General features: G+C 37.8%; 1 protein-coding gene, 3 long non-coding RNA genes and 1 other non-coding gene across 8 annotated transcripts; 3 read left to right on the forward strand and 2 right to left on the reverse strand.

Annotated features, from left to right (window-relative positions):
* Nucleotides 1-3,436: 3,436 nt before the first annotated feature.
* LOC144576757 (uncharacterized) lies at nt 3,437-4,366 on the reverse strand. Its single transcript, XR_013519222.1, has 2 exons — nt 4,284-4,366; nt 3,437-3,808 (listed from the first exon to the last, which is right to left on the reverse strand). It is a non-coding gene; the product is annotated as an uncharacterized LOC144576757 (long non-coding RNA).
* Nucleotides 4,367-133,344: 128,978 nt separating this feature from the next.
* On the reverse strand, nt 133,345-384,501 carry LOC144576804 (uncharacterized). Its single transcript, XR_013519346.1, has 4 exons — nt 383,941-384,501; nt 225,143-225,176; nt 172,516-172,524; nt 133,345-133,675 (listed from the first exon to the last, which is right to left on the reverse strand). It is a non-coding gene; the product is annotated as an uncharacterized LOC144576804 (long non-coding RNA).
* LOC118154591 (uncharacterized) lies at nt 224,591-257,081 on the forward strand. 2 transcript variants are annotated; one of them, XR_004744676.3, is made up of 4 exons: nt 224,591-224,777; nt 229,381-229,460; nt 232,112-232,222; nt 236,988-257,081. It is a non-coding gene; the product is annotated as an uncharacterized LOC118154591 (long non-coding RNA). The 2 variants fall into 2 exon arrangements; XR_004744677.3 differs by lacking the exon at nt 229,381-229,460.
* Nucleotides 357,951-358,057, forward strand: LOC118154930 (U6 spliceosomal RNA). The gene has a single exon (XR_004745184.1). It is a non-coding gene; the product is annotated as a U6 spliceosomal RNA (small nuclear RNA).
* MMADHC (metabolism of cobalamin associated D) lies at nt 384,092-402,530 on the forward strand. 3 transcript variants are annotated; one of them, XM_035304961.3, is made up of 9 exons: nt 384,092-384,207; nt 384,657-384,717; nt 385,088-385,136; nt 389,585-389,729; nt 392,230-392,447; nt 395,594-395,699; nt 396,289-396,419; nt 401,017-401,103; nt 402,003-402,530. In XM_035304961.3, exons 1-9 carry the CDS (start codon nt 384,150-384,152, stop codon nt 402,195-402,197), a joined length of 1,050 nt encoding a protein of 349 aa, XP_035160852.1. In that variant the 5' UTR covers nt 384,092-384,149; the 3' UTR covers nt 402,198-402,530. The 3 variants fall into 3 exon arrangements, with proteins under 3 accessions (XP_035160852.1, XP_035160854.1, XP_035160853.1); XM_035304963.3 differs by lacking the exon at nt 385,088-385,136; XM_035304962.3 differs by lacking the exon at nt 385,088-385,136 and having other exon boundaries at nt 384,092-384,143.
* The last annotated feature ends 133,236 nt before the right edge of the window (nt 402,531-535,766 follow it).

Here is a 535,766-nt window from a genome sequence, read left to right on the forward strand (position 1 = left end):
GAAGATTAGATAGTTGTCTTATTTCTGGGCTTTCTATTCCATTCCAGTGGTTTGTGTGTCTGTTTTTGTAACAATGCCATCCTGTTCTGATTACTGCAGCCTTGTAGTATAGTTTGAAGTCAGGTAGTGTGAAGTCTCCAGCTTTGTTCTTTTTGCTTAGTTTCATCTTGGCCATATAGGCTGTTTTTGGTTTTATATGAATTTTAAAATAGTTTTCCTAGTTCTGTGAAGAATGTCATTGATATTTTGACAGAAATAGTATTAAATCTGTAAATTGCTTTGGGCAGTATGGCAATTTTTATGATATTGATTCTTCTTCTCCATGAGCATGAAATATTTTTCTGTTTATTTGGAAACACTGATTTTTTTCTACCTCCATTATTCCTTTCATATTTATTATTTGTTGTTCTCCCAAAGGGAATAACTTTCTCTCCCTCCTTTCATGTACTTGTGTATAGGTATATGTGTTAACTCTGTGGGTCCATACATTCTTATTTTATTCGGGTTATAATCCCTTACTGCCATTATGAGGAAAGATTTTTACATACTATATTTTGTGTAAATATAATTGTTTCTTGAAATATAGCAACAAAGTTAGTTGTGGAGACATTGCTATGTTTTAAATTAATTGTATAAGAAAGACAGTTTAGGGTGTGTTTAAGGGGTAATAATGATGAACAAGACTATGTAAGATGATAGAAGTATCTGCCTGCCTGGATGCCTTTCCCAGGGGGAAGGAGGCTCTGCACATTGTGCTCACACATGCTGGCTACAAACACAGTTCTAAGCAGCATTTTAATGTGAGTTACACCATACTTAATAGCTCCAGATATGATTAAGAGGAGTCCAAGCACAGAAATGCAGAGATAGCACTTCATGTACCCTGTTAGATGAGGAGATGACACACTCCTTAAGCCAAGAGTTTTCAGCTGCTGGTTGGACCACCTCTGACACCTCATGGTTCCATTTGCACAGCAGATATATAGAACTCTCTTGATTACCAGAGATATGACTGCAAATAGAAAGGTAAGAATCGGAAGAAAAGAAAAATGCAAGTAAAGCAAAAGTCAAGAGGCAACTCCCGACAGTTAAGGATATGAAAGAAAGAGGAGCAATCAAAGAAGATAAATTACTGTAAAATATTTGGAAACAGAGTAAAGAATGAAACATAAACTAAACAATCCTGGAATTGATGCTAATAGAAGTCAAGAAGTGAATTCAAAATAATCCACTGGGACAGTCAGAGAGAGACAACTAGCCACTTCCTCCTGTTTGGAGTTTTAAGGAAAGGTAGGCATGGCAAGAGTCAGGTCAGTGGCTGAGATGCCAGTGTGATAGGAGATCTGCAGAGGAAGTGCCATGGCCTGCCAGGGAATGCTGAGTGATTTCAGAACAAACAGTGTCCAGACAGACTGGAAGATTTTAAAAAACTGTATTCAAATATAATATACATATGGGAAAGTGCTCAGTTGATTTGCGCAATTGAAACCAGCACCCAAATCAAGAAACAGAAACTTACCAGCAACCCAGAAGCCCTTCTTGGTCCTCTTTTCTATCACCAGGCCCTTGCTTGCTAAGAGGAACTTCCTAGGGAAATACTGCCTTTATTTCTATTTTATGTAAGTGGAATTCTATACTATACCCTCTTTTGGGTCTGCCTTCTTCTGTCCAACATTGTGTTTCTGAACTTCATCCATGCTGCTAGTGGATATGTTGTTTATTCTCAGTGCTGTGTAGGTTTCTATTGTGTGCATATGCCACAATTTATTTATCCATTCTACTGTTGATAGGCATTCAAGTAATTTTCAGTTTAAAGTATCATAAATAAAGTTGCCACAAACATGTTTTTTGGTGAATATATGTGTGCATTTCTGCTTAGCATATAACTAAAAATGGAATTATTATGCCATAGCTATGCTTTACTAGATACTGACAAATAGGTTTTCAAAACAGCTGTGCAAAATCATATTCCTGTCAGGCGTAGGCATTTTTGGAAGAGAGGGGCTAACAACAGTAGCTATCAATGAATTAAGTTGGTTTTTCTGGAAGTGAAAAAATGGCAATTGGGGCAGCATTACGGTGCATGGATTATAATGAAAACATAAGAAAACACAAGAATATGCTGTAAGAAGGTAAAGCTAAAAAATTCTTACCTCACAAGAAGAATTTCCTTGAATTCACTAATTTTTCAAATTGTTATGTTTGTACCTCCATAAAGCCTAGTGTAGAAAATTGATTCAAAAAAATGTTTCTTTGCTGTTTGTAAAATGCTGTTTTAAAAATGCTATAATTTAAATTTCTAATAAATACTCAAATTTAAAAAGAGAGAGAAAGGGAGAGAGAGAAAAGCTGTGGCTTAGAACAGTTAAGACACTTGCTTATGATTAAGAGAAGTGAAAACTGGGCTGTTGAATCTATTAGGACCCATCATCAAAACCTGCAATTCAGTAATGTCATACTTGGCATATTGTTTGCTGGAGGAATTTATTACTAGATTAGGATGAAAGGAATTTGATCCAGTTGAACCATGTAATATTAAAGTAGTAATTAATTCTGAGGAATCAACAAATTTTACAAAAGGAAGATCTAGATTTTGTTTTTCCTTTCTAGCCTAGTAGTGGGAAATATGGAGACTTTCCTTTTTTTTTAAATTATACTTTAAGTTCTGGGGTACACTTGCAGAACATGCAGCTTTGTTACATAGGTATATATGTGCCATGGTGGTTTGCTGCACCCATCAGTCCATCAACTACATTAGGTATTTCTCCTAATGCTATCCCGCCCCTAGCCCCCTATCTGCTGAATAGGCCCCAGTGTGTGATGTTCCCCTCCCAGTGTCCATGTGTTCTCATTGTTCAATTCCCACTTATAAGTGAGATCATGTGATGTTTGGTTTTCTGCTCTTGTGTTAGTTTGCTGAGAATGATGGTTTCTAGCTTCATCCATGTTCCTTCAAAGGACAAGAACTCATTCTTTTTTATGGCTGCATAGTATTATGCCACATATTCTTTACTGACCACCTACTCTGTGCCCAAATTTGTACTGAGTGTTCTGATTAACAGAATGATATAAAGTACCTTGCAAACCCTGAAGAGTAACACATAAACCAGCTGTTTTACAACTTAACTATGAACATAAGCCATAATCAAAAAAAAGGCCACTTGAAAGTGCAAGAGTGAAAAATAAACAAGTAATCAAGCAAAATGGGAATGTAGAGAACTCCACATTGAGACAGTCAGGGTAAGGAGGTTCTAGGAAGTGGGATCCCAGTGGGTGGCATGTTTAGGAAAGAACTTATAGAAGAAGTAGACCTGGAATTAGGGCTTGAGGGGACCATGGAATGTGGGTACACAGAAACTGAGGACAACGTTTTAGTTCAAGTGATAATGGGACCAAAAGCCAAAAGGGAGGTAGAGATGCATGTGACTACTTAAAGGATGGTGGGTAGTAGTTCTTTGATGGACAGGATGGCCAGCCACAGGCTGCAATTGCATAATCAAAGGTAGAGAATTATGACCAGTCTGTAATGTGGCATTTTCGTTACTGTCAGGGTTTATGGCTCAGACAAGTCCAGGTTTCTATGAACATGAGAAATGTGGTAGTGCTGCGGGCACACCCAAGGTTTCCACCTTTAAAAACTGATCTTCAAAATGTGAAAGTTAATCTCAGCTGCTGGAAGGCTGCCATGGGAGTTGAAACACTTGGATGAGTCACATGACAGATATGCAGTCAGCCACCTCCAGCTCACACACAGCTCCAGAAGTTGACGTAATATTGAGGGCAGGATGTGCACTCTAGTAAGCATGAGCTGTAGGTGGAAATATGGAAAGAGAGATTCAGCTGGGAACATTCTTCATTTAAGAGGCAAGGACAAGGATAGCCATAATAACCTCTCAGTGTCCCAGGGGTGTCATGAATATCTGGAAGAAGACTCACTCCAAATAGGTAGGTGACTGAGTGAGTGGGCAAAAACAATGGGGTATTCAAAAGTCTAGTGGGTGTAGAGATTCACCACCTGGGTAAAGCATGATTATTCACTTTGAAAAGAAATTTCTTGAGTATTTAACAGAAGATCCATTTCAAAATGTAACCTTACCAAAAGACTCTACCACTTGCAATTAAAATAAAAACTCAGCCAGGCGCAGTGGCTCATGCCTGTAATCCCAGCACTTTGGGAAGCTGACGTAGACGAATCAAGAGGTCAAGAGATCAAGACCATCTTTGCCAACATGGTGAAACCCTCACTAAAACAACAAAAATTAGCTGGGTGTGGTGGCACATACCTGTAGTCCCAAGCTACTTGGGAAGCTGAGGCAGGAGAATCACTTGAACCTGGGAGGCGGAGGTTGCAGTGAGCCAAGATAACACCACTGCACTCCAGCCTAGCAACAGAGCAAGACTCCATCTCAAAAACAAAACAAAACGAAAACAAACTCACAATATCCTTAATTTGCATATACTACTTAAAGTGATATTGTTCAGAATTGCTGGAGATGAGGAATTTAATGTTCTTGCATTGGTTGGGTGAAGCAATGTTTCTCTATATTTTAATTACTGTCCTGTGCTATAAACACCATAGACAGACCATATTGCTTTTAGTACAAAGCTATTGGTGTTTGTTGGTGGGGAGCATGTCTTAGCATGTAAATGAAACAAGAAACATTATCTGCAGGATATTTGTTCTACTAAACAAACACATGAAAGCAGACAAAATACACCTTCCGCAGACTGTTTTCATTAAGATATTTAGTTTTAGTTTAAATTTAGTGGCTTTTTATCTTTTATCTTTTTTTTCAGTGGTTGCTTAACAACCACTACATGAATCATGACTTGCAGAAAGTTAAAATTTATCTTTTATTTTGGTAAAGTATTTTAAAATTTATTTGTGGAGTTTAAATCTTAATATTGCCAAGTATAACCAAAACTTTCCCAGAATTTTGCAGTCTATGGCTAAAAATAGGAACCCATTGATAAGAACGTTCCAGTGCTGCTGGTACCGCATCCTCAAGTGTATAATGCAGATCTCTCACAAGTCCACAGGGACTCTAGGTGCTGGCTTCCTGATGGGTTCAGGACACATTATTCCAAAATATGGCAACTCAGCTTTTGAGAAAATAGCAGAAGCAGGAAGGCCACTTTCACCTTTCTGTTACCCTTCTTCCCTAAAGCAGGTCATAAGACCCTCACTGGAGGGTGCCTTCCCGTACCCACAGGAATGGTGCATCCTTCTGTTGAAGACAGAGGAGAATCTAAACAAACAGGCCTTACTATGATGCCCTTAGTTTATTTCCATACCCTTCTGTCTAATCATATTTCTCCATGACTGTCCACTCTTCATCGAACCTTATGTTTCTCTGTTTCTTTGTGTCTTCATCTCTCAAGTCTCCCATGTCACATAGAACTTCTATTAAGTAAATCTATATGCTTCTTACTTGTCAATCTGTCTTTTCTTATGGGAGTTTCAGCTATGACCTTAAGATTGAAAGCAAAGACAATTTTTTTTCTCCCCTACATTCTTCAAGCCTAGTTGAGTAGACACTTCACAGCTGCCAATAACTATGAAAAACAGATTTTCTGCCTGCCCGTTATCACCTTGGGCTACCAAGGCTTGTAAAACCCTCAAGGATCCAAATGCACTGAGATCTGTTGAACTTTCACAATGCTGAAGGTAAAATGAACGAAAGCCATTTTCCCTAATTCTGGATCTCAAGTTAGCACAGTTAGCCCAAGTTTTATAAAGGCTTTTATGAAAAAATCCTCTTGGTTGCTACCTGCAGAAAGCTCCTGCATTAGTTTAGGTGATTTAAGAAGGAGACAAACACAAAACAGTACTTACTGTTTCTCCTCCAGGGAACTACCCTCTAAGGTTATTCTTCCCAAGTTCTCAATAGCACCATCTCTTCACAATGTATATCGACCCATGCAGAAGATGTATAAGTCATTAGTTTTGCAGACACTGCCAGATTTACTTTCTCAGTTTAGTATTGGCCAAAATGCCCCTGAGAATGCATATAACTTAGTAATTAAACCTTAACCATTTTCAAAGTATCCGCACAATTTACAGCAATGTAGAAACAAATGTGCTTGCATTCTATAACATTTCCTACCTTGGCATGTTGTACATGTGATTCCTTCTAAGAAAGGAAGCCCGGTCAAGAACTGACAATGAACCTTCACAAGGTCTAGAATGTTACCTCTGAGAATCTGTCCTCTGAACAGCCTTCAGCAAGACGCAGGAAATCTGGCTCTTATGGCTATTCACTGATGATCATCTGGTATCTTGGACAAAATTCCTAGTTGATCCTTTCAATGTAGTCAGATTAGATATTTTTAGATTCCTTCCAGTGCTAAAATCCTATCATTCTATTAATCTAGAAGCTTTCTATAAAGCTTTTCCTCCTTTAAAAATTTTTGTTGTTGATACTGCAGGGGAGCCAAAATGCTTGCATCGGAAAGGGTTAACAAAAACAGTTACACAAAGGTATAGCATCAATAAACAGAAAGCTTGCCAGCATAAAGCTAGAGAAACGGCCTTGGTATCTAAGGGACAATCTCACTCCTTTAAACATAAGCTCCAAGGTCTTGCCAGAAATTCAGTATCCGCATTTTTGTGGTCTCCTTTCTCACAGATTATTATCTTTGGATGCTCTTCTGGTGGGTGGTCCCTTGTGCATAATGGAGACTGTTGATTCTGCAATAGGGTTTGACTTAAAATAACTATGAGTTTGGAATTTTCTAGTACTTATGGCAGATTTCCTTTTCTAAGAACCTCCCTGTTTTACTTAACCTCCAAAAGGAAGTTTGGAGTTCTGCTGGTAAATCAACTCCCATTTTACTGGGAAATTCCTAGCTTTGCTTTTAAAATTGGCCATTTGTTTTAAAGCAAATTATCCAAGCAGTGAGACACTTACCTGTATCTTGTTTTCTGAGTGTTGAACGACAGACAAGTTCTGGATCTTCTCTGAAGATGCCGGATCACCTTGGTTATGTTTAGCATGAGATGGATTTTACGTACTGACCTAAGGGAACTACGCTCCAGTCTTTTAAAAGTTAAGGTTGACCAGGTTTGGCCGCCAAACAAAGTCACAATAACCTTCTTTTTAATCTTACATGTACTCTTAAGGTTTAGATAACTGAAATATGACTGAGAGGTGGTTGCCTCACTCTAAAGCAGGTTTGCAAACTATAACCTACGGCTCAAATGGAGTCTGTGGCCTATTTTTGGTAATAAAGTTTTGTTGGAACACAGTTGCACTCCTTTCTTTGCATTTTATCTGTGCCTAATTTCACACAACAGCGGCACAGTTGAGTAGTTAGTTGCAAAGGACAGACAGAGACTACGTGCCTTGTAAAGCCGAACATATTTACTAGGTGCCCCTTTACAGAAAAACTTTGAAGACCCCCTACTCAAAATAATCCTATATGGGACTGACAAAAAACAAAGGCTGAAGTTTTGAAAACTGTGACTTCTAAACAACATTTGATTCTGTTTGTTGTATTTAAAACAGTGTTGTCCAAGCTGAGTTTCTTAGAATGCTTGCTAGTTCTACAGAATGTCACTAGATTTAACAAAAGCAAAGGGGAATTACAGTCAAATAAATTTGTTAAGTTCTGGAATAAGTCAAGTGAAACAGACTTAGTCTTTGTAGCCCTTTTCAGGTCACTAATTTATATGACAACTCTACAAAAGAGGATTAGATACAGATTTCTTAATTCACATAGCCTTAGAAAACTTTCCTTTTTATGAAGCACCTCATAGGGTTAATGTTCAAGGCACATACTGTAGGAAAAATGATTTGTTTAGAGTGAGAAAATCTGATCATACATTAGATTACCAAATGTGCGTGTCTTCAAGAATGCTTAACTTCAACAATAAGCTGGTTAACAGGAGAAAGGTGATTATCACAGATTTATTTTTATATAAAATTTGAAACTTTCAGTAGCAGCTCGCTCCTGACTGAGAGTACATTAGGGATAATATTACACCGACATTGTTGTGAAAATAGAGCAGAATCAAACTCCATTCACGAGACTTTCACTCAGTGAAGAGAAATTCTCAGGGCCTTTCTTCACCTCCCGAATTTTAGAAAATCAGACAGTTAGTGTTCAAATCACAGCCCCCAGTGAATGTCGCTTACTTCTGACCTGAACACTTAGTATATAAAGGTTATGTGGGCGTCAAAATGTCTAGGAAAGCCTTATGTGTCCTCTGGGGAAAGTTGCAAGGAACAATAGAAAAGTTCCTGAATATCGGGAAATGTTTTCCCAAGATCAAGAGATTTATTGGTATGTGGGAAAGATTCCAAAGCAGCTCTGTTGCCTGAAACATTTCAAATTTGACTGCTAGCTGCCAGTGCCAGTTTTGTTGAAGGGCAATTGCAGTGCAGTGGCACACAATGTCCTAGGCTGCCTGAGTAACTTAGAAGCAGCGATGATGTTTCTAAAGGCAGAGTTTATTTTGCCAACATACATATTTTTGAAATTGCTTTTGACATTGTCACCTGTTTGCCTAACTAAGAAGGTTATTGATAATAAGCCAGGCATATGTTTGCTCAAGCCAAACAGGACTTAGAAACCAAACAATTATTCCCCAGTTCAAAAAATCAAAGATTTGTCAGCTCTAGTGAATGACTTCCACCTTAAAAAATACTAGGAACCTGACTGCTTGCCTATAGAATGACTGCTCTTTCACTGGCTGATGTTTTTGCAGCCATATAGAATAGTAACTTTTGCTTAGTATGGGGTTAGGAGCTGCAAGGGATCAGAGTATGCCACCCTAAACTATGTCAGTGTGACATATGGATTATTTTTGTGATACTTGTTGATTAGTAAGTTTATTTAGTAAATATTTACTGAGGGCAGATGTCAGACCAACCATATGACAGACAATGTGCTTGGTGCTAAGGATATAGCACTGAAAATAACAAACAAACATCCCTGTCCTTAAAGAGGCTTCAGTCATGTTGGGAGGAAGAGCTGTTTTAAAATAAACATATTGTATATAATGAGCCAGGAACGAGTGACTGGGAATGCCAGAGGGATACAATGTCAAATAAGACTCTGGGAGAAGCTACCTTTTGAGCAAAGATCTACAGGAGGCAAAAAAGGAACACTGAGATTTTCTAGGGGAAGAGTGATCCAGGAAGTGGGATCAGCAAGGGCAAAGGCCCTGATCCCGCTGAGGTGAGAGCATGCTTGATCAACATATTTGATCCAGAATGAGGAGGCTGGCATTAGTGGAGATGAGCAAGTAGACAAGTGTGGGTAAAGAAGTGAGTGAGGCAATCAGTTTCGTTCAATGCTGCTGTCCATCTGTCCTCACGGCTCCATTTTCTTTGGCCACATCTTTTGTCAGTACAAGTGAGCAACCTTCCACTCTTCTAAGTTACCTTGCCTATATGCTGGCAGTAGAGTTTATGTTTCACCTTCTCAGGTGTATCTACGCTTTTTTTTTCTAACCATGTTGAATTTTTAAAATAAATTGAATGATCATAGTAAAAAGACAAAACTATATATAGTAAACACTGAAGAGAGGACGCATTGGAGCAAATAGACTTAGGTGAAGTTTCTGGATTCACAACTTCCTAGATGGGTCATTCTGGTCCAATTATCCAACTATTTTGAGCTCATTTCCTCATCCAATATCTAAATCAGGCAATATACACAGTTCTTATCATAGGCCTTGGCACATAGTAAGTGCTCAGTACATTTAGATTTCCTGAAAGAGTCAGGCAGGTTAAAGTTCCAGAATCATTTTCCAACCTACACTACAACCCCAACTTCAGGGTCCCTCCAGTTGCTGATAACGCATATTGGTTCTACTTTGTGGTACTCTGCATAGGATGTGTGTTTATAAAGAGACAATTTGCATTGCTCATGGTAGCACAGAGTGCCTTGGCTAAGGGAAAGCCTTCGTTTTTTCCAAAAGTAACTTATAGCCCTATTTCTCTGATTTTATCATTCTTCCCTACTCTGAACTCAATCAAAATATGTGAATTTATGATTGTAATTATTTACAAGTATTTATTATTTTAAAAATTTGAGATTGGCTTTTCTGACAAATGTTCAAATGTTTGAGTACTGTGCACATATAGAGCTTTCTGTACTGGAAGCTCTGTGCAGGTTCTATGCAGAATAAATTGTAAGCATTTGCACCAGGGCTGGTGGACACAGTCTCCATATAAAATGGACTTAGAAATACATTGGACAAGTCATGTTTGATGCAGACATTCTCCGGCAGTTGACTGAATCCTGCTATGTGATCCTACTTCATGGGTTATCCCATGCATGACTTCTATTTTAGTCTCCTACCCTAGTGTCATTTCTCAGTAATTTGTTCACTCCTACTTTAGTTTTATAGATGATTAACGTTCTTGTATTGGTGGGAGGGGAAGGTATTCAGAAGGGATTGATATATTTAAAATCTGCCAGGATTATGATGATTGAGGTCATTTCATACAATGAAAATTTTGATCTGGTAGCTTTGAACTTGAGGATATCAGATACCGAAACTATAAGCTGCTTAGGAACAGGCTAGATGAGAAAACATACTACTTATTCTCAGATGCTTTCTGTGAATATCAAATCTCAGACCTTGACATCGAATTATAATTAGAAAATATCACAATAAGGGGCCTTTGCTGAGTTATTTATACATTTGTGTCCTTTGGAATTATTGGCTCTGGCATTCTCTGTGGAGGTAGTTGGGCTTAGCCTTTTCTCTGTGCAGCTGCTCTGTGCATGTGACACATACCCAGGACACTTGGGTCTGTAAGCTGAGGTATCCTTGCCCTCATGCCCTCATGTTCTACTCCTCACAATGGATTGCTTCCCACTTCCTTCAAGAGAGTGCTGGGTATTAAGTCAGGCTTGTTTTCTTATCACTTGTACTGCCTTAAAAATCCAATTCTAAAATGCATTTTATTCTTAGGCATTTACACGGAAGTGCATCTCACCCTCTGACTCGTAATTAGAATTCTTCCTAAAGACCCTGAGATTCCTGAGACTATATTAGTTTGCTCCACTGCTGCAGCAAAATGCCATGGATGGGTGGCTTAAACAAAAGAAGTTTATTTTCTCACACTTTTGGAGCCCAGAAGTCCAAGCCCATTCTCAGGCCTCCCTTCTTGGCTTGCAGATGGCCACCTTCTTGCTGTGTCCTCACACTGTGCTTTTTGGTGCATGTGTTTCTGGTGTCTATTTTTATTTTCCTAGTCTGCTTTTCTTTTCTTTTTTTTCTTTTTAAGACATAGTTTCGCTCTTGTTACCGAGGCTGGAGTGCAAATGGCACGATCTCGGGTCACCGCAACCTCCGCTTCCTGGGTTCAGGCAATTCTCCTGCCTCAGCCTCCTGAGTAGCTGGGATTACAGGCACGCGCCACCAGGCCCAGCTAATGTTTTGTATTTTTAGTAGAGATGGGGTTTCACCATGTTGACCAGGATGGTCTCGATCACTTGACCTCGTGATCCACCCGCCTCGGCCTCCCAAAGTCCTGGGATTACAGGCATGAGCCACCGCGCCCAGCCCTCCTAGTCTGCTTTTCTTATAATGACACAAGTCAGATTGCATTAGGGCCCACGTTAAGCACCTCTTTTTAACTTACTTATCTCTTAAAATGTCCTCTTTCCAAATACAGTCACATTGTAAGGTACTTCACAGTGAGGACTGAGGGGATACAATTCACTCCATAACAGTGACATTTTCAGGTCATCAGCTTTATTAGTTGCTTCCTGCAACATACAAAGGTACATTTTTTGAAAATCAGTGGCACAAAAAGGAGAAAAGGAAGAAAAATTGACAGTTGTGACACATTTGTGATTGTAATTATTTACGAGTATTTATTACTTAAAAATTCTGAGATTGATTTTCCTGACAAATGCTTATATATTTTTTTTTTTTTGAAGAGGGAGTCTCACTCTGTCGCCCAGGCTGGAGTGCAGTAGCGTGATCTCAGCTCACTGCAGCCTTCGCCTCCTGGGTTCAAGCGATCCTTCTTCCTCAGCCTCTGTGCTTACTGTTTCGTCTAGGCCAATTACAAAGAGAAACCAGCCAAAGATGAAAGGTTAAGCCTGGAAGTTAAGGTGCTTTTAAAAACAAACAAATCAAACAAAAAACATCATTTCAGTTAATAGTAAACACCAAATCAGAGCAGGTAACTCAAAATCCTACCAGTTGCAACTAGAATTTCTTCCTGAGTTCTAGAAATGGTTGAGATTGGTAATGGAATTCAAATGATTCTGTGTAGAACATGCAGCTTCCAGTATGGCAAGCTCTGAATGAAATGTGAACATTTTACGTAGCTGGGACTAATCATGTGCCACCACACTCTGCTAATGTTTTGTATTTTTAGTGGAGACAGGGCTTCACTGTGTTATCCAGGATAGTCTCGATCTCCTGACCTTGTGATTTGCTCGTTTCAGCCTCTCAAAGTGCCGGGATTACAGGTGTGAGCCACCATGCCCAGTCAAATGTTCACATTTTATGAGTACTGCTGCACATTTGGAGCTTGCTGTACTGGAAGCTGCATGTTGCATGCAGAATCATTTGAATTCCCCTGCCAATCCCAACCACTTCTAGAACTCAGGAAGAAATATTGGTTGCAACTGGCAGGATTTGCAGATAATCTGCTCTGATTTGGTGTTTACTCTTAACCAAAATGATGTTTTTTGTTTGGTTTGTTTGTTCTTAAAAGCACATTAACTTCTAGATCTAACCTTTCATCTTTGGTTGGTTTCTCTTTATAATTGGCCTGGACAAGAGAGTAAGCACAGAAATCAAGAATTAAATTTGTTAGACTCAGAAAATCAGTGAACCCTTGTACACTTAAGCATCATCAAAAATATATGAAGAAACCAGTCTGCCAAATAGACGGCTGATTGATATTGCCTTGTTTGCTTCATTGATTACTTGTTTGTTTCTGGGAAGAGGTTTCCCAAGTCTATTTTTCTCTATAGTTCTTTACACTGAATTTTTTTGCACAGGTATTTCATCAGGCTTGCCTAACCTCATCTACATATGAAGAAAGTCATCTACAAATCTTCAAATTATTATTTCTGAACTCTAATGGATTTCATTTCAAGTATTGCCACAGATACTGGAGGGAGCTTCCAAAAAAGATGGAGGAATCCCAGAAGTTAGGGATATACTATAAGTTGTAAGAATATTGTACACATATCATTTTAATGTTTATTCTTAGCTTTAACATACATTTTATTAGAATCTGAATTTGAATTTTGAGTGAAATTCAACTAATTTTTTAAATGTAAGAAGTGAATAACTTTGAAATAATCTCAGTCCATATTTTTCAGATTCTATGGAGATACTGCTTTTTAGAAGTTATAATCAATGTAAGGCATTTGAATTTTTATTAAACATATAATGTATTGTTGTTAAATTGAAGCACTACAGGAAGGTAAAAAGTTATAAGTAATTATTCTCCTGTTCTTGCCTCTTTTCTTTTTTTTAAATTTTTTATTGGATTTTAGGTTTTGGGATACATGAGCAGAGCACGTAAGACAGTTGCGTAGGAACACACATGGCAGTGTGCTTTTCTTTCCTTCTCCCCTTCACCCACATTTGGCATTTCTCCCCAGGCTATCCCTCCCCACCTCCCCCTCCCACTGGCCCTCCCCTTTTCCCCCCAATAGACCCCAGTGTTTAGTACTCCCCTTTCTGTGTCCATGTGTTCTCATTTTTCATCACCCACCTATGAGTGAGAATATGCGGTGTTTCATTTTCTGTTCTTGTGTCAGTTTGCTGAGGATGACGTTCTCCAGATTCTTCCTATCTATGAGCATAGAATATTTTTCCATTTATTTGTGTCCTCACTTATTTCCTGTGAAGTGGTTTGTAGTTCTCCTCGAAGAGGTCCTTCACATTCCTTTAAGTTATAGTCCTAGGTACTTTATTCTCTTTGTTGCAATTGTGACTGGGAGTTCACTCATGATTGGCTCTCTGTTTATTATTAGTGTATAGAAATGCTTGCACATTTATTTTGTATTCTGAGACTTTGCTTAAGTTGCTTATCAGCTTAAAGAGATTTTAGGCTGAGTCAGTGGGGTTTTCTAAATATACAATCCTGTCATTTGTAAGAGACAATATGACTTCCTCTCTTCCTGTTTGAAGACGCTTTATTTATTTCTCTTGTCTGATGGCCCTGGCCAGAACTTCCACTATTATGTTGAATAGGAGTGGTAAGAGAGGGCATCCTTGTCTTGTGCCAGTTTTCAAAGGCAATGCTTCCAGCTTTTGCCCATCAAGTATGATATGGGTTTGTCATAAATAGCTCTTATTATTTTTAGACATGTTCCACCAATACCTAGTTTATTGAGAGTTTTTAGTATAAAAGGAGTGTTGAATGATTTTATCAAAGGCCATTTCTGCATCTATTGATTTAGTCATGTGGTTTTTGTCATTGGTTTTGTGCATGTGATGGATTACATTTATAGATTTGCATATGTTGAACCAGCCTTGCATCCCCAGGATGAAGACTACTTGATCGTGATGGATACGCTTTTTGATGTGCTGTTGGATCCAGTTTGCAATGTTTTATAGAGGATTTTCACATCAATGTTCATCAGGGTTATTGGCCTGGAATTTTCTTATTTTTGTTGTGTCTCTGCCCTGTTTTGGTATCAGGATGATGCTGGCCTCCTAAAATAGGTTAGGGAGGAATCCCTTTTTGTCTATTGTTTGGAATAGTTTCAGAAGGAATAATACCAGCTCCTGTTTATACCTCTGGTAGAATTTGGCTGTGACTCCATCTGGTCCTGGGCTTCTTTTGTTTTGTAGGCTAAAATTACTGCCTCAATTTCAGAACTTGCTATTGGTCTATTCAGGAATTTGACTTCTTCCTGTTTTAGTCATGGGAGGGTGTATGTGTCCAGAAATATATCCATTTTTTTTTCTAGGTTTTCTGGTTTATTTGCATAAAGTATATATAGCATTCTCTGATGGTAGTTTTTATTTCTGTGGGAATAGTGGTGATATCCCCTTTATCATTTTTAATTGTGCCTATTTGATTCTTCTCTCTTTTCTGTTAGTCTGTCTAGTGGTCTATTTTGTTAATCTTGTCAGAAAACCAGCTCTTGGATTCACTGATTTTTTGAAGGGTTTTTTTTTTTTGTGTTTGTGTGTCTCCTTCAGTTCTGCTCTGATCTTCATTATTTCTTGTCTTTTGCTAGCGTTTGAATTTGCTTGCTCTTGCTTCTCTAGTTCTTTTAGTTTTATTGATAGGGTGTTGATTTTAGACTTTTCTGCTTTCTTCTGTGGGCATTTAGTGCTATAAATTTCCCTGTAAACACAGCTTTAGCTGTGTCCCAGAGATTCTGTATGTTTTGTCTTTGTTCTCACTGGTTTCAAAGAACTTACTTATTTTTGCCTTAATTTTGTTACTTACCCAGTAGTCATTCAGGAGCAGGTTGTTCAGTTTCCATGTAGTTGTGTGATTTTGAGTGAGTTTCTTAATCCTGAGTTCTAATTTGATTGCACTGTGTTCTGAGAGACTGTTTGTCATTATTTCCTTTCTTTTGTATTTGCTGAGGAGTGTTTTACTTCCAATTGCATAGTCAATTTTAGAATAAGTGTGATGTGGTGCTGAAAAGAATGTATGTTCTGTTGATTTTGGTGTGGAGAATTCTGTAGATGTCTGTTAGGTCTACTTGGTCCAGAGCTGAGTTCAAGTCCTGAACAACATTCTCATTGATCTGTCTAATATTGGCAAAGGGGTGTTAAAGCTTCTGACTATTATCATGTGAGAGTCTAAGTCTCTTTGTAGGTCTCTAAGAACTTACTTTATGAATCTGGGTGCTCCTGTATTGAATGCATATATATTTAGGGTAGTTAGCTCCTCTAGTTGCACTGATCTCTTTACCATTATGTAATGGCCTTCTTTGTCTTTTTTGATCCTTGATGGTGTAAAGTCTGTTGTATCAGAGACTAGGACTGCAACATCCCCCCTTTTTTTCATTTTCCATTTGCTTGGTAAATATTCCTCCATCCTTTTAATTTGAGCCCATTTGTGTTTTTGCATAGGAGATGCATCACCGGAACACAGCACACCAATGGGTCTTGACTCTTTATCCAATTTTCCAGTCTGTCACTTTTAATTGGGGCATTTAGGCCATTCCATTTAAAGTTAATATTGTTATGCGTGAATTTGATCACATCATTATGATGCTAGCTGATAATTTTGCCCATTAGTTGATGTAGTTTCTTCATAGTGTTGACTGTCTTTACAATTTGGTATGGTTTTGCAGTGTTTTTTCCTTTCCATATTTAGTGCTTCCTTCAGGAGTTCTTATAAGGCAAGCCTGATGTTGACAAAACTCTCAGTATTTTCTTGTCTGTAAAGGATTTTCTTTCTCCTTCACTTGTGAAGCTTAGTTTGGCTGGATATGAAATTCTGTGTTGAAATTCTTCTTTTTTTTTTTAAGAGTGTTGAATATTGGCCCCACTCTCTTCTGGTTTGTAGGGTTTCTGAAGAGAAATACACTGTTAGTCTGATGGACTTCCCTTTGTGGGTAACCTGACCTTTCTCTCTAGCTACCCTTAACATTTCTTCAGTCATTTCAGTCTTGGTGAATCTCATGATTATGTGTCTTGAGGTTGCTCTTCTCAAGGAGTCTGCTTGTGGTGTTCTCTGAATTTGAATGATGGTCTGTCTTTCTAGGTTAGGAAAGTATCCTGGATAATATCCTGAAGAGTGTTTTCCAACTTGTTTCCATTCTTTCCACCAGTTTCAGGTATACCAATCAAACACAGGCTTGTTCTTTTCAAATACTCCCATATTCCTTGGAGGTTTTGTTTGATCTTTTTCATTTTGCTTCCTCTAATCTTGTCTTCATCCTTTATTTCATTGAGTTGATCTTCAATCTCTGATATCCTTTCTTCCACTTGTTGACTCAGCTATTGATACTTTTGTATGCTTCACGAAGTTCTCGTGCAGTGTTTTTCAGCTCCACTAGGTCATTCATGTTCTTCTCTAAGCTGGTTATTCTAATTAGCAATTCTTCTAATCTATTTTCAGTCTTCTTAGCTTCCTTGCATTGAATTAGAGCATGCTCCTTTAGCTCAGAGCAGTTTGTGATTTCCCATCTTCTGAAGCCTGCTTCTGTCAATTTATCAAACTCATTTTCTGTCCAGTTTTCTTCCCTTTCTGGCAAGGAGTTGTGATCCTTTGGAGGAGAATACGTGTTCTGGTTTTTGGAATTTTCAACCTTTTTGTGCTGGTTTTTCCTCATCTTTGTGGATGTGTATACCTTTGGTCTTTGATGATCACCTTCTGATGGGGTTTTTGTGTGGACATCTTTTTGTTGATGTTGATGTTATTCCTTCTTGTTTGTTAGTTTTCTTTCTAATAGTCAGGCCCTTCTGCTGCAAGTCTGCTGGAGTTTGCTGGAGGTCTACTCCAGACCCTGTTTGCCTGGGTATCACCAGTGGAGGCTGCAGAACAGCAAAGATTGCTGTTTGCTCCTTTTTCTGGAAGCTTTGTCCCAGAGGGACACCTGCCAGATGCCAGCTGGAGCTCTCCTGTTTGAGGCATCTGCTGACCCTTGCTGGGAGGTGTCTCCCAGTCAGGAGGCACAGGGATCAGGACCCCACTTGAGGAGGCAGTCTCTCCTTTAGCAGAGCTCAAGTTCTGTGCTGCTCTCTTCAGAGGTGGCAGGCAGGAACATTTAAGTCTTCTGAAGCTGCACCCCCACAACCATCCCTTTCTCAAGAGTCTCTGTCCCAGGGAGATAGGAATTTATCTATAAGCCCCTGACTGGGGTTGCTGCCTTTCTTTTAGAGATGCCCTGCACAGAGAGGAGGAGTCTAGAGTGGCAGTCTGAAGTTGTTATTTCTTATGATAGTAATGCCTTCTTCTGGAATATCTTCAGAAGGACCTGCCTAAGGCTATTTTATAGTTAACATTATTTTATAAGTAGTATGTGTACACTTTAAAATCATGATAAAATGTGTAGTATATTAAATACATAAACCATTACCATAGTTGTTTATTACTATTATCAAGTATTGTGTACTGTTCATAATTGTATATGATATCGTTTTATACTACTAGCAGCAGAGCAGGTTTGCTTACACCAACATTACCACAAATAGATGAGTACTCTGCTGTACTTGGGTATTACAATGGCTCAATATCACTATAGGACAGGAATTTTTCAGCTCCATCATAATCTCATGGGACTATCATCTTATATGTGATCAATCATTGACCAAAACATTGTTATATAGCTTATAACTATTTATAGATATAGATATCAATAATAAACCTACCTATCAATTTATCTTTCTATCTATCTGTCAGCTTATCTACTAGATACATTGCTGGCTGTGTAATTGCTTGGCAAATGGTATTCACATTTTGAATTTTTGAAACAAGTTTCAAATTGTCCTTCACGTACTTCTATATGCCTACAATAATGGCTATTTAAAAAAAAAATCAACTGGCAATACTAATTGCTGATGAAGATGCATAGCAACAGAAACTCTAATGTATTGCTGGTGGGAATGCAACATGGTATAGTCACTTTTGAAGACAAATTGGCATTTTCTCACAAAGCTAAACATGATCTCACCATTTGCTACAATTGCTCTTTTAGGCACTTATACAGCTAATTTGAAACCTTACAAACTTATGTCCACAAAAACACCCATATGTGAAGGTTTATAGCATCTTTATTTATAAAGAGGTATTTTAATAGGTGAATATATACATAAACTCTGTCACAAAATGTAAAAAGAAATGAGCTATCAATAAACTGTGTCACAAAAGATAAAAAGAAATGAGCTATCAGGCCACAAAAAGGCATAGTTGAATCTTAAGTGCATATTGCTAAGTAGAAAATATTACATACTGTATAATTCCAGTTACATGGAATCCTGAAAAAGGCAAACTTCAAAAGAATAGAAAATACAAAGAATGTAAAATAATTTTAAATAATTCATAATATGTAGAGACTTTCCTATCAAGGAAGTGGAGTTAACTCCCAAGTCATTAAGAGTGGGCTGTATATAGCAACTTTTTTCCGAAGGATACAGTATAAAACTAGGGAGAAAGAGTGACTTTACAATCTGACAGGTCAGAAACCTGACAGATCAACATCAACAGTAATGTTATGTTGATAGTGTGTATCCTCGAAATTATGTGTTGGAAATGGCCCTTTACCTCTGTCATCCTCCTCCTAACACCAGTGTAATCATGGGAGAAACATTAGACAAATCCACTTTGAGAAACATTCTGTAATATATACCAGACCAGTACAGCTCAAAAGACTTACAGCCATCAAAAACAAGGAAAGTCTGTGAAACTGTAACATCCAAGAGGAGCCTAAAGAGACATAATAACTAAATGTCATGTATCCTAGGTGGGATTCTGGAACAGAAAAAGTACATTAGGTACAGCTACATTGTTGGCAAGTTGGAACATTTTGTCAATTCATGAATTCACTATTTTGAATATTGAACTCTCAGTAAAGACATTTTCAGGAAATTGATTTTCAGCAAAACAGCCACTGGGTGTATTGATCAGCTATAATTCTGGAAGTTCTGTTTTTCCCTGAGGTTTATCATTAATATTATAGTGAAAAGCTATTTTTTATTCATCAATAGTCAAAGCCTTAATAGCATTTGATACTTGAGAATGTTAGAAATAAATGCAGCAACTAAAAAGCTCATGGCATATTGTGACTTAGATTTGAAGATACATCCAATTTTCAAAAAACATTGTTTTCAATAGTATAGCATTTGACTGTATAATCCATATTCTCTTAACATTTATATGTTTAAAATTTGTTAAACTCTAAATCTGAATTGCATATGAACCTAATATATTCAAGAGCTCTTTTGAACCTGACAACAATTCTATCATGGAGCAATGGCTGTGAATTCTCCTTAGGTTAAATATAACAAAATGGACTTTAGTGATTTAAATAATTCACCCAAAGCTCTTATTGTCAGTGGCAGCAGTGGAATTTCAACCTAGGTCCTAAGTCTAGCTCTCTGGAGAATTTCTTATGATTCATATGCCCTTGTATTATTTATTATTCTAAATAACATAATTACAGTAAAGCATGTTTTGTAATTTATTTTAAACAAAACTGTGAAATGTTTGCTTATTGTGAAAGTATCATACATACAGAAAATTTATGCAGAATAATTAATAATAAAAAATCTCATATGATCCCACAACAGAACTTTTTAGAAAAATGAGATTGCATTTTGCCTAACTAAAAACTTGTTCAATTTAATTATTTCATATTTCTCTTTGTATTTTTACCACTTGTTAGTATTATTATGTTCCAAGTTTGTTTGAATGGATTCATATTCTGTGTATTCTTCTATGACTTATAGTTTAGGAAATAGAAGCTTTTGAGATGTATCCATGTTAATGTGTATAATGTAGGTCATTACTTTTCACAGATGTGTAGTTTTCTTTGACATGAATGTACCCTAATTTTAATTTTTCTCTTTTTATTGTAAATGTATTTTGCAGTTGTTGTTGGTTTGGGATTTAAAATATTTCTGTGGTTACTTGTCTGTTTATCTATCACGAACTGTGAAGATTCTTGTACATACAATGGAGTATACATGTGCAAGATATTTTTAGAAGTTCTGGAGTGACATTTGAAGAATATGCTCAGAGCTTTCACTACAGGCCACAGAAATCAATAATAGCATTTATAAATGTAACTAAACAAGTTCTTATACGAGGTCCATATGAGTAAGTACTAGAAGAGAGAACTGTAACAATTCTGTAACAGAAGATGCACTATTGTTTAAGCAAGTCCCTTGCTTGATTTTTCTATACTCATCAATGACACAGGGTGTAGAGCTAAGAAAGAATTTTATTTTCCTGGAAAGATTGTGTGTGTGCAAACCCTTCTTTAGTAGCATTTCAGCTTCTTATTCTCTTCTTGAAGAGGACTCTACTGTGTTCTCCTTTAATTTTTTATGTCATTATTTTGAATTATTTAGAATAAAACCTACATTTTAAATTTTGCTTGCAATAGCAAGAATATGAGCAATAATCATCTTTCCCACTGACAATAATGTATTTTTGGTAAATTTTAAAAATTGAACCATAGGGAGCTATTTTGTCAAGGTCATTAAACATGGAAGCTTGTGGCTATTTCTGCCATGGAAGAGAAATAACTACTAGAAACTTATCCCACTTGAGAAATGAGTAATTCTTTATTTCATTACATTCCCAACCAGAATCTCTGATCCATCAGTAATTACTCACATATTTTTTGGTTCATACAATTTCTATAACTGAAAAAAAGATCTAAATATATATTTCATTTGCAGAATTATTCTCTACCAAGATAGGTTTTGGTGTAGCAATATTCTAGCACTAATAGTACTTTCAACAGGTTGGTCTCTGAAATATCAATACACATAAAATGGCCTCAAACGAAGTAATGTGGCCAAGCCATGACAGCTGGCCCTCTGGGTATTATCAAAATACCAGACTTTTGCTATGAGATATTCAAGGACAGTGTAAATTGCATATACTAGAAAAAATGATGCATTACTATAAACATACATAATCTGCAATACTTCTTCAGAAGAATATATGTGAATATTTATGCATTCTGATGAATTTTCAGGGGTACACACATGGCCAGAACAATATCTGAATACTTTGGTGGAACAACATTTTATCTGCCTTTTTGTCCAGAGAAAAGTAGTTTATAACATGGAAATAATGCATGCTAGTCTATGGGAATTTTGTAGTGATTCTTATATTTAGGAAACTAAGATTCTGTACTTCAAAGGTCTTAAAATGAAGTGGGAAGATGAGTCATGAAAAACACATATTAAAATATGAAAAATAATGAAACTAATAAATCGAATGCATCTTTCTGATTTGATTTTTTGAATAACTTGAAATATAGAAAATATACTCTGACTTGATACATTCAGAATCCTCATCATTGCAGATTTCTTGCTCTCATAATACATTTATATTTCTGAATCACCAAGTGGAAAGATCGACTAATTTATCAGAATAAACTTATAATTCCATTCTCCAGAGAACTCTTCAACCAGGGTGCAGACTACTTGTTACCACTGATAATTCTTCCTTCCCTTCATCAGGAATAACCCCTGGACATAGGATAGGACTTACAAGACTTATAGAAGGATCTTTAGGGAGATGGAAGATTAGGGCTTCACACAAAGAAGTAGGAATGTCATCAGAATCCACTGGAATAAATGTTCACCTATGATTGAACTATACTACTCATTTTTGAAGGAAGATAAGTAATAAGCATTCTTTCCTTCAAACATTTGCAATCTAAAGGAATCAGGGTAGTGTGATGGAATAAGAACTGTATTACAAGTCAAAAGGCAAACTTTGTAGACCTTGAATCTTACTCACTACTGGTTCTCTTAGTTGCCTTATCAATTAACTTAAAATTAAAATGTATACCCAAGCAGGTAGTTTTGAATGTTAAGGAAAGGTGGATGTAAATACCTTATATGCTACCTGAAATAAAATGTACATTTAATAACTATGATACATTCAATTAATATACTCTTTTTACAGTTTTAAAAATAGTGTTAACAAAGTATTTATTATAAAATGGAGATATGCTACAATATAGCATATTAAGAAAGAATATTATCAAAATTTCTCTATATATCTTAAATAAACCATAAATACATGAACTGTATTGAAAGAGCATGCATTGAAACAAAAATAAAAACACATATCCAAAACATTAGTTAAAAAATGCTTTTGTGTTATGAGGCTATGGATGATCTTTTTTCTTTCACATTTCTGTATTTTACAAATGCTCTATACCAAACAAAAGTTTCAATTTTTTCAATACAAAAAGAAATATTGTAAGTTTAGTTATATACTTTATTTCTCCAACAAACTTGTTTCCTGAGGAAAAGAGTTGTGTAATTTAGTCCTTTGAATCATAACATATCAATATGTCTAAATTAAGGGTCTAATACAAATTTTTCAACTGGCAGATGATTGATAGGTTTTTCCCTCTCAGTACTTTCTAGAACATCGATAAGGGAAAAATATGACTCAATCTGTCTTGTTTCTAATTCACATCCAAAAGCTCCCATACATCTACCAAGTTATAAGGCTAAAATCTAGGCTGTCATAAACTGTTTTGAAAGGAATTTTTTTTTTTTTAAGGAAGAGTCAGTTTGTTAAAGCTATGTGAATAATGTAGCATGTGCAAAATTTGGCATCAGCTCATACTCTGATAGCGCCAGACACCAAGAGAAAAGCCTTTCTTGTCTCTTCCTCACTCCAAGGAAGAAATATCATCTTCTTTTACTGAAGAATTAAAAGATGAGGTGAAAAAGAATTGGTTGAGTATTTCTACTGAAATATCTGTTCCGACACCACAGTTGATAGTAGTACATAGTCTGAGAGCCTTCCATACTCAGTCCCATCTGTTAAAATGGCACAGTGCCTAAATGCCAGATGGTGTACTGGCTTCACAGGGACAGAGGTGCCAGAAAGAGGGCTTTAGAAGACATTTTTAATACCACCCCCTTGGGCTTCCTGCCTTGGTAGCAACTCACCCATGTTGGCGACCCTGTCACATGCCACATTGCTTCCATAATATCTAGAAATAAGAGTTTCCAAACACTTACTAAGTCACTTCCTTCAGTTGCCTACTGGTTTCTGATCTTTTAAAAGTTGAAAAAGAATACCAAAGTGGAAAAAAGAAAGGCCAAGGGTGGCCAACATTTAAAGTTTCCAATACCCATGCCCTATATCTGAGGGTGAGTAGGATTATATGATGTGTTGAACCGTATTATGTAAGGGTGAAATAAGTAGACACTGGTTGAGCAATTTACCCATTTTCAGTGAGAAGAGAGCAGTTCTGTTACATGGAAGAACCAGTTTACATGGTCCACTCAACCAAAAGACAAGAAGTGCTCTAGCTATCAAAAAATAAAATACTTTCTCATTTAGTTAATGAAAAATGATAATTTCAAAATACATTTATAATAGCTCAACTATTTCTCAAAACAATCAGGCTAGATAATTAACAATGAGCATAGACTTTCTGAAAGCTAATTTTCAAAAAAATCAAACACAAAATTACACAAATATAGAATGAAGATGTATCACCGATTTGTTAATTCAATTATGTAACCGATAGAATGGCAAAGTTGGTTCAAAGACTATTTCAGGAACCAGTTATATGGGCATTTAAAATATGAACATGTTGTCGAGGTGAAAATGAAAGCTTATTCCGGTCCATCAGTCCAATAACACCAAAATCTTTGGGGTAGTTTTTTATAGGAAAAAATTCTCCAGGTTAATATGTAGCTTCAGAAATTCTATATTCTAATCAAGCAGTAAATAACAAAGTCAAACAGGTAATTTCTCCAAGAGAATTAATAATCCCAGATGAGCGTATTAACAAAATGCTCCAGAGTGTCAGTGAACAACAGTGTACTCTCTTTTGTCTTATCTCCAAGTCTTGACTACTTTTTCTTCACTACATCAGAATAAAATCTCTCCCTCCCTCCCTCCCTCCCTCTCTTTCTCTCTCTCTCTCTCTCTCTCTCTCTCTCTCTCTCTCTCTCTCTCTCTCTCTCTCTCTCTCTCTCTCTCTTTGTGTGAGTGTTTGTGTGTGTATGTAAAGGGGTTGATTTGAAGAATCCCAGGAATTTTATTTAACTGTAATAGCGATAAGATGGGTTTCCACTCCCCTGGTTTTAAATTTTCTTTCTAGCAAGTAATTTCTCTTTCTATTCCCATGCCATCCACACTCACCAAGAAGGTCAGTGTTATTTTCTAATTTAAAAAAAATTAATCCTTTTGCCCTAGGATCTTAATGACATTTTTGCCTCAAGTGTTTAGCTATTTTCATCACATGTTATTCCAAGTTAATTTAAACATTTTCTTATGTAATTGGTAAATACAACACTTAAACATAAAATAAAATAGAAATTTGCTGATTGCTTTCAGTGCACATATTTGTCTTTCTTTGTCGACTACTCTACTCTCTATCTCACTCTAAGATCGAGTGGGGTTTGGAAGGTATCTTAAGCCCTGTGTCTGTTATATGAGTCTCAGGCCTAAATAAATCTGCTCTCTGTATTCTTAAATATCTATATATGTTCATGTGTGTGTGTGCACACACTATATAAACAAATATGTATATATACTTATGTAAACACACATATATACACATACGTATAAACATATATACACATGTAAATATGTATGCATAGATATGTATATGGCCAGGCATGGTGGCTCACACCTGTAATCCCAGAATTTTGGAAGGCCAAGGTGGGCGGATCACTTGAGGTCAGGAGTTTGAGACCAGCCTGGCCAACATGGCGAAAACCCATTTCTACTAAAAATACAAAAAAATTAGTGGGGGTGGCAGAACACACCTATAATCCCAGCTACTTGGGATGCTGAGATAGAGAGAATCATTTGAAACCAGGAGGCAGAGGCTGCAGTGAGCCAAGGTCATGCCACTGCACTCCAGCCTCGGCCACAAAGCAAGACTGTCCAAAAAAAAGTTATGTATAGGTATATAAGCTGTAGTTACTTAGCATAGTAGTATTACATGATTTGGGGTTTTCATGGTGATGTGAATTTAATCGTTCATTTATTTCTCAGCAGTATTTCCTCAGCCAAGTAACATTCTTTCTATGCTAGACATTGGGCTAGGTGCTAGGGATATAACTCTCAAAATAAAGGTAGAGACACAAAGCCTCCCCTCATGGAATGTAATGTCTCATGAGAAAGACATTTAAAAAATATCATATAGCTATATATTATATATCTCATCAATTTATCCATATCTATTATACATCTCATTTGTCTATCTGTAATATGAAAAAGAAATACAGGCTTTTGAGAATGCAAACGATAGAAAACAAACTACTCAGAACATAAAAAGTTTTTTTCTGAGGCAGTGACAAGAAGTCTAAAAAATGAAGAAAAAGGAAGGTTTCTTCAGGATCTGATGGACCATGTATGAAACAATATTGGAAATAATTGGGTATGGTTGTTATATCAGAAAGCACAAAACTCTGTCTTCCATTGTGTTCAAGATGACAATGACACATGTGTATCTTCACTTTCTGTTGTGAGTGATGAAAAACCCCTCAAACTTGTTTAAGAAAAATGGAATATATTGATTTATATAATGGAGGAGTGGTTTCAGATATTGCTTATTCCAGGGTTCAAATAATTTATCTTTCTCTTAATTATCAGGCATTGCCTCATTGACACTGAATCCATTATCCAACCCCACATGGTAGAAAGACAGTAGCATATAGCTCCAGTGATGATATTCTTCCAGGTTTAAATCCAGCAAAAATGTCCCACACATTATGAATTCTTAGATTCAAATGTGACCAGCTAAGGTCACTTACCAATCCCTGAGAAAATATTACAAAATACTAGAAAATAAAAAACATGAGGACAAGATGGCTGACTAGAAACTGACCATCGGAGGCTGCCATGGAAAAGATTCAAAAAAGTATGCGAATCCAGAACCAGAAACCAAGGTATCCAGGTTCTGTCATCAGGACTGATTAGGCAGCTGGCGTGACCCACAGAGAGGAAGGAAGAGCACTGTGGTACAGTGGCTTACCTGAGAGACACATGGGGTAAGGGAGCCCCCATCCTCATCCAAGGGAGGCAGTCACTGAGCATGGTACCCAACCTGGGAAACCCAGATTTTTCTATGAAACTGTGCAACCCATGGATTGGATGATCCCACTAGGGGGCCCACATGACCAGGGCCTTTAGCTCTAACCACAGAGCCATGCTGATTCTTAACATCCACTCCACTAGAATTGGCCTAAGCCTGCAGAATTCCCAGGGAGAGAGGCAGCACTAAACACTACTGTGGCTGCCTGTGGTCTAAGCCATCTGAGCTCATTGGGGCAGGAACAGCGGCCAACACTGTGGCTACAAGGCCTCCCTGCATGAACTCCAATTCCAGCCAGGGGCTCAGGGACAGAACTCTGATCTCCCTGGACTTGAGCCCTTAGAGGGCGGGGTAGCTATAGTTTCCATGGACCAGCAGACTTAGTCTTTCCTTCTGCTAGCTCTGAGGAATCCAGGCAGCCCAGATGAGTGGGTTTCCCTCCGAGCAGCAGACCCTCTTCACCAAGGGATAGCTAAAGTGCCTTGTTAAATGGGTTCTGCTTCCTGTGCCACCAACTGGGTGATATTCCCCCAACAGGGGTTGTCAGACATTCTATTCGGGAGTATTCCTACTGGTACAAGCATCAGGTTGGTGCTCCTCGAGGTCAGAGATCCCAGAGAAAGGAGAAGGCACCCATCTTTGCTGTTCTCCAGCCTCCTTGAATGACACTTTCAGGCACAAGAGCAAACCAGATGAATAGGGCCTGAAGTGAACCCCCAGGAAACTGCAGCATCCCTACACAAGAGGGATCTGACTTGAAAAAAACAAACAGAAGGCAACAAAAACAGCATAAACAAAGAAAGTCCAAAGCCCCCACAAAAACCTCATTCAAAGACCAGCAGCCTCAAAGGTCAAAACTAGACAAACTCATTAAGATGAGAAAGAATCGATGAAAAAAACACTGAAAACCCAAAAGGCCAGAGTGCTTCTCTTCCAAATGATTTCAGCACCTCTCCAGCAAGGGTGCAGAACAGGACAGAGGATGAGATGAATGAATTGACAGAAGTAGGCTTCAGAAGGCAAGTAATATCAAACTTTGCTAAGGTAAAAGAGCATGTTCTAACCCAATGCAAAGAAGCTAAGAACCTTGATAAAAGGTTAGAGGAGTTGCTAACTAAAATCACAAATTTAGAAAGGAGCATAAATGAACTGATGGGGCTTAAAAATGTTGCATGAGAACTTCATGAAGCATACAAGTATCAATAACCAAATCAATCAAGCAGAAGAAAGAATATCAGAGATGGAAGACTCTATCTTGCTGAAATAAGGCAGGCAGACAAGATTAGAGAAGAAGGAATGAAAAGGAATGAACAAAACCTCTGAGAAATATGGGACTATTCAAAAAGACCAAACCTACAACCAATTGGTGTACCTGAAAGAGATGGGAAGAATGGAACTAAGCTGGAAAACATGCATCAGGATATTTTTCAGGAGAACTTCCCCAACCCAGCAAGACAGGCCAACATTCAAATTCAGGAAATACAGAGAATATCACTGGATTAGTCTGTTTTCACACTGCTGGTAGAGACATATCTGAGACTGGGAAGAAAAAGAGGTTTAATTGGACTAACAGTTCTCCATGGCTGGGGAAGCTTCGGAATCATGGTGGGAGGCAAAAGGCACTACTTACATGGCAGCGGCAAGAGAAAAATGAGGGAGAAGCAAAAAGTGGAAACCACTTTTGGAAACCATCAGATCTCATGAGACTTATTCACTATCACAGGAATAGCACTGGAAAGACTGGTCCCTATGATTCAATTACCTGCTTCCTCCCTCTCACAACACATTGAATTCTGGGAGATACAATTCAAGTTGAGATTTGATGGAAACACAGCAAAACCATATCATGCAGTAAGATGCTCCACAAGAAGATCAACCCCAAGATACATAATCTTCAGATTCTCCAAGGTTGAAATGAAGGAAAAAATGTTAAGGGCAGTGAGAGAAAAAGGCCAGGTCACCTACAAATGGAAGCCCATCAGACTAATGGCAGATTTCTCAGCAGAAACCCTATAAGCCAGAAGAGAGTGGGGGCAGACATTCAACATTCTTGAAGAACAAATTTTCAACCCAGAACATCATATCCAGGCAGACTAAGCTTCATAAATGAAGGAGAAATAAAATCATTTTCAGACAAGTAAATGCTAAGGGAATTCATAACCCCATTACCACCAGGCCTGCCTTGCAAGAGTACCTGAAGGATACACTAAATATGGAAAGAGAAAACTGTTACCAGCCACTGCAAAACACAAAAAAATATAAAGACCAATGATACTGTGAAGAAACAGCATTAAGTAGTATGCAAAATAACCAGCTAGCATCATAATGATAGGATCAAATTCAACCATAAAAATATTAACCTTAAATGTAAATGTGCTAAATGACCCTGAATAAAAGACACAGACTGGCAAATTGGAGTCAAGACCTGTTGTGGTGTATTTAAGAGACCCATATCATGTGCAAAGACACACAGAGGCTCAAAATAAAAGGATGGAGGAAAATTTACCAAGCAAATGGAAAGGAGAAAAAAGCAGCACTTGCAATCCTAGTCTCTAATAAAACAGATTTTAAACCAACAAAGATCAAAAAAGACAAAGTAGGAATTACACAATGGTAAAGGGGTCAATTCAACAAGAAGAGTTAACTATATACAGCTAACTATGTAACTATGTAGATTATATAGTTACATAGTTAGCTGTATATAGTTATATTTTGGTTATATATAATTGAAATATATACACAGTCAATATAGGAGCAACCCAGATTCATAAAACAAGTTCTTAGAGACCCAAAAAGAAACTTAGACTTCCACAAAATACTAGTGGGATATTTTAACTCCCCACTCTCACTATTAGATAGTTCAGCAAGACAGAAAATTTAACAAGGATATTCAGGAAATGAACTCAGCTCTGGGGCAAGTGAACCTAACAGATATCTACAGAACTCTTCACTCCAAAATGACAGAATATACATTTTCCTCAGTGCCACATGGCACTTACTCTAAAATTGACCATATAATTGGAAGTAAAATGCTCCTCAGCAAATGCAACAGAACAGAAATCATAAAGAACAGCCTCTCAACCATAGTGCAATCAAATTAGAACTCAGAATTAAGAAACTCACTCAAAACCACACAACTACATGGAAATTGAACAACCAGCTCCTGAATGACTCCTGGGTAAAAATAAAATTAAGGCAGAAATCAAGAAGTTCTTTGAAACCAATGAGAACAGAGAGACAACTTACCCGAATCTCTGGGAAACAGATAAAACAGTGTTAAGAGGGATATTTATAGTGTCAAATGCCCATTTCAGAAAGTTACAAAGATCTAAAATTGACACATTAACATCACAATGAAAAGAACTAGAAAAGCAAGAGCAAAGAAATCCAAAAGCTAGCAGAAGACAAGAAATAACTAAGATCAGAGTGGACCTGAAGAAAATAGAGACATGAAAAACCCTTAAAAATACCAGTGAATCTAGGAGGTATTTTTTTGAAAAAAAAAAATTGAAATAGGTAGAGAGCTAGCTAGACTAATACAGAAGAAAAGAGAGAAGAATAAAATAGACACAATAAACAAATAAAGGAGAGATCACCCTGATCCCACAGAAGTGTAAACTATCATCAGAGAATATTATAAACACCTCTACACAAATAAACTAGAAAATCTAAAAGAAATGGATAAATTCCTGTACACATATACTCTCCGAAGACTAACCCAGGAAAAAGTAAAATCCCTGAATAGATCAGTAACGAGTTCTGAAACTGAGGCAGTAATTAATAGCCTACCAATCAAAAAAAGCCCAGGACCAGATGGATTCACAGCCAAATTCTACCAGAGGTACAAAGAGAAGCTGATACCATTCCTTTTGAAATTATTCCAAACAATTGAAAAGGAGAGACTCATTCCTGATGCATTTTATGAGGCCAGCATCATCCTGATACCAAAACCTGGCAAAGACACAACAAAAAAATGGAAACTTCAGGCTGATATCCCTGGTTAATATTGATGTGAAAATCATCAATAAACTACTGACAAACCAAATTCAGTAGCACATCAAAAAGCATATCCACCATGATCAACTCAGCTGCATCCCTGGGATGCAAGGCTGGTTCCACATATGCAAATCTATAAACATAATCCATCACATAAACAGAACCAATGACAAAGACCATATGATTATCTCAATAGATGCAGAAAAGGCCTTTGATAATATTCACCATCCCTTCATGTTAAAAACTCTCAATAAAGTCGGTATTGATGAAACCTATCTCAAAATAATAAGAGCTAGTTATGAGAAATCCACAGATAATATCCTACTGAATGCGCAAAGCTGGAAGCATTTCCTTTGAAAACAAGCACAAGACAAGGATGTCCTCTCTCCCCACTCCTATTCAACATAGTATTGGAAGTTCTGGCCAGGGCAATCAGGCAAGAGGAAGAAATAAACCGTATTCAGATAGGAAGAGAGGAAGTCAAATTGTCTTTGTTTGCAGATGACATGATTCTATATTTAGAAAACCCCATGTCTCAGCCCAAAAACTCATTAGCTGATAAGCAACTTCAGCAAAGTCTCAGGATACAAAATCAACGTGCAAAAATCACAAGCCTTGCTATACACCAAAAATAGACAACCAGAGAACCAATTCATTCAAAATTGCTACAAAGAGAATAAAATACCCAGGAATATGACTTACAAGGGTTGCAAAGGACCTCTTCAAGGAGAACTACAAACCACTGCTCAAGGAAATAATAGAGGACAACAACAAATGGAAAAACAGTCCATCCTCATGAATCAGAAGACTCAATATTGTGAAAATGGCCATACTGCCAAAGTAATTTATAGATTCAATGCTATTTCCATCAAACTACCATTGACTTTCTTCACAGAATTAGAAAAAACTACTTAAAAATTTATATGGAACCAAAAAGGAGCCTACGTAGCCAAAACAATCCTAAACAAAAAGAACAAAGCTGGAGGCATCACACTACCTGACTTTAAACTATACTATATGAGACTACAGTAACCAAAACAGCATGGTACTTGTACAAAAGCAGACATATAGACCAATAAACAGAATAGAGACCTAGGAAGTAAGACTACAAATCTACAAACATCCGATCTTCAACAAACCTGACAAAAACAAGCAATGGGTAAAGTATTCCCTATTTAATAAATGATGCTGGAAAAACTGGCTAGCCATATGCAGAAAACAGAAACCAGACCTCTTCCTTATACCTTATTCAAAAATTAACTCAAGATAGATTAAAGGTAAAATGAAAAAAAACATAAACACCCTGGAAGAAAACCTAGGCAATTACATTCAGGACATAGGCATGGGCAAATATTTTATGATGAAACCGCCAAAAGCAATTACAACTAAAGCTAAAATTGAATAATGGAATCTAATTAAACTAAAAAGCTTCTGCACAGCAAAAGAAACTATCATCAGAGTGAACAGGAAAGCTACAGAATGGGAGAAGACTTTAGCAACTATATTAGTCATGGTTCTCTAGAGAATCAGAACTAATGGAATAGTTTTATATATATACATATATATGAGCTTATTAGTATTAACTCACATGATTACAGGGTCCCACAATAGGTTATCATTTGCAGGCTGAGGAGCAAGGAGAGCCAGTCCTAGTTCCAAAACTGAAGAACCTGGAGTCCAATGTTCGAAATCACGAAGCATCCAGCATGGGAGAAAGAGGCTGGGAGGCTAGGTCTTACCACATTTTTTTGGCTTGCTTATATTCTAGCCACACTGGCAGCTGATTAGATTGTGCCCACCCAGATTAGGGGTGGGTCTGCCTTTCCCAGCCCACTGACTCAAATGTTAATTTCCTTTGGCAACACCCTCACAGACACACCCGGGATAAATACTTGTATCTTTCAATCCAATCAGTTGATACTCAGTATTAACCATCACAGCAATCTATCCAAGTTCTATTAACCAGAACTTAAACAAATTTACAAGAAAAAAAATATTTTAAAAAATCAAGAAGTGGGCAAAGGATATGAACAGACACTTTTCAATAGAAGAAATTTATGTGGTCAACAAACATATGAGAAAAAGCTCAATTTCACTAATGATTAGAGAAATGCAAAACAAAACCACAGTGAGGTACCATCTCATGCTAGTGAGAATGCCAATTATTAAAAAGTCAAGAAACAACAGATGTTAGTGAAGCTGTGGAGAATTAGGAATGCTTTTACATTATTGGTGGGAATGTAAATTAGTTCAACCATTGTGGAAAACAGTGTGGCTATTCCTCAAGGATCTAGAATCCCAAACACCATTTGACCAAGCAATCCCATTACTGGGTATATACCCAAAGGAATATAAATCATCCTGTTATAAATATACATGCACATATATGTTTATTGCAGCAGTATTCACAATAGTAAAGACATGGAACCAACCCAAATGCCCACCAATGATAGACTGGATAAAGAAAATTTGGTAAATATACACCATTGAATACTATACAAAAAGAAATGAGATCATGTCCTTTTCAGGGACATGGATAAAGCTGGAAGCGATCAGCCTCAGCAAACTAAAACAAGAACAGAAAACCAAACACTGCATGTTCTCACTCAGTAGTGGGGGCTGAAAAATGAGAACACATGAACACAAGAAGGGGAACAACACACACTGGGACCTATCAGTGAGGGGGTGGGAATGTGGGGAAAGAAAGCATCTCGAAAGATAGCTAAAGCCTGCGGGGCTTAAAACCTAGGTGACAGGTGAATAGGAGTAGCAACCACCATGGCACACGTATCCTTAAACTTAAAATTAAAAAATAAAAAAAGGAATGGAATATGCTATTCAATTCAATAAAAGTGTCTGTTGTACCTAAAAAAGAATATAAAAACATATTTATGCTCAACTACACATCGATCATACTGTTACTCTTTTTTGACTGCATATTCTTTGACACTTCTTCATATGACAGTTTTGTAATATTTTCTATAAAGAAAATAGAAAAATAAATGTTTTCTCTGCATAATTGATACTTTTTATTATTGGTAGATTAGAAATATATCTTTCAGTTAGTTATATAATTTATTCATAATGTTATGGTTTCTTAAGGATTGTTATCAAATACATGAAAACCTCTATCAAATTTCTTTTATATGTAAGTTTAAAAATTTGAAAGAACTTTCATCAAAATTTGTGTTTTGATATTTTTCAAATGTGCATCTCCTCTGCCATCCACATAGTGCCAGTACCACAAGACATTTTCACATGCTAGTTCAACTTCTGATAAGCTGCCATTTTTGTGGCAACAGATCACGGGGCAAGAATGTACATGGAAATACTTTTTATGCCAGAATGTTTTACAGTAACATAACTATTCATGGGTGGAACAGTGAATCACCTAAGTGTATTCCACTAAAAGCAAAGTAAATTGTCTTAGCTTGCCTCAGCAATTTGGAGTAGCAGGAGTAGATATTAAAAAGACAGAGTTCTCTTGTGTGGGTATGTCTCAGGTGAGGTCTTCGCAGTACTGATAAACATGATTCTGACAGCAAGAATGAGGGTCCTTCTCATTTGGGCTCATAGGATTCTGGAGAATCTGGGATTTCAAGACTCTCCAGTTTGTACATCTCAGGACCAAGGGTCTCTGTCTCTGGACCAAGAGTCTTGTTTTTTCTTTGCAAGAGGTTACATAGGTGAATTTTGAGATCATGCACTTATCCTCCTTTGCAGCTTCCCCATCCTTTTAATTAAATCACAGACATGCATACTTTTTGGCAGAATCTGCCTCATAGTAGCAGGAGACAAGGGTTTTCCTTACCATTAAAGGCCTCTGGTTTAAAGGTATATCTTGAGTTAAAAATGGTTATTTTCATTTTTCAAGACTTCCAAGCTAAATAATAAAAATAACCAACTCCATAATTTTATAATTACTTTTGGCTCCATTTCATCCAACTGCCAGAGCTCGAATGTAAGCCCATCCTTCTAACAGGATCTCAGTGCAGCCCAACTCAGATAAGATTCTTGGTCATTGTGATGCTATTGTGAACTAGGAGTTAGGTCTATCTCAGTCATCATCAACAATTTGTCCTTACTACTATTTTCAAAATCCCATCCTGATAGCTTTCTGAGGTTGCTCTTGGTATCTCTATTTTAATCTGGGTTTCCCTGGAAGCAGAACCTGATACAAAGGATTATTTGCAGATATTTTAATTGAAAAGTAATCACAGAGGCAAGAGTATCAAAAAGGAAGAGTTTAAAAGAACAGAACGGTAAGCCAATTGCACTGGATACCTCCGCAAGTGACTAATGCTAATGCCATTATGGGAAGCATAATGAAATGAGTCTCTGAACTGTCCTCTTTAGAGGACAAAAGGTAACACACTCTTTGGATTCCATCTTCCACTGGTCAAGGATGACTCTTGGGTATTAACCCTTCATTGCATATGACTGAGTATTAGATAAATTCCCACAGGTATCCCACACCACTCTGTTGAAGAAGCCCTGGGGCAGAAAGCAATAAGCAGGTACCATATGTAGGCCCAAGAGAAGTTTTGTCAGGTTACACCTGTGCAGGATTCATCCAAGCAGGTGCAGACAGAACTGGTTAGGGAAGCAATGGCTAGAGCAAAACGGGGGATTGAGAGGATTTTAAAAATATACAAATCTTATTGTGAGATAAAATACTTATTCTAGAGTTAAAATAATTACCAATTTTCAAATATTAAAAGGCATGTAATATGCAGGTATGTTTATATTTAAGCATATGTTATATTCTAAAAATACCTTTTATCTGTAAAGAGCAGTATTACAGAAATAAGATGCTCTTCTCCATCTCTCTGATATACTTCTGAATTATTGCTTCTAGTCACAGGTGAGAAAAGTAAGGCCTTGACTGAGTGGGTGTATCTGACTTCATGTCATCTAAAATATGTAAATAAGAAACACAAAACATGTTTCAAGGAAAATAGCAGAATGTAGCTGGCTATTCTCATGTCTACATACATTTTTATGGGTCTTCTCACAGCAGTATTCTCTTATAAATTTCCAGTTCTCTAAACCATACTAGAGTGAAATATTTATACAATAACTCTAAGCATTTCTCTTTGTGTGTTGTTTCTAAATCTTCTAAATTTAAAATAAAAGAAAATATAATAATCCCCACTGAGTTAGATTTTTCTGGGACCTAAACGGACAATAAATTCCTAGTTGGAAACGTGATTTCCTGCCCTTGACTTCCTTTTCATCTGTTATGATCATTTGTAATACAGATTAAGAAACACCTTTGACATTCTCCTGTGGCTTTGAAATTGCTATGTAGCTATTCACCCTCTGCATAGAAATTGAATGAATGAATTTATAGCATTTGAGAACAGAAGAAATCCCCATATGGGAAAAAAAAACTTGGAAAATAGTTGAAAAGGACTGCAGACTGTAATCTAGTTAGTAAATAATAATGCAAACCACAGTGCAATGTAACTGAAAAAGAGAACAAAGGCTGGCCTGATGAGATTTGATAAAATTTTTGGCATTGAAGAGCTGGGAACATTTTCTTGCCTATTCACAGCTAAAATACTTCTTATTAAGAAAGGGTAGAGAGAATGGAAACTTTCTGCAAAGAGTTCTAATGGGTTTATTTGTTATGCAATTTTTTGCTTTGACCTTTGTAAAAGCTCAATTTTCAGTCACAAGGGAACCAGGTACATTACTCAATTAACTTTAGTACATTTTATGTGCAAAGTACAAAACTGAGCAGTTCTTAAAAACCATATGAATTTCCCTCAACCTATGTAGGAATTAATATAAGTTGATACATTGGTTCTTTTTTTTTAAAAAAAAATCTTAATTGCATAAGTAATACATGTTAATTTGAGAAATTAAGAAAAACAGATGAAGAAAAAATTCAGTTTGCCTATAACCTTAACACCTAGAGAGAACAATTCAACATTTTGATAATCTTCAAATGTACACACACACACACACACACACACACACACACAGGCACTCACACATACACACACATAAAATCCCCAAAATAGATCATACTGTAGCTGCTGTTCTATATATTACTTGCTTCCAACGTCCTTTAGTATCAGTAACTGCTATACATTATATATATATATATATATTTGTATATGTATATACAGTATATATTGTCATATATATATGTGTATGTACACATGTGTATAAACTCTGTGTTTAAATTTACAAGTAACAAAACAGGGATCTACACTAACATTTCAGAGAAAATAATGACCTTATTGGTTTTATTTTATTTTTTTGGCTCTTTTTTTTTTTTGAAGACAGTCTTGCTCTGTTGGCCAGGCTGGAGTACAGTGTGTTAGTGGCATAACCAAAGCTCACATTAGCCTCAACCTCCTTAGCTCAGGTGATTTTCCCACCTCAGCCTCCTGAGGAGCTAGATGTATAGCTGTATGACACCACACTTGGCTAATTTTAATTTTTCTGTAGCGACTGGGTCTTGCTATGTTGCTCAGGGTGGTCTCAAACTCCTGGGCTCAAGTGATACCCTCACCTTGGCCTCCCAAATTGCTGGGATTGTAGGTATAAGCCACCACGCCTTGCCTTGTGACCTTACTTTGGGAGTAAAAAGGTTTCAGTCCCATTTTCAAGCTTCACTACAGGGCACTATTGACTCTTTCTAAGCAAGAACTCTGAGCAAAGTAGCCTGTGTCAGTCCTGATAAAAAGCAATGGAAAGACTTCTTCAGTCTCTTCTCACGCCACAATAACTGAGGAGGCTGCATGTAGCTATAAGCTGATGCAGCTTCTGTCACCCCAGGTCCCTTATCTATGGGCAACACCCATGTTTACCTGCAGAGACATATTCTGTGGGGGAAAAATAGACTTTGTTTTGCTAAACTCCTGACATTCAAATATTGCTTAATACTGCAGCACAAACTAAGATATCTGGATAATACAACAACCATCTTTTCTATATTTTAATTTTAATATACTCTTGATAGACTAGATATGATCATCTTTTTTTTTCAGACAGTCTCATGGTTATTTTGTTCCCTGCACTCAGCCATCTTGGGAATGTCTTTCTGTGGCCTTTATAAATTTAATTGAGTACAAAGTTACTTGGTCATGCTTTCTCTTATAATTTTTAGACACTGCTATCTTCTGTTGGAAAGTGTAGCTGTGGAGAAGTCTGAGGGCAGCCTCAAAAGACTAGACTGCCACTAACAGAGTGATTCTGGTCAGGAGAAGGGGAGAGGTATAGGGAAAGTCTGAAACTGGCCAAGTGACAGCTTGATAAACAGATTAGTATAGACAGAAGATTGCCATTCATAAAGACAAGAAGAGAACAATCCCAAAGGCATTTCAGATACGTTTGATGCTGCCTTCCCATCACAGGGCCAGAATGCTAAAACTCTGAGGGCAGAAAGGTTTCCAGAGGAGGGCTAAGAGTGTCTGGGGTACCTCAGCATTCTCTGCCTTGTGATGCCCCAAGCGTCTGTTCCTTGTGTTCTGAAACAGCAACCTTGTCCTCCCCAGCTGTGGCTCAAGCAAATCCAAGTGCAGCTCTGGCCTCTGTTCCAGGAGGTACAAGCCAGAAACCTTGGCAGTGTCCTTGTGGCACTAAATCCGCAGGCAAGAGTATGTGAAAGCTATGGTGGCATGGTTACCTCCATCTAGATTTAAAAGATACTACAGAGACCTGCCAGTGGGATGCAGCTGCTGCAGAGTATCCACTGGGGCCTAATAGGGCTGTGGGAGTGGGGCCACTACTGAGATCCTAGAACTACAGCAGCATCAGCATACAGTGCCAGTCTGGGAGAGTTGCAGGCAAGAGAGACTCCAACCTGTGAGAGTTACTTCATGGGCTAAGCCCAGAAAAGCTACAGGGGAGGAGCTACCTGAGGACTTAGGGGTCCAACCCTTGCCCCTGTGTGCCCACGCAGGACATATAGTCCCAGGAGATTATTCTCAAGCACTGGAATTTAGTGTCGTTCAACCTATTGTGGTTAGGACTTATTTGGAACCAGTTATCCCTTTCTTCTCTCCTGTGTCTCCTTTATGCAATCGATATATCTATCCTATGCTTATCTCATTATTGTATTTTGGAAGAAGATAACTTATTTTGATTTCACAGACTCATACATAGAGGGGAATTTGCCTTAGGATGAATCATGCCTTAAGTTTCATTCACATATAATTTAGATGAGACTCCAGATTTGAGACATTTGAGTTGATACTATCATGAGTTAAGACTTTTAGAGCTATTGAGATGGAATGAATGTGTTTTGTGTGTGGAAAGGAGATGAGTTTTGGGAGGCTAGGGAGGAATGTTATGATCTGTATGTTTGTCCTCTCCAAAACTCATGTTGAAATTTAATTACTAATGTAACAGTATAGGGAAGTGGGACTGTAAAGAGGTGATTAGTCTATAAAGTCTGACCACTGGGTCTGATTAATGCCACTATAAAGGGGTGAGTTTGGGCCCCCTTTGCTCTCTTTGGCTTCTTCCCCCGATATGTAATGATGCAGGAAGATGCTCTTCTCAAATACTGGTTCCTTGATCTTGGACTTCCCAGCATTGAGAACTCTGAGAAAATAAATTTCTGTTCATTAGAAATTATCCAGGCTCAGGCATTCTGTTATGGCAGCACATTAGTCTGTTTTGTGCTGTTTTCTTTATGTGCTTGGATCCTTAAGCAGCATCAAAACTAAAAAAGAAAATTTAAGCTCGGTAATTTCAATGTTCTGAGTTGTTTTTAAATGGAAGGCTTGGCCCTTAAAATTTCAAAATTCTTCTCTGCCTTTATTTCAAGAAGGTATTTTTTTATACCACAACTTGGATGTTTTTTTCTCTGTTTTGTTTTTACCATCAGCATCTCATTTAATGTTTATTTTGTCCCTTGTAAATATCTACCATCTTAGCAGTATCATTTTTGTTTAATTTATCTTTAACCTATTCACCATGTCCACAGCATTTCCAATTAGGTTCATTCTATTTTTATTATTTCAAATATGTCTTTAAAATCTGTACTATTTTTATTTTTTATTTTGCATGCTTTCATTGTATTCTTGTATTTCTTCTCTAAGTTATCCCAGTTCATTTTTCTATTTTTTTTCTTTTGTATAATCACTTCCCAGACATTGTCATATGCTCTTGAAGCTCTCTTTTAAAAAGTATACATGTTGTATATAATTTGTTTGAGAATATTGAAAACTATTTCACCGAATGCTCATATGCTCTTGAAGCTCTCTTTTAAAAAGTATACATGTTGTATATAATTTGTTTGAGAATATTGAAAACTATTTCACCGAATGCTTCCTTTTCTTTGGCAAACTTTTATATTCTTGTAATGTGTGTTTGTGTTGCTTTTTATTTTAAGTTCTTTCTTCTTTTTTAAAAAAAAATTGATTCATTTTCTATGCTTTCTTTAAACAAAGGAGGTATAGTTAGCAATAAAAATGGTTTATAAATATGACTTGTTCCACAGCTACTACTGATCTCTTGCAGAATGAACTGGGTTTCTACTGGGCTATTATCTTGTTCTTCAATGGCTCATTCTTGGTTGAAAATTTTGTCAACCTATTCCAGCTTTGTTTACTGTAACTTCTTTCATAACAGGATTTAGACTTCAAAAACATATATTGCTTCTTAGTGTTCTTGCCAATTTTTATTTCTATATGATCAGTGATGCACAAATATTGTATGATTTATGATTTAAGGTTAGGACATTTTCTTGTTCAATTGAAGATCAAATTCTTATTTTTATTTACTTCTTGTTTCTTTTCTATTTTTTTTTAGGTTAGGAAGAAGAGTTGTGGAAGAGACTGCTAGTTATTGACCTATCCATTTGTTCTTTTTCCTGGTATAGCAGTTAAATAATATTTTGCATATTCATTTGAATTTAGGTGTAACTGAGTTGTCTTCATCTATTTGGGTTGCTGTAAGAAAAATACCTTGAACTGGGTAGCTATGAGTGGCAGAAATTTATTTATCACAGTTCTGGAGAACTCCTTGGAGGCTAAGAAGTCCAAGATCAAGGAACTAGCAGATCTGGTATCTGATGATGGTCTATGTCCTCATACATGGCACCTTCTTGCTATGTCCTCACACGGTGAAAGGGGTGACAGATCTGTCTAGGGGATCTTTTGTAAGAGCATTATTCTCAGCCAGGAGGGCTTTGCCCTCGTGATCAGTTCACCTCCTTAAGGATCTACCTTGTAACTCCATTATGTTGGGAGTTGGGATTGTGTCAATTTGGAGGAGGGATGTAAGTATTCAGTTCATAGCATGAGTTATAGACAGTAAGATAAAACAGAAAGTGAGGATTGCCACTGCCAGACCTGGCCTAGAGAATTCTCCCACATTGTCATCTTCCATGTTCTTTTCTATTCTGTAGCAGTGCAGGAAGCTGTGTTTTGAAGATAATAAAGTCAAGAGACAGAAGGATACTGGGTCCCTCTATCAAAACTTGTAGGGAAGCTGTTGACCAATCAAGAATATCCATTTTGTTTCTGTGACTTTTCAGTACAATTTTGTCCTCTATTGCAACAATTCTTATTTGTATTTTTTCATGCATACCATTAGGGTTGATTGAGAAAGAGAACGAGTCAGTTTTACTTCATTATCATAAACCTGTGACTATAACATTTTTTTAATTTAATTTTATCCCCACGTTATTGAAAATGTAAATTAAAAAATTATTTTTATTTCTTGAACCTAATTTCAGCATAAGAAAAGAGGTCAGATTTTGCTTTGCCAAATGAGTTTCCCAAAGATATGTGTAATAAGCTAAACAGTGGCTGCAAAGATATACAGTCCTAATCTCTGGAACCTATCATTGTTACCTGGTTGGAAAAAAGTATCTTTGCAGATGTAATTATAGTTAAGGACCTTGAGATTGGGAGATTGTTTTGAATTATTTGGTTGGGCTCTAAATGCTATCACATGTGTCCTTACAAGAGAGATACAGGGGAAGATTAGACATACAGAAGAGGAGTAGGCAATGTGACCATGAAGACAGAGATTAGAATGATGTAGCTACAAACGGAAGATCACCGGCAACCACCAGAAGCTGGGAGAGGCTGCTGACACCTTGATTTTAGCCTAGTGAAATGGAATTGAGAATTCTGACGTCCAGAACTGTGAGAGAATAAATCATTGTTGTTTTAAGCTACCAAGTTTGGTGGTAATATATTACAGAAGCCACAAGAAACTAATACAAAATGAGAAAACCATAAACTTTTGTAATTAACAATAAATTTGCTTGCACAGAAATATTCAATGAAATTTTGTTGAAGTATTACATTAAACTAAAACAGAAAGTTATGGTCTATTTTTCCACTGGGAATCTGAGGCAAGACTCTTCTTTGGAAGACATGAACAAATTAATTTGTTTCAAGGGTTTAAATAGCCTCATCATCATCTGTGATCTGGCTTCAATGCAGAACAGCCATCTACTTCACTGTGCTCCTAATTCATAAATGGCTCAAGACACGGAAATTAATTGTTTACAATGTTAATTATTATGTCCATTATGTATTCCATTTTCAACTTTTTAACACAAACATGTCAATAAATTTACCTATGTTAATTTAAAACTGAAGTTCCTGATTCCTGCCAAATGTACCAACTTGAATATGAGTTTTCTAACAGGTCTGAGATGAACTTCAACAATTTCAGAAATATTCTTTGTATGTAAGCTTATTAATTTTGCTAGGACAACATTAAACTTTTCAAAATTTTTATGACACTAAAAAATGCATTTTCTAGAAATTTGCCTATCATAACCTAATGTCTAAAACATATTATTCATACTAAAATTTTTAATCAAGATTATAGATTTAGCTAACTCCAATTTTTTAATCTGTGTTTTCAACAGTTGCAATAGAAAAAAACCAAATATTCATGTTTTCTTCTTTAGTTTTCCTTGTAATATCTAAACCTAAAAATTCTAATCAGTAAAATTTTAATTATATTTATAAATGTAAATGCTTGTTCTTGTTGGAAAACATATCTTTCTGTATTCATCACATTTAAAAAAATAAACATACTATTGTGAGAAGCTTTTAATTTGGGGGTAATTTTATCACCCAAAACATTTTAGAAATAAACCCTCCAGCATATTAAAATGTGAATATCATTTTTTAGCTAAATGTTGTTTAGCTTATTAACTTTTCATTTGCTTTTTTCCTGTATTTTCTACATAGTATCTTTATGATTTGTTTCATAAAGATGACTGAATGCATATTCTCTAGGCACAGTTTTGCTTGCATAGGATGCATGAAGAACCACTTTTCACATCCCCAGAAAAATATACCCATTATAATATATTTCTTAAGTAAGTAGCTACTCACTCTGTCTTTCATCCGCCTCTCCTATCCTTTGATGGAAATTTGTGTTCAAAATTAGATAAAAATATTTTATTTTCTATTTAGCACTAGCTTAAGAAAAAACTCACAAGTATAATAATAAAATACAACTGAAACATAGTGTCACAGAGTGGGGAGTGGGTGACACACTGGAGAGAAAATGTTCTAGCTAAAGAGGGAAGCCTCAGGCAATGGTTACAGGTGGGATCTGAGATACAGTGTTGTCAGAGCTCTTACTTCCAAAGAAGCCAGAGGCCGGGCGCGGTGGCTCAAGCCTGTAATCCCAGCACTTCGGGAGGCCGAGGCGGGTGGATCACGAGGTCAGCAGATCGGGACCATCCTGGTCAACATGGTGAAACCCCGTCTCTACTAAAAATACAAAAAATTAGCTGGGCACGGTGGTGCGTGCCTATAATCCCAGCTACTCGGGAGGCTGAGGCAGGAGAATTGCCTGAACCCAGGAGGCGGAGGTTGCGGTGAGCCGAGATTGCGCCATTGCACTCCAGCCTGGGTAACAAGAGCGAAACTCCGTCTAAAAAAAAAAAGAAGCCAGAATATGAGATTTCTAAGAAACCTGGTTTTCACATGTTGGCAATTGAATGAAAACACCCACCATCAGGGGTGGGGGAGGAAAGGGATGAGAGAAGCAGGAAGAAATATATAAAATAGAATGAGATAAAAATAAACAGGCTAAGAAAAAATTGTAAAAAAAAAAATAATGTGACTTCAAAGTTTAAGTAATTATTTGGATAAAGTAAAGTACATTATTGTTATAACAGAAAATCTGAACACTGACTGGAAATTGTTCTGAAAATTTTTCCAGGAATGTATAATACAAAGACAGGTGAATGATGTGATCATAGAAAAGATGACGGATTTGGAGAATAAAGATAATAGGTGTCTGACTTTGGTTTCTGTGTCTTGATCATGGTCTCTAATTTTGAAACAAGTGTGACAAAAAAGATAATTGAAAAGTAATAATAATCAAAGGCCCACTGATACAGGTATTACCAGAATGGATCAACCATATTCAAGGCACAGTTGATAGATATATATTTACATCTAGATGAAAGCATAGACTACATAAAAGAAAAAGTTCTAGAGGCAACTAGATGGGAGAGGAAGAAAGAGGAAGGGGAAGAGGAGAAAAAAACATGCTATAATGGTGATAAAATAAGGTCACCCATATTTCTCCTCTAAAAAACTAAGCACGGAAATAAATTCAAGATAAAAATGTGCAAATTTTAAAAATATGCTACAAGTCTATTATACTTAATCAAATATGTTCATTCAGATGACAGAAAAAAATGTTTGTACAAGGATATAGAAATTCTACTCTGTATTTTACTTGGGAAAAAAACTTACTGAAGATGTATTTTTGATGTGATGAATTACAAATAATGTCATTAATGGTTTTTAAATAGTAACTATTTTACTTATTTAAAATGTCTTCTCATGCCCTCCAAAAAAGTAAGAAAATAAAATTATTAGTTTTATTACATGATTGCTTTGTGCCAAATCTGTATTTGCACTTCACCTACAGAATCTCTAATGCTTACAACCCTGAAAATCAAGATTAATATCTCGATTTAATATGAACATCAAGAACGGAAAAGTCATCAATTAGCAAACAGTATTTATACCAGCTAAAAACTGAGATGATACAATTATTGTTGTAATTTAAATTCTAAAAGATTATTAATGCTAAAAATTGTTGCTCAAAGGAGAGGATGGGAAATGTAACCAGGAATAGTGGTTTAAAATAAAGTCCACATTATATTAAATATGAACTTGACATCGAAAGCCCTGGATTATTCTCCATCTATTTGGTACTGGACAAGAAAGCAACAGCAGCAGATGAGGGTAAGAGGGAACACAAGGAAGTGCCATATGTGAGCTTAAATTGGGAGCCTTATGCAAGGAGTCCTGATTGGCTAGCTGGCCTCTGAACAGCCCAACCCATTGGCTGTTACAAGCAGCTGCCCCATAAGAGAGGACTGAAGCCCTGGGAAGAGTTCTGGTGACTAGACTGGTTGGTGGGTGTTGGGTAACTGAGAGTGGAGGTAGATGGATGGACAGGGAATGGCAGAACTCAGATTGCAAAATTATAGGTCTTGAGGTGCACACCTCCTATGCACATCTAGAACATTTTTAGGAGCATGAAGCAAAACCTAAACTTTTGCTCTGTTTCCTTTTCTTCTCCAAAGCAATATTACCACTCAATTACCACTTATGAAGCCAGAGCACAATAGTGGGTAAAAAACCACACTACAAATTAGCAACTTACACTGGAAGACCAACTAACAAAATGCACAGAACAGATTTTCAAAATAGCGTATTATTCTCAGAGAGATAGGAGGAGATATCAGAAACGTAATGAAATAGCAAGCAGTTATAAAGAGAATCCAGTTGGAGTTATTAGATGAAATGGAGAATGCAATGGATAGGTAGAATAGAAGAATGTAAACCACTGAAACATGATTTAAACTATAGGCTCAAGTTGAAGAACCCTCAGAATGCATCAACAAAGGATAAAAATAATGAAAAGCAGGAAACAAATGTTAAAGACATACACATATATTGTGTATATTGTTTATATATGTGTGTATATTTTATATACCTATATAAGACACATATGCCTGTGTTTAAAGTGTATATATATATATTTAAAAGCAAACATACATATAACAGAGTAAGAGACAGAAAGAGTGAGAAATTAGAAGTAGTAGCATCAGCATTATTTAATATAAGTGTTACAAAAAAAAAAAAAAGAAGGAAAGAGTTTAAAAAAATAACCAGAATTTTCTGGAATTAAAAAAAGATATATCAGACTTCTGGCTGAAGAAATGCATACAGTGCCAAACAGGTTAATAAGGAAAGAAATATATAAAATTAAAAATATTAAAACTTCAGCTAAGCACATTGTACTGTAGTTTGAAAACACAAAACCTCTGCCTCAGGGCTCAAGTGATCCTCCTATCTCAGCCTCCCAAGTAGCTGGGATTACAGGTGCACACCACCACGCCCAGCTAATTTTTGTATTTTTTTGTAGAGACAGGGTCTTGCTATGATGCCCAGGCTGGTCTTGAACTCCTGAGCTCAAGCAATCTTCCTGCCTCAGCCTCCTAAAGTGCTTGAATTACAGGCATGATCCACCATGCCCAGCCAAAATAAATGATTTAAATCACTTTTTAATTTTATTGTATTTCTTCAATACTCTAGCCATATCATTACCCTTCTCTTGGGGACTATTCCAATAACCTCCTGACTTTTTTTACATATATTATATCATGAGCCATTAACATAGTTCCCACATAGTAGCTTAAATGTCATTCTCAACCCCCAAATCTGAGCTTGTTACCTTTCAGTGAAAACTCTTAGGAAAATAACTAGAATCCTCACATGGCTGAGGGCCCTGCCTGGCCTAGTCAAGCATCTCTGAATTCTGGATGGACTTGGAAATCTCTGGGGCACTTTATAGTAGTGCCCAAGTCCTGTCCTGTAGGTCCTCTTTGAATGGGTCTGGGTGGCCAGGTGACTTCCAAAACCACCCTGTTGCAGAAGTCCTAGTCTTGTCTCTGTGGCCTCTTCAGCTCACATCTTCCCCATTTTCCTTCACGCTCAGTGCTTCTTCACAGATCTCCTGTGCCTCCAACCTGTCAGGCTTCTTCTCTTTCCAGGACTTTGCATAGGATTTTCTTCCCTCCTGCAACACTCCCCAAACACTTTCACTAGGGTTATCCAGCTCTGCATTCAGAGTTAACTCACTCCTTACTTTCTCAAGGAACCCCTGACCCACCTTCCTATGTCTCTTCCACATGTCAACCTAGGGCAGCAGATGTATCTTTTTAAGAGCACTTATGATATTTCTGACAGTTTAATTATTGGTATGATTCTTCCATAAAACTCTTTCTCCTCTATATTGTGAACTCCATAGGATTAACAAAATTTTGCTTTTCTTACTCAGTATTGCACAGTTTTCAACAAATGCAGTGTTGCCTAATTTGCTGAATGAATGAATAATTGACACCTACAGACCTAAAACCAGCAAACATCTTAAAGTCACATAGGCCTTAGTTGCAAGTCATATATATATACATTTATTATACTATTTTACATATATATGTTTGTAAAGATGTGGTAAAGCTGGTGGATGGATGAACTAATGAATGATATGAGGCTATATTCTGAGTGGCACAAATATCATTTCAATGTTATTGAGAAATTGTAAAATTATTTTTCCATGTTTGCTTTAAAAATATATATATATATATATAAACCCTCCTTTCTTTTTTCCAGAGAGCAGTCATGATTGCAAACCTAGTGATCTGTGAACTCAAAATCTAGAAACATATCTATTACAAAAAATGTTTTCATTTTATTGAGACCCTTCTTTTGTTTTATCCTACTGTGATTTTCCTAGAATTGCTTTGATATAAAATGTCACTTCAAGATTATTTATAAGAGAGTAAAAATGCTAATTTCTTTGTAAAAGATGAATTAAATGTACAGCCTATTCATGAAGTGTTTTCAAGGATGATAAATAAGAAATAACACAAGTTAACAAAATGAATCATTAACTTCTCCAAATCCAGGGGATTAAAATTGAACAAAAAATTCACAATTCAATCATCTCACTTTGAAAATTAAAGATAACTGACAGCCTATTTAAATTGCATCTGTCTTAGATTCCAAGTGTTGTTCACAACAGGGAAAGCAGAAGGGTAATTAGTAGAGGATCGACTTGAGCAATCAACAGAAAATAATATGTAATTAAACACATCTTATCAAATAAGACTGAGAAGCACGGAGCCATAGTGTTATGTGAAACCTAAATCCTGAAATATCTCTGAATCTTCTAGGTATGAAACAAGTTCTCCAGAAATTTTCATCATATATGAAACTAGAAATTTGTTTGCAAAGGCAGACAAATTTACTTGTGCTTTCAAGAGCTAAAAGTAGGGCCAGGCGCACGAGCTCACACCTGTAATCCCAGCACTTTGGAAAGCTGAGGCAGGTGGATCACAAGGTCAGGAGTTTGAGACCAGCCTGACTAACACGGTGAAACCCCACCTCTACTAAAAATACAAAAGTTAGTCGGGTGCAGTGGTTCAACATTGTAACAAACTCAAGAATATCATCCACAACTCTGAATGAAAATCTGAGCTCTTAAACATAATTTCTTTTATCCCAGTCTCTAGTTTCCTCTGTTCTACTTTTTAACTCTATGAAATTAACATTTTTTTACTTCCATATATGAGTGAGAACTTGCAGTGCTTAATTTTCTGTTCCTGGTTTAATTCACTTAATGTAATGTCCTATCTTCACCCCCATGTTTACTATAGCACTATTCACAATAGCCAAGATATGGAAGCAAGCTATGTTCAACAACAAATAAATGAACAAAGAAAATGTTATATATGGTATATGAGTATGCATATATATATACACACACACACACACACACACACATATAACATGTTATATATGGTATGTGAGTATATGTTATATATGGTATGTGAGTATATATATATATATATATATACACACACACACATAACATTTTCATTATGTTATACACACACACACACACACACACACACACACACACACACAGTGGAATACTATTCAGCCATAAAGAAGAATGATATCCTGTCATTCATGGCAACATGATGGAACTGAAGGGAATTAAGATTTTAAAACAAATTTTATTCTGTTTATAAGATTCATAGACTTAAAAATTTTAAAAACATGTAAATAACATAGTTCAACTTTACTTGTGAAGAGAGGAATAAAATTCTTAGAACAAAGAGATAATCTTCATGACATAATATACTTTGTGTTATAACAGCTAAGATACAATGGGCCTGTGGGATATATTACAATATGTTTTGATTGAATACCTTTGCTCAGCTGTCCACATTTGATTAGATGATGTCTTTGCTTTGCTATATTCTCAATCACTGAATCGTAAACTGTTGGGAGCATTTTCCTCCAGTCCTAGTCATAATTCCTGATTTAATGGGATGAGATCTAACAGCCACAAATTGGTGGAGTAGCTTAGTTTTCTTTAATACAGATTTCATGATGTATCCTTTGTATATGTCTTAGCAATTTTTAAAATATATAAAATGTTCCTTTAAAAATAAAGGTACTGGCAGATAAAAATAAGCAAACAGAATCAATGAAAGCAAATCTTCCTCCTTTCTATCTGTATTAAGGAGACGCTGACCTACCCAAAAGGTCCAACAGATACAAGGGCCAATCTGAAAGGACATTTAAAGGCCAAAACTGGAACAACTTTTTGTAAAAAAAAAAAAAATATTATTATTTCTTAGTGTGTTTCTTTTTTTAAAATATATATTTTATTGCATTTTAGGTTTGGGTGTCCATGTGAAGAACATGCAAGATTGTTGCATAGGTACATACATGGCAATGTGGTTTGCTGCCTTCACCCCAACACCTTTTTCTGGCATTTATAAACCAAGGAATAATATAAAATGAATCTATACTGATATAAATGATTTAAAAAATCAACACATAAATAAATGAGGGATAAGAGAGAGTCCTTCCTTACCAAACATTTCTAATTAATAAATATATGAAAAGGAAGAAAAGAAGAAGAAAATCATCCTTAGCATGCCACAGTAATAATTTCTGAAAAGGAATCCATCAATAAATGCTAAAATTGGTGAGTAAATATTTTAGAAGAGCAAGATATTTGCATATTCTCAAAATATTGCCTCCAAAATACCTATTAATTTCAGAGGGAAATACAGTAACTTTGCAATGGAGAAAACTGTCAGACAAGCCCTTACTTAAATAGTCAAAGTTCGCATCACCAAGAAGAAGATATATTGGCAGCACTCACCCCCTAATATGATAAAGTGGGAAGGCCACATGACTTTTGAGTATTTTTCTTTGAAGTGCATAACTCAAACTAAATGAGAAAATATCATGAAACCAACATTAATAGAGATTCTACTAAAATATGTGGTAAGTACTCTTCAAAAGGTCGAGGTCATGAAAGACAAGAAAAGATTAGAATTGGCACAGATTGGAGGAGGATAAGGAGACATGACACATAAATGCTATGTGGGATCCTGGGACAGAAATAAAACAGCCATTGGGGAAAATACAAATTAAGTCTTATAAAATACAAATAAGTCTATATTTTAGTTCATAGTATTGTGCTAGAGTTAATTTCTTAGCTTTGATAATTCTACAATGGTTATGTAAGATGTTGACATTCAAGGACACCGGATAAAAGGTATATAGAACATCTCTATTAGTTTTGTCACTCTATTATAGATCTAATACCATTACAAATTTAAAAGCTAGCAAGACATTTGAATACTTTATATTAAAAGGTTTCTGTATAGTCTGTAAGGGATTTTACTATTCACATCTTTTAAAAGATCTCATTCAAATTTGATCCAATATGTGCTCTGAGTATCAAGCAAAACTACCGAAATGTCAATGCACTAGAGGAAAAGCTCTATGGAAGCAGGACTTTTTTTTCAATTTTGTTGATTGTTAATGTCCCAAGTGCCTAGAAGTGTACTTTGGACTTAATAAATATACATCTAATAAATGAATTTAAAAATGAGTGAAATCCAAGACACTGGCATGGAATGGAAGGTTCTTTGTCCACTGAGCCTTCCAGTGACTAAGCAGCTGAGCCAGGTTGATTGTCTAACGAGCAAGCGTCCAAATCACCACAGGGGTGAGGAACTGAAAGGGCAGAGTTACATGACGCCAGCACCAAGAAAATGATCTCATTCTGAAAAGAGGTGATGTGAGGTACCCTAATCCGGCAACTGGAAGTAATGATGGCTACACACAGATTGTTGGCTAGGTAGTAGATAGAGAAATTTGTTTGGCAAAGTAGTTTTTAGACAAATTATTCTGTAATTGATGCGTTTTTTTCTGGGCTTTTATGGTATAGCAGAAGTGATCACAGGTTCTATAAATAAAAATTTTAAAGTCTACCAGAGTTTATGGATTTATTCCAGTGAGTTTATCAAAATTCCCAACCACAGTACCCATGACCAATGTCAACTGCCAGTAATGAGAAATGGCCAATCTATTTTTTAAATAACACATCTCAACAGAAGAATTGTGCCAGTCATGGCAAATCGTATCACACTCAGAGACATACATATATATTGCAGAGGAAATATTGCACTCAGTAACTCAAGGTCTAGGTTATCTAATAAATAAAAATACCAATAACATTTTCTTTTATGGGCAAGAATGTAAGATCCTCCCCCAAGGAGAGAGGTGTTAGACGGGAGCACCCCTTGAAACTTGACATTCCCTAGATCTTGCCTTTTGCAACATTACTATTTCTCTCCTGATCAAAAAGTATACTCAGATCAGTTTAATTAGTTATAACACAAATAGTTATATGATCCCCTTTCTTTGAAACAAAAGCAACTATTTTTTAAACCTGAAAAGCTTTCTTCCTGTATCAGACAAGAGTAATGTAAAGAAGCCATTTTTAAAAAGACTGAAAAGCTGTTGATGCCATGACTTGCTTTTGTACATTATAAAGGAAACAAATATTTATTTTCTGTGCTTCTACATGGAGTTCTCTAATAAAATGGTACAATGACTATGAAATAAATATTCCAATAAATTAAACAAAACTGGTGTCTCACATGCAGGCTTTGAAGGTGAATGCTATGTCTAATGGGGGAAAAAATCCAAACTATACTGAGGACATAAACTCTTAAGTGTATTTAGAAAGTAAACATTCATGAATTAAAACTAAGTAATCTTTTCTTTTACTTAGGTCAAAAATCTGCATTTAACAAAATAGTATAAAAAAAAGCATGTGCTATTTATTATCTCTCATTCCTCTTGAAAGATTGGGGCAGTCTCAAACCTGATTTCAAATTTAGGTGTGTGTTTTTTGATTGTTGTTGTTGTTGTTGTTGTTTTTCCAAAAGCCACTAGATGAAGGAAATAGTGACAATAATATTTACTCTATTTGGCTTTTTCTGTTTACAATAAGCAGAAATCACTTGAATATTTCTAATTAAGTGAAGAAAACAATCACAAAACAATAATGTAAATGTATTTACAGTTCATTTTTTACTTTGTGAATTACATGGGGATTACTAACCTGCTTAAACAAAAAGGGAAAGTTCCACATTTTTGGGAGTTCTTAAATATTCACATAAACATTTGTGCAATCATAAACTTTTGCACATTTTGAGCCTCTTTACCCATAACATTTACAGAAGATACCACGGTATTCTAATAGATCAAGAAAAAAATGAACATTTATGGAACCTATCTTAATTGCAAATTAGTTTGATTCTGCAGGCTAGCCATGTTTTTATTCATTAAACATATATCAAGTGCCTACTTTGCTCACATATGTTCAAAGCAACTATAATGAGGTAAATGCCTGTACAAACCATTACTCATTAACCAAGTTGTAAAAATTAAAGTCTGAAGCAACTAAGTGCTGTGAGAACGTGATTAGGAACTTACATACACTGCTGGAAGAAAGGTTTATGGGCAAACAGTTTCATGAATTCAGTACTTACGAATTCACCTTCTCACTAAAATTTATTTGTGGCCCCAAATCAATACTTGCAAGTGTTTTTGCAGTCATTTGGGAACTTGCATAGGGCAATAAAACTTTTGAGTTGCCTGACACACACATTCCCCTCTGAGGCCAAACAAGGTAACACTCTGATTTCTTTTGGTCTTTATAATATAAATATATCCTTTTTATGGTCTATTTAGTGCCACTTTTTTTCACATTTTTGCCCTTTTTTTTTTGGTGATTTTGTTGTTGAGATGTTGCCTGTGACGATTAATGCTGACTGTCAACTTGATTGAACTGAAGGATGCAAAGTATCAATCCTGAGTGTATCTGTGAGGGCAATGCCAAAGGAGATTAACATTTGAATCAATACGCTGGGGAAGGCAGAACCGCCCTTATTCTGGATGGGCACCATCTAATTAGCTGCCAGTGAATACAAAGCAGGCAGAAAAACTTGAAGAGGTGAGACTGTCCTAGCCTCCTAGCCTATATCTTTCTCCTATGATAGATGCTTTTTGCCTTTAAACATTGGACTCTAAGTTCTTCAGTTTTGGAACTCAGACTGTCTCTCCTTGCTCCTCAGCCTCCAGGCAGCCTATTATGAGACCCTGTGATAGGGAAAGTTAATACTTAATAAACTCCTCTGTCTGTCTCTCTCTCTCTCTCTCTCTCTCTCTCTCTCTCTCTCTCTCTGTGTGTGTGTGTGTGTGTGTGTACACACACACTCTTTCTATATCTATAGAGTACACACACACACACACACACACACACACACACACACACACACACATATACCATTTGTTCTGTCCTTCTAGAAAACCCTGACTAATACAGATTTTTGTGCCAGGAGTGGTTCTAAAGAAACAGAATATTAAGGATGGAGTTCTTTCATTGGTTTTGGGGTTTCTGGAGTTGGCTGCTTAATATGAATAAACCCCGAAGTGCTAAGGACTCTATTTCTAATAGTATGGAGAACACTAATAGTATTTGATGTAAACCGTTTAGAGAGGTATGCAAAATAAATGCACTTGACACTCCTGATTCATTGCTGGTGAGAGATAAGGAGATTAGTGACTCTATACATAATAACTTTGACCATAGGCGAAGAACCAAGGAGCATAATGAAGCTGGTTGGTTGCTCCTAAGTTCAGTGGACAGAGTGTTGAAAGAAAATTATGAACTCAGGGATTCTGTCTCCCAGCTTCAGAAGCAGATACTGAACCTCAACTCTGCTAAGATTGCCCCGAGTGAAAGTCTTCTCTCCTGCAGAGAAAGAGCTGAAATTGTGAAAATACAGACTTAAACTCTTGGGGAGTAAGTTGCTAACCTGCATAGCCTTGCCAGGCGTCTACTGTTAAAGTGAGGGCATTGATTAGAAAAGAATGGGCCGCTGCAACTTGGAAGGAGAACATATAGGAAGACCCTGATGGAGCTGGGGACCCTGAGTTTGTTAATTCTGATGAAATTTTTTTTTTTTTTGCCAGAGGAAAGAGTTTCTCCATCCCCAGCAGTGGCAACATCCCCTCCCCAACCCACACTGCCATCAGCCTTTCCACCTTTGTCTGAGGAGATAAACCCTGGAGGCAATAATGCTGCCTGAGGCAATAGTGATGGCATCCCCTGAGGCAATTGCCAGGCAAGAGGATAATTCTGTTTAGGAGCCACTGCCAACACCTGTTTGCTTCTAGATCTATAACTAGACTAAAGTCCTGGCGTCCCCTAGAGGTGAGATTGAGAGTGTGACCCATGAGGAGGTACACTGCACTCAAAAAGAACTTTTCGAGTTCTCTAATTTATATAAATAGAAATCTGGAGAACAGGCATGGGAATGGATATTAAGGGTGCGGGATAATAGTGGAAGGAACATAGAGTAGGATCAGGCTGGATTTCTTGATTTGGACCCACTAAGGAGGAACTCTGCTTTAATGTTGCAGCTGAAGGAGTTAAAAAAAGGTTCTAATAGTCTATTTGCTGGGTTAGCTAAAATATGGATTAAAAGATGGCCCACTGTGAGTGAGCTGGAAATGCCTGATCTCCCTTGTTTTAATGTAGAGGAAGGGATCCAAAGGTTTAGGGAGGTTGGAATGGTGGAGTTGATTAGTCACTTTGGACCTATTCATCCAAGCTGGGAGGGTCCTGAAGATACACCCTAACTAATGCCCTGCAAAATAGATTTGTGAGGGCAGCGCCTGCATCTTTGAAGAGCTTTGTAATTGCTCTTCTCTGTATGTCAGATCTAACAGTAGAAACCACAGTTGCTCAACTACAACATTTAAATATGATGGGAATAATTGGATCCTGAGGTGGCAGGGGCCAAGTGGCAGCACACAACCATCAAAGGCAAGGTGGGTGTATCTGTCATAATGGACAGCAGATGCAAAGTGGCAATCAGAATAGTCTGACTCCTGTAGAGCTCTGGCATTGGCTAATTAATCACAGTGTTTCTAGAAGTGAAATTGATAGGAAGACTACTGAGTTTCTAGAAGTGAAATTGATAGGAAGACTACTGCATTCCTACTTAATTTATATAAGCAGAAAACTTTTAGGTTGAATGGACAAAAGATTATTTTGAATTAAAAAACAGAGAATCAGGACCCCTCAGTCAATTTCCAGATTTGAGCCAGTTTACAAACCCAGAACCCCTTGAATGAAGGGGAGGCCAGGTCCCCTTGAGGAAGGACCCCATTACATTACCAACAATTTCTGTAGTGAATCTTTCTCCCATCCTTCCCCAAGGAGACCTCTGGCCTTTTACTGGGGTAATTGTGCATTGGGGATAGGAAAATAATCAGATGTTTCGGGGACTACTGGACACTGGCTCTGAGCTGATGTCGATTCCAGGGGACCCAAAACATCATTGTGGTCCTGCGGTTAAAGTAGGGGCTTTATGGAGGGCAGGTAATTAATGGAGTTTTAGCTCAGGGCCATCTTGCAGTGAGTCTTGTGGGTCCCAGGACTCATTCTGTGTTCCTTTCCCCAGTGCCAGAATACATAATTGGCATAGACACACTTAGCTTCCACCACCCCCTCCCCCACACACACATTGACTCCCTGACTGGTAGAGTGAGGGCTATTAGGGTGGAAAAGGCCAAATGGAGGCCACTAGAGCTGTTTATTTCTGGAAAAATAGTAAATAAAAAACAATATCACATTCCTAGAAGGATTATGGAGATTAGTGCCACCATCAGGACTTGAAAGATGCAGGAGTGGTGATTCCCACCACATCCCCATTCAACTCTCCCATTTGGTCTGTGCAGAAGACAGATGGATCTTGGAGATGACAGTGGATTATTGTAAACTTGACCAAGTGGTGACTTCAATTGTAGCTGCCGTACCAGATGTGGTTTCATTGCTTGAGCAAATCAAAACATGTCCTAGTATGTGGTCTACAGCTATTGACTTGGCAAATGCCTTCTCCATTCCTGTATATAAGGCCCACCAGAAGCAATTTGCCTTCAGCTGGCTATACCAATAATATATCTTTCCTGTCCTACCTCAGAGGTTTATCAGCTCTCCATCTTCATGTCATAATTTTATTCAGAGGGACCTTGATTGCTTTTTGCTTCTGCAAGATATCACACTGGTCCATTACATTGATGACATTCTGCTGATGGGATCCAGTATGCAAGAAGTAGCAAACACACTGGAATTATTGGTGAGACATTTGTGTGCCAGAGGATGGAAAATAAATTCAACTAAAATTCAGGAATCTTCTACCTCAGTAAAATTTCAAGATGTCCAGTGGTGTGGAGCCTGTTGAGATATTTCTTCTAAGGTGAAGAATAAGTTACTGCATTTGCCCGCTCCTACAACCAAGAATGAGGCACAACACCTAGTGGGTCTGTTTGGATTTGGGAGGCAACACATTTCTTATTTGGGTGTGTTACTCTGGCCCAATTATCACATGACCCCAAAGACAGCCAGTTTTGAGTGAGGTCCAGAACAGGAGAAGACTCCACAACAGGTCCGGGCTGCTGTGCAAGTTGCACTGCCACTTGGGCCAGATGACCCAGCAGATCCAATGCTGCTTCAGGTGTCAGTGGCAGATAGGGATGCGTTTTAGAGCCTTTGGCAGCCCCCATGGGTTAATCATAGTGGAGGCCCCTAGGAATTTGGAGCAAGGCCCTGCCATCTTCTGCAGATAACTACTCTCATTTTGAGAGACAGCTCTTGACCTGTTACTGGGCTTTGGTGGAAACTGAACGTTTGACTATGGGTCATCAAGTCACCATGCAATCTGAACTGCCTGCCATGAACTGGGTGCTTTCTGACCCATCTAGTCATAAGGTGAGTCATGCACAGCAGCATTCCATCATCAAATGAAAGTGTTATATATGTGATTGGGCTCAAGCAGGTCCTGTAGGCACAAGTAAGTTACATGAAGAGGCTCAAATGCTCATGATCTCAATTCTGCCATCCTGCCCTCTCTCGTCGAGCCTGCACTGATGGCCTAATGGGGAGTTCCCTATGATCAGTTGATAGATGAAGAAAAGACCAGGGCCTGGTTCTCAGACAGTTCTGCATGATATGCAGGCATCACCTGAAAGTGGACAGCTGCAGCACTATAGCCCCTTTCTAGGACATCCCTGAAAAACAGCAGTGAAGTGAAATCTTCCCAGTGGGCAGAACTTCAAGCAGTACAACTGGTTGTGCATTTTGCATGGAAAGAGAAATGGCCAGATGTGTGATTACCAATTGATTCGTGGGCTGTAGCCAATGGTTTGGCTAGATGGTCAGGTACTTAGAAGAAGCATGATTAGAAAATTGGTGACAGAAATTTGGGGAAGAGGTAAGTGGATGGCTCTGCGTAGTCAAAAACTGTGAAGATATTTGTATCCCATGTGAGTGTTCACCAACGGGTGACTTCAGCAGAGGAGGAGTTTAATAATCAAGTTGATAGGATGATCCATTCTGTGGACACCACTCAGCCTCTTTCCCCAGCCACCCCTGTCATGGCACAATGGGTCCATGAACAAAGTGGCCCTGGTGGTGGGAATGGAGGATATTCTGGGTTTAGCAATGTGGGCTTTCACTCACCACAGCTGAGCTGGCTATGGCCACTGCTGAGGGCCCAATTTACCAGCAGCAGAAACCAATACTGAGCTCTTGATATGGCACCATTCCTCAGGGTGATCAGCCAGCTACCTGGTGGCAGGTCAATTACATTGGACCTCTTCCATCATGGGAAGGGCAGAGGTTTGTTCTCACTGGAATAGACACTTACTCTAGATATGGGTTAGCATATCCTGCATGAAATGCTTCTGCCAAGACTACCAACCCTGGACTCACAGAATGCCTTATCCACTATCATGGTATTCCATACAGCATTGTCTCTTTACAGCTAAAGAAGTGTGGCAGTGGGTTCATGCTCATGGAATTCACTACAGTTACCATGTTCCCCATCATCCTGATGCAGCTGGATTGATATAACGGTGGAATGGCCTGGCCTTTTGAAAGTACAATTAAAATGCCAACTAGGTGACAATAATTTGCAAGGCTGAGGCAAAGTTCTCCAGAAGGCAGTGTATGCTCTGAATCAGTGTCTGATATATGGTACTGTTTTGTCCCATAGCTAGGATCCAGGGATCCACAAACCAAGGGATGGAAGTGGAAGTGGCACCACTCATCACCTCTAGCAATCCTCTAGCAAAATTCCTGCTTCCTTTTCCTGTGACATTATGTTCTGCTGGCCTAGAGGTTTTAGTTCCAGAGGGAGTAATGCTGCCACTACGAGACACCACAATTGTTCCATTAAACTATGAGTTAAGAGTGCCACCTGGACACTTTGGGTTCCTCCTACCTTTAAGCCAACAGGCTTTAAGAAAGGAGTTACTGTGTTGGCTGGGGTGATTGACCCAGACTATAAAGATGAAATCAGTCTACTACTCCACAAAGGAGGTAAGGAAGAGTATGCATGGAATACAGGAGATCCATTAGGGCATCTCTTAGTATTACCATGCCTTGTGATTAAGGTCAATGGGAAACCACAATAGCCCAATCCAGGCAGTACCACAAATGGCCCAAACCTTCATTCCTGAATGAAGATTTGGGTCACTCCACCAGAAAAAAAACACAACCTGCTGAGGTGCTTGCTGAAGTCAAAGGGAATACAGAGTGGGTAGTAGAAGAAGGTATTCATCAATACCAACTAAAACCACATGACCAGCTGCAGAAATGAGGACTGTGACTGTCATGAGTATTTCTTCCTCCTTTTTTAAGACATGGTTATGCTTATATAACACTTATACTAAGAACATATCTTCATTTTATTTCCTTTCTCCTTTATCATTTGACATAAGATTTATTTGACTTCATATCAGCATTTTAGTATTGTTAGCTTTACGTAATAGTATTTGGGTTGGAGATTGGTAAGTTTCCCGTTGTATGAAGGATAGTTGTATTATGTTAGGCAAAATTATGGCCTTATTGTTGTCTTTATTTAAAGATTATGCATGATCTCAGGAGATGTGTATGGGTTCAGGTTGGCGGGGTGGACTTGTGATAATTAATACTGAGTGTCAAGTGGATTGGATTGAAGGATGCAAAGTATTGATCCTGAGTGTTTCTATGAGGGTGTTTCCAAGGGAGATTAACATTTGAGTCAGTGAGTTGGGGAAGGCAGGCCCATCCTTAATCTGGGTGGGCACCACCTAATCAGCTGCCAGCTAATATAAAGCAGGCAGAAAAATGTGAAGAGGTGAGACTGGCTTAGCCTACCAGCCTAATTTTTCTCCCATGCTGGATGCCTTCTGCCTTTGAACATCGGACTCCAAGTTCTTCAGTTTTGGACTGGCTCTCTTTGCTCCTCAGGCTGCAGAAAACCTATTGTGGGACCTTGTGATAATGTGCATTGATACTTAATAAACTCATTTATATATATATCCCATTAGTTCTGTCTCTCTAGAGAACCCTTATTTATTCCCCAAAGATAGTGCTGAATTGCTGCCTTGTTATATGTGCAAGGCAGTGCTGTGCCTTACAAAGAAAAATACGAGTGTCAGATGAGCTTTGTTCAGGCATGAGTTACAGTGTTATTGGCTGTGAGTTGGGTGTTTATGAATCAACAATATATATTGAATAAGGTGTCTTCAAATAGAAACACATATAAAATAAGGTTAAGCATTTATTGGTTGAAAAAATTAGTGACCAGAGATCAATAGGAACCTAATCCTGTATTTCCCCTAGGAGTGATGGCTCAGTATTTTCTGATTCAGTATCCCCAGCAACTTTATAGAAGAAAACTAACACAAATAACAGGAATCTACTGTATTTCCTTATTCCTAGGCACAATATTACTCTTTGACATGCCTATTTATACTAGAGATGCAAAGTTTCTCATGATGGTATGATGCCTCATATATAACAAAAATAGATTTCTCCAAAGAGGGTGTGCGCTTCTTGCATTTACTGTCCCCAAAAACGGCACCATCTACTCTAAAATTCACAGACATTCTAACACTTAGCCTTTGCTTTTTGTGGGAAGAGAGGCATCATTGACTTGAGCATAGGTAAGTAAGGAGAACCAGAGGAACACAAACTAGCAAGACAGTTCCCACTCCCAGAACAGCCTTGGGCCCCATGGCCTAACTCTGACAATGGAGAAATACTCCTATGCCTATGCCTTGGCTCTTTTCTGTGTCATACAGGAGCTCAAACTCCCAAGTACCCAAAGCACCATTTTTCTGTGAGATCATTCCATGACTCCTACTTTCCGTGCTCAGAGTGGAGAAGCGTGATTTGGATGGGGAGGCAGAATTTTTATTATTGAAATTTTCAAATCACTGATAATAAAAAACCCATCACCAAATTGAAAATAATTATAACATACTGAGTATTTCATATGTGCCCAATACTGTACTAAACATTTAACATGGACTATTTTATTTAATCTTCATATGAATACAAAGAGTCAGACACTAAGGGTATCTACATTTTAGAGGTAAGGAAATTGAGGTTAAGTAAATGTTCCAGGTCAAACAACTAGGATGTAGTAGGGCTTGGATTTGAACTGGTCAGTCTAATTTCAGAATGCTTCCTCAAACCATTGCAGTTTGTTTCCTCTCATGGGATTACACACTTCCTAGTGAAACCTAAGACTTAAAACTCCCTGAACAGAAAAACTCATCGGAGGCCCAGGGCAGCTGAGCTGAGCAAAGCAAAACGAGCTGAAGTCAGTACTTGCCTGCTTCCTCACGCCGTAAGAGTGTGGGCTTTTCTTCTTCTATGGGATGGTATCTAATATAATGAACTATTTTTTATGTAAATAGAGACTGGAATTATTATTCTCATTTTTAGAAATCCATAAAGTGGGTGAAATTGAACTACCTGTTTCCCACTGTGGACAGCCATTTGGAGACACTGCGACATCCAGGCAATGTGGGACAGGAGGAGGGAGAGCTAGTGTGCTTCTAAGATTGCATTCATTGATCATAAACATGAGACCAGAGAAAATATTAAGCTTCTCAAAGAAGTGCAAGTTCTGTTCTCCACCTATTTTTCTTGGTTTTGACTCTGGAGCATCTCAGTGGTTACCTGGTTACATTTCAGCAGCCAAGATTTATTTGAGCCTTTCTCCAAAAAAGGACAAAGCTTTTGAGGTAGTTTCATATATATGCCTAGCAGAAACTGCCTCGCTCTCTGAGGAGGAAGATCATACAGATGACCATAGTCTGCTCATTTGGGAAGGCTGGCACGTAGAGGGCAGAAACCTTGTCAAAATGGGGTGTTAAGTGTGCCTGAGAGTGAGTGAGTTTCCCACTGGTTCCATACAAAAGGATAAGCAATGAAGATTTCAGTAACTTGAAATACATTATCACGTTAAGCATAACACAATTACTGTGTTGTTTTTAATTATTTAGGGCGTTGTTCTGTAACGTAGTCCTGTATGCAAGCTCATGTTCTTTTATAATATATAGTGCTACACATGTATACACATACACTTACCATATAGGCTCGTAGCAATATGTTTACTAAAGCCTTTGTAGAAACAAGTAATTAATTACTGGCATTTTTATCAACTAAATATTGTATAGATACATGGAAACATGTATAGATTGGCCATCATATATATTAGATATTTCCCTCCTCTATATATTATTAAGATATTTATCCTTTTTAAAAAGAACATGATAAATAGAATCAGTTCTAGTATGTTTTGTGTTATGAAACACAATGGGAAGCTATAATATAACTTGTCCAGAAGGAAACAGTCTATAAATAGTGCTTTTTATCTGAGTTGGCTTTTTTGGGGTGCTAGAACCCTGACTCTACTAAACAGGGTGACTTCACCCTGGTTACACAGGAAGGGATCTAAACAAGACCTCTAAGAAATTTTTAACATGAAAATCTTCATGAAGACCATCAAGTGTTTTTTGAGAGTGACTCAACTCAAGTTTTGCACAGAGAGCAGTTTCTATTTTACATGGGCTACACAGAGACACATAGGTATCTCAGACAGACTAATACCTGGTACAACTTAAGTAGATACTTTAAAAATATTTGTTCAATATTTTATTTAGCATGAAGGAAGAGTAGAAAAAGAAAACCACTGGCAATACCTTCTCTGTGATCCCTGCAATTTATCTCTAGCCCTAAATTTGCAAGCCTCATATGCAAAACTAGAAAAGAGCATTTTTTATACCATTTATTATTACCCAGTTATGGTCATGGGGTGACTTATCTATACACAAAAACTCCATAGGGCTTATTTAAGAATTTCTGCCATTAGGTGGGACACAATGGCTCACATCTGTAATCTCAGTACTCTGAGAGGCCACTTATGAATGAGAACATGTGGTGTTTGCTTTTCTGTTCTTGTGTCAGTTTGCTGAGAATTTTCTTAATTTCTTGTTTGGATAGTTTTTGGTTGTATATAAAAATGTTACTGATTTTTGCATGTTAACTTTTTATCCTACAACTTTACTGAATTCATTTGTTAGTTATAACAGTTTTTTGGTGAAGACTGTATCATATGCAAACCAAGATGATTTAGCTCTCTATCATATGACGTGAATGTTTTTTATTTATTTATTTACTTATTTTGCCTAATAGGCATTTGAGTCTTGTCTTAAACAAACGCTTTAACACTTTAAGGAAAACACTTCAAGCGTTTTACCATTTGGTATGATGATGTTAGCTGTGAGCTTTTCATTATGACTTTTACTGTGTTGAGATACATTTCTTCTGTAACTAATTTGCTGAAAGAATATTGAATTTTGTCAAATGCTTTCTCCGCATTTATTGAGATAATCATATAATTTTAAGCTTTATTCTGTGAATGTGGTATACACATTTATTGATATATATATATATATTGAACCATCCTGGAATCCCAGGTACAGATATGTCTTGATCATAGTATATGATATAATCTGGCATTGAATTGTTGCCAATTTTTTTGTTGAGGATTTTTGCATCTATTATCATGAGGGTATTGACATGTATTTTTCTTTCTTCCTTCCTTCCTTCCTTCCTTTCTTTTTCTTTTTCTTTCTCTCTCTTCTCTCTTTCTTTCTTTCTTTCTTTCTTTCTTTTCTTTTCTTTCTTTATTTCTTTTCTTTTTTAGTGTTCTTATCTGACTTTGATATTAGAGCAATGCTGGTCTCATTAAATGGATTTGGAAGTTTGCCCTCCCCCTCAATTTTTTGGAAGAATGCAACAGTAAAGCCATCAGGGCTTGGCTTTGCTTTGTTGGGAGATTTTTGATTTTTGATTCAATCGTCTTATTTACACTTGATCTGTTTTCTGTTTTTGCATAATTTAGTCTTGCTAAGTTATATGTTTCTTGGAATTACCCATTTATTTTAGTGTATCCAGTTTGTTGGCATAAAATATTCATAGTAGTCTCTCATCCTTTGTATTTCTGTGGTGGCAGTTGTAATGTCTCTTGTTTCATGTCTAGTGTTATTTATTTGAGTCTTCCATTTTTTTAAGTCTATCTGAAGATTTGTTGATTTTGTTTACCTTTTCAAAATACCTGGTCTTGGTTTTTAATTTTTTTTCTATTGTTTTACTAGTGTCTCTTTCATGTATCTCTGCTCTGATCTTTGTTACTCTATTTTCCATACTAACATGGGGCTTAGTTTGTTGACTTTCTCGAGATGTAAAATTAGGATGTTTGTTTAAGATCCTTTTTTTCTTCATGTAAGCATTAATTACTAAAAACTTTCCACTTAGAACTGCTTTTTAGTATGTTTCCACCCTAGTTCGTCTCAAGATTTGTAAACATTTTCCATTTGATTTCTTCTTAGGCCCTTTGGTTGTTCAGAAGCGTATTATCTAATTTCACATATTTGTGAATTTTCTAGTTTTCCATAAGGTATTGCTTTCTAGTTTTAAATCATTGTGGTCAAAAACAACATTTCATATTTCACATGATTTCAGTCTTCTTAAATTTAATACTTGTTTGATGGCTTAACATGTAATCTATTCTGGAAAATGTTACATGTGCTCTTGAAGATAATATGTATTCTGTCGTGTTGGAGGGAATCTTCTAAATATGTTTGTTAGATCTATTTTATTGAAAGTGTAGTACCAATCCAATATTGCCTTATTAGTTTTCTGTCTAGACAGTCTATCTATTGCTGAAAGTGGAGAATCGAAGCCCACTGTTTTGTATTGCCATTTATTTATCCCCTCAGTTCTTTTAATATTTGTCTTATATATTTAGTTATTCCAATGTTAGATACATATATACTTATAATTGTTCTATCCTCTTGATAAATTGACCCCTTTATAATTATATAACTTTATTTGTCTCTTGTGACAGTTTTGGACTTAAAATCTTTTTTGTCTGATACTTATATTAGATACTTATATAGCTACCCCAATTTCTTTTTGTTTCCATTTTTGTAGACTATTTTTTCTATCCTTTCACTGTCATTCCTTATATTGTCTTAAAGCTCAAGTGAGTCTCTTATTGGAAACATATTGTTGAATTGGTCTTACTTTTTTCTGTACAGCCACTCCATGTCTTTAGATAAGAGAAGTTAATCAATATGCATTTAACATAATGATTGAAAGATAAAGACTTACTATTGTCACTTCGTTTAGTGTTTTCTGGCTGTATTGTAAATCTTCTGTTCCTTTTTTCTTCCTTTGCTGTCTAACTTTGTGTTTTGATAATTTTCTGTAGCAGTATGCATTGATTCCTTTCTCTTTATCTTTTGTGCCTCTGTATGTTTTGCTTTGTGGTTACAGTGAGGCTTACAGGAACCATTATATAATTATAACCGTCTATGTTAATCTAGTAACTTTTTCATCTCATCCCAAAACTACACTTTTGTCCCTCCTCTTCCCCATATTTTATGTTTTTGATGTCACAATTTACATCTTTTTCTATTGTGTATTCAACAAATTATTGCAGCTAATGGTTACTTTGCATACTTTTCTGCTTTTAATCTTTATACTAGAATTAGAAGTAATTATTAAAAATTTTTAAAGTTTTTTTTATTGTGGTGTAATACACATAATATAACATTCTAATTTTAACAATTTTAACGATTCAATTGAGTGGTATCAAATGCATTAACAATGTTGGAAAACCATCACCACTATTCACTTTCAAAACATTTTCATCATCCCAAACAAAATTTACATACCACCACTACAGTATTAGAGTAGTCTTATTTTGACTAGTTACTTATTTTTACTAGTGAGTTTTATATTTTCATGTTACTATTTACCCTGTAGCATTTCTTGTAAGGTAGGTCCAGCAGTGGTGAAACCCTTGGCATTTGTTACTTGTCTGGGAATATCTTTATCTCTCCTTTATTTCTGCAGACAGCTTTGTCAGATAAAGTATTTTTACTTGACAATTTGTTAACTTCTAGCACTTTGAATATATTGCCTCACTATCTCCTATACTGCAAAATTTCTGCTAAAAAGATATGTTGCTAGCCTAATGAAGCTTTCGTTGTGTGTTATGAGCCATCTTCCTTTGTTGTTTTCAAAATTCTCTTTGTCTTTGATTTTGGACACTTTGATTTTAATATATCTTGGTCAAAGCTTCTTAAAAGTTGACTCTATTTAGGGACTTCTAAGCTTCATATACCTGGATGTCAATATCTATCCCCAGATTTGGGAAGTTTTAAGCCATTATTTCTTTAAGTTTTCTGCCCCTTTATATCTTCCTTGTCATTCTAGAATACTCATAACACAAAAGTTAGCTTTGTTGATGGTGTATCATAAATCCCATAAGCTTTCTTGATTCTTTTTCATTCTCTTTTCCACTTTCTCCTCTGATGGAATACAAGTGACCTATCTTTAAGTTCACAGATTTTTTTTTCTATTTGATCAAGTCAGCTTTTGATGTTCTATCGCATTTTTCATATTAATTCATTGTATTTTCAGCTGGAGAATTTCTGATCTTTTTATGATTTATATCTTTTTATTAAACTTTTCACTTTTTACACATCTTTTTCTATTTTGTTGAGGTGTCTATTGGTGTTCTCATCTAGCTCACTGAGTTTCCCTGAAACAATTATATTGATTTTTTGGCCAGGCAATTTGTTGGTCTCCATATCTGTGGGGTTAATTACTTAAATATTATTTTGGCTCTTATATGGTATCATGTTTCCTTGATTTTTCATGTTCCTTAAAGTGTTGCATTGCTATCTTCATGTTTGAAGAAGAGTCACCTCCTTCAGTTCTTACTGACTGGCTTCAGGAGAGAAACACCTTCACCAATTAGCCCAGCTAGGAATTCTGAGACTAGCTCAGATCTTTTCTATGAGTGTTCTTGGTTCATACATCTTGTTCTTCTTGGGGATGAATTTAGATTCTCTGTCTTCTTTAGGTCACACAAAGCCAAGCTAGGTATTGACAGCCTCTTGTTTGCTTTCTCCGGTGGTGCCTTGAAATTCTTAAGTTTGTGTGGCTTTTTCCAATCCTACAGAGCTGAGTTGGCTGTCTTTATGAGATACTTGCACTCACCATTCATGAGAACACACTCAGGGAAAAATTTTTCCTTATTCATTTTCCTAGCTTTACAAGATATAAATGTAATCTCAGGGAAGTTACACTAGAGGAACAAGCCTGGGGGCAAGGGAGGTGAGACGTGAAATATTTGGAGTGCCAATGGGCTAGTTGGAGGGTCCATAGATGAGGTGCCCTAAGTGCTTGTGAATGAGCTTCCTGAGGAAGTTGGTGGAGCAATTGGGGTTTGTGATCTGTCTGTCCTGTTCCCAGCCTCTCCTAATTGATTCTGTTTTCTAGATAAGATGGGGGGGCTTGGAAAAAAAGGGCCTCTTGAGCAGTATTGCGGACATCTGGGATGGCTGGGTGCTCACTCACTATGCTCTCACTTTCTCCTGCCAGAGAAATTGTAGGTCAAAGAGTTAGTTCTCTCTTGGCACTCAACAGAGCCACCTTGGGGGACATGTAATGCAAGTAAAGGGAAAAGGTTCTTTTGACCCTCTTTGATGTATCTATTCTTGGATATTTTGCTCCAACAGTGTGTTGGAATTTCTCTACAGGACTCCTGGACTCCCACGATGGTACCCTATGCGTGAGTAGTTGTCAAGATTGACGCCTCTGCAAGGCATGACAGTAAAAAGTTCCCATCACACCATCTTGTGAAGTCACGTCCCAGACATCTTCCTTGCTGAAAATATCCCTTATAGAACTGATTCAGTATGCTTTTAACCACTGCATAAATATTCTCCAGCAAAACTATTATCCCAAACTTTGCTATACCAAATTAATACATTTCTATATTATTTATGTGCTAATTTCAATTTCAATTTCACTGTCAATCCTATGTTATTGCTTCAATCCTAAATTAATGAAGCAAGTTAGAGCTGGAAAATGTCAGATCATCTGAGGGCATCATTCTTTTCTAAGGTCATATAAAATGAAAGAGTACTCTTGTCATAATTCAACAATCCATCTCATTTTATAGAGTTATAACATGTTAGAGCTGGAAGGTTTGTAAAATATCATCAAATCCCGATTTATAGGTAAAAAAAAGCTAAACAAACAAAAAACTGAGGTTGACAGAGGTAAAGCGATTCATCTAAGCTTTGTAGTCCATTGTTTCTTGTTCATTTTTTCTAGTTTTACATAATCTAAACATAACATTAATTCATTTGACTGCTACATTATCCCATTCTCCACAGGTGAGTTTAGGAATTTCCTACATTTCAAATGCCCTTTCTTAAGTAAAGAAATACTCAAGTTGCTTCACTCTTCTTAACACTTGTGGACATCATTTACTCAGAACTTGCTATTTGCCCATCACTGTGTTATTAGTTTCATATGCATTCTTGCATTTAATCACTATACAGATTTAAAATAACTGAGGCTTTGAAAGGTTAATTACTTTCCAACATAGCATAGTCATTAGAGTGGAAATGTAGAGTTCAGAGTCTTGGAAATCATGCTGTTAGCCACTGGGCTATACGGCCTCACTCTCTGGGTTTGAATGACTCTGCTGTACTGACCTGGACTAGAAGTTTTTGAATTGATCTTTAGGCTCATAGCTGCACCCTCCTCCAGTATACTTGTTTTATTAATGAAGTTCCTGCTAAAAACCTCTGAGCCAAATTCTCTCTAGAGGTCCACATCGTAGGACTCATTGCCTTTTTTGACACCATTCTGAATTCCTGGCGAAACAATCTGTCTTATTTCCTACCAAGGATTCTGACTCAGCAGTTTTGTCTTTTCTGCCTTCCCAAGCTCTATAGCCTCGAGGCTGGCACACCAATACTCTGAGCCGGGCCCAGGCAGAGCAGCTGATTGGGCATGTTGACTTACTGATAATTCAGGAAGTGAAGGCAGAGTTGTTGAAAATGGGCCTCAAGATGCACAGGAGTTAGGTTATCAGCATTATTCCTGCCATACTGAGGAATTTGGATGGGATCCTCATGGTGATGGAGAACAACTGTGGATTTGTAGGAGAGTGACATGCCTGAGTTTGTGGGATTATCCAAAGAGCTCTCTTTAGAAGTGTGGAGAATATTTGGAGAAAGATGAGACAGAATGTTCTCTCTCTTTCACTTTTTCTCTCCAAGTCTTTCTTATTCCTTCAAATACAACTCAAGTTTATTTTCTGGACTGAAATCCTCTGTAGCACAGGAGTTGTGGTAATCTCTTTGCTCTGAACTCTTCAAGCATTAAGGGCATATGCGACTAATTTTTAAATTAACCATATGCTGCAATATGACAACTCTTGCATTTTTTTACATTCTGAAACATGAGGTGATATTTATATGTAATAAATGTTTGAATAATATTCATTCCTGTAGTATAAAGCATATTTTTGACATTAGTATTTGTATAATATAAAGGATTTTTGACAAATACTTGTAAAATTCATCACTTTTATAAATAAATAATTTTATATTAATCTCTCCTTACCCCTGACTCCAGGCAACAATTTTACTTCTGACTCTAAAATTTTGTCTTTTCCACAATGTCATATAAATGGAATCATATATCATGAAGTCTTTTGGTTCTGGCTTCTTTGATTCATCCTAATGCTTCTGAGATTCATTTGTATTATTTTGTCAACTGAAATTTCTTAGCATTAATGAATAATATTTTATTGTGTAAATAAACCATATTTTTTTCCCATTTACCAAGTGAACATTTGGGTTCCTTCTAGTTCTTTCTATTACAAATACAGTAACTATGAACACTTGCATACAGGTCTTTGTATGGATATGTTTTCATTTCTCTTGGGTAAATAAATAGAAGTAACATTTCTGGGTTGGATAGCATAGATATTTTTACTTTATCTGAAATGGCCAGACTGTTTTCCATGTGGTTATACTACTTACAACCCCACCAGCAAAGCATAAAAGTTTCAGTTTCTCTGGATCCTTCTTAGCACTTGGTAATGTGAATCTTTAATTTTAACCATTCAGGTGGATGTAAAGTGGTAATTCCATTTAGCTTTAATTTGCATTTTATTCATGCTAATAACATTAACAACTTTTCATGTGGTTATTCACATTCTTATATCTTCTTATGTGAAGCTAAACCTTTTGCACTAATTTTGTTTTGTTTTTAAGTTCTGAGATACATGTGCAGAACATGCAGGTTTGCTACATAGGTATAAATGTGCTGTGGTTGCTGTACCTATCAACCCATCATCTAGGTTTTAAGTCCCACATGCATTATGTATTTGTCCTAATGCTCTCCCTCCCCTTGCCTCCCAACTCCTGACAGGCCCCAGTATGTGATTTTTCCCTTCCCTGTGTCCATGCGTTCTCACTATTCAACTCCTACTTATGAGTGAGAGCATGTGGTGTTTGGTTTTCTGTTCCTGTGTTAGTTTGCTGAGAATAATAACTTCCAGCTTCATCCATGTCCCTGCAAAGAGCATTAACTCATTATTTTAATGGCTATATAATATTCCATGGTGTATATGTGCCACATTTTCTTGATCCAGTCTATCATTGGTGGGCATTTGGTTTGGTTCCATGTCTTTGCTATTATAAATAATACTGCAATAAGCATACATGTGCATGTGTCTTTATAGATTAATTTATAATCCTTTGGATATGTGCCACGTAATGGGATTGCTGAGTCAAATGGTATTTCTATTTCTACAATTATCACACTGTCTTCCACAATGGTTGAACTAATTTATACTCCCACCAACAGTGTAAAAGCATTCCTATTTCTCCAATTCCTCACCAGCATCTGTTTTTCCTGACTTTTTAATAATTGGTATTCTCATTGGCATGAGATGATGTCTCATTGTGGTTTGATTTGCATTTCTCTAATGACCAATGATGATGAGCTTCTTTTCATATGTTTATTGGCCACATAAATGTTTTCTTTTGAGAAGTGTCTGTTCATATTCTTTGTCCACTTTTTCAGGGGGTTCTTTTTTTTTTTAATTGCATTTTAGGTTTCGGGGTACATGTGCAGAACATGCAAGATAGTTGCATAGGTACACACATGGCAGTGTGTTTTGCTGCCTTCCACCCCTTCACCCACATTTGGCATTTCTCCCCATGCTATCCCTCCCCAGCTCCACTCCCACCACTGTCCCTCCTCTATACCCCCCAATAGACCCCAGTGTGTAGTACTCCCTTCCCTGTGTCCATGTGTTCTCATTGTTCATCACCCATCTATGAGTGAGAATATGCGGTATTTCATTTTCTGTTCTTGTGTCAGTTTGCTGAGAATGATGTTCTCCAGATTCATCCACGTCCCTACAAAGGACACGAACTCATCATTTCTGATTGCTGCATAATATTCCATGGTGTATATGTGCCACATTTTCCCAGTCCAGTCTATCATCAATGGGCATTTGGGTTGGTTCCAGTCTTTGCTATTGTAAACAGTGCTGCAATGAACATTCTTGTGCATGTGTCCTTATAGAACAATTTATAGTCCTTTGGATATATATCCAGTAATGGGATTGCTGGGTCAAATGGAATTTCTATTTCTAAGTCCTTGAGGAATCACCACACTGTCTTCCACAATGGTTGAACTAATTTGCACTCCCACCAGCAGTGTATAAGTGTTCCTATTTCTCCACATCCTCTCCAGCATCTGTTGTCTCCAAATTTTTTAATGATCACCATTCTAACTGGCCTGAGATGGTATCTCAATGTGGTTTTGATTTGCATTTCTCTAATGACCAGTGATGATGAGCATTTTTTCATATGTTTGTTAGCCTCATGTATGTCTTCTTTTGTAAAGTGTCTGTTCATATCCTTTGCCCATTTTTGGATGGGCTTGTTTGTTTTTTCCTTGTAAATCTGTTTGAATTCTTTGTAAATTCTGGATATCAGCCCTTCGTCAGATGGGTAGACTGCAAAATTTTTTCCCATTCTGTTGGTTGCCGATCCACTCTAGTGACTGTTCCTTTTGCCGTGCAGAAGCTGTGGACTTTGATTAGGTCCCATTTGTTTATTTTGGCTTTTGTTGACAATGCTTTTGGTGTTTTGGTCATGAAGTCCTTGCCTACTCCTATGTCCTGGCTTGGCTATGCAGGCTGTCATTTGGTTTCATATTAAGTTCAAGGTGGTTTTTCATGGCCTCAGTTCCGAAAACCCACAAAATAGAACTGTGGTCCTATTCCATTATTCCTAACTGTGGTATCCAGGTGGCTTGGGCCTGCTTTGAACACTCTAATTTTTTCAAAGTAAACACTTCGGGCTGGGGTTGTTTCTTACTTGTAAATTTGTTTAAGCTTCTTGTAGATTCTGGCTATTAGACCTTTGTTAGATGGATAGATTGCAAAAAATTTCTCCTATTCTGTAGGCTGCCTGTTCACTTTGATGATATTTTCTTTTGCTGTGCAGAAGCTCTTTAATTTGATTAGATCCCATTTGTCAATTTTGGTTTTTGTTGCCATTACTTTTGGTGTTTTACTTATGAAGTCTCTGCCCATGCCTATGTCCTGAATGGTATTGTCTAAGTTTTCTTCTAGGGCTTTTATGGTTTTAGGTCTTACATTTATGTCTTTAATCCATCTTAATTTTTGTAAAAGCTTCAAGGAAGGGGTCCCATTTCAATTTTCTGCATACGGCTAGCCAGTTTTCCCAACACCATTTATTATATAGAGAATCCTTTCCCCATTGCTTGTTTTTGTCAGGTTTGTCAAAGATCAGATGGTTGTAGATGTGTGGTGTTATTTCTGAGGCATCTGTTCTGTTCCATTGGTCTATATATCTGTTTTGGTATCAGAATCATACTGTTTTGGGTTCTGTAGACTTGTAGTATAGTTTGAAGATAGACAGCATGATGTCTCCACCTTTGTTCTTTTTGCTTTGGATTGTCTTGGCTATATAAGCTCATTTTTGGTTCCATACAAAATTTAAAGTAGTTTTTTTTTTTTTCTAATTCTGCAAAGAAAGTCGCTGGTAGTTTGATGGGAATAGCACTGAATCTATAAATTACTTTGGGCCGTATTGCCACTTTCACAATATTCTTCCTATGCATAAACATGAAATATTCTTCCATTTGTTTGTGTCCTTCCTTATTTCCTTGAGCAGTGGTTTGTAGTTCTTCTTAAAGCTGTCCTTCACGTTCCTTGTAAGTTGTATTTCTAGGCATTTTATTCTCTTTGTAGCAATTGTGAATGGAAGTTTCCTTATGATTTGACTCTCTGCTTGTCTATTGTTGGTATATAGGAATGCTTGTGATTTTTGCACACTGATTTTGTATCCTGAAACTTTGCTGAAGTTGCTTATCAGCTTAAGAAGTTTTTGGGCTGAGATGATGGTGTTTTCTACATATAAAATCATGTCATCTGCAAACAGAGACAATTTGACTTCTTCTCTTCTTATTTGAATACAAACAAAGACAATTTGACTTTCTCTCTTCCTTTCTTTCTTTCTCTTGCCTGATGGCCCTGGCCAGAACAGCCAACATTATGTTGAATAGGAGTGGTGAGAGAGGGCATCCTTGTCTTGTGCTGGTTTTCAAAGGAAATGCTTCCAGCTTTTGCCCATCAAGTATGATATTGGCTATGCAGTTGATATAAATAGCTATTATTTTGAGATACATTCTATCAGTAGTTAGTTTATTGAGATTTTGTTGCTTGAAGGGATGTTGAATATTATCTAAGGCCTTTTCTGCATCTATTGAGGTAATCATGTGGTTTTTGTCATTGGTTCTGGTTATTTGATGGATTATGTTTAGAGATTTGAGTATGTTGAACCAGCCTTGCATCCCAGGGATGAAGCCAACTTATCGTGGTGGAAAGCTTTTTAATGTGCTGCTGGATTCAGTTTGCCAGTATTTTTTTGAGGATTTTCGCATGGATGTTCATTAGGGATATTGGCCTGAAATTTTTTGTTGTTGTGTCTCTGCCATGTTTTGGTATCAGGATGATTCTGGCTTCATAAAATGAGTTAGGGAGGAGTCCCTCTTTTCCTATTGTTTTGAATAGTTTCAGAAAGAATTGTACTAGCTTCTCCTTGTACCTTGGTAGATTTCAGCTGTGAAATCCATCTGGTCTTGGGCTTTTTTTTTTTTTGGTTGGCAGGCTATTAAGTACTGCCTCAATTTCAGAACTTATTATTGGTCTATTCAGGGATTTAACTACTTCCTGGTTTAGTCTTGGAAGGGTGTATATGTCCAGGAATTTATCAATTTATTCTAGATTTTCTAGTTTATTTGTGAATAAGTGTGTATAGTATATTCTGGTGGTAGTTTGTATTTCTGTAGGATCAGTGATAGTATCTGCTTTATCATTTTTTATTGCATCTATTTGATTCTTCTCTCCTCTCTTCTTTTGCACATTTTTAAATTGCATTATCATTCTCATTTGTAAATGTCTAAGGAAAGTTTTCCTGCACAATATACATATTACTGTGTGTTTGCTAATATTTGCTGAAATTCTAGTAGTCTGCCTTTTCAACTTTCCTTACAATGTCTTTCAAGAGCAGAAGTTTTGATTTTGATGAAGTCCAAGTTGTCATTTTTCTTTGGTAGTTCCTTCATTTCTTAGCATTTCTTGCTAAGGAATTTTTGCTTAAACAAGGTCACAAAATTTTGGGGGAATTTCATTGTTTTAATTCTTATATGGAGGTCTCATTCATTTTGAGTTTATTTTTATATATAGTACTAGGTAAGAAGGGAGGTCTTAATTTTGCATACAAATGTGCAATTATTCCAGCAGCATTTATTGAAAGACTATTCTTTTCCCTATCACCCTGAAACTACTGGGTCTATTTTTAGACTCATTATTCTGCTACATTGATCTACATACTTCTCCTACTGCCAATAGTTCCTCATGTATTTATCTTTTACTTAATTACTATACTGTTGTTAGGTTTTTGAAATTTTTTTAGTTTTTTGGCTTCTATTTAATTCGTGTGTGTGTGTGTGTGTGTGTGCGTGTGTGTGTGTGTGTGTGAAAGAGACAGGGTCTCACTTCATCACCCAGGATGGAGTGCAGTGGTGTGATAACAGCTCACTGCAATTTCAAACTCACAGGCTCCAGTGATCCTCCCACCTCAGTTCCCAAGTAGCTGTGACTACAGTCATGTGCCACCATGCCTGGCTAATTTTTGGTATATTTTATAGAGACAGGGTTTTGCCATGTTGCCCAAGCTGGTCTCAAACTCCTGTATTCAAGTGATTTGCCCACCTCAGCCTCAAAAAATTAAAACAATATGGTTTTGTGCAGAAAACAGATAATATAGCAGGCCTGAAATGGCTACCCTTAGAAAAACCTGCTTGCAATCTTGGCCCTTGACTGGCAACTGGAAACTTGGATTTCAGAAACACCGCCGCCATTCCTAGTTGAGAAGAGTGGCTGACTACACCCAAACTGTGCGAACAGTGTAGTTAATACTGAACACCTGCTTCTCTCTGGAAATTGGGAATTCTGGAATGTGCTGGGCAGGGGGTGCCTACTTGACTTACCTCCAATGAAAACCCTGGGCACTGTGTCCTGAATGATTTTCCCTGGTAGGCATTTCAGGCACATTGTCACAATTTATCACTGGAGAAATTAAGCACATCCTTGGTGACTGTACTGACGATGACTCATGGAAGCCTGTGTCTGCCTCTTGACTTTGCCCCAACCACCTTTTGCTTTTGTAAATTTTACTTTGTATCCTTTCACTGTAATCAATCATAGCAGTGAATATGCCTGTATACTGCACACTGTGATTTCTCTTAGCAGATCACCAAAACTGGAAGTGGTTTGGGGATCCCCCCATTACAGTGTCTACCTTATCTCCCTGTCCAAATTGTGAACATTTTCTAGGATAGCAACCGTGGTGTAACTGCCCTTAAATCTGCTCATACTGCCTTGTACATGGCAGATATGTAATTGACGTTTGTAGTTTGAGACAAAAGACCAAGAGAGATACAAACAAGAGAGTTTCATCAGGCCCTATGTAGACAGAAAACTTAATTCTTGTGAAGCATATCTGTGACCCACAGAGGAAACTATTAAACCATTACTGCTTTACAATGATCTGAAAAAAATGTTGTCTTTTCTTTGTATGCAAACTACATTTTCCCAGTGGTTGAAGATTAAAGCAGCAGTACTAAGTCAAGCTTCTGTCTCACCCCATCATGGTCTCTCAAAAGCAGCTACCAGTCACCGGCACAAATTCGTAAAAGTCCGTGTCCAAGGATTCCTGCCTGAAGGTTTGGAAATGTGCCCATCATGCAGGTAGCTCATACATTTTGGAAATGAATGGGGATTGCTCTCTCCCTAAGCTCATTCCAAGTTTCTTCCACTTCAATTGATTAACACATGGACTCACCCACAGTAACTCCACCCTAAGAGATAGTGCTTCTAACAATTGGTGCAAGGACCAGGATAGGCATTTTGCCCAGTTTGTAAACCATAACAGTCCTGACTAACACAGTCTTAAAATGGTAATGTTTTGGTAAGACAAAGCCAGTTCACTTAGAGAAGATATTTCATTGTTATCTTATCTTTAGGCTAGTTTAACAGAATTTCTGATAATGATGCACACATGAGGGAAAGAAAAAAGAAAAACATCCTGTTTATTGCAAAGCTAATGGAAACATGTAACAATTAGGGGATAAACAATTCATTCTATATTTGGAACTTATCAGATAGTATTAATCATTTGTTAAGAATTATATAAGTATCAGGAATATATAAAATATTCTCTCCTCCCTTTTCTCTTTCCTTTTTCTATCTTTATTGGCTTTTATAGAAAATTCAGTTCATCTATACCTATTAAAATAGCCCTCTCGCATGATCTAGAAACCTGTGTTTCTCATAAATCATCATAAACTCTGTGTTCCAAACAAAGAAGCTGCATTTGCTACAAATAAATAAATCCCAGAAGATTAGAAGTTAGTGCAGAATTCAGAAAAGCTGAACAGATTTACATTACATTTTAAGCAAAGGAAGAGAAATTCTTTCAAACTTATACATTTCACAGACCTAGAAAATTTAAAAAAATTTTGTTTGACTTAAAGCTTTGCAGTTATCATTATGTCTGTGATGTAAAAAAAAAAAAGTATTTAAAAATTTATAGAATTTACAAAATAAAAATGTTTCTAATGACATCTCAATCAATGAGTATGAAAAAGCTTCTTTTTTTTTTTTTTTTTTTTGAGATGGAATTTCGCTGTTTTTACCCAAGCTGGAGTGCAATGGAGCGATCTCGGCTCACCGCAATCTCCGCCCCCTGAGTTCAGGCAATTCTCCTGCCTCAGTCTCCTGAGTAGCTGGGATTACAGGCACACGCCGCCGTGCCCAGCTAATTTTTTGTATTTTTAGTAGAGACGGAGTTTCACCATGTTGAACAGAATGGTCTTGATCTCTTGACGCCGTGATTCACCCGCCTCGGCCTCCCAAAGTGCTGGGATTACAAGCCTGAGCCACCGCGCCCGGCCTGAAAAAGCTTCTTATTTGAATATGTATTAATTTTTTAAATGGCAATTTTAAAATTGAGTCAAAAACAAATTTTTAAATTTAATACAAGCAAACTTTTCATTGCAAATCTGCTGCACCAACTGGCATACAGTTTAGTTAAAAAATAGTTTTGTGTTTGAATAGTAGCAGTACTCTGGGTTTTCCTGGAAGTGCTGTTTATTATCTTCCTTATACTCCAAATAACTACAGATTTTATTCACATGTAAATTGGTAAATGTTTGCTATCCTGTAGGATTTCGTAAATTATCTGATTAAAAAAAAAATCTGGTCTGGGTGAGGTGGCTCACACCTGTAATCCCAGCACTTTGGGAGGCCGAGGAGGGTGGATTACAAGGTCAGGAGTTCGAAAGCATCCTGACCAACATGGTGAAACCCTGTATGTACTAAAAATACAAAACTTAGCTGGGCATGGTGGCACACACCTGTAATCCCAGCCACTTAGGAGGCTGAGACAGGAGAATCACTTGAACCTGGAAGGGAGTGCACTCTAGCCTGGGAAACAGTGCAAGACTCCATTAAAAAAAAAAAAAATCTGCACATTTGAAAAAGCATGGCTGCATTAAGAATAATTAAAATTAAGCTAATTCTTTAATTATTTGTATCTAAAAATTAATGTAAGTTCTCACAGATACAGAGAATTGACTCTAAGGTACAGACATTTTTAAATAAATGTTGGCCAAGATTGGTTGCACACAAAATTTATTTTTTCATGATGCATGAGAAATTTCCTTTAGTACATACATAGTAGTCAGTGTCCTAGAAATATGAGTACAATTGAAACTACATCTTAAAAAGTCATGTTACTTTCAGCCTTACCTTTATTAAATTCTTTCATCACATAGTTAAGGCATCACTTTGAAAAAGTCAGTAACAATACCATGTGCACCAAGTAGTTTTCCTGAAAACTACTGAATTTACTCCATTGTCAGCTTTCTCATCTCTGCAAACTATTCAGCTGTAGGTCCAGTATACAGAGGATTTCTGAGTTACAAAATGCTAAGAGTCTTTCTTATTTTGTTAAAATAAGATGATAATCACCTTTTCTAGGCACTTAAAATTTTCAATATGCAGTTTCTGAACCCATGTTTAAAGTGCTCTACTTTCACATTTGTGGATGGTATAAATGAGAAACAGAAGGTCTCCGCAGAATTTCTCAGCATCCAGGTCCCTGAGCTCAGGACTTGCGCCAAATTAGGTCAAACGCCACTAGACTCTAGCAAGGCTATGTACTAATGACCCTGCAGAGAGGATTAAAATTCCAGCAGGAAATAAGTTGTGTTTATTTTGGTTTTAAAGATTTTCCCTCCTCTCTTTCACGTCAATTCACATTTCATGTGAATAACCCACATTACAAAGGAGCCCATTGCAGACAATGAAATTATTATCTTGTGGTGGATTGTTCTCAAACTTAAGATGTGCAAAGAAAAAATTTGACTGAAGAGAAGGATAATGGTGCTGTTAATAAAGATGAACCAAACGATGTTTCTGCATAATTGAGCGGCAGTTTCTTCACTGGGAAATTCAGAATTGATCTCAAAGTAAAAGTGTTTTTATTCCTAGACTGGAACATGCGTCTAGGGTATAAGATATTTAAAAGAGATTCTCTTGGTGCCACTGTGGTTTGTAACCAAGTTAGTAACGTAAATTTGATTAACTAGCATTGGATTATAACTTAATGCATTTTTTGATTTCTCAAAATAGAAGTAGTTTATTTTTTCTGACTATTAAAGCAGCCTATGCATCCTATAAAAAATTTTAACAAAAACAAAAAAAATCTATAATCCCATTACAAAAAAATAGGCATTATAACAGAAGCATCATATTTTTTTCATTTTTCTGTGCAAAGGCACACATTTCAGAAAAAGTAGGACAATATTAGACATATGACTTTGTAATATAATACTTTTTTATATATTACAGTGAGGCCTTCTTTTTTTTTTCCCTGCCCCCTACAGTAAGGCCTTCTCTCTCTCTCTCTCCATATATGTATGTATGTATGTATGTATGTATATACATACATATATACACCTATCATGGTTGTTAAATTTGTATATGTACATGTACATATACATATATGTATGTATATACCTATCATAATAGTTAAATTTGTATGAATATACCATAATTTATCCAATATCCCAGTAAAGTACGTTTAGGGTATATCCAATTTTTATTTAATAATTAAACAATGCTATAATGAACACCCTTGTATAATTAGCTTTATGTTAGTCCTAGTGTTTCTTCTTCTTCTTCTTCTTCTTTTTTTTTTTTGAGATAGAGTCTCACTCTGTCTTTTTTTGAGATAGAGTCTCACTCAGGCTGGAGTGCAGTGGTGCAATCTCAGCTCACTGCAACCTCCAGCTCCCAGGTTCAAGTGATTCTCCTGCCTCAGCCTCCCTAATAGCTGGGATTACAGGCACGTGCCACTATGTCAGGCTAATGCATGGTTTCTTTTTTGTTTGCTTGCTTGTTTTTAAATAGAGACCAGAGTTCACCATGTTGGTCAGACTGGTCTCAAGCTCCTGACATCAGGTCATCTACCTGCCTCCACCTCCCAAAGTGTTGGGATTACAGGCATGAGTCCCCATGCCCCACCCCTACTGTTTCTTTAGAAGAATTCCTAGAAGTGAAATTTTCAGGTAAAATTGTATGTAGATTTTCAAGACTTTTGATAGATATTATTATCTTTCAGAAAAGTTACAACAATTTTTATTTTTGCTGGCAATTTGTGAGTGCTTATTAAATAGCAGAAGAGTAGTTTGAAACCCGGTCTTTCTGCAATATCCACACTTTTACACTCTATTCTCTCCAAATTTTGATTGTCTTGAAGTTGGTCTACAGAATAGGGAAACAGTATTTGAAAATGTGGCCCTTTTACTCTTTAAGGACTATATGTTATTCTCCACCGTACTTTTGTAGAGTTCTGGATTATAGTAAATAATGTAATTTCTCTGCACATTCCATAAAATCAAAACCAAACGGGCTGAAGCTGAGCTACTTGCATCATCATGCCATGGCAGTCTACTTTCTATGCATAGCAGCCCTGAGTCCTGTGATAATAGCTGTGAGAAGATGCAACTCTCAACTTCAGGGATCTCCTTATTCATTTAACATATTTACGGTTCTACTAACCTGCCCAGTCTTAGTTTTCACAGAGACAGAAAGTAATCCTTGGAACTCAGCAATTGCTCCTGTTTTCATCTATTCCACAAATATTTCCATAAACTTCTGTGTGATTACAGTAAGTATCAATTACTATACATCTGATGTTCTTCTATGTACTTTGTATTTATTATTCATCTAATCCTCACAGGAAGCAGTAGGTGTTCCTATGATCCTCTTTTATGGATGAGGCACAGAAGTTAACTTGTTCACGCTTGCAGTTTATAAGTAGATGAGTTGAAAAGGACACAGGCTGCCTGGTTCCAGAGCCAATGCTGTTTACCACTTGCCTGGGCTGCCTCCCAGCATGCTGGACCTGCCCGACAGGAAGTGCTGGATGTCCAGTTGAACACATAGATATACCGGGCCTCACTATATGGTGGGGGGTGGGACATACAAATGCCAAGCAAATGCCCATACTGACCTCAGAGAAATAATCCATGAGCCTGGATTTTGGAAGCCACAGCTTTCAGTAAATATCTCTGAGAGAAGAGATACCAAGGGAAATAACTACAGAAATGTGGGCTTTATAATCAGTTTTTTAATGCTGAAAATACAATACCCAAAAATAACGCTTAAAAATGTGACCTGTCTTTCCAAGTCTTCAGCCTCCTGGGGTTATGATTTGCTTGAATGTCCAAAAGAAACTGGTCCAAGCCCGTGCTATGGGAAGGCCAGTGTGTCAACATATTTTCAGAATTTCTGAGGAGCTTGTATCCTCCTGATTCATTCCAAATTTCTCTTCCTGGCTTAACTTCTATAATTGCTGACCTTGTTCCACTATTTCCTTTGACTTTCCCTTGACTTCTCTTAAAGAACCCCTACACAAATCTAGTGTACATAATAATTTTTACAGATGGTTTAGTATAATTGAGGAGAAAGAAAGGACACTTACACTTTAGATATTACCACAGCCTGAAATTTCTCAATGGCCATCTATCTGTCTCCTTAGGTTCCAACTTCTGTCATAGTGCAGGCTTTCTTGTCTTTTCCTAGGCCCTTTTCCTGACTCCCAGCCATAAAATGTGCTCATAAGCAATCCCTTCTTGCTATCAAAGTCCCACTTTCTCAGTGTAGGCAGCCTCAGCCACGTGTCAAGAAAAACTATCTCAATAGGTTCACAGTAAAGAACAACTTTTAATATTGTCATTAGTCCAATAAGTGTTTTCCTTTAAAAAGATAAATACTTTCAAACACATTTCAGTATGATCAAATTTTAAATGGGAGCACAAATTTTAAAATTTTCAAAGTGCTAAAGGAGATATTTTTTACAACGGGGAAAAGAAAAGAATAGAGAAAAGAAGTGAAGCTTGTATGGCTGGGATTTGTTTTTGGAATGAAGTTAGGAAATGTATCCTAAAGCATCCAGTTTCACATTTATTTTTGCTTGTTTGTTTTATATTGGTTCTCTTAGAAAAATTCTTTAGTTAGTAGAGATGGATGTTTCAGAATGTGTTTCTTGCTTCAAGTTTTAGAAGCATGTCTGTTGCCTCAATTAAAGTATACCTAGCAATGGCAAAAGCTAGAATATTTTTAGGGAATTATTTCAGTTTTCCCTCTATTTTCCTATATTTACAGTACACAACATGCCAGAGTACAGTATAAGCATGATGAGATATAATTTTTTTAAAAGGGGTCCTGGACTGTTCATCAGGAATCTTACTTTTGTTCTACATGTACACCTAATTCAGAGGCTATGAAGTAGGGGAGATAGCACTACATGGTGGCTAAAATTCCTTTTCACCCTGAAAATCACTGAAGACTTGATCAGTCTCTTAGGAGCCCAAACCATGGCCAAGGTGAACTGACTGATCCCCAGCTTTAAAAGGGAGTTACTCATTTCCCTCCTGGGAATGGTGCGGGCTGAGCTCCACCCCTGAGATGGGCCTTGGCCAAAGGAAAATGCGTCCTAATTCTAATGACTAGCCAGTGCAGGGGTGGAAAGCCTGGCTCCATGGCTCACTTCAGGACTACCCTAAACCCCAACCCAGATCCTGGGGAGTAGCTGAGACCTTTGTTGCAGCCATATTTTAGTTTCACTTCTATCAAATTCTGCTTCCTTCACTTCCTCATGAGCATGATGGCTGAGACTGTGTCGTAAACCTACTGAAAGAATGAGTGTGGTTCTCCTTTTCGGAGTCTGTTTCCCGGAGAACCATTAGGAAGCCTGGTGCTGGGAGTGGTTCAAGGAAGCAAACCCTAAAATTAGATTTTTAAGGTGAGTCCAGTGCTGACTGGGCAAGGAAGACCCCACCACTGTGACATTTGGAGTACTGATAGTCCATGGCATACTGTAGCAGTACAATCACGACAGTTTTCACTGGTCTTGGGATGGGACACCTTTGAAAGAGAATGTGCTAGTGGATGCACTATCATGATGTGAAGAGGCTTAGGGAAAGAAGTAATTATGAGGACACATTTGTCCTTTAATTACTCAACAATCTGAACGCTTTTGTGGAATGCCATCTATACGTCAGAAAGACACAAATAAAAGCCTTTCATGATTAATCATATTTCTCTTATTGTGCTTTAAGTTCTGAGGTACATGTGCAGATCTTGCAGATTTGTTGCATAAGTACACATATGCCATGGTGGTTTGCTGCCTCCATACCCCCATCACCTACATCAGGCATTTCTCCTAGTGTTATCTCTCCCTAACCTCCCGACACACTGTTGTCCCTCCCCTAGCCCTCTACCCCACAACAGACCCCAGTGTGTGATGATCCCCTCCCTGGGCCCATGTGTTCTCACTGTTCAACCCCTGCCTATGAGAAACAACATGCAGTGTTTGGTTTTCTGTTCTTGTGTCAGTTTGCTGAGAATGATGGTTTCCAGATTCATCCATGTCCCTACAAAGGACATGAACTCATTCATTTTAATGGCTGCATAGTATTCTATGGTACATATGTGCCACACTTTCTTTGTCCAGTCTACCATTAATGAGCATTTGGGTTGGTTCCAGGTCTTTGCCATTGTAAACAGTACCACAATGAATATACGTGTGCATGTGTCTTTATAACAGAATGATTTGTAATCCTTTAGGTATATATCCAGTAATGGGATTGCTGGGTCAAATGGAATTTCTATTTCTAGATCCTTGAGGAGTTGCCAGACTGTCTTCTACAATGGTTGAACTAATTTACACTCCCATCAACAGTGTAAAAGTGTTCCTATTTCTCCACATCCTCTCCAGCATGTTTTCACCAGGTTTTTTAATGATTGCCATTCACTCTGATACCCAAACTTGGCAGAGACACAACCAAAAAAGGAAACTTCAGGCCAATATCCATGATGAACATCAATGCGGAAATGTTCAATAAAATACTGGCAAACCGATTGCAACAGCACATCAAAAAGCTTATCCATCATGATCAAGTAGGCTTCATCCAGGGATGCAAGGCTGGTTCAACATATGCAAATCTATAAATGTAATCCACCACATAAACAAAACCAAAGACAAAAAACACATGATCATCTCAATGGATGTGAAGAAGACCTTCAACAAAATTCAACAGCCCTTTATACTAAAAACTCCCAATAAACTAGGAATTCATGGAATGTATCTCAAAATAATAAAACTATTTATGACAAACCCACAGCCAATATCATACTGAATGGGCAAAAACTGGAACCAATTCCCTTTGAAAACTGGCACTAGACAAGGATGCCCTCTCTCACCATTCCTATTTAATATAGTATTGGAAGTTCTGGCCAGGGCAATCAGGCAGGAGAAAAAAATAAAGGGTATTCAATTAGGAAAAGAGGAACTCAAACTGTCTCTATTTGCAGATGACATGATTGTATATATAGAAGACCCCATCATCTCAGCCCAAAATCTCCTGAAACTGCTAAGCAACTTCAGCAAAGTCTCAGAATACAAAATCAATGTGCAGAAATCACGAACATTCCAATGCACCAATAACAGACAGAGAGCCAAATCATGAGTACACTCCCATTCACAATTGCTACAAAGAGAATAAATACCTAAGAATACAACTAACAAAGGATGTGAAGGATCTCTTCAAGGAGAACTACAAACCACTGCTCAATAAAATATGAGAGGACACAAACAGATGAAAAAACAATCCATGCTCATGGATGGGAAGAATCAATATAGTGAAAATGGCCATACTGCCCAAAGTAATTTATAGATTCAATGCTATCCCTATCAAGCTACCACTGACCTTCTTCACAGAACTGGAAAAAAACACTTTGAACTTCATATGGAACCAAAAGAGAGCCCACATAGCCAAGACAATCCTTAGCAAAAAGCACAAGGCTGGAGGCATCACACTACCTGACTTCAAACTATACTACAAGGCTACAGTAATCAAAACAGCATGGTACTGGTACTAAAACCAATATTTAGACCAATGGAGCAGAACAGCGACCTCAGAAGTAATGTCACACATCTACAACCATCTGATCTTTGAAAAACCTGGCAAAAACAAGCAATGGGGAAAGGATTCCCTATTTGATAAATGATGTTGGGAAAACTGGCTAGCCATGTGCAGAAAGCTGAAAATGGGGAAGGGGACTCAAGATGGCACTGTGAGAACAACCCAGGATTGGAGCTCTCGTTGAATCCGCAAAGAGGTGAGTCAGAGCTGCATTTCCAGACTGATCTTTGTTGCCCACAGAATGGGGAAACTCCCAAGTATAAAAAAGACACGGGACGCCAGGCAGTACGTCTGCCTGGTGAAGCTGGCAGCTGGGGCGGCGGCGGCCGGCCCTACCCAGCAATCCCCACAGGGCGCGCTTGTCCGGGTGCCCTGTTGAACTGGCAACCTGAGACTTGAGAGGGCTGGACTTGAGACTGAACGAGACTTGGACAGTAGGCCAGCCCAGGGGATTGTAGGGACAGAGCGTTTGGGGTACCCAGTGGGACGAACAAAACCGCGATTTCAAACTATCCCGAGCAGACGGTCCGAGACGCTCTGTGGGGGAGGGGCATCCACCACTACCGAGGCAACCCATCCCTACTGAGATACACGCCCACTGCTGACGCAGCCTGCCGTTGCCGAGGCAACACGCTACAACGAAGAGACTCCGCCGCAGGGCGTGGCGGAGACCACAGCAGAGCCTGCAGGAACAGGGCGAATCACAAACAGCAGGGCGGAGCCTCGGCAGGCAAACAGTGCCTAGTCTGCCTCCTAGCTGGGCAGGACACCTTAACAGACATCGAAAAATAAAGCCCGAACCCCCAACACAGAGCATTTGAGAAAAAAAGGGTCTTTTTAATGAGCTCTGTTGCAGCAGAATCAAACATAGCAGCCTAACCGCCCTGAATGAACAACAGAGCTCACAGCTCAGCAATTGAGCTCCCAAAAAGTACAGACTGTCTCCTCAAGCAGCTCCCTGACCCCTCTATATCCAAAAGACTGACATTTGGCAGGCATCATCCTGGGACAAAGAGAGCAGAAAAAGAAACTGGTAGCATCCCTCACTGTGCCACAGCTGCTAGAGGTGCACCCCAGACAAGCAGGGCCTGGAGTGGACCTCAGTAGTCGTACAGCAAAGGGGCTAGGCTGGTAGAAGGAAAACCAAGTAACAGAAATACTTCATCATCAACAATCTGGGTGTCCACCCAGAGACCCAATCGAAAAGTCAGCAACTACACAGACGACAAGTGGATAAACCCACAAAGATAGGAAGAAACCAGCGAAAAAAGGAGGAAAACACCCGAAACCAGAACACCTCACCTCCTAGAAAGGACCAAAACTCCTCACCAGCAAGGGAACAAAGCTGGACGGAGAATGACTGTGATGAAATGACGGAATTAGACTTCAGAAGGTGGATAATGAGAAACTTTTGTGAGCTAAAAGAACATGTATTAAATCAATGCAAAGAAACTAAGGAACTTAAAAAAAGATATGTGGAAATGATAAGAAGAATGGATAACTTAGAGAGGAATATGAATGAATTAAAGGAGCTGAAAAACACAATACGAGAACTTCGTGAAGCATGCACAAGTTTCAATAGCCGAATTGACCAAGCAGAAGAAAGAATATCTGAAGTCGAAGACCAACTCAATGAAATTAAACGAGAAACCAAGATTAGAGAAAAAAGCGCAAAAAGGAATGAACAAAGTCTCCAAGAAATGTGGGACTATGTGAAAAGACCTAACCTACGTTTGATAGGTGTACCAGAAGGGGACGAAGAGAATGAATTCAAGCTGGAAAATACTCTTCAGGACATCATCCAGGAAAACTTCCCCCACCTAGCAAGACAGGCCAACACTCAAATGCAGGAAATACAGAAAACACCACGAAGATATTCTGCAAGAAGAGCAACCACAAGGCACATAATCATCAGATTCAACAAGGTTGAAATAAAGGAGAAAATACTAAGGGCAGCCAGAGAGAAAGGTCGAGTTACCCACAAAGGGAAGCCCATCAGACTCACAGCAGATCTCTCAGCAGAAACACTACAAGCCAGAAGAGAGTGGGGGCCAATATTCAACATTCTTAAAGAAAAGAACTTTCAACCCAGAATTTCATATCCAGCCAAACTGAGCTTCAGATGTGAAGGAAAAATAAAATCCTTTGCGAACAAGCAAGTACTCAGAGATTTTGTCACCACCAGGCCTGCTTTACAGGAGCTCCTAAAAGAGGCACTACACATAGAAAGGAACAACCAGTACCAGCCATTCCAAAATCACACTAAAAGCTAAAGAGCATCAACATAATGAAAAATTTACAACAACTAACAGGCAAAACAGCCACTTAGCATCAAAATGGCAGTATCAAATTCACACATAACAATATTAACCCTAAATGTAAATGGACTAAATGCACCAATCAAAAGACACAGACTGGCAAATTGGATAAAAATCCAAAACCCATCAGTGTGCTGTATCCAGGAAACCCATCTCACATGCAAGGATACACAAAGGCTCAAAATAAAGGGATGGAGGAAGATTTACCAAGCAAATGGAGAGCAAAAAAAAGCAGGAGTTGCAATACTCGTCTCTGATAAAATAGACTTTAAAGCAACAAAGATCAAAAGAGACAAAGAAGGCCATTACATAATGGTAAAAGGATCGATAAAACAAGAAGAGCTAATGATCCTAAACATATATGGACCCAATGCAGGAGCACCCAGATACATAAGGCAAGTTCTTAATGACTTACAAAGAGACTTAGACTCCCACACAATAATAGTGGGAGACTTTAACACCCCACTGTCAATATTAGACAGATCAACTAGACAGAAAATCAACAAGGATATCCAGGGCTTGAACTCAGACCTGGAGCAAGCAAACCTGATAGACATTTACGAACTCTCCACCCCAAATCCACAAAATATACATTCTTCTCAGCACCACATCACACCTGCTCTAAAATTGACCACATAATTGGAAGTAAAGCACTGCTCAACAAATGCAAAACAACTGAAATCATAACAAACAGCCTCTCAGACCATAGTGCAATCAAGTTAGAACTCAGAATACAGAAACCAACCCAGAACCGCACAGCTTCATGGAAACTGAACAACTGGCTCTTGAATGTTGACTGGGTAAACAATGAAATGAAGTCAGAAATAAAGAAGTTCTTCGAAACCAATGAGAACGAAGACACAACATGCCAGAACCTCTGGGACACATTTAAAGTAGTCTCTAGAGGAAAGTATATAGCAATAAGTGCCCATATGAGGAGAATGGAGAGATCCAAAATTGACACCCTATCGTCAAAATTGAAAGAGCTAGAGGAGCAAGATCAAAAAAACTCAAAACCCAGCCGAAGACAAGAAATAACTAAGATCAGAGCTGAACTGAAGGAGATTGAGACACGAAAAACCCTTCAAAAAATCAATAAATCCAAGAGCTGGTTTTTTGAAAAGATCAACAAAATAGACAGACCACTAGCCAGATTCATTAAAAATAAAAGAGAACAACCAAATAGATGCAATAAAAAATGATAAAGGGGAAATCACCACAGATTCCACAGAAATTCAAACCATCATCAGAGAATATTATAAACAACTCTATGTGCATAAACTAGTAAACCTGGAAGAAATGGATAAATTCCTGGACTCCTGTGTCCTCCCAAGCCTAAACCAGGAGGAAGCTGAAACTATGAATAGACAAATAACAAGGTCAGAAGTTGAGGCAGCAATTAAGAGCCTACCACACAAAAAAAGCCCCGGTCCAGACGGGTTCACAGCCGAATTCTACCAGACACTCAAAGAGGAGCTGGTACCATTCCTTCTAAAACTATTTCAAACAATCCAAAAAGAGGGAATACTTCCCAAATCATTTTACGAGACCAACATCATTCTGATACCAAAACCAGGCAGAGACCCAACAAGAAAAGAAAACTTCAGGCCAATATCCATGATGAACATAGATGCAAAAATCTTCAATAAAATATTGGCAAGCCGAATGCAACAGCAAATCAAAAAACTTATTCACCATGATCAAGTAGGATTCATCCCAGGGATACAAGGCTGGTTCAACATACACAAGTCTATCAACGTAATTCACCACATAAACAGAACCAAAAACAAAAACCACATGATTATCTTAATTGATGCAGAGAAGGCATTTGACAAAATTCAACAGCCCTTTATGCTAAAAACCCTCAATAAACTCGGTATCGATGGAACGTATCTCAAAGTAATAAAACTATTTATGACAAACCAACAGCCAATATTATACTGAATGGGCAAAAACTGGAAGCATTCCCTTTGAAATCTGGCACTAGACAAGGATGCCCTCTTTCACCACTCCTATTCAATATAGTTCTGGAAGTTCTAGCCAGAGCAATCAGTCAAGGAAAAAAAAATAAAGGGTATTCAAATAGGAAAGGTGGAAGCCAAATTGTCTCTATTTGCAGACGACATGATAGTATACCTAGAAGACCCCATCACCTCAGCCCAGAAACTCCTGAAACTGATAAGCAACTTCAGCAAAGTCTCAGGATATAAAATCAATGTGCAAAATCACAAGCATTCATCTACACCAATAACAGACTTAAAGAAAGCCAAGTCAAGAACGAACTGCCATTCACAATTGCTACAAAAAGAATAAAATACATTGGAATACAACTCACAAGGAACGTAAGGGACCTCTTCAAGGAGAACTACAAACCACTGCTCAACGAAATCAGAGAGGACACAAACAGATGGAGAAACATTCCATGTTCATGGTTAGGAAGAATTAATATCGTGAAAATGGCTATACTGCCCAAAGTAATTTACAGAATCAATGCTATCCCCATCAAGCTACCATTGACTTTCTTCACAGAACTGGAAAAAACCACCATGAACTTCATATGGAACCAAAAGAGAGCCCGCATAGCCAAGTCAATTCTAAGCAAAAAGAACACAGTGGGGGGCATCACACTACCTGATTTCAAACTATACTACAAGGCTACAGTAATCAAAACAGCATGGTACTGGTACCAAAACAGAGATATAGACCAATGGAACAAAACAGAGGCACCGGAGGCAACACAACATATCTACAACTATACAATCTTTGATAAACCTGACAAAAACAAGCAAGGGGGAAAGAAATCCCTGTTTAACAAATGGTGTTGGGAAAACTGGCTAGCCATGTGCAGAAAGCAGAAACTGGACCCCTTCCTGACACCTTACACTAAAATTAACTCCAGATGGATTAAAGACTTAAACATAAGACCTGGAACCATAAAAACCCTAGAAGGAAATCTAGGCAAAACTATCCAGGACATAGGAGTAGGCAAGGACTTCATGAACAAAACACCAAAAGCATTGGCAACAAAAGCCAAAATAGACAAATGGGACCTAATGAAACTCCACAGCTTCTGCATGGCAAAAGAAACAGTCACTAGAGTGGATCGGCAACCAACAGAATGGGAAAAAATTTTTGCAGTTTACCCATCTGACAAAGGGCTGATATCCAGAATTTACAAAGAACTCAAACGGATTTACAGGAAAAAAACAAACAAGCCCATTCAAAAGTGGGCAAAGGATATGAACAGACACTTTACGAAAGAAGACATATATGAGGCCAACAATCATATGAAAAAATGCTCATCGTCACTGGTCATCAGAGAGATGCAAATCAAAACCACATTGAGATACCATCTCACGCCAGTTAGAATGGCGATCATTAAAAAATCTGGAGACAACAGATGCTGGAGAGGATGTGGAGAAAAAGGAACACTTTTACACTGTTGGTGGGAGTGTAAATTAGTTCAACCATTGTGGAAGACAGTGTGGCGATTCCTTAAGGCCTTAGAAATAGAAATTCCATTTGACCCAGCAATTCCATTACTGGGTATATATCCAAAAGACTATAAATCGTAAGGACACATGTACACGAATGTTCATTGCAGCACTGTTTACAATAGCAAAGACCTGGAATCAACCCAAATGCCCATTGATAATAGACTGGATTGGAAAAATGTGGCACATATACACCATGGAATATTATGCAGCAATCAGAAATGATGAGTTTGTGTCGTTTGTAGGGACATGGATGAATCTGGAGAACGTCATCCTCAGCAAACTGACACAAGAACAGAAAATGAAACACCGCATATTCTCACTCATAGGCGGGTGATGAAAAATGAGAACACATGGACACAGAAAGGGGAGTACTAAACACTGGGGTCTATTGGGGGGAAAAGGGGAGGGCCAGTGGGAGGGGGAGGTGGGATGGGATAGCCTGAGGAGAAATGCCAAATGTGGGTGAAGGGGAGAAGGAAAGAAAAGCACACTGCCATGTGTGTTCCTACGCAACTGTCTTGCATGCTCTGCTCATGTACCCCAAAACCTAAAATCCAATAAAAAATTTTAAAAAAAAGAAAATGGGCCCCTTCCTTACACCTTACACTTAAATAAATCCCAGATGAAAGAAAGATTTAAACATAAGATCTAACACCATAAAAACCCAAGAGAAAACATAGGACATAGGCGCAGGCAAGGACTTCTGACTAAAATACCAAAAGCATTGTCAACAAAAGCCAAAATAGACAAAAGGGATCTAATTAAACTTAAAAGCTTCTGTACAGCAAAAGAAACAATCATTAGAGTGAACCTGCAACCAACAGAATGGGAAAAAATGTTTGCAATCTACCCATCTGACAAAGGGCTAATACCCAGAAACTACAAAGAACGAAAACAGATTTACAAGAAAAAAACAAACAAACCCGTTCAAAAGTGAGTGAAGGATATGAACAGATACTTTTCAAAAGAAGACACTTATGATACCAACAAAAAATGGAAAAATGCTCATCATCACTTGTCATTAGAGAAATGTAAATCAAAACCACATTGAGATACCATCTCACTTCAGTTAGAATGGAGATTAATCAGCAATTTAAAGCAACGCCTGAAAATCAGAGGGTCTTTTGACAACATAAAGACTGTGATATCCAGAAGGATATAACAAGCTGAGCCTTAGGCTCAGGACTCAATTAAGTGTAGTGGAGCACTGGAAAGGTTGGATTCTCATTTCCAGCCAGTCTGCTGGCCAAAGTAGGGGTGATGGTTAGGAAGAGATAGGCCCCTGAGGCTGATCCATGCACTCGAGAGCCTTGAAATCCCAGAGTCTCCTCATTCTTTTGGACTTATAGGAGTGGTTTGACATTTCCCTTTGATAGGTGAGCACTTCCCCTGTGACTGAAAACAATGCAGAGTCCTCTGCCTTGCAAGACAACACAGCCCTCTTTCCCCTCTGCCACGGGGAACTACCCACCTTTTTCTCCCTGCTGCCAGACCAATAACTTGGATCATGTCACAATATAACCAAGCTATGGACATGTTGGACACACTAATGTAGAAAAGGGACGATATGTTGAAGGAGTTGCAGGACCTAGACAATGTGTACTAGGAGGAGCTTAAAGTTCTATGGAACTGGATCCTGAAGGTGTTGGGTCAATATGGGGAAAGGTGCAGAACACCAAGTTGAATGAAGGACATTTTATCTCCTAGAAAACTAGGAGAACAGTTTTCTCTACTACAGGTTTTAACACCCTAGCAAGGACCTCAGAAAATCAGAATAACATGCTGCTGGAATATAGCTCCTAGACATTTGGAGGAAGAGATGGCTTATACTAAGTAGAAATTTCAGAATAGCTATTGTAGATGGTAGAAAAAAACAATCAAATTACTCAGACAAATGGTCATGATAAGTGGATATTCAATGGAAGGCATGAAAAACCAATCAGCTGAATACAATCCATCAGAGGACCTGGAGGACATACCATTTACCAAAGGGATGAGCAATGTTTTTGTAAGCAGAATGCCAGCATCATGTAGAGGCCTACCGGTGGGTGGTAGCAGGATATTCTGTTACAGACTGGGCTGCAAAATAGCAGTATGAATTACAGCAGGAGTTTACCAACTTTTCTGTGCCTGGGCATCAGTAAAAATGATTGATGCCTGGTTTCCACCCTAAATATTGTGGTTTAATTGGAATAGGTTGCAAACCGGGCATCAGGAATTTTTAAAAACTTACCAAGTGATTCTAATATTGGCAGAGTTTTCGGACCAGTGGATTATAGTACATTAACTAACAGAGGCTAAGTGTCCGTGCTTAGCCATCAGACAAAATGAGTGCAATTATAATAAAGATATTAAAGTAGCATTCGGGGGGCCTGAACTAAAGAGAGCTATGGATATATTTAGCACAAGGCATTCCTAGGGGCAAGATGCATGAACAATCAACAAAGGTACAACTGGAAAACTCAAAATAAATCAAGTGTATTAAAGAAGAAATTGAGAGCAGACAGCCCAATTAAAGACATAATTCTTACTCCAGTCTCTAAACACAAACCAGTGTTCAGACTCAGAACACACTGACTGAAAGAACAGCAGAGTCCTTAAGTAGAAGGATCTTGAATCACCATGGCATCCCCAGTTTTTCCTCAAGAGACCTATGGCTATTTATGTGGATAAACAATCACTGGGGCCTATGGCTTTTCATTATTTGGATAAGCATTCACTGGGGGATAGCAATACTTAGACATTTCAAGGACTGTTAGGCTCAGGTTTGAGATCATGTTAATTGCACTGGATGGGCAAGAAGTGGCAAGTACAGTAAAGACTTTTATATGACATGTACGATGCAGAGAGTAGAAAATAGACTCTCCAAAGACTCAGAGTCTCAATTATCAGTTAAGATTTTGAAGGTCAAACAGTCTGGGTCATGCCAGGAAATCCACTCCAAATTAAGGATAAAGTACTTCATCCTATGCCTCCCACCAAGAAGAAGAAAACAGTATCTAGCAGGCTTCTTTGACCTTTGAAGACAACATATTCTAGGCTTGAGAATCCTCTAGCCATCTACTAAGCTGCATGAAAGACTTTATGTGGAATACAGAGTAGGAAGGGGAGCTGGAGCAGATCTCTACATGACAATAGGCTTTAATCCTCCAGATCAAAAGAAACAATGTGGGGACAATGTCAAATGCCAAGTATGTTCAATCCAATGATATACTTAGTGGTTTATCTGGGATTCGCATAGGCGTGTCCAGAGGAGGCAAGTAAGCCAGTAGGCTGTAGGGGCAGGTACGCAGACTCCCAGGACATCTGCCTCCAAGTCATTTACTTGAGCTCATACCTGTGACTGAATGGAGGATCCCTTAGGACCAACTAATAGAAGACAAAAATGCTAAGCTTGGTTAATAAATATGTTGGCTCAATACATGGGGTGAAAAGTGAGAAAACTGTTCAGGAGTGGCCCTGACTAGGCACAGTTCAATGACCTAGCTCTGAGTGAGGTACGTGGTTACTTAGCTTGGAAAGGCAAGTAATCTGTGAATGGATCAGGGCATACATGGGTAGTATTCTGAATAGCCCAGGTGGTTGGCAGAGCTTCTCTTAGTCTGCTTGGGTTGCCATAACAAAATACCACAAACTAAGTGGTTTAAAGAAACAATGCATTTTCTCACAGTTTTGAAAGGTACAAGATTAAGGTGCCAGCAGGGATGATTACTCCTGAGACCTCTTTCCTGGGCTTGCAGATGACCCCCCTCCTGCTGCTCATCACATGGTTCTGCATTGGTGCATGCACATTCCTGGTATGTAAGGACTTTAGTCAGATGAAGTAGGTCCACCCTAATAGCTTTGTTTTACCTCAATCAACTCTTAAAGGCCCTATCTTCAAATACAGTCCCATTTGTAGGTACCAGGTGCTGGGACTTCGACATATAAATGTGGGGGAATGCAAGTCAGCCTGTAACACCTTCTAAGATCCTATAAGGAAAGAGACTGAAAGATTAAAGACAAGAAAGTCTGGGGTTTGGGAAAGTCATGTGGATGAACCTTTGCAAATGAGCACTAATTGTAAAGAGTTCTGTTTTGCATTCATACACTCAGGAAAGACCTTTTGAAGGGTTATTAAACAATCATCTAGAAACAGTGTTTCAGCCAGTTGATTTCTGCTAACCTCTGTTATTGCTGATCTAGGGTTGGCACATGGATGAATGATTACAATAACCATGGTAAGGGATGGAAGCTACATATAGCGACATAGCATAGGCTGTCTACCGAAAAAGCTGGCTAGCTACTGCTGCCTCTGAACGTTCAGCCTGCTAACAACAGAGATCTATGCAGAGTCCCTGATTTTCAAGGAGAGCAACCAGCCACTTGGTGACAAGTTGATCATATTGAGACCCTTTTACTCTTGAAAGATTAGCCACGTACCTGGATTCAACACATATTCTAGGTATCAATTTGCATTTCTCATCATTCAATGCCACTATTTGAGGATTTACAGCGTGTTTACTTCACTAATATGAAATCTTGCATAACAACACATGTAACCAAGGAATCTACTACACAGCAAAGTGGTAGGCATATGCCCACAGGATCTAAAATTTATATCACATACAGCACCACCGAGAAGTCACAGACCTGACCGAGCAAAAGAATGGCTTTTCGAAGACACAACCTTGGAGAAGAAACTGTGACAAATGGCCTTTCTATGGGACCCTAAGCCAATGGCTATTGTATGGTGCATGTTATCAATAAGTAGAAAACATGAGCCTTGAAATCAGTGGTGAAAGTGAGCGTGGCCTTCCTTGTGACCACTTGGGATATGTGTGCTCTCTGTGCTCGCTGATCTGGGCTCTGTGGGTTTTCAGGGGAAAGCTTCTGCAGAGCACACAGAGAGTCTCATTAAACTTCCAGCCATAGCTGTCTCCTAATCACTGAGGGCTCCTACTACCAAAAGACCAGCAGGCAAGAAAGAGAGTTATCTGCAGTGATAACAAACCTTGATCACCAGAAGGAGGTAGGGCTGTTGTTCATAAGGAAAAAGATCTACTTTTGCTATCACAGTTTCCTCTAGTAGATACTATGGTCTTTTCTTACTACTTCTCTGCCCTACTTTGTGATTAAATGGACAAATGCAATAGCTATAGCTTGAGAGGGGCCTGGGGATGAAGGGCGCAGGCCCTTCATGGATGACACTCTGGGATATTCCACCAGATAGGCCACCTGGGCAGAAGAGGTGCTGCCTAAGAAGCAGCAAAGAAATCTAAAATGAGCAGCAATGCTGAGTATCATTTGTGTCCTTAAAACCATTGACTGTTAGACACACTGTACTTTGCCCCATAAACTTCTTTTTCTTCTATGGCATCAGACGGAGTAAGATTATCAGACAAAGCAAGTGGATCCCAGCAGCACAGGAAGGACTGGGGTGGATATCAAGGGGCACTCCCCAGATTTCCTCTCTAAAGTCTGGGGAGCTCATTTTCTTGAAGGTGGGGGTGCTGCCCGCTAAGGGCTCATAACTTGAATCTCTCCCCAGAACTGAAAGAAAGCTTCCTTGCTCAAATTCATGCCCCTCACTTCACCACTCTGAAGGGCTGCCACATTCCAATGCTCCTTGAGGGGTCAGCTTGAAGCCTTTATGCAACTGCATCGTAGTTCAATTGCCCAGTGCTACTGCCCCTGTCTCCTCCCAGGTGCTGCTGCTGAGCATACCCTCCCGTCAACTTTCTGCATGTCTGATGCTGTCACAGAGCCTGCTTTCTGAAGAACCTAAGAAAGGCACTCACTCACTTGGAGAAGAGAGGTTAACATAACCACCTGGAAAACCAAGAATATATCCATGGATCAAATTAAGTTTAACAACAAGAGGCCTCCAAACCTTATTTCAGTCATGGCTTCTATATAAAATATCATCCAAATTAGGACATTTCTTTCCTATCATCACATTTTTTTAAGGCTTTCTTGGGTCTTCAGGCTTGAGTTCCACCAGGAGTTCAATTTAGACCCAGCCTTCTATGGGTTTGACTATGCTAATGTCCTTTCTTACTCTGAGAGACAGAGGGGAAATACACGTGTGTCTATGGATATACATGTATACATGTACGTGTGTGTGTGTGTGTGTGTATGCATTCTATTCTTTTGAGTTTTAAGTTCAGGGTTACATGTGCAGGTTTGTTATGTAGGTAAACTTGTGTTGCGGGGGTTTGTTGTACAGATTATTTTGTCATTCAGGTGTTAAGTCTAGTACCCATTAGTTATTTTTCCTGATCTTCTCCCTCCTCCCACCCTCCCCCCTCCCATAGACCCCAGTGCATGTTGTTCTTCTCTGTATGTCCATGTGTTCTTATCATTTAGCTCCCACTTATAAGTGAGAACATGTGGCATTTGGTTTTCCATTCCTGTGTTAGTTTGCTAAGGATAATGGCCTCCAGCTCCACCCATGTTCCTGCGAAGGACATGATCTTGTTTATTAAATATCGTCTTTAAATTTAATCTCACCTATGATAATAAGCCCACACAGTTGTACTTGGTAACAAATCACCATTATATTTATTGAAGTTGAGTATCGGTTGAATTCTGTATATAAGGGATTATTTAATGAAAAAAATTCAAAGACGAAGTTAAACCACACTGTGTATTCCAGTAGATTTCTCTACCATGTCTCATTAATATCTCTATATTAGCTGTGCCTATGGAGAGTCTCTAAACTTCCATTTGCCCAAGAGTAATTCTGAAAGGCTGAGTGTGAAGTAAATACTCCTTTTTGAGGTAGTGAGAGGCACAGTTCAAAGAGGAAAAAGACTGAAAAAGGATTGCTAGAGTTTAGGGATGCTAAGGTAAGGGAATAAAAGGGAATGGCTTGAAAAGCTTTTCTAGGGAGCATGACTTCATGCAACCAAGAGAAAAAGGAGGTTAAATGGTTAAGGTGCAGTGCACAGGTTCCATCACACCACACTGTGAAGCCAGGTATTTCTAACATATAATTACTCTTGAATTCTCTTTTCCGAGAGCCACAGCTTGAGGAGGCATGGGAGTAGAAAAACCATCAATAGTCTGTAACCAGATCACTTGGGGCTTAAATAATTACAAGCTGTTTAGATAACTGCTCCTCAGCCCTGCCAATCCAAGTGTTCTTGGGCACCCTGGATTCAGCTGCATGTCTTGCCCTATGAAATGACCTTTTTTCCAGACTAAAAATCAAGGGTCAAGCAGCTCTCAGGGTGTTACCATCCACTCCACCTGCTCCATGTTTCTTCCCCCACTGCCCTCACTGTAAATGCATAAGGATGAAGGGGACTGGATCCCTATTCCCTCTAGAGCCCCCATGCTGCCCCTTGGTACTGAATGGGAAATGGGGAAGTGAGCTGTTACACCAAGCCTGCACCACTGGTAAGTTTCACAGACAAAGCGTTTCCTAGTTAGGGTAACCTCAGCAACCACAGAACACAATTGATGAACCATAACCAAGCAGTTTTTCACAGACAGCTGCAAGCTCTCTACAAGATCCATTTCATCAATCACTTTCTGAGCATGAGCTGCTTCAACCACTGAGTCAGATGCTAGATATGTAAAGAAAAGAGAAAGTACAGCACTTGCATTCAAGGGGTTCTGACTGGTGGAGAAAGAAGAAGTGCTGGGAAAGGAACAGGAGGGACAGAAGTACATAGTGTTTAGGGACTAAGACTCTGGTGAGGCAAAGTTGGCTTGAAATTCCTGCTTCACCACTGACTGGCTGTAGAAACTTGGTCAAGGTCCTTAACTGTTTGGTTCCTCAATTTCTTAATCTGTAAAATGGAGGTGATAATCCTAGAGTCTCTTTTAAAGAATTTAAAAGGGCGAGAAAAAAAGAGCTTAGCACCATGCTTGGCATATAGAAAACACCCAATAAATGTCAGTTACTCTCAAAATAATTATTCAGGATGACAGTAAACAAGTACTGACTGAGACACTGGTAAGACATTCTAGTCCAATGTGCTGGAATGCACAATGCCAAGGTCATCTAAGTTAAAACCATGGAATGTTGTCCCTACTCAAACTCATTCTCTGTATTCTGATGTCTCATATTTATATGTTATCACTGCCATCACTGGTCGCGATACCAGCAAGTGCAAAGAAGCAGAAGATAAGTTCTTCCCGCCCCCTGCCCTACACCCACTGTGGACAGCAACACAGTGCAGGTGCTTGCAGGTGGGTGAGGGGGCTCAGAAACCCATGGGAGAGTGTCAAGGTGAAGATCCAACACAGGAGGGGACAACAGGGGCATCACCTTGACCTATTTTATTTATTCTAGTCTATAAACTGGATTTGTATCATAAGGGCAATAAACAAATATGTTACCTTCTAAAATGAGAATGTATTTTTATTTTAATAGTGACCTTCCTTGTATATGCTGGTTTAAGTAAAAACAACTTGTTAATAGTTTGGGTTAATATGTGTAGGAGAACTTCTTCCAACACTCTTAAAATCACACTAAATAGCCATTGTCTCTTTTACCCACACCTTGTACTTGTCCACAACCCCAGATACTTCCAAATTACCACATAGGAAGAGATTATCAAGTACGTTACTTTGAAAAATGTGAAGACTTCCAGAGATAATATTAAAAGATAACTATAGGAAATGCAGTTCGGATATCTCAGTGGTTAGCCAGTCAGTGAATATATTTTAGTAGTTCATAGGGTACGTGATGCTTATCTTGGATATTATCCTTTGAAAAAAATGTATTGTAACACAAGAAACAGTTCAATCTAGATGATATACTCCATCTAGAATCAAATACTCTACAGGATAATTTTCCCCTGAAAAATTCAGGTGTTTAGGAGTGTTTTATTTAAATTCAACTCTGGCTTTATAATTAAAATTATAATTGTCTTAACAAAACCAGGCTTTTTTAAGGCTTCAGAGCATTTGTTGGCAAATGATTATGTGGTTTAGCAATTGCTTCAGACAGTTCAAGATGTATGCCTTGAAAAACAGTCCCGTGTCCAGACCATAACCTTTAAGAGATGAGAGGAATAATCTGAACCTGTAACAGCACCGACTGCTGTGCTCCCAAGTATAAATATTCCTGTCTTCAGCTGGCATTTAGCATTATAAAAGAAGAATGATGTCCTCTATTACAGCCAGGAAAGAATCATCAATTCAGTTTATAGGAAGATTTTCTAGGTCTTTGTGTCAATCATTTCATAAAATTATTGATTAAAAGAAATAGAAAAGGAGTGAAATGGCATAAATAACAGAAAAACATTGAAAACCTGCACATACTCAGTTTTTTTGAGCTTATGATGCAGATCTCAGTTCAAATTTAACTTTCAAACACAAATGTCAGGGGATGTACCATCGCTTGACTGAACATCCCAGAATAATCAATTTCATTCCATCTACTTAGTATACAATTAGACACCCGTTATACAAAAATACCAAAATCTAGGATTCAGATACTGCTTTATCTTTTAACTTGAATATTAAATTATCTGAATATTAAAAAGAGTACACCTTGTAAATGTGCACCTTGAACTTATTACATAGTGGACATACAAAGTAGATTACATCAGAAACAGAATGTTATCAGCCTCCAGAAGCCTATTCTATGTCTCTTCTAAGTAATTCCTTCTCTTTTCAGAGGTTATAGTGTCTTGTTTCTAATGCCATAGACTATTTTTGTCTCTCTGGGAACTTTATATAAATAAAATTATACAGTGTATAATATTGTGTGCTTGGCTTCTATTGTTCACCAGTATAGCTATGAAAATCATCCATTTTTGTACATACATAGTTCATTTATTTTCATTGCTGAAAGGATTCTATTGTATAAACACACAAAAATCTTTAGTCATTCCTTCATTGGTGGACATTTGGGTTGTTTTCAGCTTGGGGATACTACACAAATAATCTTGCTCTGGGTATTCTTGTACATGTCTTCAGCACACACCTGCAAGTGTTTCTGCAGAAGACAAGTTAAATGGAAAAGTACGGGTTTGTGGATGAGAATGTTCAGTCTGAATAGACAATGACAAATGATCTTCTCAAGTAAGTGCACAAATTACACTCTCTCCAGCAGTTCATGGGCGTTCCCATGCTCCATCTCTTCACCGATGCCTGGCAAAGGTGAGTTTGTTTCACTTTTTTCATTCTGGTGGTCACATAGTTATAACTCATGGAGATTTAAATTTGTGTTTCCCTGATAACTAAAGAAGTTGGGGATTTGTAAATATATTTATTGATCTTCTGAATATCCTTCTAAGAATAGTCAAGTCTCTTGCCCATTTTTCTATTGTTATCTATCTTCTTATTGATTTGAAGGAATTCTAAAGAAAAGTCCTTTTTTAGATTATGTATGTTACAAATATTCTCTCCCTCTCTTTGATTTACTTTTTCACTAAAACAATAAAGATAAAGAGAGGTTCTTAATTTTAATATATTGGCAAATTGTCAGTCCTTCCCTTGATCGTTATTATATTTGTATTCTTCTTTTTATCACAATAACACAAAGTTATTATGCTAAGTAACTTTTTAAAGTCTGAATTGTTTTTACCTTTCTCAGTTAGACCTAGAGTTTAAATAGAACTGATGTTTGTGTTATGAAACAATGGTTAAATTTTATTTTTTCATTTGAAGTATATTTGCTTAATTATTGTATATTTATCTGCTTATCTATTTTTAAATCTTGATTTTTGATTCTCTTCTTCAATACTGCCTTTGCTGTTCTCAGTTCATTGTTTTCCATATAAATTTTAGAATTGATTTACTAATTTTTATAAAATAATTCTGTTTAGATTTGTAGGGGATTCATTAATTTTATAGATAGATTTTGGAGAGAATTCTCAAAATTTGACATAACTCTTCATTGACTCAGGTCATCTTTAATTACCCATAATAATGTTTAAAATATTTATATAAAGTACATGAAACTGTTAGATTTAATGTAATTATACCTAAACTATTTTATATGGATGTAACCCTAGTTGTTTAGATCATTTATTTTAGATGTAATTCTAACAAATTCCACAATTATTAGAGTATTGTTAGTTTTATTTTCATTTTTGGTGTATAAAAATACAATTTTTTATAGATTGACTTAAATCTGGCACTACATGAACATTATATATTCATTATAACAATTTATCTATATATTTCTTTGGACTTTCTGCATGGACAACCATGCAGAAAATAATACATAAATTATCCATAATATAATATCTACTACCTCATTTAAAGGAAACTCTAGTTGCTTATGCTCAAAACCTTGGAGACATTCTTGACTCCTTTCTTTTACTTACATCCCACATTCATTATATTTTAAAAACCCTACTGGTTCTACCTTGAAAATAGGTCCAGAATTATCCCACTTTTCATCACCTTCACTGAGGCACCATCATCTTTCACTGGAATCGTTACAATAGTCCTCTAACCGGTCTTTCCACTTCCATGTATGATTTCCCTTCAACTAACAAGGAACAGAGCCTCCACAGTGATCTGAAAAGCAAAAATCTCACTTGCAAAAAGTGAGATTCTGTTACTCTTCTGCTCAAAATTTGCCATTCTTTCCATCTTACTCTGTAAAAGCCAAAGTTGTTAGAGCAGTCCAGGAGACCTGACTTGATCTGGGTCCTTATTACTTCTCCTACCTCATCTTTTCTCCCCTCTGCTCATTGCCCAGCCTTACTGACTTTCTTGCTATTTGTTAGACAAGCAAGAAACCCTCCTGCAACAGGATGCTTGCATTTGTCATTTTCCCTGCCAGGAATATTTTCTCGTTTTCTCCAAATATTTTTTTAAGAGAGGCTTTCCCTGATCTGTTTAAGGTATAAACTGTCCTTGCACCATCAGCTATTTCTATTCTCCTATTTTTGCTTAATATTTTTCACAATAATAATATAACTCACGAGCATATTTTATAGTTTATTGATTATCTCTATCCACTAGAATTAAGTATCTCTAGTCTGTGATTTTAGTGTTTTTTCCTCTGCTATGTCTTCAGTGTCTTGTGCAGTGCTGTGAACATGTCTGGTACTCTCTAAATGTTTATGTAAAGAATTAATAAGGCATGTACCTTTAAAAATGCAAAGGAATTCAAGTATTAGTTCCAGTTGGATTTATCATGGAAGGCTTCTGAAAGTAAGTGGGATTTGAACTTGGTAATTAATTGAAAATATTTATTAAGCATTAAATAAATACCAGACACTATGATAGTCAATGACAATAATGGGAAAAATTAATAAAGTCTAGTTTCTAATTTCCAGCAAACAAGCTTGCCTTCCTCTCCAACATATTTGTCACTAAGCCTCTTTCTTTACATTAAAGAGATTTCAAAGAACAATTCTGGAAAGTCATGTGGCTCTCTTCATCTACCATTAGAAGCATAATGCCATTAACATTGAACTTAGTTTGTATTTTTCCTGTATCTTTCTTCATTCTTCAAATTATACTGTTAAAGAATACATTTTTAAAATATTACTCGAGTTTGTAAAACAACTCTAAATCTTATGTGTTAAGTCAACTGCAAAACATCGCTTCTTGGCCTTTTGGCTAAGATCAAGTGAAGTTAACTACAAACAAATAATTTACAGAACAGGAATAAACATCAGATTTCAATGGATTTGTTTGGGACTAGGACTGGTCTTATAAGTATGGAAAGAAAAGTAAATAATTCTACCTAACATTTGCTTTTCTGAACACAAACTTACTCATGGGGCAAAGAGGTTAGGAGTTATAACAATATAATTTTTTTTCCTTATTCTTTCAATTTCAATAGAAAAGACATATAGGATAATAGAGTTTGCAATTTAAAAATTATAATAATGGCAGGGCACAGTGGCTTACACATGTAACCCCAGGATTTTGGGAGGTGGAGGCAGGCAGATCATGAGGTCAGGAGATCTAGACCATCCTATTCTAGTGAAATGCCATCTCTACTAAAATTACAAAAAATTAGCCAGGCATGATGGTACATGCCTGTAGCTACTCAGGAGGCTGAGGAAGAAGAATTGCTTGAACCCAGGAGGTGGAAGTTGCAGTGAGCTGAGTTCACACCACTGCACTCCAGCCTGGGTGACAGAGTGAGACTCCATCTCAACAACAACAAAATCACAATATTCAGTGGTTGTTCAAACAATATGAATATTAAGAATTGATCGGATTAGAGATTCATCTCATGAAGTTGGTGAAAGATTTTATAGACCTTAGCAAAACTTGAGTTATCTACTCTTTTTATTATCAGCTAAATATTCTTAGATCAATATTTTGACTTTTCTAATCTTGATAATATCTTTAAAAATATGTTAGTATTTTCTCTTCTTTTGAGATGGTAACTTGTTGAATTCATTGTACTTTATAATTAACAAGCAATTTTTTGTGCATTAGCTCCTCTAATCTATAAATCACTCTCTGAGGATAGCATGAATGTCCTCATTCTACAGAAGAGGCAAAAAGAGCCTCACAGGAGTTAACTGAACTTCTGGAGGAAAACAGCAAGAAATGTAAAAGCTGTGAGTTGAAATAAGGCCTGGCAGAAAGACTACATGGTTCTTTTTATTCTGCCCCATGGTACAGTCAAATCCATTGACGGTTTTAAATTAAATACTGTTATGCAAGAAATTATCTTAGGTCCTTGAGACTAAAGTTTTTGCATTGATAAAAATAACATTTTGGTGCTTAAAAACAGTTGTTAAATATATGAACAAAGGAAGCATTACTATTCTTCACCATACCTTGATATCTCACTTTTCCTCTTGTAATTTTGGTAGCTTTGAGGATTGATGTAATTATGTTTCTTGAAGTAATGTCAGTTTTTGAGTTTTACAAATCTATTATCTTATGATCAAATTAAATTAAGGGTCATAAAACTTTATAAAGTAGCCTAAGTATGTTTAAGATATTTTCTTTATTTATTTATTATCATCTTGTTTTTCTAATTGAATAGACTGCTAATTATCATAACAATAAATAAATAATATCAATTGCTATACAGGGAGTTCTTCCTGGTGAGAATTAACCATTTGTCATTTTTTTGAGGCAGAGCGTTGCTCTTGTCACCCAGGCTGGAGTGCAAAGTTGTGATCTCGGCTCACTGCAACTTCTGCCTTCTGGGTTCATGCAAGTTTCCTGCCTCAGCCTCTCGACTAGCTGGGAATACAGACATCTGCCACCATGTATGGTTAATTTTGTATTTTTAGTAGAGATGGGGTTTCACTGTGTTCGCTAGGCTGGCCTTGAACTCCTCACCTCAGGTGATCCATCAGCCTTGGCCTCCCAAAGTTGCTGGGATTACAGGCATGAAGCACTGTGCCTGGCTCATTTATCTTTTGCTTAATTAAGTCTAGGAAATTATGTTGGCTGAAATCACTATGCTTTCACAAAAGCCTACAGAGAACTTAAGGAACTGCTGAATGGTAACTTGAGTCACATATTTAGGGATGAAGAAACTTGGGTAACATACTCGTTTCTATGATGAGAGAATTAAGCCACATATAGGGCAAATCATAACCAACATCTATCTATCTATCTATCTATACACACATACATACACACACACACACACACACACACACACACACATTTGACTTAATTTTCTCTATATGTTATGTGAAAGGAGGTTTTTTTAAATTCAATTTATCAGGGAATTTTCCAAATTTGCCAAATTTTGAAAATTATTGCCATTGGCAACCCTATTGCTTTAAGGACTCTTTAATTGGCATTTCAAAAGACCAGGTGTATGTATCCTGTGATTAAAATCACTGAATTTCTTCTTTATGTTTCTAGATCACTGCCAAAAACAACAATGACTAAATTTATTAAGTGACATATCAGATCCGCAGTAATTGTTAGAACAAGTTGAGACACCAGAAAAAATGACTTGTCATAGAACAGATTATAGCATGTTGTTATAGCATATTGTACTGCCTTTTATAAATTTAAGAAATAAAAATTATACAGAGAAGATCAATAGTATTTTTTACATCATGTTTCTACATATTCCTTTACCCAATATAGATGTGATGAGAATTACTATACCTGTATTACTCTATCTATATACTTTAGAGACGAGATTAAATTGATGAGTCACAGAAAAAAAATCATAACTTCCTTAACGGGCCTTAGAATGCACTTATCTCACTTAACAATATGATAGTAGACATATCTCTCTCACAACCTTTTATTTTTTATTTTTTTGAGACAGGGTCTTACTCTGTTACCCAGGCTGGAGTGCTGTGGTGCAAACAAAGCTCACTGTAGCCTTGACCTCCCTAGGCTCAAGTGATCCTCTCACCTCAGCCTCCCAAGTAGCTGGGACTACAGGTGTGTGTGACCATGTCCAGGTAATTTTTGTATTTTTTGCAGAGACAGGGTCTCATCTTGTTGCCTAGGCTGGTCTTAAGCTCTTGAGCTCAAGCCATCCACCCACATTGGCCTTCCAAAGTGCTGGGATTACAGGCATGAGCCACTGAACCTGGTTCCCACAAACCTTCTAATGATTCAGTCAATGTCTGAACACCTCCACTGATGGAGAATCCACAAATCTGTAAATAGAGGCACCTAACTATCAGGTCCACCGAGGATGGATGGGAAGAGAGTTCCAGAACAAATGACAAGCATGTGTAAATGAGTGAGAGGCAGCATGGGAGGCCAAGGCGGGTGGATCATGAGATCAAGAGATTGAGACCATCCTGGTCAACATGGTGAAACCTCATCTCTACTAAAAATACAAAAAAAAATTAGCTGGGCACGGTGGCACGTGCCTGTAGTCCCAGCTACTCGGGAGGCTGAGGCAGGAGAATAGCCTGAACCCAGGAGGCCGAGGTTGCGGTTAGCCGAGATCGCGCCATTGCACTCCAGCCTGGGTAACAAGAGCGAAACTCTGTCTCAAAAAAAAAAAAAAAAAAGAATCTAAAAGAAAACCTCAGCAAAACCATTCAGGGCATAGGCATAGGCAAGGACTTCATGAGTAAAACACCAAAAGCATTGGCAACAAAAGCCAAAATAGATAAATTGGATCTAATTAAACTCCAGAGCTTCCATACAGCAAAAGAAACAATCATGAGAGTGAACCTGCAACCAACAGAATGGGAAAAAATTTTTGTAGTTTACCCATCTGACAAAGGACTAATTTCCAGAATCTATGAAGAACTAAAACAGATTTACAAGAAAAAATAAACCAAACAAACACATCCAAAAGTGGGCAAAGGATATGAACAGACACTTTTCAAAAGAAGATATATATGAGGCCAACAAACATATGAAAAAATGCTCATCATCACTGGTCATTAGAGAAATGCAAATCAAAACTACATTGAGATATCATCTCACGCCAGTTAGAATGGCGATCATTAAAAAATCTGGTGACAGCAGATGCTAGAGAGAATGTGGAGAAATAGGAACACTTTTACACTGTTGGTGGGAGTGCAAATTAGTTCAACCATTGTGGAAGACAGTGTGGCACTTCCTCAAGGACCTAGAAATAGAAATTCCATTTGACACAGCAATCCCATTACTGGGTATCTACCCGAAGGATTATAAATGGTTCTATTATAAAGACACATGCATACATGTGTTCATTGTGGCATTGTGTACAATAGCAAAGACCTGGAACCAACTTAAATGCTCATTGATGATAGACTGGACAGGGAAAATGTGGCACATATACACCATGGAATTCTATGCAGCCATAAAAAATGACATGTATGAATCAGGAAACCATCATTCTCAGCAAACTGACACAAGAGCATAAAATCAAACATTGCATGTTCTCACTCATAGGCGGGTGTTGAACAATGAGAACACAGGGACACAGGGAGGGGAGCATCACACACTGGGGTCTGTTGAGGGGAGCCAAGGGAGGGACAGCAAACCACATTGCTATGTGTGTACCTATGCAACAGTCCTACATGATCTGCGCATGTATGCCAGAACCTAAAATACAATTTAAAAAAAAGAAGGAAACTAGCTAGACTTTCATGTCACACACACACAAATAATCTAAATAACGCAAGTGTGAGTGGAATACAGCATGGCAGAGAGTGGCTTCAGCTGAGCTTTCTGAGGTGTGTGAGACCTGGGTTTGCATAGACTTGACAGAATGTCATGACAAAATAATATTGGCTTTCTCTTAAGAGTAATGTGAAGCCTTAAAGGAATTGAAGTCATGCTGTGCCATGATCAGATTTGCATTCTTTTAAAACTGACCTTTTAAGTCATTCTGGAGGACAGATTGGAGTGAGGTGAGATTAAAGGAATCCCATCAGGAACAAATGTGAAAGTCCAAGAGAAGGTAACTTGCACTATAGGAATGGTGTGGAGATGGGGAGAAAATGATGGGCTCAAGAGGAAAAAAGGATATATCGCCCTCCTCCCAGACCACATTCCAGGCCTGTGCATGATGGTCCTCCTGAATATAGCCACTGGTTAGTGCGTAATGCTCATGCAAGTCCAGCATCATTTTTCACAGTTATTAGCTATACATAGGATTTGTTGGTTCAGGTTCACAACCCATGTTCTATGCTGTGCTCAGCTGATTTCATAAGAGGTCAGGGAAGAACAGCTTGTGGTGTGTCACATGTGCACATTGCCACCTCCTGGAACTGACACATGATGGGCAATGGGAGGAATGCTGACTGCCAGCAGGCTACAGGTGCAGAGAGAAAGACTCACCCATTCCCTGTGGGCCCTGGGTTTAAAAGCTTTAAACACCTGCCAAATCCATAGACTTAACCAAGCCAGCCTAGCGCAGCAGCCCTTCCTCCCACCTGCCGGAAGAACTATTACAGTCAATAAATAAACAGACTCAATCAATCAAAACTTCCCATAAACAGTCCCATGAAATGCTCCATGTCCTTAGAAAGAATGCATTAACCTTTTTAAATTCAGTACCAATAGCTCAACAAAAAGCCCATTGTGATTGTCCTCTGAATAAATGATAATAAGGAGGGATGGCGAGCATTGTCTCATGGTAGAGGAACTCCAGAGTCTTTAGTCAAGAGAAGCAAGAATATAACACATTTTTGTACGTTACGTTTAGTACTTGGTGTAATTTACTTGTTGGTCTAAATTGGGCCAGCAAACTGCAACCTGCAAGCTAAATGCAGTCTATCACTTGTTTTTGTTAAGTTTTACTGGAATACAGGCATGCCCATTTGTTTATATGTTGCCCATGGCTGCTTTCCTTTCATGCTACAACAGCAGGGTAAAGTGAATGCAACAGAGACTGTATGACCCACAAAGCTTCAAATATTTACTGTCTTTTGAAAGAAAAAGTGGCTGGGTGCAATGCCTCATGCATTTTGGAATGCTGAGATAGGAGGATCACTAGAGCCCAGGAGATTGAGGCTGCAGTGAGCCATGATCATGTCACTGCACTCCAGCCTGGGCAACAGAGCAAGACCCTGCCTCAAAAAAAATAAAAAAGGAAAATATGTGCCAATTCTAGTCTATCACTGAAAAGAACTTGGTTTAAGAGAGCAGTAGACTTCTTTTAGCCACTTTCACACCAAGTTCTTGATGTTCACACATATAGTTACTATTCATATAGAAACCTTTGAATCCAAATTCCAATTGACTCTAATAAGAGATGAAAATAAAATTGTTGAGAAGAGATGGAAATAAAATTGTCGTTGCTTTTTGAACTAAAAAAATGAGGCCAAATGTTGCTTTTAGAGCGACTATTTTTGTGTGTTTGAACAGCATAAGCTTTCATTTTTTTAAAAAAAGAGTTATTAAATTAAGCCTTTGAAATAATAATGATCTGAGGAGAAAATTGCTTTTGGAGAACTCCAAAAAAGCTTTTTTAAAACCAACATTTGATAAATTAAAGCTCTCAAATGTTCCAGCTCCATCCAACTGCCCTGAGTTCCCCCAAATTCACAACTCTCTAATAGAAAATATGTTAAATAGTAAGAGGCTCATAGAAGAATGTGTTATGTCAAGTGGTTTTATCTTATAAGATCTGTCTACCTTAACATGAGAAACTCAGCTGCAATCAGCCTACTGCCTTAGGCGCACTGTAAATCCATTCCTACACACTGTCCTGCAAAAACAGCCATACTGCTTGGGTTCCTTACTCAGAAACTGACACCTCAACTGCTTGGTTCTTTGACCAGTGACCACCTTGAACTAAGTTAAATCAAATAAATGTCTTCGGTGTCCAAGCACAGTAAATTGTGAATTTGATTTGTTTTCTAACATGGTCCATCTGAATAATATGAGAGAAGAGCTTGAGACAGTAGAACCTAGGGCTAACGGGCACCTTAGAGTGCTGTGGTTTAACAATGGCAACACAGCTAGTATTTAACAGAGCTCATGAGATAATCCAGGATTCCTATTTTTGACTAAAACATTGGCAGACATTAAAAGGTCTGACAAGACAAAAATGGGGGCACAGCAGGGCACAACTCCCACCCACTGTTGGTAGAAGTGTGAACTGGCACATCACAATCTGGAATTTTCCTGTAGGTTGAATATGTGCATAGACTATGACACAGAAAGTTTACTCCTATATATATTCTAAAGACACTTGCACAGGAATGCTTGAAGTCATAATCTACATTGTAACAGGAAAAAAAGAAATGGCACAAATATTTATCAATAGGAACAAGTAGATACATTGTGATACATTCATGGAATAGAATATTCTTTGGCAGAGACACTGAAAGAACTGTAGTCTGTAAGTATCCCAAAAACAAAATGTCAAATTAAAAAAAGCAAATCCCACAGGAAAACACATATGTGTCACATATGTGTGTTGGTTAATTTTACGTGCCAACTTAGCTAAGTTATGGTAGCCAGTTTTTGGTCAAACATCGGACTAGATATTGCTATGAAGGTATGTTTTAGATGTGATTAGTATTTAAATCCATACATTTTGAGCAACGTAGATTACCCTCTATAATATAAGTGGACCTCATCCAATCAACTGAGGGTGTTAAGGGAAAAGACAGATAACCTGAGAAAGGAGGAATTCTGCTTCCAGACTGACTTTGGACTCAACATTAACTCTCCCTTGGGTTTTCAGACAGTGACCTGCTCTATAGTTTTCAGATTTCCCAGGCCTCACACTATATGCCAATTTCTTAAAATAAATCATATCTACACCTACCTATGTACCTACCCACCTACATGGTTTTATCCGATGGTCAAATGCAATATTGACCACAGTGAGGATTCCCATCTGATAGGCCTTGTAATTAAAACATAAAAGAAAAAGTATGGTTTTTGGATTAAGACAAAGTGGGATCGAAATTCCATTCCAGTTACCTCCAAAATCTGTATGTTTTGAAATTAATGACTCTGTGGCTCTTTGATTTTTCCTTTAAAAATAGAGATTATAACAGTTTTATTTGAGGACTAGATCGTATAATGAATGAATGTGGCCAAATGCTAAAAAATATAATTTTACTTTGTCTGTTAGGTGCTCTGAGATCTTATTTAGCAGATGATAAACAAAATAATAGGCTAAATGTCCCAAAGGTCTGCTTTAACTTAAAGCCAGTATTCCTATGGAACACACTTCTCACTATATCCTTCAAGAATGAGGCACTATTTTTCATCCATCAAATTAACAAAACTGGAAAGACTGGAAACATCCAGTGCAGGCAATGGTAAAAGGAAGAAGGCACTCTCATACTTTACTAGTGTGGAAGTGTGGATTCCTACAGACTTCTGGGAAAATAATAGGACTCTAACCACAAGCAAAACCAAAAGCAGTATTATGTAAGGATGTACACAAAAGGATGTAGGATGTGTATTATAGTAATATTTGCAGTAGCAAACAACTGAAAATAATCTGAATATCTATTCATAGAATGTTTTAAGTAGACGAGAGTACATACACATAGTATGCAATACTCTGCATCTACTAATGAGTATAATACTACTATACCTCTTTGTTGGACTGGAGGGTTATGCCATATTTTTTAGTGCTAAAAGCAAATTGCAGAGTAACCTGTTTAGCTGGATGTTATTTATCTATTTTTTTTTTGCACATACACAGAGAAATAACACACATTTGCTTATAATTGAATAAATCTGAAATAAATGGAAATAAAGACACAAATTGTACCATTAGTTAGCAGAAGGTAGAACAAGGGGACTTGAGAATATTAACTTTTCATTTATATATTTTTCTCATTTAAATTTAAAAATGAATCATTTTTCCTATACACCAATAACAGACTTAAAGAGAGCCAAATCAAGAACAAACTGCCATTCACAATTGCTACAAAAAGAATAAAATACCTAGGAATACAACTCACAAGGAACGTAAGGGACCTCTTCAAGGAGAACTACAAACCACTGCTCAACGAAATAAGAGAGGACACAAACCGATGAAGAAACATTCCATGTTCATGGTTAGGAAGAATCAATATCGTGAAAATGGCTATACTGCCCAAAGTAATTTACAGAATCAATGCTATCCCCATCAAGCTATCATCGACTTTCTTCACAGAACTGGAAAAAACCACCATGAACTTCATATGGAACAAAAAGAGAGCCTGCATTGCCAAGTCAATTCTAAACAAAAAGAAAACAGCGGGAGGCATCACATTACCAGATTTCGAACTATACTACAAAGCTACAGTAATCAAAACAGCATATTACTGGTACCAGAAATATAGACCAATGGAACAGAACAGAGATATAGACCAATGGAAAAGAACAGAGGTATCAGAGGCAACACAACATGTCGACAACCATACAATCTTTGATAAATCTGACAAAAACAAGCAATGGGGAAAGGATTCCATGTTTAATAAATGGTGTTGGGAAAACTGGCTAGCCATGTGCAGAAAGCAGAAACTGGACCCCTTCCTGACACCTTACACTAAAATTAACTCTAGATGGATTAAAGACTTAAACATAAGACCTGGCACCATAAAAGCCCTAGAAGAAATTCTAGGCAAAACCATTCAGGACATAGGCGTAGGCAAGGACTTCATGACAAAAATACCAAAAGCATTGGCAACAAAAGCCAAAATAGACAAATGGGACCTAATCAAACTCCACAGCTTCTGCACGACAAACAAACAGTCACTAGAGTGAATCAGCAACCAACAGAATGGGAAAAAAATTTTTGCAGTCTACCCATCTGACAAAGGGCTGATACCCAGAATTTACAAAGAACTCAAACAGATTTACAGGAAAAAAACAAACAAGCCCATTCAAAAATGGGCAAAGGATATGAACAGACACTTTACAAAAGAAGACATACATGAGGCCAACAAACATATGAAAAAATGCTCATCATCACTGGTCATCAGAGAGATGCAAATCAAAACCACATTGAGATACCATCTCATGCCAGTTAGAATGGTGATCATTAAAAAATCTGGAGACAACAGATGCTGGAGAGGATGTGGAGAAATAGAAACACTTTTACACTGTTGGTGGGAGTGTAAATTAGTTCAACCATTGTGGAAGACAGTGTGGCGATTCCTCAAGGCCTTAGAAATAGAAATTCCATTTGACCCAGCAATTCCATTACTGGGTATATATATCCAAAGGACTATAAGTCATTCTACTATAAAGACACATGCACACAAATGTTCATTGCAGCACTGTTTACAATAGCAAAGACCTGGAACCAACCCAAATGCCCATCGATGATAGACTGGACTGGGAAAATGTGGCACATATACACCACGGAATATTATGCAGCAATAAAAAATGATGAGTTCGTGTCCTTTGTAGGGACATGGATGAATCTGGAGAACATCATTCTCAGCAAACTGACACAAGAACAGAAAATGAAATACCGCATATTCTCACTCATAGGCGGGTGAGGAAAAATGAGAACACATGGACACAGGGAAGGGAGTACTACACACTGGGGTCTATTGGGGGGAATAGGGGAGGGATGGTGGTGGCAGGAGTTGGGGAGGGATAGCCTGGGGAGAAATGCCAAATGTGGGTGAAGGGGAGGAAGGCAGAAAAACATGCTGCCATATGTGTACCTATGCAACCATCTTGCATGTTCTGCACATGTACCCCAAAACCTAAAATGCAATAAAAAAATGAATCATTTGTTATTGGGGTGAAGTAAAAACAAATCCAGTTAACAAGATTTCACTAGGTATCTAAGACATTTGACTGTACAGTCACTAATTATGTACACAGACTTTATTTCAATTATTAGCCTTAAATATCTAGTTGGTATCAAGGCTCTTAAGTGAGTCTACCAAACTTTGTTCCTTACCTGAGCCTGAAGGTAATTTTTTATTTTAAATTTTTCCAAAACTTCTTTTTATCTCTCTATCAACAGCACAATAAGGAGCTAACAAGAAAAAGAAAAATCTGCTTATATTTGTGCCTACTGTTCTTTTGAGTACCTATTTTTAACTTTGTTTCTTTTGATATTCACCAAGAAAATATACACATGCTTTTAAAAAATTAAGCAAAATGCAGAATAATAACTAGGTTTTAATTCCAAGATGTTTACAATTTTTGCTTGTTTCAATCCATTTTTAAGGGAGTATATTAAACTTTCACCTCTCTTATTTATACCTATCTTGAGTTGTGTGTCACTTTATTTTGACAATTCACTGTAATTATCCGTAAAGAAACTATTCTTGTAATGTACAAGATTACCCTAAATGCTATTAAATAACAATATTTAATGATTACACACATGTAACTGCTACTGCTGAGCAATCCTCTCTAAGACAGATACTTTAATTTCAAAAAGTAGAAATGAATTAATATCAATTCATTCACACTTTCTTACTAGTTTGCATTTTAGATTTGAAATCAGCATTCAGCAAAATGAGATGCACAGTTGTGGCTACTTATTTAAAGCAACAGCGATTTCATGTGTCATTTATGTTTTCCTTCAAATCTGGAATTCAGCCATAGTGAGTTGTCAAAGGTCAAACTACAAACTGCTATGGTCTGAATTCAGAACAGAAGTTCCTCTCATAAGGATGAGTTCAACTCACCATACTCTTCTGGGCCCCACAACATAGACAAGCAATGCTTCAGGCAACTCCAGCTCAATATGACCTTCCACTTTCTTAAATTAATATTTCAAATTTATCTATGTTTATCAAATTGAAAATCTGCTAATTTTCCTTCTTTCTCCCAAGAAGGAACTTTGTTTCCAATCTAGAGACAATAGAAGCCATCTGTATTAGTTTGCTGGGCTATCATTACAAAGCATCACAAACTGCCTGGCTTAGACAACAGGAATTTATTTCCTCACAGTTATGAAGGCTGGAAGTTTGAGATCAAGATGTTAGTTTAGTTTCTTCTGAGACCCTTTCCTTTTCTTACAGATGGCTGCTTTCTCCCCATGTTCCTTTTGGTGTTCCTCTGTGTGACTGTGTCCTAATCTTCTCTTCTTATCAGTTAGCATTAGGGCCCAACCATATGACTTCATTTTACCTTAATTACTTTTTAAAAGACCCTATTTCCAAATCCAGTGACATTTTGTGGTACTGAGAGTAAAGACTTCAACATACAAATTTTGGGGTAGGGGAGGTTCTATAGTAATCTATTTTCACACTGCTATAAAGATATACCAGAGACTGGGTAATTCATAAAGAAAACAGGTTTAATTGACTTACAGTTCCACATAGCTGGGGAGGACCCAGGAAACTTACAATCATGGCTGAAGGGGAAGCAGGCTCGTCTTACATGGGGACAGGCAAGAGAGGGTGTCAGCATGGGAAGGAGGAACTGTCAAACCTTATAAAACCTGTGCAACAATCCTGCAGGATGCAGGATGTGCACATGTACCACAGAGCCCAAAGTACAATTAAAAGAAAAGAAAAGAAAAGAAACCTTATAAAACCATCAAATCTCCTGAGAACTCACTCACTTTCAGGAGAACAGCATGGGAAACTGCTCACATGATCCTATCACCTCCCACTGGGTCCCTCCCTCAACATGTGGGAATTATAGGGACTACAATTAAAGATGAGATTTGGGTGGTGACATAGCCAAATCGTATCAGGGTCACAATTCAGTCCATAACTCACTTTCCACTTGCAAACCTACATGTGCACCAAATTCTTTCCTCTTGCCTTCAATTAGTTTATAACCAATTCCAACTGGGTCCTAAGTCCCCCCTCCTTATCAGAAGTTTTGCACTAGTAATTACTGCTTCTCTTCCTATGAAGTTGGTCCTATAAAAAGTAATATTTGCCAAATATCTTTCATTTAAAAAAATAAATAAAGCAACACATTTATCATGCCCCTGTTTCCCACCCATTCCCAAGCCAGACTTATGTCATATATCATCAGAAAAGTGATCTGACATAAATATAAGTTTGATAACTCACACAGGTACCCACTAGCTAGGTGAGGAACCAGAGCACCTTGTCTCTATAACCAAGATAATAATTAACTAATTAATTAATTGCTCTGGCCAGTATTACTGAAAACCTCTCCTGTGGTATGATCTATTTAAAAAAAATGAATTTGATCATTTTTATTATGTCATTGGCCTCCTTTCATTGTCCTTAGGATTATTTAAAAAATCTTCCAGCTGGTTTGTAGTGCCCAGACTGTTTTGTCTCCTGCTCCCAACAGAGGCCATCACAAGTGCCCTTCGTTACATGCCACCATTTAGTGATCATGGCCTTTTCCCAGGTTCCATTGGGTGACGTATCTCCTCTCAACTCAGAACCTTGACCTTGAACCTCCTCAACTTTTCCCCCAACCATTTTGTCAAAATTCTGCTCATTAGTGAAGTGCTAGTCAGGGTCCTAAGGCTCATTTTTAATAAATCTCTTATTGGAGATTAAGACATAAACCAGAAATTATGTTTTTAATTTATAGATTTCAGGCTAGTCTCACCTGGTATCAGATATTCCCATGGCTCCTGGGAGGTAAAACATGCGTTCACAGCTTCTTAGGACAGTAATCTTTTCTGCACAGTGGCTCCAGAGTTGGAAGCTGGGGTGGTGTTAAGCCACCAGTGGTATCCATCTAGGGCATCGAACACATGCAGCAAGCATTTGTCATTTTTTTTATTATGCAACATTCATTTCCCTTTCTTGTGGTACTAGAGTTAGAGTTTCCTTTGGAGAAATGACCTCTCTCTCATTGCACACATTCTTGTGGAAGTGCAGCTCACGCATCCTTCTGTCACCACTCAAGGAATGGAAACACGCTCTAAGCCCATTAGGCTTCCTGATCTGAATCTTTCAGTGTCCACCAGAGAGTCACAGCTGTGTGAGGAGGGCTGCAGAGTGCAGCTGATTCACCACGTAATTACCCTTGGAAATGACTTAGAGTGATCAGTTCCTGCCACCTACTTCATTTCCTACTAATATTGTTTTTTTTTTTTTTTGGCTTGCAGCTAAATAAATCAAACAACAAACACAGTATGTATTAGCATTCATTCACAAAATAAGAATATTCATCAATTTACAGTTTTCCTTTAAACTATCAGATAGAACCAGTTTTATTATGACATAACTTTAAAACTCCCTCTATACTTGTTAATCTCCCTTTCTAACAACAATAAAAAATAGGGCTTCAAACTTTGGGTAAACAAATCGTTCACTGCTAGAATTCAATTAAATTGATTGTATTATATTTCCTTTTATACTTATTTATATTTACGACTAGTGCTGTTGGTTTTCCATTTATGGTGCATCAAATAAAAATGTTTAAAAAGAAATATAACTTGAATAAACATATTTTAAAAACTGAACAGCTGTAGGCTGATATGGGAACAATCAAGAACATGTGAGAATGACTGAAGCTTGGAAAACACAGCTTAAGCACAGGGATCTGGGTAGTGGCCAATTTAGTGGTTAGTCTAACTCACTCTTCATCATATTCCCACGACCAAATCTTCCTTCTTTTCCAACATCCCTTAAAAAAACAATCCCAGACTCTTTTATTAAACCTTGTCCCTACTATCTTAAATTTATTTTCTGATTATCTTCCTTGGAATTCTCAGGTTGACGTTGTCTAAGTCCTAAGTATATCAAAGTCCAATTTTGGGGCTGGTCGCGGTGGCTCATGCCTGTAATCCCAGCACATTGGGAGGCGGAGGCGGGTGGATCACAAAGTCAAAAGATCAAGACCATCCTGGCCAACATAGTAAAACCTCGTCTTTACTAAAATACACAAATTAGCTGGGCGTGGTGGCATGTGCCTATAGTCCCAGCTACTCGGGAGGCTGAGGCAGGAGAATTGCATGAACCCAGGAGGCAGAGGTTGCAGTGAGCTAAGATCAGCCATCGGACTCCATCCTGGCACCTGGTGACAGAGCAAGACTGTCTCCAAAAAAAAGTCTGATTTTGTGTAACAGAGCAGATTCTGCTGTGGTGTGGTTAAAACAGCAGGCAATCCAAAAGTCATCAAAAAAACACAAGGCCTTCTAAGGCAGTTTATTTTTAATGCATAAATTAGTCAGAGTAAAAACGACATAAAATGCTGTTGTGTGCATAAGACCACGTTGCCGTGCTAGATAAATCCAGTCAGCCAGAAATTGCTCAGTTTACAACTAGGTTATTTTGAAGCCCTCAAACTTGCTTCAAGGCAGGCACTGGGCTTTGAATCCAAAGGAGCCTTTGAAATGCAAGTGGCTGAAGGCTGCATCTTTCCTAGTTCCAAAAAGCTCTTCCTTTGGTGGTGTTGGCTGTTCTTTAAGGCCCTTGTATAAAATTTCCCGACATGCCTTCTATGCTCTCCCTACTTTTTCATATATTTTTGTTGGCACTTGCCTCCCTGCAGTCTTTCTGTTTTTCATTTGCAGTGATGAAATCAATAATTAGACTATAATATGGATCCAAATGAAAATGCCTTTTTAAAATTAAAACAATAAAACCAACACTTTGTTTTCATTTATATTCTTCAGCAGTCTTTAGTTGTCATTTATCAGTAAAATTTTATCAGAATATTCAATACTGATAATGCTGCCAATCTTATTTTCAAAGTTGAGGCTTTTTATGTGGGCTGTGGTTGGCACTGCACTTAGACTTATTTGGATTCTATTTAATCTCTGGCTTCAACTGACGTTGGGAGGCAAAGAAAACCAGCAATCAGCCTGCCATAAATTTGCCATGGGACTACATAATGTTGAAGAAACAACCATATAAATTTGCTGAGGAAAGACAAATTCACACCAGGCAGATTGTAGCAGGCTGGCCCCCATGTGCTAGTGGGACTCCAGGGCAAGGCACACCTGAGGCAGGAGCACCGAATGAGGAAGGTGCCAAGGAGAGGGTACGTACACTTTTCCTGATATATCCCTTTCACCAGTGCAAGAGCCACTGCATTGCCATCAATAAAGAAAGGAAGGCAACATGACAGGGTAAAAGTAGCACTTTGGAGAAATGATAAAGACTGGGTGTGAGACCAATCTTTGCACTAAAATAGCTGTGTGCTTTTGGGTAAGCCTCTCAGACTTCCTGAGCCTCAGTTTCCTTTTCTGCAAGTGGGAATAATAATTATTGATATGAAAAATTCAGAGAACAATTGTGAAGGTCAAACACAAGAATGTGTATGAGTAATATCTTATGAGATATAAATGAATATAAAATGGTCTGATTAATCATTATCTTAAATTTCATAATAATAAGAGTAAACACTTTGCCTTTGAGTTGGGCCAGCAGCTACTAGCATTCAAACAGTGTAAACATAAAAATAAATTTAAATGGTATCTAAATCTCAGAAGAACTTTTTGTGCTTTCATTTTCAAATAAGCTTTCCTCATGATGGATCATTACTGGAGAGTTTCTTAGCTAGGGAATAAGTTATCCATGGGAGAGACTGAAATGGAATAAGCTGATTTTAATATGCAAAATGGCTATTTCTATTTCTACATGTGGTTATAAAGACTCTGTGTTCCCTTATCTACCTACCCACTGTATATTCTTCTTCCCAGAGAGATTCATTTACTTTCTGTGTTTTAATGATACTGCCTGTTTTCTGAGGAGCTTTACGATGCTGAGAGAGTGATGTACAAAATCAACTGAGATATTTATGACATTTAGACATGGCTACTAATAAAATGAGAGGATAAATAGGCAACTTTAGAACAATAGGATATATACTATTCCCAAAAGGAAAGGACTGCACACAGTCCACAGGGTACATGGGAACAGAATCAGAAAAGAAAGATAAGATAAGAAAAGAAAAGAACACCAAGTGTATAGAATAACTTGGTGAGGGTAACTGAAATAGTCATGAGATGAACCACGAAAATGTACTACCATTTTTCTTAGTTACTTAAAAATTAACTTAATGTTAAATTTTTGCAACACGTTGTGTGTAGGGTGTATGTGTATGTGTGTGAATGCAATTGCTCTGTTCCACCATTAATGAAGTATGAATTTTTATTTTCTCTTTATCTCAGTTGTAGTGATATTCTGGTTTGACAGATTCTACAACACTAAGCAAATACTCAAAAAACAGACCTCCCAAACCATGTGAGAGTTCATAAACAGTATTTGCTTCAATCTTCTTTGATATTAATATTTTTATAACACCTTTCATTGGTTACCAATTATATCATTTTTAATTCAAACTTCCTATACCCTAATGCTTTAAAAACATCTCTTCTAAACAGAATTTGGCTTTTAAAAACAAAAATCTAATCTGGCAATCTTTGTCTTATAATTGGACCATTCAATCCTTTTCCATTTAATGTAATTACTAATACAGTTGTGGAGAATTGTACTTTATATTTTAAAATAACAATAGATTCACAGAAAAATACAAAGATAGTACAGGAAGAGTTCCTGTATGCCTCATTCAGTTTATATCTTATATTATTTTAGTCTAATACCAAAATCAAAGATTTGACATTGGCACAATGTGTGTGCATAGTATGTAACTTCCTCACATGTGTAGATTTGTGCAACCAAGGCTACAATCCAAACAGGAAACTATTCCATCATCACAAAGATTTCCCCAGTGCTTCCCCTTCATAGTCTCACGCATTCCCTCACCTCACCAGCTCTAATCCATGACAACCACTAACATGTTTTCTATCTTTATACTTTTGTCATTCTGAGACTAAAGTAAAATTATACAGTATACAATATTCTGAGATTGGTTTTCTTCTATCAGCATTTTTGTTGTTTTCAGTTTGGGGTATTAGACACAAGATTGCTGTGAACAATCATGTGTAGTAGTTTGTGGATATATATTGTCATTTATCTGGGATAAATGCCCAACAGTGCAATTGCTGGTTTGAATAGTAAATGTATGCTTAATTTTTTACAAACTGCCAAACTATTTTTCAGAGTGGCTTTACCAGATTACATTTCCATGTATGAGAAATTTTATTTTTCTATATACTAGGCAATGTTTGATATTGTCACTATTTTTAAAGTTTTTATTTCACTGTGGTAAGAATATTTAATGTAAGGTGTACCCTCTTAACACATTTTTAAGTGAACAAATAGTGCTGTTTTCTATAATGTACAATAGATCTCCAGAAATTATTTAGTTTCATAATTAAAACTTTATGCCCATTTATTAGAAATTTCACACTTTCCTCTTCCCTAGGCCTTAGTAATCATCATTCTACACACTGATCCTATGAGTTTCATTATATTAGATATCTCATATAAGTAGAATGATGCAGTATTTGTCCTTCTGTTACTGACTTATGTTTAGCAAAGTGTTGTCAAGGTTCTTTTATATTGTCACATTGAAGGATTTCCCTCTATTTTAAGGCTGAATATTATTCCATTGCATGTATATATAATTTTTCTTTATCCATTCATCCATTAATGGATATTTAGGTGGTTTCTAATCTTGACTATTTTGAATAGTGCTGAATCTCTTTGAGATTCTGATTTCATTCTTTTAGACAAATACCCAGAATTAGGATATCTGGATCATATGGTAGCCCTATATTTAATACTTTGAGGAACTTCCATCATGTTTTGCATAGTGCCTCACTGTTTTGCATTTCCAGCAAGAGTGTACAAGTGTTTCAATTTTCCACATTCTTACCATGCTTTTTTTTTTTTTAATTTGGTAACGGCCATCCTAATAGGTATGAAATGCCATCTACTTTTAATTTTGATTTGCATTTCCCTAATGATTAGTGATGTTGAGTAACTTTTCATATATTTGATGGCCATTAGTATGTCTTTTTTTTGGATAAATTTCTATTTCAGCTTTTAGCCCATTTAAAAAATGTTATTAAGATTTTACTACTATTTTTTAACAATTCTAATAGGTGTGCAGTAATGTACCATTTACTGTTAATGTTTATTTCCCTGTTAATGTTCATGTTCAAATAAGTACATGAACATCTATTCATGTCCTTATTTGCCACTTTTATATCCTGTATAGTGAAATACCCCTTTATATATTTTGCTCATTTTCTAATTAGATTGTTTATTGTCATACTGTTGAGTCTAAAGAATCCTACAGACATGTGGTTTGCATATATTTTCTCATAGACTGTCCTTGCCCTTTCATCTTCTTCATCATAGTCTTTTGCACAGCAGAAGTTTTAAATTTTGATGAAGAACAATGTATGAATACTTCTCTTTCTTTCTTTCTTTCTTTCTTTCTTTCTTTCTTTCTTTCTTTCTTTCTTTCTTTCTTTCTTTCTCCTTCCTTCCTTCCTTCCTTCCTTCCTTCCTTCTTTCTTTCTTTTATTTCTTTCTTTTTTGAGATGGAGTTTTGCTCTTGTTACCCAGGCTGGAGTGCAATGGCGCGATCTTGGCTCACCACAACCTCCGCCACCTGGGTTCAAGCAATTCCTCTGCCTCGGCCTCCTGAGTAGATGGGACTACAGGCACGCGCCACCATGCCCAGCTAATTTTTTGTATTTTTAGTAGAGACGGGGTTTCACCATGTTGACCAGAATGGTCTCGCTCTCTTGACCTCATGATCCACCTGCCTCGGGCTCCCAAAGTGCTGGGATTACAGGCATGAGCCACCGCGCCCAGTCCCGAATACTTTTCTTTTATAGATCTTGCTTTTGGTGTCATGTCTAAGAATTTGTCACCAAGCCATAGGCCCTGAAGAGCTTATCCTATGATATCTTCTATAAGCTTTATAGTTTTACACTTAAAATTTGATTCATTTTGAATTAACTTTTTATGAGGTTTAGATTCCTTTTGTGGAGGTGGGGTTGTGAAGGTTAGCAGGGAGGGGAGACAGCTATCCAATTTTTCCAGTAGCATTTATTGACAAGATTATCCTTCATTCATTAAATTGCTTTTGCACCTTTATAAAAAATCAGTTGGCTGTACTTTGTGGAGCTGTCTCTGGGTTCTCTATTCTGTTCTATTGACCTATATCTATCCTTTTACAAATGTTGCACAGTTTGTTACCTACACTAACAATTCTTCAAATTGAGTAGAATGATACCTCCCACATTTCTCTTTCTCAGAAGTGTTTTAGCTATTCAGCCTTACCTTTGCATGTAAAATTTAAATCCATTATATTATTTATTTCTTACTATTTATCCTACATGTTCTGTTTTTGGTTTGTTTTGATTTGGGTTTCTCTCATTTTTTCTTGTCTTGTTTTATATTATTTTCTACTACTTTTTTACTTCCTTCAGTAGGTTGGAAGTTAGGTCCTACTCTTCTTTCAGTTCTTACCTAGAGCTTAAGAAAGTCTAAATTTGTTGGAACATTTACTTATGTCCTAGTCAATGTAAAAATCTGAATATACATTATTTTTATTTGATTCTCCTAATGTATATCACGTATATCTGTTCTTACCCTACTATAATGATTCTACCCACGACTGGGTAATTTATAAAGAAGTTTAATTGACTCACAGTTCCACATGGCTGGGGAGGCTGCAGGAAACTTACAATCATGACAGAAGGCAAAGGAAAAAGCAGGCATCTCTTTACAAGACAGCTGGAGAGACAAAGAAAAAAACCCAGGGGAGCTGCCATTTATAAAACCATCAGATCTCATGATAACTCTATCACAAGAATGCATTGGGGAAACCGCTCGCATGATTTAATCACCTCCCAGGTCTCTCCCTCAATACCTGGGGATTACAAATAAAAAAGAGATATGGGTGGGGACACAAAGCCTAACCATATCATATGACATGGTTTCCTTTATTTTCAAATCTGTCATGCATAAATACTAAATGACATACTTTATTATTGTTTTGTATAGAGAGTATTAATTTCTTGGATGATGTATTTATCATTTTGTAGCTCTTGGAAGCACCTCTGAGCTTCCAGATGGAGTCATTTTTCTTCTGCTTAAAGTATACTCTTTAATATTTATTTCATTTTGGACCTGCTGATGAAGAAGCACCTCAATATTTTCACTTCACCTTTTTTTATAAGCATTATTCCCATTAAATATCAGTTTATGAGTTGGCAGTTATCTTCTTTCAACACTTTAAAGGTATAATTCCTCTTAGCTGCATAGTTTATGTTAAATAGATCACCTCTCATACTTATTATTTTTCCTTTACATTTACATTGTCTTTTTACTACCAACAATAACAACAATCCTGTCCCTAGACAATTTACATTTTTTTTTCTTGTTTTTTTTACTTAATAATTTTACAGTTACTTATCTAGATATGCCTTGTTTTTATGTATGCTGCATTGGGTTTCCAGGGTTTATGGATGAGGCTTGGTGTCATTCATCAGTTCTTTAAAAGTTCTTAGCCATTCTCTTTACAATATTTATTTTCCCCCATTTTCTCTCTCCTTTTCTTCTGATATGTCAGTTACAAATATTTTACCTTCTCATTGTGTACTCTGTTATCCTCTTTTCTCTATGTGCCATCCTTTCAGTCTCTCTATTCATTCTGAATATTTTCTCCTGGCCTATATTTCATTTTACCAATTCTTTCTTTAGGTGGAACTAATCTGCAACTAAACCCATCCATTGAGTACCTTATTTGGTTTACTATATTTTTAAAATTTTAAATTTCAATATTTTTTGTAGTTTTTATTTTTTCCTTTTGACATAATTATCCATATTCTCTCTCTCTTTTATTTTATTTTATTTTTTTTGAGCAATACCAAGTATGGTTAATTAAGGTCTGTATCTGATAACACCAATGTTTGGAAACCTGAGGATCTATTTCTAGTGTTCAGAGTTTCAATTCATGTTATCTTGTCTCTTTGTTTATATGAATATTTCATTATCTACCAGAAATTGTATTTGTAATATTGTTTGTGAAAGTAAATGCAGGACTAATATGGTATTATCATCCATTAGGAAATATTTTTGTTTATTTCTGTCACATGCCTTTGAGCACATGCAATTTGGAATCATCTCAATTTAAGTATAAAAATTAAGAGAATTATTTTTATAAGCTACAGTTTCTTTGAGAATCTGTTTACTTCTAGCTTATCCTTTCTCCTAGGGTGCAGCCCTTTAGAGGTTTTAAGTGTGAAAAAAAGCGAGGGCCATCTGGATTTGTCCCTCAACAGAACATGGACTCCAACCTTTAAATTCTTAGCCCCCTAAAACTATCTATTAATTCAGCCTCCTACTTGCCCATCTGAACCAGCAAAGGTGGCTCTATTGCTCGTGTTTAATCACCACCCTCTCTTGTCCTCTTGGTTTTTTTTGTTTGTTTTTTGTTTTGATACGGAGTTTTGCACTCTTGTTCCCCAGGCGGGAGGTGATTCTCCTGCCTTAGCCTTCCAAGTAGCTGGGATTACAGGCATGCACCATCATGCCTGGCTAATTTTGTATTTTTAGTAGAGACAGGATTTCTTCATATTGGTTAGGCTGATCTCCAACTCCCAATCCCAGGTGATCCACCTGCCTTGGCCTCCCAAACTGCTGAGATTACAGGTATGAGCCACTGCATCCAGCTGTCCTCCTCCATTTTTAGCCTCCTTACCTATTAGGCTCACTCCTAGAACTTCCAAGATGCTGATATTTTTTTCTTTTACCAAATATAATTTACTTCTATATTTATGCTGCTATTGAATGTTTAAAGGGTCTCAACCTCCCTTGCCTCATAGTTCCATGATGGACTTTCTATGCTTTCCTCTGGCCTCTATTCCCAATCTTTTCCATACTTTTTATATGGACGAATGAGTTGATGTGATCTTGAGTTTTAAGAAGGCATTGTGGGCTTTGATCTATTGTAGAGATGGCTATGTATACAGAGAGGGCACTGTGTACTGCTCTCAACCATGTGGATTGCTCCCATTCTTACAAGAGGAATGCCTATAGTTCTGAGTGCTAGACTGAATCCATTTTGAAGAGTACATAAATGTTAGATGTCCACTTGGCTACATATTAAATTGTATTCTCTGATGCAGTCTTTATCAGTAATGAAAGTAATTTTTTATTCTTCTTTTGTTTGGTTTCTGTCTTATTTCTCCAAATTCAGGGAACAAACAAAAAAGGATGTTATTTATCGATTTCCTAAAAGCTCCAAGTACCCATTCACAAAAACTTTACTTTTATTACAGCACATTTTATGGAGGAAGCTTCTCATCCTCCTCTTCATGGGTGTCATCATCCTAAGGTCGTGCCTACAGCTTGGAGAAATAATAGTGATGCATCATGTTAAATACTTTTTTCCTCCTCATTCCACATTCCATTTATGGGCTTGGATTAACGACATGTTTAGAATCAGAGTAAACTAAAAACAAGAGATCTGAAGAAATTTTTCCAGCAATACAGTGACATAACATCGATTAGAGCAAAACAACTGAACAACCTGTATATTCTAACCACAGCTATGATATCAAAGTTTACCTTCTGTATAAAACCTAACAGATATGGTTTGTATTTCCATCTGCTCCCAAATCTCATGTCCATTAATAATTCCTAGTGTTGGAGGGGCAGCCTGGCGGGAGGTAATCATGGGGGACAGACTTCGCTCTTGCTCTTCTCCTGACAGCAAGTGAGTTCTCCTGAGATCTGGTTGTTGCGAAGTGTGTAGCACTTCCCCTTTCTCACTCTTTCTCCTGCTCCAGCCATGAAGGACATGATGGCTTTCACTTTGCCTTCTGCCATGATTGTAAGTTTCCTGAGGCCTCCCCAGCCAGGCTTCCTGTACAGCCTGTGGAACTGTTAGCCAATTAAATCTCTTTTCTTTGTAAATTACCTAATATCAGGTAGTTCTTTATAGCAACGTGAGAATGGACTAACAAGGTGATTAAATTATTAGCTGCAACTTACCTTTGTATAGTTTGTGCATTTTTAAAATAATATACTACAGAGCCACCAGTTAAGACCTGATGTCATCTAAGCCAAGAGAAAAAGTTTTCCTAATCCGGCTAAAACAAAAGAGCCTGAACAGTATGAGCAAAAGTATGGCCTTGGTCTCCAAACCCACAAACTGTGCTTGTATATACATAACCACAGATAAGGCTCCTTTTATCTTAAAATATTTCCAGGAGCTTTCATTTTCCTTTTTTCTTTTTTTCTGAGAACTTCTGATTATTTGCAACTATTTCTAGGCCACAGCAGCACTCCAGTAGAGTGTTTTGGCAACAACCCCTGTTGTGGTCAGCATCTCCTCTGCAGCTGGGATTTTTTAAAAGAAGTGAGTAGCATTTTCCTTGTTGTGCCCCAGCAACAAAACAAGGAAAACTTCCATGGGAATCAGATAATCACAGAGCCTTCCCTCTGTCTCCGCTTCCCTTCCCTCATGTGACCAAATAGTTCAGAGCCACTGGTGCACAATTCAGGAAGCATGCCACTCATAGAGGCTAACAGAGGAACACAGTCCTAACCACCAGACCCTGCAACATATTGTGGAGAACTCCATCAACTAAAGTGCTTGTGAGACTCATAACCTTGATGTCACAAGTGCAAAGAAAGACTTGTTATGGGCCAGGATTGTATCTTCCTAAAGTAGAGACATGGTTCGGGGTGGATATATACATGTTTGCTCATTTGATGTGGAGTGAGTCAGCCAAAGAATTTATCTCAATACAACAAGGTTATACACTGAATAAATATAAACCTCTAGGTTTGCCTTAACTACAGCCAACAAAACAAAGTAAAACCAAACAACAACAAAATTACAAACACACAATGTTTCATGGCTAAGCAAAAATTCATGGGCAGAAGCCAGAGACAAAGAGACTTACAAGGTAAAAGTCACAGCCAACATCTTAAAATGTACAAGTCCTTTTTGGCTTATCCAACTTGAACAAAGCCACGGTATGAAATTAATCTAAATAACTAGAACATGTTTTGATACTTATAAAAATGGAATTATGAAAATATACTACTGACTAAAATTGAACCCAGCACACCAAGATGTTGCCATTTTCTAATAACCTTCAAACAATAAAACAACCAAAGAAATGTCATTGAGTCGCCATAACTTTAAATAAGTATCATTTTAGAATCATTGGGATAGAAACAACTGTGAAAAATATCCTTTCAAGTCTTAGAAAAAGCCCTCATGAAAGTCTGAAAGATCAGCTGTGGGATTTTTGTTTCTTTAAAAAAAAGTAATATTTTATTAATAATATTTTTATGTGATTCTAAAAACCTCTCTCAATGTTGACTCCTCTCTGCAAACATCTGCCTTCACTTTGTGGAACTGGTCACATTCCCATTACTAGTGCTCACCCATGAGGAACAAACACTTCACTTTTGATGAGCGACAGTTTCAACACCCACATTAGGCAAAAGGACATTTCTCACAAGAAAAACAGGCTGCAAGCTTTGACAAAGGGCTATTTGTGAGGTCGCCTTTTGTTTGAATGGTCCCATAGCAAGGCAGATGTTGGAGAGGGAAGTTCGAGAATCCTTCTAAACCAGATGCACTTTGGGTTACTTCCTCTGCTTGATTCCAACACAGCTGAACAGAATAAAACAAAAGAGGAAATGGGGACACCCAAAATGAACATTATGACTACCTCAGCAATAACCTTTAGAAAACCTTTCAGGATCCTGTGACATCACAGAGATGTGTCATCTTCTTATAGAATTTTGCTCCAAAAACAGGATTTATACAATTTCTTAATACAATTAATGCTGAAACACATCTAGCATACATAGCAATAACTTAGGCAAAAAGGCAACATTCAAGCAAAATCCTTCCTGGAACTAAAATCCTGTTATTAAGTCAATCAACTTTCCTTTTAACTAACTAAATAAACAACAGCAAGACATGGTAATTTTTAGCTCAGAGAGAGAGATTCTCCAATGACTCTCATAAGCTTCCTGTTTCAAGTCCAGCTCTGTAAGACCTTGGGCCATCTTTCTAAATGTACTTAGTTCTTCTTAATCTTAGTATTCTCATGCATTTAAAGAAGAGCATTGGACTTGATGACACTTATTAATAAGTTTCTGGACATCTGTGTCCAGTGTCATATGAACAAATGAAATTCATGCATTCAGATTTAACTTGCTACTTTTACCCCTTTCTTACCAATAGTGCTTCTTTCTTCAGTAGTCCTTACCTCAGTTTAGAATGCCACCAATTGTCCTGTTTCTAGAGCCATAAATCTGCTAGTCATTTTCTTCTTTTCTATTTTTGGTAATGCAGTGCTTCCTTAAGTGGCTCTATATAGTTTCACTACATATTTTTATTTTGCAGAAACCTACATCTATAAGTCTAGTACCTGAAGCTCTTGTTTATTCATGCATTTCCATCAGTCTTCTCAGTCAGATGTTTAGCTCAGCTCTGTCCTCTTATTCAAGCTTTTCTAAGAGCCTCATAGCTACTTTTCTGTCATCATGTTACACCCTACAATCCAGCTCATCGAAGTCACCTGACTTATTTATAAAAGGTGAATACTATATATACATCTCTCTCTCACTCGACTTTCTTCAGTTATTCCCTAGTGGACACAGAATAAAGTCTTAACTCCTTAGCGTGTTACTCGGTGTCCTTCAGTGCCAGTCCACACAAATTCCTCACCCATCCTGCAGAAGCTCCCAGTTTTCAATGTTCTCCTAAATGCTGAGGAATCTCTGTCTATGCAGGATTCTAAAGATGAGGAAAATCAGTCTCTTAAGACTCAGCTTAAGCATTACCCCTTGAGTCTTTACTGTTACTTTGCCCCTCTGTTCTTAAGGGTTTATTCCTGGTATTGCTCCTAAGGGAAGGAAGTTTGGTGGGCCAAGAGTCCTAAATGTTAGAGCTTTCTCTCTGAACACTAACAACATTAAACTCCATTCAAGAAGGAGAAAAAGAAGCCATCACCTTGAAACAATATTGACAACCACAGTTCCTTAACCTGTGCTTGTTAAAGTCTTTACCTCTGTGAGTATACTGAAAGACATATTTAGTTTATCTCCTATTATCAAGAAAGAAATATTAAAACTTCATTGTTAAGGATCACTCTCAATGTGACAGCACTCAAGACAATCAGTTCTTGAGATCTAGAAATTAGTATATGTACTAAGTGCTAAGGGAAAAATTATACTCTTGAAACTACATCCCTGGGAGTGTTACTGATGATATAATTCATCTCAGGAAAGCCATGGGGAACATTGCTGAGGATCTGGGAACTGTAGAATGAATACGTATAAAAGACAAGTAAAGTATGGTGCATAGGTTGCTTTGAGGGAGAGAGAAAGCTGATTACTTTTCCTGGGTCTCAACTTTCTGAAAATGTAGAAACACAATTAGATGATGAGTTATGAGCTGAAGGAGAGGATGACTCAGCAGCAATGTGCCAACTCCATAGTGGCTTCTTCACCAAGCTGGAGAAGGATTTGCAGCAATGGTCCCAGAACTAACTGTGCACATCCATAGGATGAAGGTAAGTAGGGTGGCTATACTTCTTGTTATCTAGTTTGCTTAGGACAGTTCTAGGTTATGTCTGTTTAATATATGTTTAAAAAACACACACTTATTTTTTTAAATGTCCAAATTTAGATGATAAGTTATGTAACTGTAGTATGAATTTTTATTTTTTCCTGAAAATTAGTAGAGATTATGTATGTTTTTGGCTTTTGGTAAATGGTAGATGTGTTGATTATGGAGAAGGGTGGGAGTTTAGAGTTGGACTAGATAACTTTTCCTCCTTTTAAATCTCCCTTAAAACCATGTTTCTTAATTATGATTCTCAATCTTTTAGCATAATTTAAAATTTTATATAGCCCTTTAAAAATAATTTTCAGATGACATTGGCCAGATGTCGTAGCTCACGCCTGTAATCCCAGCACTTTGGGAGGCCAAGGCGGGTGGATCATGATATCAGGAGTTTGATACTAGCATAATCAACATGGTGATCCCATTTCTACTAAAAATACGTGGTGGCCTGCACCTGTAATCCCAGCTACTCAGAAGGCTAATACGAAAATCTCTTGAACCTGGGAGGCAAAGGTTGCAGTGAGCCGAGATCATGCCACTGCACTCCAGCCTGGGTGACAGAGCAAGCGTCTGTCTAAAAACAAAACAAAAAAACACACAAGAAACAAAAATTTCAGGTGATATTATTTGGACTTACATGTTCAGATTCCAATGGGATCTTATTGACTTAAATTTATAGGTTCTAGTGGGGGAACGGACGAAAGGCTACCAGTGATTTTTGCCTATCTCTCAGGGTACTTAGGAAGGACAGAGAAGAGACAAAAATCAATGTAACGTTTAAACCACAGTGCAATTGAGCCATGATAGCCATCACAATGTGATATCATAAGTAGCCACTGTTTTTTACCTCAAAGAATATCATTCTTATTAAACTCCCCCAATGAAAGAGTCCTTGCTAAGGGAATTCAGCAGAATACATACAAAATTTTACCATCTGCAGAGGTGATAGCACTTAATTAGGAGAGTCAAGAGTATTAGAGAATGTTTTCAAAGTAGCACCTCAGGTAAGAGACCCCCTCCCCACCTCTGCTGCTACTAATGGTTCTGCAAGTCATTTTATTCTCACCGCATCACAGAATTTTCCCTAGACAATTTGGAATTCAAATCGGGCGAACAGATACTCACAAATTCAAGTACTCTATGTATATACCTGCAGCAATCACGGAAGGGTAGGTGGAGAAGAGACAGGATAAAAGAAGAAACAGACAAGACATTTGGAAACCATTGAATTCTTGCTTTGCTTTTCTCTGATCACTTATCTCTACAAATTCCTCTCATTCTTTCTGCCATCTTGTTACCCATCACCACATTATTTTTCCCGCAGTCTCTCAGCTTCCATATACAGAGAGTTGTTCTCTCTGAGCAGTCACAATTGAGTAGTGGAAGACATGTTTTTAGATGCCAAAAGTCAATCTCTGTCTTTCTCCCTCTCTTTGTAATCATAGAATTCGGTTTTAGTAGTTCAGTTGGGAAACACAGCTTACAAATAACTGAATTTGCTTTTTTAGGCTGTGATTCAGCAGGAACAGAAATTAGCTTTATCTCAGACAAGAGGGTATACACGCTGGTCTCTAGTTCCTTCCCTTTTTGCAGTTTTTTTCTCTCTGCAGATCAGTCTTTGACCCAGGCTTGTTAGCTGAGTATCATTCAGGCTCACCTTCACCCAATCCTAAAGCCCAATCATTTCTTCCCAATCTTGACACCAATCAAAATGTGCTCCCTCTACACCTGCATCCTACCAAGCATCTAATTTTCCCCTAGGAAATAGTCCAAGCCATTTGTGCTAATGTGTCTGACAAGGACATACATTTAGAGCTCATTATTTCATGTTTTTGAAAAGATTCCCTTCATAGAAATTAATCCTTCCTAAGTGAAAATATTGCCAAGATCTCATTGAGCATTGCCTTTGAGGATTTTTCTTTGTCTGTGTATTAGAATAGATGTCAGTGACTCATGAAAAACAGCCATAGCTCACCAATAAACATTTTAATGAATATGCTTATTTCCTCCCATCCTCCTACCCCAGTTGATTTTTTTTAAATGCATATGATTTTTACTAAACAACAATGATTTGTCATTTTTACTGTGGGGCTTATAGAGGAATTATGAAACCAAATATTTCCCTATCCTCCATCATTTTTCACATTACATTATTTTACTCATTAAACAATGTTTAAAGTCTCCCAGATTTATTTTTTCTACTCAGGTTACAACAAATCACTGTTCATCTCAAGAGGGCCATGCCTCATCTGCCTTATCTATTTTTGAGAACCTCGATGGTAGATTTGCCTGTGTGACCACATGAAGTAAAATTAATCAAGCTCATCTTGTCAGACTTGTCATATCCCTGGGATTTTACACAACAGAATTTCCTCTCGTGCATTCTTAGCAATGCCACACAACAGGGGGATTTTTAGAATTCAATTTGCAAACTTATATTCTCTGCAGTGAGTGGTGTTTCAACAAAATTCCCAGCATTTTGAAATTATGTAACATAAAAAGTAACAGAAGAAGAAAATAATGGCTCACTTCACCTATCTCCATATGGAAAATTTACAGAAAAAGAAAGACCTTTTTTTTAAAACCATGGTAGGGGCTTGAGCGCAGAGGGAGGCATGGTCTCAGCATAAAATTCACATTTGCTTCAGCCATAAAGAAAGCATCTTTGTTTACCATTGCTGGCTACTTACGACATCACATTGAGATGGCTATCACAGCATAATTTCACCGTTGTTTAAATGTTACATTGATTCTTGTCTCTTCTTTGTCCTTCCTAAGTCCCCCAAGGGATAGGTAAAAAGGATCACTGGTAGCCAAAGATTGTAAAAAAGAAACTAGATAGTAGCCGGTATTCAGCCACATCTGGGTTATTATCTTATTTTTAGACCAATCATGGCAAATTGTGCTTTGGGGTTCATAGAGGCAGTATTAACATATCTATGCCCTAACCTCCTCACCTGCCATCTCTTTCCCAAAACTCTCAAACAGGAATAGTAGATTTTTGCTTTATCAGTAGACAAAAGGGAAGCATCCTGAACCTCTCCTGGAGTATCGCAGGACTTTAGGGCATAGCCTTGCACTCAGCTGTGTTAACATGAACTTGTTTCTTCCCATTTCGAACTGGCTCTGACTCCCTGTGACTACAGAAAGCCACTAATAGTAGAATGTGATCCTCCCCATATATATAACTGTCCCCTGCCAGCTTCCCTACAATGTTTCCTGAGAAAATCTTTCTGTCCACCACCCTGAACATGTAGGAAGGATTTCAGTCAGCTGTTGGAAAGAAGTACGCAGGTGTGGTATCGTCCATGATCTGTGCATGGGTATAAGGGTCAGGAGAAGCAGCAAGGAAATGCTGCTGGGCTGAGGTGCAAACTTCTGCAAAGGAAGGTCTCGACATCTGCATGCTTCCTGCGCATAGCCTTTAATGTTTTGAGATTGTTTTGGAATTTCCAGCACATTTCGAGGAAAAAAACTGCCTGTGTCTCTACTTGACTCTCTGAGAAAAAAAAAAAAAAAGAGTTTATATACTAGAGGGACTATACATTGTAGGCTTGGAAACAGGCTGGCACACTGAATAATTGGAGTCTACCCTAGGTGCTCAGAAAGGGAAGCAGAGCTGTACTGTCTGCTCCCTGAATGTGTAATGAACTTCATAGCTCGCTGTCATGGCAGGGGGATTGTGCAGAGTGTTCAGCTTCACACTGAGCCTGGGAACATGGTCTAGGGAAGAAGTATCTGCAAAAATAGAAGGAAAATGGGTTACATAGTTTCAGATAGAGAGGAAATTGCATAGCAGGGTGACTACAGTCAGGAAGAATGTCTTACATACAGTATTTCAAAATCATGAAGAGTATAAATTTTAAATGTCTCACCATAAAAAAGGACAAGTAAATAAGTTGCCAGATATGTTAATTAGCTTGATTTAATCATTCTAAATCGTATGCAGACATTGAAATATCACATTATATCTCATACATTTATGCAATTATGATTTGTCAGGCAAAAATATTAATAATCCAAAAAGACCAGATAGTCCCAATGTTCTGTAAATTGTCTCAGAGTATTAAAAGCCAAGAAAAACTGTTCAATTTTTTTATAAGGCAGGTATAACTTTGATATTTATGCCTAATAAAGTGGACAGGAAAAAGTTTTTTTTAAAGATGTGATAGGAAGTTTAAGGAGACAGAGTTGACAAGACAGGAATTTTAAAGAAAATATTACTTCTGTGAGGCACATGATATTTTAGTAAAGAATCATGAAAAGTGCCAGTGCTTCAAGAGTGGTGGCTTCTGACTGCATGATTCCTGAAAGCACAAAGTGTGCAGAATGTGGGGCTTCACTGTTCCACAACCCCTTCTTTAGGGCAGACCCTCACAAATTCCACATCTACCTTTCTTCACTGGGTTCCTCCTTGCCAGCCTGGACATATGGAATTGTCCTCTTGCTGTTCACACACTTCACACTGTTATCACATCCACCCATCATGCCATTTCTGGATACCCTCCCCCATTTCTAATCTTTACTGCATCTCATTCCATATTTAACTCCTCAAGGTCTCAAACCCATGGAATTAAACTCTATCTGTTGCAAGGTGATTGGGAGAGCAATCTAACTATAGGCCATATTTGGGGTAGCTGAGATCATTTTCAGCACTTAATTCACAGCTTTCTATTTGCAAAACCTCCTCAATAGTTAACCCTGCAATGAGCGCAGAGCATTCAGGCCCTCAGGACAGTACAAGGGAGAACTGTATTTGAAACTATTGACTTAAAGCAAAATCTAGGACCATCATTCCTTTCTCCTCCTAGGGAGGAATTGATTTTTTCAAGTAGTCCACATGTCTGGGCATAAAACTGATTAGCTCATATAAATATTTTGTTTAATATATATGTTGTGCGTTTTTAAGACCAAACACAATTATCTGAACTAGAAAATGAGAATACATAGCCAGATGCAGTGGCTCACCCCTGTAATCCCAGCACTTTGAGAGGCTGAGGCAGGCGAATCATGAGGTCAAGAGATCGAGACCATCCTAGTCAACCTGGTGAAACCCCGACTCTACTAAAAATACAAAAATTAGCCAGGCATGGTGGCACACACCTGTAGTCCCAGCTACTCGGGAGGCTGAGGCAGGAGAATAGCTTGAACCTGGGAGGCATATGTTGCAGTGAGCTGAGAACATGCCACTGCACTCCAGCCTGGTGACAGAGAGAGACTTTGTCTAAAAGAAAGGAAGGAAGGAAGGAAAGAAGGAAGGAAGGAAGGAAGGAAGGAAGGAAGGAAGGAAGGAAGGAAGGAAGGAAGGAAGGAAGGAAATGAGAATACATATATTCTTATTATATCAAATTCATGTATTTTGAAAAGGCATATAAAATAAACTTACATAATTTTTTAAAAGTCATTAAGATTTTGAAAAAAGCTGGAAGTAAGCCCCTCTTTTTGTTTTTGCTTTCTACACAAAAACTGTTTATATCTTAAAAGAAAGATGCTTTTATAAGAATTATATTTTCAATGAAAATAGAAATATGTGAATAATCATATAACGTTAAGATTAAAAAATGATGCCACAAAGAAATATTATTAAATACTAATTGATGCCTTTAAAAGAAAATCCAAAAATTGTTACTAAGTTTAATTATATTCACATGTACAGTTACATACATGTACATTCACATATATAATTACATATACATTTTAATATGTTATACTGTACTTATCAACTCTGATTTTCAGGTGAGCAGTTACCTATCTTTAATTTTGCTCGAAAACAATTGATTTTCTAAATTCAAATGCAGGACTTTATATTTTTTTAAATTCAACTATATCTTATCAAAATTTCTCATTACTTATGTTAACCTAATATCACAGATGCCGAGTACATGATGACTTTCAGATTTTTATTTTTTGAAAGCCAGAAGATTAATTAACATTTTCAGAAAGAAAACTAAATAAAATGGAGAAAGCTTGCTAATTCTCTGGATAAGTACTAATAGCGTGATTGATGAAAGACAGTAAGAATCTACTTTGTAACTCTAAGAATCCTTTTGAATAAAATGTTTTGTATATTTTATGTTGATGTACAAGGAAATCCCATACACTCATTACTCAGATTCAACAAGTATTTACATTTGCCTCATTTCTTTTTTCTGTTTGTGTATGTATACATACCTGTTTTTTTTTTTTCTGAACCATTTGACAGTAAGTTGGGGTCAATATGTTTCTTTACCCCTAAAAATTTGAGGGTGATTTGCTTAAGGCAAGGACATTCTCTTACAGAACATCTGCATAGTTATCATAATCAAGAACTTAACTTTGAGACCTGAAGATTAGGTACTGAATGCTTGTGTCCTCCACACAGATTCCTATGTTGAAGTCATAACTCTCAATGTGATGGTGTTTGGAGATGGGCCTTTGGGAGGTAATTAGGCTTAGATGTGGTTATAAGCATGAGGCCCTGGTCCAATGAAATTGGTTGACAAGGGTGTGTGCGCGCTCACGCTCTCTCTCTCTCTCTCACGTGTGTGTGTGTGTGTGTGTGTGTGTATACACATGTGCGTATAAAGAAGAGGTCATGTGAGGACACAGAAATGTGGTAGCTGTCCATAACCTAAAGGAAGAGCCCTCATCCGAAAACAGCCATGCTGACACCCTAATCTTAGACTTCTAGTCTCCAGAATTGTGAAAAAATGAATTTCTGTTGTTTAAATGACCCAGCATATGGTATTTTGTTATGGCAGTTCACAGACATGAAGATACCAATCCACAATTCGTATACAACCTTTTTCGATCCTTCCAATAATGTTCTTTACAGCCATTTTTTACTTAAGTTCAGGATCCAACTGAGAAGCATATATTTTATTTAGTTGTCCAATCTCTTTAATTTCCTTTCATCTGGAAGCTTTCCTCTGATTTTTAATCCTTCATGACTTTAACAATTTTGAAGGGTACGAATGCTTCTTGCTTTGGGTTTGGCTGATGTTTTCTCATAATTACATTCAGGTTATTGGCTTCCACAAGACTTCTGTGGAAGTGATGGCTTGTCCTTCTCTTCATCATATCTGGAAATATTTGATGTTACTGGGCCCCATAGTTATGAAGCTTACTTTGGTATACAGCAGTTTTTCCACTGAAAGGTTTTTTGTCTTTGTAATTAATAAAGGATTTGCTTGGAATACTTTAAGCCTATGCAAACATACTGGTTCTTGTCAAAATTGTATCCACCAGTTTTAGCATCCACCATTTCTTCCACATTAATTGCTTGGCACTCTACTGTCAAGAAAAGCAGCTTTCACTTATCTGTCTGTGTGTTTTGAAAATTAATATAAGAATGGACTCATAAATTCTTATTTTATATAATGGATTGTAATTCTTAAAATTATTATTGTTGTTGTTATGTTTTGATGCTGAAATCGTTCTCAAATCTGCCCAGTGGAAGTCCCTTTGAGCTGGCTCTTATGTTCTTTTGACATGTCCCTGTCATCTCATGGACATCTTCTTACTTTTGGTCACAAAATGTTCCAGGCTCATCTTGTTCTTTCTGGGACAAATTCTAGAATCAGCCATCTCTCTAAGAAGCCCTGGCTCTGATTCCTTTTAGTAGGGATTATGATAAGATATCAAGCTCATCTGGGTTCTAGGTGTGTTCTTTGCTATATACAGCATTGCTTCAAGGTCTCTAGGTAGATAGAGGTGAGCTACTAGCGCATGTGTGCATACACACACACACACACACACACACACACCTATCTGCATACATACACACAAACAATCTACATTGTTCAGAAGTTGAGAGTTAATCTATTTTCTTTCTTTCTTTTTCATTTTCTTTCCTTTTCTGGCTACCATTTTCTCCTTATCTTTTTCCATTCTTTCTTCTGTTACTTTTTATTTTTTAACCCCATGTCTATTCATAATCTCCTTACTTTTAATCAAGAGAAAGGGGTTTCTGAATATTCTGGATATAAAAATCATGGACATCTATCTGGCACTGAAGGAAAAATGGGAAAGATAGGTGAGGAGCTGCAGACTGAAAGTGTCCCAGGGAGAGATACACACCTATCAGCCCTCAGCAGCATGCTATGACCCAACAATCCCCTTGTTCTCTAGCCATCAATAAATGCCAGCTTAAAATATACCTTTGGGTGTTGTTTCTGGCAACTGTCCTTTGTTGTATATCTCAGTCTGGTCAATTCACTACAGATAAATGAGAGGAATCAGGGCTTAATATTTAAAACATCCCAGGCCTAAGCCTCTAAACACTTAAATATCACCTTAAAAATAAATACATAAAAATAAAAAATTTCACAATTAAAACATTATACTAGCACTTTAACTTTTAAAAATATACTTGAATAAAAGATTTGTAGAGTAGAGCAGTACTGCAAAGAAAATATTTGAAGATTCATAATTTGACATAAACCATTTTTCTAGCTTAACTTCTGAGATAGCTAATTAAAGAGGGTGTTTTTCTTTTCTTTTTTATTAAATAGTATGTCTTGACAAACCACATGAATATAAAAATATATGTGTTTGATATAAGTGTAGGGCTCACAACTTAACATTTCTGGTACAAATGCAGGGCTTGTTAAATGAAAGCTTCCCAATCCAGTACTCTTTTCAAGAATATTCCAGTAATAAATTCATCTAGATTGAATTATCTGTCATATTTTTAGCCTTATGGCTTTTAACAAATCATGGACTCAGAATCTGATAGTCTGAAGAAACTTTCCAAATTATGCATTCCTATCTTCTTCTGATTTCTCTTGTAAAGGAATTATTTATTTGAATAATTTTAAAGGGCAGAAACTATTGAGAATTTTATATCACTTTTAATCAAATTCTCTCAGTGCCTATCATATGGTTATAAGTAAATTAGCTTCCAAATATTCCAATCAAACATTCCTTTAGTTTATGTATTAAATTATTACCACATACCACGAACTGTGTGGGTGCTGTGCATGAAGCACTCTGGCTAGTGTGTAAGAAATCAATGGTAGAGAATTGTGGATAGAAGAAGGAAGACAAGTTAGGAGGTGCCTGCAATCGTAGCCTAAGAAAGAGATAATTGTGATACAGACTAGCAGGATAGGCAAACTGATGGGTTAGTTGGATTTAGACATGTTATAGAACTCACAGAATAGGCTAATGGAGAGGACATGGAATATGTGAAAAAAAGGGTTAAAGATGGAGATTCCAGGATTATATTTGTTTTTTAGCATGAAAACATGGACATATAAATCTGGCATTTATATCAGGATGGGAAACACTAAGGGAGAATAGGTTTGGGGTGGAAAAGAAATCAAATGTGTTTTGTGGACTTGATACTTTTGAGATGTGTATTTGATTTGCAAGTGAAGATGTGTTAAGTATTCCAAGTGGATAACTCATGTGGGGTTCACTGGAAAGATCAGGACTGGAGAAGTCATCAGCTTGTAAATAGGATTTTATAACCTCAGACTGGGACCCAAAGGCATATATTTAACTGGCATTTATCTACAACTTACTGTGTACCAACAATTGCTCTGAGTGCCTACATGCATTGATTCATTTAGCCCTCCCAGCAATCAAATCCAGTCAGGTAGATACCTTTATTATCGTTGCTATTTTGCAGATGAATAAACTAAGAGCAAAGAGAGGCTACTTAATGTGCTCCAGACTGCACTGCTAGTAAATGCCAAGGCAGAATTTGGACCCCAGCAATCTGACTTTACAGCTTTGCTCTGAAACATTATGTTGCTCCTATTTATGTAATACGACCCTGCCTAGAAGCAATTTGTGATGTAGTTGAACAAATAAAATAAAATAAAAGTAACAGACATGAAAAAGACAAAGATAAGTTAGGTACTAAAATGTCATGGTGTTGACTGTGAGTCAAAGAAGTTTGGAATAGGTGTGAACTTCCTTGATAATAGGGCATAGCAATAATTAGCTGCTTCATTGTGACTCAGTTATACACTAAAGATCTGAAATAATTTAGCAGGTTCCATAAATATCCAATTTATTGCCGAAAATTAACTTAGTCATGTGTATTATCATGCTCATAATAGCTAATCATTTAGATATTGTGCACATCTTGACCTACTGCCAGGAATTTTGTAAAACCTCACTGTCATTTAAGTCTTTCTTAATCAACCTTCATCAAGTGGCAGTAAAGAATGCTACTAAAAGATTCATTTCATTAACCCTTTGTCTTCTAGACAGACAATTATAGTCTATATTCACTTTATTCTATATAAGCAAGAACTTAGGAACTTCATGGGAATTCCAATTAATTCAACAGAAACTTGAGCACCAAATTGAGAGTGGTAATGCACTAAGCCCTGTGAGATTGTTAAAGCCTTGGCTCCAAGATTTTGCCAGCTCTCTGCCAAATTATGCTCAATAATCTTTCTCTTTTGAATGTAAAGCTGGGGACACTACAAGGAAATACTTCCACTTTTCTTATGACGAGATGAGCAACTAACTTCTAGACCCCTGCTTTAAAGTATTGCTTTTGCAGACACCAGTGCTGAAAACGTGTGTTGTGAGAAAAAATTCCCTAGAAATGCGTTTTCAGCTCCAAGAATCATTTGAACGGAGCAGTGTCTCCAGCAGCAATGAAGTTTTGGTGCTTTAGTTTAGTATTGAACATGGCCCATGGGCCAAATCCAGCCCATCATCTGTTTTTTTACAGCTATAGTTAAGAATGTTTTTTCCATTTTTAAGTGGTTGAAAAAAATATAATAGTATTTCATTACCTGTGAATATTTTATGAAATTCACATTTTAGTGTTCATAAATAAAGCTTTTTTGGAACATCCCCATTCACTGACATATTTGGCATGGCTCTTTTGACACTCCACAATGGTAGAGATGAGAATTCTTGACAAAGACCATATTTCTATTCTTTATTGAAAAATCTCTCTGATTTATGCTCTATATTTTGGGAAAAAAGTCTCCAGTCATAACAAATTTTGGAATATGAAATATCTGTTTATTTTTTAAATTCTTCTTAAAAATTATAGTTCTATATAGCAGAACTAATCAAAAGTAAGAGGACCATATTTATCAATGAGTGAGAAAATAGAACTACATTGAAGCAAACCAATGAGTGATTATTAAAAAATAAATTTGATTACAGTCTCTGTAGAGAGACAAATCAGATTTACTATATGGTTGCTTTTTAATGACCGTCCATTCTTCCTTTAAGGGAGTTTATTCCTAAATGATTTCACATGGGGAATTCCAGGACTCTACACATCTATCAGTGTTGAGCATTTTCTGTTGAAGAAAGTAGAGGAAAACTTTTTGATCTGAAGAAAAGCCCTTAGACTTGACAAAAGCAAGATAATTATTTCAAAGTTACATATGGCTTTGATTAGTCATAATCATTGTTGAGTTCCTAAAACCCAACAATATTTTTTCAGTCCTACAACAACATTGATAAGTTGGCAAACTAGGTATATTTATCATTGGTTTGAAGTAAGGAAACTGAGGCCTAAAGTATCATTACACTATATTAAAAAAAAAACTAAGCGTAGGGCTTAGAGTCAAAACCCCAGACCCCCATCCCACTCAACTTCCCAAGAACTGTGTGTTTCTTATCCAAAAATGGAAGTGAGAACTCCTGACTAACCAACTTTACTAAGACATTGTAAAGATAAAATGAGATGAATATGAACATGCTCTGAAAACTCCATAAAACACTTTATAAAAATGAAAAAGTAGCCTCTCTAGTTTCCTATCCTCTGGGCAGGACCTCTCTGAAAGAAAGGCAGCAGCCCTAGTCAAGGGCTTATAGATAAAACTCCCTGGGACAGAGTACCTGGAAGAAGGCTGTGGCACAGTTTCAGCAGACTTAAACATTCCTGCTTGCTGACTCTGAAGAGCAGCAAATATCCCAGCACAGTGCTTCAGCTCTGCTAAGGGACGAACTGCCTCCTCAAGTGGATCCCTGACTCCCATGTATTCTGACTGGGAGGTGCCTCACAGCAAGGGTCGACAGATACTTCATACAGGATATCTCTGGCTGTAATCTGGTGGGTGCCCCTCTGGGACAAAGCATCCAGAGGAAGGAACAGGCAGCAATCTTTGCTGTTCTGCAGCCTATGATGGTGGTACCCAGGAAAACAGGGTCTCGAGTGAACCTCCAGCAAACTCCAGCAGAACTGCAGTAGAGGGGCCTATTAGAAGAAAAACTAACCAACAGAAAGGAATAGCATTAACATCAACAAAAGGGACATCAACAGAAAAATCCCATCCGAAGGTCACCAACATCAAAGACCAAAGGTAGATAAATCCATGAAGATGAGGAAAAACCAGCACAAAAATGCTGAATATTCCAAAAACCGGAAGGTCTTTTCTCCTCCAACAGATCACAACAGGGAACAAAACTGGACAGAGAATGAGTTTGATGAATTGACAAAAGTAGGCTTCAGAAGGTGGGAAATAACAAACTTTTCTGAGCTGAAGGGGCATGCTCTAATTCAATGTAAGGAAGCTAAGAACAGTGAAAAAAGGTTAGAGAAATTGCTAACTAGAATAACCAGTTTAGACAAGAACATAAATAACCTGATGGAGCTGAAAAACACAGCAAGAGAACTTTATGAATCACAAACAACTATCAATAGCCAAATTGAAGAAGCAGAAAAGAGGATATTTGAGATTGAAAATCAACTTAATAAAATAAAGCATGAAGACAAGATTAAAGAAAAAATGAAAAGGAAGAAACAATGCATCCAAGAAATATAAGACTACGTGAAAAGACCAAACCTATGTTGGACTGGTGTAGCTGAAAGTGATGGGGAGAATAGAACCCAGTGGCAAAATACTCTTTAGGATATTATCCAGGAGAACTTCCCTAACCTAGCAAGACAGGGCAACATTCAAATTCAGAAAATACAGATAACACCACAAAGATACACCTTGAGAAGAACAAACCCCAGTCACATAACCATCAGTTTCATCAAAGTTGAAATGAAGGAAAAAATGTTAAAGGCAGCCAGAGAGAAAGCTCGGGTTACCCACAAAGGGAATTCCATCAGACTAACAGCAAATCTCTCTACAGAAACCCTACAAGCCAGAAGAGAGTAGTGGACAATATTCAAAATTCTTAAAGAATTTTCAACTCAGAATTTCATATCCAGCCAAACTAAGCTTCATAAGTGAAGGAGAAATAAAATTCTTTACTGACAAGCAAATGTTGAGAGATTTTGTCACCACCAAGCCTGCCTTAAAAGAGCTCCTGAAGGAAGCACTAAATATATAAAAGGAAAAATTGGCACCAGCCACTGCAAAATGATAGGAAAGTATAAAGACCACTGAAACTATAAAGAAACTGCATCAACTAATGGGCAAAATAAACAGCTAGCATCATACTGATGGGACGAAATTCATACATAACAATATTCATCTTAAATGTTAATGGACTAAACCCAATTAAAAGACACAGACTGGCAAATTGGATAAAGAGTTAAGACTCATCAGTGTGCTGTAGTTAGGAGACCCATCTAATGTGCAAAGACACACATAGGCTCAAAGTAAAGGGATGGAGGAATATTTACTAAGCAAAGGGAAAGCAAATAAAGCAGGAGTTGCAATCCTAGTCTCTGAAAAAACAGACTTGAAACCAACAAAGAACAAAAAAGACAAAGAAGGGTATTACATAATGATAACGGGATCACTGCAACAAGAAGAGGTAACTATACTAAATATATATTCACCCAATACAGGAACACCCAGATTCATAGAGACCTACAAAAAGACTTAGACTCACACACAATAATAGTGGGAGACTTTAACACCCCACTGTCAATATTAGACAGATCAACATGGCTGAAAACGAAACTAGTAGACATATACAGAACTCTCCACCCCAAATCAACAGAATATACATTCTTCTCAGCACCACATCATACTTATTCTAAAATTGACCACATAATTGGAAGTAAAACACACCTCAGTAAATGCAAAAGAATGGAAATCATAAGAACAGTCTCTCAGACCACAGTGGAATCAAATTAGACCTCAGGATTAAGAAACTCACTAAAAACCACACAACTACATGGAAGCTGAAAAACTGGCTCTTGAATATTGACTGGATAAACAATGAAATAAAGGCAGAAATAAAGACATTCTTTGAAATCAATGAGAACGAAGACACAATGTACCAGAATCTATGGGACACATTTAAAGCAGTGTCTAGAAGGAAATTTATAGCAATAAATGCCCACATGAGAAGCAAGGAAAGATCTAAAGTCAACACCCTATCATCAAAATTGAAAGAGCTAGAGGAGCAAGATCAAAAAACTCAAAAGCTAGCAGAAGACAAGAAATACCTAAGATCAGAGCAGAACTGAAGAAGATAGAGACACAAGAAACCCTTCAAAAAAATCAATATATTCAGGAGTTGGTTTTTTGAAAAGATCAACAAAATAGACAGACTACTCACCACACTAATGAAAAGGAAAAAAGAGAAGAATCTCTTTTATTTATGAATACATGCAATAAAGAAATAATAAAGAGGATATTACCACAGATTCCACAGAAATACAAACTACCATCAGAGATTACTACAAACAACTCTATGCACATAAACTAGTAAACATGAGAGAAATGGATAAATTCCTGGACACTTCCACCCTCCCAAGCCTAAACCAGGAAGAATTCAAAACCCTGAATACACCAATAACAAGGGCTGAAGTTGAGGCAGCAATTAATAGCCTAGCAATCAAAATGGAGCCTAGGTCCAGATGGGTTCACAGCTGAATTCTACCAGATATACAAATAGGAGCTGGTACCACTCCTTCTAAAACTATTCCAAAGAATCCAAAGAGAGGGAATCCTTCCCAAATCATTTATGAGACCAACATCATTCTGATACCAAAACCCGGCAGAGACTCAACAAGAAAAGAAAACTTCAGGCCAATATGATGAACATAGATGCAAAAACCTTCAATAAAACACTGACAAAGATTGCAACAGCACATCAAAAAGTTTATTCATCATGATCATGAGGCTTCATCCCAGGGATGCAAGGCTGGTTCAACATATGTAAGTCTATAAATGTAATTTACCACATAAACAGAACCAAAGACAAAAACTACATGATTACCTTAATAGATGCAGAGAAGGACTTCAACAAAGTTCAACAGCCCTTTATGCCAAAAACTCTCAATAAACTAGGTGTTGAATGAATATATCTCAAAATAATAAAAGCTATTTGCAACAAATCCACAGCCAATATCATACTGAATGGGCAAAAACTGGAAGCATTCCCTTTGAAATCCAGCACTAGACAAGGATGCCCTCTCTCACCACTCCTATTCATCATAGTATTTAAAGTTCTAGCCAGAGCAATTAGGTAAGAAATAAAAAATAAAGGGTATTCGATTAGGAAAGAAGAAAGTCAAATTTTCTCTCTTTGCAGATGACATGATTATATATTTAGAAGACACCATTGTCTCAACCCAAAATCTCCTAAAGCTGATAAGCAACTTCAGCAAAGTCTCAGGATACAAAATCAATGTGCAAAAATCACAAGTATTCCTGTACACCAATAACAGACTTAAAGAGAGCCAAATCAAGAATGAACTGCCATTCACAATTGCTAAAAAGAGAATAAAATACCTAGAAATACAACTAACAAAGAATGTAAAGGACCTCTTCAAGGAGAACTACAAACAACTTCTCAAGGAAATAAGAGAGGACACAAACAGATGGAGAAACATTCCATGTTTATAGTTAGGAAGAACCAATATTGCCAAAATGGCCATACTGCCCAAAGTAATTTATAGATTCAACACTATCCCCATCAAGCTACCATTGATCTTCTTCACAGAAATGGAAAAACAAACACCTTAAACTTCATATGAAACCAAAATAGAGCCCAAATAGCCATGTTAATTCTAAGCAAAAAGAGCAAAGCTGGAGGCATCACACTACCTGACTTCAAACTATACTACAAGGCTACAGTAATCAAAACAGCATGAAACTGGTACCAAAACAGAGATATAGACCAATGGAAGAGAATAGAGGCCTCAGAAGTAACACCACACATGTAAAACCATGTGATCTTTGAGAAACCTGACAAAAACAAGCAATGGGGAAAGGATTCCCTGTTTAATAAATGGTGTTGGGAAAACTGGCTAGCCATGTGCAGAAAGCAGAAACTGTACCCCTTCCTGATACCTTACACTAAAATTTACTCTAGATGGATTAAAGACTTAAACATAAGACCTAAAACCATAAAAACCCTAGAAGAAAACCTAGGCAAAACCATTCAGGACATAAGCATAGGCAAGGACTTCATGATTAAAACACCAAAAGGATTGGCAACAAAAGCCAAAATAGACAAATGGGATCTAATTAAACTCCAGAGCTTCTGTACAGCAAAAGAAACAATCATTAGAGTGAACCAGCAGCCAACAGAATAGAAAAAAAATTTGCAATCTACCTATCTGACAAAGGGCTAATATCCAGAATCTACAAAGAACTAAAAGAGATATACAAGAAAAAAACAAACCCATTCAGAAGTGGGTGAAGGACATGAACAGAGACTTTTCAAAACAAGACATATATGAGGCCAAAAAACATATGGAAAATGCTCATCATCACTGGTCATTAGAGAAATGCAAATCAAAACTACATTGAGATACCGTCTCACACCAGTTAGAAGGGCAATCATTAAAAAATCTGGAGACAACAGATGCTGGAGAGAATGTGGAGAAATAGAAACACTTTTATACTGTTGGTGGGAGTGTAAATTAGTTCAACCATTGTGGAAGACAGTGTGGTGACTCCTCAAGGATCTAGAAAAAGAAATTCCATTTGACATATCAATCCCATTACTGGGTATATACCCAAAGGATTATAAATCATTCTGTCACAAAGACACATGCACACATATGTTCATTGCAGCACTGTTTACAATAGCAAAGACCTGGAACCAACCCAAATGCCCATCGATGATAGACTGGACAAGGAAAATGTGGCATATATATACCATGCAATACAATGCAGCAATAAAAAACGATGACTTCGTGTCCTCTGTAGGGACATGGATGAATCTGGAAACCATCATTCTCAGCAAACTGACACAAGAGCAGAAAATCAGACACCGCATGTTCTCACTCATAGGTGGGTGTTGAACAATGAGAACACATGGACACAGGGAGGGGACCATCACACACTGGGGTCTATTGGGGGGAATAGGGGAAGGACAGCTGTGGGTAGGGAGTTGGGGAGGGATAAAATGGGGAGAAATGCCAGATATAGGTGATGGGGAGATGTAGGCAGCAAACCACCTTGCCATGTATGTACCTATGCAACAATCCTGCATGTTCTGCACATGTACACTAGAACCTAAAGTGCAATATATATATATATATATATATATATATATATATATATATATATATATATATATATAGAGAGAGAGAGAGAGAGAGAGAGAGAGAGAAAAGAACTATTTGCTATGGAAGCTCATGCCTTTGGCCATCAAATGTTTTAAGCTTAGTTAGGATGAATTTTATACCAGGGGGACCTGTGATTCACAATTGCAAAGCTCTCATCTATTTCCTCTAGTAAGTAGAGAGACAAAAACTTTATTTCACTTTAATAAAATGCTATTCATTTAAGATTTTCTTTTATAGCTTAGCTGCTAACATGAGTGTCAATACACCAGTGTTCCAGATGTCATCCAATTGATGTATTTTTAATAACTTGCAAATTTACTCTACTGAATATAATTGATGAAACCACCATATCTTTGGACTTCAATAAAGTGTTTTTGTGATAGTGTTGTTCTTCATTACATGCCTGAATGCACTCATTAGGCTCAGAGTGAACAATAAGCTTAAAGCAGCACAAAGATGGTTAGACCGAACCAGCAGGGAGCATGCATTTCAACCACTCTGGGATCTAGCAAGTCCATTCCTTGAGAAGGAAAATGTTCCAAGCACTGCATCTACATTTCATATTCAAGAGATGATTTAGGTTTTTGCGTTTTAGTGAGAAATGAAAGCTGCATATCCTTGATTATTAACATAAAACTGAGATGAGAAGATATTTAACTTGAGGATCATCCTGTTTTTCAAGTTATTGACACTTTTTGCCTGCATTACTTAAAAATCTAAGCTCATTTTCAATCTCATTTTTCCTCAGGCTGTATATTCGTTTTCCTTAAAATATCACCATATTCTTAGGGAACTTCTGAGGTATTTTTCTTCGCTCCTTGCTGTCTGATAGCAAAGGATGCATGCAGCCAGTGTAACAAAGGCTCTGCACAAGTTTTATCAGCTTTGTTCTGGTCAGAGAGACAGTTCCTCCACCTAATTTCACGCTTATGATGCATTCAAGCAAGAGCTTTTCATTCAGGGTTCTCAGGGTTTAAACAAACAAACATTCACTAATTCATTCACCAAATGTGTACAGAAACTGGAATAAGCTGGGTTCTGGGGATTAAAGTGGGGATATTATTTGAAGGATAAAGATAAAATTCCTGTTCCTATGGTACTCACATTGGTACAGATGAGAGTGGTGAGACAAGCAACAGAGTATCTAGCATAATAGTTTCTTTGCAGTGTCCTATGGTAAAATACGGTATTGTCAAATGCCAGGGAGATAATATTACATGTGGAAAAAATGAAGTGGTAGACCAAGTTGGCAGTACCTTGTATAGAGTCCTCTGCTCAACGTTAATAATGTTTCCCAGCATTTCTGATGCTCTTTTTTCACAAACATAGGAGGGTTACATTCCTCACATTCTAAAAATCGAATGTGACCATATGACTTACTTTGGCTAATGAAATATGAATAGAAATGATGTGTTCCTGTCAGGCTGAGGAATTTAGGAACCAGTGTCCAGTTCTCTAAGGTGTTTTCCCATACTGTGGCAGCACCTTCAGTTCCATAGTGGTATTGCCACTTCTGGTTTCTAGTCCAGAAGGTAAGGATATTGAAAGTCAATGCAAGATGGCCCTTTAGGAGCAACTCAGGATTGCAGCTCCCAGTGAAAGCACAGAGGGTGAGTGGAAGCCACATTTCCAGAGGGATCTTTATTGCCCACAGACCAGGAGATTTCCAGGCGGAGGAGCCCCATGGGTCACCAGCGCAGCTGTTTTGGCCAGCGCAGATGTTTTGGCTGGTGCAGCTGTTTTGCTGGCGCCCAGGCACGGTGGCTCTTTGTACAAAATACACTGATCTCGTTGCCCTTTTAAGCTGTCAATTGAAGATCTGGGAAGGCAGATTCACCCATTCATCTGGTTAAACGGGTCTGAAACAGGGAGCCAGGCTAGGAGATTCCCGGGCAGCACCATTGTTTCAGCCGGCACAGTGGGTCACTACATGGGAAATCACACAGGTCCCAGCACCCTTTCAGCAGGTGCCTGAAACACCTGGGAAAGAGTCAACCATTCAACTTAAAAACAAAAGGCTCTGAGGCAGGGAGCCAGGTGATCAGGCTCGGCAGGTCCCACTCCCACAAAAACAAACAAGCAAAAAAAAAAACAGCAATTGGAAATGTTCAGGGTTGAGAGTTTCACGGCAAGCACAACTGAACCCAGGACAGTGCAGCTCAGTCATGGAGGGGTGTCTGCCATTACTGAGGCACTCCACCCCTACAGAGGTAGTCTGCCATTGCTGCCATTGCCGAGGCAACCCGCCATAACAGAAAGAGTCTGCAATTACAGAGGTGGGCCACCATTACTGAGGCAGTTATAACCATACCCATATAAACAGAACTGCAGGGAAGTTCATATGGCAGCAGGGTGGAGCCAACAGCAGGGCAGAGCCCAAAGCAGCTCAGCAAACCCTCTGCAGGCAGACAATGACTAGGCTGCCTCTTTGCTGGGCAGAGCAGCCCTGAAAAAAAAAGGCAGCAGTACAACAGATACTCATAAATAAAGCGCTAACTCCCCAGGACAAAGCACCTGGGGAATAAAAGGGGTTTATGAGTTCTGCTGCATCAGACTTAAACGTACTTGCTTAGCAGCTCTGAATGAACAACAGAGCTCACAGCTCAGCACTTGAGCTCCTATAAAGGACAAACTGTCTCCTCAGGCAGCTTGCTGACCCCCATATATACAAAGAGTCACCTCACAAAGGACTGATCAGACTGACATTTGGTGGGCATCATTCTGGGACAAAGATAGCAGCAGAAGAAACTGGTAGCAACCCTTACTGTTCTGCAGCTGCTGCAGGTGATCTCCAGGCAAGCAGGGCCTGGAGTGGACCTCAGCAGTCCTACAGGAAGAAGACCAGACTGTTAGAAGGAAAACTAAGAAACAGAAATAACTTCATCAACAACATTCTGGACATCCACTCAGAGACCCAATCTGAAAATCAGCAACTACACAGATGACAGGAGGATAAATCCACAAAGATGGGAAGAAACCAGTGCAAAGAGGAGGAAAACACCCAAAACCAAAACACCTCTCCTCCTACAAGGGATCACAACTCCTCACCAGCAAGGGAACACAGCTGGATGGAGAATGAGTGTGATGAAATGACAGAATCAGAATTCAGAAGGTGGGTAATGAGAAACTTCTGTGAGCTAAAAGAACATGTTCTAACTCAATGCAAAGAAACTAAGAACCTTGAAAAAAGATTTGATGAAATGATAACAAGAATGGACAACTTAGAGAGGAATATGAGTGAATTGATGGAGCTGAAAAATACAACACGAGAACTTCGTGAAGCACGCACAAGTTTCAACAGCTGAATTGACCAAGCAGAAGAAAAGATATCAGAGGTCAAAGATCAACTCAATAAAATAAAAGGAGAAGGCAAGATTAGAGAAAAAAGTGCAAAAAGCAATGAACAAAGTCTCCAAGAAATGTGGGACTATGTGAAGAGACCTAATCTACATTTGATAGGTTTACCAGAATGTGATGAAGAGAATGAATCCAAGCTGGAAACCACTCTTCAGGATATTATCCAGGAAAACTTCCCCCACCTAGCAAGGCAGGACAATATTCAAGTCCAGGAAATACAGAGAACACCCCAAAGAAATTTCTCAAGAAGAGCAACTCCAAGGCACATAATTGTCACATTCACCAGGGTTGAAATGAAGGAGAAAATACTAAGGGCAGCCAGAGAGAAAGGTCAGGTTACCCACAAAGGGAAGCCCATCAGACTCACAGCAGATCTCTCGGCAGAAACTCTACAAGTCAGAAGAGAGTGGGGGCCAATATTCAACATCCTTAAAGAAAAGAACTTTCAACCCAGAATTTCATATCCAGCCAAAATAAGCTTCATAAGTGAAGGACAAATAAAATCCTTTGCAAACAAGCAAGTACTCAGAGATTTTGTCACCACCAGGCCTGCTTTACAAGAGCTCCTGAAAGAGGCACTACACATAGAAAGGAACAACCAGTACCAGCCATTCCAAAAACATACCAAATGGTAAACAGCATCAACAAAATGAAGAATCTGCATCAACTAACGGGCAAAACAGCCAGCTAGCATCAAAATGGCAGTATCAAATTCATACATAACAATATTAACCCTAAATGAAAATGGGCTAAATGCACCAATCAAAAGACACAGACTGGCAAATTGGATAAAACGCCAAAACCCATCAGTGTGCTGGATCCAGGAAACCCAACTCACATGCAAGGATACACAAAGGCTCAAAATAAAGGGATGGAGGAAGATTTACCAAGCAAATGGAGAGCAAAAAAAAAGCAGGAGTTGCAATTCTCGTCTGAAAAAATAGACGTTAAAGCAACAAAGATCAAAAGAGACAAAGAAGGACATTACATAATGGTAAAAGGATCGATACAACAAGAAGAGCTAATGATCCTAAATATATATGGACCCAATACAGGAGCACTCAGATACATAAGGCAACTTCTTAATGACTTACAAAGAGACTTAGACTCCCACACCATAATAGTGGGAGACTTTAACACTCCACTGTCAATGTTAGACAGATCAACCAGACAGAAAATTAACAAGGATACCCACGACTTGAACTCAACCTGGAACAAGCAAACCTCATAAGACATTTACAGAACTCTCCACCCCAAATCCACAGAATATACATTCTTCTCAGCTCCACATCACACTTACTTTAAAACTGACCACATAATTGGAAGTAAATCACTCCTTAGCAAATGCAAAAGAATGGAAATCATAACAAACAGTCTCTCAGACCGTAGTGCAATCAAGTTAGAACTCAGAATTCAGAAACTAACTCAGAACCACACAGCTTCATGGAAACTGAACAACTGGCTCTTGAATGTTGACTGGATAAACAACTAAATGAAGTCAGAAATAAAGAAGTTCTTTGAAACCAATGAGAATGAATATACAACATACCAGAATCTCTAGGAGACATTTAGAGCAGTCTCTAGAGGAAAATATATAGCAATAAGTGCCCACATGAGAAGAGTGAAGAGATCCAAAATTGACACCCTATCATGAAAATTGAAAGAGCTAGAGGAGCAAGATCAAAAAAAACTCAAAACCTAGCAGAAGACAAGAATAACTAAGATCAGAACAGAACTGAAGGAGATAGAGACACGAAAAACCCTTCAGAAAATCAATAAATCCAGAAGCTGGTTTTTCTAAAAGATCAACAAAATAGACAGACCATTAGCCAGATTAATAAAAAAGAAAAGAGAGAATAACCAAATAGATGCAATTAAAAAAGATAAAGGGGAAATCACCACAGATCCCACAGAAATTCAAACCATCATCAGAGAATATTATAAACAACTCTATGCACATAAACTAGTAAACTTGGAAGAAATGGATAAATTCCTGGACACTTATGTCCTCCCAAGCCTAAACCAGGAAGAAGTCAAAACCATGAATAGACCAATAATAAAATCTGAAGTTGAGGCAGCAATTGAGAGCCTACCACACAAAAAAACTCCCAGGTCCAGATGGGTTCACTGGTGAATTCTACCAGACACACAAAGAGGAACTGTTACCATTCCTTCTGAAACTATTCCAAATAATCCAAAAAGAGGGAATCCTTCCCAAATCATTTTATGAGACCCACATCATTCTGATACCAAAACCTAGCAGAGACTCAACAAGAAAAGAAAACTTCAGGCCAATATCCATGATGAACATAGACGCAAAAATCTTCAATAAAATACTGGCAAGCCGATTGCAACAGGACATCCAAAAGCTTATCCACCATGATCAAGTAGGATTCATCCCAGGGATGAAAGGCTGGTTCAACATACGCAAGTCCATAAACATAATTCACCACATAAACAGAATCAAAAACAAAAACCACATGATTATCTCAATTGATGCTGAGAAGGCCTTTGACAAAATTCAACAGCCTTTATGCTAAAAACTCTCAATAAACTCAGCATTGATGGAACGTATCTCAAAATAATAAAAGCTATTTACAACAAACCAACATGTAATATCATACTGAATGGGCAAAAACTGGAAGCATTTCCACTGAAATCTTGCACTAGACAAAGATGCCCTCTCTCACCCCTCCTATTCAATATAGTACTGGAAGTTCTAGCCAGAGCAATCAGGCAAGAAAAAGAAATATAGGGTATTCAAATAGGAAAGGAGTAAGCCAAATTGTCTCCATTTGCAGACAACATGATAGTATATCTAGAAGACCCCATCATCTCAGCCCAAAATCTCCTAAAACTGATAAGCAACTTCAGCAAAGTCTCAGGGCACAAAATCAATATGCAAAAATCACAAGCATTCCTATACACCAATAACAGACTGAAAGAGAGCCAAATCAAGAACAAACTGCCATTCACAATTGCTACAAAGATAATAAAATACCTAGGAATACAACTAACAAAGAATGTAAAGGACCTCTTCAAGGAGAACTACAAACCACTGCTCAACGAAATAAGAGAGGACACAAACAGATGGAGAACCATTCATGTTCATGGTTAGGAAGAATAAATATCATGAAAATGGCCATACTGCCCAAAGTAATTTACAAATTCAATGCTATCCCAATCAAGCTACCAATGACCTTCTTCACAGAACTGGAAAAAAACACCTTAAACTTCATATGGAACCAAAAGAGAGCCTGCATAGCCAAGTCAATTCTAAGTAAAAAGAACACAGCAGGAGGCATCACACTACCAGACTTTAAACTATACTACAAGACTACAGTAATCAAAACAGCATGGTACTGGTACCAAAACAGAGATATAAACCAATGAAACAGAACACAGGCATCGGAGGAAACACAACATATCTACAACCATACAATCTTTGATAAACCTGACAAGAGCAATGGAGAAAGGATTCCCTGTTTAATAAGTGGTGTTGGAAAAACTGGTTAGCTATGTGCAGAAAAGAAACTGGACCCTTCCTGACACCTTACACTAAAATTAACTCCAGATGGATTAAAGACTTAAATATAAGACCTAACACCATAAAAACCCTAGAAGAAAATCTAGGCAAAACCATTCAGGACATAGGAGTAGGCAAGGACTTCATGACCAAAATACAAAAAGCATTGGCAACAAAAGCCAAAATAGACAAATGGGACCTAATCAAACTCCACAGCTTCTGCACAGAAAAAGAAACAGTCATTAGAGTGAATCAGCAACCAACAGAATGGGAAAAAAGTTTTGCAGTTTACCCATCTGACAAAGGGCTGATATCCAGAATTTACAAAGAACTAAAACAGATTTACAAGAAAAAAACAAGCCCATTCAAAAATGAGCAAAGGATATAGACAGACACTTTACAAAAGAAGACATACATAAGGCCAACAAACATATGAAAAAATGCTCATCATCACTGGTCATTAGAGAGATGGAAATCAAAACTACATTGAGATATCATCTCACACCAGTTAGAATGGCAATCATTAAAAAATCTGGAGACAATAGATGCTGAAGAGGATGTGGAGAAACAGAAACACTTTTACACTGCTGGTGGGAGTGTAAATTAGTTCAATCATTGTGGAAGACAGTGTGGCGATTCCTTAAGGACCTAGAAATAGAAATTCCATTTGACCCAGCAATCCCATTACTGGGTATATATCCAAAGGACTATAAATCGTTCTACTATAAGGACACATGCACACAAATGTTCATTGCAGCACTGTTTACAATAGCAAAGACCTGGAGTCAACCCAAATGCCCAATGATGATAGACTGGACTGGGAAAATGTGGCACATATACACCATGGAATATTATGCTGCAATCAAAAACGATGAGTTTGTGTCCTTGTAGGGACATGGATGAACCTGGAGAACATCATTCTCAGCAATCTTACACAAGAACAGAAAATGAAATACCACATGTTCTCACTCACAGGCGGGTGTTGAACAATGAGAACACATGGATACAGGGAGGGGAGCGCTACACACTGGGTTCTGTTGGGGGGAATAGGGGAGGGACAATGGGGGGTGGGGAGTTGGGGAGAGATAGCATGGGGAGAAATGCCAGATATAGGTGAAGGAGAGGAAGGCAGCAAATCACACTGCCACGTGTGTACCTATGCAACTATCTTGCATGTTCTTCCCATGTACCCCTAAACCTAAAATGCAATTTTAAAAAAAGATATTGAAAGACATTCCTCTTGTCGACTCAGCAGGAAGAAAGCTGACCAAACTAAAAATTAACAATCATTTTTAGATAGTGCAGAGAACTGGGGTCACAGGGCAAACACCTGTCCCAAGAACTGAGGGAGAGAACTACAAGTTACAGAAGGTGAAGAATTTCCTTGGGAATCAGTACTGGGGTAGGGAAACCTAAATGGTAATTGATGAACTTGCTGGAGGCACGACATAAGCCAGTTTTAGAGTTAAGCACTCCACAAAGCTCAGTCTTAGGGGCACTCCACACTTCAGTGAATTTTACCTACAGGACTCACCAGGTTTTCACAGTGAATATCTATGAAAAAATCCTCTGGTGTTTCCTGCCGAGAAAGAAGAAAATAGTTATTCTGAAATATGCTCAGAGACTTTTGTTCTTATGAACAAGGCATACCATCAAGAAAAAATAGTTTACCAAGGCCTAATTGACTAAGGTTTCACCAGAATCTAATTAACCTGGAGAAATGGAAATACTCAACCCCAGACTCCTTTATCTTTCCCACATCAACTAAGAGGAAGGAAGACTAGGAAGCACTTGCACAGGCACAAGCTCACTAAAGGACTGAGACTAAAGCACAGAACTAGAGAATGCATCCTTTCTCTGCACACCTTTCCATAATATTACTAGGGCTCCCACATAACACAGGGGAATACAATGGAAAGAACTGCAGGCTTCTGACCCAATTTTAGAAGTTTCTAGGGAAACACTAAAGCAACAGGGGAGAGAAAACAAGGAGACCAAAAGAAATTTGAGCCTCTGACACCTGCAGCTACAGCCAACAATAAACACAATCTACCTCTTAACTAGATAAATCTTTCACTAAAAGTGAGTTAACCTCTGTGTCTTTTAGTAAGTATGTCATGTCTAGCTTACAACAAAAAATTACAAGGATTCCTAAACCAGTTTGAAGAGACAGAACAAGCATCAAAACAGACACATTCATGGCAGACATGTAGCAATATCAGACTAGGAATTTAAAACTTTGATTTATATGCTGAGAGCTATATACCGTTTTCTCTAAAAGTGTACAACCTACAAGAACATATGGGTAATAAAAGCAGAGAGATAGGAACTCTAAGAAAAAATGTAAAATAAGTGCTAGAGATAAAAAATGCTATATTAAATGAAAATTCCTTTTATGAGCTCATCAATGGACTGGGTATGTCCAAGGAAAGAATCATGATCAGAAAGAAAGTGTCAAAAGAAACTTCTAAAACTAAAATACCAAAAAAGAAGAATAGAAAAAGATGGAACAGAATATCCAAGAATTGTTAAACTATTACAAAATGTGCAATATATACATAATGGAAATATGACAAAGAGAATAGAAAAAACAGAACAGAAGAAAAAGTCTAGGCAATAATGACTAAGAATTTTCCCAAAGAAATGATACACACAAAATCAAAAATCTAGAAAACTCAGAGAACACCAACCAGGAGAATACACATGCACGTGCATGCACACACACACACACACACACACTCACACACACACATCTGTGTGTGTGTGAGTATGTGTGTATTCACATAGCTAGGCATGTCATAGTCAAACTGCAGAAAATCAAAGACAAAGAAAAAAAATCTTATCTATAGAGGGTCAAGGACGAGGATTATATTGGACTTGTTTTCAGAAACCACACAGGCATGTAAGCAGGAAGAGAGTGGATTGAAATAAAGTGCTGGAAAAAAACTCTAGAATTCTGTATCCTATCAAATGATCCTTTATAAGTGAAGGAGAAATTAATAGTTTCTAAGACAAACAAAAATTGAGGAAGTTTTTCATCAGTAGACCTACTTTTCAATGAGTATAGAACAATTTTTTCAGAAAGAAGCAAAAGACTATGTTAGAAACTCAGATCTACATTAAAAAAATGAAGCACATTAGAGAAGTAATAAAGGTACAATGAAAATTTTTTATTTTGAATTTAACAGAAAAGCTTGTTTAAACTAATAAAATCTATCATATATTCACTAATGATAGCTTATAGCTAAATGAATGGCAGTAATATAGAGTGGCAGGAAAAACTTGAGAATATTTTGCTATAAGGTACTTGTACTGCCTATGAAATGGCACAGTGTAATTTAAAAGCGGACTTGTATTAGTTGTAAGTATATACTGCAAACTCAAGGAAAATCACTAAAGAAAGTTAAAAAATAATTTAATTGATATACTGAGAAAATAATATATTAAAAGCAGAGAAGGCAGAAAAATGTAGAAGACAAGTATTAAAAAGAAACATAGAACAAAGTCAAAAATAGGCAATAGTTAAACAAGGTGGATATTGATTCAATGATACCAATAATTTGTCAGTGATGTAAATATACCAATTAAAAGACAGAAACTGTCAGAGTGGATTTAAAAAAGGAAAAAAAAAACCAACAACTATTTGTTGTCTATGCGAAATCCACATTCAATATAAAGACACAAATAGATTAAATGTAATGGGAACCAGGGGAATAAAGGGATAGAGAAATATATACTATGCTAACATTAATCAAAAAAATTCATTACAAGATGGGAAGCCTCAATCAGCCTGGGATCCTCATATCTGTGATGAGGAGAGCCATCTTGTTGATCTATACTAAACATATATATATAAACATTTATTGGCAAAGCAAAACCCCTGCCTATCCTGACTAGTTGAGGCAGGGTATTCTCACTAATCTGAATGATGTGTAATGGGTGGCCATGTGGATGCCCTGGAGCAGGGGGCTCAAGGAAGATGGAACAATAAGAACAGAGGCCCTTAGGCAAGAGCAAGCCACAGTGTTCTAAGAGCTGTGAGAATAGTGTGGCTACAGCACTGTGAATGATGGAGAGAATAAAGTTGATGACGGAGAGGGAGCCAGATCCCGGAATATAATCCAAAGCCAATTATATTTTCTTCTGTAAGAGATAGAAAATGTATTCTTTTTCTACATAACAAATTACTACAAACATAAAAGCTTAAACCAACACAAATCCTTATAATTCCTGTGGGTCAGGAATCTGACATGGCATCGCAAGTTTCTCTGCTCAGAGTCTGGCCAGGCTACAAGCCAGGTGTTGGCAGGGACTATGCTCTCATTTAAGGCTTGGGGTGCTCTTTCATGTTATTCAGGTCATTGGTAGAATTCATTTTCCTGTGGTTGTAGGCCTGCGGTCTCCATCTTTTTGTTGGATGTCAGCCGAGGATAACTCACAGCTCCTACAGGCTGCTGTCGGATCTTTGCCAGCTGTCTCCTCCCCTCCTTCCATCAACATGGCTGTTTTCTTCCAGGACAGCAGGAGACCATCTTGCTGATAACAAATCTCTCTGACCTCCAGGAAGACCTGGATCTCTCTGAAGGGCTCATTCGATTAGCTCAGGCCTGCTCAACATAATGTCCCTTTTAATTAGCTGAATGCAAGGTTTGAATTGGGACCTTAATTACATTTATAAAATCCATTTTGTGATATACTGTAACAATCTTGAATGACATCTTATCATATTTCCAAGTTCCATTAACGTTCAAGAGGGTATTCTTCCAAATGATTACACAAGATATTTTACATGAGGTTGTGGAAATCTGGGGCCATTTTGAAATTTGCATACCACAGGACATCATTTGATGATTCAGAGCAGCAAAGAACATGGTCTGAATTCATTTACGCTTTAAATGAGTCCCACTGGCTGCTGGCTGAAGAACAGTCTGTAATGTGACCTGAGTATAAATAGGGAGACCAACCTGAGGTGATTAAAATTTTCAGGAAAGAGATGATAGTAGCTTAAGCTAGGGCTTAGCAAATGAGAAGTTGTTATGGATTAAAGCCAAATATTTATATAGATTATAGTTTTCAGTATACACCCACGAAATAATCAATAGGTAAATAACATATGCTCTTGTTTTCAAAATAATGTCAAATAAGCAACTTTATTTTCACTTACACATATAATCCTCAAAAAATGTAAAAATTTAACCAAGAATTCTTAGCCCATTGGGCTATGACTATCTCTATCATCAAAGTACCTAAAAAATAAAGGCTGAGGTACTAAAACTTAGAGATTGGGAACCCCGATTTGCCTAGTTTCTTTTGACTAACATAAGGCTTAATATATGCTGTGAGTCATATGGGGTCAGGTTTTCTTTCTCCTTTACAGTGGGAATCATGAAGCCATTTTCAAACTTTGACATGGTGGGAAGGTATAATCTTATGATGGTTTTGAAATAAACTGGTAATATTACTAGTTTCTCAGATGAAAAAACTTTTTCTCCTATATCCTCTTTTCCCATGAAAATATCATGGGGATGGAAAGACCAGGAAGACTAATCCCAATGATGCTGGACAGCTCTCCAGGTGGCTGGGACCCAATCCAGTTCTCCTCCCTTTTTCTCATGTAGTTCTCAGGAATAACTGCAGTATGTGCTGAGAATGCAAAATCCTGAGATAAGGAGGAAATTGGCTGGAACAGTCTGGGCTCTGTTCCAGTTCCATATTACCCCCATCCCTGAAACAGGATGCCCTTCAGTGCTTTAGCCCAGCATGTCATATTACCCAGGATGGGCTGCTTTTTGGGGTCCACCAGCTGTGATGCAAGTGGGACACATGCAGTCAAAACTCCATCTGCCCCAGGCAGCTTTCCTGAGGTTATGAGACGGGCTGGCAAGGAATACTAGAATTCTGTAATCCCTTGCTGCCCACTTCATGCTTCATGCCACTTGCTGTGAATGTGGGTATTGGGTCTCACTAGACTCAGACAAGTTGGTAACCAGTGCACAGTAAACCTGCTTCATAAATGTGCCTACATATATCAGTAGAGCACACACATTGATAAATACTAAAGCAAAAAAAATCTGTTCATTGAGCCCATGATTGCCCAAATATTTGACATCATTTTTTTTTTTACTTTATATCTATTAAAATTCCATGTATTATGAGACATTTCTCCAATTTTTTTAGTTCTATTATGCTTTTGTTGGGCATTTTTCCTTCATGTGCCAGCTTTTTACTTATTTAGACAAGGTAGACAATTTGAGTAGCACTTAAAAATAGCTGGAAAGGTTTCTGAAGTTGAGAAAGTTATTGAATTCAGAACAGTTAGGAGAGAACTTAGCTACTGAACAAGAAAATGGAGCCCAACAAAAGTAGAAATGCAAAAATATGTCTCTCCGGAACAAAAGATTTGCCTTAGGAAAATGCACTCATAACTGGAAATTAGCCTTCTCTTTTTGATGGCTAACTATTGTACTTTAAAATCGTCTCTTTTGGCTGATTGGAATAATGGCTACTGCATCCTTCTGATGAGGAAACAGCTCATGAAAAATTAGAGGTGGAAAGTTAGCAAGCTACATGGTCCTGTCAAATTAAAGCCTGTCTTCTAATTAAATACATGTTCCAGCAGTAGGAGGATCTCTGGTGAGTTGCCTGATGCAAAAATGCTGTTATAAAGCATGAGTCACATAAATAAATGTTCTCAATAGCACCATCAATCCTATATTGATTCACAATATTTTTTTTTATAGAAACAAGAACCCTAAATTAAATGGAACACTTTTCCTCATGTACAGGATACCTCCTAAAAATATGTTACTCCCTTTTCTTGTAGAATATACTGGTGACCTTTGTCATAGCTGAACATCAAATTATAAATCTAGGCATTAATCAATCATTTTTCCATGATTCATTTTTTTTTTGCCATTACAAGAATGACTTTGTCCTCATTGCTCCATTCTAAGACAATAATATGCAGCTTGAATTTTTAAACTTTTAAATCCTGAAAATTACTGTGTTTCAGTTTTAGCTTGTCCTACTGCTGCAATCAAATAAAGTTAAAAATGCATATACTTATCAGTAGCTTTGACATAAGCTATCATTTGGCTATTAAACATTCATAGGACTGTGTTTTTCTACTCATTGCCCATTTATCCACATACAAGGTACAAAGATTCAAACTCTCTTGATAACAAACATTCTGAAATAATTTATTCTGCATCACTAGATTTGTTTCCATTACAACCTTCCCTTTCCCAAGGCGAATGTGGTCTGGTCCCAAGACAGGGCCAGCTATTGCTCCTCTCATCCTCCTGTAGAAACATTCTGCTAACGTCTCTTAATTATATGGTGTCCTAAGCCCAGCTTAGCTCATCCAAGTGCCGGTTAAATTTTTCTTACCACAAGTCACACTACCTACATAGTTGCACCAAAGATTTCATAAAAGAACCAAATCCCAAAGCTATTATTTCTCCTTTATGATTACAAGAGAAACTACAATGTTAGTTCTGCAGCATTTTCCATTTAAGAATGGGAAACTAGGCATTTAACCTATACTCTCCTAAGGGTCCATCTTTGTGCCTAGCCTGATTCCACTGGGCTATTGCCTAGAAAGAAAGAGGGCATATATATGTGCATTTGTGCAAGAAGGAGAGAGTTCTTAATGCTGTGGAGGACTATGGTTTCTGACTTACCATGAAAATGGACCCATTCTCATGTTCCTTTGTAATTACACATGTAAAATGCTCATGCTACTCTGGGTTTTCTTCTCCTCTAGCAATTATAGTCTCAGAAGAAACTTTTTGGTTATATAAAAATCACCACCTGCTTTCATTATTTCTGTAGTTGTGACTGGAAATCTCACCATCAATGCAAGGTAATGAGATTGAACTGTACTAGGTATTTTGCATAAGTCCACACCTCAGAGTATTAGTCCATTCTCACGCTGCTATAAGGACATCCTGAGATTGGGTAATTTATAAAGGAAAGAGGTTTAATTGGCTCACAGTTCTGCAGGGCTGGGCAGGCCTCAGGAAACTTACAATAATGGCAGAAGGGGAAGCAAACACATCCTTCTTTACAAATTGGCAAGAAGAATGAGTGCCCACCAAAGGGGGAAGACTCTTATAAAACCAACAGATCTCATGATAACTAACCCACTGTCATGAGAATGGGATAGGGAGACTGCTCCCATGATTTAGTTATCTCCACATAGTCCCTCCCACAACATATGGGGATTTTGGCAACTACAGTTCAAGATGAGATTTTGGTGGGGACACAGCCAAACCATATTACTTAGTCTGCATCTCTATGCTGCCTTTTGTTTTCTTTATTTTATAAGTTAACATTCCTCCTTCTAGAAAGATAAATCAAAGTTAGCACACCTGTAATACAATATATACCTACCACAGTGTGATTCTGAACAAAGGTTTTTTTCAGAATTTAACAGACTTAGAGTTTACTTCAGTTCCATTATCTATTGTTCAGCTACACAGGCGAGCGTCCTTGCTAACTACATATCCAAATTGTCTTGATTCTTCTAGATAAGAATATCAATCAGCTAAGTGATTTGCCTAAAATTCCACGAAGAATTAGGACAAAGCAAAGCAAATTTCCCTTATAATAGTTTAATATTCATGTATCTGATCAATCTCTCACCAGGAACCAATGAAGTACCTACCTTGAGAGCGAGTAAAGAATCAAATATAGAAAATGAACACATTCGTTTAGAAAAATGGTCATAGTAATTTATCTATCATTTTGGCTATCTACTGTTTGTCCATATATATAGTTAGTTATGCCATATTATATTGTGATTTTCTGACTCATTAAGAGATTAAGTCCCTTAGGATAAAAAGATGGCATGGCCTTTTTAGATCCCAGGAAACTTAGCAAAAACTCCCATTCTTCCCCAAGATGATTCTCTGGTATTAGTAAATTGAACTTTTATAATATACTACATGGGTTGCTTTACAACAGTTCACTAAGCAATAGCATAGGTAATAAAGATGGAACCAACATTCAAATCACAAGTGACGACAAGATGCTGTATCCTTTCAAAGCAAATGTGTGGGAATTTTAACATATTTTTCAGTCATTGTCCTTGGTTTAATTTCCTGGATTCAAACACATCATATTGACAATTTCTCAAACCTTATTCAAGTAGCTGATAATCTTACTGAACAGCAAATATTTTGCTTTCTGCATTTGATGTTCTAGTCTAATGAAGTGTGACATATTTTCCTGGTGATGTCAAGTCTATGGAATACAAGGTGATATTTTGCTATTCAATGGCAAATGAAATAGCATTAATGTGATTGTTGATTTGCAGCACTTTTCTCAGTAAAGATTCCTTACTTGCTTACTCAGGGTGATAAGGTTGTTTTAAAGACATCCTGATCAGAATTATAAGCAATAAGAATTGACCCTCAGGAAGGCACCAGAGTGAGTGCTGTGCTGAAAAAAGACATTAATAAGAGTTTCATGTGGAGAAATGTCATCAATTCTTCCCACCTCCTTGTATTTACAGCTTTTGTCATGTAATGTACATTACCCACCATCCATGAGTGAGTTTTTACCACATGACTTGCTTTGGCCAATGCAATACCAATAGAGGCTTGAAATAAGATTGCACATCTGGGCTTGTCCTCTTGCCCTCCATTATTGCCAAGACAAAATTTGCATTGATTAGCCTGCTGGTCTCAGGAGGAAGACCAAAGTCACATGGAACAGAGTCAGTTCACAGACACATGAGTGAGCTGTTGAACAGCAGACATTTAGGTGGGCCCAGCCAGCAGTCAGCTGACCCCATAAATATGTGAGAAAGCCCAGCTGGGATCAGCACAGGTGCCTAGCCTAGTGCTGCTAATTCCAGAAACATGAACAAGAGTGTGTTTATTTTTGTGTATCACTGAAGATTTGTGGTTATTCATGACATGGCATAGTTGTGTCAACAGTTGAATGATCTACCTGTGGCTCTCTTTGACCCTCCCTGATATGGTTTGGCTGTGTCACCACCCAAATTTCATCTTAAATTGTAGCTCCCATAATTCCTACATGTTGTGGGAGGGACTCATTTGGGAGATAATTGAATCATGGGTGCGGTTCTTCCCGCACTATTCTCGTGGTAGTGAATAAGTCTCACAAGATCTGATAGTTTTATAAGGGTTTCTTCTTTTGCTTGGCTCTAATTCTCTCTTGTCTTTCAGAAGGTGTAAGATGTGCCTTTCACTTTCTCCCATGATTATGAGGCCTCCTCAGCTATGTGAGGCCACTACCCCTCTCTTTCTTTATAAATTGCCCAGTCTCAGGTATGTGCTTATCAGCAGCATGAGAACTGACTAATATACTTCCCAACCCATTGGCAATGCATATCCTAGGGACTACTCCTAGAGATCTTAAAATGAAACAAAAAAGAGGAATGTTATTCTGTGGTGGCCATGTTTCCAGCACTGTAGGGAGATACCTAAGAAAAACAAATCATGGTCTATGTCTTCAAGAAGTTTATAATTGCGTTGATAAAAAAAATCCACATACCTGCAACAAAAGGTAATTTTGATGAGCGTATGTTGACTAGTGGCCTACACTGACTTTGCTGAAGAACCTTATCACAATGTGCTGGTTTTGGTGCCAGGCAGGACTCACAGAATCTAAAAACTCTAGGGGTTTGGCCTACAGATATATATTTTAGGAAAGCAACCCAGGGAATTCTAATGCCCTTGTCTGGTTAAGAATCAATGGTAAGGGCTAAATAAAGCAAACAGGATATTTGTGGACAAGTGCAAATGAGTGAAGGAGAAACATGAGGTCAGTAAAGTAGAATCAAATTAAATAATTTGATTCTATTAAAGAAGATCCCTCTTCCTAGGAAATGTATTCATAGTTTATTCCATTTACAAAGCCATGAGAGCACCGACTTCTCTTAGTAAGTGAAAAAAAATCGGGAATTCTGTCTGGATAGGAAACCCTTCTAAGCTAGGTAATTATCTAAGGAAAGAACTGTTCAATAGGTCTCCAAAACTCTACACTGAATTTGATGAAATCCAGCCAAGGCTGAATTTTAATCATTCAAATTCATCAAAACTCTGTATATCATAACTATTTTATAGGATACATCCTTTCTTATTAAATTAATAAGAGGTATATTTTTCCTAAAAGAAAGTAATGAAAGTCATTCCAACCTTATGTTTTTCATTCTGGAAATCTCTAGACCTGTTACATTATATTAAGAAGCTATGGGTATATACCCAAAGGATTATAAATCATCCTATTATAAAGACATATGCACACATATATTTATTGTAGCACTGTTCACAATAGCAAAGACTTGGAACCAACCCAAATGCCCATCAATGACAGACTGGATAAAGAAAATGTGGCACCTATACATGATGGAATACTATGCAGCCATAAAAAGGATGAGTTCATGTCCTTTGCAGGGACATGGATGAAGCTAGAAACCATCATTCTCAGCAAACTGACACAGAACAGAAAACCAGACACTGCATGTTCTCACTCATAAGTGGGTATTGAACAGTGAGAACACACGAACACAGAGAGGGGAACATCACACCCTGGGGCATGTTGGGGGTGGGGGACTAAGGGAGGGATAGCAGGGGGTGGGGGGATTGGGGAGGGATAGCATTAGGAGAAATACCTAATGTAGATGATGGAATGATGGGTGCAGCAAACAACCATGGCATGTTTATACCTATGTAACAAACTTGCATGTTCTGCACATGTACCTTAGAACTTAAAGCTTAATAAATAAATTTTTAAAAAGAAGCTAACAAATCCAGAAATACTTCATATATATTTCTTTATTTTTCAGAATAACTTCTAACTCCTTTAGATTTATCTAACTGATTCTTATCTAGAAGTAAATATCAAAGAATCATGGAATTACAAACTTATATTAGTAGATAGAACAAAAGTTTATAGTGCTAAAATGACCATCTGTGAAGATCAATTGGATTGAAGTAGAATTATATTTAAACTGTTTAAACAAATACCTCTCTAACTTTTCTTCAAACATCTTCAGAAGAAAAAAAATTAACAGTTTCTGCAGTAATACATTCTCTAGGTTTTATGTTCGGCTAAGAGATGCTGTATTAAAGAGTAGGTGAATAAGACCTATTGTTTACCTCGTGATAATTTGGTACTATAAGAGTGTTGTAATCTAATCAAAGGAATCAAGCTAATCATGGAAAAAAAGCGCTTGTTCTTTATTAGCAATTATCAGTTTATTTTCTCTGGAGGATACCGTGAATATGAATAAAAGATTATTTGTCTTGATTGCTTGACCCATATCTTCATCTTTGTCTTGTTTGTTTACAAAACCATTTCTTACTTTTCCTCTGTTCTGTTCTGTGTCATGGTCAACCCCAGCAAGACTCTGTAAGTGCTAGCTTCTTGCCAGGCTTGGTCAAAAGGAGGTACTGGAAATGGATTGAGAGTCAGAGAAGGGGATGATGGGAAGATGGGAGAAATCAGGATATTTTTCTCTCTCCATTCCCAAGTAGTAACTCTGGTGACCTGCATTGCTTCAGATTCTGCTAGACAGGTTTGTCAGATGGCTCTGGTGCCTGAGTTCTGGTAAGCCATCTCCTCTGAGCATTTTCAGCTATCAAACCTAAGCATGGTAGCTACTTGCTGCTGCTGCAAATTCTTGGGTTTCCTCTTTGCTTTGTTTGGCTTTCTAGTCCCTTTTTCACCTGTGTTACTAATTGCCTGGAAAAACCCTCTCTATTTGAAATACCCAGAGCACTGTGTGTTTTCCTGACTAGACTCTGACTGCTGCTACAAATGATAAATAACCTCTTCCCCAAAGGGATTTGCAGCAGCTTACAATGAAGGTGAGGACCATTCTACCAAAAGAAATTGAAATACATTTAAGTCAAGAGGTAAATATAGTGACTGAAAGATAGACATATAGACAGTTTGAAATGTATAAATTAAACGGGTTTTGTTTTTAATGAGAATATTTAACTCAGCCGTTCCCTGTCTGAATCTTAATATTTAGTGAAATTAATTTAAATGCATTTGTTAGAACAACATGAGATGCAAATATGTTGGTGGAAGTAGAGGCTGTAGGATAGTCAGAGAAGCAGATCATTCAGTACTAGGCCAAGATTTGGGCCAGGTCAAGGTCTGCCTGGACTTAAGGGCTATCATGAGTATCTACCATATTCGTAAGACAAATGTAAGTCACATATGCATTCCCAAGTTTATAAACAATTTCATTTCTGCCTCTTCCTCTCAAAAAATACATCATAAAGCCTAATGCATAATAATGTTATTATGTGGATAGCCTTGAATTCTTCTAATTTGTCTTAAAAATTAAATAATTCACAACTTTTCATATTTCATTTTAGTAATTAGACACCAAGGTAACAAGTCATCAAGGACTCATTTATGTAGTATAACATATGGAGAATATCTGGCTTGCACTAGTTGCAGGCACCATATAATTGTCAGAGTTGCTATCTCACTTGGAACTTATAGGTGTAAACTGTGTATTTTTTAAACAGCATCTTAAAAATAAACTAGAATTATAATATGTCATATACAAATGGCCATGGTCACATGTGCTTTCAAGAGTAATAACATCTGGAAATGAAATGACCAGTAATTTTAAAATGTTTTGTAAACTATCAAAACTTTGCCTTTCTGTGGAAACCTAAACAAATTAATTGTATCAACTATTTGACTAATAAGTTTCAGATTTATTAGTAAGAATATCCATAGTGAATAGATGCAAAATGCCTGATTGTATCTTCACAAAAGGGACAACATAATATTTAAAGAACAGGCTGATGTACCTTTGTATAATCAGGTGTATCCAGTAAATTCTAAATTTTACTGAGTCAGGAAGGGAATCCAATTAGTACTGCAAGTGAGTAGCATCCTTAAGTTAAATCTTTCATTAGTAAGTTAACATTATTGCATTCAAGACTAACATTAGGCAAAGTTGGCCACCTGTCTCAAAAAGGCTTTATGTTATCACAAGTTTGCAGAAATGAATAAGACACATGAAACAACAAGAGTTCCTCCCAACCGATACAAAAATACAATGATTGCAGGCCTGCTAAAGTTATCCAAATGCTTTCCTTTTGTAATATAAAGTATAGCATTGAAAAACACATTTTCATGTATTGTGTTACTTCACTAAGGTAAAAGTTCATGACAGTAGAAACATTTTTAATTGGTCACTTTTCTCACTGTTTTTGCCCCTTGCAAATTTCTCAATAAATATTTGTTGCATTAAATAAATACATGAATTAGTTAATACCATTCTTATTTTAATTTTAATGTTAAGTGACTATATAAATGGCTGATTTGTTAAGACTATTATTTAAATTAGAATATATCATAAAAATCAAGTCCAGCTTCATCAGAGACCATTATGAAGGCTCAGTCACCTCCACAAAGTCTCTCTCACTTCTAGAATGGTTTTACAATCTTCTAGTATATCCAATGGGGATAGTTAGACATTCCACTAATGAAAGCTGAATCTCAGAAGTTAAATCTGTTCAGACTTCTTCTCAAAATTTACTCCTCGTACCATGAAGAGCTTACAGATGCCAATATTAAAAAGGAATGTAACAATTTACACAGGTGGATGTCCCTTTTGGCAATTTACAATAGAGACCAAGAATCCATGTGGTTTGGCTAACCAAACTTTCCTGGAAACAGTCATTGGACATAAAAGAAAACTGACCTTGTGCCTGCCAGTTTCATTCCTTTCCAGGAATAAACTCAAAAGTAACCCTTAAGCAAAAGCTCCCCAGTGACATACCCTAACAATTAATCTAATTCTCTTTCCATAAAAAAAGTAGAAAATGTCAGCCCCCATAACCTTGAAGAGACTGAACATATTATCAGTCATTAAAACCTAACAGTTTTTGAAACAAAGCCAAATCCTAACCTTTTGCACTTTTTGTTCTCACTCTAATAATCACCTGACTCCTATTCAAATATTTGGTAGGGACTACAAACAAATCATGTTGTTTTTTCTTACTAATTGTTCTAATTAAGTACCCATGTAACAGTAGCAAAATATATTGAAAAACAACACATATAACAGAGACCAATGCATGGGATTTTTGGAGCATTGAAATGTGTCTAATCTAAGCATTTGCATGCTGTCCATCTTCTATGTGCTGCAAAAATGAATCCTTTGGTTGGAAGTGATTGTAATAGAACAAATATCATTGAGACTCTGCCAGAACTACAAACAACTACCAATTCTATAACGTGATCTTCTTCTTCCTTTATCTCCTTCCATAAAAGAAACTAAGGCAACAAGCAGGATACATCCAGCTGAGTTCCCTGGGAGAAGACCTCTCTTCTTCTATAATCTAACTCAACAGAAACAGGCCCTTGCTTCTGGGACATCAAACGTAAAGAGGCTCCTATTCTGCAGAAAATAAATAAGCAGATATCAAAGATTTGTAGAAATTTTGATTAAGACACTTTCTCAGTCTTTTCACATAGCAGACACTGCACTACTGCACTACTGACAGGTGCTGTAGCTAGAATTGGGCCTGTGGACTTTTATCTTTGCCTTTGAATTCACTTATATTCACATTGATTTGGATACTCAATAAAAAATTAACAAAATAGTGATCCTTGCATGAACTGAATCTTTGACTCAAAAACCTCATTCATATAATATTATATATTCTTTTCTGTCACACCTTCAAGAATGAGGTTCAAATTCCCTGCAGAAATTGAAGTATAAATAATTCCTAATCAAAAATTATCTTACTCTGGTGAAATATCAAGGCAATGTTTCCTTGCCCGAGGACATCATAGCATGTATTACCATAATGAAAAGAATGTCTGGGAAAAAAAGAAAAAAATACAATTGGCCTTATTCTTTCAACTGCAGATGCCAATATTAAAAAAGAAAGTGTAACAATTTCATTTAAGTCTGAAGAGTCAATCAATGAGTAACCAAACCTCAAAGCTATGCAGAAGAATTCAAATAATTAACAACATTAGACCTATCAGGGCAAACTTCTAGCCAAAGCCTCTTGGACACAAGTATAATAAAAGGTTAAAACTGTAAAGTAATTTCCTGGAAAATAAAAGCCGATTTAGAAAATGAAGAACTTGAGTAACATAATGTGATTCAACTTATTAATTTCTCTAACTTCTGCTGATTTTGCTTCCAGATTCATTTGTTTCTTTCTTATGGTTGTCATCTTCATTCCCAAGGCTCCGCGCCCATGTTACATATAACAGAGCAAACAGATCTTTGAGGAAGAAATTATACCACGTTTCTGAAAGCCCAAAGACGAATTTTAGGGTGCAACAAAAGTCCCCATTCTGAAAATTTCAGTCTTGATTATCTAAGTTTTCCTAAAATGTATGCTCATACTTCCACCCCACCCCCCAACACCCCACCAAATTCATCCATTTACCTGCCATGGTCACAATCTATTTGGTCTTCACCTCTAGTATCAACCAGAAGAGAGAGCAATTATGATAAGGAAGAGACGCAGGTGATTACTATTTTCTCATAGCATCTTAGTAGCCTTGCTGTTAACAAGTGTTAAACAAAAGCCACCATCTTAGTGTTTTACCATGACTCACACTATGAAAACTACAACCTCATTCAAGAGTGTCCTCATAATCATGTTTTAGGTGACACTGATTATACGGTCCTTGATTTGATTCATGTCAAATGCCATTGTACAGTGTTGAATCCCGTAACTGATCTGAAGATAACTAACACAATAGATTCAGCGACATACTTCATAGACATAGAAATGCTCATTTTGCTCTCAGCAGGCATGATGGCTATCCTAAGACCTAAAGCATGGCGATATTTCTCAGAAACTGAATTGGACATTGTCAAATAAAGCAACTTAAGCCAGCTGAATCCATTTGGTGTATGTAAAGATCTTCCTACATAGCATGTGAATGCTGATTTTCCTCTCGGAAAACTCCTTAGAAATTTCAAAAGATTAGTGGTTCAAGAGTCCTCCCTCTAGCCAATGCCTCATTTTATCTGGTCAGCCAACCTTTCACTGACACAAGAGTGGTCACCAATAAATCTCAGATTGTAATTATCCACCAGCACTTCATAAGCCCTGGCTACTCCTTTTATATCATCAGATCTCTTTGAGGTTTTGTGAGGGTCCATCTTTAATTTAGATAAAAGATTTCTCTCTGTAGGTTTCTGAAATATGCTCAGGAGAAGGATGAGTTCATTTACTCCTAGAGCCATTCTTCACTTACTTCTTTGTTTTTCATGTGGCATTTAAACAGTCTTTTGAGCTCTAAAGTCAAGGGCAAAAAGAGCAACTTCACTTGCCTCTGTGACTATAATTCAGAATCTGACACTTTTGGGTGCCTACAAGTATAGAATAGCAGGTCTCGGTATCAGTCAGCCAACAACACAAATCACTCACTCAAACTAAAACTACCCAAAATGTAAATCCAAAGCAAATTGACTGGGTTGTGAGCAAAGGAGAACTTCCCATAAAGAAGAAAATCAACCTTCAGCCAATATTAATAGCATGCCGACAGTTAATATCAATAATTATAGGAGGTGCTCAAGGACATTTGCAAGACTGATTGAGTGCTAAGGCAGAATTCTTGTTTCAATATGTGCCATTTTCTAATAAAAGACACTTTACTAGAGTTTGACACTGAATCAAGTTAGCTACTTTCCTAGTAGCTAACTCAGCCTTTGAGTCTACACTTAAACATCGCTTTCTTAAAGAAGCCTTTCCTTACCCTTCAACCTATATTAGAGCCTGTGTTACATGTTGCCATATAATCTTTATTTCTTCATCATGCTTTTTACAATTAAAGTTATTTATGTAATTATCTGCTTAATTCTTATCCCCTCTGCTGGATACTTCAACAGGCAGGAACAATGTCTCTCTCGTTTTCTGACACATGGAGAGTGGCCAGTGTTTATTTATTGAATAATCAGACCAGGCTGGTCTTGAACTCCTGACCTCAAATGATTTGCCTACCTCAGCCTCCCAAAGTGCTAGGGTGAGCCACTCAACCCAGCCAACATTTTATTTTTTTTAAGAGTTAAAAATTGCATTTCTCTCTTTTTTTTTTTTTTAATTTCATTTTGCTTTAAAGTAACACTAGGTTCATTCACAAACTTTCAAACAGAACATTAAAAATATACCTTAACTATGAGGGTCACACAAATCAGGTAAGCTTTCTTTTTTAAAATTAATTATTTAATAATTATATGTATATATTTATAGTGTACAATGTGATGTTTTGAAATATGTATATAGTGTGGAATGGCTAAATCAAGCTAGTTAACAGATAAACTTTCAATACCTACTAGAATATTCTCCCTTGCTCCAATTTGGACTTGCTAAAACACTGTTTTCGTCAGATTTTCTTTCACTATTATTTTGGAAATTCTCTTCCTCTTCCTTCTATTTAGCCCATGTATTTTGGATTCTATTTTTTACTCTTTCTTCTTGCCAGCACGTCTTTCAACAGTATCCTGGAAAAGGTTGCAGAGTAAGTGCATTTTTGAAACATTGAATGACTGAAACACTTTCATTTCTGCCATTTACTTTTTTTTTTAGTTTGAGATGGAATCTTGCTCTGTCGCCAGACTGTAGTGCAGTGGCATCATCTCAGTTCACTGCAACCTCCACCTCCCAGGTTCACGGGCTTCTTCTGCCTCAGCCTCCTGAGTAGCTGAGAACATAGGTGCGCACTGCCATACCCAGCTAATTTTTGTAGTTTTAGTAGAGATGGGGTTTCACAATGTTGGCCAGGATGGTCTCAATCTCTCAGCCTCGTGATCCGCCCACCTCAGCCTCCCAAAGTGTTGGGACACAGGCATGAGCCACCATTCCCGGCCTCTGCCATCATACTTTATTGATAGTTTATCTAACTATAGTATTCCAGGTTGAAAATTATTGCCCCTCAAAATTTCTACATATTGCTCTACTGTTTTCTAGGTTTCAATATTTCTACTGAAAAGCTAAAAGCTATTGATACTTGAATTACTTGATATGATTCTCTCCTCCACCTTCTTTTCCTTCTTCTATTTTTCTCTCTCCTCTCCTCCTTCCTTCGCTGTTTCTCACTTTCTCAGATCATTAAAGATTTATTTTCTTCTTACCTGATATTCTGATAATTCATAATCCATTTTTTTAGTATAGTTTTTTTCATGGATTTTTTTCTTTCTAAGCTCCTGGAAAACTCTTTCAGACTAAAGACGTGTGTTCATCAATTGCAGGAAATACATTACTTCTTTGAAAACTTTTCTCCTTTGATTTTTTGTTTTCTTTTATGGAATTCATATTATTTCAGTTGTATAACTTTATGAAAGATATTATTTTCCTAAGTTTTTCTCCAGTTTTTTTAATTTTTTGTCTTTTGGTTCTTCTGGGATGATTACCTCAAATACATATATTCTAAACTTCTAATTGATTTGAAGGTTTTTCTTAGCCTGCATGTAGTTTGCAAAAGATCTCTCTTGCTTAGGGATGCTCTCTTATTAAAAGATCCTGTTCTTGTTTCAAATGTAGGATCTTCTCTTACTGAGGACTTTAATTGTAGTTCATTTGTTTTTTTAGGTTTTATTCTTCTTTTATGAATGTTGCTTCCTCAGAGTCCTCTTTTTCTACTTTTAAATTTTAGAGTTTTTTTTCATATTAGAGACTTCAAATGTCTCGTTTTCCCTGGCCAGCAATCTATATTTAAGAATGCAGTCCTAAAAATCAAAAGATTGAAAACTCTGCTTGGGTAACAAAAGTTGTGAAGTGATAGGTCTCTCCATGAATGATAAGGTGAGGACCATGCTATTTCACCTGAGGAGTCCTAACGACAGTTTTTATAAGCCTTTTTATTTGAACCAAGCATAGGAACCCCTCTGCTGAATTATGTGGCCGTCAGCATTCTGAGAGTGAAATATGGGAAATGGGACTGCCCAGACAGAACACAGACTTTTATTCAGTCTTCTTTCAAATTCAGGGTCACACCATGCCCTTAGTTTTGTCTACTGTCCCTGCAATAGGAACCTCCCTGTACTGACTTTGAAAAAAAGAAAGAGGAACTTCTTTTTCTCTGCTAGGGTGGAACTTAGCTTTCTACCTAGCTGTGAAGGCTGGAAAATAATCTGAAAGTCTAGTTCCTCCTTAGGTAGAACTTTGCACCAGTCTTCCTGATTTTGGCTTCAGTGCTTAAGCTCAGTTTAGAAGTATCTAAAGTATCCTAAGACTTTGGGAGTTATGCAAGATGGATTGGTGGGCATGTTTTTAATATATCTCCAAATAAATTATTTTTTCTTATGTGTAATTCACAAAAGAATGCTTATTTATGATTTTCCAAATAAAAATATTTGAATATAAGTATATGCCATGCAAAATCAAGACATTCTTATCAAAAATAATAGTTGTTTACCTGAAATTCAAATCTAACTTGGTGTCCTAAATTGTTTTCAGTGACCCAAATATGAGGGAAAGCAGGGTAAGGAAATGTGAGGCTTGCTGACATACTCATCTTACAGTGTAGAGAATCAAGAGATAGTGTCTGGATTTGATAGAATAAGAAATTGATATTTTAAATATAATATTTAAAACAGGTAATAAAGTTATTAATCCATAACTTTTTTAGGAATAGAAGAAACAGGATGCAAAAAGTGCTTTGAATAATATTGTCGGCTATTACAGCAGAAAGTCACTAACTTTCTGTTAGCAACTAAAGTTTAGAAACAAGAAAAGCCCCCAGCATCATGGCAACCATCAGGAAAATTTAAAGGAGAAACAACTGAATAATAATTGTTTCTGGGCACCAAAAATTTGGTTGAAATGACACATGGAGAAGAAGACTGTGGATTTTTCATGCTAGCCTTGTTGTATATTTTACTTTTTAAAATATGCTATTAACGTAATTAAAATTTTTTAATTTGTTTTTTAACAATGTTGTAACTGAATAATTTTACTCCTAGTATGATGTTGTGAAACAAACATATCTTGGACTCTCAAAATCACTAAGGAAAACTAAAGCTGGAAACTGCTTAGAGCCAACCCGACTCTCATTCAATTCAAATTGTTATAAGTAAAATTTTGATGACACAAAAGAAATAGCACTAGAAGATGAATCCTCCCAGCAAGGCAGTTAACTTCCCGAAGGATATGGTGCACAGAGGTAGCAATGATGGAGCAATGATGGCTGCTGCATGTGGACAAATTGGGAAGGGGATACTTATGCCTGCCTGACGGGGTCGTCCCTACTGCTGTGTCATCCCCTATTGGCTAGGGTTAGACTGCACAAGCTAGACTAATTCCAATTGGCTATTTAAAAAAGAGCAGGGGTCCAAGCTGGAGTGGCAGGGTGGGTGTTTTGGTGAGATGGACGGTTACAGTTGTGTGATCAGGTCACTGAGATGAGTCAGGATGGAGGGTGGGGAGGGGGAATAGAAGTGAACTACTGATTAGAATTGGTGGAGATGGTTTTTTTACTGGAATTACAAGGAAATTAAACTTTAAAATAGAAAATTAAAGAATAAGAGAACTGAACGTACTGACATATTATTTGATAAAAAACTTGGGGTTCACTATAACAAAAGTCACCTCTCTGCTCACTGAGGCATATCTGATTTGCCTCCTTTGGAAAGTCTAATCAAAAACTCTAAAGAACGTAACTGCTTGTGTATCACCTATCTATGACCTGGAAGCTCCTTCCCCACTTCCAGTATTCCTGTCTTTGCTTCAAGTTGTCCTGCCTTTCCAGACCCAATGAATGTACCTCTTACATATATGGATTGTTGTCTCCTATCTCCCTAAAGTGGATAAAACCAAGCTGTGCAGTGACCACTTGGGCACATGTCATCAGGACTTCCTGAGGCTGTGTCACGAGCACGTCCTCAACCTTGGCAAAATAAACTTTCTGAATTGAGACCTGGCTCAGATTTTCTGGGTTCACAGTGTTTATTCTTAAAAAGTGTCAGAAGAATTGTGCCCATAATAAGTATGTAAATTTGGCTTATGAATATTTTCATATACATCTTAAATAATGAAATGTAAGAGTCTGAATAGCTTAAGTTTCAAGGAGAAATATCTATTGGAGAAATTGGATTTCTCTTTTCCTAGTAAGAAGAGACTTTTTCCTAGGAAAAATGTTGCATATGAGAGCAAAACTCCTGGCAAGTGATAATAATCTTGCTTTCATGAAAGAGCAGTCAAGAAAAACACATTCATTTGTCTACTTCCAAAGCTTGCTACACTTACTGTCAGATATCTGAGCAATATTCCTATTTTCAGTAATGATTAAATAAGTAATTGTTTCATTAGTCTTAATCTTAGGGTTTACTATAATCTAGGTTTCATGAATAAGCATACTAATTTGTCTGATTAATTTCCTTCCAGGACTAATTTCAGTTAATAAGAGTGATAAAGGCAATGCACAGAAAATGTAACATTCCTGTAATTACTAACTAAAGTTATGAATATAAAAATATGCAGTTTCCAAATTGGCAAAGGATGAAAAATAATGGAGTTGCATATATCTCATAAATTTGCATAATATTATTAAACAAACTTAATATGTAATATGTGGTCAATGAAGCTACTTCAAGTAACACTGGTTGACCTCACACACACAAAACTGCTGATGTAGGCTTCGTGTTCAATAATGTAACGTCGCTGATTGCATTTTCCTGGTAATAAGGCAAATAAAATTACTTTAAACCCACTACATATTATGATTTTATAAGTAATTGGTACTTCCTAGAAGCAAAAACATTTGCTTTGTGGACATCCAAATCTGTGATGGAAGTCACATATATCTATAAAATATTGAAACCAATTTCCACAAAGCACACATAAAATCCAACCACTTTACTTCTGAGCATTGAATACTTACTCTTCTCCATTGTATTCACAAAAGTACACCTCAATGAAAAGAAGGAAATGATAGCAATGCTATGGCTCCAACAAAAGTCAGAATTTGCATGAATTATTTATGCCTAAAGGTTGGTCCTACATATGATTCATAATATACTTCATCTTATTTTACAACAGAAAGAGAAATTATGGCTCAATTTATTAAAATAATTATAATCATAATCACATCTGCTCTTGAAGACTGTCAAACAGCTCCAGAGTGCACCGCATACATTCCCTCTACTAGATTCCCTTTTTATGAGTTAATTAAACAATTTCACAGCATTATTTGTACAACTATTCTGTGTGGCATATTGTTTGTGCAGAACATTCCCTTTAATATCTCTATTCTTCAAACAGATGTTCATTTAATTTTTTTCACATATTTTATTTGGAGAACAATTAGTGAATCTATCCTACTATACTGTCACCTTTCTTTTCACTTAAAGCAACTCTATTCCTGCATTAGAAAAATCCTATTGTGGCTTTTCAAATTTGAAAAAATAAATAAATAAACACTTTAGAAAATGTCTAAGGTTAGTGGGCAAGTTTACCAGAGCAAATTACCCCCAGATGATGGCTACTCAATGTTACTTTGGTACTACTGTACAAAGTCAACAAGAACTTTTCTTAAAAGCATAGAAAAAAATAAAAGTGCATGATGACACATTTTTCTATTCTACTCCTTTTGTTTTACTGAATTTTGTCTTATACCTCCAAGTATTGGACTCACTATAAACCAGAGTAAAATGACAGATTAAAGGGAATGACATGGATGCAAGTCCACTTTTTCATTATCAGAAGGCAACTGAATCAATCATAACCCAAGACATATTTTTCTGGGAAAGTGGCACTTAACATTGTTATGAATTAGCTTATCTTACCAAAACATTTTAAAGGAAGAAGATACCATCTACCATATATTTTGAGGTTGAAGTTTCTCTCCCTGCTTGACGCAAATCAAATTTTACAGGCTTTGAGTCCCTGACCAGGTTTGCTTTATGCAATTCACTCAACAAATTTATCTCCTCTTTATTATCTCTGTCTTAGATAGCTACAAGGAGTCAACAGCATTCACAAGTGTGGATGTTGCATCCACTTGGCTTTCCTTTTGTGAATAATTTCACTGCAGTGAGCACAGAATTGCCCTCTTTTACTCTCATTTACATATATAGTACTGCAGAAATAATTTTGCCCTTGCTTTTGAACTATAAAGTAATAAATTACGAACATCTATCTAATACTTTGAAAGTCTAGTCTGCATTCACTTAGATGGAAATACAGTGTTGAGAAAAATGAAGATCCCATATGTTTTCAAATATTTGATTTTGTTTCTTTTCTTAACCAGAATTTGGTGGTTCTATGAGAATAAGAAAACCTGAAAACTTCTAGGATTACTAAATATTTAAATTATGCTTATAAAATGAGCACCTTACGGTGTTTAGGTTAAAAATGTACAAAATATTAATTACTTTAAAGTTTTAGAACAACTGCACCATGGTTTCCTAGCTTCCTCAGCTAATACAGAAGAGATTGAGTAATAAATCTTTAATTTTTTTTTTTACCTAGACCTTCTAAAATTTCTGAACAGGAATGGTCTCTAGAAACATGACTTTAGAACAAGCTTTGAAATGCCATCTTGGGAAAAAGGACTTCTCAGATAGTTAAGATCCCTGTATGTATTGGGAGGGCATTTCTCACTGTTGTGTGAATAGTGTGCAACTTGCTGGGAGTGACAGTGGAATGGAACATATATGACACCCCGAAGCAGAACACCACAGTCATTTTAAAGGGAGTCCATGTAGGTACTGTTTAGAATGGCAGTAATTTGAAAACCACCTAATATGTCTTAGTGAAGGTGGTTTTTAAAATGGTTTATGTCTAATAATACAAATAATAAAATTCTCTTGGATATTAAAAATGATAATATAGTCATGTGCTGCATCACATTTTGGTTAACAATGGTGGTTTCATAAGATCGTATGTAACAGTCTGCTCTGACTGCACCTTTTCTATGTTTAGACAGGATTAAATACACAAATACTTGCCACTGTGTTAAAATTGCCTACAGTAATCAGTAATGTACTGTACAGGTTTGTAGGCTAGGAACAACAGACTTATCATCTAGCCTAAGGGTGTAGTAGGCTATACCATCTAGGTTTGTTAATATACTCTTTGATGTTCATGCAATGACAACATTGTTTAATGATGCATTTCTCACAGCATATTGCTATCATCAAGCAATGCATGACTATATGTATTTTTACTTATTAGCACTAAATAATGATTACTTTCTTCTAATGAGCACTAAAGATAATAATATATTCAATTTCCTCAACAGATCATTTAGACTATGATCACTTAGACTATATCACTTTTGGTGTGGTTTTTCATAAAATTTTTCTATTTCATTTACAGTTTATGACTACAGTTTTTCAATATTGTCTTTTTAAATGTTGTTAGTAGTCATATTAATAAACACTTTAATTTCTGAAATTGTTAATTTTTTTCTCTTTTCTCTGCAGCAGTTTTAAGGATTTATCAATTGTATCAGTCTTTTCAATAAATCTAATTTGGCTTGTTGGTTTTCTCTGTTTCATATTAGCTTTCTATTTCATTGGTTTCTTAAATTTTACTTGATTGTTATAAGAATGCTACTTCATTGATTTCTTATCTTATTTTTAGAGTGAAAAGAAAACCTACAGAATGGAAGAAAATATTTGTAACCTACACTTCTGACAAAGTGCATCCAGAATCTATAAGGAATGTAAACACTTGTACAAGCAAAAAACAAATAACCCCATTAAAAATGTGCAAAAGACAGTAACAGATGCTTCTCAAAAGAATACATAAAAGAAGCTAACAAACATGAAAAAATGCTCAACATCACTAATCATCAGTGAAATGCAAATCAAAACCACAACAAGATACCATCTTATACCAGTTAGAATGGCTATTATCATAAAATCAGAAAATTACAGATGCTGGTGAGTCTGTAGAGAAAAGGTAATCCTTATATGTGGTGTTTGGGAATGTCAATTAGTTTAGCCACTGTGAAAAGCACGTTGGAAGTTTACAGAACTATCACTCAACCCAGCAATTTGTTACTGGGTATGTATCCTGAAAAAAACCACTTTGTTTTACAAAAAAAGACGCATGCACTCATATGTTCATTATAGCACTATTCACAAAGACAGAGAATCAACCTAAGTGCCTATCAACAGTGGATTAGATGAAGAAAATGTAGTACATATACACTATGGAATAATACACAGCCATAAAAAGGTATGAAATAATATCCTTAGCAGCAACAGGGATGTAGCTGGAGGTCATTATCCTAACTCAATTAACGCAGGAACAGAAAACCAAATATTACATACCCTCACTACTAATAGGGAGCTAAACATTGTATACTAGTGGACATAAAGATGGCAACAATAGAAACTGGGGACTATTGGGGTGAAAGACATGGGGGAAAGAGTTGAAAAACTCACTTTTGGTTACTATGCTCAGTACCTCCATGATGGGATCATTTGTAACCCAAAACTTTATATCATGCAATAAACTCATAAAACAAATTTGTATGGCTAAAATATTTAACTGTGCTTGAAGATAGGCATTATTATCTACATTTTACAAAGGAAACAACTAACACTCGTTAGGACCAGGTAACAAAGTTTATAAGCAAGTGATAGGTAGAGTCTCCAAATATTATATTCTTTCCACTTCATCACTTCTTTCCGAAAACCATGTATTCTGATAAAGCACTCCTCCCTAAATCCTATTATTTTCAATGACTTAAAGATAGTTATAAACAGCTGGCAACAGCAGACATTTTCAATGAACACCATAGTAATCAAATTGGTCTTTTGGTAGTAGGACTAATATTCAAGGTTTGATTCATGGAATCAAAATGGTAGAATGGAATAACCAGAGGACATTCGGTTATTTTATTTACTTCTATTATATATAGATTGGTCATAAGCAGGATGGGAGGCAAATGTTTAAATGATTAGCGTAAAGGTATAAGAAAAAACAAAGCACATGCCTCAGAGAGCAACTATATCTTTACAGAAGATGTACATTATATAAATGAGCACTTTTCTCCACCTTAAAATTAAAAATATTGTTGTCAAACATCTTTTTCTCCTTTCCTCAATGGTTACTTTTTTCAAGTTTTTTTTTACACGTATCCCAGCCCTTCCCTACCAAAAGCTCCACAAATAAACAAAAGACACTGTAGAGACTCCGTCTCCAAACAAGCTCCTAGCAGGAATTTCAAACTGCTCTGTTGTTTGTTTCCCTTTGCTTTGCTGCAAGCAGACAGCAGACAGTCCGCCCAAATTTGCCTGCAGCAGAAGAGACTGAACAAAGAAATCCCAGGGCCCAAACTTTTCAAAAGACCTTCTGCAAACACTTCAGGGCCAATGAATTTTCAAAACCTGTGCCTTTTGCTTTAAAATTAAGAAGGATCAGGATGAACACCCAACTGGATGCTGGAGGGTTGAGAGAGAAATAGCAATGACTGAAGACAGAGGAGTATTCCTGCTGCCTCTTGAGAGGGTCTGAAATGCTGGGGCGGGAGGTGGGGGGCGGTACAGAGGTCAACCATGAGGAACATTCGTGAAAAGAAAGAAAAAATATGGTACTTCTTTGTTGTACACATAGTCCCCTCTTTTAGATTTATATTCCACAGGTAACTAACCTAATTCAACATTTATCACCTATGGCTGAAACCCAGCTTCCTCTCTAATCACTTTAGTCTACAGGGTGAATGCTGCTTAAAACCGTCAAGGTGACAGAAGAACTGTGCCTAATTAACAGTCTCCTAATACTCCAGCAAATAACAAGCCTGCTGTGGGAGAAAAAAACGCATTCACACTTTCTTATCAAATTAGGGCCAAGAAATGCTCCTAATTAGCTAAAATCAATTAATGTGACAGCAAAATGAATGTATTTATACTGTCAGCTAAAGGTATAGCCAGACAAGTGGGAAATATAGAAAGAAGCTGAGGGAATGTCTTAAAGCATTAAGAAGGGGCTGATGCTTTGAGAATTTTATCAATGATACCCAGAATCTGATGGAGTTTTACCTTGGAGGCAGCCTCTGTTCTGTACTTGCAGACACCCTAGGGTGTTGTAGCACTTGAATGATTCTACTTGTGATTATTCATTAAAACATGTAATTAGGGACAGGCACTGTGGCTCACACCTGTAATCCCAGCACTTTGGGAGGCTGAGGAGGGTGGATCACCTGAGGTCAGGAGTTTGAGACAAGCCTGACCAACATAGAGAAACCCCTGTATCTACTAAAAATACAAAATTAGCTTGGCATGGTGGTGCATGCCTGTAATCCCAGCTATTAGGGAGGCTGAAGCAGGAGAATCGCTTGAACCCAGGAGGCAGAGGTTGTAGTGGGCCGAGATTGTGCCATTGCACTCCAGCCTAGGCAACAAGAGCGAAACTCGGTCTCAAACAAACAAAAAAGTTAAAAAAAAAAAGCATATAGTTAGTTGGTCTATAGTCGTCACGTAGATCTAGATGCTTATTTGCAAACACACATATAAGTGCATTTATACACAAATAAAATAAGTGCCTTAGACTACTTAATAGTAGGCTCTTTATGAGTTAGATTAGTTATATTTCCTATATAACTGTCATGGCTAGTCACTATTTAGCAAACTTTTCCTCTAGGATTACACTCAGTTCAAAATGTGTTGAAGAAAATTGGTACCTGCTAAATAATTCAGGCTGAGGGTCTCGGCATCACCTCGTTTTTATTCTTCTCCACTTCTGGTCTTTCAATTCCAGTGCTGAACAAATTAGTTAGCTTGAGAGAACTAATATGCATAGTTCTCTATACATTATTAGAGAACTACAATCTAGTATTATGTTATTAACATAAATTGTTAACAAGAAATGCTCATATTATGATATTGGGCTAAATATAATCTAAAATAGGCTTTATAGAAAGCCTAACAAAAAATGCTCATGACATTGGGTTAAATGTCTAGAATAACATTTCTAAAATAACAATCATCTAAATAGCAATCATACTTACCATGACTTCCTTCCATTCTGGACCAAGTATTTTTTTTTAATGAATATTTGGGCAGGTTTTACCACAAACATTAGCACCTCCCTTAATTATAGCTGATTCTCACTGAAATCATCATTAAAAATTTCATTTGAGCTCTACAGTGTCAGTGGACACGATGGGTGTCAGCTCTCCGCTGTGTGGATGGTGTTAGCATCTTGGTATGTTTGTTTACTTAATGAAGTGTCTGGAGGCCTCTACTGGTGTTTAGGAAAATATCAGCTGAGACAGAACAAAAATCATAAAAAAGATTCTAAGCCAGCAAACCTCCTTTACGTGTGAACTTTATTCCAAAATTTCAATTTCACATTCCTTATCACTCTTTCATTACTGTAAACATTGGTAAGCTGATTATTATCATTTCCCAGTGTCACCTTTTCTAAGTATGCTGAACAACCACAGTACACCCTGTTTTCTCTGCTGTGGCAAATGCCATCTAGTCCTGCCCATCATAGCTGCACTAAATTATCAGCCTGAAGATTATTTTTTCACCCTCTGTCAGTTTATATCATGTCTGAACTTCCCATTCTCCAGGGATTAGGGCAGCTTTTCCATCAAACCAGCTGTTTGCTTTTCTTTCTTTTTTTTTCCCCCCAGTAATGGCAAAACAGCTTTCTTATGAATTAACAGCGTCCATATCAGATGAGAGAAACATAGGCTTCTGTTTCACATCTGTTGTATTTCCAGTCTGGTACAACCGACAATCATAAAACACAGTGAGATGCTGCCAAGAGGAAAGATGGGTGGGAGACAATAAAATCTAGAGCAAAAAGAATAAACGTGATTATAAAATTATTTCCAAAGCATACAAAAAGGGAAAAGGTGATTACCATTAATTGTGACCTTCCAATGCATCATACTTTTAGTAACTTTTCTCAAATACCAATAATGTAAATCATTTCTTTCTACAATCGACTGCTTATGAAATTTATTATAATGTTTACAATATATAACTCTAGTATTCCTCCACAGCTGGAAGAAGAGAGTAGAGAAAAGAGAAGTATAGAGTTAAGTAATACAACCAGCAAGCTAAATTAATAGGTACTTAACAACATATTCCAAAATTGAACACAGGCACATTCTTGAAACGCAAGCAAGGGAGATGATTTCTGTTGGTTGAATTATGACATGTCTTACATCTAGTTCCCTAGCAGCAGGTCCTGAGGCTACTAAGATTCTTAGGTAGGTTTTTTTTTTTTTGAAAACGGCCTGGGCTGGGGAATAGTGGGAGTAAAGGAGGTAAGATGTAAAAGAGAAGCTAAGCAGGGAATTGAATTCTGGTGCACCTAGCCTCAGCCTGTTTCTGTAGAATTATACCCAGGCTGCTATCTCCCTCCTGGAGGCCAGGCAATAGGTATTTAGTACCCCTACCAGTCAAGAAACAACTCTGGACCCCTTGGCCGCCTTTGAATTAGGTGGCTCCAGTTGTCCAAAGGATTTCAAATGTGAAGTATTAGCAGCAGCAATAACAGCAGCCTTTAAAGGACTCCCCAGGTTCTGAGAGAGACAACAGAGTACGCTAAACTATAAGATTCTTCCATGGCATTTATGAAGAACCAGTGTTCAATCTCATTTCAAACAAATTTTGTGACTGCCTGGTAAACTTAAACGCTAATGAGAACCTTTAGGCCATTTGAGACAGTGTAGACATAAAAGATTGCAATTTCTTTTACTATCTTGCCAATCCGATCTACAATCCCATTTTTCTATAAGATTCTGTGTAACAAAATCTATTGTCTAATGATTTTAAAATGACAGTACAGTTTTCTTTCAATAAAGAAGATAGGCTGGGCACAGTGGCTCACGTCTGTAATACCAGCACTTCAGGAAGCCAAGGCTGGTGAATCACTTGAGGCCAGGGTTCAAGTTTTAGCCCTGTCTCCACTAAAACTACAAAAAAAATTAGCCACATATGGCAATGCATGGCTATAAGTAATCTTAGCTACTTGGGAGGCTGGGACATGAGAATTGCTTGAGCCTGGGAGGTGGAGATTGCTGTGTGCAGAGATTGCACCACTGCACTCCAGACTGGTGACAGAGCAAGACTGTCTCAAAAATAAATAAATAAATAAATAAATAACAAAACTTTTTTTCTTTTTTTTGAGACAGAGTCTCGCTCTGTCACCAGGCTCAAGTGCAGTGGCGTGATCTCGGCTCACTGCAAACTTTACCTCCCGGGTTCAAGCGATTTTTGAATGGTGGTGCCCACTACAATGCCAGGCTAATTTTTTGTGTTTTTAGTATAGATGGGGTTTCACTATGTTGGCCAGGCTGGTCTCAAATGCCTGACCTTGTGATCCACCCACCTCGACCTCCCAAGTACTGGGATTACAGGTATGAGTCACTATACCCTAGCCCCCCCACTCCAAATTATCTATTAATGTGAGCCATGCAGCTATATTTTTTGCCAAGAAAGAGATTTTAAAGTTTTACTATTTTGCAAGGGTTTCAGATTATTCTAATTCCATTACAATTTTACTACCTATTCATGTAAGGAATATTATACTATTGGTTATTTATGAAATTTTAAAACTCATGGAATTTTAATTGGGTAGAAAGGGAAAGTTGAGATTTCACTTACATCTCTCAAGTTCTGCTAAGGAGATCTACTAACTCATGCAAGTAGCAGAATGGCACTCACTAACTTTATAGTGAATTATGCATCTGCCATAATTGAGCATTTGTTATTTTAAGTAATGTCACAAAGGATTTCTGAATATGTCTTTGCAATCTCTTAAATGTTAGAGCATGATCTCCACCTCAACTAAACATTCTTCTAAATGGGCACTAGACCATCCTGATTGTTGCTCAAGACAAGATCATGGGCTGTAGAATCAAGTACACCCAGGATTTCAGATATGCTCTGCTGTCTATGAGTTGTGTCATCTTGGATCTATCACTTTCATCTCTTTCAGTTTGGGTTTTATCCTCTGTTTTATAGAAAGCCCAGATAATATTATCTACCATCCAGAGTTACTGCGAAGACTAAAGAAGATAAATATTTTATAATAATAGTACATATAACAACTGATCTTCTCAAATACCATGAAAAGACAGACAATACATTTTCTAAAGTTCTAAAAATTATTTGAAAACAGAGTTTAATGGATAAGCCCAAACTTTTTAGTTACTCTTAAAAAGCAGAAAGCTTTCAGGGATCTGTTATCTCGAAAATTCAGTCTGAAGGAACAAGTTCTCTCACTCAGAGCCAATAAATGGAAGAAATTGGAAAGGCCTTAAGGAAACCTTCCTTTTCTCTGTGTTTCCACTGAAATACCTGAGAAGGTCTGTAAAGATGCAAAGTTTCAGTAACAGCTTATTTTGTGGTAATGCTCTCATTTAAGTTATCCTGTACTGTCACATAACCTTGCATAAGAGCATTTTAAATCTCATGATATATCTGACACATTTCAAAGCATAGAATTGAGATGAAACACACAGTTATTGGGGAATGGAAACATTTCAAATAAGATTGTTTCTGAAGAGAGTAGCCCGGAAATTATTAATGTCATTAAAACTACCACAATTTTTTTTAAGTGGCATTATTCTTCTCATGAGAAAAGAAAAACAATTTAAAATGTTGAAACACTTTAAAAGATTTATGTTCTACTTATCAGGTAGTGTTATACCTAATTTTTATTTTTAAATTAAAAATTGCAAGTCTAACAATTGTCTGATTTAAATATCAAATGGAGGGCATTGATGCATTTAAGGATAAAGGGAATTGGACCATTTGGAACTAGTGCAAGGAAAGTATGCATCAGAATCTCCTTGTGATGACAGAGACAGAGTCAAAGCACTATATTTGCATTCTTTTATTCTGCAAACCCCATATTTCTTCTAATTATAAGGACTCATTTTTTTCTTCCTCCATCTTCCTTAGAAATACCAAATATTTAATAACTATCCTTTGTAAAAAATAAATAAATACCCAACATTTAATAACTATCCTTTGTAAAAAACTATCCTTTGTAAAAAGCTGTCTAAAGATGCAAATTGATTACCACCATTTTACATAATTGATTCACGATACTTTGGTAAAGTGAAACCAGCAGAATATACAGAAACAATTTTAAATGTGTTCTATGTTTGCATTCTTTGTAGTCACTGTTTCAGAATGGAAAAAAACTTTAAAAAGTCATTTGATAATGGCAGTTAGAACTCCTACAAAAACTTTATTTTTTAATTTAGATGAACTAGTTAAATATACATCCTTGAATATTTCATCAGAGATTATGGCTGTAACAATTAATTACCTTCACTTTAGGGTCACCATAAATCAAAAGATTGTAATTCAAATGTATACTAATTTATTCCTGACCTTGGAGTTAATTACTACCCATTGGATTCTTTAATTATTGTTGGCAAGGGAGAAATATAACAGAAGAAGACCCGCTGAAACAAAAAATAGAAATAAAGTTTATGGGCATCAAGCAGATATAGAAAAGTTAGCAAATATTTTACCAAGTCACATGTCTATGAAAGCCCTGATACCAATACCAAACAGAATTACAAGAAAAAATAAACTCTAGATCAATATCCCTAATAAAAATGCAGCCGAAATTCTACATGAAATTTTAGCAAGTTGAATCCAACAAATACAAAAATTACAGTACATCATAACTAAGTGAGGTTTGCTCCAGAAATAAAAAGCTAGTTTAACATTCAAAAATTAATCAAAGTACTTCAGCACATCAAAAAACTAAGAAAAAATATACAATCATCTCCATAGATATAGAACAAAAGTTTGACAAACACACAGGTATTTTTAAAATGCCTGATTAAAGAAAAAAAAGGAACTCTCAACAAAGAATGACTAGAAGGAACTTCCTCAATCTGATGACTAATGAAGGGCGTTTATGAAAAATTAACAGGTAACATCTTATTTAGTGGTGAGATCATGATCCAGGAAGAAAAAACAAAAAATGAAAACTGGAATCTCATAAACTTAAAAACTTTGACTCTTCAAAAGTTACTGTTGGTGACTGAGTTCTTACAAAGATGAATTATCCCATTCTTCCTCCTTCTTACCATTGAATCACATAACAAATAATTATAGGCTGTGAAAGGTGGAAGAAGAAAGCAGACTGTCTGGGAACCCTGAGACTTAAGGAGCAACAGGGAGGTGAGTTCCCTTACTGCCTCCCACACATTCCAGATAAAACAATGCAGAAACCTCCTACCCAGAACTGCTACCAGGTACAAATCCGGACAAAAAGCTCCAGAAAGGGTGATACTCATAGTCAAAATATCAAGTAAAGAGTGGCCTAACAGAACAGAAAAACTTTTTGACAATATCCACTCTATTCAAACCAAATACTAATCAAAAAGCCAACTTTGAACACTCTCTCTCTCTCTCTCTCTCTCTCCTCTCCCCGCCCCCCCCCCCTCTCTCTCTCTCTCTCTCTCTCTCTCTCTCTCTCTCTCTCTCTCTCTCTCTCTCTCTCTCTCTCTCTCTCGTCTTCCATGCTGGGCTAAGAAGGAAGCTGATCTCTCCACTTGCTCCATTACTTCACTCCCTTAGCTCCTTGCACAGTGAAATAAGACACTGGTTCTCCAATATCCTGACCCAGTGATGTTGGCAGGGCCAAGCTGAGAGCTATTCTTCCATCTCCTACCTGTCTAGACCAGGCAAATCCCTGACTCTCCTGCCAGGCTAGCGGCAGTAAGGCCAAGTGGGGAGTTGATCTTTCCTCTCCTGCCCAGCAAAAACCGAAGGTGTTCTGATTGCCCATCCAGTGAGTATCAGTGGGATCTAGAATTGAGCTGAGCCTCCACTCCCACCTGGCAACCAAAAGACTTAATTAGGTGTTGGGTCTTAATGAGAGGTGAGTCTTATCACCCTTCTGCTATATACTTCCAACCCCTGTAACTGTGGGACCCAACAAAGAGTCCAGCTTCTCACCTCTGCCTGACATCAGTGGTGAAAAAGAGTGGTGGGGGAGGTGCAGATCTGTCCTTTCCTGCCCTTTCTTCCTTTCCTTGGTGTCAGCAAAGCTCAGCAGGAGCCAATTTTACTCTCTCTTAGTGGCAAAAACTTGGTCTGAGCCAATGTCCCACTTGCGTTGGCAAGTTATCAGAGGGAACAAGGGAGGAGCAAAAGCTGTACCCCACTCATCTCCCACAAAGCAGTGTGAATCAGTGCCTCACATTGGCACAGTGGGAAGCTGAGGATACACGCCAGCTCAGCCCTTGTGATGTATCTCTACAGAACAGAATCCAGAGTTTGAAAATGTAGCATCCAAAATGTCCAGGATACCCAAATGTCACTCATCATAGCAAGAATCAGGAAAATCACAACTAGACTGAGAAAGAGAGTCAACAGATGCTGACATTGGAAGCGATAAGATGTTGGGATTATCTGACAAGGATTTTAAAGGCATAAAAATACTTTGAAATGCATTTAGAAATTCTCCTGAAACAAATAGTAAACAAGAAAATCTCAACAACAATAAAAAAGGAGTTATAAAAAAATAACCAAGTGAAAATTCTGTCTCTATAAAATATAACAACCAAATTTAAAAAGAAAATCGCTAAATGGGATCAATAGTAGAATGGAGATAACAGAGAATAGAATCAGTGAACTTGAGGACATATCAATAGAATTAACCTAACCTGAACAGTCACAAAATAGACTGAAAACTGTTAACAAGTTCTCAGGTACTTTTGAGATAATAACAAGAGCCAATATTTACGTGATCAGAGTTCCATAAGGAAAAAAGAGAGTGGGAAAAACTGTAAAAAAAAATATTCAAAGAAAATAATGACTGAAACTTCCCAATTTTGAAAAGATTTAAATTTAAAGGTTTCAGAGGCTGAAAAAAAAACCCAAATAAGAAAAACACACACAAAAATGTATTCTGAGACATATAATTAAACTCTGAAAATTAAAGACAAAAAAAAACACCAATTTTTAAATGGCATATTTCTTATTGAGGAGCACCAATGTGAATGACAGCGATTTTCCCATCTAAAGCCAGAAGGCCAGAAGAAAGTAGCACCACATTATTCAAGCTGTGAAAGAACAGACAGTCAATCATGAATTTTTTATCTGCCAAAAAATATCCTTCAGGAGTGAAAGGGAATTAAAGACATTCTTAAATCAAAGAAAACTAAATAAATTTGTCACTAGTAAATCTGCTTTAAAGAATGACTAAGGAAATTTCTCTAAAAGAAATGAAATAATGAAAGAATAAAATGAAGAGAGCTTTGAACTTTAGAAAAGAAAGAATAACTTTGCAGTAGGTAAAATCAGGGGTACAAATAAAATAAAATTCTTAGGAATTTCTTGATGGCAGAAGAAAAAATTTTAACATCAGTTGATGGTATGCTCAATATACATAGAGAAAATTCTTAAGACAGTTATATTTTAAAAGTGGGGAAGTAAAGGAAATTAAATTAAAATAACAATTCTATACATGAAGTAGTAAAACATTGATAACAGCTAACTGTACAAGCAAAGCATGTATTGTAATAGCTAGAGAAACCACGAAAAAAACCATACAGAGCGATATACTTCAAAACACTATAAATGGAGACAGAATCCAAACACTATTCTTGTAACTCCCAGGAAGGCAGTTTCTCTTTTAGAGAAACCAAGGAAAAAAAAGACAGAAGAAACAAGTGGAACAAAAATAATACAGTGATGAATTTAACTATAAATTTAAATTATATATATTTTTAAATGAGTCCATTTTATTATGTGTAATTTTAAAAGATATTAATTAAAAAGTAGATGGGCAAGCCACAGACTTGAAGAATATATTTGCAATATCTTGATATGTGTGTATTTGTGTGTATGTGTGTGTGTGTGTGTGTATTTAACGAAGATTCACATTCATTATATTCAGACTACAAAGAAGTCCTACAATTCAATTTTTAAAACTAAGAAAAAAAAGAAAAGCAGCAAAAATGGATCAAAGACTTGCACAGATGCTTCATAAACAAGGATATACACATAGCTAAATAGCATGTAAAAAGGTGTTCAACCTCATTATTCATCAGGAAAAGAAAATTAAAATCTCAATAAGATTAAAAAGACTGATAGCACTTCAGGAGCAGCGAGCACCCTTACCACCTGAATCTTGGTTTTAATACCATTTCCCATTAAAAGAAACAAGGGCTTCTTAGAGAAGTGGCTGATTCTAGGACTGAGGCAGGAAATACACAAAATGAGTCTGAAGCATCTTATAATGCTGGGAAGTAAGAAACAACTGAAAAAACAAACAAATAAATATGGAGGCAGTTCAAAGGGACCGAAGTGCCAACTGAATGAGCTCCCAATGGTCCAAAGCTGGAAAAACTGGAGCAACAAAATAAAGTAGAATTGGATTATAACTCAAAGCATTAAGCAAAAGTCAATAATGATATAAATAAATGATTGAATAATTGGAAGAAATCATCTCCCATTCAGATGAATTCTCGATAAAAATTGTTTATGTCCATCTTCGACTCTCACATAGGTAAAGCATAACTATATATACCTAAATGTGGGTTCTGCAAAATGACTTTGTTCTGACAGCATGGAAAGGGGTGATTAGCAGTCTGTTGGAAAGGAGAACTTTACTGTGGAGAAACCTGACAAACACTACCTTGGCCAAGCAATCAAGTTAACATCAACTGAGATAGGTCAGGTTGATAATGCATACTCTTGATATGACATGAAGAAATTGGTATTTCATCTCTGTGATCTTCCACTCCAAAACCTATAACCTCAGCATAATTATGAGAAAAACAGAAGATAAACCTCAGTCGGAATACATTTAACAAAATATCTAAGTGGTATTCCTCAAAACTGATGAGGGCATCAAAAATAAAGGCCATGGATTGGTGACCATTGAGTGAAGACTTGAATAGGTGATGGATTTAGTCAAGTGGCTAATTATGGAAGAGAGCTCTAGGCAGAGTGAACTGGCAGAGCCAGAGCCCTGGGAGAGACAAGCATACCTGTGAGGTCTGGAAACATCCAGGAGGACAGACTAGCTAGAGCAGAAAGAGGAGAGTGGCCCTTGGTCAGGGAGCCATCCATAAACTACTCTGTGAAAAGCTTAGTCCTGACATTGGGGGTAAGCATTTAGAAACTTTTATAGCAGTATGACACAGTAGTTTTAGGTCTGTTGAATCAAATAACACAAAATTGGGGCATGCATGTTTTGATATTTATTTCCCGTGGTTTATTTTTTCCTTTTGACTTTGTTAATGATCTTTCACCACATATAGTCTTGTGGTACCTGGAGATTTTGTTAAGACTGAGATTCTTATTCAGGTCTCGAGCAGAGTCTTGTATTCTGCTTTTTTTTTTTTTGAGACAGAGTTTCGCTCTTGTTACCCAGACTGGAGTGCAATGGCGCGACCTCGGCTCACCACAACCTCCGCCTCCTGGGTTCAGGCAATTCTCCTGCGTCAGCCTCCTGAGTAGCTGGGATTACAGGCATGCGCCCCCGTGCCCAGCTAATTTTTTGTATTTTTAGTAGAGACGGGGTTTCACCATGTTTACCAGGATGGTCTCAATCTCTTGACCTCGTGATCCACCCGCCTTGGCTTCCCAGTATTCTGCCTTTCTAAGGCGCTCCCAGGCAAAGCTTGACTTCTAGTCCATTGAGTAGCAAGTCTAAGAATCACTGTAGGGCTGGGCTGAGAAAAGACAGGCGGGAAGCTCAGGGAGAAGAAAGGAGGTTAGTTAGAAAGTGGTGGTAGATCTGCAGGCAGTGCCTCAGATTTCTCTGCGACAGTGGTGGTGATAAGAAGTGGTCAAATTGTAGGTTGTTATGTGAAAGTAGAGCCAAACAATTTCTAGATGTATTGGATATGGGCTATGAGTAAAAGAGAGAAGTCAAAGATGATGCTAGGATTTTGGGGCATAAGTAAATGGAAGGATTGAGTCCCATAGCTAATGAGTAGAGAGGCTGACCCTGACAACAGACCCTGAGCAGGTAACCATTTCATCCCAGCCATTTTCTGTGAGTGGTACAAAACACTGGGAAATACCCAGAAGACACACTTACCTTTTATATATATATATATCTCTACATAGAAACACACACAATAACCCATGATATGTAGAACTCTAATCCCAATTTCCTTGAATCAACAATAACAGCAGTCTCGGCAACAAGAAAGCTTGAAAATCATTAAACTGAGAATATAAGGACCAAACACCACCGCTTGGATAAGGTACTATAACCTGTTAACTCCATCTGGGGAGTCATCAGAGCAAATGGATCAAATAATCCAGGCCTGAACTTCCTGGCGATCTTTCAGGAATTTTGATTCTTAGAATTCCTTAAGAATATTTTGTATGAGAGGGAGATGTTTAATAGCTTTAACAGTAAGATATATGAATGAATCAACGCTGTGTTGAAGACTGATTATAAATAGCGAGATCTAATTAAATGATATACGTTGTGTCTGGTGTTCGTATGTGGGTTGTGTGGGTGGTTTGTGAGTTGGTAGGAAAAATAATGGCTAGAATTTTATACTCCATATTGTTAACACAGATCACCTCTTGGAAAGGAAGAGAAGTTGACAGAGAAAGAGGGAGGGATGATATGATGGTATGACATACTTTCTGAGATATGCCTCTGATTTATTTGAATTATTTTATAACATTACATTTTAAATTTTGGAGCACTATAAAGACAGAGAAAATGTGCACATTTCTTTCTATAATTTTACCTCTACTTAAGAAAAATGGTATGTAGACTTCTCAGGTAATCTAACATTTTCCTAAAACATTTTGCTTATGAGTGTATAGAAGGAATTTCCTTGAGCTATGCATTGCTGTACAGATTAAGCAAGCAAAAGTCATGCAAATACTTACAAGTTTATCTCTAGCAAACATCAGTCCCCAAAATAAGGATATATAAAGGCAAATGGAACATGAGAAGGCTGAAATAGGATCAAAATTTTTTCATTCAGTAAAAATAGCACATGCTCAAGAAGGAACCTGAATGCATTCATAACCAGGAAGTCATCTGTTGTAATGTTTTTACTTATATTAAACCACCTTTTCATTGTAATAAAGCTTGTATTCTATCACCAATATTCTCCCTACATATCTAGTTTTTAAAAGTTTGCTAACATTACCTCTCTCTATATATTTACCTCCAAGAAATATGTATGTCTCACATTCTGCTCTATGGATTCAGTGAAAGTCTTTCCCTTGCTAAGATCAAAGCACTACAAACTAAGTAGTTTGATCTCTGTATGTATCTGATTGCAAACTGTGTGTATAATCCTGTACTTTATAAATATAATGATCTTATAATAGACCTGCTGAGCATAAGTGGCCAGCTTAATGCACAGCCTGTGAATCTTCATATTAATTACTTTGCTACCAAACTGTGTGTAGTGGAAAGAACTAGGTGGGGGTTGGAATCCTGGTTCTGTGACTTATGAGGAGGACTTTGACAGCCACTTAACCTCTTTGAGTGTCAGTTTTCTTATCTATATAAAGTGAAGATTAAAGTATTTACTTCACAAAGTTTTCTTAGTGGCTTAAGGAGACATAAGAGCTTGTAAAACTACTTACTCAGTGCTAAGCACATAATAAGACCATAGTAAGTGATTATTAATTTTAAAATATTATTCAGAAAGGAAATGTATGTGAGATATCCGAGCATACTTCAAAAACTTCCAATAAAACCAAGACTAGACGTCCATGTGGAAACAGTAGAGATGGCACCTACTTTAGTAAAGTGGAATGTGAGGAAGATTTTAGCCTGCATCTTGGCCTCCTTAGAAATATTCCCTTTAATTCATTTCAAGGTGTCACCCAGTAAAGGTAATTTTTAAAGTAGGTAACATACAAACAGAAGTTAGATTTTTCTGCATAATGAATCCATCTCAACATGCTGCAACCTAGCTGAACTAAGACCTATGGCAGACAATTAGCAGAGGAAAGCAATGCACATTGCAGGTGAAGGTGGGAAGCATGCTGAAGCCAGAGGGAAGAGAAACAAAGAAGTAAGTGTTGGCTCACTTTTCAGTCTCACGCAAGGGCCACCTGCGGCTGTGTTGTAATGCCTATAAGTATGCAGGTAGGAAATTCCATAAGCAAAAAGTCCTGTTTGGGATTTGAAGGCATCCAAGTCCTAGCTGTCAGCCCTACAAAGTTTGAGTGGACTTGGCAAAGTATGTATTCAGGTGAAGGTACAGGCAGGTGTGCTGTGCTTAGAGCTATGCTAGAAATTGGACTGGGTTTGCCAAACTTTAGTTTGCAAGTGGGAAGTGCGTGGTCTTGCATAACCTTGATTTCAGATGATGATGAATAGGCCTGTCTCTGTAGCAGAAAGGAAAAAACAATGTTAAGAGAGAATAAACTCTCTTAAAGGAAGGATTAACTCTTCTCAAACTAGCATTCTTGAAAAACAACAACAGGGAACAGTGTAAATAGAATCCAAATAGTTGTAGCATTAATGCACACTAATTTTTTCCTTATTATTTCTCACCTTAGATTGTCCTTGAGGTAATTTTGGTATCATGACACTCACTTTTCTGATGTAGACAATCAAAGCATGTAAAGGCATAACTATCACTTTGTTTTCTCTCAATTCAGTAGCAAGCATTATATTAACTGTCACATATGAAACATTTATCACCTATTTGGGGATTTGACATGAATATCAATGAAAATGAAATAGAGATAATGCCACCCATCTAATAAGATTGTCATGAAATGTCAATTGAAAATGTATGGGAGAGCTCCTGGTGCAGTCCCTAACAGATGTTACGTGTTGAGTAAATATTGGCTTTCTTTCTCAAATATTTTAAAGTTACACTTGTTTTATGGCTACAATCTGGACCTGTGTAATGTTTTAGATGGATCATCTCATTCACTAAGGAACAAATGAAGCTGAGGTTTCATGTATTTGCCTGAGAGTAATAGGTGAATGCTCTGGAGCAGTTGAGGAAGAGAAAGGAATGGGACTATCTGCTGTTAATATTAAAAAGTCTGTTTTATAGGTCAAGTGCATGAAGACTTTTCCATTCTTCCAAAGAACAATGACGTTGCTTAGAATACTTGCCACTAGTTAATAGGTAGATAGATGATTCCAAGTTAGTGCAACGCAGGAGACACACATTAGATTTATTTCACTTGTAGAAAACAGAAAAAGGTACAATAAAAAAGAAAAACATTTGGCATGTGCTTCCAGCCAAAATGGATAAAATGAACCAGATTTACGGACCAACACTAAACAACAAAAAGCAAGCAACGAAAGAAACAGCAAAACATATGAAACAATGTTTATCGCAGACGGCACAAAATAATTTTCTCAAGAGAAGGGAGACATAAGAAGTCAGTCCTATGATTACCTTTTTACAGCCTAAAAAGGGTTTCCAGGTTGCAGTGCAGGTAGGGGAGTCCCATATAGTCTCCCTGAGTTGAGACGACATGGGAGTCCAGAAAGACCACGACACTGTGGTCTACAAGGCAAGGTACTGAAGAATAAAAAGCTGGATGGGTGCAGTGGCTCATGCCTGTAATCCCAGCACTTTGGGAGGCCAAGGCGGGTCACCTGAGGTCAGGAGTTTGAGACCAGCCTGACCAATATGGTAAAACTACCAAAAAAAAAAATTAGCTGGGCGTGATGGTGGGCATCTGTAGTCCCAACTACTTGGGAGGCTGAGGCAGGTGAATTGCTTGAACCCAGGAACTAGAGGGTGCAGTGAGCCAGATTGCCTGGGCTACAGAATGAGACTCCACCAAGAAAAGAAAAAAAAAAGAAAGGGGAGAAAGAAAGATCTACATAGAGAAAGAAAGAGAGGAAGAAAGAGAAAGAGAGAAAGGAAGGAAGGGAGGGAGGGGAGAAATGAAAAGAAACAGAGAGAGAAAGAGAGAAAGAAAGAAAGAGAGAAAAAAGAAAGAGAGGGGAGGGGAGGGGAGGGGAGGGGAGGGGAGGGGAGGAGAGGAGAGGAGAGGAGAGGAGAGAGGAGAGGAGAGGAGAGGAGAGGAGAGGAGAGGAGAGGAGAGGAGAGGAGAGGAGAGGAGAGGGTTCATCAGTGTATTTATGTAAGGAAATTATCCATGCCCAGGGAAAGGACCACTCAAAAGAAGAAAAGGCAAAAAGTCTTTGAAGCTCACACAGAAATAGGAATTGTTTGTATTCCAGTTGTATTCCCACCAGTCAATGAGAATCAGAAAATCTCATAATTTAGGGATTTGCCTCAGTAGTAGCCTAAGCAAAGCTAGATTAAAGTACTTTGGTCCTGCTCAGCAAAGCTTAAAGGCAAGCTTCAAAAGGATCAAGTAACTAGCAACTCATCTGTGTCTCAGAACAAAGTTCAAGAACATTTATAGAAATACAGAAATTTCTAGTTCCTTGAAAGGAAAAATTTATAATGTATTACATCCCATTAAAAATTACCATGCATGCAAAGAAGCAGGCAAATACTACACATAATAAAGGGAAACATCAATCAATTGAAATTAACCAAGAGGTGACACTGATGATTGAATTAGTAGTTATAGGATGTTAAAACATGTGTTTATTATAATTGTATTATGTATATTCAAGAAGGCAAGGGCTTTTTCCCCCTAGACACCTAAGATGCTTGAAAGAGTTCTTTGTACTTGTCATCCTTGCTTTTTTCCCTCCTGCTTCTCTCAAACCCACTCCAATCAGTTTGTATGGACATTCCTCCACATACAGTTCTCATCAAGGCCATAATGATCTCTGTCTTGGCATGCCTTTGGTCTGTCCTCCATCTTCATCCTCTTTGACCCATGAGCAGCAGTTGATACATTGGTTTATTTCTCTATTTCTGGAAAGTTTTACTTGCCTTCTAGGACACCACTCGCTCAGGTTTTCTCCTATTTTCTTGGCTACTGATCTTCTGACCTCTTTGCTTATTTCTCTTCATCTTCCTGACCTTTAAATTTTGGAATATTCCATGGTTTAGTTCTGAGGTCTTTTTGCTTCCCTATCTATATCCATTCCTGAGGTGATCTTATCTGGTCTCAGGACTAAATACCATCCATACAACTCCCAAATGTACATCTCCATCTCTAGCCTAGATCTCTTCCTAAACTCCAGATTCTTAACCCAACTACTTACCTGAATTCTCTACTTAAATGTCTAATAGATATTCCAAACTTCACAAGTTGAAAGCACTTGATTTTTCTAACCTAACTTTGCCCAACTTTTCTCTCTATAAGCTTTCCCTGTCAATATATGTCATACTTCTTAGCCATAAGTCTCAGTTACCCTTGACTCTTTTCTGCATTTTACAGCTCACATCTGCTCCACCAGAAAATCTTGATGCTTCTACTTTCAAAGAGTATCTAGAATTCAACCACCCTTAACCACCTCCACTGTCCCCTCCCCCATATATCTCATCTGGATTACTGTCATTATTTTCAGAGTGGTCTTTCTGCTTACACTTTTGCTTATTTCCAGCCTGTTTTCATCCAGCAGCCAGATAAAGTCTTTAGAAATTCAAGTCATAGTTCATCACTGCTCCACTCAGATTCCTCCAGCACTGTTTATTTCATTGTCAGTAAAATCTCACTGGCTTTGCAATGCCTGACAAAGCCCTGCCCAATCTCAGGGCATGGGTTCCACCCAACCCCGCCCCCTGCCTGCCTTGGCTTCCACTACTTTATTCCTTCCTCTCTCTGCTCCAGTCTCACTGGCCTCCTCACTAGTCCTTAGACACACAAACGCACTCCCACCATTGCACCTTCTGCTCCCTCAGCTTGAAATCATCTTTTGCTGGTAATTCTATGCCCTGTTTGTCTATGTCCTTCCAGTCTTTGCTCCAATGTCTCTTTATCAGAAAAACCCTTCCTAATCACCCTGTAGGAGCAGCACATGCCATCTTCTTTTTCCCTAGATTATCCGTTAAATGAATGAATGAATATTCATATTCTAATGCAATTTTCTCTTTAGAGTAGACATATAGGAGTGGAATCACTGAATCCAAGGTTATAAATATTAAAGATGTATTTGACACATTTGACCAATTTATATTCCTATTGACAGAGTATACAACAATGCCATTGCCCCAACCTTCACCAAAAGCAGTCTTGCCAATTGCTTTTATTTTTAGTGGTCTGATACGCAAAATATTTTCCTTTTATTCAAATTTTGGAATTAGTTGCATGTTTTATGAATATTTTTATCAAGAATTTCTACACACATCATTTATGTGTATTCCTAGATTGCATTCTTTGTTCACATTTATAATTTTTTTGACTTGTTTAGTGTATTAAATCTGTTTAAATTGTAAAAAAAAGAAGGCCAAAAAATGCTTGCGATTGTAGGACATAGAAGGTATTTTTCAAAAACGGATACAAATTGAACTTCTAGAGATTAAAAAATATGTACATATGTTGCTTCTAAAATATTGTACATTTAGGCAACAGGGAATAGTGAATCAAAGACCAAATTGATATTGCTTTCTGGCCCAAATAAGTATACATTTGCATACTGCCTTTTCTGTAACCCACTCAGATCTCACCTTGTACTACAGAATATGGAGGAAATCACTTAACTTCTCTGAATTGCACTGTCTTCACTCACAAAATGGTGGTAACACTAACCTGAGGAATTGTTGAGAGAATTAGAAATAATCCATACAAGTCATGGGTCAGCAGTTCTAACAAAAATGCCTGTTTGGTGCTGCCTTGCTGTCCACCACTGCAGGTATGGAGGAAGCATCTCTCCCACCAGCTTATGCCCAACTGAGCCCCAGGACCCTCAGTGGGCTCGGGACAGAAATTTCCTAATTCTCAGTGACTTAATTTCAATGTCCAAGGCCTTATCTTCAGCTGATCCCAGGATGTCTAGTAGGCTTCTGAATTAGGTTATCTCACAACTCTGAGTAATGCTTTACTAAATCAAGTATTAAAATTACAAACAAAAAGAAATCAAACATGAAAACTACAAAACTTGTCCTTTAGTATATTTTGAAAGACACCTAAAACTATTTTCAATGTAGTATTTCACATTTTTTATTGTGGATTACTAAAAATTTATAGGAAATGCCACAAAATTAAATATATGATTCAATAAATTTTCATAAAATAAACGCGAATGTAGCCACCACCCTGACAAAGAAGCAGCCGGTGCTGAATGCTGAATGCAGGGTGCTGGTGCTGGTGCTGGTGCTGTAGGAGCCTCTTGGCACCACAGGAACTTCCCCACATAGCCCCTAACTCTAATCATTATTCTTTCTTCCTTCTCTACAAAGGTAACCACTATCCTGAATTCTAACATTATAATTTAGTCTTGCCTGTTTTTGAGTGTTACGTAAATAGAATCATACAGTAGATGTTTCTCTATAATTGACATTTTTCTCTAAATATTGTGTTCATGAAATACATGCATGCTCCAGTATGTAGCTATAGTTTTTAATTTGTATTGCTATATACTATTTCTTTGTGTCAATATCCCATAAAAAATTAAACGAATGGTTTATTGATCCAGGCTACTGCTGATTGATTTGAGTTATTTCTAGTTTAAGGGATTTTAAAGTAACATTATTATAAACCCTCGTGTATACAACTCTTGGTGTTTCTTTCTGTTGTATTATAGTCTGACAATAAAGTTTACGGTTCATGGTATTTATGTATTACCTATTCATAGTAGATAACATCAAACAGCAGTTTTCTAAGTGGGTGTACTAATTTATACTCCTATTTGCAACGAGTTCCAGTCACTCTACACTCTTGCCAACATTTAGTATTGTTGATATTTCGATTTTTTACCTACTCTGATACACATGAAGTGGATCATCATTTGTTATTAATTCACATTTTTCTTAAGACAAATGAGGTTTTCAAAGCATATTGGCCATTTCCGAGCCTTGCTGGCCATTAGTACATCTTTTGTGAAATATCTGTTCAAGTTTTCCTACTTTTTAAATTATCTATATTTTGCTTACCAATTTGTACTCATTCTATATATACTCAGGACATAAAAAAAACCCTTATCAGATAGACTTATGGGAAATATATTTTCTCCACTCAGAACTTACTTTTTCCTGTATTTTTTGATGAGTAAGCAATTTAAATATAGATAAATTAATAAATTTTTCTTTTGTGATTATCTAGTGAAGAGAATAAAACACTTTTCTCCTATTATCTTTTGGAAGCATAATTTGTTTTATACAATTAAGTTTACTATCTTTCTGAAATTAATGTTTATATATGTTGTATGGTATATGGTAAACATCAAATTTATATTTTCTTTTTTTTTTTTTTTTGAGACGGAGTTTCACTCTTGTTACCCAGGCCGGAGTGCAATGGCACGATCTCAGCTCACCGCAATCTCCGCCTCCAGGGTTCAAGCAATTCTCTCGCCTCAGCCTCCTGAGTAGCTGGGATTACAGGCACGCACCACCATGCCCAGCTAAGTTTTTGTATTTTTAGTAGAGACGGGGTTTCACCATGTTGACCAGGATGGTCTCGATCTCTTGACCTCGTGATCCACCCGCCTCAGCCTCCCAAAAATTTGTATTTTCTATGTTGATATTCAATTTTCTCAACACCATTTATAGAAAAGAAATTCTGTACTGCTCTGCACTAGTAAATTTCTCATGAATTAAGTGTCCATTTGTATTTCAGTCTGTTTCTGAGCTCTCTATTTTATTCTACTAGTCTATTTATCAATACTTAAATAAATTCTACATTAGCCTAATCTCTGAAACTGTATACTAATTCTTTATATCTTCACAAGAATGTCCTTCTTTCTTGTTTTTCACTACATAAGTGTGTCAGCTAATTTTAGTTCTGTATGTTTCCAATTATATTTTAGAATTAGCATGCTGAGTGACATACAACATACATACAAACACATAAAAATTCTTGAGGTATTTTAGGGGAGTACATAGAAACTATAGACCATTTTGAGAAGAAATGACATCTTTACAATATCAACTCTTTACAATGGTATATCAATTTATTTATTTAGGTCTTCTTTAATTTCTATAAATAATGTTTTATAGTTGTCTCTGAAGCTATCTTGCACATCAACTTAATTTATTTCTAGATAAACTGTATTTTAAATTTCATTGTGAAAAAACACAACCTAAATGACACTGTTCTGAACATAGGAACTGGCAAAGAATTCATGACAAAGATGCCAAAAGCAATAGCAACAAAGGTAAAAATTGACAAATCGGATCTAATTAAACTAAAGAGCTTCTGCACAGCAAAAGAAACTATCAACAGGGTAAACAATCAATCTACAGAATGGGAGAAAAATTTTGCAAACTATGCATCTGGCAAAGGTCTAATATCCAGCATCTAGAAGAAACTTAAACAAATCTAAAAAGAAAAAACAACCCCATTAAAAAGTGGGCAAACACCATAGAAACACTTTTCAATAGAAGACACACATGGGGCCAACAAGCATATTGAAGAAAGTTCAATATCTCTGATCATTAGAGAAATACAAATCAAAACTACAATGAGATATCATCTCACACTAGTCAGAAAGGCTATTATTAAAAAGTCAAAAAATAACATGCTGATAAGCTTATGGAGAAAACGAACGCTTATACACTATTGATGGGAGTAAAAATTAGTTCAACCATTGTGGAAGGCACTGTGGTGATTCCTCAAAGAGCTAAACAGAGAACTACCATTCAACCCAGCAATCCCATTAAAATCCCACACTAAAATCTGGCAATAATAAAAGAAAAAAAAATTACAGCACAATCTCACTTCTGAATGTAGATGAAAACATCCTAAACAAAACGTTAGTAAACAATATCTAGCAACTATGGAAACAGATAATCCAACAAGTTGAAAAGTAGCCAATAGAAACTAACACATTAACAGAGTAAAGAAAAAAAATAACATTACCATAAAATGTGCAAAAAGATTTCTGATAAAATAAATCATTCATTCATGATAAAGATTTGGCAAATTGAGATCAGTTCTTTAAATACTTCTTTAAAGTATTTAAAGAAGAACTCATCTTTAAATAGGGTCTGAATATAAATTATTCCACCATAAAGATAAATGTACATATATGTTGATTGCAGCACTATTCAAAATAGCAAAGACATGAAATCAATCTAAATGCTGGTCAATGGCAGATTGGATAAAGAAAATGGGGTACATAACACACCATAGAATACTTTGCAGCCATAAAAAAAAATGAGATCATGTCCTCTGTGGAAACATGGATGGAGCTGGAGGCCATTATCCTTAGCAAACTAATTCAGGAACAGAAAACCAAATACCATATATTCTCACTTATATATAAGTGGAGGCTACATGATGAGAACACATGGACACACAGAGGTGAGCAACATACACTGGGGTCTACTTGAGGGTTGGGGATGGGAGAAGGGAGAGGATCAGAAAAAATAACATTGGGTACTAGGCTTAGTACCTGGGTGATAAAATAACCTTAGTACCTGGGCGATGAAATAACCAACAAACCCCCATGACATGAATTTACCTATATAACGAACCTACACATGCTCCCTTGAACCTAAAATAAAAGTTAAAAATGTTAAATAAAAAGTAAAGAAAAAGTTTAAAAATATTTTAAAAACAAAATTTATTCATTTATTCCAAAAAAGAAATGTAACTACATTTTTATGTTTAACAAATATTCAGCAAGTGAACTCACTTATTAATTCTAGTAACTTGTCATTTTAAGAATATTTTTATATGAAAATCATGTCATCTGAGAATAATAGTAGTTTTAGTTCTGATTTTCCAATCCTTATGTATTTTCTTATTTTTGTTAATTTATTTATTGTGTAAGATCTTCCATATATGGTTGAATTGTAAGGGCGATAGTGGCCATCTTTGCCCAATTTCTGACAACAAAGGGAAAGCTTTTAACTACATCATTAAGTACTATATTTGCAACAGGTTTTGTTCAGACCCTATTTACCAGATTAAAGACGAGTTCTTCTGATCTCAATTTTCCAAATCTTAATCATGAATGAATGATTTATTTTATCAGAAATCTTTTTGCACATTTTATGGTCACATTATTTTTTTTCTACTCTGTTAATGTGGTAGTTTATATTGGCTACTCTTTAAAAGGTAACAAACTCAACTTGTTGGATAATCTGTTTTCATAGTTGCTAGACATTTTTTACTAATGTTTAGGATGCTTTTCATCTACATTCAGAAGTGAGATTGTGCTGTATTTTTTCTTCCTTTCATTCTTGTCAGATTTCAGTGTCAAAGTTAAGATACCTTCATAAAACAGGTTGTGAAATGTTTCTTTTTTATTATTCTTAGACATGTTCATTCAAGTCTTTTTACATCTTTATTTTAAATTTTTAATAAAGTAAGTGGTGAAACCTTCTTGGCCTAGCATTTTACATGTGTAAAAGGTTTTGGTTTTTAATTAGAGATTCAAGGTACTTAATAGTTATAGGATTTACACATATTTTCTCTTTCTGTCCTGTCAATTTTGGCAATTTATGATTTTCTTTGTACATCACCTCTATATTTTAATATGGATTCAAATCTAGTTGTTCTTGACAGTTTCTTATTGTATTTTTAGTATATACAGGATATATAGCAATGTTCAGTTTTCATTCCTGATTTGGTTATTTGTGTTTAATTTTTTTTCTATAATTTTTGTACCTTTCTTTTTTTCTCACCTTTTTCTAAACATGATTTTTATCACTGTTATCAATTTTATTAATCTTTTCAATAAGATTTATTTATTTATATAGTAATATTATAAAATTTATCTTTGTAAATTTTCTGTAATAAATATTTTCTTCTGAACTAATTTCTGCCCTTTATTGTCTTTTTTCTCATTTTCTTATTTTCTAACTTTCAGCAGTATATGCTTAACTTGTTGATTTTCAGTCTTTTATTTTTAAATACATTCATTTAATGCTCAAATTTCCTTTTAAATATTCCTTATCTGTAATCTCTTACTATTTATATGAGTTACTTCATTGTCACTTGATTCAAAATATTCATAATTTCCATTTGGAATCTTTCTTTGATCAATGGGTTACTTAAACAATCTAGTTTTTAAGTGCTTGATTTGTTAATTATTGAGAGCAGTGTCTGAAATACATCATTATGATTATGTGTTAGGTTATTTCTCCTTTTAGTCTGTCAACGTTTCTATATATCAGAGGCTATGTTTTTAAATGTATGATAGTTACATTTTCTTGGTGAGTTCCTTTGATCAGTGTGGATCATGACAATCTTTCTCTCTGGAAATGCTTTCGTCTATACAGTCTGATCATCATCAGACAATAATACTAGTTTTTGCTTGGCTAACGTTTTTTGGTATTTTTAAATAAATTTGCTTGTAATTTAAGTATTCTTATATTTTTGAGGCATTTCTTACAAACAGCATATATATATGTATATTTATATGTGTGTGTATATATATATATATTTATTTCACCTTTGTCCATAAAAAGATTTTGAATATGCATGAATGTCTAGGATGTCATGAATTTTCTTTCAGCAATGTAAAGGCACTCCATTATATTTTGGCTTCCGTAGGTTCTGGTGAGGAGTGTGTTCTGAGTGAAAGTCTTTTGACAGTAATCTGCCTCTTTTCTTTTTTCCTGGTTTCTGGAAGTTATACTATGATGTACTTAGATGTAGCTTTCTTTCCATTTTTACTCCTTATGTAGTGTTCCTGTTTGAATCCTCAAGCAGCAGACACTGTGGCACAGATGAATGTGGCATTACTTTATTTGAGAAGTGCAAACCAAGGGTAGTATAGGTATGAAAAATGGGAAATGAGACAATAAAATATGCAAGGAATGTCATAAAATGTGTTACCATACTATTACAGCAAGCTGCCAAGAAACATAGAAGCTGCTCAGTAGCTGAGTTTACTTTCTGGCATACATAACTTCTTTATAAGGGGTGCAAGAAGGAACCATACCTAGGAATATTTCATGGAAGAAAGAACAGAGATAACTCTCCATCACTAGTTAACTATATTACCTGGTCCCTTCATGACTATTCAGGAAACCAGACAGTGATTGGGAATATAATGTATATAGCATGAAACTAAGGATTCATGTCTGTAATTAATTTAGAACATTCTCAGGTATTATTTCTTCAAATGTTCCTTTTACCTTATTCTACCTCTTTTTCTAGGATTCCAGTTACATGCATATAAGATTGTTTTACTATCCGCTATATCTCAGTCCCTGTCTTCCATTTCCCCCCACCTTTTTTTATTTTTATTTTTATTTTTTGCTTCTTTGGATTTTATTCTAGATATTTAACACTAGTCTAACTGCTAGTTACTACATTAAAAAAATTCAGCTGTATCTAATCTGCTTTTAATCCCATACATTGAGTTCTAAATTTCAGATATTAGGTTTTCCAATTTTATAACTTCTCTTGGAATTTTTAGAGCTACTAGGCCTCTCCCAAAATCCCCAGTGTGTTCTTTAATCTTCTTAAATACTTTAAGCATAGCTATTTTAAGTGTTATGTCAGATTGCTATGTTAATGGGAGACCAAGTGGGTCTTTTTCTATTGTGTTATTTATTTCCTATCTTTTCTTTTGCTGTCTCATTACTTTATTTGACAAGTAGTTTTAATTGAGAATTGTGAATTGGATATATTACATTTTGCAAGAACAATTTGCCATTAGCAGACACCTGTGAGCACATTCAAACTGAAATCAACCATTTTTACGGAGGAGAAGGCTAGAAATAGTCCTCTAAAAATATAGTGGTAGAAGTAAACTTCGTTTTTTCTATATATAGATTCTTGCTGTGTTGCCCAGGCTGATCTCAAATTCCTGAGCTGAAGTGATTCTCCTGCTTCAGCCTCCAGAGCAGCTGGGATTACAGGTGTGAGTCACCATCTCCTATATACCATATTCTGCATACATTATTTCTTGTAATTACACAATATTCTTTTAAGTAAATTACTTTTATCCTCTTATTCAAGAGGAGAAAGCAGAAGATCAAAATGCCAAAAGTTTAACTGAAAATAAGCTTATAGTTTGCAGCAGAGAAGAAATTCAAATTCTGCTCTGTGATGCCAAATATTCTGGTCATGCCACCTCACTACAAGACCTCTGCTAATCCTCTCTACACATAATTTGACCAGATCCAGTTGTAGTGAAAAAAGTAGTTAGGACCATCTGAAATTTAGGTAGAAACTCTTCAAAATTACCTATGTACAATAGTAAGGAATCTGCAAGGAAAATCTATAAGGTAAATAAAACCTGAAGAGTAAATTTTTAAAAAGAAACCACCAATGGAAAAACTCTGACATAAGGAAGAAAAATTCAAAGGCTGACTGAACCAACCCTTACTCTGGGACTGATTTGTTTCTTGTGTCAGAGTAAAACCCCATCCAGTCAACTGTCCTCTGATGAGAATGCTTGGAAACTCAACTCCTTGTATGCTTTGGGCAGCTTTATGCCAGCTTGAACTCTTTAACTAGACATTCTCCTGCAGATCCAGGTCCTCACAGTTAAAATTACAGGGGAATTTACAGCACTACATTCCTCCTCTCATGTGGTGGGAGGAAAGGGGAAAGAGTGTCACCATCCCTTTTTAAAAAATGATTTAAACTCTTTCAAGACTTTGGGCTTTTTATTGAACCATTTATGGAAAATTTTGAGGAGGTTCAATGAATTCCATTAAAATGAAACTTAAATTGAAAGGAATTTCTTCCTCCTGGAGTTCCATAATATTTATTTGACTCTCACATCAAATAGGCTATGAGTCACTCTTTTTAAGAGGCAGTTTGGTTAGATATCTTATTTGGCCTTAATTTAATAGCCTAACATAAGCTGTTGAGCTCAGTAATTACTACCTTGCTGGGAGACACTTTTGCTTTGAATGCTTTCAATCTTTCACAAGCATAGCTGAAGGTCTGGATGCTGCCATATCTATCTGTCTCTATTCTCAGAGTTTGTATTATTGAAGGTTTGCATAGTTTCCAAGTACATCACTGTAATTGAGGTTTGGATATTGAGTATAAAGGCATTTCAGGTAATATTTGTGATAGAAGCGGAGAAAATAAAGAATTCAAGTGATTGTAAAAGCTCAAAGGAACTGAATAAAGGAAAAGTCCAAATTTGAGAAAAGGTTGAAATTTCACCATAATCCCAAGAGCTATAAAGAACCCACTGAACATGATTCTTACAATCAAACCATATCTCATGTGGACTATAGGCTGAGCACACTTATTTCACGGACTAAGGTAAAAGCAGGGAAGGCGGAAAATGTTTGTTTCTGTTATAGCTGCTTCTTTTTGGCTCTTCTCCCAGCAGCATCAGTACTGAGGCTAATTGCAAAAGAAACACTAGGGGATCATGAGTAACAGTTTGTTAAGGGAATAAAGTCTGAAGATGAAATGGAGGAAGAGGAAAAAGTCTTCCAGCAAAAAATATTAACATCTCATCTTCAAGGAAATAGTGAATCCGCATAGCACTCCCCTCCCATCTCAGGCATGGCATTACTCACTATCTCACAGAGGAAAAAGAAATGTAAATAAAAAGTGGAAACAAACATTAAAAATACTTAGCCACTCCCATGTGTCCTGGGAAACTGAGAACCCAGTAACTACCAAACGAATTACATGATGTCACATGCCAGATATCTAAAGGATAACATCACCACATCTTTAGAAACAGAAAAAATAAAACAAAATAGCAAAAGCAAGAGAGCCATTACTACATCATGTATATCTATCTCCTCTCATATTTCAATGAAGTATTTCATATAAATATAGAATGTATGTACATGTCAATGAGAAAAATATGCAATAGCAAAAAGATTTGTGTACAAATGTTCATGTCAGCTTTACTCATAATAGCCCCATACTGGAAACAACCTCCAAGTCCATCAATAAATAAATGGATAAACAAATTATAGGACATCCACACAATGGAATATATGCAGCAAATAAATACACAAATTAAATGGAGGGAGTAAGCAAACCACTGATATACGCAATGACATAGATGTATTTTAAAATTGGTATACTCAATGAAATAAGCCAGACAAAAAGATTACAAAAGAAATATCATTTACATAAAATTATAGGAAGAAAAGAATCTTTAAGAGAGAAAGCAGATCAATAGTTGGTTGGGAAGAGAGGGTAGCTATTAACTACAAAAGTACATGAGATAATTTTGGGGGAGCTGATAGAGATGTCATATATATGATTATGGTGGTTGTTATAAGAGTGTAAACATTTGTCAAAACTCAATTTCACATTTAAGAGAGGTGTATTTAATTGCATGAAAATTAAACATATTTCAACAAGGTGTATTTTTAATGGAATGCATGCAAGAGGGAAAAAACCAGCCTAAAAACTGAATATTCTCTTTGGAGCCTATGCCTATACCAATATGTATAGGTAAAACTATAAATATAGTCAGATATTGGTTGTATAAAGCCACTGTGACATTGCTTTATGTGGAGTATTTTTATCCAAAAGTAAGAGAAGACTCCCTTCTCTTTGCCAGGCTCTAGGTAGGCAAATAGCTTTTTGGTAAGACGGAATAAAAGATGCAGAACTCCCAGAGACAGTTTTCAGGCAAAGACTGTCCTTCATTTTCTACTCAAGATTATTAAGCAATAATTAGAAGTCACACACATTAGTTTCTCAGCCTTCTATTAGGACATGTCTTTGCTCAAACTGTTAAGAATAGTGGGAAGCACTGAAACCAGCCCCACCTCCCATCCAACACGGGGTAGACTGAAACATGTGCATTGACAGTCAGCCCTGTGTACACTGTAGCCACACTCCTCCCATGAAATTATTCATTTCTTTTGTTAGCAAAAACAAATAAAAACAAAATAGTTGACAATAATGATGTTTAATTATATAATTTTCCTTTTTCAATTTGGACATTAAAAGGCAAGTTTCTCCTGTTTGCCAATGAAAATACAACAAAGGAGCAAGCATGCCAAAATTATCTTCATGTGGTACAAAATGTAAAGACTGTACAAAATTTTGTTCTTTCATTCTTTTTCCCACCAAGACAAAACTTAAATAATCTGGTAAGTCTAGAACAGTATAGACTTTGCTGTAACATTAACTTCTATGCAGTCAGAGTTAAATAGTAAGTAATAATATTCTACCAACTATCAACTTAATATCTACTATTTTTTTCTAATATGCACAAACAACCAACGAGGTAGGTTCTGCTACTAGTACCGTTTACATATGTAGAAACTGGGATATTGAGAGTGAGGTGAGCTTATTTGCATTTGTACAGCTCGCAGTAGTTATACCTAAACACAAATTTAGGTAGTCTCTCCTTAGTTTATACATTTTTAAGTACCACACTATACTGCATTGTCATTTAACAAGTGAACAGGCTTTGACCGACCATCAACAGGTGTCTCTCTTCCCTGTCATATATCTTAATTTGCCTATATTTGCAGAATCATGGGCTACCTTGACTCAAAGTGCCAGGCATGACATGTCAGTCTCCAAGAAAGTGGGTTCAATGTCAATGAAAATCCTCAGAAACCAATCTGTAGGGGCCATTTTCTTTTACCTGATATTTAGGAAATCCCAAAGAAAGACACAGTCTAAGCCAGACAGTCATTTTTCTGCTATAATAAATAAAAAATTAAAAGTGTCACATACTATGCTAAATGTAACACTTTTCATGTTTTAATTTAACTACTGTAACATCAAATTAAATATGGTAAGCTCGTTTTAGATGAAAAAAACAAACAAACGGGTTTTGACAGACTAAATAAGTTGTTGAAGTTAAGCATCTAGTAAGTGGTAGAATTCAAAATCAAAACAAGTTTTAAGTGATTCCAAAGTCGTCATTACTAATCTGTAAAGATTTAACAACATAAGGTGATTCACTTTTCAGCCAACTATGACTGACCCTATATGGGAATAACTTTAGGAGAAACTTAGGATATGAGGGACGGCACTAAATAGCTGTGATTGATGTTTTTTTCCTACCTCAGAGAATAATCTCTAAAGTAATTATGAACTGTCTGTTGTTTGAATAAATCCTGTATGATATATATATATATATATATAATTATTATTATTATTATTTTTGAGGCGGAGTTTCGCTCGTTACCCAGGCTGGAGTGCAATGGCGTGATCTCGGCTCACCGCAATCTCCGCCTCTTGGATTCAGGCAATTCTCCTGCCTCAGCCTCCTGAGTAGCTGGGATTACAGGCACGCACCACCGTGCCCAGCTAATTTTTTGTATTTTTAGTAGAGACGGGGTTTCACCATGTTGACCAGGATAGTCTCGATCTCTTGACCTCGTGATCCACCCGCCTCAGCCTCCCAAAGGACTAATATTTTTTAAGTGCTAGATTAAATACCTATTGCAGAACCTTTACTATCTGAAAATCAAAAACAAACAAATACCTGAAAAGCATGTAATTCATATTTGAGAATATTTTGCTGACAAGGTTCTTATGAACATGGTGTGAGGTGATATGCCATATCTTTCTACCCTCCATATGTTCTCCATTATCACTCATAGGATGCTAGAGCTCTGTGTAAATACTAAAGGAAAAACAAATTTTTATTGGCTTTAAGTACTGAATCCAAAAAGGATTTTATTATAAGTTTGCCTTATTTCTTTCATTATTTCTGATGTATATCAATAAAGTTTCTATAACAGTTTATATAATATTATATGCCAAAATAATAGAATAGGGGTAAGAAAACAAAGACTTGAAAGAATCCTAATGACTCATGGATTTAAAATAAAAAGATTGTATTCATTTTGAACATAAAATATAAGGATTTGATCCTAGTAAAGTTTTGGCTTTCATATAGCTAAGAGAGTTCACAACATTTTGAAAACGTTTTCTTTAGTTTTCCATAACAACATCAGTATAAAGCTTTTTTATTTTCAATTTTTAGAAATCTATGTTCTAAATATTCAAGATCTAAAGTGATAACTAGTTTTGGGGGATAAATAAAATGAACAATCTGCAGAGCAACCTAGCACACCAACAGGCGTGAGCAACAGAGTCTCAAGAAAAGCTTGCTTCTATAGCCAAATGACCAGGACAGGAGCAACTGAACAATACAGAAAATTTTTAGACAGTAAACACTCTACTCAAATCAAACACCACAGGAAAACCTGAATCTCAGCCCATCCCCACAAATACAGACTAATTTGTAAGCCTATACTTTCACCTGCACACAACACTAGATGTGTTCCTCCAATCCCCACCAGAGTGGTGCCCAAGAAAGCCAAGTGGTGAGCAGAGACTTTTATTTCTATTCCTGGTTAAAAGCCCTTCTCCAGTTGCAGCATCAGCAGAGACCACAGTGGGGTGAAGGGTGATTCTGTAATTCCACTTCACTCATCCATAATGAAGTACCCTCGGAACTGGTATCAGAGAAGTCCTAATAGAGAATCAGAAACTTCATAATCCCCCAGGTATGATAAAAAATAACCTCCCCATACCCTCAATCCAGAGGTGGAAAGCAGTAAGAAGAAATAATAAGGCACTTCTGCCCTTCAAAGGCAGCATGGTATCAGTGAAGACTTAATGGAGAGCCAGAACTTCCGACTCTGACTAACAATAGTGAGGAATCCTTCCCCAGCTAAGGTGTCAAATGAGGTTGAGAAGGAAACCTGGACTCTACTACCATTTGTCAGTAATGGTATAACACCTTTCTTTAGAGGAGGCCAGCTAAAACAGAGTATTTAACTAAGATCCATGGTCATATAACAAAATATCCAAAATATATTGGTACAAAAAAAAAATCACTTTGATGTCATAACAAGAACCAGAAAAATTGCAACTTAAATAAGAAAAGATAGTCTATGATTCCAATGCCAAGATGGCACAGATGCTGTAATTCTCTGACAAGGATTTTACAGCAGCCATTGTAAAAATGTTTTATTAAGTAATTTAAAAGCATACTTGACAGAGATGAAAAAGTATTTCCTTTGCAAAAAATAAAAAAAGATAGAAGACATGAAGAACCAATGACCACATTAAAAAATAGTAATAATAACCTTGCTGGATAGGCTGAATAGCAGAATGGGGAGGACAGAGGAAAGAATCAATGAACTTAATATATAAAAAAAAAGAAATTGCTCAATCTGAAGGACAGAAAGAAATAGGCCTTAAAAAAACAAAATAATCATATACCCAGAAACCTATGGAACCATAAGAAATATCAAATACATGTATTATAAGAGTACCAAGAGTGGAGAAGAAAGAGGGTGTGACTAAAAGGTATTTGAAGAAACAATGGATATCCATTGGCAAAAACATGAATCTCAACATAAATGACAACCTTATACAAAAATATTCAAAATGGATTATAGATTTAAATGGAAATTGTAAAACTATAAAATTTTAAGAATATAACAGAGGAGAAAGTCTTTATGACCTTTAGCAGGGAGTTTTTACACATGATATCAATAGAAGAATTATTTATTTATTGCCATAAAAGTATTTTTATTAAATAATTGGAAAAATGGAATGAAACATTTGCAGTTTATACATCAAAGTTATGATATACCATAGAATATTTGTTAATAAATTCTTTTTTATTATACTTCAAATTCAGGGTACATGTGCAGAACCTACAGATTTTTTACGTAGGTATACAAATGCCATGATTGTTTGCTACATCCATCACCCTGTCATCATCTGCATTAGGTATTTCTCCCAATGCTATCCCTCCCCTAGCCCCCCACTCCCCAACAGGCCCCAGTGTGTGATGTTCCCCTCTCTGTGTTCATGTGTTTTCATTGTTCAACACCCACTTATGAGTGAGAACATGCAGTGTTTGGGCTTCTGTTCTTGTGTCAGTTTGCTGACAATGATGGTTTCCAGCTTTATCCATGTCCCTGTAAAAGACATGAACTCATCCTTTTTTATGGCTGCACAGCATGCCATGGTGGTATATTTCTGCCACATTTTATTTATCCAGTCTATCATTGATGGGTATTTGGGTTTGTTCCAAGTCTTTGCTAATGTACAGTGCTGCAAAAAACATACATGAGCATGTGTCTTTTTAGAATGATTTGTAATTATTTAGGTAAATATGCAGTAATGGGATTGCTGGGTCAAATGATATTTCTGGTTCTAGATCCTTTAGGAATCACCACACTGTCTTCCACAATGGTTGAGCTAATTTACACTCCCACCAACAGTATAAAATTTTCCTATTTCTCCATATTTTCTCCAGTATCTGTTGTCTCCTGATTTTTTAATAATTGCCATTCTAACTGGCCTGAAATGGTATCTCATTGTGGTTTTGATTTACATTTCTCTAATGATCAGTTATGATGAGCTTTTTTTCATATGTTTTTTGGCCACATAAATGTCTTCTTTTGGAAGTGTCTGTTCATATCCTTGGCCCACTTTTTGATGGGGTTGTTTGTTTTTTATTGTAAATTTGTTTAAGTTCCTTGTAGATTCTGGATATTACACCTTTGTCAGATGGATAGATTGCAAAACTTTTCTCCCATTCTGTAAGATACTTGTTCATTTTAATCATAGGTTCTTTTGCTGTGCGGAAGCTCTTTAGTTAAATTAGATCCCATTTGTCAATTTTGGCTTTTGTTGCCATTGCTTTTGGTGTTTTAGTCATGAAGTCTTTGCCCTTGCCTATGTTTTCTTCTATGGTATTTATGGTTTTAGGTCTTACATTTCAGCCTTTAATCCATCTTGAATTAATTTTGTATAAGCTGTAAGGAAGGAGTGCAGTTTCAGTTTTCTGCATATGGCTAGCCAGTTTTTCCACCACTTATTAAATAGGTAATCCTTTCTTCATTGCTTGTTTTTGTCAGGGTTGTCAAAGATTGGATGGTTGCAGATGTGTGATGTTATTTCTGAGGCCTCTGTTCCGTTCCATTGGCCTATAAATCTGTTTTGGTACCAGCACCATGCTCTTTTGGTTACTGTAGCCATGTAATATAGTTTAAAGTCAGGTAGTTTGATGCTTCCAGTCTTCTTCTTTTTGCTTAGGATTGTCCTGGCTATACAGGCTCTTTTTTGCTTTTCTATAAAATTTAAAGTAGTTTTTTTCTATTTCTGTGAAGAAAGTTGATGGTAGCTTGATGGGGATGGCATTGAATCTATAAATTACTTTGGGCAGTATGGCCATCTTTACAATATTGATTCTTCCTATCCACAAGTATGAAATGTTTTTCCATTTGTTTATGTCCTCTCTTACTTCTTTGGGTAGTGGTTTGTAGTTCTCCTTGAAGAAATCAATAATTCTTAATATATATGCACTAATAGCACAACATCAAAATGCATTAAGTAAAAATGGATGAAATTAACAGGAAAATTTGACATAGCCACCATATAATTCTAGACTTTAGTAACTGTTGATAAAATACTCAGTAACTGATTTAAAAAAGACTATAATAAATCAAAAAAGTATATTTAAAGGACATGATTAACAAATTCAATCTAATTTACATGTATATATAAAACAGTACACACATTTGAAAATATGCCGTTTATGTACATCAAACATTCACAAAACTGGAAATTTGTGCATAAAATCCATACTGCTAGTCTTAATAAACCATATAAAAATGTTCCCTTACCAAAGAGGAATTAAAGCTGAGTTCAGTGAAACTGGTAATTGGAAATAGCCAAATATTTGAAAAGTAAGTAACACATTTCTAAAGAACCCATGGGTCAAAGAAAAAACTAAAGTAGAAATTAGAAAATACTTCTGAAGTAAACATAACTAAAATATAGTATATCAAAATTTGCAGGGTATAGTAAAATCTTGTGCTTGAAAAAAAAATGTAGTGGTAAAGATTCAATTATATATCTCAAGAAGTTAGAAATAGCTGAGCAAATGTTATCCTGTTCTTTTGCAAGTATTTCAAATCCTTGAGTTTTGAAACAGCAGCTTTCTAAATTCAACTACACTTTGAATAGACATTGTTGTTGAGTTCAGAACGATGGGTTCTTCCTGTCGGAATTCACCATTAGTCAGTTTATTGGGTTTAATCAAAACCTCCAATTTGTATTTGAAAATTTTGCTGCAAATTGTAAAACTGTTGCAGCATCTGTGTCTTCAAGGAGCTTTAATGTGGATAATTTTTGTAGGTCGAAATGCTATCATAAATATTAATCAATGCTTGTAAAGCTCTGAGAAATCTGCTGATAAAATGGAAAGGTTTGGTTTTTCTAAACCTTTACAATATTCAGAATAAAAGAGAAAAAAGAAAAACTGAAATGTAAACTGAACAACAAATTGGAGTGTTTACTTCTATTTTTAAAACAACCTGGACTCAGAGGAATAAAAGATAAGGGTTGGTATAAAGTTGGTTTCTGAGTTCATGTATGAGAGTTCTAAAAATAAACTAACTGGCAGAAGAAAAACATAGAAAGTTCTTAAAACAAGCAACTAATATTCCTCATCGATCATTATGAGAAAGTAGATCTCAAATATGGCCAAACTCTGGTGAGAGCATTGCTTATTGTTCATTCACCAATTCATTCATTCCACCATTTATTAACCCAACAGATCTCCGTTCAGTGTCTATTTTTTGTCAGGCACTGTGCTATTGCTGGACATGAAACCATGAGCAACACAAGCACATTTTTTTTCCTCCTAGTGTGTATAGTCCAGTAGAAGACAGCATTTAAAACGTCATATAAATAGATATGTAAGAACAAACTGAGATTCCGTCTTAAAAGGCAGATGTGTAGGTGTTTTTTGAGCATAAAAGAAGGAATTTAATATAAGAAGTCAGTGAAAGCTTCCCCTAGCAAGTCTTATGTGAGCTGTGAGCTGCAGTTCATGATAAAGACTGACCAATTAGGCGAAGGAAAGAACTGGAAGGAAGAACCTTCTAGCACAAGTTAAGGCATTCCAGTAGGTGTGGGAGGGATCACCAGGGAACAGAATCAAAGCCAATGTGACTGAACAAAGAGCTGGAATGCAGCATGTGCAAAGAGTGAGAAGTTTAAAGGTCAGCAGAAACCAGATCACAAGCACCAAACACTTCATGGGCCATGTTAACAGTTTTGAACTTCTCCCAGCAGCCAAAGGAAGCTGGGAAAGGGTTGTAGCAGGGAAGTGGCATGGCTAATTCAGCAGTTTTAAGAGTATCGCTTTGCACGTCATGAGCCATGCAAACTGGATTCAGGAGACAAGTTACGATCTTGTTGCATCAGCATAAATGAGAAGATGGGAGCTTGGAAATGTTCAGAGGCTTATGCCACCTCCTGGAAGCCAAAACCCTATCTATTCTGAGTATAATTCTCTTTTCCAAATATATTTTCAATGATTACCAATCTGATAGGCAAATATTCTATCATCTACCCAAATTATTTCTAGTCTTCCTTCTACCTTTGTTCATGTTGCTTGTTTCTTCACAAATGTCATCTCCATTTACCTATACCATAACCATTTTATATATCCAAGCCCAAGTTCCATCTCCCCACTTCTTTAGATCATTCCCACCCACAGCCACATTGTTCTTTCTCTACATTGACCACATGCTGGTACTTTCTCTTCCTCTTCCTGATGAAATTATAAGCCACTTAGGGAAGAAAATGTGGCTCACATTTCTTTGAATTCCCCTATAAGACCAACAACAAGGCTGGGATTAAGTGCAAAATACCTTTTCACTGCAATGAAAAATGCCCAGTATATGGATGATAATTTGAAAAAATACTATGTTCCAGGTTGCCAAAAAAAGGCACTATATGAATATGAAGGGTATTATGGAAGAACATTTTATAATAGGTAAAATCCAAACCAAATACAGCTGGCTCCCTTAATTTCTAGATTACTCTATGAGCTGACCTTTTAGTAGTGAAACATGTCGTTTTTGCCTTTTATATATTCCTGCTCATGCCAACATGCAGCAGCAGAATCCATGAACTTGGTCCTCAGCGGACCTTTGAATGCCTTTCAAAGCAGGAGGAAAGCAGTCTTGTTCCACATATGCCAGAGTAGATTCCCACTGTGGCCTAATGCCACTCTTTCTCATCTGATGGTCTTATAAAACTCTGACAGCAGAGTAAGAAATGGTTTGAGAAGCAGTTCTTATGAGAATGTGCATTACCAGGAATGCATCTCCATATTCATTCCATATATTAGCCACACAAATCTTCAGTAAAGCAACCATATGTTTGGTATACTTAAATTTTTTTGTGGAAGCTGGTGAAGAGGCTAAATTTTGTGGGACCTTAAAAAAGGGTCAGCTTATGTGTGCCCAAGATACAGTCCCAGGCTTTCATGATACCAGCTAATGTACATTGAACATGCCAGACAAAAGTCAAAGTTATTTAAACCTGTTAGCTCTGCTAATCTTTACAACAACCCTGTGAAATATGAATTGCTACAAATAACATGCCTGAGGCCCAGAGAATAGAGGAAATTCAGTCAAATACAAAAAAATATAATAATAGGGTCAGGACTCTGACCAAGGTTTGTCTGATTACTGAATTGGAACCTTAATTTCAATTTTAGAGCTCTCCAACCAGTGACCATGCATTGGCTATTGAGGTACCAGGAGCATCTAAGCAGGGCCTTGGATGGCTGACCTCCTCTGACGTTTCCAGATCAGGCTCTGCTTACAGTGTAAACATTCTCATTTCTTGTTAGTATCACCAACCAACCTGAAGCATCTCCTCTGTTGTACCTCAGCTGTCTCAGGAACTTCCATGGTTACTCAGTGCTCTCTCAGGTAAGCAGAAACTTTCTAACCTGGCATTCAATAACCTCAACAACTTTAGGGAGGTGAAAGAACATTGGATTTCAAAAGCAGGTTTCTGCATCTCAGAGATTGGAGTTGGATTCTGGTTTCCCTACCTGACAGATATGTGATCCTGAGCAAGTTAGTTACCTTTCTTTTTCCTTTTTTTTCTGAGATGGAGTCTTGCTCTGTTGCCAGGCTGGAGGGTAGTCGCATGATCTTGGCTCACTGCAACCTCCACCTCCAGGGTTCAAGTGATTCTCCTGCCTCAGACTCCTGAATAGCTTGGACTACAGGTACATGCCATCACATCCAGCTAATTTTTTTTTATTTTTAGTAGGGACAGGGTTTCACCATGTTGGCCAGGATGGTCTCAATCTCTTGACCTTAGAATCTGCCCCTCTTGGTCTCCCAAAGTACTGGGATTACAGGCATGAGTCACTGCACCCAGTCCTTAGTTAACCTTTCTGTGCCACTGATTTACAGTTGCATCTAACTCATAGGGGTTTCCTGATTATTAAATGACATAGAATGTGTGCAAGTGCTTTACACAATTCCTGGCATAAAAGCATAGAATAAAATGCCAAAAACTTTGCTACCTCTGCTATTATTTTGTCCTATAGACCCACCTCTCTTTAAACAAGATGGGCAGTTTGCTGATTATTTAACATGGCTTGTGCTTCTTCATTGTCATAGATTGTATTTGAGGGCAAGTAGCTTATTTGAGAAGTGATCCCAGGAAGCATCCATCAGGAACACAGAGAAATGAGACAGAAAAGGGAAGATAACCAACATAAAGTTAATAAATATTAACCAGTCTTGGTAACTGAGGTGCAGTCCTCAGGACACTGGAATGAAGTATACCTTGGAGCTGTCTCACCTGAGGAACAAGGAAGCCACTGTTTGTCACTGATTGGGACTGCATGCAGGGGCATCAACTCCCTGATCCCTACAACCTCACCCCGCATGCCCATTGAGCATGCCTCCATAGCCAGAAAAGGCTCTCTAGTAGAGTTGCCAAGCTTGCAGCAAGAAGCAACAGGTAGGTGTCCATAGGATATGGTAGGCAAACCTTCAGCATCTCCTACATCCACTTTTCCATGCCTTTGCTGTTGCACTTATTTTTAGTTGCAATTCCCTCTTTTCCTTTCCATCTTTTAAAAAGCCTGCTGAGGCCAGGCGCAGTGGCTCAAGCCTATAATCCCAGCACTCTGGGAGGCCGAGGTAGGTGGATCACCTGAGGTCAGGAGTTCAAGACCAGCCTGGCCGATATGGGGAAACTCCATCTCCACTAAAACTATAACAATTAGCTGGGCATGGTGGTGGAACCTGGGATTACAGAGGCAGCGGCAGGAGAATTGCTTGAACCTAAGAGGTGGAAGTTGTAGTGAGCAAGATCTTGCCACTGCACTCTAGCCTGTATGACAGAATGAGATTCTGCTCCAAAAGATAAGATAAAATAAAATAAAAACCTACACAAACATACATTCTCTCCTCTCTATGAAGACTTTCCTTATTGCCTTATAATCTGGTCTTTTTTCCAGTTGAAAGTTCTGTGGCTCTTTTTTGCATTACATGTTACAGACTTTCTTGGATTACATTTACTTATATGTTGGTTTTGGTAACTGACTCTTGAGATCAGGGGTCCTCACTTTCCTTTCTTTTTTTCCAGAGCCAAACACAGTACTTTGTCCATAGTAAGTACTCAATAGATATTTGTTAAATTAAACTGTGTTTCCAACTGAAAATGATTAAACACAAACTGTACTTATCTTCCTCACTATGCAAGTTTTATAATTCTACCTCTCGAGAAATGTTTGCTGGAACATCCCTTCACCTTCTTTACTGAATTTTGATTTTACACTTAGATGCCTTGGAGTTCCAAAAGACAAATATATCCTCGTGTAATTTAATGGCAATCAGCAGGCTACCTTTTTTCTTATAAATATACAAGAAGATGGTGGTCACAGCAGGTAACTGATGAGACTAATCTGCAAATGTTCTAATGATTCTCTGCCTGATTGCACCCAGACCAAGATCCTGAATAATCACAGAAGGAGCAAATGATTTGATCAGGACTAGAATAGATCAGAACTAGAATAGATCATCTATTGTCCTCAAGTGAACTTGGTGTTTCTACAGGATGGGGTTAGCATGGTATCTCAAGGAAGCCCTTCAGCCAGAAATCAATGTTGAGAATTCAAAGTGTTATAGGAAAGAGCCACAGGAAGCTTCTATGAGATGCAATCCTAGGAGTACTTGGTGTAGCAGAAAGAGAATTGATTCAATGAGTTATCATACTGTTAATTGGGATGCTAGCCAAAAACATTCAAAAAGATTTGAGGACTTTGGTGGATGACTCAGCCATTGGATTGATTTGGCGTCCATGCTTCTCTATAGTTTTCTAAAGAGTTTGAACTATTTTCTAACTCAATATTAACAAGAATATTCTCCAGACAAAAAAGTAAAATCATGTTTCTATTGTGGTGTCAAGAAATAAACAGATGGCAAGACCTTAGCAGTGATTAAAAGGTATTCCATATTTTTGACAATGAAATAAAAATGCTACATAAATATTAAAACTTTACATTTATTTTGATAGTATTTTATATAAATAGCATTTACACAATTAGGTAGTTCCACTTTGTGGGTGGAATATCCCCAAAGTTTGGTATATGTGTCTCCCTTACTCCAGGCCTTGCCTTCACTCTTTGATTCTTTGGAGTCAATATTGCTCTTAGTTTTAAAGTTTTAGTAATCAAGATTCTCCTCTTTCCTACATATTTTGCTGACTGGCTTCTGATATTTAGGGATGGAACAGCAAAATGGAAGAAAGGCAAAGGGGCACAAGAATGTTTATGTTTGATTGATATTGTTGTGTTGATCTAGTGTCAGAGCTTTCAAAATGTGGTATGTGTTGAAAACCAACTCTCTCTTATGAATTTCACTTATGGTTTCTTTGCAGAACCCAATATCTGAGGTTCTTCTACCTGCTCTATCTTTGCCGAAGACAAATGATACATTTGAAAACTATTAGGCCTATGAATGTAAATTTCCCAATCCTGTTTGATAGCAAAAAATATTATATTAAGAAAAATGATTTCAGCCAAGTAATGTATATCCCATGCAGAATGTTCTTTTTGAGTCTTAGTTTTCTGCCTAGTTAGGCAAATACAGTCACCTAGGGCCGGGAACACCAGGGTAAGGAGTCTGCATTTTATTTCAAGAGGGAAAGAAGGATTTGGATGATTTCTAGCAAATATATTATGATTATATTTCTCATAATCCGATTTACATTTTTTTAAAGGCTCCCTGTTGGCCGCTAGGTGGAGGACAGGATAATAGAAGGACAAAATGGCTGATAGGAATATAGTCTTCATAAAAGATGATAGCTATTTGGACATGGTTGCCGCCACCAAGGGACTGGGAATGAATCTCGGTAGGTCCAAAGGTAAAGACATTGCCAGGCAGGTCATAAAGTGCATCTCACTAAAATTGGCAGGAGTGGGTCCTCACTCAGCATGTTTCCTGGTTTTCTCTCACCTTCCTTGTTTTGTGCCTTCACAGGGCACATTCTCACCCATCCCCACACACCAACCCCCACTCCCTCCCTAGCTGGATCAACCTGGTCTCTCTTCTCTCTTCAACAGTCCTAATCTTAGCTACTCAGAAGACAAAAACTTTGGGTATAAAGTCTGCAAACACTGTGCACATAAAATGCTTTAACCCATCCTTTAACCCAGTAGAAATAGCCTATAGCTTAGTGGTGGTTACTAATATTTGGTACCAGCCCCGGGGGTCCCATCATAGGTCCTCTAACTTATTAAGTGTGATGTTGAGCAAATTACTAATATTCCCTGTGCCTCATTTTCCTCCCATGTAAAACACAAATACTGATAGTACTTATGTCATGTGATTGTTACAAAGATTAAACGGGTTAACATTTACGAATTGCTTAGAACTATACTTAACACATAATAAATGTTACTTGAATGATTGCTGTGATTGTCATTAGCTACCATTTAGAGCTGTGTGAGGAATAGATAAATAACACCTGTAAAGCACATATCACTGGGGCTCCCACATATACAGTAAATGCCCAATTAATGCTAAGCTATTATTACTTTGCTTAAATATAACACAAATGTTAGCAATGACCCGCTGTTTATTTTTTTGCCTCTCTTGCTATTTCTAATTTCTTTTTCAGCCTCTATGAGGTCACTTATATCTGTGCCTGTGTCTGTGATGAGTATATTTAACCTCAGGGCCAAGACAGAAGATATTGGAAGATAAGTAGAAGCCACTGGCTCATTTCCCAGAGTTTCTGTTTCTATTGAAAAAATAATAGTATTTCCTGTAAGAAGTAGGTACATTTTTGAGACTCCAGCTGAGCTTGAATAGTTCATTAATTTTGGCACTCTTACATGAAATGAATGCAGTTTTGGAAAGTATTCCTTTATCTGGGTTAATTAGTAAACGAGAACATTGGGACTTTAACTCTTTTTTTTTTTTTTTTTTGCTTCAGCAATTCTTGTCATTTTTTTTGCTTAGCTTCATGCTGTATATAAACATATAAAGACAACTTTGTATATCCATCCTATTATAAAAGATAATTGGGATATTCATGGTGTTCAAGGGACATTTTGGGGAGGGGAAAGTATAAGGACTGTGTTACAGAGAAATTTGAAAGAAACAGAAGAGATGGAGGTTGGGGGGAAAGATGAACCTGTCTGAATAAGAAAGGATGTTTTAAAGAAAGAGCAACAGCGAAAGGAAGCTCCATTAACAGACTGCTCCATTTTGATGTCTGACTACACATATCCCAGCTTCGTTTTTATGATCTTAATGTTTATATCATGACTGACATTCCTGACTTCTGTAACTTCTGAATGCCTCTTAAGAAATCCCTCCAATTATTTGAGTGTTTTTGCAGATATTTAAAAGTATTTGGCAGCAAGGTTATGTTACGTGACAGCAAACAAATGCTTAGTCATGCCATGAGTAGGATACATGCCAGTGCTGCCTGCAGCATAGATCAGTTCCAAGTGGGTTTTTTCCCTCTTTGTTTCCACCAATTTGTTACAACAAAACTGTCACTTGACACCCAGATTGAAAGGTATATCATACCCTCTCTTTAAGTCTAGAAAAAGAGAATCCCTTTTCCTGCTGACATCCTCATAGGTTTAATGTTCCAGTTTAAACTTCAGGGTAATGTTAAGATGCAATCTTGTAAGTTGCCTAGTGCCAGTTGTGCAAAAGCATAAGCTGGACAAGAGGAAATTGCAAAGTACCTGAAAAAGACAGATGTTTATATAACTATATAAGGTAATTTAGTCAAAAGTATTTTTCTTACTTCAGGTAATTAATTATCTGGGCTGTCTGGCTAGATGGGGAATTAACATTTATTGAGCCATGAAATTTGGGTCAGATACTTCACATAATTATTATATCCATTCTTTCCTATAATATTGTAAAGTAATTGTCATTACCCTTTTACAGAAAGGAAAACTGAGGTAAGAGATATGAAATAAATAGCCTAAGGGTATGCTATATATTAGTGTATTTATAAAATTTATGAAATTAATATTTATGGCAGATTTGAGTCTAAAGCATCTGAGATTTTTTTTATGCCCTTCTTTCTATATGGATGTGATCACCAGAGCTATTCTGGGCCCCAAGCTGCAAGGAGATGAAACATATGTTTTTTAAGTAGCATTACTCAGGCCCTTAGACTACATCATAGAGAAAATGACATCACAAATACTCCAGTGTGTCACACACTCTGGTTATTTAAGGGTTTGTAATAGAATACTACTCCAACAGGATTTTGAATCCATGTGAAAAAACAAATCTCAGAAAGCCTTGTCAGTTCAGTTCAGGATGGAAGATTTCTCCCACAAGACCCTGGTGATGGGTACTCTGTCCTCTGAGGAATCCTTGAGGATCCTGAAATGAGCAACCCTTGAGCCAGTGAGTCACCATGTTTCCCTAACTCAACTCAAGAGGTAAAAGAGCTTTCTTCTCTCTGTTACACACACACACATATGCACGCATGCATGTGCACACGTGCGCGCGCGCGCACACACACACACACACACACACTCCTTTCCTTGAACTCCTTCTTAAGAGTTTTTTCCTTTCTAATAGATGCTCTCAAGAGACTACAGAAAAGTTGGAAATGCTCCATTTCCATAGAAATATGCAGAACACAGTGACTGGTGGGCATTTCTGGCCTCCCTGACCAGAGATGCCCAATGTCCTACAACACGTGGGACCATCTGCATAAATACAAAGTGCCCCTCCCCAACATCACTGAATCCATGAAGAGTCTTCCTCCATCTCTTTTTTCTTTTCACTTATTTCGTGATACTCCCTCTCAACAACAGCTTATTCCATCGGGTGCCCTGTAGGAGAAGAGAGGAAGTGGATTAACATATCTCCCCTAAAAGACAACCTACTGTTCTGGGTTGTGATCTCTTCTGACCCGTTCTCCCAGTTTCTTGGCTCGCTGGGGACTCTGATTTTCAGTCAGCCTGCTGAATACACTTTATTGGCAGCTACTCAGAAGGCCACTGCTTGAAAATTTCAGCCCTTGGGGTTGATTTTTGCTGCCAAAATCAGCAGTTGGTGGAGTCTGCTACATATTACTGGGTCATCCATAAGGGTTTTTTTTTTTTCCCAATATGGAAAACATTTGTTCTGCCAAAGTCATGCCTACCCCCAGCATGGGAGTTGACAGGATTCCATTTGCTTCTAGCAGGGGAAGAACTGACCTCTATAAATTACATTCTTTAATAATGGCTTTGCCCAGAGAAATCTGGCATTACCCCAGGTCTTTCTCCAGATTCACATAAGCTAGATGAGGTGAAGATTTTGACCTGAGCACCTGGGTAGATGTTATGCTCCTTATTAAGATGTGAAAAACTGCCTGGAAAAAAAACCGTCTAGGGAGAGTTGAGCATCAGGGGTTCAACTTTGGCTTCCTTAACTTTGAGATGCCTCTAGACATCTAAATGGATTTGTCCATTTGGCAGTTAAGATTCCAAGGAGCAGCCAGGGTTAACATTTGGAACAGATAATAGTTCTAAGTCCTCAGCCTTGTAAAGATAACTGCTGTGGTTTGAATACTTTCTCTCCAAAATTGGAGTTGAAACTTAATTCTCATTGTAGTGGGATTAAGAGGCGGCACCTTTGGGAAGTGATTAGGTTGTGAGGGCTCTGCCGTCATAATTGGATTAGTGCCTTTTAAAGGGGCTGGGAAGAACAAGCCCTTTTGCTGTTTAGGCCCTTTTGCTGTTTGTCCTTTCATCATGTGAGGGCACAACATTCATCACCTCCCGTGGATGCACCATCTTGGAAGCAGGGAATAGGGTCCTCACCAGACACCAAACCTGAAGCACCTTGATCTTGAACTTTACAACCTCCAAAAGTGTAGAAAATAAATTTGCATTATTTGTAAATAATCTAATCTCAGGCATTTTGTTATAGCAGCAGAAATGGATGAAGACAATAAAGAGAAAGAGAGTATGAATATAGGAAAAAGGTCATCTCGGATTGGATAGCTCTAACATTTAGAATTGCTGAATATAAAATCATCAGTAGGTTCTGAGTCTGGTGAATGGTACCAATAGGGAGACTGTCTAGTTATGATGCTGACACTAATGGTTGGAGTGTCAGTTTTACTAATCCTATTGTTTTTTTCCAACCATAAAATGAAGAGTGAGATATACATGGTTACCTTAAGGTGGTAAGATTATAGATGATTTTTAATTTTTCTTGTCCTTATTTTATATTGTTCAAATTTTCTACAATGGACATGTGACAATGTTATGAAACAAATACAATAAACATTTAAAATAGTAATAGCCTAGATACTGTTTACAATCCATCTCAACCAACCATCATCAGCACATGCACATCCCATAATTTTATGATGTGAACACGCATTGTAAAGGTGAAGACCTTTTTTGTAATATTCAAAGAATTATATCTATAGGCATTTAATTGGTTCTAAAACCCTAGAGTAATGATGTTTTGGTAAAAATGATAAGACCAAGATGTCCGTGTGGCATTTCGGACATAATAGAAGCATATTTATTAAATAAACAAAAGGTCACAGCTAAAAGTTACCCTATAAGAGTCCATTAGTTAGCTTGAGAAGTGGTTTAAAAGCATGTTCCTTATGTTTCTGTATACTTTCTAACTCTCCAAATGTGTAGGGATAGCAAAAATGCAATCAGGAAAATAATTCTTGGCCACAGCTCACATTCCAGAGGAAAGAATAACAACAACAAAATACCCAAGCAAAACTATCAAACCACATCCTGGTAAAAACCTTTAATGTGCTGCTAGGGCATCATCTGGTCCCCATCATTACCAGCTGTGACTTGCACACCCGGGAAAGGCCAGACTTCAGCAATAGGAACTAAAATCAAAGGCCCATGATATGGCTTTGAAGTTGAATATGTTTCGCAGCATTTTTAACTAAGGTGGTGACAAGAGAATAAGAGGATGGACAGGACCAGTACAAGACTAAGTTGTTAGGTACTATTTATAAAAATATGAGGAATCTTTGCAAATCCAGATTGGATAGTAACTTCTAGGTCTATCACAATTAACCTTCCATTTTTACATTCAGTCAACGTGAATTAAAAGTCTACTTTGAACAGAAGAATATTGGTGCTTGGATAGATGGGACAATAAGATTGAAGCACTTTACATAAAATGGAGGAGAGTGCTGGGCACAGTGGCTCATGCCTGTAATCCCAACATCTTTGGGAGGCCGAGGCAGAAGGATCACTTGAGCCTAGAAGTTCAAAACCAGCTTAGGCAACATAGTAAGACCTCAACTTAATATAAAAAAAATTAAATAGCTGAGCATGGTGGTACATGCCTGTAATTCTGGCTACTCAGGAGGCTGAGGTGGGAGGATTGCTTGAGCATGGGAAGTGGAGGTTGCAGTGAGCCGAGATTGCACTACTGCACTCCAGTCTGGGTGATAGAGCAAGACTAAATAAATAAATAAAATGGAGGATAAACTACTAAATAATCTGAAAACAACAAGCAAACTTAATATAAAGTTATCACAGCTAGAGTACATGATTCCTAGGACATGTATTAAAAGTTCTGCTGTAAGAAACTTAACTTATTTGATCACACATTTACATGCCTAGGGACCACTATTCTATGGAATGTGCTCTAGGCCAACAATAAAAGCAACATTTTCCTAAATTCTTTCTTCATGAAACCCTTTACCCAGAGCATTTCAAAAGAGTCGCATTTCAAAAAGATGCCCTTGCTAAAATCCTTCCAGTAGAGATTAGTCTCATCTAGGATTAATCGGGAAACAGCTTTGGAGAAGGTAGGGCAGAGTTTGAAAAGACAGAAGTAAATAATTTGGTGGAAAACTGAGTGGAAGTCATGTTACACTGAAGGATCATGCCATGGCTTGGAGGTTGAACTTGTTTGGCATGGATGAGAACAATCTACATTCACAGAAGAAACACGAATTCCAAAGTAGGCTTAGATCAGTGAGCTTTCTCTAAGAAGACTGCAGCAGTCCTAGCATATCAGGTAACTAGAAAAGTCAACCAACACTTTGAATGATAATTACTAAGAGGTCAATGAGAAGAGAACAGGTAAATCTTGAAGAATCCATCATCCTTATGGATAACATATCACAGTAGAGATTTCTTAAATTGGTTTTTTAAAATGTTCTGAATAATTCAAGAGTTGCCACAAATTTTTAATGACCTGAATATTTCAAAGCTAGCATATATTTAATTCATTTTTATTCATTTGTCTAAGTTTTACTTGTCCCTTGTAAAGCTGTATGCTTTACTATAAGACAAATTAACAGTGCTATTTAATGCATGTGTTCCTTCTAGAATCCAGAATTATCACCCATAAAGCAGAAATTCTACCAATTATAATCCTATCCTCACAAGACATCACAAAACGCTGATTCATACTGACTAAACAGGCGGCATATTAATTACTCATTTCAATGTCAGCATGTTCATTATATATTGCTCTTTTCAGGGGAAGGAAAGATAAGGAGATGCTGATGCTTCTAGGGCATTTCATTAAAATGCACAATGTAGCAAAAATAAGTTGCTTTGCCCTTTAACTGAATTAGAAGAACAAACTTACGAAAATTATAGTGGAACTGAAGGCTTTCTCATTTAAAGACAACAGCCCATTTTTGTCACTTTTCATACATGTTTTTAAGGGCTCAAATCTATTTGAGTTATCTGATGGTCTCCCCATACAATACCACTATAGTCTGCCTCTTGTTTCTCACTGTAAGCACTGTCTCACCAGAATGGCATGTGCTGCTAATGCCTGGGGTGATGACGAGAACCTGACATAGTAGAAACTCATCTTGGACTTGGACTGTGTTCACCTGCTGGTCCAATTACAAAGGCTGTTCTAAGAGTGGGGTGGGGAGCCTGAATACATTATGGAAACTTTCTCAGAGCTGCCCCTGCCCCAGCCTCCTGGATGCATGTATAAGCCCAAGAAAGGAAAATAAAGCTGTAATTGCTAATCAAAATAATTGTGTTCACTAAATTGTATAATCCATCTGTTGCAATTTTACCCTACCAGCACACGAGGCAAAGGGAAGAGAATCCAGCTCTCTTTCATTTCCTACCTCATCTCACTCCTCTGACACAGACCCCAGGCAGGTAGGTTATGATGCCAGCTCAGGTCTTCCTTAACGGCGAATCAATCCAGCTACCAACTGTGCTGAGCAGAGAAACAGGAAAGACTGAAATGGCCAATGGGGGAGCAAGGAGCAGGTGGATCCAAAACCAGGAGGGCAGATGCAGAGCAGTGTCAGCAGGGACAGAGTGCACAGAACAGCAGTAAGAGGACCAACCTGAGCAGGGCTGCTGGTGCCTCCAGAGTAAAACTGCTTGCGAGCACATCTGAGGTACTCTTGAGAGATCCCCAGAAATGCTAGTGGGTGGTCTGGCAGGGGACCTGAAAGTCCTTTACCAACAAGTAGAAAAGGCTGGCAAAACTAGTGGAATTTGAGCTGTTCATATTAATGTGACCTCATGTGGTCCTAGCTGATGAGTCTTAGGAGAAATGTGTGGCATATATGAATCTGGGGAGAGCTCCCCTTTCTCTAATATAAAACAGATGTCTATAAACTGACATTCTAGGACAATAAATTTGAGGACTCCAAATGGCTAATGAAATAAATATACAAGTTACTACTCTCTTTTTTTTTATTTTCAAGCGTAAGGACAAAGCATGGGGTATAAGACGATCATGGTAGGCAAGAAAGAAGATGAAGGAAAAGTAGAGAGAGAGAGAAGTAGTTGAGGGGTCGGTAAACACCTACTGTGTTGTTCTTGCCTCTTTGCCAGATTTTTTGTTCTTAGTCATTGTTTCAGCTGATTTTTAAAAGGAAAAAAACTGAGTCAAGCATTATTATTATCATTTTACAACGAATAGATGAGTTTCAGAAATAGGAAGCAACGTGTGAGGAAGACCATACAGTTTCTAAGCACTGGAGGTAAAATTTGAATCAAGGTCTATGTGATATTAAAGTCTATGCCAGTACCCCTAAGCATAAGCAAGACAACACTCTGAGGTATGGAAAGAAATGTTAAAATTCTTATTTGTATTTATTTTTGACCTGTGTTCATCAGTAAGATCATTTCAAACCAATCTACATAGTGACATGCCACATCTGGTTCACAAAATATCCTGAATTAAGAGGGGTTGACAGAAGGATGACAGCATCATCCTCATTCATTAGTCAGCTTTTAGTGTATTATGATATGCTGTAGTTTATGTGACCCAGTAAATTCTCTTATATTGGGTTTTTAACTGATATATCTCAGAGAACAAACTAATGCCTCCAAAATATCCCTCTAAAGAAGCAAGAGATTGATGTAACCACTAATGGTATACACACGTGTGAAGGGTGCAGTGATCTCTTTGTCAGCCACAACAACAGAGGAATGATGTTGACACATGGGCTCCGACTCAAAGTCAGGCAAAAAATTCTTTTAATTATCAAGCCTATTCGAGGTATGAGTTGATATTCATTACTGTAAACATTGCCTTTGCCCATGTTGCATATTTGCATGCACTGTGCTTTTGGAGGTGTTATTTTAGTAATGAATATTATTGAAACCAAATATATCCACTTAGAAGCCAATCTATGAATCACTGTTTTAAATTTTAAACAAATAACTTCAAAGACAATAAAACGTTTGGAATAAATTTAATTCTAATAAAGTTTAGTAAGTTTGGTATTTTATGCAGAACAAAATTATTGGTCATCAACAAATATAAAGCTTTAAAATATACATTTCATCTTTTTTCTATCTTGAAACTTTTCTCTTTTGAAATAAAATGGACATAATACATTGATTCAGTGATATATGTATAAAATTTATAAAATATAAATTTGTTTTAAGAATATACATTCAGAAAATCTAACAGAGCATGTTATCAAAAAAAATTGCTGACTGCTCCACCGTACATCAGAGTGTAGTGAATATGGTATGGTATGTTGAAAGTTATTAATAAGTATTTTTAAACAAATAAATAGAAGAAAGCATACTCCATGGGCCTGAGGTATATACCCGATAGATTAACAGATGTTTGGAAAACAAAGAGTAGGGGAGACAGCTTAAAGTTAATTTTAATAAGAAGGTTGAAGTCATTGGAGGGTGACCATACATGGCTATTAGCCTTGGCTTAAGCCTGCTCTTCCACATCTGCTCCAGATGATGTCCCTTTCCCTTTCAAAGTGATCTTGTTTAAATGATAAACTTTACAATCACTCTATACAGAAATCTTTTAAATTTTTAAATTCTTCATGTGACTCTCTTTTTCTTCTTTTTACCCTGACCCAAAAAGGAAAAATCTCTTTATTTTCATGGCTAGCCTGTCATCTGTACACAGTATCCTTTAAGCTATGACAAATTTATGTCATAATTTTTCTTCCTCGCAAAATGCATCTCTCTCTCCTTAGGTTCCTTCTTCCCCATCTATGAATGTATCTAAGTCTTGCAAAATCTAAAATTAAAATTCAAAAAGATTTATTCTGAGATGCACACCTCCCTTTGAACATTTTTTCCCCCTTTTTATTTTATTTGAAAAACTTTCTAAAGGAAAGTCCTTGCTTGCTACATTTTCTTTTTTCTGTACTCAACACTCTATTGCAATTGCTGTCTTAAAGTTTCCCACTGACAATGCCTCATCAAACACCCTATTCTTTAGCTTATTCTAAAGAAAGTTATTGAGAGCTTATTGAAGGACTAAGCAGGAATCCCAGCCCTTTGACAAAAGAATGGTCCTTCTCTACTTTTAGGACAGTCAGAGAGAGTGTGAAGAGAGGAAGCTACCACCTGTCCAATTAGCCAGATGGACTCCACTGGTTGGTCTTCAGATGGTCAAAACCACACCATCCTTCTCTGCAAAGGTATTTTCTTAACCTTCCTTTCCCTGCATCTTTACCTCTCTGAATACTTGAAATTATTGAGCAGCTTCGCCATCTTGAAAGTTTCTGTTATTTTGGTCTATTCTAGGACACTACAGAGTGTAGTATAAATAATATGTAATTTTATTCTAGTAATTTGGAGTCAGAAGGATCTGGACCTGAATTCTAGTTCTGCCCCTCATTATTGCTTGTCGAATTCATTCAAGTCATTAATCTCACTGAGCTTTAGTTTCATAGCCTATCAAATGAAATCATGATGCCTAAATCACAGGCTGTTTACCACTAATACTAAGACTATTTTCACATGAACATTGGCTAAATTTTTTGCTATTATAAAGTTTTCAACTGCCTTAAGTGGCACAACTAATTGGACTGACTGTGCTTTAATCCACATTAACTTGCAGTAGAATCAAAAGCATCTTAATGGTCACTTTTGATCCTGTGTTTACTCTTCATATACTTGAGTCCAGGCTTTAGGGAAATGACACTGCTTTTATGAGAATGAAACCAGCCTAACTGTCCCACAGAAATAATACTTACAGGATTTTAATAAACATAGAAATTGACCCTCCATATTACAACTTGACATTTGTCTTAACTGAGTTTCTTCCTCAGGAAACCAACTCTCAAGCAAGAGACTGAAACTCACTAGATCACCACATCCAAAGGGATTCCAAACCCCTCATTTATCATGATTGCTTCCCTACTCCTCCCTAATTCCTGCTTTCCCCAGTGTATAAACACTCAATTTCGGTCACTCAGTGAGACAGATTTGAGACTGCCCTCCCATACTCTTGGGCTGCAGAACCCAATTAAAGCCTCTTCCTTGACAATACTTGTTGACTTCATGGTTGGCAATCTGGGTGGTGAGCAGCAGGATATAGACCCTGGAGGTACAGTAACAAGAATTCAAGACAAACAAATTACTGAGATACTTTATTGTGCCCAAGAGCTGACTTATTTTTCTATCATTTATGTTGAACATATTTTTCTAATTCCATTTATATAATGTGTAAATAAAAGGAAGAAAAGTATGAAAGAATGTAGGGTTAAGAGTATAACAGAAACATTTTGGAGCCACCACCAAATGCCTGAAGAAATGGGGAGGGGATTCTTAAAGAGCCTTTAGAAAGGACCCATATGAATCAGAGTCTAGACATCTGCCAAGTCCAGAATACCCTGGAACCCTTCACAGAAATATGTACTAGTAAAAGGATTATTCTCTATTCTTTCTTACCTTCACCCAGTTTCAAACTCTGTGGGAATATGGGGCAGTGGGAAGGTTAGAACCACTAGTTTTTAAAAAGTAGCTAAACATACCACCCTTCCCCAACCACAGACTTTCCACATGAAACAGAACCAAACTGGAGAGGAAGACAAGATTCCTCAATTTATAAACAAGTTGGGAGTGTTAATTATATGCGACTGGACATTATACATACTTATCCCAGGCTGTGACTTCATAAGACATTTTACTACTAAGAGTAACCAGAACAGTCAAGGGACTGCCTATATATTCACCCAGGGGTAGGGGCTGCCCTGGGTGAATATATAGGTAAAAAGAAAGAAAGCAAAAAAAGGTGAAAGAAAAAAAAAGCAGGAAAATAGAGTTAGTGGGAGGCAGAAATAAAATTGTATAACTGATTTAGTTACTTTCTAATGTACTCCTCTGGTCTGCTGTTCCTGGCCCTGTCAAGTGTCTCTCCTCTCATTAAGACACTGGCTCTTGCTATGCCCCAAACTGCAGGTGCACCCTTCAAATTCAAAGCTAACAAGATATAGGTTTAAGCTTAAGAAGCCCATTGTGAGAGACATAGCAAGTTGGAAAGGTGGAAAAGTGTGTTGTGTGGGGACTCCACGAGCAGGATGCTAGGTTTTCATTTTAACAGTCAATGTCATGAACTAAGACATAAAAAAGGGAATTGTGGTCTGCTGCGTTGACTGGAATTTAAAGTAAACATGAGGAAGAATAATGGGAAGTAGAGTTAAGACAGGAATTCCAGGAGAAGGCACAAAGACAAGGGCTGTTAGTTTGACTTCATGAACTTCTACTACCAAGAATCTCCATGTCAACATCACTTTGCAACATTCCTTAGCACTTAGCCCAACGAGTCGTGCCACTGCCAAGCACGCATATGTTGACTAGCTGCATTTAAATTATTTAGATAAAAGTACCCTTTTTTAGGTTATATCCTGAGAAGTTAAAATTTTATCTCAACTTTGTTCATCGTAGAGCACAAGTAATTATCACTGAAAAGTTTCCATCTTCTGATAGAAAGGTCAGGCGAATATAGATAGAAGGGAAATTACACTCAGTCTGAGAAAGTGACTGTAAGAAGTGATTTATGGGCAGAATTCCTAGGGTGGGGGTAAGGGCAATAGCCTCAACACTGTAGACAAAGGAAGCAATGCTCTATAATCTACTAAAAAAATGATAAGTCAAATTACAGAAAACATAGAACTGCAGAGATAAAAGCACATTCCCCCGGGGCAGGAAATGTAGAACATTTAAAATGAGAGAATTTCCCCAGGCCCACTCCCTTTATTTATCTTTGTTTTTCTCATGTTTCCGTCTTCATTTCTTATTTCCTGTATTACTGACACTTTTAAATAGTCTATATGGAGTTATGTCAGAATTTTACATATATATGAACTAGTTTGAATATCAAAAAGTTGCATTTTTCTTTAAATAGTGATAGAGATTTAATATTTGCTATCTAGAAATAAACAAGAAACCATAATCCATATAGTTTTAATGAACTGAAATACAGAGAGCATGGTATGATAATACATTTAGTGTTGTGGCTGAGGATAAATCATTATTTTAATGGTTGTTTCCGAAAAACTTCCACTTCCCACACTTTTCTATTAAATTGGAAGCTCTATTTTCCTCCTCATTAAATCTACTGTGCTTAAGAGGTTTAAAATTCAATGTATATCGATCAGCAACTCCTTCCTTAAATCACCTTCCTTCACTGATTATGCAAGTTTTCATAATTACAGCACATGTAATAAAAAATAATTATGCAATGATTTATATTATTTAAAAGATTAGAATGCATTTCTAGTATAAGGCACCTTAGGCTACTCTATATAGCCATTCTTAAATGCACTTATTTTGATTACTTTTTCTGTATTTTGATTAAAGTATTCTTTGATTGAAAAGAATTCAGTCTAGTTTAATTACTTTCATAGTGATCATATTTGAAAAATTTTCCCACAAATGTTGGGCATTTCTATTTGACAGACACTATACTGACAGCTTTACATGAAATAACTCATGGAATTCTTACAGCCACCTTACAAGATTACTGTATTTTATATTTGCATATAGGGTAACCCTCAGAATAACCCCATAAGACTCACATCCACTATCCCACGCATTCCCATGAGAAAGACTAAAATGTGAAGTGGTGGGGAGTCCTGGGACAGAGCTCAGGAGGGCACAGCTGCCCCACAGAGATGGTCAGTAGTAGCTCCATATGAAACCGCCTTTGCAAAATTATGAAGTGCGAGAAATCTGACATAGTGGACTCCATCTTGCTTCCGACCTCTGAGCTGCCCTTGCTCATTCCTGAACGTAGGCCAAGCCAACCATGGGAGGAATTTAGCTTATACTTTAACTTTGAAGCAAGGATAATAGTAGTCCCTCTTTAAAACTAACTCTATTCCCCATTCCAACCCCTGCCAATGTTTGAGGGCTGAAACTGACTTTAAGACTGACTTGGTAAGGCTAATGAAAGGCCACAAGATTAGGATTCTGGGAAGAGCCTGAGTTCTGCTAAAATATAGGTAAAGTTTCTGTAATCCTTTACTGCCCAGGGGCCGTGTGGACAGAGGTCACAATATCTGTGACTTCCCCAATTCCTCCTATAGACAAAATCACTATTATAGAATCTAAGATTGACTTTTTATGAGATGTTTTTCAAACTGACCCTACCCAGATTCCTGACTTATGACTCAACTGGTCCAGTACCCTCACCCAGAGGCAGACTCAGTATATGAGAAACGTTTTCCATACCCCTATGACTTCATTCCCCACCCAATCAGCAGCAGCCACTCTCTGGTACCCTGCCCACCAAATTGTTCATAAAAACTCTAACTTCCAAGCCATCAGGGAGACTGATTTAAGTAAAAACTCTATCATGTGACCTACCTTCCATTAATTGAACTCTTTATTTGCCTTTGGTTTTATCATTGCAGCAGCCAGAAAGAACCCATTAGGTAATTTACACGTGCAGTCTAGTTCTGTGAGGTGGGCTGTGTGATCACAGCAGCTAGGACTGTATCTAGATTGCCCCCATGCTTGGGCATTGAGGTGCAGAAGACAGGCTAACTCTTAATAGAAGTATGACTCATCCCGCCTGCTCTTAAACCAAACATTTGTGTCTCTTCCCTGAGGACCATTGAAGAGTGGTATCTTTCCTTCACATCCTAGTATCCCAGAGTTCAAACTGACTCTTTGAGCATTGGTCATTCCTCAGCATTCACTTGGAAAGAAACATTCTTGAGTTTAAACGTTGTGCTTAATGCAATACACATGACCCCTTCTCAAAATGCAAAAACTTTGTCTTCTTAATTGTTATGGGTTGAATTGTACAACCCCCTCAAAGAAAAGTATTTTGAAGCTATAACCCCCAGTACCTTAGAATGTAACTTCGGAAATAGGGTCTTTTAGAGGTAGCCAGTTAGTATGAGGTGATTAGGATGGGTCCTAATCCAATGTAACTGGTGTCTTTGTAAACAGGGGAAGGTTAAACACAGAGGAAATAACAGGAAGACACACAGGGAGAGCACCATGTGAAAATGGAAGATTGAAGTGAGGTACCGACAAGCCAGGGAATGCCGAAGATTGCTGCTAAACCCCCAGAAGCCCGGAAGAGGCAAGGGAGAATTTCCCCTACAGATTTTAGAGGGAGTATGGCCCTGCTAGTATCTTGATTTGGGGCTTCTAGCTTCTAGAACTGGGAGACAGTAAATTTCTGTTGTTTTAAACACCCAGTTTGTGCTACTTCATTATGACAGCCTTAGAAAACTAATACATTAACCAAGTCTTCTTCAGGATTCCTTTTTTCCCCTTCATTATTATGTTGAGTTTGACTAGCTGAAGCTGAATGGCTGTTCTGAGGTTCTCTTTTGGAAAATTATCTTTCTTGACTTCAAAGAGGGAATTTAATCTTAGTTCCTTGCTGTTACAAATGAAGCTGTAAGAAAAAAGTTTCTCAGTTAAAGGAAGTTCCCATTTTGTGTTTCAAAACCTAAGAAAGGTTAGTGATAAGATCTGAAGAAGCTCTGGCTCATACAACGCCTTGGCATTACAGCTTTAGCTCAAAAGGCAATGCTTCCTCCCTCTCCCTCAAAATGAATGAGAGTTTAAATGACAAAAGACATTACTTGGATGACAGCTCAGCCTCTGCCAATACCATCTTGCATCTGCAAAACTGCTTATCACTGACTACATGCAGACGAGAGCAAAGGATATCTCTGTGCTTCGCAGATACTTCTAGCAGCAGTAAGATCCATCTCCACGTTGTAACCCATATGCCTGTAGGCACGGCAGTGTTCCAGCTACTCACCAATCTAAGTGAATTAAAAATGTGGAGCCCTGTTCCCATCTTTTCCAATAAGATAGGTGAAAATATAACTCCCTGGGATAGAGGGAAAAAAAATCACTTACAGCTTTAATTATAGTGAGACTTTTTAAAAATTTCTACTTATTTCATTATTTTTAGAGGGGCCAAAATATTTATTGATACCACTTTATCATAGAATGCTTTCCAACCATTCATCTGATAATCTATTTTTTTCAACAGTAGATATTAAAATAGAAAGCTACCCTTCACTGAGAGCTTGCTATGCTCTCTATGCATACTATTCTAGGTTCTTTACCTTATCACCTTAACTCCTACATATGGTGGATGCTACTATTACCCTATCTTACAGCTAGGAAGACTGAGTGATGGTCACTTGCTCAAGGTTCCACATCCAATTTTACAGAATCAATACTTGAAACCAAATCTCTAACTTCAGAACCCAAATTCATAACTACTAAGCTTTCCTGCCTCTGTTGAGCACTCTTAGGTGTCATATATTGTTCTAAGAAAAAGGGAGAACAAGATTTTTTTTTAAATGATTATGTTCCCTGTGGTCAAGAAATTACAGTTTAGGAAGGAGAAACAGCGAATATCCATCTCATTATCAAAGAGTCTGTTAATTCCAGAAACATAGCTATTATTACACTGCCATACTCATATTAAAATCTCTTAATACATGATGCCAAGGACTGTCCATTTACAGAATTTATTTAAAACAAGGATTTCAGAGAAAATAATCTAAATGGATGTCAGAAAATGAGATAATCAAAATATATACATATGCTGACTTGAAACTCAAATTGAAATAATCTAGAAGGCCAGCCAACCTGTCCTCTCTTGGTAACCTAATAAGCAGTCATCAACAGTCTGGCAAAGATGGACTTCTTTTTCTCTCCTGGCCAAAAGCTTCCTGGAGGAGAACTTGTCTCTCCTCTCTTTAGGCAGATTCCAAATATCTACCAGGAGTCCCCTTACTGTGATCATGTATGAAATCTTCTGCTATAGTCCAGAACAGCATGCATTCCCAACATTCAAGCTTCATTCAAATTCTTGCTTGTTTTTGGCCTAGTTTCTTGAAGCTCCCTAAGGCTGAGGGTTACTGCTAAGTGCTGCCTTATCCAATTATTAGTCCCGTACAGCCTTGTGACATTTTGTAGCTGAAATAAACCTTAGAGATCATTTCCTTGAACCTGCTCATTACTCTGTCACCCCTCAGCATTTATGCAATTACTTTGCTCTGTTTAATTTGTATTTATACAGTTGTTGCTTTGGTAGAGTACTTAGAAATGCTTCCTCTGTATATTTTCCCTCAGTTAGATTCCAGGATCCTCAAGGACAGGGAGTGTGTGAGCATACATGATCTTTGTTTTTGCTACTCTTTACATTGGTTTGGGGATAATGGATGCTCAGTGAAAGTTGTTAAATGGACAATCTACAAAATGAAAAGTAGAATAAATAGAAAGTATGTTTATGTACCTTTTTTCTTCGTTTAATTGAGCAAGACCACCTACTCCACAATTTTTCTAAACTAATTTAAAAAAAGGATTTAAAATCAGTTTTGGACTTGGGTTATCTTATACAGTCTTTATGATATCAATGCATTTTAAACATCTGTCCTTATGTTGCTTTGAACTTTTTGGTTATCGAGAACAGAAACGCATTCATGATTAAATAAGATAAAATTTAATAGAATTACTATGAGATCACAAAAGCAGGGCCTCTGATACCATCAGAAAATCCTGCCACCTATCCTGTGCCCCCTTTACACATAGAATTTATTTATCTCTTGCTCGATAGTTCCCTCTCCTTCAGACAACCATTGAGTAAAATATAAGGTGGATACCTAGTTTACACGTTGCAAGTAATACAGTGAATCTCCTGATCCCAATTCCAAATTTCCTAAGGAAGGGACTATAATAGATCTAGTTTGAGTCTTCTGACAACCCCTGAACTGTGCCCAGATAATCAGGCTCATGTAAAATATTAGTTATTTTCATTCTAACAAGGAGAGAAGTTGATGAAAATAATTTCTCAAGGGGAAAAAAATTAGACCTAGATGGAAAAAAAAATCAATGGGAATCTAGTAAAATATCTATGCCTATACATTCAGTTACTAGTTTTCTAAATTTTGATTCAGAGACTAACACCCCAACAATTTATTTCTTGCACAAAGAAGTGTTCAAATGTTAGTTGTTAGTATTCCTTATGAAAAGAAACTATTTAGTAAATGTATGCAGGTCATTACAGTCTTTTTTTTCTATTTTATTGCACTTTAGGTTCTGGGGTACATGTGAAGAACATGCAGGATTGTTGCATAGGTACATAGATGGCAATGTGGTTTTCTGCCTCCATCCTCATCACCTATATCTGGCATTTCTCCCCATGTTATCCCACCCCAACTTCCTAACCCCTGGAGTCCCTCTCTTAGTCCCCCCACAACAGACCACAGTGTGTGATGATCCCATCCTGTGTCCATGTGTTCTCATTGTTCAACACCCACCTATGAGTGAGAACATGCAGTATTTGAATTTCTGTTCTTGTGTCAGTTTGCTGAGAATGATGGTTTTTAGGTTCATCTATATCCTTACAAAGGACACGAACTCATTGTTTTTTATGGCTGCATGTAGTCCATGGCGTATATGTGCCACATTTTCCTTGTCCAGTCTATCATCAATGGGCATTTGGGTTGGTTCCAGGTCTTTGCTATTGTAAACAGTGCACACAATGAACATATGTGTGCATGTGTCTTTATAATAGAAGGATTTATAATCCTTTGGGTATATACCTAGTAATGGGATTGCTAGGTCAAATGGAATTTCTATTTCTATGTCTTTGAGGAATTGTCACACTGTCTTCCATAATGATTGAACTAGTTTACACTTCACCAAGAGTGTAAAAGGGTTCCTATTTCTCCACATCCTCTCCAGCATCTGTTGCCTCCAGATTTTTTCATGATCATCATTCTAACTAGTGTGAGATGGTATCTCAGTGTGATTTTGATTTGCATTTCTCTAATGACCAGTGATGATGAGCATTTTTTCATATGTTTACTGGCCTCATATATGTCTTCTTTTGAAGTGTCTGTTCATATCCTTTGTCCACTTTTGAATGGCTTCATTTATTTTTTTCTTGTAAATCTATTTTAGTTCTTTGTAGATGCTAGATATTAGCCCTTTGTCAGATGGGTAGATTGCAAAAACTTTTTCCCATTCTGTTGGTTGCTAGTTCACTCTGATGATTGTTTCTTTCACTGTGCAGAAGCTCTGGAGTTTAATAAGTTCCCATTTCTGTATTTTGGCTTTTGTTGCCAATGCCTTTGGTGTTCTAGTCATGAAGTCCTTGCCTATGCCTAAGTCCTGAATGGTTTTGCCTGGGTTTTCTTATAGGGTTTTTATAGTGTTAGGTCTTATGTTTAAGTTGTTAATCCATCTGGAATTAATTTTAGTGTAAGGTGTCAAGGAGGGTCCAGTTTCTGTTTTCTGCACATGTCTACCCAGTCTTCCCAACACTGTTTATGAAACAGGGAATCCTTTCCCCATTGCTTATTTTTGTGAGGTTGGTCAAAGATCAGATGGTTGTCGATGTGCAGCATTGCCTCCAAGGTCTCTGTTCTGTTCCATTGGTCTAAATGTCTGTTTTGGTACCAGTACCATGCTGTTTTGATTACTGTAGCCCTGTAGTATAGTTTGAAGTCAGGTAGTGTGATGCCTCCGGCTTTGTTCTTTTTGCTTAGAATTGACTTGGCTATGCAGGCTCTCTTTTCTTCCATATGAAGTTTAAGGTGTATTTTTCCAGTTCTGTGAAGAGAGTCATAGGTAGCTTGATGGGAATAGTGTTGAATCTATAAAATTATTTTTGACAGTATGGCCATTTCACAATATTGATCCTTTCTAACCATGAGCATGGAATGTTTTTCCATCTGTTTGTGTCCTCTCTTATTTCATTGAGCAGGGGTTTATAATTCTCCTTGAAGAGGTCCTTTACATCCTTTGTTAGTTGTATTTCTAGGTATTTTATTCACTTTTTAGCAATTGTGAATGGCAGATCATTCTTGATTTGGCTCTCTTTAAATCTGTTATTGGTGTATAGGAATGCTTGTGATTTCTGCACATTGATTTTTGTATCCTGAGACTTTGCTGAAGTTGCTTATCAGCTTAAGGAGATTTTGGGCCTAGACAATGAGGTCTTCTAAATATACAATCACGTCATCTGCAAATAGAGACAATTTGACTTCCTGCTTTCCTAATTGAATACCCTTTATTTCTTTTTCTTTCCTGATTGCTCTGGTTAGAACTTCCAATATTATATTGAAAAGGAGTGGTCAGAGAGGGCTTCCGTGACTAGTGCCACATTTCAAAGGGAATGCTTCCAGTCTTTGCCCACTCAGTATGATATTGTCTGTGGGTTTGTCATTAATAGCTTTTATTATTTTGAGATATATTCCGTCGATACCTAGTTTATTGAGAGTTTTTAGCATAAAGGGCTGCTGAATTTGGTCAAAGGCCTTCACTGCATCTATTGAGATAATTATGTGGTTTTTGTCTTTGGTTCTGTTTATGTGGTGAATTACATTTATAGACTTGCGTATGCTGAACCAGCCTTGCATCCCCGGATGAAGTCTACTTGATCATGATGGATAAGTTTTTTGATGTGCTGTTGCAATCGGTTTGCCAGTATTTTATTGAAGATTTTTGCATCTATGCTCATCATGGATATTGGTCTGAAGTTTTCTTTTCTTGTTGAGTCTCTGCCGGTTTTCGGTATCAGGATGATGTTGGTCTCATAAAATGATTTGAGAAGGATTCCCTCTTTTTGGATTGTTTGGAATAGTTTCAGAAGGAGTGGTACCAACTCCTCTTTGTATGCCTGGTAAAATTCAGCTGTGAACCCATCTGGAGCTGGACTTATTTTGGTTGGTAGGCTATATTGCTGCCTCAACTTCAGCCCTTGTTATTGGTCTATTCAGGGTTTCAGCTTCTTCCTGGTTTAGGCTTGGGAGGGTGCAAGTGTCCAGGAATTTCCATTTTACTGGTTAAATTTATCCAGGTTTACTGGTTTATGTGCATAGAGTTGTTTGTAGTAATCTCTGATGATAGTTTGTATTTCTGTGGAATCAGTGGTGACAACCCCTTTATAGTTTTTTATTGCATCTATTTGATTCCTCTCTCTTTTTTATTAATCTGGCAAGTAGTCTATTTTGTTGATCTTTTCAAAAAGCAACTCCTGGATTTGTTATTGTTGAAGGGTTTGTTCTATCTCTTTCAGTTCTGCTCTGATCTTAGTTATTTCTTGTCTTCTGTTAGCCTTTGAGTTTTTTTTGATCTTGCTCCTCTAGCTCTTTCAATTTTGATGATAGGGTATAGATTTTAGATCTTTCCATGCTTCTCATGTGGGCATTTATTGCTATAAATTTTCCTCTAGACACTGCTTTAAATGTGTCCCAGAGATTCTGGTACATTGTGTCTTTGTTCCTGTTGGTTTCAAAGAACATTTTCATTTCTGCCTTCATTCCACGATCAGTTTTGTTTTTTTAATTTTTATTCTTAGAGACCTTTACCCTCCAACATTTTATTTGTGGGGGAAATGTCTGCAAATCCTGCCCCTAATTCGATTTGCCTTTGTTTTTTCTTTTTACACTAGTTGATTGCCCAGTGAGTGATTTAATTATCTTCTAGAACCCTAAAGTCTAATTCTACAAGAATCACTAAATTCACTAGAGAATTAGATAATATCATCAGTGTAGATGCAGCCAGAGAGCAAGATTCACAGACTGCTATCAGAGGATAACAGAGAAACAGCCATTGTGATATTTTCAAAGCCACGTAAGCAAAGAGTTTTATAAAGGCCTCATGAAAATATCCTAATGACAAATGCCAGGTGAATTCTAAGAACTTTTCTTAGACCTCACCTCACATATATTAGCATAATACAATCCACAAGAAAACACAAATATAAGCACACAAGAGCCAAATGTTCTCTGAGTGTGAAAACTTCTAGAATGAAAAACAAACTATTTGTGATACCAGGAAAATACACACATGGGGGAAATAGCTAAATGAAACTGAATGAGTGTTCTGCAGCAAGATACTCACTGTGAACAACCTGACCTATACCTTGGGATACCAAATTTTGCTTCCCTGAAGAGACTTGTATCTGCCCATTCATTATCTGGAGCAGAGGCTCCCTGACAGTGAGACCCTCAAATCATGCATAATACAAAGAGAATTATTTCCCTCAGGCTTCCAGATTGTCAGGCAAGGCCACCCAGGGCATGATGGAATTAAAATCCAAATAGTCACTGAACAATATAATGCTTAATAATTCGATCCAGTCCAGGCTAGTCAAGGCTTCATTATACAGGCCCTCAGGGCTGAGAAGAGGCAGGAGAACAAAGATGGAAATGTGTGTTGTTGTGGTGTCCCTGCTGCATCCCCTGGTTTCACAGGAGTGGAACAGAGTCTCTTTGAACCAATTTGGCAGCAAACATCTTCTGGATAACGTTCACAGGACTCAGATTAAGAGTGGATGCTCCTGCATCTCACACTGGTCCTAACACTCTAACTCTCCAGGTTTCCCATGTCATCTTCTCCCAGTCCTGGTACAGAGTTGGCTTATTTATTGCAGCTGAGAGAGAAAAATAATTTTAATGTGAAATATGTGCCATTTTGATGTGTGGAATTTGTAAGAAATAGAAGGAAGCACAGGAGCCAGAGCCATCATCTGAATGTGAAATCAGAGCCCTCATTAGCAAATAAGCACAATTTCCAAATTCTAGGATAACTTTTGGCAATCTCTAAATTAACTGAGGCCTTGGTTTCTTCAACATATGCAAGATAGAATTGATTAAAAGACAAACCATTTTTACCCACCGGGAAAGAAAAACTAGTTATTTAGAATTGCAATATGCTACTGATTATTAAGTGCCTTCTGATTGTGGAGGTGTTAAAATATGAAAAAAGATACATCTTAGGCCGGGCGTGGTGGCTCATGCCTGGAATCCCAGCACTTTGGGAGGCTAAGGCGTGTGGATCACTGGAGGTCAGGAGTTCGAAACCTGTTCAACAGGGTGAAACCCCATCTCTACTAAAAATACAAAGTTAGCCAGGCATGGTGGTGCATGCCTGTAATCCCAGCTACTCGAGAGGCTGAGGTAGGAGAATCGTTTCAACCTGGGAGGTGGAGGTTGTAGTGAGCCAAGATCGTGCCACTGCACTCCAGCCTGAACAACAAGAGCAAAACTTCATCTCAAAAAAAAAGAGATCCATCTTAGAATCAATGATAAATGGTATAATTGAGAGGGGAGGCTTAGCAAAACAGATATTTCTGAAAGTAATACTGTCTGGTTTCTTGCCCTTTTTAAGAAATGACTGTTTTGCCAAGGCACAGTGACTAACAGCTGTAATCCCAGCACTTTGGGAGGCCGAGGTGGGTGGATCACGTGAGGTCAGGAGTTTGAGACCAGCCTGGCCAACATGGTGAAACTCTGTCTCCACTAAAAATACAAAAATAAGCTGGGCCTCATGGCAGGCGCTTGTAATCCCAGATATTCAGGAGGCTGAGGCAGGAGAATCACTTGAAGCTGGGAAGCGAAGGTTGCAGTGAGCCAAGATTGCACCACTGCACTCCAGCCTGGGTGACAAGAGCAAGACTCTGTCTCAAAAAAAAAAAAATAGACTATTTTTAATGTTTGCTTCTTTTTGCAGTTGTCCTTAAGCACTGAAAAAAACTTCAGAAAAGAGAGAAGCAGGGCTTTTAAGAAAAATGCACTTCTAGTAGCTGCAGACTCACTCTGAATCAATTAGGTATTTGAAAGTTAAATTATTTGCCTGTTCCAAAGAACCAAGAGTCAGGAATTTGTAGAAGGTCAGCTTTCACTCCCTGCTCACCAACTATCTCTCAAAGCATTTTTGTCTTCGTCGAACTAGAATCGCCTCTCTTGCAGCTGATTGATTAGTTCTCTTCCCTCTCTCTTTCTTCCATTCTCCCTTTTTCCTTTTATTCCCATCTACCAATATTTAGTAAGCACCTACTGTGTGCCAGGTCCTATGCTAAGTGCTGGGAAGGCAGCAGTGAATAAAACAGACACAGTATGAGCCACTCTCAAGAAACATACCATAAGAGACAGTCATAAGGAAAAGCAATTGCAATGCAACACAATAGAAACACATACACAGTCTAGCCTTAGAAACTCTGGATGGCTTCCCCAGGAGGTGACACCAAAACCAAGACCTGAAGCACAGCCAGGAGAGTGCCAAATTTTACAATAAATCCCCTCACATCAGAGAGCTGAGTGCATTGGTGAACACAATTTTCCGGTTAACTGAAATAACTCGAGTATCTGACCTACACATTTTCTATTTCCTCCCATAATCTGATTTATTTGCACTTCTCTCTAGATTACCTTTCGCGCTCTCCAATCAGTGAACACACTGCTACCCCACAGACTTATTCCCTTATACTCTGCCTCTTGGTTCAGCTCCTTCAGTTGCCTTTTCTCCACACCCTCCACCTTGTTAAATCTGACTTGCCCCGCACCTGTTATTCATCTCAGCAGAGTTTGCTCAGGAGAGAACTGAGATGCAGAGAGGTTTAGCAACTAGTCTGAGGTGACAAACAAAACTAAAACTTGGCCAATTTGTTCCCAAAGACCCTTCTTTTTCTGCGATACCACACTGGCTCCTTGTAGTCAGAGCCCTTCTTTATTTCAAAACACCAAGTTCAGGTCCTGCTGTCCTCATGAGACTTCCATCTGATTGTCCCAGCCCACAGATTTTACTTGCCCTAATTTTTTTTATTTATTCCCTGAACTTTGGCGTAGAATATGATGCTCACCAATTGTTTTAAAACCAGCATATGCATTTCTTCAACTCAATTGTAAACAATTTGTGGCCAGAAATTGTACCTTATACTGGAGTTGGGAGTTTGGGATTACCGACGCATGACAGGCCACAGGCTTTTCTTCCTTTCTATTTATTTATTTATTTTATGTGTGTGCACATTGGTTAGGATACTAGCTCTTTGGGTGAACTCCTTAGCTGAATTCCAGGTAAGAGACATTTCTGGTAATTATGGGCCATAAAAATCTCAGAGGCACCAACCAGACCAGTCTTGCTCTTGACTTGGCTGTCCTGGCAGGCAGTGTCATGAACTTAGTGAGCATTCACTGGTAATGGGAAATGAGGAAAAATTATTAAAGACTTAAAAGCTTTCCTGAGCTCTCTGCTCCCTCCCTGAGCAACCAGACCAGAATAGTATCTCTCTTTGAATGCAAATCAAATGCCATTGTGGCTGTGAAATTAGATTTTTTTCCATTGAGATTTCTCAAGACATTAATTCTCAAGTGGATCAGTGCCGACGTGTATTATTGAGTTTTATTCTTCTTAGTATCTAAGCCCCTCCCAGCATGTTCTCAAGGCACTTAGAGAAGTGCGTTCACCCACCAGGCTGCCAATTGATCATTTAGTGCATTATTACATAACTGATTACCAGAGAGTGGCAAAAGCACAGAGAAGAATTTGATTCCGTATGTCATGTATTTGCATGACATACATAGCACTCTTCCACTAAAGAGCTCTACGCTCTGTGCAGAGAACATTTAACAAGCCACATTAACTTCTAGGCGTCTAGACTTATAAAATCAAAAACAAGAAAAGCAGGTAGGATAAAGGAAGATCTGACAAAGAACCAAAAAAAGCAAATAAAGGCAAAATCAAGCCCCAAAATGAATGCGTGTGCTCTGGCTATTTGGGATGGATGGCACTAAACAGACTGCAAAACAAGCCACTTAAAAGATTCTACTTGACTCAAAGTCCTCTAGGCCAGAGGTCAGTTGAGTTAACTGGATAAGGAACTATTTGGTCTAGGACATAGAGTGCAAAGTGTTTCCACTTTGTGATGAATGTGTTAAATGTTGAAGGCAGAAGGAGCATAAGAAAATCTTCATATGGATCCTAAATAGAGTCTATTATCTAATAACATCTCTATAAACCATCCAGAGTAAGGAGCATAAACCTCTGAAATTTTTTTCTTATTCAGAGAATAAGGAGTACCCAGACCACCTATCCACATCCTCAGTCACCCAACAATTTTATTTTAGAGATATTAGCCTCTGTCAGTTTTCACCAAAATAGGCTTTTCTATAGAATGTTTCCTTATTCATTTTACTTGTAAGACACACACACACACACACACACACAAACTTTTCTTTGGATGTATAGACCAAGTTTAGATGTTGGACATTTTTTATTTGTCACATTTTAATATACATTCTGGATGTGTTTCAAAGACTATGTCAACTTCTAATATCCCCAAACCACTAATTGTTGCTATGTAAGGCTGCATTAGTTCATAAAGGTCCCTTTAATCACATGCGATTCTGATTAGAGAATGTACTCTTTCCCAGAAAATGCCAAGAGAAAAGAGACAGGTTGAAGAGATTTGGCAAGTCTTCTCTGGTCATTTGCAAGAGATAAATGTTTCTTTTACCTCATTAATTCACATCTTTTGGCATAATATGCATTATCCTTGCAGTTACCACCAGCCTCAAAAAAAGCTTGGAAAGTTTATGAAAAAGCTTAATAGCTCATGCTATAAATGGCAAAATTCTCCCAGCTGGCATCTGCAACTTGCTAGAGCCATTCGTGGAGTATTGCCTTCCAGATGAAATTAAGCTGGAAGATAAAATAGAAAAAGCATCACAAAGTGTCTTGTAATCTCTAGATATATTTGGGAGCAGCTTAATTTCCATTTGTCTAGGCTTTCAGATATTTACAATTAAACTTTTATTAGAGAATGGGAAACCAGTCTTGTGTGAAGAGTAGACATTTTTTTCTCAAAAGACAGTATGCACAGTGTCCACTTTTAACTATCCACATATCCTTTCAATGTAGAATATATGTAGAATATTTGCTGCGTGTTCTTCATGTTTTGGAAGATAAAGAATAAGTTCATATTGATGTCTCCAAGAAGTTCATGGTATCTTTTTTTATGAAAGAGACAACATATATGGAAGAAATGAGATTATGATCAAAGACAAGCAAGTTATAAAAGTTGTAATAACAGAGATGTACCTGCCCACTCAACTTATTTTAATCTATATTGATAGTTATAGAGTTATATATCATCTCTTAGTTCATGAATTCAACTAATAAGGGTAGATTTACTTATCTACTTGTTAAATTTACCATTTTTCATTTCAGTTTATTGAAATGGAGACAAAGGACAATTCATAGAACCAAAAGTTGTCAGTTTTGTCTATAGCATAAGGAATATGTAGAGTCTGTCCAGATTGCAGAGAAGGCTTAAAAGCAAGGCTCTGACTAGCTTTAATTCAGGAGGCAAAAGTTGCTACTGAGAGTGTCTCAACAGAACCAAAGTTTGAAGGAAAATTCATCATTAATAAATGTATCCACATATGTGAATTATGAGCAGGTGATCTGGGAATTAGAGCAACCAGTTAGGAAGGTGCTGCTGTGTTCCTGGTGAGTGAAGAAGGACTGAACTAAAGCAGTAATGGGGAGAAAAGAGTGAGTTTAGTTTTGATCATGCTGAGTTTGAAGTTGAGTCCACAGGTCATCTTTCAGGTGAAGCTCTGTTGCAAACATTCAGAAATGTAGACCTAAGAGAGATCATTACTATGACATAGAATCTGGAGGCATTTTCCAAAAAGTGTTGTGTTAATTCATGGGAATAGTTATGATCACTTAGAGAAAGACTCTAGTTAGGGAGAGAAACGAGGAGGACCAAAAAGAGAAGAAAGAAGTTCTCCATTTAGGAAGAAGAAAGAGGACCAAAGGGCAAATGTTAATAGTCACCAAGAGACCCAGAAGAGGACAAGAAATGTGCAGCATCACCAAATCCACCTGAAAATTTAAGGTGTAGGTGGTCAGTGTGTATCACACTGCAGAGATGGTAATGATGTCATCTGAGTCGCAGACCATGAGATATTGGTAACCAAGAAGGGAGTTTGAGCAGAATGTTAAGGTTGGGAGCCAGATTCTAAAGGAATACATGAGTGCTAAGGAGATGAAGACAGCAGGTGCAGACTAAGATGTTTGCCAGCAAAAGAAAAAGACAGAAGTGGTGTGAGGGTCAAGGAGTCCAGAGAGATATGTTTCTTTGATGTTTATTCACTTTTTTTTTTTGGTGTTTGTTTTAGTTAATGATACTGTGACCATATTTGTCACATGGAAAGAAGAGTCCTATAGTTCTGGAGTTACGCTTATTGACACAAAATGTAAAGGGAAAAACTAGCAGAGCAAGATTCCAGGAGAAGCAGAAAGGCATGAAATTAAGGATGCTAATAAGAAAGTAGAGTAATGCTCATTTTCCAGGGACTAGAGACAAGAGTAAAAAATTGGGTGGAGACAATGGGAAATACTAAAGAGAAGAAAGTCCCTCACTCACAATGGTAGAGAAGGTTCAGTTCACCTCTAGAATCAGAAGTTGATGCCCAGGCTCAAAGAGCTCACAGGCCATGAGATATTTTAGAATCAAGACTCAGCAGAATGTGTGAAGGATCCTAGAAGAGGGGAGCAAAGTACTGTGCAGCAGCACAGAAGGCCCCATGGCAGACCATGTATTTAACACACATTTGCATTTAAACTCTGGGATTTGCTTTTTGACTTACTCTATGGATTGTCAGCAGCCTGCAAACAAAATAGACTATGCAAAATGACAAGGCAGAGCTATTCGTTTCTGTGTGCTGCTATTTCCCAGTGTCCTTTTTAACTGCTGAGAATAGCAGATGGTCAACCAGTCAAGGAAATCAAAAGTGATAGCAAGAGTGTTGCTGAAATTCTTAGCTTTGACCTCCCTCTGGATAAGGAGGTGAGTGAGGTCCAGTGCATTGAACCTGATGGCCAAATACTGTTTCTGAATAACGGTAAGGGGAAAAGGTAAGTACACATAAGGTCAAGTCTCTGCAGTTCATCCTTTCTAGAAATATGGGGTTACAGACATGAGAGAAATGTTTCATTTTTTATGAGGTAGACCAGCCTTTAATATTCAAACTAATCTGGGGACGCATTCCTCCAGCCCACCTAAGATGGCTCAAGAGGACCGACGTGGCCTCCTGACGTGTCCAGGCAGAAGCGTCCTCATTAAACACTGATTTTTGCTACTCCAAGACAGCTCAGGCACAAACAATAACTGTGTTGTTACTTAAGAGACAAAGCTCCCTAGGACACTGGAAACCAGCATTCATATACACAGTGAGAAGGATTTTTGACCCTACGGGAACTTATTTTGTTCTCTTTGTATGTTTGATTTGCAGCATCTTCTACAATATCCTTTTAAGTATGAGGATTGTGATACATACTCCAATTAGATACATCTTCCACCAATTAAAAACAAATCTTGTTTCTTTAGCTTTGAGTTTGTTCAGTTGCCAATAATGTTTTGTTTTTCAGCTGAATAAAGAATAAATCTAGGAGGCTATTTAGATATGTGGTGTACTTGATAGAAGCTTTTTAGGACAAAGAAGTCAAAGTTGCTACTCCAACATTAAAAAGATAATGTAGCTGAGTTGAATTAACCCATTTAGGGATGCATTTCTTCCCAAGGGAAACCGCAAAGTTATTCCTTACAGAGAGACTTCACTGCACCCACACAATGGAACACTAGGGATCAGATAACATGTGACTGCACAGCCTTCAGATAAATCCAATTACCACTTAGATAACCAAAGAAATGTGCTTTTTAGGGCAAATAACCTAAATGCAATGACTTTTTTGTAGAAAAGTTATTGAATGTAAAAAACTCTGAATGACAAAATGAAATTAACCCAGTCTTCTCTCCATCCCCATCCACTCTTTCTCTACCATATGGAGCAGACTGTTGGTAGGACTATTTCCTGGGTAAGAGAGGATGGCTGCCTTCCAAAGGCAGCCCTCAGGGCATGGCATGAATCAGAGGCTGCAGCAGAAGTTGTGCAAACAACACAGGAGTCAGTGGGGTCCAGTCTCCTGCTCTGCATGAATGCTGACTGATCCTAATGCCAAATGAGGTAGCTATAGGCCAGAACCTGCTGATGGCAGTTTTCTGATTATAAGAATTTTGGAGAAAGAAAATTACTCAAAATTATTGCAAAAGAAAAACCAGCATTATATTACCATGCCTGAAGAGAGACTGACTACATGACAGAGTTCTAATGATAAGGACTTTCCAAGTCTTGCTGGCCCACCCTTGGTCCCCAGTAATCACTGTTTGGTCCAACTTCACACCTTGGTTTATGCTGCTCTGTTTTCAAGGAGGGCCCCCTTCCCTAACGTGGGTTGCCCTCCTTCCCACTTTCAATGCTCATTTCAGAGCTCAACATTTCCAAAGTGCTTCCCTGGACAACTCCTCTCCGTCCTCTCTTCCCCTCGGGAACCTTCATATCACTCATTGCCTGCCACTCATGTGTCCCATGTTTATTTCACAAAGCACTATAATATTCGTTTTTAAGTGTATATCTTGACTGCTTAATTACATGATGCTTGTATCACAGACTTTGGCCCCATCCATCCAGAGGCTTAATACTACTTTTAAAGTCACTGACTAGAGAATGGAAAATCTTCTAGGTTAAGAGCCACGCTTATATACATGCCCACAGTATAAGTGCCCTCTTGATATGTAGATGGATCAATCCAACCTCATACCCCTTGTGGTATAAAAAGATAGCAGAAGAGGCACAGAGAAGCTACATGAGCCACTGCTTTCTTGCAAAGATTTGCATGTAGTTGCCCTAAAATCAAAGTCAGTTCTGTATGTAGCAGGACTTGGAAGGGCAAATGTTTGCTGGAGGCCTCCAGGGGTCAGAAACAGAGGCCTGAGGATATGTGGAGCCATTCTTTGAATAAGATTCACACTAACCAAAGGTTTGCTTTGCCTCAGCCTCATGTAGAATTGGCTGGACCACAACTTTATATTCCTGCCTTTATTCCCAGAGGTATGGTGACAAGGCCTGTTGCTGGCCTGATGACGCTAAGAGAAATAGGATATAGAAGTGTGGCACAGAAGAGTTTTTTAACTAGAAAGGGTAAATTCCTGATGTGGCATAAATTGCAGCTAACTCCTTGCTCTGGGCTTTTCTTACATGTCAGATTCCTTTGTGTTGACTACTGAGTCCTGAGTATGTCTTCATGACCAAGGGGGTTGTCCACTCTCTCATATCTTCATTCACACATATCCCCTTTGCACTATCTGTAGGCTGGATCTAGCAAATAGAAGCGAAAATGACTTTAACTAAGGGTTGGGCATCATCCACAATCATCTTGGAAACGATTCGTGGTTCTCACCCAGCTCAAGGTGACATGCCCACTCTGGAGACCAAGAAAGTTCACTTGCTCTGACCCTCCATGGTCTTCAGCCATGATCTGGGAAATTTGGTGGTTGTGTTTCCAATCACCAGGTACTGCCCACTGACCCAGGTAAACTCCAACCCAGAGAGGATAGGACATCAGAATAGACAGTAACACATTTTATTCTAAGACCCAAAGTCCTTCACATGAGGCCCTCCTGAAAACTCTCTGACCATGTGTTTGGAGAGTCTCTAAAAATTCTTAACAGAGTGAAACCACCAGACCTCTTACAAAATAAAAATCTTTTCAAAACTGGGGGAAATATTTCTTTCATCTCAGTTTGTGGAAAGACATCAAATACAAGTAAGCAATATTCTCTTTAGGTATTCCTTCTTAGATTTTATTTTTAATGAAACATTTGGTTTCAAAACATGCTTTCAAAATCTAATGCCCCATAATGGCAATCACTATTTTAAAAAGCAAAGCTTTTACCCTCCAAAACCTAAAACTTTCAGACCTCACACCACATTAACCAGCTCTTCAAAGTTTACTGAAATAAAATCTTAAGAGCGTCTTATGCTTTATTTTGAATTGTATGGTGACTTGGAAGGAGCAGAGAATTTTTGCCCCTCTCTTGTCTCCTGAGGACTGGTTCTCAAGGGCAAAAAGTTCTCCACATGCAAGAACAAAAACAGGAACAACAGTACTCCATGCCCCGTAAGTTTTACAATTCAACCTATTTCTTTTCTGGTGGGAATTACTTTCTTCCATCTTCCTTGTGCAACCCCTAATATGCCTAGCTGTCAGACAATGCTACTTTTGGCCTGTGCTCTGGAAGGCTCCATTCTGGCCGTCCTCCAGCCTGACCCCTTCTTACAGAGCAAGAGAACATTATTGCCTCTTTGGGTAGGTGCCAACTCCACCCTTCTAGTCTACTCTCTAGGCACTCTGACTCCAGAATTTCCTGCCCAAATAGCTTGAGCCATTTTCTTTTTTTTGAGACAGAGTTTTGCTCTTGTTGCCTAGGCTCAAATACAAATGACATGATCTCTGCTCACTACAACCTCCACTTACTGGGTTCAAGTGATTCTCCTGTCTCAGCCTCCCAAGTAGCTGGGATTACAGGTGCACACCACCACGCCTGGCTAATTTTTGTATTTTTAGTAGAGACAGGTTTTCACCGTGTTGGCCAGGCTGGTCTTGAACTGCTGACCTCATGTGATTGACCTGCCTGGGCCTTCCAAAGGGCTGGGATTATAGGCATGAGCCACCGCGCCCGGTCCTCAAGCCATCTTCTGTGGCAGCAGGATGCAGTCCTCCTGTCTTGCAAGTCATCCAAATAGATGTGCTCAATTAGAAGAATCAGTCTTGAAGAACCTCAGCAATTTTTAAGAGATAAAACATCTCTGCTTATTGTCATAGAGTCAACAGCATTTTAATGCTTGGGAGGACCTTGGGGACCATGTACTTAATCTTTTCATTTTATGGCCTCTCTCTGCGTTGGTGAGAGCAGAAGCCTGGCCTCAGGTGAAATCTCAGCTATAACTGTTATACGTCCACAGCTCCATTTCTGAAACCTTTGTGGCAAAATATATTTTGAAGGTCAGAATTGGGGGCACATTAGAAAGCTATTATAATAGAGTACATATAATGTATTTAAAAACTACACCTTCTATAGTCCCTTCTATACTCAGGGGGCTGAGGCAGAAGAATCGCTTGAACCTGGGAGGTGAAGGTTGTAGCATGCCACTGCACTCGAGCCTGGGTGACAGAGTAAGACTTCAACTGGAAAAAAAAAAAAAACCACCTCCAGTGGGGTCTGGAGCAGCACCCCCATAATCAAACTCAGTAATATCTCTGCAAGAAATACATTAATATTCACATTTTTGTGGCTGAATTGTGTCCTCTCAAAATTCCTAGGTTGAAGTACTAACCCCTAGAACCTAGAATGTGATTGGTTTTATAAAGTATTTAAAGAGGTAATCAAGGCAAAATGAGAACATTAGTGTGGGCCCTAATCCAACATGACTACTGTCCTTATAAGAAAAAGAAATTAGGGCACATATAGCCAAGAGGGAAGACCAAGAAATGCAGAGGGAGAAGATGCCCACCTCCAAACCAGAAAGAGAGACCTCAAAGGAAACCAACCTTTCCAACACCTCGATCTCAGACTCTAGCCCCGAGAACTGTGAGAAAATGAAGTTCCATTGTTTCAGTCTCCCAGTCTGTGATGCTTTGTTATGGCAGTTCCAGCAAACTAATGCACTCACTAAGATGATAAAGAGCCTCGTGTCAATTCAGGTCAGGTTCTACCCCCAAATATGTTATGAAAAAACTTTGTTTTCAGAGATTTCTTGGCCTTCAGCAGAGAACACAGTCTGGGCCTGTACTGTCTGTGGATCATGGACAAATTACTTAGCCCTGCCAAGAACCTAGAGTCACAAACTTTTTCCAAGAGCACACAGCAACCTGTGAGTCCCTTTCATCCTGTGGAAGCTCTGTTATAGTTTGGCTGCCCAAGTTTCTATGTTGCTCTATAAACAGGCTTCAGATGAATACAAAGTCAGCCAATCAAATAATTCCTGTTATACAAGGTCCCTCTACAAGGAAATCCTGAATTAGCCTCCCACCAGGTCCTGTAAGTGGCTGAATGCTTCAGATTTTTTGAATTCTGTAGCCTTATGACTCCTTCCATTGTGGCACCATTCTGGTAACTGACATCCTCCTGCCACGCTGCCCTACTGACGTTTTTGTTTGATTTCTATAGTGAATCACAAAACGGTGGGGAGGGGAGGTTCTGTCAGGTAAAAGCCACATATGTGTCTATGTAAGAGAAAACTAAAGCATTTGTAAATAGTTTAACAACCAGCTGTCTTTACCACACTTTTCCAAATCTTTGATCAGGGCAGGCAGCCGATAGCAAAATTTGACAGTTTATTATTTAGTACTGAAAAAGCAGCTCCATTTCTAAGCTTTTTTAACAGTAAGTGACATTTTTCTTCTCCGAATCCTTTCTTTGGCACCTACTGGCTTTGGTTCTTAAGTTTCTTGAGTTTTCCTAAATGGAATGACAAGCCTCTGAACTTCTACACTGCATGTTCTTCACTAAAAGTGATAGAAACCCTTGCTTTCAGAGAGCAGCCTATTTCCTATAACACATTGATACGACAAAAAGCAATACAAATAGTGATAGTGATGGTGATGATAGAAGTGAGCACTTACGCTTCCTCAGACCTGACATTCATACACATGTCACTTAATAATCAGGAGTCTGTTGTTGTCATCAATCTCTTTGTATGAATGAAAATGCAGAGGTAAAGTATGTTGTCTAAGGTCATATGCCAACAAATGGAAGAACTGGAACTTGAACCCGAGCAGCCTGGCCATAGAGTTCAGTCCAGGCTCTTTGTCAACTACCCTGCACCCATTCAACTATTCACTATTCCCAGAGGCAAACATGGATAATCACAATCCCAATGAGGAATATTACTCTCAATGCAGGCAGACCTTTCAAATGTCCTAGTTTGTTATTATAATAAATCATGTTAATAATGTGATTATTGGAAAGAGCATTGGACCCCAAAATTAAAAACACCAAAGGTCTGGTTTCACTGTCTTGTGACCTTGGAAAATTACTTATATACATTAAAAAAAAAAGTTAAAGTATAAAGTCAGAAAAATCAGGGGCATGGTTGTGAGTGGAAAGGATCTGCCAAATGTAGACCCCTGAGTCAAAGATCTGTTACCACACATAAGTACCACACAAATCACCTAAGATAGATATACAGAGGGAAAAATCTACACCCCCCCCAAATATATGCCCACAATCCTCATCACTGGAACCTGTGAATGTGACCTTGTGTGGAAATAGGGTCTTTGCAGATGTGATAAAGAATCTCAAGATGAGGAGATTATTCTAGGTTATTTGGATAGGCTATAAATCTAAAAACAAGTGTTCTTATAACACACAAAGGAGAGACACATGGACAAGATGATGAAGTGATGTGACCATGGAGAGGACACTGGGTGATGGAGACACAAGCCAAGGGAGGCTGACAGCCACCAGAAGCTGGAAGCAGCAAAGAATGCAATGTCCCTTGGAGCCTCTGGAGGGAGCACAGCCTTGCCAACACTCTAATTTCAGACTTCTGGGCTCCCAAACGGTGAGAATAAATTCCTGTTATTTTAAGCCACTTGATTTGCAGTAAATTGTTACAGCAGCCACAGGAACTAATATAACAGGCATTGTAAAAATGACCTGACCATCAAAGGGTTGGCAGGTGCCACATGCAATTTACTTTAACATTAACATAAGTATGGACATATCTATTTTACAAGAAAGAAAACGAAGTCTTAGAGAATGTATCCCTCCAGTTTACTTCAAAAGGGGAATACGAAAATCACGTTAGACAATATAGATAAGACAGATCTTTGAAAATTGTGAAATTCTGTCATAAAAGATATGTTGATGATGATGATTACAATCATGACAATGATTTTTATGATACAGGATGGGGAAAAGCATGCTCTTATGGATCAAATATTGGAGACAATAGAAAAATCACTAAACAATTATTTCTAGTTTCTAAATAATACAAGTAATAATAAAATATAATTAAATCTTTTTGATGATTCTGAAGAGTAAGGCAGTTCTTCAGTTTGTACTATGAGTATTAATTACTATTGCCTCTACAAAGCAATTTAAAGAGCTTTTCTCTTTTCTAATTTTAATTTCTATTTTTATTCTTTAAGTTCCAGGGTACATGTGCAGGATGTGTATGTTTGTTATACAGGTAAATGTGTGTCATGGTGGTTTGCTGCACCAAACAACCTATCACCTAGATATTAAGCCCACTGTGCATTAGCTTTTTTCCCTAATGTTCTCCTCTTTTTCCCTCCCCCAATAGGCCCCAATGGATGTTTTTCCCCTCCCTGTGTCCATGGGTTCTCATTGTTGAACTCCCACTTATAAGTGAGAACACGCAGTGTTTAATTTTCTGTTCCTGCCTTAGTTTGCTGAGGATAATTGCTTCCAGCTCCATCCATGTTCCTGTAAAGGATGTGATCTCATTCCTTTTTACGGCCGCATAGTGTTCCATAGTATATATGTTTAACATTTTCTTTAGCCAGTCTATCATTGATGGGTTTGGGGGTTGATTCCATGTCTTTGCTATTGTGAATAATGCTGCAATGAACATACATGTGCATGTATCTTTATAATGGAATGATTTATATGCTTTTGGGTATATACCCAATAATAGGATTGCTGGGTCAAATGGTACTTCCAGTTCTAAATCTTTGAGAAATAGCCACACTGGTTGAACTAATTTACATTCCCATCAACAGTGTAAAAGTTCTCCTATTTCTCTGTAACCTTGCCAGAATTGGTTGTTTCTTGACTTTTTAATAATCACCATTCTGGCTGGCATGAGATGGTATCTCATTGTGATTTTGATTTGCATTTCTCTAATGATCAGTGATGTTGAGTTTTTTTTCATATTTTTTTGGTCGCATGTATGTCATTTTTTGAGAAGTATCTCTTCATATCCTTTGCCCACTTTAATGGGGTTGTTTCTTTTCTTGTAAACTTCAGTTTTTTGCAGATTTTGGATATTAGACCTTAGGTGGATAGATTGCAAAAATTTTCTCTTATTCTGTAGGTTGTCTATTTGCTCTGATTATAGTTTTATTTTCTCTGCAGAAGCCTAATGAGCTTTTCATTAGGACTTGAAACTATTTATGGAGTGCCTATAATGTGACAAGTATAGAACCAGTATATACGTAAGCATACCCTGATACAAATCAGCTTTCAATTCTTTGTCTTTTAATGCTCTCAATATGTGGCCAACAAAAGGACAGAACCCAAATGGGCAATGCCTTTTCTGACAGCATTGGTATTCTTCCCTAATCTAACCAAAGAGTCCTTTTCTCAAGTGCCATTAAATACAGAATTACAACAGTTTTTGGGAAGACTATTTCAGGCACTTTGTCCAGTATAGCACAGGCAACAAACGAGTGAAGTCCACTATTCTGAAATGTCCTTTATCATTTGGACATTGAATCTTTCCACAGAGATTTATACCTGCTTAAACATGCTCACTCTAGTCAGTATCAATCAGCCACGCCATACGTTTAGCCATGCCCCAGTCTTCACCACACTAGCTCCTGTCATTTTCAGTACCTATTGGCTCTCATATTTGAGTTTGTGACCTGTCAGTAGGACGCATCGTGAGCTTACAGGAAAAGGCAAAATGAAGACCACTGGTGAAACTAAAACGAAAGTCAATCCTTGGAAAGTACAATGAAACAGAAAGTAAAGGACCTTTTCTAATTCGCATGGTCCAACTAGAAGATAGGCAAAACAAAGTAGTAATGGGGACTTTGGTGCTCATTCGTAACTACAGGTTCTTGTCATTACATTTCTGGGCTTTTGTTCCAATCACCGTACTTGTCATATTGCTTGTATGACATCAATGGGTTGGTCTTCTCCATTAGACTGAGATTTCCTTGAAGGTAGTCTTATTTGTATTTTCATTTTTACCAGAAGGTATGATTTCTATAAATATTTATTTTTTGAATGAATGAATACGTGAATGAAATGAGTGCTACATAATCACTGAAAAAGGGTACCTAACAATAACTCAGCTAATAAGGGCAAAAGGCAAAGGAGACGTTGCCTGAACTAAAGCTCAAAGATTAATGATAATAGTAACTAATTGACAATTTATTTTGTAGGCATGACTCTAAGTATTTTATATATATTATCTTATTTAATCCTCATAACAACCTATGAGATAGGCACAATTATTATCTTCTTTCTACAGAAGAGGCAATGAAGACAAAGAGATGTTAAGTGAATTTTGCATTCCAAAACAGCTGGCCTGGCTTCAGCTTCTCCCTTTAGCCACTGGGTTACATTCCCTCAGGGCCAACAGTTTCTGAACATGTGTGATATGCCAGCTCCTATGAATGTGCTCCACATGTATTACCCCATTTAACTCTCACAACCATGGAAGTGGGGGATGATATCCCAGTTAAGGGATACCTTAAGCAAAGACATGGAAGTTGCAGAGGTGAGGGAAAGGTACCAAGTACTGAGAGTTACAAGCCATTCAGTGTTCTGAATGTGAAAGCCCAAGACAGGAAAACAGGTATTCGCGAAAAACACGAAAAGGTCAGGAAAAAGGTCATCCACAAGGCTAGATGATGTCCTGGAGAGACATGCAAAAGGAACGTGGATTGTGTCCTGTCCACAGTGGGGAATGACAGAGGGTAGGAGGGTGAAATGACCAGACTTGCAGTGTCAATGGATCACTATATGGTGAATAAGAGAATTAATGAGGAGACTGTTGTGGTACTCAGTTGAGAAACAACGAAGACTGCTACTACAGCAGTCACAGCAGCAGACAGATGGGAGGCAGCATGGCCAGTCTGGTAACTGACTGGATGGAAGAGAATAAAGAAATGGATGGATTGAGGATAAATCCCCAGCTTTTAGCCTGGGGAATGGGTGGGTGATGATGGAGTCACCAGCTACAATAAAGTTCCCAGAAGGCCAGAAGAACCAGAACAGTTCTCATATGAATGTGAGTGAATGAATTTTTATTTCTGTTTTTATAAAATTACTAAATCAGGAAATTCCATGGATATGGTTTCATTGGATCTTGAAAAACTTTCAAAGCCACTAAGTCAGACCATGTCTGAAGATTCTCACAGGGTTCTGGGGAATACTCATTAAGGAAGCATGTTCAGAAGATGATGACTAGGATGCTGAAACACGATGTAAAGATCATGTAACTGTGGGTCCTTAAGACAGAGTAGGCAAAACACAAGGAAGACAAAAGGGCCACCTTCAAAATAGAGGTGGGGCCCATTCTCAATTTCTCAGGCACATGTTGCTCTGATCCACCTCACTCATAGGCAAAACACCAGACTTACTAGTAATATAATACAACCCTGATTGAGCCATATTTGCTGGAAGGTAACAACACTGTAGTGTAAGGGTTACTGCTCATATAGGGCTTATCATTCCTCATGCCTCCATGCCATCAAAACTGAAAGTTCCCCATGAGCAGATGCAAGAAAACCAGCTCTGGCTTCTTTCTTTGTATTCTGTGATGGTTTTCCAGCAGCATCCTGCCTAAAGTGGTAAAACAAACTGTACCATCCTGCCTTCCAGCACTGCTGCCCCAGTTCTCCTTCCTTGCTGAAGCTCTGTCACTCTCTCCTCCTCTCTCTTTTGTTCACTAGTTGTAAGATTTGGATTTGGGGCTTGGGAGAGGGTGAGGTTTCCTTATGCCTTTGGGCTAAATTACTAGAACTTTTCAATAGTGTTTTGGCAAGAAGCAAAGCTAATGATAAAGCAGATCACTCTTCTATTTTCTTACGTTTATCTCTTGGAGACTTACAGAGAGGAGAGCTGACTGGTCCAGTTCAAGGCTAGACTGGGGTATTCCTGAAATCCCCAGGCCAAAGTCTGTCTAGTGGCACCTCAATCTTGGCATTACTTCCAACCCAAAAACCTCAATGGCACTTCTATAAAAAAGGAAGAAACAGAAAAAAATGAAGCTTTAGCAAACAGAGTGAGAATATTTGAGTGAATATAGGCAGGCAAAATTCACTCATTGTGAGACAAAACTTTACAAATCACAACTTTTATTGTAAAAATGATCATTCCAAATATGGCTTCTGGGCATCAGAAATCCTACAATGGATGTTTGAGAGCATGGATTGACAAAGCACTGGATTAGCAGAGTCATAACTATCAGATTAGCAGAGTCATAACTATCAGACTCTCCTTTGCCAATAATTAGCTTCATGCATTGCATTATATCCCTGATTTTTGGTCATGTTTGATGACCACAGAGAACCCTTTGGTTCTGCATTCTGCAGTGCATCTAAGATGTGCCTGACACACAATGCAATCAAGATCATTTAACTAAAAGAGGTGTTTTTTGTTTTGTTTTTCAAAAAATTATCCTCCTAAATAATCCTACCCCCAAACACTGTCCCCTGGCTCGCTTTTCCTTTTTAATTTTTTTTCTTTGCTTGTTTCTGGAAACTAAAAGCCTAGAGATGCCCTTGGCCCTCCTACATCCACATTCCAAACAAATATAAGAATAAACAGCCTTTAAGGAGTATTCCCTGCAGTTTCCTCTGACCATGGGTAATGCATCCAGTTTAAATTGCTTTAATTTTGTCTTGATCATTCATATATGTTTTAATCCAGGAATGAACATAAATTGGTGGACATTTTCTTTTTTCTACATGGCTACAGCTCAAGATACATGATTTTTATATGTTGTAATGTTATGCATAAGATATATTTACAGTGTTCTTTTCATTGAATTCGAAACTGTCGTTTCCAGAATTTTTAATGACCTGCTTTCTCAGAAGACAGGAATAAACAACTTTGTGATACGATGGTTCGATACAGTTGAAAGGGCTCGAGGCTATTTATACCAATTAGGCCATAAAGAAGGAAACAAACCATATGTACATTTATTATGTCAGTAAAATATAACATACAGAAATAAATTCTGACAGAGATGGTGGAAATATTTGAGTGTCACATGTCAGCATGCACAACTAGAGTTAATGAGTTGAATTTGTCACAATGCTTTCTTTTTGAACCTGGGAGAGTCAAATTGTCATAATAAATATCAGCATGACTAACAGTGGCTGACATCTTAGAGACAGAGATAAATTCGTCCTTGTCTCACCTTCCTTAGTCCCCCATTCCTTCATGATAATTCCCAGGGATGCAGAGCATCACATCTCACTCAACCTTTATTAAACAATCTGAAATACCAGAAGAAGCTTCTAAGAGTCTCCTAAGTCAACAGAAGCAAACACGACTCCTGGAGACTGGGTGTTCAGCTATTATGTCAGTAGCAAAAACACTACTTATTTGCAGATGCTGACTCACCTGGCAGAGTAGTACCCAAGCATTATGGCCCTCTACAGTGACAGAAGCTATGCTTCTCCTTCTCCACAGCCTCCTGTGCAGGGAGCACAATGGCAGACATTATGAAAAAAAGAAAGAGAGGGCTTCCAAAGAATTGGAAGTTGTGACCCATGGGAGGGTTAGCATGCAACTGAGAGACAGAACATGCACACGTAAAATAATTATAGGATAACCAAAACTGTGTTATTTATAATCTTTCACTGAGTTCTAAGGAGAGAGGATGCTGAGAACAGTTGAGTGCAATAAAATCTTTACTCTTATAATAATGGTCTTTGACAAATGTAGCATTAAGTAGTGGGTAGGAGCAGTGAAAGAACAGTGGTGCTTTGTTAGAAGGGGAGATGGGAAAGCAGCAGGACAGACGCAGGGAGAGAGGCTGGAGCCAGCAAGGCTGGGTGCATCAGAAAAAAGCACTTGAGGAGAAGGGACCTCTTGCCTCCAGTGTAAGAGAGACAGGAAGTAAGACAAATAGAGAGAATGGGCTGGTGAGATTGAAGGAATCTCTCTGAATGTGCAGTGTAAAACGCACCTCCTTCTCTGCTATGTGACCATTGACCATTTTTGAGGAGTTTTCATTTCTCATTTCTCAAAAATGCTTGGTAGATTTTCTCTGAAGGAGTTACAAAGACTTTATGCTAGTCATATAGATTTCCTCTCTAGTCTACAATGACTTATAAGAAAGCAGTAAGTTAACAAATGCTGAAATTCCACCCATGAAGGCCCCGTGCAAATTACAACCCAATCCGATAATATGCAGCTTACACTAGGTCCTCTTTCCTTCGAGTGACTATTGTTTAATTTATCCCTTTTTTAGTAGTTCTCAACTCTACTACCTGGGCACACAGGTGTATTTAATCTTTCATTCTAAGCTGTACATTTCTTGAAGACATGACGTGTCTGAGGCATCTTTGTAACTTCACCTTCACTAGTGTAGGGCTTGAATGTAGTAAATACTTGCTGAATGACCAAGTAAACTTACGAATATTGAAATAATATACTGCACATGACCTACATAAATACTGAAGGAAATTTGGGTATATATATGAACAGGCTGGAATATAATTGGTGAGTTAAAGTATTTAGGCAGAAGTAATTTTTGAGCTGGTTTATAAATAAAGTGGTGTCCTCAGCTGGGCGCAGTGGCTCATGCCTGTAATCCCAGCACTTTGGGAGGCCAAGGCGGGCAGATCACGAGGTCAAGAGATCGAGACCATCCTGGCCAACATGGTGAAACCCTGTCCCTACTAAAAATACAGAAATTAGCTGGGCATGGTGACGTGCCTGTAGTCCCAGCTACTTGGGAGGCTGAGGCAGGAGAATTGCTTGAACCCAGGAGGCAGAGGTTGCAGTGAGCTGAGATGATGCCACTGCACTCCAGTCTGGTGACGGAGCGAAACTCTGTCTCAGTCCTCAGATCAGTGTGGCATATGGCCGGTGTTCTAGAAAAGAAAAATGGTCTTGCTGGAAAAAGCACTGAGTACCATGATATAAGAATGTAGTTCTATATTTATTTTTAAAAATCTCCATTATTCTCTCATGGATAGAGAAAAATGCTTAGCTGTACTCTTGTTGAAACAGGATACTGTGTGATGAGGCTAGGGAATATAAATGTCACTACTTTGTACAAAAAACAATTACACACACACACACACACGCACACAAACACATACATATGCAGTATTTTTTAGGACAGAAATAAAACACATACTGAGAATATGGGTCACAAACATTATTAGGCAATTCCAAGAATATCATTTCAAAACCACACAGTAATTCATTTCTCTTGGATTTCTCTTTAGTCCATGAGTAGCCGGGGACATTTAAAGCAGCAAAACCAAGACCTACGCAGGGTAAACAAATGATTTCCTGGATCAGACCAGTTTATTAGAAAGCCACTCATCTGTACAGCTGACAAATACATATTGAATCTCCAATGCATATAAGGACCTGTGCTAAGCCATTTGGGAAATGCATACAAGCATAAGACAAGATCTCTGCCCTTACAGAAATTACAGTTTATTTGGAAGATCAGAATTGTGTGCAGATGTAACAAATAAAAAGTTTATGTAATGTCTGTTACATGTGACTTCAAGTAAACCACTTTGAAAGGATTCAGAAAAGGGTCTAATAATTACTTTGTTTAAGCACTTCATGGAAGAGGTAGCATTTGGTTTAGGATTTGAAGGAGGGAAATTTCAAAGGGGCATTCCAGATCAGTAGCAAGACATCAGTAAAAATATACAGCAGTGCAAAAGCTTTTTAGCTTGATGTAATCCTGTTTGTTTATTTTTGCTTTTGTTGCTTGGGCTTTTGAGGTCCTATCCAAAAAATCCTTGCCCAGACCAATGAAGTATTCTCCCTGTGTTTTCTTCTAGTATTTTTGTAGTTTATAATCTTACATTTAAGTCTTTAATCTATTTGAGTTAATTTTTGTATAAGGAGAGAGAGATAAGGGTCTAGTTCATTCTTCTGCATGTGGATATTCAGTTTTCCCAGAACCATGTATTTTCTCCAAAGTATGTCCTTGCTACCTTTGTCAAAAATTGATTGGCTATAAATGCATGGATTTATTTCTAGACTCTCTACTCTGTTCCATTGGTCTATCTGTCTGTTCTTTTGCCAGTACCAGTTTTGGTCACTATAGCTTTGTAGTATATTTTGAAGTCAGGTAGTATAATGCCTGATGCCTTCAGCTTTGCTCATTTTGCTCAAGATTTCTTTGGTTATTTGGAGTCTGTTGTATGCCATGCAAATATTAGAATTGTCTGTTCTGTTTCTGTGAAGAACGTCACTGGTGTTTTGGTAGGGATTAGGAAACAATCAACAAAGCAAAGAGAACCTACAGAATGGGAGAAAATATTTGTAAACTATGCATCTGACAAAGGGTTAATACCCAGTGTGTAAAAAATTAAATATCAAAAAAATAAATAATCCAATTAAAGATAGGCAAAATACTTGAATAGTCATTTATCAAAAGAAAACATACAGTCAGCAGGTATATGGTAATATGCTCAATATCACTAATCATTAGGGAAATTCAAATCAAAACCACAACGAAATGTTACCTCATCCCAGTTAAAATGGTTGGTATCAGCCAGGCATGGTGACTTATGCCTGTAATCCCAGCACTTTGGGAGGCTGAGGTGGGTGAATCATGAGGTCAAGAGATCAAGACCATGCCGGCTAACATGGTGAAACCCTATTTCTACTAAAAATACAAAAAATTAGCTGGGCATGGTGGCATGGGCCTGTAGTCTCAGCTACTTGGGAGGCTTAGGCAGGAGGATCACTTGAACCTGGGAGGCAACGGTTGCAGTGAGCCAAGATCCAGCCACTGCACTCCAGCCTGGTGACAGAGTGAGACCCCATCTCAAAAAATAAAACAAAACAAAAAATAATGGTTGTTATCAAACAGGCAAAAAACATACAAATGCTGGTGAAGATGTAAACAAAAGGGAGCTTTTATACACTGTTGGTGGGAATGTAAAATAGTACAGTTATTATGGAAAACAGTATGGAGATTACTCAAAAATTTAAAATAGAACTACCATATGACCTAGCAATTCTATTGCTGGGTGTATATCCAAAAGAATTGAAATCAGTTAAGTCAAAAAGATAACTGCACTCCAATTCATTATAGCATTATACATAACAGCCAAGATATGTTATCAATCTAAGTGTCTACCAACAGATGAATGAATAAAGAAAATATATAGATACACAATAAAATACTACTCTGCTATAAATAGAAAATCTTGTGATTTGCCGCAACATGGATGAACCTGGAACATATAATGTAAATGAAATACACCAGACACAGAAAGACAAATGTGCATGATTTCACTCATATGTGAAATCTAATAAAGTTGATTTCAAAGAAGTAGTGAATAGAGTAGTGGTTACCAGAGGCTGGGGAGGCGAGGAGGAGCGAAAGATGGAGGGAGATAGACTGATGAGTACGACGTTACTGTTAAATAGGAAGAATAAATTTGGGTATTCTATTGCACAGTAGGGTGACAATAGCTAATAATAGTAGTGTATTGTATATTTCAATATAGCTAGGAAAAAGGATCTTGAAAGCTATCACCACAAAGAAATGATAATGATTTAAGGTATTTGACGTGCCAACTACCCTGATTTGATCATTACAGGATGTGTACGTATATTGAAACCTCACACTGTATCCCATAAACATGTACAATTATGTATTAGTTATAACCAAAATAAAATAAAGTAAAATAATCTAAAAGATTAAAAACAAAAAATACACAGTGGCAGAGAGTTTTTGTTGTTGTTTATTTGTTTTCTGGTGCATCAACTATTTCGAATTCCAGATTCACTGAAATGGAAGGTAAAAATGGAGACCAGAAAACAAAACAAAAAAAGAACAGTGGTTTGGGTCTAGATTGCATAAGGGATTTCTCTGCTAGTCTCAAGACCTGTTTAATGCACAAAACTTTTCCAACAGCTCTGGCAGTAAGAGAGCTTTTCCCATGACTAGAATTTACCCTCATTATTGAAAACAGCTGTTTGGTTTCTCTTGGATAACTTCCCAATTTATTACCTTGCTTTATGGATTTTTTCAGTTAAAAAAAATCCAAAACCACACAATATTATGTATCATATGTTCCTTGAAGATTTTGATATTATCTTTTAGATATTTTAAATATTTAACTACATCAAGTTAATTTATTCTGTAAACAGCATAATCCTATAGCATTGCAGCAGCAAAAAGAGAACCTCTGAAGTTGATAAATGAAGGCTAGAGTATCAGCCATAATTTACATCTGCAGGTTATAACCACAGTAATGAAGCCCTTTAGGATTATTAAAATACATTTTGTATAGTGTATTTATTACTTGGCATTTCTTATTTATGGTCCACAGAAAGATGAAGCTAAGTGAAATAAAACACAAACTAAACTTTTGCTAGAATAATGAGGTTCTATTCCCTGTCTTACTCAAATACATTTTTATGAGGTTTTAAGTGGTTGTGTTGGTTTGATTCTTGGGAGCAATGCTTTTCACTTTACCTGTCTTGGAGACTTCTTAAGCAAACAATTTAGCATAAAGAAAACATTGTATGTAGACCTTGGAGTCAAACTACTTTACTTAAAACACCTGTTGGGTAAAGTTTTATTTGCTATGAAATCACAAACAGCAAATGATTTCAAGCTTTTCTGATAGAATTATTATTGACCAAACTAGGGCTAGCTGACTTATTGGTCTGGCATTATCTTAATAATTAAGAACTCCCCTCAGATAAGTCAGAATGATGCCTCAGAGAAAAGAAACATGATTTTTCCAGCCACATCACTAAATTGTTACCATTTTCCTCCTACAAAGGAGAGCAGAAACTCCATTATAATTTTTCTACTCTCAGAAAAATTTCCTCCCTCAAAGTGGAAAGATAGAAGGATGTGCCCTCTTTAAAGTGCTTCATCTAGTGATGGCATGGCCTTCTTGAGGAAAACAAAAGTACGATTCTCCATGCACAACCTCTGACTAAATCATTTCCTCTCTAACATGTTTCCTCAAGCCTCACCACCTTGGAACAGAAGAGGAACAAAAGGAAAGCTTTATTCAGCTCATTTAGTTATTTCTCTTACTGATAAGACCTCACAATGTGCACAACTTCCCCACCTCCATGTCAATTCCCGGCTCTTTCAGAAAATTCCTTGGTATGTCTTCTTGGAAAAGTCATGCCCCTCGTGGCATGGTTGCTCTGATGCTTTGTGGTCCGAGTGGCTTAACTGTGCCATCCTCACATCCACAGAAGTGGAGTGTGGTCTGGAGTCTGCCTGTCAAGATCCTCACCCCAGTACTGTGAACATGGGCACAGTTTTAAACTTTTCTGTGCCTCAGATTTCTCATCTGATAAGTGGGTACAAACATGAAAACTCCTTCCAATGCTTGTCAATGATAATTACATGAGATCATTCATACAGAGCTGTAATAAATGTGAATTATTAATCTCATTGTCTTATATGGTCCCTGCTTCCCATGCAGGCATTAGCTCCAAGCTAAGTCAGAGAGAAATCCATTTACTTGACACAATAACTCTACTCAAAATTTTCCTTTTTTAGTGGTCACCAGCTTTGGACTCAACTCGTGTTCCATGAATTCCTCATCTTTCTTTTTTCCAAGAGGAGGGCAAAGTCTTTCTGTTCACTAAGACAACCCCATTATACCATCCTACCAATATTTCAGGCCTGCTTACTTGGCTCAGGCTCCCACACTGCAACTCCCCACCATGCTGTACAGAAACCATCCCTACTTCAGGATAGACTTCTGAGCAATGAAATGTCCAGTCTGAGAATGAAACTCACATAGGTGGCAGAGCACTGCAAGTGGCTCAGAGCCTGCACTCCCCAGGCAGCTGATGGCTCGCTACTGCCACTTACCAGCAGGAATCTTCAGCAAGTCACTTAACTTCCCTGGGCCTCAGTTTCTCCATCTCCAAATATGGAAAATGATGAGTTACACCAATCTCATAGGGTTGTATGACTATAAGAGAGGTTAATAGGTATACATGCTTACAATAGTACTCAGCAAGTCTTTTTAGAGCGCGATATAAAATGTTAGCTCTGATTCACTGTTGTCTTTGTCATAAAACACAATCCTAAGTACATAAGCTTAGAAGTTAGGTTGAGTTTGAATCTCAGGAATCCCACTTCCCAACTCTGTCATCTTAAGTGATGAAGATGATAACTATCATTTATTGAATTACTTACCAGACATTTTAGGTATATTTCATATATACTTCTTGTATATTATCTCTTTTGTATTTCACCACCATCCTATAATTTAAGTATTGTTAATACACTCATTCTACAGATGAGGCAACTGAGATTAGAAGTGTTTGGCATTATCAAATGGTACAGAATTGGTAGATGGCAAAACCAGGATTCTTTCCCTGTGTCCTTAACTATTAGAACAAATTGCCTCTCCACATTATATAGTATTGAACTTGTGAGATCAGGAGAATCCAAGTAGTTAGAAAGGTAGCTATTATAATTAAAGTGAAAACCATGATGTACTCCTTACTGTTCATGAGAAGCCACTGTTGTGAGCGCATGAAGCATGGAATTAAAATGTTAAGGCATATCGCAGGAGTCAAGGAGGGAACATTCGTACCATGGCCAGTTCTTTGTAGACTGCACTAAGCTAGGCCCAAAGTGGCTTGGCCTCCATGTGCTGATCAAAAGACGTTAAGGACAGCTAAGCTCATACCTCTAAAAAACAAAGAGGGGAACCAAGAGCCCTGTAAACATGATCCAAAATGTCTTTTTCACACTCTGGATTGTTTGCTGACACCACTCTGAAGGAAATGGAATGAAGTATTTCTATGCGCTGGGAAATACTTCCCCTCCCTGGAATACACTCCTCTGGTAAATATTTCCTTTGCCCCATTTTCAACACTGCTAACAGGCTTTAGCTGCCCTAAGATGTGGGGAGGCAACATAAGGGGACTTCATGGTGGGCTGAGCAGCAATGAAGCAATATTCTGGACAAAACATGCCCTGCATGAGGAAGGAATGCTCTATCCTTCTGAAATTTCCTGCCAGAGGGGTAATAAAGAAATAACTCCAGTTCTCCTCTGTTATACAAGAATAGTTCCATGGTGCCAATGGGCATTTATGAGCAACAATTTAGTTTTGCTGCAAGGGTGTGGACCATAAATAAATGGGATTTTTAAGGCCTCATTAAAGTAGGAAAGTGGAAAGAGAATCAAACAGTAAATGGCAAATGAGAAATGGAAGAGAGAGGGTGGAGACAAGACTGGCGAGAGAGACAGCGTTTAAAGGGAAGCTTAAGCTCTGCCTGTGACTTGACAATCGCATCTCCTCATAAAATCTGCAGTAATATTTGCATACCTGCCATGATTTTTGGTGTGAGCTTTTTATTTTAAGAAGAATGGGCACAGGGAGTATTCTGTGACCAGCCTCAATTCAGCCTACTGGCTGCTGAAGGCTACAAGGAGGCTCAGCAGTTTTGAGTTGCTGAAAGTTCCCTGGCTGAATGTTTTCATAGAAAGAGAGAGAAAGTGACTTCCAAGGTATTCCCAGCATTGTGAATTGATTTGCACAGATGATAGATTCTTTCTGGTGGATATCTTCTTCCAGGTTACTGTATAGTGTAGAGAAAGCAAGTCTCAGACCAAATTCAGCAATCAACAGTTATTGCCAAGTGGCTACAGAAACCATTGTAAAACCTGTTTTGGAAGATTGATCTTGTCCCAACCCTGTGCCCATTAGACTCTTAAAAGAGCTTTGCATGAAAGAGCTACTCCAGACTAGTAAGGCAATACCACAGAAGCTGGATTCAAGTGACTTTCTATTTTCATCAGGTACATCAGGTTTGGATGAGGAATTCTCAACAGTAAGAAGGCACAGAGAAGAATTGGAGGACCCCAAGTGCCAATAAGTCTGCATTGACAGTAAATAAGCCAGAGGCCTCTCACATATCTCACAGCATACCTATCCACATAGTTAGTACAGTATCTGTTTCACCAATGGAATAGAATTTCTACATTACTCTACTAACTGAAAACACTCTAATGTGGGTTGAGATAGCCGTAATTGAAGGCTTATAGCTAAGTCCTTCAGAAAGTGAATTTCTAACTACAGTTTTTCAAATGCTAACTAAGCAACCCTCTGGCGTGTACTCTGAACTAGGCATGGATTAAAACCAATTTACACTCACTCACACGTGGTATCCATGGTATTGCCTATGCTGAAGTATTTTAAAGATAAATTACAGCCACTGTAATAATCCATTGCCTTTGGTTCTACAACTGGCAAGTAGTCCAAGCTGGGACAGGAGTTTGAGATTGACCTAAAGCATATGTTACAAGAAGTCTACAGTCCAGTGAGAGAAATGAACCTGTACACAGAGAAAATGAATAAGAGGAAGAAGTCTTAAATTTGCAAAGAGTAAAATTGATAATTGTGTTGTTTAAAATTGCACCCTACTTTTTCAGTGAATATGACAATTGACTCTTTATCTAGAGGAAAAAAAATTGATTCTTCACATGATTTCTTAAATTCTAGATGACTGGCAATATGAATGAAAATCTAAAATGTACAAATGCCTTAATACAGCATTTTCTCTTTTAGATATTTGCTTTAATAAGTGCATACATGAAATATATCTATCCCCAAAAGATGTACAAGGATGCTTCATCAGTATATTAGCAACAAACAGGAAAAAGCTGAAAGTCATCAATAGGGAATTGACTAAGCCAATTAGAGTAATTCACAGCTAAGCATCCATGAGACATATTGATGTACCTCATTGTTGTAATGGAAAAAAGACCACAATATGTGGAGTTTTTATTCAGGTCAGTGGAGAATAAAACAATATATTTCTGATCATCTGAATATAAAATTGTAAGCATGTGTGCATACTATGTGAAAGAAAGTTCACCCAAATGTTAAGAGTGATTTTCTCTGAATGATGGGATTCACAATGATTTTTATTTTTGAGACAGTCTTGCTGTGTTGCCCAGGTGAGAGTGCAATGCATGATCTCAGCTCACTGCAGTCTCCACCTCCTGGGTTCAAGAGATTCTCCTGCCTCAGCCTCCCAAGTAGCTGGAATTACAGGCACACACCACCACACCCAGTTAATTTTTATATTTTCAGCAGAGATGGGGTTTCTCCATGTTTGCTAGGTTGGTCTCAAATTCCTGGCTGCAAGTGATCCACCCGCCTCAGCCTCCCAAAATACTGAGATTACAGGTGTGTGCCATTGTGTCCGACCTGATATTCACATTGAATTTTGCCTTCCTTTGTGGATTTCTATAGATTGTTTGAATGTTTATGATGAACATCTGTATTTCCACAAGAGTCATTCAGCTACCAAATAATCTATGTTATAGCATGGCTGATGATATGGCTTATATTTAGGGCTTATACTCTTTTAAACATAAATCAGCTTGTGCCACTCACCAGCTCCAGATATTGTAATGGCCTCCAACTTAATTTGCAATAAAACCCAAATCTTTAATATCATCTAGACTATGACTGTCTTTGCAGACCCATCCTTTGCCATTCAGTCCCCAGGCCCTCCAATTCACTATGCTTCAGACACTCCTGCCTCTGTATCCCTTCTTTCTTCTAAACTTGCTTTCCATCCCAGAGTAATAGCACTTGATGTTTCCTCCACTGAGAAGACATTCTGCCTGCTCTTCATCTGCCCAAGGCTCCCTTATAAACCAATATGAATTGCAATGCCAATTCCTCAAACAGGCCTTCCCTGACTCACAATCCAAATGAAGTCTCTATTACACTCTCTTCTAAATCCGATCAGTTTTCCACCTCATCTTCTATCACCAGATGAGACTATGTATTGGCTAATATGTTTCTTTACAGTCAGTTTTCCCACTGTACCATTAGCTCTGGGTTGGGCTGGCCACCACAACACAATACCTGCCCGGGGTCTGTCAATGGGTAGAGATTAAATATGTCTCTGCTGAGTAAATGAATAGAAACCAAAGAACAGGGCCAATGGAAGAGGTGATATTACATTTTAAAACAAACAAAAACACCCTAGCATCTTTTTTTTTTTTTTTTTAATTGAGATGGAGTTTCGCTCTTATTACCCAGGCTGGACTGCAATGGCACAATCTCGGCTCACCGCAACCTCCGCCTCCTGGGTTCAGGCAATTCTCCTGCCTCAGCCTCCTGAGTAGCTGGGACTAGGCACGTGCCACCATACCAAGCTAATTTTTTGTTTTAGTAGAGGCGGGGTTTCACCATGTTGACCAGGATGGTCTCGATCTCTTGACCTCGTGATCCACCTGGCTCGGCCTTCCAAAGTGCTGGGATTACAGGCGTCAGCCATAATGCCTGGCCCTCCCTAGCATCTTTTGAGAACTTTATAATACTTTTATCACTTTTGTTTCACTCATTCCTAATAAAATTCTGTGCAGTAGGTTATCATTATCTATAGTTTATGAAAAGTTTTATTCAATTGAGAAGAAATACAAATAAGTACATTTTCTAAAATATACAAATAAAAATGTTGATGCCATTCTCAAAATCAGGCCTTCAGCTCTAAAGCCAGAATCCTCTGCATTGCTCCTTTCAAGAAACTGGTTGAAAATGAATGCCTTCCTGAGTCTGAGGAAACTCAGTGCCCAATGGAGGGGCAGGTTTCACATGTGGGGTCCCCTGCAGGGTTTATGACAGAGGTTCCTTGGTCCACTTCAGGAGCCTCCATGACCTTTCTAACTATATCTTCTGTTGATTAAATCAGCAAGCAGGAAACCTAAATACAGGACAATTTGAGAAAAAGTTCTATAGTTTATGGTAAATGCTTTTAACTTACATACAAAAGTTTATAATTCAAAAGACTTGGCCATCCACCTGGCAGTCAATGGATACCAATATAAATTAAATTTTCCACTTTGGGGCTTTAGCTACCAGAAATCACACACACTCACATACACACATACATACACTTGCACACATATATATACACAAACATACATTACACACACACATCATAGAACAGATTTTTGTTTACATAATATCTTCTACAGACCCACAAATAACACATCTAGTAGGAATAGTGATAGCAAACAATTTTTCAAAATCATCTAAGTAACATCTTTTAACAAAGCTTAAAATTATACAATGTGTGCTTCAAAGAAAAAGAGAGAGAGAACGCTCAAGAAACCAGAGAGAAATTAGTTATGCTAAAGAAAAAGTTAAGAAAACCAAATAAAAAACCCCAAATTTTCATTTGCCTTCTGCATTATTTTTCCTTTAATGTCCCAATTGGTGCTGATGATGATAATCAATAATCTGAGCAAAACTCACAACCTTAGGGCCCCATACTGGATAAATATCAATTTGAATTGTCTTATTTAAACAAGAACAGCAACCATATTTATACCAAGTAAAATTTCAGTCTCTTCACACTCAGAAAGATTTTATTCTGAATTTTACTTAATATTTTAGAAAGGCTATTCTTCACAAGAAGAAAATTAAAAATCCCTTGCAACAAAAAAAAATGCCAATGGAAAAGGTTTATCATTTAATTTTAGACAAAAGTAGTTGTAAGTTGCCAACCATTACATTATTCCAATATGAAACCATTTACCATGTGATTGATTTTTCCCAAAGTACCTAAGAAACATCTAAGAAATTTAAATTTTTTATTGGAAACATCTTTTAAACACCCCAGGTACTGAAATTCCCATTTCCCTCACTTGAATACAGTGTGTGTGTCTGTCTGAGTGTATTACCCATAAAAGTAATAAAAGTGAGCTGCAACTCTAGAAGCTACAGAAAGAAAAAAAGAAATTATTTCTCTGGAGATGAGATATAGCTCAAAATGTTTCAATTAATACCAGACATAGTCTTATCATCTTTAATATTCCACAAATTGTCTATCTCATTCCTTACAGATGGGCATCTTTCCATAAACGATAATTCCCATATGCCAAAGAGACAAAGCTCATAATGAAATGTTAACAGTTAAGCTACAGTTTCATTCTTTTCTGGCTGTTCTGAAAAAGGGGAGGACCCCACCATCTTAAGATTATTTTTGCAGAGGACTTCTTTTTTCTAAGGTTTGCTTATTTGGCTTGAATTCAGTGTCAGTCGAGAACATCAGCAAAGTTTGAGGTCACTGAATTCTTAAAATTTAAGATTTTTTTATTCCATGGTGATTGCAATTGCACACAGTGAAGGATCAAAGGCTCTTGGGATTATTTTTCTTTTCTTCTTAAAGGATTACTGTAAATTTAGTTTCTTGTTTGGTCCCAGAGAGAAGATTCTCTAGCATTCTCCATAGATTCCAATTTTGCCTCCAGGCTGCTGGGACCTCAAGAGAGAGTTGATTAATTTTGAACTCAACATTACAGCTGCCCCCACCCCCATCCCAAGCCCTTCCACCCTGGGAATCCTGGACACATTCAGGAAGAGTCTGTGAGAAAAGGCAATATTTTCCTTATTATGTAGGTACCTGGGGATGCATCTTCATATCTGGATACCTCCAAAATTAAAAGGCACCTGATACCTGAACTGCTGGCCCATTCCCCACCTGGGTATGTAACTGGACTAATACAATCTTCCCTGTTCTAATAGTGAAATCAGACAGTAGAGTTATGGGCTATGGAAAAATACCCTTGAATCCCTTCGTGCTAGGGCATTCCTTGAGAAAACCTCATCTAAAGCAGTTGTGGCGGGTTATATCTAGGGCAGATGCAGTCATATGCAGCATCTTAGCACCTGTGCTGGGGTGGGAGGCTGACTGGCCCATTCGCAGACAGGCTTAGTTCTGCCAGAATCACCACTAGGCTGTCCCAGCAGTTTGAGTTATTCACCTCTTGAGGTTTTGTGCAAGGAGAGGCCCAAGTTACAGAATAGAACATTTTTTATATTTTCACAGTAAGAGTTATGAAGGGAATAGAATAAAAGGATTTTCATTTTAAAATACTTATCAAAGGGTATAAAATGACACAATTGGCTCAAACCCAACTCTAAATAAAGACAATCCTCCATTTCCACTAATTTTCCCTGGGGAATGACAATCATCCACTACATACTCTGAAAGTGATTGAGTCTGGAGAAGTGAAAGAAATGGTAATAGAGAAATATATAATTAAATAACTGAGAAATTATGATGAGATGTAACAAAGATATTTAAAGGGAAATCAAGAGAATATTCTTCATGTTGCATTGTACTACCAAGAACTACTGCAAAAGTGCATCTGGATAGTTTGAAATTACACATTAATTAGCATATGTCTCTGCCATTAAACTGTTAGCTTGATGAATTCAGGAACTATAGCCATCTGCCTCATGCTGGAGCAGTGCCTAGCACAGTGGCACACAGGAGGCACTCAGTAAATATTTGATGAATAAATAAATGAATGAACCTATGGTACAAAGAGACTTCATATCCATAACAATAAGCACTGTAAAATCTAAATATCAAATATATCTAATATTGTCTTTAATATCAAGTTCCTTTCATTTCTTTATATTTATTTGAAAATTACTGCATATTGTGGCAGAAGATCGTTTCTTCTGGTCCCGCAGTCAGACTATATTACTACCTCCTTTGAAATTAGAGAAAATCATCAGCCTGAGCTCCAGGTCATGCAATGTAAGTAGAAGTGAAGTGCATCACCTCCAGGGCACAGCTGTTAAGAGTGAATATGCCTTTTCCACATTCCATCACTCTCCTCATATGTGCAGCTGAATGCAGAGGAAGATGAGCCCCTAGAAGATGGTGGAGCCACAAAAGGGAATGAGCCTGGATCCTTGAGTGACCACGTGGAGCAAAGCCTTACACTGAATGGTATAGGACCATGAAACAAAAGAAAAATAAACTTCTTTTATGTTAAGCCATTTAAACATTGGGGCTATTTGTTATAGCCATTAGCCTATATTAACTTAATGCTGTGGATTTGGAAGAAAAAGCTATTAGAATTAAGTTTCTGCATTCTCTCAAATATCCTAAGAAAACATATTTAATGTACTTAAATGTTAAATATAAAAGCAGAGAATATTAGTAATCTTAGAAATGATGAAGCCCAAGTATCTCCCCTCCTTGGCATTTTCTCCTACTCTAACCTCATTTCACTTTCACAGATCAAGTAAAGGAAATGAAATATCCTGGGAAAACGGAAGACTGAATTACACGGCAACCTCAAATTTTCTCATAGTGGATTTTTTACTATTGGGTTCTCTAATTATTGGGTTCTTTTAAGGCAAAATAGAATTCCTTTGTCTGAAAGTTTATTTCATACTACTTTACTCATACACCTTCCTTCACATCCATATTTAGCTATGGAAAGAATTATTTTTTCTTTCAGAGTTTATCCCATAGTAGCAGATATTTAATCAGCCCAAGTTGAATTTATGGCTCATGTGTCACTCTCAAATTCTAAGCACCAAGCAAAATGGTTAAATTGGTTCCTTGAAATTGTGCTTACTCCAAACCCTTCCTTAATTTCCTCAGAGCTGGCCATGAAATAACATGGCCTAAGTGAGCCAAGAAATAAAAATTCTACAGTTATATAATTTCAGAGATGAAACACGAATTACTCTATCATTGCACAAATGATTACCTATTTTCTGTTTTCCCATTATTATAGGTTGATGATGTAAGAAAGACAAGTAACAAAATCTGGGCTTGCAAACTTTAAAAAACACAAAAGATAAATCTTTTGGCTTAGGCACTGACACAACCAATGTTCCCTTAGCCCCTTGGCACTAGTCTCCTTAAAAGACAATCACCCTTCTCTCCTTCCTTACATAAAACCAGATCCATAGTTTAGAAGTTACAAACATCATAAAGCCTCATGTAATGAATTCTCTCCCATACACAATATTTTGAGGGAATTCAGAAAGAGAAATAGAGTTCTTCAGATTTTGGTCTATGCTTGATTGAATTAAGTATAATCATCTAAATGAATTTCATTCTAGTCCTTTGGCCAAGTGTACATGATCACAGGAATTTTATGTCATTGTTTGGTAGATATTCATACATCTTAAAGGATTGACTAGTCATGGACCCATACTGTTAATGAAGTGATTGTTATAGCTTGAAATTATACTTGAGATTTTTAAAAATCTGAATGATAAATTTAAAGCTGAAAAGTAAATAGATTTTACCTAAGTGTCAAAATAAACAGTCAATTAAGAAATATAACTCCGTGTCAGAATCTCTTAGCTATTCTCATATTTTGCTGATAATTCAGTAGGACCAAATTCTTACCATTTTTGGAAACATAAAATATTACTTGATAGACTAGCAAAATATGTTTTTTCCCTAAATAAACCTTCCTTTTTCAATCTCCATACACAGTGTACACTGCTTTGGATCAGTGACCTTAAAAAGCAGCAATATCTGCCTAGTTTTCCATGGCTGCTCCATTTCATGAATAAATCACTCCAAGAATGGCATGAATATGTAGAAAATCCCTGGCATGTGACTTACCATATGAACTTTTTAAGCTTTGGGAAGGCTGGACCTAGAAGGCATTTAAAATACCCTGAGAACAGTATTCGATTTGCTGTTGCCTAGAATTCTCATGTAAAATTGGATCTTTATTTAAACAATATGGAAACTATGGTTAGTGGAAACTGAATGTAGCCATTTCCTCTGAAAGTACAGACCATCCTCACCCGAATCCCTGCAAACCGATACTCATCTCAAAACTGTTCACAGGGCTAAAATCTGTAGCGACTTTTATCAAGTGTTCATTTCTGCAGAACAAGAATCCCTCAGCTAGAGAGAGGGTTTCATTCTTACCATGGGGGGCTGGTTTTATGTGAAGTACCAGAAAGTCAGAAAAATTCCTAGAGTATCCAATCTCCTCCACTCTTCAAATGTGATTGCTTATTTGTTTGAATTTGTTTTTCCTAAAAACTTAACAGGGACCTAGCTATTCAGCCAGTGCTTATGTTATTCACATCACAAAGACTGGGGGAGAACATGTTTTTCTTTTACAGTAAAGCTCTGTGCATGCTGGTACCTGAAGGGCATGCAGGAGTTACACAGTGAAGAGCTGCTCTGAGTCTCTGCCCACCATGCTAGCACCCATGTTGGTCACATTCCATACCTGGAACTACTACATGACTTCTACAGCATCCTGGACCCAGCCCATCCCAAGGAAGGGGACCTTGTGCAGCTCCAGCTCCACATTCCACTTTTCTGTTCACAGCATGGCAATTTCCTTGTCTAAAATACATGATCTAAAAAGATGCTCATGACATGTTAAAGTGAATAACATGTATCACAAGACAATTTGTACAATATGACCCTATGTTTGGAAAGCAGATATACTAGTCTGCTAAGGCTACCTTAACAAGATACCACAAATGGAGTGGTTTAACAACAGAAATGCATTGTCTTATAGTTCTGGATGCTATAAATCCAGAAGGATTTAGCAGGGTTAGCAAGACAAAGACGTTAGCAGGGTTTGTTCCTTCTAAGGACTATGAAAAAGGATCTGTCCCGTGCCTCTTGCCTGGCTTCTTGAGGTCTGCTGGCATGCATCGGTGTTCCTTGGTTTACGGAAGTATCATCCTAATCTCTGCCTTCATGTTCACAGAGCACTCTCCCTGATTGTACATCTCTGTGTCCTAATTTCCCCTTTATATAATGATGTAAGCACATTGGATTAGCACCCTGCCTAGTGACCTCATCTTAACTATTTACATGTACAACTCTATTTCCAAATAATGTCACATTCTGTGGTACTGAGAATTAAGAGTTCAACATATGAATTTTGGAAGAATATAATGCAATCTATTATCGCAAATAAAAAAGAAAAAACTGTCTGTATTTGTATACAGTTATATTTACATAGCAAAAGGGGTAGAAGTACACACAGGATGCATGCATGGGCACGTGATTAAGGTTGAGGAGAACTCACTACACATTTGATTTCACATTCGACATTGCATTAATTGTTACAATGAATAACTATTAAGTGGAATGAAAAATTTACAATTATGTTGAAAACTTAAATAATAAAATATATTGCTGGAAAGCGGAACATTTCCAAAATTATTGAATTTCTCTTCCTCTTCTACTTAATCTATTTATGTATAACTTATGGGGATGTGTATACCTATGTGACAATCCTGCATGATCTGCACGTGTACCCTAGAACTTAAAGTATAATAAAAATAAAATTTTAAAAAATACTATTTTCAAGAACCTAAAATGCAGAAGACATACACTAATGAAAATGGAAAAAATGAGGGTAACAAAACCAGTTGGAGAATAAGACATAAAAGCTAAATAATGTAATAGACATGAAAATGATATCTGCAATCACAGATTAGGTAAGTATGAAAATTACTGGTTTGAAGAGAGAGGAAAGAAAAAGTTGAAATAAAGAAAAGGCATTCACGCATGAAAAGAGAAGTCAGCTATAAAGACTTACATGGAAACAAAGATCTATCAAAATGTTGAATGCTCTGGGGATAAAAACATAAAATATAGAATGAGTACTCCAATATGAAATAGTAAAAGTCTCATCACAAGTGCTTTCCTTAATGTGAAAAGATAAGTGTGAAGGCAGAGAAAAGATAAGTGTGAATGCCCCTTCCCCAAAGATGCCCATGCCCTAATGGACATCTTCCAAGGCAAAGATATCCATTAGGCACAGACTAAGAATACAAACTTTGGAATGGAGAGCCTATCTTGGATTATTTGGATGGATTCAGTTCAATTTCATCAGTCCTCAAAAGCAGAGAACTTTCCTAGGCTGAGTTAGGAGACAAGACAGAAGAAAGAGAGATAGGAAGCAAAAGAAGAATTCAGCCCATGGAGCTGGCTTTGAAGATGAAGGAAGGGATACAAGAGCCAAGGAATGTGGGTGGCTCCTCAAAGCTGAGAAAGGCCCTCAGCTGACAGCACAAGGACAAGGGGATTTTCTTTCTACAAACACAAGAAAATGAATCCTGCCAACAACTCAAATAACCGGGAAACAGACGCTTCTCTAGAATTGCCATAAAGGAACACAGTCTCTGTCAACACCATGATCATAGCCTGTTGAGACCCATATTCTACTTATTTTTCATTTTTTATTTTTATCTGTTTATTGAGACTGAGTCTCACTCTGTCACCAGGCTGGAGTGCAGTGGCATGTTCTCGGCTCACAACAACCTCTGCCTTCCAGGTTCAAGTGATTCTCCTGCCTCAGTCTCCAGAGTAGCTGGGATTACAGACATGTACCACCATGCCCAGCTAATTTCTGTATTTTTAGTAGAGACAGGATTTCACTATGTTGGCCTGACTGGTCTCAAACTTGTGACCTCAAGCAATCCACCTGCCTTGGCCTCCTAAAGTGCTGGGATTACAGGCGTGAGCCACCTTGCCAGGCCTGAGACCCGTATTCTAATTTACAGAAATATAAGATGACAAATTTGTGTTGTTTAAGGCCATGAAGTTTGTGCCAACTTGTTTCATAGCAGCAATAGCAAGCTGAAATACTATTCTACAATAGTATTATAGAACATATCGTCATAAATATTTAGATGATGCCCTCTGAGTGGCCGCTATGTTCAAAGCACTGTACTAAGCACACCATGTGCTGCATTCCATTTGGTCCTTGCCATTGTGTCTCCTCTACAGATTGTATAGTCCAATGTCTCTATTTAAATATGACTGAATTAAGCCTAGAAAAGAAAAAACATCTGTTACATATCTGGTATCATGTAGCTCTTTGATATCACACGTTTGGATCTGGCACTATCTGTGAAGCAACCCAGGAGAAAACAAGTGATATTTTTCACTATGCCACTACTAAGTGGGGATGGATTGCTCTGTCATATTTCCGTCTCTGGTCAGTGACAAGGGCTGGTTTTCAGGGAGTGACTTCTTAGAATCAGTGGTGTGAACGGGGAACAAAGAAGACCTGGTCCTCATCAAGATTGAGTCTGTCCCTGAAAAGCTAGAGGGTAGGCTCTCAGAGAATACTAACTACCCCTGGAAAGGAAAACCAATGTGAAGGCAGGAATGGGAAAACCTAGGTCACATGGCACCTCCTTCTTGAGGTGGCTCCCCATCCTCTTTTCAGAGGCTCCTTCCTCTGAATTCATGCAACATTTTTTTCCTCTGGATTATATGGTGCATACTGCCTGCTATCTTATGTAATAGTTACTTGTGTACATACTTTAGCTCTGAGTAGGGCTGCCATACTGAAAAATTGTCATGTACCAGACACTCAGCTAAATGCTTTGCCTGTATTATCTCATGTAATCCCCATAAACACCTATGTGATAGGTACTATAATTATTCATAATTTTGCATAAAAAGAGCCTAAAGTCAAATGGATATCTTGACTTATCTGAGACCTCACAATTAATCAGTGGCAGGGCCAGTATTCAAAATCTGCTGTCTGTCTCCCAAACCTGTGCTCTTAATTTAAAATAAAGCTCTTAAAGGATAAAAAGAAGACTCCTATGTTTGCCTCTGGTTTATTCATTGCATTCCCAGTGCATAGCAAAATTTCAGTAAGTATAGGCAGACTGGGATAAGAGGCCATGAATGGGAAAGTTTCTGAAAAAAAGAAAAAAAAAGTCTGACTAGTGAAGAACACTACCTACTTAACATCTAGCTCATGGTCTCTCCCAAATACTAATTAGGAATAATTAGAGATAAATATTCTTGTACTTGACATACTGTTTCCTGGGAATTCATTTATATCTTTATATCAATACATTTTGATTTTTATTCTTTTACCAATTAACCAGCCCAAAGGGCAAATATGGCACATAAAGAGCTGTTTGCAAACTGGACAGAAGAAAGTATGAAACTGCATACCTAATGAACAGTCTCCTTGTATCACCCCATAGCTCCATCTGCAAAGCCCAGCAATCACCACAGTACAATTACAGAGAGGCCAGATTCTCCCTGACCTTTAGCTGTGGCTAAGTGCCTTGGCCGAGTGTGCATCCTGAAATGCCAGATGCTAATGCTACAGGTCAAGTCATCATTGAACCCACCAGGTATTTTGCTTGAACTACACTTGTTCAACATCTTTACTTTTTGCTAGATTATAAATTCCATGAAAGGAACAACAATATTGATTTGATTTATGACTCTATCCTTAGTTCTTGGCTCATAATAAAGGCTCGATAACTGTTTACCGAATGAATATATGAATGAGTGAATATCTCTAGACCAGTGTCAAATGAATTAATAAACTTTAAGAAAACAGACTAGTGATTATATCTGTAGGTTTCTGATTTGATTTTAACTATGGAATATATAATTTATCTCTAGAGATATTTGCATCAGTTTTGGCAAAAAAAAAAAAAAAAAAAAAAGTACAAGAAGAAAACCCAAGTAAATATCAGTTTAAAAAATCAGAAAATGTGTTGTCTGATGTAACAGGAAGCTGGGGGGCAGTGCAGCTGTGGGATGGGTTAGTTTGTTTCTGCAGTGACACCCTCAAGCTATCAGCCAGATTCATCTTGTCCACACAGCCATCTTCAACATGCTATCTTAGCCCTCTACTTCCTTCTCATAATTACAGGAGAGATTCAGAATGTCCAACATCTTCTCCTCACCCCAATTTAACTAAGGATGGCTAAGCAACTAAACTTTCTCCTGAGACTATTTTAAAGATCAAAAAATCTTTCTCCCAAGCCTCTTCAACAGACATGTACTATTGTCCAGGACAATATCACGTGGAGTATTTCTCAACTGAACAATGGCAAGGTGGATGGGCTTATATGACAGGGTTAGATTTATCAAGATTCCCTCCCTGAGGATGTGGAAGGTGCTCAACCTCTTCTGGTGACATGGCCATCTAATCACTGAGTCAAATTAACTTACTGTGAAAAGAGGTAGAAGAACTGGCTATTGAATAAACCACTATGAAGAGTTTTAGGTCTCTGTGGCCACTTTTCTGCATTGACATCCGCTAAGTGCCAGATGGATCCCCCAAACTATTCTGAAGTTCATTTGCCACATGTTTATGGCAGATACATTCCTTTTCTGGCATAAATGTTGTCATCAATATAACTAAGAAAAAATACTTTCCACTATTACACTCTTCTCCCCTTTTGAAATAAATCAGATTCCAGTTCTTCCTGAGCTCCATATTTCTGCATTTAAGATCATATCCTAGATTCTAACCCTGTATTACTTTGATGGGTAAAAAATAACCTTGAACTTACTAAAAAAAAAAAAATGCCTGGGTGGCCCAGTAACTTTGTATTTCTGAAAATTTACTAAAGTCTAAATTACCTTCTCATAGTGAAGATGGGGGAAGGATAAACACAGTAAATGACATACGACCTGCCTCTTGCTGCTGGTAGAAATAGCATCGTCCTTTACCCTGGCTATTCCTCTTGAAAAATACACTTGTCCTTTATTTATGAGATCTGATGGCCTCACCTTTGATTAGATTCTATGTCCTGGCTAACTCCACACTTTAAAGAACCTGAACCAAAGTTTGAAGCCTGTCCTTCTCATTTAGCAGCAGGTACAACAACAATAGCAGCTAGAAACATTGATTGTGAATAAACCCTCAAAGACATCCAATAGCACTCTCACCTCCTCAGCTCTAATTGAGTCTGCATTTCCTTGTGTATTCCCTGACTTGCTTTAACACAAGAGAAAAGAAAACAAGATGATTGCCATGACACCCTTTGGGTCACAAATCCAGAAAAAAAAGAGTAGATTGAGAAATCTGTAGCAAAAATAAAACAAAATAATAATCGTGTAAGTTTAAGAATCTCAACAGGGACAGAGCAAAAACTGTGTGTGCTCAGACTCTCATAGGATATATTAAATTTGGCTGCCTGTTGCAAAGAAGTCTGTGGATAGGCAAACATTCTGTCAGTCCTAATTACCTCACTGGGTCTGTTTTTCTTACTTCAGGCTCTCTGCCGTCTGGCATGGGCGCCCTACATCAGCCAAGATCCTAGCCAGCTGAAGAAGATTGAGAGGCAGGCCTTGTACCCATGCCTGTGAACTGTCACTCTGTGTCTCTTTAGACTTGTGATGAAGTGTGCCTTTCCAATAGGCTGTCAGTTTGATTCCTGACTTGCCAAAGCAGCTGTGTGCACAGAGGTCTTAAAAAAAAATCATAGAAGGAGGCCTGATCTAGTCCAGCAAACACTGACAAAAAATAGTCATTGCTTAAGAAAGAAAGAAGAAAAGTATAGCAACTATTAAGAGATAAAATTAATTAACCCATTTTGTGACCAGTAACTGTGAAGAAAAAACAGAAAAAAAAAGCAGTCATCGTCCAAACCCACAAATTAACGCTGTAAATGATCCGTGAGAAATGAACTTGAAATGAATTCTACTGGCTCAGTTAATGTGTTGAAAAAGTACATTGATTTGGTAGGGTCTTTTGGCTTCCACTACATTCGATTCTGATAAGGAAAAAAAGCTATAATTGGTACCAACACATCCTGTGAATTGCAAAGCCAAAAATGTCTTGTTGTCCGTGAAATTTTCCCCAGGGTTAATACCCTTCTCCCTTCATTTAGAGAGACATTTAAAAAAAAAATCAACCCAAGGATTGGCACCAAAGCATATTTTTCTTTACTGTTTTAATGTCAGGGATGGAGAGCAAAGAGTTTACTTCAAAACTACAATGCGTTTTAAAACTCAGAGGGAAAAGGAAAAATTCCCTTCTTTGGGCACAGCAAGGATGAAAGTGTGGTCACAATCTTAACATCAGTTGATATCACCATGGCTTTGGGACTTTTTTGAATTTATTCTTTGAATTTTTAATTTTTGTGGGTACATAGTAGGTATACATTTTTATGGGGTACATGAGGTGTTTTGATATAGGCATGTAATACATAATAATCACATTGATTGGGGTATCCCAATACAGAAAATGGGGTATCCATCCCCTCAAACATTTACAAACAATCTAATTATACTCTTTTAGTTGTTTTTAAATGTACAATTAAATTATTATTCCATTATATAATGTAATTATTATATAATTGATTCCATTATATAATAATTATTATAGTCACTCCGTTGTGCTATCTAATACTAGGTTTTATTCTTTATTTCTATTTTTTGTATCCATTAATTATCCCTACAACCATCTCTCATTACCCTTCCTAGCCTCTGGTAACCATCCTTCTACACTTTATCTCCATGAGTTCAATTTTATTTTTTTTTTCAATTTGTAGATCCTACAAATAAGTGAGAACATACAATGTTTGTTTTTGTGCTTGGCTTATTTCACTTAACATAATGACCTCCAATTAAATCCATGTTGTTGCAAATGACTGGAGCTCATTCTTTTTTATGGCTGAGTAGAACTTTATTGTATGTAAGTACCACGTTTCCTTTATGCATACCTCTGTTGATGGACACTTAGGTTGCTTTCAAATCTTGGCTACTGTGAATAGCACTGCAACAAACATTGGAGTACAGATATTTCTCTGATATACCGATTTCTTTTCTTTGCGGTATATACCAGTAGTGTAATTGCTGGATCATACGATAGATCTATTTTTAGATTTTGAGGGAGCTTCAAACTGTTCTTCATAATGGTTGTACAGTTTATAGTCTCACCAACAGTGCACAAATGTCCCCGTCTCTCCACATCCTCGCCAACATTTGTTATTGATTGTCTTTGGATATAAGTCATTTTAACTGGAGTGAGATCATATCTCATTATAGTTTTGATTTGCATTTCTCTGATAGTAATGTTGAATACTTTTCTATATTTGTGTTTACTATTTGTATGTCTTTTGAAAAAATGTCTATTCATACCTTTTGCCTATTTTTAAATCTGCTTTGTGTTTTTAGGCCACTTACCAAAGAAATTATTCTTTTAGTCTCCTCCCTCAAAATGGACATCAGTACTCCCAGCTCTTCAGTCCTAAATAATTCTCCATCTTGCAACATGAGGTAGTCTGAAAATGCATAGAGAGAAACATCCTCCTTCAAACAGAAATAGATGGCCAGGCACAATGACTCACACCTGTAATCCTAGCACTTTGGGAGGCCAAGATCGGTGGATCACCTGAGGTCAGGAGTACAAGACCAGCCTAGCCAACATAGTGAAAACCTGTCTCTGCTAAAAATATAAAAATTAGCCAGGCATGGTGGCACGCACTTGTAATCCCAGCTGCTCAGGAGACTGAGGCAGGAGGATCTCTTGAACCTGGGAGGCAGAGGTTGCAGTGAGCCAAGCTCATGCCACTATATAACAGCTGGGGCAACAGAGTGAGACTCCATCTCAAAAAAAAAAAAAAAAAAAAAAGAAAAGAAAGAAAAAGAAGAAAGAAAGAAATGGACAGGAATCAGTGCAGTATGTCTGAGATGCTAACTCCAAGTTATTACGAAGGGAAGAATAAGAATGAAGAACATTGCCAGGTGCGGTGGCTCATGCCTGTAATCCCAGCATTTTGGGAGGCCGAGGTGGGTGGATCACGACGTCAGGAGTTCAAGACCAGCCTGGCCAAGATAGTAAAATCTCGTCTTAAAAAAAAAAAAGAAGAAGAAAAATATCCAGTCTTGGGAGTCTCCAGAGGAAATTGTGTGCCTGTCGTCATTATGGCATAGGTCTAATCCAAAAGCAAGAATCTGGCTTGAGAGGTTTGTAGTCTTGTTTCAGCTTCTTGTAATGGCTATCATTATAACTATTTGCATCCTTGCTGGGTGGCTTTGGCTAATTATATTTACCCTCTCTCTGGGTCAGTTTTCTCATCTATAAAATGAGAATAAATAATAATACCTACATAAAAGGATTGTTCTGAAAACTAAATAAGTGAATATTTATAAACCGCTTATAACAGAGCCTTGTACCTAGCAAGCCCTAAAATATTAATCTAATGACATATACTGGCTTAATCTTTTATTTCTTTAATCAACATTTACTTCCTGTTGTAAATGATTTTAAAAACTCCTATTATTCTATTTCCTTGCAATTGCCTTCTTTTCTTTTTGATCTTGGTTGTTATTACATTCTTTAAACCTTGAAATGATGTACTTTTGTAGCATTATATAACATCCTTAAATTTATCACTTTATTTATCAGCTTTAAAGAACTTACATTGGCCTAGTTTAAAAAAATTGAGTATCTTCAGGATAATTTCAGATAATTTTCAGAACATGGCTCACTGTTAGGTGAATTTGAGTCAATATTACACTTATCACCTGGTATCCAAATGGCACCACAGTGGCATTTTGGGTCCTTTGGGAATAATGTTATCTTAGAGCTGGCATCCAACAATTTCTTAAAAATATGAGTGTCTCTGTTATCTTATTTATATTTATGTAATGCATATGTTATGCATAAGTCATAATATGCATTGTGTTAAAGACAGGAGTTTTCTTAGGGAGAAGGCTAAGGGTTGGGGAAGGGTTTATGGTGCCTACTTGGTCTAGGTATCTATGGCTATGTAACAACCCCAAGATTTAGAGGCTTAAAAGAACAAAAGAAATTATTCTCTCTCATATTTCTGTAGTTGGAATGAGCTCTGGTGAGTAAGCTCTTTCTTAGAGTCTCTCATGCATAACAGTCACATAGGGCTTGGACTGGACTCCACTGAAAGCTTAACTGGGCTGGATATCCAACATGGCTTTCTATTTACAGGCCTGGCACCTCCATGCTCCATGACCTTTCTCTCTTTCTTTGTGTTGCTTGGTTTTTCATAGCATGGTGGTCTCAGAGTAGTCACATTTCTTATACCATCATTGGCTTTTAAGAGGCAAGAAACAGGCCGATGAAGGACTACATGTAGAACTGAACCGGGGATACTTTCACTTTATTCTATTGGTCACAGAGTCTACCTAGATGAAAAAGGCCAAAACTAAACTCCCTTTACTAATGAGGAAGTGGGACCTTGATGGGGAAGTCAGATTGCAGAATAACACATGGGTTGGGAGCCATGTGGCAGCCATTTTGGGGAAATGCAGTCCGTGACACTATTAATGATGTTCACAGTATCCAGTCTCTCCTCCATTCTAGGGCTATGGGATTTTAACTTACACAACAACGTGAATGACTATGAAGAAGGCTATAACTTTTGGTGGGGGAGATGAAGTAGAGCCTTAACCTGCCATGTGTGAGGACTTTTTCATTATACAATTCGTTTTTAATGAGTTGCCATATCTAAGAACAATAAAATAGACAATCTTTTGGCAAGACTGATTAAAAAGAAAAGGGAAAAGACACACCAATGACAAGAATAAAATAGACAATCTTTTGGCAATACTGATTAAAAAGAAAAGGGAAAAGACACACCAATGACAAGAATAAAATAGACAATCTTTTGGCAATACTGATTAAAAAGAAAAGGGAAAAGACACACCAATGACAAGAATAAAAAATGGAGTAAAGTCACAGATATAGTAATGACTTTTAAAATTTACAAAAGAAGCACTATGAAAACTTTTCTGCCAATCAATTTGAAAATCAGACAAAATAGAAAAATAACTAGGAAACTATAACTTACTATTGATGACTTAATACACAGAAAAATTCAATAGCCTATAACCACTTAAGAAACAGACCAATAATTTAAAATTTCTACTACTAGGCCCCCCTAGATCTTGTCCCAGTAGTTTGACAGGCAAGTTCTACCAAAATCTCAGAAACTATTTCAAAAGAATAGAAAAAATAAAGTTTCTAACTTGTTCCATATCAATAATTTATAAGATAATTCAAGAAAGACAAATTATAGACAAATCTCACTTTTAAATGTGGATGTAAAAACATGAATAGAATATTAGAAAACAATGCCAGCACTGTCAAAAAATATCATGACTACATATGTGGTGAAACAGAAATACATGGACTGTTAAACTTTAGACATTGTACTATGTAGGTCCACACTAACAGGTTAAAAAAGAAAAACTATATAATTCTCTCAATGGTGAAGAAAAGCATTAAATAAGATTTAACAAATCTCTTAGCAAAAATAGTACTAGAGGAAACGTTCTCAATCTGATAAGGGGTGTTCACTGCATATGTAAAACAAATACAGACACTTAATGCACACTTAATAACAACTCGTGTTATTTTGCAATATGACCTTCCCCATCAAGGGCCCACTCCCTTATCAGTAAGAGTTTATTTTTGGCCAATTTCATCTGGGTGGGCTCTGTGACCAATAGAAAAAAGTGAAAGTGTTCCCAGGCCAATTCTATGTATAGTCCTTCATTGGCCTGTTTCTTGCCTATTGAAAGCCAACTACCATGTACACTTACACCATTCACACTTATAAAGCATTCTTTTTCATCATGAAATAGGCAAGTATTTTCTGTCACCATTTCTCCTCCATACTGAACTGGATGTCCTTGCCTACGCAGTGAGAAAAAAAATAAAATATGTAAAGAATGAAATGAAAAAAATGATCACTAAACTGTCACCAAAAATATAACTATCTGCAGATTTAAAAATACAGATAATCAGAATTTATGAGAAACTTTAGAAGAGCAATGATAGCTATAAAATGCATATTTTTTTCATATCATATAGAATATAAAATGTACATTATTTATAACTCAGTAATTCAACTTCTATGTAACCACTTTAAGGAAACTCCCACTAATACATAAATATCCTTTATGTATCTCCCAGGTGTGAGGAGATACATAAAGAATATTTAAAGTTCTGTCTGTCAACAGGAGAATAAACTATAACATTCCTATACTGGAATGCTACATAGCAGCTAAATTGAATGAATGAGAGTCATATCATCATGGATAAATAAAAGAGTAAATGGAAAAAAGAGAAAGTGTTACAACCCTATGCAAGTTAATTACTCTCTCTGTGACTCAGTTTTCTTGTCCGTAAAATGAGGATAATAATAGTACCCACTTTCTAATGGTAATATGTATAATATTGTTTAGAACAGTGCCTGAAAGGCAGTAGGTACTTAATATGTTCACCATTTTAATCACAATGTTGAGGAAGGTGATAATGATAATGTTTATATACTTTTCAAATATGAAACAGTACTATATATTGTTTATAGATGATACACAGTAAATTCACAGAAGAGAAATTTTACAACAGTTAATTCTGGAAAAAGAAGCAGTTTATATCTGTAATCTACTTATTTGTGAATAAGAGAAGTCAGAAGTCAATACAGCAAAAAGTTAACATATTTAAATCTAGGTGGTAGATGTATATGGTTTTCTTATATTGTTTTTTGTTTCTACTTATTTAAAATATCTCATGACAAAAAAATTCAAAGAGAAGGACCTGAACTAGATATCTTAAGATGTTAGTAGTAATACATCTGGGCTATTGGATGGTTAGTATCCTTTGTTGTCTTGAATAAGTTTTTCTAAATTTTCCAAGTTTTCTACAATGAGAATGTATTTCTTGTGTAATTAGATTACAAGTAATTTTCAAAGCAAAGATAAAATCCTTTTATTATTGAAGCCACTGGAGGTCTACTTTATCTAAATTAGTATTTGCATCCATGTCTTCTAATTCAAACCAAATCTCTCCATATTGAAAATCACATAATTTTAAGAGTACATTTTATTTTTCATACAAATTTATATTTACAAATTATGCCTCCCTTTTTGCCTATAGTTATGATTCACAAATAACTTATTGGTGTTTGTTGCTATCTTTATTATAATTTTATTATAATATCATTCCCTATAAATTTCATATTACTGGTGCAATGGTGGAGGGGTTACAGATGATCTCTGGATATATTTCAAAGAAAGCCCATGGAATGTTACCACCACAGATTTTCTCTAACCTATGTGGTGTTTCATATCTAAAAGTACATCTACTCTGAAAACAGAACTAATCTGCAGAGACCTTGTAATTTATTTCTTAGCATGATTACAGTTCCCAATCTAACCAGCAGCAGTTTAAATTGAACTCTGATCCAAATGATCAATAGCCATGTGCAACCCATTAGACATGCAAATATTAAATCATTTTTGGATAAGGGCCATCCAAATGAAAAGCATATAATTATCATCTATTAACATATATTGAAGCAAATAACACATAAATACAAAATGTGTCTCACAGAACCTATCAGAATTTCAATGAATATAATGTTAAGGTTAGACTTTACATTTTACATATGGATTAGTAGTATATTATGATTTATGTCTTTAAGTGTTTATTGTTAATCATGTTGCTCTTATGCCACAAAATGGATAAATTCATGAATAAAATACATTTAATTTTCTATTCCATCTTTTTTCCCATCTTTTGCATCCCTAATATTATAAATTTCCTTGCCTACTACCTACTTGTAAGTAGCAGCCATGATCAGTGAATGAAAGATTAAACTCACTTTAATAAGAAAATAGTTTCAAATAGCTAACTCACCTTTAATGCTTTCCCTATAAAGCCTACACAGTCATAAAAACATAAAATTGTATATAAAAAGAACTTAAAGATGAGTCCTATTTCCTATCTCTAGGAACTAAAATAGCAATGAAGTTTTCAAACATCCTCGAGTAACTCCTTCCGATATTGAATAGTGCAGAAAAAATGGTGAATTTTTTTCTTTAGGAAAACTTAAATCTCTAGTATTCTACGATAAACCTAGACAAGTCACCTTATATGGGATATTTTCCAGTCTCCCTAGCAGTTGGTTGAAGGCCATGTGACTATACCCAGACCAGCAGGATATAAGAAAGATGATGCAATCCACTAGCAGGTCTATCATTCAAGGCATCTCCTCATAGCTGTGATAAGGCCACATGTCCTGAATGCCAGAGGTATAAGGTGAAGTGTCACCCAACTGCACTGGAATTTGCATGAGCCAAAAACAAACATTTATCGTAGTAAGCCTCTGAGGTGTGCTTGTGACTACAATAGAGTCTATTCTATTTAGTTTCAGACACTTACTACAGGTCTTTTTCAGATATGAACATGGTGATGGTTAACTTTAGGTGTCCACTTGACTGGATGAAGGGATACCTAGAGAGCTGGTAAAATGTTATTTCTGAATGTGTCTATGAAGGTGTTTTCCAAGGTGATTTCCTTGGTAAAGGTGACTTACAAGGTGACTGGTGTTACGAGTTGTTGGACTGAGTGAGGAAGACTCATCCCCAAGGTGGGTAAGTACTATTCAGTTGGCTAGGGGCCCAGATAGAGCAAAAAGGCAGAGGAAAGGCATTCACTCTTTCTCCTGACACTGGGACATCCTCCTACTCCTGACCTTGGACATCAAAACTCCAGGCTGTCTGGCTTTTGGATTCTGGGACTTGCCCCAGCAGTCACCCTGTAACCCAGGTTCTCAGGCCTTCATCCTTGGACTGAGTTACACCATTGGCTTTTTTGGATCTGAGTCCTTTGGACTTCTACTGAGCCATGATATGGGCATCCCAGGGTCTCCGGCTTGCAGACAGTCTGTTGCAGGATTTCTCATATTCACCAGAGCCAATTCCCCTAATAAATCCCCTCTCGTGTGTGTGTGTGTGTGTGTATGTGTGTGTGTGTGTATGTGTGCGCACATGTGTGTATGTATATATCTATGTGCACACACATATATATTTTCGATTGGTTCTGTCTCTCCAGAGAACCATGACTAATACAAGCATAATGAGAAAAAAATGTTCAACATGCATTCCCACTTCCACCCCCTCCCAGGCCCCGCCCTGTGTCAGCCCAGTCCCTTCTCATTCAACAGCAGTGTATTTCAGGGTTAGCATTCTGTCCTTGTGGTCCCTAAATCATTTTTCTCCCTCCACACTTACACATATTTAGCCTTTGGTCCTTCCTCACCTATACTTGTATCTTTCTGTTTTCTCAGGCTTCTAAATTTCAGCTCCCAAACCTTGTTATCTCTTTCAGGTCAGAAATGCAGTTGGGCAAGCCATTCTTAGATATGGGTGCATCTTCATAAGTGATAGGAATAATCCTCTCATTCTCCAACACCCTTTGGATGCAGGAGCCATGTTGTGAGAGGCAGTTTGTGTCTGTTTTTCACCTGGGTGGGACTTGGTCAGAGAAGTTAGGTTTGCTACTTCAACAGATTCCACTCTTCTTGGGAAGAGAGATGTGAAGTTCTCTTTCTGTTCTCGGGGATCAGGGATGCCGCTGAGTATTACCTAAAGTCACTACTTTTGCCCTGGTACTTCTATGATTCTTTCACTAGTGAAGGTGTTTCCTACAAAGCCTACTAAAAATAAAGGGAAATCTAAATAACTTCCACATTTCAGGCCCCGTGTTAGTGCTTTACCTTTCTAAGAGATTGTTTAACAAGATTTCTCATTTTCTTTGCATGAAGACTCTTTTCACCAACCTTCTTCTGAGTGATGTTTGATAATATTTCCCCCATTTTCTTTGCATTAGGGCTCCATACTTTCTTTTTTTATCTTTTCACACAGGAACATACCTGCTATATAGAACTAGTCTTTCAAGCAAGATAAGGGTTACCCTGACCTTTCTTACATCAATTAATCAATATGATTATGCCAGAGACTTACTTTTTAACCTTGGTGTTTCCATAGTGCAATAGTAAAACATGATTTGTGAGGTTGCTCTGTTTTATATATGGTTAAGAATAACCCCCTGTCTGTGTGCTTTGATAAAGTGTCAGAGCACAAGGCAACACAGGACGGAAATGAGGCTTTTATTGTCTTCATCAGAAATGGCTTAGTAAATCTAAGATTGGAACGTTCATATGGGCAAAGCTGGGAGAATGAAATTAACTGCCCGACTCTGTTTGCAGATTCCTGCTGCTAGAAAAGCCACTGATGGAGAATTCTCAGAAGGGTGGAATCATTTGATTTGAATTTTATTTAGGAATATGTTTTCTGTTGCTGGTATCAATACCCTCTCCCTTGTCACTGAAGCTTATCTCTAAGAGAAACAAGACGGGTTTTCTCCACGCTATCCTGAACCCACAAATGCCACTTTGCTTTCTCTTTTACTTTGTCTCTCAGATGAGGAATTTACAGAACACAGAGATGTGGAAGTATCTCAGAATATGAGCAAGTCCTTTTGTACTTAATCCATTTCATATCAGACAACGCTACCACTGTGCCTCCTGTGAGGTTTTTCTTAACAGAAAGATCTGCCCACCAGACTACAGTGTACATGTTTGTCTTATAAAAGAATTGCAGAATGTCTCTTTGACTATGTCATCCATATCTTTTGTTTTACAGAAGAGGAAACTGAGCCCCAGAAAATGATGTTTTGAATCAGATTCAACAGATATTTAGCGGTAGATTTAGATCTTACATACGAGTTTTCTGAAAAGAGTGCAGTTTCTACCCCAATGCCAAACTGTCACATTAGTTTTTAAGGGTATATTTAATTTTGTGATATTTGCAAACATACCACTTCCTCAAAGGTCAATCATAAAACTCCCTAGCTGTATATTTCCTTGTGGGCATGCTTGGTAGTTCTGTTTTAAGCTGGGCATCTAGATGTACTATCTTAAAAGAAAATTCATATTAAAGCCCTGCCACTTCCCAGCTATGCAATATATAGTAAGTTATTTAATGTGTCTGTATCTTAACATTCTCTTCTGTAAAATAAAATAACTACCTCATGAGGCTGGTTGGAGGGTTGAATTAATGGAGAAAACACTTAAAACAGTGTCGGGCATGTAAGAATTACATGATTATATTTGCCATATAAATGTTAGTTCATATTCTTCCTTTCATTCCTTTCTCACTTTCTTCAAGGAATCTGAGGTATCACCCTATATTATGACATTTTGTTTCCTCATAAATCCTAAGTGTTTTGTAATCCTTTACCCTCTTATGGTGTACATATTGTATCATTCCCCCAGTTTATTTGAATATTTACATTGGACGTAATTGGAAGAACTGCCTCTTTTCATGCATGAAAAACAAAAACAAACCACCATCTCACTCACATTCTGATTCTTTTTGAGTGGATATCAAAGAGTTAATCTGTCTGATTTCCAGGACATGGTGACAAAGGTTGTTTAACAAATTTCACTTTGCTGTCGACTTTTAAATTATGTGAAACACCACTGAATGCCATGATCAAGTGCCTTGCAATCGGTGCATAAAGTGAGCTTTAATGTGGATTTTGTGATGTTCCCAGTGGCAACTCAATCATTAAAGTTTGCTTGTAATAACACAGCAGTACCTTTCTCTTGAACCAGGTTTGACCAATCACTAAAATGTATCTGTTTTAGCCAAGGAATGTTCTTAGATAATGTGAGAGCCCAGGCTATAATCACAGATTTGAGCATTTCCTTACATTTAGCTAAATGTAAGGAAATTTAGTTTCTCCATTTCCTTAAATTTAGTTAAATAAAACATGCTACTTCTAAGATGTCTCTTTAAATAGTGCATGCTTCTTAATAAATAAAATGCTGCTGATTCAGGTATAAATTAATTTTTAATATGAAATTTAAGAATTTATGTTGATTTAAATAATACAGAGGGACAGTTAAATTAAGTAGAAAATCATGTGTAGCCAAACATAGCTTGGCCTTGCTGAATTTACAAATTGAGGATAGTTGTTTAAGGAAGTGACAGATCCTAAAGGTTATTATCTTCTTAGTGCTGTTTGGATCCCATCAGTCCAGGCTAGAACACGAAAATCAGAAAATGCCAGGTTTAGGTTGCCATAACCTTCTCCTCTCCTCTGTTGTGAGACTGAGATTCTGCCTATAAAAGTGTTGCTCTCAGTCAAGACAAGGTTACCCCAGCAGATGAGTTCTGAGAACAGTGAGCTCGGGGTTTAAAAACAAAATTCAAGGATGTTCTTAATAAGGCTGTTAGTCCATGGTTTTCTGCCAACTAGTGTCTCAAATGTCTCTTTAGGGGTTTATTCTATTTTGGAAGGATGGCAGATATAAATATTTCATTATTTAGAGACTTTGTTTTGACCTAAGGAAGTTTACATTTTGTTTAGATAGTAGTCTGAGAAATGTGATTATTTTATAGAATGGATAGACATAGGAATGCGAAGAAAAGCAATAAAGTCACATTTTTTTTGTCTAATGGAAATCTCAAAGATTAAAAGCAATGATAATCATTAGTGTGGGAGTGTGAAAATGTGCATTCTTATACATTACTAGAGGGAGTACAACTTGGTTCATTCTTAAAAGGGAAGGAATTTGGCAATATATATTTAAAGCCAGAAAAGTGTGTAAACACCAATCCACAAGTTCCACTTCTACAGAATCATCCTAAGAAGATAATTGGTCAAGGGCATGAAGATGTATATGCAAGACTATATAGTTTACAAAAGCAAACAATTAAAAACAACCTCAGTATCCAATAATAAAAGTTATTTTAATCAAATACTTGTATATAATGGAATGTTATGTAGCCAATAGCAATAATTATGTAGACGCACATGTGTCAAGTTGGAAAGATAATTTTGAATGATTGTCCACTGATAAAGGTACATTATAAACCTAATTATAATATGATAGTGTTATAAGAGGAAAAGTTTATATGGATAGCTATGCATCGTAGTATATACACTAAAATATTGCCTTGTGATTGTCTGGATATTTGGTATTTAAGCAACTTATAATTTGTATTTCCTAATTTCTGCAATTAATATGTATTACTTGAGCATTCAATTTTAAGCATAAAATCAATGGAAACTAGTGACATTATGAGATATAATGATGTCATCATATTTGTATTAATGTACTGGAATAAAAATATTGTTTCATTCCATCTGATTCAGTATGCCATGGTTATTAACTCTTTAAAAACACCTCCAAAGATATTGAAGAAGGTAGAATTACAGAGAAGAGGAAAGGGGGAGGTAGATAAAAGAGAGGAGGGAGGGAAGGGAAGGGGGAGGTAGATAAAAGAGAGGATGGAGGGAAGGAATGATTAAACTTAATGCAGCTGCATGTCAGAGGCTTGACATTGCAAGGTCAAAGTTGAACTCCTGGCTTTTATTCTTGAGTTTGCTTAACCTTGTTGAAATCACTTTATTCCCTGGGGTTTCAAGATTTTTATCTGTAAATTAAGAATCATAATGATACTCACAGGATTACTGTGAGGATTACCTGAGAAACATGAATCAAAGTACCTGGCTCATAGATGGCTGGAACACTGGCATACAGTGAGAATGTACTATGTGCTAGACACTGAGTTACATACTTTCCATACATTATTACAAACCTGTCACAAAAGAATTTTATCTCCATTTTGCAGATGAGAATATCAAGCTGTAGAAAATCTTATCAACTTGCCCAAAGCCAGAGGGCTGGAAAAAGGCAAATGGGACTGACATGAAAGTGCCCAAAAAGGATACTCCTTATGAGACCTTGTCAAAACAACTCTTACAACCCTCCCACTTTCTTCACCCCACCCCTGTCCAGAAAGAAGGAAGCCACATCAATTGAACTCAATTTGTATCAAATTGAACTCAAATTGGGTTGTTTGAATTCTCCGTGAAACCCATTGCACTCTACAAGCTAGTTGTGCAAAATATGAAGGTCCAAAGGGAAAAATGGTGGAAAGATAATAGGTGCTATTTCCTGTGTATTCTTTTTTTTTTTTTTTTTTTGTTTATTGGATTATAGGTTTTGGGGTACATGAGCAGAGCATGCAAGACAGTTGCGTAGGTACACACATGGCAGTGTGCTTTCTTTTCTTCTCCCCTTCACCCACATTTGGCTTTTCTCCCCAGGCTATCCCTCCCCACCTCCCCCTCCCACTGGCCCTCCCCTTTTCCCCCCAATAGATCCCAGTGTTTAGTACTCCCCTTTCTGTGTCCATGTGTTCTCATTTTTCATCACCCACCTATGAGTGAGAATATGCGGTGTTTCATTTTCTGTTCTTGTGTCAGTTTGCTGAGGATGATGTTCTCCAGATTCATCCATGTCCCTACAAACGACACAAACTCATCATTTCTGATTGCTGCATAATATTCCATGGTGTATATGTGCCACATTTTTCCAATCCAGTCTATTATCAATGGGCATTTGGGTTGATTCCAGGTCTTTGCTATTGTAAACAGTGCTGCAATGAACATTCGTGTACATGTGTCCTTATAGTAGAACGATTTATAGTCTTTTGGATATATACCCAGTAATGGGATTGCTGGGTCAAATGGAATTTCTATTTCTAAGGCCTTGAAAAATCGCCACACTGTCTTCCACAATGGTTGAACTAATTTACACTCCCACCAACAGTGTAAAAGTGTTCCTTTTTCTCCACATCCTCTCCAGCATCTGTCATCTCCAGATTTTTTAATGATCGCCATTCTAACTGGCGTGAGATGGTATCTCAATGTGGTTTTGATTTGCAGCTCTCTGATGATCAGTGACGATGAGCATTTTTTCATATGATTGTTGGCCTCATATATGTCTTCTTTCGTAAAGTATCTGTTCATATCCTTTGCCCACTTTTGAATGGGCTTGTTTGTTTTTTTCCTGTAAATCTGTTTGAGTTCTTTGTAAATTCTGGATATCAGCCCTTTGTCAGATGGGTAAACTGCAAAAATTTTTTCCCATTCTGTTGGTTGCCGATCCACTCTAGTGACTGTTTCTTTTGCCGTGCAGAAGCTGTGGAGTTTCATTAGGTCCCATTTGTCTATTTCGGCTTTTGTTGCCAATGCTTTTGGTGTTTTGTTCATGAAGTCCTTGCCTACTCCTATGTCCTGGATAGTTTTGCCTAGATTTTCTTCTAGGGTTTTTATGGTGCCAGGTCTTATGTTTAAGTCTTTAATCCATCTGGAGTTAATTTTAGTGTAAGGTGTCAGGAAGGGGTCCAGTTTCTGCTTTCTGCACATGGCTAGCCAGTTTTCCCAACACCATTTGTTAAACATGGAATCCTTTCCCCATTGCTTGTTTTTGTCAGGTTTATCAAAGACTGTATAGTTGTATATATGTTGTGTTGCCTCCGGTGCCTCTGTTTTGTTCCATTGGTCTATATCTCTGTTTTGGTACCAGTACCATGCTGTTTTGATTACCGTAGCCTTGTAGTATAGTTTGAAATCCGGTAGTGTGATGCCCCCCGCTGTGTTCTTTTTGCTTAGAATTGACTTGGCTATGCGGGCTCTCTTTTGGTTCCATATGAAGTTCATGGTGGTTTTTTCCAGTTCTGTGAAGAAAGTCAGTGGTAGCTTGATGGGGATAGCGTTGATTCTGTAAATTACTTTGGGCAGTATAGCCATTTTCACGATATTAATTCTTCCTAACCATGAACATGGAATGTTTCTCCATCTGTTTGTGTCCTCTCTGATTTCGTTGAGCAGTGGTTTGTAGTTCTCCTTGAAGAGGTCTCTTACGTTCCTTGTGAGTTGTATTCCAAGGTATTTTATTCTTTTTGTAGCAATTGCGAATGGCAGTTCGCTCTTGATTTGGCTTTCTTTAAGTCTGTTATTGGTGTAGACGAATGCTTGTGATTTTTGCACATTGATTTTATATCCTGAGACTTTGCTGAAGTTGCTTATCAGTTTCAGGAGTTTTTGGGCTGAGGCGATGGGGTCTTCTAGGTATACTATCATGTCGTCTGCAAATAGAGACAATTTGGCTTCCACCTTTCCTATTTGAATACCCTTTATTTCTTTTTCTTGCCTGATTGCTCTGGCTAGAACTTCCAGTACTATATTGAATAGGAGTGGTGAAAGAGGGCATCCTTGTCTAGTGCCAGATTTCAAAGGGAATGCTTCCAGTTTTTGCCCATTCAGTATGATATTGGCTGTTGGTTTGTCATAAATAGCTTTTATTACTTTGAGATACGTTCCATCGATACCGAATTTATTGAGGGTTTTTAGCATAAAGGGCTGTTGAATTTTGTCAAATGCCTTCTCTGCGTCAATTGAGATAATCATGTGGTTTTTGTTTTTGGTTCTGTTTATGTGGTGAATTACATTGATAGACTTGCGTATGTTGAACCAGCCTTGCATCCCCGGGATGAATCCTACTTGATCATGATGAATAAGTTTTTTGATTTGCTGTTGCAATCGGCTTGCCAATATTTTATTGAAGATTTTTGCATCTATGTTCATCATGGATATTGGCCTGAAGTTTTCTTTTCTCATTGGGTCTCTGCCGGGTTTTGGTATCAGAATGATGTTGGTCTCATAAAATGATTTGGGAAGTATTCCCTCTTTTTGGATTGTTTGAAATAGTTTTAGAAGGAATGGTGCCAGCTCTTCCTTGTGTGTCTGGTAGAATTCGGCTGTGAACCCGTCTGGACCTGGGCTTTTTTTGTGTGGTAGGCTGTTAATTGCTGCCTCAACTTCAGACCTTGTTATTGGTCTATTCATAGTTTCAGCTTCCTCCTGGTTTAGGCTTGGGAGGACACAGGAATCCAGGAATTTATCCATTTCTTCCAGGTTTACTAGTTTATGCGCATAGAGTTGTTTGTAATATTCTCTGATGATGGTTTGAATTTCTGTGGAATCTGTGGTGATTTCCCCTTTATCATTTTTTATTGCATCTATTTGGTTGTTCTCTCTTTTATTTTTAATCAATCTGGCTAGTGGTCTGTCTATTTTGTTGATCTTTTCAAAAAACCAGCTCTTGGATTTATTGATTTTTTGAAGGGTTTTTCGTGTCTCAATCTCCTTCAGCTCAGCTCTGATCTTAGTTATTTCTTGTCTTCTGCTGGGTTTTGAATTTTTTTGATCTTGGTCCTCTAGCTCTTTCAATTTTGACGATAGGGTGTCAATTTTGGATCTCTCCATTCTCCTCATATGGGCACTTATTGCTATATACTTTCCTCTAGAGACTGCTTTAAATGTGTCCCAGAGGTTCTGGCACGTTGTGTCTTCGTTCTCATTGGTTTCGAAGAACTTCTTTATTTCTGCCTTCATTTCGTTGTTTACCCAGTCAACATTCAAGAGCCAGTTGTTCAGTTTCCATGAAGCTGTGCGGTTCTGGGTCTGTTTCTGAATTCTGAGTTCTAACTTGATTGCACTATGGTCTGAGAGGCTGTTTGTTATGATTTCAGTTGTTTTGCATTTGTTGAGCAGTGCTTTACTTCCAATTATGTGGTCAATTTTAGAGTAGGTGTGATGTGGTGCTGAGAAGAATGTGTATTCTGTGGATTTGGGGTGGAGAGTTCTGTAAATGTCTATCAGGTTTGCTTGCTCCAGGTCTGAGTTCAAGCCCTGGATATCCTTGTTGATTTTTTGTCTGGTAGATCTGTCTAGTATTGACAGTGGAGTGTTAAAGTCTCCCACTATTATTGTGTGGGAGTCTAAGTCCTTTTGTAAGTCCTTAAGAACTTGCCTTATGTATCTGGGTGCTCCTGCATTGGGTCCATATATGTTTAGGATCGTTAGCTCTTCTTGTTGTATTGATACTTTTACCATTATGTAATGGCCTTCTTTGTCTCTTTTGATCTTTGTTGCTTTAAAGTCTATTTTATTGGAGATGAGAATTGCAACTCCTGCTTTTTTTTGCTTTCCATTTGCTTGGTAAATCTTCCTCCATCCCTTTATTTTGAGCCTTTGTGTATCCTTGCAGGTGAGATGGGTTTCCTGGATACAGCACACTGATGGGTTTTGGATTTTTATCCAATTTGCCAGTCTGTGTCTTTTGATTGGTGCATTTAGTCCATTTACATTTAGGGTTAATATTGTTATGTGTGAATTTGATACTGCCATTTTGATGCTAAGTGGCTGTTTTGCCTGTTAGTTGTTGTAGATTCTTCATTATGTTGATGCTCTTTAGCATTCAGTGTGATTTTGGAATGGCTGGTACTGGTTGATCCTTTCTATGTGTAGTGCCTCTTTTAGGAGCTCTTGTAAAGCAGGCCTGGTGGTGACAAAATCTCTGAGTACTTGCTTGTTCGCAAAGGATTTTATTTTTCCTTCACTTCTGAAGCTCAGTTTGGCTGGATATGAAATTCTGGGTTGAAAGTTCTTTTCTTTAAGAATGTTGAATATTGGCCCCCACTCTCTTCTGGCTTGTAGTGTTTCTGCTGAGAGATCTGCTGTGAGTCTGATGGGCTTCCCTTTGTGGGTGACCTGACCTTTCTCTCTGGCTGCCCTTAGTATTCTCTCCTTTATTTCAACCCTATTGAATCTGACGATTATGTGCCTTGGGGTTGCTCTTCTTGTGGAATATCTTTGTGGTGTTCTCTGAATTTCCTGCAATTGAGTGTTGGCCTGTCTTGCTAGGTGGGGGAAATTTTCCTGGATGATGTCCTGAAGAGTATTTTCCAGCTTGGATTCATTCTCTTCGTCCCCTTCTGGTACACCTATCAAACGTAGGTTAGGTCTTTTCACATAGTCCCACATTTCTTGGAGACTTTGTTCATTCCTTTTTGCGTTTTTTTCTCTAATCTTGGTTTCTCATTTTATTTCATTGAGTTGGTCTTCGACTTCAGATATTCTTTCTTCTGCTTGGTCAATTCGGCTATTGAAACTTGTGCATGCTTCGCGAAGTTCTCGTATTGTGTTTCTCAGCTCCTTTAATTCATTCATATTCCTCTCTAAGTTATCCATTCTTGTTATCATTTCCTCGAATCTTTTTTCAAATCTTTTCTCAAGGTTCTTAGTTTCTTTGCATTGATTTAATACATGATCTTTTAGCTCACCAAAGTTTCTCATTATCCATCTTCTGAAGTCTAATTCCGTCATTTCGTCGCAGTCATTCTCCGTCCAGCTTTGTTCCCTTGCTGGTGAGGAGTTTTGGTCCTTTCTAGGAGGCGAGGTGTTTTGGTTTCGGGTGTTTTCCTCCTTTTTGCGCTGGTTTCTTCCCATCTTTGTGGATTTGTCCGCTGGTCGTCTGCGTAGTTGCTGACTTTTCGATTGGGTCTCTGAGTGGACACCCTGAATGTTGATGATGAAGTATATCTGTTGCTTGGTTTTCCTTCTACCAGTCTAGCCCCTTCGCTGTATGACTGCTGAGGTCCGCTCCAGACCCTGCTTGTCTGGGGTGCACCTCTAGCAGCTGTGGCACAGCGAGGGATGCTACCAGTTTCTTTTTCTGCTATCTTTGTCCCAGGATGGTGCCTGCCTAATGTCAGTCTTTTGGATATAGAGGGTCCAGGGAGCTGCTTGAGGAGACAGTTTGTACTTTATAGGGGTTTAATTGCTGAGCTGTGAGCTGTGTTGTTCATTCAGGGCTGTTAGGCTGCTATGTTTGATTCTGCTGCAACGGAGCTTATTAAAAAAACTCTTTTTTTTCTCAAATGCTCTGTGTTGAGGGGTTTGGGCTTTATTTTTGGATGTCCGTTGAGGTCCTGCCCAGCTAGGATGCAGACTAGCCACTGTTTGCCTGCCGAGGCTCCGCCCTGCTGTTGTGAGGCTCGCCCTGGCTCAGCTGTTCTGCTGTTTTCCGCCACGCCCTGCGGCGGAGTCTCTCTGTTGTAGCGTGTTGCCTCGGCAACGGCTGGCTGCGTCAGCAGTGGGCGTGTATCTCAGTAGGGACGGGTTGCCTCGGCAACGGCTGGCTGCGTCAGCAATGGGCGTGTATCTCAGTTGGGGCGGGTTGCCTCGGTAATGGTGGCTGCCCCTCCCCCTCAGAGCATCTCTGGCCGTCTGCACGGGACTTGTTTGAAATCGCGGTTTTGTTCGTCCCACTGGGCCAATCCTAACGCTCTGTTCCTGCAATCCCCTGGGCTGGCCCACTGTGCAAGTCTAGCTCAGTCTCAAGTCCAGCCCTCTCACGTCTCCGGTTGCCGGTTCAACGGGGCACCCGGACAAGTGCGCCCTGTGGGGAGCGCTGGGTAGGGCCGGCCGCCGCCACCCCGGCTGCCGGCTTTGCCAGGCGGAATATCTGCCTGGCGTCCCACGTCTCCTCTTCACTTGGGAATTTCCCCGTTCCGTGGGCAACAAAGATCAGTCTGGAAATGCAGCTCAGGCTCACCTCTCCGCAGACACAACGAGAACTCCAATCCTGGGTTGTTCTCACAGCGCCATCTTGAGTCCTCAGCCCAAAAGATGTCCCTGTGTATTCTTGTATAGCCTTACCTTTCTTACTTTTCTTAAGTTACTCTGTGTGTGTGTGTGTGCGCGCGCACGCTTGCTGTTGCAAATTTAATCTAATCCTTATACCCACATACCTACAAATACTGTCTAACTCTTTATTCAGCCAAACACTGTGACTTGGGGTTTTTGTGTGCTTTCTCTTGCAATTCAGTCTGTGCTATATTATAGTAGAATACTATTTATTCCAAATGTGCTCTGAAATAATGATACTTCTAGATAAAGAAATATGAACTCCCAAAGTACATAATTTAAAAGAAGGATTTGATTCAGACCCAAAATATTCTGTATGTAGCCTATCAAATTTCCTTCATATGAATCATGTGTAAACACATATATGCATAATCATAATTTAGTATTTCAAAGGAGCCATTATACATCAGAAAAATGACCAAGAACAGTCACAACTAGCATGTTACCATGAAATACAGCTGTAATATGACTATGATAGTCCATTTGGATGACAGCCACTGTATCATCATAGTAAAATTCAATCAGGGCAACATGGTGCTATCAAACAGTTCTTCACAGCCCACAAACCCCACCATCGCGTCAGCCACAGCAACGTGTGTTATTATCAAAGGAATCAGCTAAAATCTTTTTAGAACACTCCCTCGTTAGGTTGCTTCTGACTTCTCCTAGAGAAATGTGTGCCATTTTTCCTCTGCTTCTTTACTCATACTCTTCATGCTGACTACAAACTCTGTCTTGGTCTGTTCAAACTGCCATAACAAAATACCTTAGATTGAGTAATTTATAAACAACAGAAATCTACTTCTCACAGCTCTGGAGGCTACGAAGTCAAAAATCAAGGCACCAGCAGATTCAGTGTCTGGTGAGGGCCTGTTTCTCTTGATTGCACCTTCTACGTGCTCGCACAAACAGGATCCCTCAAGCCTCTTTTAGAAGGGACACTAATCCCATTAGGTGACCTAATAACCTCCTAAAAGTCCCACCTCTTAATACTGTCACATTGGGGGTTAAGGTTCAATGTATGAATTTTGGGTGAATATAAACATTCAAAACATAGCAAACCTCATCCTATGGTCCCTTATGATTCCTGCATGTAAAACTACACTCATTCTTTTCCCAAATAGTGTGTTTTGCTTGTTTTGTTTGTTTTTCCCTGGAGCCTGGACTGTTGTCTGGTGAATTGGATTTCTTCCTCCTATGTAACCATGTAGCAGCTTCTATCTCCTATGTGACTTACTGTATTCTACTTGCCCTATAAGTTCAAAATTCCTTAGCTGGAACTTTTGTACTTTATAAAAGTAATAACATAGCATAAACTATATATTACACAGCATTACTGTGGGTTACCTATGACCCAATTAATGACGAGATATTTTTATTTGTACACTTAGAAGTATGTAATATTAACTCCTTATTAAATATATAGTTTACAAATATTTTCTTCCAATCTGCAGGCTCCCTTTTGATTTTGTTAATTGTTTCATTTGCTGTACAGATGCCTTTTAGTTTGATGTATTCCCACTCGTTTCTTTTTTATTTAACTTTTGGTGTGATATCCAAAAAAAATCACTGCTACAGCCTTTATCAAGCTTTTCTCCTTTTGTCTTCTAACAGTTTTGCAGTTTCAGGTCTTACATTTAGGTCTTTAATCCATTTCAGTTAATTTTTGCATGGTGTAAGATAAAGGACCAGTTTTATTATTTCTCATGTGAATATCTACTTTTCCAAACTCACAACTTAATAGGTAAAAACAAAACAAAACAAAAATAATCTGATTTTGATATGGACAAAGGACCTGAATAGATATTTTTCCAAAGAAGATACACAAATATCCAAAAGATAGATGAAAAGGTGCTCACCATCATGAATATCAGCGAAATGGAAATCAAAATGACAAGGAGTTATTACCTCATGCCTATTAAGATGGCTGTTATCTAAAAGACAAGAGCGAACAAAGTTAGCGAGGGTGTGGGGAAAAGAGAACCCTTATACACTGTTGGCAGAAATGTAAATTGGTGCTATCATTATGGAAAACAGTACGGAAATTCCTCAAAAAACAAAAAATAGAACTATCCTATAACCCAATAATTCCTCTGATGGGTATATACCCAAAGGAAATAAAATTAGCACCTGTAGAGGTATCTGTGTTCTCATGTTCATTACAATATTATTCCCAATAGCCAAGGTATGGAATCATCCTGTGTCCATCAAGAGGTGAATGGATTTTTAAAAACACAGTACATATATACAATGGAGCACAATTCAGCATTAACAATGAAGGAGATGCTACCATTTATGAAAATATGGATGAACCTGGAGGGCATTCTGCTAAGTAAAATAAGCCAGACACAGAAAGGAAAATATTTCATTATAGTATATGGAATCTAAAATAAGTTGAAGTCATAGAAGCAGAGTAGAATGGTGGTTACCAGCAGTGGAACAGAAATGTGGACGGTGAGATGTACCAAAGAATACGAACTTGCACTTAGAGAGATATACTCTAGAGATATAACATACAGCATGGGGATTATAATTAATAATATTATACTGTACATTGAAAATTTACTGTGAGAGTAGATTTTCAGTGGTCTTACCATGAAAACACAAAGGAAAACGTAAGTGTATGATGTGATACATATGTTAATTTGTTTGACTGTAGTAATTATTTGAGTATTATCAAAACACCTTATTGTATACCTTAAATAAATATCATAAAAAATGAAATTTCAAGAAAGAAGCACATGAAAAGTTGCATTTTCACCTTATGGAAGAAAGGAATCTATGCAAAAATAATCAAAGATAATATCCTTCTTTATCCCAAACTAAACTCTCTTATGCGAGGAGAAAAGATTTCAGTGACACTTTATTATGAGCAGAGGCCTAGTCACCAAAGACTATCGTTTCTTCCACACTAATCACTTGAGAAGAGATTTTCTACATTGAGGATCGAGGGACTATGAAATGCCTTAGATCATACAACTGTATACAATAAAATAAACATGAGGCAAAGAGCTCCATAACTACCTAGATTAAGTCTTGCCACCAACTGGCAAATCACTAATAACAAACCCTTTGTTCCTTTTGCAAGCGGTCAAAAATAATGAATAATTGAAACTGTGCCAAGTCGACTAACAGCAAGTTCATGTGAGATCATTTAAAACAGGAGAAAATGACGCTTGAAAAGGTCCCTGATGAGATTTTGCTTTTTCCTAAGAGACTCTAGATAGCATTCTGCTGCAACATTTTAAAAACCACTTTCCAAAATTGGGCACCTTCATTATCATGCATTACATTTGCACTCTCCACTTAGGGTGCTTTGAAAAAGAATGACACCCCAGTTGTGTTTTTTACATTAAATGCACCTTCTCTCACATTTGCTCTCTCTCTGTGAAAGACATTTTATTTCATAGTAACTAAATTTCTTTGTCTCTATTTTACTGAATGTGTAGTTTTCAAATTAGGCAGAGATGGCCACTTTTGGTGGTGGAGTGAGAGAAACGGAGAGGCTGGCTGTATGACCCACTGCACTAACCGCCTCAACTAGCACCAAAGTAAATAGACACAGAGGCTTTGGTTTTGGTTATTTCCGTACAGAGCAAAACAGAGACACTGAAGAGTAAAGCCTGATGCTGTTTATTTACATTGTTTGTTTTTTTTTGTTTTAAGTGAGAGTGAGATTATACTGCAAACAATAGATTACTTTTGCCAGGGTTGAAAAGAGTTGAGGTTATTCTATGAGTCCATGAATAAAATGTCACCTCTAGACAGGAGACAGTGATGCCTAAGTGTCAACTTCAGAGAGCCTAGAACTAGACAGGAATTGATGTATAAGTACCACCTTGAAACAAAGCATAACTGTTAACTAAAACATCTAATTCTTAGTAATGTGAGATTATTTTGGAGCTTATCCTGCCCCCCCAAAAAATAGTTCTATTACATTGACTCATCTAGGACAAAAATTCACAGGAGAGGAAAATATTTACAGAAGTTTATATATATATTAGTTCATTCAAACATGTTTTATATTAATATCTTAAATACAAACATAAAATGTACACTATAATGCCACAATTGATATTTATAACCAGTGAAATAATGTCAATACATTATTAAACAAATATGTACACAAATGGTTGCATCTGTATTGTTATGCAAATGATTAGAAATCAGTTGTGTTTATCCTTCAGTGCAGTCTAGAATGTGAGCTACAATGGCATTCCTCACATACTTACGTCATCTAGAAAAAAAATCCAATGACAAGGACAACAACAAATGAAAAGCAAGAAAACTGAAACTATTGATACATGGAGACAATTAATCTACCTGTGTTAGCAGGCTTTGAGGGAGTTGCTGTGGTCTATAACACAGCACAGCAGTTGATTCACAGCTATTAAGAAAAGTTTAAATTAGCCACCCTCTGTAAACACATCGAAGAACTCAAAAGAACATCTAATACAACTTATGATGATTTCTATGAAATTATTGAAGTAAAACACAGCAAGGGGCCAATTCCACCTGGAAAATCCATTAATGTAGAATGCCTCATTCTTCCATAATGTGTCATTGCACTTACGTTATTTTACATATTTAAGATAAGTCAGGGGAATTCTGAGAGGCTAAGGAAAACGATTAGTCAAAAATTCTTGAGGAAAATGGGGTTTCAGGTTTTCAAATTAGAAAAGTGAAATCCTAAGAGTCCCCTTGAGGTGGATATGAAGCGGGCACTTGGATGTCATTCACAGGCCTATGAATTGCTGGAGCCAACCTGATCTTCCCTTTGGGAGACAAGCACCTGGGAGAGCCCTTCATCTTTGGTCCAGAATTGGAGACAGGTGATTCCCCTTGTAACCAAGAGACAGCACACTGCTCCCCACCAGTGACACAGTGCTCCAATTATCCTTCATCCCTGCCACAGAGCACAGACCAGAGGGATCAGGAGGAAGAAAACCAGAGACCCTGGGAGCCTGTGCTGCTTTCTCTACTAGTTATTGTTAGGAAAGAGTCAATGCCAAAGTGGATTTACTAATTCATCTGGGGAAAATGAGTCTTATGCTATTTCTAAGTGGGAAAGAGAAAAAGAAAGGAATTAACAGTTATCTATCAAGTGTCTACTATAACAACATTTATATATAAATGATTTTGGCTATTCCCACATACTTTACATAGTACTTTAAATGCATCATCTAATTTAATTTTTAAAATAATTCTCTTAGGTATTATTGTATACTTTTGTATATATTTTAAAAAATGGAAACTTAGAGAGGTTAAGAATTTCTTTCCCAAAATCAAAACCACAATGAAATACCATCTCACACTAGAATGGCTGTTACCAAAGTAAAAAAATAATAATAATAACAGATAGTGGCCAGGCTGCAGAGAAAAGGGAATGTTTCTATACTGCTGGTGATAATATAAATCAGTTCATCCACTGTGGAAAGTAGTTTAGAGATTTCCCAAAGAATAAAAAATGAAACTATCATTCAACCCAGCAATTTCATTATGGGGTATATACCCAAGGGAAAACAAACCATTCTACAAAATAGACACATGCTCTTATATGTTCATTGCAGCATTATTCACAACAGCAGAGACATGAAATCAATGGCAGATTGGATAAGGTACATATACACCATGAAATACTATGCAGCCATAAAAAATAACAAAATCATGTTCTTTGCAGCAACACAGATGCAGCTAGGGGCCATTATCCTTAGCAAAGTAATTCAGGAACAGAAAATCAAATACTGCATGTGTTCACTTATAAGGAGGATTTAAATATTGGGTACACAGGACATGGAGATGGAACAATAGACTCTAGGGACTACCAGAGTGGAGAGAGATGGAGGGGACAGGAGATGAAAAATTACCTATTGTATATTATTCCCACTACATGAGTGACAGGATCGTTCACAACCCAAATTTCAGCATCACGCAATAAACCCACGTAACAAACCTACACATGTAGCTCCTAAATCTGAAATGAACGTTAAAATTTTAATTAAAAAAAAAATGTTTGCCCAAGATCACATAGCCAGTAAACTGAAAAACAGGATTTAAACTTGCTCTGTCTAACTGCAAAGGCAGTAAGGAAGAGATGGCTCACTAAATGGCAAGTTAAAGATGTGAATCTTCATTTTTCGGGTATCTGTGTTACTTTCTTTAACACTTCAATGCCAGCACATTAGCCCCAGTTTCTATGTGGCAGGCCTAGGAGTTTAAGAATGTTAGCATGGAAACAACTCTAACAAAGCAGCAAGATTTCTTAACCCTTGGCAGAATTGCAGTCCCCACTACGAATCTGATGCATATTGTGGCCCCTTATCAGAGAAAAACATGTGTACATTCAATTCTGGTTATTCATGGTAGTTATGTTCTTTAACATTACCATGAACACTGGGGCAGATAATGTGGAACAATTGCCCCTAGGGAAAATACAGGGGTAGGTTCCTGTGAGCCACTGGTCACATTCTCATCAATGTAGTAAATAACCTTGTTTTATGTGTGTTTCTGTTTAAAGACACCTTATTTAATATACTCTGTTGACTCATAAACTGAGAACTCATGGCCAACAGCCCTGTAACTCATACTGTAACAAAGCTTATATGACACACACATTTTCTCTCCATGATAGAGTGCAATTTTTTGGTGGTTAGGAACACTGGACAAGACTTTACTACATATGGGGTTCATTACAAACAGTGGAATCACTAATAAGAAGTACAAACATGTGAAAAATATGTCAGTAAAGGGACTGTGAAAGCGCACTGTGTACAGTGCATGAGCTGAAACAACAGGGCAGAGAAATGCCTGGTCTAACCTCAGCTGGGAAGCTGTCTGTTGGGCAACTGAAATTTTTCACTGTCCCTTACGTATCTATGAAGGCCTGCAAAAGTGCTGTGAGTACTGATTTGGGCACTATCCATAGATTTTGATGCACAGGCATATTTGCATGCATATAATTTGCAAATACTGAGTATCAATTTTGTGTACACAAGTACACAAGTGATATATGAACTGCACCAAGTCCACCCATCATCCCTTTTAAAAGGCCTGATCTAGATCAATTCATTTTACACATAGTTTCCTGAACATTCGGAGAATACTTAAACTCTAAAATAAGCAATATTTTGTATAAGAAAGAAAATGTCAACAAAATTCCTAAAACAAATGACCAATAAATACATATTAGTAAAATTGATCTGAAAGAAATTGAGTGGACAAGTAGATTTTACTTTCATATGAAAGCTCAGGGGATGCATGATGTTTGCTTGGTACTGTGTTAACTCTTCAGAATCACAAAATTACCTTGATAAATTTCTATGTTTTAAGTGATACTTTCATGCTTTAAGACATAAGGTTCATAAATAACCTCCAAGACTAACATTCTTACTTAGAGAAACTGAATGAAGTTCTGATTAATGGTTGACTTTGGTGATATCAGAGAGCAGAAACAATGAAATGCCCTTAACTTTGGTCTCTCAGACAATGCACCATTGTACCAGTTAGCTGCACTCTCAATCAGAACAAGCTTGCCATTAAGTTCTCAGAAACCTGATCGTGAGTGCATACTGCTGAAGGGCAATGCAAAAGGCAAAGATGAAATTATTCACCCCACAGGGTTCCAATCCCAGTAGATAGGAGAATAGAGTAGTAGAGTGCAAACATGGTAAAAAACATTTCTTTTTAATTTCTCTTGGACCATGTCTCTCTCTTTTTCTTGTTTTGCCCTGTTTCCTCTTCTCTCGAGTGTGCAAATACATTCTGTGTAACCAACTTACCTTCTGAAAGCCTGCCTATCCTTGAGTTCCAGCTGCCTGTGAAGACTTTTTATCCCTTAGCAACATGTACTTTCTTCCCACTCTGACCATGTTAGTCTGCACATTGTTCACTTTATTTTGTAAATATTTTTGTGCTTGCCTCAAGCCAGATATAGAGGAGCAAAACCAAGGAAGGCTCGTGCATTCCGATATAGCTCAGAGGCCTGGTCTATCTTAACTCCTAGTGAAATGCCAAATAGGGCAAAATAGTTAATAGGTGTCTTCTGGATGACTGAAAGAGTGAATGAACAAAAATGAGCAAATGGCATTGTATGGTTATTCAGAACACATAAATATGGCCAATTATGAAGACCAAATGTTCAGTCTAGTATGACTTGGCTACATTTACATCATCCTAGACTTTATTTATAATCAAATTTCAATTGAGGTGAACCTGAATTCATTCATTCAACATGTACTCTTTCAATATTCATTGAACACCTGGTCTGGGCAAGATGCTCTGCCAGGAGTCAGGATACAGCAATGAACAAAATAGGTATCAGGGACCCTGCTTAAAATGTGATAAAAATAGGTACCAATCCATGAGTGCCAGTAAATTTAGAACCGTGTTCTTTGGGCTATTCAAGATATAGTTTAATAAAACTGCCAGGAAATAAGTATTATGAAATAAAGTTATTTCCTACGGATTCCCCTCAAGCTTTATTTGTAAGACACTATGAAATACTGTACATGCCAGAAGGGAAGTGGGAATACTCTACCTGAGAAATCTGTGCCATTCTTTCAGCCTGAGCACTGTTTACCTTGAAAACTTACTGCTTCTGGCCTTACTCCAAGGCAAGCAATCCAATGATTCATGAGATTCTCTCTTTGGGGATCAGTTTTAAGCAGCAATGGCAAACAGACTGTCCCAATAAAAACATGTCTAAAGGAAAGAAAATTCCATATTTTTCTTCTAATAGACAGAAGTCTCATAAATTTTGGAGTTAAGAAATTCCTATTTTCAAGTGGTATTGCCCCAGATTTCTTATAAATATAATGTCTGAGATGGAAAACACAGACCTGCTCTTTAAAATTAAGAAATTTATTCTAAATCTATGGACTTAATGCTTAAAACATAATTTGGGGTGAACAAAGAAAAGGTGCATTTATATTCCCATATTGAAGGAGAATGAGCTAAGTCAGAATAAATTATAATTCTGGCTTCACCGGTCTTCTTTCATTAGAATTTTTACAACCCTTCTCTGCCCTTTGTCTTTTCCATGCAAATTGAATTGAATCACTTGAGATACATGGTAAGACTCAAATGACTGAGCAACTATGACCTGGTCTTTAAAAAATTAACACATTAAATGGACTGAACCTTTTTAAAGCAATGATATCAGGTGTCACAGATAAAACATCAGGTAGACTTTCTTATAGTAAAATGAGAACTGCACGTATTACCTGCCATTCTAACCCAAAGTACCAGTCTAAACAATTCCATTTTATGCTATAATGTTACCTAAACTTCTCCTACGCCAGAAAATTTATATTGTGAAACACAGTATAACAACAATCATTTTTAAAATTTTGACTCCCTTATATGACATCAAAAATTTTTTCCTCAACTAGAATAATTACAACATTTTAAGATCATATTTATTGGTATCATTTAGATTCTAAAATTGAGTAAAAATAAATTGAATGACGTTATGCTTAGCATTTACTGTTGTCAAATATAATCTATTAACATATTAAAGATCTTTATTATATTTATCACTTGAATCTATGAATCTGCAAATGCATTTAGTCTGACAGTTCTTTAGAGATAAATATCAGTATATTTTTACTCATAACAATATGTATTCCATTTACATTATAATAATGTAGCCCAGTTGACTCTTGAACATCATGGGTTTAAACTGCACAGATCTACTTATATATAGATTTTTCTTCTGCCTCTGCCACCCTGGAGACAGCAAGACCAGCCCTTTTTCTTCCTCCTCCCCCTCAGCCTACTCAGCTTGAAGATAATAAGGATGAAGACCTTTATGATGATCCACTTCTACTTAATGAATAGTAAATATATTTTCTCTTCCTCATGATTTTCTTAACATTGTCTTCTCTCCTGTTTATGTTATTATAAGACTACGGTATGTTATACATATAACATATAAACTATGTGTTAATCAACTGCTGATGTTATTGGTAAAGCTTCCATTCAACAGCAGTCTATTAGCAGTTAATGTTTTCTGGTAGTCAAAAGTTATGCATGGATTTTCCACTGCACTGGGGTTAGTGTCCCTAGAGTTGTTCGAGGGTCCACTGTAGTACTATGCAGTCATGGAAAATATTGGGAAAAAGCAAATCTATATGACTAAGAAATTGGTAAATTATAAGGTATGACTGACAACTTTTAAGAATTCAAAATATTACTACACATAAAAGAATCATTTCCAAGCTCAAGTGTGAAACATCGTAGAAAGTCTCAATTCACCTCAAACACTCAATATAACTCAAACACCTTCCTAATATCCTAATAGACTCAAATCCCACCTAAGATTAATGAGTTTAACTTAAAGAAAAATAAAAGGCTAGAATGACATTTAATGCTTTTGATAGAAAGGGAAAGAAAAAAAGAGGGAGTAAAACAAAGTCTCCTAAATGGATATAGATGTTGAAATGGTCAAAAGAAAGCCAAGAATCACAAATGAATATGCTTAGATCAATTGTCGTTTATTTCTGTGGAGGACAGAACCAAAAAATGGGTCTGACTTAAATGGATGGTATTTATGAAGATTTTGCAGACTGTGAGACTAGCTAAACCCATTCAAAGAGAGGTTACAGAAGGCAGAGCTTTGCTAGAGAAAATTTAAAATTGGGTAATGTCTCACTGGTATTAACTAACTTATGTGAATCTCCTTGCAGGGTGTGAAATTGATAAAACGGCCATTAGGGTTTTCCTTTGGCTTGAAAGTGTATGGTAAAATATTTTCTGAGATTCCATAGAAAGGATAGTCATTCAGCATCTTCAATAACAGACATACATAGGGTCTGGGAAACAAATGCCTTGAATTTCAGTTCTAAGACCCCCTTGAAATTACCTTGAAAATTATTTATTTAGGTTTTCCAGAGATTATCTTTTCTACAATTTTGCTTCTATAAAAGGGAAAAAAGATGCTATAAAGATCTGTGGATTCACTTCCAATATTACATTGCTCAATTTAGGAACATTTAAGAAAATTACCACTTTATGTGGCTAATATATTCTCAAAGAATCTAACTCTTTTTGGTGATGTTTTTAAAAGTCATCCTTAATTTAATGAGACCCTGTTGTCTTGTTTTTTGCATCATTTCCACTATTATGGAAACTGATCATCTTTTAATAATAATACTAAGTTCTTGCTTGAACTGATCACACCTTAGGGATGGATTATATGAAAGATTGTTGTGCTCACTACCTAATGCTTATTCTTAGTAACAACCAATAATGTTTCAAGTGGCCTCTGTAAACCTCTCTCCAATTTTCATCTATTTATTTTGATAAAATACAGTAAACTGTCCCAATGATTCATGTTACTCATTACTTTTATAAATTATTCAACAGAGAAATAACAAATACTCTATGAAATATAATCTAAATTGAACTAAACACATCAAAATAAATGAATAGTACATCCTTAATTTTTATTGTTTGTTCAATTGCTGCTTAATTAGAAAAATGCCATTATTTAGACTACAGATCCCTATCACTGTAAAAATCCGCAAGATGCTACTATAAAACTATTATTAACTTTAGAACCAGTGATTACTTTCCCCAAGCAAACAATAATGAAGACTAAATTAGTATTTTAGTAAAATTGAAAGTTGAGCTGCCCAAGATAAAACTTCAATGGAGGCACCAATAAATATGCAAATGGTTTTGAGATTTTCAGCATTTACTTAAATCCTTTCAGAACCACTATTATTTTACTTTGATAGTTATTTGAAAGCTGATGATAGAAATTCAATTTAGTTATATATAAATTCCAAAGAGAAGAAAATGTTTTAGTCATCATAATTTTGTGCAGACTATCTTAAAATCATGTGTCATAGAACCCATCAGAACATCCAGAAAAAGAGCCACAGAAAAGAATAGTATCAAAATAAATTAAATTTACTTTTATACAGCTTGATTCATTAGCTCAGTCATATCAGCATGATTTTTGCCTATTAAACTCAACAAATTAATTTTATTCGGTACAACCCACAACTTTGTAACACTCAGCTTTTTAAATCTACATATGTGCAATGAGAAATTAGCAATGAACATATCTATTAAGTGCTTAGAAAAATTACAAAGTATCATCTTAATGGTAAGTGATCCCATTCAGAAGGCATCGTAATCCCCATATTCATACACTTATCCATATTATTACAATCTAAGCCTAACAGAATGATTGAACTCTTCTTTCTTGAAGTCCAGTCCACATTGCACACAAGCATAAGAAGCTAGTATGGAATATGCCAATTGAAGGTTAAGTCATACATGGAAAAGTCAAATGTAGTCAGCTCCATGTTCAGGAGCCATCATTATAATGATGCCACAGGACCAGTCCTTATAACTCTGAATGTGCTGTTCATCTATAACACATTCTGCTGCACTCAAGGCAAAACCTGAAATTTTGGGCCTCATACACTTCCATTAAAGTCAACTAGAAGCAGTTGTAAGCTACTGTTATTTCTAGGACCAAAATAGCAGCAAAAATCAAACCAAGATTTATCCAACCATCATCTAGCTAAAATACATGTTAACAACATATGAACAACCTGCAATTCTGTATGTAAGACTCTACCCAAGGAATAATGCCCCCCTCTAGAAGGCTTAGGTGCTATTGACTGAAAAAAAACACAATTTCATTCTTTCCTTTGTTTAGCTTTTGTTTGTTTTTCCTCTGTCATGGAGGCAGCAACAACAAATTATTTGGGGGAGCCAGTTTGGCTTCCACAGCAGCTGTACCAGTCAGATGCAGCACGGTGCATGATGAGACTGCCAAAACTTCATTGTTTAAATGTGGCCCAATTTCCTAGGGTCCAACTTATAATTAGGTTTCTTCTTTGAATTTTAAAGGAAAAAAGTAAAGACCCAAACTCCTAATACATGTAATTAAGACTAGCAGCCCTAACCTAGCAGGTTTTTAGAGGCACTCTTATTGTCACTCTAAATGTAGGTTCCCTGCTGAGATCATAATTACAGTTTTTGTTGCACTTCGCACTGTCTACCACCTGGAGGGCTAACACTGTTTGTCATTAAAAGAAGTCTCTGTCATATCCGTGTTCACCTCTGCATACAATGTCTCTCCTTCTTGCTGCTTACCTTTTATCTACTCCTTTGGTGTAAAGAGGGGAAAAAAGGCTAATGAACTATAGAGACTTGGTAAATTTTAACAAGTTGTAGTTAATGGGGTGTCTTCCCAGCTCTCCTCCTACCAAAAGCAGGCCTGTCTCCTCCATTTGACACACTTGCACTCTAAACCCACTGCTTGCCTTTTGTTTATTGTGCCTATAAACCAGGCTGCAATGAAAAGCAAACTTACAGAATCCTAACTACCTAAGCTAAGATGGTGGGAAATTCCATTTCAAATTAAACAGCACAGTTTAAATCCATTCAACCTTTCGACTACATTTATATTTAACACAAAGGTGGTGCCCAAATCTTTCCTACTGATTGACAGCAAGTGCTTTGAGCAGGGCTCAGGTAGCAAAGTGCGTTCAGTTTCCAAAATGATTCTATAAAATGGTAGTCCTTTTTTTAAGAAAGAACTTGACCTACAGGGAACATTTATCAGAGCTTTGATAACAACATATTTCCAGTCATTTAAATAGAATGATAGCCAATGGATTTCTTTTTCCCCATATTTACTCTGCTCAGTATTAAAGTCACTATGCAGTATTGACAGTTATTTTTTTGAATCTGCTTTGCATATCTCACCAGGCTATGACATCTCATTATGTGCTGTAACCTGCTCTGACAAGTCTGCATCAAAAATAAAGACTGTTTTGTAGGGAGAGAATATTTTTTACTCTGACTTTTAATCTGTTAAAGCTGTATATAATCTATCTGCGAATGAAACATACAGTTGTTCACAAAACTTCAAAGTTAAAAAAATTATAAATGATAATCTTGGATCAGGGAGGATTATTAATATTACTTTCTCCAAGACAAATTGAGATGTAACCATTCATTTGAGAGAAATATAGTATTTCCAATGATGATCATGTACAGTTAAATTTGGGTTTATAGTTAACATCCTGAACAAAACCTTGACTATGCTTTTCAACCAGAAAGGTAAATTTCAGAAATTATAATTCAGTAATTATGTGAAATAATTACTGAGATGTAATATAAATTATGGAAGATCTATAGAATGGAAGAATCAAAACATAGTTAAAAAGAATGAAATAGGTTATACTATACTGATTTTAAAAATACCCAAGAAACAGTGTAAGTGAAAAAAAATTACAGTACATATATGCAGCAAATTAAAAAAACATCATTCAAAGACCAAACTATTTACACATGCACAGTTATATGTATTGATACATATGTTTTTAAAAGCCTGGAAGGATACACACTACATTAATAACATTGGGTTATATTTGGTAGAGGGAGTGAAAGTCACCTTGTGGCTTTAAAAAAATGAATTTGGTAAACTACACAGTCATAAAAAAGAATGAAATGATGTCCTTTGCAGCAACACAGATGCAGCTGGAGGCCATAATCCAAAGCAAACTAATGCAGAAACAGAAAATGAAATACTGCATGTTCTCACTTAAAAGCAGAACCTAAATATTAGGTACACAAGGACATAAAAACAGGAACAATAGATACTGGGGACTACTAGAGTGGGAGAGAGGTAAAGGGGCGAGTGCAGAAACCCTACCTATTGGGCACTATGCTCACTACATAGGTGGCTTCAATCATAGCCCAAACCTCAGAATCATACAGTATACTCATGTAACAAAACTGCACCCATGTGATACCCACTGATTCTAAAATAAAAGCTGAAAACAAAAAATCAAAACCAAACATGAATTGATTATCTTATACTTCTAGAGGATAGAAATCCAAAATCAGTCTCACTGAGCTAAAGCCAAGGTGTTGGCAGAGATGTTTCTTTCTGCGACTCTAAGGGAGAATCTATTTCTTTGCCTTTTTCAGCTTCTAGAAGCTACCTGCACTACCTGGCTTGCAGCCTCTTCCTTGCTTCCCTGCTAGCACCTGCCTCCATGGTCACATCTTCCACTGCTGACTTAGATCCTCCTGCCTCTTCAGAAGGATGCTTGTTATTACCTTGAACCCACCTGGATAATCCAAGAGTATTTCCTCATCTCAAAATCTTTAACTCCCTTTATCATGTAAAGTAACATCCACAGGACTCAGGGATTAGGATGTGAGCATCTTTAGGGAGGCCATCATTCAGCATACCACAGAGGACTTCAGCTCTCTTGAACAGTGCTTAAGTTGCATAATTGGAATGCATTTATATATTAATTATACAATTTACACAATTTAAAATAGAAAGGATAAAGGCTGAGTGTAGTGGTTCATGCCTGTAATCTCACATTAGAAAAAAAAAGAAAGAAGAAAACAAAAAGGTAAATTTATTTCTCACTTTTAAAAATATTTTCAGAAGAACAGAAAAAAGTGGTACTTTCTCCAGAAATTTCATTCTTTTTTTTCTTGCCCCTTCAAATTCCTGTTCTCTTCACTCCCTCTCCTTACTTGCTGGTTCTGCACCTATATTACAAGATTCTATGCCTATATTAAAAGGTCATACCTTATATCTTGCCCTGAAAGTATTACCCAATCTGAATCACGGCACAATTAGGCCAAACTTAACTGCACATACATCTCTGTCAACACCTTGACTTCAGCACACAGGATGAAGAATATATCTTAATGCATTAAACAAATGTTATTTGAACCATTAGTATATGCGAGGAAATGTTCAGAGCACTAGGAATACTGGTATTTCAAGACCTACCTATTAGATGGTTCGCAATCTAGTGAAACAGACCCAAATGCAAACAAATCACCACAATGTCATATAATGTGGCATCACAGAAATGTACACAATAGATTATAGGAACTTGACAAGGAGAGAAAATGTTTCTATCTGAAGTGCCAGGCGATAATGGTGAAAGAGGTGACCCAAGAAGAATTCAGGGAGGAGGGGCTGTCTGACCTGGGATTTCAAAAGATAAGGAATGGGTAGGAATGCAGCAGGAGCCAAGTGTGGTTAGAGGGCCGAGGCAGAGGTAACAGCACAACCAAGCCAAGAACAGCCAGATTCGCGGTGTGGCCAAAGATTGGCTGAATGTCTGCTTTATCTCCACTGATTAAACATTAGGCTGAAAAAATACCTAGAGGACAGATCATAAAGGCTCACATAAATTCTGCCATAAGGTTTTCATATTATCCTGCAGGTCCAGGAGAATTCTGGAAAGGCTGAAGTCAGGCTGTGACGTCACATGAAAATTTAGTGGACGATCTGTGAGGTGAGTTGGAGGTGGGGAAGACTGGAGACAGGCTGGCCATAAAGATGGCCAACAATCCAGGTGGAAGATGATGCTAGCCAGAGAGAAGACCCCTTCGTGACACTCAAGTCTCAGGTCAGATCTTACTCCTTAGGCACGAGTGAGCTCTCTATCCCCCATTGTCACTCTATCCTCCGTATTTCCCATCTCTATCACATCGCCAGTTTATAGCTTTCAGAGTAGTCATCACTACCATAAATTATTCCCTATACGTGTCTACTTATTTTCTCCCTCCCCCGTGGAAAAAAAAAGCTCAATGAGGGAAAGAATGTTGACTCTCTTGCTTTCTGCTATAATTCAAGTGCCTAGAACGGTACCTAGGATGCAACTGGCACTTAACAAGTATTTGGTGAATGAATGAATGAGTTATTCAAAGAATGTAGACCCTGGCACATTTGGTGGTGCCACTTCATATTATGATGTTAGCCCATAACTGAGACAGCTGTGGGCTCTCACTAGCCCATATTCATAGAATTATGAAATCAGCTGAGTCAGCAAGAATAATCTATTCAGCAACTTCATTGTATAGAGCAAGGAAGAAGAGTTCTAATGGAAGAGTTCTACAGAATTCTCACCTGTGGTCCAGTATGTCCCCCAGTTATTCTGAATGGAAAAATCCCTGTTCCTTTTCTTGTCTTCTTTCCATGATTATAAAAATGCAAGTTTAAAATAAATGAATGTTTTTATTTTTGTAAGTTATTGGTGGAATGGCAAGGAGTAACTGGCATCGCTAAAGTGGTATAGCCGGGGCTGATGCAGACATGTTGATGTGTGGCCGATGAGGCTCTGGTGGCCACTTACAAAATGAATATTGTCATCAGCATCTTAGCCTCAGCATTCTGGGCTTGCTGGGGCCCTAGCTATTATGAGGCATACTACAGGGAAATGTGGTTAGGAGCTTCTTTTGAACGAAGCATGCCCAGGAGCACGAAGAGAAACAAAATGAAACCAAAATGCACAGAACAAAGAGATTACAACCCTCCTCCCTCTTTCCCCTTCTGAACTAAACATCCCTGCTATCTGAAAGATTTCTAGTTACATTTATAAAGTCATTGTGTTTTAGATATAATGCACTCTGGTCTAGTGGAATAAGTTGCTATCCCCTGTGTATCATGAGGCCATGGAAAGAATTGCCTCCTACAACTTTCCCAATAATATCCCTGCCTCCTAAAGAACTTGCTCAAGAGGTAACATGAGCAAGTGGGAGAAGAAGTGGGCTTTGGAATCAGAAAATCTTGATACTTGAAAAACTAGTGATCTTGCACAAGCCACTAAGTCTTTCTAAACTTCTTTATCTGTAAAATAGAGATAATAACAACATTGTGGATTAGCTGAGAGAGTATATTTAAAAGCATGTGGAATCAAGTGGGAACATAATAAATATCCTTCCTTTCAGGTCCTAGGTGATTCAACTAATATTAAAAAGCTGCAGCTGAAGTACCTGGACTCACAAAAAGTTAATTGTACCAGGGCAAAAGAGAGGAAGGTAGTAAAAGTCAATGCTCATGAAATTCCAGGCGACCATTTGGCTGCTGCAGTTGCAACTCAAGGCTGGTGCTGGTAAGAAACAGGGGCGTTGGCCTGGCACCAACACCGTCTCCCAGCAGAATTTTTTTAACAAACCCTTGTTGACCTTTTTCTACCTTCCCACATCAAATGCTGCCCCAAAATAAAGTAAAGGGGTCAAATTTCAGAAAAAAATATGATGAGGACAAAATGGTGGATTTAAAAGAATCATTAGATTCTTTGTGGAGCAAGACATGTCTCTTTAGGGACACATTGACATGTCTTCACTCAAAAACAGTGAAAATTTCCCATATGACTATTAAAATTTCATTTACTATGTGTTTTTAATTTCACTATTTACTTTTTTGTTAAAAGGTAATCACAAATTTAACAGGCAAAGAAGTTAGCAATCAGGAAGGAGTGAAAGAAGCATCTTACAATTTAATACCTGAGCATGAGCACCTCATTTTTGCAAAAATATCTATACAGAGTAGGCTGATAGGTTTGCCTGACAATTTATTCCATTACCAAACCCAAATTCTCTATTCTAATATAGATACACAGAAGTTAAATACTTATCTAATTATAGGTATTTTCCTTAGTTTCACTCAGTTTATCTTAAGTAAGAAGTGGAGTTATTTTAGAATAAAAACAAAAAATGAGGTTTAGCAAATCTTATAGAATACAAGCATTAGACCTCGTAAAGACGGGAGTTCTAGAGCAACAACATTTCTCAAAACTTACCAGGGGAAGTCCCTGAAATTCTTATCTACCATTGAAGGGCTTTGGCTGTCCCACAAGTGCCCATCTGCTCCATTCTCCAGAGGACACACTGAAATCCTCACTACAAATGCACAGGTTTTCTCTCTGCCTCAAATTCCTGCTCACTAATAGTTTCTGCTTCCCCATAGTCTCAGCTTCCTAAAGACCTGCTTTAACATTCAAGGCCACCTCACCCCATGGCCTCTCTCCATTGGAAAAGTTAAATGACACACCCACTGTCACACAAACAATGAGTGGTAGGGCCAGGATTAGAGTCCTGACAGTCACCACCTAGTGCCTGACACATGAGTAATACTTGGATTTAATAGAAACCCAGTAGTTGCTTGTAGTTGGCTTTTGCAATTTTTCAAGACCTCAAATTTCTAGACATTCTTTATTCCCTTTATTTATTCTGGAGATGTGCTGAATTCATCTATGTCTCATAATGCAATACTAAACCTAAAAACTAAAACTCAATATACACTAATATTTTGGCATTTCTCATCACTCTAAGTTGTAGGCTCAGTAGGTTTGATAGGGTCTTATTTTCAGATTATGGCAAGGAACAGATTTTCCAAATGTTTTAAGCTACATAATGTGGATCTTCATTTTCCAGGCTTGATATCAGTTCTTTCACCATCCCCACTGCTAAAATACATTTTAGTTTAATTTCATTTTTGTTTTTGTTTTGCCGACTCCACTCCTAATAACAATTTTAGGCATTAAAGTAGTATCAATTGACATAACAAACAAACCTAAAGTTTACGATGGTTCACACATATTAAAAGTTTACTTTTTTCTCCCAAGAAGTCCAAAATCAGTATTCTTTATCAGCAGGAGCCTCTCCTCTGAGGAGTGATTTAGGATCACAGGCTCCTCCCATCTTTGGGCTCCATCATCTTCACATTTGAGCCAAGCTCACCATGCTCATCTGCAGATTACCATGAAGGAATGGGTAAGAATGTCCTATGAGCAAGAGCAGCTTTGGGAGACAGCTGTCTCTGCTGTAGATCATGAAAACTCTTAGCCAATTATTCAATCTTATTATTAACTGCTTAGTACTACCAGGTCACCTCATTCCCATGCCACTCAACTGTAAAGTAGCTAAGCCATGATGACATCTTAAGGCTTGGCTTTGGGACACTTTTCATCCAGCCCCTGTTGAAGGAAAAGTGAATGTCATCCTATCTTTTCTTGCAAGCCCAGCCAGATGTACCCTGCTCTTCTAGAAAACCACTTTTGGTGAACACTATCCCATGATGATTCCCCTCCAATTCTGTGTTCCTTTAGTTCTTTCTATATAAAATACATTTCACTAGCATGTACTTATTTTTCATATTCTGTGGAAGAGATTAGCAAGCTTTGTCTTTTCCTGAAAAGGACCAGATATCAAACATTGTAGACTTTGTGGGACATACAATTGCTGTTCCAACTACTCAAGTTTGACAAAGCACCTATAGATAATATGTAAATGAATGACAATGGTTGTATTCCAATAAAACTTTAGGTGATAAGACAGATTTGGTCTACGGCTGACATCTACTCTACTAGTAAAAAAGGTATTCTAAGGTTTGTTTGGTGGTGGTGGTGGTGGTGGTGGTGGTGGTAGTGGTCTTCTCTTTCATTTAACCCTTTGCAATGCACAGAGTAAAGCTTATCTCAATAAATGCACAGATTCTATGTGTGGGGATGTAGACCTATCTCCCACTCTTGTAACACCCCTGCTTTAAGTTAGGGAAGCAATGTTTCTACTTCCTAGTGAAGTGACAGGAAGATGCTTCTGTCAGAAAAATAGAGGTATCTGTCAGTATCACAAAGTTACTCACTCTAAAACCCACCTGTACAAAGAAAATCTACATCATTATTTGGGTTACAACTGCCTGGATCTTCTTCATGAAGCCTGTTAGGAACAGGAAGAAGTTAACATTTAGTTTAATCCAATAACCTTATGATATTTTAAGTACTTTCTTTAAATAAAGTGTAGTCTTTTTGAGTAAAAAAACACTCGGTCTATTAGATTCCTAGTCTCCTACCCCAGGTTTCGCACCAAGATTTCTAACTAGGTAAAGGAAGCTTTAGAGCCTTAGGGATGAAGACGTCCTCATATCCATACAGTGTCCTCTATGTCCCCTGGTCTCTTCAGCAATGTTGCTTGTCTTCTCAGATGTTATTCATCTTGCTGGAATTCACAGTTAAAGGGAGGCTTTGGTGAAGAGCTGGTCTTTCTCTGCCCAGTGGTCTGACACCAGCCACCCAGCCTCATCTCAGCCTTCCATGACATTACACACCCCTCTAAATGTCTCCACAGTTTCCATCAAGTTCCAAGGCCTGAGTGGTCAGTTCTCAGCTCTGCTGAAGGGGAACTCATCCCTTGTGACTCAGGTCAGCATGTCTGTTGATATTCAACTCACCTGCCTTTTATATCCTCTCCGTTCAGGGCCACGCAGTAATCTGGTTTGTGTACCCACACAATACACAGAAATGCAATGCCTTAGGAAAGCTCTACTCCGGCAGTCCCTCACCACCTTCTCTTGGCTAGGGGAAGGAGCTTCCTTTGCCCTGTTCAGCTCTCAGGTGGGTCCTCACTTTATTCTGCTTCTGCTCGCTCTCTGTGTATCATGCCAACTGCCTAGTCAGTCCCAATGAGAGAATATTGGTACCTAAATTGAAGATGTAGAATTCACTTGCCATTTTCATTCTTCTTGGTGAAAGCTACAGAACTGAGCTGTTTCCATTCAGCCATTTTGGCTCCTCCCCCCATTTTCTCTCCTTTATTTATTTATTCTTTTTAAAGAGACTGGGTCTTGCTTTGTTGCCTAGACAGTAATGCAATGGCTACGCACCCGTATGGTCATAGTATACTGCAACCCTGAACTCCTGGGCTCAAGCAATCCTCCTGCATCAGCTTCCCAAGTAGCTGGGACTATGACTAAAATTTTAAATGACTTCTAACCCTTTAAGACTATTGCTTTGCTAAACACACGAAGTACCAGCTCCCTCCTTCCCTGTTTGTGGTGTTAAGCTTCCCGTATCCTTCTGAGGAAAAAGGCTGATAGGAAACGTGACTTTCTGGATGATTAAGTGATTATTCACTCAACTTCCAGTCTAAAAACATCAGGTGTTGGAAAACTAAAATCTACATTTCCCAGACTCCCTTGCAGATAGGTTTTGGATGAGATCTGGCCTCTGCCTATCAAATGTGCTGACAGAAAACTTTGGTTCACACTGATCTACCTGAGAAGAGAGGCAGAGGACAAAGCATTCGTTTTTTGGCAGCAGCCATGGAAAGGAAAATATGTTCTAGAGCTGACAGTTGTAGAAGTATCTCTCTGATTTGGTAACTTCCTGATGGTAAATTACCAGAGGTGGTAAGGTTCTGGAGTTGGCAGCTGGCAACTTCCTAATTAAGCAGGAGAAGCAGCTCCCTAGTCAGTCTAGGGACTTTGGAAATCATACCTGGAAGCTGCTTCACCCTTCCCCAAAATTCTATAAGCTGTCTTCACACTCAATAAATCTTTTATGCTTAAACTAGTTAGACTAAAAATTCTATTTTATGCAGCTAAAAATCCTTATTTGTATGAGTGTGAGTGGATGAAGAATGTGGGGACAGTGACAAGTACTTTAATTGGAAAATCTTGCCCCCATCATGTCTACTTGGTGAGGCCAGGGTGAATCCAACATGCACTAGGTGGTTGGTGTTTCTCTTCTGCATGAAATTAGAAGGAAAAGATCATTCTTTAAATACAGCATAATTTATTTTTTCTGTATTTTTCTTCTACCAGTCTGTATTCAAGTTTTACAGACTTTGTACTTATTCTTTCCACATAGGGCCTCCTCACCTCATCATGTTTAGCTTGTTGTGGATTTTTCTTCTGGGCAGTCCCAGGAGTAGGAAGTAAGTCTAAGGGAGTGGTTCTTGAGGTCTCCATTTGGAGAGAGAAGGAGAAAGTTCCTCAGTGTCCTCCACCTAGCTACTATCAAAGAGTTCTGAATAGAGGGGTATTTTATTTCCATTTGGCTCCCTGTGATTTTACTTTATGATTTAGAAATCTGTAGGGTAGAGGGCTGAGGTGATTGGTGTCCACTAACTTCCATCACTCAAAACTGGAAGTCACCTTAGAAAGCACGTATTTCAACATGTCTTCATGTTGATGAAGACACAGATGTCCAAAGTTAGAGAGTCAATAAGTGAAATAGCTCAAACTAAACCTTAAATCTGTAGACTCTGAGGCCATTGTTATTTATTTATTTATTGAGATGGAGTCTTGCTCTGTTGCCAGGCTGGAGCACAGTGGCACAGTCTTGGCTCACTGCAACCTCTGCCTCCCGGGTTCAAGTGATTCTTCCGCCTCAGCCTCCCAAGTAGCTGGGACTATAGGTGAGTGCCAAACGCCCAGCTAATTTTTGTATTTTTAGTAGAGACAAGGTTTCACCATGTTGGCCAGCATGGTCTCAATCTCTTGACTTCGTGATCCACCCACCTTCACCTCCCAAAGAGCTGGGATTACAGGCAAGAGCCACCACGCCTGGCCGGCCATTGTTATTTTTACCACACCAACTAGAGATGGGTGAATGAACATACAAGACTAGTTCTAGCAAGTGGATCGAACTGTCTAGTTCTCCATGCAGCCCACTTTGCTTACTTGTATATTCTACCTGACCCCTATAAGTACTTGGGTTTGTGAGCCTTGATTTAAAATAATCCTATATACAATATTCTATTGAATAAACACTCTTATGGTAAAGCAAATCACTCATTCTTTATATCTAAATTTTGTAGGCGATACTCAAAAGCAGAGCCCATTTAGAAAGAGATTTGGAAACAATGTAGAAGGGGTCTAAAAATATTTATTACATAATCTTGTATTTTTAGCTATCCCAACATTTCCTACTGAACTAGGCCAGTAATGCCCCCCACTGGCAGACCCTGCCTGGTCTTCCATCTGGAATTGCACCACCAGTTTTGTCATCCCCAAGGGCACTATTCTGACACATCTCATTAATTTTTACAGGGTCTTGACCTATGGGAATAAATGGTCTATGCTTCAGTGTCTAAGCATGCACATAAAGAGAGTAGAAGTTTAACTTAAGTGCAATAGGTAATCTTGGGTCCAAGAAAAAAATGGATGCTGAAAAGATATAAATATCCTGTGGCGGTTATTTATTAAACATCAAACCAAATACAGTATAACCTAAGATACTCCAAATCTATGTAGAAGAAAAGTATTTTAAAATATCAAGTATTATTGCTAGTTTCTTATGCAAAGCACCATTATTCTAGCCCTTTTCTTGCTGGTGTAGTCCTCGTTTATTTTAAGTTGATCCATCTGTGGATAAGAAGCTCAAAGGAAAAATGGTTAAATAATTCAAAATCCTCTTTCAGTAAGAACATCAAATCCTAAAATATTCCAAAAATCAGTATACAATAAAGTTAATTGTATAGCCATAATTAAGTTATCTTTCATGAGGGAAAAATAGAACCAAACCACATTACTTCTGTGAATAATGGATACCAAAATTGAAAAAGAAAATCTGAATATTTTAATAAGTTAGAGCCTAGCTCCAAAATATTCACTTTTTTTTCAAATAACTGTTTTTTAACAGAACTCTAACAATTGGACAGTTAGCACTTCGACACTTACATATCCCCTTTGAGAATTTTATATCTGGTAGGATTGGTCAAGGAAAAATGTGAAATAATAAAGGCTAACATTTATTAAGTTATTGCTAAATTCCAGTGCCCTTATTATCTAATTTTATACTCATAGAAGCTATTATTACATTCATTTTACAGATGATGGAAAAAAACCTGAAGGTAGTTTAAATGAATTGTCCCAGATCACTCAGATACAGTGAGCGGTGACCGTAGTCTGTCTTCATCAGAGCTCATACTTGGAACCAGGATCCTTGACTGCTATCCTAGGAAGCAATTTTATTCTATGGTATTCTTCTAGAGCAATAGCTATTTTAAGAAATACTCTGGTTGTCGGATGGCAAGGTTTATCAGAAAAGCTTTAATAACATTTGAGTGATTTTTTTCCATATAAGTTCCCAGCAAGCAGGCAAAATTCTTATTGTGTATCCTCACTGAGAAAGGCACCTAATAAGAGGCCGCAGGAGTGGAAGATGTAGGAAAAGAGCTAGAGACGCCTAAGTAACTCCTTGCGTGTTCAATATATTTTTCATGAACCTCTAGAGGAAACAGGTAATAAAAAGAAAGTGGGTATTTTCTCTCATAAAGCTTAAGTTATTCACTTCTACATTTTCCTTGAAAATAATGAATAAGTATCAGTAAACACAGACACATTGGAGTCCATCTAGACATAAGTATATTTCTTCTTATAGGTGAAATTTTCATAACATAGATCATTAATCATAAAAACATGTTGAATTATAAAAGAACTACTTCCATATCAACTGGTACTCAGTAGAATAAATATGTGTCCACCAAATTAGCCTTCCTCAGCTTGAGAGGACAGAAAGCCAGAAGCTAAATAAATGAAGTAAAGAAGTAATGGTGGGATTGGACAACCATGTAGCCACTAATCTGGGTAGAAGCATTGACAATGGGCTTGTCAGGGCTGCCAATCTTTCATAAAGTTTCATAAAGCTCATGGCACTTTCAGCTTGAAGTCTGCTAAAGTCTAGGAATCTCACCTGACTGAAAAATAGCAGTAATTAGATTGGAATCATTTCCTGAAATTCCCCTTGTTGACTCCTAATACAGAGGTTCTCATCATAAAAAAGAAGGATAAAACAACGTCAAATAAAGTTTCTAATTCAATTCTGCTTCAAACAATAATTAGCTCACAGGATTAGTCATCAGTTCCAGTATAATTAAATGTCTACTGTAATGGGAAATGGTGTGGTTTGTCGGAAAGAAAGAACAGGGACTGTGGAATTAAACTTGCATTCAAATTCTGATGTCACTACTGAGTAAATGAATGTATTTAATCAACAAACTGGGTCTCAGTTTATATGTCTCCAAAATGGTAAGGACTTCACAGGTTTTGTGAAACATTAAATGAGAAAATGAATATAAAGGATGAAGTTTAGTCCTAGGGACAGACTGATTCCTTGGTAAATAGAAGCTCCTATTATTCATTGGTATTAGATGTGCAGCACTATGTTAGCAGTGTGGGGGGTTAACGAATGAATAAGACTTATTCCTGCCATTAAGGAGCTTACAGTCCAGATTAGGAAACAAAGCTAGCAGGTATGAAAACATAACTATTAATAACCACAGCAATATTTGGAAGGAGAAATCAATTGTTGTGGGGTAGAACAATGAAAGAGAATTAATGGGGGAAACACATTAACTGGTCTTAGAACTGAGGATCTGAGAACTCAATGTTCAGCCCTCATTATTAGACAAATTTTCAGAGGTAGTGCTGACTCCAATATGAAGGACTCAGTGAATAAGAGAACAAGAGGCAGGCAGGAACCACATCACGATAGCTTTGAATGCCATCCCTAGATTTTATTTTTGAGGCTATGAAAGTCATTCAAAGAATTTGAATAGGGAAGTAATATCATCACATTTGCATTGGAGACAGGCCAGTTTGGCAGCAATGAGAAAGATGGATTAAGGGGAAGGAGGAGGGAGGGGCAACTGGAATGGGACTAGAAGTTGGCATATAAGTATAGGAATTAATGCATTAGTAGAGATGGTGGCTTGAATTGTGTCAGTGATGGTCAAGATAGAGAAAAAAAGATGAAACAAGAGGTGGACAAAGTAATAGAATTGGAGGACTAAGTGGATATAATGGTTTTCTAATCAAGAGAAACTTCAAAGAGTTAAAAATTACACATGACTAGTGAATTCATTTTCAGTTTAAGTAAGTATGCTCTGTGTCTTATAACAACTTTCTCAATTTTAGGATGAAACTGGAAGATTTAAACTTCAGCATAAGGTGGGATAGCGCTGCCATTTAGTAAGATAAAGCATATAGCATAGCAGGCAGATTTGAGTAAGAAAGAAAACAGTTCAGTTCAGGATATTGGTGAAGTGCCTGTGGTTCCCTTTATTGTGTCTGGTCTCCTTTTACTGAGAGTGAATCGGAATCACGGGTCAAGTCCTAATCAAAGTAAAATGAGGCTTCCTTCTTTAGCCTGAGTCCATATAATAAACTCTTGAAAACCTGGGATCACAGATGGTAATGGTTTAATCTCCCTTCCCAGGTTTGTGGGAGACCAAGGGGAACAAAGCCTGGTTTAGTCAGAAGTTTTAAGGCAGTCTTGGAAATGAAACTGTGTGAGGCAGGCTTATATCTATAGATGTGCTACAACAGCAAATATATTTATTTCTGGGTCCAAATAAGGGCGAATATGATGAGAATCCACAATAGAGGTTAAACATCAACACCAAGGAAGTAGAAATCAAGTAAGAGAAACTTTTGGAAAATATAAAGGAGCATCCTGAGCTTTAGAGGCAAATTACTCCCTCTTTCACCCTTCCTGCTTTTGTATTCTTTCACCCAGGTTCTCCAGTGCAAAGAGTCTCAGTGCTACTCATTGGAACCACCTGGAAAGCTTTTGCAAAACACTGATCCTGACCACACACTCCAAACTTCTAATTTAATTGGTCTTGAGTGGGAAACTACCACCTTAGTATTAGGTTGGTGCAAAGGTAATTACAGATTTTGCTAGTACTTTCCATGGTAATACCACACTAATAGATTCTCAGCCCTAGCTGCACATTAGAAACTTATGAAGCTTCTATAGAACACCAGGCCTTAGTTTCACGTCCCAAAGATACCTTTAGTCTAAGGTGGGGTCCTGACATCTGATATTTTTAAAAGGTCACAGGTGATTGCCAGAGTTCAAAACCACTGCCAATCCTCCAAAATAGAGAGGCTCTATTTTCTCCACTTGTTTCAAAACTACTTCTCCCAAACCCACTCTTAACTATAACCATAACTTTTACCTAACATAGATTATGGGAGTGTTACATAAGCTATCTCATCTTTTCTCTTTTTCTTTTTCTCAGCTATCACTTTTATTTTTGATCAAGAAACATCTCTATCATCACAATCTCAACATCATTCTCACCTGGGTTACTGAAGCTATGATAATAAAACCATCTCCTTTTCTCAGTGGACTTTTCTTTCTGATCACAACCACGTGAAGTCTCTCACCATAAAAACAAAAACAAAAGATCTTCCAAAATAAAAGACCTTCCAAAAACCTTGTTAACCCTTGAGGAATCTCTTCATTGATTTCTGTATTAGTCTGTTTTCATGCTGTTGATAAAGATGTCCCAAGACTATATAAAGAAAAAGAGATTTAATGGACTTACAGTTTCCATATGGCTGGAGAAGCCTCATAATTATGGCAGAAGTCGAAAGACACGCCTTACATCACAGCAGGCAAGAGAGCGAAAGAGAGCCAAGTAAAAGAGGAAGCAGGTGGTTATAAAACCATCAGATCTCGTGAGACTTATGCACTACCACAAGAATAGCACAGGAAAGACCAACCCCAATTATTCAATTACCTCCCGCTGGGTCCCTCCCACGAAATGTGGGAATTGTGGGAGCTACAGTTCAAGATGAGATTTAGCTGGGGACACAGCCAAACCATATCAATTTCCTACCTTTCAGTGACAAACTTCTTGTATAATAAGGTCTTTTGGGGTCCAGGATTGCTGCAATAATTCCTGATGATCCCTAATAACTTTGGAAAGTAGAAAAAACCAAAGAGAAATGACCTGTTCCGGAAACTCTAGTCAAGCCCCAGAAGAAGGATCTTGTTCCCATTAGAATCAGAGACAGAAATCCAGTATTTTTGTACCAAAGGAGGACTTTCATATATTAGATAAGAACAAACAATTCACTGAAAAGATGACAAATTCTTATAATATTAAATACATATAAAAAGATGATAGAACACATTTCAGGCACCTTTATACTACTAATACTGCATTATTTGTTCAAACTTGTAATAAATCTGGCACAAAATACATAGTCATGCACCTCATAACATTTTGAAGGGCAGAATTCATATACTATGGTGGCTTCCTAAGATTAAAATGGAGCTGAAAAATTCATATTGCCTGTGATGTCATAGCTATCTAGTGTTATAACACAATATATCATTCATGTGTTTGTGGTGATGCTATTGTAAATCAATGTATTGCATTGCCAGTTGTATACATGCATAACACATACAGTTATGTACAGTATATAATACTTGGTTATAAATGACTATGTTATTAGTTTATGTATTTACTGCACTATACTTTTAATCATTGTTTTACAGTGCACTCCTTCTACTTAGATAATAGTTAACTGTAAAACTCAGGCAGGTTCTTCAGAAACTGTGCCAGAAGAAGGCATTGCTATCATAGGAGATGACAGCTCCATGCTCATTATTGCCCTTGAAGACCATCTGATGGAATGAAATGTGGAGGTGAAAGACAATAATATTGATGATCCCAACCCTGTGTAGGCCTAGGATAACTGTGTGCTTGTGTCTTAGGTTTTAACAAAACCTGTAAAAGTAAAACAAACAAAAAAAAACCCAAAAAATTTAAAATAGTAAAAAGCTTCTAGAATAAAGATGTGAAGAAAATATTTTTGTATAGCTATACAATGTGTCCGTGCTTTAAAGTAAGGGTTTTTACAAAACAGTCAAAAAGTTAAAAAGAATTAGAAAGTTCATAAAGTAAAAAGGTTACAAAAATCCAAGGTTAATTTATTATGGAAGAAATAAATATATTTTTAATAAATTTAGCGTAGCCTAAGTGCAGTGTTTGTAAGGCCTACAGTGCTGTACAGTAGTGTCCTAGGCCTTCGCATTCACTCACCACACACTCACTGACGCCCAGAGCAACTTCCAGTCCTGCAACCTTCATTTATGATAAGCGCACTGTACAGGAGTACTTTTTTAAAAAATCCTTCATGCCATATTTGTACTGTACCTTTTCCATGTTTTCACATGTTTAGATATACAAATATTTACCACTGTGTTATAATTGCCTGCAGTGTTCAGTACAGTAACATACTCCATAGGTTTGTATTCTAGGAGCAATAGGCTGTACCATATAGCCTAGCTGTGTAGTAGGTTGCATAATCTAGGTTTGTGAAGTACACTCTGTGATGTTCACACAATGAAATCACCTAAGGTTTTATTTCTCAGAACATATCCCCATTGTTAAGTGACACATAACTGTATAGATTAAGCTTGTAAATTTGGTCCAACAATAGGTAGGCATAATTTGAGAGAATAATTAAGGTCAAATTCTTGCCCATTTTATAATACGGCTTTAGAATGAATTTGTTGCACACTTATAAATAGCCATATGGGTATAAATGCTCATCATGTTTTTTTCAAGATAAATAGAAGCAATGCCAAGGACTGTAGAAGTCACACACACACACACACACACACACACACACATACACACACACACCCCTTACAAAAAACCTCCACTCATCTCTCTTGAAGGAGGTAGCAACATCTCTGGTTCACTAGATTTGAAAGTTAAGTCAATTGACTTAAGGGAAGAAAAATACAAATTGAGAATGCTTTCGTCATATACTCTGCCCTATCTCATGTTAACCTCTAGGGAGAATTTGAGGTGGTGCCCATCTTTTCACAACCATAGTCACCATTAGCCACATAGAATATGTGTACTTCCTGCAAGCACAGCTCTGACATAGATCCAAGAGTCTTAAAGATTAAATACAGCTTTGGATGGAAAAATGAAGAGTCCAAAAACAACTAATTCTTAATTATCTTTTGTCTTCCTGCTGATGAGAAGGCTAAAAAGAACGCAAAAAATAAAAGAAAAAAAGAAGCCAGGTGCGCGTCATCCTAGCACTTTGGGAGGCCGAGGTGGGTGGATCATAAGGTCAAAAGATTGAGACCATCCTGGCCAACATGGTGAAACCCCATATCTACTAAAAATTAAAAAAAAAAAATTAGCAGGTGTGGTGGCACACACCTGTCCAGCTACTCGGGAGTCTGAGGCAGGAGAATCACTTCAACCCAGAGACTGAGGTTGCAGTGAGCCGAGATTGTGCCAATGCATTCCAGCCTGAGCAAAAGAGTGAGACTCCATCTCCAAAAAAAAAAAAAGAAGAAGAAAAAGAAAGAAGAGTTTAGGTGGCTCCATTTGAGAAAAGGATTCCTTCAGGCTCATGAATAGTAAATCCAGTTCATGAGGATAAAGAAATAGATAAACTTAGCTACATGGCAAGTTTTGGGCATTTGCCCGAAGCAGACCTGAACACATTACCCTGAAACCAAATAATTCAAGTAATCATTTCCAGGACTTTTGATATGTGAGATCTTATATATCTATATTCTCAGCTGATGATTACCATTATCTTTTGAAGCCCAGCATAATTCCTTACTTATTAATTGCACAATATCATTTGCTAAAGTGAATTTTCTTGGCCTTAGTTTGCTCAGTGTGCCATAATTAGTAAAACTTCCTTTAAAAAGTTGCAAAATAATAAATGGAAATGCTCTTTAAAAGACTGAATGCTACATAAATACAAGCTATTTCTACTATTAACTGGAATATGATACTAAAACAGGCCATCGTACATTCACCAGTCTGTCTGCCTGTCAGTTCACCGAGCTTCACTAGGAGACTAACAGATGGGCAACATATAAAGGCTCATATTTGGAAGAGCTTACTTTGCCCTTTGGCTCTCTGCCCTCAGGTCTACAGTGTGGCCCTTAAATCCATCTCCCCAAGAGACTGCAGGAAATGCTTGTGTGGTCAAACTGGTTCCGCCATTGGTCTCATTCCAACCAAAGCTCATTAGTTTTACTTTTCCCTTCAGATTTGTGGGTTATAGTTTTATTTGTTGCATAATAGAAGCCACTAGCAGCTTGTATTTTTCTTTACACTTTGGCATAGAATCAACAATGGATCCACTGCACTTCCTTTATTAAGGATAAGTGGTGGTTTGCTGTATGTCCCTAGACTTGGTTGTCATTTTAAACATTTATTAGTTACTCTAATTATAATAACCTCCTAGCCATTCTGCTTCTCTCATTAAGATAAAATAAAGTGGAACTTGTGCTCCAGCTTCAATTTTAAAAACCAAGACCTGCACTGTCCAATATGGCCTCTACATATGGCCATTGAGCATTTGAAATATGACTAATCTGAATTCAGACATGATGTAAGCATAAAATATACAAAAGATTTCAAAGAGTTAATATTAAAAACAATATTAAACATCTCTAATTTTTCAAACTGATTGCATGCTGTGATGATAATATTTTGATTATATTGAGTAAAATTATTCTTAAAATTAATGCCAATTATTTCATTTTTAATGTGGTGACTGGAAAATTTAAAGTTATAAATGTGGCTTGCATTATAATTTTACAGGATAACTTTGATCTAGATGTTGAGAAGTTTTCTAAAGATTTTTATTCTTAATGACTTGGATTAGTTTTGGTTATTTCATTGTAATGTATTCTTTCTCATTGGGTTATTTAAAAATTGTTTATTGTCTTACCTCTAGAATTGACTAGAATATAATAGTAAATTAAATAAAACTAATTAATGACTATGAATCATGTTTAAAGGCACTGACCTCCCAAGTGCTTTCAAAGCCCTTTAGACACCTGCATTAATGGCTCTGTATCATGCCAAATGATACTGAACCAGAAATGTGCTAATGCTATTCTTGTCTAGAGGTGACCTCCTCAGCTTGGAGCTTCATTGAGCACAATAGACAGCAAGTGATACATTATAATCCATGCTTTGATAGATGTATTTGGCAAATGTCATAGCGCTTTCTTCAAAATTGCATCACAAAATAAAATATAAGACATGTGGAAAGTAGATTTGATCCCAGTACTTGTGATGTATTCTCAAACTCGGCTTTTATTATGTATGTAATATAATGTGTATATGATATATGAGCAGCCACCTACATATTTGAGAGCTATTTTTAAAATGAATGACCACTATAATTGTGATGTACAAAAAAAAATAAAAGAGAAAATTCTCATAAGGAAACTAAGAAAAAAATGAGAGATGAAAAGGCCTAGTGTAAAAAAACAACAAAAACAGTTCACCAACCAACACTCCATGGCCACTTATTCCTTCCATTGTATTGAAAAGTAAGAATTAGCAAAAAAAAAAAAAAATTTAACCATAGAAAATAACTGTTCTTCTGGTCTGGAATATACAGTAAGACCTTTGTTAGATATCATTGAGTCCAAAGGACATACCAGCCCAAGATAATCCCATTTGGGCAAAGGAAATAGAAACCTGCAAAAGACAGAAAGCATGCAAGAGAGGGCGTTGATAAAGATTCAAAAAGACAATAGCTGCATTAGGAAAACTTCTTCATAATTTTCCTGCCTTCACTAAGGAAGTGTACCTTATAGTTGTGACAGGATATTCAGAAAAAGAAAAAATTATTTTTCTGCAAGACAAGCTTCTAATAAGAAGAAATTTAATAAGAAATCATTTTGTAGATTTTGTAATGTAAACATAATGTGCAGAATAACTTAATCGAAAAGATACCCATGTTAAAAAAAAACTCACAAAGAAGAAAATGAACAGGCAAATAAATATTGCTCGACATTTATATACAGATATACTTAGAATTACTCAGTGTCATTTTATCTCTAAGCTTCCCATTTTCCAGATAGACAAAGTGGAGCACTGAATTTCGTTGATGCAGCTCAAATTATAAATAGCCTGTGTAAAGACCAGAACTAGAAGTAAATTAATTTCCAGTTGCCTGTTTTACTAATTTCTCAGGCGATTTCTTCTTGACACATCCTGGCTGTTAAGACTCACTATTCCTAGGACCCCATGAATACTTATAAGATACCTAACATGAAAGAAATAACTCTTAACAGAGCCTTTACTGGATAGATGGTCCTGAAATTGAGTCCTTTTTTTTTTTCCTTTTGAGACAAGGTCTCCCTCTGTCACCTAGGCTGGAGTGCAGTGCCACAATTTTTGTATTTTTTGTAAAGAAGTGGTTTCACCATGTTGCTCAGGCTGAGTTCAACTTTTAAGACATTGTTCGATAAAATCATGCTGAACTCCAGCCCCAAAATGTGACAACTATTAAACAGTTAATCATATATCCTTCCAAACTTTTATAAGATGGATATAACCATATACTTTTTAGAATCAAAGTGAGATTGGGCTATAGATAACATTCTAAATTTTTCTTCTTTCAGTATATTATAGATATTTTCATTATCAGACTTTATTATATTTTTAAGTCCACATAGTTTGCCACTCTACAAGTGTCCCATAGTTTTCTCATCTACCACTGTATCAATGATGATTTATTTAGGTTATATACAATTTTTCACTATTACAAACAATACCACAGCAATATTTTTGGTTATATTTTGCAACTTAGGTAAGAATTTCCTAAGGACAAATTGCTAAAGGTAAAATTTCTTAGTCAACGATTATTACATTTTTTCGGCTTTTGACAGATACTTTAAAAATTACCTTCCAAATCACTTCAGTCAATTTACATTCCCACCAGAAGTAAACGACACCATCGCAAACACTAAGTGTTATCAGTTATTTTAATGTGTGACCAGAGAAGAAGAACGTGTCTCAAATTTTACTCAATTTGGATTATTTTTGACAAATCAAAATTGAGAATTTTTCTTTTTTCTTTTTAAGTTTATCTTTTATTCTCTACACCCTTGTTTAATTAGTCTTTCCTGATACTATCTGTGAAAAGAAAAATAATAATAATAAAATTTTGTGTCTGGAGACTCACAGGCATATTTTAAAACTCATTTGATTCCAGGGATTGGTAAATATAATTCAGTGCTCTTGGGTAGACTATTCATTCCAGCATGTTTTCTAACATCTTTGGTTTAGCTTTTTCTCATACAAAGCAGAAATCAATCTTATTCCATATAAAGTACTGGGAATAGGAAACATTGTGGTTTGCCATGTGTTTGGCAAAAATTCAAAACTTTCAGTACTACCTAGTTCAACATTTCAACTCACTGTCTTCCTAATTCTTCTCTTTAAACAATTTCTGACTTTCATTAACATAGACTCAAATCCAAACAGAGATTCTCTCATAAATTTATAAAATAATAGGGAAAGTGTTTCGAGATTGCTACAAAAATTTACATTCCTACTGTGCATCTTAAAGCCAATGCATGCAAAATTTAATGAAGACTTTGAAAGTTTAAAATGCGTCAAATAAAAAATCATATCCATTAGAAAAAAATTATTTCAGTATAAATTCTGGCAACATTTCTGGGAGGAAGTACAAGGTTTTATTTAAGATATTAACACAGGAGATAAATAAATTTTCTCTTTTTTTCCTTATATGTGCATATTTTTCTTTTTGCAAACTTTTTTTTATACCTTAAGTTCTGGGATACATGTGCAGAATGTAGGTATCCATGTGCCATGGTGGTTTGCTGCACCCATCAAACCATAATCCACATTAGGTATTTCTCCTAATGCTATCCTTTCCCTAGCCACGCCCCTGACAGACCCCAATGTGTGATGTTCCCCTCCCTGTTTCCATGTGTTCTCATTGTTCAACTCCCACTTATGAGTGAGAACATTCAGTGTTTGGTTTTCTGTTCCTGTGTTAGTTTGCTAAGAATGATGGTTTTCAGCTTCTTTCATGTCCCTGCAAAGGACATGAACTCATCCTTTTTTATGGCTGCATAGTATTCTTTGGTGTACATGTGCCACATTTTCTTAATCCAGTCTATCATTAATGGGCATTTGGGTTGGTTCCAAGTCTTTATTTTAAACAGTGCTGCAATAAACATACATGTGCATGTGTCTTTATATTAGAATTACTTATAAACCTTTGGGTATATACTCAGTAATGGGATTTCTGGGTCAAATTGTATTTCTGGTTCTAGATCCTTGAGGAATTGCCACACTGTCTTCCACAATGGTTGAACTAATTTAACTTCCACCAACAGAATAAAACCATTCCTATTTCTCTACATGCTCTACAGCATCTGCTGTTTCCTGACTTTTTAATGATGGCCATTCTAACTGCCACAAAATGGTATCTCATTTTGTTTTGATTTGCATTTCTCTAATGACCAGTGATGATGAGCTTTTTTTCATATTTTGTTGGCCACATAAATGTCTTCTTTTGAAAAGTGTCTGTTCATAACTTTTGTCCACTTTTTAATGGGGTTGTTTACATTTTCTTGTAAATTTGTTTAAATTCCTTGTAGATTCTGGATATTAGCCCTTTGTCAGATGAACAGATTACAAAAATTTTCTCTATTCTATAGGTTTCCTGTTCACTCTGATGATAGTTTCTTTTGCTATGCAGAAGCTCTGGAGTTTAATTAGGTCCCATGGTCTATTTTGGCTTTTGTTGCCATTGCTTTTTGGGTTTTAGTCATGAAGTCTTTGCCTATGCCTATATCCTGAATGGTATTGTCTAGGTTTTCATCTAGAGTTTTGATGGTTTTAGGTCTTATGTCTAAGTCTTTAATGCATCTTGAGTTAATTTTTTGTATAACGTGTAAGGAAGGGTCCAGTTTCAGTTTTCTACATATGGCTACCCAGTTTTCCAAACACCATTTATTAAATAGGGAATCTTTTCCCCATTGCTTGTTTTTGTCAGGTTTATCAAAGATCCAGTGGTTGTAAATGTGTGGTATTATTTCTGAGGACTTCAGTCTGTTCCATTGGGTCCATATATCTGTTTTGGTACCAGTATCTTGCTGTTTTGGTTACTATAGCCTTGTGGTATAGTTTTAAGTCAGGTAGCATGATGCCTCCAGATTTGTTCTTTTTGCTTAGGATTTTCTTGGCTACACAGGCTCTTTTTTGGTTCCATGTGAAATTTAAAGTAGTTTTGTGAAGAAAGTCAATGGTAGCTTGATGGGGATAGCACTGAATCTATAACTTTGGGCAATATGGCCATTTTCATGATATTGATTCTTCCTGTCCAAGGGCATGGGATGCTTTTCCAATTGTTAATGTCCTCTCTTATTTCATTGAGCAATGGTTTGTTGTTCTCCTTGAAGAGGTCCTTCACAACCCTTGTAAGTTGTATTCCTAGGTATTTTATTCGGTTTGTAGAAATTGTGACTGGGAGTTCACTCTTGATTTGGCTATTTGTCTATTATTGGTGTATAGGAATGTTTTTGATTTTTGAACATTGATTTTGTATCCTGAGACTTTGCTGAAGTTGCTTATCAGCTTAAAAAGATTTAAGGCTGAGATGACAGGGTTTTCTACATATACAATTATGTCATCTGCAAACAGATACAATTTGACTTCCTCTCTTCCTATTTGAATACACTTTATTTCTTTCTCTTGCCTGATTGCCCTGGCCAGAACTTCCAATACCATGTTGAATAGGAGTGGTGAGAGAGGGCATACTTGTCTTGTGCTGGTTTTCAAAGGGAATGCTTCCAGCTTTTGCCCATTCAGTATGATATTGGTTGTGGGCCTGTCATAACTAGCTCTTACTATTTTCAGCTATGTTCCATCAATACCTAGTTTATTGAGAGTTTTTAGCATGAAGGGTGTTGAATTTTATCAAAAGCCTTTTTTGCATCTATTGAGATAATCATGTGGTTTTTGTCATTGGTTCTATTTACGTGATGGATTACATTTATTGATTTTTGTTATGTTGAACCAGCCTTGCATTCCATGGATGAAGCTGACTTTATCATGTGAATAAGCTTTTTGATGTGCTGATGGATTTGATTTGACAGTATTTTATTGAACATTTTTGCATAGATGTTCATCAGGGATATTGGCCTGAAATTTTCTCTCTTTTTTTTTGACTGTTCTGAGCTGTTATTTATTTATTATTATTTTTTTATTGCATTTTAGGTTTTGGGGTACATGTGCAGAACATGCAAGATAGTTGCATAGGTACACACATGGCAGTGTGTTTTGCTGCCTTTCTCCCCTTCACCCACATTTGGCATTTCTCCCCAGGCTATCCCTCCCCAGTTCCCCCCTCACTGTCCCTCCCCTATTCCCCCCAATTGACCCCAGTGTGCAGTGCTCCCTTCCCTGTGTCCATGTGTTCTCATTGTTCATCATCTGCCTATGAGTGAGAATATGCGGTATTTCATTTTCTGTTCTTGTGTCAGTTTGCTGAGAATGATGCTCTCCAGATTCATCCATGTCCCTACAAAGGACATGAACTCATCATTTTTGATTGCTGCATAATATTCCATGGTGTATATGTGCCACATTTTCCCATTCCAGTCTATCATCGATGGGCATTTGGGTTGGTTTTCTTTTTTTGTTGTGTCTCTGCCAGGTTTTGGTATCAGGATGATGCTGGCCTCATGAAATGAGTTAGGGAGGAGTCCCTCTTTTTTCTATTGTTTGGAATAGTTTCAGAAGGAAAGATACTAGCTCCTCTTCGTACCTCTGGTAGAATTTGGCTGTGAATATGTCTGGTCCTGTGCTTTTATTGGTTGGTAGGCTATTAATTACTGCCTCTATTTCAGTACTTGTTATTGGTATATTCAGGGATTCAACTTCTTCCTGGTTTAGACTGGAGAGGGGGTATATGTGTCCAGGAATTTATCCATTTCTTCCAGATTTTCTAGTTTATTTGAGTAGATGTGTTTATAGTGTTCCCTGATGGTAGTTTGTATTTCTGTGGGATCAGCAATGATATCCCTGTAATTGCTTTTTATTGTGTCTATTCAATTCTTCTCTCTTTTCTTCTTTATTAATCTGGCTAGTAGTCTATCTATTTTGTTAATCTTTTCAAAACAACAGCTCCTGGATTCTCTGGTTTTTTGAAGGGTTTTTTTGGGGGGGTGTTTCTATCTCCTTCAGTTCTGCTCTGATCTTAGTTATTTCTTGTCTTCTGCTAGCTTTTGAATTTGTTTGCTCTTTCTTCTCTAGTTCTTTAATTGCGATGTTAGGGTGTGGAATATAGATCTTTCCTACTTTCTCCTGTGGGTATTTACTGCTGTAAATTTCCCTCTAGACACTGCTTTAAATGTGTCATAGAGATTTGGGAATGTTGTGTCTTTGTTCTCATTGGTTTCAAGATAAATACACTTTTTATTGTAGACACTAGATATCTCACTGTTGGATATTAATGTTAAGATAAAAGTAAACCAGATTTATTCCAGTGGACATGACAGAAAAGTCAACCACAAAGAAAAACAAATTTCAAATTGCAAGCAATTAGAATGCTTACAGAGTATCTCCAAATCCTGAGGATTGAAGCAAACTTAAAGACATAAAGTTCAACCACTTATCTATCTAATGTTTAAATCTTTTCCACACTATGCTCATTCACCTAATGTTTAAACATATGCTCTGCTAGGGAATGAATTACCTTCTGGGGAGCCCGTTTCAGCTCTGGGCAGCCATGATGATTAATTAGTCCTTCTTGGTATGTTGTAGCAAAGTTTGTTTTCTTAGATTTAATATTTATACATCCTACTTACACATTGGTATTACACAGGATCTCTTGGCTTGCTAACTCTATAACCTTCTCCTAACCTCTATTCCTTTTACCTTCCACAATACAAGGAGAAAAACTAATTCCTCACTTTTCTGGTTTCTGTTTTAGCTAGGGCTTACCAATATAACCCAGTTTTGGCTAATGAGACATAGGAAAACTCCATATGTGGGTTCTGGGGAAGCTTTTGTCATCCATTCCCTCTTATTTCTGCCTTGAGTATAAACTTGATTAAGCCAGGATTGCTACTTGCAACCAGGAAGGAGAGTTCACATGTCTTCACCCCTAAATGCTCAGAGCCACCTACCTTCAGACTTATTACTGTTTTAAAAAAGTAAACCCCATCAATCCTGATGGATCTTAGTCAGGTTTTCTGATGTTTGCATCTGATGACAAACCTATGTAACATATATATTGTGTGGTCACATTGAAAAGTCAAATACTTTTTCCATTTGATTATACCTCACAACTTAATGAGGAGAAAATATTTTAATAAACTACTACCCAACCCAGATTAGAGATACTCTTACCTTCAAATGTTAACAAATAGACTATATCTATAATATTATCACAATTGTAAAACTATCAGCGTAAACACAAAAGAGAGAATTTAGCTAGTGAATGTTGGAGACTCTTGAATTCTGATGTAAGATAATGTAAGCAGTTTATTTCCTGTTCCTGGTCAATTTTTTCCCTTTCCTTTTTTCTCATTGTATTCCTCTTTGTTCACCTTCAATTTTATTATAAATTAAGATTTCTAGACCCTAGAAAAGCCTGACAGAACAACTTTAATTTGTTTCCTCTTTCTTTTTTTCTCTTCTTCTTCAAGTCTATCAGGATGCCAGTTTTCTACAAATTACTTGCAGCCATAGTTTAATCTCAGAACAGGGCACTAAATTTCAACTTTCCCAGGGTCATCAAATTTGAGCCTCAAGTTGCAATGTCATTTAAAGATAGTGATCTGCTATAATCCATGTAGACTAATAGCAAAATGTGCCACCAGAAATATGTCTAAAACTTTGACCTATTTTTCTAGCTCTTAATGCATAATCCCAATAATGCTATGAGAGAAGTTTTATGAGTAGTCTTTTCCAAAAATTAAAAAATAAAGCAGAATAAATTTGAATTTGTTCTGTAATTTATGACCAACTCAATCCTTTTTAAAGAAAAAGTATAATCATACAGCTTCAGAATGACAATTTGATCAATTGCATTTCTGGATCAGTAAGTAGGATTGATTATATATCTCCCATATACTTCAAAGAAAATTTGCAAGGAAGATTGTAGACTAATTAAGAAAATGGACTTTGACAAGAGAGAGATTTGGGTTTAAATTTGGATTTTGCCCATGATGAGCTGACTGATTTAAGGCAAATTACTTTGCTCCATTTATATTCATCATCAGTTAAAGTGGAATAATTATATCTACCTCTTGATTGATTATAGAGATAAATTTAAGTAACATACACACATAGTTTAAACATTGTCACTAGCACATAAGTGTTCACTAAATGATTAGCTACTATAGTTCCTAAAAATTATTGGTACCCTTTTGTACATCCATCCTGGTTTCACTGAATTCTTTCACTTGATGAGGTAAGCCAACAACCTTGGTTTCCAGTATTATAATTTAGAAGCACTGAATATTCAGCATAAGTATAAATTATTTGGACATTCATATAATTTCCTTTTTTATCTCTAAACCGTTGCTCATTCTTTTGTAGAAACAGAATCTAGGTGATTCAGCAAGAGGTTTTTAAAAAGACAGGAGTGGCAAGGGAGTAGAGGAAGAGCCCCTAATGTTAGACGTGTGCCGAGTTTGTATTGTTCCAGAAGCCCTGAGACAAGGATTTCAGTGCAAATAGCAATTTTAGGAAATGCTGGGTATAAGGGTAAAGAAAACGGGAAGGAACACAAAATGGGGTGGCTTATCAGTCCCACTACCATTGTATCCAACTTGAGTTTAGTCTCATTGAGGAAATTCCAATAGCCAGGGAATATACACCTTCAAGTTATTACATCCAAGAGGCAGGGGAGCTAGGGTATTTATATCTCAGGAGTTGACCTGGGATCATTGTTGAAAGCTGCTCCCAGGGTTTGTTAACTCCCAGGCACTTCTGGGCCACTGATCACTGATCATAGGCAAAGCTGTTTTCTGAGCTTCTGCTGAAAAAGAAGTGAGTTACTGAGATGCAAATGCTAGGAGTTGGACATTCAGGGAAAAGTCCACTAAATGATGACAGGAGGGGAGAGAGGAGACACTGATGGCATGTGCTTCAGGGCACCAGGAACTCAATGAAACCAGAAGAACAGGAGCTAAAACCAACTGTGGATTGTGAAAGGGTAAATCCCAGGGTGAAAATATTATAGGATGATATTTCAGGGCAAAAAAGAATTAAAGCGTTGTTTTTTACAGGGTAAAAAAATCCCAGGGTAAATCCCAAGGCAAAAAGAATCTGAGCAAGGGAAGTGAAAGGCTGAAATTTTTGTTAAATGAAAAAGCTGTCATCCCCGAAGAAAGGCAGAATTTTGGCTTGGAGGGAATGGTACACATCTCACATCAAACACTTTCATTTTCGCGTGCCCTAGAAAGAAGCTCATGGTGCTATTGGTCCTTCTCCCGTGGCACATTGGCACCTTTTAATCTGGCTGGCTATTGTAGGACGTGCAGTACTTCTCAAAGCACATCCGTGCATGCTGCCATACCAGCCACACTTTTCAGAGCTTTGGAAGGAGGAGTCCATTTTGGAACACCTATTCAGGTCTAATCTTTCCTCTGCAAGGAAAATTCAGATACTTCCAGACTCCACAAGTCCTTTGGCACTCAGAACTTTGCTCATGAGCATGACATTTTCTGCACTCTCCTGGCCTCTGCATAGAATTGGTTGGGTGCTGTCCTTCTCTGCAGCAAAGATCCAGAGAGAAACCTGTGGCTATGGCTGAGGCCCAGAATCTGGGCTGAAGTAGACCAAAAACTGTGAGAGAACTTGCAACACCTGCCCTCTCAGTTCCTGACTCCTTCAGCAAACAATTATTAAGCATCTACTTTTTATTCATTTATATCTCTAGCAGAGTTACAGGGGCAAGCAAGATCCCCAAATTCCTCTACGATGCTCTTCCAGTTAGTCCATCTGTGCTAAGGAGGCTAATGTCGTAGACTAGATTATCATGATTAGATTGTCTCTTACTTTCTGAGGACTGAATGCCAAAATCTGTCTCCATTCCCATCCTTGCCTTTCTTCTGACCAGCTCATCCCAAAAGGCACCTCAGTTAAGCCTATCTTTGAAGTAGAGACATGTAACTCTGGCACCAGACATCAGTGGGATCCATCTCAAACACAATGGTGGTCATTTTCATTAGAGGAGTTTGCAGAACATTTTCAAAGATTGATATTTTTTGCTGTTGGGCTTCTTGTAGTTGCAATTATAATTAGAGAATTTAAAGAATGTAGGACTTTTTCAGATAAAAATTACAGTATTTGGTTTATACAGAACAACTTTTCACTAGGAGTCACAATCATTTATTTTATTGATTTTTTTCATTTTTTATAAATCCCTGTGGACTTACTGTGTTAGAATAAAGATATCTCTGAAGAAGGCAATTCTCATTTTTTTAAAAATGGCTATTGATCAATATGGAGCTATCCTTACAGATTAATGTAAAAAAGGAACACATTTAAAAGGCTATTTGAAATTAACTTGGGGACATTTTGAAAGGAAAAAAATCAATTAAATAATGTATTTCTAGATCCTTCCTTAAAATATAGGAACTTTCCATTTCGTATAGTGACAGTTTTTCCAGATACCTGGAGATATGAATGAACATCTTTAGAAACATAACCAAGTCTTTATTTCTTTGGGAGTATCATTACAGTTGAAACAGAATGATAAAGCTGAGAATAGCGCCATACACTCAACTGTAAATAGCCCATACTAACAAAGGAAAACGCTTGTTGAATGACTTTTACACATACCAAAAAGCAATAATTTACAGATATTTCCCAGTGAAAACATGGAAGCAAGGTAAGAAAGAAGAGAGAAATAAATTAGGATGCCAAATTTTGCCTTCACTGTGTCAAGGAAACTAATGATCATTTAAGGAGAAAACTGATAATCCCTTCTCAGGGCCGGATTTGATGCAAACTGCTGTCTAGGTTTACTCTTGTTCGTTCTCCAAGGGAAATTCAAAGTGCGTAGAATACAGCAAGTTTTTTTGTAATACCTTTAGGGAGGCTTTTACTTATCACTTTACCACAGACCCCTCATGCCCTATTATTCATAACTCCACCCTGATTTACACCTTTATTTTTTCAGCCTGGTCTTTGCAGGCATATGACTTAGGGACTCCTGTCCTATATTTCCCCATCCAGCCAAATTTCTCTATTTTCCACTTGGAATTAAAAAGGTTCCCACAATCTACTGGTAAGAGCTGGTGAAAGCTGGCTCCAGCAAACAATTGTTTTTTAGGAACAAATGGCCCATAGCTTCATAAGATTGTAGCAAGGTATTATATTTTTAAGAGAGTTACATACTGTTGTAGAAACAGCACTGAGCAAAAGTAAAAAGAACTAAGTTTTAACTCTTTTTCTGTCATTCCATAACTAGTTGATTCTAAGGACACTTAATCCTCCTGGATCTCTGTTTTCTCATCTATACAATAACAAGAGCACGTGAAATGGCCTTCTAATGCTAACAGACCTATGATTCTATGTGATCCTTCATTCAATCATGCATTCCCACCTCACCTGAACACCTGAAATCTCTTTGAGAGTAGCCTATGCCATAACATAATATATCCTCAACATACCAGGCACAGTCCCTTGTACTTAACAGGTGCTTCCTAAATACCTGTTTTGCTAAATAAATGATTCACCTGGGTATGCTGGCAGGAGCCTGGGCATATGATGAGTTAGTGGTATAGAATAGGGTATGAGATTGTATTAGAACAAGGAGAAAGAATGAAGTGATTAATTTGAAGAATAGTTTTCTGTATGAATAATGATAATTTCTAGGTTGGTAATAGGCAGATTGAATGTCATCAAACTTCTGCTCCTTCTGTCCCCTCCAGGGTTTACTCCAAATATGCACCAAGATGTCCTCTATTTGACATTGTCCCCTAGTGGAAACTTATCTTCCCCACCATCATTTTACTACATTCAGGCTCACACTAGACTATATTTTTAGCATTTCTTTCCCATTTGCATTTCTTCCTGTCAGATTTATCTCAGAGTAAACAATGTCATTTTTTACCAACACCTTTCTTTTCGTTTTTCTCATAATGCTACTTGTGAGCATAAAAAACCTGAATTCAGGCCGATTAGAGCAGTATTAATAATACTCACAGTAAAAGTCAAAAAGACTTCATGTATTTAAGTAAAATTGGACATTCAACAGAATAATAAATAAGATTCTTTCTACTTTAGCTTTTTCTAGGCTCCAAAGGCCTAGATATCATATGACGGTGAGTTAAGAGAGCCCTGTGCAGAACTGCTAAGGTTGTAAAACTGTTTTTATCAGCATCAATGAACCCTAACCAATAAAAAGAAAAGAAAGAAAACCTCCAGTTGGAAGAACTGCAGAAGAATCCTGTTGAGAGAGTTATTGGCAGTATGGCTCCCCCAAGGGAGAAAAACTACTTCTTCGCTTTAAACCAAGTCAGAGGAACTTGAAGGGGAGGAGACACATGGAGAGTTTGATAAATATCTCCCAGAGTTTAAAAAAATGTTAGTGCAGGTATAAGACACTGTGGCTAGACTGGCCTGAAGGACCAATGCAGAGAGCAAGGCAGGAATCAAATTTTCTACAGACCAACTGTTTGCCACGCAGGAGGAAACGAACCCAACGTTCTTGAAAGGACTGCCTGGAGAGACAAAGCAAACTGCCAGGAATTGAGGACAGTGTCAAAAGTAATAAACTGCATGAGGTCTCACCTATCTTATAGGAACTACAGTTGCATTTGAGGGTCCTAAGGGGGAAAATCACTCCAAAAACACCCCTGTAATAAAGTCAGCTTTAAGTGTCTATGATGACAAATCCAAATCACATCAGTGAGATCTCTGCTGCCCCCTTAACTCTCCTCCCTCATCCCCCTCCAGTGCTGAAGGCTCTAGAAGCCATAGTTAGTGATGCTAGAGGAGATGCCACGTCTCATACAAACACACTTTACACACATTCATATACATACACTCTCATACATATGCATTTATACACACATTCACATGCATTCACACACAAGTGCACACACACACACACACACACACACACAAGGCTTCCAATTCTTGGTCAGGCCCTGGCTGGGAAATGGGAGAAAATTTAAAGAGGACATTGGATTTCTATTATTATGCTGAACTGGACTGCTTAAAGCTTTAAAGTGACTGAATGATTATTAATTACCAGACAGTAGAGAGTAATTTTTTAAACTCTGAGATCTGCTCAAAATATCATCCAAGAATCAGGAAAAAAGCTATTCAATCCAATGTGTTAAAGAGACAATGATTAAAAAAAAAAAGTTGCTTCAGTTTTTTTTTTCTAATGGGCTTTTTTTTTTTTTACTATAATGGTTGCAGACTTAATAGAAAAAGATTGTCCTCCAACCCTCCAAGTCCTTGAATGTTTTCAAAGCCACTTTAAAATGCCAAAAGGCATTGATTCATCTGCCCCTAATCACACTGCAAGAACCCACATTTGAGAAAAGCAAAAATTATTTCTACTTCGATTGTGTTGTTCCTCTGTTTTGCCTAATTAATAGGATTAAAACTGTGTGTTTTTTATTGTTTTTCACTGAAAATGCACTGTACTTTTACTTCCCTATCAATTTTTAAGTCAGATAGACCTGGGATCTGAAACACTACTTATAACATTCTTCATAAAGGGAAATGTGTACAACATGCCAAAATTAATGGTTAGAACCCAACCCATTTGGAGACTAAGCTTTCCTGTGATACGTGCATACTCCAGTGATGACTGTACATGTAAGAGTAAAATAAAGTCTTTATTCAATGGGATCACTTCTGTATAGAACTTGTTATACTAATTTCACGTCTCTCAAAGGATACAGATGTTTTCTCCAGCAGGTCTGATCTCGAGGATGAGAGAAATTCATTATTCCATCTGTATTAATTTGTCATGGTGTGTACAGCCAAGGATGCAGCACAGAAATGGCACAAGCAAAGACTTCCGGGCTGACTGTCTCTTGGGGGTGCAAGACACAGTAAATCATTAGAGTTGATAAAGATATGTTCTAAGAAATGTGAACCTGCCCATTATTTTTCTGGGAATAGCAGCCAAAACCAATAACAAAACAAAACAAAAATGACCCAACACTGCCAGGCTGGCAGGCATTCTTTACTATATTTCATGCCAATTATTCCTTCTCACATGAAAAGCAGGCATTAATTTCCAACTCCTGACTTATATTTCACTTACCAGGTTTGCAGACCAAAGGAAGCACTAGCTATCATTTAAAAAAAGCTATGACAGCCTGCCACATGAGGAGGAGTTCCTTTAGGCTTCCAGCCAACAAGTTTGGTTTGAGTCTGCAACACTTTTATAGGGAGGAAAGGTGAGGCAGGGGAGAAAGAAAATAATTTCCTCCCTTCCCTGAGAGGTCTTATCACAATATTGACTACTTTCAGAGAGGTAGTGAAAAAAATGATGGGAATTATAACTAATATCTGCTTGTCTCCATGGTGTCTAGGGGTCTAGTAGGCCTCGTCCTTAGCTGCTTCTCCTCTTTCAAGCACACACTAATCATTCAAGTAAAACCTCCAAAAAAAAGATCTCCTGCCTTTCTGAAAACTTCCAGAGATATGGGATTGGAACTAGAAAGCACTTAAAACAGAAAGTTATGCTGGAGCATGGCTTTTGTGAATGGGAAGTCATGGGCAATGCTTATTCTAGTGGCTGAGCGGAGTTGGGTATGATGGTTCATGTTCACTAAATGGCTCCCTGGGGTCCTGGGGAAAAAAAAGCAATATCTAAAAATGCCCAACATCTTTCCAGGGGTAGTTTTTTCAGGAGGAAGAGTCTAACTGTGAATATTCACAATGTGTTATACTGAAAAATGAAATGAAAATACACATCCAGCCTTCTCAAGCAGACCCCATCTGCAAAGAAAAAATCAGAACACAAAACATTCTCAGGTTATAGTCAAGTTCTAGATGGATCTCAAGACCCAGCAGAGAGAATAATTTTCTAAGATAGCAGAGTAAGTCAAGAAACAGGGTTTCAAATAAAATTCTTTTTGTCTGACTACCGTATCAAATCCTTAAAGAATAAGGCAGTGTCTAACTTCATTATTTCAAATTTCAAATATTGTTTCTATCATAATAAGAGAAGCATGCAGAAAGGGGATGGGAGGCATACATTATTATTATTCAAAATAAACTCTTAGCATCTTCTGTACTTTATTCATTCACTTAATTCAATTATTCACTCATATGTGTGTGTATGTATGTGTGTGTGTGTATATACACATATACATGTGTATATATATATATATATATATATATATATATATACACACATAATTCCATTCCAAATTCTGTGCAAGTGGCTGAGGCTGAAATTGGTAACAAGGTAGATAAGACACCTGTCTTCATATAGAAGCAGAGAAGAGAGAACATTGCATTTTGAACAACAGATAAGCTCTAGCTATGCCAAAGCTCTAGCTGTACTCCTGATATACTTGGACAAGGTGGCCAGTCATTGCAGGAAGAATTTCAGTGTGGGTTCTGGCTCTGTCACCAACCTAATGTGTGACCCCAAACAAGTCATGAATACTTTCTGGCTCCCAGTTTGGAGACAATGGCACCTGTTTTAGGGAGTAGAGACTCAACAAAGACAAGGAAGTTTTATAAAGCTCTGTATAAATATAATATCTTACAAAAAACATTAGAAAACACTTATAGCAAAGGTACTTCTTAAGAGTTAGCATTCTATTTGTTGCCTAATTCAAATCTAACAAAAATATGTGCTGTCACAAATGGGAGCCAAAAGAGTAGGCTGTGATTGTAGCTAAGCATTTACACAATACATCCTGAAGAACACACAATACTCAGTTCTATACAAAGTCACAAGCTAAAGCATAATATTTTTCACAGTTTTCTTTAAATTGTTCACAAGCTATGTAAAAAAAGAAAATTCAGGTTTTTTATTCAATACTCTTCATATTTAAAGAAAAATGAGAGATACAGAAAAAATAGGCCTTTTAAAATTGGTGAATATAATTTTTTTATGAATAGATAGGTTTATTTCAATTAGTAGTCAATGACTCTAGGAAAAGAATTTAAGGGAATAGTGCATGAGGTTTTGGTGTGTGTATGTTTTTTCTTCCTTTCTCCCCTGCCTATCAAAGGAAAGGATCCAAAAAGAATGGTGAACTGAAGATTTCTTTTTATTCTCCCATAATTCAGGTACATATTTTTTCCAGCTGAAAAAGGGGTAAGTACTTCCTCAGCTATGATCCAAAATGATCAATTTCCATTTCAGAAGCAGTGGTTACAAACAAATACATATGTAGTGGACACGTAATTGGAGTCACATAGAGAAATTTTTTTCTACATCTAAAACATAAATGAATCTAAATATTTTAAGTGGCTTTACCATTTCTTAGAAAATGTGCAAAACATAATTCACAGTTGTGTCTACTGGGTTCCTTTTATGGTGATGAGCACGTAGGGGGTTCCCATTTTCAGACAATGAGGACAATAGGTTGAAACCCAAACCCAGTGAGGAATCAAATACTGTCATAGTGGGAGCAGTCAATCAAAAAAATTTTCAATGAATGCTTTAGTAGTGGAGGCATCAAGAATGTAGAGCAGCTCATCAAGACTGATTGCCTGTCTTCAAATCTTGGCACACATATGTGGGAAAGTTGTGACCCTTTTGCAAATAGATAGCTTAACTTCCTCACCTTTGGTGTAGTGGGGCACACCCTACTACCTGTAGCAAACTTCCCATTAGTGAAGAATATTAGCTTGGCATGAGATGGTTTATCACCTAGTTATTCTAGGCATGGTGGGGTAGTTACATCCGGTAAACCTTCTAATGTACTTTCATTCCAGGAAAGCAGAGACAAGGTAGAGAGGTGGGGTAAACACTGAACAACTTAGTGGGGTAAAGATTTAATACCAAAGTATTGCCAGTGGAAGTTAAAGATGGACAGAAAGAGACACAGAGAAACCACAGGAAACCCCACTCTTCTGACCACACACACACACACACACACACACACACACACACACATCAGAATTTTGCCTATAATAGCATGCAATTCTACAAATTGCATAAAAGCTGCAAAGGGATTCGTTTTCTGTAAAGATTGTCAAAAATTAAAAGCAGCATTATAAAGGTATTGTAAGAAAACAAACACAAGGAAAAGAAAGACACTAGAAAGTTGGGTGATGACTGACTCACAAAAATGTCTTATAGAAACATCAGCCTGAAGAGAAACTACATCTTAACCAAAACCATCTGACGGCTGAACTCTAGGTGCCTTGTAAACAGGATCTTTGCCTTTATTTTTTTCCCAGCAGCTGACTGCAATTTTGGTGATTTCAATAAAAGCTGGAATTCTTTTCTACAGAGGAAACCTATATGTTTGATGTTTGAATTTCTGTAATCTTTCTTTAACCATACAAGGTTCTGGTGATACAAACACAAGTTATAGTACACGCACACACATGCACACACACACACACACACACACACACACACAAGCATACAAGCACATTCAACACTGATATGTATTCATATGTCCAGACCTTGGGACAGGTAACATACTTTCTGATGATATAAAGCATACTCTTTCTTAGGGGAAATTTGTCATTTTGATATCTTAATCTTTTTGGTTGGTATCTTAGCTAGATAACAAAAGAAGTTAAGCCTGATTTACCTATATTAGATTTTAAATCTGCTGAATTTGCCAGTTTACCCTGAGCCCAGCAAAGTGTCTGATACATAATAGACACCAAGCAAATGTCTATTAAATGAATTAATATAGTAAGACCAATCAGCAAACCCATCATTAAAACTGAAGTTTTACCTTAATTATTTGTATAAACTAAAATAATTTCCATTGTAGTATTGCTAGTTATGAGCTAATAAAGATCTGCTTAGATTTCAAAAATGTGTTTGGATTTCATACTCTCCTCCCCAGTAGCAGCCAAGTCTCTGTCAATAATCATATAGCAACATTTCAAGTTCTCATGTCTTAAGCTAACAAAACCAGGAGGCTAAGAAGCAAATTTGTGAAGTATTATTTGAAGAATACTTAAATGATTGCCTAAAAGTATTTTCCTTCACCAATTTACCATTGGTATGATCTGAAATTGCCACCATCAATCATGTATTGGACACAAAACATTCAAAGGTTCTGGTAATAGGCAAATATGTTACAGGTACAATCTGAATTTCCTTAGACCTTAAAAATGTGGGTTAAAATGAAGTTTTATTTAATGGAATAATTTAAATGCTTCTAGTTTGTATAACCATTGTGTTGACAGGGCCTCAGGCCCTCAGCCTTCCCCACCCCACTACTCCTCTGACCCCTTCAAAAACATTTTTCCAATATTTTTGAGTCTGAGCAGGCTCCTAAATAATCCTGTTCCTGCTGGCTCCTGTGATGACCTTAGCTGGGCTCAACCATTATTCCTGCAAGTACCGCAGTTCCTCATAGGCCTCTCCAGAAATCAAATGTATGCAAGAACTGTGTCACAAGAAAGAAATCTCACTTCCATTTTGCTTTGGAGAGATTCTCAAGCACGGTCACTTAAGTCCCAGAACTTACCTTTCAGAGTTCTTTCTCTCTCTTCTTACTCCTAACTTCCCTTAAAATTGTAGAGTTCCTCTGTTCTCCACAAAACTCAGATATGTTCCATTAGGTCTGGGAGACAGCTCTAGGTGACTGAAACCATGGCACATGCTGGCTCGGCTCCCCTGGCAGGCAAGGCCCTCTGCTGAGAGCTTATCTAACCTAGCTCCTTCTCCCAGGACATTCCTCAGTGTTTGTGCAAACGTGCTTCCAGCAAGCACAGATAAAAATGTGCCAAGTATGGCTGAATTTCAGTCTCAGTAGAGACGACTTCCACATATGGAAAGATGAAAAGATAAATATTAGCACAGTATCATCTATAAGCATCTTCATGAAAATTAGATTCTCAGATCAGTCGATCCTGCAACAGAGAGCAGATCTCTGAATGACAGTACAGATGCGATTTGATGAAAGTGACAAAGGGGAAAAAGACATAAAGGCTAAAAAATTCAGAATCTGGAGATTGTTTCCAGGCTGATGAGCCCAGGAGCCAGATGCCTTAAGGGTGAATGGTCAAGGGCACCAGAGGACATTGGGTACATGGGCAGGAGACACATGGTTGCAAGGAGATGAAATGGGAATGAAAGGACACCAGAAATAAACTCAGCCAGGTCTCGGTGTTTCTGAAACTCAATCTTGGAAACAAATATGTTTTTCAGTGAAATTCCAGTGAGTTTCTGAAACTCAGGCTTGGAAACAAATAATTATCTTTTCTGGTGAAAACCCATACAAAAGTTTGATTTCACAAATTCGTCATTGGTCTTCCCTGTAACTGACTCTATTCCATCATTAGCCAGTCATAACAACATTCTACGTGACACCAAACATCCAGCCAATTCGGCCATAATCAAAACTCCAGTTAACCAGACAGCTGTTGTCTGTACATAATGCCAAGCAATCAACTGGACTAACTTCATGCCTGGGTTGATGGGAAAGACCAGATGTTTAAGCATTATGTAAATGCTAAGTGCCAATTGAAAGCAGGAGTGTTAGCTGTCACTTTATATACAATCTTAGAATGAGCACTTGCACTTTTCTCATAAGTAGGACATTAGCCCAACCAAGATCTCAGAGATAGGCATACACAAACACAGGTACACATGCACACTGAAAACACTAGTGAGTGCATGTGGGCATGTAAGAACATGTCAGAGGTGCAGAGGTGATAAGTTAATTCACACAATCTCAACTTCATAAAATGTACTCAATGTGCCTGTCCTGCCAGTTTGGGCTCTTACCTGTCTTGCCATGCTCTGCTCTCCATCTCAGGGAAAGACTCTTCTAGGCTCTTTTGCCCTCTGGCTTCAGCATATGGGAAGCACAGTTGGAAGATGGAGGGCACAAAGAAGGGCATGACAAGGGAATTTTCTCCTCTCTCTATCTCCTTCGATGTCTCCAGAAGCTGCACCTCCTTTCAGATTGTCTTTCCTTCTCCAGTTCTGGTTCCCAACCGACAGCCCTATGTCTGGTCCCTAAACTCCCTCTCCATCATCTTTGAAATCTGTTTCCAGAACTAAGTTTCATCTACTGAGAGACCTAGAGTGACTTATTTTTCTGGCTGGACTCTGATTGTTACATAGGATAATCTAGAAAGGTAGAGTACTTCTTATCCTCGAGTTTCAAGGGCAGCCTGTAGCCTATTCAAGAGCAGCTCAAGTGCTGAGCCAACAAAGGACCTATCAGAGCTCTTCTTCTCCTCTTCCTCACTTCTCCCTATGAGGTCTTCTAACTAGTAGGAAATAAATAAATAAAAATGATTTAGTGCTTGCATTGTCAACACATATTCTAAAATTGGAACAATGCAGAGAAGATCAGCATGCCCATGTTTAAGAATGACATGCAAATTTGTGAATGCTCCATATATTTTTTTACTATCCATGTATCTTATGAAATCGTGTTGTATACCTTAAAGGTACGCCACAGAATTTTTTAAGTGATTTATCAAACACAACTCCCACTGTTTCCTCCAGTGGTTCCCGTGAAGCAGAACCACTGAATTAAATGTTTGGAAAACTTTCCAAAATCAGCAAGCCGTCCTGTCTTCTTGCCTCCACTCTATGTCTGCCGATGGACTTATTATAAAGTGATTCTATCACTTCTTTTCATGTGGGGTAGGAGGCAGCAATTTGTTCAGATGGCCCTCCAGACAGTAATTCAGAGTTGATAGCTTTTCAATTTTAAATCAAAAGTCATTTAAACAGTCTTATTTATAAGTTTAGCACATTTTTATAACTTTTGAAAATGTTATTCAATTTTGTCAAAAGTTCCATCAGGGGCCGAGTTTGGTGGCTCAAGCCTGTAATCCCAGCACTTTGGGAGGCTGAGGCGGGTAGATCACGAGGTCAAGAGATCGAGACCATCCTGGTCAACATGGTGAAACCCCATCTCTACTAAAAAATTACAAAAATTAGCTGGGCACGGTGGCGCGTGCCTGTAATCCCAGCTACTCAGGAGGCTAAGGCAGGAGAATTGCCTGAACCCAGGCGGCGGAGGATGCGGTGAGCCGAGATCACGCCATTGCACTCCAGCCTGGGTAACAAGAGCGAAAGTTCCATCAGACTACTGTAACACATTAAATTCACACATTCCCTTAGCATTCACACTGAGGAGAACAAATGAAAACAGGAACATCAAGGTCAGTAGGTTTCACTGAATGTAGAAGAAATCATTAACATGGAAGAAAGCAAATGGAATTAATTCTTTCTACACACATTTGCTGAGTTCTTAGGTGCAGGCTCTGTTCTGATTACTTAGAATACACAGTTCAGAAATGATAGCTCCTGCTTAAGAAAGGAGCTCACACCTGTGAACTGAGAATTACACTTTATAACAGTAACATTTCTTTGTTTGTAAGGGATCTGTCTTGTAGAATAGTATGAAATACAGCTAAAAATAAAGGGGACAAAACCATACTAACCTCAAATTCTGTCATATAGCCAACTATCATTAACATATTGGTGTATATTATTTCAGGCTCTTCTCTATTCATGCAAATAATATGAATATATGTACATATTTATAGTTGTACATAAATTGGAGCATGTTATTCCAATTTTTTTATATTAGCAAAATTTTATGAATATTTTTCCATATTAACATACATTCTACCTAATCTTTTCATACTATATCTTATTGTATGGAATGTGTATATGTCTTATTGCTAGAAGTCTAGATAGTGCCCAGTGTATTTTAATTATAAATAATATTGCAATGTTATTTGTACAAGTGCAAAACTATATGTACAAAGTTACACTGTACCAAGAGCAAAACAGTATGTGTAAGGTTAATATATGTACAATACTATATGTGCATAGGTTTATACTTGTACAAATATTTTTATACAAGTTGCTTATAAATATTTAGAACCATAGATCTCCTCCCCAGTCTTGTTGCTGGAAAATTGACCCATCACCTCTCAGAAAGAAAATTGGGGATTTACTCTCTGGAAGAGGGTAACAGGTAAAGTCCTTGGACTGGAGATTGACTGGGCATAGTTGAATGTGTGGTACCAGACCTCACACAGGAGACTTAAGTAACAATAATCATACTAGAGATTTAATAATGAGGCCCCCTAACTTCTTCCTCCACAAAGCTTCCAGAATACTGGCAGCCAGACCTTCACCCTCCTGGAAAGAGAATGGAGGACTATTCACTGCAGAACCTGGCCAACCCAAGAAAAAAGACTTACATATACTGGCATCAGCATTTCACCAAAAAAGCCCACTCAGATTACCCTACAATTGAGCTCAATACTCACAAGCCCCTCCAAAAAGGACACCAATATTAATCAAGAGCCAGAAACCAGGGATTATCAGATAGCTGAAGAAATACTGTAACATGGGAGATGTGACCAAAAAGAGTAGAGGAGGGAGATTTTTTAAAGGGCAACAAAGTTTCTGCAGAGACAGTCATATTAAAATACACACATATATATATAGCCTCAGAGAAATAAGAGAAAAACAACAACAACCAAAAAACCCAGAATATTACCAAATAGAAATATTCTGAAATGAAAAACAGAGTTCTTGAAACTTAAAAGTGATTACATAATCAAAATTTTATATATTAAGTCAATTCAATGTAGAAAAAGCAGTCTTTTCTATAAATGGTGCTGAAATAACTGGACATCCTCATGCAAAAGAATGAAGTTTGATCCTATCTAATATCATTCACAAAAATTAGCTCCAAATGGATCAGGCACCAAAATGTAAGAGCAAAAACTACAAAACCCTCAGCAAAAAACATAGCAGCAAATCCTTAGGATCTTAGATAATTGTTTTTGGAAAAAAATTGATATATTATATTTGTGCATATTTTGAGGGTATATGTAGTATTATGATAGATGTATACAATGTATAATGATCAAATCAGCAGAATCGGGACATCTATTGCCTCAAATATTTATCTTTTCCTTGTGTTTGGAACATTTTAATTCTTGTCTTCTAGCTATTATTTTTAAGATATACAATAAGTTATTGATAGCTATAATTTCTCAACTACACTAGTGATTTTTAGAACCCATTTCTTCTACCCAACTGTATTTTTTTTAAATTATACTTTAAGTTCTGGGTTCATGTGCAGAACGTGCAGGTTTGTTACATAGGTATACACGTGCCATGGCGGTAGTTTATTATATCCACCCCCTGCCATCTGTAGTAGATATTTATCCTAATGCTATCCCTCCCCAATCCTCCCCCACTACTATTCCTCACCTAGCCCCCCACCCCACAGGCCCCAGTGTGTAACGTTCTCCTCCCTATGTCTGTGTGTTCTCATTGTTCAACACCCACTTATGAGTGAGACCATGCGGTGTTTGGTTTCTGTTCTTGTGTCAGTTTGCTGAGAATGATGGTTTACAGTTTCATCGATGTCCCTGCAAAATACCCAACTGTATTTGTATAGTCATTAACAAACTTCCCTTCATCTTCCTCCTCTTCTCTTCCCAGATTCTGGTAACCACCATTCAACTCTCTATCTCCATGAGCTCTACTTTTGTAGCTCCCACCCCTTGCACTAGTGTGCCCTGGACATGGGACATGGGACATGGGACATGGTGTCAAAGGAGATTATTTTGGAGCTTTACAATTTAATGGCTGCCCTGCTGGGTTTCAGAGTTGCTTGAGGCCTGTAGCCCCTCTCTTGGCTGATTTCTCCCTTTTGGAATAGGAATGTTTACCCAATTCCTGTATCCCCATTGTATCTTGGAAGTAAATAATTTGTTTTGATTTCTCAGGCTCATAGGTGGAAGGAAATGAGTCTCACATGAGACTTTGAACCTGGACTCGGGACTTTTGAGTTAATTCTGGAATGAGTTAAGTATTACTGGAGAACTACTGGGAAGGTATAATTATATTTTCCAGTAAGAGAAGGACACAGATTTAAGGGACCAGGAGCAGAATGATACAGTTTGAATATTTGTCCCACGTGTTAGTCCATTTTTATGATGCTGATAAAGACATACCTGAGACTAGGAGGAAAAAGAAGTTTAATTGGACTTACAGTTTCTCATGGCTGGGGAGGGAATTATGGCAGGAGGTGAAAGGCAAGTGGCCACAAGAGAAAATTAGGAGGAACAAAAACAGAAACCCCTGATAAACCCATCAGATCTCATAATAACAAAAATAGCATGCGAAAAACCGGCCCCCATGATTCAGTTACCTCCCCCTCAGTCCCTCCCACAACACGTGGGAATTCTGGAAGATACAATTCAAGTTGAAATGTTGAGGGGGGCACAGCCAAACCATGTTATTATCCAAATCTCATGTTGAAATGTAAACCCCATGTTAGAGGTGGGGCCAGGTGGGTGGTGTTTGGATCATGGAAGTGGATCTCTAAGGCTTGGTGCTATCCTCACAATAGTGAATTTTCACAAGATCTGTTTGTTTTAAAGTGTGTGGCACCTCACCCCACCCCTCTTGCTACTGCTTTTGCTAAGTGATGAGTCTGCTTCCACTTTGCCTTTTGCAATGAGTAAAAACTCCTTGAGGCCTCCCCAGAAGCTGAGCAGGTGCTGGCATGACACTTCCTATACGGCCTGAAGAACAAAGAGCCAATTAAGCTTATGTTCTTTATAAATTACCCCGTCTCAGGTATTTCTTTATAGCAATGCAAGATTGACCTAATACAGCAATAAAACAAATAGCCTGATTTTAATACTGCCACAGGGTCTGAACAGACATTTTTCAAAGGAAGTTATACAAATGGCCAATAAGTACATGAAAAAAATGATTAGTATCACTAATCATTAGAGAAATGCAAATTAAGACCACAATGAGATATTACCTCATACCTGTTAGAATAGCTTTTATTGAACCAGAGAGGCAGAGGTTGTAGTAAGCAGAGATTGCGCCACTGCACTCCAGCCTGGGCAACAGAGCAATATTCTGTCTCGAAAAAAAAAAGAAGGAAGGAGGGAAGGAAGGAAGGAAGGAAGGAAGGAAGGAAGGAAGGAAGGAAGGAAGGAAGGAAAGAAAAGAGAAAAGAAAAGAAAAGGAAAGGAAGATCCTGATTACTAGTCTAATCAAATTGTCATATAGATATCTTGGGAGGTAGGTGGGACCTGAAGTGGACTAAATGTGATAGAAGAAAGAAGTTGAAAAGAGTTAAATACTCATTCTCCAGAGTAATAACTTAAAACACAGGACTCAAAATATTTTCCACTTAGATTTCTCTTTTAATTGACTTTGTAAATGTTCACACTTTCCCTTTACTTCTATAGTCTATAACGCATGGTAAATCAATTAGTTAATTGTTGATTTGAAGATAGGTAACAAATTGAAAATCAGGAAATATAAAAATATTTAACCTTATTTTTTTGTAAGAAGTAGTTTTAGAATGAAGAAAATTTGAGAGTATGTATTAAAATTTTAGCTTTTGCAACTCAGCTAATGGTATTATCTTCACAGAAAAACTATTCTCTAATAAAATATACAGCTTAAGAGAATGTAAGCTTTGAATACAATTGAAAAGAACAAATTATTTGCTTAAGATATATAGAATTGTTCCATAAATCCACAGGAATTGGCCATCTGGTTTGTCTTTGTTACGTATCTATTGACTCAAATTACATCATCTGACTGTTCTGGAGGGCAGTCAAGTAAAGTAAGTAGAGGAAAACAAGTCAGTACAAAAATCACTGAAAATCTCACTTTTCTTCCCATTCATGAGCATTAGTTTTTGTTTGACATACGATAATATCTTCACCTTCACCTATGTGCAAGCCTAGAATCCAGCACTAAATCATTAGGACCAGTTCAGGATGGAACTACAGCGTCTCAGCCTATATGATGGAATTTGAAGTGCAATGACCATCTATCTGAGTCATTTCTGTTTCTACATCCTTGAATCCTTTGGAAATTCTTAGCTGTTATCTTTCACTGTCCCATAGCTTTCCATTTTTTTCTTCCTAGCAAATGAAAGTCTGCAGAAATTTGAGAAAAGAGCAGATACAAGCCTAATCAAAGGAAGGTTGATTACTTTCCTGATATTCTGTAAATCTTGACATTCTATAAAAGAAATGATAGCATCTTAAAGAGCTAAAAAGCTTTCCTTATTCATTCATTTTTAATACAAACCTATAATTGGATCATTTGGTTTTAACAGGTTCTTTGATTTAGAGAACCATACTCATTATAATTGGTATTTATAAATTCATGTCAAAGAGAAATGTATTAAGAATTGTGGTTAAATTTGAAATTGGCCAATATAAGAAATTTTTTCTATTAATCCTGAAATATGTTTCTTCAGAACAGTTTTTAAATAATTTAACACTAAGATATTGCAACTCGAAATTTAAACCATTTTTAAAAGAGAGTTAAAACTGCCACAAAACCGAAAAATCTTCCCAATACATTATTTCATGCTACAATGGGAAATCATAGCAAAACCTGCAAAGGCAATGAATTTACATATTATTGCCTGGAAAAGTATCTCTAAGTGCACAATAATAGAGAGTAATTTTATTTGAAAACTCAAGACACCTTAAAGGACAAATAAAAAGAAAATGTTAAAATTATAATCCCTTACAGAGATTGAAGCTACACACATATTCCTGTGTGTACATTTATATCAGTTCTGAATAATATTATTCTGCTCATAAAAATGCTATACTTTTTCTAACGGAGATTATATACTAAATTTTTCATAGAATCTTTGGGAATTTGTACCCAAGCTAAAGCAATACACCAAAGCAGAATTCTAGAAGAAGCTGTTTTTAAACAAAAATGAATTAAAAGACAATAATGTGTTTATCTGTTAGGAACTTAAATATATAATCTTTTAATTTGAAGTCAGAAGATTAAAGATGCCTTTCATTTACCTATACCACTACCCAAACCATTAAGGCAGTTGGCTTATGAGTTCTACTTTGGCCTTTCGGCTCAATTGTCTGCCAGAAATCAATGTAATTACCTCTTTGAACTTCAACTGCTGCATCAGAAATAATGAGAGCAATACTTTCTAAAAATCTATGACTTTATGCACAGTCTCTAGAAGAAAAGACTGTATTTTATGATGTTGCTTCAACATAGTTGATTCAAAGTTCAGTAGTTTTCTGATTCTGCAGCTCTTTGTGATGTTTTTGTCTGTCATTACCTGGGAATACTGGAGTATTCAAATATGCACTGATCTTATCATTAATTTAATGGCTATTCTCTTTTATCATAAACTCTGGAGTATTCAATTAGTCATTAGGAATAGGATGTGAGGAAGTAAGAAACTGGTTCCATTTCCATGGACACTTTTGTTTCAAGTCAAAATGGAGTTAAAAGGGATAGATTTAGCACTATCACCCCACCCCTTGCTGTAAGCAACTAGAAAAAATCAGACAAAACATAGGAAACAGTCGTTTACAGGCATTTGAAAAGAGGCATTATTAGACTGTGATCCCTGAGAGAAAGGGAACAGATGATGAAAGGTTAACATGCACCATCTTACTTCCTGTAGGCAGTTTCCAGGCAACAGCACAGAGTCAAGCAGTCTTTCTAAATTGAAGAAAGAGAGATCAGAATTCAGGGATATTAAGAAAGGTGGAGTTTGTGGGGCATAGGAGCACAGAGGAAGGAGCTGCATGAAGAAGGAACTCTGGACATTTGCAGTGGGGTCTGGAGGAGGCTTTGTCTAAGTACTAATCTGTGCATGCATGAGAGGAAATGACCCAAGCTTGGGAAAGAACCACAAGAAATAAGAAGTCAGAAACATTCCTGGAGCTCACAGAGGGCGAGGAATTGTTCATATTTCCGCCAGCCAAGATGAAACAGTAACAACAACAACAACAACAACATTTTAAAAACCAAAAAAGCAAATATATAAGGTATCAAGTAGAAGTTTCAGAATGATGTTGCATTCCAAAGCTCTATGTAACTAAATTGCCAAAAACTAATGATAGAAAGAAAATCTTAACATCAGCCATAAAAATAAGATACACTGTGACACACTGCAAACAAAGCAATAAAGAGAAGAATGACAGCAGACTTCCATCACAAACTATACAAGCCAACTGTGTTGAGAGGGGCAAAAACTGTTTACCCACACCTCCTTATCAGGAGAAAATATATTACAAATGTGAAGAAGGAATATACATTTCTGGAAGAATTAAAAGAAGAGAATTCATCACCAGCAGAATTGCACTCCAGCAATGCTAAAGGAAGTTCTTTGGGCAGAGCTAAAATAACACCAGACGGAAAATTAAACTTACACAAAAGATTAAAGAAAGCCAGAAATGGTAAGTATGCATGGTCATGTAAAAAACAAAAAAAAAAACAAAAAAAAACAAAACGGCTTTCTCATTTTAAAAAATATCTTCAAAATAAAACAGCGGGCTGTTTAAAGCAAAAATAAGAGCAGTGTAGCATGGGATTCACAGCAAATGTGGAAGTAAAATACATGAGAACAGCAGTAATAAGGATAAAGAGACAGAAGCACCCTGTTGTGAGGTTCTTATACCACATGTGAAGGGGTATAAGGTAGATTGGGATAAGTTTTTTCTAATAAAAATTATTTCTATTAATTATTTTTACCTCATTATGTGACTTAAAAAAAATGTTAGATTTGGGGTACGTGTGCAGGTTAGTTACATCAGTAAATTGTATGTCACAGGGTTTGGTGTACAGATTATTTCATCTCTCAGGTAATAAGCATAATGCCTGATAGGTAGTTTTTGAACCTTCACCCTCCTCCCATCCTCCACCCTCAAGTAGTGGTGTCTATTGTTCCCTTCTTTGTGTCCATACTCAATGTTTAGCTCCCACTTAGAACACTTAGGATAACGGCCTCCAGCTTCATTCATGTTGCTGCAAAGGACACGATCTTTACTTTTTTATGGCTGCATAGTATTCCATGATGTATATGTACCACTTTTTCTTTATGGGTATTTAGGTTGATTCCATGTCTTTGCTATTGTGAATAGTGCTGAGATGAACATACATGTGCATGTGTCTTTATGGTAGAACAATTTATATTCCTTTCAGCATATACCTAATAATGGAATTGCTGGATAAAATCTTAATTCTTTTTTACATTCTTTGAGAAATTGCCAAACTGCTTTCTACAATGGCTGAACTAATTTACATTCCCCCTAGCAGTGTAAAAGATTTTCCTTTTCTCTATAATCTTGCCAGCTAGACTGTGATAAATTAAAGCCCTTCCCTCTTCTGGTGAAAGAGAAACACCAGGTGATTTGGCATTTGATTAAAATTGTCAGGCCGCCATAGGTATGTCTCTGAGAATGTTCCAAAAAAGAGACTGGAATTTGAGTCCATGGACTGAGTAGAGAAGATCCACCCTCAATGTGGGCAGACACCTTCCAATTGCCTGGGGTCCCAGATGGAATAAAAGGATGGTGAAAGGGCAAAATCTTGCTCTGTCTTCTGGAGCTAGGATGCCCTTCTTCTGCTGCTCTTGAATGTTACAACTCCCCTTCTCAGCTTTTGGATTCTGGGAACACACCAGCAATACCCAGGCTCCCAGGTTTTTGGACTTGGACTGGGAGTTATGATATTGGCTTCCTTGGTTCTGAGGCCTTCGCCCTTGGCAGGAGCCATGCTACCAGTTTCCCTGGTTCTCTAGCTTTCAGACACCTATCATGGGACTTCTCAGCCTCCATAATCAAGTGAGCCAATTCATATTCATAATTCATCAGTTCTACCTCTCTGGAGAACCATGTCTTAAACATCTATTGATTATTTATTATATGCCAGAAAAGTCCTAAATAATTTATATATATTAAGTCATTTAATTATCATAACTCTAATTAGATGGTCACTATTATTAAACCCATTCTACAGATATAGTCCTAAGGCACTCGCCCAATGTAGATATGATGAGATGCTTTAGTAGTTCAGGTGCAGGAGGAGAAAATCAGGACCAGGAAGAGAAATGAGGACTGTATTAGCCTAGTGAAGTTGTCCTGGAAGGTGTCAGACGAGCTAGCTCTTGCAAAGATCTATGCTAATGACTACCAGGTTTAACATGCCAAATGTCACAATCTAATATTACTAAAGAGCTAGTACTTCAGCAGAGTAGTTTAAGTCACTTCCTCAGCTCTCTCAACATTTATTAAATGCCTACTATGTTCTAGCCTCTGCAATCAAAGAGATAAACAAAGGATGGCTATTTTTGAAAATGTACATACAATACTCACCATATTACTAGATGTCATTGGGGTAGAGCTCCCACTTTCAAAAAGCTTGTAATCTAGTTGGTTGTGTGTGCATGCACATGTGTGTATATGTACATGTGTGCAAAGTAACTAAAAACCAACTGAGACTAGGTTATAATCATGAGCTAAACTGAGTAATACTCTACAATTCAGTAAAGCAGATTACTGTGAATTACTCAGATGGCTTCATGGAAGTGATGGCTTGGAGTTGAATACTGAAAAAGAAGCCACATTTATATAAGTAAAGGAAGCAGGAATAATTTACCAGGTGGTGATAACAAAATGAGAAAGACTTAGGTGGAGATAAGTGCAGTTGGTAAAATTGAGAGTGAAAATGTTAAAAGATGGCTGAAAATAAAGTCACTCACGTAGAGGAGACAAGAGGGATACAAGTTGGACATTAAAATTAATTCGAATCCCATATTGTTGTTGCAAATATAGGCTTGATAATTTTCATCTTCAAATTCTAACTAAATCATTCTGTTTTATTTATGCAGGAGAAAGGGCAGAAATATAAGATAGAGTGCAGAGAATACTCGAAACAACAGATAAAGATAAGGTTTCAAAGATCATCTGATATGTTTGTAATTTCCTTGGAATTCAGAAATATTGATAAAATTTAAAACAGAGAATGTTACCAGATCCAAGATCTTATTTTTAAGCTCAAACTTCTGTAAGCAATTAACAAATAGGCATCATGGATCCCACTAAACATTATCAAACCCATATAGAAAATGGGAACTTTAGATCAAAGAGCAGCATGAGCAGTGACATTCCCACAGGCTGGTGATGTGCCTGCCTTGCTCAAACGACAGGGCACTGGGCCTTCCATGCGTCCAGGGGACATCCCCACTGTAACGTGTCAACAGATTTGCAAATGTGCTCACATATCCTTACCCCCTGCTCAGCTCAGATCACCTCGGTACAATGTCTCTCTGCTCTGCAGGGTCCTTCTAATGGCTCCAACTGCCAATTAAACACCTTCATCATCTGTGTGTCTAAAATTGGATGAAGGTATCAAGTTTGGCTGCCTGATGAGACTAATTAAGTACTTTGCAGAGGTGTGAAGAAGTAATCAGTCCTCTCTGGGGAAAAGAGAAAAAAATACGAGGAAAACCCTCAGAGGTGACTCTGTCACAGTTCCTGTCTCTATTGATGATTCATAAGATCACAGCTTAAGAATCTTCTACCATAAATCGAGGACCTGTGTTAACAGCAGGTAATGAAACATCATCTCACAACTCTTCCCCCACTAATTCAGCACATCCACCCTGCATCCTAAAATTGTTACATTGCCGTATACTGACACCTAGTGTCCAGAGTCAGGTGAGCCCAAAGGTGACATTTTTCTTCAGTCATCCTCAGGGGGCTTCCTGTGGGACATGGCTGTCTCCCACATCAGGTTTCCTGGTGTGATTCCTCACTCTCGTCAAGGCATCCACGTGAAACTGAAATCAAGAATTTACTTTAGCGCAGTTCAGCTTCCGTTTTGTGGACTACCTTCCTCGACTACTATAAACTGCAAAGTCTTCCCAGAACAACTCTTCTTTGTACTGAGCACACATCAAACTCCCACCTTTCCATCCTCCTCCTCTCCTACATTATCAGCGTGTGGACTTTCGTTACATAAAGTCTATATATTTTAATAGCAATATATGCTGCACCAAGTATAATTGGAAAGAGAAAGCTGTACCAGAAATGCCTCAGAATTGTCCATAATAGCAACACGTAAGCGGTTTTTGAATTATTTCATTTTGGAGATTCACCTCTTTCCTCCTTCTACTCCCACAACCACACAGTGAGACAGAGAAAGAGATGTTAATGAATAATCCAAAGTCAACAGAATAACAGAATATAACAAAAATAAAAAATAATCCCAAGAAGTAAGTACTTAAGAGACTCTATTTTCTTCTTTTTTTTTTAAAATTTTTTATTGCATTTTAGGTTTTGAGGTACATGTGCAGAACATGCAAGAAAGCTGCATAGGTACACACATGGCAGTGTGTTTTGCTTCCTTTCTCCCCTTCACCCACATTTGGCATTTCTCCCCAGGCTATCCGTCTCCAGCTCCCCCGCCCCCACTGGCCCTCCCCTTTTCCCCCCAATAGACCCCAGTGTTTAGTACTCCCCTCCCTGTGTCCATGTGTTCTCATTTTTCATCACCCGCCTATGAGTGAGAATATGCAGTGTTTCATTTTCTGTTCTTGTGTCAGTTTGCTGAGAATGATGTTCTCCAGATTCATCCATGTCCCTACAAACGACACGAACTCATCATTTCTGATTGCTGCATAATATTCCATGGTGTATATATGCCACATTTTCCCAATCCAATCTATCATCAGTGGGCATTTGGGTTGATTCCAGGTCTTTGCTACTGTAAACAGTGCTGCAATGAACATTCGTGTACATGTGTCCTTATAGTAGAACGATTTATAGTCCTTTGGATATATACCCAGTAATGGGATTGCTGGGTCAAATGGAATTTCTATTTCTAAGGCCTTGAGGAATCGCCACACTGTCTTCCACAATGGTTGAACTAATTTACACTCCCACCAACAGTGTAAAAGTGTTCCTTTTTCTCCACATCCTCTCCAGCATCTGCTGTCTCCAGATTTTTTAATGATCGCCATTCTAACTGGCATGAGATGGTATCTCTATTTTCTTCTAAGTAATGTTTAGAGATAAGCTAGAGCCGTTTCTAGTAGGAAGTGTAAAATTTTTGAAGATGTGAGCTTTCAGATAGCAATAATTTCTCTCAAAAGCATTTTTAGATCTACATTACTGTTTTTGAGTCAGACTTTTTCCATACAAGCAAAATAGAAGATGTGAGCAATTAGAAAAGTTTGGTGAGTAGAATATGCACAAATGCGAATAGCATTTTTGGTCTTCAGTTAGATTTTCCAGGTTAGTTTGCTGTGCAATACATGGGACATAGTCATACTAAAAAAAATATTCATTGTTTACATGAAATCAAATTTTACATTAAACTTAACTAGCTATCCAGTATTTTATCAGATACTATTTCAGGGGGGAAAAAAAGATCTAACTAGGAAAAATAACTGGGCTCCTAGTGAAACTTGAGTCATTTTTATGGAAATGGGTGATATAGTGGAGTTCCACAGACCAAATACAAAAGTGAAGGCCCAACACTGTAAGCATTCAAGTACTACTTTGCATTTATTTGATGCTTCATAATTGGCAGAAGATTTCATATTTATTATAGCATCTGGATCCTCCTCATGACAACCTTTATGTGGGTGTTTTTATGCACACTTAAAAGCTCAGAGATGTTAAGTAATTATAATTGTAATCTGCATGAAGCTATATGAAAAAGTCAGAATTCAAATCCAAGTCTCCCAGCATGGTGCAGTTTCTACAAATACAGGAAGAGTTCCTGTGAATACTTCACAAGACTTTTAATCCCTGAACTGCACATGAAAATTAAGAATCTGAAAAGCCCAGTAACATCATGACATAATGCCAACAAAATGAAAAGATATTCTCAGTAACAGTCATTAACCCGCCTTACATGTTTTCAGACTGTAGAGCCCAGTTTGGTTATTAAACCACAAAAGTATTCACTTTATTTCCCCATGTACAGTAAGACATTATTCTGACACGGTCTTAGTCACACATACAAAAATATCTAAACCTCCAATCACTACTCTCTGTAAACCATTTACATGTCTAAAGATCTTCACTAAAATCACAGGATAATTCAAATCTGTTTACCTTAGAGCTTGTGTTCCCTAGATCTTTACATTTCAAATTTAGAAAATGTTCTTGTCATAATTCTTTTTACTGTTAACTATCAAGGTATTTTTAAATTGAGAAGTATTAAAGCTGGTGTTCATAGTGTATATTGCACTTCTGCCCTGAGCAGTTTTTATTTCTTACCTGTGATCTTCAAATTCCAGTGTTCAGAGAGAGATCCAAGATGGCTGATAACTAGCAGCTCAGGATTGTAGCTCCCAGTGAAAGTGCAAAGAACAAGAGGATGCCACACTTTCAGACAAATTGTTGTTGCTCATGGACCAGGAGATTCCCAGCAGAGGAGCCCCATGGGTCACCAGCGACTCTTGTGGCCAGTGTGGCCATTCTTGGTGCAGAGTAAATGGGACTGGGTCCCCTTTTGGTCGGCGTTTGGAGCTCTGGGAAGGCAGAGTCGCCTATTCAGCTGATTGAAAAAGGGACTCAAGAAGAAAGCCAGACCAGAGATTCCCAGGCAGAAAAGCACCATGAATCTTAACACCACTATTTTAGCCAGCGCAGTGGGTTGCTCAGATTCCAGCACTGGGAATGAACAAGTTGAACGTCCACTCAGAGACCTAATTTGAAAGTCAGTAATTACAAAGACCACAGGTGGATAAATTTACAATGACAGGAAGCAACCCGCATAAAAAGGCTGAGGATACCCAAAATCAGAATGCCTCTTCCTCTACAGAGGATCACAGTTCCTCATCAACAAGGGAACAAGGCCTGATGGAGAATGAGTGCATTGCATTAACAGAATTAGGCTTCAGAAAGTGGATAATAAGAAACTTCTGTGAGTTAAAAGACCATGTTCTAGCCCAATGTAAAGAAACTAAGAACCTTGAAAAAAGGTTTGATGAAATCCTAATGAGAATAGACAATTTAGAGAGGAATATAAGTGAATTAATGGAACTGAAGAATACAACACGAGAACTCCATGAAGTATGCACAGATTTTAACAGTCGAATTGATCAAGCAGAAGAAAGGATATCAGAGGTCGAAGACCAACTTAATGAAATGAAATGAGAAGACAAGATTAGAGAAGAAAGAGTAAAAAGGAATGAGCAAAGTCTGCAAGAAATATGGGACTATGTGAAAATACCTAATTTACGTTTGATAGGTGTACCTGAATGTCATGAAGAGAATGAATCCAAGCTGGAAAATATTCTTCAGGGTAATTATTCAGGAAAACTTTCCTAAACTAGTAATGCAGGACAATACTCAACTCCAGGTAATACAGAGAACACCACAAAGATATTCCTCAAGTAGAGCAACCCCAAGACACATAATCATTAGATTCACCAGGGTTGAAATAAAGGAGAAAATTCTAAGGGCAGCTAGAGAGAAAGGTCAGGTTACCCATAAAGGGAAGCCTATCAGACTCACAGCAAATCTCTCAGCAGAAACCCTACAAACTAGAAGAGAGTGGGGGTCAATATTCAATATCCTCAAAGAAAAGAATTTTCAACCCAGAATCTCATATCCAGAAACTAAGCTTCATAAACGAAGTAAAAATAAAATTTTTCATGAACAAGCAAGCACTCAGAGATTTCATCACCACCAGGCCTGCTTTACAAGAGCTTCTGAAAGAAGCACTATACACAGAAAGGAACAACCAGTATCAGTCATCCCAAAAACTTACCAAAAGGTAAAGAGTATCTCCATAATGAAGAATCTATATCAACTAATGGGAAAAATAGCCAGCTAGCATTAAACAACAATATTAAACTCACAAATACCAATATTAATCCTAAATTTAAGTGGGTTAAATGCCCCAATCAAAGACACAGACAGGCAAATTGAATAAAAAGTCAAAACCCATTGATATGCTGTATCCAGATCCATCTTATAAGCAAGGACACACAAAGACTCAAAACAAGGGTTGGTGGAAGACTTATCAATCAAATGGAGAGCAAAAATAAAAATAAAAAAGAAGCAGGAGTTGTAACTTTCGTCTCTGTCAAAATAGACTTTAATAGTAACAAAGACTAAAAGAAACAAAGAAGGACACTACATAATGGTAAAAGGATCAATGAAACCACACGAGTCAATGATTATAAATATATATGCACCCAACATAGGAATACCGAGATACATAAGACAAGTTCTTAATGACTTATAAAGAGACTTGGACTCCCACACAATAATAGCGGGAGACTTTGACACCATATTGTTAATATTCAATGGATCAACGAGATAGAAAATTAACAGGAACATTTATGATTTGAACTCAGACCTGGAACAAGTAAACTCAGTGAATATTTATAGAATTCTTCACTCCAGGCCTATAGAACATACATTTTTCTCAGTATCACATTACACCTATTTTGAAAGTGACCACATAATTGGAAGTAAATCACTCCTCAGCATTTGCATAGCATTTCACAGACTTAAATGAAATACTGGTTGCCTATTTGTTCTTTTCTTCCCTTATTCCTTCCTGTCTCTGCTGTTAAGCACAATTATCGGCATAAAAGAGGTTTTTAATACCTATTTTTAGATTGCATTCCAGCCTGGGCAATAGAACAAGACTCCTGTTCTCTCTCCCCCTTTCTCTTTCTCTTTCTTTCTTTCAAAAAAAAAAAGATAATACCAATAAAGGGAAATACCCTTTAGCCATCCTTTCTCCACTCTAACTCTCTATGGAGTTAACCACTACCATCACTTCATCCTTTCTCTGCAAAAAAGAAAAAAAAGTCTAGTGTTCATAAAAATTCCCTAAGGAGTTTGTTAAAACATACGTTCCTAAGCCCCTACTCTTATAGATTCTGATTCTATATATCTGGGGCTATGTACACTGCAGGCTCCACTGTTACCATCCCTTTTCCTACCTCCTGGTCATTCTTATTCAAGAGTCTGGAGCAGAGGTTTTCAAACACTATTGAGCATGTGAGTCACTAGCCATCTTGTTAAAATACACGTTCTGGGACAGTAGTTAAGGATAGGGCCAGAGATCTTGGATATCTAACAAGCTCTGGGTTGCCTTGTATATCCCAGTTGTAAACCTAGGCATTTCTACTTTGTATGTAGCTAGATTGCCACAGACCAAATCCTCTGAGTTTACAGAATACAACTTACAGATGCTTCTTGCTCAGTGGCTAAAGAGATTTTGCTTAAGTCTTCTCTTTACCCTGCTCTTGATTCTGTCCACAGGCCTGGGGCCTAAAGGATAGCCTTAGTCACCTCAAGAAGTAGCTAAGAACAAAGCAGGCCAGTATCCTGGTGGGAGTCCCACCAAAACCTATGCCTGCTTTTCTCTAAGCCAAATCATTTCCTGATACAAAGGAGACAGAAAACCCAGGGCAGTATCACTCCCTATGAGTCACAGTCAAACTAAGAACCAAAATATTAAATCAAGGGCTCCCTTTCTGTTGTATCCCAGAGGCATATGACATTCACTCTCCATAACATTTCTCGACACAATCCATGTGTTTCATCTAACAGTGGATGGCTAGAACATATAGGACAGCCTTGGCTTTTCTAGAAATGGCAAGAGCATATGTCTGTCTTCATGCAATAAATACTGAAAAATTATTGCAGCAACCATGCAGGCAACTTTGAAAATGTATTCTCAATAGTTAAGTTGTATAACCAGGTCTAGTATATTCACAGACTTTTACTTATGTATATTTTTTATTTTTATTATTACCTTTTTTTACATGTTATTTTCTTATCACCAGGTAATATTTCTATAGAATCTTTTCTTAAAATAACACAGAATATTGTCTCCAAACTTAAACTATCTTTTTAGATATGCTCAGTTAAGTAGAAAATATTCCCTCTTGTCTCTTTTGGTTTTATAATACTATGTCTTTATAGAAAGAGCAGACTACAATCCAATATTCTTTCCAGTTGAGCATTTAGTGATAACTGTATATGCCTTGGTTTGCTTAAGAATGCATTCTTTGTTATTCAGATCTAGCATTTTCTATAATAAAAAGGAGGCCATATGTTAATCAGAAAATAATAATACAGGGAAATATAAGAGTGAGATGAGAAAGGAAACCCAAGGATTACATATTAGCCTCCAGATAATCTCATAATCTGGTAATTCGAGCAACCTTTATAGCTCTATGAAGGCTCTGCTTTACCTCTGAAGGATAAGAACATAGCAAGAGGGAGCGAAAGGAAGAAGACATGTAGATAAGGGAAAACAGAACAGCCACTGAGAGACAGCTATTCAGCCCTGCCTTTTCTCCTTAGTTTTGCTGTAGTGGAAAAAAAAAAAAGAAAAGAAAAGAAAGAAATTTTGGAGGGAGATAAATCCAAGCTTGAATCTCACATCTGTCACTGTGTGTTGCTATATCGCTTCAGGTAGTTTACTTAGCCTCTTTGAGTCTCAGTCTATGAAACATAGAAACTACTCCTTCCCTGGCAGAGTTCTTGAGAAGATAGATGTTAGGTAGGTATGGAGCCTGAAAATAGAACAACAAAGAAAAGCTATTATTAATGGTCGCTGCCACCACTTCTTCATCTGTTCAACTTTCAACAATATTTATTAATTGCCTCTCTGTGGCAGGAATATAGTGAAGTCCTAAGAACATAGATAAAAATCTCTGGCCTCAAGAGGTTTATGCTTCATCATTTGAATACCACAGTAATCAAAATTTCATCCCTTACTGTTCCACTGAAACTCCTCCAGCAAAGTCACCATTGCCCTGTCTATCAAATATGACGATCTCTTTTTGGTCCTTAATGAGAAGCATTGTGTAGTATCTGCTAATCTTGAGCAATTATCTTCACGATGTTTAAAATATGCCTTTCTCCTGATTTTTGTCTACCCACTGACTAAAGTTCTGCAGTCTCTGTTGCTAGTTTTCTTCTTCTGTTACTCCTTTAATTGGTATTTCCTAGAGTTCTGACTTTTGCCCTTTTTCTTTTATACTCTCCACTCGTGGCCCTTGATCTTTTCAGAGGCATGACTCCTTCAAAGACCTAAAAGAAGCTCTGTGCCCTCTAAGGGGAAACAGAAACTACTTATAAATATACAGGAATTTATACGCATTTTTAGAAATTTCACAAATCTTCTTTCCTCTCTGCAAAGCCCATCATTGTACTCCAGTTTAAGGGGTTCCTATGGCTCTAACCCTTTGTTAAAGACTCTCAAATCTTAGCTGGACACAGTGGCTCATGCCTGTAATCCCAACACTTTGGGAGGCCAAGATTGGCAGATCACTTGAGGTCAGGAGTTTGAGACCAGCTTGGCCAACATGATGAAACCTGTCTCTACTAAAGATTCAAAAATTAGCCTAGGCATGGTGGCACATACCTGTAATCCTAGCTACTAAGGAAGCTGAGGCAGAAGAATCACTTGAACCTGGGAAGCGGAAGTTACAGTGAGCAGAGATCACTCCACTGCAGTCCAGTTTGGATGTCAGAGCAAGACTCTGTCCAAAACAACCACACAAAAAACCCTCAAATCTTGATCTCTCACACAAATCACTCACTTAAGCAATAGACCTTTCAAATGACTTATTGGACAAAACTCCACATGAATGCCCTTCAGGCATCTCAAAATAAAAAATGTCTCAAACTAAGCACATTATCATTCTCCTTAAACTTGCTTTCCTCTTGGGAGGAAGTATCCTATGAGAAAGGGAATACTAGTTTTAAACCAAACAGACCCAGATTTAAATCGAGCCCTAGAAGCTTCAGTAATACCTTTCCTCTCTGTGCTTTCATTTCTTCATTTATAATATGAAGATAAAACACTTCAATTTTCTGCATTATTATGAGGATTAAAGTAGATATTTTTAAAATGCCTAGTCAAGTGCCTGTCATATAGCATATGTTCTACAAATATCCACCTTTTACTGGATTCCCAGTCTCAGTAAAAGGAACTCCATTTGCCAAATATCCAGAGTCAAAAATTTAGAAGTCACCTTCAACTTGTCCTTTTTTCCTCATTAGCAACCCATGGATAGCTAAGTTGATTCCTTACCTCTCCCCTTCTCTTAGTTCAGGCTTTTGGTGTTCTTCCTCATGGATACTACAAGAGTTTCCTAACTGGTTCACCCAATTACAGCCCAACACCCCTCTAATCTATTCTCTGCACTGTAGCCAGATCTTTCCAAGACACAAACCTGATAATGGCATGACTGCTTAAATCTACCCACTTACTTCTCATTGCTTCAAGGATTACATCTGCCTTAGTATTGCGCTGAAGACCAGTTACGATCTGGTCCCCATCTACCTTCAACTCAATCCCTTGAACTAGTTGTGGATCTCCCAAACTGCCCAGTCTTTTGGATTCTATTCCTCTATTCAGGCTGCTTTCTTTGCCTGAAATGTTCTCAACTCCGTACATTTCTTCTGGCCACAGGATGATGCAACACACAGGCCCTCAGAAGATTCTAGCACATACTCTTGGACTTGCAGCTTCATAACCATGAAGTAAATAAATTTCTTTATGTATTACTCAGTCTGTAGGATTATGTTATAACAACATAAAACAGACTAAGACAATGACTCAGCTACAAATTTCAGGTTCAAGAATCTAATCAGGGCCATATGGTGTTAGTCTATACCTATATAATTGCATATAACATCCTGCCTTTATAGAATAGCATTAGTAGAGGTAGTAGAGGTCTTCAGGCTGGTAACTCCTAGACATACTTAGTTTAAAAGAATAATCTAGAATTCTCTCCTCAAATTTAGAATTTCTCCTCAACTCTAGAACATTATTTCCTATCACAAATGTTTGCAAAGTGAAGGCCTCAAATCACCAGCTTCTTTGGAGCTTTCCTTTCGTCTTCATCTCTGAACAACTTGACACCCACAGACTTTAACTAGGAACCATGAAGTCACAACAGAGAAAGCAAGCTTCCAATTCTTCCTTGGTTGTACCTGGTACCTAGTGTTTTCTCTAAGAAAATATTCAGCTCTCTTTCAATTTCACATCTTAGAAACTAAAAGAGAGTCTGATGACTTTAGTCATTGGCCTACTTAATAAATTCCCAGCATAAAACAACATTAGTTAAAGAAAAAGACAATTTGAAGGGAACATTTTTTTACTTCTATCCCACTACTGATCAACTGCCTCCTACTATGTACAGGAAAAGAGGAAATAAATGTGCAATATGAGGATTCTGGAGCAGGGATAATTTCCTAAGATTAATGGTTTTTGAGATATCAGATGGTTTCCAAGGAAAGTCCTAGAACTCCTTCCCTGGATATACTTAACTAAGACATTCCAAGATATTCTCCTTTATTTGTGATTGAGTATATATTGATTTGAACAGCTGCAGGAGTGTCAGCCTGTGATTTGTAAAGTCTACTAATTGGGACATTACTAATTTCTGGTAATCTGGCAGGAGTAGAATGAAGTTTGTTTTATGTTATCAACATAACATAAAACATAAGAGCATTTGTTAAATTAACTGTATATGTGATTGTGGTCAAAATGCTGAAATTACCTAGCAGAACTATCTTCAAATATCTTACAAAAATACAATTGGCAAAAATTGTGCTTTTAGATATTTACTCAACTGACTTGAAAACATGTCCCCAGAAAAACCTGCACATAAATACTTACTGGCAGTTTTATTCACAATTGTCAAAAACTGGAAGAAATCACAATGTTCTTTAATAGGTATAAATGGTGGTACATCTATACATTAGAATACTATTGAGGAATCAAAAAGACAGAAATACAGGCCGGGCATAGAGGCTCACACCTATAATACTAAGGCTTCGAGAGGCTGAGGTGGGAGGATCACTTGAGGCCTGAAGGATGAGACCTCTTTCTCTACAAAATTTTTTACAATTAGTGAAGCATGATGGTGTGCACCTGTAATCCCAGCTACCTGGGCAGGAGGGTTGCCTGAGCCCAGGAATTTGAAGTTATAGTGAGCACTGTACTCCAGCCTGGGCAGCAGAGCTATAAGACCGTGTCTTTAAAAAAATCCATAAAAAGGCAGGAATCAACTGTTATGCCATACAAAAACGTGAATGAATCTTAAATGCAGCTATTACTATGTGAAGAAACCCAGCCTGAAAATGCTATATACTGCATTATTCCATTTCTATTTAGGGTTACTACCATTTGGTGTTAACTGGCTATTTTATCCATTTGTTGATGTAAATTCTTATTTATGTTGATGCTCTTTACTTTTTGGTATATTTTTAGAAAGGCTCATAATGGTTGTTCCTTTCTATGTATAATGCTTCTTTCAGAAGTTCTTGTAAAGCAGGCCTGGTGGTAATAAAATCTCTGAGTGCTTGCTTGTTCATAAAAGATTTTATTTTTCCTTCAATTGTGAAGCTTAGTTTGGCAGGATATGAGATTCTAGGCTGAAAGTTCTGTTCTTTAAGTATGTTGAATATTGGCCCCCACTCTCTTCTGGCTTGTAGGGTTTCTGCTGAGAGATCTGCTGTAAGTCTAATAGGCTTCCCTTTATGGGTAACCTGGCCTTTCTCTCTGGCTGCCCTTAGTATTTTCTCCTTCATTTCGATCCTGGTGAATCTAACGATTATGTGCCTTGGGGTTGCTCTTCTTGAGGAATATCTTTGTGGTGTTCTCTGTATTACCTGGGGTTGAATAGTGTCCTGCTTTGCTAGATTGGGAAAATTTTCCTGGATAATATCCTGAAAAGTATTTTCCAGCTTGGATTCATCCTGTCCATCACATTCAGGTACACCAATCAAACATAGATTGGGTCTTTTCACATAGTTCCATATTTCTTGGAGACTTTGCTCATTCCTTTTCATCCTTTTTTCTCTATTCTTGTCTTGTCGTTTTATTTCATTAAGTTGATCTTCGACCTTTGATATCCTTTCTTCTGCTTGATCCATTCTGCTATTTAAACTTGTGCATATTTCACTAAGTTATCGTGTTGTATCTTTCAACTCCGTTAGTTCGTTTATATTCCTCTCTATATTGTCTATTCTTTTCAGCATTTCATCAAACCTTTTTTCAAAGTTCTTAGTTTCTTTACATTGGGTTAGAACAAGTTCTTTTAATTCCCAGAAGTTTCTTATCATCCACCTTCTGAAGCCTACTTCAGATAATGGAACACAGTCCTTTTCCATCAGGGCTTGTTCCATTGCTGATGAGGAACTGCAATCCCCTGTAGAGGGAGAGGGGTTCTGATTTTGGGTATGCTCGGCCTTCTTAGGCTAATTTTTCCCCTTTATTATAAATTTATCCATCTGTCGTCTTTACAATTACCGCCTTTCTAATTAGGTTTCTGAGTCGACGTCCAATTTATTGATTCCCCGTGCTGGGATTCAAGCAGCACAGCGATAAGCAGCGATAAGACTGATGGTGCTCTTCTGCCCGGGAATCTCTGGTCTGGCTTCCTTCTTGAGTCTGCAACAAGTGGCTCTGCCTTCCCAGAGCTCCAAACACCAGTCAGTAAGGGAACCAGTCCCGTTTACTCTGCATGAAGAGCTGCCGCGCCAAGGCGCCGGCAAAACCGCTGCACTGGCCACAAGAGTCGCGCTGGCGACCCGTGGGGCTCCTTGACTAGAAATCTGCTGGTCCGTGAGCAACGAAAATTCGTCTGAAAGTGTGGTGTCCTCTCGTTCTCTGAGCTTTCACTGGGAGCTACAATCCTGAGCTGTTAGTGATCAGCCATCTTTGATCTCTCAATCCCCCAATCAAAAGATACAGCCAAAACCTAACGGTATATCCAAAGATACACAAAGACTCAAAACAAAGGGTTGGAGAAAAATTTACCAACCAAATGGAGAGCAAAAATAAATAAATAAACAAAAAGCAGGAGTTGCAATTCTCACATTTGATAAAATAGATTTCAAAGCAACAAAGATACAGTGGTAAAAGGATCAATGCAACAATAAGAGATCTTAATACCCAGATACATAAGACCCATAACGAGATTTAGACTCAAGAGACAGAAAATTAATAAGGATATCCAGGACTTCAACTCAGATCCAGAACAAGTAAACTCAATAAATATATATAGAGTTCTCCATTTTAAATACACAAAATATTGATCGGCCATTATTAATACCCATTTTTAGAATGAAGCAATATTACTGTTCTCTCTCCCTCTTTTTCTTCCTCTTTCTTCCTCTCCTTCTCTCCTTTTTTTACTTTTCAACATCCTAGTTCCTCACCTCTACTCAATACATTCCTCTGAACACCTGATTCCTTGTGATTCTCCTGTCCAAAAAAAAAGAAAAGAAAAGAAAAAAAATATTCCATTTCTATGTCATTCTGGAAAAGTCAAAATTGAGATAGTGAACACATCAGTGGTTGCTAGAGGTATAGGGAAGTGGGCGGGTTTACTAGATGAAACAAAAAGGATCTTTTTATAGTTGTAAAACCTTTCTGTATGACACCATAATAATGGTATATCCATGATACTTATGTATGGATTTGTCAAACCCTATAGAAAAAGACAATTTAAAGTGAAAAATTTTTGACTTCCATCCTACTACTGACCAGCTATTTCCCACTATGTACAGGAAAAGAAGAAATAGATATGCAATATGCACAAAGAGAACTTAAATGGATGAAGAAATTTTTAAAAATCTTAGGAACCCCAGAATGGAATGCAGATTGTGGCAAAAGATCACAACCATATTACAAGCATATAAAATAACTTCACTGAGGCCAGGTAGAGGTGGGAGGGAAGTTTGCTGACTTCAACAACTTTGAAAATAAGTGGAGTCTATAAGATTAAAAGCAAAAGAACTGTACGTAAGCATTGTACTCTAATTGGTAAATCTGTTTCTAACAGGTATGACTGACAACAATTCATAAACAACTATACATGTACACTGAATTCAGGTTAACAGTTATGAATCCATTACACATGTAACCTGGAATTTGGACAGTTAGGTAAATGGATGGCAGACGATGAGAGCCACGTGTCTCACACTGGAGTGAAAGGTTATAAACAAGCAAGGGGAGAAGGATACAGTGATCCACATGATGATGGAATTGAACTGAAAATAACAGTTCTAGTTTTTGAACTTAGAACTCCTATGTAGCTGTCAAAGGTACAGATGGATACATATATAAATACAGATATGCATATTCAGTCAGGTTAGTATATGCACATATATTTCTTTGCTATATCATCTGAGAGGGTCTAGAAGCAACAATACTCCAAATGTCCAAATCTTGACTTCTAATATCATTTTCCATTAAAAGGACCCTTGGCTCTTTGGGGAAGCAGCTGATTTTAGGATTGGGGCAGGGAATATACAAGATGAGCCTTATAGAAATTAAGAAAATGCTCAAGAAAAAAATCAATAAACATAAAACGATGAGAGTGTGTCAAAAAGACTTAAGTGCCAACTAAAAGAAAGCTCAATAGCCAAAGCTGGAACAATATGAACAACAAAATAAAGTAGTATTGGATTATAACCCAAAATGTAAAATAAATATCCATGAGTCCATGCTAACATAAATGATTGAATACATAAACAAATGCAGGAGTACAGACAAATCTTCTATGTAGAACAATTCCAAATAATTTATGAAGATATTCTGTCCTCATAAAGGTGGAGTATAACAATCTCCCATTCCTATAGCTTGGGCTGCACAGAGTGATGTTCTTCCAAAGAGTATAATATGGAAAGGAAAAGAAAAAGAGTGACTTCACAGTGGAGAAACCTGACAAACCCTACATTAAAAAGGTGATAAAGGTTAGCATTAACAGTAGTTAAGTCACGTGGATAGAATATACCCTTGATGTGACGTGATGAGATCACTTAACCTTACCTCTTTACTCAAAAAAACAAAAACAAAAAAACCTGTAACCTTAGTTAATGCATGAGAAAAAAATACAGGCAAAACCCAATTGAAGGACATTGGACCAAATTCCTGATAAGTCGCCTCAAAACTATTAAGGTTATCAAAACCAAGGACAGTTTCAGAAACGGTCACAGTCTAGAGAATCCTGGGGAGTCACATGGTGATGTATTCTGGACAGAATCCTGTAACGGAAAAGAACACAAGGTCCAAAACTAAGGACATCTGAAATAAAATATGGGCTTATAGGTTTTAGTCCATTTTTAAAAACATATTAGATACATGAAAATGATATACGATTTCCAAATCAAACTCCTAACATTTATTTATTGAGCCTATTGAGAGCCTGGCTGGCACTGTGGTAGGACTGGAGATATGGAAAAAAGGTAAGTGCCCTATGCTCAAAAACAGCGACTCACGAAAAATAAACAGCTATGACAAAAAGAACAGAACACTGTATGTCCTGGAGGCAGTAAAAAAGGCTTAAGTTGGGAAGCCTATCAATTGCATCCAGGCGTTAATGAAAGCTAATTGACCCGCCTAAGGCATGTCAGGAGCCCTCCCCTTCAACCACCCAAATCACCCCGCGCCGCGCTTTTCCCCTCCCATGTGTTTACCCAATGGAAAGTCAGCTCCACATAGGCCTACTCTACGCGTGCGCGACATCGGCTCGACTATCCTTCGCATCGACGCTCTCGAAAGCAACTTCTTCTGCCTGGCCACTGCCCGCGTAGGCGCTACCACCGCTGGCGTCGCCGCCGCCATTTCGACGGCTGGAAGTGTCAGGTTCTAGGACAGCTGGAGGCAGAGGTGGTGACTGGTACGGATGGTTTCCGCCCGCGTTAGCCCCTCCAATATCGCCTGTGTTGGGGCTACAGCCCTCGGTATTGCCCCTATTTTCCCTGGGTCCCTGTCGTTGTTCCCTGCCATCTTTCCCTCTGCCTTTAGGCTTTTTTCTGCTTCCTCATTCTTCAGCTCAGCCCGAGGCTTTACCTGGAGCTGTTGTTGTGCAGCCCCCACCTCCATTAAAGCAGCCGCTTCGATCCCCAGGACTGCATTCTGGCCGCCCAGCCCCACTCTCGGCCCTGATCTGGTCCGAGTTGTTTTTCAGCGGATGTAAACCGGGAGGGCTCTGAGCTCCACTGCCCGCTCCAGGCTCGGGGATCTGTGCCCGGTATGGGGGCGAGTTCTGGCCTCCTTAGGTTACGGGTAGAGCTGGGACTTTGGTCCTGACGTGGTGGAGGACACAACTTCGAAGACTGGACGTTACCTGAGTTGTTTGTCGTTAAGAGTTTAATCGATCCCTCGTCTCTTTTGTTGTGTTCTTTCCCAGGAATAACTTTACCAAAGGAAAGCTATTTTGTGAACTGTCCTCTCCATTTGAGATGGCCAATGTGAGTAAATTTTCTCTTAAGAATCAGCATAATAAACTAGTTTGGAAATGTTAGGAAGTGGAGGAACGGGTTTAATTATGATGGCATTGGGTGGCATAGTGTTAGACTTAATGTATCAGAATGTCAAGGGGCGCAGGGGGTGTGAAATTATGCTTTGAAGGTGGTTTGAACACAAACATTCTTTTCACTACGAACACACTTACCCAATTTTATTTGTACAGATGGGGAAATTCAAACCCCCTTTCGGTATTTTTAAAATACAGTATTTCAGTAAATATTAGAATCTCTGTTTAAGCCCTTTTTTATCTCTTGGAGTAGCTAAACTGAAGGGTTTTTTTTTTCTTTTTCTTTTTCTTTTTTTTTTTAACAGTTTCAATTTTGGAAGTGACCTTCCAAATCCTACAAAACAAGAAGAAGAGGTATTCTTACACACCAGAGTTATTTGTTGATTGTAACTGCCCGGTAATTAGACACATCCTACCTACAGAATTCATATGTACTGGTCATGAGAAATATATAAAAACAATTGAAGTATAAAGCAATAATTTTTTTAGAACCTACACAGAGTTACAATGCAGATTCAAGGCTTTGTGGAGAGGTGTTTGGGATCACTTAATGAAGGAAACATTTAAATTGAGGTTTCAAAGATGGGTAGGATTTGTATAGTCTAAAATATGGGCAGGAAGGACAGGAGGTGTATTCAAAAACTCCCTACTCCACCTAACCCTTTGAAAAATTAAGAAGTCATCGCTGTCTGCCAACCTGAATGTAAGATGTGTGAAAGAGATTAGTGGGAGATAAGGTTGAATTCTGAGGTGGGTACCAAGTAATTGAGAACCTTAATGCCTTGAATCTTACAAGGTAACAGGTTTGTTTTTTTTTTTTTTTTGAACTCAGTAATTTAGACTTTAGTCTTTAAATTGTGATTATCTACTTAGAGCTGTGTGTTAGGAAGATTTATATGGCAGCAGTTTGCCGGGATGATATTCCTGTAATTGAACATGATATATTCAGTCTAAAGGTGTGACTGTAGAGACAAGCCATAAGAGTAGATTACCAGGCTTGGCCAAGTTCTAAGGTGAATTTCTGCCTAGCCATAACCTGCACAGAAAGAGAATGCTGTAAAAGAAGTATGTGGTACTTTCAATAGAGAGAAATTAATTGAAGTAGAATAGAATGCTATTATTTGGTTTAAATTTGGTTGAAAGGAATAAATTATAATCGTTCAGTAGGGAAGATCCTTTTGTGAGTCCTTTGTTAGAAAGAAGTTCATATTAAAATAAAGTTTTAGTATTCCAATGTACTTTAACAATTTTTGTGTTAATTGATGTGGATTGAAAATGATGTGGATGTTACTAATATGGAGATAGGTGTTTGATAACAAGGGGCAAAAATGTTCATGTTTCTGAGGCTGGACAGAGTAAAGTAAGAGGCCTTAGCGGGGATTATGACAAATTAAAGCATTTCTGTTAAAAGGGTAGCAGCCTTCCCTTAGCTACAGTGATTTGTTGCTTACTAATGCCATTTGGATACGTGAATCCAATACTGCCAGATCTTCTGAGTTTTCAAGAAGAGCCAAATTTCTGGACTTTTTGTGTAAATATTTCGATTTCTCAATGTTTGTATTTAATTCAAATATCTGGCAACACTGTGGGCTGAACAGCAATGTCTGGATAGATGCACTACATAAACTACCAGTTTTTGGTTTTTGTACAGACCATATTTTCTCCTCACATGACCAAAAGCCGAACTTATTCCTAAGGCAGTGCACAAAAAGCTCTTTCTCTTTATATAGGAATTTACAGTTAAATCACAACAGCCTATCATCTTCCCAAGTCTAGAAGTTTGAAGTTAATCATATATAAATTATGTGCTTATCCTCAAACTAGAATAAACTGAACTCAAACTTCAAAACTGAACTCTTTGCTATAATTTTGACCTACTTTTTGGCTATTATTTTTAATTATGTTTGGCTATTATTTTTAATTATGTTCACCAGCTGAACAAGAATAAATTCTGTCAAGTTGTCAGATAATATTGCACTTCCACAGTTAAAGATTTGAGAATTTTATTTATTTTATTTTATTTTTTGAGATGGAGTTTTGCTGTTGTTGCCCAGGCTAGAGTGCAGTGGCACCATCTCTGCTCACTTCAAGCCCATCTCCTGGGTTCAAGTGATTCTCCCGCCTCAGCCTCCCGAGTAGCTGGAATTATGAGTGTCCAACACCATGCCCAACTAATTGTTTTTTTGTTGTTGTTGTTTTGTTTTTTTGTATTTGTAGTAGAGACAGGTTTTCACCATGTTGGCCAGTGTAGTCTTGAGCTCCTGGACCTCAGGTGATCCACCTGCTTTGGCCTCCCTCAGTGCTGAGATTACAGGCATGAGCCACGAGGCCTGGCCAGGATTTGAGAATCTTACAGGTTAACAGGTAAAGTTTGAAACAGATTAGTACTATCATTGGCTATTTCTTTCAATGGGCAATTTAGATACTGGTTTATTTTGGCATTAAAATGAAATTTGGTAATTGGATTTTCTTAGGCTAGCAACAAAATTCACATTTTATTATATAACTTTTGTTAAGAATTATATCACCAAGAAAAGAATGTTCAAAATATAATCTAATGGCTTTGGTAGACAGGCTAAAATAATAATAGGCAATATTTGAAATAACTTACATAATCTTTCTTTTCCTTCTGTTTTTTGCTTTTGAAATGATGTGAATGATCATAGATTGTATTTTAATCATGCTAAAACTAGTTCTAGTAACAGTATATAGAATTGTTACGAAAATTAAGTAAAACAGTGTATATGTCAAGCACTTACCATAGAACTTGCACTCATAGTGTCCAACATAGAGTGATTATTACTATTACATGCTCTCAAATATTGGCCATTTAGATAATTTTTTATTTTGCTGCTGCTCATTTTCCGCCCTTGCTGAAAATATCTTTGGAATTTAAAATTTTAGATTCCTTTAGATCCTGAGCCATTCTCTTAAATATCCTTAGTAGTAAAGGTAAATTTGTATTATATAAACACCCAGAAGTCTGAGTTTGTTTAGTAAGTAAAAAGCCAAATAATTACCATTTCTGTCTCTTTGGGCAAGTTGGATACAGACCCGAAGAGAGGTTGCTTAAATTTTCAGGTAGACAAAATGCTTTGAAGACACATATCACAAAGGAAGTTATATTTATCCAGGTCTTAAAGAAAAAGTAAGAATTTGCTAGAATTTCCTAGAACAATAAGGAAACGGTATCTTTTAGCAGAAAAAATCTTGTGACAGTATAAGGAGTGAAGAGAAATATGGGACATGCTGGGGAGATGTTTTTATGTGATTGAAGAGTAGAGTAAGGGAAGGGAGGGTAAAAATTTGTAGGAAATTATGTTAGAAAGGCAAAAAGACCAGTTAGGATGCACTCTTGTGCTTGTGGTGACAAAAGTAGAAGGAAAAAGTAGGTTGGATTTTAGAGTACTATACTATGTGAAAAGGAAATAGAATAATTCTCAGGTGTCAATGGCTAGATTTTTCCAACATCCTGGTAACTAGTTTTCACACTACCTCTCTACTCCTCCTCCAGTCCATTTTTTATACTGCCCTTGGTGGTATGTGTCTTAAAGCAGCCTTTGATTTTGTCAATTTTCTCTGACTCTTTGCTGCCTGAAAATTAAAATTCTGACTTACCATATTGATGTAAAAGCCCTTTACCATCTGTGTCAAATACATAGTCTTTTAGGGTTGCCTATAAGCTCAATTTCAGGCCTCTTTTATATTGCATTCTTATATCTGCCTTCATTAAACTTGTCACTCTTTGAAATATGTCTCTATACCTTTGTTCCTGAAAGTCATTCATTGAAATGCACCTTTTCCCAAGCAAATTTTTACTGTCTTCAAAACTTAGTATTTCCTCCATGAAATTCATTACCTTTTCTTCCAAGGGTTTCTTAACAACTATTCAGATGTTTTCATAGCATTTCACAGATGATTTGGTATTTGTTCTCATATATTTTTCATTGACTGAGAGTTGCCAGTGTGTTTTGTTTGTTGTTTTTTAATGTAAAGGTCCAGATAGTGCATATTTTAGGCTTTGTGGGCCATAGAATCTCTGTTCCAACTACTTACCTAACTCTGCTGTTATGCTGGGAAAGTGACCATAGGCAGATGAGTATGGCTATGTTACAGTAAAACTTTATTTATCAAAACAGTGGGCTGTATTGGGAAATCGTTAACCAATCCCTGCATTAAATTATTCTGACCCAAGTACTTTATTAAAAACTCATGAATGAAAGGTATTTATACATTTATCCATTGTAATACATGACCTTACAGTCTAGGAAAGGGACACACAAGCAGAAAAAAATTTACCACAAAGATATGTGCAGAAATGGAGAAAAGCAGACATTGCGATGAAACCACAAGGAAAGAACAGTATGGGAAGAGAATCAGCACAATTTATAGCAATAAAAGAAGAGAGAAAAGTTTGAAAATTATAGATTTTAGTCCAGAGAGATGTCTTGAGAGTTCTTTATTGAGGATAGAAGAATCTTGTTAGTTGTGCTAACTTCTTAGTGTTCTGTCTAAATGGGACAACTTTTAGATTCCTATTTTCTCATGTGTGTCACTCTTGAATTCAAGCCTTTATTGAAAAGTACATAGATTTTTACCCAAACTATTACTTGTTTATTTTTTAATATTTATTTTTAAAATTACAAATACATATAATGCTTGTAGTATAGTAGGTGTTCAGTAAAAATAGAATAAACGTTGGTTTTAAAAGAACCTTGCAGTGTTGAAGATTTGCCAGAGATTGTCTATTAAGTATAACATTTATATTCAGAACAAACAATTTTAATTTGTGTCATTTTTAGGTGCTTTGCAACAAAGTCAGACTGGTTTCCTATCTCCCAGGATTTTGCTCTTTAGTTAAAAGGGTTGTCAATCCCAGAGCCTTTTCAACTGCAGGATCATCAGGTTCAGACGAGTCTCATGTGGCCACTGCAACTCCAGATATATGTAAGTGAAAGTTGTTATTGCTTTACTTATAATTGCTTCAAAACATTTTTAGTTGTATTTCCTCTAATATTTCTTCTTAAGGTTTTAGTGGATTTTTCTAAAGTTGTGTTTATTCCATGAAAAACAAATAACAGCTCTGTCTAAATAGGTCAGGAAGCTACAATATAAAAAAGAAGGAAAACTAAGTACTGGTGTCTGAAATTTCTTAACAACTTTTCTGTCTTCAAACATACAGTCTTCCCTGAAACAAATCTCCTTTTGGTCCTGTTAAACCATACTATTACTTCTTCCCACTCTTTGCTAAATTTCATAAATGTACCTTGCACTTTTTATGCATTAGTGTTTATAGAACTTACTTGCTTTGTCTACAAAGTCTATTTCCTCTCATCTGTTTGGTACACCACCTCCATGCTAATCATTCTAAAATATTTTAACCATGTCAGTTTCTTGAAAAACCTGTTACCTTTCATTGGTTTCAGCAGTAGTTCCGAGACTACCTTCAAGCCATGAAGCATTGTTCAAGGTTAAAAAGAAAAAGGCGGGGTGGGGGGATGGTGTCTGGTTAGGTAAATTTGAGAAATGCTACATGCCATATTTCTGTCTTGGAGGCTTAATAATGTACACCAAAATATTAAAGACTCTTAGAAACTTAACCTAATGTGTCCTAAAGATATTGCACATGGAATCCTTTTTTCATGGCATACATTACTTACAATGTAATTTAAGTTCACTTGACCATTCAAAGCCTTTCATCCTAGGCAAGTTTTCTAACTCTGTCTGACTACTCCCCAGTTTACATCACCTGAAGACTGACCATATATTTATCACAAATGAAAGATTTGCCATTCAAATTATGTGAGGGGTATCTGGAATATATAAAGAATTCGTAGTGAATCAATAGGAAGAAGACAACCCAATAGGAAATTTAAAAACCAAAGGACATGAATAGGCCTTTTACAGAAAAGAAACCCTAAATGACCAGTTAACATAGGCTGAAATCCAGTTCTCAAAAATCCACTATTAATGTGGGACACCTGTTTTCTGTAAAAAGAACTAGAAATTGTTAGACCTTTAAAAACTGCCTTGTTCAAAAATAGCTAACAGATTTTATCTTGGAAAGTGACTTAAGTAGTCATTAGTGGCTGTCTAGATAGAGCCTTGTTATTCAACATGATCTGCATCAATATCATTTAGGAGCTTGTTAGAAATGCAAAATCCTGAGCCCCACTCCAGACCTGTTAGATCTGAATCTGCATTTTAACTAGATCCCAGGTGTATCTTAAGTACATCTTGAGTTTGAGAGGCATTGGACTAGAGTGTTTATGTTGAGAATCTTGAGACATTGTCTGGGTTCAGCAGAAAATGGTTCCATGATTGACGGGTGATGTATGTCATAAATGTGGAAGAGGGATGTGATGGCTCATGATCTAGGACTGAGGCAGCCATACTGACATGGCCATTTTCAGTTACTTAGTTCCCTTACAAGATATTTTTAAATACCTATTTTTATTGCTAAGTAATATGCATAGCAGCTGTCCCTCTGTTTCTCTAAGCCCAAAACCCTTCTGTGAGTAATTATTAGTTTAATTATTTACTATATTCTTTTTTGAATCTTTTTGAACTTTTTAAAGTTAGGATTTTTTTAAGTTTTCAGTGAATAAAGTAATGTGGTCTCTCTGTATTTGCAATCCATAGTAATTCATGTGGTGGGTAAACAGAGCATTAGGCCACGTGCTGCATGATTTTTTTCCCAGTGCATTAATGTTTTGGGCCATCAAATAACAGCAGCAGAATGCCCCTCCCCCATGACCATTACTTAGTTTAGTGTCTTTCATCTTAAATCTCTTTACGTAAAAACATGGACCTGGCGCAGTGGCTCATGCCTGTAATCCCAGCACTTTAGGAGGCTGAGGCAGAGGAGACCTTGTTTCTCCAAAAAATAAACAAAATTAGCTGGGCATGGTGGCATGCACCTGTGGTCCCAGCTATTTGGAAGGCTGAGGTGGGAAGTTCACTTGAACCTCGGAGGTCAAGGCTTCATTGAGCCATGATCATACCACTTTACTACAGCCTGGATGACACAGACCCCGTCTCCAAAACAAAACAAAACAAAACAAAACAGTACATGAATATGAGGATGTAAATAAATGTTATTATACACGCTGTTCTTTGACTTAGCTTTTTCTTTTAATGCATTGTATTCAGTGTCAGTACGTAAAGGTTTATTGTCTTCATCTTAGTGGCATTCAGGCATTTCTTAGTATGAATTAGAGTATTTTATTCATTCCTTCTGCTAATGATAAACTTACCTGTGATCTCTCAACTAGTTGCTTTGATTAGTGTTTTGGAAACAATAGGACACTATTTATATTCACATGGGAAAGCAGATTTTAAAGATCTTTTAGGTAAATAAATACATAATTTTAAGAAGAGCATTCTTTCAGTCTGCCAATATACTTGACTATTAAGGAGAAACTGTTCTTTTGTTGTTCCTCTTCAGGCTCTCGAACAGTGTGGCCTGATGAAACTATGGGACCATTTGGACCTCAAGATCAGAGGTTCCAGCTTCCTGGGAACATAGGTTTTGATTGCCACCTCAATGGTACTGCTTCACAGAAGAAAAGCCTTGTTCATAAAACTTTGCCTGATGTTCTAGGAGAACCTTTATCAAGTGAAAGACACGAGTTTGTGATGGCACAGTACGTGAATGAATTTCAGGTAAATTGTTGATAACGTTTATTGTGCTTTCCTGATTGTTAATGCTATATTACTTTTAATTGCTATAAGCATATTACTTTTGTTGAAAAAGTAAAAAATCCACTTTATTCAAATACATGTATGTACAGAAATAACATATATAGCTTTGGAGAACTTGGCATTGTCCTATACAAAGTGTTTGCAATATAATTTTTTTATTGTGGATTATAATTTTTTGATGAAATATTTCTTCAAAAATATGTTTTTAAGTAACTACTCCAAATGTAGATAATGTAATTATATCTATACTACTGGAAATTTAGGTTCTCTGTCTTTCACTTTTATAATGACAATTAAATTTGAATATGGATCTAATTCCAACTGGTTCTGTATTCCTCTAGCCATTTAAAAGCTTAAGAAAAATTTGAGATCTCTGAAATTGTTGAGATATAGTAAAAGAAAAAAAAAAGGAACTAGTTTTATGAGTTTATTTTTTTAAACCATTTCCTAAGGCTTTTTGTCATTTTTAAACTTTTTTAACTGGCAATTACGATTTTTCATTCAAGTGGAAAGCTACATGCAATTCAGGGTTTCTGTCAAACCCCTGATACTAATCACTTTTCATATTTTTGCAGTTTTAGGCTGAGTTTTTTTTTTAATCAAAGCTATATTAATTAATAGCAGCAATTCCTTGCATTTGAGATATTAGATGACATGACACTGAGACACAGTTGACCTCTCCTGTCTTTTTATCTCAGATAATTCCTTCTCAGCCTTCTTTGCTCCTTGTTCTTCCTCTGTCTACCAATTAAATTACATTTCCCATAAGTTTCTGTCCTTCACTTTCTCATTTGAATCACTCCTTGGCCACTTAATCCCTTGGTGTCCTCCACAGTCTATGTTTTTATAATTTCTAGTTTAGTATTTCTATTTCTGACATTTCTGGTTCTGTATTTCTATATGCCTACTGAACCATCTTTATTTGGATGGCTCACAACTCCCCGGATTTTGTGTGTCTAATACTGAAGTAATCTTTTTTCTTTTAAAACATGTCCTAACTCTCGTATAACCATTAGTGAAATAACCATCCTCCCCTCTCTCCTAAGATAAAAATTACAGCACCAACCCTCTCTCTCCATCATATCACTATAAATAATATAAAAATCACATTGCTTCTTTCTCTCAAATGGCTCTTAAATATTAGTGTCCTTTCAATTATTTGCCAGAGTTCAAAGCCTCTTTGTCCCAACCTGGATTTTTAGTCATTATAGCATGACAGACAATGAAGATAGAATAAATCTGGTTCAGATGATTAAGATAGAATAAATCGGTAAGCAACTAATTACTTTACCTTTCTAAGCTCCTTTTTCTTTTTTTGTTTGTTTTTTGTTTTGTTTTGTTTTGTTTTTGAGACAGTCTCGCTCTGTTGCCAGGCTAGAGAGCAGTGGTGAAATTTGGACCCACTGCAACCTCCACTTCCCAGGTTCAAGCAATTCTCATGTTTCAGCCTTACAAGTAGCTTGGATTGCAGACACGTACTACCATGCCCAGCTAATTTTTATAGTTTTAGTAGAGACGGAGTTTCACCGTGTTGGCCAGGATAATCTCATCTCCTGACCTTGTGATCCTCCCACCTACCCTCCCAAAGTGCTGGGATTACAGGCCTGAGCCACCACGCCCGGCTGCTCCTGTTTCTTTATATGTCAAATGGGAATAGTGATAATCTCTAGCCCACAAGTTTTTTTTTTTTCTTTTGAGACAGAGTTTTGCTCTGTCACCCAGGCTGGAGTGCAGTGGCATGGTCTCAGCTCACTGCAACCTCCGCCCCTGGGTTCCAGGAATTCTCATGCCTCAGCCTCCCAAGGAGCAGAGATTACGGGCATGCACCACCATGCCCAGATAATTTTTGTACTTTCAGTGGAGTTGGGGGTTTCTCCGTGTTAGCCAGTCTGGTCTCAAACTCCTGACCTCAAATGATCCACCCACCTCAACCTCCCAAATGCTGGGATTACAGGCATGAGCCATTGTGCCCAGCCCCAGTCCTCAAGATTACTGCAACAAGTAAATGTGAAAGTGTATGTAAAGTACATGAATTCTCATACTAAGTGTTCAATAAATGACCTGTTCACTGGTCTATCTCCTGTCCCTCCTCACGATCATATTTCCTCCATGCAACATTAGTTTTTTGTATTTGACCTTGCTGTTTCTCATTGCCCATAGACTGAAGTCCAAATTGCTTAATGTTGAATAAGTGGCATTTCACAATTTTGATGGCTTATTTTTCCCACCTTATCTGTCACTACTTCCTATTCCCTCTGCACTCCAGCCACAAGATACTTTCCATTTTTCTTGAATACACCATTCTGTGACTTTGTACTTTATTATCTCTTGCTGGACTATTTTTCCTCCTGAATTCCAACCTCTATACCACCTATTTTTACCTGTCAAACATAACACATTTATTAACTTGTAGCTCAAACTGACCATTTCAATCCTTTCCTAATTCCCCCTAGCAGAGTAAGTTTCTTCCTCATCTATGTCCCTATAAGACGTTATTCATAACTCTGTAGTACCTTTCATATTGAATTACACTTACTTGCTTATGCTTATTTCTTTTATCAGACCTAAAATAGCTGAGAGTGAAGACTGAATTTTTTACCATTGCAGTACATGCTCCTTTCATAGTGCCTGATACATACTAGGCTCTCAGTAAATTTCAGTTTAATAAAAGCCTCTAAGCTCTTCTTGAGGGAGAAGCTATGTTATTTAATCATGTTATATTGTAAATTAGTATTATTATCCCCATTTTACACATTATAGAAGAAAAGATAAATATCATAAAATAGAAGCGGTAACATTATGAGACACATTGTGGCATTTTAGTTATTTAGCCAATTCCTGTTCATTTCAAGTCTTACAATATCAGTATATTTATATTTTCATGTTTTACTGTATTCACATTTTTTAGAACTTCCAAATCTTATATTCATTGTAGAGAAAAGTTTGAGTAAATAAGAAAATGTTTCTACCTCACCTCCCAGTTAGATTATAATTATTTGTAAAAACAAACCAAAAAAAAGCTTTCTAAGGGTACAAATTTATAACAGGAAAGCTACCATATTATTTGAACTCCAGATTTTGTTGACGTACATCCTTGTTCCCCTTAGGGTAATGATGCACCTGTTGAACAAGAAATTAACAGTGCAGAAACTTACTTTGAAAGTGCCAGAGTAGAGTGTGCAATACAAACATGTCCAGAATTGCTGCGAAAAGGTATGCCGTGCTTTATACTTTGAAATACTGTTACTATTTTTTTAATATGTTGAATAACCTACTCTATAGGAATTGGAATGCTCTATGCCTTAATACTATATTTTACTGTATCTGGCTGGAAGCAATTGCATGGCCAAGATAAAGGCTTTCAAATGTCCTGTGACATCTGACCTCATGCTCCCATTAGATAGGAAGAGTAAAATTTTTAATAACTTTTTTCCCTAAGGCTAAATTAAGGTCATTTTTACTCCTGGGTGATTATTGGAGTTATAATTTTATAAGTTAGTATAATACTGAAAAATCTTAACAATAAGCATTTTTGAACATTATATCAACCCCGAATAACATATAACCCTACTTACCCTCAGAATTGTTGATAGTAATATTTCAGTTTATCCAACAAAGGCAGAAGTAAACAAAACTAAGTTAATTTTACCCTTTTCAAGAATAATATGCATTTATAAAAATAATACTGTGGTAATTTTACTTAATCAGCATTTTTCTAAAGAAGTATTTTTATGCTTCTTTAAAAATTTGTTCTTTAAAAATTTAATTCTTTTCTTCCTGGAATGTTTATTCTTATTTGTAGATTTCGAATCACTGTTTCCAGAAGTAGCTAATAGCAAACTAATGATTCTGACTGTAACACAAAAAACTAAGAACGATATGACTGTTTGGAGTGAAGAAGTAGAAATTGAAAGAGAAGTGCTCTTAGAAAAGGTAATTCTTTCAATTGCTAATAATTAATTTTATGGTCATTATTTAAGTAACAGTGAACCAATGTCTTAAAATGATGACTGTCATTTCTAGCCTTTATTAATTTTCTGCCAAAGTATCATACTACTAAAGGACTTATATCTTTTTTGAGAATAAAAGTACAACATTTTTAGTATCCTTAAAAATTTAGATTCTGTTTATTTCTTCAATTTATTTTTAAAAAGTCTATTTTGGAAAATATTAAAAATGACAAAAAGGTAATATTGAGTCCTTATCCTTCTCCCCTCAGCCTCCCCCTCTCCCTCTTCCTCCATCACCCCCTTCATCTCCCCATCTTCTCCTCCATCTTCATCGCCTTTCTCCTGGGCTTAGAATATATCAAAAAGTGAAAATTATGCCAACCCTCTCCAGGGAGTAAACAGTAACAGTATCAATACAATAATAGCATAATAATGTATACCCACATTTTTTTCTGTTTTGCTTTTAACCAAAAGTGTGCTTTGACATATTTCCATACCATTACACATAGATATATTTCATTCTTTATAAAATCTACGTAGTATTATATCACATGCGTAAGCCATAAACTTTTTTAATGTTTAAGAATTTAACCAGATGCAGTGGCTCACATCTAGAATTCTAACACTTTGGGAGGCTGAGGTAGGAGTACTGCTTGAGTCCAGGAGTTTGAGACTAACCTGGGCAATGTAGTGAAATTCTGTCTCTACAAAAAAAAAAAATTGTCCAGGTATAGTGATGCGTGCCTATTGTCCCAGCTACTCTGGAGGCTTAGATGGCGGATCATTTGTGTCTGAGAGGTCGAGGCTGTAGTGAGCCTTGATTGTGCTGCTGCACTTCAGCCTGAGCAACAAATTGAGACCTCCCATCTCTTAAAAAACAAGTTTCTTAGTAGTTTATAATTTTAAAATCCAACTTTTGCTATTATAGGCAATAAGCAGTGACAATCATTTTACAAATACTTTTATGCATGCTAATATCTATAGATTCCTAAATAGAGAATTACTGAATCAATGTGTATCTACATTTAAAATTTTGATAGACACTTCCAATTTGCTCACCAAAAAGATTGTGCTAGTATATCTATATGCTGTCATGCTAGAATACCCTGGATGTTAGCAGTTCTTTCAACTCAGGTTAGCTAAGGAGCCCAAGTTACTAACTTGAGTTGAAAAATCCCTTTAGTAATTTCTGTGCAGGATGTTAGGAATTATTTTATATTTTCTTTGGGATTAGATGTATGGTCTTCTTTACTTGTAAAAGTATGTTGTAATTTACATATTCAACCATATCATAATTTTACATTTAAATGTTATATATAGCTGCTAATAGAGTTCATGTATTTTTTAACAATCACAAGCATATTAGTTATATGCTAATTAACAAGGGAATTATAGAGAGGCATAAGACATAATGCTTAGTAAATATATATTCATCACTGTCATTGAGGTGCTAGTATATTATCACATGTATATTGCATTAGTAGTTCCAGTTTTTGGTCAGTTTAAGATTCTGAACCTAATTTGATGCTGACTCCAGTATAGTTCTAAGTTAGTTTTCTATAACCAGTTTCAGGGCAACCTGCTTCATCTTGAGAGTTTTAATAATGTAATGACTGAAGAAGCTATTTTATTTTCTGTGAAAAAGTTTTTTGTTTTTTTTTTTTAATTAAAGATTTTTTAGTGATTATTTTGGAACCACACCTAGCTTTTCAAATAGACATTTGATATTTTATGGTTTAAATCTATTCTAATTTTTTCCAGCAGATGTCAGTGTTGGTGAACAGAAATATTCAGAAAAATACTTCCGCTGGTTTTCTGTGTTAATTGGAGATTCTTTCAGTTAACCTTTGTAAACATTTGAGTTCACTACATTGTTTTGCTGTCCTCATAGTGTTTATGTACGACACATCTGTTCATTAAATTGCTCTCCTCATAGTGTTTATGTACGACACATCTGTTCATTAAACTGAAATACGTTCTAATAACTATTTTCTTTTTTTGAGATGGAATTTCGCTCTTGTTACCCAGGCTGAAGTGCAATGGTGCGATCTCGGCTCACCACAACCTCCGCCTCCTGGGTTCAGGCAATTCCCCTGCCTCAGCCTCCTGAGTAGCTGGGATTACAGGCACGCGCCACTGTGCCCAGCTACTTTTTTGTGTTTTTAGTATTCACCATGTTGACCAGGATGGTCTCGATCTCTTGACCTCGTGATCCACCCGCCTCGGCCTCCCAAAGTGCTGGGATTACAGGCGTGAGCCACTGCTCCTGGCCTCTAATAACTATTTTCTAAGCCATATTCAGTAGTTTTTCTATTTTTAAGAATTATGAGGATTAATAAAATTCAGCAATAAATATGGGAGATAATCTAAAGAATACAGTATTATCTTAATGTTTATTGTTTACAAGAAAGTATTGAGAGAAAACAAGTTATCATAGATCAACTATTTCTGTAAAGGGTGTCAAAAGACAAATTACAACCAATTTAGTTTAAAGATCTAATTGGTTTTTATTTGAAATTCTAGAATCAAGCAACACTTTATTCTGTAAACTAGATTGAGTGTTAAAAAGCAGAAGAGGTTGGCTTTATTGATGGTAAAGAACTGGAGAAAGCACAAATAAGGAAAAAGAAGCAGACTGTTCCTTTCAAAGTTACTTTCCTTGTAGGGTTAAAACAGAGGTGGCTTTCTTATGCTGGTTCAGGTAAACTAGGCTCATTCCGATTGGTTGTTGTGAATCTCCTGGGTTTTTTATTGTTTGTTTGTTTTAAAACTAGTCTGTTTCGAATTCAGTTCGATTAGGCAGTACCTAGCATGAGTGACTCCATTCTGGGTTGGTCTCTCCTGGGACTTAGTGCAGGAGGCTAGTCCAAAACAATGAGCTTCCATAAAACTTGCTTATCGAGGGCCAAATAGTAAAATATTTTAGCTTCTGTAGGCTGTAGGGTCTCAACTGCCCAGCTCTACCCTTGTGTTGTTAAGCAGCTGTAGACAATATGTAAATGAATTGCCATGGCTGTGTCCAGTAAAACTGTTTATCCAAATAGGCATCAGAACAGATTTGGCCCTTGGGCTGTAGCTTATTAATCTCTGAATTATGATACAGTCTTTATTTGTAAGGCTTGGACTTTTGGAGATTTTAGCTGAATACCAGAGGTGCTCAGTAAGGTTTTTTCATTCTGGGTGGGTCAGAAATCCATGTGTCCAGCTCCACTTTCAGCCCCACAGCTGGCACTCTCTGCTAGGCCTCTTGGAGTCTTGCTTCATGACTACACAGCTCAGCCCTTAGCTAAGAAAGTAGGGTGAATAGCTCTGCAGACTAATTCAGGAGCCCATTTTACGTATCTCTTTATTTCCCAATACCTTGCCCTACATATCCCAGGTGCCTCAGCTGTCTAGAAGTCTTACTTTCCACTTCCTCAGCTCAATGACACCATCACTTTGCTTGGGCTCCCGTTCTTTGCCCTGTGACAGGCAAATGTCCACAGACAGAAAGCTGGAACAAAAATAGGGATTACTTCAGCTGTTTCCCTTCTCTCAAAGATTATAGTCTTGTCTCACCTGTTATTCAGGGTCTAAAAATAGTTGCCACATGTATTTTGATCAGTTTTATAGTTTTACAACAGGATGGTGAGTTCAGTATTTATTACTCTGTTATGGCTAGAAGTGGAACTGTGCCCTTGTTTTAGGGTTTTGTTTTAGTGGTGTTTTTTTTTTTTTTTTTTTTTTTTTTGAGACAGAGTCATGCTCTATCACCCAGGCTGGAGTGCAGTGCCGCAATGTCAGCCCACTGCTACCTCCGCCTCCCGGGTTCAAGCAATTCTCCTGCTTTAGCCTCCTGAGTAGCTGTGTGCCCTTATTTTTAAATATTCATGGTCTCTTCTTTATTTCAACATTGTAGTCTGATCTTAATACTTCTTACTATCTTTTAGACTTCTGGTAAAGCTAATAAAACATCTTATAAAATAAGACCAAAATTTTTATAAATGCACATGGTAGTAGCAATTGTACACTATACAAAATATATAGAAGGGTATATGATAAAAAGCAAGTACCACGTTTAACTCTGTATACCATTTACCAGGTTCTATTATATGTGCCTTTTCAGAATTATTTCATAATTATGTGAGTACACATATATTTTGAAGGACAAACAAGTAAATGTTTTTAAGCAACTTTGATTTAAACTAATGAATGTTTTAGATCTTTTCACTGAGTATTTTATTTTCCTTTACCTATTTCTATTATCACCATAATAATATAAAATAGCAGCATAGTTGATAATTTATGACAGATTCAGAAGTTAGTAGCACAGAACTGATTAGAAGAGGTTCATAAAGTAAGAAAGACTTCAGAAGAATTCTAGAATTTAGTCTTTTTAAAAGAAATTGAAGTGTTATTAACCATTAATCTTCTGAATAGTGAAAATAATCTTATGCCTTTACAGTCTACTTTGCCATTGGGTTTTATTTTTTATAAATCTTGTTTCAGTTCTTTTCTGAAACAAGATAGTCACTTAAAATTTTATTAAAAAATAAAACGATCTGCTATCTTAAGCATATTATTTGTGACTTTCATTGTAGTTCATCAATGGTGCTAAGGAAATTTGTTTTGCTCTTCGAGCTGAGGGCTATTGGGCTGACTTTATTGACCCATCATCTGGTTTGGCAGTAAGTAATTAGTATTTGAAAATCAGATTATGTAGAGATGATTTTTATTATAAAATTTGTTTATAACTTTTGTCATAGATTATTTAAGACTTTTTTAAAATCTCACAATTTTACCCAAAGAAATACTACTGTGAGTCAGTTGAATTCACAACTTTTCAGATACCTCTATCACTCACAGTTAAGTTTCTCCTTTAATTTTTTAAATTAAAATGAATAGTTTTTACTTTCTGCTCTCACTAGTAGATATATATTTGATTTGCATTGAATTAGTGTGTTTACTTTTTATAAGTTGAAAATTATAAATTGGTACAGTCTAATTTCTATAAGGAAGAAATAATTATTCTTAGAATTAATTGAGTAAAATACAACTGGTAAAAACAAATATTTATACCAGTAGATTTTTGGAAATTGACATTTATAAGGTTATACTTTAAAGAAAATAACTACCACTGTAGTCACCTTTTAAATTCTGGATCTATCTTTCAGTTACAAGTAGTAATCAAATTATTATTTGAATCTCGAGATAGGAATATATACCATTTCTTCTCAAAGTCAAGTAAGATATAATCGAGAAATGGAAAACTTTTGCTTGGGCTTTAGTTTTCTTGTCTTGAAAATGATGATGAACATAGATAATTACCTAAGGTTTACTCCATCTTTAAAGGATGTGCAATATTTGATTCTAGGTAACATGAAATTTGCTGGATCATTTTACATTTCCAGAATGCCTAGGAATTGAGGGAAAGGAGTGTTAAGGCAGTTTAAGTGTTGCATGTGACTTTTTACTTAGTTTTTTAAATAGTTGGAGTATTAAAGTAGATAGGTGTTCATGTTTACCTAAAAGTTATTACTAAAAAGTCTTTCTTACTAATGAAAATATTTCATTTTTATTTTCTCAGTTTTTTGGACCGTATACAAACAACACTCTTTTTGAAACTGACGAACGCTACCGACATTTAGGATTCTCTGTTGATGACCTTGGATGCTGTAAAGTGATTCGTCACAGTCTTTGGGGTACCCATGTATTTGTGGGAAGTATCTTCACTAATGCAACACCAGAGAGCCATATTATGAAGAAATTAAGTGGAAATTAGCAGAAATATCCATTTATTTGCTGTACTATTTGTATGCAATATTTGGGTTGATCTGTAAAACACTGTCAAACTGAAGTTTTTAAAATATACTTATTTCTAAGTATTTATTTCAGCATTTATTAATTTACAACATTGGCAAGTGATTGGGATTTTAAAATTGCAAATGTTCATTATTATATCATTGAATACATGTTGAGCACATCCACATTGTATAGGATGTGGTAATTAGCTTGAAACCAGGGTATGATCTATTATTGTTATTTTTCCCCTTTATTGCAAAAAGGCTCAGTTTTAATTATTTTCTTCCAAAAATAAATCACACATTTGGTTACAGTAATGTGTCTTTTCATTACAATATTTTAAAAATACCATTATGATTCTTAAGAAATTTCTTTTTGTCTTTTTAAAGTTCTTTTTAATAATGCAGTTGAGAATTTTAGATTCATTTTAGACTTTACTTTTTCTAATTTTACCTTTATTGTCTGTTAAGTGTTGTGGTACCAGTCTATTATTTTGAAATAATTTATATTCAGGAAAAGAAGAATAAGGATAATAGATCTTTAAATGCACATGAGTCTTATCCTTATATCTACTAAAAAGGTAGTTCTCTCAACGCTTGAGTTGAGATAGATAAACATTTTATTTTCAGAAAAAAACCGTGCCTCAACTGCCAAATTATATTTTTTCAATTTTAGCAATAGGTGGAAACTGTAGTACTTTACGGAATGCCTCATTTGAGACCAACCTTGTTTTTACAGCATTATAAACTTTAGAAAAATTACCTTTCATTTGTGAAGCTTTTGCAAATAGAAATAGGCAGATCTCAGGAATAAAACTAATTTCTACAAAAAAAATTGAAATAGATTTTTTCTGTTTTTTATTTATTTAATGAAATGCCTGTTTTGAAAAGGACTACATGGAGATAACTTTTTAATCAGACTTTGTTTTAAAACTCTCAGCTTAGTTAACTTGTCATTTGATAATAGGTGTTGCTTATGATCTAGAGCTGGAAAGTTGTCATTCATTATGGAATGATGAAGTATAGTGATTGCAGCAGCATTTAGAAGGACATTTATTGAATGTGTGTGTGTGTATACATATGTATGTGTGTGTATATATATCTATACACACAGAATTTATGTGCATATATATATACACATATATATACACACACGCACATATATACACATACATGTATATATATATATACACACACACACACCTCATATGTGCTCAATAAATTTTTCTTTATGTAACCAGCACCCAGATCAAAAAACAGACTACCTCAAACACATCCTTCTCCCATCTAGGTACTTACATGCTTCCAGCCCTTGCCCTTCCCATGAGTAACCACTGTCCAGATTTCCTTAGTATAGGTTGGTTTTGCCTATTTTGATGCTTTATATATAGATATATACACATATGTATATGTACACATACATGTACATGAAACTATATGTTCACTTTAGTGTCTGGTTTCTTTTACTCAACATTGTGAAATTAGCTCCTGTTATCATGTATGGTATCAAACTTGTTTGCATAGTTTTTGCCTTCTCATTGCTTCTGAATTGAGGCAGCTTTGCCCCTTGGGAAATTTAGCAATGTTGGGAGACATTAGATGTGGGGGAGTTGTGCTACAGAACTTCGTAAGTAGAGGACAGGGTTAGTGCTGAACATCCCACAGTGCAGAGAACAGCTTTATACAATACAGAATTTGGTCAGGTACCTTGCACCACTCTCATTATTTCTAATGTGTATTTTGCTTATTCAGGCATTTCCTATCTTGCACCATTCTTCAAGCCAAGCTCCCTTGAAATTTCAACATTTGCTTTAACAATTACAAAGTGTCACTTACCGATTGAAAATGATACTTATTCCCTATTGGTAGCTAAGTCTGTGCACTCTATTGTACTGAGATAGGGTACATGGTGGTGAGACTCTTACCAACCTGCTTTTTAACAAGATTTCCAGGACAAATAGCATGATCAGTAGTAACTGTTAATTAAAAACTTTTTTTTCTAAAGTATTGTCAAGGTTCAGGTTTTTGAAATATAACCCAAGGAACTCTTACTGAAGTATAATAATACAAAGTGGCTGACTATTATGAACCACAGAAAAAGCACCTCAAGTAACTTTGTTCACTTGATCAGGACATTGTGGACAAGAAAGTATTTGTAAAATTATGTATCTTAAACGTAAATTTGTTACCTTTTGAAATAAGACTGAGCCATTGAAGTTAACATTAGATTTGTCACTGAAGAGTTTGTTGTGAAATTTATGTTTTCCCAAGAGCTTAGGATTTTTAGTTCTTGGGTGCTGGTTACATTGATGAAAATTTATCAAGCACATAGAAATTAAATGCTGAAAGAGATCTTTCAGATAATGTGATCCATATTCCTCGTTTTATAGTAGACAAAATGGGAAATAGCATGTATCAGGTCATGCAGCTAGTGTTAAGACCCAGCAGTGGGACTTGGCTGTGACTCCATTATTTATATATATATTTCTTTTCTATATTCACTCTTCATGGTCAAGAAGTGTATTAAGTGATTAAAAATATCAAAGAGTTGCAGAATTTAAACTGAAAGAACTTTTGGGTTAACTAATACTGCTGCCACTTCATAAAATTAGGAATTCATTCCATTGAACTCTATCTGCTCTGAGTTTCTTTGCAAATTTACTGAAACATGTATCTAAAAATTCAATTATAGAATGCTAGACTTCGAACAATAGTTCTCTAGCTTCAAGTTTAAAGCCTTCATGTCTTTCTTGGGCTTCTGTTACTTGTAATATCAATCTAGTCCTTACATTTAAAGAAATCTCTCTCTGTAGTTCCAACTTTATTTTCTCCTTGTGACTGTTGCTGCTCCCAAGCAGTTTATCCACTTTTCTGCACTACTGACGTCTTGAACCAGACCTTTGTAGTTTGGACTGTCCTAGACATTGTAGGTTGTTTAGCTTCATTCCCTAGTTTCTGCTTACTAGATACCAAGAGCAATCCAGGGTTATGACAAAAATGTCCTTAATTATTGCTACATTTCTCCTATGAGACAAAAATACTTGCTTATTGGAAGTCAAAACTTCAACAGGTGTTCTGAATTTTATCTGACAACTCTATCACCAGGGTTGAGAACCACTGATTCAAAGTCCTCAACTTTAGCAGTACACTTAGATCCCCTGAGGGCATTTAATACTGACGATTTGGCCCCACACCCACAGACTGATGTCATTAGTCTGATGAGGTTTGTATGTCAGTACTTTTTAAGGGCTCTCCAGGTGTTTCAGTGTGCAGCCAGGGTTAGAGGTCTCTCTGGTCTGTTCTAAAACTCAGTAATAGTTGGTGGATTCGAGGCCTCTAAGGAAATAAGAGCAGGATTTGATAACGGATTTAATATATTGAGCTACAGAAAACAAAAATGAAGGCTCTAATATTTTGCATTAAGAGTGACCTAATCAGGCCTAAATCAATTCAAGGATTTGAGTCCAACTTCCTCTATGAAACATTTTCTGGCTCTTCTATCCTTCACTGGTCTTTTCCTTAATTTGTATAATACTTGGTCTGTACCACATGATTTTGTATACAGTTCCTTGGTATTTGTCTTGAATCTTGCCTCCCATACTTGGAGAGTAGGGACCCAATTTCCTACTAAACTTACAGTGTTTAATATGCAACAATAACTTTCCTTTTTTTTTTTTTTTTGAGACGGAGTTTTGCTCTTGTTACCCAGGCTGAAGTGCAATGGCGCGATCTCGGCTCACTGCAACCTCCGCCTCCTGGGTTCAGACAATTCTGCCTCAGCCTCCTGAGTAGCTGGGACTACAGGCACGCGCCACCATGCCCCGCTAATTTTTTGTATCTTTAGTAGAAACGGGGTTTCACCATGTTGACCAGGATGGTCTCGATCTCTTGACCTCGTGATCCACCTGCCTCGGCCTCCCAAAGTGCTGGGATTACAGGCTTGAGCCACCGCACCCGGCCATAACTTTCCTCTTATCTTCTCATTACTAACAGATATTTTAAACTTTTTCATAGGGTTTTCCTTGCCCTCTCAGAATACATGTAAACTATAACTAATTATCTAGATTTAAATTAAGGCTTGAGCATTTTTTTTTTTTGAGACTGAGCATTTGACTTCCATTCATTACTGGAAATTATCAGTTAAAACCATGTCACTACTATAAAAAGCACATAAGTTGTCACTGGATTGATGACAAAGGTGACACTGCAGTGCAGTAAGAAAGGAATGATCTTTTCAGTATATATTGCTGGGTCAATTAGATACTCATATGAAAAAATTGTCTTTTTACTTTTACATGACACATACATCAAGATTACTTGTAAATTGATTCCAAGTCTAAATGTGAAAGGTTAAATAAAGCTAGGGAAAAAAAAAATGCTTTGTGCTTTGGAGTAGACCAAGATTTTTTTAAAGAGAACAAAACAATCACACAGAGAAAAATGATGAATTGGATCATATTAAAACTAAAACTCTTAATTCATTAAAAGACATCATGAAAAAGAAGGCAGCTAATGGAGTTAAAGATATATATCCAACAATTCAGCAATATACATATTCAATAAAGAGCTTCTATTCAAAATATACAAAGACACCTAAAATCAGTGAGCAAATAACCAGCAGAAAAATAATGATAAACGTTTACAAAGAAAGATACTCAAATGGTCAGTAAACGTGGTAAAGTGTCATAATTAATCATCAGAAATGTAAATTAAACCTACAATGCCATACCACTACATGTCTCCCAGAATGAAAAATGAACATATAGATATACCAAGTTATAGTATAGATGTAGAACAACTTAAAATTCTGTGGATGGGAATGTAAAGTGGTATAAATACTTTGGAAAACTGACAGTTCTTAATACACTCCAGAACCTGGCAATTTCGCTCTGAGGTATAGACCAACCAGAAGTGTGTGTGTGTGTGTGTGTGTGTGTGTGTGTGTGTGTTCGTTCACCAAAAGGTGTTTAGTCATGTAAAAGTCTATACTGTTGTTAAATAACCAAAAGTAAGAAACTACTCAAATGCACACTAAAATGTTTTTTTGTCAATTTATATATTAGTTGTGTCACATTCACGTAATGGGATGCTATATAATAATGAGAATACATGCTTTATGACTAGCAGCAAAAGGGATGAAAATAATAATATATCAAAGAAGCCAGATACAAGGGTACATACTATGATATTCTAGTCATATGCAATACAAAAACAAAACCATGCTGCTAGAAGTCAGGATAATGCATACCCTTGGGAAAGGAAGAATTGAAGGAAAGACAAAGGATTCTGGAATGTTGGTAATGTTTTGTGTTCTGCTTTTTCTGAATTTGAGTATTGACTACACGATGAATGTAGCTGTGCAAACTTATGTGAACTTCTTTATATATAGTATATGCTAATAAAAAGTTATTGAAATACAGTCAAATTCATTCTTAAAATAGTGGGAGAACCTATTCAAAGATAAACGATGCTAGCAAAGGGCCCTTAAACTGAATCCAGTTTTTAAAAAGGAACTAAAATTTATAGGTAAATGGAATTTTGAAGCAAAATTATTGTTTTTCTTTTTAAATGTTTATAGTTTTAACTATACATTAATGCTTACATTATATAAAACAAGGTTGCAAAGCATATTCTTTTCCTTCTTTTGTTTTGTTTTTTTGAGACGGATTCACACTCTGTAACCCAGGCTGACCTGCAGTGGCATGATCTTAGCTCACTGCAACCTCTGCCTCCTGAGTAGCTGGGACTACAGGCGCGCACCACCGTGCCCAGCTAATTTTTGCATTTTTAGTAGAGATGGGGTTTCACCATATTGGCCAGGCTGGTCTCAAACTCCTGACCTCATGATCCGACTGCCTCAGACTCAGAAAGTGCTGGGATTACAGGTGTAAGCCACTGCACCCAGTCTATTTTTCTTACTTAATTAAATTTTTCTTTCTAATATTGTGATTAGACATGTTTTACATTCTTTATAGTATGATCATTTTTGCCAAGATCTTTTGGAGTTTTTCTTTTTCTTTTTTTTTTTTTTTCTTTTTTTTCTTTTTTTTGAGATGGAGTTTCGCTCTTGTTACCCAGGCTGGAGTGCAATGGCGCGATCTCGGCTCACCGCAACCTCCGCCTCCTGGGTTCAGGCAATTCTCCTGCCTCAGCCTCCTGAGTAGCTGGGATTACAGGCACACGCCACCGTGCCCAGCTAATTTTTTGTATTTTTTTTTTTTTTTGTATTTTTTTTTTGTTAGTAGAGACGGGGTTTCACCATGTTGACCAGGATGGTCTCCATCTCTTGACCTCGTGATCCACCTGCCTCGGCCTCCCAAAGTGCTGGGATTACAGGCGTGAGCCACCGCAGCCGGCCCGCTTTTGGAGTTTTTCTAGAACCTCAATCCTTGGATAGTTACATCATTCTTAGGGTTTCTAACATTGAGTCAGCCATGCAGATTTCCTCTTTATCAATCTAACAGTTTTTTCACTGTTTCAGTTATTTCATGAAATGTTGCATTTTGGGTATAGTGTATTTATATCAAATGGCATAGTCACTAACTTTGTTTCCTTAAAATGAAAAGAAGCTAAACAAGTAAGGTTGCAATACTATAATCTGCTTTGATCTTACTGTTCCATATAAAAATAGAGTTCTGATTGCTTTAATTTTATGTAGACAGGATTATATTTAAGTTACAACTTCTTACATCTTCTAGTATAAAGATTTTGTGTTATTAAATTGCTGTACAGTTTTTAGCCTAGGAGCAATAGCCTATACCATGAGAACCCAGGTCTGTAGCAGGTTATACAATCTAGGTTTGTGTATACTCTATGATATTCACAAAATGATGAAGTCTCCTAACTACACATTTCTCAGAACATACCCCTGTAGTTAAGAGATGCATGACTATAGTTTCAGACTAGTTTAACCTGTTTTACAATTGTAGCACTATTTATTCAGCACAATTGTGATAGCATATTTAAAGAAACACACTGCCTGTCTCCCAAATATTAAATGGTACTAAAAAAAATATTTTTTATCTGAAATTCAAATTTATCTTAGTGGCTTCCTTTTTGTATTTGCTGAATGAATCTTGTGACTTTACGTGAATGACAACATTGCTATCAAATGGCAGTTATTTTTAATGGTAAAATTCTAGAGGGACTCATATATATATTTTTAAATACCAATAGTAAAGTCAAAAGGGGTACAAGCTTTGAGTGCCCTAGAAAATCAGCACTTTCTGGGTTAAATAGTGCCTCCATGGCTCATCATCAGTTTATAATTTCAGGTCGTTGCCTTTGAAGTTCATGGTTACTGTTTATTAATTGCTATTGTCTCTCTCCTGTTTGCTTTAAATTTGTGACTAAGATCCTCAGCATTGAAATCAACAATAATATTTTTATAAGAGTTTTATTTTTCACATCCCTTTTTGATTGCAGAAGGACATGAGGTCTATTTCTTGTTTTCTTACAGTTAATGTGACTTTATTTGCCCTTGTTTAAAGTTATTTTAAATAATATGAACTTCCATTTTCAGTGTCACACAATGTTGTCAGTTGCTGGCTTTGTGGCCATTCAAACTGAGTTAACTCACCAGTGGTCACAAAGAAGACTTTCTTCTGGTACTAAGTAAACAAGCTGAGAAAGAGAAAGGAAAACTATGTTTATGGCAGTATAATTAAGTTACAGTAATAAGATTTGTCCTGTATGAAGCCTGGATGACTCAGAAATACCTTCTGAGTCAAGTGGTCACTCATGGGAAATAAATTTAACTGTCCTGGGACACTGGAGCATGAATTAGTGATCTGAAGTGGCAATTAATCTCAAATGGATGAGCACTTGGCTTCTAGATTGCTCTCTATTTATGTTACACTTTTTTTTAATAGTCAAATGGAGGTTAACCTACAGTGTAATTTTATGTAGGTAAGCCAAAAGTCTATGTTAATTCAAACAGTGTCTCTAAGAAACAAAAAAATAATATTTTACCACATTGAAAAAAAAAAAACCCTGCAAGTTGGTCAAGGAACCTAAAATAGAGATACAACTAATATTCCTCTCAACAAATTAAGGGAGTCACAATAAAGCAAAAAACAAGCAGTTTACTCTTTAGGGCTATCAGAACTTGTGACCTGCTTCTCTAATTAATTCTGGTTTTTATTTTACAGTGACGTTTATTTTCACCAGCAAGTTAAAGACTTTGGAAGCCTAATATGATAACCCCTTTTCTGATGACATATTATGAAAGATAATTGAATATCACTGAGATTAACTACTTCCATAAGTTGTATGAAAAAAGAAATATTACAGTCATTTCAAATACTAGATCCCCAGTGTTGTGGGTACTGGACAGTTTAGCTGTCAGCTTTTCCAGTAGGCCCCTCCATTTCAGAGTAAAATCAATAACTGAGTGCTCCAGTGAGTGTCCTTTCCATGAGCACATATATGTATTTCTATACATATATTTATACATGCAGCCTTTGTGGACAAATCTTCTAACAATAAAATAGCTATATATTTGAGATATGTTATTACATTTAAAATATTGCATTAAAATTTGTTCATAAATGTGACTATCTCAAATGGATAAGAACCTCTAATTTTGCACTTAGGACTTTGCCAACTTGATTGAACATCATCTATGTTTTAAAAGATAGGCTGCAGTGTAACAAATTGGCCAATAGGTGGCACCATTTAATTACCTTGAAATCCTTGAAATCGGAGACTTCTAGGTTGGCAAAGAATTAGGGGCTTCTGATCTGTTTATTTAAAAAAAAAACTGCCTTATCAATTCTGCATGCTTGGAATGTAAACTATTTAGAAAGCAAAGTTTATGTACATTGATAATTACTTCATCAGCATTTTTTCTAGTGCTATGTTAATAGATGCCATTACCACTTTGGGAGGCGGAGGCGGAGGCGGGTGGATCACGAGGTCAAGAGATTGAGACCATCCTGGTCAACATGGTGAAACCCCGTCTCTACTAAAAATACAAAAAATTAGTTGGGCATGGTGGTGAATGCCTGTAATCCCAGCTACTCAGGAGGCTGAGGCAGGAGAATTGCCTGAACCCAGGAAGCGAAGGTTGCGGTGAGCCGAGATCACGCCATTGCACTCCAGCCTGGGTAACAAGAGCGAAACTATCTCAAAAAAAAAAAAAAAAAAAAAATAGATGCCATTACTTGGGCTGTGAAACTAATTGTATTATCTTTAAAACAGAAAATGGATGCCACATGCAGTGTCATGTTATTCAATAGTTATACATGTAATTTTTATCATTTTTTAAATTGTGAGTGTCTGGAAAAGATCAGTCATCACAATACAATCTGATGTCTTGAATCAGAAGATAGAGAGCACTCCTAGACACATAGGGAAATAAGGAAAAAAAGCAGCAAAAAGACCTGGTGTGAGATGGTCAAATTTTCTCTCACTGGCAAAGCAGTCAAGAAATTCTGGAATACTCAGAGAGCACTGTGTTTACTCAAAAGATCTGACATGATCTGAGATTTAAAATTAATTTTTAGTTGTTAAGCAATTATTTAGTTTCTCTCATTCCTGCAAAAGAAAAGGGACTGTGGTTTTAACACGTTATGAAAGCAAAAAATTAGTAAGGGTAAACTATTTGAACTTCAGAAGTGTAGTAATGTATTATGGTTTTACAGTCATTAAAAATACAGTATGTGAAATGCAGAGAAAATGCATGAAAAAATGATCCAATTCAATGTTTTCATGTTAGTATGCAGTATTTATAACAGACCATGGCAAAATCCAAAGTGTCTTGTGAATAGTAACTTTCAAAATTTATAATTATTATAATACTAAGAAATTATATGCTAATTATTTGAAAAATAAGTTATATGGGAATAGACACATTGAACTTCAAGGTCAAGGTAAGTAAGTAACAGAACTTTACACAAATAATAGCTTTGTAGACAAGAAAAATAAAAGAGCATAAAAATATTGATTTGGGAGAGGTCTTAGAAATTGTCTAGACCTGCGCTTTATTTTTTAGATGAGAAAACTCAAGCCTCAAAAAGTTTAATGATTTGCCCAAGGTTGCATTCAAATACAAGTTTCCTGGGTCTTAGTCCATGAACCACTTCTTGTCTAATTGCCAATTTCTGATGATTCAAGTAAATTACTTTGAAAGTAACATTTTATTTGTTATGAAAAAAAAGTTTTAATTACAGTATAGACTTTTATAGTTTCATCAATTTGCATTACTTAATCATGTATTTGCAATGCAGTCTTAATTAGAAAGCTTCTCCACTATGAAAAGGGAAACTCATTGTACTCTTTCTTTATTTGAACAGCTCTGCTCCATTTATGATATCAGTGATCATGGAAATGGCAAGATGTTCTGGCTAGTCATATCTAATAAAGAAAGGACTTTTGAAATGATAAAATACTGTATCAGCTCATTGATATTTAGGTTTCATAGTTATACACTTATGGGTATAAGAAAGCACCTTTATTATTGAAATTCCTTCAGAAATAATAATGGTATAAATTTGAAACTCCTGTTTTGTCTATTAAATTTTTTTATCATGCAAGATTTCCTAGGAATGCATCTGTCACACTATAGCAGCATAGACGATTGAGATGATGGGGCTATCAATTTGATTTTGAGCAATTATATCAGGCATTCTATTGTATACAGTACCATCTACTTATTAAAATAGATTACAGCAAGCCCGTTGCTACTTCCATCATTGTCTGCCATCACTATATGGTTTTAATGTATGTGTCCCTCCAAAATTTACATGTGGGAACTTAAACACCAAGGTGGTAATATTCAGAGGTGGGGCCTTTGGGAAAGCAATTAAGTTACAAGGACTCCACCTTGCGAATGGGATCAATGCCCTTTGAAAATGTTTCAGAGAGCGCCTTGGCCCTTTGACCCTTTCCTCCCAGTGCCGCAGGACACTGTTCATCCTTCCAGAGGGTGCAGCAACAAGGCACCATCTTGGAAGCAGAGAGAAAGGCCTTACCACACATCCCATCTGCTGGCACCCTGAACAGTGAGAAATAAATTTCTATTACAGTTGATCCTTGAACAAAAAGGGGATTGGGGTGCCAACCACCCGATCCCATGAGTCAAAAATCCACATAGAACTTTTGACTCCCCAGAAACTGAACTACTGATAACCTACTGTTGACTGGAAGCCTTGTTGACAACATGAGTAGTTAACATATTTTGTATGTTACATGTATTACATTCTGTATTCCTTTTTAAAAAATTTATTTATTATACTTTAAGTTCTGGGGTACATGTGCAGATCATGCAGGTTTATTACATAGATATACATGTGCCATGGTGGTGGTTTGCTGCATCTATCACCCTGTCATCTACATTAGGTATTTCTCCTAATGTTATCCCTCCCCAATCCTCCCACCCCCTGCTATCCCTCCCCTAGCCCCCCATCGACTAGGCCCCAGTATGTGCTGTTCCCCTCCCTGTGTACTTGTGTTCTCATTGTTCGACACCCACTTATGAGTGAGAACATGTGGTGTTTGATTTTCTGTTCTTGTGTCAGTTTGCTGAGAATGATGATTTCCAGTTTCATCCATGTCTGTGCAAAGGACATGAACTCATCCTTTTTTATAGCTGCATAGTATTCCATGGTGTATATGTGCCACATTTTCTTTATCTAGTCTATCACTGATGGGCATTTGGGTGAGTTTCAAGTCTTTGCTATTGTAATCAGTACCTCAATAAACATACATGTGCATGTGTCTTTATAATAGAATGATTTGTAATCCTTCAGGTATATACCCAGTAATGGGGTTGCTGGGTGAAATGTGACCCAGAATAGAAATTTCTATTTCTAGATCCTTGAGGAATTGCCACACTGTCTTCCACAGTGGTTGAATTAATTTACACTCCCACCAACAGTATAAAAGCATTCCTGTGTCTCCACATCCTCTCCAGCATCTGTTGTCTCCTGATTTTTTAATGATCTCCATTCTAACTGGCTTGAGGTAGTAACTCAGTGTGGTTTTGATTTGCATTTCTCTAATAACCAGTGATGATGAGCTTTTTTTCTTATGTTTGTTGGCTGCATAAATGTCTTCTTTTGAAAAGTGTCTTCTTTTGAAAAGTGTCTGTTCATATCCTTTGCCCACTTTTTTATTTGTTTTTTCTTGTAAACAAATAAAAAACATATAAAAAACATATTTTATATGTTTTACAAGAAAAAACATATAAAAAAGTGGGCAAAGGATATGAACAGACACTTGTATATTTTGTTTGTTGGTTTTTCTTGTAAATTTGTTTAAGTTCTCTGTAGATTCTAGATATTAGCCCTTTCTCAGATGAGTAGTAGATTGCAAAAAGTTTTTCCCATTCTGTTGGTTGCCAGTTCACTCTATTGATAGTTCCTTTTGTTGTGCAGAAACTCTTAAGTTTACTTAGATCCCATTTGTCTATTTTGGCTTTTGTTGCCATTGTTTTTTGTGTTTTAGTCATGAAGTCCTTGCCCATGCCTATGTCCTGAATGGTATTGCCTAGGTTTTCTTCTAGAGTTTTTGTGGTATTAGGCCCAATGTTTAAATCTTTAATCCATCTAGAGTTAGTTTTTGTATAAGATGTAAGGGAGGGATCCAGTTTCAGCTTTCTGCATATGGCTAGCCAGTTTTCCCAACACCATTTATTAAACAGGGAATCCTTTCCCCATTGCTTGTTTTTCTCAGGTTCATCAAAGATCAGATGGTTGTAGTTGTGTGGCATTCTTTCTGAGGCCTCTGTTCAATTCCATTGGCCTATATATTTGTTTTGGTACCATGCTGTTTTGATTACAGTAGCCTTGTAATACAGTTTAAAGTCAAGTAGTGTGATGCCTCCAGCTTTTTCTTTTTTTTTCCTTTGGCTTAGGATTGTCTTGGTTATGCAGACTCCTTTTTGGTTCCATATGAAGTTAAAGGTGGATTTTTCCACTTCTGTGAAGAAAGTCATTGGTAGCTTGATGGGGATAGCATTGAATGTATAAATTACTTTGGGCAGTATGGTCATTTTCATGATATTTATTCTTCCTAACCATGAGCATAGAATGTTTTTCCATCTGTTTGTGTCCTCTCTTATTTCCCTGAGGAGTGGTTTGGAGTTCTCCTTTAGAATATTTTTTAAAATCATGAAGAGGAGAAAATATATTTACTCTTTATTAAGTGGAAGGAGATCCTCATAAAGGTCTTCATCCTGATTGTCTTAATGTTGAGAAGGCTCAGGAGAGGAAGGCAGAGGAGGGGTTGTTCTTGCTGTCTCAGGGGTGGCAGAGGGAGAATGAAATCTGAATATGAGTGGACCTGGGTGGTTCAAATCCATATTGTTCAAGTTTACCTGTAACCATAAATTACCTCGTTTGTGGTATTCTGTTATATCAGCCCAAAGGGACTAACACTGAATAAAAATAATTTAAATCATTTAATAATTTCATGATTTACAGTGTTTCTAAAACTCTACACCTTTCCTTTGCTTTTTACTTAATCATACCCAGTATACATCCACTCTGAATTAGTGGTTTGATATTTGACTCTGACATCCTTTATGTCTGTTCCATGTTCTCTGGCATGTCCAGAGACTCTTGGAGGAGAGGAAATCTGAGCTGGCCCTTGAAAGGCAGGTGGGATTTGAATAGTGAGCAGAGGATATTCCAGGAGCTAGAAATGTGAGAAGAACACAAATCAGAGAGTGGACTGGTTTACCTAGCATTTCCATGACTGTAAGGACTTGGGGAATGAGGCCAGAAAGACAGGTTGGGGCTAGATTGAAGGACTTTTTAGTTCCAGAATAAGAAATTCTTCATATATGATATAGCATTAAACAGTGGAAGTTTTCAAGTAGGAGAATAATTAGGTGAAATCAACTTTTGGAAAGATAGATCTCCTGGTGGTATAGGATATAAATTGTAGGCAAAAGCAACTGGCAACAAAAATACTTCTATTGTAATGGGGCAAATCAAAGGCAATGGAGGCCTAAATTAGGGTGGTGGCTGTGAGAATGAAATAAATGTTCCAAAGGAGAAATGAAAGCAGGGACTGAGTACTCCCTAGCTCTTGCTGTCAAATCCCACTTACATCAGTCCAAACAAAAGACTGCAGTTTTCAACATGGATAATTAAAAGATTAATAATAATAGCACTGGTAATAATAATAACAGCCAACATTTTCATGGTGCTTACTGCGCCTAGCACTTATCTAAGTGCTTTATATATAATGCATAAAATCTTCATAACCCCATAACAATGGAAATAATATAACACATAAAATATATAATGCATAAAATCCATAGTGATGGAAATAGTAATACTTATTATGAATACTTATTATTATTTCTATTTTATGGATCAGAAACCTGAAGCAGAGAGAGACCAGATGATGTGTTCGAAGTTGCATGGCTATTGAATGGCAGAGCCGGGACTGGAACACAGCAGCTGGGCCTTGGAGTCTAATGGCTAGCCTGGTGGTCTCACTACCAAGTACTAGTTTCTTTGAAGCACATAGCCCTCTTAAATTTATGTGGTTAAGTTAAAATGCTGGTGAATATCTGCATATACTTTGAGTTGGGAGCCTAGAATTCAGAGAGTAGTCAGGATAGAGGATGTAAAATGGCATGACATGCATACTTCACTCAACTTGAATACTTAAAACGCCGTTACTGAATTTGATGGTAGAGTTTAACCCGCTGATTTTCCACAGCCCAGGAGAGAGGGTGTGGTAGGGGTGGAATCCACACAATAAAGATTTTCAGACCCATTGGAAAGAATTTTCACAGACTTTGTCATCAAACCTCTCAGCAGTTATGCTCTGCTTATCTTTTGTTCTCCAATGTATGCTAATAATTTGCTACATTATCATGTACTACATTAATTTCCATTTGGTTCTAGGAAATCAAGTCACTTAAAATATTTTCATGCTCATTTTGAAGTTCCAACCTTTAACAACTGTTTTAGGATTCTGAAATTTCTTAACATTACAACATGCATGAAATATCACAACTAGTTCAGTTATCCAGATACTCATTTGAAATAAAAGAGCTGTACAGCATCGTGGTTAAGAGACCGGAGTTTGGAAAAAACTCCTGAGTTTGGATTTCAGATGTGCCACTAACAGGTTTTCTGACCTTGGGCAAGTTCCACTTCTCATAATACCCATCTCATGAAAAGGTTTAAGGTTTAGGAGGGATGACATATGCAAGCCATTTCTTACTACTGCTGTGGAAGAGGTCAGTAAATTTTAGTTGTTCTTATTGTCTGATCTTTGAATGTGTGCAAATTTTGTGGACATCTAAACAGTAAAAAATATCCCAAAATAGATTTTTCTAAAATTTTAATACAAACATCTTCAAGAGGACATGTATTTGGCAGAACACTTTAGTATTTAATCTCACCACAACTTTGGAAAAGGAAAAATAATACCATCACAAATAATTCATCACATCCAAAACAAATAAATGCAGCACTCCTACTTGCTGTTCATACACAGATAGTGTGTTAAGTGATCCCAGAATCCACTGCTTTAGACTTCATCAGCCATTACATGCCCAGAGATGTTTTTTGGAAAGTTTTTATTGGCAATTAAAATGGTTTCCTGTTGGCGAAGGGTGCAGTACCTCAAAACCCAAATGCAAACACTGTATCCAACAGAATTCCACCTCAATAGTTTAAAAACTTACATACATACACTGTGAGAGAATAAAGACCTTAAAAGTATCATTATTTATAGTGACAGATACTCTGTGTTTATAAAACCAAGTTTTTAAAAAGTCCTACTTTAGTGCAAAATAGTTCCCTCCATAGAGATTGTGTTAGGTCTTCGCAAAGGTCAAACTGTTTGTTCACATCTATTGTGATGATTCCATTTATGAGACAGTAGGAGACTGGAAATTAACTATTTTTTCACAGGCATTAACTGTTAAAATGTACAGAAGTACTGTGTCTCATTTAGTAGTCATAATAACAGTATGGAATAAGTGATGGTATCTCCATTTCCTGAGGAGAAAATAGAAACTCAGAAAAAAGTTAGTAAATTAAGCTCACAACGTTTCTAAGTAATGCACCAGGAATACAAACTCAGGACTTTTTGATATGAAAGTTCCAGTCTTTCATTCTCTACTGCTTCGTGAAAACCACTGATCAAGCTTCTCATTTTTGTAAATGGAGTTTGAATATTTTATTGAAGAGAGGGGCTGATTATAAGGAAGTGATTGGAACATAATTTCAAGTGGTTTTGATAAATGATTTTTTTTTAGGTATCCCAAAGTCATACGTGAAAAGGCTTGATAATACAAATCTTTATATGACAGGTGCTCAGAGTATGTTCTGCTAGGTTTGAAAACTAAAAGTTCAAGAAGCCTTTAAATTCTGGATTTAGAAAAAGTACACTAGTGTGTTTTTAGACTAGTAAAATTTAGATGAAATTCAAAATTTTAGTATTGCAATCACCAGCATGATTCCTAAATAAAGTCGCTATTAGCACCTGCTTACATTTGGGGAAGCTCAAGAATATTGTAAATAACTTAACTTGAATCCTACTATTTATGAATGAATTAGAAAGAAACATCCCAAAAGAAGTCTTAATAGGTGTAATGGCAATGGTTGTCCTCAGTGAAAAAGATTACAAACATGCATGTGTATATGTTCAAACACATAGACATGCCCAGGTTTGGTGTTTTTTTTTTTTTTAATTTTTTATTGGATTTTAGGTTTTGGGGTACATGAGCAGAGCATGCAAGACAGTTGTGCAGGTACACACATGGCAGTGTGCTTTGCTTTCCTTTTCCCCTTCACCCACGTTTGGCATTTCTCCCCAGGCTATCCCTCCCCACCTCCCCCTCCCACTGGCCCTCCCCTTTTCCCCCCTATAGACCCCAGTGTTTAGTACTCCCCTCCCTGTGTCCATGTGTTCTCATTTTTCATCACCCGCCTATGAGTGAGAATATGCGGTGTTTCAATTTCTGTTCTTGTGTCAGTTTGCTGAGGATGATGTTCTCCAGATTCATCCATGTCCCTACAAATGACACAAACTCATCATTTCTGATTTCTGCATAGTATTCCATGGTGTATATGTGCCACATTTTTCCAATCCAGTCTATTATCAGTGGGCATTTGGGTTGATTCCAGGTTTTTTTTTATTTTATATTATATTATTGCAAATTATTCAATATTATTCTGGTACTTAAAAAATACCATGAGCTTTTTAACTGTTGTAATTCTGTTTTTTTAATTATCACATCTTATTATTCAAACTAGAAATATAAAATTTGGAAGCAGCAACAGTTTTGATTACATAAGCTATTCATTGCTACACTGAAGAAATATCTTTCAGGGGCTCTTAGCCTTTTTTATGCCCTGGGTTGCTTTTCAGAATAACGTTTTTAAATGTATAAAATACATACAGTTATTAAAAACTCAATTACTTCGAAATGCATTTATCAAAACATTTTAAAAATTTGTGACACATACACTTTTTATTAATGCATTAAATTACAAAATCGAACAGCACTCGAATGCTGCTATAATTCTGATTTAGTGATAGGGAGAAATGATCTTATGAGATAGCTGCAATAACTGTAATATGATAGGGAAAAATCTGTGTTTTTTTAATTGGTGACAAATCACAAGAACTTCTAATAACACTTGATTTGTTGACCATGTTCATAATGGAAAGGAATGACAAAATTAAAAATATAATTTTCTTTCCAACCAAATTTTATTCTATGCATGGATGTCCCAGAGCTCCATGAGCCCCGTGTTAAGAAAGTAACTAACCTGTTTTTCACAAATTTGTATCAGCAATGATTATTGACTATTATTGCACACTTTGGGGCTCCTATTTTTTTTTTTTTTTATTTATTTATTTTTATTTTTTAATTTTTTATTGGATTATAGGTTTTGGGGTACATGAGCAGAGCATGCAAGACAGTTGCGTAGGTACACACATGGCAGTGTGCTTTGCTTGTCTTCTCCCCTTCACCCACATTTGGCATTTCTCCCCAGGCTATCCCTCCCCACCTCCCCCTCCCACTGGCCCTCCCCTTTTCCCCTCAATAGACCCCAGTGTTTAGTACTCCCCTCCCTGTCTCCATGTGTTCTCATTTTTCATCACCCACCTATGAGTGAGAATATGCGGTGTTTCATTTTCTGTTCTTGTGTCAGTTTGCTGAGGATGATGTTTTCCAGATTCATCCATGTCCCTACAAACGACACGAACTCATCATTTCTGATTGCTGCATAATATTCCATGGTGTATATGTGCCACATTTTTCCAATCCAGTCTATTATCAATGGGCATTTGGGTTGATTCCAGGTCTTTGCTATTGTAAACAGTGCTGCAATGAACATTCGTGTACATGTGTCCTTATAGTAGAACGATTTATAGTCTTTTGGATATATACCCAGTAATGGGATTGCTGGGTCAAATGGAATTTCTATTTCTAAGGCCTTGAGGAATCGCCACACTGTCTTCCACAATGGTTGAACTAATTTACACTCCCACCAACAGTGTAAAAGTGTTCCTTTTTCTCCACATCCTCTCCAGCATCTGTTGTCTCCAGATTTTTTAATGATCGCCATTCTATCTGGCGTGAGATGGTATCTCAATGTGGTTTTGATTTGCATCTCTCTGATGACCAGTGACGATGAGCATTTTTTCATATGATTGTTGGCCTCATATATGTCTTCTTTCGTAAAGTATCTGTTCATATCCTTTGCCCACTTTTGAATGGGCTTGTTTGTTTTTTTCCTGTAAATCTGCTTGAGTTGTTTGTAAATCCTGGATATCAGCCCTTTGTCAGATGGGTAGACTGCGAAAATTTTTTCCCATTCTGTTGGTTGCCGATCCACTCTAGTGACTGTTTCTTTTGCCGTGCAGAAGCTGTGGAGTTTCATTAGGTCCCATTTGTCTATTTTGGCTTTTGTTGCCAATGCTCTTGGTGTTTTGTTCATGAAGTCCTTGCCTACTCCTATGTCCTGGATAGTTTTGCCTAGATTTCCTTCTAGGGTTTTTATGGTGCCAGGTCTTATGTTTAAGTCTTTAATCCATCTGGAGTTAATTTTAGTGTAAGGTGTCAGGAAGGGTTCCAGTTTCTGCTTTCTGCACATGGCTAGCCAGTTTTCCCAACAGCATTTGTTAAACATGGAATCCTTGCCCCATTGCTTGTTTTTGTCAGGTTTATCAAAGATTGTATAGTTGTATGTATGTTGTGTTGCCTCCGGTGCCTCTGTTTTGTTCCATTGGTCTATATCTCTCTTTTGGTACCAGTACCATGCTGTTTTGATTACTGTAGCCTTGTAGTATAGTTTGAAATCCGGTAGTGTGATGCCCCCCGCTGTGTTCTTTTTGCTTAGAATTGACTTGGCTATGCGGGCTCTCTTTTGGTTCCATATGAAGTTCATGGTGGTTTTTTCCAGTTCTGTGAAGAAAGTCAATGGTAGCTTGATGGGGATAGCGTTGATTCTGTAAATTACTTTGGGCAGTATAGCCATTTTCACGATATTAATTCTTCCTAACCATGAACATGGAATGTTTCTCCATCTGTTTGTGTCCTCTCTGATTTCGTTGAGCAGTGGTTTGTAGTTCTCCTTGAAGAGGTCCCTTACGTTCCTTGTGAGTTGTATTCCAAGGTATTTTATTCTTTTTGTAGCAATTGCGAATGGCAGTTCGCTCTTGATTTGGCTTTCTTTAAGTCTGTTATTGGTGTAGACGAATGCTTGTGATTTTTGCACATTGATTTTATATCCTGAGACTTTGCTGAAGTTGTTTATCAGTTTCAGGAGTTTTTGGGCTGAGGCGATGGGGTCTTCTAGGTATACTATCATGTCGTCTGCAAATAGAGACAATTTGGCTTCCACCTTTCCTATTTGAATACCCTTTATTTCTTTTTCTTGCCTGATTGCTCTGGCTAGAACTTCCAGTACTATATTGAATAGGAGTGGTGAGAGAGGGCATCCTTGTCTAGTACCAGATTTCAAAGGGAATGCTTCCAGTTTTTGCCCATTCAGTATGATATTGGCTGTTGGTTTGTCATAAATAGCTTTTATTACTTTGAGATACGTTCCATCGATACCGAGTTTATTGAGGGTTTTTAGCATAAAGGGCTGTTGAATTTTGTCAAATGCCTTCTCTGCGTCAATTGAGATAATCATGTGGTTTTTGTTTTTGGTTCTGTTTATGTGGTGAATTACGTTGATAGACTTGCGTATGTTGAACCAGCCTTGCATCCCTGGGATGAATCCTACTTGATCATGATGAATAAGGTTTTTGATTTGCTGTTGCAATCGGCTTGCCAATATTTTATTGAAGATTTTTGCATCTATGTTCATCATGGATATTGGCCTGAAGTTTTCTTTTCTCGTTGGGTCTCTGCCGGGTTTTGGTATCAGGATGATGTTGGTCTCATAAAATGATTTGGGAAGGAGTCCCTCTTTTTGGATTGTTTGAAATAGTTTTAGAAGGAATGGTACCAGCTCCTCCTTGTGTGTCTGGTAGAATTCTGCTGTGAACCCATCTGGACCTGGGCTTTTTTTGTGAGGTAGGCTCTTAATTGCTGCCTCAACTTCAGACCTTGTTATTGGTCTATTCATAGTTTCAGCTTCCTCCTGGTTTAGGCTTGGGAGGACACAGGAGTCCAGGAATTTATCCATTTCTTCCAGGTTTACTAGTTTATGTGCATAGAGTTGTTTGTAATATTCTCTGATGATGGTTTGAATTTCTGTGGAATCTGTGGTGATTTCCCCTTTATCATTTTTTATTGCATCTATTTGGTTGTTCTCTCTTTTATTTTTAATCAATCTGGCTAGTGGTCTGTCTATTTTGTTGATCTTTTCAAAAAACCAGCTCTTGGATTTATTGATTTTTTGAAGGGTTTTTCGTGTCTCAATCTCCTTCAGCTCAGCTCTGATCTTAGTAATTTCTTGTCTTCTGCTGGGTTTTGAGTTTTTTTGATCTTGCTCCTCTAGCTCTTTCAATTTTGACGATAGGGTGTCAATTTTGGATCTCTCCATTCTCCTCATATGGGCACTTATTGCTATATACTTTCCTCTAGAGACTGCTTTAAATGTGTCCCAGAGGTTCTGGCACGTTGTGTCTTCGTTCTCATTGGTTTCGAAGAACTTCTTTATTTCTGCCTTCATTTCGTTGTTTACCCAGTCAACATTCAAGAGCCAGTTGTTCAGTTTCCATGAAACTGTGCGGTTCTGGGTCGGTTTCTGAATTCTGAGTTCTAACTTGATTGCACTATGGTCTGAGAGGCTGTTTGTTATGATTTCAGTTGTTTTGCATTTGTTGAGCAGTGCTTTACTTCCAATTATGTGGTCAATTTTAGAGTAGGTGTGATGTGGTGCTGAGAAGAATGTGTATTCTGTGGATTTGGGGTGGAGAGTTCTGTAAATGTCCACCAGGTTTGCTTGCTCCAGGTCTGAGTTCAAACCCTGGGTATCCTTGTTGATTTTCTGTCTGGTTGATCTGTCTAGTATTGACAGTGGAGTGTTAAAGTCTCCCACTATTATTGTGTGGGAGTCTAAGTCCTTCTGTAAGTCCTTAAGAACTTGCCTTATGTATCTGGGTGCTCCTGTGTTGGGTCCATATATGTTTAGGATCGTTAGCTCTTCTTGTTGTATCGATCCTTTTACCATTATGTAATGGCCTTCTTTGTCTCTTTTGATCTTTGTTGCTTTAAAGTCTATTTTATCAGAGATGAGAATTGCAACTCCTGCTTTTTTTTGCTTTCCATTAGCTTGGTAAATCTTCCTCCATCCCTTTATTTTGAGCCTTTGTGTATCCTTGCATGTGAGATGGGTTTCCTGGATACAGCACACTGATGGGTTTTGGATTTTTATCCAATTTGCCAGTCTGTGTCTTTTGATTGGTGCATTTAGTCCATTTACATTTAGGGTTAATATTGTTATGTGTGAATTTGATACTGCCATTTTGATGCTAAGTGGCTGTTTTGCCTGTTAGTTGTTGTAGATTCTTCATTATGTTGAAGCTCTTTAGCATTCAGTGTGATTTTGGAATGGCTGGTACTGATTGATCCTTTCTATGTGTAGTGCCTCTTTTAGGAGCTCTTGTAAAGCAGGCCTGGTGGTGACAAAATCTCTGAGTACTTGCTTGTTCGCAAAGGATTTTATTCTTCCTTCACTTCTGAAGCTCAGTTTGGCTGGATATGAAATTCTGGGTTGAAAGTTCTTTTCTTTAAGAATGTTGAATATTGGCCCCCACTCTCTTCTGGCTTGTAGTGTTTCTGCCGAGAGATCTGCTGTGAGTCTGATGGGCTTCCCTTTGTGGGTGACCCGACCTTTCTCTCTGGCTGCCCTTAGTATTCTCTCCTTTATTTCAACCCTGTTGAATCTGACGATTATGTGCCTTGGGGTTGCTCTTCTTGCGGAATATCTTTGTGGTGTTCTCTGTATTTCCTGCAATTGAGTGTTGGCTTGTCTTGCTAGGTGGGGGAAATTTTCCTGGATGATGTCCTGAAGAGTATTTTCCAGCTGGGATTCATTCTCTTCGTCCCCTTCTGGTACACCTATCAAACGTAGGTTAGGTCTTTTCACATAGTCCCACATTTCTTGGAGACTTTGTTCATTCCTTTTTGCGCTTTTTTCTCTGATCTTGGTTTCTCGTTTTATTTCATTGAGTTGGTCTTCGACTTCAGATATTCTTTCTTCTGCTTGGTCAATTTGGCTATTGAAACTTGTGTTTGCTTCGCGAAGTTCTCGTATTGTGTTTTTCAGCTCCTTTAATTCATTCATATTCCTCTCTAAGGTATCCATTCTTGTTATCATTTCCTCGAATCTTTTTTCAAATCTTTTTTCAAGGTTCTTAGTTTCTTTGCATTGATTTAATACATGATCTTTTAGCTCACAAAAGTTTCTCATTATCCATCTTCTGAAGTCTAATTCCGTCATTTCGTCACAGTCATTCTCCGTCCAGCTTTGTTCCCTTGCTGGTGAGGAGTTTTGGTCCTTTCTAGGAGGCGATGTGTTCTGGTTTTGGGTGTTTTCCTCCTTTTTGCGCTGGTTTCTTCCCATCTTTGTGGATTTGTCCGCTGGTCGTCTGCGTAGTTGCTGACTTTTCGTTTGGGTCTCTGAGTGGACACCCAGAATGTTGATGATGAAGTATTTCTGTTGCTTGGTTTTCCTTCTACCAGTCTAGCCCCTTCGCTGTACGACTGTTGAGGTTCGCTCCAGACCCTGCTTGTCTGGGGTGCACCTCTAGTAGCTGTGGCACAGCGAGGGATGCTATCAGTTTCTTTTTCTGCTCTCTTTGTCCCAGGATGATGCCTGCCTAATGACAGTCTTTTGGATATAGAGGGGTCAGGGAGCTGCTTGAGGAGACAGTTTGTACTTTATAGGGGTTTAATTGCTGAGCTGTGCACTCTGTTGTTCATTCAGGGCTGTTAGGCTGCTATGTTTGATTCTGCTGCAACACAGCTCATTAAACAACCCTTTTTTTTTTCTCAAATGCTCTGTGTTGAGGGGTTTGGGCTTTATTTTTGGATGTCCGATCAGGTGTCCTGCCCAGCTGGAAGGCAGACTAGCCACTGTTTGGCTGCCGAGGCTCCGCCCTGCTGTTGTGTGATTCGCGCTGTTCCTGCCGGCTCTGCTGTGGTCTCCGCCACGCCCTGCGGCGGAGTCTCTTCGTTGTAGCGTGTTGCCTCAGCAACGGCAGGCTGCGTCAGCAGTGGGCGTGTATCTCAGTAGGGACGGGTTGCCTCGGCAACGGCTGGCTGCGTCAGCAGTGGGCGTGTATCTCAGTTGGGGCGGGTTGCCTCGGCAACGGCTGGCTGCCTCAGCAGTGGGCGTGTATATCAGTTGGGGCAGGTTGCCTCCGTAGTGGTGGACGCCCCTCCCCCACAGAGCGTCTCGGACCGTCTGCCCGGGATAGTTTGAAATCGCGGTTTTGTTCGTCCCACTGGGTATCCCAAGCGATCTGTCCCTGCAATCCCCTGGGCTGGGCTACTGTGCAAGTCTCGTTCAGTCTCAAGTCCAGCCCTCTCAAGTCTCAGGTTGCCGGTTCAACAAGGCACCCGGACAAGCGCGCCCTGTGGGGATTGCTGGGTAGGGCCGGCCGCCGCCGCCCCGGCTGCCGGCTTCGCCAGGCAGACCTACTGCCTGGCGTCCCGTGCCTTTTTATACTTGGGAGTTTCCCCGTTCTGTGGGCAACAAAGATCAGTCTGGAAATGCAGCACTGACTCACCGTTTGCGAATTCAACGCGGGCTCCAATCCTGGGTTGTTCTCACAGCGCCATCTTGAGTCCCCTCCCCCCTGGGGCTCCTATTATAATAATCCCTGTAATATTTAAGGTAGATTAAACTACTATATTGGCTTGGGCTATATATGCATTTTGGTGTCCAACATGATGAAAGTCTTACTTCTCAGTCATATAACAGGAAGGCAGGCGGCTCCCTTCCAGAAGGTAATTCAGGGGCCCAGACTCCTTCCACCTTGTGTCTATATTAGCTCCTAAGTCCTTACTGTTGTCTACCTCCCACTGATCAGAGGGGAAAGAGTTTTTTGGGGTTTTCTTTTTTTTTTTTTTTTTTTTTGTTGTTGTTGTTTTAAGTGGCGGTAGTGATGTGAGCCATTTCTGGTCCAAGTCAAGCTAAAAAGCCAAGATAAAATACGAGTGGAAAATTAGCCTTTGCTCCTACATTCATTTTATTTTAAAGCTCTTGTAAAATAGATTTAAGAGAGTGTTTTTGTCATATCATCCCTTACATTTCTGAGATAAACCTTACTTGGTTTTGGTGGACTGGCTGCTTTTCTAAATTGTTGAGCTGGGAATAACAAACAGAAAACTTAGCAGCTTTTTGTCTGTAAATGGGAGCAGCTAAACAGCAAACATAGGAGTTGTGTGAAGTGTCCTTCTCTTTGACTCCTCAAAGGTGATCTATCAGCTGTTGCTTCCTATTTATCTTACATCCTAAATACCACTGTAATCAGGACTGTCCCTGCCACTGCCTTACTTCAGATGCTCATAAATTCTCTTCTGCACTCCTTCTGTAACAGCCTCTACTGACGGAATGTTTCGTCTTCAGTTTTGTCCTCCCTCCCAAGGTCATTTTTCTACCAGTATTCTCCAAACTTTTAAAACTTCACACCCCTTTGAATGAAAACAATTGAGCGCACACCTCCATACATGCACACTGATTTCTTTATATGTACACTCTTTCATTATTACAAGTATATAAGATGTCTATACACATTTAAAAAGTGTAAATGGACAGATTAAAAGATGAAGTTAAATGGAAGTTCTAAGATGATCTTCCCCATTCAATGAATTATTTGACACATACATGTATTGTCCTGTGTACTGTCAAGATAAAGGATGCTACAAGCATTTGAGGAGTCGTTGAAGAATGACAGCTTACCTGAATGTGAGAGAAGCTGGAAAGCACAAATGGGTCTGGAAGGAGAGAATCGGGACTGGAGAAACACTAACAACTTCAGCTTGAAGTAGAAATGCTAATGGGAGCGTTGGAATTTGCAGGAAAGTCTGAGAAGCAGAAGATCTGACCATAAATCAAAAGAGTGAAGTGGGAGCTCCTACAGAATTCTCAGAAAACTGCTGTGTGGGACCATCCCTGGGGTTCCCAGGACCTTCTGCATGTGATGCTTTTTGCTTCACCTCTACCTTCTCAAATTTCTCAAATTCCTCTCCATTACTCGACTGAGAAGGCAATTCCAAGAAATGTATTTCCCAGCCTCAGCAGATACTGGAGCCAATGGTGCCAGCTGACAACAACCAATCCAATCCAATATACTTTGGGGCATAGCCACTTAAAATTGAAGACAAATAACTCTACTCTACAATTTAGAGAAGTTTTCCCAAATAGCACCTTATTTTGTCATTTTCAAAATCTTACAGCTTCCTTTTTCCTCCAGTGGTTTGTAATCATTTTGGCCTGAAAACTTGTTTACATACTAACGTTAGAACATAAGCAAATAAAAATTCTTACATTAAGCATTGGTTGAGCAGGGGAGAGTGTCAGAAGCCTCTTCTATTTCCCCACAACATCACACAGTTCCCCATAACACAACACTATGCCCCCTTAGTAAGGGAACTTCCAGAACTCCATAGAATCTATGTAGAAATCACCACCCTACAAAGGTCATAAACAGATACTTCTCAAAAGGAGACATACATGCAACCAACAAATACGTGAAAAAATGCTCATTACTACTAATCATTAGAGAAATGCAAATCAAAACCACCATGAGATACTATCTCACACTAGTCAGAATGGCCATTATTTAAAAATCAAAAAATAACAGATGCTGGCACGGTTGCAGAGAAAAGGCAACATTTATACATTGCTGGTGGGAATGAAATAGTTTGGCCACTGTGGAAAGCAGTGTGGAGATTTCCCAAAGAACTAAAGACAGAACTACCATTCAACCCAGCAATCCCACTATTGGATGCATACTCAAAGGAAAATAAATTATGCTCTCTAAAAGACACATGTACTTCTATATTCACTGCAGTGCTATTCATAATAACAAAGACATGAAATCAACCAAGATGCCCATCAATGCCCACCGATGGACTGGATAAAGAAAATGTGGTACACATACACCATGGAATCCTATGCAGCCATAAAAGAAGAATGAAATCATGTCCCCTGCAGCAACATGGATTTAGCTAGAGGCCACTATCCTAAGTGAACTAATGCAGGAACAGAAAACCAAATACCACACAATCTCACTTATAAGTGGGAGCTGAATATTAAATACACATGAACACCAAGATGAGAACGAAAGACACTGAGGACTGCTTGTGGTAGGAGGAGAGCAGGGGATGTGGCTTGGAAGGCTGCCTGTTGGGTACTATGCTCACTACCTTGGTGACAGGGTCAAGCCTCCGTGACACACACGTTATTCATGTTACCAGCTTGCACTTTTAACTCCTGGACCTACAATAAGAGTAGAAAAGAAAAAAGAAAGCAAGCAAATAAATAGCCAACAGGCATATAAAAAAATGCTCAACATCAGTAGTCATCAGAAAAGTGCAAATGAAAACCGTAGCAGGATATCACCTCTCACTTGTCAGAATAGCATTTGTCAAAAAAAAAAAAAGAAAGAAAGAAAGAAAGATATCAAGTGTTGGCAAGAATATGGAGAAAAGGAAGCCATTACACATGGTTAATGGGAATGTGAATTACTACAGCCATTACAGAAAACAATATGGAATTTTCTCTAAGAATGAAAAATAGAACTACCATAGGATTCAGCAATTCCACTTCTGGGTACACAGTCAGAAGAATTGGAATCAATATGATGAAGAGATCTGTACCCCTGTATTCATTTTGGCATTATTTACAATGTACAAGATATGGAATTAATGTAAGTGTCCACCAACAAATAAACTAATAAAGAAAATGTGGTATATATATACACAAAGGAATACTATTCAGCCTTAAAAATAAGGAAATTCTGTCATCTGCAAAAACATGGATAAGCCTGGGGAGCATTATTTTAAGTGAAATAAGTCTGGCACAGAAAGATAAATAGTACACAATCTCATTTGTAAGTGGAGGCTAAAAAAAGTCAAATTTATAACAGAGAGTAGAACAGTGATGGCCAGAGGCTAAGGGAAGGGAATGGTTGAGGAGATGCTGGCCAAGGAATGCAAACTTTCAGTTAGACAGTAGAAATAAGTTTAAGATGCCTATTATATGTTGTGGTAGCTATAGTTAATAAAATGTATTATATTCTTGAAAATTAATAAGGGAGTAGACTTTATATGTTCTCATTCCAAATAAACTATGTGAGATAATACACATGATAATTTGCTTTATTTATCCATTCCACAATGTAAATATCTACTAAAATATCATATGGTTGCAAACCACAAGTATACAGAAGCTTATCAATTAAAACATTTTTAAAGCGAAAAAAAGAAATCCCTGCTTTCACATTCAAAGTAATTAGCACGGTGTGTAAGGCCCTTCATCATCTCACTCCGTCCTACTTTCAGTTTCATCTTCTAATAGTCTCCAGGCACCCGGCATGCTGGCATTGCCAATTTAATTCTTCTAACCTCAAAGCTTTTCCTTGGCATATCTGCCCCCCTTTACTTGGAATGCCCCCCTTCCTGCCACCTTATCCATCAGGTACACTCTTACTCCTCAATCTCTGCAGGGAATTTTTCCCAGCCCGAACAATCCCCCCTCTTAGTACAACACTTGGTACAAAGAAGGATTCCAGACTTGTTGATTCTGTGAATTGAGGAAGCATGAGTTGAGCTACCTCAGAAGAGTGTCCCTAAAGATACAGTATATATGATCCCCCCTCCTCATTTCTCAATTCTTTTGGCACTTAGACAAAATATATATAGTGCATGGTTTTATTTTTGGTGCTCTTTTAATAGTAGATAGTTTTGTGTCTCTGTGTATAGTTTTGCCAAAAACAAAGAGCTGTTCTGAAATTTCTCAATGAAAGTAAGATATTTTGCTTTCGCTGGATAAAAATGGGAAATCATTGCAAAAATGGACAGAGACAAGCATGTCTTGACTCTTAGATTTGTAAAAGCAAACTACAGCATAAAGATCTTCAATAACTGTTCTATGCTCTCCATTCAACTTTGTCATCCACCTTTCCCTGATGCTAATCTCTTCCTCCAGGCTGGACAGTTTTCTTACTGTATTTATGAACAATATGGTAGGTTTTACTTCCAGTTCTTTTCTCAACTATTTCTTTACTTAGCGCATTCCATCCTCTCCTTTGGCATTTTTTATCTCTTTCCTTTTCAGCAAGAAAGATCCAGTTCATCGTGTCTTAACAGTCTTTTTTGTTCTCTTCTGCTCTGAACTTTATTATCAACATTTTTATTGCATCATTTCATTTGGCAACTAATCCCACATTGCCTTGAATTATTACATAGCTCCTTGTTTTTGTCTTGTCCTGAATTACCAAAGATATGGCATTGCACATTTATTCCCATCATCTTCCTAAACTAGCCCATTAGTATATACATGACAGGGGCCCTACACTTATTAAAAGGTCCTACATTTCAGAGCATGTCCAAGAACTAGGGAATTTTTGAATTTTGTTTTGAGTGATTGATTCAGTGAATAACTTCCCTGAATAAATCAAAAAAAGATTTGTAATCTCTTTGCATGAATACATTAATACTCCTTTAAATAATGGGCTACAACATAAATGAAACCAAGATTTAACTGTCAAGCATAAACATACAATGGTAGTGGCTAAGAACTGAGCAGAGGCAAAGGAGCAGTTTTCATGGGTACTGCATTGACAAGAACACTGGGTTGAAAGTTGGAAAGCGTAGGTTTCAGTCCTGGATACTTCAGAGGTATCTTTGGGAAAATTGTGTGACCTCTCTTGGGCTTCAGGTTATACCTGTCTAAAAGAAGAGTATTGAGCGCCATCATTTTTGTGATGATTTTGTGATCTATTTCAGCCCAAACTAAAATTTATCTCATTTGTTTTTTGGCAGGTAACTAGACAACTGACTTAAAATAAGGAGATTATCAGCCAGGCGCAGTGCCTCATGCCTGTAATCCCCAGTTTGGGAGGCTGAGTCAGAGGATTACCTGAGGTCAGGAGTTTGAGACTAACCTGGTCAATAAAGTGAAATCCCATCTCTACTAAAATTACAAAAATCAGAAGGGCGTGGAGGTGCATGCCTTTAGTCCCAGCTACTCAGGAGGTTGAATCAGGAGAATTGCTTGAATCTGAGAGGCAAAAATTATAGTGAACCAAGATCATGCCACTGCACTCCAGCCTGGGCGACAGATCAAGACTCCATCAAAATAAAAAAAGGAGATGGTATCTCGGTGGTTCAATTAAACCATAAGAAGGAGGAAGCAGAGTTTCTGTCCGATGATGTATGGTCAACAAAACTCAACCTTCCATTGCTGGTTCTGAAGAGGGAAGGGGTCTTGAACCTAGGACTGCTGTCAACCTCTAGAAATTGGAAAGGGCAAAGGAACAAATGGTTTTCCAAAGCCGAATGAACCAGCCCAGGGACACCTTGCTATTCACCCAAGAACGCTGATGTCAATATTCTCACCTCCAGAACACGAAGTCACATCATCTGTGTAGTTTTAAACCACCAGGTGCATGGCAATCTGTTAAAGCAGCAGCAGAAAATTAATACACATCCTACCCAACAAAAATATTTTTAATAAAAGAAAAAAACTATATATTTTCTAGTAAAGTAATATGTGAACAGAATAAATCAGCATGGCATGTATGAAGTAGCAGCAGTCACTTTAGGGACTGTCTGAAACCTTCATTTACTAAAAAGAAAGAATAATTCAGCCACTTATATACTTTATGAAGCACTTGTTTTCATCTTCCTGGTCTCGAAAGATGTATTTGTTTTATATACCATTTCCTGATTTATTTCTTAAGTAATTACTTATGTGTAAAGCATTCTGTTAGGAATAATAATATATATTCCCTCTTCTTTCATATATTATAACTGCAGAAAGGGCTAAGTATCAGTGGTATTGGATAAGAGGAGTACAAAAAAAGTCTTAAAATATTTTGTCAAAAAACTCGAGCATAAGAAATTATTATGATATAGCATTGCCTAGCAGTTTTTAAAATGATTCCTACTAATAATCCATGCTGGCTATTGAAACAAGTGACCTCAGGAACTCAGAAGATAACTAAATTTGAAAAAGCATTTATGAGCCTTGAGTCTATACCCTTCATCTTAGAGATAAGAGATTGAGCCCCAGAGGTAAAGAGACTTGTCCCAAGTTGTCATTTCTAGTAGCAGAATGGGAAGTAAAATGTGACTCTTGCCTGGTATTCCAGGCCAGTGTTGTTGGCAGAAGGTGAGAAGGAGGAGAATGTGAGGGACAAGCTTCTAGAGAAGAGGGACAGCCACACACAGCAGTTTAGATTTAACCTAAGTACAACAGACAGCCAAAGTCTGCTGTGTATTTTTTAATGTATACATTTTAACATAAATTTAATTTTGTATAGATGCAAGAATGAAAGTAAAGAGACGAATTGCAAAGTTGTTGCAGTAGCTGGGAGAGAAGCTATGGCAGCCTGGGATAGAGTGGTAGCCAAGGTGATTAAAAAAATGAATGGGCTCAGGATCTACCTTGGAGTAAATCAATAAATTTGTTAGTAGATTGGATGTATGGGTAAGAAAAATAGAGAAATCAAATATTATCCCCAGATTTTGGCTTAATGGTGCCATATACTGAAATGAGAAAACTCAAGGAGGGAAAAGTAGGATTTCTACTGTATCTTCTGAGTTTTCCCCTCAGTTAAAAATCAGTGTTCTACTCCATGATCCAGTCCTTAACTATTTACTTATGTGTAAAACATTCTGCCTGGAATAATAATATCTACTCCCTCCTTCCGTGGATCATAACTGAGGGAGGGGCTAGGCCAGGGTAGTATTGAATAAGAGGACTTCAGAAACATCTAAAATGGAAAGCAGGCTAGGATTTGCCATGAGAGAAGTACTAAAAAAAGTGCTACAAGAGTAGTGAGTGAAACTATTTCTCTCTGGACTAAGCGAAAAGAAAGGCGCAATGGAGGAAGCTTTTAGAAATGGGTCTTTGGAGAGAGATGGCATTTCAGGAAGTGGGAACACTGTTATCAAAGGCAAGGTGGTAGGGAAGCTCAGAGCATGTTCAAAGACCAGGACACAGTGCAGTGTGGTTTTGATTGGTTGATTCATCCATTCATTCATTCAACAAAGATTTATTGAAAACTTAGTATATGCCAGGTTGTATGTTACCTGATGAAGATTCAAAGATGTCTGAGACACAGTTCTGTCCCTCAGGAACTTTACTGCCTTAGAGTGGTGCTGAATGAATTCAATGAATATATGGAAAGAGGTAAGAAAATGAATAGTTATTCATACACTTTTTAAATTCATTCAAAAAATTGCTTGTTGGATGCATTATTGTGCACTTGCTATGTGTATTGTTCTAGAACTTGCACATTGTTCTAAGAAGACTTTTACTGCAATGCAAATGGATGTGCTTATAGAAGTATTAGGAAAGGATTAACATAGTTCACCTGGTTTCAATTTGGGATGTGATTGTGATTATTCAGGAAAGGCCTTACAAATAGCTCAACTTTTACACCAGAGTACATGGAGTTAAGACCAAAACATTAGGCAAGAGCTATACTATGGAGGACCACTAATACCCATCCAGGTAGTCTGGCTTCATTCAGTTGGCACTGGGAAGTCATTGAGGATTTTTGACCACTTGGGTGACAGAATCAGAGCTTTAATTTGGTTCTTATTAATTTGATCAAAGCAGAGCTAAAATAGGGAGAAGCAGGGAAGGAAAGAGCAGTTTTGCACGCCTTTCAGTCTCCCAGGGGAAAAGTAATGAAGTTGTGGTGTAAGGCAGTGCCAGTGCTCATGGAAAGCAGGAGGCAGATTCAGGAGACAGTGCAGAGATTGAATAAGTGATATGAGGCAGCTAACTAGCTACTCCTCATTTGTTTCTACATCCAAACATGACTATGGCTTCAAAAGTGAGTGGCCTCATTGGAAAAGATGTCTAGAAACTGAAACCCTCATACACCACTGAGGAGAATGTAAAATGGTGCACCACTGTGGAAAGCTGTTTGGCAGTTCCTCAAAAAGTCAAACATTGGGTTAACACAAGACCCAGCAATTCCACTCTCAGGGATATGCACAAGAATGAAAAACATGTGTCCACAGAAAAACCTGTGTAGGAATATTTACAGCAGCATAATTCTTAAAATCCATAAGTGGCAGCAACTCAAATATCCATCAACTGATGACTGGGTAAAGAATATATGGTATACCCTTAGAATGGAATATTAATCAGCTTTTAAAAGGAATAAAGTATTAATTCATGCTAAAACATGAATGAACCTTGAAAACATTAAGCAAAGTGAAAGAAGCCTGACCCAAAAAGCTACATATTCTTTGATTCTATTTATATGAAGTGTCTGTCATAGGCAAATCCATAGAAAGAGAAAGTAGATTAGTGGTTTCCAGATATTAGGAGGAGAGAGGGGTGAGAAATAACTGCTAATGTATTTGGGGTTCCTTTGTGAGTTGATGATAACTTTCTAAAATTAGATATTAGTAATGATTGCACAATTCTTTGAATCTACCAAAATCCACTGGCTTATAAATTTTCAAGGATATTTATATTCATATAAATGTAAATATATTTCATGGTATGTGAATTACATCTCAATGAAGACGTTATTTTAAAAAGGGGGGCCTTTAAGACTGGTGATACCATTACAGGATACAGTGAGCACAAGAAGAAGCAGATTTAGGAAAAAGAGGAATTTGAGACATCTTAAATTAAGACATTTATAAAGCATTTAGATAGAAATATTACTGAAAATGTTCATCTGCAGCTTTAAAAGAGGTAGCTCTTCAAATGCAGATGGTTCTAAGTGGAAAAATATAAAAATTTAAAAATGGGTAGATTTGAGTATTGTCTGCACAGAAATGATTATTGGAAACACGGAAGTTGATAAAACTAAAACTCTGAGTGAGAAAGTGCAGAGAAGAGACTAAGCCAAGATAAAATCTTGAAAATTGCTAGAGAAAGGCAACAAGGGAGAAGACAAGATTCCAGAAAGAAGAACTATTTGGAAAAAAAGGCCTGTGGAAAGAAGGAGCCTAGAACACGTGGAGATCTAAAATATAAGGCCAATGTGGCAGGGCCTAGAGGTATGTCAGGGGACAAGGTGACACCTGATGAGTCGTCGGAGGTGAGTTCCCGCAACCTTTGTAGGCAGGGCTAAGGCAGGGTTTACCTAAAAACAATATGAAGCTTTCAGCAAGGAGCATCCTAGTTAGATTTGAATTTTCAACAATCACTCTGGCCATAGTGTGGAGAATAATTTGGAGAGGGTTCAATCAAAATAATCCTGGTGGGAGATACTACTAATAAGTTGGATGAGGTTGGTGGCAGAGTAGCTCTGAGCTGAAGATGATAGTTTAGGGGTCATCATCATATGGATGGTCATTGAACCCTCAGAGTGAATGAGATTGGTTAGAAAGAGAGAATAGAACAAGAAGCAAGGAAGACCAGTTTAGGACTTTAAGACTGATGGCCACAGTGAACTTATACGACATCTGTACTTAATGGTCATATTAAGGAGAATGAGCCACCAAATGAGAGAAAGAAGTATTCTTCATAGAAATAGAAGGAACATCAGCATAATCCAGTGTCACAGGAATCAAGGCAAGAGGATGTTTCAAAGAGAAAGGAGTGACCAGCAAGGAAGGGTGGTTCAAGTGCTGCTGAGAACTCAGTAAGGTTAAAGACAGAAAAATGTCAGTTGTGAAAATTTCATATCATTCCGTGGCAAAAATATTTCATGAAGAGATTCAATTCTAAACCTCAAATCCAGACACAATCTTTGAATGAGGAGGCGTGACCAATGTTGAGTGCTGTTAAACACTGTTTGGAAATGTTAAAAGAAGTGCCTGGTGCTCATTAGGGAACCTGAGACTTGGTGGCCTTCCAAGTAACTTTACTAATAAGATATGACTCACCCACCTGAAGGGTGTTCCAGAGATGAAGTTTCCAAACCCATAGTACCCTGGCTTCTCCCTCCCTAGAACTTCCACCCAAAGAAGTCCAGGTATGTGGACATGAGCTGAGAATGCTCATAGTTTCTGCTAATCTCTAAAAGCAGAGAAGGCAAACACACACATTTGACTCATCAAATTTTTTGGTAGTGCAAAACCATGTATGTATATTTCTTTTTCTTTTCTTTTTTCTGCACACCCAGGCTGGAGTGCAGTGGCACAAACTAGAATCACTGTAAATTCCTCCTCCTATGTTCAAGTAATTCTCCTGCCTCAGCCTCCCCGAGTAGCTGGAATTACAGGTGCATTCCATCATGCCTGGCTAATTTTTGTATTTTAGTGGAGACAAGGGTTTCACCATGTTGGCCAGGCTGGTCTCAAACTCCTGACCTCTGGTGATCCACCTGCCTTGGTCTCCCAAAGTCCTGGGATGACAAACATGAGCCACAGTGCCAGGCCAACCATGTATATTTTTTAAATAATAAGTTCATATTTTCCTTTTTCACATATCCCATATTCCAATACCTAAGAGTTCATGCTCTCATTTCTTTTTCCTGAAGATATAATTGGTCAGTTCTGGAGGGTTTAACCAGTTAGAAGTGTAACAATATTAGCAATGTAAATATAGCTTCATCCAACCATTTTTGTAAAATTGTCATAATCCAGTAATGACTTCAGTGTTGACTGTTATCAGTGAGGTAGGATGGTGATTTTCTGTTATTTAAGGTAATTCCATCCAAGCAAAACATAAACATGATGAAAAATTTATACTTTCGGCTAGATCTATTTCACATGCATTTGAAAGCTAGCTATAGTTAATCACTTTTTATTACATAAACTAATGATGTGGGTAATGTTGCTGATTTTTTTATTCATCTCTTAATGGGTAGTTTCAGAGCTAAGCTACGTAAGTATCCTGCTACAGTGCTGGTAACTGATATGGTCAAAGTCATAAGGGAAGATGCCGAATCATTCATCAAGAACCACAACCCTAAGTTACAGGGAAGATAAAATGAAACTGAAAGGTATTTATAGCATCTCTTGCAATTGCTCAAGAAATATTAAAGTATCTCTCAATTTGATTGCAGGTAACTTAAAAATATACTGTGGGTAAAAGCTAGGCTACCTGACTAAACTTCTTTTTCCAAGTGTAATTAATAAAGTTTGACTCACAGAGTGTGTGCATACTTTCAAATTGATGTGCAGTGAGCCCTTAATTTTTCAGAGGCTGTAGCTTGGTAATAATGTTTTTGGATTGTATAGAGCCTCCACTTCCCTTCCTCTTTTTCTCCTCTTTGTTTTTCTGCTGCCTACTTTCCAGATATGTCATCCCTTATTAGTGCTTCCACTTGGCAGAGTAGCAGAGAAAGGAGCTGAAACTTAATTCCATTCATTTTACCTCTTGCTAGCAGCAATGGTAGAAGATTTATTACAGGAAGATGTTGAAAGTATTGGCTGAAATGAAGTTCAGGGAATATAGTATATTTCAATTACTTGAGCTCTCACTCTGTTCCTTAGCCAAATAATCCAGTCCCAGGCATGCAATCAGCTGTTCAAGTTTAATTATCTCAAGTGTGGGGTATCCCCACACACTGCTTTCCCCTTCTTTGCCCACTCTATCTACCTAACTTTGTCAGCAGTCCTGTGCTTTAAATCCACCCCAAAGAAAGATGGCACAGTGAAGTCTGGCTTCCCAATGGGTTTACAGAACTCTAGAAAAAGGAATAAATTATAACATTAAAGACATGGTCCTTAGAGATGGCTCTGAATCAACTGGGGATCTTGTTGAAATATAAATTCTAACTCAGTGAATCTGGAGTAGGGCTTACGACTTCGCATTTCTAACAAGTTCTCACGTGATGAGCTCATCTTTGGTCCATGGATCCAAACATTTTGAGTAGAAAAGATTAGGCAAATTGTGGTACACCTCGATAAGCAATAGATAAGAACTAATTCTACTTTTACATAAGGTTCAGAATATAGATAACAAAATAAAGATCCTCCATGGTACATTTTTATTCAAATACAGAACAATGTATATTTTGCTATCAGCAGGTTTTGAACATGTTTTATTTAGAGAAGCAGAATTGCTTTCTCAAAAGAAATACTTTATAAAACTGTAAAATAAAAAACAGACAAAAGTGGCTACATAGAAGGAGGATCCCCTGAACTCTGCCTATTTGGCCTCCCTCTCAGTGTCCTGTAGCCAGAAGTATCTCAGCGGAACTCTATTTTCCAAAGAACATAGATAAAACCCCATTGCTTTAGGCCACAGTTTATATCTCTTGGCCAGTGTCATAATGTAGTATACATTAATTCAGCATGTATTTTTTGAGCACCTACTATGTGCCAAGCACACAGGGGAGCTTCCATTCTAGTGTGAAAGAGAAACAGTAAATAATAAACAGGATGAATAAATAAATTATGTAATACATTAAGGAAATAAGAGCTAGAGAGGAAAATGGAGGACAGAGGTAGAGGAATCAGGAGAATAGATAAGAACTAATTCTACTGAATTAGTTCTTAATGCTGTTGAACTTAGTGCCGATGTGTGGTGAGGCAGGTGCAACTGTAAATGAGTGGTCAAACGAGGCCTCATTGAGATGGTGATACAAGCAAAGACTTGAAGGTGAGCCAACACTACAGTAATGGTGCATGAACCCATTAGTAAAATGCTGCTGCTGAGTCCTACCCTATGTGAGGTTGGCCTAGAGGCCATCTAAAGACAATCCGTGGTGGTAGTTGCTTTTGCAGACCAGTTGGCCTGACCCGTATTTTTTGGATTTCAAGAGAATATGAAGTCATAAACTAGTTTTCGCACCCTGCCATCTTGCAGAAACCAATCAAGATTTTTGGAGTTTGTATCAATTATTTATTCATGCATTTGTCAATCACCTATTAACTGTCCATCATGCTGGGAACTCTGTGCCAGCAGAGTTCAATTGGCTGAGGTCCTACCTGTTCCTCAAGAAGCTTGCAACCTAGCCATAGTTGCAGGTGCATGAAATGGCAGTCCCAAAACAATGCAGTAGATGTAAAATAAAGTTATGCACATTGGGAATTAGAGGTGAGAGGGCATCAACCCAGGCCTGGGGGTCTCATAAGACTACGTGACAAGAAGGATGGGTAGGCTTCCACGCTGGCAGCCTGCCTTCCATGTTAACAAACTCACTGGCTAAATAATTTCCCCGAACAAGTCTTTATAAATATCAGGTTCTGACTTAGGGTTGTTGTTTTATTTTATTTTCCAAACCGTTGTTAATTGAAGTAAATTGTTACCTTCAGATATTCCTGCACCGTGCATCGGTGAAATGTTTTTCTTCGTTTATAGGGTAATTTATTTTGCTATATGTTCATTGTGCATGACACTTCATCATGCTGAAATGCATTTTCTTGATTGTCTGTGGAGTTACCCAAGGGTAATAAATATGTTGCTACATTTCTTAGAATGAAAAATGTCTTAGGTGGGAGAGCAATAGAGAGACGGAGGGCATGGGAGAAGGAGAGAGAGACAGGTGTGTAGGGAGAAAGGCAGAGAGCAAACAACAATGGGCCCAGAGCAGGGAGAAGAAAAGTACATTTTGTCCTTATGAAATAGCATCCAAGCCATGCTTACACCCAAGTGATACAGCATCACTCATGTCAGGAAGGCCCAGAAGTCAGCCTGCTGGTAGTCATCTCTGACATTTTTGTCCTCAAACAAGTTGCCTGGAAGAGGAACTGGATAAATGGTATGATAACCCAGCTCAAGAGATTTGTGTTTCCCTCAGACCAGACTTTTCAACGAAGAGATCAAAAAGGAAATCTCAGAACAGAGACCAGGCTTCAAAGGATGTCACCAGAGCTGTGTACATGGGCCTGGGTGATATCTTTGTCTCACAGTCCCACCCTGGTCTTTCCAGGATGCCACACAGACTTCCTCTGGCTGTGGTCGTCTGGCATAAGGCCACATGAGCTCCTATGGACCTACATGTTTTTTTCTGTTTGTAGGAAATGACAACACCTTTCCCCAAGAGGCTAGCTCTCTGACACAAAAGCTTTGGATTCTGGGAGTGGCTCCAGGTGTTCTTTGTTGCTCTTTTCTATCTACCTCCTGCTTTCTTGTCTATCAGCCTCTACTCTAGAAGACATAGCAGCCAAAAACAGCTAGCGCACTTTCCACTGTTTTGAACATTAATTAGTTGTTATCCCCACTCTTTCAGGCTACAGAAACTCCATCACGATGATTCCTTGAACTGTGTCTTGTGGTACAAATGGGCACAGAGCCCATTCCTGAGTGGCCCTGCCTTTTTTGTGTCATGGATGTCTTTTTAGATAATGGCTGTCAGGCACAGAGCACTCCTCAGCATCTCCGAGCAGGCAGGCTCCATCTGAAAATGCTGTGGACAGAAACAAATGCCGGGGTGGTTGTTGTTGTTGTTCTGGATGTACTTTAAAAGCTTGTTTTTGTAAAATAAAAATCGTACTGCTCATCTCACTATCCTCTTTTTGACAGTGACATCCAGGGACGATTTATAGAAAAGAATAGTTTGTAGAACTTCCCCCAAATTCAATTTTGTTTAGCGACAATTTCAAAAGCTAACACTCCAACATCCCTTGCTTTCCTTAGTAACCTACTAATAATATATTGTTCATGAATTTATTTATCCACTCTCAGTCCTACTGATTTTTTCATGTTCAGCCTCTTAAGAAAACGTATTCCTTTGGTTTAGTGTTCTTGTGCAAAGTGCTTTTTTCTTTTTTATGAATGTCCTAAATTTATCTTCTTAATCCTTACTTCTAGCATTTGGTGAACATGTCTATGTTCGATGCCCTACAAGATTTTGATTAATTTATGTCTTTATTTAACAAAGATTTAAAGAGCATTTATTTTATATAAAAGTCCTTTTTATATTGTAGTTTACCTTCACAGAGCTAGATATTACCCTCCTTGCTTAGCTACCTGTCTTTACCCGTGTTATCTCAGGTAGCCTTGTGTCTTACTTAATAATTCACAGCCAGCACTTCCCACAGAGCCCAGCATTTCTGAAACAAAGATGGGGAAATACTCTGTTTTGTTTCCAGTACTCTTTTTAATGATGGCCTACATTTTGTTTGTCTTTTTGTTGTAAAATATACATATTTAGTACACATTGTCAGTAGTCATTATTAGAATTGTCCCATGAGTAATGCTTGAGTGTTTAGGGCTATCTCATCATTTGGAGTACAGTCATGTGCCCCATGACAACACTGGACCATGTTGTCAGTGTTGGTCAACATATAGGATGGTGGTCCCATAAGACTATAATTCTGTATTTTTACTGTACATTTCCTAGGTTTAGATACAGAAATACCACTGTGTTACAACTGCTTATAGTATTCAGTATAGTAACATGCTACAGAGGTTTGTAGTCTAGGAGCTATAGGCTGTACCATATAGCCTACGTGTGTAGCAAGCCATACAATCTAGGTTTGTGTAAATACATGCTATAATGTTTCTACAATGATGAATTCACATAATGATGCATTTCTCAGAACATGTCTTTGTCATTAGGTGTTTCATGACTGCATTTTTCCCCAGTGCCATCACTTTCCCCCTTGCTTATACTGAAATTCATTTGACATTAAAAAAAATTTGCAAAGCCTAGAAAAATCTCACTAATTAGTTTCTTACTGTCTGAAAGATTCTGATCTATTCTGCCTTCTAAGTTCAGGTCAACTCAAAAGCAGCTATACCTAGTAGTTCTTGATTTGCCTATTATGACTATCAAATACAAATTTAATTACACTAATAATTTTTGATGCCTATCAATTAGCTATGATTGGAGTGGTGTCGTCATTAAACCTACAAGTAATGCATCAGCTTCAATTGAAACCATAATTATAAGATCTTTCACTATTGGGCCTTCTGTTAATATGATTTTTTATCTTCTTTGCCATTGTTCTTTATCTTTCTATCAAAAGATTTATGAATGGTCAAAATCCCTGATAAAAATAGTAGCTAGGCTCTGTGGCTCATGCCTGTAATCCCAGCACTTTGGGAGGCCAAGGTGTGTTGATTGCTTGAGCTCAGGAGTTTGAGACCAGCCTGGGCAACATAGTGAGATCCCATCTGTATGAAAAATAAAAATAAAAAAAAATTAGCCCAGCATGGCGGCATGGGTCTGTAGTCCCAGTTACTCATGGGGCTGAGGTGGGAGGATCACATCAGCCAAGGAGGTTAAGGTTGCAGTAAACTGTGATTGTGCTACTGCACTCCAGCTTGAGCAACAGAGTCAAACCCTGTTTCAAAACAAAACAAAACAAAACAAAATAAAAAAGTAGTTAAGCCAAACCTGTGATAAGCAAAGCAGTTGAAAGTACCATTTGCTATTTGAAATGGTTTCAGAGCATAAAGCTACTGCCAGTTGTCCGCCAAAATCCATTTTCCCCATCTACCTGGCATGCACCTGCCTTGATATTACAGTCACTCTTCTAGTTTGGTGAGGTGATGTGACTGAATTCTAGCTAACTTCTATTGTTTGAGCCATTAAATGTTTGAGTCTATTTCTTACCTCAGTTTGGTCTAACTTGTCTAATGTAAAGAATTCTCTCCCTTAGAGTCAGGTCTTTCTCAGTCAAGAAAACAAGCAGATGCCCAGGCTGCCAAGGTGAGAAGTAGTGTTCCAAGAGAGAGAAAAGGACACTTCTACCTGTATTACCAGGCCATAGAGTTTGTGATTTTAAGAAATGGAAGAGCTTCATGAGGATGCCTGTGGCTAAGTCTCTTGGTGGATAGTTCCCTGAGTTTAAGTCACCGATTTTTCTCCCCAGGCTATTTCTCTTATGGTTTTCACAACATATATAAGCTTCTGCTGAAGGAGAAACATTCATGGAGTTAAGGTCAAAATTCTGTGATTTTTCCCAAATAAAGAGTCACATAACTACCATCACAATAAAGAAAAAGAACATTTTCATCACAGCCAAAATTTCCCCCATGCCTTTTGTAGCCAACCACTTGCAGTCATTGATCTTGTTTTCTGTAGAGTATCATAGAAATTATATAATAGTTTGTATGTATCCTTTGGGTATGATTTTTCCTACTAACATGGAGGATTTAAGCTCCACCCATGTTGTTGTGTCTATCAGTGATCTATTTTTATTGCTGCGTTTTATTTCATTATATTGATATATTAGGCTGTAGTTATTCATTCCACAGTTGAGGGACATTGGGTTGATTTTAGTTTTTTGGTTATTATGAATAAAAACACTCTAATCATTTGTGTATGGGTTTTTATATAAACATAGGTATTGTTTCACGTGGGCAAATAGCAAGGAATGGGATTGCTGGGTTGTGGGCTAAGTATGTGTTTAACTTTATAAGAAACTGTTTAAATGTTTTCCAAAGTGATTGTTCCATTTTGCATTCCCACCAGAGTTCCAGATTTTTAAAAATCATTTGCTCATTCTAATAAATAGTGCCTGAAATTAATTTTGCCCGTTCTAGAATGTCAAAGAAATGGAGTCATTTGCATGGCTTATTTTGCTTAGCATATTGTATATAAAGTTCATCCCTGTTATTACATATACCAGTAATTCACTGGTTTTTTTTGCTGCTGAGGAGTATGCCATTGTATAAATATATAGCTCTTCTGTTTATGCATTCATCTGTTGATGGACATTTGGATTGCACAGAAACAGTAGTTACAAGCTCCTTAGTAGTTTCTTGTCTTTTTGTTGTTGTTAGCCTTGCTGAATCAACAGCTTGCCCAATGAATGTGCTATATTCTCTGAAACAAAAACAAGTAAAAACTGTATAAAGTTGGCAGATGGTCATTTTTCTAGCTAAGAGCAAGAAAAATAAAAATTTCTGATTAAACAGAGGAATTGTATTAGAACCATTCTCTAAAGTGGAAAATTGATGGCCTGCAATCTCAAATAGCTAAAATGCCTGCAGTTTGGGGCCATTACGAATAAAGCTGCTGTGAGTGTTCTTGTATTAGTCTTTTTGTGGACTTATGCCAAAATTTTCTTGGGGATATATGTCAGAGTGAAATTGCTGGGTCACAAAGTAGATATATGATTAACTTTTTTAGGAACCCATACATCCAATTTTGTATGCTTTTTCTTAAAGAGGACCCCTAAAAATGTGTAAGCTTCAGGTCTTGTAAAGCTGAATAGTTCCCTCACACATCATGAGGCCAAAGACACAGACAAATCTCCTTAAGTTAACTCAGAGTACACGTGGCAGTTGTAAATGTCATCAGTCTTCTTTGCCTTGGATGCAGCATCCTGCTGGCAGTTGTAACAAGCTTTCTCCCACAAGCAGGGCAGGCCAGGGCTGCATGTGAAGCTTAGAACCTGTGCCCTGCAGTCAGCTCATCTGCACATCCTCAGAGAAGGGACAGTTGCCCAGGACCTTTATCACACCTGGCTAACTCTCAATTAGTTGGATATTGCAATTAATGGACCTTTGGGGTCTTGATATATCTGGATCAGGGCATCAGTTCTCATCTTCACTTGAAGGGTGTTGACACAGGTTCCACAAGTCAGTAAGAAATATTTGTGACCCAAGTTCTTCCAATTGCCAGGAAATCCAGCACCCATCTGTTTGTGTGTTGCAGCAGAAGACACACTGAGGTATAGGGGTATGTGGGGAAAGGCCTTTCTATGTAGACAAGCCTGTCCCCACCACCTCTGGGTGAAGCCTGGGCAACAGATTTGCCTCAGCTAGAGGCTTCCTGAATTTACCAGAATGTTAAATACATCCTCATCCCTAGCCAGGTCCTAACCCACAGGTCAGCTTATTTCCCAGCTTTGCTGGATCACTTCGCACATGGCTCCTTTCAGAAAACAATCCAATGATGAAAGACATGAAATTCTCCTATGGTTATTGCTACCCTCTCTGCACAAAAAGAATAGTCACCCCACAGTACCTTCCAAAGAACACACTTCTCATGCTTGGGAACCTGATGACAATGGTCTGATTAACCCACCAGGGGCTCAGACAGGTTTTAGTCAGTGTGACTTTACCTGGGCACTAGTCTTTCAGTTAATCCTACCAAAACTTGTAGGCTGGGGATAGGGATAAGATTACAAATCCAAACATATTTACACAGATGTCTTTTTTTTAAGCTCTGCCACAAAGCCAGGGTCACATTTACATCTTGTAACAAAATCACAGTTATCACGGACCAACCCTGTTAGAAATGTAAGACCAGGATGTTGAGAGGGAGAAAAGAAGACGGAGAGAGAGACAGAGAGAGAGAATGAATGAACGGAGATTAAGTGGGGAAAAGAAAAAGCCCATGGGGAAGAGCCCAGCAGCAATCAGCTGAGAACAGCAGGCCTGTGTTCAGCCCATGTGGTTATTTTCTGATTATGCTGGGTCGTTCTAATCAGATTTTCTGCTCCTCTGCTATCCATCTTATTAGGCTTTTTCTATACGTGTGGCTTAGTGTTTCCTAGCAGTCACAAGATGATTCAAAGTAAGAACCAACAAAGCCACTTTCGTAGGACAGTATTTAATAGGTTTATTCCAAGGTGGGGCTCTTTGACTTTGAATAAATGAAAGGATAGATTTTCTTTCTCTTGAACTTAAGTCTCAGGAGAAGTCCAGTTTTCATGCAAATCTAATAATGAAAACAGTTTCTTGATTAATCAAAAAAGCTCCCCTGGGTAGAACCCGATCTAGTAACATTCCTTCAACATAAATAAGTATTCCTCAGACCAACCGCCTGTGTGCCAAGTGCGGGGCCAGCCAGTGGGCATAGAATGATAGATGGAATGATAGATAGAGTGCATACAGGCTGCACCTATTAGCGTTGATAGTCTTGACCACAGAGAAGAAAATGTTTCTTTTTCACTGAAAAGTGCACAGGCAGTAGAGAGACAGGAAGTAATCTTTTGTATTGTCCTTGCTCTGCCAAAGGCAAAGTGACATTAGGATTTTTTTTTTTCTTGACAGCAAATAGTTGTTCCTGCTCGCCCAGTACATAGAACAGAATACTTAAGTGAAGTTGATGTAAACTACTTTTGAAGACAAAGTAAAGTGACACAAGGTCTTCATATAGCCTTTGCGTACCTTTAAACTTGGCTATTAGGAGCCATAAGAATGATGGGAACAGTCTGCAAAAATAGCATTTTAAATAAAATGTATTCAAGTCTAGGAAAATTGCATTACACGTTGTACACAGGGCTATCTATTTCAGATTCCATGACAAGGAAAATATGGCTATTTAGCAGAGGAGGTAAATTCTACCCTATGGCTAAGAACTGAAGCCTAAATGAAATGTGAAAAGGAAATTCAACTTATCTTTAAATGCCATCTGCAGATGGTTTCTAGCATGCCTTCAGCTATTTTACAAAGTCATATATTGCACAAGGACTTTCTGAAGACCATGTATGTGTTAAAGTGCTTAGAGACACTTCTAAGAAAGATATCCTTATAAATATCCTTTACTTGCTACTAAATTCAGCTATTACTAAGACAGAACTTCTCATTATTTGCAAAGAGAAAAAATCTTGTTTACCTGTGAGTTCTTCTTGTTTCAGAATCTATGCCACATAAATAGGATTGCTTTATGTCTAGCACTTAAGACTGTGGAGACTGTGTGTTTAAAGTAGAATGGGAAAGAGAAGGGTAAACTGGGCCAGAAGAAGCTGACCTGCTTTGAGAGTCAACCTTCCAAGAATGGTAAGTTCATGCATTGATCCAGCTGTCTATCAACCAGATAACATCTGTCAATATCCAGTTTTACTATGTGACAGGCATTGGGCTAGACCCTGGAGCCAGAAAAACAGAAAATCCACCCTTTCACAGTTTAAGTGTTCTTTCTAGAAAACGTTTCATAGTTCTGAGAGTCTGTGCTTCACATCATCCACTCCTGTGATGAGTGCACTTCCCAGCTCCTCCTCTTTGCTCCACAGTGTCTACAATCTTCTCTAAGGGGTTGCCAGAATGCCAAACACTCTCAGGACGTATTCTAGATTTTGTTCCCCAAAAAAGAGATTAGGAAAGCAAATATGAACCCTGTAAAGGAGGGAGGGGAGATCTGTGCACTCAGGATCTGTTCCAGCATTTACACAGGCTGAGTTCAGCGTATTCTGCAGGCTGGTACAAAGTGATGCCTCACCTCTCTGTTGCAGGGAAACTGAGGGTGAGAGTTGAAAGGGGCAGCAATGGGGAACAGGTCCTAGACGAATCTTCATTATTTAAATCCTGCCTCTTAGTCCTTCTTTTCTTACTTGCATGAAAGTCAGATTGGCCTTCCAATTCCTCCTTTCTTAATTGTCATTATCTACATTTGCTGCCAAAATCCCTAACACTTCTGCCACCTGCTCCAGGACTCTCAGGCTTTCCAGATCAAACCCACCCCTCTTCAGACCCTCCACCGCCCCTCCAGCTTCTTTCTGTACCTCGATGTGATTACAAACAGCCTACTTGGTTATCAGTCTTTTCATTGTGTATGTTGCCCTCTAACATTTGCCTTTATCTTTATCCTCCATGACAATGCAGAATCTCTCTAGTGGTAGCATTCTCCCCATTTCTCCCATCCTGCACCCCAGCATCACACCCTAGACACAGGTCAGCAAATCCCTTATAGCCCCTCCAGATTATTGTTCCATGCCCTCCCTCCACAACTGGAGGAACTTCCCTTCTTTCATGGTCCCACCGTTTAATTATGGCATCCTCTCACTGCCTCTCCTCTGAGCCCCCAGGTTTCCACCACACTCAGTGATGTCTGTCTAGGAATTAGCAATGCCAGACTCAAAGTTCTCATCAAATACTTGAACTCTTAGTTCAAGCCCCAGTAGAGCAAGAGAAAATTCACTGCAGTTTGGCCAAGATGGCCAATTAGGAGCAGCTGGGTCTGCAGCACTCATGGAGAGAAATGAAAGAGGCAAGTGAATTCAGCACCTTCAACTGAAATATCCAGGCTCTCACACTGGAACTGATGAGGCAGACAACTCGACCCATGGAGAGCAAAGGAAAGCAGAGTGGTGGGATGGCCCACCTGGGAGTGGCATGAAGCCAAAGGAAACTCCATGTCCACCCCCAGCTAGGGGAAGTGATGAGTGATGGTGCAACCCTGTCCGGGAAACCATGGTTCTCCCACAGATCTTTACAACCTGAAGATCAGGAGATCCTCTCATGAGCCCACCCCACCAAGGCCTCGGGTCTGATACACAGAGCTGGTGGAGTCTCAGCAGAGCAGCTGCTCAGGTACACACAGAAGGCAAGGAGTTTTACACACTCTAGCTCCGGGATCCCTGGCTAGGTGGCAGATCCATCTGTACATATCTCTAGAAAAGGCTGAATACAGGGAAGCAAGCGGTGTATTTCTGTGGGCCCCACTTCCACAGCACCTCACAAGTTAACACCCACTGGCTTGGAGTCCAGTCAGCCAACAGCAACAGGCTAGAGTCTGTCTGAGATGGGACTGAGTTTCCCTGGGGAGGGTAGGCCGCTATCTCTGGGGTTTGGTCGACTCAGCCATTCTAGCCTGTTGGCTTGGAGAATCTAAATGGTCCAAACAAGGTAGAGTCTGCCACAACACAGCACAGCTGCCTTGTCAGATTGTGGCCGGGCTGCTTCTTTAAAAGGGACCCTGATCCATTTTTTATCTCTGGGCAGAATCTCCCTGCAGGAGGGGCTTCAACCACTCTAGCCAGGGTTATATGCACAGAGCTCTGATCTCTACATGGGATGAAGCTCCCCCTGAGAGGGGTTGCTGCCATCTCTGTGGTTTGGTGGACTCAGCCTTTCCAGCCTATCAGCGTTGGAAGTCTAAACAGGCCAAATGAGGAAGGGTCCCCCTCAACACAGCATAACTGCTCTACCAAAAAACAGACAGATGCTTCTTTAAGAGGGTCAAACCACAAAACTACATGGACATTGAACAACCTGCTCCTGAATACTCTTGGGTAAATAATGAAATTAAGGCAGAAATCAAGAAGTTCTTTGAAACTGATGAGGACAACGAGACAACATACCAGAATCTCTGGGACACAGCTAAAGCAGGGTTCAGAGGCAAATTTATAGCACTAAATGCCCACATCAAAGAGCTAAAAAGATCTCAGGTTAACAACCTAACATCACAACTAAAAGAACCAGGGCGGGGCGGGGGGAGAGAGAGAGAGAGAGAGAGACAGAGAGAGAGAAACAAAGCTAGGAGAAGACAAGAAATAACCAGGCTCAGAGAGGAACTGTAGGAGATAGACATGAAAGGCCCTTCAAAAACAAATCTGTTAATCCAAGAGATTCTTTTTTAAAAAAAAATTAGTAAAATACATTGCTAGCTAGACTAACAAAGAAGAAAAGAGAGAAGAATCAAATAAATACTGTCAGAAATGATAAGGGGAATATCACCACTGGCCTTACAGAAATGCAAACAACCATCAGAGAATACTGTAAGCACCTCAATGCACATAAACTACAAAACCTAGAAGAAATTGATAAGTTCCTGGACACATACATTCTTCCAAGACTGCACCAGGAAGCAACTGAATCCCTGAATAGACCAATAATGAGTTCTGAAATTGAGACATAATAAATAGCCTACCAAAAACAAAAACAATCCCAGGACCAGATGGAGTCACAGCTGAGTTATACCAGGGGTACAAAGAAGAGCTGGTATCATTTCTACTGAAGCTACACCAAACAGTTGAAAAGGAAGGACTCCTCCTTAACTTATTCTATGAGGCCAGTATCATCTTGATACCAAAACCTGGCAGAGATACAACAAAAGAAGAAAACTTTAGGCCAATATTCTTGATGAACATTGATGCAAAAATCGTCAATAAAATACTGGCAAAGCAAATCCAGCAGCACATCAAGAAGTTTATCCACCACAATCAAGTTGGCTTCATCCCCAGGATGCAAGCTTGGTTCAACATACACAAATCAATGAATGCAATTCATCACATAAACAGTACTAAAGACAAAAAATACATGATTATCTCAATAGATGCAGAAATGACCTTTGATAAATTTCAACATCCCTTCATGTTAAAGACTCTCAATAAATTAGGTGCTGAAGGAACATACCTCAAACAAATAAGAGCCATATATGACAAACTCACAGCCAATATCATACTGAATGGGCAAAAGCGGGACTCATTCCTCTTGAAACCTGGTGCAAGACAAAAAGGCCCTTTCTCACCATTCCCATTCAACATAGTATTGGAAGTTCTGGCCAGGACAATCGGGCAAGAGAAAGAAATAAAGCATATAAATAGAAAGAGAGGAAGTCAAATTATCTTTGTTTGAAGATGACATGATTCTATATCTAGAAAACCCCATTATCTCAGCCCAAAATCTTCTTAAGCTTACAAGCAACTTCAGCAAAGTCTTAGGATACAAAATTGTTATGCAAAAATCATAACATTCCTATACACCAACAACAGTCAAATAGGGAGCCAAACCATGAATGAACTTCCATTCACAATTGCTACAAAAGGAATGAAATACCTAGGAACACAGCTAACAAGGGAAGTAAAGAGCCTCTTCAAGGCGAACTACAAACTACTGTTCAAAGAAATCAGGGAGGACACAAACAAATGGAAAAACATTTCATACTCATGCATGGGAAAAATTAATATTGTGAAAATGGTCATATTGCCCAAAATAATTTATAGATTCAATGCTATTACCATTAAACTACCATTGACATTCTTTACAGAATTAGAAAAAAAAAAAACTGTTTTAAAATTCATATGGATCCAAAAAAGGCAATACTAAGCAAAAAGAACAAATTATGCTACCTGACTTCAAACTATACTACAAGGCTACAGTAATGAAAACAGCATTAAAAACAGACATATCAACTAATGAAACAGAATAGAGAACTCAGAAATAAGACTTCACACCTACAACCATCTGATCCTCCACAAGCCTGACAAAAACAAGAAATGGGGAAATGATTCCCTATTTATTAAATGGTGCTGGGAGAACTGGCTAGCCACATGCAGAAAACTGAAACTGAACTCCTTCCTTACACCATATGCAAAAATTAACACCTCATGGATTAAAGACTTAATTGTAAAACCCAAAACTATAAAAACTGTAGAAGAAAATCTAGGCAATATTATTCAGTAAATAGGCATGGGCAAAGATTTCATGATGAAAATGCCAAAAGCAATTACAACAAAAGCCAAAATTGAAAAATGGGTTCTAATTAAAAGAAAGAGCTTCTGCACAGCAAAAGAAACTATCACCAGAGTGAACATACAACCCAAGAATGGGAAAAAAGGTTTGCAGTCTATTCATCTGAAAAAGGTCTAATATTCAGAGTCTACAAGGAAATTTTTAAAACAAATTTATAAGAAACATAAATAGTAATTTTTTTCTCTCATTCTGTAGATTGCCTATTCACTCAAAGAAGTTTCTTTTGCTGTGCAGAAATTCTTTAATTAGATCCCATTTGTCGATTTTAGCTTTTGTTGCCATTGCTTTTGGTGTTTTAGTCATGAAGTCTTTGCCCATGCTTATGTCCTGAATGGTATCACCACTCCTATTCAACATAATATTGGAAGTTCTGGCCAGGGCAATTAGGCAAGAGAAAGAAATAAAGAGTATTCAAATAGGAAGAGAGGAAGTCAAATTTTCTCTGCAGATGACATGGCATATTTAGAAAACCCCATCATCTCAGCCCCAATTCTCCTTAAGCTGATAAGCAACTTCAGCAAATCTCAGGATACACAATCGATGTGCAAAAATCAAAAGCATTTTTATACACCAATAATGGACAAACAGAGAGCCAACTCATGAGTGAACTCCCATTCACAATTGCTACAAAGATAATAAAGTACCTAGAAATACAACTTACAAGAGATGTGAAGGATCTCCTCATGGAGAACTACAAACTACTGCTCAAGAAAATAAGAGAGGACACAGACAAATGAAAAACATTCCATTCTCATGGATAGGAAGAATCAACATTGTGAAAATGGCCATACTGCCCAAAGTAATTTGTAGGTTATTGATTCAATGTTATTTCCATCAAGCTGCCATTTACTTTCTTCACAGAATTAGAAAAAACTGCTTTAAATTTCATATGAAATCAAAAATTGAGCCCATATAGCCAAGACAATCCTAAGCAAAAAGAACAAAGCTGGATGCATCATGCTACCTGACTTCAAACTATACTACAAGGCTACAATAACCAAAACAGCATAGTACTAGTACTAAAATAGATATATAAACCAATGGAACAGAACAGAAGCTTCAGAAATAATGCCACACATCTACAACCAACTGATCTTTAACAAACCTGACACAAACAAGCAATGAGGAAAACTGGCCATATGCAGAAAACTGAAACTGGACCCCTTCTTTACATCTTACACAAAAAACAACTCAAGATGGATTAAAATGTAAGACTTAAAATTATAAAAACCCTAGAAGAAAACCTAGATATTGAGCTTCTTTTCATGTGTGTTGATTGCATGTATGTCTTCTTTTCAGAAGTGTCTATTTATGTCCTTTGCCAACTTTTTTTTTTATACGTTAAGTTCTGGGGTACATGTGCAGAATGTATAGGTTTGTTACATAGGTATACATGTGCCGTGGTGGTTTGCTGCACCCATCAGTCTTGTCTTGGCTATATGAGCTCTTTTTTGGTTCCATATGAAATTTAGTTTTTCCTCATTCTGTTAAGAAAGTCAATGGTAGCTTGATAAGAGGGGAACATCACACACTGGGGCCTGTCAGGGTGTGGGGAACTAGCAGAAGGATAATATTAGGAGAAATACTTAATGTAGAAGACAGGTTGATCACTGCAAACCACCATGGCATGTGTATGCCTATGTAACAAATCTGCTTGTTCTGCACCTGTATCCCAGAACTTCAAGCATAATAGTAATTTTAAAAATAGCTCAACATCACTGATCATTAGAGAAACACAAATTGAAACTACAGTAAGGTACCATCTCATTCAAGTCAGAATGTCTATTATCAAAGAGTCAAAATTTTCATGCTGGTGAGGTTACAGACAAAAAAGGAACACTTTTACACTGTTGCGGGGATGGAGCATATACATTAGTTCAATCATTGTGGAAGACAGTCTGTTGATTCTTCAAAGACCTAGGGGCAGGAATACGATTCAACCGAGCAATCACATTACTGGGTATATACCCAAGGGAATGGAATTTTTCCACTATAAAGAAACTTGCACATGTATGTTCATTGTAGCACTATTCAAAATAGCAGACATGGAATCAATCTAAATGCCCATCAGTGATAGACTGGATAAAAAAATGTGATATATATATACACCATGGAATACTATGCAGCCATACAAAGGAAAGAGATCATGTCCTTTGCAGGGGCATGGATGAAGCTGGAGGCCATTTTTCTTAGCAAACTAATGCAGGAACAGAAAACCAAATACTGGGTGTTCTTACGTATAAGTGTGAGCTGAATGAGGAGAACATATGGACACATGGGGGTAACAACATACACTGGAGCCTGTCCGGGGGGTAGCTGGGGGGAGGAAGAACATCAGGAAGAATAGCTAATAGGTGCTGGGCTTAATACCTAGGTGAAGGGATGATCTGTGCAGCAAACCACCATGGCGCACATTTACCCATGTAACAAACGTATCTACACGTCCTGCACATGTACCCCTGAGCTTAAAAGTTGAAGGAGAAAATAAGAAAAAGAAAATTCACCACAGCCAGAGCCACACTTTACATTTTCAAACAGCTCTACTAATGAAAACATTTTTAATAAGCTGAAGCCTGAGTTCCTATCATCAGTGTTACTTGTCTAGTCCTGCTTTTTGAAGCTCCATAAAAGAAATTAAATTGCTCTTCCTATATCACAGCCCTCTTCCTATATCACAGCCTTTGGGAATTTTTATCTGTTCCTGCTAAGACTTCCCTACTGTAGGTTAACCAACTCCAGGGCCTTTTAGTGTTGTGAATATAACATATTTTAAGGTTTCTTCACTCATGTAATTGCTTTCCCCCTGAATATTCTCCAGGTTGTGCATGTGGTAAGACTATATACATAGCTTTCAATGTGATGTGCTCAGTGGGGCTATCCCTTTCACCTCAGAAATGGTCTTTTCATGAACACAGCCTAAGAACATATTAAGTCATTGTGGTGGTGCTGGTGATGGTGACTATGGTGGTAATGGTCGTGGTGATGATGGTTGTGGTGGTGGTAGTTATGGTGGTACATTGAAAAGATGATGGAGAGGTGATTTAGTAACAGCAAAACAAGCTTTTAGTTTTAATTAATTCACTAAGTCAAGAGTGTGACATGATTACTGAAACTATCACCGGTAGCCTTTTGGACCAAGATCAAGACTATTGACCAAATGTTGGTAGATTTGAGCCATCATTTCAGCCTAACAAAGGTCAATTTAGATCCCGATTTTGTCACTGTTTGCTCACCATTCTTCTCAGCTCTAGTTCATCTGCAGATTAATGATCATGTCTTCTATATGTTTATCCCAGTTCCTGATTAAATATGAATCAAGCAGTGTTAAAGTTAGAGGCCCTTGAGAAGACACTAAAGAGTGTCCTTCAGGGTAACATCTATCTATTAATCAGCATCCTTTGGATACAATTGTTCAATTCATCAATTTTAATGTACCTCATTTTTCTTCTGTTCCATTCCCAAGGCTATTCTGAAATTTGGATGCTCTCTATATATATTGCATTTTTTCTTTGCACCAATTTGATAATTATGGCCCCCTTGAAAAAAAATAGTTTGATATGACTTGGTCTTGGTCTATTTGGTGTTGCTGTAACAGAATACTACAGACTGGGTAGTTTATAAAGAACAGAAATTTATTTTCTCACATTTCTGGAGGTTAGAAAGTTCAAGATCAAGATGCCACCATCTGGTAAGGCCTGCTTTCTGCTTCTAACATGGTATCTTGAATGCTGAATCCTCCAAAGAAGAGGAACACTATGTCTTCACATGGCAGAAGGCAGAAGGGCAAAAAGTGGCACACTCCCTCCATTAAGCCCTTCTGCAAGAAGATCTCCTAGTCTCATTTTTGATGGTGGACCCCACATGACTCAATCACCTCCCATAGCCATATCTCCCAATACTGTTGTACTGGGAATTATATTCCAACATAAATTTGGAGATGACCAAAACATTCCATCCACAACAGACTTTTTCTTTTGTCTTTTTTTTTTTCTTTTTCCATAGGTTATTGGATGTACAGGTGGTATTTGGTTACATGAGTAGGTTCTTTAATGGTGATTTGTGAGATTTTGGTGCACCCATCACCTGAGCAATATACACTGCACCCTATTTGTAATCTTTTATCCCTTGTCCCCCTTTCTCTCTTCACCCCAAGTCCCCAAAGCCCATTGTGTCATTCTTATGCCTTTGCATCCTCATAGCTTAGCTCTCACATATCAGTGGGAACACACAATATTTGTTTTTCCATTCCTGAGCCACCTCACTTAAAATAACAGTCTCCAATCTCAGCCAGGTTACTGCAAATGCTGTTAATTCATCCCTTTTTATGGCTGAGTAGTTTTCCATCATACACACACACACAAACACACACACACACACACACACACACACACGCATCACAGTTTCTTTATCCACTTGTTTATTAATGGGCATTTGGATTGGTCCCACAATTTTGCAACTGTGAATTGTGCTGCTATAAACATGCATGTGCAAGTATCTTTTTCATATAATGATTTCTTTTCCTCTGAGTAGCTACTCAGTAGTGGGATTGCTGGATGAAATGGTAGTTCTACTTTTAGTTCTTTAAGGAATCTCCTTATGTAAGAACCTACTCATGTAACCAAATACCACCTGTACATCCAATAACCTATGGAAAAAGAAAAAAAAAAAAGACAAAAGAAAAGTCTGTTGTGGATGGAATGTTTTGGTTATCTCCAAATTTATGTTGGAATATAATTCCCAGTACAACAGTATTGGGAGATATGGCTATGGGAGGTGATTGAGTCATGTGGGGTCCACCATCAAAAATGAGACTAGGAGATCTTGTAGAAGGGCTTAATGGAGGGAGTGTGCCACTTTTTGCCCTTCAATATTTTCCATATTGGCTGCACTAGCTAACATTCCCACCAGCAGAGTAGTGTTCCCCGATCACTGCATCCACACCAATATCTACTGTTTTTTGACTTTTTGATTATGGCCATTCCTGCAGGGGTCAGGTGGTATCACATTGTGGTTTTGATTTACATTTCCCTGATCATTAGTGATATTGAGCACTTTTTCATATGTTTGTTGGCCATTTGTATATCTTCTTTTGCAAATTGTCTATTTATATCCTTAGCCCACTTTTTGATAAGATTTTTTTTCTTACTGATTTATTTGAGTTTGCTGTAGATTCTGGCTATTAGTCCTTTGCCAGATAAAGAGATTGTGAAGATCTTCTCTCAATCTGTGGGTTGTCTGTTTACTCTGCTGACTGTTCTTTTTGTTGTGCAAAAGCTCTTTAGTTTAAGTCACAGATATTTATCTTTGTTTTTATTGCATTTGCTTTGGGTTCTTGGTCATGAAATTCTTGCCTACGCCAATGTCTAGGAGGGTTTTTCCAATGTTATCTTCTAGAAATTTTATAGTTTCAGGTCTTAGATTTAAGTCCTTAATGCATCTTGAGTTGATTTTTGTATAAGGTGAGAGATGAGGATCCAGCTTCATTCTTCTACATGTGGCTACACTATTATCCCAGCACCATTTGTTGAATAGGGTGTCCTTTCCCCACTTTATGTTTTTGTTTGCTTTGTCAAAGATCAGTTGGCTGTAAGTATTTGGGTTTATTTCTAGGTTCTCTATTCTCTTCCATTGGTCTATGTGCCTATTTTTATACCAATACATACCATGCTGTTTTGGTGACTATGGCCTTATAGTATAGTTTGAAATCAGTTAATGTGATGCCTCCAGATTTGTTCTTTTTGCTTAGTCTTGCTTTGGCTATGCAGGCTCTTTTTTAGTTGCATAAGAATTTTTAAATTGTTTTTTCTAATTCTGTGAAGAAAATGATGGTGGCATTTTGATGGGGATTGCATTAAATTTGTAGATTGCTTTTGGTAATATGGTCATTTTCACAATATTGATTCTATCTATCCATGAGCATTGGATGTGTTTCCATTTGTTTATATCATCCATATTTCTTTCAGCAGTGTTTCATACTGTTCCTTATAGAAGCCTTTCACTTCCTTGGTTAGGTATATTCCTGATTTATTTTTATTTTTTGCAGCTATCGTGAAAGGCATTGAGTTCTTGATTTAATTCTCTACTTGGTCACTATATAGAAAAGCTACTGATTTCTGTACATTAATCCTGTATCTGGAAATTTTGCTGAATTCTTTTATCAGTTCTAGGAGCTTCCTAGAGGAGATTTTAGGGTTTTTGAGGTAAATGATCATATCATCAGCAAACAGTGACAGTTTGACTTCCTCTTTACTGATATGGATGCCCTTTATTTATTTCTCTTGTCTGATTGCTCCAGCTAGGACTTCCAGTACAACAGGAGTGGTGAGAGTGGGCATCCTTGTCTTATTCCAATTCTCAGAAGGAATGCTTTCACTTTTCCCCATCCAGTATTATGTTGGCTGTGGGTTTGTCATAGACGGCTTTTATTACTATTGAGATAAGTCCCTTGTATGCTGATTTTGCTTACAGTTTTTATCATAAAGCATTGCTGGATTTTGTTAAACTCTTTTGCTGCATATGTTGACATGATCATGTGATTTCTGTTTTTAATTCTGCTTATGTGGTGTATCACATTTATTTATTTGCATATGTTAAACCATTCCCGAATCCCTGGTATGAACCCCTCTTGATCATGATGGATTATCTTTTTGACATATTGTTGGATTCAGTTGACTAGTATTTTGTTAAGGATTTTAGCATCTGTGTTGATCAGCAATATCAGTCTGTAGTTTCCTTTTTTGGTTATGTCCTTTCCTGGTTTTGGTGTCAGGGTGATGCTGTCTTCATAGAATGAATTAGGGAGGGTTCTCTCTTTCTCTATTTTGTGGATTAGTGTTAATAGGATTGGTACCAATTCTTCACAGCAGACTTTTTCAATGGTATTTATGATCACCAGATTCCTTTCTCACCACCATCCTGTTAATAATTAATCCTAGAATCTTAACTTGGAATCTATACAATTCCCTGTGATCTTTAGTGAAGAAAATGCTTCTTCATTTTGAGAACCAGAATCACATTTGCCCATTCTAGCTTTTTAATACCTTTCCCCTCCACAGTTCCCTCATTGGAGAAACAATTCATTCCTCCTTAAAGCCTTAGAACTCATTGAAACCTCATGAAACAGCTCTTGCTCTGCCTTCTATTAGGGTTGTTTATTTAGATAAACATCATATTCCTTCTACCTCCACCCCGAAAATACTCACACTTGATTACAAATTCCATGGTAACAAGGAACATTGCTTATTATTATTATTATTTTTGCTATCTCCCGCAGTGCCTCGCACCATACATTTGAAAGATTGAATTGAACTAAAGTGCACAAAGGAAGAAAATTAGTTTTATCTATGCAGTCTCAAAATTATTTTTAGTCAAATTGGATTCTTTTCATCTATCTTAATATCTAATTTGTGCATAGTTGAATCACTCTTGCAGTTAATCTAATGTGGCCATTAAGACTACTAAAGACAGTAAATTCATTTTCCTGATCTGGTAATTTTTAATCATATAGTCACGACCACTCACACAGAAAAATAAAACAGCAGACTAAATAGCAAACTAATAGCAGAATGATGAATGGAATTATCCCTAGGCCCAAAGGCTATTATACATAATCTACAGTCTCTGTCTAATTCATTCATTCAGCTTTGATTCATACCCTTTTGTTAAGTGACAATAACAGTTACCAGTTACTGGATGCTTCCTATGGGCTAAGCACTTGACTAGGACAGTAATGTGGTGGCTGCCAATATTGAGCTTGCCTTTGGTCCTGGCAACAACACCAGTTACTATTTGTGCAACCATAAGTCAGTTATTTCTTTTTTTTTTTTTTTTTTTTTTTTTTTTGAGACGGACTTTTGCTCTTGTTGCCCAGGCTGGACTGCAATGGCATGATCTCAGCTCACCGCAACCTCCGCCTCCTGGGTTCAGGCAATTCTCCTGCCTCAGCCTCCTGAGTAGCTGGGATTACAGGCACGCACCACCATGCCCAGCTAATTTTTTGTATTTTTAGTAGAGACAGGGTTTCACCATGTTGACCGGGATGGTCTCGATCTCTTGACCTCATGATCCACCCGCCTCGGCCTCCCAAAGTGCTGGGATTACAGGCTTGAGCCACCGCGCCTGGCCAGTTATTTCATTTTAAAACAAGTTATCATAAATGTTAGTTATACCATTATTATTTAAATGTATTATCTCATTGAGTCTTCACAACAAATCTGTGAGCCACTATTATTTCCTCCTACTTTAAAAATTTGCAAGGTACTAGGTGCTGAATGCTGTAGGATTTATAGAAATTACCGTATCTAAAAATGACCTGATCCTGTCCTCAAGGACTTTACAATGAAGTAAAAAGGACTGAATTTTAAATAATTAATTATCATCAAAAGCAGAATGAGATGTTTTCCACAGCAATGCAAATGCAAAGTGTTGGAGAGCACAGAGGATTCAATGGATGGCTTTACCTAAAAGGTAAAATTTGAGTTGAAACTGGAGGGGTGAAAGGATTTGCAGAGTCATAGCAGAGGCAAAGGGCAATCCACAAAAGTGAGGAAGCCACAAAAGCAAAGCGTGGCAGCATATAAAAGCATTAGGGGTACAATGCCAACCAGGGAGTGTTTCTCAACCTGCCAGCTGTAAGAATTATTTTATTGTGGCCCAACCAGGGTTAGTTACTTTTGTATATGGAGTACATCAGCAAGATAGTATTAGAGTATATCACACAGAGAAAAGTTAAGGTTGATTCAGTGAATTTTTTTTCAATGATATGTACAGGTATTGGGTTATAATATAAAATATGCTTCTTATTGTGAGTTGTGGTCTAAAAAATGTGGAAAGCATCCATCTAGAGAAGTTGGAACCTAAGTCATGAAAAGAGATGTGTGGGGATGAGGCTGGGGTTTTAGAAAAATCATGTCTAGAAAAATAATGCTGTGGGATGATGTATTTACATTTGAGATGAGGAGTGGAATAAAGGAAATAAGTTAGGGGAAGCTGTGACAATCTGTGACAGCACATCCCAAATTTCTGTGAATCAAGCCTATTCTGGGAGTTATTAGTCAGCATGAGGAAGGGAAAGTCTTCAGGTGAGCAACGAAAGGCACTGTGACATGTAGACATAAGTGGGTTTATGGTAAACCTAATAAAGCTAAATTGTCCGGTTTTCATAGGTCTCTTCCAAGGCTGTGTTCTGAATTTGGTGTTCGTAATTTTGAGTTCTTTTTCTTTAAAAGGACCTTCAATTTGTATAAACTTTGATACCCATCAAACCTGAATTTTCCTCAGCTTGTATATTAATTTGAGTAGGTGGTTTTTTCACAAAATAGGCCTTCTCAGAAACTTTAAGATACTGATGTGCAGGCAGGGTATGGTGGCTCATGCCTGTAATCCCAGCACGTTGGGAAGCTGAGGCAGGTGGATCATGAGTTCAGGAGTTTGAGACCACCTTGTCAACATAGTGAAACCCTCTCTCTACTAAAAATACAAAAATTAGCCAGGCATGGTGGTGCACACCTGTAGTCCCAGATACTCAGGAGGCTGAAGCAGGAGAATCGCTTGAACCTGGGAGGTAGAGGTTGCAGTGAGCTGAGATTGTGCCACTGCACTCAAGCTTAGGCAACAGAGTGAGTCTCTGTTCAAAAAAAAAAAAAAAAGATACTTATGTGCATTTTGAATCCCTCTGAGATAGCAATGTTATACCTTCTTCTCTTTCCTCAAACTCCCACATCTCTCTCTTAACCCTTCCTCTCAACTGTCACTCACATCTCACATTTCATGAGCAACACAGAAGCCATTCAATGCAACCTCACTCATCTTCTCACCAATAAACCTACAGTACTGCTGTCAAAACTTACATTACAGCTGATGTTTAAGGAAAGGGTAACTTTTTTCCCCCTTATCTCTAATTGACCTCATCATTCTCTGGAGTTCTCATTTCCAGAAAAAAAATAAAAACAAATTTACTAAAAGTAACTTAGTTTATTTCCATTTAAAAGAAGCTGTTGGTTAAATAGTCTCTGTGGAGTTAAATACTCAAATTTTCAAGGTGTTTTCCATTTGCTGTTGTATTTCTCTTCTCCTTAGGTAGCATCTGGACATAGCGGAACCCTGTGAGTTCACAGCAGTAGGAGAGAGGCCTCTGGTCCACTTGCTCTCCTGTGACGTCCCAGTCCCGCAAGGAGAAAAGTCATTCTAGTGGGCTCCTGGCCATCAGGCAGCCTCCACAGATGATGCCCTGGCCTCTTGCCACATCGCAGACTCCTCACCCCAACCTCAGGCTTAATCTGAGCCTTGGCTCCTCTAAGCACTTCCGTCACCACTGGGGAGCTGGAACCAGCTGCTTTCCCAAACCTGTGGGAGTGGCTTTGTGTTGATGGAAAAGTTTGTTGAGGCAGCTCCCAAGCATCTCTTTCAGCCTTGATTTCTCTCCCATTCCTTTGCTTTCTTGGAGATGATGCCACCTCAAATGTAGAGCTCATTTGAGAGGATTCCAGCCATCCCAGACTGTGTCCTAGGAAAATAAGTAGTAGCCATATAAATTTTGTTTTCTACAAATCTATCTAGAACTTTTTAATATAACATACTCTCAAGTTAGACCTCAAGAGCATTCATGTGGCTGCTTCTTTCTTTTACATGACTTCTCCTCTCTGGCCTGTCCTCCCATTGTCCTTCCCTTGCCTGCCTGGCAGGAAGTCCCCTCTTACCGTTTTCTCCTCCTCTTCTATTCTTTGTGCTTTACTCAAGGCAGTAGTCTCCACTTCTTCTTGGGGCAGTAATATGTGTGATTGAACCTTATAGTAGAAGGTCAGCAAGACAGAGAAACTCAGATGACAAAGAAAGAGAAACGTCAGGTATGGATTTTAGATGTCCATTCTCCAACATGACAAATGTATTTGTTAATCCATAGTGTATTTGTCTTTTTCCATCACCTTGGAGACTAGTCATATAAAAGGCTAAGCCTCCACTTTGTCAACGACAATTATCCTTAAGGATTTCCCTTTTAGGCTATCTCCCCTCACTCTGCCACATCGTCTCCTCCTCTGAGATCATCACCCTCCACATATGAAGAGATTCCAAAATCACCCATCATTTGACTCATTCTTGACTCTAAGTGCTCCTCCAGTACAGCACCGTTTCTCCTGTCATTCAGCGCAAACCTCTCAAAACAGTTGTCTCATATCACATCTCCATGTTCTTGTACCTTTCCAACTATTTAATCCACTATAATCTGATTTCTTCCTAAACCATTCCACTGAATTTAATAGTGTCAAGATCACCAGTGACTTTTATATTAGCTCCAACTATCATAACAAAGTATCATAGACTGAGTGGCTTAAACAACAAAAATTTAGTTTTTCACAGTTCTAGAGGCTGGAAAATTCAAGATCAAGGTGCCAACAGGGTTTGATTTCAGGATTTGGTTTCTTGGGAGGGCACTCGTTCCAGCTTGCAGATGGCCACTTTCTCATTGTGTCTTCGCATGACCTTTTCTTGGTTTATTAATATGTATGCATGGTTGAGGGGTGGGGTAAGGGGGAGAGAGAGAGAGAGATCTTCCTCTTTTTATAAAGCCACCAATTCTACAGATTAGGATCCCACTATTATGACCTCATTTAACCTCAATTAGCTCCTAAAAGCCCTATCTCCAAATACAATCACATTGAAAGCTTGGGCTTCAATAGATGAATTTTGCAGGGTTGGGGTGGTGTGGATGGGAACACAATTCTATCCATAGTAAATTGCTTATTGCTAAAGCCAATGAAGATTTGGATTCTCATGCTTGTCTTCTTAATAATACTTGAAATAAGAAATTATTGAGGCCTTCTTGAAACACGTTCCTCTCTTAGTTCTCTGTTATCGCTTTTGTTTTTCTGGGCTTTCTCCTCTGCCACTGGCCTGTCCCTTTCAAGCTCGCTTTCTAGGTCTGACATCTGGTTTCCCAGGCTGCTGAGGGTCAGTCCTGGCTGTGCTCCCTCTCTATACACTTTCTCTGTGTTCATGACTCTCAAATTTATATTGCCAACCCAGATTTCTGGTTTGAGTTTGCTACCATACCCATGTGCCTACTTAACATCTTTTGAATGTTTCATACACATAGCTTCAGCTTGACATATTTGAAAAATAATGATTAATTTTTCTTAACACACTGCACTCCAACTCTAATTTCTTCCTGTCTTATTAAAAAACATGATTTTCTTTTTCTTTTTGCAGGGAAGCAGGGATGGAGTTTTGCTCTTTTGCCCAGGATGGAGTGCAATGGCATGATCTTGGCTCACTGCAATCTCTACCTCCCAGATTCAAGAAATTCTCCTGACTCAGCCCCCACAAGTAGCTGTGATTATAGGTGTCCACAACCATGCCTGGCTTTCTTTTTTTTTTTTTTTTTTTTTTTGTATTTTTAGTAGAGGGTGGGTTTTATCATGTTGCCCAGACTGGTCTCGAACTCCTGACCTCAGGTGATCCACCAGCCTCGGCCTCCCAAAGTGATGGGATAACAGACATAAGTCACTGCACCTGGCCCAAAAGCCTCATTTTATAACAGTTGCTCAAGCTAGAAATCTAGGAATTCTCCTTAATTTCTACCTTTCTATTACCTTCCATATGCAATCCAAGAAAAAGTGCTTTCGACTCTCCAAATAATGCATTTTTCTCTCTGCCTGCTCCTTAAATTATACTACAGTTATGCCAGAATCACCTCTCACCAGACCTTGCACATTAGACTCTTAAGTAGTTTCCCTGCTTCAGCACCTGTCTTCTCTTATCCATGCTTCATATAAATATAAGGTATAGTTGTTTAAAATATACCATAGCTCTTCTCCCTTCTCCTCCTCCTTTTTCCTTTGCTTCCTTACCCTTCCTCAACAATTCAATTCCAAAGCCATTCATTGGTGCTAAATAACACAGGCATTCATGTGAGGGACTGGCCACGGTGACCCAGAAATGGAGGTCAGAACCCAGGGACGGCTCAGGAGGGCATCAGTGTGGGGAGACAGCTTGGTGAGTACTGCCTAACCCTGGGTGGGTGAGAAGAGTATCCACATAGGAGGGCAAAGAGATGGCAATAGCCAAGCATGGCTGTTGCAGCCTGAGTGGGGGAGATCCTCAATGCTGGGAGGTACAGAGGGTTGGCAGCAGAAATGGGAGACTGATTATATGTAGGGATGCTAATCAAATAAGTTAAATAGGTTAAGGGTAATGGAAGCCATATTTCTCACTGTGGGAGAAAAGGGCTACAAATATGGAAAGGTATAAAAATAGGATTTACCCTGTAGTGTTGCCTTGGAATTGGAGATTGCAGTATGAATTCATGATTTCCAATATATACCAATGGACATGAAAATCAACAGAGGTAAATATGTGTAAACATACACACATACATAGACACATACCTCCCTACCTCTGTCCACTGAGAAAGCCTGGAAGCAGTGACACCCAAGTAACAATAAGCACAAATCTCAGTGTCTAAATGCCATTTTCTGCTAAAAAGAACAGGGCTCCTAATTGCAATGGATCATCCCAGGCCTGGGGCAAGGGAAGTACTAGATTAACCTGGAAAATGTTTCATGTCAGAAACTGAGAAAGTGCTCATAAAATGATGAAAACATATCAAAAGAACATAGAAGCCACCTTGAAGGGGTTTCCACTGGTCACATCTGGAACTATTTTAATACCAAAAAAATAGTAATCATGATAAATAATTATTCATTAAATAAAATAACAAATTTTAAAGGTAACTTTTCAGGGCAGAGGCCTGGCTCTCACCTGACCATAATTAGGTAATCAAAGTTAAAATCACTGGCTTCAGCTGGGCGCCGTGGCTCACACTTGTAACCCCTACACTTTGAGAGGCCAAGGCTGACAGATCATGAGGTCAGGAGTTCGAGACCAGCCTGACCAATACAGTGAAACCTCATCTCTACTAAAAATACAAAAATTAGCTGAGCATGATGGCGGGTATCTGTATCCCAGCTACTCCAGAGGCTGAGGCCAGAGAATTGCTTGAACCCGGGAAGCAGAGTTTGCAGTGAGCCGAGATCATGCCACTGCACCCCAGCCTAGGTGACAGAGCTAGACTCCATCTCAAAAAAAAAAAAAAAAACAATCACTGTTTCAATAGGTTGCTCAAAACCATGTGCCACTTTATAGGATGTAATACATCACTCCTATGATATTCTTGCCAAGGATGCATAACCTGAATTTAATCATAAAGTGACATCAGAAACACTACAGCTGAGAGATGTCTACAAAGTAGGCTCCAATTTTGAAAAGTGTCAAGATCATGACCATCAAGGAGCGGTAGGGCACTATAGAAGATTGAGGAAAACTAAGGAGACATGTCATCTAAAAGCAAAGAATGATTTTGAATGGAATCCTTTTACTGTAAAGAACATTATTGTGACAATTGACAAAACCTGAATAGGGTCCAAAGATTAGTTAATAGTAGTGTATTGACTGTAATCCCAGCACTTTGGGAGACCCAGGTGGGTGGACCACCTGAGGTCAGGAGTTCGAGATCAGCCTGGACAACATGGTGAAACCCCATCTCTACTAAAAATACAAAAATTAGCTGGGTATGTTGGTGAGCACCTGTAATCCCAGCTACTTGGGATGCAGGAGGATCACTTAAGACCAAGAGGTGGAGGTTTTAGTGAGCTGAGATTATGCCGTTGCACTCCAGCCTGGATGACAGCAGGACTGTCTAAAAAAAAAATAGTAGCCCAGGTGCAGTGGCTCACACCTTTAATCCCAGCACTTTGGCGGGCTGAGGTGGGCAGATCATGAGGTCAGGAGTTTGAGACCAGCCTGGCCAACATGGTGAAGCCCCACCTCTACTGGAAATACAAAAATATTAGCTGGGTGTGGTGGCAGGCACCTGTAATCCCATCTACTTGGGAGGCTAAGGCAGGAGAATCACTTGAACCTAGGAGGTGGAGGTTGCAGTGAGCCAAGACCATACCACTGCACTCCAGCATGGGCAATAGGACTCCGTTTCAAAAAAAAAGTAATGTATTGATTTAATTTCCTTATTTGTGTGATTGTATAGTGAGAAGTAGGAGAATGTTCTTGATATAAAGTGGTTGGGTTGATGGATCCTGTGGTAGGTAGCCTTTAATATATCTCCACAATCACTTCCTCTTAATATTCATGCCCTCATATAATCCCATCCCTTGAGTTAGATCTATACCTAGTGACTCATTTCCAAACAATAGAACACAGCAAAAATGATGGCATATCACTTATGAGATTAGCCTTTTTTGGTTACAAAAAGATTGTGGCTGCCATCTTGTATACTCTTACTCCTTTTCTTGTTCACTCACACTGAGAGAAGTCAGCTTCCATTCTGTGAGCTTCCCTATAGAGAGAAGTACATGGCAAGGAACTGAGGGAGGCCTCCAGCCACCTGCCAATGAGGAACTGAATCCTCAGCAAGCAACTGAAGGCCTTAGTTAAGGAGCCTAAAAGGAGCTAAATCCTGCCAATGACCACTTGAGAGAGCTTGGAAGTGAATCCCACTACAGGTGAGCATTCGAGTGAGACTGCCACCCTAGCCAACACCTTGTTCAAAGACTTCTGAAAGTCTCTGAGGCAGATGTTCAGCCAAACTACACCTGGATTTTAACCCAAAGAAACTCTGAGATAATAAATGTTTAGTATTTACATTTCTTACTGGATTTTCTTGGATTTTAATAAAAAGTTGGGACACAGGGCATCAATCGTCAAACTACATTCTGCTGACTCTGATCAAATAGAAATTACTTTCTCCCTTTATTTTAGAATTAAATACATTCTAAATACATAATCTCATTCCTAAAACTGCTAAGCTTTAGGGTAATTTGTTAGAATATAATAGGTAACTAATATAGGGTTTCATATTGCAACTTACTCTCAAAAGGTTCTGGGGGAAAGGCTGTACTTCAAGTTTGATTTTTTTGTTTGTTGTATAAAGTGTGTGCCTGTGTGTGTATAATGGATCACGTCATTTTCCCACTTAAATCTCTTTACTCACTTCCCCTCACATAAAGAACAAAATCCAAACTCCTTGCCATGTCCTCCATGTTGCCGTTGCTCATTTCTTCAGCTCCTTTGCCCCCTCACCCCTCCTAGCTTCTGCCACACTGGTGTTCTGTCAGTTCCTTGGACAGATTCTGCCCTCTCCTATCAGAGGGCCCTTGAGTTCACTGCTACCCTTTCCTGGGATGCGCTCCCTCAATTCCTCATGTGAGTATTCTAATCTCAGCCTTGGAATATCACTATAAATATTAGCTTTAAGTCCTTTACCCCTCCTTCACATTCTCTTGTTCAGCCCCTCATTCATTTCTTTCATATGCTTTATCAGATGTTGTGATTCACTTATTTGTGTACATGTTTTAATCAGTCTCAGCCTTTGATAAAGACAAACCTGATGGGAGACATCCTTCTCTTCTACACCATTCTGTTCCCAGTACCTAACACATAGTAAATACTTTTTAAATACTTGTTGAATGAATTGATTAATATAATGCTTAATCACCTGGATAGAATTTTTCAAAGGAAAATTTTATTATTAATCCTCATCCCTGAAAATAAATTTTAAAGCTACACAGAGTTCAATTTTACTGATACAGGCAATCAAGACTGATCACAACAGGTTATCTTTCAGCATCAGAATTAATAAGGTCCTTTTTCTATATTACTTTCTGGTTATCTTGGTTACCACACTACCTGTGTTTACAAGGTTGGATTTCTTTTTCTTCATTCTTTCAATCCCTATTTTGCAGATATCACAACAGAATTGTATTCTATGTACAGTAAAATCCCACATTCAGATAACACTGCATTCTTCTAAGACTTCCAGGAACAGCCTCCATGTGGATTTAATAGAACAAGGAGCATGGCTTTCAGGAAGGCAATGATGGTGGAGCTGGGGACCTTCTTCTGACAGCTACATGGCCCCTTCCTCTTCAACAGTTCAGCATCATCAATGAGGAGAGAAAAAGGCAGAGAGAGAGACAAAGACAGAGCATGCCTGAAATTTCCCAGCTTGTTTCTGTCAGAACGCATCAGTTCCAGGTCATGTTTCTGCAGCAAGCGTGTCATGGAGCAAGCATGAGCTGTCAAGACGGAGAACAGAGAAGCTCCTTTGACAGATCCCACATCTACCTTCCAGACTCATTATGTCAGGCGAACTTGTTGTTCCCCTTGAATGAGCTGCCTCTCCCTCCGCTGGGTCCCCAGCTGTGGAAATCCTCAGTGTTGAGCCCTGAAAGATGCCATGTCTCTGCTTGTCATACATATTTACAGGACAGAGCTGCTATATTCATACTTGGGGGTAGGGGTGAGGAGGGACAAACAGGCAGGAACAAGGTCCATCTTCCAGAAGTGCCACCTGCCACTCCACATTCTCACCATGGGAAGTATGTTCAGTTCAAACCTAGAATCATTAAAAAGTCAGCATGAGAGTTAACTTCTTTTAGTGGGAAACTCAGACTTCTGAAAGTAGCTTTCAAGAAATGGGCATACAAATCTTTTAATTGAAACTATGCACTATGCCTAATTACTCATTACTTTTGGGTTCCAGTGTCTGGATATGAGGGGGTTAGGGAAGAAGACAAATGTGTTTATTTGTTGACTGGGCCTGTATATTGTAAAATAAAGGGAGAAAGAAAGTTCTATTTAATAGCAGACTGTAGTGTGAAAACTGAAGCTTAGTGTTGCAATTTTTCATTAAAATTAAAGAAAATCCAGAATAAAATGTAAGCATTTACACTGGCTAGAGCTTGACAGTCAAGCTATTGCCCAACTCTAGGAGGAATTTTTATAAACTACAAGACTGGTGGAATTGCATTGAAAAACACATTTGTGACCTAGTTTTTCACCTCTAAGAAGGGAAGAATCTGACAGCCTTTTTTCCTGTCCCTGCTGGTTGTCACTGGCCCAACAGAGAAAGCCTGAACCAGCCAGAGAAATGGGGAATTGTCTGTACTACAAAGGCAAAGGGTGAGTGGCACTGTTGTTAACTAATGATGAAGGACAGGGTAGGAATGAATGACAGTGGAAAAATCTGGGAGTGGCAAATGTCACATGTATTCCAGTGGTTCTGAGTGTCAGAGCACCTTATCACAGTCCAGGAGAGTCACGGCATGAAAACATGTCAGGTGAGAGGAACTGGCCTTGGAATTGTGTTTAAAATTCTTCCTTTCTTCCTTCCTCCCTTCCTCCCTCCCTCCTTCCCTCCCTCCCTCCCTCCCTCCGTCCCTCCCTTCTTCCCTTCCTCCCTTCCTTCCTTCTGAGGTAAAATTATTTATTCACTCAGCAAATATTTATTTAGTAGCTACTATATGCCAGACACTCTTCTTGGCAATGGGGTAAACTACTTGCTTTCAGGCAGCTTACCTTCACATGGGAAATAAAGAACAAACATTGCTTTTTAATGTTAAGTGCTGTGAATCAAATTAATCTAGCAATCTGGCAATATGACCAAATAGGAACAGCTTTGGTCTGCAATGCCCAGCAAGACCAACGCAGAAGGTGGGTGATTTCTGCATTTCCAACTGAGGCACCCAGTTCATCTCACTGGGACTGGTTAGATAGTGGGTGCAGCCCATGGAGGGTGAGTAGAGGCAAGGTAAAGGGCATCACCTCACCCAAGAAATGCAACAGGCCAGGAACTCCCAATGCTAGCCAAGAGAAGGAAGCCTTGAGGAACTGTGCTGTGAGGAACAATTCATTCTGGCACAGATACTACACTTTTCCCATGGTTTTTGCAACCTGCAGACTGGGAGACTCCCTCAGGTGCCTACACCACCAGGGCCCTGGGTTTCAAGCACAAAACTGGGCAGCTGTTTGGGCAGACACTGAGCTAGCTGCAGAAGTTTTTTTTCATATCATAGTGGTGCCTTGAATCCCAGTGAGACAGAACTGTTACTCCACTGAAAAGGGTGCTGAAGTCAGGGAGTCAAGCGGTCTTACTCACTGTGTTCCACACGAACAGAGCCCAGCAAGCTAAGATCCACTGGCTTGAAATTCTTGCTGCCATCACAGCAGTCTGAAGTCAAGCTTGGTTGGAGGAGAGGGGCATCCAGCATTACTGAGGCTTGAGTAGGCAGTTATCCCGTCACAGTGTAAACAAAGGCTACAGGAAGTTTGAATGGGGCAGAGCCCACCGCAATGCCTCAAATCCACTGTAGTCAGACTGTCTCTCTAGATTCCTCCTCTCTGGCAGGGCATCTTTGAAAGAAAGGCAGCAGCCCCACTCAAAGTCTTATAGAAAAAACTGCCATCTCCCTGGGACAGAACACCTGGGTGAAGGGGTGGCTATGGGCTCAGCTTCAGCAGACTTAAATGTTCCTGCCTGCTGGCTCTGAAGAGAGTAGCAGATCTCCCAGCACAGTACTCGAGCTCTGCTATAGAACAGATTGCCTCCTCAAGTAGATCCCTGACCCCTGTGTCTCCTGACTGGGAAATGCCTCCTAGCAAGGGCCAACAGACACTTCATACAGAAGAGTTTTGGCTGGCATCTGGTGGGTGCCCCTCTGGAACAAAGCTTCCAAAGGAAGGAACAGGCAGCAATCTTTGTTGTTCTATAGCCTCCAATGGTAATACCCAGGCAAACAGGGTCTGGAGGGGACCTCCAGCAAACTCCAGCAGACCTACAGAAGGGAGGCCAGACTGTTAGAAGGAAAACTAACAAATAGAAAGCAATAACATCAACATCAACAAAAAGGATGCCCATGCAAAAACCCCATCCAAAGGTCATCAGCATCAAAGATCAAAGGTAGATAAATCCACAAAGATGAGGCAAAAACTCCATAAAAATGCTGAAATCTCCAAATACCAGAATGCCTCTTCTCCTCCAAAGTATCAAAACTCCTCCCCAGCAAAGGAACAAAATGGGGTGGAGAATGAGTTTCATGAATTAACAGAAGTAGGCTTAAGAAGGTAGGTGATAAAAACTCCTCCGAGCTAAAGAAGCATATTCTAACCCAATGCAAGGAAGCTAAGAACCTTGATAAAAGGCTAGAGAAATTATTAACTAGAATAGCTAGTTTAAAGAAGAACATAAATGACCTGATGGAGCTCAAAAACACAGCACAAGAACTTTGTGAAGCATAAACATATATCAATAGCTGAATCCATCAAGTAGAAGAAAAGATATTAGACAGTGAGGATCAACTTAATGAAATAAAGTGTGAAGACAACATTAGGAAAAAGGCATAAAAAGGAATGAACAAAGCCACCAGAAATATGGGACCATGTGAAAAGACCAAACCTATGATTGGTGTACCTCAAAGTGACAGGGAAAATGGAAATAAGTTGGAAACACACTTCAGGATATTATCCAGGAGAACTTTCCCAACCTAGTAAGGCAGGCCAGCATTCAAATTCAGGAAATACCACAAACATACCCTTTGAGAAGAGCAGCCCCAAGACACATAATCATCAGATTCACCAAGGTTAAAATGAATGAAAAAATCTTGACAGCACCAGAGAGAAAGATTAGGTTACCTACAAAGGGAAAGCCCATCAGACTCACAGCAGATCTCTCTGCAGAAACCCTATAAGCCAGAAGACAGTGGGGACCAATATTTAACATTCTTAAGAAAAAAATTTTCAACCCAGAATTTCACATCCAGCCAAAGCAATCTTCATGAGTCAAGGAAAAATAAAATCCTTTACATGCAAGCAAATGCTGAGGAATTTTGTCACCACCAGGCCTGCCTTACAAGAGCTCCTGAATGAAGCACTAAATATGGAAAGAACCAAAACATAACAAAATATAAAAATCAATGACACTACGAAGTAACTGCATCATATGCTATGCAAAATAACTAGCTAGCATTATAATGAAAGTGTCAAATTCACACATAAGAATATTAACCTTAAATATAAATGGGCTATCTGCCCCAATTGAAAGACACAGACTGGCAAATTGGATAAAAGAGTCAAGATCCATAGGTGTGCTGTATCCAGATCCATCTCACATGCAAAGACACACATAGGCTTAAAATTAAGTGATGGAGGAATATTTACCAAGCAAATGGAAAGAAAAAAAAAAGCAGGAGTTTCAATTCTAGTCTCTGATAAAACAGATTTTGAACCAACAAAGATTAAAGAAGACAAAGAAGGGCATTACGAATAATGGTGAAGGGATCAATGTAATAAAACGAGCCAACTATTCTAAATATATGCACACTCCAAAGCACCCATATTCATAAAGCAAGTTCTTAGAGTCCTACAGAGAGACTTAGACTCCCATACAATAATAGTGAAAGGCATTAACACCCACTGTCAATATTAGATCAATGAGACAGAAAATTACCAAGGTTATTCAGGACATGAACTCAGCTCTGGACCAAGTGGACCTAACAGACATCTATTAGGTCCTAACAGAACTCTTCACCCCAGATCGACAGAATATACATTCTTCTTAGCACCACATTGCACTTATTCTAAAATAGACCACATAATTGGAAGTAAAGCATTCCTCCGCAAGTGCAAAAGAATGCAAGTCATAACAAACAGTTTCTCAGACCACAGTGCAATCAAATTAGAACTCAGGATTTAAAAACTCACTCAAAATGGTACAACTACATAAAAAATGAACAACCTGCTCCTGAATGACTACTGGGTAAATAACGAATAAATAAGTTCCTTGAAACCAATGAGAACAAAGATACAATGTACCAGAATCCCTAGGACACAGCTAAAGCATTGTTTAGAGGAAAATTTATAACACTAAATGCCCACATTGGAAAGCAGGAAAGACCTAAAACCAAGACCTTAACATCACAATTTAAGGAACTAGAGAAGGAAGAGCAAGCAAAATTCAAAACCTAGCAGAACACAAGAAATAACTAAGATCAGAGCAGAACTGAAGAAGATAGAGACAAGATAAACCCTTCAAAAAAAATCAATGAATTCAGAGTTTGCTAGCCAGACTCATAAAGAAGAAAGGAGAGAAAAATCAAATAGTCACAATAAAAAATGATAAAGGGGATATCACCACTGATCCCACAGAAATACAAACTACCATCAGAGAATACTATAAACACCTCTATGCAAATAAACTAGAAAATCTAGAAGAAACGGATAAATTCCTGGACACATATACCCTCCCAAAACTAAACCAGGAAGAAGTCAAATCCCTGAGTAGACCCATAGCAAGTTCTGAAACTGAGGCAGTAATTACTAGCCTACCAACCAAAAAAGCCCAGAACCAGATGGAATCACAGCCAAATTCTACCAGAGGTACAAAGAGGGGCTGGTATCATTCTTCTGAAACTATTTCGAACAACAGAAAGAGATTCCTCCCTAACTCATTATATGAGGCCAGCATCATCCTGATACCAAAACATGGCAGAGATACAACAAAAAAAAGAAAATGTCAGGCCAATATCTCTGATGAACATTGATGTAAAAAGCCTCAATAAAATACTGTCAAACCGAATCCAGCAGCACATCCAAAAGCTTATCCACCACAATCAAGTAGGCTTCATTCCTGGGATGCAAGTCTAGTTTAACATATGCAAATCAATAAACACAATCTATCACATAAACAGAACCATGACAAAAACCACATGATTATCTCAATAGATGAAGAAAAGGCTTTTGGTAAAATTCAACACCGCTTCATGCTAAAAACACTCAATAAACTAGATATTGATGGGACATATCTCAAAATAACAAGTGCTATTTATGACAAACTCACAGCCAATAACTTCCTGAATGGGCAAAAGCTGGAAGCATTCCCTCTGAAAACTGGAACAAGATAAGGATGCCCTCTCTCACGACTCCTATTCAATATAGTATTGGAAGCTCTTGCTCGAGCAATCAGGCAAGAGAAAGAAATAAAGTGTATTCAAATAGGAAGAGAGGAAGTCAAATTGTCTCTGTTTGCAGATGACATAGTTGTATATTTAGAAAACCATTGTCTCAGCCCCAAAACTCTGTAGGCTGATAAGCAACTTCAGCAAAGTCTCAGGATACAAAATCAATATGTAAAAATCACAAGCATTCCTACATACCAATAATAGACAAACAGGGAGCCAAATCATGAGTGAATTGGGTATTTGTCCTAATGCTATCCCTCCCCTAAGCCCCACTCCCTGACAGGCCCTGATGTGTAATGTTCCCCTCCCTGTGTCCACGTGTTCTCATTGTTCAACTCCCACTTATGAGTGAGAACATGTGTTGTTTGGTTTTCCCATTCACAAATGCCACAAAGAGAATAAAATACTTAGGAATACAGCTTTCAAGGGATGTGAAGGACCTCTTCAAGGCCAACTACAAACCACTGCTCCAGGAAATTAGAGAGGACACAAACAATTAGAAAAACTTTCCATGCTCATGGATAGGAAGAATCAATAATGTGAAAATGGCCATACTGCCCAAGGTAATTTATATATTCAATGCTATTCCCATGAAGCTACCATTGACTTTCTTCACAGAATTAGAACAAACTGTTTTAAATTCCATATGCAATCACAAAAAAGCCCATATAGTAAAGACAATTCTAAGCAAAAAGAACAAAGCTGGAGGCATCAAGTTACATGACTTTAAAACTAGACTACAAGGCTACAGTAACCAAAACAGCATAGTACTGGTACCAAAACATATATATACCAAAGGAACAGAACAGAGGCCTCAGAAATAACACCACACATCTTCAACCCCCTGATCTTTGACAAATCTGACAAAAACAAGCAATGGGGAAAGGATTGCTATTTAATAAATGGTTTTGGGAAAACTTGCTAGCCATATGGAGAAAATTAAAACTGGACCCCTTCCTTATACCTTATACAAAAATTAACTCAAGATAAAGCTTAAACATAAGACCTAAAACCATAAAAAACCTAGAAGAAACTCTAGGCAATACCATTCAGGACATAGGCATGGGCAAATACTTCATAACTAAAACACCAAAAGCAGTTGCAACAAAAGCCAAAATTGGCAAATGGGATCTAATTAAACTAAAGAGCTTCTGCATAGCAAAACAAACTATCAACAGAGTGAACAGGCAACCTACAGAATGGGAGACAATTTTTGCAATCTATTCATCTGACAAAGGTGTAATAGCCAGAATCTACAAGGAACTTAAACAAATTTACAAGAAAAAAAAACAAACAACCCCATTAAAAACTGGATGAAGGATATGAAAAGACACTTTTCAAAGAAGCCACTTATGTGGCCAACAAACATATGAAAAAAAAGCTTATCATCACTGGTCATTAGAGAAATGCAAATCAAAACCACAGTGAGATAACATCTCACACAAGTTAGATGGTGATTATTAAAATGTCAGGAAATAAAAGATGCTGGGGAAGATGTGGAGAAATTGAAATGCTTTTACACTGTTGTTGGGAGTGTAAAATTAGTTCAACCATTGTGGAAGATAGTGTAGTGATTCCTCAAAAATCTAGAACCAGAAATACCATTTGACCTGGCAATCACATTACTAGATATATACCCAAATGTTTATAAATCATTGTACTATAAAGACATATTAACATGTATGCTTACTGCAGCACTATTTACAATAGCAAAGACTTGGATCCAACCCAAATGCCCATCAATGACAGACTGGATCAAGAAAATGTGACACCATATACAACAGAATACTATGCAGCCATAAAAATGAGTTCATGTCTTTTGCAGGGACATGGATGAAGCTGGAAACCATCATTCTCAGCAAACTAACACAGGAACAGAAAACCAAACAACACATGTTCTCACTCATAAGTGGGGATTGAACAATGAGAACACGTGGACACAGGGAGGGGAACATCACACATCAGGGTCTGTCAGGGAGTGGGGCTTAAGGGAGGGATAGCATTAGGACAAATACCCAATGCATGCGTGGCTTAAAACTTAGATGATGGGTTTATGGGTACAGCAAACCACCATGGCACATGTATACCTATGTAACAAACCTGCACGTTCTTCACATGTATCCCAGCACATAAAGTATAATACTAATACAAAGAAAATTAATCTAAATAAGGAAGTGGAGATGGGGGGGTCTAAAAAGGCCTGTAGGGGTGACATCTGAATAAAGACCAGGAAGAAATAAGGAGGACAGTGTGAAGATCACAGTAAGCATTATAGAGACAAACAAAATCAAAGAAGTGGAGGCAGAAATGAATGCAGAACCTGGGTCCAGAGAGCAGCATAATCAACAAAGAGGTTGTGGGAGAAAAGAGAACACAGGTGACCAGGGGACAGGTAATGGAGGGTTTGGGTTCTATTCCAAAGAGGAAAAATCGAGTTTACATCATTAAAAATCATTGCAGTTACTGTACTGAGAATTTCTGGAATGTGAACAAAGGTGGAAGAGGCACACCAGTTAGCAGGTTGCTGCACCAGTCCAGCCTGAAGGTAGGGGTGCCATGGATAAGAGTAACAGCTATGCACATGGTTAGACGTGAACATATTCACATATTCAGGATATAATTTGAAGGCAGAGGTGATAGAATCTGCTGATGAATTAGATGTAGTATGTGAGAGAGAGTATTAAAGATGATTCTGTGGTCCTGCACCAGCACTCCTGGATGCATGACAGTACCATTTATTGATATGAAAAAATCTGGAGAAGAATACAGTTGAGAAGGTAGAAATTTAGATTCCATTGTGCCTTTTATTTTTTTTTTTAAGACAGAGTCCCACTCTTTTGCCCAGGCTGGAGTGCAGTGGCACAATATTGGCTCACTGCAACCTCTACCTCCTGGGTTCAAGAAATTGTCCTGTCTCAGCCTCCTGAGTTGCTGGGACTACAGGTTCATGCCACCAAGCCTGGTTACGTTTTTTCTATTTTTTAGTAGAGATGGGGTTTTACCATATTGGTCACGCTGTTCTCCAACTCCTGACCTCTGGTGACCTACCCTCCTTGGCCTCCCAAAGTGCTGGGATTACAGGTGTTAGCCACTGCATCTGGCCCTGCATATGTTTAATAGAGCTAACTTTTAGGCATTCAATCTAAGGTGTATGCGTAGCTCAAGGGAGAGATTTAAACAGGAGACATGAATTTGAGGGTCATCTGTACAAAAATGTAATTTAAAGCTATGTGACTGCATAACATCTGGGGAATGAGAGTAGATCCAGAAGAGAAGACAGCCAGGATCTGAACCTGGGACACTCCTGCATTTAATCAGAGAGAAGGAAAGGAGGAATGAGAGGAACTCAGAAAAGGAAGACAAGTGAAGACAGAGTTTCAGAAGCTGCCAAGAGATAAAGATAAGGACTGGGAATTGGCCTTGGCAAGAAGGGGGTAAGAAGGGGGCTGTTGACTTTGGGGAAAATGTTTTATGTAATGATGGACCAAACATGGACAGGAGCAGGTTCAAGAAAAAAAGAGGGGAGAGGATGTGGGGGCAGCAAGGACAGACCAACCTTTCAGGAAGTTTATTGTAGAGGAAAGTAGAGAAGTGGGAAGTGGCTAGAGGGAAGTGTGGGTCTAAGTCAGCATTTTTCCTTAACCTTTCTTTTTGTATCAGAAGGAGGAGACTCAGTTCTCCTCACTCCTATCACAATGCACTTTCCATCTGACCACATGGATTCTCACTTCATTTGACCTGAGATGAGAAATTACGATGAACTTTACAGTTGAAAGAGTATTTGTTAAAATGAGTGGTATTGCAGCACACTTGTACAGTGATGGGAAAAAACCCTAGAAGAGTTGGGGAAATTATGGATGACATAGGACAAGAACTGACAAACGATTGCTGCAGGACAAACCCAGACTTCTGCCTACTTTTAAAAGTAAAATGTTATTGAAACATGACGACAGATATCATGAGACTTACAAAGCCTAAAATATGTATTATCCAGTCTTTTACAGAAAAAGTGTGCTGACCTCAATATAGGAGATCAGGGGAAACTGGAGAAACTGTGGACTTGAAAAGATAAGAGAAATGGGATTCAGGGTACAAGTGGAAGCACTGGCCTTAACCATAAGTGAGGACACCACCCCTCTGTAACTGGAGAAGGCAGGTATGGTACACAAATTGCACATTAGTGAATCTGGAGGTGCTTCTTTAGGTTGTTTTCTTTGCATTATTTATATCTTTTACATTAAGAAGTGAAGTCATTTATTGAGAGTGGAGGGAAGAGAGTATTGGATCTGAAAATGTGAGAAATGCATTTAATAGCACCAAGGCAAGGGAAGGTGGTGAGGAGAAACATATCTAAACATTCAACAAAGAGTATCTCTGCATAGATCTTCCCTCACTGGAGAATTTGCAAATTAAAATAAAATAACATAGGACCTCACACAATCACTAGAGATCAAGAGGAAAGAAATATTCTCACCAATATTTCAAGAAGAAAACGAATGGAAACTAATAATTTGAGATATTAACATCTAGCAAAACAAAAAATGTGTATTTTCAATGACTCAGTAATCATATTTTCAGAGAATACCCCTTAAATGTGTAAACATAAGTAAATAGATAAATAGCCTCAATATTTTTATTGCAGTCCTTCTATACAGAAAGCAAAGTTGATAACAACTCGTATTTTCGTAACAGTGGTACTGCCAATCTAATTTTGGTATATTTATATGATGAAGCTCATTAGTATATATGTAAGTCTTGAAAAAAATTATGTTGAGAAACATTCAATTTGCAAAATATTATGTGTAGTAAATTATTTACATAAAATTTACATATACAAAATAATGTTTATTAATATATATTTAGTAAACATATAAAACCAGAATCACAAAATTCATGATAGCATTTAACTCTGAGGAGAAAAGAATAAAAAGAAATATAACCAGGGAAAGGCTGATAGACAACTCAACTTTATTGGTAATAGTTTATTTCTTTAAAAATCAAATGACATTGTATTAATATTTGCTAATTCTAGATGGTAAGTCCATGGGCATTTATCTTATATTTTTTAACTTTTTGGTCTTTAGTTTTTCAAAATAAAGAATTATAACAGTTTATAAATATTTTGAAAAAAAAAACACAAAAACAGGGGCTGAGAAAGGTTTTTTTAATGACTGTTAACAGGATGGGAATCACCATTATAAAAATCTCACCAGCCTGGACAACATGGTGGAACACTATCGCTATGAAAAAATCCCCCTCCCCCCAAAAAAGCAAAGAAAAAACCAGGCCTGGTGGCATGCACCTGTAATCCCAGCTACTCGGGAGGCTGAGGTGGGAGGATTGCTTGAGCCCAGGAAGTCAAGGCTGCAATGAGCAGAGATCACACCTCTGCACTCCAGCCTAGATGACAGTGTAAGACCCTGTCTCAAAATAATGATAATAATAATCATCATCATCATTATCATCCCATCATCTCAGTGGTCTGGGATGCTGCTGCAAGTGAACTACAAAGCCCTTCACCCTTTGGTTCCTACTTAGCCTGATTCCCAGAATGGATTTCCTCTCCTCCCTATCACCTGGCTGGCTCTACCTCAACCTTCATCTCTCAGTTTATAAATCATCCTCTCTAGGAAGCCTGTCCTATTTTGTAAGAGTGAGTTATACTTCCGCCCTTTGTACTTGAAAAGTTCTCTCTGTACCTCAACCTTGCAACATTCATCACTCTAGTATAATTTCTTGTTTACTTGTTTGTCTCCCCTCTGAGATGGCTGGCTTCTGAGGGGGAGGGGCAGTGTGAAATCCATCCTTTCAGCTCCAGCTGGCGGAGTTCCCAGCCCTGAGTACACGTGTCCTACATTTTTGCTGAATTTTGCAGATTCTTGGCCCAGAGTACTGCAGAGGGCAGCATGAGGTTACTGAATGCCTGAAGATGCCGGAGTGGGGGGAAAAGGCAAGGCAAACCATCCACTGAAAACCCTTTGCTGGAGCTGGACTTGCATTTCAGAATCAACATCTAAAACTGATTTTCATGAGAGAAAAAAAAAGACATTGCATTAAAAAGCAGCTGATCTTCAGTCTTGCTTTTCTTCCTTGTTTTATCTAAACACACAAGTAGGGAAAATTGGCTCAGAAATGATTCAAAATTGGATTTTTCTTTTACAGCCACCACTCAAAATCACCCACTTAAGCCATTTTTCCACATAAAAAAAGCCAAGGCTCAGCCGAATAGAAAACATCCTGATAGACATTTTTCTGTTGTTACCATCTTGTACAATTTTGGAAAATGTAGAAACCACATCAGACCTACCTACTTAAGTAAGGAGGAAAAGGCAAGGGTGGGATGGGTGGGTTATGTGGGTTGCACAGAGTGAAACTACACCTCCCATGAACCTTGACCTTAACCCATTCCTATTTTGAGAATGATGGCTTAATATTGATGTGCCTTGGCTTGAGAGCTAGCAGTCAGAACACATCACAGGCAGGAACCCCATCCACTTTGGTTTTTGAGGAGCACAACGTTTCTGGGACTCAGCCTGAGTGGTAGGTTGCACAGTTGTTCCCGAGTGTTCACTGCCCCTTCCCCGACTCGGCTTGCCCCTGCCACTTGACTTGCAGAGTCCCCAGTCATAGGGGAGGAGGAGTGTGCTGCTCTGTGCTGCCATATTGACAATAGCTTGGCCTACTAAGGGACCTGCTTTGGCCAATGAAATGACAGCGGAAGTGAACGTGTGTGTTCCTAGCAGAAAGCGCTATGAGGCATGTGGCTTCCCAGTGGTGATGTTGCTCTCCTTGCCCTCTACCAAGAGAATGTCATGCTCCAGAAAGAGGCTGTACTTGTAGCCTGAATTCCAGAATGAAGGAGACCAATGGTGTCAACTTGTAGCTGATACTGTGAGCGAAGAGGGAAAACAACAACAAAAATACTTTCTTTTTGAAACCACTAAGATTTTAGTGTTGTTGGCTGCTGTGGCATACCCACTGAAAGATGACAGATAGTGAGTTTAGTAACAATAATAATAAACTAAAACTGTGCCCCACACAGTAGGCACCAGGGTGCACCTCAGCACCTTTTCTGGAAGGTGGGAAGGAGCTATGCTGGGAGTTGGCCTCTTTTCTTCTACAAACCCATGTGTAGCGAATTTTCTGTTTCTGGTACACAAGCCGACAAAAAAGCCTTTTGAATTTTTTTTTCCATCCCAAAGACCCAGTATTTTCTGAATCTAAGACAAGCTGCCATGTTCCACTGAACTTCCTAGGGAGAAATTTGCTGTTTGAGCAAAACAGGCTGTTTCCTATCTTTCCGGTATCACTGGTTGGAAGTGGTAGAATTTCCCAGATTAAAGTGTGTGTGTGTGTGTGTGTGTGTGTGTGTGTGTGTGTGTGTGTGTGTGTTTTCCCTGTTGATTTTGCCATTAGTTGCAACAGCAGCTTCTCTAGGAGGATAGAAACCTTTCATAAAATATTTCTAGAATGTGGGTGTAGCCTAGAGGCTGCCTGTGGCCATCTTATTTCAGAGGAGCAAGACAAGAGTTTCATAGTTGCAGAGAAAAAAAACCAGAGTTTTATGGAAACATGGTGCTCAGCAGGGGTGTTGTTCTGAAGAAAACAAATTAAACTAGAGAAGGTGATTAAAATGCTCTGTTAACACTGGAAATGTAGAATGAACTGGATATTGCATCCATTTAGTTTTGGTACATTCAATACATGACATTATTCAGCTCATATAGGAGCATTCTGTACATAAAAATGATTCCCTTTCAATACCAAATACACACACTGTTGAGAATTCAACATGCCATTCTTATCTGTTATTGTCGTAAGTCATGGCAGTGCCTCTAACATACTGTGTGACCTGGGATAAGTCACATCTCGTCTTTGTGTAACCATGTTCTCATCTATCAAATGAACTGAGGTGCTTGGTTTAATTATTTCTTTTTCTTTTTTTTTTTGCCCAGTATTTGAATTTTTAATTATCTATTTTTATTTTTTATTTATTTTATTAGTATACTTTAAGTTCTGAGGTACATGTGCAGAATGTGCAGTTACTACATATGTATACACATGCCATGGTGCTTTGCTGCATCCATCCCCCCATCATCTACATTAGGTGTTTCTCCTAATGCTATCCCTCCCCTAGATCCCCACACACCAACAGGCCCTGGTGTGTGATGTTCCCCTCCCTGTGTCCATGTGTTCTCATTTTCCAACACCCACTAAGGAGTGACAACATTCAGTGTTTGGTTTTCTGTTCTTGTGTCAGTCTGCTGAGAATGATGGTTTCCAGCTTCATCCATGTCCCTGCAAATGACATGAAATCATCCTTTTTATGGCTGTATAGTATTCCATTATACATATAATGTGGATAAAGACTGGATAAAGAAAATGTGGCATATATATATGTATATATATATAATGTGCCACATTTTCTTTATCCAGTCTATCACTGATGGGCATTTGGGTTGGTTCCAAGTCTTTGTTATTGTAAACAGTACCACTATAAACATATGTGTGTAGGTGTTTTTATAATACAATGATATATAATCCTTTGGGTATATACCCAGTAATGGGATTGCTGGGTCAAATGGTATTTCTATTTCTAGATCCTTGAGAAACTGTGGTTTAATTATTTCTAAGGTCCTTTGCCACATTTCAATAATATGGATCTTGCTGCTTCTGTGTACGTTTGGTCATTTGAATCTGCTAGCTTTGAATTATCTGCTAGTCTTCATTTGAATCTGCTAGTTTCCTTGAGCCCGTTTTGCTACTTCTTTATTACTACTGTTTATTGACATGTAGGCTTTGAAAGTAGGTATTTTCTCGTATTCAACATTTGCTGTTATACTGAAATCTAATATTGCTGTCCCTAAAATCATATTTCTAATTTGTAGATTTTCTTTAAAAAAATTTAGAACACAGAGTTGCAGTCTGAAAGGAATAGGGATGGGCAGGGAGGGGATGGGTATTTTCTTCTATCTGAAGATGGCAAGTGAATTAACCCATGTTTCCAAAGAAGGCAATCTTAAAGCTACTCTTAAGAGAATTTCAGCATCTGTCCTGAATAAGGCAAGAGTGTTGATTTCCATTGTGTTCCCAGAATCTATGCTTCATAAGCCAGGACTTAAGCAACAGAAGGTGGTGGTGTGATAGCTACCTCTCTGTTGGTGAATAAAGGGGAGGAAGTAAAATCAGTCACAACTGAGTCAACATAGCTGCATGTAGCAGAGCTGAGAAAGGCTATCTAAGCTTGTAGATCATTTGATTAATGATCTGTCACACAGTGGATGCCTCAAGCCTTCAGAAAAAGTGTGTGCTGTACATATAGTCAATGACCAGTGTCAAATCTCTCCTGGAAGGTAAAATGACTTGTCCCATGAGCAACTTTCCTTCCAACTAACTTCAGAATGGGCAAGGGCATTAACCCCTCTTATCCAAATGTCTCCTATTTTTCTCCACTGAGTGAACATAAACATTGTTAATATTTCTAAATGAGAAAAAAGAGATCTCAACAATAAAATATTGATGGAATACCAAGTTTAGAGAGGCTTTGCAGATATAGACATTCTCATGCACTGTTGGTATAAGCCTAAATCGGCACATCTTTCAGGAGGGTAACTTGGTAACATAGATCACAACTACAAATGCATAAAACGATTCCATTTCTATTAGTTGTCCCGCAGTTATCTCAAGAGGGTGCACAGATGTGTATGGCATAATTGTTTATGATAGCAAAATCTAGATACAACTTTTAGAATATGCTGAATTTGAATGAGGGGACGTGTTAAATAAATTATGGCCCAACTATTCAATGAATACAGACAGCCACTTAGCAAACAACTTGCTTTCTACAAGTACATATGAACTCATTTACATAATTATATAAATATATGCAAAATTGTATATGAATTAAAAATATTGAAAAGTATACTAAAGAAATTACTAATGGTAGTTATTGCTGCTGAATGGGAAGAGATGGAGTAGAAAGGGAGAATGGTTTTACTTTTCTACAGAATGATTTCAAATTTCAGTGCTCATGCATTACTCTTATATAAAGAAAAATTTCAAAGCAAAAAACTAGAAACATCTAAAAATAAGGAGGAGGAAATGATGAAATAAATTACGGTGCAATCATAAAATGTAATACTAACCAACCATTAAAAATTATTTCCTACCGTTCTACTTGCTGACAGAAACATTTTTGTGATGTACTGCTAAATTTTCAAGGCATTTTATAAAACAAAAAGAGAAAGAGGGTGAGCCTGAGAAGCACCAGAGCCCCTTGGGGGTGCATTCCAGGTCGTGGTCTTTGTCACACTAGTGCCAGCACAGTGCCCAGCACACTCGTCAAGAAAGGACTGCCTATTTGATGCTCACCACATGCCTGCACCATGCTGTGGGCTTACACCACTGATGGCTGACCCTCACAACAAGCTCATTTACCCCATTTTACAAGAAGAAGATTGAAGAAGATTCGGGAGGGTGTTTCAACTAGTGAAGCTTGGATCCAAACCTAGATTTGTCTTTCCAAACCAGAAGATTTGTGGAGACAATTAATCAACACATCAAAACACATTTGAATGAACTGCAGAAAGATTACAGAACTACGCTTGAATTAGTACAAGAGTGAATGTGGAACTGATAATTCAGGAAGAAATCATTACCTTATCCAAACACCTGAGCAGTGAGGGGGCATGGTCTTCAGACCCGGTACTGAGCTCCTGATTACTTGACTTCAGGTATGTAACTGGAAATACATATTGAAAGGGTCATTAGTAATGATATAGTTCACTGTTTTTCATACTATAAGTTGTAACCCATTAGTTGGGTCATGAAATCAATATTTGGCATTGCAATAAGACTTTTAAAAAATAGTAATCTGGAACAGAATGGAATAGAGAAAATATTGAAGTGTAAATAATGATGAATATTGTGAAGGTCCATATCTTTTTGTGAAACGTATTCCAGTTGCATGTTTATATACATAGATATATGTGCATTGAATCACACTGCAAACTCTTGGTATGAATGACAGCCATAAATGTTTTAAAACCACGGATTCAATGTCTACTTCTTCACCAGATGGTGACCCTGAGCTCTGGAGGGATTAGGTGATTCCTTTAGGCCGTAATGTCTTTGCCTACAGAACCTGGATCCATATTGTGCTTCCCCTGTACATTTTGTGTTTTAATGTCCTCCTCTTTCAAATGGGGCTAATTTTGAGCTCACCTTTCTGACAGGGCCATTAGGGAAATGAAATTATTTTTAAAGTGCTTTGAAAAGATAAAATACATATAAATATGGAAGCTCTACCCCTAAGACTTGCTGTGCTATTAATACAGGATGAGCTGCTGGGCTCTGGCAGGATCCAAAGTCACTGGCTCAGCATCAGACAAACAGCAGGTTTTATTACCTGGAGAGTGAGAATCCCAGGTCCATGTATGCTGACAGCTTAGAAAGAAGGTTTTCAATTCCTAAATGGCTCACGGGTAGAGAGGAAAGCGTGTGGCACAGCACCAGCAATGCAACACAGCAATGAGTACCTACAGAGCATCCCGCAGCACTGTCCTCCAAACACCTGAAAGCAATTCCCTTTCAATTCCAATCCTTGCTCTGCCTGCTCACCTTTAGCCTCAACAGGTGTATTAAATTGATAAGAAAGTTGTAACTGTGATCCAACTTAATGCTTTTTCCAATGCCTTACCCTACTCAGTTTCATGCTGAGTCAAAACTGTTGCTTTTCTTTAGTTTACTGGTATTATTACAGAAGTACAAAATATTTCTCCCCTCAGGAGCATAAGGAATGCTCTCCTCTTCTCCATCTCAAGATGGAAATACTTCATCTCTCCCTTGCCCTTAACTAGGAGCACTTGTGCTGTGAGTCCTTTTGACTTGTGCTGAGGAGCCTTTGATGACCCAATTAATAGGCCTCTTTATGGAAGGTTTAATATCAGGCACTCCACATGCATAGTCAAAACACTGTGGTTGGATATTGGATATCCCAAGACAAGAACTAGAACAAGGCTAAGAAGTAGATATTGCTAGATTGGTAAGTTTCCAACTTCTGGATTTTGCCACCATTGGTTTGGTGTGGTCTGAGAAAGGGTAGAACTAATGACATCCTTAGAGGAATACAGGGAAAAAATAACGCCAAAAATGTAGAAATGTAGTACCTTTTCACAGTTTTTTATCCTTGTTTTTTTTAAGATGTAGTCTTGCTCTATCACCCAGGCTAAAGTGCAGTGGTGCAATCTTGGATGACTACAAACTCTGCCTCCTGGGTTTAAGCAATTCTCTGCCTCAGCCTCCCAAGTAGCGGGGATTGCAGGCACCCACCACCACGCCCAGCTAATTCTTTGTATTTTTAGTAGAAACGGGGTTTCACCGTCTTGGCCAGACTGGATTTGAACTGCTGACCTTGTGATTCACCCACCTCGGCCTCCCAAAGTGCTGGGATTACAGGTGATCCTTTTTTTAAAAAATGGTTTTTTGTTTGTTTGTTTGTTTTCCTTTTTATTGCATTTTAAGTTTTGGGGTACAAGTGCAGGACATGCAAGATAGTTGCATAGGTACACACACGGTAGTGTGATTTGCTGTCTTCCTCCCCTTCACACACATCTGGCATTTCTTCCCATGCTATCCCTCCCCATCTCCCCCCTGATGCTGTCCCTCCCCTATTCCCCCCAATAGACCCCAGTGTGTAGAGCTCCCCTCCCTGTGTCCATGTGTTCTCACTGTTCATCACCCGCCTATGGGTGAGAACATGCAGTATTTCATTTTCTGTTCTTGTGTCAGTTTGCTGAGAATGATGTTCTCCAGATCCATCCATGTCCCTACAAAGGACATGAACTCATCGTTTTTGATTACTGCATAATATTCCATGGTGTATATGTGCCACATTTTCCCAGTCCAGTCTATCATCGATGGGCATTTGGGTCGGTTCCAGATCTTTGCTATTGTAAACAGTGCTGCAATGAACATCCGTGTGCATGTGTCCTTATAGTAGAACGATTTATAGTCGTTTGGATATATACCCAGTAATGGGATTGCTGGGTCAAATGGAATTTCTATTTCTAGGTCCTTGAGGAATTGCCGCACTGTTTTCCACAATGGTTGAACTAATTTACACTCCCACCAGCAGTGTAAAAGTGTTCCTATTTCTCCACATTCTCTCCAGCATCTGTTGTCTCCAGATTTTTTAATTATCGCCATTCTAACTGGCATGAGATGGTATCTCAATGTGGTTTTGATTTGCATTTCTCTAATGACCAGTGATGATGAGCATTTTTTCATATATTTGTTGGCCTCATGTATGTCTTCTTTTGTAAAGTGTCTGTTCATATCCTTTGCCCATTTTTGAATGGGCTTGTTTGTTTTTTTCTTGTAAATCTGTTTTAGTTCTTTGTAAATTCTGGATATCAGCCCTTTGTCAGATGGGTAAACTGCAAACATTTTTTCCCATTCTGTTGGTTGCCGATTCACCCTAATGACTGTTTCTTTTGCCATGCAGAAGCTGAGAAGTTTGATTAGGTCCCATTTGTCTATTTTGGCTTTTGTTGCCAATGCTTTTGGTGTTTTGGTCATGAAGTCCTTGCCTACTCCTATGTCCTGAATGATTTTGCCTAGATTTTCTTCTAGGGTTTTTATGGTGCCAGGTCTTATGTTTAAGTCTTTAATCCATCTGGAGTTAATTTTAGTGTAAGGTGTCAGGAAGGGGTCCAGTTTCTGCTTTCTGCACATGGCTAGCCAGTTTTCCCAACACAATTTATTAAACAGGGAATCCTTCCCCATTGCCTGTTTTTGTCGGGTTTATCAAATATTGTATGGTAGTAGGTATGTTGTGTTTCCTCCGATGCCTCTGTTCTGTTCCATTGGTCTGTATCTCTGTTTTGGTACCAGTACCATGCTGTTTTGATTACTGTAGCCTTGTAGTATAGTTTGAAGTCTGGTAGTGTGATGCCTCTCGCTGTGCTCTTTTTGCTTAGAATTGACTTGGCTATGTGGACTCTCTTTTGGTTCCATATGAAGTTTAAGGTGGGTTTTTCCAGTTCTGTAATGTAGGTGATTGGTAGCTTGATGGGGATAGCATTGAATCTGTAAATTACTTTGGGCAGTATGGCCATTTTCACGATATTGATTCTTCCTAACCATGAACATGGAATGTTTCTCCATCTGTTTGTGTCCTCTCTTATTTCGTTGAGCAGTGGTTTGTATTTCTCCTTGAAGAGGTCCTTTATGTTCCTTGTTAGTTGTATTCCTAGGTATTTTATTCTATTTGTAACAATTGTGAATGGCAGTTCGTTCTTGATTTGGCTCTCTTTCAGTCTGTTATTGGTGTATAGGAATGCTTGTGATTTTTGCACATTAATTTTATATCCTGAGACTTTGCTGAAGTTGCTTATCAGTTTCAGGAGATTTTGGGCTGAGACGATGGGGTCTTTTAGATATACTATTATGTCATCTGCAAATAAAGACAATTTGACTTCCTCCTTTCCTATTTGAATACGTGTTATTTCTTTTTCTTGCCTGATTGCTCTGGCTAGGACTTCCAGTACTACATTGAATAGGAGTGGTGAGAGAGAGCATCCTTGTCTAGTGCCAGATTTCAAAGGGAATGCTTCCAGTTTTTGTCCATTCAGTATGATATTGGCTGTTGGTTTGTCATAAATAGCTTTTATTATTTTGAGATACGTTCCATCAATACCGAGTTTACTGAGGGTTTTTAGCATAAAGGGCTGTTGAATTTTGTCAAAGGCCTTCTCTGCATCAATTGAGATAATCATGTGGTTTCTGTTTTTGGTTCTGTTTATGTGGTGAATTATGTTTATAGACTTGTGTATGTTGAACCAGCCTTGCATCCCCGGGTTGAATCCTACTTGATCATGGTGGATAAGCTTTTTGATGTGCTGTTGCAATCGGCTTGCCAATATTTTATTGAAGATTTTTGCATCTGTGTTCATCATGAATATTGGCCTGAAGTTTTCTTTTCTTGTTGAGTCTCTGCCGGGTGTTGATATCAGGATGTTGTTGGTCTCATAAAATGATTTGGGAAGGATTCCCTCTTTTTGGATTATTTGGAATAGTTTCAGAAGGAATGGTAACAGTTCCTCTTTGTGTGTCTGGTAGAATTCGACTGTGAACCCATCTGGACCTGGGCTTTTTGTGTGTGGTAGGCTCTTAATTGCTGCCTCAACTTCAGACCTTGTTATTGGTTTATTCATAGTTTTGGCTTCCTCCTTGTTTAGGCTTGGGAGGACACAAGTGTCCAGGAATTTATCCATTTCTTCCAGGTTTACTAGTTTATGTGCATACAGTTGTTTGTAATATTCTCTGATGATGGTTTGAATTTCTGTGGAATCCGTGGTAATTTCCCCTTTATCATTTTTTATTGTGTTTATTTGGTTATTCTCTCTTTTCTTTGTGATCAATCTGGCTAGTGGTCTATTTTGTTGATCTTTTCAAAAAACCAGCTCTTGGATTTATTGATTTTTTGAAGGGCTTTTCGTGTCTCTATCTCCTTCAGTTCTGCTCTGATCTTAGCTATTTCTTCTCTTCTGCTAGGTTTTGAGTTTTTTTGATCTTGCTCCTCTAGCTCTTTCAATTTTGATGATAGGGTGTCAATTTTGGATCTCTCCACTCTTCTCATGTGGGCACTTATTGCTATATATTTTCCTCTAGAGACTGCTTTAAATGTGTCCCAGAGATTCTGGTATTTTGTGTCTTTGTTCTCATTAGTTTCAAGGAACTTCTTTATTTCTGCCTTTATTTCATTGTTTATCCAGTCAACATTCAAGAGCCAGTTGTTCAGTTTTCATGAAGCTGTGTTGTTCTGAGTTAGTTTCTGAATTCTGAGTTCTAACTTGATTGCACTATGGTCTGAGAGACTGTTTGTTATGATTTCAGTTGTTTTGCATTTGCTGAGGAGTGATTTACTTTCAATTATATGGTCAATTTTAGAGTAGGTGTGATGTGGTGCTGAGAAGAATGTATAGTCTGTGGATTTGGGGTGGAGAGTTCCGTAAATGTCTATCAGGTTTGCTTGTTCCGGGTCTGAGTTCAAGTCCTGGATATCCTTGTTGATTTTCTGTCTGGTTGATCTGTCTAATATTGACAGTGGAGTGTTAAAGTCTCCCACTATTATTGTGTGGTAGTCTAAGTCTCTTTGTAAGTCTTTAAGAACTTGCCTTATATATCTAAGTGCTCCTGTATTGGGTTCATATATATTTAGGATTATTAGCTCTTCTTGTTGTATCGATCCTTTTACCATTATGTAATGTCCTTCTTTGTCTCTTTTGATCTTTGTTGCTTTAAAGCCTATTTTATCAGAGATGAGAATTGCAACTCCTGCCTTTTTTTGCTCTCCATTTGCTTGGTAAATCTTCCTCCATCACTTTATTTTGAGCCTTTGTGTATCTTTGCATGTGAGATGGGTTTCTTGGATACAGCACACCAATGGGTTTTGGCTTTTTATCCAATTTGCCGTCTGTGACTTTTGATTGGTTCATTTAGCCCATTTACATTTAGGGTTAATATTGTTATGTGTGAATTTGATACTGCCATTTTGATGCTAGCTGGCTGTTTTGCCCATTAGTTGATACAGATTCTTCATTTTGTTGATGCTTTTTAGCATCTGGTATGTTTTTGGAATGGCTGGTACTGGTTGTTCCTTTCTATGTGTATTGCCTCTTTCAGGAGCTCTTGTAAAGCAGACCTAGTGGTGACAAAATCTCTGAGTACTTGCTTGTTCACAAAGGATTTTATTTTTCCTTCACTTATGAAGCTCAGTTTGGCTGGATATGAAATTCTGGGTTGAAAGTTCTTTTCTTTAAGGATGTTGAATATTGGCCCCCACTCTATTCTGGCTTGCAGGGTGTCTGCTGAGATCTGCTGTGCATCTGATGGGCTTCCCTTTGTGGGTGACCTGACCTTTCTCTCTGGGTGCCCTTAGCATTTTCTCCTTCATTTCAACCCTGGTGAATCTGATGATTATGTGCATTGGGGTTGCTATTCTTGCGGAATATCTTTGTGGTGTTCTCTGTATTTCCTGGACTTGAATATTGGCCTGCCTTGCTTGGTTGGGAAAATTTTCCTGGATAATATCCTGAAGAGTATTTTCCAGCTTGGATTCATTCTCTTCGTCACATTCAGGTACACCTATCTAATGTAGATTAGATCTCTTCACATAGTCCCACATTTCTTGGAGACTTTGTTCACTCTTTTTTGAGCTTTTTTCTCTAATCTTGCCTTCTTGTTTTATTTCATTGAGTTGATCTCCGACCTCTGATATCCTTTCTTCTGCTTGGTCAATTTGGTTGTTGAGAGTTCTGCATGCTTCACGACATTCTCATGTTGTGTTTTTTAGCTTCATCAATTCACTCATATTCCTCTCTAAGTTTTCCATTCTTGCTATCATTTCCTCAAATCTTTTTTCAAGGTTCTTAGTTTCTTTGCATTGAGTTAGAACATGTTCTTTTAGTTCATGGAGGTTACTCATTACCCACCTTCTGAAGTCTGATTCCATCATTTCATCACACTCATTGTCCATCCAGCTTTGTTCCCTTGCTGGTGAGGGATTATGGTCTTTTGTAGGAGGTGAGGTGTTTTGGTTTCGGGTGTTTTCCTCCTTTTTGCACTGGTTTCTTCCCATCTTTGTGGATTTATCCTCCTGTTGTCTGAGTAGTTGCTGACTTTTCGATTGGGTCTCTGAGTGGATGCCCAGATTGATGATGATGAAGTATTTCTGTTTCTTAGTTTTCCTTCTAACAGTCTAGCCCCTCTTCTGTAAGACTGCTGAGGTCCACTCCAGGCCCTGCTTGCCTGGGGTACACCTGTAGCAGCTGCGGAACCATGAGGGATGCTACCAGTTTCTTCTTCTGCTATCTTTGTCCCAGAATGATGCCCGCCAAATGTCAGTCTGATCAGTCCTTTGTGAGGTGACTCTTTGGATATACGGGGGTCAGGGAGCTGGTTGAGGAGACTGTACTTTATACTTGAGGAGACAGGTTGTACTTTATAGCAGCTCAAGTGCTGAGCTGTGAGCTCTGTTGTTCATTCAGGGCTGCTAGGCAGGTACGTTTAAGTCTATTGCAGCAGACCTCATAAAGCCCCTTTTTTTCCTCAGATGCTCTGTCACGGGGAGTTAGGGCTTTATTTGTGTGTATCTGTTGCACCGTCCTGCCCAGCAAGGAGGCAGTCTAGTCACTACCTGCCTGCCAAGGGTCCGCCCTGCTGCCATGGGCTCCGCCCTGCTTCCATGGGCTCTGCCCTATTGTCGTGGGCTCTGCCTGTTGCTGTGGGCTCCACCCTGCTGCCGAGTGTAATTACCTGTAGTCTTGTTTATATGGGTGTGGTTAGAACTGCCGTGGCAATGGTGGCCCGCCTCTGTATTGGCAGACTCCCTCTGTTATGGCGGATTGCCTTGGCAACGGCAGGCTGCATCAGCAATGGGAGAGTACCTCCGTAGGCGCGGAATGCCTCAGTAATTGCGGACGCCCCTCCCCCACCAAGCGGCACCGTCCTGGGTTCAGCTGTGCTTGCCATGAAACTCTCAACCCTGAGCATTTCCAATTGCTGTTTTGTTTGTTTTTGTGGGGGTGGGACCCGCTGAGCCTGATCACCTGGTTCCCTGCCTCAGAGCCATTTTGTTTTTTTAAGTTGAAGGGTTGACTCTCTCCCAGGTGTTTCAGTGGCCTGCTGAAAGGGCACCGGGATCTGTGTGATTTCCCATGCAGCGAAACAGTGCGCAGGCTCAAACTTCACTGCCTGGGAATCTCCTGGCCTGGCTTACTGTTTAAGTCCCATTTAATCAGATGAATGTGCTAAACTGCCTTCCCAAATCTCAAATTGCTGGTTTAACAGGGCAACCAGACCAGTGCATTTTGTATGGAGTGCCACTGCGCTGCAGCTCTGGCCAAAACAGCTGTGCCAGCCGAAACAGCCATGCTGGCATCCCGTGGGGCTCCAAAACAGCTGTGCTGGCATCCTGTGGGAATTTCCTGGTCTGTGGGCAATAGAGATCCGTCTGTAAATGCGGCATCCACTCACCCTCTGTGCTTTCGCTGAGAGCTGCAATCCTGAGTTGCTCCTATAGTGCCATCTTCCCCCTTCCCTAAAAAAATGTTTAAACCTAAATTACTCATTTGCTCATTACAATTGGTTTGATTTAGGTGTGATTATTTTTATCTTACCTTGTTTTTGTCCCACTAGGATTGGCCTAAGCTAGAATATCTGTTTCTTAATTTGGAATTCCATTTTTAATCCTTGCTTATCCATTTGCTCAAAGAACAACCTGAAATACTTGACACATTAATTTCTAAGGAAAGCTTTGCCCACATCCACCTGGTTCTATAGGACTGGCATGCATGGACTATGGGGGTAGCTATGGATATACGAAGGTCAGTGTTTATAGCTTAATTTTCTCTGACATTTATAGTCTTTCCATAAGACCCAAGCATTCTCCTCTCTGTTCCCATAGAAAACATTTTAAATCTATGCTTAGTGTTTAGTTTGAAAATGGATTTCCCACTGGACAGAAACCCTGGCATCATGACAATTCCTGTGTAAAATTAAACATACTCCAGCCTTATCTGCAGTCTGAAGTCCTCTGGTATTGATACTACATCACTTATTTTTTAATAAGGTACAGGTAAGGGATAATCAGTCCACACTAAAAGAGTCATGTTAGGTCCCCTGCTATTCTAATCCTTTTCTCTACGATCTGAAATGTTAAACAGCTTGATAAACTTCAACCTAAATCAGATAATAGTACTATAGGTTTATCCAATTCAAATCAATGGAAACAATAAGCAGTTGAAGGAGAGCAACCCATACACAGATCTAGTAACATTTGTTGTGAGCTCACTGTGTGCCCAGTTAAGAGCTTTCCATGATCTCTTTCGAGCCTCAACACAATATGAAGAAATTTAACTGAGGTCACTTTGCTTCTTGGTGGCTGGGCCATGACTTGAGATCTAGCCTGTTGATCCCAAGTTAATGCTCATTCCATTTTATAGTTCTCTCTTGTCACTACAATAGACACGGTTTTTCTGTATTTATTTATTCCGGCACTGATTGTAAGATGTGCCATTGGCTTCAATAACATTTCAGAAAAATGTATGCTTCAAAAATTTCTAAATTTAATTCTATTTTTAATTGACAAATATAATTATATAATTTAGGAGGTACAATGTAATGCTTTGATATATACTTACATTGTGAAAAATTAAACTGCTTATCATATCCATCACTTAACACTTATTAATTTTTTGCAGTGAGAACATTTAAATTCTATTTTTTAACCAACTGCAAGTAGCATATATATGCCTCCTCAATTTCCTTTATTTATGGTCAGAATTTTAGTGTAACTAAGCCTTCTTCCCATTTAGAGTCTTCAAAATAGTTCTTGACCAGTGAGTCACAAACTTTTGAAAGAAGGAAGAAGTCAAGAGAAAGAGAGTGGAAAGAGAGACCTTCTCATGCTTTAGTTTTGAATGGGAGCATTAAAACCTCCCTTCCTTCTTAGCACAATCCCACATATTCAATCAACATAGATTAGAGAGTGAAACACAGAGAGGCAGAAAATGCACTTTTCAGTATCTTTCTTCCTCCAGGGAAATATGCAGCCCACAGCTCTTGGAGTTGAGTAGACTTGCCCAGGCAAGTCAAAGGTTTTCTTATCTTGAAGCAGGCAAAAGCCCTGCACTTAAAATCTGGAATGTGGGAATGCCAGACAAAGGCAGGCGCTTGACATCCTGCCTGGAGGCTGGTGGGTCTCCTGGTCCTGCAGACAACTGGTTTCCCTACACTAAGACCTGAAGGGGTGTCTGTGACAGGTGCAGTCTTGACAGACCTCCACTGGGCTACCATCCAGGGGACTCTCCAGACACAGGGAACTAAAGCAGTCACCTTTGAAGATTCATGTCTGCAGGAGGTCCCTGGCCATGATTTCCTCTGGTCTTGGGATCAGCAGTTTTTAGCAATGCTTTATGCTCACTCAGAGCCACAGCCTTTCAAGATTTTTCTTAAATGAGGATTTGATCCTTGGAGCCCTGGTCAGATGTGGTCAGATCTTCTTTGGACAGGAATGATACTTGTCTTCCACGAGTGTCTGTATCCTGAAGTATTGTGTGTCCTAAAAAAGGAAGGGGGAACATCCTAGAACAGCCGAATAAGCTTAAAGACACTCATTAAAAACTCAAGTATTCTAGGAACAGTCCCAGCTCAACTACTCTAAGACAGCTGGGATCTTTGATGGCAAGCGACAGAAACTGACTCTAGCTAACATAAAACTTCATTAGAATAAAAGGGGATTGGCTAGAATGATATATGGCAGCTCAGAAAAAGGAAGGAGTCTGAAGAAACTTGAGAAAGGACAGTTCTGGCTTCTGGTATAAGGGCTGATTCCTGCTGCTTTGTAGCTGTTGGCCTGTGTAGCCAGAGTAACAATTAGAAGAAAGCCAGTTCCTCCATAATAACTACCTTCTTTGTCAAATGCTTGTCTTAGAATTAGATATGGATAATAAGCTGTTGTGTCAATCTTACATTTCTTGACTTTTATAACTGCATTCTGGTTATGATAGAGAATATCTTTGTTCTTAGTAAGTGCTGAAGTATTAAGAAATAAGGAGGCACAGTGTTTGGAACCTTCCTTAAAATGGTTCAGAAGAAAAACTGTAAGTATTATATTATTAGAGAAAAAGAGAATGATAAATGTGGCAACATTTAAAAATTAATGCGTCTTGAAATGTTTCTATAAGTTTGGAATTGTTTTTAAAATAGCTTTAAAAGAAACAATTTTTTTAAGTCATATTCTTTAGATTATCTCATCCAAGATCAGTACAGTTCGCATCTCTGGGGGTAGGATTCCAGCACTGGTAGATTTTAAAGCTCCCCAGGGACTGCACTGGGCAGTCACAGCTGGGAACCTGGCTCCCAGGGTCTGAGCCCTGATCTGGGCTAAAAGTGACACTTCTGAGGAATCCCTAAAGTAATAACAACCATACATTTAACACATATAGCCTTAACCATTTATTATATTTATGTTTTTCATTATAAAAGTAATATAACTACATTACATAAAATTGGAAATTTTTTTAAAAGAAAAAGTTATTACCATAACATAAACAATGAGACTATTTTCGTTTATTTTCTCCAAGTATTTTTTAATGTACATATTTGCTTCCTTCATAGTATGACACATTGAACATATGGCTTTAATGCTATTTTCATTTGACCTTGAAAATGTCTTCGGAGCAATCATTTTTGCTGATACTATATCAAGTGGATATACTGTTACTGACTTAACTATTCTGTTACTCTTGTGTATTTCGGTTGTCACGATTTGTTTGTTTGTTTTTGGAATTACAAATAATGCTTCAAGAAACAAATTTGCTCATAATAGTGTTTCTAATATTTCAGGCCACTTTATGAAAGTAGGATTACCAGGTCAGAATATGTCCATTCTTATAGCACTCAATGTATACTGCCAAATTGCTTTGTGAAAGAGCTTTAAGAATTTATTGTTGCAATCAGCAAGAGATGCTAGTTTTACAGCATTTGACATTATACATTTTTTAGTGCAAACTTAATATATGAAGATGTGTCTGAAGTAGGCCAGGACTAGCAGAAGCACCACCTCAGTTTTAACTCTTGTTGGGTCACTCACTAGCTGTGATGCTCTGAGATTGTCCCTGACTCTTCCTCCATTTGAGGCTCTGCTCCACACATGTTTATGGAGTACCTACTGTGTTCCAGGCATTGTTCTTCATGCTGCGAATATCATAGTGCTATAGATTAGGATTCTTTTTTTTTTTTCTGTTTTATTTATCTTTATTTACTTATTTATTTTTATTGTACTTTAAGTTCTGGGGTACTTGTGGAGATCATGCAGGATTGTTGCATAAGTACACACTTGACAATGTGGTTTGCTGCCTCCATCCCCCTGACACCTACAGCTAGCATTTCTCACCGTGTTACCCCACCCCAACCTCCCCACCCAACCCTGATGTCCCTCCCTTGGCCGCATCAACAGACCCCAGCGTGTGATGCTCCCCTCCCTGTGTCCATGTGTTCTCATTATAAAACACCTGCCTATGAGTGAGAACATTCAGCGTTTGATTTTCTGTTCTTGTGTCAGTTTGCTGAGAATGATGGTTTCCAGATTCATCCATGTCCCTACAAAGGACACTAACTCATCATTTTTTATGGCTGCATAGTATTCCATGGTGTATATGTGCCACATTTTCCTTGTCCAGTCTATTGTCAACGGACATTTGGGTTGGTTCCAGCTCTTTGCTATTCTAAACAGTGCCACTATGAACATATGTGTGCATGTGTCTTTATAATACAATGATTTATAATCCTTTGAGTATATACCCAGTAATGGGATTGCTGGGTCAAATGGAATTTCTATTTCTAGGTCCTCGAGGAAGTGCCACACTGTCTTCCACAATGGTTGAACTAGTGTACACTCCCACCAACAGCGAAAAAGTGTTTCTATTTCTCCACATCCTCTCCAGCATCTGTTGACTCCAAATTTTTAATGATTGCCATTCTAACTGGCATGAGGTGGTATCTCAATGTGGTTTTCATTTGCATTTTTCTAATAACCAGTGATGATGAGCATTTTTTCTGTGTTTGTTGACCTCATATATGTCTTCTTTTGAAAAGTTTCTCTTCATATCATTTGCCAACTTTTGGATGGGTTTTTTTTGTTGTTGTTTTTTTCTTGTAAATCTGTTTTAGTTCTTTATAGATTCTGGATATTAGCCCTTTGTAAGATGAGTAGATTGCAAAACTTTTTTCCCATTCTGTTGGTTACTATTTCACTCTAATGATTGTTTCTTTTGCAGTACAGAAGCTCTGGAGTTTAATTAGGTCCCACTTGTCTATTTTGGCTTCTGTTGACAATGCTTTTGGTGTTTTGGCCACGAAGTCCTTTCCTATGCCTATGTCCTGAATGGTTTTGCCTAGGTTTTCTCTAGAGTTTTTATGGTGTTAGGTCTTATGTTTAAGTCTTTAATCCATCTGGAATTAATTTTAGTGTAAGGTATCAGGAAGAGGTCCAGTACCTGCTTTTTGCACATGGCTAGCCAGTTTTCCCAATACTATTTATTAAACAGGGAATCCTTTCCCCATTGCTTGTTTTTGTCAGGTTTGTCAAAGATCAGATGGTTATAGATGTGTGGTTTTGCCTCCAACGCCTCTGTTCTGTTCCATTGATCTATATCTCTGTTTTGGTACCAGTACCATGCTGTTTTGATTACTGCAGCCTTGAAGTATAGTTTGAAGTCAGGTAGCATGATGCCTCCAGCTTTGTTCTTTTTGCTTAGAATTGTATTGGCTATGTGGGCTCTCTTGGTTCCATATGAAGTTTAAGGTGTTTTTTTCCAGTTCTGTGAAGAAGGGCATTGCTAGCTTGATGGGGATAGCATTGAATCTATAAATTACTTTGGGCAGTATGGCCATTTTTATGATATTGATTCTTCCTAACCATGAACATGCAATGTTTCTCCATCTGTTTGTGTCCTCTCTTATTTCCTTGAGCAATGGTTTGTAGTTCTCCTTGAAGAGGTCCTTTGCATCCATTGTTAGTTGTATTCCTAGGTATTTTATTCTTTTTGTAGCAATTGTGAATGGAGTTTGCTCATGATTTGGCTCTCTGTTAGTCTATTATTGGGGTATAGAAATGATTGTGATTTCTGCATATTGATTCTGTATCCTGAGACTTTGCTGAATTTACTTATCAGTTTAAGGAGATTTGGGGCTTAGATGATAGGGTCTTCTAAATATACAATCATGTTGTCTGCAAATAGAGACAATTTGACTTCCTCCTTTCCAAATTGAATACCCTTTATTTATTTTTCTTGCCTAATAACTCTGGCTAGAACTTCCAATAGTATATTGAATAGGAGTAGTGAGAGAGGGCATCCTTGTCTAGTGCCAGATTTCAAAGGGAATGCTTCCAGTTTTCCCCATTCAGTATGATATTGGCTGTAGGGTTGTACAAATAGCTTTTATTATTTTTAGATATATTCCTTCAATAGCTAGTTTATTGAGAGTTTTTAGCATAAAGGGCTGTTGAATTTTGTTGAAGGCCTTCTCTGTGTCTATTGAGATAATCATGTGTTTTTTGTCTTTGGTTCTGTTTATGTGGTGGATTATGTTTATAGACTTGCGTATGTTGAACCAGCCTTGCATCACGAGAATAAAGACTGCTTGATCATGATGGTTAAGCTTTTTGATGTGCTGTTGCTATTGGTTTGCCAGTATTTTATTGAAGATTTTTGCATCTATGTTCATCATGGATATTGGCCTGAAGTTTTCTTTTTTTGTTGAGTCTCTGCCAGGTTTTGCTATCAGGATGATGTTGGTCTCGTAAAATGATTTGGGAAGGATTCCCTCTTTTTGTGTTGTTTGGAATAGTTTCAGAAGGAATGGTACTATCTCCTCTTTGTACGTCTGATAAAATTCAGATGTAAACCCATTTGGACCTGGACTTTTTGATTGGTAGGCTATTAATTGCTGCCTCAACTTCAGCCTTTGTTATTGTTCTGTTCAAGGTTTCAACTTCTTCCTGGTTTAGGCTTTGGTGGGTGCAAGTGTCCATGAATTCATTCATTTCTTTCAGGTTTACTAGTTTATGTGCATAGAGTTGTTTGTAGTAATCTCTGATGGTAGTTTGTATTTCTGTAAAATCGATAGCGATAACCCCTTTATCATTTTTTTTTTTTTTTTTTTTTGAGACGGAGTTTCGCTTTTTGTTACCCAGGCTGGAGTGCAATGGCGCAATCTCGGCTCACCACAACCTCCGCTTCCTGGGTTCAGGCATTCTCCTGCCTCAGCCTCCTGAGTAGCTGGGATTACAGGCAAGCGCTACCATGCCCAGCTAATTTTTTGTATCTTTAGTAGAGACGGGGTTTCACCATGTTGACCAGGATGGTCTCGATCTGTTGACCTCGTGATCCACCCGCCTCGGCCTCCCAAAGTGCTGGGATTACAGGCTTGAGCCACCGCGCCCGGCCCCCTTTATCATTTTTTATTGCATCTATTTGATTCTTCTCCCTTTTCTTTTTTTATTAATCTGGCTAGCCAGCTGTCTATTTTGTTGATCTTTTTTAAAAACCAGCTCCTGGATTTATTGATTTTTTGAAAGGCTTTTTGTGTCTCTATCTCCTTCGGTTCTACTCTGGTCTTAGTATTTCTTGTCTTCTGCTAGCTTTTGAGTTTATTTAATCTTGTTCCTCTAGCTCTTTCAATTTTGATGATAGGGTGTCAATTTTAGATCTGTCCTCACTTCTCATGTGTGCATTTATTCTATAAATTTCTCTCTAGACACTGCTTTAAATGTGTCCCACAGGTTCTTGTTCATTGTGTCTTCATTGTCATTGGTTTCAAAGAACATCTTTATTTCTGCCTTCATTTTATTGTTTATCCAATCAACATTCAGGAGCAAGTTGTTCAGTTTCCATGAAGTTGTGCAATTCTGAGTTAGTTTCTTAATTCTGAGTTCTAATTTGATTGCCCTGTGGTCTGAGAGAGTGTTTGTTATGATTTCTGTTCTTTTGCATTTGCTGAGGAGTAATTTACTTCCAATTATGTGGTCATTTTTAGAGTAGCTGCAATGCAGTGCTGAAAAGAATGTATATTCTCTGGATTTGGGGTGGAGATTTCTTTAGATGTCTATTAAGTCCACTTGATCCAGATCTGAGTTCAAGTCCTGGACATCCTTGTTAATTTTCTGTCTCATTGATCTATCTAAAATTGACAGTGGAGTGTTAAAGTCTCCTATTATTACTGTGTGGGAGTCTAAGTTTCTTTGTAAGTCATTAAGAACTTGCTTTATGTACTGGGTGCTCCTGTATTGGGTGCGTATATATTTAGGATCATTAGTTCTTCTTGTTGCATTGATCCTTTTACCATTATGTAATGCCCTTCTTTGTCTCTTTTTATCTTTGTTGGTTTAAGTTCATTTTATCAGAGACTAGGATTGCAACGCCTGCCTTTTTTTTTGCTCTCCATTTGCTTGATAAATCTTCCTCCATCCTTTTATTTTGAGTCTATGTGTGTCCTTCTATGTAAGCTGGGTTTCCTGAATAGAGCACACCAATGGATTTTGACTTTTTATCCAATTTGCCAGTCTGTGTCTGTTGACTGGTGCATTTAGCCCATTTACATTTAAGGTTAATATTATTATGTGTGAATTTGATCCTGCCATTTTGATGCTAGCTGGATGTTTTGCCCATTAGTTGATGCATTTTCTTCATTGTGTTGATGATCTTTTCCATTTGGTATATTTTTGAAGTGGCTGGTACTGGCTGTTCCTTTCCTTGTTTAGTGCTTATTTCAGGAGCTCTTGTAAGACAGGTCTGGTGGTGATGAAATCTCTCAGCAATTGCTTGTCTGTAAAGGATTTTATTTCTCCTTTGCTTATGAAGCTTAGTTTGGCTGGATATGAAATTCTAGGTTGAAAGTTCCTTTCTTTAAAAATGTTGAATATTAGCCCCCACTCTCTTCTGGCTTACTGTAGGGTTTCTGCTGAGAGATCCACTGTGAGTCTGATGGGCTTCTCTTTGTGGGTAACCTGATGTTTCTCTCTGGCTGCCCTTAGCATTTTTTCCTTTATTTCAACTCTGGGGAATCTGATGATTATGTGTCTTGGGGTTGCTCTTCTTAGGGAATATCTTTCTGGTGTTCTCTGTATTTCCTGGACTTGAATGTTGACCTGCCTTGCTGGGTTGGGGAAGTTCTCCTGGACAATACCCTGAAGAATGTTTTCCAGCTTGGATTCATTCTCTTCATCACATTCAGGTACACATATCAAACAGAGATTAGGTCTTGTCACATAATACCATATTTCTTGCAGCGTTTGTTCATTTCTTTTTACTCTTTTTTCTCTAATCTTGCATTCTCATTTTATTTCATTGAGTTGATCTTCAGTCTCTGATATCGTTTCTTCTGCTTTGTCTATTTGGCTATTGAAACTTGTGTATGCTTTGCAAAGTTCTTGTGCTGTGTTTTTCATCTCCATCAAGTCGTTTATGTTCTTCTCTAAGTTGTTTATTCTAGTTAGCATTTCATCTAACCTTTCTCAAGTTCTTAGTTTCTTTGCATTGGGTTAGCACATGTTGTTTTAGCTCTGAGAAGTTTGTTATTACCCACCTTCTGAAGCCTGTTTCTGTCAATTCATCAGATTCATTCTCCATCCAGCTTTGATCCCTAGCCGGTGAGGAGTTGTGATCTTTTGGAGGAGGAGAGACATTCTGGTTTTTGGTGTTTTCATCCTTTTTACACTGTTTTTTCCTATCTTCGTAGCTTTATCTACCTGTGGTCTCTGTAGTTGGTGACTTTTGGATGGTGTCTCTGAGTGGACATCCTTTTGTTGATGTTGAAGCTATTTCTTACTGTTTCTTAGTTTTCCTTCTAACAGTCAGGCCCTTCTGCTGCAGGGCTGCTGGAGGTCCACTCCAGACCCTGCTAGCCTGGGGATCACCCGCAGCAGCTGCAGAATAGTAAGGGTTGCTGCTGGTTTCTTCTTCTGTTATCTTCATCCCAGAACGGTACCTGCCAGGTGTCAGCCTGAGCTCTCCTTTATGAGATGTCTCTTTAGGTAAATGGGGGTCAGGGAGCTGCTTATGGAGACAATCTGTCCCTTATAGGAGCTCAAGTGCTGTGCTGGGAGCTCCATTGTTCTGTGCAGAGCTGCTGAGCAGGTACCTTTAAATTTGCTGCAGCTTATCTCATAACCACCTCTTTTCCCAGGTGCTCTGTCCTAGGAAAATTGGCTTTATTTATAAGTTTCTGACATGTTGCTGCCTTTTTTAATAGATGCCCTGCCCCGCACAGAGTACTCTAGTCACAGTCTGCCAGCAGAGGTGTTGCTGAGTGGCTGCAGGTTCTGCCCAGGTGCTGTGTGAACTGCCTCAGTAGTGGTGGACTGCCTTGGTAGTGGCAGACACCCTTCTCCCAACTGAGCTGGACCATTCCAGGTTTAGCTGCACTTGCTGTGAAACTCTCAATCCAGAGTGGTTCAGATTGCTTGTTTTGTGGAGGTGGTACCTGCCTAGCCAGATTGCCTGGCTCCCTGTCTCAGCCCTCTCCCTTTCAGTTGACTGTGTGGCTCTGTCTCCCAGGTGTTCCAGGTACCAGTTAAAACGGCTGCCCAGATTTGTGTTAGTTTCTGTGAGCCAACCTGGCACTGGCTGAAACCACCCTGCTGAAAACTCATGGTGTTTTCAGCCTGGGGAATCTCCTGGTCTGTGGGCAGTGAAATATGCTTGGAGATGCGGTAGGTACTGACCCTCTGCATTGTTGTTGCTGGGAACTGCACTCCAGAGCTGTTCCTATTCAGTCATCTTGTATCCTCCCAGGCCTTTTTTTCACCTACCTTCTTCTTAAAGTATTATGTCCTTCAAAACCTATATATAATCTCTATCTTATCTTAGGAGCTGACTCTTCCCAGGATAACTGAAAGTAGAAACAGCCAGGCCCCCAGGGAGAGCCCAACACTGACTTTTTATCTCTACTGAAAAATGAAATCAGAATACACAAGTATGGCCAGGTGCAGTGGCTCATGTTCATAATCCCAGCACTTTGGGAGCCCACACAGCATGCTGAAACCCTATCTCTGCAAAAAATACAAAAATTAGCTGGGCCCGATGACCTGCACCTGTAGTCCCAGCACCTGGGGAAGTAGGAGAATCACCTGAGCTTGGGGAAGTTGAGGCTGCAGTGAGCCCTGATCTGATCATGACATTGCACTCCAGCCTGGGCAACAAAGTGAGACCTTGCCTAAATATATAACACACACACACACACACACATATATTTATATATATGTATATGTGTGTATATATATGTATATGTGTGTATATATATGTATGTGTATATGTGTGTGTGTGTGTATATTTCCCTAAGTCTGAGTTATTCAGTCTAAATACCATGTGTGGGATACCAACATTCTAGTTTAAGCTTTATCTAGACTGATCCAGAAGTGACCACAGCTACTCCTCTCAAATGAGTTTAGGACCTAGGCTTGTACCACTCTTGCTTCATACTTTGAGGTCCCAGCCCCTTACCTCACCAACTTTAGCTGCTTCTAACATTAGTTAACTTTTGAACCATTTAACAACATGGCCAGAGTGTTTCAAAACCCTTATCTTTCTAGTAATGGTATCTATCATTTATGTAAATCAACGGTTGATTCTTGTAGTTTTCCCAGTTCAAACCATCTAAATGAATCCAAGTCTCCAACACTTCCCAGTTTAAAGAAGCTATGTTTTTCATTCTTAGTATCTCCATTAAGATGTCAAAGATTCTGTAGCCAAGTTTCAGAGTATAAACTCAGGATTCTGCATTTAATATGCCAACCTAGCCCTTGAAAAAAATCCAGGTACATCATGGCAAACTATGGTTGACCACCATAAGCTTAATTAAATAGTAGCCTCAATCACAGCAGATGTGCTGGATGCAGTGTCATATCAGTGTTGATATGTTCTAGTAACATATTAATACAGCATCTCAATCTTGGGCACTTGGTATGTGACTATTTATTTGCAACACTTCAGGTTGCAACAGGAAGTAGGATCAAAAGCAGTTTCCAGTCACCTGGGATGAACAGTACCCAACCAGAGCCTCATCCCAAGGTGGTGTTTACTGCTCTTTTACAGAATATAATCCAAAGAATCTTGTTATCTTGACATTCCACAGAACATCATACCAATCCACTGCTGCCTAGGCATTTTGGCTCCTCCTGCCAGTGGTCTAGCAGACAGAGACAGGGATTCTTAAAGTCACTTGCTGACACTGACATTTTGAGGGGACAGGGTAACTGCTAAAGCATGGGAGCTGGGAAGAAGCCAACTGGCATATAAGAGGCTTCCTGGGGAAACTCTTAGTACTTCTCTACAATAGGACACCATGGAGGGATGCCCTCTCATGCTCCTGGGACCTCAATATGCCTTTGTATTTCCACAGCTTTCTATTGCAAGACCTGCAAGGCTTTATTCTGAGTGTTTTTGTTGTTGTTGTTGTTTGACTGAGAAGGGGAGGGCTGAAATCATTCTTGGTCAATGCATAGGGCAGCAGGCCAACATGCCAGGGAGCCAATGCTCCCAGAAGCAGCTCTCCACCTGTGCTAGACAGGAGTTAGTGGGCAAATACCCCAACTTCTTCTCCCTTAGAGTAGAACCCCATGGTGCTACAGAGAGGCAAACACTACAGAAGGTTAGAGAGGTAATAATCACAATAGCTGAATAGAAAAGGCTTTACAGAAGAGGTGAAACTTTATCTTTTAAAAGATTTTGACATGCAGCTAAGAGAAGGGAGTACATTAGGGGAAGATATAAGCAAAGCATAATAGCTTTATTTTATCCCAAGCAGAATAAACTAATATTTTTTATTCTCCCTTATTTGTATCAAGCACTCTACTAGGTCATTTACCTACTTCTTTATGGGGAAAGAAGATCAATGAGACTGAGGCAAAGACATTTGAGTAGAGGAGCCTTCAAAACATATTAGAAATATAGCCTGCAAATTTGGATTCCAGCAATAAGAGTTTGAAGTATATTGATGGGATCTGAGTAGTGGAAGTGAAATACACAACCTCTAAGAGGTTCATTTGACAGCATGAGTAGCAAAGACTTGAGTAAAAAGATATTGGAGGGTGGAAAACCAATAGGGAGACCCTTACAATAAACTGGTAAAGTATAACATGATGAGGATCTCACTAGGACAAAGACCATGTGAGATGGATAAGAATGTTCAGACATGAGACTTTCAAAAATATGAAAGGGAAGAGGGAGAAATTAAGGGTGTCCTGCTTGGTAGTGGTGGGGGTGGAAAGATAGACATCAAATGACAGAGAAACAATCGGTAGTCTAGAAAGTGGAAGAAATTAACACACTTCATCACACATCTCTTCCTTTTGCTGCAAACTCTTGCAGCTGGGAACTTGTGAAACCTAATGCCAAATTCAGTGTTTGTGTACTGGATTCACTAAGGGAGAAAATACTGAACCAGATTCCCAGCCTCCCTGAGCCTCCTGCCTTTTATATTCTTTATGTATCATAATATTTAATAAAAGGGAAACTGTACTCTTTAATTCTCATTCCAATTTGCTGTCCTCATGGAGAATCTTATTTTCACAACACCAGGAATTGTAGCCATCTTAAGTTTGGAATGTCCCAACTCTCATCAGGATAAGGCATATCTTTAATGGTTCTTAAGTATAGTGTTAGGGAATTTAATTATATTATGCAAAATTAGTAAACAACTATTTCAAGACAGGGCTGATTAAAATGAATCTGCAAGGTATGGTATTTATTAGAATATTTTCAAAACCAAGTGATATAATGTTCTAGCTCTTGAAGTTGAAAGATGAGTGGCACCTACAAATGATGTAACAGGGATGATGGCTGATGTTTAAGTTTGAGGGAAACAATTGTTTTGATGACTTCCTGTGGAACCGATTAGCCCCCTGAGGGTGCTGAGATAGACACCTGCACTATCCCTTTCCCCTGCATCACTTACATAGCCATGTGTGTGTTCGTCACCTATTCTAGACTTTCTGCTTTTTTTCCCATTGTTAGATGTCTTGTCCACTGAAAGAAGTTTCTGGCACCGTGAAGATGGCTATAGGCAAAGGACTGAGGCACTATGAAGGAAAGATGATAACCAGAAATGCTAAAAATCAGATGCATCTTTCTGCTGGTCCTTTGGCTAAAGCCATGGGGATGACCCTTCTGTGATGAGGTCACTATGTGCTAAAGGAGGCCTTTGGCTACCATGTGCCTTGTGGAATTCCATACATTCCTCTCTTAAGTTTCTTTGTGAAAATAAGATACTATGTGCAATGTATTCTAAAATCCTTTTCTCATTCTTCCTCTGTTTGTATGTTGTCCCTATCTATATGCCCTTTCCTGTTTTTAAGGGATTTTGAAGCGAAGTCACTTACATGCTTAATACCAGATCTTGTATAGCCTATGAAATCTGCCTTGATCTCCAAGATGGATTTTTAACAGGATTCCACAGTCAGGCTGCTGTTCCAGAGACTGACTGGCTGGGTCTTCCGTTGGGCCTGATTACAAACTTTTGAAGTCAGATGATATCTCAAGATCATCACCAACATACAGTTTCTTTCTTTCTGTCTTTGACCACTCAGTATTATACACAAACACTCATGTCACTTTGATCATATGTAGGTCCCCTGGTATTCTGCTTTAGGGAAAGTAGTCTCTGTTAGCTAGGACTCATTCAAACATTTAAAAATATGGATCTGCATAGAAATTTAATTTAGAAAAAATAATAAAGGACAAACCTAAAATCTGTGATTTTTTTATGGACACCTTTCCCCCCTTGCATCTTACATTCCAGTCTGTGACTAGCCTTTGTTTCTCCCTTGGTATTGAGGGGAATGGCATCATCTCAGATTGTATCTGTCAGGGCCTCAGCTCTAGGAATCATTTCTCTATCTTCCAGAAACCATAAATACTCCTGTTAGTTGTGGTATATTTTCAACTGTGTGCCGGCTCCTTAGTTATTTCAGAATCAACACATTTTAACCTCTTTTCTGCTTGTTGTCATCCCTTTTCTTCTTTTAATAAGGGACAAAATCTTCTTTTTTGTCAGTTGAACATGTTTTTCTTTCAGGACCTACCTGCCTGGCTGAGGCTGTCTAATTGCATGATCTCCCCTCCTCTGGTACCCAGCTCAGGATGGCCAAAATACCCCTTTCCATTAGCCTGGACCCTGATTGGTTCAAGTCGGGGTATGTGACCTAAACCAAGCCACTCCTAATGCCTCTCTGGGAATTTAGTGGGAGCTTTCAGGAAACTGGCCCTTTCTTATACTTCATCTGGAATTGCTAGCTATAAGGAGAGTAAAACTTAGGACTGGCAAGGGCCATCTTTGCCACAACATGGGACAATCTGCCTAAGAAAGAAGCCAGCACAAAGAATAGCAAAGCCAGGAGAGAGGGGTTGGGAGCTGCATGGAGTGCTTGAGATATTTGAGCCCCAGGCTTCTAGCCTTTCTAGGTGTATGAGCCAAAATCTTCCCATTCCTGCATATACTAGTTTAAGCTGGGTTCCTGCCACAGCACCTGAAGGGTTTCTGACCAAAATACACAAAATTCCAGTTATAGTAAAAAATGTCACCTCAAACAAGAAAAGCTCTCACTAGCCTGTGACCCAAAATATAATTCCACAAATATTAAGTAAGAAATGAGAGAGGCTAGATTCTTGCTACATCCAGAAGGTGGGGACAAGAAACCAAAGTATCCCCAATTCTATCACATTTGACAGGGTGCTTTCTCACCAGTGCTCAGAAACGGGTCCCTCAAAGAGGTCACTAGCATTCTTCATTCGTTGTGAAGCTGCCATACCACTGTTTCTGAAACTTTTTCTAAAGCCCCCAAACCTTGTCTCCCTTGGGTCACTGTGTCACCTACTATCTGGCCTTGTGAGGTGGCGTTGGGCTGACCTTCTTCATCATTCCTTCTCAAGCCTGAGAGAACATCCTTCTCTTAATTTGTATCCCTCAGTTGAGAGCAGAGTATGACTTAATGACTGTGTTTAGATTGGCTACACTCATAGCCCACAGGCCCAGACCCTTCCTGCTTGGCCCGCAGCCTAACAACAGGGGCAGAAGCCAGACAGTTGCCAAGTCCCCCATGTGTGTCCAACCCTCAGAGCCAGGGCCCAAGGAAGGAATACAATTTCTAGTTCTTCTAGTCTAAGGCCCACCTCCCCAAACATGACCTCCTGTTCTAGAAGCAACCTGTTCCTGAAACAGTGAACAGTGGAAATGGCTTCTCCTGTGGAGAAAACCCACCTCGTCCATGAGAACAAGGTGCTGCTCACTGGTCCCAGCAGGCTGATGGCTCAGCAAATACTGGGTAATAATGCGTTCAGTCTCTAACAACACCTTGTGTAGGGCATTGCCCGCCAGTCCAGTCCAGTTGAGTTGGTTTTGTTCGTGTCTCTCTTCTAATAAGAGGTGAAGATCACTCCTTAACCTACAATATTCCTTAACTTATGGCACTGAATGCTGCCTAGTTAACTGACTCCTTAGCAGTGCCTAGAATTCAGCTGGAAGTCTGGCTCTGCTGCTAAATAGCTATTGGACTGGGGCAAAAGTAGCCATTGGGTTGGTGCCATTACTTTTAATGTCAAAAACTGCAATTACTTTTGTACCAAGCTAATTTAAGAGTAACTCAGCCACTCCGAGTCTTGTTTTCTTTAAATATAAAATGGGGCACAGATAGTACTTACCTCAAGGACACATCAAAAGATGAACTGAGACAATTATCGATCAGGTTCTCAGCCCAGTGCCTGAACTGAAGTAAGTTCTCTACATAATAGAACTGGATAATAGTAGCCTCTGCTATTGACTTTCCACAGTCCTCATTGCCTCAGTGAGCTTCTGTTTACAAAAGAATGTACCCAGGCCTTTTGAAGAATAAGAGACAATTGCAGGCAAACTGCAATAGACAATCTACCTGAAAAAACACTTGTATCCTAACCCATAAAAAAGGGTGAGGAATATTGTTTGCAAATATATCCCTGTGCTTTAATTATTCGTAATGGTTCAGATTACCTAGAGCACTTAGCATCCAGGCTAAAGTATGTATGTTTAGGTCAATGAGGACTTCAAAGTTTTCACAAACAAAACTTGGTAAGAACCTGATTTAATTATATGAGAGCAAGGGGCCTCTTTTAATAGTTCTCCCAAATCAAGAAAACTGCCTTCCTCAAAGATTAAAACAGTCTACTACCTCTTGAGAAACAGAAAACTTTTTGCAATCATTAAGACATTTTCTTTAGCTTTTATCCATCCCAGTTTCAAAAGTCTTTACTAGGGCACTCTGTCCTATGATATTTAAGTCATTATCAATGTAAACACAATGATAAGCAGTATGTTGTTGTTGTTTTTGAAAGGATGGAGATAGTTGGATGGGTGAGCTTGTTTATTATTCAATGGCACAGCGGGAGGTACAAGATGTACAATTTATTTGGAAATAAAGTAGTTACCATCTCTGCACGCCTGAAGCTTACAGTCTAGTGGGTAAGTAAGTAAGCAAATTTGTACATATGAAGTGCTGGGAAGTAAACAGGGTACAGTGATAGAGAGTAAAAAGAATGGGAGGGCAGTATTTAAATATGGTGGTCAAGAGAGGGTTCCCTAAGAAGGGGTCATTTAAGCTGGTTTCTGAAGGATTAGAAGGAGCCAGGAAAACAGCATGTTCCTGGATGTGGAAAAGACTCCGCATTTTCAAGGAAGTGAAGGGAAGCAAAGTATAAAGGGAAAAGGGGAGAGTAGCAAGAGGCAGGAGTCAAATATACAGACAATTTCAGATGCTTGAATTTTATTCTAAATACAATTAGAAGACATTGGAGTCTTCTTTTACACTGTCATTTATACAGTTCAGGTACTTTTAATCAGTTATGACTTTAAAAGACTACTTAAGATTCCATGTGGAGAATAGATTGGAGGAGGCAAAATTGTAAAGAAGGGAGAACAGAGGAGAGGCTTTTGTAGTGGTTCAGGTGAAAGACGATGGTGACTTGGTCAGGTGGTGAAGCATAGATGTAGATCATTTGAGCATGTCTTGAAGGTAATATAGTTCTTAGTGATTGATATGTTGCAGGGTGTGAGGGAGAGAGTGATGAAGAATAACTCCTAAATCTTAGCCTTACGCCGCTGGGGAGCTAGTGTGCCCTCTATTGAGATGGAGGAGACTGGGGGAGGAAAAGATTTTGAGAGGAGAGAGTGGGAAACAATGTGAATTCAGTTTTAAACATGACAACTTTGAGATGCTAACAAGATATTCACATAGAGGTTGTCACATAGCAGGTGAATATTCCTGTAAGAAATTCAGAGCTTGGAGATAGACATTTGAGAAACATCAGCAGACTGTTATTTAAAGGCATGTGGCTGGATGAGATCACCTGGGGACAAGTTACAGAAGAGGTCCAGGATCAAGTCTTGGGAACCCTCATAATTAATGGTGAGGTAAAGGAAGAGAAGTTGGCAAAAGAGACTGCAGAGGAGCCACCGAGGAGGAAGGAATAAAACCTGGAAAATGCAGGCTCATAAAAGCCAGGACAAGAATATATGCAGTACTCAACTGTGAGAGATCTGGAAGAAAAAGCTCAAAGAAGGGAGGGTTTTGCTATGTGAAGGAGAATTAGTAATACCTTTTCTCCACACATCTCTAGGTTAGTGGCTAAGACCCCTATAATAAAAGACAAATAATAAGAGGAAAGCATACACATTTATCTAAGATAAGTTTTACATGGCATGAGATCCTTCAGAAATGAACTCAAAGAAACAGGGGAATTGTGGATTTTTAATGCTTCAGTTTAATGAAGAGTCATGCAAAGGTATGATTGGACCAAAGGGGTGTGATCTAATGGTACTGCACTGTGAGAACTCCGCAAGGCCCATTTCCTCCGATTCTTTTGTGTCCCTGTGTCTCCATTTATGGATAAGAATGTTAATAAAGGTCTTAAGACCTACTTTGTGGGAGAAGGGAGAGAGAAGTTCAGAGAGTTACCCTCCTGCTTCTGTGATTTTCTTAATGTCCTTCAGCTTCAAATATTCAGGATGCCCAGGAACCACAATTTCAGAGAGCAGGTTCTGAGCCCAGTTAACTACATGAGAATGAGAAATGACCTGGACAAGGTTGTTTTGGTGGAGTAGAGGGAACAGAGAGCAGGTTGGGTTATGAGTGAGTGGGAGAAAAGAAAGTGGAGACAGCACACTTGGACAGTATCTCAGGGACCTGGTAAAGGGAATTAGGGAGAGAGAGTAGTCATCGGAAAGGAGTGTTTGGTTTCCTTAGATAGAAAGCACCAGACACTATTAGTTTACTGATAGGAATCAACGGTTGTGTTACTAGAGGAAAAGCAAATGATGACTTAAAAGAATGAGGATGACCAAAGGCATGAAGTTCTTAAAAAGGAATAAAGTCAAGAGTAGTGCTCTCAAGGGTTTGTGTACGTAAACACAGAAAACCCCTGGGGAGCTTGTTAAATGGCAGATTGTGAGGCTCTAGGTGTATGGTGGGGCCTTAGAGTCTGAATTTCCTGCAGTTTCCCAGATGATAGTGACACTGGTGCTGCCAGTCCACAGATCACTTTGAATAGCAAGAGTAGTGCATAAAGGGTTATGCTTTTAATTGAAGAAATGATGTTTCTTCAGTTTTAAGAGGAGGGAAGCCAGAGAAGATGGGTAGATGCAGAGAGAGCAGGGACCACAGCAGCTACCTGATAGTTTCTAGTTACTACGTAAACTCTGAGAGGGAGGGAGGGGGAAGCTGAATAAGACATTTGATAAGATAAAGGCATAAAAACTATCTCAGAAAGAAGAAATGTATGCCCTAAAGAAATGTAACTAGATTTGGGGGCAGAGTTGAGGACCCATTTGAGGTTTTCAACTATGACTTAATGTGAAGCCAATCTACAATATTTAGCAGCTTGGGTGCCTACAAGGAGAAGAGGATGGTTGGATCTCTCTATTGTTGAGGTTTTCCCAATTGAGTGTGAAAGAGGGGGTGAGGGGTTAAAAAGGGGAAGGTCTTTTCAAAAATTATTATAACGATGACCATGGAAACAAAACTTCACAAGAATGGAAGTGCACTTATTGTTCTTGCCAAATGTGTGTCAGTTGAGATAGGAACATTAATTTCTGTGTAGAGATATGTCAAGGTTATTCTGGAAAAAAATACTGGCTCATTATACAAGACATGCTATGATCTTAACAAAAGCACTAATTCTAATCAAGAAATGAGAGGTATCAAATAGCTTTGGCTTTTCTGTTATTCCTGTGTATTTGTTAAGAATATATTTAGGTATAAGAGCAGATTGCTCAATGAATATTAGCCTCAAAGGATCTAACATAACAAAAAATCTGGAACCATTGCTATTGTTCTTTTAATGCTTGATAATGGCATGTTGGACCCAATGTCTTTGCATACCTTTTGTCCTTCTAGTCATTACCTCCTGCTTGCCAGATGGCTGCTGCTGCTCCAGACAGCCATCCCATGTTCAAGTCAAAATCAAAGGAGGAGGGGATGATGCTCACTATGATTGTCTCTTTTTATCAGAGCTATAAAAGCTTTTCAAGAAACCCCTAGCAGGAACTCCTTCTTGTTTCCACTTACATTTCACTGGCTAGTCATCATTATCCAAGGGAGGTGGGTGAAGTGAACATTTAACTTTTCTACTCTTTATGATAGAGGCTGACAAGGGAAAAAAGTGTTGGGAATGGGTGTGAATCAGCCCACCTACAATATTTGTTTCATTCAGAGCTGGCTGGAGAGTTTAAGTATCTCTGTTTGGAGCAATTGCTCCACAAACAATATCCTGTTACATTAAATGTACTGTGCTTAATAATAAATAAATAACTGCTTTCTCTTCTGCTGGCTCTTCTGTTCTCAGCTAGCATGAAGGTCTGTGTTTGAGAAGGAATATGGAATATACTGAGAACTTTTATTCTCTGAGCTTGCAATGGCTTTCTAATCTGGCTCACGTTCTCAAGATAATTCAGTACTTGTTCAGGAGAAAAATAAAAAGTGAAGAACAACTACTCTAGGGAAGCACTCAATTCTGGATCATCTACTGGAATATGATTTGTTTAAGGATTATACAATTGGAAGGGGAAAGCTACCACCTTCAACTAAATCCTGTTTTCTCATTCCTAAGAGTAATTCACAAGGGTTCTCAGCAGAAAATAGAGTTCTGTTACTTCTCAACCAGGTTATTTGAAAGCTGTGTTCTATAATTTAGAAGCAGAGAAATGACTTTAATCCAATGCCCTGATAATATAAGATTTTAAGGAATTTTGAGGAATTGTGAGGAAATCACCAGAAAAGCCAAATACATGAACACCAGTTATATTAGCAGTCTCTGGGACAAAGCTTCCTACGCATAGCACGAGGCTCCATGTCACGTGGCCTCTGACATCCTCTTCAGCTACATCTCTTGTTTCTGCTTCTTGAGCTCTGCCTGCAGCCAGTGAACTAATAATAGCTCCCCAAATGAACTGTGTCATTTCATATCTCCTTTACATATACTATTATATTTAGAGTGTTATATCATGCAGGGTCCCAACAGGGAACAGATGGTGCACCAGAAAGGTAATGGAAGTTAGTAAAGTGAAGGGATTCTCTGTGGAGGTGTGGGCAGGATTAATGATGCCAGAAGGGAAGGTGACTACCCTGGACCAGCAATAGCAGGCGGCTGCCAATCTTGCCCTCTTCTAGTAACTGTTTCCTTCTCTTGCCAGAACTTGGGAGCGAATCCTTGTCAGATGGAAGAACGCAGCTACTGTCAAACTGGACAGAGAGGGAGCTAGAGACACAAATATCTTTCTTTCCTAGTGCTGGCACCTCCCCTCAAAAATGCAAACCTGGAAGTCAGGGGACAAGAGGGAATGCAGTCCATATAGATGTGAAACTCGCAGGATATTGAGTAGTGAGAAGCCTAGAGATTGTGTGGGGCATTCTCCATTTCCCTTATAGATTCAAATGCCCTGCCTCCCGTCTGTTGTTCTAGAAAATTCATTGTCACCTATTATGCCCTGTGTGGCATATCCACTATGCCACCTTCTGTAACTTCCACCCAGCCCTTTCTTTGTTTCTCCCTACACATGACCGTATCTCTCTGTGACACTGACCACTTCACATCCCATCATTGCTTAATAGATTAGTGCACTGCTACCCTGTGAGATTGGGATTAGAGACTAGACAATATTTATTTTGGTGTATGTATTTTTATATTCTCAACCTCTGGCCTATTGTCCAACATGTAATAGGTGTTCAATAAACATTTGATAAATTTAGAAACATGGAAGCATATGAACTAAAGAGGCCCCAAAGACATATCTACTGAAACATAACTCTGTCAGTACTCCTTTACAAATAATGAAGATTACATTCACTGGGACTAAGATTCAAATGTTATATGTAGGCTGGGCACAGTGGCTCATGCCTGTAATTCCAGCACATTAGGAGGCTGAGGTGGAGTCTCAGCCTCAGCTGGTCTTGAGTTCAAGACCAGCCTGGCCAACATGAAGAAACCCCGTCTCTACTAAAAATACAAAAATTAGCCGGGTATGGTGGCAGGCACCTATAATCTCAGCTACTCAGGAGACTGAGGCAGAAGAATCACTTGAACCTGGGAGGTGGAGGTTGCAGTGAGCTGAGATCACACCACTGCACTCCAGCCTGGGCAACAGAGCAAGACCATATCAAACAAACAAACAAATAAACTAAAAAAAAAAAAAAAAAACCCAAATGTTATATATATAACTTGCTAAATCCCAGGCTTCATACAGTGAGAGGTGTCACTTTTGTAGTAACAGCTGGAATCTCAATGCTGCAAAGCCCCCGCCTGCCTAATTAATGAGAAGTCATTTCCTCTCCCCAACAGCAGTAGAGAATCCCCAAGTGTGCCTACAGGTGTATCCTGAGTGATTCCAGCTTCCTCCTCACTCTTCCTCTAGGACTTAGGGGTCCAGTATGAAGTCAGTCCCCCTCCAGGAGTCCCAAGTTGGGGTATCATCTCTCAGTGGATGCACTTTTGCAGAACTTCTGCAGAAAGTTCCGCAGTTTTGTGCAATTCACCAGTTGCCACTGCTGCTCTTCCCTATCATTCACTAGGGAAGTACATCCTGCTTGCCTGACCAGATCTTCCACAAGGGCCTCCTATAGCAGAACGTTGGGGCCTCTAAAGACAAAGTTCTTTATTCCTCATTCTTCTCTTTTGCAGATCTCCCAGGCATTCTGGAGTTGGGGTTATATCTGGGTGGATACATGAGGGCCTCAATCCTCACTCAGAACTAAAGCATCAGCCCTTCTTGCTTAGTTAGCCTCCTTGACAGGTTTCATCTTTCATGATGATTTTTTTCCTGGGGTTCAGGTTTCATTTCTTACTGCTTGCTACTCTTTGAAAATACTTAGTCCATCCAATGGCTCTGTAGTGTCTGAAGCTGCATTATACAGAGGATAAAAATTCTTTGACATAGGTCTCCAAGTTTCCATAAAATTCAAGGGAAATTAGTGGGCATCTGTTTTAAATATCTTTAAGTAATCTATTAATTAAGAAATTCAGTAAATATCTACAACAGGGGGCTTTCTGCTTAGAAAACCAAAGAGACTTTTAGGAAGTTATTGTTTAACCTTATATTCTACACAAACTGTCTCACACTCAGCCCAGAAGAGATACCCAAGGTATCTGGCAGGGACAGCACTTTTTTATTCAACACATAAAACATTAGTGATTTTATTTGTCAGTAGGCCATGGCCAGGCCTGCAACAAACTCAGTGATGCAGTAAGTGATAGACTTTAGAAGTGGGAGTGGTGCTGCAAGAAGCTTCTAATAATTATTCTTTTTAATTAGCCAGTCATGATGGCATACACTAGTAGCTATATTCCTAGCTACACAGGAGGCTGATGCAGGAGGATTGCTTGAGCCCAGGAATTTGAGGCTGCAATGAGATATGATTGGGTCATAATAGGATGACACTTGTATGGGTATTTGACCCAGCCCATGGCACTCCTGAATAATAAGTCTATAAACCCATGGGTCTATGTCCTCCAACCTAGCAGAGCCCTACTTCCAGTAGACCACTAAATTTTACAGAAGGAACTGGAGAATGACAATATTAGCTTTATTATTTAATCTTGTGGTTTTTAAAAAAATTTTAAAAACAGGGTCTTACTCTGTAATCCAGGTTGGAGTGCAGTGACATAATCATAGCTCACTGCAGTCTTGAACTCTAGGTAGGGCTGAAGTGATGCTTCTGCCTCAGCTTCCCAAGTAGCTGGGATTAAGGCCCATGCCATCATGGTGGCTAATTTTTAGAAATTTTTGTAGAGATGGGGTCTTGCTATGTTATCCAGGCTGTTCTCAAACTCCTGGCCTCAAGAAATTCTCCCACGACGGCTCCCTAAGCACTGGGATTATAGGCATGAGCCACCACATCCAGCTAATCTTGTATATGTTATATGCACTGCTTGTTTGCTGATTTGGTAGACAAGAGAAGTGAAAATCAACTTAAATGGAGGCAGATTCATCATTCTTGCCTTAATTTGTTCATCTATAAACTGGAAATGATAATCATATCTTTCCTAGAGTGTCATTTAGATGATTGAATGATTTGACATATATAAGGAGCTTAAGAGAGTGTTTGGAAGTTAATTAATACTATATGTTTGCTATTATTTTTACCATTCTTACTGTTACTACTACTACTATTATACCTATTTCTAACTTCGAACAACAAGATAATGCCATGGACATAAAACAGGGATTCAATAAACATCCGTTGAAATGTTTTACAAAGAAAGGAAGATGAGAGCAGTTAGATAGTAGGTGATAAGACTTGTGATCTCTATTACAAATGATACTAATTTTTAGCCCAAGAAACCAGAGTGAATAAGGAAACTGTATGTGAATACATTAGAGAGAAACACAGAATATCTTCTTGTTCCCTAATTTAGTTGATAGCCATTTGTATTCAGAGAAATTAAGTCCTGGTGCTGTCACCTGCTGGATCACCAAAAATCCTCCAGAGTGGTGACTTTCGCACCTCCAATCCTACAATTACTTGAAGGCTCATATGGGCTACTCCTGTGGGGAGGGCAAGCCCTACTAGTGAGCCACCCTAACTCAGCCAGTGTCACTCTGCTTTCAGCTGCTTTATATATAGTGGTTTCACTGCTTTAATGTTTTTCCTCCCAAATCACTGTCCTAGATGAATCAATAAAAGAAAACATGCACCTATCTTAAGGATATCTAGTTCAGCCAACCCAGACTTGTCACATTGTGCTATTTTCTGGTAGGTCTGAGTGGAGTGATGTGTGAATTGTCCCCGGGTTGAAAGCCAAGAAAACAACATGCTTTTCTAAACACCTTTCTTTCTGCCCTCTCTCCACCTTTTATTTCTTGCCATCCTTTTGTGCACCAGTTATGCTATATATTTTCTTTTCATGCTTTTATGGCTGCTGGGGTTACTTTTGGAGGGATACCATAAGACAGCAAAGAAATTAATGCATCAGGGGATTTCAAGCAGAAAAATCCATCTGACCTGGTGACAGTTGGTAAGCATTAGAGAAAATCTCATTTACTTGAGAACCATAACTTTGGCAATTTCATTTCGGCTTACTTCGCTGCCCTTCCCAAAGCTCTGGTTCAATCAAAGAGAGGAAGAAAAAGCAACTTTGCTGAACTTGGCTAGAGAGAGAACTTTGAAGCCCACTGCAACAATGTCCAGCAGAAAGAAAGTGTGGGAAAAGTATCTCATAGTTGTTGGTCTAAATCTGACTTCCCAATGCTCTATTCCATTTTAATGAAAATTTTAAGCTGTCTCCCAGATTTTCCATTTTAGCTGATGGATGGGGAATATTGCTCCATAAGAAGGCACAAATTCTTTCTGCATTTTTCTACTTTCAGTTGCTTTATTGGGTGCTTTATCTCAACCACTTACAATTGTTTTATGATGAAGGCTATATTCCAGTTCATCTTGAAATGGAATGTGCTCTTACAATGGGCTGAGCTGAGGAAGAATATCTTTCTCAAGAGAGGAAAAGTGGAATTTGTCAGTGATGCAAACCAGACAGGAAGGAAACTCTATTTACTCACAAAAGGGTACCAGGATGATGAAAAGTGAGCCCGACAGATTTCATCAGTGACTGGGGTCATCAGCCTGCAATTCAGTGATCTTGTCAACTAATCACAGGGCAGATACAACCGGGGCCTGCTCTGGGCTGTGTACTGTTCTGTGCTTTGAAGATAGTGACAGGCATTAAGGGTTTTTATCAAGCAGAGTCATGAAGCCTCTCCCTGGGGAAGACCTTTGACCTCGTTCCTGTTTTTTGTATCCTTAGTTTTCCACCCACTCCAAATGTGACTCTTCCTAACATGCCTGAGGAATGGTTCCATCCTTCTTAATCTAATTAGTCCAATCAAAGATTCAAATTGTGAACTAAAATAATCCCCTTTCTAAGAGAAGGTTCATTTTATCCTCACTCTCCTATGACGTCCCTATCTCTCTGGGGTATTGCATTTTTCTGACTAGTTTATTAAGAGGAACTTATAAAAGAAAAACACATGTATAACCAAAAAAATCTAATAGTTTGTAGTGCCTCTGAGGTAACATCTAATTTAGGAGGAAAGAAACTAAGAAATAATCCAGTTTTGTTTTATTTTTGATGTGTGATTTAAACCTGAGAGTCAACTAATTATTGATCATTTAATTAGGTATTTATGCCTATGTTCATCATTATAGCACGCCAAAGAGTTTCAATACTTTTTGTTGAGAAGAAGTTTAAAATCTAGTTGGGGAAGCAAACTAATCTCAAGTAGCAATTAGTGAGAAGACAATGTGATAATTAACTATATTTTATATTGATAAAACAAAGTGCTAAAGAGTCAAGTCCAGAGAACAAAGTGGGGTAGAATGAGGTGTTAATTGCATAGTATAGATTAAAAATGAAGGAGCAGTTGCAGAGAGACGATTAAGGCACAGCTTTGTTAGGTAACTATGGAGGACGCAGCTCTTAGGCAGCATTTAAAAAATCTTGTTCTTGGTTGTATTGCATTGTTCTGGGACTACTTCATGATTGTTGATGACAGATCCTATTAGTTACTCTAGTGTCAGGGAAGAAAAGGAATATACCAATACAGCTAGGATGTGTTAGGATGAATTTGAGGGTTATGGGGAAGGTTACCATGAGGAAAGGGGTGCTAACTTTAGCTTTTACCCGGTAGCTTTTATCCCTTTTATCCCACTGACTAAATTCGTTTTTCTCTCCTAAAAATGTTTTCTAGCTTTTCCTAAAATGTCTAACAATGTTCATGGAGACTAACGATGGAACCTTTAAAGAGGGTAGACTCCATTACATGATTTCATTTACCATCAATCCTGTTGTTATTTTATGTGACATAGTGGTGAGCTCTTCATGTCATGCCCTCTAAACCCTGAGGTGTGTTAGCATTTTCTTGTGAGTAATGAAGATCCTGCTTCAGGCTGCTTTGCACTCTTTTTATTGGGAAAGCTGAAGGAGATGATAAGATGAGTGACGCTGTGTGAGTGAGGAGACCTCTCTTGCCCTTCTGCAGAGGTCACGTTGGTTAATGCCTAACGTGACCTACAACATACCAAGGACTTATCTCTTATACTAGTCCTTTCTTACACCGTCTCATCTTATTTCCATGGGCATCTATTCCAGCAGAGGCTTCCTGGTAAACTCAGGTTTATTATAAAGGATGCAATGGGTTTTCTGCAAAAGTCATAATTAATCTTACATTTCCAATTTGTGAACTGGTTGGAAACAAAGTTGCTTACATGCTTTTATTTATCTGAAACTGTTCAGCACATGCAGCTTATCTGATGGGCTGCCGGGGACCTCCAGTGTTCTTCCGACCGCTACATAAGAAACACTGCCCTAGGTCCATTGAGGGAATGGGCTGCTCTGTCTGAAAAGAGAACAAGATAGGGAATTGGTGCTGTGTAGATGGAAGAGGAAAGGGGCCTACAAAGGAAAAACAAACTGTTTTTGTCTACTTTCACAACAATTCTGATACCAAATGTGGGGATGGGGCATTCCCACACCAACCAGTACTCCAACTCTCCAGGCACCAATTGTGCCCTACAATGTAATTATGACACTAATTGAAGTTAGTGCAGACCCCACAGGTTAAGTGGTCAGTTCCGCAAGATTGTCCTCCACCTCAGATGCGAATTACAAGTAGTGAGTCCCAGTTACCCACGCTTCTGTCCAACTTGGCTGCCAACCAAGGGTTCTCAGGACTGCCTCCTCAGGTTTGATCATTTGCTGTAATGGCTTTGAACTCAGGGAAACATGTACTTGCATTTACTGCTTTATTATAAAGAATATAACCAAGGATACAAGTGAACAGCCAGATGAAGAGATATACAGAGTGAGATCTGGAAGGGTCCTGAGCCCGGGAGCTTCTTTCCCTGTGAAATTGGGATGCATCACCCTTTCCTGCACATGGCATGTTTACCAACCTGGAAGCTCTCTGAGCTTTAGAAAATTTTAGGGAGGTATAACTGACTATTACTTCAATCTCTAGCCCCTTCTCCCTTCCTGAAGAATTGGGGGTAGGACTGAAAGTTCCAAGCTCCAACCATGGCTCTGGGGGCTGCCAGCCACCATCCTGAAGCTAGCCAGAAGCCCATCCAAAGTTGCCATATTAGAACACAAGATGCTTTTATTCCCCAGGAAATTCTAAGGGATTGAGGTCACTCTGTGTCAGGAACCAGGATCAAAGACCACATTATACAAAAGATGTTTCTAACATTCCTGGCACACAGGAAATTACAAGGGTTTTAGAAGCTCTACAGCAGGAACCAGGGGCAGAGACCAAATATGTATGTTTTAGTATGCCACAGGGTCTGATCCTGGAGTATGGTAGTTTTTTTTCAACTGGGCAAAGCAACAAGGTTGCTACACTACAAAATTCTAGAGATGGTGAAATCTCAGATGGGAAGGACTCTGTGAAAATGGGAGCCAAGCAGCATCGACTTGAAAGTCCCAGCAAAGATTCCCTTAGCTGGGCTTAGTGGGAGTGGGGAAGAGTGTTGGAGGGACTGTATGCAATGCCAGCTGTTCTGTATACCCTTGAAGGCCTGAGGAATAGGAGAAAATACCTCCGCCTCAACTGAGTGGTCTTCCATTTCTCTTGGCAATGTGAAACTGACTATCTTGTAAGAACCAAGAGTGTCAAGGAAGCCCTGATAACCAACCTTCCCATCAACCTTGGCAAAGGGGTGTCAGAAGCAGATTTATTTTATTTAGAAAAATTAAGACACGCAAATGTCATTGCATTCCAGAAGCTATGGGACAATTCAGGTCTGTTAAAAGTCTCCATCACAGGGGCTCCTGAGGCTGTAGAGGCAGCGGAGGCCCAGAGCCAGGCAGAGTTAGGCCCTGAGGAGGCCCCTTGGCCGTCAGCCCACCGCAGGCCCATTGGCTGTCCCTCCTCTCCCTACTCCCTGTCCCCAGCTGCCGCCACCCGCTGTGAGTCCTGCTAAGGGAAGCTGAGAAAATGGGTCCCCAGGAAGTGTTATCGGTGCTCCTGAGGAAAGCCATGACAAGATGGCACTTCCCAGTGGGAGATGGAGGGTGAATCTCTCTGCTCTCAGGAGGCCAGGCCGCTACCTTTCTAACCCACCATCTGGCTCTCAGCCCTCACCATCATGGCGGCTCTGGCCAGACCTGGTACCCGCACAGACTGCGGTGTTCCACAGAACCAGATCCTGGCAGTTCCAGTGGCCTGTCTTTTCGGAAAGAACAGGGCAGAGGGCGGGAGCACCTTCCCTATGTGTCTGTGAGGGGTCAGGATTCCGCAGCAGGTGCTCATCTCAGCAGCTTCAGGCTTTAGTTGCCATTGTTTTTACACCTGTGACAAATGACATGGCCAGACACTGGGCAATGTCTGAAGGAACTTCTGTAGAGGAGCAGGATGTATGGGGCTTGCTGCAGCCCACACAGCAGCTGCCAAGAACATGGAGTCTGAAGCCTGCACCCACCCAATTTGGCCAAAGAAGCCCCCATACTCTAAGTGAAAAAGAATTCCAGAAGCTATTGTGCCAAAGTCTCAAAACACACACACACACACACACACACACACAAACACACCCTAACACCACCAACACTAAAAGGCATTCTTGAGTCCAATTTGAAAGCGAGGGTCAAATTTTGCAGAAACATTCAAGTGGCAAGCTAACATCCTAATACCCACATCTGTAGGTCCTATCCATCATGCCAAGGAAAATGCCCCATTCACCATTCCTCGGGTTCTGGTTCTAGTTTCAGAGTTTTCTCTATAGTTAAAGATTGAAGGTAATTTACCCACTGACTCTTATTCACAGATCTGAATATGGAGATTAAGAGGGGAAAGTGACATGTCCTAAGTCAGAGTAAGTCAACAAGAAAACAAGAAAAACAACAACTGAGCCCCTAGTGTATACTGGGCATTGGCAAGCTGCTGGAGAAAACATAATTCCTTCTTCAAAGAGCTCCATCTAGCCAGGTACACAGACTCTTTGCGGGCAGGACCAGGCCTCCCTGCAGCAGAAGAAAACTTGAAACTAGGGTAATGAGGTTGAGCAGGGACAGGCCACTACGCTGCCCTGAGAGGATCGTGTATGGACACAGGGCTGTGGCATTGCCCCACTTTGACCCTCTAGCTGTGTTGTGGGGCCAGGTGGGGGCTGGAGTGGCCTCCTGCTTAAGATGGAATAACAAGGAACAGATTTACCCTCCCACCTGAAACAGCTTAACATTTGAACAAAATATATGATGCAAACATTTTCAGGACATTGGACATTGGATATCAGGCAATGAAGGCCAATGATAACGGAGAGAGAGGAAACAAATGAGGTGACCCCTATAAGTGCCCCTAACTTATTGCCTAGAAACAGTTTCCAAGTGTGGTGCAGGGAGGGTAATTTCCAAGTATCTGAAAAATACATGACACAACTACACATTATCTATGGGTCAAAACAGAATTTGAAATGGCAGTTAAAAAGTATTTTGAAGTGAATGAAAATGAAAATATACTAGAATTTGTGGGATTCCATTAAAGCAGTGCATAGAAGGAATTTTACAGCACTAACCCCCTATATTAGAAGAAAGGTCTCAAATCAATGATTTCAGTTTCCACTCAAGAAACTAGACAAACAGGAGAGAATTAAACCCAAAATAAGCAGAAAAAAAGGGTTGGGCTTTATTCTAACAACAATTAGCTGTGTGACCTGGGCAGGTATTGTTCTCTCTGGTTCTGCCTGATTTCATCACTTGAAAAATGAGGATTATAAACAATATCAGTGCTTTTCAAATTATGGGCCTGCTGCACAAGAATCATAAGGGAGCTTGTCAGAAATGCTAATTTCTAAGCCCTGCCCCAGATCTAGGGAATCAAAATTTCTGAGGAGAGCCTGAGAACCTTTCTCTCTCTCTCCCTTTTGTGTACAGACACACACACACGCGCGTGTGTGTGTGTGTAAAATATATATATTGGAGACAGGGTCTCACTCTGTTGTCCAGGCTAGAGTACAGTGGCACAAACATGGCTCAATGCAGCCTCAACCTCCTGAGTTCAAGCAATCCTCCTGCTTCAGTCTCCCCAAGTAGCTGGGACCACAGGTATTGTTCAACACTCATGGTTAGTTTTTGTTTGTGTGTTTGTTTGTTTGTTTGTTTGTTTGTTTTGTAGAGATGTGATTTCTCCATGTTGCCCAGGCTAGTCTCAAACTTCCAAACTTCTGGGCTCAAGTGATCTTCACATATTGACTTACAAAGTACTGAATTTACAGGCATTAAGCCACCAAGCCCAGCCTGAGAACCTATATATTTAACCACAGTAGTAATGGAATGTTCTAGAAAAGGAAGTGTCCTCTTTCTTGGTGGCATTCTGTTCAATGACATGACTTCTGAGGAGATACAAGGTAGGAAGTCTCAGTTCTAAACAGGAGGGCTCTCTGCTTCAGTATAACCTCTGCCCAACTATGCATAGCTCGGTCTTCATGGAAGACCATAAGTGCCTAGACATGAGGATGGTAACGATGACCAGGATGGACTAATCATAGGGACCTTTCATTCATCTTATAACATTATATAAGCCTCCTTATATAATCCTTTCTGATGGTGAGGAAGGAGTCTGATTATTACAAAGGCTGATTCCCAGTCCGTCCAACAATGTAGGAACTAAGGATGTGATTTAATTTGTTTCATTTCATTTCTGCCTATTTATGTTCCATAATTTATTTATTTAATGTATAAATGCTTTTATTATGTATTTGAACCACCTCAACACATTTATTCTGACCTATTTTCAGGCTATTCTCTAAATTAGATCTTATTTGGAGTGAATTACTCTTTCTGGAGTGAATTGTACTATGAAGTCTTTTGTTCCTTGGTTGTCTTTGAGAAATTAGACTTCTTCATGTGTTTTGGAACTTTGGTTTGCAGCTTCATTTTGAGCATCCCCTTCAAACTTTTCCCTCCTTAAAAATTTGGTGGTTTTCTTTACCTAGTCCAGCCCTTCTACTCCTAAACCAGAATCAGGTTAACAGTCCAGCTTGAGATGTACTGCCCCTAGGGGACATTGTGGAGTATAGCAAATCCATTCCTGAGTCTGCCTGATGCTGGCACCGTGCCTGGGAGTCACACTTGTCTTCACCCTTTGTGTCTTCAGGCTTGCAGCTTGATCTGAAGCCATAGTCATAATAGAGCAGAGAGCCTTGTTCGCTTCTGGCATCACATAGGGGACCTGGCTCAGCTCCAGGTCTCACTCACATTTAGAACTCCTTTTCCCATAGGGGCCAAACTCTCAGTCACCAATGTCTACTTCAAGAACCCAGACAACCCGTGATTTATGATTTTCTTTTGTTTCTGGTTGAGGAAGATGTTTATCTTGTACCAGAGCCTAGTTAGATCTTCCTGCTTTTTTTTTCTTTTTAAAAAAATTTTGTCTGTCGTTGCTATGTGTTCAGAGAAGAAAGGTGAATTCACTGCCTTTTGATCATTATAAATGTCTGAATTAATTCATTTGAAAGTGGTAAATAAATGCCATTTCTTTCAAGCACAAATCTCTGGAGTGAGATCCACATTCTTTACAATAACATAAGAAATCCTTGTGGAAGACACCTCTGATTAACTCCTATTTATTCCTCCACTTGACAGAGCCTGAGCATCAATATCTTCTATGAATGCTTGTGGTATGTTATACAAGTTGGTACTTGTTGATTTGCTACAAATGTTATGTGTGAGCATACACCATTCTCCAAATCATCTGCCAACCACTTAAAAGCAGGGACCATGACTTATCATTAAAGTATTTCCTAAATGACATATTTTCTGGTAGCCACACAAGTAAGCTTCAATATAAATATCAATTATCCTATTGATTTACTCCAGGTATCTCAAATTTCCTTAATTACTTACCAAATGCACTATGATGCTTAATAAAACATATTTATATATCCAAAGGTAATGTTGAAATTAAAAAATAGACAGCTATATACAATATACAAATGTGTACACATATTTGACACTTTTGGAGGGGGATTTTCCTGCTATGTGCTTCGAGAGTTAGTGCCTATTGACCTTTCATTTTGGAAAACATTGTACAGTTTTCTACAATCCATTTTGCATTTATATGGAGAGAGAAAAATTCCCCATGAAAGGGCCCTCCAGCCCTGCCCAGCAGAAAGTCGGCTACCTGTGACCAGAGCCTGAGTTCATTTTTTCTGGGAGCAGGTGTTAACCCACCCCTACTAGTTGAGAGCCTGCAGGGCCCCTACCTTTGGGAGATAAAGAAGCAGTCTGTGTGGGGTCCCTTCTCCTCCTCCACAGAGCCATTTGTTACTGGGGATACACCCCCTGCAGGAATCTTTCAATGCTCTTTAAATTGTGGGCATGCACAATGCACCTGACCTTGTTCAAAGACAGGGGCTGCACTGCCCCAGGCAAAGACTGACGAAATTCAACAAAATGCATCTTACCAGGCTTTTTCTACTCTGTTGTATGGAAAGGCTCCTGTGTCTGCCAACCAAAATACTTATTAGTTTTCCCTTTTTTCTTTTCGCACCAATAACTTAATTAATGCACACCATCAGTTGTTCATAATTCAGCAATAAGAATCTTTCCTTTGATAAGATGCAGCTAGTGGGAAAAACAAAAAACTTTGTATCCTCTACATTTTAGATCATTTATTTACCTCTGAGTAGAACTTCTTTTTTAAACATGTATGTCCCTCATGGAATCAGAAATGGACTTTGTGCGAAGCATGTTTTATCCTGTAGAAACTAAAAACACTTTGGAGGGTGGTATTTACTCAAAGGAAACAGATGTCTGCAGGGCATTCTCCCCACAGTAGGGTGCCTGGTGACAAGGTGTGACATCTGCAGAAGGAATACAGGCAAGCACTTTAGACCCCAAGTACTTCGCAGTAGAGAGTGGGCTTGTTCACAACCCAAGAGTAGAAATCTGCTTCATGCTTGTCAAGCAATTCACTCAGAACTTTACCCACCCAATGGCACTGTATTTTAATTATGAAATAGAAAAAAGTACTTGAAATTTGTGGGAGGCTACCACTTCCACCACATACTCATGCACATGTATGCAATTCTTTGCTGAGAGTGACAAAGATGTGATAAAGGAATTCACTGTGAGAGGTGTGTCCATATATCTGTATGAGATCATGAGGGTTACTTAACAAAAGTAGAATTTGCTAAATGATTGAAAGGTTATCCTTATACTCCAGGTTTCCTTTCAAGTTTCAGCTTAGGTTTATAAAGACAAACTAGATAGTTACTGCATTCCTAAAACTCTGTGAGATGGATTGAAAACTAATTGGCAGACTTCAAAAACATGTCTGAGTTAGAGGTGGGACACTAGGAAAAGTCCACCAGAGAATGCTGTAGATCAAGCAAAGCTAAGGTTATTAGGTCTACTGCAATATGGACAACACTTCCTAGACAGTCTTCGTAGCATCTCAACATTGGAAAACTGAGGAAGGGTTTGAAAGACTGAACATACACATAGACAATGGCCAGACCGTATATATGTGACCCACAACGTCTGCAGCAGGCAGCCCCCAAAGCCAAACTGCAACCACTGTAGCAATTGGCCCCAAATAGTCAGGATTGGTCAGTGACTGCTAGATCCCCTAATTTTGCTTCTCCCCTCAATTTGGGACCAATAAGAGAAAGTCAAATATGCTCCCTAACTTAATTGCATAGGATGCTTTGCTTCTAGTTAGTCCATCTGCAGCTTCAACCTCCAATCAGAGCAAACCCCAAGCCTTTTTTTTCAAACCATAAAGAGTTAACACTTTCCTGCCTGCCTTCAGACTGTCAAATTTAAGTGATGGTGTCTGACTCCCTTGCTATAGCAAACTCTGACTAAGTAACCTCTGTTCTCATCTGGATTCTATTCATTTAAGACCACACGTATTTATAAGGATTTTAGAACCATGGCTGAGTGATTGCAAGGCAAGCCTTGCAAAGCAGGACTGGTTGGAACGGGCAGTTTGTAACATGATACTTTTAGATTGGAAGGCTCAATAAAGTGAGAATCTTGAAGTACTAACTCCATGAGAAGCTGTTATTCTCAAAATGAAAACAGTTTAATTGGAGGCACAGGAGCAGGTATTTATGGAGCAAAGAGCTAGGCTAATTTTTGCTTGGTCTCAGTCATATTTAATATAGGGAGAGAAAAGGATCCCTGGTCCCAGAATTGGTTAGCACAAGACAGGGGAATTGTATTGGTTTCAATTCTAAGGATTGGGAAGGACCTCAGAAAGATGGCATTATAGGATTCTCCAGGTCCATCTCCCTGCAGAAACATCAGTTTGAACAAGTATCTATGCATGAAAATGCCCTCACCAGAGCTTAGGAAACCAGGCAAGAAAATACAGCACCTGAGCATAGTGATTCTCAGTGTTTATGAGGGGAAAAAAACCATTTTTATGTTTATTCCTGATGTTTTTTTCTTTATCCAACTTAGATACATGGTCAGTCACTTGAATAACGATCTTACTATCTTCCTTAACTACTGTCCTGTTGTACTAGCCCATAGAGTGCTAAACATGAAGTAATCTAAACCGCAATTACTTTTGCACCAACCTAATACAACTTGCAAAGATTGTTTTTCATATCTGGTTCCAACTATCTGTTGGTGGTGGCTGAGAGCAGCAGTGTACAGAGAAGCAAGCTGGGCTCAGAAGAAACAATTGCATGAGTGGCTCACCCTATTACGGACACAAGTGGAGAGTAATGAGAGGTTCAACTTTATACTCAAGTCTCAAAATGTCTATCTCTAGCTTTGGACCTGCATATTCAACTACCCACTGGATAATCTTATCTGCATACCCCAACTACCTCAATCTGCACATGCCTAAAATTAAAATAAAAATGGGTTAACTGATCCATCAAATTGGCCTGATGATTCCTATGAGCATTGTGTCCCAGGCAGCCATTACTACACTTCAGATTGCATTCAATTCAAAATAAACTCTCTTTGCCATCCAACTAAAGAAATTTGTTCTGATGGTGGTATTATAGGCATCAGCAATGGGGGTAAGGGAAAAGTTGATGAGATAGTGGAAACCCAGTGTCTTAAAATCTTACCCATTTCATCTTTCCTGGCCCTGAGTACAGAAATAAGGTAACAGGGAAAAATTCAAACTATACTCGATCTCAGGTGCAGTGATAAAAACTGGGAAAATACAGGTAAAACTTTTAGGCTACCTTTACAATGTCCTATTTAGCTTATATATGTCTGCCCATCTCCCTTAACTTATGCTCTTAAACACCCAATATTTTTATTGTCAGATGGTCATTAGGACAAAAACTTATTTATCTGATAATTACAGTGTCAATCCCATGTAGGATGGTCCATGTGTTTATGCAAAAGTGCTCTGTGATAGAAACAAGGTATAAAACTGATTGATGTCTTAAAGCAACAAAGGGGTCTCTGCCGGCAGCCAGGATTACTGTCTCCTAGTAGAAAAACTTTAAAAAAATTGAGTTCTTATAATAAATTCCGTAACAGCAGCTTAGCTGTAAATGATTTTTTAAAAGTCACTTGACTGTGCAAACTGGTTAGAGCAGAAATATTTTAATGATATTTCAAGAGCTTAATGTCAACCATCAGTGTCCAATAAATGAAAATTACTTTTAGTGATACATCTGGAAATATGATGGTTTTTTTGAGCCAAAGTCTCTCGAGCTTTGCATAAAATCTGAATTTTTATTTTTACTCTGTGCCTGTTATATAAACTTTTTATATTTGTTAGAGAAAAAAAAGATACATTAGACACTACCTGGGATATTGAAAAATGAATAAAATGTTAAGACATTAAATTTACTGTTGGCTCATTGAAGGAAAGAAAGTTAATAATTTATTTAAGAAAAACAATTTTACTTAAAGAAAGGGCAATATTTTAATAAGCAGAAATAGGAGAGGGAATATATTTTCAAATGAAAGCAGCATCACTGGAATAAAAAATGTAACATGCCAAAGTTGCTACTTTGAAGGGGAGCATGCTCATTGGAATATAAAATTTTGTTATATTCCTTTAAAACCCTAAGTTTATTTTCATTCTAATGTGTTTATTCATTTGACTAATATTTATTGAATACCCACTCCATGTAACGGTGTTGTGGGAGGCAATTGTGATATTTGTGAATAAGACAGTCACAGTTTCTCTTTTCAGAAAGCCTACACTTAGTGGAATTTTCATTAATTGATTAGTTCATGCACTTATTATAATAGGTAAGATGAGGTACAGCTGTGTGTGACATGAAATCTGAAATGACAATGTTTTAAACAGTTGCCTCATACAAATATAGATCTTTGGAACTCAAAAAGTGGCTCCATCATTATGAAAAACATTGAGTCCTTTTATCTTGCTGCTGTGCCATTCTTAACCAGTATATGTATTTGGACTTTGGAGTCTATTTCCTTTCGCCTAGCGTGATGCATCTGAGATACATAATGTTATTTATATCAATAGTACATTCTTTTTATTATTGAGTAGTAATTCATTCTATGCACGTACTGCAGTGTGCTTATGTATTCCCCAGTTGAGAGACTTTTGGATTGTTTCAAAATTTTCGTGATAAAATTGCTATAAGTATTTGTTTACAGTTTTTGTGTGTGTGTGTGAACATAGGCTTTTTATTCCACTGGGGTAAATACAGACATACCTTGGAGATATTGTGGGTTTGGTTCTAGGCCGCCTCAATAAATCAAATATCGCAACAAAGCAAGTCACACAAATTTTTTGGTTTCCCAGTACAGATAAAAGTTATGTTTACAGTATATTGTAGTCCATTAAGTGTGCAATAGAATTATGTCTAAAGAAGGGCATGCCTTAAATTAAAAATACCTTATTGCTAAAAGTTGCTAACAATAATCTGAGCCTTCAACAAGATGTAATCGTTTTGCTGGTAGAGGGTCTTGCATCAATATTGATGGCTACTGACTGATCAGGGTGGTGGTTGCTGAAGGTGGGGGTGGCTGTGGCAATTTTTTATGACAACAGTAAAGTTTGTCAAATGAATTGCATCTTCCTTTCACAAAAGATTTCTTCGTAGCACATGACGATGTTTGATAGCATTTTACTCACAGTCAGTCCTCTCAAATTCTGCTGCTGCTTTATCAGCTATGTTTCTGAAATTTCTAATTCTTTGTTGTCATTTCAACAGTGTTCATAGCATCTTCACCAGGAGTGATTCCATCTCACAAAACCGCTTTCTTGCTCATCCATAAGAAGCAACTCCTTATATGTAAAAGTTTTATCATGACATTGCAGCAATTCAATCACATCTTCAGATCTTCAGTCTTCACTTCTTATTTGAATTCTCTTGCTATTTTCACCAAAACAGCAATTACTTTCTCCACTGAAGTCTTGAACCCCTCAAAGTCATCCTTGAGGGTTGGAATAACTTCCAAATTGTGGTTAATGTTGATATTTTGAACTCCTCCCATGAATCACGAATATTCTTCATGGCATCTAGAATGGTGAATCCTTCCCAGAAGACTCTCAATTGACTTTGCCCAGATCCATGAGAGGAACACCATCAAAGGCAGCTATAGCCTTACAAAATGTATCACATAAATAATAAGACTTGAAAGTCAAAATGACTCCCTGCTCTATGAGCTGCAGAATTGATGTTGTGTTATCAGGCAAGGAAACACATTAATCTCCTTGTACATTTTCATCAGAGCTCTTAGCTGACTAGGTGCATTGTCAATGAGCAGTAGTATTTTTGAAAAGAAATCTTTTTTATGTTTCCTAAGCAGTAGGTCTCAACAGTGGGCTTACAATATTCAGTAAATCATGCTGTAAACAGAAATGCTGTCATATAGACTTGGTTGTTCTATTTAAAGAGCATAGACAGAGGAGATTTAGTATAATTTTGAAGGGCCTTAGGATTTTTGGAATAATAAATGGGCTGGCTTCACTAGCTGCATCAGCCCCTAACAAGAGTCGGCCTGTTTTGTGAAGTTTTAAAGTCAGGCATTGACCTCTTCTCTCTAGCTATGAAAGTACTTGATGACATCTTCCCATGGAAGGCTGCTTTGTCTATATTCAAAATCCATTGTTTAGTGTAGCCACCTTCGTCAATGATCTTAGCTAGATCTTCCGGGTCACTTGCTGCAGCTTCTCCATCAGCACTTGCTGCTTCACTTTGCACTTTCATGTTATGGGCATGCCTTCTTTTCTTCAACTTCATAAACCAACCTCTGTTAGCTTCCAATTTTTTTTCCTGCAGTTTCTTCACCTCTCTCAGTCTTCACAGAAGTGAAGACAGTTAGGGACTTCTCTGGATTAGCTTTCAGCTTAGGGGAATGTTTTGGCTATCTTTAATCTGAACCACTGAATCTTTCTCCATATTAGCAATAAGACTGTTTTGCTTTCTTATCGTTCTTGTATTCACTGGAGTAGCATTTTAAATTTCTTTCAAGAACTTTTCCATTTACAACCTGGCTAACTGGTGCAAGAGGACTTGCTTTGGCCTATCTCAGCTTTTGATACCTTCTTCACTACCTCCTTCACTCCTTCCAGTGAAAGGAAAAGTTGTATGTTTCCCACTTTAAATCAAAAGTGGGAAACATACAACTTTTCCTTTCACTGGAACACTTAGAGGGCATTGTAGGGTTACCAATCGCCTATTTTCAACTCTGTTGCATCTCAGGGAATAGGGAGGCTGGAGGAAAGAGAGATGGAGAATGGCTTGTTGGTGTAGCAGTCAGAACACACACGTATTTATCTATTAAGTTTGCTGTCTTATTTGGGCATGCTTCATGCCCCCCCAAAACAATTATAATAGTAACAAAAAAGATAATTGATCACAGGTCACCATAATAAATAAAATAATAATGAAAAAGTTTGAAATATTGTGAGAATTACCAAAATGTGACACAGAGACAGCAAGTGAGCGTATTTGTTGGGAAAATAGTACTGACAGACTTGTTCAATGCAGGGGTGCTTCAAACCTTCAATTTATAAAAAAATGCAGTATCTTTGAAATGCAGTGAAGTGCAGTGCAGTAAAACAACATATGTCTTGTCTGTATGTAGGAGTAGGATGATTGAGTTATGTGGTTAGGTGTAAATTGAACTTTATAAAAGCTGCAAAACTATTTTTGGTGTGGACATAACATTTTGCACTCTCACCACTGCAAAATACATATGTTTGAGAGTTTCAGTTGCTCTGCAGCCTCATCCACACTTAGTATTCTCAGGTTTTTTATTTTTTGCCAATCTAGTAAGTGTCTAGTAGTTTTCACTGCAGTTTTAATTAGCGTTTCACTACAGACTAATGATATTGAGCATCATTTCATATGCTATCTGTCACCCATATATCTTCTTTGGTAAAGTGTCTGTTCAAATCTTTTGCCCATTTAAAAACAATTGGTTGTTTTCTTATTGTTGAGTTTTGAGAGTTATTTGTATGTATTAGCTACAAGTCCTATGTGAGGTATGTGATTTGCAAATATTTTATCCCAGTCTATGCTTGTCTTTTCGTTCTCATAACTGTGTTGTTTGCAGAGGAAATGTTTTAAGTTTTAGAAAGTCCAATTTATTTACTTTTTATTATGTACTGTGCTTTTGGCTTTGCATTTTCAACCTTCAATTTTTATATATTAAAAGTAAAATTTAAAAAATCCTCCTAGCAGTAACAGATTATTTACAAGTATATAAATAATAATTACCTACATTTCTGAAGTGTGAAATTAAATAAGACATTAGATAATTTGTGCAGGAAAAAACAAATTAGAGTTAAGAAAGGTGAGACACGAATCTAACAATTTTTAAAACACAGAACTAACATCTTTTCAATTTTGGATAATAGTTGCGTGTAAACACATGAAATTAAATGCCTCATGGGGTTTCAAACACCCATTCATTCATTCACCTATTTATTCATTTGAGAATATTTACTGAGCACCCACTATAAGCTAGGCACTGTGTTCTACATGGGGGTACATAGATTCATATGATGAGACAAAGAACTTGCAATAAATAAATTAACAGATAACACAATGTGATAAGAAGTGTGATTGACATATGTTCAAAATGAACCAGGTTTCTTTATGTACATGTAACAGTGTTATCATGCCTATATCTCAATTTGAAACTGTCCATTGGACCACTTGATTTAAAGTCTTTCTTTCCTACTTGGATGATGGGTGTGCTAAAATCTGACTTCACCACTATAAAATTCACCCATCTAACCAATGACTACTTGTACTTCCAGAGCTATTGAAATAAAAAATATGTATTAATTTTAAAAAACAGAAAGAACTGCTTTAAAAATAATCAATAAGCAAGGCTGCATATGTTGGCTTATGCCAGTAGTCCTAGCACTTTGGGAGGCCAAGACAGGCAGATCACCTGAGGTCAGGGGTTCTAGCCCAGCCTGGCCAAAATGGTAAAACCCTGTCTCTACTAAAAATACAAAAATTAGCTGGGCACCAGCAACTCAGGAGGCTGAGACATGAGAATCACTGGAACCTGGGAGGCAGATGTTGCAGTGAGCCAAGATCATGCCATTGTACTCCAGCCTGGGCAACAGAACAAGGCTCCATCTCAAAAAAAAAACTAAAAAACTAAAATAATCAATAAACAGATCTATACTGAGAGCTGGGCAGGTTGGGGAAGGTGCAGGGTGAGGCCAATCATAGAAAATGTGAGCTGGCAGACTCAGTAGGAGTGGGAACAAGAGGTTGGCACTCTGCCATGTTGGGCAGGGGTGGGGAGGAGAGGGCTTAACATAAACTTAAAAACAAAGTGCGTCCCTCTCACCATGCACTCTAGGAATATCAATACAATATATGTTTTCTTCATTGTGCCACTTCACTTGAGCCTGGGCGACAGAGTGAGACTCTGTTAAAAAAAAAAAAAAAAAAAAGGTTTGCTACTGATGTACAGAAAGAAGGTGTTGCTAATTCTGCCCCTGGCAGTTTTGAAGACTTGATTTTTAAAAAGGTGGCATTTAAAGTGAACCTTAGAGCAAAGATAGGAACATGCTGTTGGGACAGGAGAGAGTTGAGAAGGAAGAG

The sequence above is a fragment of the Callithrix jacchus genome, chromosome 6, assembly GCF_049354715.1.
Source record: "Callithrix jacchus isolate 240 chromosome 6, calJac240_pri, whole genome shotgun sequence".
NCBI classification, from domain to species: domain Eukaryota; kingdom Metazoa; phylum Chordata; class Mammalia; order Primates; family Cebidae; genus Callithrix; species Callithrix jacchus.

What these genes read in the sequence shown, in the direction of transcription:
- MMADHC (XM_035304961.3), top strand. Translation starts at nt 384,150, where the DNA reads ATGGTTTCCGCCCGCGTTAGCCCCTCCAATATCGCCTGTGTTGGGGCT. An exon ending in CTCCATTTGAGATGGCCAAT is followed by an intron (nt 384,718 to 385,087) that starts GTGAGTAAATTT and finishes TTTTTTTAACAG; the next exon opens with TTTCAATTTTGGAAGTGACC. An exon ending in ACCCATCATCTGGTTTGGCA is followed by an intron (nt 401,104 to 402,002) that starts GTAAGTAATTAG and finishes TTATTTTCTCAG; the next exon opens with TTTTTTGGACCGTATACAAA.